The sequence below is a fragment of the Canis lupus genome, chromosome 2, assembly GCF_048164855.1.
Source record: "Canis lupus baileyi chromosome 2, mCanLup2.hap1, whole genome shotgun sequence".
In the NCBI taxonomy this organism is placed as follows: domain Eukaryota; kingdom Metazoa; phylum Chordata; class Mammalia; order Carnivora; family Canidae; genus Canis; species Canis lupus.
The window spans coordinates 5,356,026-5,925,706 of record NC_132839.1 but is presented as its reverse complement, the minus strand read 5'-3'; the positions used below and the strand labels follow the sequence as shown (position 1 = coordinate 5,925,706).

Below are 569,681 nucleotides of genomic sequence, written 5' to 3'. Positions count from 1 at the left end.
TGTTCGCCCTTGCCTCTTCAACTACCACCCAATTCAAACTAGACGTAGACCTAGCCTGGGACTGTAGCATTTGAATGACAAGTGAAAAACACAATCAGACATCTGGATGTTTCCAAGTATGCAAGCATTTGGCATTATGTGGACAAATAATATGGATGACTGCATTTTTTTAAATGCTGGAGATGGTTTACGAAGACTCCTTCTCATTACCCAAAGTATCCCACAAAGGGCAAAATATCTTCACCCTAGTTTTCCTGTGGAGACTGTGTAAAAAGTGATTTTGAGAAAAGATAAAGGGGGCCTGTCTTTCTGTGTAGTATCAGATACTGGCCCACAATAAATGCTTTTGGCTAGTCTGATAGGTAAAATTATCTACTTGCAAATTTCAACGTCTGGCATTCCTCCATTGTAGCTGACCTTATGATACTCTATTACCTGAAAGGCATTTCTTTCCTCCTTCAGCTTTCCCCATTAGCTAGGCAGCGTGGATAGGACTGGTCCTGCAAACACAGTTTCTTAAAAGCAAAGGCTATTAAAGCTCAGTTCATTCACATTAATTTTTAAAATTTCTACATTTGGATGAAATTAACCCTATTCGTAGTATAAAACTGACAACTCCATACAGACTTTTAACACCCCATTAATCTTACTTTGTTAGACGGGGGCTTACACCAGCCAAAAACTGGAAATTTGATTAGCTGATCCCATGCATTAGCTATCTCATTGGTATGGCATTTTAAAATATTTTCCAGATATACAAAGCCATGTTAGTTTTTTCAAGGTCTGTATGGGGTTAGCAAAAAAATACCAAACAATTTCCTTATGAAACAGTTTTACTTTAGCTACCTAAAACTGATTTTCTCCTAGGGATTTTTTTTTTTCACTGATAAATAATAATCTTGAAGAGGACTATGCAGGCTGAACTTTTGATTTGTGGTAACCTTTCAGCTCAGGGCATTTTTCCCCTAATCCTCTAGATTTATCAGGATCTAGTAAAATTTTTTCCAGTGGCAATTTGATAATAATTTTCAATTTTACACAATACTCTGGGGTTTTCAGAAAATCCTTCTGATGGACATGAATCCAATTGGAGTCATTTTGAAATGGATAGTCAGTTTATTGGATTAGCTGATAAGGTGATGAAAATCTCTTCTAATCAGATGGATATCTTTAATGAATCAAAAAAGGCTTTTTCATCCATCTCTAACTCATTAAAGCCTTTGTAAATCTCGTGGAATGACTTAATGGTACATTTTATGTCCCTTTATTCTTTTGTGATTTTTAAACAGCTTAGCAAATTGTTCATAGAGAAAACTGTGTATCACAGCATAAATGCTTCAATTCAGAAGCTAATGCAGCCCCTTTGCTCACAAGGAGCTGGCCAACCAAGCTGAAATCAGGAGGACACCAAAACTAATCTATTTTAGATTCTCGGAGACCAGAAAAATAAGTTGTAATGCACAAGGGCATTTGCTCCTGGAGGTTTCACCTGAGATTTCCATCTCTTCTCTCATCTCCACATTAAGCAAAAAGAATAGAAGCGTGGCCTGAGGCAAAGCAAGGCCTTTTCCTCTAGACTCCTGAATAGTGTCACAGTTGGTGAAAGCAGCTGATTTAACAGAGTGACTTACAACAGATATATTCACCTGAGGATTATTTCAGCTTCTCAGCAAAGTGACTGGACAGTTAAAGGCATATATCCTTTTTTGCTGTACTCTTCTTTAACCAATACTCACTTGCTAAACACTTCTGCAGTAATAAGTGCTACCAATAAAGTGAGCATCCATTTCCATTTTGTTGGTATTCAAATTAAAAGGTATTACTGCCCTTTTTCCCCTGTGGAGGCCTTTCTGTCACTGAGAAACTGCTGTGGCCCTGGGAGCTAATAGCTCACTAAGCACCTGCAGTATTCTGAACAGGTAACTACATTCACTTCAAACGGGGAGACAAAGGCAAATTTAATTGCTTTTTCTGGGTGCCAGGTCACTTAACATATGGACCACCAACGACCCTGTGAGTCTCTCATCTCACCCCTTAGCTCCTCATCTAGCTCCCACTCAATGGCAAAGTCCCCAAATACCAGACTAAAGCTGATGACTATTTTTAATCATAAAAGGTATACAGCTATTCTCTTGTAATACAAAAACACCCATCAATCATATGACATTTTGAACATATGTCATTCTAAAATGCACGAAATTTTAAGGTTAGCTCCTTTTAAGCATAAGATTCTTTTCTTAGAACTTGCATTTCAGAAAATAAATCTAATCATGCCAGAAAGCACAGCTTTTAAATTTGCAAATGCCTATAAAAGTTGGCTGTGTGAGTTTTTATAAGAAAATCACAAATTTATTTGACTCTTACATACGCTATTTCTCTCCATCTGTCCCTGCCCCAAGCCATCCATTGTATTTTGTTAATGACCACTTGGTTACACTACTTGCATTTTTAAATATACATTTTAGGATTGAAATTTAACTTGTTTCCTCCGTTTACACATCCCATGTCTTACTTGAAAGAAACGACGTGAACTTCAGCTGAAGAGTTTCACGTCACAAATGCAGTCTCTGGGGAATAATTTCCTGTGGGAAGTAACTGTAGGAGTATCTTCGTTCTTCTATGGAAAAGTAAGAACAGCTGCCGGGTTTTTTGTTTGTTTGTTTGTTTGTTTTTTAAGAATAACCTATATAAAAAAATGTCAAACTAGGAGCATTTCTACCTTTCCCTTGACTACATACAGCCATCTTCTTTAAGCACTTACTAAAAGGGAATTTGTTAACCAAACTGATGTCTCAAAAATAGGCCGGATACCACCAAGCAGAAATTCAATAGTATTTTTCTTAGCACTGTGGAAGATACTGTTAAATACCATTTATCATGTCTGAGTTAAAATGATTAATGAGGTGTATATTTCCTTTTTCCCTCTTTCTCTCTCTCTTTTATAATCAGTGATAGCATACCAGAGTTACAATACCTTCTGGGTTTCTTGTATACAGCAGAGGTATGTGAAAAGAGATGCTTGTCCCACTAACTTGAATGGGAAAAAAATATATATATATATTATGGGTTTTTTAATGAAAAAATACATAATTATATATGCATACACATGTAATTCTTAATTTTTCCATTTGGTGGTTATTCATACTAATATAAAAAGGGAATTTATAACATGTATATGTAAAACATTTTATAAGATAACTTTTATTTAGTTCTTTTGTTCATAATATTGGAATGTTATAAGGGCATTGTTTGTTTAAGCAAAACTTGCTCTGAACTTGGTAAATTGTCAAAGAGCACCTAAATTATGTCCCTGGGAATTACTATACTAAAAATTTTGAATACTCTATGAAGAGAACATCTGTAAATAGTCCCATACATGAGCTCACTTGCAAATATAGCTGCTTTGGCATTTTAAATAATCACCCCAGAATTTTTTTCTAAATACCATTTTGAAATCAGACAGCACAGCAAGGAGGTAGGTGTCAAAATTAAACACAAATGGAGATGAGATCATTACTTATACATTAATATTTTTTTATTCTTTTGGATCCTTTTTTGTTGGGGTCATATTTATGTTGTCATTCCTTCTGAAAGATGGAAAAACATGATTTAAAACATTGTGCTGTATTTTTGATGGCATTGTCAGAGCCAGGGTATGAATTTTATTTCTAAAAAAATATACTACAATGCTGAATATTTTCCCTGAAATAGAAGTATAATAAGAATGACAATATAATGGTAAGATTCAAAGGTTTTATAGGTTTTTTGTTGTTGTTAGCAAAAAAATAAAATAAAGAGAAAAATCCTGGGAAATATTCTGAAAAACTGCATAAATTGCACTAATTTAGGTTCTTTTTAAAAATTTTTTATTTTATTTTTTTATTCCTGAGAGAAAGATTGAAAGAGAGAGAGAGGCAGAGGGAGAAGCAGGCTCCATGCAGGGAGCCCAATGGGGACTCATCATGGGACTCCAGGACCACTCCCTGGGCCCAAGGCAGGCGCTAAAACTGCTGACCCATCTAGGCATCCCTAATTTAGGTTCTTCTATGTCTATCCGCTATGTCTCTAACTGCAGTGAGCGAACTGGATCATTTTCTTTTTCCTTTTGAAACTGAACCACACAAAGAAGATTATTAGATACACAAAGGAGATTCTATATAAATGATCAAGTGTTGACTGGTATGTTATAATGTAAGACAGAAACAATTGAGGGGCACCCATGTAGCTCAGTGGTTGAGCGTCTGCCTTTGGCTCAGGTCATGATCCCGGGGTCCTGGGATCGAGTTCCACATCAGGCTCCCCCTGCTTCCTCCTCTGCCTATGTTTCTGCCTCTCTCTGTGTCTATCATGAATAAATAAATAAAATCTTAAAAAAAAAAAAACAGCTGAAAGAATATGTGAAAGTAATGAAAAAAAAACAGTTGGAGGAATAACATGTATAAAGTGAACACTTTACTAACCAAAGACAAATTCAATTATAGATCTAAGTGTTTGTAGTAAAATCACATTATATTAAAGGAGAGGCAAAACTTTGCCCCATCTTACTTTAAGAAGATGTCTTAGAAGATGTCTAAGAAACTGGAGAACTTATTAGATCTTGTGGCTTATGTTAGCAAATAAAAAATATGTGAGAGGTTCTCTGAACTTAACAATTTCCCTTTTTAAAAAAGTCAATATCTCAAAGAAACTTAACTTGACTTTTATTTTTTTTAAATGTCCCAACTTTATTTACAGCCAGACCCTTGGCTCCCACCCCACCCCTTAACTTGACTTTTATAAGACCTGACCATCTCTCTATAGTAGAGAAAAATGATGATGATAATGATCACAATCATGATGGTTCCCAACAAGGGAACATAGGTTCCCTTGTTGCAGTCATTGGATTAAACACAAGCTCAAATAAAATAATAACTGTCAGGTTACAAGGGTCAAACAAATTAAGTTTTCTTTGAGGTTTGGATCTGCATCTGAGCCTAGTAACTAAGTTTCTTAATTGAATATTAAGAACTGTCACTCAAGCATTGGGAAAACAGTGATGATGCTGCAATGGCTTTCAATTGAGATTATTCTTGTCTAGCATATGGACTATTTCACATCACACTTCACAAGCTTTGATACCTCTGACATCTTAATCTAAAGTAGATACTGTTTAAAATCCTGTGATCACTAAAGTGCTCTAAAATATGAGCTATTTAAATATGTATTTCCTGGCAATTAATGCCTACCGGTGACAGTGACCAAATGTTTTATTACAGGATAGTTAATGAAAAGAAACCATAACTGAAGAGGAACATAAGAGAATTAACCTAGACTTTTTTCCCCTGTAACCTTTCACGTTGCCACAGAATAAACAGATTTAACACAGTAGTTCTTTAATCTTCTTTAAAAGCATGGTGATGGGAAATTTCCTATATAAAATATTGGATCCTGAATGTGGTTATTAATCAAATTCAACATCCAATTCAGGAACTGCACGAGAGGTTGTCAAATTTACAGAGAAAAGGTCAAATTAGTTTACATAGTATGAGTAAATTATTTTCCCATCTGACTAAATGATTTTTTAAACTCAGACATTATTTTTGAAGCCTAACAGAAAACAGAACATTGGATCACAAAGGTAGAGGAAATATAAAGTCACCAAGTTAATACTATGTCTGTTTTAATTAACTATTCAATACAAAAATCTTAAGCAGGTTACAAACACAACCTGCACATACAACAAACAGGATTATAACTACGTAGACAAAAAATTTAACCTTGTAAAGAAATAAGAATAGGAGAAAATGCACCAAATTGTTAACTGAGCAGTAAACTTGTCATTGATTTTGTTCCTCTTTTCGCTTTACTTTCATCTTAGTAAATAGGAATTATTTTAAAGAAAATGTATATTATTATAAGAATTTTAGACATTTCTTCTTAGGAAATAATTTCAGTTTTTACTGATGCTTTTTCAAGAAATGTGAGAACCACCTTAAGCTAATGTGTTTTAGTGGTTGTTCCTGCAGAAAAATGTTCAAGTGTGAAACAAGTGCAGTTTGGTAGGGAAGGCAATTCCTCATGTACATGGCCTTAATTTAGGAGTTCTGAGGTTCAAATCACAAATTAAATGGGTTCCAGAAACATATTTAATATACACAAGATTACTTCTGTGTTTCATTTTACTTCTCCAAGTATGTTATCTTTTCAGCGGTAAATGCTGTCCTCTTTTCAGTAAACAGTGCATTTGGCAAGAACTGAAGTATTTTCTTGGCTGTGCAAGTGATGATTAATGATTCAGTGCTCAACAGTATCATGATAATTTTCACTGGATCTTTGATTTAAAAAAAATACATTGTTTCTATTTCCCTTCTTCAAATTCATATATGTAAAAGGAAGGGCAAGATCTAGCTAAAATCACATGACGTAGAGATAGAGAATGCATTTAAATATAAGTATTTAATGTTCCTGAATCAACTCTGCTTCCCCCAATTCATGGAAAGTAGAATAGTGTATTAATATATTATGATGCATGGCATTTCTTTAAATAGCTAAAGAATAAGGATAGCCCTTCCTTTGATATGAAAAACACTCATATACATACCCATAGAAGCAGTCATTTTCTGTGATACCGACACATTCTGAGAATAGACAGAAACATATAAAAATAGTATCAGTATTTATTGTTTGGTAATGAAGTACCAGGTATTGGGCTGAGCGCTTATAAGATTCAGTTCGTTGAGGCTCTTTTGCATCTCTCAGAGTAAGGAGATGAAGCAGTAGACTCCAGACAGTAAATAACTTACCAAGTTTCATAGCTCATGAGAGGTGGCACAGGGTTTGAAATGCATCCTACCTGATTTCAGGACCCAGGGAATTCCACTAGACTGTAGTGCCCCCTTCATATTGCTTGAAAGGGGTGTGGATTGGGTGGTAGGCCTGAGTCAGAGTCTTTGAACAACCTTGTCATCATGGCTGAGATGTTCATTTATTCTACAGTTTAGCATATCTGAAAAGTCTTTCTAGCCTAGAAGAAAACTGAGTGTTCCTCAGTGAGGAAAGGTTGAATAAATTTGGGAATACACTTAAGCTTAAACAGATTTCCTCGAGAGAATTTTAAGGGGAGAAAGTAAATTTCTTCCCTCAGCTTCAAATCTAGGGAAGGGGATTTATGTGAGAGCGGCTGGCTGGAGACTTCTTTGTGTGTTGAGAATAGCTTTTAGGAAATAGCTTAAGCTGCTATTATTTCATTATTTCTGCCTCTTTAACATTTAAAAAATTTGGCCTTCAAAGAAAAAAATAGACTAACCCTAGAAGGGAAAAATGTTTTCAAAAGACAAATGTTTCTTACAGGAATATGTATCTACGTGTTTTTATTAATTGGTTAGTTAATAGATTGATTAATAGGTTTAGTTCTTCAGAGTTTGATTTGTCAGTAGGTTGGAGATCTTTATTATCCGTGAGAGCCAAGAAGGAATTCACCCTAAGCATTTAATTTTCAGAATGAATATAGTTTTAATATTTTTCCTAGGCACTTTAAGAAATCCAAACAGTGTAAAAAGGTCAAACAATACATAAAAATGAAAGCAAGTAAAATACACACTGTTATTGTACCATACTCTATGATAATTATTAAACAAGCTTTCTTGCATGACTTTATGTATAAGAGAGAGAAAGAAGGAAGGGGGGAGGGGAATATGAGGGGAGGGAGAATTTTACATAAATAGAATCATCATAGCATGCATGTAGTGGTTTTGTTTTGAATGTTTTTACTTTTGTTAACCTACTGCCAGCATCTACATAACTGCCCCTCACTGATAGTCCTAGGTATTCATATTAGGAACTTGTTTATCTTCTCCATATTTTTCTCATTATGTAATCATTTGCAGTGATATATGGGAATTTTGCAACTGTTAATTCCACAAAAAATTAAATCGATATTTGTGTCATTGCTTTTTCTCCTTGAGGAAACCTCTTCATGTGAATTGGTTTAAATATAACTTATTTTTTTTAAATAGCTGAATAATACACCATAGTGTAGAAGTACATTGTATTTCCAAATGATGATCACTTAGTGTGTTTCTGTTTTTCCAAAGCACATTAAAATGAATATCGGTGGACCTTTCTGTTTTAGATATATAAGGGTATTACTTAGATAGATTTTCAAAAGTAGACTATAAAGTCAAAAGATATGTATATATGTTAATTATGCTAGATTCTAAAACCCTGTAAGAAGTTCCATTTACTGTCGGCATGTTAAATGAGAAAGCAATATATACTGCTTTGCCTTAATCAGAAGTAAGGGATATTAAAAAGCATCTCTCTCATTCCTTTTTTTTCATTTAATTGTATATTCATTGAGTACCTAGATGCCAGATACAAAACCAGTCTATGAATTCACTTAGAGTCACCAGAAATAAAAATTAAAATTGCTAAATCCAGGAATCTTCTACATAGTTTCAAAAACTTGACAGTTTTTGAAGAGCATTTGTCAGAATCATCTCTTCATGTCAGATAGTTGATTGATCAGTTGGTTAGTTTTCAGTCTGCTCTACTACCCAACTCTCAACACCACTGTCACCACGTCCCCATTATTGATAGAAGCGTACCATGTTCTTCAGGTGTGTAGGGCAGAAACAAAGATTAAGAACCATTAATGCAGGCTTTAATCCACCTAACGAAACTCCCTGCAAACTGTTGTCTGATTTAAAAAGCTACAGAGGATTTCTGTTCCAGAAATTAGATCACTTGTTTTTCCTGTCTGAATTCATATACCATTATCTTAGACATGTTTACAAAATTTATCTAATCAGGTTTTCTGAAATAAAGTTTAAAACAATTTGATAAATGCAGCCCATGCAGAAATGTATCATTTAAAATGTATATAATAGATTCTATAAGGTACCTTATTTAGAAGTTAAGGTTAGCAGCAACTTCAGAATTCAATAAAGAAACTTTGTAGAATCAACATAACTTACATATCGCTCAGTGTCTGATCATATCATATAGAGCTATTTTGGATTTTATTTTTAACTGACACAGAGGAGAAAATGCTTTATTAATTGAGGAAAGAAATCTTTGAATAGGAATAGCATTGACTTTTAAATTATTGGCCTTATCTTGCTCTTTTATGTATGCTCAGAATAGTGACAGCATTTTCAACAATGTTCCAAAAGCCATTTAGCTTACAAAGTGGAATTATTGTGATACGGTACACTTAATGCATTTCTTCTTCATAGCATCTTATTTCATAAAAATCAATTGGATTTTATGCCTTGCATAGAAGGCCCTTCTTCCACAATGAAGTCAGAGTTATTATGGGTAAGCTGGCCAGATATCATCAAATGCACTCGAACCTTTCTATAGTATTTATTGTTGTACAGAATGCAGTGTAAGGCACTCCACCACACTACAATAAGTAGCACTTTCTCTAGCACATCCATTGTAGGAACTCTTTATAGGAAGCTATTAATGTTACAGAGGTAGGCAAGGATGTCTTGAAGTTTTTCCGGAGAGTAGATGTACTCAAGAAACAAAAAAGCTGTCCTGATACGAGTTTACACATAGGGTACCTAGCACAGTGCGGAGCCTGTGGTAAGCATTGCACAGATATTTGTTGAACAAATGAATGAAGGCAGTGTTCTAACATGTGCAGTGATGACACAAGAGTAAAACACAGACACAGGCAAAGGATACAAGTTCCACTGGTGTAGGTAAGGAAATAATACTGGATTTTCATATAATCAGAGCTAGGAGACAAGAAGCATATTTCAAATTGAAGGGACAAAATTCCATGTCCTTTGGGAGCCCATCTACCAGTGAGATTTCAGGTAAAAATCGTATTAGGCTTTTCTGAAAGCTTGTTTCCTTCCATTCCCATGGGGCCTAATAACCTCCTGCTGGCTTTTACCTCTTGTAGAGTCCCAGTTGATGTGTCTGCCGGCTTACCAAATGCAAGTGACCCCAAAACAACCACAGTGCATTCCTGATCATTTACTGAATAAAAGAATTCAAGGAAATGTTCTTCAACTCACTGTCTCCCATTTTTAATGAGTCTGGGTTTCAAGCCTTATTGAAGCCTATTCCTATAGTATAAATTCTGAAGACAGAGTTTTAGTAAAGCGCCAGTACATATTAATTTCCTTTAAATATCCATAGGGGTATTTAAAAAAAGTATTTAATATATTTAAAGGTACTTATGCCAACACAGTGAAAAATAAATAACAAGATATATATGACATAGACCTTCTATGATGAAATTAAGGTGCTTAAAATATATCTTATCCTCTTTTATGACACATGATAATATAGATAGCTATCACAACTTTTTCTCTTTCTTTTAATTGATTTTCTTTAAAATTCTGGATACGTACATATATGTGGTTTCACATTAATACATAAATGGGATGATCTATGTTAGGACATTATTAGTATAGTATTTTTTCTCCTTCCCCCCCCCCCCCACTTATTTCTTCCTAGCTTCTCTTTCCTATAAGGTATAGAATTTTAACTACTTTATATACATACTTTTATACTATTCTCATAGCATATAATTTTTTTGAAAGATTTTATTTATTTATTCATGAGAGACCGAGAGAGAGAGAGAGAAGCAGAGGCAGGCTCTCCATGGAGAAGGGAGGCTGATGTGGGACTCCCATCCCAGGACCCTGGGATCTCAACCTAAGCTGAAAGCAGATCCTTAACCAACTGAGCCACCCAGGTGCCCCATAGCATATAATTTTAAATGAAAATGCATATACAAATATATACACACACATATATGGGGCTAGTCTTGTTTTTTCCAAATATGGCATATGTTATACATACTTCTCTCCATCTTGCTTTCTCTGAATTCATTTCTGATTAATCAACCCTTGTGTTTCTTTGTCATTCTTTGGTGTGGCTCTGTAACAGTGTAGGGCCTTCATGTACCATATTTTATGCCTCCATGTTTCCAGTGTTTTGTTGTGAAAATGAATTCAAAGATACATCCATTTCCTTCTGGATGCATTCATACAAATGCGTGTTTTTCTTTCAATGGCACAGATTCACAGGAGTGAATAGGATTGTTAAAATTAGGGAGAGAGGGAGGTAGACAGATGGTAGATAGATGATGAATGATGGATTTGAGTAGTGTTTCCTGACTGCTGTCCAAAATGGCTAAAACATTTTACATTTCTATCAGTAAACCTTTATTCCTATCACTGGTCTTTATTTTTCTTTGTCAAGTAATAAATATAAAGCCTTCTCCCATTATCAAATTTTGCTGAATATTAGCAAGTTAACAGCTTTTTGTGCAATTCCAGGCTGTTTGGTTTGGTGTCCTGAAAATTGCAGTTTCATATTTCATCCCTCCTTGTGGTTTACAATTTTCTAATAAATTTTCAAAAGATGTATAAATGCAGTAATACTCAGCACTTAACTTCCACATTCAAATATTTTTCCAAGTGTATTGTTTACCTGTTGTTTGTATTTTGTATCTCTATGTAATTTTATGTAGTCTACAGTAGCCATCTTTAATTTTATAATTCCTTGTTTTCATATGTAGATTAAAAGATATTTCTCCTTTTTGCTCTTTTTCCCAGACTGAAATAATTTCCCTAAATTTTTAATGTGGTTTTTATCATTTCACTCTTTACATTTCAGTTTTTAGCCCAGCTGGAATTTACCTATTGTATACTGTAAATTGAGATACTAATTTATGCTGTTGTATTCCAGATAGATGGCTAACTGAGCAAGAAGCACTCTTTTTTCTCTGAATTGAAATGCCATCATGCTCTGTATTAATTTTTCATATATTTTAGGACCATTGCCTGGATTTACTGTTCTCTTCTATCTCATACATATTGGTACCAATACTATATTGTTTGGAGTTGAGGTGTTCTGTGCTATGACTTATTCTTTTATAGAGCAAGTCTCCTTTATTATTTTCTTTCATGATTTCCTTGATTATCTTCAGACATTTCTTCTGTCATGTAAACTTTATAATTTATCCAGTTGAAAAAATATGTTGAGATTTTAGTGCAATTTATTTTTATATCAAGTTTTTAAAATCTAATTGAATAAACTCCCTTTGTAGACACATTGTGTTCTATAAATGTCCTTCAATAAGTTTTTATTATTTTCTTTATATAGATTTTTTTCCAATTAACCTATTTTTAAGAGTTTTATTATTTTTTATTGTACTGTTAATAAGATATTTTTGTTATATCCATTTCCAGGAGCTTATTATTAATATATAAAAAGTTCATAATTTTATGTTTTACCTTCTATCCAACTTATCACATACTCTTAAATTACAGTGGGTTTTTCTAAACCAGAGTTCTTTGGATGTAGTAAGATTTATTCTACCTTTTCAATACTTATACTAATCATTTAATTTTATTATTTCAATGTTTTATCTAGAGCTTCCAAGACTCTGACGAGTAATAATAGTAATGGCAGACATCTTTGTCTCATTCTTGATTTTAATTGTAACAGTTTTACCACTTGGAAAAAATACTGATTTTTGTTTTTATTAATAGATCTTTGTTATCTTTAAGTAGATTTCTTTAATTACCATTTGACCTAGTGATTTTCAAAAGCCGGATGCAAAGTTAAGCATATCCTTCTATCATCTATTTTTATAATTATGTTATTTCTTTCATTTGTTTGTGTAATGGATTATGCTGCTAGATTTCCAATAATTACTTTTTTTTTAAGATCTTATTTACTTATTCATGAGAGACGAGAGAGAGAGAGGCAGAGACATAGAGGGAGAAGCAGGCTCTCTGGGGGAGCCCGATGTGGGACTCCATCCTGAACCCCGGGATCATACCCTGAGCTAAAGGCAGATGCTCAACCCCTGAGCCATCCAGGTGTCTCCAATAGTTAATCACTCTTGCATTGCTGAAGTAAACTCTGTCTCATCTAAGTGCCTTACTTGTTTTCCATATTGTTGGATTCTCTTTGGCAGGATTTAATTTGATATATTTGTATCCTTGTTTTTAAGGGGGATTAGACTACATATTTGTTCTATATAATTGTCATTAGGTTTGAGATTAAATTGATACCAACTCTAAAAATCTAGATAGAATTCATCTTTGAATCCATCTGGTCCTGGTGAGATTTTAAGAGATAGCTCTATGATCACCTATTCAAATTGTTCAATACTGATTGGACCTTTTGAATTGATTTTATTTATATTTTTATAAAAAGTAGTTTGTTCCAAGTTCTCAAAGGTTTAGCCAAATAATTGCAGTCTCTTCTACAATGCTTTTCATTTTTCCTGTCACTCAACTTCTTTCCCACAGCTAATTTAGGTATTTTTCCTTTTTGTCTCCATCAGTTGCATAATTGAAACACTTTGATCTCTTCCATTGCTCATTTCGTAAAATCAGCTTTTTAAGTGAATTTTATGGCTACCAGTAACTTTTTTTCTACTTTAGCAATTTCAAATTCATCTATTTTTCTATTTTTTTTTTTACTTTTTATTTTTTCTCTTCTTTTGTCAATTTCTTGAGGTATTTGTTATTTCACTGTTAATATTCTTGTCAAGTTTAATATGGAATGTGATGAAGAGGATACATTTCCTTCTCATTTTAGTGATGTGAGGCAGTAATTTGAGGTTCTGTATTCCCTACTTTCTTGAATTGGTAATGTCAGTTTTTATCTCCATTTTGATCTAAGAATAACTGAAGAGTATGGTTTTAAATTTGTATGTAGTTAAATTGCATTCTTGGCATTTATTGCTTTATTTATTTTGTTAAAGGATGTGATCTTTAATTGGGTATGATCTAATTTTTTTTTTATTCCTGAGGCTTTTTTTTAATGGTCAGGTATCTCATCAAGCTTTTTAAGTATTCTGTGGACAAATAAAGAAGATTTATATTTTCTTTTGAAGAATGTAAGTTATTAAAATGAGTATATTGGTCATAATATTCCAATCTCTGTATCATTTCATATTTTTGTCTACTATATTCCATTCAGTTTTGAAAGGGATATTTTATTACATTATGTCCATTCTTAGTCTATTTAAATTTTAACCCATTGAATTCTGCATTATCTGTTAATATATATTACTTCTGTATTCTTTTGTATATAGTTGCATGATTTTTTAACTGATGTTTTTATATTCTACTTTTAGTGTATTTTAAGTGTTTTTCAGCACCTTTGCTTTCGAAGCTAATATTAGTCACCATTTTTAAGAAAGCCTTTAGCTTGCGCACATTTAATGAAATAAAGAATGCATTAGATTTTATTCTTTCAATTTTATATACAGTTTTCTGTTAAACAATAGAGGTTTGAACTACACAGGTCCACTTACATACAGATTTCTTTTTTTATAAATACAGTACAATACTGTAAATGCCCTTATGATTTTCTAATAACATTTTCTTTAGCTTACTTTATTAAAAAAATATAGCATGTAATATATGTAACATACAAAATATGTGTTAATTGACTATGTTATTGGTAAGGCTTCCAGACAGCATTAGACTGTTGATAGTAAAGTTTTTGGGAGGTCAAAAGATATACATGGAATTTTGAGCGCGATGGAAGGGGTCAGTATCCTTAACCCTGCTGTTGTTCAAGGGTCATAGTACATGTTTATGTTGTTCTTCTCTCTTGATAAAATTAACTATGATTCTTTTTTTCCCCCTTAGTTAGGAAGTTGTGCCTTTTCAGTACTTTGTTACATTGTTTTCCTAGTACTTCTGTTAAAATATATACTTCTCTACTATTATTAGAAAGGAGATATGAATTACTTTTCCTTCCAAGACATTCCCTTTTTTTCATATAGACACTTTTCCCAAAGGCCAACAAGAGGAGACCTATAGAATAGTTTCATTCTTGGGTAAATACAAATATCTGCCTTTAACTCTAAAAAGGAAGTGCTGTTTTGGCTAGGTATAAGATTAGGGGTTACAGTTCTTTGCTCTCAGTTTCATACACGTTACACAGTTGTTTTTCTAGTTTCTAATGATGCCTATGAGAGGTATGTTTTGTTCAGCATTTTTTTTTCAGATAATCTTTGTTTAGAGAAAATTACAAATTCCTCCTTATTGTTACATTTTTTAAAAAATACATTAGGCTATGTCTTGTTATATGTTTTATTGTATTAAATTTGCCTACAACCAGGGCACCCTTTTAGTATACAATCCCTTGTCCTTAAGAAATCTTTTATGTTACTTATTATCGTATATCTTTCATCTATTGCTTGATTTCTTCTGGAATCCCTAATAGTAAATGTTAAATATTTATTATATCCTTCAGATTTATTATTTGGTATTCTTATTTTTTTAATCTCTTTATATTTCTGCTCTATGCTTTAAGCTGTTACTTCTACTTGTCTTCTAGATGACTGATTCAAATCCCAGCAGTGACTAACCTCATCTTCAATTCATTTATTAATTTTCATTTTGGTTTGAAGATGAGGTTTTTTTTTCCAGGAAGTCTTTTTTTGCAGTGTACGTAGATCTTCACACGTATCCTTAATTTTTGTTATACAAGTCCTTTTCATTGGGTACCACCTTTGCCTGTCTTCTCTGTGATTTCTAGGCAGACCTTTTCAGCTCACTGTGGGTCAGGTCTGGCTCTATAGTATCCTAAGTCATAGCAGTCCCAAAAGAGGTGAAAGTAAAAAACATGAAGATGAAGCAGCAGGCAGTTTACCATTCCCCAAGGTATTGGAATGAAATCTCCTTGATAGCCAGTCTCCTCAACATTCCTTGCGTCAGGAAGGTGGCAACAGGCCTCACCACTCAGCAACTCTTCAGATTCTTCCCAAACAGCAAGACCAGGCCAGCTCCTCTGGGTCTGTTATCTAATTTTGTATCTTCTGGATTCTGAGGCTAACCTCTTCTCACGATTTTTTAGATACCAATTCTCAACTTGAAGCTTTCTGACTCGACTTCCCAGTTTATTGCCTGACCCATGGAGAGAAAGTCATTTACTGTTTCTCCCTACTAAGTCTCCTTTGTCGGACTCATATTCAGTTGTCCGCAATCCCAGAAACCTCTTGCTTCAGGAGACACAGGTTGATTGAAGCTAGGCGGTAAAAAGAGGTGAGATATATCCAGGTAGTCATATTCCCAGTATTCTTTTCTATGGTCCTAATGGTAAATATGCTTATTCTGTGATCATTTAATTATATTATATTAGAACTGGATCACTAAAAGATAAATGTTTTTTCTTCTTGTCTTTACTACATAGTAAAATTCTTTCAAAACAGGTTCATCTGCTTCTCTCTCTTATTTCCCCAAAATTCTTCATTACTCCTCTTCTAGGATACCTATGGCATCTGGTGAACACTTCAATTTCCCTGGCACTTATTATATGTTATTACAATTAATTACGTACATATTTGTTTTTCAAGAGCTAAAAGTCATTTATGCCTGGACCCAAAACACGTGTAGCATTTATAGTAGGGCTATAAGTTATTGTAGCACTTATAGTAGGTTCGCAAGAAATTGTTATTTGCATTTACTATCAAAGACTAATTCCTTAAAATCTAGTTTGAGAAATTTTTTTTTAAGATTTTATTTATTTATTCATGAGAGACACAGGAAAAGAGACAGAGATACAAACAGAGGAAGAAGCAGGGAACCTGATGTAGGACTCGATCCCAGGACCCCGAGATCACAACCTGAGCTAAAGATAGACGCTCAACCACTGAGCCACCCTGGTGCTCCTGAAAATTGTTTTCTTTCCAAAGTTTAAACTTCAGCTTTCAAAAATTTATCTGCAGCACTAGCAAATCACATTTGAGGGGGAAAGCAGCATTTCCCAAAGAAAAGTAACCTATATATATTATTGCAATTAATTAATGATAATAATAATATATTGTAGAGAATGTTAAGTTTTCTTCACTTTAAAGCAGTGGTTGGGTTGAAACCGTAAAAGATGGCTTATGAAATAGGTAGATGATACACTAAATCACCACCTTGAGTGTATGGTTGAAACTTTTTCCAGGAACAGTGATCTTATATCCTCAACTTTATCACCAATAGTAGGTGTGTATATAAAACATTTGAGTAATGCCAAAGCCTGAACTACAGCCGTAGAAATGGGTTTTCTTTGTGATGGGCTTTGGAGCCATGCAGTTTGGGGTTCACATCTGACTTTGACATTACTGGCAATGTGAGAAAGTTACTTAACTCTCTGAATTTGTTTCCTTATGTATAAAACAAGAGTAATACTACTCGTTTTTATAAGGACTGAATGTGATAGTTAAAGTATCTGACACATTATTAATATTTTACTGTTGTTTTTACTCCAACTAGCAATATTACAGTATTAATTAACCAATCTACTTTATTGGATAGAAGCCAATATGTTCCGCCAGTACTACATTGGGAATAATTGCTAGACAGTGAAAAAAGCATGGCGAATTACTGAACCAGAGCACTTAAAATAAAACAATAGTAATATGGTATGCTGAATTTGGATGACAAGAATAAATAGATATTGCTTAGTATCAAAGCAAACTTCAATAGAAAATTAACTTGGGTATATTTTTTATAGGTAATTAGGTGATCTAGAATCATAGATTTATCTTTAACTTTCACAAACCTTACATAGATTAAAAAATATTTGTTGTTTCTCTGATCATGTGTAAATGTGAAAATCTCAGATATTAGATATTAGCAACAAAATACTCCAGATAGAATATTATCCAGTCTGGTGAATATTTTCTTCCTAAACACATACACGTTATCTCTCCCTGCCTCCCTTTCTCTCTCTCTGTCTAAAGTTGCTTCCTTTCAAAGGTAAGCTGGTCTACATTCTCATAAGCTGAATCACTTTTCAAAACACAAATAATTGAAAATGTGAAGAGAATTTTTTTAAAGATTTTATTTCTTTATTCACGAGAGACATACAGAGAGAGGCAGAGACAATAGAGGGAGAAGCAGGCTTCATGCAGGGAGCTTGATGTGGAAGTCAATCCTGGGACCCTAGGATCACAAGCTGAGCCAAAGGCAGCCGCTCAACCACTGAGCCACCCAGGTGCCCCTAAAGAGAATATTATATAAGCAGTGAAATATGGTATATGGACTATAAAACACATCTGCCATATGCTCTCCTCAGCCTTTTGCCAGGATTATTTGATTCCGGTATTGCTTAGAGAAGTGGTCTCCAAACATTTTTATGTGGTATTTTTGCAAGATAAGGATATTTTTATAAGTGGATTATAAATATTAATGCTATATTATGTATTTTCAAAGTATTATGAATGTGTTTTTTAAAGGATAAAATAAATATAAATAAGACTAACATTTCCCTGCACTTCCTATCTCCTGCCGTCCAGCTCAGAAAGCTAAAAAGGGAAAGGAGGCAAAAAGGACTAAATGACCCTCTGACTTCCTCCTTTCTGGTCCAATAGTTCTGGTTCTGTCGTTATGCCTTTTAGAGCAGTTTCTACACGTGTTTTCATATTTCTTCGCCCAGTGATCAAATCCAGTAGCACCAAGCATCATAGCAAAATACAGTTTCATAGTCTATCTAGATTTTATAAATTGGTTGCAACAGTATAAGCCAGTACTGTCCTATGCTAGCAAGCCTGGTAAGTTAATACTTGATAAACTTGATAAATTAAAAACTCACCAATATCATAAAAAATACTCTAGCTTATCTTGAAATATTTTAATATCATCTATAATAAAGAAATTATATGTAAACTGAAACCTATTAATTCCTAAACATAAGAATGTATTAGTTTTGTGAACCCATTTAACACCATTTCTACACTACTTAAGATAAAGTGAATAACATTTTTTTTTAAAGTTAGAAGATACTGAATTACATGGCATAAATTATAGCATAGAATTATTTACAGTATCTAAACCACTGTATTCTTGATGGGATGAGCACTGGGTATTATGCTATATGTTGGCAAATTGAACTCCAATAAAATAATAAAATAAAATAAAAATAAATAAGCCACCGTATTGGCTTTAAAGTCAAGAGATTTATAATATGAATCAGGGTTCTGTGACTTTTTCTTTTCTTTCTTTCTTTCTTTTTTTTTTTTTTGCTAGCTAGCTAAGGGCTCACAAGATAAGATGTTCAATGATTTGCAAGTGTAAAGGTTTATCTTCACAAGCAGAAATGCTTCAGCGTAAATCCCTCATTGTCTTTAAACGGCATTTAAGAAATTTTAAGAAATAAGCAGAATGTTTGGATTGAAGCTAAATAAGATTTTGTGGATTTGTTCTGCCCTATATTTGTTAATTTAATATATATCATAAAAGACAGGGGTGAAATTTCTCTAACTTGGAATATTCCCTATTATTTCTCCAAAATGTCTTATAACAGTCAATGAACACTTCCAGCAAGTAGATTAAAATAGTTCCAAATAATTTTTGGAATCACTTCTTAAGTGATCCCAACTCATTAAGATCAGAAATGATTGTTAATCAGACAGGAGAGGGCTTCCAGAGTAAATCTTTTCAGTGATTTGACACAAAAATTGCTGACCAATGAGAATCAAAATTGTTACTTACATATATAATTTCTGAAACATGGAAACCAAAAGAGGAAAGCAGCTCTGTACTACTATAGAAAATCTGCCCTCTCAATCAGGGGGCTTGAAGAAAGAGCTACAAACCGCAAGTGGGTGCTCCAGGAAAATCATTTCTCTAACAGATTTGACACATCTTGCAATGGATTCACACTGCCTTGGCAAGCAAATGGATTAGCTTTGATGGTGTTGCCAATAAAGCCACAGTCTTTTGTTGCTGCGCAAACACATTTCTCTCTTTCTTTATATGGCCTCCAGCAAACTACACATGTTACTTTTGTTTGGGTAATTTACGGTCGTGGAAAAGGAAGTATGAAACTACTTTTCAGAGTAAACCATTGAAACTCCTTGGCTGGCAGCATCAGAATCACTAGCTTCAGAAATATCACCACAAAGCTTTCTCTGATCAAATGGAAATACTCAGAGTGTTGGGGGGAAGAAACCTTCTTAAATCCAACCAGCGAAATTCCTGCAAATCTTCGTTCATAAAGCTTGTTTTTTACAAGCCATCTGTTTTCCAAATAGACCATATTCTTGGCCTTGAACATCCCTCTTCATGTTCTTTTCAACAATGTTCCCCATTATTTATCTATAAGATTAATAGAGATCCCTAAAATGAGAACACTGACTCATTTCATAGTCTCTAAATTGCTATTATCTTTTAAAGAAGTTTTTTAAAAACTTAAATTTTAAAAAATTGTACCTTATTTCTTAATATTTAATCCAACCATTGCTTTAGTCAATACTATAGTTTACTTGTTTGATAGCTTGTTTCAATGTTTACATTTCCTTCATATTTTAGAATTTTTTTTACCTAATGAGAATCTCCTACTTACATGATCTGGAAATGAGATTCTAAATTAGCAATTTACAGGGTATAGAAAATATTTTTCCATTGTTTTTATCAAAACAGTAGTTGTGATGCTCTTTTATCTATAAAGTAAATTCAATTAAAATTTTAATTTAACGTAGTGATTTTTAAGTTTTTCTTAAAAATATTATAATATTTGATCAACCCAAAGGACATTAAAAAGAAATTCCAACTCTGTGGCTCTAGGGTTGATTGGAATTAAAAACAGACTTTAAAATTATTTTCTTTTGGGATGTTTAGCATATCCATTGATTGAGAAATCTAAATCAAAACCACAGTGAAATCACTTCACACTCATATAGATGGCTATTACTAAAAAAAAAAAAAAAAAAAAAGCAGTCTGTGAAAAACATTATGGCAGTTTTTCAGAAAATTAAACATAGAATTACTATATATCCAGCAGTTCCACTTCGAAGTATACATGTATGCTAAAGTAATGAAAGCAAGGACTCAGATTTTTGCCCCAATGTTCATAGTAGCATAATTCACAATAGTCAAAAGGCTTCTACAACTCAATGTTGCTGGATGAGTGGGTTTAAAAATGTAGTATATACCTACAATGGAATTGTATTCAGCCTTATAAAGCAATAAAATTGTGTCATATGACACCATATGGATGAACCTTGATGATATTATCTATAAGTGAGATAAACAAAAGGACACAAAAGGACAAATATTGTATGATTCCACTCATGAGGTACTGAGAGTAGTCAAAATCATAGAATCATTAAGTAGAACAGTATTTACCAGGGACTAGGGGTTTGGGGTATGAGGATTTATTCAATGGATAAAGTGTTCACTTTGAAAAGATGAAAAGTTCTGGAAATGGATGGTGATAATAGTTGTAAAACAGCATGAAACTATTAATGCCAGTGAATTATACACATAAGAATATTTAAAGTGGCTAAGTTGTGTATATTTTATGACAAATTTTTTTTAAAAAATAGAGATGTTTTTAATGTAGGTTAACTTAAATAAAGTTAAGTATTCACATTATTTTGAAACTATGTTCTCCATTTAACCCAGAAAGTTAATTAACTTCATGATCTAGGATGTTAAAATCCAATACTCTATTCTGGGCTTAGAGTATCAATGGATACTTGGAACCCAGTAAATCTAAATTCTACCTGAGGCTTGTGCCAAGGAGACAATCTTTAAAAGTCCTTAATGAATTAGATATTCTAAAGACAGATTCAGGAAACCTGATGCCAAAACCTCTTTTAAGATCTAGTGGAGGAACGCTTGGGTGACTCAGGGCATGATCCCAGGGTCCCGGGATCAAGTCCAGCATCAGGCTTCCTGAGGAGCCTGCTTCTCCCTCTGCTTATGTCTCTGCCTCTGTCTCTCTATCTCTTTCATGAATAAATAAATAAAATCTAAAAAAACGAAGATCTAAAGGAGTTGTCTACATGAAGGACAGATAAATAATGCTCGTGTTCATGTCTAGAGAAAAGACAGGAGTATTATTGTTGATACCCTGAGAGTCACTTGTAGGGTTCAGATGAGAACAAAGCTTCTGTTTGCCAGTGAAATAAATATCCCCCAAACGGCACTATTTTATAAATTTCTCTTGAATGTACATAGAACCTACATTTTCCAAAATACATTTGTGTGACTTGTATGGACCACATAACTCAGACACAAAAGCCCTATGTCTAGTTTATTTACTTTCCTTAACCACTTTTGATTCTTCTTTATTTTCCTTTTATGCTCATTGTTTGTTTTGTTTTGCTTTGTTTTGTTTTGATTTGATTTGTCTTGCTTTAGTTGGGGAAGAAGTTGAAGAAGTTGGGTTGGGAAACCATAATGCTAAGTAGGTCTTAAAAAGATTTCATAATAAATTGTGCCACTTCAAGCCATGTTTAGAACACGTTGAAATGTTCAGAAGGTTTTGATTATTTATAATGAATTGATAGTCAAGCCACAAAATAAACAGTATCTAAGTTATTTTAAAATGACCAAATGTCCTGTGGTGTTTTTTGTTGTGTTGGTGGTGGTTGTAAGTTGCTGTTATTATAGGAAATAAAATTATTTTTACTACCATTAAATATCCTGTACATTCACTGTGTAAGAAAATAAAAGGAACATGTTATTTTTCCTCACTTCATGTCCTTAGAATGTAAGCAACTATAAAACTGAACATTTGTATTGTGTACATTCTTTGAAGAGAAAAGTACAATAAAAAGTAGTTTACTAACAATGAGGGGAAGGAACATACCTTGTGAACACTGTTTCACTGCTTTTTGAGCCAGTGTAGACTGGCCCCAAGGAGCACATGTGTGTTTGTGCAAGCATACATGTGCACCTGCACGCACACACATACACCCTTGGTTACCCTGACTTTGAGCACCATACATTTACATTAAGAAAATCATTTTTTGACTCTGAGAGTGTTAAAAAGTATTAGTGAATCTAGAAAGTCACTTTTTCAGTATTTTGTTTTCACAGATGCATGGATGTTCACAGTAATGCTAGTAGCAAAAATCCAGTTTTATAGATTCAGATAACCAAATTACTGGATCATTTTATATTTATCTGAGTAATGTATTTTCAACATTTCTTCTCTTTTGCTCTGTAATAACCATATGAATTTAGGATTTCCAATAACTAGGAACAAGAATGCTATAATTTTCCTGTTAACTGGCTATTTCCAAAGGCTGTGTATTGTCCATTTCAGCCTGTAGGCACAACTCATCAGAGCCATTCCAGGCAGACATCTCATTATTCCACTTGTGACCCAGGAAATGACCCTGTTTCTCCAGCCTGCAAAAGGCATTCTGGGTGTCTCTGGACAGGACACCCTCTTCAGAGAACTATATTCACAGCTTGTTTGGGGAGAATCCCTCTCAAGGATAAAACTACTTCAAATGTTTACCTGGTTAGTAACTTCAGGCCAGTTCCTCTAGCAACTACTTCAACTAGCTTCTATTCTGAGTATAGATTATTCTAGGCTTTTGTTGGGGGAGAGGGATGAATTGACTTGAAGGTCACCTGTGTATGGTCCCCAGTTCAGCTGTTTTTCACCTGCCAACATGGAATTTACTCATTGTATTTTCTGCTGCTATCCCACTGGATATCCTATTGGAAACCCAGACGTTTTAAAGATTATCGTTTTACTAGGTTTTCTATCATTTTAGCAGGATTTAGGGAAAGAAGAGAGAAGGTATTAAACCTTTTTTTAAAGAAAAAGATTTTATTTATTTATTCATGAGAGACACACAGAGAGAGAGAGAGGCAGAGACACAGGCAGAGGGAGAAGCAGGCTCCCTGCAGGGAGCCTGATGTGGGACTCGATCCTGGGTCTCCAGGATCACGCCCTGGGCCGAAGGCAGCGCTAAACTGCGGAGCTGCCCAGGGATCCCCGGTATTAAACCATTTTAAATAAGAACCTGTATTAGTCAAAGTCTAGACAAGAAAGAGATGGTACAGTCAGACTGGCTTACTGAAGAAGGTTATTGACAAACCAGTGAGTATGGGTTGAGTATGGGCTCTAAGAGGTGATTAAACATGTCAGGGCTGGCAGGAGTAGCAGCTGACACTTCCCAGGCATAAAGGGACCAGGGAGAGAGGAGACGTACTTGAGTCCTAAAGGAGCTATGAAATTCAGCAGAACCCAGCCATCCAGCAACATTCCAATGGGGGGGGGGGGGGAAGCAAGAAAATAAATGCCTTTACCTCATCCTCCTTACCCTTTCTGATGCCCAGTGGGTGACTTCCCATAGGCAAACCTGGCTGGAAGCCAGAGGACATGTGAGCCTGTGTCATCTGCAAAGGACAGCGTCTTGGGGCACAGAGAAAACAGAAAAAGGTGAATGAGCTTAGTGGTTCTTGAGGGACAAATGTAAATTACCTGATCTGTGGAGCCTCTCTGCCATTCTCTAAGTCTACTCTTAGTAATATTTTTATTAATGAGTATGTTTGTGGTATGCACGTGTATGTGTACTACGTGTGCACTAAATGTTCAGGCACGGAACAAACATGGGTAACCATGAATACTTAGCCCTGAGTGTGTGCCAGGTACTGTTTGAAGCACTTTAAATATATCAACTCATTTATTCATCATAGTAACTTCAGGAGATAGGTACTGTTATAAATTACTGCTTTCCAGATGAGGAAACAAACATACCTTAAGGAACTTCCTCTGTCAAATAGCTAAGAAATGGAAGAACTGAGTCTGGCCACATATTGGGGCCAATCAAAAAGCTAGATGGTTGGGATCCCTGGGTGGCGCAGCGGTTTAGCGCCTGCCTTTGACCCAGGGCGCGATCCTGGAGACCCGGGATCGAATCCCACGTCAGGCTCCCGGTGCATGGAGCCTGCTTCTCTCTCTGCCTGTGTCTCTGCCTCTCTCTCTCTGTGTCTATCATGAATAAATAAATAAAATCTTTTTAAAAAAAAAAAAACTAGATGGTTGTGTGTATGTGTTTGTCCAGAACATTCATACCAAAACAAATGTATATATTTCCTCTCTTTTTACGTTAGAAATGCAAACATTAATTCCAAATAGTCACGCCTTACCTACCCTGCCTCATTCATTCACGTTACAGATCTGTCCTCTGAAGGAATGTGAATTTGAGACTCAAGATTTGCTGATTCTAATGGAAAAGGTGGACGGAATAAACTCTATATGTATTGTTTCTCCTTAGCCAAATCTTCAGTTAGATAAAACTTGACAAGGGTTATAGATTCTCCTTCCTCAGCAAGTACCTCAAGTGTAGCTATTTCTTGTTGCCAATTTTAAAGATATGTCTCTTAAAAGATAGCTTACTCTCCAGGTTCCTGAAGTCAGGTCTCTTACTTTTTCAGTCCATTCAAGGGCAATTCAAGACAACTTGACAACTGAGTCTTCTTGAGTACTTTTATCCACCCCAAAAAGCTCCTTCTTCCAAAGGAACCAACTGGATAGATAGCAGGCACATTTTCTGCACAGAAGTAACAGAGAATCTATAAATCGGCCCCAAAATGTAAAAACAAAGATTGAGATTTCCTTCATCTGTTTCTAAAAAACAATAAAGCTGTTTCTCTTTTAAACATATTCAGTGGACAGATCTGAATTTAGCCAAAAGGAAAAGAATAGGAAATGTTTTAACCAAAATTGCCTCTTCTATCAATTCCTGAAGGATCTGAAAAGTATTATTTTCAATTTTATGTAAGGAGTTACAGATAGCTTTATGGTTCCATGAAATACTTAAGCCAGAGAAATAAAATACTCTTCTATTGTTCAGTCCAGGTCGGTCCCATTCCTTTCCTTAATTTTGTGTGGTATGTTTTGTTTAGCTTTTAATATGGACTCTGGGGAGCTAAGCTCTGGGTGGTGCCTGGTTTTATTCTGTATACAGTATTTTGGGCATTATTAAGGATGTTTTATTATTTTCACATGGAGTAGTAAAAAATCATTTAAATTTAAACCAAACACAGGGCAGAAGTGAAGATAACAAATAATTCAAATTTTCGTGGGAAATTCCCACTGAAAAATAGTTATGTCTGGATTGTAATTTGTCTAAGCAACCACCGTGGAACTAGGCTGTTTATACATTAAAGAAATTGAGATAATTGCTGGGGAAGGTAAGACAATGGTAGGAAAATCATAGATCTTTTTGATTAATACTATAAAATTCCCTGTCTGGTGCCTTTGCTTTGCCCGTTGTGATTATTGAAAATTCTTAGTTGTGTTCTTAAACTTATCAAAAGGAGACTTACAATCAAAATTTTAAATATTCACCTGTTCTAGTTGAAACTATGCATTCTTTCTCATTATAATCTATCGTTACAGACACAGACTGAAGGCAACTGACAGCACAACCATAAGAAAACTATCTCCCATAGGGCTTCTACAGATGCACATAGGAAATCAATTCCTATATTGACAGGATAGGAAAACAGAGAAGTCCCAACTGGGAAACTTTCCTGCTGTGGCTTTACCTCATACTACTCAAGAGCTGGGCAAATATTAAAAGGATAAATTCATTTTATAAACAATCTAAACATCAACCCAATGAAACATATTTACCTCAAAGTAACAAATCAGTTTGGATCCCTTTGGGGGGAAATTAAAAACAGAGTTAAGTAATAACAAGCTTGTACATTTGGGAGAAATGTTTTTATGGGATGAAGGTTGGAAGTTGTGATGATAGTGTTTGGGGGAGGAGGATGGAAATAAATGTAGCAAGACTTTTAAATAGTTCTTTTCTTTTTTTAATGCTGAGGGATATGGTATTTAACCTATGATTCCTTTGTTTGTGCACCCGTCTGTATAACATTTGTGCCTTGAGGGTAATTGCAAAGGCACAGATATTGATTTGCTCCCTTTAAAAGAAAGGATGATGTTCTTTCTTGCATTTAGCCAAAAAGAGAAGCGAAATTATTGTAAATGTATTCTATTCTGCTCTAACATTTTTTAATTAAGCTACTTTTCCTTTTATGGTTACAGTACTTAGATTAATCAAGAGTGTAACAGCTGCAGCAAAGAATCTATGGGTTCTTTATTCTAGCATAGAAAAAATAAGGCTCCCAAAATAGGAGACTACGTAACATACTCTTTTACGAAAAAGCCTTCGATAATTACTCCCAATAGTTAAACATTTCTTTCAACCTTTTACTCTATTAATCTGGATGTCATACTTCTACCTTTAATAATAATTTCAGTTACTCATTTGCAAGTGTATCTCCTCCGATTCAGATAATTCTTCATCCCTATTTGACTTATTACCGTCTGCTTCTTCCGCTAAAGATAGACCATGTTTAATGACAATATTATGCAAAATACCACCCGGCAGGAATTTTTTGCCTGCTTTACGAGGGCAAAGAAATAATGTTTCCCCAGATTTGCCTAGACATCAAAACCTCAATTTTAGGATATTCTCTGGAGTTATCTCAGTAACCATTCAGGTAAAAAATTTGATGCTTTTTATTATTTTTTTCAGTGGCAGAGATATTCATATTGGAAGTGAAAAGAGGCAGCTAACTTAAAAACAAACAATCTGAAGTCTATAATTGTGTTTTAAGAAAAAAATTAAAGTTATAAACAGACAGCATTTTATAGAATTACTCAAAAACCAAATTCTCCCAATTTATAAAAAGCCATGCATTTCTGAAGCAGATTGTCTTAAGATGAATGAATCATGACATGATCCTGGGTACTTAGCTATGACATCTGTTAGGTGGTAAATTGCATCGCACGCCACATGCATAATGAAGGAGAGAACAGTTTTTAGTTCCTAGAGTGTTCCTCATGTGAAGATGTACAAATAGAAGCAGCAAAACCCAGGCCAGATGGAAGAGCTGCAATGCTGGAGACTGCCTGTGACTTGCTAGTAGTGCTAGGTGTCTCTTAAAAATGTATAACTTGATGAGGTCTCCAGGGAACTGTATCTCTAAGCTGCCCAGTATTCCATATTATGACAAACCAATGCTGTTACCATGAAGAATCCTTGCCAAAAATTAGACCACCCCTGTGAGAAATACTACTTTGTTAATATATTAGTCTTTTATTCTTCACAGTGAAACATACAGAAAACATTTTAGAGGTTAGTATAAAAATAAATATGCACCTGAATGTAAGGATAAATTAATTAACACAGAAAAGGACTTGGGAGATTAAAGACTGGCTTTGTATTTTAAAAATGAGCAAATACTATGTTTCCTAATTGGTTTAGATAACAACTGAGTGATTTGATGTTGGGTCAAGAAATAACCCACCATGTTCCACCATTTACCAAGCTAAATATAGTCCTTAAACTTACTAAAAGGAATGTGTCCCATGTCTTACATAAAATATATATGTATTTATGCATTTAAGCCCTCTATTACCTACATATATATGCACATACACATTACATTTTCATTTATCATTTAATCGCTATACTTAGAATTCAGGTCTAGAACAATCTGTTAAAAAATGCTAAGACTCTGGTCTTCAGGGAGCTGGGTGAAAAAGGAGGTATATTGGAAAGTCCTCATCTTTAGAATGTACATCTCCTCCTACTTTGAGTTGCCATCAAGGGAAACTTTGCTGCCAGTCATTCATGTTCCCAAGTTTCAATTCTGCTAACTTAGTGGTCATAAGAGAGAACCAACTTAAAGACTTCCATTTATCCCTGTAATTTGAAATTTTTAAAAGGTAAGGAAATCATTCAGTGGGAATTTTGAGCATCAATTTTCTTTTCAACTATTCTGCAGTGGGCAGCATATTGAGTGCCTAAATGCTCTTTGTCTGTTCCCTTTGCTGGGCAGCATACTTGACAGTGCTTGGTTTGCCAGCCCTGGTGATAGATGCTCTGCAAATTTAAAGCACTGAGCATGAATTACACTCTTGGAAACTGTTAAATGGATGTGCTTACATGAGTTCAAGTGGAGGGAGGTGTATTACAGCCTGTTGCTAAAGTTGGCACTTACACAATACAGACACAACACAGAATTTGTTTTTCCCAAATAGGATAGAAGTACTTTGAAGACTAGGAAACTGAAAATCCTTTTGGAGGCAAAATTAATGACATGGAGACTGCTGCTTTCAGGTGTGTAATTCCTCACTCAAGTAAGGCTCGACTTCCTAGCGTGGAATTTAAGGAAAAGCCTCAGGATCTGGAGGTTAAAATTTGTTTCCCTAAAGCCAAAAAAGAGAGCAAATTTTACAATACTGAACAAAAATAGCTTTAATTTCATAAAATTACAGTTTTAAAACATTTCTTTCACCCATTAAAGTGTACATTCTAACTAAAGAGTATTCCAAATACATACAATTGTATATTTAGAAAATAATCACCAAGAGATCCACCAGCCAACCAACCACTCTAAATATTTTGATGTATTCCTTTTTTTAATATATCAGTAAGAGTTTTTCCCCAAAGCCCTAATCATAATATTCACTGGATTTTGCCTTTTTTCATTTATTATATACTCCTCATGATCTTATTATTCCTCTTAAGCGATGCTAAATGCTGCAAAATAATCTATCACATCAGTATATTCATAGGTATCTCCTTATCATTGAATATTTAAGTACAATATAAATTTTTGCTTCTATAAATACTGCTACTGGTAATATTTTATTGATTACATTTTATTTTACATATAATTATTCTTTCAGGCAAGAGAGAATAATTTATATGTGGATCAAAAGACAATAGCCTCTAAGAGTGTGGTCATTATCACTATATTGCTTTCTAAATTTACCACCAGGCTTCCTGGGTGACTCAGTTGGTTAAGTGGCACACTTTTGATTTCGGCTGAGGTCATGATCTCAAGGCTGTGAGATCAGTTCCTGAGTCCTGCTCCACACTCAGTGGGGAGTTTGAGATTCTCTCTGTCCCTCTCACCTTGCTTCTCCTGCTTGTGTGCTTCCTCTCAAATAAATAAATACATATTTAAAAATTAAAAACATTTTAAACATTTGATTACCACAATTTATACAATGTCCATTTCACTTCACTCTCACAGCCATATGGTTTTCTAAGTACTTTTTAAGTATTTTTATAATTGATAGGTTCAGTATAGTGAATCATTTTAATTTGTGTTTCTTTGGTTTTTAGTGCAGTTGAGCATTATTATTCCAGATATGTATCTATGGTTCTAACTTCTTTTTAACATAGTTTTTTGTGCTTTACCTCATTTTCTTAAGTCTTAATGTTGGTTTGTGATAACATTTTTCATATATTTTATTTGATATCTGTTATAACCAATATCAGCCTTTAATTTTTACATTGTCTCATATGCTTTTCTAAAGTAGTGAGTTTTTTAATTTGGTTTTATTATGCAGAAATACTCATTTTTTACTAAAATTTATGTATTTTTTTACTACCTTTGTAGGTTTTTAAAGCCCTTTCCTCTTAAGAGTATAGTTAAGTGTTCATTCCTAGATTGGTTGTTTTGATTGCTGCTACTCCTGCAGTGATGTGATGGTGGTAGATGTTCAGCCATTTGATGATTTGATCTTTAATATTTAACACTGCAATTCACTTGAAGTTATCTTAGGTGATAAAGTATGAATATGTAAATTTACCTTTGTTCAAATAATTAACCAATTATCACAATTCACATTATGCAACTAAATTCTAAATGCTTACATGGGAGTTTGGCTTATATTTACTGCAAAAAAAAAATTTTAGAATCAAGAGGTTACTACATCAAAAGTAAAGTGCCCTGACTTGGGTTTTTATGGAACCAGAAGCCGTAAGGACATAGGTGTCAAAGGGCTTTCATTCAACTCATGAATAACCTTTTAAAAAAATCTGACATAGAATTAGTGAGAGGGCAGTCTTTGGCAGAGCATTTTGACAGTGTCTATCAAATTTTTAAAAGCATATATTTTGACCAGAAGTTCACCTGTTTAATTCAGATCCTACAGATACATACCTGTAACTGTATGCTAATGTAGAGACTAGGATGTTCCCTGAAACACTGATAGCAAATAGGAAATAATCTAAATAAAAATAAACTAAAAGTCAGTGGGGAACTGTTTACTCAAACTGTTGAATTTTGAAACAATGCAACACTGTGCAGCTACTAGAAGAGAATGAGATGGAGCAGGAAATGACAACATGGAAAGATCTCCAAGGAGATTTACTAAATTGAAAACACAAGCAGCCCAAGACTGAGTATATAATCCCTTTTACATACATTGTGATATATATGTGTGTGTATGTATGTGTATCAGTGTTTATATAGATATAGAACTGGAAATGGATATGGATGTAGATTATACATAGATACAGAGCTGTGGATGAAAACATGGATATGAATATAGGTGTAGCAGTGAACACAGATACAGAGATAGAGAAATAGTGGTTCTCCTTATTTTCCAGAATTCAGCATACCCCAGGTACTTGGACACTTGACTTCTTTGTGTCTCTTCTGTTCTCTAGTTATGGTCTCACCCTTAGTGATCTCATCCAGACTCTTAACTTTAAATACAGTCCATATGCCAAAAATGGCAAAATTTATGTCTCAAGCTAATCTACCCTGAACCCTGTTCAATCATTTACTCAAGAAATATGGGGTCAAGGTAATGGAAATTCCACAGTAAATAAGACAACTATCCAGGCCTTTATGGAGCTGAATTTCACATACCCATTTAATAATCATTACAAAATCAAAATTCCAAATACTAACCTTTAAAATTTTTCTCACCCCAACCTCTCCTTCCCTCGTATTTCCTAATTTCATTAAGTGGAAATATCGTTCTTCCAGTTGTTCAGGCAGATAACAATATTTTTTGTCCTTGATTCTTTTTCTCTTATCCCACATCCTACACTTTATAGGACCAATGTTATAAGTAATAAGATATGAATGTGATATTTGCTTTAATTATATTTGTTGGATTCTCTATGTTGTTTTCAATTCTAAAATATTACTGATATTAGCATGATTACTAATCACACCTGGAAAAATCTCTAATACATGGTTTTATTGGTATACAATTTTTATCTACATTAAATATTTTACTACTTAAAGTGTTATTTGTACCAACTCTAATTCAATGATTGTACATATCATGCAAACCTGGAGATGCTTTTTTAAAGAGTGGAAGTAATCCTTTGATAGTATGTGAATGTTTTGTTATTTATAGTAACAAACCCTCTTTCCTATTCTCACTTATGAAGAAAAAATTTTAAAGGGTTAGGGGTCTATCTCCTACTGAGTCTAATTCCCATAAGGACTAATATTCATTAGTGTTCCAAATCAGACCCTCTGAAAATAGTATTAACTTTTCCAGGCCACAAGCAATGCATAAAACTAAGCATGATGAAATAAAGAAAAATCTGATTAAAATGTCATCAGAACACTCAGGTGGTTTATCCATTTGTTCATAGTTCCAAAAGGACTGAATTGAAAACCCATCAAAATACTGGCTGGTCTCACCGTTTTTCTTCCTCCCTCCCTCATATACACCCATACATACGTATTTCCTTCACATTCAAAAGATAAAATCACATGAACAACTTCTAAGAAATTTCATCACTTTCATATAAATACTTATTTAACAGAAATATATCACTAATAATTAAGATCCCACCAATACCAATCAAAATATGAATCTACTAATTTGAAATATTTAAACTATAAAGAGTAGCATGGTTCCAAACAAGTAATATAAGCAACTGAAGTAGGAAGTCACAAGCAAAGAGGCTAGAAGAAGCATTTCCAAATTCACTAAAATGAAGCTTCCAAAAACCAAGTGGCCAGCTGGGGAACCCAGCAGCTGCACACCTATTAGCCATTTTCATGTAAATTATGAATCCAGCAAGCAAGTCAAAAATAGTGACAAACACTTAAGCTAGAGTTATAGTCACTAATCAGAGGCTTGCCTTCACCTGTGCTCAGTGGGAACTGTGCTTTATTCCTTTATTGGCCTTTACTTTCAAGCTAACGGAACACAGTTAACCAAAAAGAAGCACAATTAACCAAGAAAAGCCATCAAACAGTAAGTTATTCAGGAAAATGCCATGCCAATGTATTTCATTCTTGGCTCCCTCTAAAGCAGACAATTTTATGTTCTTTTTATTAAGAAGAATATGGATATACAGCACTCCACTTTCCTTCTTTCCATATGGCTGCTGTTCCTCACGCATCTCTGAATTCTCTCTGAATTTCTTTGCTGATTCCTGTACCTCTGATAACAAATTAAAAGCGGATAAAACCCAAATATCCATCCTTGGCCTTGTTTCTTCCTACTGTACTTTTTCCTAAGACAAATATCACCATTCCAGTGATTTCAGCTTTGTATCCAAGTGTGGTCTTCCATGAGAGTTGCTCTCACAACTCTACAAAAATATGTCCCAGATACCTCAAACTTATCATGCTGAATAGTTAACTCACTTTTTAAAAAATGTGTTGCTCTTGTGTCTTCTATATCTCAGTCAAAGCTCCCATAGTTAAAGCTTTCTAGATTCTTCAGGGCCACAATCATAGATTTGCCTTCTACTTATCCTGCCCCTCATGCTAAATTTGTCACCAAATACTGTTGCTCTGACTCTAAAATCCCCCTTAGTCATTAACTCCCTGCTGTAACCTTCATTACCTCTCAGCTGGAATTTAAAGATCATTATAATCGTCCAAATCCTATCCACCACATGGGGATTTGAGGTTGAAGAGCAATCCAAGTGACTGGCAGGGGTTCTACATGGTGGATAGCCTTCTAGGAGAGAGAAAGGTCAAAGTCTCTGGGGGTTAAGAATGATCCAAAGCCCTGAAAATTAGGATACAGAGAATCCAAAGGCAAGAGGCAGGAATTAAGAATTTAAGTTGAGTGGGTATGGAATGAGCAAGAGGTTACTAAACGAATGCACCGAATAGTATGGAGGCACCTGTAGTCCACTTCGTCATTCAGGGAACTTGTGTGTGTAATAGCCAACTGGAGAAGAATGCTAATACATGATCTCACTGAGTTCATTCTCTAAGAAGAAATCCCTTCTTCTTAGTTCTGCTGGCATCATTTTCTCAAAACCCAACTGTGATCCTGCCAGTCTTTTGCTTAATGGGTCCCTATGCATATAGTATAAAATATGAACTAATTCCTCTGAGAATTCAAGATCCTTCTCAGCTTAGGCTCCATGGGTCCCCTCACCAATCTCCCATCATGGTGAATTGCCTACATGGGTGATGAGAGATCCTGGGAAATGTGATGACAAACAAAAGGATGTTATTGTGGAAATGGTGGAGAAAGGTCTTTCATGAATTCCAAATTCACGATCAGAATCAGAAAGTTGCTTCACAAGTTGCAGTGTGTTGAGTATTAAAATCCTGTCCTTTCAGTTACTAATTTTTTTAGCAAAAAACATGATTGACAGAAGCCCAAGATAACCCCATCTCCCAGACCTTCAGGAAGCAGTTATATCTCCTACTCACCAGTGTGACATCTGTACAGAATGGAAGGTGTCATAATCAAAAGCTGGTTTTTAGTCACCCTCTCTTTGATTCAAAACCCAAGTCCTCAAGCCTCCATCACTTTCAAGATACCAGATAGGATCTCTTTCATCAGTAGCATTCATTATATTTGCATTCTTTTCATAGTTCCCCTGAGATGTCTTGAATTTCTTTTATTAAGACCCTCCAGGCCTTTCTGTAATATGTAATAAGGGTATATTTACATCACACTCCCACTGAACAAATCAGTACAACATAAGTAAATTATTCCAAAAACTTTCTCAGAGTCTGGCTCCTTGGCTAAAAACCATGTGTATCACAGTTTTTACAAAAACACATACCACTTCCTCAATAGAATAGGGTGGCTCCATCTGTGTGGTTCTATTCAACTATTGTACAGCATGTGAACACATATTTATGAATCATTTGTCCAACAGACCTTATTGGATCCTTAACACCTGCCGTGTAAAATATATCTTCAGACATATGATAAAAATATTTCAAAACTCATGAGAAATCAAAACAAAGCAGCTCTTTTTAAGTTTAATATAGCAAAGAAATAAATTTAGATAAAACATATTCTTGAGCTGGACTTGAAAAGAAGCAATACCACTTTCAAAAGATAATAGTGAAGAAACCCTAAGAAGAGTCAAAGGGATGAGTATTAGTGAGGGACAGGCCTCGTAGGAACCACAAGGGCCTGTCTACTTCAGAGGAACCAGGCCAGGCCATGAAAGCTACCTCTTTCTTCTGACTTCTGCCTTTCTCTTAATTTTTAAACCCGTAATTGTACTTTTAAGGAAGCTTTACCCTCTTTCAACCTTTACCTTTGCTGTCCTTTCAATTTGCTGTTTATTCTGAGAGTAATACAGAATGTACAGAATATCATAGGACTGATACCCAAAATGTTAAAGTCATAATTTCATACCATTTTTGTTATGAGTGGTAGATTGCTGGTCCAAATAGCATCCATCCACACAACCATCTTACGACCTGAGTTGTTTTGGTTCATTCACCTCTCCTCCTTTTCTCACTATAGCATTACCCACTCAACACTGAAATAGCTAATCATTTCACTGACAGCTATCTGACTGATTTGTAGATAGAGTACTAAACAACTGGGTTGCCTGCTATTTCCCCCTGCATTTTCCCCTACATTGATCAAATAATCCTGAATCACTGTGCAGCAGCCTTCTTTCTCACCTATTGACTTCATGCTCATTTTCTTCTCTACAGACTCTATTTCATTTCCTCTTTATCTGACTCAGCCTCGTTTTCACTTTATCATAGGTAGCAAGTCAATTTCCAGTCACAGGGTTATCAGTAAAGATTATCAGGGTGGACATCTGTCTCCCACACCAGAAAAAACAACAACAAAAAAAAAAAAACAAAAAAAACAAAAAAAACAAAGAAACAACCACCGTGGATGACCAGATGTATGAGAACATATCATACACATATACACACAAACGTGTGTGTACTACCACCAGACAAAATCTGTCAGCTATCACTCTGGGCTCCTGCTGGTTATTTCACTTTAAATACCAGTGGCCTCCAGGTTATTAAAAGCTGCAAGAATAAGAACAGGGAAAAAAATCATAAATAAGTTCTTCTGACACCAAAGATTTTTATCACCAACAGTGGTATGATCACTAAATACACAGAATAATGAAAGCTTAATTCTTCTTACTCTCTGTAGAGAAGACACTTGAACACATTTTAAACCTCTTGGGTGCAATGCTGTACTTTTTTTGAAGGAAAGAGAAAGAAATAGAGAATTAGCTCACCCTTGTTATTTGAGATTTAAAGCAGTTCAATAGTGCTAAAATTCTATAAGAGTTTACTATTAATGTTTGAAATGGAGCAGAGTGACACAGTACTCTAGTTTTTAAAACTGTAATGTTTTTATATAGCCCATGAATACTATATCCCTACAATGATAAAAATTTAGTAGTAATTGAAATGGGGAATTATGTTGCTATTTCCTGTACTTGGAATTAACATTAATATCTTTATCAGTTATCTAGAAGAGGCATTACAGAGTGATACTCTCAAGTTTCAAAATGGCTCTTTTGGAAAGTAAAATAGAGTTACCACACAAATAGAGAGATTCTAATGCACTGATTTTCATTTGGGGAAATTTCGCCCTCCCCCACATAGATATTTAGCAATGTCTAGAGACAGTTTTGGTCATCATGATGTAGTGGGGGAGGAGGTTGCTACTGGCATGTAGTGGGTAGAGGCCAGGGATGCTGCTATATATCCCACCATGCACAGGCTAGCCCTCCTTCCCACTGCCCACTGCAGCAAAGAATTATCTGGCCCCTAATGTCAATAGTACCAACAATGAGAAACTCTGCTCCGTTGAGGAAGCACCCAAAGCCCAAGGAGGTGCCTGTGCTTCAAAACGAACAAAGGTAAAATTAGAAAACAATTCACAGTTTAGATGAGTTCTAAACTACCAGTTTTTACTTAGGAAAGAAAGATATCCTAGAACTTTTGAGTTTGAAGGGACATGAGAGATTGTCCAGTGACTCTTCACTTAACAGAGTAAGACGGCACAGTACAGTGAGAAGGCATGCTGCATGGTCTCCACTGTCTGCACTCCTGGTGGCAGTGGTGGGATGGGAAGAACAGTAGACGGACTTAATGTTTAGTGGCCAGCACAGTCCTAGAACCCCCGAAGAGCCATGGGAAACAGTATAATGAGATCCTGATAGTACAATCTGAACAGCAAAGAATAGTAAGGGAGTGTTAAGGGGGACCCCTGGGTGGCTCAGAGGTTTAGCGCTGCCTTTGGCCCAGGACGTGATCCTGGAGACCTGGGATCGAGCAGTGCGTAGGGCTCCCTGCATGGAGCCTGCTTCTCCCTCTGCCTGTGTCTCTGCCCTTCTCTCTCTGTGTCTCATGAATAAATAAATAAAAATCTTTAAAAAAAAAAGGGGGGGGAGTGTTAATAGTGTGATTAGGGAAAGTAGGGGTGAATACATATTCATCAAATGTTATTGTACAAGAGTTAAAATAAATCGTTAGAGCTTGAAAGTGATACATTTATGGGAAAATAGTCTACATATCTTTTATACATTTAGCAAACTTTTGAAATTTGTTGCTCTCGAGGAGATTTAGATTTTAAAAATTCATAGTTTCCAAAGATTCTATACAAATTTGTGGGGATGCCTGGGTGGCTCAGTGGTTGAGCGTCTGCCTTCAGCCCAGGGCGTGATCCCAGCGTCCCGGGATCGAGTCCCACATCGGGCTTCCTTCATGGAGCCTACTTCTCCCTCTGCCTGTATTTCTGCTTCTCTCTCTTTCTGTGTCTCTCATGAATAAATAAAATCTTAAAAAAAAACGGACAAATTTATGGAAGAGAAATTCATAGCTATATTCAAGAGGAAACCAAGCTATTTGGGAGTTGGGTTGAGTAGAGTTGTGCTGGCTCTGGCTGTTTGAGAAAAAAAAGGAATCTATGAAGAATGCCGGGTGGTTCACAGAAATGTCAAGAAGGATGAAGAACCAGGCTAAAAACTATTTTCTGGAAATAACCCAAAACCATGCTTAAAAACTGCTTGAATAAGAGTATTAGCCAAATGCCAATAAGTCCTCCTGCCACTTTTACACCAGGAACACCACAGTGATGACCACTGTACCAGTTATGATGCACAAGGTTATGCCGTCAGCTAAAATAGCAAAGGCTGTTCCTTAGTCACACTACTTGCCCATCACAGGTCACAGGCAACACTGCTCTGTACTGTCCCCAGTCTGCAACCCAGACTGACAGACGCCAGGACAGGCAACACTACTCTGCACTGTGGCAGAGGCAAAGACCTCCAGAGGGTCTCATGCCCTCCTTTAAACACCAAAAGTGACACTATCATCTCTCTTCAGAACGCACTAGCCAGCGCTAGTCCCGTCTCCACTGATGCCAAGGAAGCCAGCGAATGTGATTCTATTGTGTCCTAAGGGCGAAGCACTAATGGGCACAGTAACTACTTCACCCTGATGCCACTTTGCTCCTGGAATTCCATTCAGCCTACCCCACTGCTCTCTCATTACCAATGAGAGAGAACACGCTCTCAGTTCCTGTTTTCTTGTGACACTGACTCCAGAGTTCCAGATCTGGCATAGGTGAGTCTGCTTGCCAGAGCTTAGGTCAAATGTCTGTGCTGTAGCATCTGTAGCTCCTGTAAACTCTGACACTTGACCTTTCAGAACTCCAAAAGTAGAGAAATTCCTAAGTATAAAAATTCTATAAACAATTCATATGCTGGGTCTCTGCAAACTATAATAAATTCCCACCCAGGAATGTGGCTTTTGAGACATTTGAGCTCTTACCACATATGTCCCTTCAGGCTAAGTACTTCAGCATTATCCTGCCAGGTCAGATCAATAAGCCCTAGCCTAGTTTGCTGGATTCCCAATCGAAGGCACCCAGAACAGCAATGATATGGAGAAGATAAATTGCATTAGGAGGAAGCATCTGCTCTGAGAACACCAGAAAGCGTACAGGGAGAGAGTGCCCACAGGGACTATGTCAACTTGCTGTTGGGTCTCCGAAGAACAGAGCACATGAGAGAGAGCTCATAACAAAGAAGGGAAAATTGTAAAAGACTAGTTTATATTTGTGGAAATGATCTCTGCAATAGCCAGAGGCAATCTGCAATCAGCACCTTGGTGCTGGTCAGGAATATTGAAAGCTGCCCAGAAGCTGTGCTAAATTGCACTCTTGACTGGCCCAGAAGCAGCCATTCCCATCATCAATCTAGATGATTTTTTCCTTCTGACTCCAGGTTTCTTTTATTCCTTTTATTTCCTGCTTTCTCCATGGTTTTCATGGAAAAGAGAATGCAAAAATGAAGAAATGAAAAGCTGAAATTTTAACTCGAAGCAAATTACATATGGCCAAATACTTGATATTACCTAACTGTGAGTGGATTTTGTCTTTGAAGTTTTGGCTGAAAGAGGTTATTCTAATTTCAGAACTTCTGAGCAGTAATAAGAAAGTTGTATTTTATTATATGAAACTTTCATAAGTACACATATTATAAGTACCTGATATATGACTATAGTTATCCCTCTTATTCAAATATGGAATTAATAGTCTTTTTAAACTCTGGATTTATTTTTCCATTGATATCACTTTTGTTTAATATACTCCAATATGTACATTAGAAAAATCTTACACACCTAGAATTTTTTCAATTCTCCTGGCCGAAGGAAGTTTTGAGAATAACCATTTATTTTAGAATAAAGTATTTGCACTTGAAAAAAGAGGTAGTTTAAATTAGGAGGAAAAAAATAACTGCTTGTTTCCTACCATAAAAGCATATTTTCTTTTCATTCTAAACATATATGTATGTGTTTGTGTGTAGATAATACATCCATATAAGTTAAAATGTATATGATGTATAAATATTTGTTTTTTTACCCTACCCTATATGGATTTATGTGATTTATTATTATATGTGCAATTGATGTTATGTGTACCACCTAGATCTGCCCTTAGGGACTGAGGCACTTGTTTCCTCAAATTGTAGGAGTGTTCTCAGCCAGAGAAATCTGAGTCACAAAATTCTACCCCTTTCTCTGCTGTTCAGTGCAGGACTGTAAAGGCCCAGCCACCTTACTTCAATTCAGGACATTTCTGAAGGGCCACCCAGGCTCCAGAGCTCCTGCAGGGTCTGTTTTTATTGTGACCATATCACATTTGCATCACTTCTTTAACCCTTTTCTCAACCAAATCCTGTTTCCCCGTCTTCCCTTCTGGTGTTGGTCTCATGGTGAGTCCTCTTCCTGCATCACTTAAAAATCTCTTCTCTTGGGCAGCTTGGATGGCTCAGTGGTTCAGCGCGGCCTTCAGCCCAGAGCATGATCCTGGAAACCCAGGATCGAGTCCCACGTCGGGTTCCCTGCGTGGAGCCTGCTTCTCCCTCTGCCTGTGTCTCTGCCTCTCTCTCTCCTCTCTGTATATTCTCATGAATGAATAAATAAAATCTTTTAAAAAAAAAAATCTCTTCTCTTGGGAAACTCGACCTAAGACAAGTATTTTCACCTATCATTACAAACTTTTCATTGGGCAGGTTAATTAACTTTTCTGTACTTTAGTTTTGTTGTCTCTAAAATGAGGAAAATTAAAAGTGCCTATCTCACAGAATTATTCTTATCATAAAAAGTAATATATTTAAAGATTCTAGAACAATACTTGGCATGTAATAGCATTCAATAAAATATTAGTTATTATTATCATTTTGATAGCTAGCTGCTTAAATCTTTCAAATGAATGAGCCATATTGTGCATAGTCAGTAAATTTAGAATTTAGTTAAAACCCTTATTCTAATATTTATTCAGCTTTAAACTTGTTTATGCATAATAATTTTTTCATTTGTAATCATTTCCTAGAATGCACTTACAGAAGTAAAATTAATGAGTCTAACAATATACGTATTTAATAAAGTATATTTTATAATTATAAAATCAATGAATATACATTATAGAATTTTTTTTCAAATATAAAAAACTAGAAAGTAGTTAAAAAAAACTAAAGTTCTAGGGCACCAGGCTGGCCCAGTCAGTAGAGCATGTAACTTGTGATCATGTGAGCCTTGTAAACCTTGAGCCTTGTGAGCCTCTTGTGACTTGTGAGCCTCATGTCAGGGGTAGAATTTACTTAAAAAAAATAAAAAGAAACTAAACTTCTATAATTATCCTCATAATGAAAATTATAAGGGATTTGGTTGCCAAATATTTTCATATATTGATAGGACACGGTTGATCACCAAGGTTTTTTTTATAATGATAAACACAAGCTGGGGAACACTGACTATTAAAAATTCAGGTGTCTAATTTTTTTAAAAGCTTATATTATGCACATTTAAGCTTATACATAAATATTACAGTTCTGGAAATATTCACAAGAAAGAACCGTGATTGTTTCCAGAGAGAATGTGAAAGCCTGGGAGAAAAATTTACTTTCCACTATATACTCTATTCAATTTTTCTTTCAATATTGTGTTCATATTAACTTTTTAAAATCTAAGAACAATATAAAAATTTTTATAAATTTAGGGCCTGGGAAATATAAATAAAAGATAAAATAAATAAATTTCCTTGATTTTACAATGCAACCAGAAACACACAGGAATACCTATGTCCCTGAATCTTTCCAGCATTTAGTAACTCACAAGTTTTCAATCTTTTTAATTTCATAGGCAAGACAATACCTCATTCTCACTTTAGCTTACCTTTTTTAAATAGTGGAGTTCAGCTGTTTAAGAAATACCTGTTAAGCAATTTAATGATTTGGGAGCAGGACTTTTTTTTTATGGCTATGATGACAAAATGGTCAATGAATATTCCCCCCCCCCCAAAAAAATGTAAAATTGGATAATTTCATCGGGTGACCAAAGAACAAACTGAGAGATGCTTATTCATGAAGAATTGCTGAAATTCCAAGGAAGAATGGTGGGAGTCTAAGGCCTGCCTGCCTGCCTGAAATTGTTACCATCCATTGACTAGATAGGCTCAAAAGTAGATTTGATATAACAGAGAGAGAAAAAAAAGAAAAGAAAATCTGTGAACTTAAAGATAAATCAATAGAAATGATCCAATCTGAAAAACAGAAAGAAAAAGGTTGAAGAAAAATAAATGATTCTTTTTTTTAAAAAAAGATTATACTTATTTATTCATGAGAGATACAGAGAGAGAGAGAGGCAGAGACATAGGCAGAGAGATAAGCAGGCTCCATGCAGGAAGCCTGATGCAGGACTCGATCCTGGGCAGGGATCATGCCCTGGGTCAAAGGCAGACACTCAACTACTGAGCCACCCAGGCATCCCATAAATAATGATTCTTCAGTGAACCATGAGACAATGCCAAGCATGCTAACATAGGTACAGTAGACATCCAGAAGAAGAGGACAGAAAGAGATAGAAAAAAATAGAGAAATAATGGCCTACACATTTCAAATTTGATGAAAAACATTAATGAAAGGAATCAAGAAGCTCGGAAAATTCCAAGTAAAATAAAGAGAGCCATAGGTAGGTGCAATATAATTTAATTGCTAAAAGCCAAAAATTTCATCAATATTTACAATAATTACATTAAATGTGAATGAAAAAATATTCCAATCAAAAGGCAGATTATTGAACTAAATAAAAAAGGCAAAACTCAATTTTATGCTATCTGCAAGAGACACACCCGAGTTTTCAAAGGCATGAATAGAATAAAAGTAAAGTAATGGAAAACATTTACAGTGATGAGCATTGAATAATGTATAGAATTGTTGAATCATTATTAAGAAAAAATAAAAGAATGGAAAAAGATATACCATGCAAACACATCCATAAGAGACTGGTATAGCTATAATAATACCATGCAAAATGAACACTAAGGCAAAAGAAATTACTAGAAATAAAGGGAAATATTTCATAATGATACAGGGATATTAGGAAGAAACAGAAGTTATAAATGCATATGTACCTAAAAACAGAGCCACAAAAGTGCATGAAACAAAAACTGACATAATTAAAAGAAAGAGACAAGTCAGCAATTTTATGTGGAGATTTCAATACCATATTCTCAATAATTGATAAGGTATTAAATATAAAATCAATAAATATGTAGAAGATTTTAACCACTAGACAACTTGAGCAGCTTGACCAGTACTATAGAATACTGTGCCCAACAACACATTCTAGAATGTGTATTTTTTCAAGCACAAGTGAAACAATTTTCAGGTTAGACTACATGCTAGCTCATAACACAATTTTCAGTAAATAAACTGAATTATCTGTTCGTATCTATCGTTATAGTATTTGTCAATTTGAATAAATTCCTTATATAATAATTATATTTCCGTCTTTTCATATTTGCTACATGTATTTTTCCAATTTGGCTTTGGTATTAATGGCATTTAAGAATTTGTTTTGTTTTATTTTTATGCTTCTCAGAACTACTGACATTTTTTGTTCACTAGTTCTATAACTTACCAGCTTAGAAATTATCTCCCATTTTAGAGGGTTTATAAAATTACCTTCTATTCTTTCCAAGTTTTATTCTTGCAAGACAAGTTATTTTTTAAGTTTATAGTTCATCAGGAATCTGTGAATGTTTGCATTAAAGATCTAAGTTTTTTGGGATCCCTGGGTGAGCGCAGCGGTTTAGCACCTGCCTTTGGCCCAGGGCGCGATCCTGGAGACCCAGGATCGAATCCCACATCGGGCTCTCGGTGCATGGAGCCTGCTTCTCCCTCTGCCTATGTCTCTGCCTCTCTCTCTCTCTCTCTCTCTCTATGTGACTATCATAAATAAATAAAATTTTTTTTAAAATCTTTTAAAAAAAGATCTAAGTTTTTCTACAGTTAACTGATTTTCAAAAAAATTTTTTTCAAAAGTTTTCCAAATTTTTCCAATTCATTTAATTCCAATAATCCCTTATTTTTTGTGAGATTTTCTTCTTTTTTAAAGATTTTCTTTATTGAATATTACTATTCCTTAAAAATTCCTAATTCTAAACTGAATACTATAAAGTGTCATTAATTCTCAATTATTGCTTTTCCACTCCTTGTGATTTTTTAAGAAAATTTAACAAAAATCATTACCCATTTTCGCTGAATAAGAAAAATTTAAACAAAATTTTGAAAAGAGTATTCAGGGGAGATATACGCTCGTGTAATGAAACAATCTATTTCTAATGCATAAGAGGACAAAATCTTAAAATTCAGTTTAATATTCAGTTATATATATATATATATATATATATATATATATATATATATACCAGATGACACAACATCTATAAGGCACTCCATTTGATAAACTAAACTATGACAATTACAACCAGATCAAACTAATAAAAAGGGAGGGGAGTGTTGAAGATAAAACATACAGATGAACTTTGAGTAGAAGAGTAGATTTTTGTTCCTGGAGAGTTACAACAGTAATCAGAAATAACATAAGCCTGTTAAATAATAAAAATGATCTATCGTTAGGTAACCTTGGAGATCAAAGAGAGAATTCCAGAATGTCTTCAGAGAATGGCTACATTCGCTACTCTTCAGACACAGGATAAACTTTTTTTTTTTAATATTTTATTTATTTATTCATGAGAGACACAGAGAGAGAGACAGAGACACAGGCAGAGGGAGAAGCAGGCTCCATGCAGGGAGCCCAATGTGGGACTTGAGGATCACATCCTGAGCCAAAGGCACATGCTCAACCTCTGAGCCACCCAGGCGTCCCAGGATAGACATTTTCAAATTCAAGAATGTAGCAGATACAAATGGTTTACAGATTTGAATCCTGATTATATACTTTTGCAAGAAAAAAAATAAAGTGGAAGTAATATTTATATAATTTGTTTTTTAAAATCTAAATTAATTGTACGCAAGAGAATTAGAGGGAAATACTGTACATTGAATGCAGATCACTCGCTGGACATCATATGGAGTTCAATGTGGTCATTCTATAGATTACACTTACTAGGTTTTGATCTAAGACTAGTTTAGGCTAAATAAGTTTAGGTTCAGGATAAAAATTTCCCAAGTTGACTATTTAACAGTTACATTCTTCCAACAGTGACACATCAAACATTGTGGGGCATAAAAAAAGAACCATTTTGGAAACTGTTTTGGATCATCTGGTTGAGGTCTTAGATTTTTAGATTCACAGTCCTTAATTAAAATATAAAATGAAAGCAAGAATTGCTTCAGTGCATAAAGACTAGTGTGGTAAGTAAGGAACTTCCCAGGAGAGAATGGAGTGAGGACGCTGGCTGGCCTGCCAATTCCTTTACAAGCTTTATCACAGCCTTTGTATTAATTAGCATCACTGCAGTCGAGATCCACATAATGAACCTATGATTGATACTCTTCAAAACTTTAGTTTTGTCTGTAAAAGTTGGTCTCACTGACATGCTCGTGCTCTTTCTCTCTCTCTCTCTCCCCCTGCTCTCCATGTGTAAATATATCCTAATGTGGCTTTGGAATTATTCTTTCAATAAAATATTTTGTTAAAGCAGTGAGAACCAAATCTACTTAGGACTATGTCCCCCTCACTAACAACAAAGATGACTCACATCCACTGGGTGATACTGTCTTCTCCCATTATTCTCTTTTCCTGCCCAAAGCCTATTTTAGAGATCCATTCTTCCATTTGCACTCTGAGTATACAGGACATTATTCAGATTCATAATTGAACAACGTATCTTAAAATTTTTAAATTCATTTAAAATAATAAATTGTTAGTAGGAAAAAATACCTTATTTAAATAGTGATGTCAATATTAACATAACTATGCACACCAAATTTAAATCTGCCTAAAATACTTAATTCCAAATTACTAGGTACTGGAAAGATGTCTTTTTTAAAGTTAGTTATTATTTAGCTCACCTGGAGATGTTTTCACCTCTTGCTTTCTTCAGTGCATACTTCAGTGCATTCTGTTCAAACAGAAATTATCTTAAATTTGTCTGAAGCTAAGCTGTATTTAAGAAATACTATAAAATGAATAGCTATTAATATACCATATAACAAGCAAAATATTATTAAATAGGAAAAAATATTCAATGCTTGAAAATGCTGGCTCAGACATGCTGATTTTTTTATTGCTTTCAGTTATTTTGAAGTTCTGGCTTGGGTGGTTCTGTCTAAGGATTCAGTGGGGCACAAAGAATCTACAGATTTAAAGGAGTAGAACAGTTACGCTTATAATTCTACACAAAATTATCATTTTATTTGAATCACAATTACTTCAGAGATTTTGGGTTTGTCTTCTATATTTTTGTTTACCTTCTAGATCTCATAAATATTGTAAAAAATTCTCATAGTTTTTAATCTTAACTTTGCCCTAGTTTTATGGTATATTAGAACTAAGATTGCCACAAAGATAAGCATCATAGAGATACTGTAAATCATGATGTGGAATTAAACAAATTGGGTTCAAATACTGCCTCTGTGATTTATAAACTGGGTGATTTTAGGGAAATTTTTTGTTAAAGTCTCGGCTTGCTAATATGCACAATAGGCTAGTGATTATCTTTTAATGTAATTATGAAAGCTAGTTAGTATCATGAAGGTAAAACTCCAAGCACAGTGCCTTGACCAAGTAACCATAAATACCTTCATCCAATAAATAAAGGTATCATTTCAATAATCTAGGCAGAAAGTGATGTAATTTAGATAATGGTGGAACAGTGGAGACAGCAGATTCCAGATATATTAGAAGATAGTCATGAGGCTTTGCAGCTGAGTCAGATTTAGAGTGTATAGAGAAAGTGCTATGGCTAGTGTCAGTGATTGAAGACAGGAACCAGGGGAGGAAACCACAGGAGGTGCAGACTTGGGACAGAGAAATATTTTGAGCAGTTCAGTTGTGGATATGTAAGCTTTTTTTAAAAAAATTTTATTTATTTATTTGAGGGAGAGAGCACAAGCCATGAGGAGAGGAAGAAGCATACTCCCCACTGAGCAAGGCACCTGATGCAGGGCTCAATTCCAGGACCGAGGGATCATGACCTAAGCCCAAGGGAGATGCTTAACCAACTGAGCCACCCAGGTGCCCTGTCGGATGTGTATCCTCTTGAATATGTAAAAGTAGACATATATGTTGAGAAGGTTATTGAATATGTGAATTTGAAGCTGACAACCAGTATTTTACTATTTGATTTATTAAATAAATTTATTTTTTAATGGTGTTCAATTTACCAACATACAGAATAACACCCAGTGCTCATCCCGTAAAGTGCCCCCCTCAGTGCCCAAAACCCATTCACCCCCACCTCCCGCCCTCCTCCCCTTCCACCACCCCTAGTTCGTTTCCCAGAGTTAGGAGTCTTTATGTTCTGTCTCCGTTTCTGATATTTCCCACACATTTCTTCTCCCTTCCCTTATATTTCCTTTCACTATTAATTATATTCCCCAAATGAATGAGAACATAGAATGTTTGTCCTTCTCCGATTGACTTACTTCACTCAGCATAATACCCTCCAGTTCCATCCACGTGGAAGCAAATGGGGGGTATTTGTCGTTTCTAATGGCTGAGTAATATTCCATTGTATACGTAGACCACATCTTTATCCCTTCATCTTTCGATGGACACCGAGGCTCCTTCCACAGTTTGGCTATTGTGGACATTCCTACTACAAACATCTGGCTGCAGGTGTCCCTGCGTTTCATTGCATCTGTATCTTTGGGGTAAATCCCCAACAGTGCAATTGCTGGGTCGTAGGGCAGGTCTATTTTTAACTGTTTGAGGAACCTCCACACAGTTTTCCAGAGTGGCTGCACCAGTTCACATTCCCACCAACAGTGTAAGAGGGTTCCCTTTTCTCCGCATCCTCTCCAACATTTGTGGTTTCCTGCCTTGTTAATTTTCCCCATTCTCACTGGTGTGAGGTGGTATCTCATTGTGGTTTTGATTTGTATTTCGTGATGGCAAGTGATGCAGAGCATTTTCTCACGTGCGTGTTGGCCATGTCTATGTCTTCCTCTGTGAGATTTCTGTTCATGTCTTTTGCCCATTTCATGATTGGATTGTTTGTTTCTTTGGTGTTGAGTTTAATAAGTTCTTTATAGATCTTGGAAACTAGCCCTTTATCTGATACGTCATTTGCAAATATCTTCTCCCATTCTGTAGGTTGTCTTTTAGTTTTGTTGACTGTATCCTTTGCTGTGCAAAAGCTTCTTATCTTGAAGAAGTCCCAATAGTTCATTTTTGCTTTTGTTTCTTTTGCCTTCGTGGATGTATCTTGCAAAAAGTTACTGTGGCTGAGTTCAAAAAGGGTGTTGCCTGTGTACTCCTCTAGGATTTTGGTGGAATCTTGTCTCACATTTAGATCTTTCATCCATTTTGAGTTTATCTTTGTGTATGGTGAAAGAGAGTGGTCTATTCTTCTGCATTTCATTCTTCTGCATGTGGATGTCCAATTTTCCCAGCACCATTTATTGAAGAGACTGTCTTTCTTCCAATGGATAGTCTTTCCTCCTTTATCGAATATTAGTTGACCATAAAGTTCAGGGTCCACTTCTGGGTTCTCTATTCTGTTCCATTGATCTATGTGTCTGTTTCTGTGCCAGTACCACACTGTCTTGATGACCACAGCTGTGTAGTACAACCTGAAATCTGGCATTGTGATGCCCCCAGATATGGTTTTCTTTTTTAAAATTCCCCTGGCTATTCGGAGTCTTTTCTGATTCCACACAAATCTTAAAATAATTTGTTCTAACTCTCTGAAGAAAGTCCATGGTATTTTGATAGGGATTGCATTAAACGTGTATATTGCCCTGGGTAACATTGACATTTTCACAATATTAATTCTGCCAATCCATGAGCATGGAATATTTTTCCATCTCTTTGTGTCTTCCTCAATTTCTTTCAGAAGTGTTCTATAGTTTTGAGGGTATAGATCCTTTACATCTTTGGTTAGGTTTATTCCTAGGTATCTTATGCTTTTGGGTGCAATTGTAAATGGGATTGACTCCTTAATTTCTCTTTCTTCAGTCTCATTGTTAGTGTATAGAAATGCCACTGCTTTCTGGGCATTGATTTTGTATCCTGCCACGCTACCAAATTGCTGTCTGAGTTCTAGCAATCTTGGGGTGGAGGCTTTTGGGTTTTCTATGTAGAGTATCATGTCATCGGCGAAGAGGGAGAGTTTGACTTCTTCTTTGCCAATTTGAATGCCTTTAATGTCTTTTTGTTGTCTGATTGCTGAGGCTAGGACTTCCAGTCCTATGTTGAATAGTAGTGGTGAGAGTGGACATCCCTGTCTTGTTCCTGATCTTAGGGGAAAGGCTCCCAGTGCTTCCCCATTGAGAATGATATTTGCTGTGGGCTTTTCGTAGATGGCTTTTAAGATGTCGAGGAATGTTCCCTCTATCCCTACACTCTGAAGAGTTTTGATCAGAAATGGATGCTGTATTTTGTCAAATGCGTTCTCTGCATCTAATGAGAGGATCATATGGTTCTTGGATTTTCTCTTGCTGATATGATGAATCACATTGATTGTTTTACGAGTGTTGAACCAGCCTTGTGTCCCGGGGATAAATCCTACTTGGTCATGGTGAATAATTTTCTTAATGTGCTGTTGTATCCTATTGGCTAGTATCTTGTTGAGAATTTTTGCATCCATGTTCATCAGGGATATTGGTCTGTAATTCTCCTTTTTGGTGGGGTCTTTGTCTGGTTTTGGAATTAAGGTGATGCTGACCTCATAGAACGAATTTGGAAGTACTCCATCTCTTTCTATCTTTCCAAACAGCTTTAGGAGAATAGGTATGGTTTCTTCTTTAAACATTTGATAGAATTCCCCTGGGAAGCCATCTGGCCCTGGACTCTTGCGTCTTGGGAGGTTTTTGATGACTGCTTCAATTTCCTCCCTGGTTATTGGCCTGTTCAGGTTCTCTATTTCTTCCTGTTCCAGTTTTGGTAGTTTGTGGCTTTCCAGGAATGCGTCCATTTCTTCTAGATTGCCTAATTTATTGGCGTATAGCTGTTCATAATATGTTTTTAAAATCGTTTGTATTTCCTTGGTGTTGGTAGTGATCTCTCCTTTCTCATTCATGATTTTATTAATTTGAGTCTTCTCTCTCTTCTTTTTAATAAGGCTGGCTAATGGTTTATCTATCTTATTAATTCTTTCAAAGAACCAACTCCTGGTTTTGTTGATCTGTTCCACAGTTCTTCTGGTCTCGATTTCGTTGAGTTCTGCTCGAATCTTTATTAACTCTCTTCTTCTGCTGGGTGTAGGATCTATTTGCTGTTTTTTCTCTAACTCCTTTATGTGTAAGGTTAGCTTTTGTATTTGAGTTCTTTCCAGTTTTTGAATGGATGCTTGTATTGCGATGTATTTCCCCCTTAGGACTGCTTTTGCTGCATCCAAAAGATTTTGAACGGTTGTATCTTCATTCTCATTAGTTTCCATGAATCTTTTTAATTCTTCCTTAATTCCCTGGTTGACGCTTTCATCTTTTAGCAGGATGGTCCTTAACCTCCATGTGTTTGAGGTCCTTCCAAACTTCTTGTTGTGATTTAGTTCTAATTTCAAGGCATTATGGTCTGAGAATATGCAGGGGACGATCCCAATCTTTTGGTATCAGTTCAGACCCGATTTGTGACCCAGTATGTGGTCTATTCTGGAGAAAGTTCCATGTGCACTTGAGAAGAATGTGTATTCAGTTGAGTTTGGATGTAAAGTTCTGTAGATATCTGTGAAATCCATCTGGTCCAGTGTATCATTTAAAGCTCTCGTTTCTTTGGAGATGTTGTGCTTAGAAGACCTATCGAGTATAGAAAGCACTAGATTGAAGTCACCAAGTATAAGTGTATTATTATCTAAGTATTTCTTCTCTTTGGTTATTAATTGATTTATATATTTGGCAGCTCCCACATTCGGGGCATATATATTGAGGATTGTTAAGTCCTCTTGTTGGATAGATCCTTTCAGTATGATATAGTGTCCCTCTTCATCTCTCACTAGTCTTCGGGGTAAATTTTAGTTTATCTGATATAAGGATGGCTGCCCCTGCTTTCTTTTGAGGACCATTCGAATGGTAAATGGTTCTCCAACCTTTTATTTTCAGGCTGTAGGTGTCCTTCTGTCTAAAATGAGTCTCTTATAGACAGCAAATAGATGGGTCCTGCTTTTTTATCCAGTCTGAAACCCTGTGCCTTTTGATGGGGTCATTAAGCCCGTTCACGTTCAGTTACTATTGAGAGATATGAGTTTAGTGTCATCGTGATATCTATTCAGTCCTTGTTTTTGTGGATTGTTCCACTGAACTTCTTCTTAAAGGGGAATTTTAAGAGTCCCCCTTAACATTTCTTGCAGAGCTGGTTTGGAGGTCACATATTCTTTCAGTTCCTGCCTGTCTTGGAAGCTCTTTTCTCTCCTTCCATTTTGAATGAGAGCCTTGCTGGATAAAGTATACTTGGTTGCATGTTCTTCTCATTTAGGACCCGGAATATGCCTTTTAAAACCAGTCATATAATATATGCCCTTTGAGTATTTAGTCCATTTTCTTTCATATAATTATTGTATGGCTGGGTAAAGTCTGCTATTTTAACCTATGCATTCTATTTTTATCATTTGCTTTTTGTTCTTCTGTTCCTCTTTTAATGTTTGAGTATTTCTAATGTTTTATTTTTTTTCATGCTTTTTTAGTTGTATCTATTTATATGATTATTTTGGTGGTTGCCTTACTAAATACAATATGCATCTTACTCTTATTGGTATATTTAGAATTAATATTTTATTATTACACAATTTGCAAATCACATGTCACAGATGTATGAATCTTACAATGGCATTCTTTCTTTTGTTCTAATTTGTCAAATATTTTCATTTTACATTAGTTATAAAGCAGTTTACAATTATATTATTTTTGGTTTAACTCACCTTCTGTGTTTCTCTTCTTTCGGTAGGAAATGTTGTGCTGCCTTTTGTACAATGCCAGATAAGAGAGTCCCTTCTCTTTGTTCAATTTTATGGTTGCTTAACATGTTTGGGCAAATCTGCTACAAGTTAATCTCTCATATTTGGAAGTGAAGTCCCACATTGTTATCTTTTAAAGAGAATTAACTTCTCACTCAGTGGAATCTAGAACTGGAAGTTGGTGATTTCAATTTTGGATAGTATTCTTTATTTTGGCACTATGACATGTATTCTCTTTAAAAGTGGTCTTTTTGATTAATTTTGTTAGTGAGAGCATCAAAATACAAAATGCAGGCAGTGAAGAGCTAAAATCAGAATGTCTATTTGGTAGGCTAGTAAATATTTATAGTTAATTTTTCCTTCATATTAAAAATTTGAGTGTGAAACTTTATATGGTATAGGTTAACATTATATTATATATTTCAACATACTATAAGGAGAAATAAAAACATCTAAAAGTGTTGTGTTATATACCCTTGCCCATTTTTTTTAAAGATTTATATTTATTTATTCACAAGAGACACACAGAGAGAGAGAGAGAGAGAGAGAGAGGCAGAGACACAGGCAGAGGGAGAAGCAGGCTCCATGCAGGGAGCCCGATGTGGGACCGATCCTGGGTCTCCAGGATCAGGCCCTGGGTGGAGGCAGTGCTAAAGTGCTGAGCCACCAGGGCTGCCTACCCTTGCCCACTTGAGTGGATTTAAAGCTGATCACTTTCTAGTATGAATAATATTTAAAAGAATGTGGCTAAGTTATACGATATGAGAATTTAAATTTTGGGTTTCTTTTGTGAGTTTGTAATTTTGATATTTATTATTACCTAATTAGGGATTTTCAACATTTAATATATTTCATAGTAGTTTTTGTGTAATCAACAAAGTGCAAAAGACATGTGTTAAACATAGAATTTTACATAGCAAAGTATTTGGCATGGATCAGTTTACAGTGGCTATTTTTGAACATAACAAAGCCCATGTTTCCTCATTTGATTTTAAGTGAAGACTGAATGAAGCAGCTGGTTCCTATCCTCTTTTCTTCACTCAACAGACCCAAGAGTCCTATTTTTTAGCTGCCACTCCTAGTGTTTCTATGTTTTTATTTTTGTTTTATTTTTAACTCACTGCATTTCTTCTTATTGTTTTGGTTGTATACTGGAGACTATAAATTCTCTTTTCTTTTTGCCTAGTATTATGCCTTAAAATGTTTTGCCTTTAGGTTAAATTTTCTTAATTAATATCTCACTTTAAAAGAATATCTATTTTTGTGTCTGTGAAATTTTCGGAACCAATTGCTCCTCAATCTTGAGAATTATGTTTCCAAAAAATCCCTGCAGTTAGAGATTTACTGGAAGTTCTCTGTGTCTTGTGTGACAGTAACACATTGAGGGTCATGTATTCTGAGTGAAACCAAGAAAGCTCATATTAATAGTTTTTACTTTTACCAAAGTAAAGCAATAAAGATGTCCTGTGTTACTGTATTTTACTTAGTAATAAAGTGTCCTGTACTATTAATATATCTAAATCTCATTTGCTAAAAGCACTGGATATCCTTCCTTCTTTCCTTAACCTGATGATTTATAATTGTGCATCCCTTTGTTCCAGTTAATATGTACACTAAGAAGTGTTTCTTTTTGTGTTTGATACTCCATGCAGATGGTTGACTATGTATGACATTATAACTTAAGTCTGTTTGGCTCCTTCTGTTCAAGTCCCATGAGGTGGAGTGACTCATTGCCAGGGTTGGAATAAGTTTTTTCATGTATTTAACATGATCTTCTGCTCATTTTTACTGTTTCTCTCTTTACCCTGAGTTTCTTCCATTTCAAATTCTCTTCAAGAAAAATACTATGACTTGCATGTATTTGATTTTTATGTAGGGAGAATTTGAGCTTGGGAAAGGTTTGATACATCTATTTGTCTCCATTGTTTAAAGGACTCAGTAAAACATTCTGTTTCAGAATAATTCTTTAAGTTTATTATCATCTTGAACATATGGCAGATGGTCAATGAGTTCTTGTTTTATGAGTAAGAAGTCTTAAAGTTTTAGCCACCTCTTCCCACTATCCAAGCACATATAATTCAACCTCTGATTTCTTTCCAGTTGTGTTTTAAAATAATTAAATAATTACAATTATTTTCCCTAGTACATATGCAAATCTTGGCTTTTCTAGAGACTTTTAATGTATAAATTCATTTGTTCTTGCAATTCAGAAAACTTAAATGTTAAAATTTGATAAAAATGCAAACAACCAAGCAAAGCAGAAAAATAAGCCAAGCAAAGCAGGAAAATAAAACATGTCGAAATGGAGATTTCTACAAATTAATTTTTCAGAACTTATGGTTATTACTCATTTGAAACAGAAATTATTAAATGATATATTACCAGACCTGGAGGACTCCCAAGATTTAGAGAAGTTAAATAATCTTCCTGCCTTAAACTGGTCCTAACAAAAGAGTAAGAAAAAAAAAATTGAGGTTAGCTATTTGTACAGTCTTCATAGGAAATGTCCTAGCCAGTCGCAGAACAGGCTGATTTTATTAGGAAATCTTCTGAACTTTTTTTTAAAAGATTTTATTTATTTATTCATGGGAGACAGATTGAGAGAGCAGCAGAGACATAGGCAGAGGGAGAAGCAGGCTCCATGCAGGGAGCCCGATGTGGGACTTGATCTGGGAGCCCTGAGATCACAACCTGAGTGGAAGGCAGACCCTCAACCACTGAGCCACCCAGGTGTCTCCCTAATCTTCTGAACTTTTATTTTTTTATTTTATTTTTTTTTATAAATTTTTTTTAATTTTTATTTATTTATGATAGTCACATAGAGAGAGAGAGAGAGGCAGAGACACAGGCAGAGGGAGAAGCAGGCTCCATGCACCGGGAGCCCGATGTGGGATTCGATCCTGGGTCTCCAGAATCGCGCCCTGGGCAAAAGGCAGGCGCCAAACCGCAGCGCCACCCAGGGATCCCCTCTTCTGAACTTTTAAAATTGAGGACCAATATGTAGTATATGCTGGTTTTATCAAAGTTTAGCCATCCCAGGAAGCTAATGTAAAGTAACCTGGGAGCTTTTCAAATCACTTTAAAGATGTAATCTTCATTAACATTTTAGTTCCCGGTAATCTTCATGGGTATGTCTGTCAATAGGAGGTTGATACTGAACATTACTGCAAAATCAACAACTTAATTGAACTGATGTTGAATGATTTCACAGGAACTGATAAAAATTAAATAGTGAGGAGGAGGGGCAAGACCGCGGAAGAGTAGGGTCCCAAGTCACCTGTCCCCACCAAATTACCTAGATAACCTTCAACTCATCCTGAAAATCTACGAATTCGGCCTGAGATTTAAAGAGAGACCAGCTGGAATGCTACGGTGAGAAGAGTTCGCGCTTCTATCAAGGTAGGAAGACGGGGAAAAAGAAATAAAGAAACAAAAGGCCTCCAAGGGGGAGGGGCCCCGCGAGGAGCCGGGCTGAGGCCTGGGCGAGTGTCCCCAGGACAGGAGAGCCCTGTCCCAGAGGAGCAGGAGCTGCACCGACCTTCCCGGGCGGAAAGGGGCTCGCGGGGAGGTGGGGCAGGACCCAGGAGGGCGGGGATGCCCTCGGGCTCCCGGGGACACTAACAGAGACACCTGCGCCCCGGAGAGTGCGCCGAGCTCCCTAAGGGCTGCAGCGGGCACGGCGGGACCCGGAGCAGCTCGGGGGGGGCTCGGGCGGAGGAAGAGGCTCAGCGGAGGGGGCTGCGGGGCCGGAGCAGGTCGGGGGGCTCGGGGGAGGAAGAGGCTCCGCGGAGGGGGCTGCGGGGTGGGAGCAGGTCGGAGGGGCTCCGGCAGAGGAAGAGGCTCCGCGGAGGGGGCTGCGGGGCGGGAGCGCGAATCCAACAGCGCAGGCCCCGGAGCACAGGGCACCGGGACACAGCCCAGGATCCGGCCTCCCCCGGGACAGGCAGAGGCCGGGAGGGCCAAGGACAGCAAGGACGCTCCTGCCCCAGCTGAGCAGATCAGGGGCCCGCCCCGGAGCCTCCAGGCCCTGCAGACGGAGAGCTCCGGGGTGACTGCGGGGGCTGACTCCAGGGCTCCAGAGCTGGCCCCGCCACTGGGGTTGTTCCTCCTGGGCCTCACGGGGTAAACAACCCCCACTGAGCCCTGCACCAGGCATGGGGCAGAGCAACTCCTCCAAGTGCTAACACCTGAAAATCAGCACAACAGGCCCCTCCCCCAGAAGACCAGCTAGACGGACAAGTTCCGGGGGAAGTCAAGGGACTTAAAGTATACAGAATCAGAAGATACTACCCCGTGTTTTTTATTTTTTTATTTTTTTGCTTTTTGATTTGTTTGCTTCTCCAACCCCTTTTTTCCTTTCTTTTTCTTTCTTCTCTTTTTTTTTTCTTTTTTTCTTCCTTTCTTTTTTCTCTCTTCTTTCCTTCTTTCTCTCCTCTCTCTTTCTCCTTTTCCCAATACAACTCGCTTTTGGCCATTCTGCACTGAGCAAAATGACTAGAAGGAAAACCTCACCTCAAAAGAAAGAATCAGAAACAGTCCTCTCTCCCACAGAGTTACAAAATCTGGATTACAATTCAGTGTCAGAAAGCCAATTCAAAAGCACTATTATACAGCTACTGGTGGCTCTAGAAAAAAGCATAAAGGACTCAAGAGACTTCATGACTGCAGAATTTAGATCCAATCAGGCAGAAATTAAAAATCAATTGAATGAGAAGCAATCCAAACTAGAAGTCCTAACAACGAGGGTTAATGAGGTGGAAGAATGAGTGAGTGACACAGAAGACAAGTTGATGGCAAAGAGGGAAACTGAGGAAAAAAGAGACAAACAATTAAAAGACCATGAAGATAGAATAAGGGAAATAAACGACAGCCTGAGGAAGAAAAACCTACGTTTAATTGGTGTTCCCGAGGGTGCCGAAAGGGACAGAGGGCCAGAATATGTATTTGAACAAATTCTAGCTGAAAACTTTCCTAATCTGGGAAGGAAAACAGGCATTCAGATCCAGGAAATAGAGAGATCCCCCCCTAAAATCAATAAAAACCATTCAACACCTCGACACTTAATAGCTAAGCTTGCAAATTCCAAAGATAAAGAGAAGATCCTTAAAGCAGCAAGAGACAAGAAATCCCTGACTTTTATGGAGAGGAGTATTAGGGTAACAGCAGACCTCTCCACAGAGACCTGGCAGGCCAGAAAGGGCTGGCAGGATATATTCAGGGTCCTAAATGAGAAGAACATGCAACCAAGAATACTTTATCCAGCAAGGCTCTCATTCAAAATGGAAGGAGAGAAAAGAGCTTCCAAGACAGGCAGGAACTGAAAGAATATGTGACCTCCAAACCAGCTCTGCAAGAAATGTTAAGGGGGACTCTTAAAATTCCCCTTTAAGAAGAAGTTCAGTGGAACAATCCACAAAAACAAGGACTGAATAGATATCACGATGACACTAAACTCATATCTCTCAATAGTAACTGAACGTGAACGGGCTTAATGACCCCATCAAAAGGCACAGGGTTTCAGACTGGATAAAAAAGCAGGACCCATCTATTTGCTGTCTATAAGAGACTCATTTTAGACAGAAGGACACCTACAGCCTGAAAATAAAAGGTTGGAGAACCATTTACCATTCGAATGGTCCTCAAAAGAAAGCAGGGGCAGCCATCCTTATATCAGATAAACTAAAATTTACCCCGAAGACTAGTGAGAGATGAAGAGGGACACTATATCATACTGAAAGGATCTATCCAACAAGAGGACTTAACAATCTTCAATATATATGCCCCGAATGTGGGAGCTGCCAAATATATAAATCAATTAATAACCAAAGAGAAGAAATACTTAGATAATAATACACTTATACTTGGTGACTTCAATCTAGTGCTTTCTATACTCGATAGGTCTTCTAAGCACAACATCTCCAAAGAAACGAGAGCTTTAAATGATACACTGGACCAGATGGATTTCACAGATATCTACAGAACTTTACATCCAAACTCAACTGAATACACATTCTTCTCAAGTGCACATGGAACTTTCTCCAGAATAGACCACATACTGGGTCACAAATCGGGTCTGAACTGATACCAAAAGATTGGGATCGTCCCCTGCATATTCTCAGACCATAATGCCTTGAAATTAGAACTAAATCACAACAAGAAGTTTGGAAGGACCTCAAACACATGGAGGTTAAGGACCATCCTGCTAAAAGATGAAAGCGTCAACCAGGGAATTAAGGAAGAATTAAAAAGATTCATGGAAACTAATGAGAATGAAGATACAACCGTTCAAAATCTTTTGGATGCAGCAAAAGCAGTCCTAAGGGGGAAATACATCGCAATACAAGCATCCATTCAAAAACTGGAAAGAACTCAAATACAAAAGCTAACCTTACACATAAAGGAGTTAGAGAAAAAACAGCAAATAGATCCTACACCCAGCAGAAGAAGAGAGTTAATAAAGATTCGAGCAGAACTCAACGAAATCGAGACCAGAAGAACTGTGGAACAGATCAACAAAACCAGGAGTTGGTTCTTTGAAAGAATTAATAAGATAGATAAACCATTAGCCAGCCTTAATAAAAGAAGAGAGAGAAGACTCAAATTAATAAAATCATGAATGAGAAAGGAGAGATCACTACCAACACCAAGGAAATACAAACGATTTTAAAAACATATTATGAACAGCTATACGCCAATAAATTAGGCAATCTAGAAGAAATGGACGCATTCCTGGAAAGCCACAAACTACCAAAACTGGAACAGGAAGAAATAGAAAACCTGAACAGGCCAATAACCAGGGAGGAAATTGAAGCAGTCATCAAAAACCTCCCAAGACGCAAGAGTCCAGGGCCAGATGGCTTCCCAGGGGAATTCTATCAAACGTTTAAAGAAGAAACCATACCTATTCTCCTAAAGCTGTTTGGAAAGATAGAAAGAGATGGAGTACTTCCAAATTCGTTCTATGAGGTCAGCATCACCTTAATTCCAAAACCAGACAAAGACCCCACCAAAAAGGAGAATTACAGACCAATATCCCTGATGAACATGGATGCAAAAATTCTCAACAAGATACTAGCCAATAGGATACAACAGCACATTAAGAAAATTATTCACCATGACCAAGTAGGATTTATCCCCGGGACACAAGGCTGGTTCAACACTCGTAAAACAATCAATGTGATTCATCATATCAGCAAGAGAAAATCCAAGAACCATATGATCCTCTCATTAGATGCAGAGAACGCATTTGACAAAATACAGCATCCATTTCTGATCAAAACTCTTCAGAGTGTAGGGATAGAGGGAACATTCCTCGACATCTTAAAAGCCATCTACGAAAAGCCCACAGCAAATATCATTCTCAATGGGGAAGCACTGGGAGCCTTTCCCCTAAGATCAGGAACAAGACAGGGATGTCCACTCTCACCACTACTATTCAACATAGGACTGGAAGTCCTAGCCTCAGCAATCAGACAACAAAAAGACATTAAAGGCATTCAAATTGGCAAAGAAGAAGTCAAACTCTCCCTCTTCGCCGATGACATGATACTCTACATAGAAAACCCAAAAGCCTCCACCCCAAGATTGCTAGAACTCAGACAGCAATTTGGTAGCGTGGCAGGATACAAAATCAATGCCCAGAAAGCAGTGGCATTTCTATACACTAACAATGAGACTGAAGAAAGAGAAATTAAGGAGTCAATCCCATTTACAATTGCACCCAAAAGCATAAGATACCTAGGAATAAACCTAACCAAAGATGTAAAGGATCTATACCCTCAAAACTATAGAACACTTCTGAAAGAAATTGAGGAAGACACAAAGAGATGGAAAAATATTCCATGCTCATGGATTGGCAGAATTAATATTGTGAAAATGTCAATGTTACCCAGGGCAATATACACGTTTAATGCAATCCCTATCAAAATACCATGGACTTTCTTCAGAGAGTTAGAACAAATTATTTTAAGATTTGTGTGGAATCAGAAAAGACTCCAAATAGCCAGGGGAATTTTAAAAAAGAAAACCATATCTGGGGGCATCACAATGCCAGATTTCAGGTTGTACTACAAAGCTGTGGTCATCAAGACAGTGTGGTACTGGCACAGAAACAGACACATAGATCAATGGAACAGAATAGAGAACCCAGAAGTGGACCCTGAACTTTATGGTCAACTAATATTCGATAAAGGAGGAAAGACTATCCATTGGAAGAAAGACAGTCTCTTCAATAAATGGTGCTGGGAAAATTGGACATCCACATGCAGAAGAATGAAATGCAGAAGAATAGACCACTCTCTTTCACCATACACAAAGATAAACTCAAAATGGATGAAAGATCTAAATGTGAGACAAGATTCCACCAAAATCCTAGAGGAGTACACAGGCAACACCCTTTTTGAACTCAGCCACAGTAACTTTTTGCAAGATACATCCACGAAGGCAAAAGAAACAAAAGCAAAAATGAACTATTGGGACTTCTTCAAGATAAGAAGCTTTTGCACAGCAAAGGATACAGTCAACAAAACTAAAAGACAACCTACAGAATGGGAGAAGATATTTGCAAATGACGTATCAGATAAAGGGCTAGTTTCCAAGATCTATAAAGAACTTATTAAACTCAACACCAAAGAAACAAACAATCCAATCATGAAATGGGCAAAAGACATGAACAGAAATCTCACAGAGGAAGACATAGACATGGCCAACACGCACGTGAGAAAATGCTCTGCATCACTTGCCATCACGAAATACAAATCAAAACCACAATGAGATACCACCTCACACCAGTGAGAATGGGGAAAATTAACAAGGCAGGAAACCACAAATGTTGGAGAGGATGCGGAGAAAAGGGAACCCTCTTACACTGTTGGTGGGAATGTGAACTGGTGCAGCCACTCTGGAAAACTGTGTGGAGGTTCCTCAAAGGGTTAAAAATAGACCTGCTAAATAAAAAAAATAAAAAAATAAAAAAAAATAAAAAAAAAAATAAAATAAAAAAAATAAAAAATAAAAAAATAAAAAAATAAATAAAAAAAATAAAAAAAAGTAAAAAAAAATAAAAAAAAATAATAAAAAATAAAAAAATAAAAAAAAAAAAAAAAATAAAAAAAAAATAAAAATAGACCTGCCCTACGACCCAACAATTGCACTGTTGGGGATTTACCCCAAAGATACAGATGCAATGAAACGCAGGGACACCTGCACCCGGATGTTTATAGCAGCAATGGCCACAATAGCCAAACTGTGGAAGGAGCCTCGGTGTCCAACGAAAGATGAATGGATAAAGAAGATGTGGTTTATGTATACAATGGAATATTACTCAGCTATTAGAAATGACAAATACCCACCATTTGCTTCAACGTGGATGGAACTGGAGGGTATTATGCTGAGTGAAGTAAGTCAATCGGAGAAGGACAAACATTCTATGTTCTCATTCATTTGGGGAATATAATTAATAGTGAAAGGGAATATAAGGGAAGGGAGAAGAAATGTTGGGAAATATCAGAAAGGGAGACAGAACGTAAAGACTGCTAACTCTGGGAAATGAACTAGGGGTGGTAGAAGGGGAGGAGGGCGGGGGTGGGAGTGAATGGGTGACGGGCACTGGGTGTTATTCTGTATGCTGGTAATTGAACACCAATAAAAAATAAATTTAAAAAAAGGCATATTCCAACTATATGCTCTCCACAAGATAGGTACATTAAAAGCAGATACACAGATATTGGCAATAAAAGGATGGAAGATCTACACCACACAGCAAGATTTTTAACACTCTTATGGCAATATTAATATGAAACAAGACATAATTCAAGACAGTATTACAAGAAATAAAGATGATGTTATGTAATAAAAAGGTCAATCAATAGAATACATAACAAGCTTAAATATGCACCTGATAAGAAAGACTCAAAAAATATGAAACGAAAACTGATGGAACTAAAGGGAGAAAGAGAGAAATCTCCAATCATAATTAGAGTATTAAACACTCTTTCATAGTTATTAATAGAAAAATATGTAAAAACAGTACAAATATACAGGATGTGAAAAACAATCAATCATTGTGATATTGTTGACATTAACATAAGCATGCAAAAAACCCCAAATTCTTGCCAGGTGCAAATAGAACATTACCTGAAATAAAGCATGTACCTAGATATTCAGTAAATCTCAACAGACTTCAAAAGATTGAAATCTTAGAGTATGTTCTCTGACCACAAATAATTTAATTAGAAAATAATAGAAATAAAATACCTAGAAACTCCTCAAATATCTGGAAATTAAGCAACACACTTCTAAGTAAACATAACTGGAAAAATATCACAAAAGAATTTTCAACTGAATACTAATAAAAATAAAACATTTATGAGATACAGTGGAGTAATTCTTAAAGTGAAATTTATAAATATATATGCTAGTATTGGAAAAGAAGTTATAAAGTAAATTATTTAATTTTCCACTTAAGAAAATAAAAAATAAATAAATAACAAATTTTATACAAAGCGATAGAAAAAAGGAAGCAATAAGGAACAGAAGTCTATGGCTGACAGAGAAAATGAACAAACCCAAATTTGTTTCTTTAAAAGACTAATAAACCTGATAATCCTCTATGAAGACTAATGAATTTTAACAAAAGGAATAAAATTAGCAATAGCAGGATGAAATAAAGGCTACTGCTACAGAATATACAGATAATAAGAGAACATTATAATCAACTTCATGCCAATAAATTAGACAATGAAACAGAAACATTCCTTCGGGAAAACAGACTTACAAAAAGCTCAACTTTTGGGGATCCCTGGGTGGCTCAGTGGTTTAGCGCCTGCCTTTGGCCCAGGGCGTGATCCTGGAGTCCCGGAAGCAGTCCTGCGTCAGGCTCCCGGCATGGAGCTTGCTTCTCCCTCCTCCTGTGTCTCTGCCTCTCTCTCTCTCTCTCTATGTCTATCATAAATAAATAAATCTTTTTAAAAAAAACTCAACTTTTTTAAAAAACTGACAAAAGAAGAAAGAAAATCTGAAAAACTTTATATCCATTAATAAAACTAGATTGTTATTAAAAAAATCTTCAAAAAGAAATCCAGATTAGTTTAGCTGACCGTTTCTACCAAGCATTTAAGGAAGATAAAAATCTTACGCAAAATGTTTCAGAAAATAGAAAAGGAAGGGATTCTTTCCAACTTGTTTTATGAGAACAGCGTGGTCCTGATACTGAAGTGACAAAAGTATTATAAGAATAGAAAATTAGAACTCCAACTACTTTCAGCTCCAACATGAAAGCGCTTGGAAGTCATCACTCCCATCCTTAAATAACAAGAAAAAAAATGAACAAATTGAAAATCAGCCTCTCTTCTTGGACTCGTGAAAAGACCAAGGTAACAGAACAAACTGCCACCACAAAATCTGGAGAGACAGGCATGGCCAGAGAGTCATAATCAGAGAGTCAAAACTGAAGCTGAATTTCCTGTAGCAAAAGCCATAAAGAGTAGGACACTAAATGCTAGTTTTGACAAATTGCTGGAGCCTGAGAGTAAGCTAGTTGGAGAAACTTCTTAGGGCTGCAGTCTTAGGTGAGCTCACACTTTTACTTTAGGGACCCCACCAGATGATCCTAGGGAACAGCCAAGAAAGGTATCCTCTTGGCTCTGGCAAGAGGAAGGGGTAGAGTAACATTATGAAATTTGCTTAGAGCATTCTCCATAACAAATGCCTACTCTACAGTGGGAAAGATTTAATCAAAGCTTTATTCCACCATGTAGAAGGGCATTTCTCTGAGAACCAAAAGGAAATGCTAGAAATCAAAAATACTAACAGAAGTGAAAAACGTGCTTATCGGCCAAGGAAAGAGTCCGTGACTTTTAAAAGATGGGATAATAAAACTTCACAAACTGAAATGCAAAGAGGAAAAGAAAAAGTGATCGGGGAAGAAGCAGAGAAGAATGTCCAAGAACTGAGGGAGAATTTCAAATGATGTGACATGGGTATATTTATAATACCAGAAGGAGAATAAAAAGCAGAGCAAAAGTGTTTTCATAGTGGCCAAGAACTTTAGAAAATTAACAAAATATGCCAAATCACAGATCCAAGTACCTCAGAGGTAACCAAGCAGGAAAAATACCCGAAAGTCTACATTTTGGCCTATCATACATTCAGACTGCCAGAAACCAAGGACAAAAGGAAAATCTGGAAAGAAGCTGGGGTTGGGGGTGGGGAATACTTTCCTAAAGAGAAACAAAAATGAGAATTAGGAATTACAGCAGACTTCTTGTCAGAAAGCATACAAGCAAGAAGGAGTAAAGTGAAATATTTCAAATATTTTTTAAAAGATTTTATTTATTTATTCATGAGAGACAGAGTCAGAGGAGAAGAGAGGCAGAGACACAGGCAGAGGGAGAAGTAGGCTCCCTGCGGTGAGCCTGGTGCGAGACTCAATTCCGGGACCCCAGGATCACGCCCTGAGCCACAGGCTCAACCACTGAGCCACCCAGGCGTCCAGATATTTCAAATATTGAAGGGAAAAAGACCCTCCCAGTTACCCTTCAAAATTATCCTTCAGATGTGGAGGAAAATTAGAGACTTCATAGATGAACAAAAACTGAAACTTAGTAACTAGTAGACCTTGCTCTGCAAGAACTGAAGTTCTTCAAGAAAAGAATCATACAGGTCAGAAATGTGGATCTACATAGAGCAAGCTTTGGAGAAGGAAAGAATAAAAGTAAAACAAAATCTTTCATTTTTATTTAAAGTAGAGGGTGGTTCAGGTGGTTAAGCAACCAACTCTTGATCTCAGCTCAGGTCTTGATCTCAGGGTCATGAGTTCAAGTTCCAGCCAGTGTGGAGCCCATTTAAAATAAATAAACATAAAGCAATGCAGTGTATTGCATGATTATAGCATATGCATATGTGAAGTGAATGACAGTAATATCATAAGGATGAAATTAGAAATAATCTATAAGATCCCTATATGACTTATGAAGTGGCATAATGTTATTTGATGGTAGATTTAGGGTATTTTGTATATATTGCAAACTATAAGACAGCCACTAACTTTTTTAAAAAGAAATATAATTGATATGCAAAGAGAGGAGATAAAATGGAATCAAATAAAATGCTCAGTTAAAACCATAAAAGGCACAAAAAGGAAAAATTAAATTACAAGACAAACATCTCTCATAGTAATAGACACAAAAAACAACACAATTATAACAAATAGAATCCAACAATATTTAAAATTACATCATGACTAAGTGGGAACTAAACAAAGGACTAAGCAAAGCTTTTCCACATTTTAAAATTGATCAGTATAATTCTTCACATTAACAAAATAAAAGAGAAAAATCATAAAATCTTCTCAGTAAGGACAGAAAAAAAAGCATTGACAAATTTCAGCAGCTATTCATAATAAAAACTTAGAGGAAATGAAGAATATGTAGGAACTTCTGTATTTGGTAAAATGAATCTGCAGAACAACTTTACAGCTAGCCTCACACAAAATGGTAATATATTAAATACTTTCTCCTAAGATTATAAACAGGCAAGGATTCTGCTCTCACTAGTTTTATTCAGTATGTACAATAGGTTCTAGCTGGGACAATAAGGCAAGAAAAATACATGAAAGTCATAATAACTGTTAGGAACAAAGAATTAAAACTATATATTATCAAACAACAATTGTGTTAATAAATTTTTTTTAATTTTTATTAGAATTAACAAGTGAATTTATAAGTTTGCAGGAAAAGGTACACAAAAATCAAATATATTTGTATATTAACAACCAGTTATTAGATAATAAAATGAATACTGCAGCTGCACCATACACAAAAATTAATTCAAAATGGATCACAATCTTATATGCAAAAGCTAAAAATATTAAATCTCTATGAAAAAAAGGAAGAAGTTCTATGGTTTTAGGCTAGGCAAACTATTTATAGACAGAACAAGGAAACATAAATCATAAAATAAAATATTGATAAACTACATTTCATCAACATTAAAACCTTGTTACTCATAAGTCCCTTTTAAGAAAGTGAAAATTATAGCCACAGACTAGAAAAAAACATTTATAATACATGTATATGATAAAAGACCATATTCAGAGTATAAAAAAGAACTTAGAATTCAGCAAGAAAACAAAAACTACAGTTTTTTAAATGGGCAAAAGACACACACATCATAAGATAAGATAGACGAACAAATACGGAGCACATGAAAAGATGCTAAATTCATTAATCACCAGGGAAATTAAAATTAAAATCACAATGTAATGTTGCTTCACACCAATAAGAACTGACAAAAATAAGTGTGGATGAGAATATAGAGTAAAAGGAACTCTCATGCATTGCTGTGTAATATGATACAACCAATTTGGATAACAAGCTGACATTTTCTTATAATATTCAATGTGTATTTTTATAACAGCAATTCTAAAAAGAAAAGACATTTACATTAATATTCAGAACAGCTTTATTTATTAATTAAAAAATGGAAACATCTCAGATGTCCATGAACAGTTGAATGGGTGAATCAATTGTACATTTAAACAATGAAATATTATTCAGCAATTTAAAAAACTAATCAAAGGAGTTGGAAATCAAACTGTTGGCTGTCTGAGGTGAGACACAGTGTAGAACACTGGTTGCAAAAGAACGCAAGTGAACTTTCTAGGGTGATGGCAATGTTCTATATTTTGACTAGAGTGCTGAGACTCATGTATGTACATATCTGTGAACTGTTAATAGAATTTATTTTTTTGTTTCATTTCATAAAATTATATCCTAGTAAAATTGGCTTTTTAAAAAAAGTGCTGAATGTAACTCTGGATATTTGTTTTAAAAATTACTGATTCCTTCACTAAAAAGATTTTATTTTATTATTTTTTTTATGATAGTCACACAGAGAGAGAGAGAGAGAGAGGCAGAGACACAGGCAGAGGGAGAAGCAGGCTCCATGCACCAGGAGCCCGATGTGGGATTCGATCCTGGGTCTCCAGGATCGTGCCCCAGGCCAAAGGCAGGTGCTAAACCACTGCGCCACCCAGGGATCCCTACTAAAAAGATTTTAAAAGACTATACATATAAATAGCTAACAAAGCCAAAAATACACACATAGAACTAAAAGAGAATTCATCCATCACTAAAATACTGAAAAGATCTGTATTAGTTATAGACTGTAAATTGTTAGATAACTAAATCACAAAGTCAAGCAATAAAATTATAGTGAATTTATTTATAACTCCAGTATATTTTCTACTTAGGTTTGCCCTACCTTATACAAGTTTGCTGTAAAACTGAAATTTTATCAGAAACAGAAATATGTAACAACTACTACAAATATGGGAAAAAGCAAATATTTTCAGATTACCCATTACTTAATGGATTAAATTTTTAACTATTGTTAAATACAGTAAGATCTGGGAATGGAGAGAAATCACAAACTCTACCCTTACATACCCTTACATTTGCGGCAACTTATTTCATTAATGTGAGTAAGTTACGTAACTTTTAGATTCCCTGATTGTGTAAAGAATTTTAATAATCATATATTCTTAGCAGAAAAGATCTAACACCTTATTAACTATATACTGGGTCTACATGTAAAACACCCCAAGACAAAAAAAAAGTGTTAGTTTTATTATCTATAACACATAATGACTAAGCTTCATAGAATATAAGCTTGGAGGGACTCAAGTATACTCCAAAAATCATAAAACATTGAACTCTCATTTTCCAACTGATTAAAAATCTGAAGATACTTTTGACATACTTTATGTCATGTGGCACTTCATGGTATTTCAAAATACTCACTTTTAAGTTGCAGAAGATTTCAACATGAAAGCCTTCCAGAAAGCTAGGCTTTATAAAAGTAATTCTCAGCATATCGATTTGGAATCAACAAAAACAGTTTACAAATAACTGTTACTTCAAGGCCAACCCAGTTCATAGAATCTTCCTTCTTGAGAGCTGCTGAAGCAAAAATAAATTCTGAACTTTGATGTTGTCATGATAGTATATACATAGGTTGGTTCATGATCTCTGTTCTGTAACTGGTATTTGGAAATCATTGTAATAACACAATAGTATGTATTGTAAGGTAAGATAAAAATTTTAGCAAATGTATGTATTTAGTACTCTGGCTAAGCTAACTTTCTTTTCCAAAGCTAATTAAGAAAACTCAAATGACTAACTCAGCTCAGGTTATGTAAATGCATGCCTTCGTATAGTTTACATATATGAAGCAGTGAGATATTGTTTCTTCGCTGAGTTTAGAAAAAACTTAAATTTTCATCTATGTAAAATAAGAGCAGATAATCTGATTTGACATATCTTGAGAAGCCTGGAGGCTATGGGAACCCCACTGGGCCAGTAGATGATTAGTTAATAAAGGGAAAGCAGCCTGACACCAAGGTGAGCAATAATTAAACCTGTAGTGAAATTCTCTAATAGAATTCAATAAAGTAGCACATTGTTAGCAGAAGAGTGTTTCTTCAGATGGCATTGATGAGTAAACCTCAGTGTGAGCAAAGATTCTGATCAAGGAAAAATGCAGATGTTCATTCTGTGAATTTGCTGCTCCCTGGATCATATTTTGTGCAGGCCACATATAAGATATTCAATGTATTAGATTTCCACTGCTTTTGAAAATTGATGCAAAGAGAAAGTATTAGGAACTACATCTTCAATTCATTTGTTTATTCATTTCAACATTGTGTTTCATTTTGTTTTGTGGAAACAATACTAAGAGCTAGAAATCCAAAGATGAGTAAAACAAAGTTGCTGTCATGAAGGAGCTTGTAATATCACAGGCAAGCCAGACATATAAAAAGGTAAATACATGTCAAAGTATGAAGGTACACAGGGAGGAAACTCCTAACTCAGCTCGAGAATGTCAGGGAGATATAGAAGAGATGACATTTGGGAGGGATTTTGAAGAAAGACTGGATGTTTCAGATGGGAAAAGGCATTTCAGGCAGAGGGAATTGAATGTGGGAAAGTATGAAGTTATGAAAATGCTCGTGAATTCATGAAGCCATAACACCGTCGGCTTAGTCTGTGGGCAGTGGAACACAGGGAAAATGATGAGTATACTCAAGAGGTGAGAAAGGACCCAAACTGTGAATAGCTTTGACCGTTGGTGTAGACTCCCTTCCATGGACAGTAGATGGAGAGCAGCTCAACTGAGCAGGGGAAGAAAAGAACATGATTGCAGTTTTCATGGCTCCCAGGAGACAATGAACTACTCTTTTCACATGACTTACACATACTTACAAGGTACCTAGGCGTCACTAGAGAAGGAAAAAATTTATGAAAGTATTGATGTAAACTGTAAAGATAGAAAAGTGGGCTACGATAGGAAGCTGAGAGGCTAGTTAAAACTGCCTAGTGAAGTTAAGATAAAATAAGGATTGGAACAAAAAAGAAGCAGTGGGGGAGAAAGCAAGGGAAATGAGATTTGCAATAAAACCAACATGTCTTGATGATGGGTTGAAGGGAAAAGATGAAGAAGATGTTGTCAAGGATGACAGCTAGGATTTTGCTTTGGGAGAACCGGCTTCATGGCATTATTAAGCATCAGTGAGAATTCAAAGGGAAAAGTAGAACTGCATTTATGGCGAGCACAGGGAAGTCCAGCAGAGGCTTCCCAGGAAACATTCTTGAAAGGAAAATAGTCAAGACCCTTATCTCCTGTTTTGTTTTGTCTTTTTCACTAATTATGTATATTTCCAGATGCACTTCTGAAATTCTTTCAGAAGTCCTCTTGGTGTTTTCTGTCCTCTTCTTCCAAATGTCATCTAATAATTTTCCTGGGTTCTGTATGTTTCAAAACTTAAACACTAAATTTTCTAGAATAGAAAGCAGAGAAGCTTGTTTCTCATGATAGTCTTTACACCCTGCAGGAAAATATCAAAATTAGCATAAGATTACTTGGTTACTTTATCCCCCAAAACAAACAAAAAGGGCCCCACATTCCCATGTTTCTAAGGAATATGGGCTAGGTAGATTCCAAGACTCTCCCCTGAAGTGGAAATAAGCCTCTGAGGAGATCTACCCTGCTAACCAAAAGTGAAACTAGAGACAATTTCTGACTCCCTTTAAGCTTTCTTTGAAGCTAAAAAGATTGGAATAGGAGTGAAGGACAGTGTGACAAATGAAAGTCCTCTGTTTTGCTCTATAGAAATTTCTGCTCAGGGCACCTGGGTGGCTCGGTGGTTAAGCATCTGTATACCTTTGGCTCAGGGTGTGATCCTGGGGCCCAGGATCGAGTCCCACATCGGGCTGCCTATGTCTCTTCCTCTCTCTCTGTGTCTCTCATGAATAAATAAATAAATATTTTTTAAAAAGAAATTTCTGCTCTGCACCCCCATACACATCCTCCATGCATCTCAGGACCCAGAAGAGGCTCAGAATCTACTCAGGGATTTCTTATTTTGACCGAATCAAAGAGCTCAGCCTTAATTGAAATAGAAGAGTTAAGGTATGTACTTAGCCCTGTGAGATTTTTTCACGCGCTGATATAATGATGATGATGTAAGACCATCTGGAGTAAAGACAAAAGTTACATCAAGCTGAAAATTATATTCCTAAACCTTACTTATGATAACAGGTTCAAGCAAGTTCTCAATTCTCATTAGCAGTTCTTGATCTAGCGAGGATTCTTTGGCTCATCAGCAAATGCCATCCTTCTTCCAAGTAGCTCGCTCCCATTCCTCTGCTCAGGCCCTAGGCTCTCACACAGAGGGTTCCTAATGGCCTGCAGCCCAATCCTAAACTCGCCACATCGCTGCAGCATGTCCTATTCCATCAGGAGCAACTGTGCAAATAACATATTTCCATTTTTAAAGTCTGAAAAATGTCACAAAAAGCTTTTGGCATTTACATGACTCAGACTTACACCCTCTAATTCTCTCTGCAGCTAATTTCTTATGTTCGATACGTATCCACCACAGGAAACCAGGAATAACGATTACAGGAAAAGCTGAAGTTCGACAGCCCAGCCATTAGCATTCACAAGTCTAAAGAGTAGGGATTTAAATGGCACTATCGACAGTTATTTCTTCTATAACGAAAATCAGGACTGTCAACATGTGAGACATTAAAAAATATTCAGTAATTTTAGTTATAGCCTGTAGGGTTTTTTAATGCATTCCTGAGAACTAGCAAAAATCTACAAAGATGTGCACCAAGAGGGCCTAATAGATCAGAGGAGTGAAATTACATTCAATGTGGGTAAAACAGCTTGCTGTATGTTCTCCAACTACTGATCTTATCTCTCATAATCATGCCCCATGCTTCGTTTAATGTTGGACCACACTCACTATGAGAGGAAATTCACACTTGCATTTTATGAGGCTCAGCATGCAAAATCCACATGCTATATTTCCATTTCTTCTGTCTCACTTTACATGGATTGGGCTTTTATCTTTCTGCTGAATAACATTTGTTGTTTTATTTTCCACTGCTTAATATACAAGTGCTTACTAAAGGAAATGGAGAGGCCAGTGGCAAGTCTATCTTAGCCCCAGGAAGAGATTCAAATGAACTCTGGAAACCTGCTCATTTGAATTTGGTTACATTGTATGCACTACCCCACTGGAAAAAAAAATGTTCACGATTCATATCTGCTCATTGTCGAAGTGTCCAATGTCAGGTAAAATGACACAAGCTCCATAATAGTATATGTTATGCATGCAGCATGCTAACACATAACAGCTTATCTTTTCTTGTGAAAAAACAACTATGGTGCCAGAATTGTCTGCAAACTTAGATCTTTTATTCATTGGATGAATCACACACAGCTGATTAGCTAATTGTTATCAAGTTGCACAAGTGAATAAATAACTGGTCTGCATCATTTAATTGTGTCCCTAAAACTACTCAGCTAGCTAGACTCATCTACAGAACAATCAGCTAGTCTTCTGCTGATACCTATCCCTGCAAAAACAGAGTTGACCATAAGCATGGCAGATGTCTATTACAGAGGAAGTGTCATTTCTTTCGACTGTAATAATCTTCTTTGGTCAATGCGTAGGATAGAGTTCTTGGTGATGCCTTCATACCAGATTGTTAATCATTAACATATTTCTCAATTAATTGATATTTCCTGATTAAAATCAGGCTATAGTAAGGCAGTTTGCAGGAAGACTCGAGCAGTAGACTCAGGACAGAAGGACTCAAGCAGATTTTCACTAACGTGATGAGCAGACTAAACATCTTTGATATAAACAAATATAAGTAACTGAGTGTAGATTTATCATAAGTGCCAGTTGAATGGAGTGCTGCCAAATGAAATTCATCCTGACTTGCTTCTGAAAAAATTTATAACTACTAGACCTTATGTAAGGTGTTGCCTCAATATGATCAGCTCAATTGTGATAGCGAAACCTTTACATAGTTGCCTCAATTAGAAGCATTAAGCGAATTGTTAAAAGGTCACCATGAAAAGCAATGGCTGTATCTTCATCATATGTATATAATAATTTATATTAATTTTAAATTGAATTTTAGGATAGAATTTAAGAGCCTATTTTACCCCAGCGGGCAATGACATAGGGAATACAAGACTGAAATTTACCTACGTGTCATTCTGTAACTCTTCAAAGAATAATTCTCCCCCCCCCCCATTGGTTCACATTCATTTCTCATTTAATAAATATATTTTTGTCCCCTGCTAGGGGGTAGAGAGGCTTACAAGGAGACTTAAAGGCTTCAAGTAGCTTTCTAAAATTCATTCACTGATCCATTCGTTCTTCAACAAATATTTACTCTCTATTATGAGGTGGATATTGTGTGATGCTGATAAAAAATAAAAGGAAGACTCTATCCATATGACCTCACACTGTAACTGAGGAGAGCAGCACATCCACAAATATTCAGTACCCACTATGTTAAGTGCTAATTACAGTGTGTGCCAGATGCCCTAGCAACATAATGAGAAAATGGATTCATTCTACAAGGAAAAGAGATGGTGGAGAAATGGTTCAGAAGAGAAGGGGCTTAGTAAGCTTTACAGGGAGAGTAAGGTCTAACCTAGGCAGGATCCCTGGGTGGCACAGGGGTTTGGCGCCTGCCTTTGGCCCAGGGCGCGATCCTGGAGACCCGGGATCGAGTCCCACGTCTGGCTCCCGGTGCATGGAGCCTGCTTCTCCCTCTGCCTGTGTCTCTGCGCCTCTCTCTCTCCCTCTCTCTCTCTGTATGACTATCATAAATAAATAAAAATTAAAAAAAAAAAAAAGGTCTAACCTAGGCCATCAAAAGTAAGTCCCCAGGGAAGAGAGGGCAGTGTGGGCAAAGGGCAAATGGGACATCCCAAGAAAGGGCAGCGGGTGGCAAGAGGAATATAGGTCCTCCAGTTGCTTCCTTTCAGTTCAAAGTAAAAGTCACAAACTCATGACCTTCACATCATTGTCAGCCCTGGACATGTTGTGGTTGACCTAGACCATGTTTCATGGACAAAATGTAAACATGGGAAGAATTCACAAAAATCCAGATTTCAAGCTTCTTTTGAAACAGTACATTTTGAGCAAATCTGGACCAGAATGTCTATGTGGAAATAATCTGCTAGAGACATGCAATGACACTTCCCCCGCCCCGAGCCCTTCTAGAAACCTGCCTTTCAGTTTTAGTACAGTGCTCACTAGGCCAGCTTTACTCATTAATGTTACTTGACAGGCTCTGGTTGGTGTTTTATTTGAGATGCCTGGTTTAAGGTTTTAATACTTCGAAAAAGGCAATTGACCCTGGAGGGAAAAAAATGGAATGGAGCTCTGAACTGTTAATCAGTCACTTGTCATTAATTCTTCAGGTGTAAATGAAGGTTTGGAGAGCAACCTAGAATAGAGGGATGGAAAACAGCACAAGATCATTAAGCATTAGTGTTTGGTTTTGTAAAGAATTTGGTAGACTTAGAAAGGATAAAGGAAGCAGAGCTTCACAATTTCATACCTTTTCCATGGTCAATCAGAAATATTCACTTCAGATTAGGAACCCATTATGAGAATTAGAATTAAAAACACTGACCTTTTCCTAATTCTTGACTATGCTTATTTATTTCTAGCGACCCTGTTTGCAAGCCTGTAATTTTTAACAGTTAAAATCCTGAGTCTCTCTCAGGGATCTTCTGAAAAATTATTGGCCCTGTGCCCACTCACTGAATTCTAGCCATGGACATTATCCCCAGGTAATTAAAATGTTCACTTACAGAAAAAAAAAAAAAAAAAGCCAAGTATCACATAGCATTGTTAACCTTCTTCTCAGATAACGTACTCAGTGTCAGAATTATCTGTACTGCCTTGGGGCTTTTTTGAAGAGTGAATATCTTTGCACACACTGTCAGCATACACCATGTAGGAATAATTATCATCATTAACCTGAGTCTTATTAAGCTGCCTGCTTATTAATATGTATTGCCATTCACCATAAGTGCTAAGTTGTGGCAGAAAAACAAAAGAGATAGCTGAATAAAGATGGCATCCCAGGCTTCAGTAACATTATTAAAATATTTAGAAAGGAAATCAAATGAGTTTGCCTTTTTTCTTAAAACACACAAATCCCTAATTCTCCTAACTTTGAAAGAACGTGTCAGGTAAATAAAATTATGTAATATATAAGAGGAAGAAAGAGAGGTTCTTGGAAAGAACCAGACAGCATGTATCATCCACTCATAGAAGACAAAGGATAAAATCAGAGACTTGGTCAAAATGCTTATGAATTACTGAATTCCACATTCCAAATGTGACATTTGGAAGCCATGTGCTTAAAATCCACAAATCAAAAGCAGATGAAACATTTGTACTAGCTTTCTATCAGTCCTTTAGATAGTTCCCAAATTCTAGGGGGCAACTTCTGTAGAGGAGAATGTTGGCCTTACTAAGTGTAAAGAATTACTGACCAAAAGTCGGGGCTGGTGGTGGGCTGTGGAGTGGAATGGATGGTGTGGTTCCTGGATGAAGCAACAGGGCTGGGGCTCTTCAGTATCAGGGCATTTTGTCCTACAGAAGAATCAGGACTCTATCATATACACTATGTAGGAAGAAACATAGACCTACTCCAAGAAGAATATGGAAAATTCATGAAAAGATTCCAAAACTCATAACATTTCATGACAAATGAAACCATATTTTAACAGCCAGGTTACAAAGAAAAAGGTACACTGGCCTCCATAAGCTACCTTGTCTTTCCACTTTTTGGCTTCCAGATGCATTAGGTGTACTACCTCTCATCTAAAAATTGTGGTGGACCTCACTTTTCCATTCTATCTCCTGAGAAAGTGAATGAGGACAGCAAAATGATCTGATGGAAATATAGCTTCCTCCTCTCATGAGCCTACCACCCTTTATCCTAACCCTCATCCCTACCCTGTATAGCCCCACTCCCTGCCTGCACACATCTGTATTTTGGATTCAGTTACATGGGTGGGTGCAGGTTTTGTAGAACCTGAACTATAGATAATTTGAGTAGTTCTCTTTCAGAAAATTATTACAATATTATGAATACAAAATTAGGTATGAGCATGAATATTTATTTAGAATAAAAAAAGAAATCACAGTAAAATCAAATCTGAAAAATCTGAAAAATACTGCAAACATTACAAAATGCAGAAAATAATACAGAAGACTTTTATTTAATAAACTCACTGACACACCCTGTAATGCTTTCCTTCCACTTTTGGCTGCATATTCTTTGATTCTTCATGTAACAACAAATCTGTATTTTTTTCGATAAAAAAAATAAAAGAATAATTCAGTCTCCCAAACATAATTGATCAGATTTGTTTTTAGTAGTAGTAGTGAGATGCGTAAAACATGAAATGTCAACACAGACATAATCACCATGTATAGACCTGCTAGAAGTTTTATGTCCTGTAACACAGAATTTCCGATAAATTCCATTTTGTAAAATTCCCATCAAAAAATAAAATAATGTAGGGTACATTTGAATTGTATGAGATGTATTACAGAGTATATTCATGATAGGCAAGAACTTCCATTTCGAATGAGTGTTGATGTTAATGGAATCCTCCCCTTGTAATTTTAAACATCTGATGATTGGAAATACTTTCTATAAACCAACTTCTGGAATTATATACTTTGGACCCTGTTTCTCATTTTCCACCTGTATCTTTCTGGTGGTAACCATGTAAGACACATTTGTGTCATGATAAGACCCTACATACTTGAGGGAATCAGCCCGTGGATATTTGGATTATTCCAACTATACCTAGGCAGCTAGTAATTTAACTAATAGAAGAGATTGAAACTATGTAAATTTATACCTCTACACCCAAGTTTAGTGTGTCTGCAAATCAGCTTGCCCTTGACCTGCTTTGAGATAGCATTCCAGGGACGCCTGGGTGGCTCAGCGGTTGAACATCTGCCTTCAGCCCAGGGCATGACCCCGGAGTCTTGGGATCAAGTCCCTCATCGGGCTCCCTGCAGGGAGCCTGCTTCTCCCTCTGCCTGTGTCTCTGCCTCTCTCTCTCTCTCTGTCTCTCATGAATAAATAAATTAAAATCTTAAAAAAAAAAAAAAAAAAAAGCATTCCAGAGCCATCTGACAAAAGAAGTGAATGAAGAAAAGTGGCAGTGGACAGAGACATCTTCTCTTAGGTTAGCCAGCTTTATCAAGCTTTACAATCATTTAGACCTGTTGCCAGGGCCCCCTCCTGTTACCTTAGAAGTAACGAGTTTCATTAACTTTGACGTAGTGTCCATTTCTGTATAGTTTAAAGACTTGGTAGATTTTTTCTCCCTCAAAATTCCATGATTTAAGGATACTTACATAGATACTTGTGTAGAAATGTGAAGACTTCAAATTAAAAGCAAATAACTAATTTGGTACGCACACATGGAGGATGTACCTAATTGAGCAGTCAAAATGAAGCCATAAAGTCTGTAAAAGAAGGAGACAATATTAACCAACATCCTGTGACCCTAGAAACTCAGGATCAGATCCAACTTACTGGTACTGAGCTATCATTTCATATGTTTGGTTTTTTTTTTTTTTTTTTACACATAATCATCTCCATGCTTTCAAATTATTTGCTGACATGTAAGCTCTTTCTCTGATTCCTACAGTTCTACATGCATCCCTCACTGCAGCAGTTTAAAAACTAAGTGCATGGTTCCTCCACCAAGCCCGTTAAGAATGCGTCAAATGGTATAACACTAAAAAATGATAATTCCTACTCTTTGACAATTTGAAAAAAAAATGCTGAAAAATGATCTCTTCCTCAGAAGGGGGAAGAGATCTAAGAGTTGAACTGCTGGACAGATGAGTCCAGGTGCCCACCTTGCTTCCCCTGCTCTAGGCCACAGCTTTCCAGAACTCCGTGTTTTTCTTTTCTGTTTGCACAGCCACCACTTCAGCCTTGGCCCTTATCTTCTTACTACGACACTAGTTAAATAGCTGATCCCTCTTGACTATGTTATCCACTTAATATAAGACTATTTCCAAACCACATGGAGCTTTAATGATTTAAAACTTGGAGGCTTTACTTTATTAGACCCTCGAAGTCATTGCTGTAACTAATCAGGTATATCAACATTGAATAGCTGATATGTGAATTGCACAACGCAGAGCTGCATCACAATATTTTATTTCCACAAACATAACCCTTTATACTCAGCTGCATGTCTTTCAGCATTTTCATGACTGAACATCCTGGAGAGTCAAGGATGGGAGAGAGGGGCAGGTATGTCTAAGGAAACACTTTACCTAAAAGATATGATGTACTTTGGCAAAAAGACTATATATTTAATAAGGGTTGTTTATTTAATAGCATTAATTTTATCCAAGTAGACTAAATCTATTTTTTCCCCACAATTGGGAAGTCTCATAATTTGGAACTTCATCAGGGAAATCAGGTTACAGAGAAGTAAAGAGGTCCTATTTTCTTACGTATCTAAGGATAATATAATCTGTAACCCCACTCTAAATAACTGAAAAGAAAAAAGAAGGGAGGAAGGAAATGGAGAACGGAAGGGAGAGAGGAAAGGAGGAAGAGGGGAAAGAAGAAATCTATAAAACTTTCATAGAACAGCAGAGAAGGGATTCCCAATCGGATAAAAACATGAATCCTGGGGATCCCTGGGTGGCGCAGCGGTTTAGCACCTGCCTTTGGCCCAGGGCGCGATCCTGGAGACCTGGGATCGAGTCCCACGTCGGGCTACCGGTGCATGGAGCCTGCTTCTCCCTCTGCCTGTGTCTCTGCCTCTCTCTCTCTCTCTGTGTGTGTGTGACTATCATAAATAAATAAAAATTAAAAAAAAAAAAAAAAACATGAATCCTGGAGTCAGCCTTCCCAGGGAAAACCCAATTCCAGAGCAAGTTGTCTGTAGAGTATTTGAATTAATAATAACATTGTAACTAGTCTTTGAGATAGAGAAAGTTATTAGATAAAAAAACAAACAAAACTTCAGTTTTTTAAAGGTTGAATTGCTTTGTGAGACATTTTGTTTTAAAGAAAAAATTGGGGAGAGGGGCACCTGGGTGGCTCAGTCAGTTAAGCATTCACCTCTTGATTTCAGCTCAGATCATGACCTCAGAGTTGTGAAATTGAGCCCTGCATCAGATCCTGTGCTGGGCGTGGAGCCTACGTGATTCTCTCTGCCTCTCCTTCTGCTCCATTCTCTCTCCCTCTGAAAGAAAGGAAAGAATTAATTCGGTTCCTATAAGAATTTCATGTACAACAACATATTTCTCATATCTCACATATTTTATTTTACATAGGAACTTTGCAATCACAAATTTCTACCCATATCTGACTGATGTCAAAATATGATAAATTCAGGAAATAACCTGAATGTGAATGAAGTTGTCAACATATAACAACTAAAAATTATTGCAATTAATCATCTGATCCAAAATATACAAGATTATTACTAGCTGAAAGAAACATTTAGAATGTCAAAAACCTGTTACTTAATCTAACTCCTTGTAACCAATTTTTTAGATATTTTTGTGTTAACTTAAAACCTCCACAAAGTAGGTTTATGAGACATACTCATTTACTTTTTCAACATATCTAATTCACATTATATTTATTATTCAATGTGTTTATTAAGCACCTACTCTATGACCAGCAGTTCTTGGAAAGGACTGAATTAATAGTGAACAAAATTGACAAAATTCTCAGCCTTCATGATTTACATTCTAGTTGTACATTCAAGTTACTCTAGTTGTATCATTGAGAATATTACTTCCAAAAATAGGAAACATTTGAACATCATGTCATTTGTATTAATGAGATATTGAATGCAAGAAATCTTGAAGCAGTGCGTATGTTTGGCAAACCTCTGTGAAGAATGTGGGGGTAATTTTAAGGGTTTCCTGACCAAGGTGAAAGAAGGAAAATGTGTTGTTTGTTTTTTGGAGAGTAATAAAAGATTTTCAGGGGTCATTTTGGCAACATGTAATATTCCAGTTTTGTTTTAGTCATTAACTAAAGTACTTAATCCTTTGGGGAAGATTACACTCTCCTGTAACTTTGGTACTAGAAATAAGGAATTAAATTTAGGTATTGGGAAAATAGTTCTCATTGGTTTTAAAGATCAACATTCTATTTTTTAAAAGTACTCAAAGTATAGGACATGAGACCAAGGTTTAAGTTCCAGTGCAGACACGAAGTGGCCATTCAGAAGTTGATTTCTGTGCTTCTGATATGTATTAGTTTAGATTATCTATTTTAGCAAGCATTTAAGCTAGTTGAATACATTTAAATATCTTCAACAACTTGATTTATATTTGTGAAAAACCTCTTGAAATCCAACTGCATAGTTCGTGCATCACCAAAGTAGCTTTAATAATAAGCATCTCCATTGTGTTAGAAACATTGTGGAATTTACATTTAAACTGATATTCATTTGAATATGCTCCATAATAAAATTTATATAATTGCTCTATAATAAATACCTTATTTTATTCAGATCCAATATTCAGAGACTATTCATAGCTGCAACTTAGTAAGCTGTCCTTTGAGTAGTTGAAAATTAGATGTTTCATCCTCTTAACTTTAATAACAAAGCAACTGTTGGGGTTTTTGAAAGCTAAACTTAAAGGGCAATTTTCAAAATTCTCAATTTTTAAAATACCTGACAGACATCATTTATATAATATGAATATTGGCAAGAAGAGTCCTAAAAAACTCATGCAGAAGCAAGTCCAGGTGTGTAAGCTCATGAAATAAACCCTAGATTTAATATTTTATCCAGGATTTTTGAAGGTTTCTCATTTAATATTAATGAAGCTATAATATCTTCCTGTTCCATTTCCCCATCTAGAAGAGGACTAAAATTTTACCTACCCCCAAGAAATTGGCACTGATAAGTGAGAAAATCACCCAAGGCTCCCAAGGCAAACATTATACCCTGGAAATAAATTAGGCACATCTGGAAGGAACATTAAAAGTCTTTTAGGCCACTTGGGTACAGCTGCAATCATTTGTTAGTAAACGATACTCTAGTAGCATAGATGAATGCACTTTTAAGAATCCATTTTACTCCCAAAGAGAAACTAAAACCTTAGGAGTTTCCCACTGAATATTCAAAATATAATGAAATTTAAATCACATTTGGAATAGGTCCGCTTTCTTTTCACTTTCTAGTTCTGTATTGATACATCGTTTTTTGCTCATCGTCTCTTGAATTATCCTCAGAAGTCAGGAGATTAATCTTCATTTTCATACCCATTAATACTGAGCACCAGAACCTATATGAACTCTTACTGCTTTCCATTGCTATCGGTTGTGTGGTGTGTATAGGTAAGCCGAGCCATTCTTAGATTCTTTTTTAAAATACTTTAGATTGTTTTTTCCACTGCTAATATTTCAGGGCTCTCCATTTGAAGCCACAGGATGCCCACTTAATTTGTAACAATTTTAAAAAGAATAACTGGACAGACAAGTGAGTCACATCATTGAAATTAGTTTCAGCCCACTGACAAATGGACTACTACAGACATTGGGAAGATGTCTGGGCAGTTTCCTGTTGCTGCAGTGTTCTGTAGCAGAAAGAGTCCTGGGTTACTAGGGTGAAATCTATCAGGAAAGGAAAGGAATGGGGAGGCAAAATAGATCCAATTTCAGAAACTAATACTTTGAAACCACTTCCTGCTTATCCTTAGGTTCTTCTCCAGTTTTTACTTGGTCGTATTATGAAAGATGATATAGATAAAAGGACAAAAAATAATCCTGGCGAAGATATTCCAACTCTGAATGATACTTTCTTTAATGTCAAGTTATTTGGTAGAGTTAATGTGGAATGCCACTTTTTCCAAACACACCTTATCAAAGCATATATTATTCAGTATGTCTTTAACAAGATTTCATGTACAAAAATAACGATAATTAGCTACAGAGAATAATCACTTGTTTCAGAGTACCCATTGCTGCTGTTGTCTTCTGCTTGTCACTGGACTTTTAAGTGAAAAACATTTTTATGCCCTGTGAGTGACAGTTTTTAAATTAACAGCATTTCACATTATTCAGAAGAGAGTACGAAAGAGAAACACTCCAGCATGCTTCTCACTAGGAAGTTGGACCATGTTGTCATTCAAGAGAGAGAACTGTGGAACCTGCATGCCCTACAGGCCTCAAGAAATATGCTATTTCTCACTTTCTAGGCCTTCACTGCTATAACTCACGGCTTAATGCAAGACACTCACAGGCTTCTACACATGAAATTTGGCACAGTATCCTAAAATATTGAATTTGTCTATTTTGTGCTGTCAACCTGCTGAAGACCAAAATTCCTATCAGAGCCCAAAATATAAAGGGTAGCAATATATTTTTTTCCTTTAACTTTCATGACTTGGGCCTCTGACAGAAGCCTTAATTTATTATAACTACTACAAGGGGCTACATTTTAGCATCAAGTACTGTAAGTCAGCCACAGACACACAAGCCTGCCAACTCTAATTCATTTGGAATGAGGTGAGATTCGATCATTTATTTTCCCACTGAGAAGATTTGTGTTGCCTTTTAAAGTGAAAGAACTCAATATACCTTTAGAAGCTATTCAGGATTCATTGAAATTTTGTTGACAATCATGCTTTTAGGAATAAGCGAATATGGCATGGACTAGAATAATCAGATGTTATAGCCAGAAATCATTGTTCATTCCTCCGACACTTACCTCAGTGACCTAAAAAAACTGACCATGTAGAAGTGCTGACCTACAATCTTCTGGGAGAGAGAAAGTATGCTTGGGAGGTAGAGTTGGTCAAAAATATGTAAAGGATAAATGAAAAAAAAATAAGATTTACGGACTAAAAAGATATTTTAAATTTTCCCAAAATACTTAGATCACCAAACTATTGCTTTCATTAAAGGTAATACTTTCATTGATAAAAGTCAAATCAAAATTAAATAACTCTTGAGCTCCTAGAAAATTCAAAGAAAAGTACTAAAATGTGAATAGAAGTGTTTATAATACATATGAGGGAGACATGAAACACACATATAACTAACATACTAAACAGCAATGTAAAATAATTATAAAATTTATGTATGACTTATGAATGAATTCTGTAGTCAATAAGTGCTAGGAGAGATTGGAAAGGAAAATAAAACTATAAAATGTAAGAAGACAAATAGTTTTAGGATTTGAGAAAAAGAGAAATTATATAAAATCTTGGTGAATTTTTTTAAATAAATGTTCCCAATGTTCAGATACCAAAGTTCTTTCATCTTTCTCTTTACGAAGGGATGAAAACTAATCTACAAAAGGAAGTATTTTTTTATTGGAAAAAAATCACTTAGATCAGATTGCTAGCAAAAATACAGATAGAAAACAAATTCTTCATGAACACAAATGCCAAAATCCTAAACAAAATATTAGCAAGATGAATCCTCCAATATTTAAAAAAATTATAATTTAGCTGGGCATATCCCAAGTATTCAGGGATGATTTAACATAAGAAAATCTTTTATTATGATTTCCTCATATTCACAACTTAAATTTGAAAACCATATGTTTATCTCAACTGATGTAGAAAAGCACTTAATAAAATTCAACTCTCATTCTTGAGAAGCCTCTCAACAATAACGGAGCATTTCTAATCTGATAAATTACAGCTACAAAATTTGCAGCAAATATCAAATTTAATTGTGAAGCTTAAGCAAGATTTCCACTAAATTCAGGATTAAGATAAAAATGCTCATAACAATGAATTATCTGAAAAAGAAATAAAACAATCCTACTTACATAGCATCGAAAACAATGAAATACATAGGAATCAATTTAAATTGAAAGATCTGTATACTGAAAAAGTATGACATTGATGAAATTGAAGAAGACAACATAGATGGAGAGATATTCTATGTTCGTGGAGTAGAATTAATATTGTTAAAATGTCCATGCTAAATATAGCATGGATTCAGTGTAATCCTTATCGAAATTCCAGTGGCTTTCTTTTTTTTTTTTTTACAGAATTAGGAAAAAAATCCTAAAACTCATATGGATCCACAATAGACCCTGAATAACCAAAGCAATGCTGAGAAAGAGCAAAGTGGGAGGCATGATACTTTCTAATTTCAAACTATATTACAAAGTTACAGTAATCAAAACAATATGGTACCAGAAAAAAAAAAAAAGACAAATCAACCAATGGAACAGAATTGAGACCCCAGAAATAAACCCATGCTTATACAACCAACTAATATTTTCAAAGGAGCCAAGAATCCTCAAGGGAAAAAAGATAGTCTCTTCAATAAGTGGTGCTGGGAAAATTGGATATTCCCATGCAAAAGAATGAAACTAGATCCGCATTTTAAAACATTCACAAAAAATTAATTGGAAATGATTAAAGACTGAAACCATAAAACCCTTAGAAGAAAACATAGAGAAAATTCTCCTAGATATTGGTGTTGGCAGTGAATTTTTTGGATATAACATGTAAAGCACAAGCAACAAAAGCAAAAATGAACGAGTAGGGATTACATCAAATTAAAAGGCTGCTAGACAGCAAAAGAAATGATCAGCAAAATGAAAAGGCAACCTATAAAATGAGAAGATATTGCAAACCAAATGTATGATGAGGGGTTAATATCCAAAATAGATTAGGAACTCATACAACTCAATAGCAGAAAGACCATTCAATTTTAAAAATGGGCTAAGGACCTGAACAGACATTTTTCCAAGGAAGGTATTCAGATGGCCAATGGGTTCATGAAAAGGTGCTTACCATCACTAATTATCAGGAAAATGCAAATCAAAACCACAATGAGATATAACCTCGTACCTGTTAAATGACTATTATCGAAATGACATAGATAACGGGTGCTGGTGAGAATGTGGAGAGCAGGGAATGCTTGTAGACTGTAGTGAATACTTCCATCAGTATAGCCCCCATGGAAAGCAGTATAGAGTACCTAAAGAAATTAAAAATAGAACTATATGTATGACCTATCAGTTCTACTTCTACATATATATCCAAAGAAAATGAAATCACTGTCTTGAAGAGATAGCTAAACCCCTTGTTCATTGCAGCATTATTTGCAGTAGCCAGGACATCCTCTGTGTTCAATAGATGAATGGATGAATGGATATATATATATCTCACATTTTCTTTATCAATAAATATATAGATACAAATATAGATAGATATATAAAATGGAATATTATTCAGTCACACAAAAAAGGAAATCCTGTCATTTGTGACAACTTGGATGAAATTTAAGGGTATTATGATAAGTGAAATAAGTCACACAAAGAAAGACAAACACCATATGATCTCACTTATATACAAATCCTGGAAAAAAAAAAAAAAACAAGCTTGTAAAAGCAGAAAAGAATAGTAGTTACCAAAGGCAGTAGGGCAGGGGAGGGAAGAAATGGGTGAAGATGACTTAAAGGTACAAACTTGCAGTTACAAGATAAATACATTCTGAGAATGTAATGTACAGCATGGTGACAAGACTGTGTTGTATATTTGAAAGTCACTAAATATAGCTTAAAAATTTTAACTGTGTGAGGTGATGGATGTGTTAACTAAACTTATTGTGGTAATCATTTTACAGTGTATACATATATCAAATCATTATGTTGGTTCACCTTAAACATAAAATGTATTAAATTAGTTATATCTTAATAAAACTAGGGAGAGAAAACTGCCTTTTATAACTAATTCAACACTGTACTTAACGGTTATAACCAAGAAAATATGATAGTAAAAAAAAAAAATTTGGAGCACAAGGGCCACTCCTTGCTATTTACCCCAAGGAGCTGAAAATTTGTCCACACAAAAATGTGCACCCAGATATTCATAGCAGCTTTATTCACAATTGCCAAAACTTGGAAGCAGCGGACATGTTCTTCAGTAGGTGAATAAATAAACGTGCTGTGATACATCCTGGCGATGGAATATTATTCAGTGTAGAAAAGAAATAAGCTATCACACAATGAAAAGACATTGAAGATAGTAAATGCATATTACTAATTGAAAAAAGCTAATCTGAAAAGTACCCATATCACAGTGTCTTGATTACCGTAACTTTATACTGACTTGAAGTTGGGTAGTGTCAGTCCTCCAACTTTGTCCTTCCTCTTCAATATTGTATTGGCTATTCTGGATCTTTTTGCTGCTCCATATAAATTTTTAGAATCACTGTCTGTATTCACAAAATAACTCACTGAGATTTTAATTTGGATTGCATTGAGTCTATAGATCAAGGTGGGAAGAATAGACATCTTTTTTTTTTTTTTTTTTAGTCCCTTTTTTTCCTGTAAAAGTCCCTGGTAAAACTTTTTTAAAATTTTAATCACAGTGTAGTTAACATGCCGTGTTATGTTTACTTCAGGTGTACAATATAATGACTTAAAAATTCCATGTATTGCTCAGTGCTCATCAGTATAAGTACTTTTAATCCCTTTCACCTATTTCACCCAAGAACTGACATCTTGAAAATATTAAGTCTTCCTTTCCATGAACGTGGAATATATCTCCATTTATTTAGCTCTTTGATATCTTTTGTTGGAGATTTGTAATTTTCCACATATAAATCTTACTATACATACTTCATTAGATTTCTACCTAAATATTTCATTTTGGGGGAGCGTTATTGTAAACTATACTGTGTTTTTAATTTAAAAATCTAGTTTTTCATTTTGGTTATGTAGAAGAGAGATTTTTATATTAACAATGTATTTATTAGCTCCAGTGTTGGGGTTGTTTTAATCATTTCTTTCAGATTTTTTACATACACAATCTGTCATATGTGAACAAAGATAGTTTTATTTTTTCCTCCCCAGTCTGTATACCTTTTCTTTTTCTTTCTTTTTTTTTTTTTTTTACTTTTTTTTAAGACTTTTTTTTCTTTTGTTCTAGGACTTCTGGTACAATATTGAAAAGCAGAGCTGAGAGGGGACATCCTTGCCTTATTCCTGATCTTAGTAGGAAAGCTTCAAGCTTTTTACTTTTAAGTATGATATTAGCAATAGGATTTTTTTGTAGATATTCTTTACCAAATTGAGGAAATTCTCCTCTATTCCTTTTTTTTATCAGGATTATGACAGTTGCATGGGTTTATATGTGTTACAAAATTTTGCAAATCATACACTCTAAATACATATGGGTTATCACATATCAGTTATACCTCAAAATTTTCTTAAATAGTTCAAAATAAAAAAAAAATCTAGCTCTCCCCCACTTTTTAGATAACAAGGCTTAGGAGCCCCATATTAACTCCATTTTCTCTTTCCTCATGTTTGTAGAAGTGAAGCCCTGCGTCAAATAGGAGTTACTGACAAGACGTGAAGGCTGTTCCAATCTGAGACGAGGAACACTGGCTGGAAAAGCCCCATTTCCAGAATTCAGGATCTTCATTTCTCTATCCTCGTTTTCCTACCTCTGCAACAGCCAAAGAAGACTACAGGAAGTCTGCAACACCTTGAGATTATTTGCTCTGACAATGACCTCAGCTACAGGAAATACACATATCTGGAGGTTCTCTGAAAGATGTGGTTGCACTTTTTTAAAAGATATATTCCATCCACTTACTCAGGTCCCTCCATTGCCTACTTACTTCCTCCTTCTCCGGTGCTTCTTTCTTTACGTAGATCTGAGTTTCTGGTCTATATCGCTTTCTTTCTCTCTAAAGAACAGTGAACATTTCTTGCAGGCCAGTTCTGTTGCTAACAAATTCCCTTAACTTTTGTTAGTCTGAGAAAGTCTTTACTACTCCTTCACTTTCGAAGGATAACTTCACAGGGTGCACAATTCTATGTTGGTTGGAGGGTTTTCTCTCAACATCTTCAGTGTATTTCATCCAATTTTCTACTTGCATGATTTCTGAGGAAAAGCTGAGGGTAGTTCTTACCTTTGCTCCCCTGTAGGAAACATGTTTTCTTCCTTCTGTCTTCCTTAAGGATTCTTAATTTATGTTTGATTTCTTTTTTTTTTAAGATTTATTTATTTATTCATGAGAGACGATTGAGAGAGAGGCAGAGACACAGGTAGAGGGAGAAGCAGGCTCCACACAGGGCGCCCGACGTGGGACTCGATCCCAGAACCCAGGATCACGACCTGAGCTAAAGGCAGACGCTCAGTCACTGAGCTACCCAGATGCCTCTCTGATTTTCTGTAGCTTGAAAATAACATGACTAGGTATATTGTGAATAAATATACCACGCACTTCTTCTGCTTGGTGTTCTGTGAGCTTTCTGGATCTGTAGTTTGATATATGGCATGATTTTGAAGAAATTTTCAGTCGTTATTGTTTCAAATATTTCTTCTTGTTTTTTTTTTCTTTTGTTTTTCCTACTATTTCTATTACAAGTATGTTTTACTTTTGTCATTGTACACAGCCCTCAAATACTGTTTTGTTTTGTTTTTCAGTCGTTTTTTTTCTGTTTGGTTTTTAGTTTTGGATGTTTCTATTGAGAAATCCTCAAGTCCAGGGATTCTTTAACTGCATTCTGTCTAATAAGTCCATCAAAAGCATCCTTCATTTCTGTTGCAGTTTTTATCTCTCACATTTCTTTTTGGGTCTTCTAGAGAATTTCCATCTCTTTGCTCACATTACTTATCTACTCTTGTGTGCTGTCGACTTTCCCCATTAGAACCCTTAGCATATTAATCATAATTGTTTGAAATTCCAGGTCTGATTATTCCAACATCCTTGTCATATCTGAATCTGGTTCTGACGCTTCCTCCATCTTTTCAAACTGTGTTTTTTGCCAGTCTTGTAATTTTTTTTTTTCTTGATAGCCAGACATGATCTTCTTTCTGGGTAAAAGGAACTGATTTCAGGCCTTTAATAATTTGGGAGTAAGGTATGGGGGGAAGAAGTGTTCTACAATCTGTGATTAGTTTTCAGTGTTTTAGACAGCCTTTGCATCTGGACTGTGAACTTCACACAGGCCTTTCAGGTTTTCTGCTCCTTACATGAGACAGAGCGGCTGATGTGGGGTGGGTTTTAGATATTCCTCTTCCTCTGTATGGAAGGCTAGAGCCAACTGCAAGGGAGTGTTTTCCTTCCTGCAAGCCAGTTAGGTGCTGATAACACCCCCAGCGGGTTAGAACATGGTTAAATATTTTCTCCTCAGGACACACCTTGTTAGATGAACAGAATGCTTTGGCATATTTCACAAGTTTCTCCTCCCTCTACCAGAGAGAGGTAGGGGGGATCTTTCTCCAGTATTCACTGTGAGAACATGGTTAGAGTTTCAGAGTCGGTACACTCCAATGACTAGGTGCCCCTGGAGCTTTTTTCTCTCTGACTTGCCCACCTGCACCTCTAGAAACTCATCAATTACATTTCAGGTTTTTTTGGTGTTTTTTAAAGATTTTATTTATTTACTCATGAGAGACACAGAGAAAGAGAGAGACAGAGACACAGACAGAGGAAGAAGCAGGCTCCATGCAGGGAGCCTGACGTGGGCCTCGATCCAAGACCCCCGGATCACACCCTGGGCTGAAGGCAGGCGCTAAACCGCTGAGCCACCCAGGGTGCCCCATACATATCAGGTTTCTGCAGAAGTTTCTGTGATTCTCTGTATTTGCCTGTCTGTCTCTCTAGTCTGGGGGAGGAAGTTTGCCCCGTGACCTGACTTTTCATATTAATCTAAGAAAAGTTGATTTTTCAGTTTGTTCAGCCTTTTATTTGTTGTTGAAATAGAGCGGCACCTTTCAACCTCCTTACATGCTGAACTGGAGACTAGAAGGTCCCAGATGATTTTAAAAGGAAAAAAAATTCTTAATTCCAGCGCCTGGAGACATCATCTTGGTGTATATTATTCTAAGTCTTTTATTCTGTGTGTGTCTCTGTATTTATGTATGTCTGTGTATGCATAAATATGTGTACCAGTTCTGTACACACACACTTCTTCCACCAAAAACTGATCACTCTTCTTTTAAAAAAAAGTATTAAAAACATCAAACAGTGAGACATGGACCAGGACAAGGTATAAGCAATACATATAATCAACAAATGATTGGTATGCATACATTTTTTTAAAAAAATTCACCGATTAATAAGAAAAAGATAAATACCACAAAGAAATAAGCAAACATTATAAGCTAATGAATAATATTGGTTCAATATTGATTTAATGAATAATATTGATTATTCAATACAAAAGGTCCCTCCTCATATAGAATAGAATGTACCATTTGAACACCAATGAAATAACATTTCACACTATTCAGTTTAAGAAAAAAGTAATCTGGGCAGCCCGGGTAGCCCAGCAGTTTAGCGCCACCTTCGGCCCAGGGCGTGATCCTGAAGACCCGGGATCAAGGCCCACATCAGGCTCCCTGCATGGAGCCTGCTTCTCCCTCTGCCTGTGTCTCTGCCTCTCTGTCTCTCTGTGTCTCTCATGAATAAATAAATAAAATCTCTAAAAAAAAAAAAAAGTAATCTGACAATATCAAGAGTTGACAAGAACATAGAAATTCACTGCTTATTCACTGCTGGCAAGAATAAATTAGTAAATTGATTTGAAAAACAACTTGACAATTGATGATAAAGTTGAAGATAGATTATCTTTATGACCCAGCAATTTTTACTTCTAGTTACACATCCTAGAGAAACTTTCATGAATTATATAAATATACTAATTCAAGACTGCTTATGCAGCAGTGTTTGTAATACTGAGAAAAATTGGAATAGCTTATGTCCAAATGTAGAAGAAAAGAATGATGAACGATGGTACCATTCACAGAAAATGAGTAAAGTGGGGCTACATATACCAACATGGGTGAAGCAATGAAAGCAATAAGCAGAAGTATGTATTCAGTATAATACCATATACATAAAACTTAAACCGTATTATGATGTAAAATTATAATAAATGTCCTGGAATTTTAAATATAAAGTTCAGGAGAGTGGTTTCCTCAGAGGAGGACAGCAGTAAAGGCAGGTAAAATCAGAGGGTTTGAATTTTAGCTTCAATTGTATAGATAATGTATTATTTTTTAGGTTGTGTAGTAGGTGCATCAAGGCATACTGATTTTCTGAATGTTTTAAGTATTTCTAATTAAATTTTTAAAGAAAGCAAAATATGTGGAAATTCTTACGGTTTTGATATAAATCTCAGATCAGGAAACTAAAAAAATCTCACATTATTTTTCATGACTTATATGAAAATAATATTTAGAACGGAATGATTAAGAATTAAAATTCATTAGCATTTGACTGCAATGCAGTCTGTTGGCAAACTAGAAATTTGAATTGTAAACACATTTTTTTATTGTGTTCTTGTAAACATAGCGTTATGTTCTGATAATTATTCAACATAATCACTGATTTGTGCAGTTTCTGCCAGGGTTAAAAAATTCTTGTTAACACTCTTTGATAGAACAAAGACATTTAAAGAAATGTTATAAGATTTTGGTGTTCCTAGTCAGAGTTAAATATCCTATAAATAAAAAATAGAAAATAGAGTAACCTAGACATAATGGGCAGAAGATTTTAAACTGAATTTCTTAGCTATTAATATTATTAATAATGTATTATTAATCAGAGAGATCTTTATCATGCCCAAGCCTTAGATGAGCAAAGGGAACCAATCACTATTCAAGATCCCACCCACCGGGGATGCCTGGGTGGGTCAGCTGTTGAGCACCTGCCTTCAGCCCAGGGCATGATCCTGGAGTCCTGGGATCAAGTCCCACATTGGGCTCCCTCCATGGAGCCTGCTTCTCCCTCTGCTTCTCCCTCTGCTTCTCCCTCTGCCTGTGTCTCTGCCTTTCTCTCTGTGTCTCTCATGAATAAATAAATAAAATCTTTAAAAAATATATCCCACCCACCATCCTTGCTTGCCAAGTTCATGAATTTTTTTAGAAGCATTCAAGAATGTTGGCACACTTAATTTCTCCACTGAAAAATGTAAAACTGTTATTATTTATCCTTTGATTACATTCATTGTGCTTGACAAAGTCAAGAACATTAAAGAAAATAATTCTTTCCCAGAAAACACAATCTTGTGGGGGTGCCAGAGTGGCTCAGTGGGTTGGGCATCTGACTCTTGGTTTCAGCTCTGGTGGGGATTTTGATACCCTGGGATTGAGCTCTGCATCAGGCTCCGTGCTCAGTGGGGAGTCCACCTCTACCCCCCAACTTGTACACTCTCTCTCTCTCAAATAAATAAATCTTAAAAAAAAAAAAACTTCTGGAAGTGCACACACACACAAAATACATAATGGAAACACAAAAGAGTATTTCCAGTGAAAACAGAAAAAAAGATCAAAAAGTTTTAGTGGCCTTTTACTAGGAAAGATGTGGAATTCACAAACCATATTTATTTCACAAATCCATGGTTACTGGATTTTCTGAACATCTTAATGAATTCTAAAAAAAAAAAAAATGAATTCTACTAGTTGGATGAAAAGAGCCATTTGGGCTATAGAGATTTCCAAAGAAACATATTTAGCAATTTTTCCATTTAACACTTAAAAATAAACAATTGATCATTGCTTCTATAAATCTTGCCCATAGCTTTTGTGAATTCCTAATTACCAGTCTTTTTCCTATAAAAATATTGCATAGATATTTTTTGTGTATCTTGTATAGTTACATTCAGGGTCAGGTGAATGGCATAACAATGGCACAGAATCTTACAGTTCAATCTGTTTATGAAAATTGTGCATTGTGCCTGGAAGAGTTACATGGTGTGCCAAATCAGGCTTAAAATACCATTAGAATTTCTCTGCCAGCAGTATGCATAAAGATTTTTTTCCAGTTGCCCATCCTCCTCTTCAAGGATAGAGACATGTTTACCTAACCCCTATTTTTCTATCCACTCCCAGAACAGATATTCTTACGTGCAAATCAGCTGAAAAGCATGGTCCATTTCACTTATCATCTGCTCCACACACACAAGGTTTCCTTTAGGCAAGATTTGGGTGAATCATGTCTTAGCAAAACTGAGTCTTTAAGGACTAAAATAATAATAATTAAAAAAATAAAATAAAGCTAAAGACAAGTTTTTTCCAGTCCCATTTCATCAGATTTGCTGACATCTGGCTGAACTTTTGATTTTAAAGTGGAGTAACAGCCTTATACTAATGTCAGAGATTTCTATATCATTCATAATGTTATGTGGGAATTTTTTTTTTTATTGTCTTGGCAGCTCAACAAAACATCACTCTTAAATTTAGCTTGGGAGTGTATTTTTTATACCTCATTGCTTTACTCCAAATTATTTATTGCACAAGTTTTTACAAATGACTCCTATGCTCAATATTTCAGACAAAAGCAACCATTTTGAATTACACAAGAAGCGCCTTGCTGGTTGTTGACATTAAGCACATGTGACAACTCATTAGAAAAAGAAATACACCCAGAAAGACTCTGCAAAGTTAGTGACTCAAGGCACTGACCCACTTCAAATTTCAAACTAAGTTGTTTCAATTTTTACTAAAGTGTTAACATCATAAATTATTGTAGGTATTTCCATTCTCACCTTTATTATTATGTGCATCACCAAGTATTTTTTCCCAAACTTACACTTTTTTCTGAGAATATCTGAGATAATTGTCCAAGTCATTCAAGACAAAAATTGCTTTTACATAAAATATATACAAATATCAAAATAATGGACTGTAGATTTGTAATTATGAATCACCTAGCTACCTTAGAAGCCATACAGCCCCTTATCAGTCATGCCTCCCTTCTCTTCTCATTAAAATAATAATTTAATAACCAGAGGGGCTTTGTTCTAAATCAGCTGATACATCTCCCAAATTTCTAGCTAGAACATACACAAAAAAGTTATTTAATATTGAGTTCAAAGAAACTAGTGGATTTGTTAAGTTCATATACAGATTTTAGCATTAATTTCCTCAACATGTAGACCTTGGCCTCATAGGCAGGTTGTCACTATCAAGTCAAAATTGAATTTTTTCCTCCACTCCAAAGAAAGCAATAATGAAAGAAAGGAGAGAAAGAGGGAGGAGGGGGGAAGGAAAATATAACTACCACATTAAAAAAAAAATTCAAAATATATGCACCAGAAACAGACCAGAAATAGGTTTATAAGTAGAGGATGAATCTGTGGGTCAGCACAGATTTAAGGAGAGATCTAAGGAGGAATCTTTAAACTAGGTTGCTGGCCAACGAAAGGATGCAGTCAAAACTCTCCATTGCCTGAGACTACCCTTAAATAGAGATGTGAGAAGTTGGAATACTGAAAAACTTCTCTTAGGCTGGACCCAGGCTGTGCTACTCACCAGCAAGCTCAGTGTTAAGGTCAGGGTCAAGATCCCAGGGCAGGGAAAACTACCCCCAAATTAGAGGGCAAGCAATAATGAGGAGTTTGAGGGACCGGAGAAGGTAGGCAGGCAGGGAGGACAGCTCACTCATCATAAAGTTAGGAGTGATTATTCCAAAGCCCTGGAAACTATCATTACCAAGAAGTGGGAATTTTTTAAAATTTTAAAATGAGTGTAATAAAAAGTCTTTGAGTTAATTATAAGATATGATCTATCAAACAGAAATGGAAGATAAATTATATTGAAAGAGATAATAACTGAGGTTTTCCCAAGATTTAAAATGTAAAACACGTAAATAAAAATAACCCAACATAGGCACAGAACAATGAAATTGCAGAACAATAAGGCTAAAGAGAAGATATTAAAGATTAGTGAGGACAGATGACTTTTTAAAAAGGTGAAATTTGACATAGAATTTACCTCACTTAGATGGTTAAATAACCATTCCAATTTTTTAATTATTTTTGTGCACATCCTTCAGACAATTGTATATGTTAATAGAGCCAGTTTTGTTTTGATCTTCTAGCCAATAAACAAAGATAAATATAGCACTGGTATTTTTGTTTTACAAACATAAACAACAAACATTTTACAGCAGCTGAAATAAAGTTGAAGCCAGTGTGCTAAATTCTCTACATCAAAATTACTAATATTTTGAATCTATTACTAAACTGTGGTCATTAGAAACCCAAAACATAACCAATTGGAAAGCACAGCAGTCTGGAGATGTGTTTCTGTATGTAAAATTCATCATCTTGTCATCTGTGAGCCAATGATTTACTAATATAAGCCCAAACATCAACTATATTATAGCTACAGCCTGGTAACAGTAAAGTTATAGATGAGAAATTATTTCCAACCAAAACCTGAATATTCAGATATGTACAAATTTGGGTGGTGGAAAGATCTCATCGTGTAGTTTCAAATGTCCCTGTTTTTACATTTTTTTTTTAAGTTGTAATAGATTTTTCTTCTTTCAGCTCTAGAACTTGTTAACATGAATGATCATATTCTTCAGATGGTAATAAATGCTCACAATTTTTTTTCCCTAAGATAGGATAGCCATAATTAGATATCTCCTCATGACAAAACTACTAGACACCCACTAATCAACAGCTTGTTAATATGATTAATTATTAAAGTAACTTTATTGGAAGGAGAGATGGGGAATTATTGTTTAATGGGTACACAGTTTCAGTTTGGGAATATGAAAAAGTTCTGGAGATGTACACTGATGGTGGCTTCCCAGCACTGTGAATGTATTTAATGTCACTCAACTGTATACTTAAAAATTATTAAATAGTAAATTTTGTGGTAATTTCTGCATCTTCTTACATTCTACGACCATTGCTAATATTTTTTATGATAGATCTTGTACTACAGGCACGTATAGCTTAATATTCATTGTGTCTCTGAGGTGGCTACTCCTACATTTATTGTCCACATTTACATTTGCCACTCATTCCTCTATTTATATCAATTATATTCAGCCTGTTATCTCAGATTTTACTGTAAGCAATCATGTTTTTCCCAGCTGATACCAAGTAGCTTGTAAATGTTACACTGATCTAAAGGAGAAGGTGTTATCAGGAACATTTATTGATCTCAAACGCATGTCAGGATAGCTTTAAAAAATAAGAAAGCTTACTTATTTTGATATCCTGCTTAATTGTAACCTTTAGATATAACATACCACCACTAATAATCCAAATGATGGATGCTCTCAACACATGTTTCTTTATGGATGGACTTGCTACTCTGTTTTTTTTTTTTAACCAGGTTACCAAGTAGAGGCATTTTGAGTATATATCTCATATCAATAGTATATGTCATATGGCAGTACAACACCAATTTTATTAAGCCCCTTTACTTCTCTTAAGAGAAAAAAAGCTACGCAAGAGTCAAAATTCTTCATTATGCAGGTAGAGTGAAATGCACCCTATAGTTCTATCAAATTATGGAGAGCTAGCCGTGTGCATCCAGGGATAGGAATGGTTTACTGAGGCATACGGGCCCAGCAAAGGGGGCAAAAGCATGGTGATCTTTGTAATAGTGACAACTTTAATAGTCAAAATGCTTCAAAAATGAATGTTATACAGCAGGTAGACTCTCCACAACCTGCAGCTTGTACATAATCTCTGACCTGATCTGGGCTCCGAACATTCCCGCTTAGGAACAGCAAACACTCAGCGCCAAACGAGACCAACAAGATTCCTAAGCAATGATGAATATGAAGAAAGGAGGGAGCAGGGCACCCATGCCATGGCAAACCTGCTCTGCCCAGTTCCCTAGGGTGATGAAATGTGTGAGTGTCACAAGACTCAGTAATACTGTTATAATTGGGATGTACAGGGAATAGATGCCAGCTGCAGAAACAGTATGTGCTTTGACAAGGAGTGTGTTGCAAGCCGCCGCCAGCCTGTGCCTGCTGCCAACTCCACTCAGCTACAAATAGAAATGATGATGCACAGTGGGCCACAGCTCTCATAGTAGCCTTCACCAACCACTGCTTCAGGACCAAACAGGATCTAGAATTCCAGAGCGCTCATGGCAGTCTTCAAATTAGTTACACATCACAGAGTGGTACTTCCTGAAATATGTCCACAGTTCACCTGCATTGGCATCAATAGAAAAGCTTGTTAAAAATGCAGCTTCATCCCCCGACCCCAGACCTATTGAATCAGAATCTCCTGGGGTGAGGCCCAGGAAACTGCGTTTTCCTTGGTATTTCTTATGAATACTTCCAGTTTGAGAGTGAAGGTCAAATAAGCCCAAAAACAAACACTAAAAAGCACAAATTACAAAAGTAGGAGAAAATGATACAGCCTTGAATTCTTACTATGCTTTGCAATTTACCGAGTGCTTTTATAAGTAACCTCGTTTCTCCACAAGTAGATTTTATAGAGGAGACAATACTTAAGAGATCTGAGTTGCCCAAGATTAGAAATACAGTTTAAGATGTTTTCAAAGGATCAGGACTTAGAAGAAAGGTATTTTCACAATGTCTAGAGCCTTTCCACTCTACTATTCTGATTCATAGCAATAATAATAATGATGATGACATGAATAACAATAAAACGGGGAAAAAATGATAGCAGCCCTTCCTACGTGCCAGACAGTGTGCTAAAATTTTACATTCATTACCATATTTAATCTCCATAACAACACACGAGCTACTATACTTCCAGTTTCACATTGAGGAAATTAATTCTCAGGAAAATTAAATTAGATTGCCTAAGATCGTAGAACAAGTAAATTGTGTTGCCTAGATCCAAATTTTCTGCTTGATTTTAAGCATGTGGTCTAACCACTCTGCCCTCCTGACTCCCTGATGAGACTCAGTCTAGCTGCAAAGTCACTCCCTTGTTTGCAGATTAAACCCAGGGTAGCCATACCTAGCCTGATGAAGTGAATGAACTTCTCAGTGGAGGGAGCTCAGCACCACGTCCTCATATGTTCATTCATCAGTGACGTATTGTCTTCCCATTCAGTGCCATACTTTGCGCTTGGTGACGGGAATACAGTGTTGAGTAAAATGAAGTTCCTGCTCTCATAGAATTTACATTGTGGTATAAATCTAGAGCCACACCTGTTCATACTAGGACCTACTTCCCCTAACCTCATGCCCATGATCTGGATATTTTTCTACTACTCCGTCTTTTTTAATGAATTATCCCAATTCTTCTATGCTCTTGACCAATCACTCTCCTTACGCGTTTTAGCAAATCGGAACCCTTCTTTGCTAATGGCTTCTAATGGTCTGAGGTGCTGCATTTACATTTGCAAAAAGCTATGATCATCTTATCAGTTAGGACTTTTTAAGTTACAAGGGGAAAAAATGCAAATTGACTTACATAAGGAAAGAATTTTTACTATAATTTATGCAGTAACTGATAAATTATAGAGATTTTCTAAGTATAGGTAGATTCAGGTAGTCCAGCAATGTTGTTTAGGAAGTTATCTGTTATCCCTGGCTTCTACTTGCCCCTGTCAGCTTTATTCTAATTTCTTCTAACATAGTTGGCAGGGTGACCAACAGTAGCTACAATCTCACCTCCTACTCTATTTATAAATACCAAAGGAAAGAATTTCTTTTATCCAGGAGTTTTGATGAGAAGCCCAGGCTTGAGTGCCATTGGCTTGGTATGGGTAACATTAAAATGTAGCAGTTCATCCAGGTGGGGATCATAGAACCCTCAAGAATGAGTTTGGCCCCCCCAAAGCTCCTCAACTAGAAGTCGGCAAGATGTGCTTCCCCAAAGACAAGGTGCTTTTAACAGAAATAGATTCAAGTGGGGGGAAAGCAGCAGATATGCAGTAAAACCACTTAGTAGGGACTTAACAATACCCTAACCTAGAGTAACAATTCTAGAAAGAAAAAAGAGAAAATAAAAACAGGAAAATGGGAGAAGAAAGAGACAGGGAAGGAAATGGAGAAAGTAAATATTTATTTCCTTCAAATATCACCAAATAGACTTACTTTATTAATGCAGGAGATGAGCCCTTCTACATGGACAAAGAAGTCTTAGATGACCCTAATGAAATATATTCCACTAGATAGATCAAATTGACCTCAACAAAAGGGGACTTTGATTAAGAATGTATTTATAATTCTAATTTAGGAGAGGAAAGCTTAATGCAATTAAATATTTGGGTACTTTGAAAGCACCAGCTGTTAGGTCTTCTCAGGCAAGTGCTCCAATTATTTTTTTTCTTTCTATTTCTGTTTTGATGTCCAGAGCATTTTGTTTGGGCATGGCTCAGATGCCCACTCTCTCAGTAGTGGGGTGACCTTGGAAAAGTTATTTAACTTATTTGTAAAACAAATAAGAGCTAGAGCTAGTAAAATAGAGCTATCTCCTAAAGTTATAGTGAGAGCTAAATGAGCTAATCCAAGGAAAACTCAGGATAGTGGTTACTATGTAATAGGCAGGTTACCTTTTGTAATTATTTTAAAAGCATCCTTGCTGGTAGATAGCAAACAATTTGACACTGGATCTGTTTGGGGCAACCATTAAGTTATACCTAATAATTTTATTTTTGCCTTGAATTATTATTATTCAAATACTTTTATTAATGGCCCTTCCTTTCTTTTTTTAAAGATTTTTATTTATTTATTTGAGAGAGAGGAGTGCAGAGCAAGAGAGAGAGAGAGAGAGAGCAGGAGCAGGGAGGAAGGGCAGAGGGAGAGGGAGAAGCAGGCTCCTCGCTGAGCAGGGAACCCGAGGTGGGGCTCCATCCCAGGACCTTGGGATCATGACCTGACTGGAAGGCACATGCTTAATTGGCTTAGTCACCTAGGTGCCCCTATTAATACCTCTTCTGTATGGTAGGAATGTGAGGTCAGGAACAGCTTCAATCTCTGTGTCTCCTGCACAAAAATGAACACTTATTGATGAATGACTTAATAAATTAATGGAAACAAATGGAACCATTATTTCCTTCTATCCTCACCTTCTCGAACTCTCTTTCTTGATTCAAGTTCCTGTTTTCATGAAAAAAAATAATATAAAAATATTCTCCCTCGGGGCGCCGGGGTGGCTCAGTTGGTTAAGCGTCCATCCTACTCTTGGTTTCAGCTCAGGTCAGGATCTCAAGGTCCTGGGATGGAGCCCCACCTCTGGCTCCAGGCTTAGCAAGGAGACTGCTTGAAGATTCTCTGCCCCTCCCCACAGCTCATTCACGTTCACGTGTGCTCCCTCATTTCTCTCTCTCTCTGTCTGTCTCTAAAATAAATACATACATACATTAAAAAATATAGATTCTCCTTCACTGCAATAAGTAGTTTTCCAAAGATTATTCCTAGAAAGGATAAAGCCTTACTCCTCAGGAACAAATGTTTGATTGGTGTGAGTTCAGGAGCAAGGACTGTCAGAAAAGGGTGAGACTTTGGATTGGTGCACATTCCTGGCTGCCTTGAAATCAGCCAGCATAATTTGCCTTTTCACATCAGCAAACTTAGAGAACATATTTATTCATCCTCATTCTTCATGTCACCTTTGAAGCAAGACCGGATGCTTGTGAGTGCTTCTCTCCCTTCAGATGTCACCACATAGGTTGATGTCTGCTGCACCTGTGCTCAGGGGCAGTCCTTGTCTCTATTACACAGCTCTGCACATTTACCTCCCAAAGTGCATGAATGGAAACGAAACTGCCAGTTCTCTAGAATAACATCTGAGGCACCCTGTGGGTACTGACATGCTGCAGAATGGCCACAGATGGCCACCCAGGGACAACCATACGACTGCATAGACTTCTGCAGAGAGCAATATGTGCTGGGAAGTATAGCCAAAGTCCACATCTCCATGCCCACGCTGGCGTCACATGACTTGCTCTGCTGCCAGTGGGCTTCCTGAGGAGGGAGGAGATTGAGCAGGTGTCCATTTTCTGAAAGTCCCTCCCCTTCTATGACAAAGAGATTAAGACCTAGCTCCATTTACAAACAGCTCTCTGAATCTCTCTCTCATCCATTTAGAACACAGCACTGCAGTAAAATCGTGCTTCCCAGTCTCCATGATTTTCTACTTATTAGCATTTTTATACCCTCTGTGCTTAACAGGTTAATGGAGCTTTCATCCCTTGTAATGCCACCGGAAATACAATGTTATCTATAATAAATTCTGCCAAAATGCACATTCCAGCCAGTGTTCTTAATAATCATTCTCTTAATAGAGTGTGCTAAAGCATTGATCATAAGCTTCATGCCTTGGAAACCGGACCCTCTGGGAGGGTCAGCCCCACTCTGTGGAGTCACAGCCAGGTCCTGTTCTCACGAAGTGAAGGCAGACATTGAAAAGATTATGGCATCATTTTAAATATGTTTTCATGGTCAAAATATATCTTTTTAAAAATATGCTTGTAAAATTAATAATCAGACACCTGCTCACAAGCTTAAGTATTACTTTTCTGTGTCACTAGATTTTTTTTTAATATTCTAGACACAGTGAATAAATCTTTTCGTCTGCTTTATTATTTTTAGTGCTGATCACTCAAGCAGTTAATGGCCCCAGACTATCTCTACTGTAACATTCCATCCCCTTCAGCTTTTCCTTTAACTCATTTTTTAAAAAATCTATTTACAGCGAAAGTTTACAGTCTACCTGGGGTGTTTACTTGGGTGAACTCATATTTTATTCATTTGTCTTGATTAGATAAATGAAGTACATTGTGATCTTTTGTTCATCAAGCTTACCTATATTATCTCCTGCTGAATTATTTAAAATATTAAGAAAAATTAAAAAATATTATCGATCCAGTAATAAGATATTTTAAAAGAGCACTGTTGTTTCATAATGAACTTTACAGTTAAAAAAGTAAAAAACTAATCCAGATCTTTTCTCTTTAATATTCATTTTATATATGATCTCCTACAAGCTACAGGAAACCTAAAAATGTATTTCTTGGACAATCAGATGTATACTTTTTAACCTCTTATTTTTTAAGGGGGTTACCAGTCACCTAACGGTAAGTGCAGCTATGGAATTATTTTTTAACAAGTCCTCCCCTCATTAGAGCCACAATTTCCGTGGGTATGTATGCAACAAAATTTATATGCAAAAAAGCAAGATAACATTTTATGTATCCTTTAAAATTTCAGGGCATCCCTTGGATATTTCATTAATATTGTTAGATTTATCTCAGGGAATAAAATGCAAAATAATGACGCATATAATTTGCTTTTGAAGTACTGATGTGAATCGCAAAAGATTCCCATGTTAATTGAAGTGTGCCCGTTCAGCACTTTTTATGCCAGTACAGCCTTCTCTGAGTTCATTACATTGTTGCATAGACTTTGAAAACATTATTAATATTACACAAGTCAACCCTTGTGCAACAGTGATGAGAAATGTAGAAAAAACCATACTAAGATAAGATTGCTCCATTGGGCATGGTATGCCTGTTAGGTCACATCAGTTAAGTCATTTTTGAAACAAGTGGTATTTGTTTGAACTAAAATCGGTGTTAGTCCTAGTTGGCACTGTGAGCTCCGAACAAGAATCTTAGAGTGAGCAACTTCTTATGATAACTAAAAGACAGAAATGTTTTCATACATCGCAAGAATAACCTGTGTCTGGTACTATAGGGTATCTCTCATGAGTGCTTTAAGGAAGGATTACTTCAAATTCAAATGTTTATCTTAAGCCATATCTTTTAGGTTAAGGGTCTATTTTCAATGCGTGCATCGTCTTTCATTGGGAAAAGGAAAAGGAAATTAATACTATTACAGCAGCAGCATAAATTATGTAAGATACATTTTTAGGGGTTACATATATTTTTAAACTATGTATATTTTTAATGGAAAAAAGATCAAACAAAAGTATAACTTGACCACAGTGTTATTGCAGCTTATTTACCTTTTTTATTTTTTTAAATTTCTAGTAATGTGAGGAGTAGAATTTGAAATTTAAAAATTAAGGAATCCAGAACAATAAGTTAATGAGTGACTACTGTTACAATAAAAAATAAAAGAAGGGTTCTGACACCAAATTAAGTGTCTGGTGAGAAGAGAAATATCATCCATGACACATTTTTTTAAAGATTTTATTTATTTATTCATGAGAGACAGAGAGAGAGAAAGAGAGAGAGAGAGAGAGAGGCAGAGACACAGAGACACAGGCAGAGGGAGAAGCAGGCTCCATGCAGGGACCCCGACGTGAGACTCGATCCCGAGTCTCCAGGATCAGGCCCTGGGCTGAAGGCGGCGCTAAACTGCTGAGCCACCCGGGCTGCCCCCATGACACATTTAAATTTGGTGATTCTTATAACAAATGTAGCAACAGTAATATCTCATCATTTGTCGTGGTGTTTATGGTTTGGTAGCACCAAGAGCAAATCAGTTTCAAAAATAATGGATCACACTCAACCTAAAGTGAAAAAAAATTACCAAAGACCACCAGTTTAACTAAACTGCTTTAGTTTGTTCCTTTTTTCCTTTAAAATGTTACATTTAGGGAAACTTTAAAGAAACAGTTTCAAAAAATAACATATCTCATGCCTACAGTGTTTTTTTAGTTCCAATTTGAAATCTTGTAAAATTTTAAGTAGTGTTCACCTAGAATTTGGAATTTGAAATTTGACTTATAAAATACCTAGTGTGTATTTCAACTAAAATGTTCCACATAGGTTTATAATTGAAATGCAAAAAGAGAGAAAAAGGGGAAAAATCAGTCTAAGTAAACTTTGTCATAAAGCTCCCAAATAACTGTCACCTAGTTCAGCAAATCCACAGTGTAGAGTTGGGAATAACCAGTCTCTGGTGCTTCCCGCCCTTAACTTTGCCCTTTCTGGCCAACATACCAATTATTTTAACAGCAGAGCTTTCTAGTACTCTAACGTTGGTTCTTGAACCTTTCCTGGCTTTGCCTTCTGCTCTGTTTATAAATCTCCTTGAGGTCACTTAGACTGTCTTTGCCACTTGCTAGCTGTGTACCATTGAAAAGCTGCTTAACTTCACTCTGTCAATTTCCTCACTTGCAAAATGGAATAATAATATGACCCACTCATAAGGCAATAATCATAATGACTAAGTGAGTTGATACAGAAACTGGCAGACATAAATGCTCAGTAAAGGTTAGTTACTATTATTTCTATCAGACAGATGATGGATTCTCTATTCTTCTTAGATTATTTTTTAATATAAGCAAAATGTGTCATAACATGTTCGGCTTTTCTACGTTTTGTCTTTTCTCTCAATTCCATGCCTTAGCTTCCGAGCTACCTGCCCCGCCCCGAGTTGGCACTCTGCAAGGAACTCTGTTCCATACAATCCGGGACTCAGGCTGGGAAATGTGGGGGAGCAGATGGAACATTGGGAGAGCATCAATATGTGTGTCAGTCTGCCTTTCCAAGCACCAAACATTCCTTTGCTCCCTTCTTTTCACACATGGATCCCATTCAAGTTCTCCTCAAGGGAGAAAGCCAGAAGGCCCACTCTCTTGGCATCCTCATCAAAGTCCATTATCTGTGAGGGATGTGTAGTCACCTCTAAATCACTTTCAAATGTGAATCCATCTGTCCTACAGCCACTCAGTGCACAGTGATGGAGTAGTAACCTCAGTGAAAATAGGATGGTTATTAGACACACAGAAACCACTGGACTGTAACAATTATGAAATCCTAGCAGGCAAGTATTATGGGGTTTCTCAGTCAAGAGGATAGAGATGTTCCTTTATTAAGCCCAAATTTCACACCTTAGTAAGATCTCCCTGTTTCCATCTTGAGATTTTTTTTTCTTCTCAGTGTCCCCTTGGGTGCAGTGGTCCCATGTGGACTGCACAGATTTCCCAGTCACCTGTACATAAGCAGGACAGACTCCCAAGACCTGTTTTAAATCTTGAGCAATCACAACTCTTTAGTCCAAGCGCATGGATTCTCTAGCAACAGGATTTTATGACCCAAAAGTGGTATGTTTCTTTGATGAAATGACCATAGTTCATTTCAAGATACAGTTTCACATTTCCTATTTCTGTTTCTGTTTTTTTTCCATTCTCAGCACCACCACTACTACCATCAGCCCATCCCTCTGCAACACACACACACACACACACACACACACACATCTCATATTTCTCTTTCAATTTAAGGGGAACTCCTTGAGACTTCAGGCTTTGCTATGAAAAGCTAAATTTTTAATCTTTTTTCCTTAAGTTATTTTGTCCAACCAAGTGGTTTTTCTGGGTGCCATACATTTAGCCTGGCCTTCTCCCAGAGGCAATTTTTAATCAGTTGAAAGATTTTACTGGGAATTTTCCACTGCAAGCTAGCTAGATACGCAAGACATCTTTCATGTTCTGAAAAATTAAGTACAGGATATAATAGAAACCTAGATCCCTGAATCACCACATGGGGCAAAAGATGCCAGCAGATCAGAAACACTTGCATCAAACTGTTCCATAAATAAAAATTAACTTGTCTTGTTTTTAGCCATTGAGCTTTAGAGGTTTATTTCTTACTGTGGTTAGCAATTCTCCACCTAATGTAATCAATTGCTCAGGACCATTCTAAAAATGTTGTATTTTATTGATACATTGGGTTGAATTGTTGCTCAGTGGATAGTAATTGAGACAGTATTTTTGTAGAGTACATATAACACATTCAATAATGAACAAAATGAAAAATCATCATTCCCAGGCTTGCCAAGAAATGCAATTTATTTGCTGTTCACCTAGTTTTCTGTTGATCAAATTAAATGTTGAATCCATGATAGACATTTCTAAAATAAAAGCAAAGCTTGATAGGATACAACATATAATTTTAATAGCTAAAACAAGCCTAACCTATATATGAAACAAAAAATGTTGCATAAAAGAAATATTAGTATATGCTTTCCAAGTTTGAGCAGCATGTAGACATTAAACATAATGATTTTTTTAAATAGCAGTGATTGCCAGTAGGCCCCATTTTTAGCCTTTGAATTACTGATGACATAGGGGTTTGGCTATAAAACATTTTTTGTGTATTACCCACTTGTGTCTAGAAACAATGGTTTATCACTAGGTATGAAGTTAAAAGGAAGAAATTCAAACAAGCTTTTAAATGTAAAGTACAACAATCAGTATTGATATCTTCTAAGTTTAAAGCTAAGACACTGGTTTAAAAAAAGTTATTTTCCCTTTAGTGATTCCCTGTATAACTCATTAGAATCATCTGTATCATCTCATCCTTGAGCATGTTCCAATGTTTAAGCATTTTCTTTATGATAGAGTAGTTTTAACAAACCCTGAAAATGAAAGATGAAGCTGGATTTCCAGAATTGACTCTGTTTTCTTTTCCTTTTAAATCAGTGGTTCAATGAGGAGACTGGGCCAATCTGAATGTTTTAGGTAGAAGTAGGTTTGGACATCCCAAGTTCGTATCAGTGTCTTCTAAGAGATAAAAAACACACTACTCAGATTGGATTATAAAGATTTTATTTATGTCTTTATTTTTAGAAATAGAGAGCATGGGCATAGGGAGGGAGAGGGAGGATCTCCAGCAGACTCCAAGCTGAGTGCTGAGCCTGACACAGGCCTCCATCTCACGACATTGACGTCACGACCTGAGACGAAATTAAGAGTCAAACACTCAACCTACTGAGCTACACAGGTGCTGTACTCAAATTGTATTAAAATGTTAGGAAAAATAGGTGATTCACCTTACTGGTGATCAAAGAAATGAAAGTTAAAATTAACCACACACAACTATTTCTCACACTTGTTTGAATGGCAAAATTTTGATCACTGACTGATCATTTTTAGTGTTGAAATAGATGTGGGGAATGGCTCTGGATTGTCGGGATAGCTCAGCATCACCAAACCCCCTTTCAAAGTCCCTTTCCTGAAGAGAGAAGCCAGGAATTACCTTTCTCCAAATCCCTCTCAGTGCATGGTTCTAGGTACCACGCTAATAAGACACATGTGTGCCAGATCAAGGACGCTGAAGAAAGGGAATGACCATCATTCTCCAGAGGTTGCTGCAGCCAGATGAGTATGCACATGTGAAATTCAGACTAGCTCTGGAGACCCACTCATTTCCCTGCTCCTGACTGAGGTAGTTGGTCAGAGCGTCCCAGAGATTCTTGGAGATTTTAGCAATTTGCTGGCAAGTTGTAAGGAACCACCCACGTTGTTGCTACAGCCAGAAATCATTGCTGGCATCTATCTAGATGTTTCCCTAGCCCTTCCTCTATGGTTATAAAAACTTATAATTCCAAGTACTAAAATTTTTGGTTTATGGAATTCATAGAATGGCCTCTTTGCCTGGCTAAATCTTGATTGCTAAAACCCTCCTCAAAAAGTTTGGTGAGAATATAGATTTTTTTTATTATTATTATAGTTGACACACAGTGTTAAATGAGTTTCAAGTGTACAGCATAGTGATAGAAGTCTTTATGTTATGCTCTGTTCACCCCAAGTGCACCTACAATCTGTCACTATAAAGCCAAAACCCTATTATAGTACCATTGACTCTATTTCTTATGGTGTACCTTTTATCCCCATGACTTATTTACTCCGTAACTGGAAGCCTGTATCTCCCACTCCCCTTCAGCCATTTTGCCCATGCTCTGTACTTATGGGCCTGTCTCTGCTTTTTGGAGAATAGAGATTATTATAACACTCTTAGAATACTGTGGTACACGGAATTCTAAAATGACTTTCAGTGGCCCTTGCTTTGTTTAGTTCCCTTATGTTTAGCGTAGGTGAAACCTATCACTTGTTCTAACCATTAGAATATGGCAAAAAATATAGAATATCATTCTTTTGACTATACTGCCTTAGATGGAAAAAGTGAAGGGACTTGCAGGTGTAATTAATCAGCTACCTTAAAGTTAATTAAGAGGGCTACCCTGGGTAGGTCTGATCTAATCACAGGAGCCCTTTAATAGAAAGTATAGAGGTCAGAGTCAGAAATAGAGGATCTCTCCTCTGGTCTCGAAGAAGCAAGCCAGTGTGTGTTCCAATAGTTGCAAGGAAATGAATTCTATTCTACCAACAATTCTGTGAGTTTGAAAGAGGCCCCAAACCTCAGATGAGACCCCAGACCCATCTGACACCTTGATAACAGCCTTGTGAGACCCTGAGCAAAGGACTTAGCAAACCATGCTCAACTCTTGGTCCTTGGAAACTGTGAAAAAATAAATGTGTGCTATGGTAAATTTGTGGTAATTTTTCAGATGGCAATAAAATGTAACATAAGTATCACTTGAGAGTATTTATTAAAACTCTGATATATATCTATTTTAGACCTAACAATTCTAAGATTCCTTAAGATTTATGCTACATAAATAATATCAAAAGAATGTCAGACTATATATGCTTACATACATCCACTATACTGTTACTGTGAACAGAAAAAAAAATTAAGGTAAATTAATGTCCGGTAATAGGAAGCCATCTACCAGTAAGAGCAAAATGATTGGCATAAGCAAATATATTCATTTTGTGTTTACTGAAATTTAAGGCAAACTATCAAAGAATACTTTCAGTGTTGTTTCATCTTGTTATAAACAGTGTATATAAATGTATCTGTATGTATATTTTTGTATTCTTATACATACATGGAAAATCATCTAAGAGTATACCTTTGAATACCTGAGAAAATGACTAAACCTGCAGAATTGGATACAAACAGGGTTAAATAAGGAGAAGACTTTACTTACAACAGCACATTGTGTAATTTTTTAAAATTGTTTGAAAGATTCACTCTTGTAAATATTTTTAATAGAAAAAGTTATTAGAACTGAATGATGGAAATGGTTTTATTTGCATGAAGCACCTATGACAATGCCCTGCCTGAAATGGGCTTTCCATAAATAGTTGTTAAATGTATAAATCAAGCTATTACATTAGAACATCTTAGTCCATGAGATGAAGGAGGGGTTACTAATGTTGAATTTCAGCCATAAAGAGATCTGAGTTGTGATAGAATTGACAGCTGACAGTTGCTTTCCAGAGATAAATCATAAAAAAAGCTCTGCTCATATTGTTCTTAAAAAGCTAATAATAAAATTAAGCTGTTAACCAAAATAGGTTAAATTATATATTCAGTCATTGGTGGAGAGATTTTTGATATATGTATTCCTTGAAAAATACTAAAGATCTTGACTTTTTAAATGGGGACTATTTGATGTATTCAATTTGACACTTAAAAAGTTTGGTCCTACCACATTTTTCTTAATGTCTTTCAAAATAATTTTTCAAAGAAAAGGCAGTATGTTGTTGAATGAGAGAAAAGCTTATGAGTACCATCTTAGTGAAAAATTATATCCTATATTAGGTTGGAGATATATGTTAGCTAAACCCACATAGATTAAAGAAAGAGGTACATTTGAGATACCTGGGACATGGGCAGTGTGGAATTTTAATAAAAACAAACAAAAAAATTAAAACAAAATATTTCACAATCACAAAATGAACTCACGAACTAGTGAAATGTGTTCCACCTTCATGTTCTATCAGTTTTTGATTTAATATAAATTTTGTCCTAGAAAGTACCAGCACTTGGAAACAGATTATCTAAAAATTTAATTTCTATTTTTAGACCCATTAATTATGTGTGTTTAAATTTGGGAGAATAAGCAATATCAAATAAAACTCAGGGTCAAGGTATGTCAATAAATGCTACCATCACTTGCCACACCTTCTCATATTTATAACCTGGATCTGTTAGTTACATAAATGGGCGCATATATCTTTGTGTCTTCCTTGTTCCTGATCTTAGAAGCAGTAACCTCTCAAAAGCGATACAACTGTTTTATTTCATTATTTGCACTTAGAATTGGTGAAATCTTGAATTTTAAATGGTATTTAGCTCCTATTTTCTGCTTATTTTCACGTACTCATTTAAACACTCTAGCGCTTAACTTATTAGTATTTAAGTATCTCTTTGACAAAAATGCCTCAAAGTGCATTCAGAAACCATCTACATTAGAACACCTGACTAGAGCTTGCTCAAAAGATAGATTCCTATAACCTAATCACACCCGTTGAATCCTAACTTCTGGATGGTGAGGCCTAGGAATCTATTTTTTGAAAAAGATGTTTCAAGAACACTAAATCATAGAACCACTACATTAGCCGTGAGTGTGTTTGCAAAAAGAATCTTTAGTTAAATGGAAGGGGGAGCAAAAAGAGAGGAAAGGGGAGTGAAGGAAAGGATATCTAAACACTTGATTCTGCCCTCAGGGAAGCCTCGGGAGTAAAGAAACTCTTCCCACCACCATACCCTTTCTTTCCAGCTGAGCAGATTCTTTAACAGTCACATTCACCTTTTGAGCCCCAGCCCCCTAGGCATGGAAACCTTCTGTCCCCCAGGCAGGAATAGGTGGAACAGGAGAAAGTTAATGGATCCAGTGCAGACTATGAGGAGCAGCAATGAAAAGAAAAGACAAGGAAGCCTCCTTCCAACACTCAAAATTCCAAATTTTTCCTCTGGAAATTTAAGTATCCCATTTTATAGCTCATTCATTGGATAGAGAGTTAAGTTTTGTTCTCCTACTATGCCTCTCATACTTGAAAAAATTAATCAGTATAACTAAGAATAACATCTATTTATCATCTGCATACTTTTTTTAAAAAATTTCCCCATAATGGCAAACTGATAGACAAATCAATGGAACAGAGTAGAGAGCCCAGCAATAGACCCACGTAAATGTAGTCCACTGACGTTTGACAAAGGAGCAAAGGCAGAACAATGGAGAATTACAGGCTTTTCAACATGGCGCCCGGACAACTGGATATCCATGTTCAAAAAATGAATCTATATACAGACTTTATACCCTTCATAAAAATTAACTGAAAATGGTTCACAGACTGCATGTAAACGCAAAACTATAGGACTTCAAGAAGACAACATGGGAGAAAATCTAGATACCTTAGGTATGGTGACTATTTTTTAAATACGATAACAAAGGCATAATCCATGAAAGAAATGATTGATAAGCTAGACTTCATTAAAATTAAAAACTTATGCTCCATTAAAGATAATGTCAAAAGCCACCGACTAGAAGATATTTGCAAAAGGCGCATCTGATGAAGGACTTGTGTCCGCAAGATACAAGGAACTCTGAAATTCAACAATAAGAAAACTAACAATCTGATTTTAAAATGGGCAGAAAAAGGGTGTCTGGGTTGTTCATTTGGTTAAGCATCCTACTCTTGATTTCGGCTCAGGTCATGATCTCAAGGTTGTTAGGTTCTGCGCTGGGGATGGAGCCTGCTTAAATTCTCTCTCCTTCTCCCCCTCCTCCCTCTTTCTCCCTCTCTGGAAAAAAAAAAAGAAAGAAAAAGGGCAAAAGACCTAAATAAAAAAGACCTAAATATCACCAAAGAAGATACACCAATGGCAAATAAGCATATGAAAAGATGTGCCTTTAGAGAAATGCAAATTAAGACAATTAGACGAAATCGTATTCGAACGATACTACTGTACTAGAACAGACAAAAATCCAGAGGTGAAAATACCAAATGGTGACCAGGTTGTGAAGTACAGGAACTCTCCTTCATTACTAGTGGAAATGGAAAAATGATATAGCCACTTTGGAAAAAAATTTGGCAGCTTCTTTACAAAACTAAACATCCTCTTACCGTATGATCCAACAGAAGTTGAAAACTTGGTATTTACCCACAGAATTTGAAAACTTAAGACGCACATAGGTGTTTATAGAAGCTTTATTCATAATTGACCAAACTTGAAAGCAACAAAGTCATCCTTCCGGAGGTGAATGGACAAACTGTGGTATATCCAGACAACGGAATATTAGTGCTAAGAAGAAGCGAGCAACCAAATAATGAAAAGATAGGGAGGGAACTTCGATGCCCTTACTAAGTGAAAGAAGCCAATCAAAAAAGCCAATGTACTGTATGATACCAACTATATGATATTCTGGAAAGGGCAAAACTGTAGGGAGTAAAAAGATGTGTAGTTGCCAGGGGTTTGGGATGGAGGGGAAGACGAATAGGCAAGCACAGAGGATTTTTAGGAGAGGTAAATTATTATGAATGATACTAGAGTGATGGATACATGTCATTATACATTTGTCCAAACCCATAGAATGTATAACACCAAAGTGAACCCTAATATAAACTATAGACTTTAGTTGATAATGATACATCCATGTGCGTTCAGTGATTGTAACAAACGCACTGCTCTGGTGTGGAATGCCTATAGTGGGAGAAGTAGTGCATATGTGGGGATGGCAATATAAGGGCTTAATTTTGCTAAAAAACCTAATATGGCCCTAAAGAATATAGTCTGTCTTTAAATAAAGGCAAACTAGGGACTGAATATGGAAATAACCACAAAATACTTCAAAATCCTCCCTAAATAATTTTCTTAAACTCCTAAAATAATGAACTTGAGCCATTTAAACATAGGACTGTCTGAATGTTCTATTATCATGACTTAATCAGTTCTTTCTCAGTGTACACTAAATTCTTGAAATTAAATGGAAAGAAAACCAGATTAGAAGAGCCCTAAATCTTGTGACTAGAACATTATCTTCACTCAGAAGAAAATTCCATTCTTCCATGCTAGGAGTTGAAGTTTGAATTCACTAAAACAGCTTCAACCTTCACCTAAATCAGTCTGATAATATGTGTGAAACCTAATTTGGCCAGTCTCAAATTCAGATTTACTCACTGCAGGTTTCCCATCCTCCCATTTCTTTTATTCTGTACCATGATGGTGCCTCTATTAGCTAAACGATAATTAAGTGCTAATAATTTAAACACTTTTGGGTAAGAATACCTAGAAATTCTTTGTGCCCTGAGAGAAGGAAGAGTCTCGAACTGCTAGCTAGGGACTGAGTTCACCTCTGTTACCACCGCAATCCAATAGATCCATGGGGAGTTGCCACACATGTTTGTTATATAGGTTGTGTTCAGCATAGCAACCTTCTGGTACTTTCATTCATTTGATAAGTGGAATGTATTTGTATGTTCTAATGAGTCTCAGACATTCTAGCATGATGAGCTGAGAGATTTTTATCAGGTAGAAAATAGCTTTTGGGTGTTTGTGAAAAGAGAGGTAATGTATACACTTCCCCATATTTAAGAAGAAACTGTTATAAAAATGTGTAGATTGCAACTATATTAGAAAACATTTTCTATTCATTTCACTAATATCCATTTCTCAATTGCAGAATTAAGCTTTTATAATCTCTGTCATTTGTACTAAAAAGTGGAGGAGTAGAAGAAACTCCAAAGATGGTAGTAACTCTATTTTTAACCTACCAGTGACTTTTTCTTGAAAGGCCAATTACTTAGGCACTCGATTTTTTTTTTTTTTTTAGTTCCTACTTACTGCAAAAGATAATCATTCAGATCATCTTGATCACATAATTCTTCAACTTCTTTGGAAGAAAAGCCTTATCAATGAGAAGTCTTAGATTTAATTATAGTATATTTCATGCTTCTCTTCTTTGCAGAAGCCATTAAAAATAGGTGTAATTTTAAGAAATTGGGGTAAAATATAAACTTCCTTCCATTCTCTCTCTCTTTCTCTCTTTTTTAAAAGATTTTATTTATTCATGAAAGAGAGAGAGAGGCAGAGACACAGGCAGAGGGAGAAGCAGGCTCCATACAGGGAGCCTGATTTGGGACTCAATCCCCAGGACTCCAGGATCACACCCTGGGCTGAAGGCAGGAGCTAAAACCGCTGAGCCACCCAGGGATCCCCTCTTGCATTCTCTTTATCAATTTATAGATTGAAAGTCACCCTGCTTAAATTCCCCCACAACCCTCACCCCACAAATTTCTGTCCCATGTTGAAACCCTACCCATCCTACAACATGTTTCCCTACAAAGCTTTCTGGATTTCCCTCAACCAGATGTGTTCTCATCCATCCTTAAACCTCATTGTATTTTTTACTTTTCTTGTGGCACTTCTCACATTCTGTCTCATATCAAAACTATTGCCATGTTTCCTACTCCTTATTTTACAAGGCCTTCCCTGAAAGCTGAGGCTCAGTCTCATTCATCTTTGATGTCCTCTTCCTACTTGTTCTGGACATATTAAGCAAGCATGAAGTGTGTGCTTAACTGATATGGTCTTTTAGGTTTGGGGGAAGTAGCCATTTAAAATAGGGTGATAGTCTTGAAATACTTCAAGCTTAGTAATATGCATCAAAATCTTTTTGAGGATTCCATTCCTTAGTGACCATAACAAGATACTTTCATAATACTTCACCCTGAGGGAGTCCATTCTTCTCTGATGGCTTCAGCTACTACCTGTAAACCAAATACTTCCAAAGTTTTATTTCTGGCCCTTCAAAACTGCCTTGTGACTACCTGTTGAATAAATGCATCAAAGAAAATTTAGTTTGCTTTCACATTTTGTTATCATTAAGAGAAATGTTAGTGATTTTTTTATTTTTATTTTTTTGTATGTTTTTTCATTGGAGTTTGATTTGCCAACATATAACACCCAGTGCTCATCCCGTCAGGTCCCCCCCCTCAGTGCCCATCACCCAGTTAATGATATTTTTAAAACACATATAGTCTATTAGAATATTTCATTTTTTTTAATAGGAAAAATTCTAGTTTCTCTAGAAGAAATGAGTTGATTAACAGATAACAAGTGACTAAACTAGAATTAAGAAAGCTGGAATTTAGTCTATTCTGTCAGAGTTTTTTTTTTTTTTAGAAGACCTTGTATAAGTCATGTAATTAATTGTCTTGAACCTCATCTTCAAAGCAGTAATAGTTGCCTTCCATGCCCACCTCATAGTACTGAAAAACCCAAATGAGATACAGTACATGACAGCATAAACTACGAGTTGGGCACAGACTAGGTGAATGGCCAAGGGCATGCGCTCTGGAATCATTCTTTGGGTTTGAATCATGATGTTACCCTTGTTCCCTATGCATGCCTGTCTCTGATTCTTCATCTGTAAAATGGGAGGGTAAAGCTAAAGCTCTTGGAAGCAATAAATGAGAAAATCATTGAAAAGCACTTCACACTGTATCTATTATTACCCTAGTTGTGTGGTTTCAATAGTAAATTGGTTAAGATCTTTTAATTTTCTGAAGAACTTTAATCTACATTGCATGACCCAAGCAAACAATTATTATATTAATATATAAATTTCCTGGAAAGACCTCAATGACTAAACAGTTTTATTTATTTTTTGATTAAATGGACTTATAGAAGAAAGGTTGTCTGTGTGTTTTTTTTTTGTTTTTTTGTTTTTTTAAAAGATTTATTTATTAATGTGAGCTAGAGAAAGATCAGGGGGGAGGGTCAGAGGGAGAGAGAGTCCTAAGCAGACTCCATGCTGAGCCAGGAGCCTGAGGTGGAGCTCAGTCTCACGACCCCGAAATCAGAACATAATCCAAAACAAGAGTTGGTTGCTTAACTGACTGTGCTACCCAAGTGTTTTTTAATGGTTACATCATACACCCAAAAATCATAAATGATAAGTATAGAAATAGTATAACTGTCTTTAATAGTCAAATTAAATACCTAGTATTCAAAAGCAAATATGAAGTTAGCTCCAAGAGCGAAACTTGACTTTCAGCCTACTCCTATACTCTAATTTATGAAACAGTTATCCTCGAGACCCCAATCTATTGACTCAAGGACGGTTTAACTTTCTTATCACATGCTAATTGCTCAGCTCCTGTGTGCATCAACTGAGCAAGAGCGGCCTATAGATATCACACAATGCACTGTACATTTTTGGTTAGCAAACCGTAGGGCAAAAAAATAAAAAAAAATCTGGTAGCCCATTTTGACAATTCTTGTAATTTGCGGTGATGTTTTCATTACAGCGTGTCACACAGGAAGCCACAAAAAGATTAGACATAGACCAACTCATCCACATTTCTTCCAGCCAGTAATCACATTGACTTCCGCCAGTGACCCAAACTGTCTTGGTGCCCGCTCTTCCGTTTACCAGATAATGTGGCCCCTAAATTCATTGAGAAATGGATGTACCACATAGTCAAAAACGCCATTATCTGTGTTTTATTAGGCTCTGTGATTTGATCTTCCAGAAATATCTAAGCCCACAACAAGATGAATGTCGGGTATGACAAAAATATGCTAGTGGGATTTTGAAAACCACAGAGAAACTCTATAGGAAATATTAGGAAAGAAGAGGGCAAGAAGCAAGTGACCCGGAAAAAATATATAGATGCCATAAAATTGGATCCATGAGATATCCTCCTTATGGTCTTATAGAATAGATTTTGAAAATCCAGAAATCATGTGGACTTTATCCAAACCTGAATTTTTGAAAAAGCCATAGCTTTTATTGGACTAATAAAAACCAGGTAATGTGTTTGCTGATACAATGGAAAGACTGCATTGAAATTTGGTGATTTTTTTTTCTCTAGTTGGTGATTTGGTGAAATCGTATTTGGTGATTTTTTTTTCTCTAGTTCCTAAATTATTTCTTGTGGGTAAAAAGGTACCTAATATTCTAAAGAGTAATAAAACTAGTTTCAAACTTTGAGTCTACCTATCAATTAAAGAAGCTCTCTGCAGTATTTTCTTTTAATAATATTTTTGTCATTTCATTTGCTGTTACAAAGCATTTCAGGATTGAGAATTTCTTTCTCCAGATTATTCCTCCTTGATATTTAAAATGGTCTCCCATATTGATTCCAACTCCATTGATACTGTTCTACCATTTCTGTCATAAGCTGCTTTCCCCCCGCCCAATAGATAGATAGATAGATAGATAGATAGATAGATAGATATTGAACCATATTGTTATATACTCTATGATATAATCTTAATCACTTCCATAGTTTTGTCACCTATATAATATCAGAATGTTGCTTTCTAGCCCCAGCCTCTTTCCAGAGCTTCATTTTCAACTGCTGAATGTATAATTATCTATAAAGATGCCATATCATCCATAAATTCAACTCTCAATTTGATTAATCAAAAATAACTTAAACTTGTACTTCTATATATTTATTTTTATATTTACTATGACTGTAAGTATATATATGCACCAAACCGTGTATGCCACTTTTTTCTCCTCACAATTGCATCCTGGATCTCTGCAAACAAAAAGCTTTGTGATTGGACATCTTCTTTTCATTGCCTCCCATAGCATCTTTTGTATACTCTATCATCATGTTTTTACAATAAAATAATTATTCATTTTCCTGCCGGTGTTCCCAATTACAGTGCAAACTTTATCTGCAATGAGCATTATTTTTTGTTAATCTTGCGTCCTATCTCTCAAATGGTGCCTAGCACAATGAACGAATTTAATCAGTGTTGACAAATAGATGACTCAGTCATGCAGTTTATAAGACTGACTTCATTATCTTCACCTCTTTTTTTAGGTAGGCTCCACACCCAACATGGGGCTTGAACTCATGACCCTGAGATCAAGCATCACATGCTCTTCCAACTGAGCCAGCGAGCATGTATACAGTCTCCCACTAACAGAAATTATGCAGTCAAGTTCCCCACATTTGGGAAACTTACAGAGGTCAACACAACCTGAGTGCAATGGATGGGCCTCACCCTGGGAGGTGATCTTGGTATCTCCATGGCCAAGTGTTTATTATCTTCACCTTCTTCACTATTAGAATTATTTAGTTCGGGTGTTTTACAATTACAATGTTCTCCATTTATACTTCCTTAGTTGTCTAAAACACATTTATCTAAAGCTGACAGTTCATAATTACATCATTGGTGAATTGTTTGTAGAAGTTAGGAAAATGATGATGTATATTGTTGTGTTTTTCAGTGTCATGGTTTAGAATGGAGAACAGGCAAGAATTAATTCCTTTTTACTGTCTCAAAGATGTATAAATATAAGGAGATCTCTGATTCCTTCAATGACTTGCAACCTCTCACCAACCATGTGCATCCAGCCTCCCTAAGTTGATGTGGAATTCAGAGATGGCATGATTGATCCTCTGACCCCACTCCCCACCTCATTTAAGAGACACATTTCCTTTTATTAGACATGTCCACAAAACTCTTTCTGTAATCCCAGTTTCAACAATAATTTTGTTATTACTTTATTACTTAGGTAATGTATTTTGAATATTATTTAAAGCATTTTGGAGAAGTAGTAATGAATAACATTGTTGCCTGATGAAGATGTAGGAATATCTCTCTCTGATTTTTATTCTTAAGAAAATAATTTCCCCAGTGTTAGACTTTTCATTTTGAGTTGCATTTTCCTGGACCTTTTATTCATTCAACAAATACTGAGCAGTGGCTATGTGCCAGGCACTCCTTGTTTTTATAGTTGCTTTTTTTTTTTTAATCTTGCCTGCTCAAAGCTACCAAAACCGTGTTCCCAAAGCACAGATCTGTGTCTGTCCTCTTTTTAAAATCCTCAATAGAGCTACCATGCTCCAGAACAAGTCCCAAAGGCCCTCCTTTTCCTGCCTCGTCACCCAGTAGCCGCACATGACCTCTCACCATTCCTCAATTCTTTTCAATCCATGCGCTTATTTACCTTTGCTCGTTCTGTACTCTCCATTTGAAATTTACTTTGCTTTGATAACACCTCTCTGACCCATCCCCTCCGGGGATAAAATTTCATCAGCCGCAGTCTTAGGTCCCCAAAGCACATCAGGGCATCTATGACCGTATTATGGCTGGTAGTCTGACCATCTCCCTTCCTATCCATTTTATTTAATGCTTAGGATGTGAAAGATGCTCAACAAATATCTGAAAGATGTTGAAATATACACTAAATCCAAAATGTGTCATATGTCTTTGAAAGCTTCCTTTGCCTTAGCGTTCCAGCAGGCCAGCCCAGTGACCATCCATTTAAAATTACAAAGTAGCAATATATAGGTATATAGATCTATCACAGTCATAGAAAGGGATGTTCCCAAGGAGCCTTAAAAAATCAAAGCAAATGGTTCTGTCTTGTTCCTTGTTTTTTATTACTCAAATCATTGGTTTGTTTTTTGTTTGTTTGTTTTGTTTTTGTTTTTTGTTTTTTTTAAGTTACTTAGCGGACTCTCTTCTCTGCTATTATATTGCTCTTTCATTTGTCTAGTGGTTCTTTTTCTGGCTTCTTTACGGATTCCTATCTATTTTAACAGTAGGATCTCCATCTATGCTACAGTTACACTTCTCATCTACCATTCCTTTCAGTACCTTTGCAGATGTCAATGACATAAATCTAAAGCTGCACCCTGACCTCTCACCTAGGCTCCCATTCTGTATTTCCAAGTCCTCATATTACTCATATGCCAAACAACATTCACTGCACCTACTTCACGATCACTATCCCCACCTCAGCTCTTCTTTCCAATTATCACTCTTTGAGATAACTACTATTATCTCAGCTTAACATATTGAAGTTATCTTTATCTCTTTCTTTGTTCTTTATGTCTAACACTATATTTATTCAAAATTCCTTTTACTCTTTATTGCCTTGACTCTGAGATCAGCTCATATTACTTTATCTCTGCAAGAGCAGTCCAGTTGGTCCTATTTACTCCAGAATCTTCCTTCCTTATTCATTCCGTCTATGGCTGACAAGCTAATTAGGGCAATAATGCTAGCTGTTGTTTGCTAGTAAATTCTAAAATCTCAATGGCTGAAAACACCCAAACACACTCCTGTTACACACCAACGCAGATGTTTCTAGTCAAGCAGCTTCAATTCAGGAATTCAGGCTCTTTCTGTCTCATGGCCCCATTCATATCTAGGTCCTTGGAATGCCTCTGTTTAGCGAGTGGATAGGGAAGACACACCTACTTCTTAACCACTTTGACAGAGGTAACACATATCACTTCCACTCAAATTTCATTGGCCAAACTCTATCATATAGCTTCACATAACCAAAGAAACACTGGGAAATAAATATAGCTATGTCCCGTGGAAGAGCAGAAAATGACTTTTGGCATTGCAGAGCAGTCTCTGTCACTTTCACCTCTCCAAAACATGACACAGACCCAGAAAAGAATATTTTCTAAAAGAATGAAGTCTCAGTCCCTACCCTAAGTGTCCAGACCTTCATAATATGATGCCACTGTTGTTTGGATAAAGAAGAGATTACCTAAAGAAGAGATTTCCAGTTATACCACAAAGAAAGATGCCTTTTCTACCCACTCAGGATCTGACCTGGAAATATAAGTCTTCTTAATTTTTAGGAAATTGTTGAACTAACCAAAGCAACAATACTGCTTCCTGGGTCTGTGGCAATAAAGATGATTTTACTTAACATCACAGGACTCTTAAGAAAAAACGGCCCAGCTACATGTTATGAAGAAAAACACCACTCCATTGACTATCACCTGTGGCCAGTTAACCAGACTACTTCATTTCCAAGCTCATCATTGTGGTGGTCTTGATACTCAGTAACGCCAATTGAGAACAACTGCAGTTAAATCAGCCACACAATGATCTCTAATCTGAGTAGAATAACAGAATCAGTTAAGCACAACCATAGTTTTATTCTTTCCTTCACCTAAGTTAATATAGGAATGTTGTTGAGGTGGGACCCCTGGGTGGCTCAGAAGTTGAGCATCTGTCTTTGGCCCAGGGTGTGATCCTGAAGTACCAGGATCCCTGCGTGAGCCTGCTTCTCCCTGTGCCTGTGTCTCTACCACTCTCTTTCTGTGTCTCTCATGAATAAATAAATAAAATCTTTTTTTAAAAAAGAATGTTGTTGTTGAGGTATTTGATCCAAATCTTAAAACTAGATGAAGACTACCTTACAGATCACATGAACTTGCTTTTCCCTTTACAGAAGAACAAAAGCACAAATCCCAACTATCTGTCACTTAAAAGAGAGAGAGAGAGAGGAATATATCACTATTAGCCAAAGATAAAAACATTGCAGCAGGAGATATGCTCCAGCTTGCACATGCTTCAAACTGTCAGTGCTTTCTATATTATACCACCTCTCCTTTCAGCATCAACTCCAGAATGCAGTCAAAACAGTGGAGGTTAAGAAGAGATATTCTGAAGGCAAAATGACATATAGCCATTCAGTCACTCAATTGAATGAACAGAATTATAGTTTTTGCAACCTGGAAGGTTGTCACTCAAAGTGATACCTGACCTTCTGCTCATTGGACAGTTTATGCATGTAATATAATAGCTCCTCCTATTGTTGGCAAGAAAAGAGCAGGGATGAAGGCAACTATTGCCTGAACTCCAAACAGCAGGAAAATTTTAGTATTGGGTCCTGTGGTTTGCAATACCAGTGGTGTCACGAGTGAGAATGAAAAGAAAATAATTATAAACACTAATGAGAAGAAAAACAAATACTCCCCCCCGCCTTTTTTTTTTTTTTTTTCTCAGCTGAGGCATTCTCCATTATTTTTGGTGGAGAGTGGGGAATGAGAACCAAGATGATTTCCCCAACTACACACCCCAGACGAGATGTTACTATAAACATTTAAGATGGCAGAGGCCAAGATCTATATATGTATACACATTTACATGCCAAATATTTGAAATCAGCTTTGTAAAAGAACTGAAATTTATGTATAGCGTACAGCCATAGCTGCTGACTGCAGTAATTGGTACAATAAGGTACCAAACCACTGTCTAATTAATAATGAATAAACAAATTGTTCATTCAGTCAGTGCTTATTGGATGTTTATCATGTCACTCCAGCCTGTTTTAAAATTTACCAAAGCTAAATGCTGTTCTTAGCGCTGGGAATATAGCAGTGGTCATAACAGCAAAACTTGTTGGCCTGATGGAGCTGAAATATACCAGTGGAGGAATCAGACAAGAGACAAAATCAGTAATAAAATATAGAGCATATTAATAGGTGTTAGTTGCTTTGCAGAAAAAGAATGCAATCAAGTGTCTTAGTCTAATTTAACTTTGTGCAGGGAAATAGAGATAATGAGGGATTACCATTGTAAATAGAGTGGTCAAGGTGAGGTAAGAGGGTAAGTTTTACCAATATTTGGGAGCAAAGTATTCAAGGCAGAGAGAAAGGCAGTGCAAATGCCTTGAGAAAGGAGTGACTGACATACTCAAGGAAAAGCAAGGAAACCAATGTGGCTAGAGAAAGAGTGTGCAATGGACAAACGTCAGAGAAGTAGAGGGGAAAGTGACCTCAATTATTTATTTATTTATTATTTGGCTTCCATTTGAGTGACACTGGATGTGAACACAGGTATGACAGGATCTTAGTTAAGTTTTAAGTGGATTACTTTGAATACTGTGTTGAGAACAGACTGAAGGAGGCAGTGGTGGGAACAGTAAAGCCACTTAGGAGGCATTTGCAAAAATGAAGACAAGAGATGATAGTAAATTGAACCTAGATGGCATCAGAGGAGGTACTGAGTGAGAGAGAAGTGGTAAGGTTCTGGAAATATTTTGAAGATAGTGTTAATAGGGTTTTTCTGATGGGATGGGATGAATGTAGTACATGAGGGAAAAGGGGAACCAAGAATAATTCTTAGGTTTTCTGGTTGTTTTTTTGTTATTTGTTTTTGATTTTGCTTTTTTTTAGAAACTAGAGGTAGGGATAAGTGTGGATAGAGTAAGTTTTAAAGGAAAGTCAAGGGTTCTGCATGATTAGTTTGTTGTAGGTGTTAGACATCTGAGTAGAGATGCTAATAAGCAATTGAATGTATGAGTCTAAATTGAGTTTTAGTTGGGAGATACAGGTGAGAGTAGTCAATGTGAATGTGACATTAAAAAAAATACTCAAATTATTTATACAACTCAACACTCAAAAAACAATCCAGTAAAAAATGGACAGAAGACGCAAACAGACATTTCTCTAAAGAAGACATACAGATGGGCAACAGACATGAAAAGATGCTCAGCCTTACTCATCATCAGAGAAATGCAAATCAAAACCACAAGGTATCACCTTGCACCTGTCAGAATGGCTAAAGTCAAAACACAAGAAATAACTGTTGGCAAGGATGTGGAAAAAGGAACCCTTGTGCACTCTTGGAAGGAATACAAATTGGTGTGGCCATTATGGAAAACAGTACAGAGATTCCTTAAAAAATTAAAAATAGGGACACCCGGGTGGCTCAGTCAATTGAGCATCTGACTTTTGGTTTTGGCTCAGGTCATGAACTCAGAGTTGTGGGATCAAGCCCCACCTCAGGTTCCATGCTCAGTGTGGAGTCTGCTTATCTTCCCTCCCCCAACTTGTGTGCGCGCTCTCTCTCTCTCTCTCTCAAAGGAATAAATAACAGCTTTTTTAAAAAGTTAAAAATAGAATTACCGTATAATCCAGTAATTCCACTACTGGGTATTTACCCAAAGAACAAAAATAGTAATTTGAAAAGATATATGCACCACATTGTTTACTGCAGCATTATTTACAATAGCCAAGATATGGAAGCAACCCAAGTGTTCATCAACAGATGAATGGATAAAGATTTTATGTATATATAATATATATATACATATATATAATATACATATATACATAACTAATGAAGTGTTAGTCATCCATAAAAAAAGAATGAAATCTTGACATTTGCAACATCATGGATGAACCTAGGGGGTATAGTGCTAAGTGAAATAAGTTAGAGAAAGATAAATACCATATTATTTCACTCATATATGGAATTTAAGAAACGAAGCAAACTAACAAAGAAAAAAAAGACAAAAAGCCCAACTCTTAACCGTAGAGAACAAACTGATGGTTACAAAAGGGGTGGTGGGTAGGAAATAGGTGAAAGGGATAAAGAGTACACTTACCGTGATGAGACTGAGTAATGTATAGAATTGCTGAATCACCATATTGTACACTTGAAACTAATGTAATACTGTATATTCATTATACTGGAATTTAATCAATTAATTAATTAATTTTTAAAAATATATTCAAATTGAAAAACAGGCAGATGAAGAGAGTGAGTGCAGATAAAGGAGAGTTCCAAGGACAAGGCCTTGGCAAACCTCAATATTAAGAAGATGGGAAGATGCACAGGAATTAGGAATGAGATGAGAGAAATGGCCAGAGTAGTAGGAGGGACATCAGAAGCCAGGTGAGAAACATATTTCAGAAATGGAGGATTATCAGTATGGCTGGGGCTGCTGAGCGCTGTTACTGAATAGCGACAACAGTAGGTTACTACAGTCAGATAACCTGGTATCCAGACCAACTTGATGTGTTCTGCAGTTTGGACTACAGATGATATTAATAATCAAAAAGAGAAGTGTTAATAGTAACAAGAGTAATATATTACATCATATTCTTACTATATCCCAGGCATGTTACCATGTTACAATCACAATCTCATTTAATACTATCAAAATCCCAAGTGAGTAAAGATTATTTCTCACCTTTTCCAGAAGATTTCCTAAGGCTCAGAGAGTTCTTATGATTTTCCTGAGGTCACACAACTATTAAGAAGAGGAACTGGGACATAAGACAGGATAAGACACCACACTGTGCTTACAACTGCTATGCCAGAATGGTGCCACTGCATGCTGCAGCCTTTATGATTTCCCACTTTCAAAGAACTTTCAAAACTTTGAGAAAAGACCCTATGTGAAAGAAGGAAAAATAGCAAGTGCAGACCCAGTGACAAAATTTCTTCAAAATTAGACCAACTATTGCAACCTGAATCATGGGCCTTTTATATATATACAGGACTGCATTCAAAGACAAGTTTATTCCAGAAATCTTGATTTATTATTTTTTTTGTCATCATTTCTTAAAAATGAAGTGTATGGTTGTGAGACCAGGGAATACATGGTATTCAACATCAAATGCTTTCTAAATATCCTATTTGAGGAGTTTCCCTCTACCTCAAATTTACAACTGCCTTTCTCATAATGAACAACTCTGGCACTCTGCCCCCTTAAACTCTGATGAATAAATTGTCCAATTTGTGAGGCAGAACAGCATAGTCAGAGCACAGGCTGAGTCACTGAGCCCTGCTCTGGGATCTTTACTTCCAGGTGCCTCAGTTTCTTCACCTACAAAATACAATCATGATAGTGCCTCACTCTAAGGTTATTGGGTGGATTAAGTAGATTACTATACGGAAGCATTTAGAACATAACACACAGCAGATGCAACCAGAACGTTAGCTGGTGTGTATGGTACAGCATCTCTCTGGTTGCATCATGGGAGTATCCCCAAAGACTGTCCTAATCTTTGTCTGTGTTTCCCCGGGACTCTTTCTATTCACATTATGAAATCTCATACTCGTGGATTCCCCTTCCTTTACTGAGCTGGCCATGACTCCTCTCAGGCACCGTGACCCTCTGGAGTTTCTCTTAGCCTGTCCAAGGAGCACCACTTGTCAGCTTTCTGAGGCAGTCCAAGCCTCCTGCAGAGTCCGTGTTGATGGTAATATAAGGAAAAAGGTGTGTTCACTTAATTCTCTCCCTCGGGGAGCTGACAACCTCTAGAAGCCCTTTCTGAAACCACAAAAACAAAGATAGATTCATCTCTTGCCCTCCCCCTGCCCAAATTTCGGAGCAGTCTTTGTGCCCTGAGGTCTGCAAAACCCTGGGGAGTGGGCAGCTAGAGAACCAAAGCAACTCTGCATATACTCACCCTGCCTGTCCTGAAACAAACAAGGAGGCAAGTCTCCAACCTGATTATAACCAGCTTCTTCAGGATCTGCATCTGCTTGTCCTGGCCTAAGTCCACCTTCTTTGCAAGGGAATCAGGATCCATGAAACTAAAGTGTAACTATATCACTCCAGCTGCCCAAATCACGCCAGCAGGTCAGGCCTTTGTGTTCCTGGAGGTTTGCTAGAGTTGCCTCTTTTTCCTCCAGAAAGAATTGTGATGGATCCTTGGTTTGGTAATAAGCTCCAGAAAGTTGCCTATGAAGAGTGAATCTGCTTCAAGAGTCAGACTGACCATGCTTCAATTTACTGCCCCCTGGTGGATTGCCCGCAGGTCCAGTCGCTCCCTGATTCATAGCTGGCAGTTCAAAACATGAATCTTAGCTCTTCTCAAGGGGAATTCCTGGTGAATTTGAATCTCTGGATGACCCAAAAGCCCATATACTCTCACTGAGTCGGTGGCGTTTCCCTGCTCTAGAGCATGGTTGTCACTGACCTCTTCTTCCTTCTCAAGAGCAACTCCAGTTGTCTCAGTAAATGGATGTCCATTGAGTCTAAGTTAAAAATCAATTTTTAGCTTGTTTGTTCACAAGGGAATTTTTAAGACTTCCTCTGTTGATCTGCAGCCATTAATCTCAAACCAACCAATGTGATGCTATAGAACACAGACTAACAGCACCAGATCCACCCCAAGCGGAGAACTACTCCCAAGCCAGCCAGATGCAGCAGTCATCTTCTTTCTTAAGAAACTGTATAGCCATGACATGGACTACCTTAACTTTGTCTTATCTAAGAGCTTTATCTTTAGGAGCAGCGCTTAGCCAATTAGAATCTGGCCAAGAATGGAGGACACAGTGAATGATCTGGCTTTTACATAATAATACAAAGAATTGTTCTCTGCCCTTTCTTGCCTCACTTCTCCACCAACAATTCACCACTCTGTGCCCATGACCTTATATTCTAGCTATTGAATATTCTTCTTACTTTCCTGGTTTATTATTGATGTCTCACATCCTTCTCATCCAGAGGTTTTATCTTCTAGAATATAAAGAGACTGAGTCCTTTCAGTCAGCTTTTCCCTTGATAATTTTGCTAATACACCATCTAAGATACTGTTGACTCTGAGTTCTATCTGGACATTGTATATATTGATACAGATCAGTTCTTCCTGTTTTTTGATCTAGTTCTAGAACCACATGGCTTACCCCTAAATCCCTCCCAAACTTCTACATCTACCTGTCTCTACTACAGATATATTCTGTAGGCAGGTACGTAACACAATAGAAGGAACATTTCTGTATGTCCACATTTTGTAAAATTGCATAGTGCCACATTATGTAAGTTCTTCACTTGAAATAATTATAAAGTCCAAATTTCAGAATATTCACTTACACATAATTCCAAAACATAGACGGTCATAGTGAAGATGCACTTTTAACCTAGTTCTAGGGTAATGATTTGTATCTAAAACCCCATATATACCTCAAATATAGCGGACTCCCACTTGGACCACCCTCTGAATAGCATTATATTGAATGAAACAGCATTCTGGCCAGAGAAGGCCAGAAGTTATTATGTAGATTTTGATTATGAATTGCTTTTAATGGGTAATGTGGAGAATTTCCACAAATGTTACAGGAATTCTTCATAAAATTATTTGTGGATGTCTTTCGCCCCTCTCATGGAAGCTGCCTTTTATTCTCTTACTATACTCACCTCCTGCCATGTCTGCCCAGTGTAGTTGACACATCTAGAGCTCCCCATATCTTCTGCAGTATCCATGGAAAAGAGTTTGTCTTTTGCTCAGAATGCTTTTTCTCATAACAAACAGCTCTCACATGGATTATGTTGAACAAAAGTACAAATTCATCACCTTGTTAAACTTTGAATTTATGAAATGCACATCATTCACCCAACCACTGAAATTATTTACAAATAGAAATTATTTTCAGTCACTTCCTCTGAATGTCTTCTTATTTTAAGCTACAAAATCAATTTAAGATGGTCCAAGATGGGGGGAAACTAATAACAAATAGTTGGCAACAGGCATAATCTATCATTGGAAGTACAAATGGATGCAAAAGCTATTTTAGATGAACAGACAATATTGAAGTATGATTATTACATCCTGCTTGGAATATATGTGTTTGTGTGGGTCTATGTTTGTATACTTTACCAATACAGAGTTTCTCGTGCTGTATTGATATCCATATTTCTATTTGTTCCCTTCCATCTACATGTTTGAGAATACTTGGGCCTTACACCATATTCCTGACTCTCTACAGGATTTCGTGGCCCTGAGGGCCAATTTTCAGAGACCAATGCATCTTGTCGGACTAAGTTTGAGCCTAGAGTCTGAGAAGAATACTAAGAACTTTGATGGATTATCACTAAAACCCAATTGTGCTGAAAAGTTATAAATCTTCAACTTCCCTCAGGCTTAGATGGGACTGATTACTAGAAGGATCATCAAAGTCACCAAGCTGTCCTGAGCCCTAAAAAGTACATTAAAGAGGGCATCAGCTACCAAAAATGTAAACAAGGGTAATACACATTCCAGGCATATGAAGTTCAGGCAACTAATCATCTCAGATAAATGATAAACAAATGATGAGTTACATGTAAATCAACAATGTTGTCAAAACATTGCCCTTTTAATCCCAGATAAATGATGAAGTTTATAAAAGGAGATTTTTGAGGGTCGTGGAAGATTGTTTAAACATACGTGGAGAGTGGTTTAAGTGCTAATCCATTGCCATTTATGTAAACTGCATTTCTATCATCAGTCTCTGCTGCATAAAATTGCCTCATCATTTTATAAATCCATAGACCTAGTTGAAACTCGTCCCTGCTGGAAACAAATTTTTCACATTAAGCTTGAAAGTCTTAAACTCCCCTCTACATACACATAGTGACACAGTCTTGAAAACCTCAGCTCAAGACACGACAGAGTTTAAAGCACTTCACAACTTTTATAGGGTGTCACCCTCTATCCAACTCTAAAAAGATCTAAGGATACAGAAATGCTTCCACATCAAGATGTTTCACAAGATACTTTGTAAATGAATCTGGATTCTACTGAGGCCGTTACACATCTGCTTTGCTTTACCAATGAAGAACACAAACATGTTGATGGTTTCAGTCCAAACCCTTTTTGCAAGCAAGAAGGAAATGCAGAATGTTCAGCTAATTGCTAAGAGGAAATCCATATGTGTTATTTGCTTTCCATGAAAGGACAGGTCCTCTTGCTATTTAATTGATGAAACGTTGTACACAAAACTGACAGTGATTAATACCATTCTAAGATGCCATTTTAAGAGCTGTAAGTGTAATGCTCTGGAATATGTTCTTTGACATTTACATTGCTATTCGCTAGGTATAAAATCTAGTTCTTGCCTTAAGCATTTATATTGGGGTAAAAATGTTAAGTAATTTCAAATGGCAGTGTCTTCCTAAGGAGCCAATCTTTAAAAAGCCAGGAGCTGATCCCTTTTTGTTCTGATTTCCTTGTTAAAAACAAACATTGTGCTACACATTCACTTAGAAATAATTATCAAGCATTCAGAGGATATTTCACGTGATGTCTTCTTGATGTGCCTCTTCCCACAAATGCTGGATGGTCACTGCAGGCCCCAAGTCCAAGGGGCACAGAGTAAGTATAGTGAATGAATTCTCAGGAGGTTCTTCCGTTCATGGTCCTCTCCCTACACGCACACATAGAACTCAGCTGGGAAGTCTGTACTACAGTGGGCCTCAACACAATACACAATGACTCTCACGTTTCCTTATTTGATGCAGTCTGGAAAGGAGGTAGGGTTCAAGCCTGGGTTTTCCTTTGTAATCTGCAGCATAGAGAAGGATATGAAGGGCTTGTTTTTCTTCAAAGGATTCACAGTTCATTATACTTAAGCTTTCCACAGTCCTGTGACCTCTCAGACTCTCTCTTCACCCAGTGTATTACTGCCATCCTGAATCACTTATATCTAACAGAGATAACAAAGTCTCTTTTGCATCTGCCTTAGACATTATTCCTGACACCAAAAGTATTCAGACACAAGAGTTTTAGAAAAACAAATCACACAAAATAAATTCAACACACCCTGTTTCGTGAGTGTCCTGATAAGAGGACGTGTCATTTTCTGCTCTATATTTCCTATGTCTCATAGAGGGATGGAAGCAGACACCAGAAAGACAAAGATTTTTTTAGGACCTAAGAAAGTATGTACAATGGGAGAAGAAAGCAAGGTGACATGGGCACAATATTAAAGATTCCTAAAACTATCTTTTAAAAAGCAAAATTGCAAATAGGATGAGGCAATTCTCTGTTACTGAGGCCACAGGGATTCCTGGAGGCTGTGCTGAACTTGCTAATTTAAAAGGGACAGCAGCTATTAAGCTCCATCAGTTGTTTTGCAGGCAAGAATACAAGCCCAGTATTGCCAGAACTTACAGTTTCCCAAGAAGCTGGAAATTAAGATTTTTATGTGAATTCTCCCAAATTTTAAGTTTTTAAGTGATGACAATGAACTCAACTGAAAGAAAGGAAAAAAAGAAAAACCCAGTCATTTGGTGAAATATAAATGTTCAGGCTAAACAAAACCTCATCTGCAAACCAGATCAGCTCCAAAGGCTGAGAGTTTGCACCTCTAGTCTTGGCAATGCTCAGAAAAATTTTTTCTGCTTTTAATTCAAGCACAAGATTTACTACTATTTAAACTAAGGTTTTGATGCTGAGAACACTTCCAAACACTAAATCTAGAGGTCTGCTATTTAAGTCTGCACGGACATCCCTTGTCAGAGCCAGACTCTGTAAAGACCTAAAGGAAGCTAATTCTCTTGTCACCTATCATTTATCTTGAACACTGGGGGATAGAATCCATGATATCTAATATAAATACCAATAACCAACTGCAGATCAATTCAACTTCCATCCACTTAAACTCTCCAACCATCCAGGAGTCCTCCAAGACAGAAAACAATCATGAGGAAAGATGAAAGACGGTTAGGCTGTGGCGATAATAAAAATCAGAAATGGCAGTGAAGACCCAGTAAACATGATGAGATTTAGAAAAACAGAAGGATTAGTTTAGGGGCAATGAAAGCAGTGATATGGTGGCAATTTAAGCACCTGAACAACTACATGGCATGGAATTTCCAGTGCTTTTATGGGCCCCCAACCAATTGAAACTTCCTCCTCCTCTTGATGTCTAGGCACATAGCACTGTTTCCTACTATCACCTGCTTTACTGCCGGAGGGTCCCTGATGCTGACACATACAGACACACCCTCACGCCACACACATCCAGAGTTTACGGACTGAGCAATCAGCTTTGCAAAAGCCAACAGAAGTCTTCTATGCCAGTTTCAGCTCTAGCCTGAAGATGGAGACCAGAGGAAAAAGCAAAATCCTCCAACCAAAACCCTCTCCTTGCTAATGGGAGAGCCCTAGACTGCCGGCTGTCCGGTGCCAGCCCCTTCATGGTTTGTCTCTTACAGATCAGTATCAAACCAAATAGCTATAGGCCAATCAGTTGCCAAAAAAAAAAAAAAAAAAGTGGAGACCAAGAGATGCATGCCTGCTGGTGAAAACTTAAACAGGCATGTGGGTAATATGAGTATGACAAGCTGGCAGCCCACAGTCTTTTTGAAGTGAAGAGCAAACAAGTTGAGGATTTTTATAATGTGGGCTTTGTCCGGTAATTCAGCCAGAAGCTTTACCAATACAGCTGCTTCCAAAAACTAAAACACATGGGGCAGAAAGCATTGCAACTTAAAGCAAACAAGATTCGCAGCCAGGACCAGCATTCCCAACAGCTGAGGAGTAGACACGCTCTGCCACTAAAAATAAAGTAGTGGCCAGATTTTGAATGTCTCCCAGACAGACCAAAAGCAAATGATGATGGACAATTATAAACTGTAAAAAGAACAACTAAAAGAGGCTATTATCAGTGTTTGAAGTAGCAGCTACAGAAAGCTTTTTGGGGTGGAATGCGAGGGTCAGGAGGGGCATCTGGAAAGAGAGACGTCAGTTATGAAAATAACGCTCAAAGTAAAAGAACAAAGATACCACAATTATTTTCTTGTGAAATATGTAGCCTATTCTACCCTTACTCTCAGGAAACATATATTTATTTATAGATGGGTACAGATAGCTCACAATTCAACAAAGATGAGTGGAACTTGTACAGTAAAAGAATATGCAGTTGTGGGATCCCTGGGTGGCGCAGCGGTTTGGCGCCTGCCTTTGGCCCAGGGCGCGATCCTGGAGACCCGGGATCGAATCCCACATCGGGCTCCCGGTGCATGGAGCCTGCTTCTCCCTCTGCCTGTGTCTCTGCCTCTCTCTCTCTCTCTCTCTGTGACTATCATAAATAAATAAAAAAAAAAAAATTAAAAAAAATAAAATAAAAAATAAAAAAAAAGAATATGCAGTTGTAAAGTCTGCGTTTAAAATAAAGGTTACCTCTCTCCATTTTTTTTTATTGTTCCCCACAGATCTGTTTCTCCCTGTAGCCCCTTTTCAAGGGCCCACAGCCCCTAACAGCGTATCAGCCTTCACCCCAAATGAATTCGAACCTTCAGTGGCACAAGCCACTGAAGAAGCACTATCCTTTCCATTGAAGGGAAACTTCCTTTCATAACATGAGATCGCAAATATCACATATAAATAAATAAATTATCAAATGTTATGTTGTGATTACTCAAAACCCAGAATACTAGAAAACAACTAGGCTCAGGAAGTGCTTCAGTTCCGCCTCAAAAATGGGTCAGTGATCTCTCTAACCAAAAGGAGAAATGCTTCAGCTTTCAACAGGTGCCCCCCAAAGTTTTAAATCTGAGCAACTAAGTGATATGCACTAAACAGTAGGCAAATTAGGAGGGCGTGAAGGGCTATGTCAGCCAGAAGTGCAGTCATCTGGGGGTGTAATTTGTGTTCCTACATCTATCTATACAATAGATTCCCCATTACAGTAATTATTATGAATTATAGATAAGCACTCTGTGTGTAATGTTCTGCTCTCCATTTCCTACAAATCAAATTACCGAGGCTTATATTGGATTGTGGACATATTTAGAAAATCCTTTTATGGTTGTTTGTTAGGCTTCCTTCTGCCAAGAAACTCCAGTCCCTTCTTTGACCAGATGCCCCTAAAGTGCCTGCTGTGAAAAGGACTATGTGCTGCAGAAGGGGGCTGGTACAGGGTGGTGCCTACTGAGGCCCAGAGTCACCATCCAGGCCAGCTAGGGGCTGACAAAGCCATCTTCCCTCAAAAACAGTTGAACCCTAAAGTTGGGCACATGGTAGGTGTTCAGGAATTACTGTTGAATGTCCTCCCTGGTTATTATTGCAAGGAGGCTGCCGATAGGGACCACCTTTACTGAGAAAACCTTCTAAACTGGTCTCCTAGACAATTAAAGCTCTCTCCCCCAGGTGCTTGACAAGGGGTATAATGGACCATACGTGCCATTGTGGGTGGAAAAGGGGGGTGGACCCAGAAATTAGTTTAAACTACACATTATTTGTGTTACAAAGACTTAATCCCCAGATATTTAAGCTTACTCAGCTTATCAAATCTGATTCTGGTACCTTTGTAACCCTTTACATCTTAATGATGAGTTGTGTGTTTATATGAACATCAGAAGCCTACCAGTAACCTGTAAAGTCTTCAAGTCTAAGGAGTTGCAAGGACCAGAGCTACAGGGGAAAAACAAAACAAAAACCTCCTAGGCTAAAGCCACCCACCACTGCCTGACATCTCTTCTAAGATCTCCATGCTCCGGGGTGCCTGGGTTGCTCAGTTGGTTAAGTGTCTGCCTCTTGATTTCAGCCCAGGTTATGATCTCAGGGTTGTGAGATTGAGCCCTACATTGGGCTCCATGCTGGATATGGACTCTGCTTAGGGTTCTCTCTCTCTCTCCCTCTCCCTCTGCCCCTCCCCCCAAGCTTATGCACACACTTACTCTCTCTCTGTCTTTCAAAAAAAAAAAAATCACTATGCTCCAAATATAAGGTGCTCTCCTCAAAATTTATGTTCTTCCCCCAAGACTGTATGGTAGGTGACAGCTTATTGTCACGTGCCATAAATCTTGCTATGATATTAATGACTGGCAAAGATAATCTATAGTAAAAATAGCTAACGTTTATTGAACACTTACTCTGTGCCATGGACTGAACTACATGCTATGTATATGTTATTTATTTAATCTTCTCAAGTAGTATTTATACTTCCCAAGTACTATTATTTATCATTCTTATCTAGCAGATGTGGAAATTTAGGCAGAATGGTTGAATGCCGCTTTCTTAAATTTGCTCCTAAAAAGTGAGTTCAAATCCAAGCAATGTACTCTAGAACCACAACACTTAACTTCCATACAGAAGCTTGCATTCCTTAGTGTAAAAAGGAACATTATCTACATTATCCTCAAAATATTGTTGTCTTAGGCTAGTGACTCTTGGATCTTTCCTCTCCCTCATCTATAAAACTAAGGGACTGAACTGCCTTAGTGGTTTTCAAGATTTAGTCAAGCTCCCTTTGGGCCTGATTAGAATGGAAGTGAAAGATGAGGGTAGCCAAGCTCTATCTCCTCACCCAATTCCAACCCAATACTTCTGCATCTCTTTTCATATTAGATTTAGGCATGAAGTTTATTTTGCAGGAAGGCCCTGAATCTTTAAACAATTTGAAACCCACTAAAACAGAGATCATAAACTACTGACCCATGGTCCAAATCCTGTCTGCAGAGTTTTGTTTGTTTGTTTGGCTCCAGAGATTTTTGTTTTGCTTTGCTTTAACTTGAAGTATACAGCAAAATTTAAATTTTAGGGTATTTTGTATAAAAACTGAGCCTCTTGAAAATTTTAATGTATAAACACAGAGAAGGTTTTCTTCCCAGAAAACTTTGTGTTACTAAACCATTCTGCAGTTCCCCAGCACTGCCTCTCTGCCCACTTCATTAGACTCTTTACTAACCTGATACCTGTGGACATTTGAGTTTACAGTCTCTAATCTAGATTACCTTTAAAATTCTTCCCAATTTTGAGTATATGCCTAACTGAACTCTAAACTTCTAAAGGAAAGGCCCTTGTCTAATGCATACTTAATACTCCTCAATGCTTTATTCCTCTCATTCCCACCTCCATCCCAGTAAAAGCACTTAAGCACATGTGCATGTCTACACACACAAACACTCAATACATAACAGAGGTTCAATAATTGTTCTTTGTGTTGGAAAATGGCTCTCTATATTATATCACTCAGTAACATTTACATTTTACTGAAGAATCTTGAGACCCCAATTTCTTAGCCCAAAGGAATGCATTTCTAATGGTATATTTCATCATGTTGTCGGCGGATCTGCAAGAAATTCTGGGGTTGAAGGATTCTGTTTGTAAAGAAACTTGTTTCCAGTAAATAAGGACTCACTTTGGTTACCTTCATTAGTAATAACTTATTATATTCAAAAGCACAAAAAGTATCAATGGAACACCCTTAAGGATGAGAATATTTGGTAATAAGGAAAATCCATCATGGTTCCAGTGGCTACCTTATTGGCTCTTCAGGGACTTTGTTGGTCTCTCATCTTTCCGGTGGTGACTCAGCTCCTTTCTGACTGCATCTGTTCCTCCCACTGGTATCACTTAGCCACCTTACCCTCTACTCTCTGTCATTTCTGTTTCAGTTTCTGCTTACTCATAAATTCTGTTTACTTATACCATCAGTTTACTCATCTTTCTTGCCGCCACAAGTCCTCTTTTTGTGGTTCTTTGGAGCTTATACTCCTCCTCAGATGCCCTAGTTCAAATTCCTGAGCTGGAACATTTGACCCAACTAATCACCATTTTCCCTGTTTGGGCAGTTTTTCATGCCAAACCATCTCATAGGACACTGGCCAGCTTAGGCATTGGTTAGGGGTAGGACCACCCTGGTCCAGTCAGATGGATCTAAAAGAAGGGGATTCATGACCACCAATGCAGCTCCCACAGCCGACTTGTGGGTAAGTCACGTTCCCTTAGAAGGAAGCTATTGGTATGGCAGGCACTTTGATGGACCTGTCCCACAGGATCTCTAACCTTCAAATCATGCTTGTGTCTCCACCTTTGAGGAGATACATAAACCAAAGCTAAGATTATATTGCTATAACATTCCTGTTCGTGTGGACCCATCGGAGGACCTCTGTGCTTCTTATGTGCTCTTTGGGTTTTGTGGAGTTTTTAAAAAAGATTTTATGTATTTATTTGAGAGAGGGAGTGAGAATGCGAGTGTGGGGAGAGGCACAAGGAGAGGGAGAGGATCCTCATGCAGACTCTGCAGTGGTTGAGCCTGACTTGAGGCTCGACTTAACGACCCTGAGATTATGACCTCAGCTGAAACCAAGAGTCAGATGTTCACCTGACTGAGCCACCTGGGTGCCTCTGTTTTTGTTGGATGTTTGGTTTTCTTTGATGACTACTGGTTCAAACTCCATATGGTGTAGTCCCTTAAAGAATGGACCTCAGTTTTGGAGGATTCCGAACCAGCTCTTTTACACATTATTATCCAGGCTTACGTACCATCGAATAACAAAGCTGTTCCCTCTGACTAGAACACTATCCTTCCATCCATTACTCCTATCCAAATTCAAAACTCCTTTTGTCTGGCTAATTCCTACTCCTCCTTTAAGTGTCCAGTTGGAGTCACTTCTTCCAAGAAGCCCTCCCTTACCAGTTCTGGACAGGCACCACTCCTACGTGCCTCAATGCTGCCACCTATCTGTTACTACATCATCTTTGTAATCACCTGTCCAGAGAACCACTGAACTCTTCTCTATGAGTCCGGACCATGTCTGCCTTATTTAAATCTGTGTTCCCAGTGCCCAGTACAGCAATTGACACATAGCAGCAACTTGATAAGTGTTTGTTAAAGGAATAAATGCCCTATATACTACAAGACCTATATGAATTTAATATATTTTTCTTTCAAATGCACCCAGAAAAATAAGGTGGTGATTTTGATAGTTTGAGAGACCATTGGAAACAGCCAAAGACATGCACAACCCCAAACACAAAACATAACGAATAACATACAAATAAAAAGATGTAAAAATCAAATGAAGATGCAAGTCACACCGTCATGTAAATCACTAAGGGAAGCAGAATACAAATTCTATACCTAAATGTGTTTCTCAGCCCATATTTCTAAGTACAGTGGCGCACCATACCTCTGAGAATTATAGAATACCTTTTTTTTTCTTTTCCATTGTTCATACACTAATTCATACTTCTGAAACTCAGATATTCAGATAACAAATAACCAAGTGTTGGAAGGAAAGTTACAAATTATAGTCATATGTCACAGTCCAAGCAAATGGCAGCCAAATTTCCCTATATAAATTGCATAATTCTCTTATGATTTCACAAGATGTATTGAAAAGAAAAACAGTAAAAAGGAAATTCATTTGTTACTCAGCTAATATAGTATATAGGTAAAGGGTTCATGTCTAAACTCTTACAGATGAGTGGGTTTTTCCAGAAATGCAATTTTAACACAGCATAATACCACTGAGATATTAAAACTGAATTTAAATTTTTAAAAAAATTAGGTTAACATCCCTCAGAGCAAATCATGCTAATATCCTATGCCTTAAGTAATACTACATCTTAAATAAATTACTTAGCTAGCAACAAGAAAATAGATTACAAAAGACAATGGAGGGATCCCTGGGTGGCGCAGCGGTTTGGCGCCTGCCTTTGGCCCAGGGTGCAATCCTGGAGACCCGGGATCAAATCCCACGTGTCGGGCTCCCGGTGCATGGAGCCTGCTTCTCCCTGTGCCTATGTCTCTGCTTCTCTCTCTCTCTTTCTGTGACTATCATAAATAAATAAAAATTAAAAAAAAAAAGACAATGGAAAAATAGAGCTGGTCAAAGAATCTTGAGGAACAAAATGACTTTTAACAGGCTGAAACTTATAAGCTAATAATAAAGAAGTTTTTATGTGGTTGACTGTCTTGTGTTTCTTATGATTTTGTGCTCTGGCTGTTGGGGCTAATTATTACTAAGTCCAAAGTTACCACTTTGAGAGTGAGACAATAGTGACCAATCCGTATTTTTCAGGTCAAAGTGTTAGAATTTATTGCCGAGAATGAAGACATTATTCAAGGCAAAAAATCCTGTTTCTTCTAAAACTGACAGTTAATTGTTGCTAATTCTCATCATCCTTCCAGCATTTTTATATAAGAGAACACAGAGTGCTGTACTGATGAGGGACCACCTCAAATAGGATGTGAACAAAGCCTGTATCTGCTGCCCCAGGCTTCTCTGAAGTGCATGAACCAGTTTTGCCTTGGGCCAATTAAAGGGTGATTATTTGTAGGTGGGTGAGGTTTAAGACTGTCTTTGTCGCCCACTCCCTGCCAAAGCCTGACCTCACAAGTACAGCCCCTGGCCTTGGCACCGCATGGCTATCAAACACTCCATTTCTCACCCTCTAGAAGAACAAATTCTCCAGTGACTCCTACTCACATACTACATGTGTCCTGATCATTCTAGAATGTAGCTTTTGTCATTTGCATATGGTTTTGTCCTGATCTCCAGATCAAAAAAATAAAATGTGTTTTGCGGCATCCTAATGCAGAAACTCTCTACGTGTTCCCAGAAAATAAATAAATAAACTTGTTCTGGCACAGCCATTTGGGAATTAATAGTTGGCATCTTTTGGCTATAGTCGGAAATAAGTGAGCATATCAGAGCATATCAGAATATCAGAGCAAGCCTTATAACGTTATCTCTGTTTGCATTGTTATTATGCATATAAGTGCTTTTGGAATCCATGCTAATCTTTAGATCTTTTTTTTTTACTTATTTTTTCCCCTAAGTTAAGGAAAGCAAACTACTAAAAGTAACACATTTTTATGGAATGTGTGAGGGACATGAAAAAAAAATATCCAAGTAAACGTCCTTGTTAAATATATTCATGATCAGTGGAATTAGACCTCTTCCTAGTGTCCCAGTGACTATCAAAACAGATGTGTGATATCTGTGTCTGTCAGGTGCCTCCTTTAAAGCCTTACATGGTTGGCTTGTCCTTGTTCAGCTCACAGTCATTTAAAAAATACTTTGAGAGCTAGCCATGAGAATTACAAATCATTTTTTCAAAGGTATGTACAGCTCTGCAAATTACAATGAGTTTACAGGTGCTGTCTTATTCTGTGTAACCTAGAGATGAAAGAGTTATCAAGGACACTGATGCTTATTGCCACATCGATGAAATCCTCATGAATTCAAAAATTGTGGCAATAATCTCTTTCATGGAAATAGATCTAAGAAGTTGTCAAGCAGATGGTATCTGATTTCCTCCTAAATGAAGAAGCCTTGTAAAATGGTGTAAGGGGTCCAGTAGCAGCAAGCAGCAGGAGTAGAAACTAGAAGCAAAGATCTTACTCCCTTGGTGACCTACTGGAACCTGGGCGCCAACACACTAGTCACTTCCTCATACATTGGCTCGCTTGGAGCCCCTAGCCACCTGATGGAATAGCATTCTTTTCTTTCATTTCAAATGGATGTGGGGCACTTAGGTGGCTCAGTTGGTTAAGCCTCCAACTCTTGGTTTTGGCTCAGGTCATGATCTCAGGATCCTGGGATCAAGCACCTCGCAATGGGCTCCACACTCAGGGGAGTCTGCTTCTCTGCCTCTTTCTATCTCTCTGCCTGTGCCTCCCCCCACAGGCCCACCCCACCATCCTGTCCATGCTTGCACATACTCTCTCTCTAAAAAAAAAAAAAAAAAAAAAATCTTTTTTAAAAAGATAAATAGGACAGCCCCGGTGGCACAGTGGTTTGGTGCCTCCTGCAGCCTGGGGTGTGATCCTGGAGACCCGGGATCGAGTCCCATATCGGGCTTCCTGCATGGAGCCTGCTTCTCCTTCTGCCTGTGTCTCTGCCTTTCTCTCTCTCTGAGTAAATAAATAAATCTTTAAAAAATAAAAAATAAAAAAATACACGCATAGCCCTCCTATAAAATCAGCACGTTGTCAGGGCTCCAGGTCTGATTATCAGCACACTCTTCCCACCTGCATACACTTTTCAGGCCATGTGCTGCCCTATTCTGATCCTGCCATTCTTCCTGTTTCTATTCAGGGCTTTCCTAAATGTTGATGTGAACCCAATTTTCTCTTCAGTTGTTCCCCAGGGCTGACCCCTGGCAGTGAATACTAGTTTGTATGTGTTTCTCATTCTCTTTAACCTTCCCCTCCTTCAGCTTTGCCTTTTCCCTTGTAAACACGGCCGTCCATACTTCTGCCCCATGCTGATGCACCTAAGCACTGTTAATGAAAATCCAGGAACCCAGCTGACCTGGTCTAATAAATTCTGTATTGTCACACTGTCTTGCTTACTGCAAAGCTACGTAACTACTCCTCCCCGACCACAGACGGCTCTCAGATCAATACCTCAGGTCTTGACCCCTCATCCTCTTTCTCATGACATATTTTGTGCTGTCAACAAAATACCTCTCCTTGGTGATCTGCCAAGATCTAAAACTAATTATGACAAAATTAAACCAGCATCCTTCCCCTCGAACCCTTGCCTCATTTCAGCTTGTCTGCTGTGGTCAAGGGGCACCCTTACCCACCTGGACATGAGCAACAACTGTGGAGCCCTCTTCAGTCCTTCTTCTCTCACCTGCTCCCAAGATCCATCACCAGCTCTGCCAATTCATCCTTCCTAATTTGGGGAATTCATGTGTTCATACCTCTACCTCTTTGTTTCCTAGCTAAATAACAACCATCAGCATTAATACTGGGACCCTACAAACAAATGTCTCTCCTTCCAGATGGTCCCGATCCCACAACACATCACACAGGAACAGCTGATACTTCAGGTCCCTAAAATATTCAACATAATCAGGAGGCCCTTTATTGTTTGGGCCAGAGCGGCTTCAGCCTCAACTCTCATCCCGCTTGCCCTCTCATTCACTATCCTATTTCTTCATTTCATATCCCCTAACTTAACATGCTCTTTCTACCTCAGAGTTTTTGAACATTCTATCACTTTTTTTCTGGAATGTTCTTTATCCCACACTAGCCAATACTTACTCAGCTTCCACCGGCCTCCATTCTCATTAGGCTCCCTTATCACACCCTGTACTTTTCTTTCATTGCCCTTAATATGGTTTGTAGGTACTTAGTTATGAAGGAATGAATGCTCCCAATTGTGTTTCCAGGTAAAGAGAAGAGCCTTTGCAAAAGGCTCAGAGAAGAGAACGATGATGACCTGTTTGTGACACTGGAAAGTATCCAGTATAACTGAGATAAGAGAGTGAGAAGTAGCATGGCATTAAATGAGGGTGAAGAGGTGAGTGAGACCAGATTGTGGAGCAGCTTCATGGTAAGAAGTTTGGATATTAGCCTACTAATAATGGAAAGTCAGAGAAGAGTCTTAAGCAGAAGAATAATATGATCAGACTTGTATTTATTGATTACTTTGGGTAAAAAGTAAAAAATGAACTGGAGGGGACAAAAGGGATTACATAAAGACATATTTGGAGGTTCTGGCTGGTGGCTTGAACTGGAAACATGGCTATGGGTGTGGAGAAAGGTAGACAGTTAATAGAAATATTTCTGCAGTAAAATTGACATACTTTAACCACTGATTAGAAGTAGAAGGGAGGGAGTAGGTGTGTCAAAAATGAGTCATAAATTTATTCCTTAAGCCAGTAGATGGAAAGTAATGTCCCTCACTGAGAGGCGGTATGGAAGAAGAGCAGGGAGGGGCATACTGATGAGTTTTGTTTTAAATGGGTTACATTTAAGGGTCTTCTGGAGAGGCCAAGTAAATATGTCAGTAGGCAGTTGGATCTACTGGGTTGTATATTCAAATATGAGGATATTCAATATATAAGAAGTCCTTGAAATCATGATATAGCCCAGGGATGTAGAAAGGGTATAAAATGAGAAGAGATTGCCTATGACATTCTCATTGCCTTTGTTGCCCAAAACAATTTTTCTGCCAAGCCTTATCCCTTCAAAACATTCAAACCCTAATTCAAAACTCACATTTTCCATGAAGCCTTCCCAGATTCACTTTGCCTTTATCCTATTCTTCTAATAACACTCATTACCCTTGAAAAAGTTATCATTGGCTACATATATGTTTATGGGGCTCTCCTCATGCCAGTGTTATGTTGCAAGCTCCCAGAGGACAGACTTCTTGTTTCTTCTTTCATTAAATATATGCCCTATTCGTTCAATTGATATCCTTGATAAGCCAACTCTGTACCTGCTAGTAATGTATACCTATTTGGGTGTTGTAGATTTTGTGCTTCCTATTATCACAGAGCAATTTAGTAATTTATGTAAATATTTTTGTTTTGGACAAGTTATGTATGTAACTAAAGAAGATGTAATCATATGATTTAGTCAAAATAGAGGGTTGGAATTATAGCTAGCCAACACATTGACCAAAGAAGAACATTAAAGCAAAAAATGCTATCGGAACATAAAGCCAGCCAACATCTTTTAGTACCATTTCCAATTCCATTCCATTGACATGGTTAGGTGATTTGAGGTGTCATTTACAACTCTGTCTCTGATCCCACATAATTTGGCCTGCACAGGCAGTTTCCTGTCCATTTAGGCCTCTCTAAGAATTGACAGCTGTCAAAAAGCATTACTGACAAAGTGATGTTGAACACTCTCATTAGTTGGTCTCCAAAGCAGTGCCCACTGATGGCTTGGCAGAGAGAGGGCTCTGGGGCTTCGATGGCGGCCTGCTGGGCCAGTCTTCCACTGAAGCCATTGAATTCCAGTTCATTTTCTCCAACTTCCCCAGAACTGGGTTTGTACAGATAGCGAAGGAAAGGATCGGTACCTCTAAAGGTTTTTAATTAGATTTCCACATCACCCACATCAGGTCAATTAATTTTTTTCTTTCTGACTGGCACATAACAGGTTTTCAAAAAATATTTGTTGAATGATTCAAAGAAGGAAATTAATGTGAATTAAGTACATAATACATGTTAGGCAATGCAGTATGTGTTTGGGCTTTTTTTTTTTTTTAACACCACAGCCGTATTTTTTTCATCAGTACGCTAAAGATGAGGGGACCAAAATTCCATGAAGTTGATTCACCTGCTTGGGTCACACTGTGAGTAAGTAACAAAGTGAGGATTTGAACACAAATCAAATTTTTTTTTTTCCAAATAAGATTTTGGCAAGATGAGGTTATTTGTTGCCTCAACCATTAGGAAAATAAACTGAATAAGAGATCGTCAGTAGTTGGAAAGGTAGAAGGCTCTCACACTCCCATCTTTGAGCTATGCAGCATTGATCAGTGCAGCCACAGGTCACAGAAGGGTCTTTGGCAGCCTACGTTATAATATAGGCACAACATCTCTAAGCTCCTCCCCCTAAATAGAACAGATGATGTTCCACACAAATATATATGAAGCTAATCAGTTGAATAAAACTGTACAGTCAGCCCAGATCACTGAATCAGATTGTAATTTTCCATCTGTTTCAAGTGAGTCATATCCTACCATTCGGGGTCAACCTTCTATGTGTGCACAGTAAGCAATTTCATATCCTAGATTGGCTTTAATTCAAGAGAAATGCCCTAAAAATATCTTTCCCAATCAGAAGTTCTACTGTTAGTGCTCAGGTATTTTTTCAAATCAAAATGTCTCCTTAGAGGAACAATTGCATTAAATTTCTAACCAATTAAAATGAATGTTTTTTTTTAAGTCGCTTCCTATACATTATAGAATCCACCACAGGGATTATGGTGTCCTGGAACACAGAATAATTAGATAGGCCCGTATCCAAGTGCCACTCTCTGGTGACTACTGGTGCTGTGGATCTTGCAGGTTACTTAATCTCTATGAGCCTCTGCTTTCTCCCTTGTATAATTAGCAAAAATACTAACCTTTTTTTTAGATTCTCGTAAGTATTAAGTAGCAATAATCATTGTTTCATTACAACTTATGGCTAAATCTATTTAAAGTTCCCTGTATGCACAGTGAAAAAAGGAATCCATTTCATAATTATATTGGATGCATTTATTTTAGGGAAGAAAAATCTATAAAAGTAGGAATCACAGATATAAAAAGATAAAGAAAAATGCAAACGTGCCTTCATCTCAGCAAATAAGTAGTAATTTTTTGTATGCAGTGATGATCATGAGTATTACAATACAGTGGTTTATATTCTGAATTAGGAATGTCAGGATTCTACACAACACTTCTACTGGCTTTAATGCTGTGAACATTCTCATCCTAAAAGATTGCTGAAAACTTCAAAATGCTGGTCTTGCAGAATGTAGAAACGTTTAGTCTAATACCAGGCTCTTCATCGATGTATTAGTTTCCTAGGGCTGCCATAACAAATTACTACAAATCGGATGGCTTATTCTCTCACGATTCTGGAGGCCAGAAGTCCAAAATCAAGGTGTCAGCAGGGTCACGCGCCCTTTGGAGGTTTTAGGGGAGAATCCTTCCCTGCCTCTTCCAGCTTCTGGTGGTTATCAGCATTTCTGGTGACTATCACTCCAGTCTCTGCCTCCATTTTCACATGGACTTCTCCTCTGTGTGTCTGTGTCTTCTCCTTTTCTGTCTCTTACAAGGACTTGTCATTGGATTTAGGATCCATTTGTATAACCCAGCATGATCTCATCCTAAGAATCTCCATTATATTGCAAAAATCCTTTTTGCAAACAAAGCCACATTCACAGGTTCTAGAAATCAGGACATGGACATCTCTCTTTAGGGGCCACCAGTCACACCATTGTAACCAATAACAAATCGTATTATAATCTTGTAATTTCAATAATAGTACATTATAAAAGCTAGCAGCTTTTACCTATTAAGTAAGTCTATGTTCATTATTTCATCTATTTAATACTGAATGAATACCTTCTTCACACAGTATTTTATGCAATGAAGGTACCACAGTGAATCAAGCAGACATGGTCCATGCTGCCTTCATGGAAGTTACAGACTAGTATGAAAGACATTCAGTAATCAAATTTACATACAACATACTGTGGCCACTTAAATGAGAAAAAGAATAAGGTGCTATACAAAGGTTAATTGTAGGTAGAGTATCCAGGGAGGGCTGCTCTTAGTGGAAGATATAAACTAAGGTTTTGGAATTTGAAAGACTTAAGCATGCAAAGAATTAGGGAGCAAGGGGACTTGCGGAAGAAATAACTTCTACAGAGGCCTTCAGGCAGTAGGAATGCGGCAGTTTCCAAGATCTAAAACAGACAGCAGTGTGAGAGTGAGTGAGTGAGTTTAGGAGGAAAGCAAGACATGTGTTCAGAGGAGTGGACAGGGCCAGAGCATGCATGGCCTTGTAGGTAATAGTAAGGAATCAGTTTTTATTCTTAGATAATCAAGAAACTTCTGAAGGTTTCTTAAGTAGAATGTTGGATTTGTAACGATGACTTGGCTTGCCAGGTTGAAAATGGACTGGACAGGACAAGAGTGCATAGAGGCAATGGTGTCTTAGACAAGGGCAGTAGCAGTGGATGATATAAAAAGATAAGGAAAAATGCAAACATGAAAGTAGACATGTGTAAACAAGAATTAAAAATAGAATTACTATGTGATCCAATAATTCTACTACTGGATATTTACCCAAACTACAAGGAAGACAAGGAAGTAGATTGGAGCAACACTTAGAAAGTGAAATACATAGTGGTGAAGGATTTGATATGGTAATAAGAAGACTATCAACTCTAGGTACCTGGTTTGTATAAGTAGATAAATGCTAAGAGCATGTAGTGAGATGAGGAAAGCTGCAAAAAGCCTAAGGTTAGGGAGGAAAGAGTCATTGGTCAGTAATTAGTATACATACCTTTAGTGTGATGATTAATTTTGTGTGTCAGTTTGGCTAGGCTATGGTGCCCAGATATTTGATTACCACCAGTCTAGATATTGCTATGAAGGTATTGGGGGGAAGGGATGAAAATGGCATATTGACATTTATTTGATTAATGAGATTGAAATTTTTAATACATTTATTATCTATTTTTATTTCTTCAGTGATTTGCCTATTTCTTATTGAATAATTTCTTTATTAGGATATTCCTTTTCTTTTTTATCGTATTTACTACTCTCTTACTTAATTCCAGTATGGTTAACATACAGCATTATATTAGTTTCAGGTGTATGATATAGTGATTCAACAATTCTATATATTACACAGCGCTCCTCACAATAAATGTACTCCTTTTTTTAAAAGATTTTATTTATTTATTTATTTGAGAGAGAGACTGAGAGAGCAAGAGTGGGAAGGGTAGAGGGAGAGAATCGATCGGGGCTCCATCTCATGATGCTGAGATCATAAATTGAGCTGAAATCAAGAGTTGGAAACTTAACCAGGTGTGCCACCCAGATGCCCACAGTAAGTGTACTTTTAATCCCCTTCACCTGTTTTACCCATCCTCCCCCACACACCTCCACTCTGGTAATAATCAGTTTGTTCTCTATAGTTAATAGTCTGGTTCTTGGTTTGTCTCTCTCCCTCTCTCTCTCTCTCTCTCTCCTTTTGCTCATTTATTTTGTTTCTTAAATTCCACATACAAGCAAAATCATATGGTATTTATTACCTTTCTCTGACTGACTTATTTCACTTAGTATTGTATCTAGATCCGTCTATATTATTGCAAATGTCAAGATTTCATCCTTTTATGTGGCTGAGTAATATCCCATTGTGTATATGCCATTCTTCTTTATCCATTCATCTATGGACACTTGGGCTGCTCCCCTAATTTGGCTATTGTAAATAATGCTGCAATAAACCACAGAGGAGCATATATCTTTTTTTTTTTTTTTTTTTGCATATATCTTTTTGAATTAGTGTTTTGTAGTTTGGGTAAATATCCAGTAGTAGAATTATTGGATCACACAGTAATTCTATTTTAAATTCTTGAGGAATTTCCATACTATTCCCCACAATGGCTGCACCAGTTTGCATTCCCAGCAGAGCACACAAGGGTTCCTTTTTCTCCACATGCTCAGCAACACTTGTTCCCTGAATTTTTTATTTTAACCATTCTGATAGGTGTGCGGTGATACTGCATTATAGTTTTGATTTATGTTTTCCTGATGATGAGTGATGTTGAGCATTTTTTCATGGATCTGTTGACCATCTATCTGTATATCTTCTTGGGAGAAATATCTGTTCCTATCTTCTGTCCTATCCTTTAAATTGGATTATTTGGATTTTGGATGTTGAGTTATATCAATTCTTTATATATTTTGGATTCTAAACCTTTACTGAGTATGTCATTTGCAAATATCTCCTCCCCTTTTCAGTAGGTTGCCTTCTAGTTTTGTCAGTTGTTTCCTGTGTTGACCAGAAGCTTTTTTATTTTGAGGTAGTCCCAACAGTTTATTAGTGCTTTTATTTCCCTTGACCCAGGAGACATCTAGAAAAATATTGGTACTGCTAATGTCAGACAAATTACTGCCTGTGCTTTCTTCTAGGAATTTTATAGTTTCAGATTTCACATTTAGATCCTTAGTCCATTTTGTGTTTATTTTGTGTACGGTGTAAGAAAGTGGTTTAGTTTCTGGCTTTAGCATGTAGCTGACCAGTTTTCCCAACATCATTTGTTAAAAAGGTTGGGTTTTTTTTCCCCTTTGTGTATTCTTACCTCCTTTCATCAAAGATTAATTAACCATATAATTTTGGGTTTATTTCTGGACTCTATTCTGTTCCATTGATCTATGTGTCTATATTTATGCTGGCACCATACTGTTTTATTACAGATTTGAAGTATATCTTGAAGTCTGGAATTATGATAACTCTAGTTTTGTATTTCATTTTCAGAATTGCTTTGGCTATTTTTTGCTATCTTTTGTGATTCCATACAAATTTTTGAATAGTTTGTTCTAGTTCTGTGAAAAATACTGTTTGTATTTTGATAAGGATTGCATTAAATCTGTAGATTGCTTTGTGTAGTATGCATATTTTAACAATATTTGTTCTTCCAATCCATGAGCATGGAATATCTTTCCATTTGCTTGCATCATCTTCAGTTTCTTTCATTGATGCTTTATAGTTTTCAGAGTACAGATCTTTCACTTCCTTGGTTAAGTTTATTCCTAAGTATTTTATTATTTCAGGTGCAATTGTAAATGTGATTTTTTTTTAATTTCTCTTTCTGCTACCTCATTATTATTGTATAGAAATGTAACAAATTTCTATATATTGATTTTGTATACCATGACCTTACTGAGTTTATTTATCGATTATAGTAGTTTTTTGGTGAAGTCCTTAGGGTCTTCTATATATAATATCATCATCTGCAAATAGTGAAAGTTTTACTTCTTCCTTATAAATCTGGGTGCTTATTATTTCTTTTTCTTGCCTGAGTGCTGTGGCTAGGAATTTCAATACTATGTTGAATGAAAATGGTGAGAATAAATATCCTTTTCTGTTCCTGATCTTGGGGAGAAAGCTCTGTTTCTCAGGGTTGAGTATAGTGTTAGCTGTGGGTTTTCATATATAGCCTTTATTATATTGAGGTATGTTCCCTCTAAACCTATTTTACTAAGGGTTTTTATCATGAATGGATGTTGTATTTTGTCAAATACTATCCATCTATTGAAATGATCATATGGTTTTTATCCTCTCTTGTTGATGTGATGTATCATGTTGATTGATTTGTGAATATTGAACCACCCTTGCATCCCAGGAATAAATCCCACTTGATTGTGGTGAGTGATTTTTTTAATGTATTGTTGGATTTTTTTTTTTTTTTTTTGCTAGTATTTAGTTGAGGATTTTTGCACCTATTTTCCTCAGAGTTGTTGGTCTGTATTTTTCTTTTTTTATAGTGCCTTAATCTGGTTTTCCTATCAGGGTAATGCTGGCCTCATAGAATGAATGTGAACACTTCCTTCCTCTACTATTTCTTAGATTAGTTTGGGAAGAATGGGTATTAACTCTTCTCTAGATGTTTGGTAGAATTCACCTGTGAATCCATCTGGTCCTGGGCTTTATTTGTTGGGAGTTTTCTGATTACCAATTCAATTTCATTGCTGATAATTGGTCTGTTCAGATTTCTGTTTTTTCCTGATTCAATTTTGGGAGGTTGTATGTTTCTTGGAATTTATCCATTTCTTCGACATAGTCCAATTTCTTGGCACATAATTTTTCATAACATTCTCTTATAATCCTTTGTATTTCTGTGTTGTCAGTAGTTACTGCTCCTGTTTCATTTCTGATTGGATTGAGTCCTCTCTCTCTCTTTCTGTCTCTCTCCTTTTTTTTCTTTATGAATCTTGCTAATGATTTGTCAGTTTTGTTGGTATTTTTAAAGAACTGGCTTCTGGATACATTGATCTATTTTTTTAGTTTCTAATTCATTTATTAATAATAAATATTTATTTTAATGATATTTTATTTAATAATAAATAATAAATAAATAATATTTAGTATTTCCTTCCTCCTACTAGTTTTGGGTTCTCATTGTTCCTCTTTTTCTGACTCTCTTAGGTGCAAGGTCAGATTGTTTATTTTAGACTTTTCTTGCTTCCTGAAATAGGCCTGTATTGCTATAACCTTTCCTCTTAGAATGGCTTTTGCTACATCCCAAAGATTTTGGACCACTGTATTTTCATTTTCACTTGTCTCTATGTATGTTTTGATTTCCTCTTTGATTTTGTTTAGTAGCATGTTATTTAACCTCCATATATTTGTGTTCTTTCCAGATTTTTTCTTGTGGTTGATTTCTAGTTGCACAGAGTTGTGGTTGGAAAGATGTATGGTATGACTTCAGTGATTTTTAATTTGTTGAGGCTTGTTTTGTGGCCTACAGTGTGATCTATTCTGGAGAATGTTCCACATGCACTTGAAAAGAATGTGTACTCTGCTACTTTAGGTTGGGATATTCTGAATATTTCTGTTAGATCCATTTGGTCCAATGTGTCATTCAAAGCCATTGTTTCTTTGTCAATTTTCTCTTTGGATGATTCATCCATTGATGTAAGTGGGGTGTTAAAGTTCCCTACTATTATTATATTGCTATTGATTACTTCCTTTATTTTTTAAAAAAATATTTTATTTATTTATTCATGAGAGACCCAGAAAGAGAAAGAGGCAGAGACATAGATAGGCAGAAGGAGAAGCAGGCTCCATGCAGGGAGCCTGACATGGGATTGATCCCTGAACTCTGGGATCACACCCTGAGCCAAAGGCAGATACTCAAACGCTGAGCCACCCAAGCATCCCTGATTACTTCCTTTAAATTTGTTATTAGTTGCTTTATGTATTTTGGTGCTCTTATGTTCGATGCATAAATATTTATAATTGTTATATCTTCTAGTTGAATTGTTTCCTTTTTGATTATGTAGTGTCTTTCTTTGTCTCTTGTGACAGTCTTTATTTTAAAGTCTGTTTTGTCACTATAAGTATTGCTACCCTGGCTTTCTTTTAACTTCCATTCCCATGATAAATGTTTCGCCACCCCTTCACTTTCAATCTGCATGTGTCTTTTGGTCTAAAATGAGTCTCTTACAGAAAGCCTATAGATGGGTCTTGCTTTTTCATCCATTCTGTCATCCTATATCTTTTGATTGGAGCATTTAGTCCATTTACAAAGTAATTATTGATAGGTATGTACTTATTGCCACTTTGTTACCTGTTTTATGGTTGTTTTTGTAGCTCTTCTCTGTCTGTTTCTTCTCTTGCTCTCTTCTCTCAAGGTTTGTTGGGTTTCTTTAGTGATATACTTGTATTCCTTCCTCTATTTTTTGCAGCTCTATTACTGGTTTTTGATTTGTGGTAGGTTGTGATAGGTTTATATACAACGTCTTATGCATATAGCAGTCCATATTAAGTAGATGGTTACTTAAATTTGAACCTATTCTTTATTCCTCACCCTCTCCACATTTTAGGTATATGGTGTCATACTTCACCTCCTTTAATTTTGGGAATCCTTTGACTGATTTTTGTAGATATACTTAATTTTTACTGCTTTTGAGCCTCTTACTTTTCTCATTCCTGCTTATGGTCTTTCCATTCCAAGAGAATGGACATTCTTAACATTTCCTGTAGGGCTTGTTTAGTGGTCATGAATTCCTTTAGCTTTTGTTTGTCTGGGAAACCCTTTATCTCTCTTTCTATTCTGAATGATAGTATTGCTGGATATTCTTGGTTTTTTTCCTTCAGCTCTTTGTTGTTGTTGTTTTGTTGTATTTATTTATTTATTTATTTATTTATTTATTTATTTATGAGAAAGAGAGAGAGAGAAAGGCCAAGACATAGGCAGAGGCAGAAGCAGGCTCCATGCAGGTAGCCTGACATGGGACTCGATCCCGGGACTCCAGGATCACGCCCTGGGCAGAAGGCGGTACTAAACCACTGAGCCACCTGGGCCGCCCATCCTTTAGCTCTTTGAAAATATCATGCCACTATCTTCTGGCCTGCAGGGTTTCTGCTGAAAAATCAGCTATGTTAGCTTTATGGTGCATCTCTTATATGTAGCTGTTTTCTTCTCTCTTGGTGCTTTTAAAATTCTGTCTTTATCATCACCTTATGCCATTTTAATTACTGTGTCTTGGTGTGTACCTCTTTGGGTTGGTTTTGTTAAAGACTCTCGGTGCATCCTGGATCTGGATATCTGTTTCCTTCCCCAGATTCAGGAAGTTTTCAGCTATTATTTCTTCAGATAAAATTTCTGTCTCCTTTTCTCTTTCTCCTTCTGGCATCTCTATAATGCAAATATCATGCTTGATGGTATCAGTGAGTTTCTTAAGGCAATTTTCATTTTTTCTCAAGTTCAACTTGATTGCTTTCCATTACTCTGTCCTCCAAGTCAATGATACAGTCTCTACTTTCTCTAGTCTACTATTTATTCCATTTAGTTTATTTTTAATTTTTATTGAGTTTTTCATGTCTGATTGATTCTTTTTCAATATTCTCTATCTCTTTGTTAAGGATCTCACTGAGGTCCTCCACTCTTTTCTCAAGTCCAGTGAGTTATCTTTATGGCTGTTACTTTAAATTTTCTATTAGGCATATTATTTATCTCCATTTTATTTAGCTCCCTTGTTATAAGTTTGTCCTGTTCTTGCATTTGGGACATATTCTTCTGTCTCCTCATTTTGTCTAACTTCCTGTGTGTTAGGAAAATCAGTTAATATCTCTTGCTTTTGAAAGTAGTGGCCTCATGAAGAAGAGGTGCTGTAGTGCCCTGCAGTGCAATGCCCCTGTTCACCAGAACCTGGTGCTTCAGGTATATCTCCTATGTGTGTTACATATGTCTTGCTCTTGTGGATGAGCTTGTGACACCATTTGGTTGGGCTCTGGCCAAGGGCATATAGGAGTGGGCATACCCACAGGAGAATGCATAGGCAGGGCTCACCCTTAGGAAGTCAGATAGTGTGTGTTGGCATTGCACTGGCTCCCTCAGATGTCAGTGCTTCTTAGGTAAGGGGTTTGGGGAGGGAAGTAATGCCAGTGAGCTCTTCTGTTCTTAGAGAAGTCTCCCAAAGATCTCCAGCACATGCACTGAGATTGGTAAACAAATCTCCCTCCTATATTCCCCAGGCATTTTTCTTTCTTTTTTTTTTTTAATTGAAGTTCGATTTGCCAACATACAGTATAATGCCCAGTGCTCATCCCATCAAGTATCAGGCATTTTTCAAGCTGTTGTGTCTATGTTGTATCTCTTCAGGATTGTTTGTTTTGCCATCTCTGTAAGGGCAGAGACTCGGCTTCCTTTCACCCACCTGGCTCTCCCAGAGCTGAGCCTGATGATTTTTAAAGTTCCAGTTGTTAATCCCCACTGTTTGTAAGAACTTGCAAAATTATGCCCTTTTGGTTTTCAAAGCCAAGTGCCCTGGAGACTCATCTTCCCCATGTGGGCTCCCTGTGCCAGTGGTGCTTGGTGTGAAGGGCTGTCTCCTTCCCTTCTCCAGGGCCCTGATGTTCCTCCCTCCAGTGGATAGTCGGGTGGGTCAGGACTCCATCTTTCCTACCCTTTTCCATGTGGCTTCTTTTCTACATTTGGCTGTGGAGAGTCTGTTCTGCCAGTCTTCAGGTTGTTTTCTGGGTTATTTACACTGTTGTGTAATTTACACTGTTGTGGGTGTTACCTACTTGTATCCATGGGTCAAGGTGAGCTTAGGGTCCTCCTACTCCACCATCTCCCTGAGAAGTCACTATGTAGGCATTTTTTAGATTAGTAGACTCTGAACAAAGGAGATTATCCTCTGTAATGTAAAGGGACCTCATCTAATCAGCCAAAGGCCTTAAGAGAAGGAGACTGAGAGTTCTGACGAAGAAAAAATTCTGCCTCAGACTCAACTTGCAACATCAGTCTTCCCTGAGTCTTCAGGCTGCCAAACTGCCCTGCATCTATTGGGCTAGCCAGCTTTATAAATCACATGAACTAATTTTTAAACATCTCTCTTACTCTACAGATAGACGTAGACATAGACTTCTCTGCTTCCCTGGAGAACCATAAAAAATACAGTTCATAATGATATGATCTTGTAAAACAAAATATTATTGCATATGTGCATAAAAACAACACTTGTAAAAAATATACCAAATACCAGAGTTTTGGAAGTTTTATGATGGGTTCCTGTAAGACATTTAATTTTTTTTTTTTTTATGATAGTCACAGAGAGAGAGAGAGAGAGAGGCAGAGACACAGGCAGAGGGAGAAGCAGGCTCCATGCACCGGGAGCCCAATGTGGGATTCGATCCCGGGTCTCCAGGATCGCACCCTGGGCCAAAGGCAGGCGCCAAACCGCTGTGCCACCCAGGGATCCCCCTATAAGACATTTAAACGAAAATATCAATAGGGAACTGGATATGCAAGTCAGGAACTGAGAAAATGAGTCTGAGCTGGGGCTATATTCTATAGTCATGATTCGTCAGCATATTAAGTAAATTTTAAAGTGATGGGAGTGGATGAGGCATTTAACCAGTGAGAAATTTCCAGAATTATTCTAATTGCTTTGTGTATCTCATTTCATGTAAAGCTTACAGCAACTCTATAAAATAGGCATTATAATCCCCAATTTACAGATGTGGAATTGAGACTCAGAAATTAATTATTTTGCCTGAAGCAAAATAGGTTAAAGCAAAACAGGTTAAATTCACATCTCAGAATGACTGACTCCAAAGCCAACTCCCCTAATCATTGTAATATTATCTTATTTTTCTTTAGCTTCAAATTATTTTATCATGAGTTTTAAATCCAGTTTTAACTTTGTAAGTAAAAGACTTATCGAATAGTTAAGTAGAACAGTAAAATATTTTTGGGAACTAAATTCTTAACACATACAAATAGCTAAGTTACTTTAATGCCATTTGATACAGTAATTCCCCTTTAAAAATGTACCCTAAGGAAATCAACAGAAGAAAAAGATATTTTGCATAAGAATGGCCCTTACTAGATTCTTCATAATTTTGGAAACCTGGAATAATCTAAATATCCACAAGCACATGAATAAATTATTATGTATTCACCTAATGTTTATTATGTAGTTATTGAAAAATTATAAATTCAAAAATACTTGAAAATATTAAAAAATGCTTCATATATTAGGTGGAAAAAATGCACACAAATACTGAATAATATACTGTAAAAAGTATATTTGTATATGTGCATGTAAAGAGGATTTGTAGAAAATGTATTAAATATTAAGAGTGTTTACCTCTATGTTGTAAGATTGTGGGTAATTTTTATATTCTTCTTCACATTTTTAAGTACTTTCCAGATTTTTCTGCAATGAATATATATTACTAAGAAAAAAACCTCTTTTGTTTTATTTTTAATAAACACAGAATTTTAGAATCCAAGAGCTAAAACTGTAATGCTTCTATTCTCTAGCAAACTAAGCCATTTAATATGTTAGCTTCAGCTATAGCATGCATTTATACTTTTATTAAAAATTTTAATGAGTTTAAAACTACTAATCTTCTAGAGAGTTTTAAGAATTAATGTTTATATTGTGCTTTGGGATTCTTGGATAAAAGGTGCTACATAATGCAATGTATTATTATTGTTATTAAAGTAAATTGAAGGCAAAGCATATAATAAAAATTTCCCTGTGGCAAAAATCTGAGGTCCATGTATGGTTCCACAGTGTTTAGATCACATTTACCTGTGAAAGTACCAACATTAACATGAAAATATTTTTGCTGTGGTCTGGAATCAACAACGACTATGTACTGTGTAGCATTCTGTATCTAATTATACATTATATGTCATAGATTTTGAAATTATAGACAACAAAATTTTACATCACATATTAGGTGCTAGAATTACAAAAACAAAAATATTTTTTTTTATTTCTGAGAACTCACATAGATAGTTTCATTTGGTGGTAACAGTAATGTTAAGGACATTCTGATAGAAATGGAATTTTTAAATCTCAAACCACCATCAAACCTTCCAGGTGTATAGTAATAGTTTTCAGTCAGTTCCTAATTGTTCACATTAGAAGTAAGTGATAATGATCATCTGTCAATCAGGTTCTTAGATCTTCTCACTTACAATAATCATGAGATACAAGTGAGGAAAAAAAGGAGGGTATTCACAGAGACTATATCTATCTAAATAGAAAAAAATCAGGAGGAAAGAGAAGAAAATATAATTCTGTTTCACAGTGTTGGAAAGTGAGTTCCAAATTTATGTTGTAGGATGTTCAGTAACTTCAGGGTAGCAAGACAACTGGAGAATTTAGGAAAGACTTTTTAGAAACCTGATTAAGGAATTCTCCTTGATGTACTTTGAAGGAAGTAGGTAAACATTGGAATTCATTTTTAATTGTATTTGTTGGCTTTATTTTTATTATGATTCTCTATGGAAAGTGTGACAACTGAGGTTCCAAGATTTATTTGGGTTACAAATGAAGGTAATTCACTAAAAAACAGATGAGTTATAAGCTTAATCACTCAAGTCAAATGTATATATTAAAGATCCTTTCCCTTTTGTTACACAAATCAAAGGAAAGTAGTCCCATGTTTTAAGAGGTTAATTCTAATATTAATTTAGAAAAAAACATTTTTTACAGATTAAGTTACTAGAATTAGTCAACCCTGGTAAAATATGAATGAGATTAAGCAGCCTTTTGCACATGTGAACTATCCTTTAACGTGTAAAAAACCTTCAGTAATGCATATTTTCTTTGATGTTTTTCAATTCCCTAAATGGAAGTTAACATTTTTTAATTAATAAGAATGTAAATTATATATAAGCCAGATGATAATTTCAAAAAATTAAGTGTCTTAAGAAATGATGAGGTTAAGACAGAAGTTCTAAACTTTAGAATCATCTGGGTAATTTATTGCAAATATAGATTCCAGGATTCAGTACAGTTGTAAAGATTCCAATTCAGAAGGTCTAACATGGAACCCAGTCATTTGGCCAAGTGATTTTGAAGCAGAAAAGTCAAAAATCACAGTTTGAAAAACATTGGGTTAAGGTTTAATTTCAGATAATAGGAGAAACTTCATGGTATACAAAACTGTATATGATATTTTCCAGCAACTTTTTGCATACATATTATCCTAAAAGATTACTAATTGAAAATCAAATTTTAAATCTACATACACAATTTCAGAACCACATAAAATTTCCGTGCAAACTTTGGTCAGCCCATTCTTAAACTTGGTTGTGAATTTTTAACTTCAGAAACCAGTGTCCTTCTGGACTGTTTTTATAGCACAAATTGGCTACAGTAAACTATTGGCATGGTGTTGAATAATAAAAGTAAGGCTATGGGAAAAAGTAGTTATTCACATTAGAAAAATTGAAATTCATCCTCTGCCTTTTCAACTTTTTCTCACTGTTTTTGTCCATTTGCATAAGGCAAAATGGAAACTTATATAATTATCCTGTGAATCTGAGCAATGAACCTTTGAGTCTGAGTAAGAAAATCTGATTTTCCTTAACATCTTTTTCTTCTAACTTGTCTGGGTAATTTCTTTGATTCTCCAATTTACATAACCTAAATATCAACAACCATTGAATTTATTACTGACTGGACTTGTGCATACAACAAAATAGCATCAGAATCATAAAGTTCTGTCAGAAAAACTGACAGAACTTATCTACATATGCATCAAAATAGTTCAGCTGGAATTCAAAAATTCTGATCTTGGAGCACTTAATAAGCATTTTTTATAGAAAAGCATTGTGTAGGTTGCTCTTTTATAATGGGTCCAAATGTTTGATCATATTTCATTTGGAAAACATAAATATCAAGCTCTGAGCACCTCCTAGTCTGGAATCTGATCTTATTCACTGCTATATATCAGTGCCTAGAATAGTTTTGACAAGTAGTAAGAGCTCAATATATATTTCTGTACACTGTATTGGTAAATTTTTGTAGATCAAGGTCAAAGATTGTGCGCTGAATCAAGTAGATCCATTCTTCTATGTATGAGAAGGTACCTATCAGTGTTTTTTGAATGTAAGATGGTAAATCATGACAAGATATTTTGTAATGTTTATAATCATCAAAGTAATTCCAAGTATGGTTTTATTCACTTGCCTTTTTCCTTTCATTGTTTAGATGAACTGGTGCAGGTTGATAATAATTTAAAGCCTTTGTCAAAAGCATCACAATAGGGATCCCTGGGTGGCACAGCGGTTTGGCGCCTGCCTTTGGCCCAGGGCGCAATCCTGGAGACCCGGGATGGAATCCCACATCGGGCTCCTGGTGCATGGAGCCTGCTTGTGTCTCTGCCTCTCTCTCTGTCTGTGACTATAATAAATAATAAATAAAATATTTTTTTAAAAAGCATCACAATAAACCCTCAGCAATTTAGCAGTCATATCTATATATGTACTAACCCGTTTGTGGATTATTCACAGAGGATATAATAAGCATTATGTTCTACTGATTTAATATACATATAACCTCTGCAGGATTTTAGAACATTTCTCTCTCTTCCTCCTAGGGTCAGACATTGCATAAAACCGTGGAAGCCAAAACACATCGTTACCTTCCAGTATGCTCCATAAGGAAGATATGAGTCAGACCATGGATGAGCTTAGAAAGAGATAAGGTGAGCTCCAGATGTTGTGCATCAGTCAGAACCAATCTAGCATCTCTCTTGAGCATGGAATCAGTAACAGGAAAGACTTTGGCAAATGATGAAACAGGATGGGAAGCTGGGGAATTTTTCAAATCAGATATTCAGAATGTGTTTTCATCATTTGAATAGAAACGGTATAAAGTCCCAACACATCAAACACCTGGATTAAATAAATGCACAGAAATATAGAGCAAAACAAAATATAAATTATTTGCAATTTACCATTCTTGCATTACCCTTGTCAATGTTCCCCCCATTAGCATAAATAATTCAAACTTTCCTAAATCGTTTGTGCCCCAGTTGTTCAAATTGTACACTAAATGACTACATTATGCAATATTTTAAAATTGGGCTATGCTTCAAATTTTTAAATTGCAATACTGTGTATTTAGATAACTACTGGATATATATATTTAGAAGAACATTACTGGATTCAAAGTAATCTTCTATGTTTATTGGTAATCATGTTGATTTGATAAGATACCTAAGTATACTTATAACCACAGACTTGATCAAATGGTCAGGAGTTCTGTGCATTTCCTGTGAATGTTTGGTATAAAAAAAAATTATTTTTCTTTTTAAAAAATAATTTTGGGAACTTCATTATAATAGTACTGTTAAGTTATGCGTTGATAACTCTCTGCCACAATCCAAATTTACAAAAAAGATATACAAAATATAATAAGAGATAGGTAAAACAAAAATTACAGCTAAACTCAAAATAAGGCCATCGTCTATGGACTAGAAGCACAAAGAAGTCACTAGGGTAGAAATGGCAGTTGTGGTAGATTCTGTGTCTAGAAATAGGCAGTGACAACTAGGACTTTGGTACCCACAGAATAATGGGACTAAATTCATTTAGGTGTGGAGGTTGAAGGCTGTCTCTTTGCTTGAGTAGGAGTTTCCCCTGAAGAACATGGATATATATACTCACCTTCTGTGTCACCATGAGTAATGGTGAACCCTAGGGCAGAAAATAGGGGAGGCCTCAGGGCTGGGAGAAGAAGGGCTTGTTCCTGTTTCGGATCTAGATTCCAGGAAATAGAGGCTTAATAATATTAGTGAATGCAGCAGCAAAAAACTACTTAGTGAATCAAGCCTCCATCTTCAAGAGAGTAATATCTAAGTTCTAGCCTCACTGGTATCTTTAACCTTGGGGGATCTGTGTTCTCACCCCAAGAGCAAAGGGCATGTCAGGAGTAGGCACAACAAGTGTCTAATGCTAGAAGCTCATGAGTGCCTTATAAAATTTGCCTACCTCAACTAAAGTGGCTGGCCCATAGTTGTTGGATTCTAATGTTTTCTGCCTAAGGATAACATGGTTTTACATCTTTATTTTTCCTGCAGGTGCCATCTGAGTCTTAGTGACTTGACCAAGATAGGCATCCCTGATGCCTAAAAATTAGTGAGTGTATTAATTTTCTAAGGCTGCTATGACCAAATGCCAAACACTCGGTGGCTTAAACAACAGAAATTTATTACCTCACAGTTTTGGTGGCTTGAAGTCCAAGATGAATGTTAGCAGGGTTGGTTTCTTCGGGGCCGCTGTCTTTGATTTATAGATGGCTGTCTTCTCTGTCCTCACATGGTCTTTGTGCACATCTATGCCCAATCTTTTTTTTTTTTTTTTTAAGATTTTAAAAATCTATTTATTTGACAGAGAGAGAGCACAAGTAGGCAGAGTGGAAGGCAGAGGGAGAGGGAGAAGCGGACTCTCTGCTGAGCAGGGAGCCCAGGACCCTGGAATCATGACCTGAGCCAAAGGCAGATGCTCAACCAACTGAGCCACCCTCCAATATCCTCTTCTTATATATGGACACTGGTCATTGGTTTAGGGTCTACCCATACAACCTCACTTTACCTTAATTACCACTTCAGTGGCCCTTTCTCAAAATACAATCATATTCTGAGGTACTGAGGGTTAGGCCTTCAACATATCAATTTGGCACACACCATCATCCAGTGAACTGGGTTTATCTTCAAATGTCAGAATCACCCAAGACAAGGTTCCAGCAATGGACAACAGAAATATTTGTGGTGACAACAGTAAGGAAGTGCTGGAGGAGGCAAGCAGCCACAGAGAGGGGACTGTCCAAAATCTAGCAGTCACAGAGAGCTGACCCCATGAGTGCATCAAAGCTCCTTTGGAGGAGCCCTGACGTACAAACTTGCTTAGGCTGCTCCTTAGAAAAACTTGGAAAGAAAATTACTGGTTAACTTGAGCAAATGAAAGCTCAATTCGAACACCCAAAGAGACTTTTTTAAATCTCAGGATGGGTAAATGAAGCATGCCAATCATCATCTCAGAGTGTGAATAAAACTTTTATTGCTAAAGGAGAAAAAAAGTAAGAGGTGGAGAAGCTGAAAGGGCAACTAAGAAGAATGGGGTTTAGGAGATGTGACCCCACTGCCTACTGAATGATGCTACTTAACATTTGTGCTGCAGGTTCTGCTTCTGTCTGAGGGCAACCCACTGAATTAAGTATGTGAGAGGAATGTTAAAAACAAGCATTTGTTTTAGTATAATTCCTGTAGCATATTTTCAAAACTCCACATAGCTTTTAGAATTTAAAAATAAATTTAAGCAAAAGGAACATGGAGAAGTTCTGTATATGGGTCTTAATTCTTAGATAAATTTAACCACAGGGAAACTAACATTGCTCACAGAGCTGCTCCCTTGATAACTAATCAATACCCTTAAGTCAAGGGTACTAATGCAGCCAATGAAGAAGAGGCTCAGACATTTCATTTATTTGCTCCTTCAGGAAATACCAATGAATATACAACAGCAAATGAGAGAGATGAGGTCCCTAGTCTCACAGTATTTCTATTTGTGCCAAATAAGAATAATCTAAGGAAGGTTTAATAGAGGGCTATTTACAAAATCATGGGCAGAATGAAGGGAAGCTAGAAGGAATAATGCAATATTCTGGGTTCAGTAATAAACAGATATTATTAGACCTTCAGAGATCTTAAGGAGTAGGTAAAGGGAAAGATACTAGAACCAAGAAGGAGAGTGCCCTACAGAGAGGCCCACCTTGACAGAAGCTGTGGCTTTTAGTCAAGGAGTGCAGTCAGTCCAAGGAGATAATCAGGAACAGAACCAGAGAAATAAAAACTCCCACTTTCTCTCCTTTCTGCCTGTTTCTTCTGTTGGGACACTGCATTGAACAAATCCAACCTAAGGCCAGAAGACAAGGGAACCACTCATGGAACCCATGTAGGTCAGCCTCCATGTCTAAGAGTAGGGTAAAGCAGAGTGGAGACTTGAACTGGAGGGGGAGTAGAAGATGTCTGGCCTGGCATTTCTATCTCTACATTCCATCAACTTGAGTCCAGTGCACAGAGGAGCTCACTCCCTTTTACGCACACCATGCTGGACCCCGCCTCAATAAATGGCCTTTCCAAATATTTGATGTTTTACAGTAATGGCAAAGAACTTCACTCTTAAGGAATTTGGACACTCATAAATGAGATCAACACTTACAAATTTCAAAGCATTTGCTTGAAGTACTCCCAAAGGGTCTCTTATGAGAGGCTGGGAGTTCTTTCTGGCAAGGATTGGTAATAACAACAGCTTAGTCAAAGGTGGCTCTCCACAGCCTGGGCCTGGATAAGAAGACTTCAGAAACCTAGATTTTGAGTTAAAATTTAGGCTCCCCTAGAAAAGAAACCTTTAAAAATTATCAGGATCAGTAAAATGAACCAATATAAACTTTTTTGTGCTGCTTCTCCAAATATCTGAAGAAAACATGCCAACGTCAACATCCCTTTCACCACCACCCTTCTTCCTTATCGCTCCGACACTTTCTGTCCTTGTTTTGAGCAAATTGCTGAAAATTTTTAAGGGGTATCCATCTTTTCCTTTGTATATTTTAAATGTCTTGAATACCCTTTCATCCATGAGTCTCAAAGTATTTTATAAACATTAACTTTCTTAACAAATATGTGAGGCTTAAGTATAATTATCCCTTTCCTCCCAGTTGTTTAAATATAAGAAACACAGAAACGATAAGAAACCACACCTCTGGTCTCAGAGCAAATCTATTGCAGAATGAGATTCAGCTTCCCTAGTCACTAGCCATCTTTTCAGTTCTTTTACCACTGAAAAGAATACACCAATGTTTTATTTTTCATTACCCTACCCCAATAATTGAGGATCTTCGTAAGGAAGCTAATGATTGTAGAGCATGTAACATGAGTCAGTCACTGTGTTTTCAATCAGTGATTCTCAAACTTCACTGCACATTCCAAGCATCTGGGAAGCTTTTAAAAAAATTCCTAATGTTCTAGCCACACCCCATGCCAATTAATCAGAAGTGTTGGGGGTAGAGCCCAGATATCATTGTTTATTTGTTTTTTCAATTTCCCAAGTGATTCCACTGTGCAGTCAAATTGGAGAACCAGTGCTTGAAATCCTTACGACATAAAGTGTGGTATGCAGACCAATAGCATCAACATCTAGGAGCTCCTTGGACATACAGAATTTCATATGCCACCCCAGGCCTACTGAAACAAAGCTCATTTTAAGAAGCCCCCACGTGGTGAACATGCACTGCCAAGTTTGAAGAATACCGTTTTATTTATTTTTTTTAAAGATTTATTTATTTATGATAGACAGAGAGAGAGAAGCAGAGACACAGGAGGAGGGAGAAACAGGCTCCATGCCGGGAGCCCCACGCGGGACTTGATCCCAGGACTCCAGGATCGCACCCCGGGCCAAAGGCAGGCGCTAAACCACTGAGCCACCCAGGGATCCCCCAAGAACACTGTTTTAAATAAGCAAATAAGTGAAAGAGGTCAGTGGCACCATCCTCATTTTATAAATGAAGAAGTGTGTTCAGAAAGGTCAAGTAATATGCAGAGATTCTGACGTTGGGCTGATTAACTTAAAAGTTCTTACATTTTTGACCACACCAGTTTAAGCTGGAGGAGGGGAAACACACACTCTTTTGAAAGCTGATGAAAACTTTGAAACCCCATCCAAGAATTGACACAAAAGATTTTTAGCATGTATTCTGAAGGATTTATCATCCCAGGAGCCCTCCTTGCAAACCTGCAGAACTAAGGACCACAGGCCACCAATCCCTTCCATCCCCATATAGCTCCATGACCTATATGATATGGATACGGATATTTAATTTCTATTCAATGTAAAAAAAGAGATCAATAAAGAAAGCAAGCTTTATCTTAAATGGATAATCTCTCTCTCTCTCTCTCTCTCTCACACACACACACACACACACACACACACGCACACACACACATACTGGAAATTTAACAACCAAGAGTCCTTTTGGAAGGCACATTGACAGAGGGTAACATTGTACATGGGCTCTTCCACACACCTGTTAGCAGTTGAACCTAATTGTTCAGCGTCTGGTACTGATTTGGGATTCTTTCACTATATCTCATTATTCCTTTTCCATAATTTTTTCTGGTTTGGAACTGCTGCTGCTGTTTCTGCACGATGTATATATTTTTAAAACTAAAAAGACATACTTTGAAAGAACTCTGGAGAAAGACATAAAAGTTACTTCTTTGTAATCCATTTTGCAGTGAAATTTACTTAAACTGACAGTGGTGATTATTAAGTGTGGAAAATCTAAGGGTAAGAAAAGATTTAACTGGCTAGCTATCCTTCATTTTCTCATGTCTCTTTCTAACATTTAGGCAGTTTGACTAAATTCATAAATATCTGCAAGCCAGATATTTATGGCTTGGAATTACAAGGGTTATTGTCACGAGTAGAAAAAGATGCCTTTCCTGGGTTGGAAACTCTCTGAAGCAGAAGTACGTATAATATTATGTACATACAATATTAGCTAGATTGCATCTCTAAAGCAAGATACCCTTGATGGAACATTTAGATAAAACAAGACATTTTCAGAAGAGACAGAAAGGAGATGATAAAGTCAAGAGATTTAAAATACATAAAATAAAAAGGAAGTAATGGTTGCATATAAAAAACATACAGACACACATACAAAATGATCACAGATCAAGTGATTATTTAAGAGTGTTTATTTGCAAGTCCAACATGGCTTTTCTTGAGTGTGCTCACACACAGCATCAAGACCAATGGCTACCTTTGAAAGCAAAATGCCATCTGAGATTGGGCAATTGGAGGCAAAACACAGACCAAGGCATTAAACATGAATCACATCTTAATAATAACATGAACTAGGATTTTTAAATTATTTAAAATAATCCATAGAGAAAAAAATAAGCTATTCAATAATTTTAGAATTCTTAAAGGCACATAATGAATGAACTTGGTTCTTTAATAAACCTGGAAAATATAGTATATTCTCCTAATTATTCTGACTTGGAAAAATGTGTTAGCTCTTTGAGGCCACATAGTGCAACAGAACGCGTATTTAAAATAAACATCTCAGCCTGGGTAGCTGTCGGTCGAGCGTCCAACTCTTGATTTGGGCTCAGGTCAGGGTCTCAAGGTCATGGGATGGAGCCCCATGTTGGGCTCTGTGCTTGGAGTAGAGTCTGTTTGAGATTCTCTTTCTTCCTCCTGTGCCACTCTCCCTGCGTGTGTGCATGCACTCACACACACTCTCTCTCTCTCTCAATAAATAAATAAATAAATAAATAAATAAATAAATAAATAAATAAATAAAATCTTTAAAATAAACACCTCAAAACTTCGACGTGACAATGGAATTAAAGATCAGGTTTGTGTTCATTTTCATCTAAATGAATTTTCATGTTTGAGGATGACAGAGACTTAATCATGAAACAATCTTGTTTACCAAGCAGAATCTTCAAGGAGAGCTACAAAGTAGCGCATTCATAAAAAAATATTTTGAAATGACTTAGATTTCTTAAATCATCTGATGGCAAAGTTTACTAAGATATTCAGTGTTGTGATCACGTACTTTTATAGCATGGACTCACATTTACTTCCACCTACATAGATTTCTTCCCCCATCCAGACAGCTCTGAATGTTAATTAATCATGCTGCCATGTTACACTTTTCCAGTTTCTCCATGCCTGAGCTGTTCTCCAGTACCATTTTTTAATTTGCTCACTCTTTGCCAAATGACTGATGCTCCTCTGAACTCAGCAGCTGGTCTTCCAAGTACTGCTCAGGCTGATGACAAAGACTATGGGTCACTGGCATTGAAAGTTGTTGGAAAATATTTGAACTGCCTGTTCTTAAAAATCTCCAGTTGGTCGTACACACTTCTCCAACAATAAGAGCACACGTGTCACTAGAGGTAGTATGTTTAACTGAGACGAGCATATTCACTCCCATGATAGTTTGCTTTTTATCATGATGGCAATATATATATCATGTTCTTTTGCACATACATTCAGAACATGCAGACGTCTGTGTTTATTTTAACAGACAACTTGCCTAAATATTTATAACCCCAAGTTCAATAGTAAGAGTTGCATTAATTTGCATTACTATTGATGGAGTTAGGTTTGGATTTACCAATTAGTGTTCTTATAAATCTCACTAATAGATGTAATAGAGGTCCCCTTAGCAATGTCCCTTCAAGTAATTCTGCAACCAGAGCAATAGAAAGCATTAAAATGTCTTGAGACAATTTCCTTTAAAATAGTATCTCTGTGGCTAGCCAGATATTTATTGTAACGTGGTGTTTTATGTCTTTATCTTTCTTAATGCAGAATTAGCATTGATACTGGCTTTGGAAGGGAATTCTTGTATAGAAAGAATGCCCAAATGATGAAGAGAGAACGTATTTACTCACTCTTATTAAGGTGAGTAGCATATTTATAATGAATTAATAGGATAAATACATGCTAGCTTAAAGATTATGATCTTCCATAGAATTAGATAAATGTTACCATCAAATGTACAATCAAAGTTGTATTTTTGGCTGACTCTTGAGCTGTTGTTAGCTTGGTGGAGCATATATTTCGAAAGACTGAGTGAAAACAGAAGGCTGATGACATAAACTATAAATTCAGATCCATACTTCGTTCATTTATAAGTTGTATCACATTTTCCTCCCATATCAGACATTTGAGTGATGACAAACCTAACCCCAACAAAGAGACAGCAAAGTGTAGCGGAAAGAGTCTGAATCACACTAGATTCTAGTCCTGCCTCTGCCACTATCTAGCTATAGGGCCTTGGACAGGAAACTTCACATTTCTGGATCCTCCGTGTAAAATGACTCTTGTAGGGCATGCTCCCTTTTTCTGGCTCTATCCTTCAAGGCAAAAGCATCTTGGTAAAGTGTGAAGAGGAAAGAACCAGGCAGCAGCCATTCTGCCTCAGTTCTCACCTGGCGTGTTAATGTAAAGCTCATATTAGGCAATATTTGTCAGGCAACAGAATTTCTGGAAACATAAAAAGTATGGAGCAGTACAAGACAATGAAAGATGAAGGCAGAGGTGACATTCTATAGCTAATTATCTCTAACTCATCAGTTTTAAGTCTTTGTCCCCTGCCCTTCTAATCTGAGTCTTTTTTCTGGATCTTATTTATCTTTCATTTATTGACCCACACTCAGAGTCTCAACCTCAACCCAAAGGAGGGCACCTTTTTAACATTATAAAGTTTCAAGGGGCAGCACATGATATTTGTAATTCCTCAACCTGTTGGTTGAGAAAATATACTTAATCAACATTAACAAACGTTCTTTGAGTGCCCAGAGACTTGATGGAGTATAATAGCAGATTCGTGGAGCCTACATCCTGGTGGGGAAAGCCATGGAATAAAACAATCACACAGGCAAAAATAAAATTCAAAATGATAAAGAGACAATAAATTTAGCAACTTTTACATAAGTTTGTGTTTTATTAATTACAACATCTCCTATGTTATAGAAGCATGAATATGTGTAAGGATATCATTTGTCCAGGTTATGTTTGGTGCATTATTGCAGGCCCTTTACAATAAAACCTCTGCCCCAGGTTAGGAGTTTCTACATTGTGTGACCATTGTGTCCCTAGCTGGAATTTAAGCTGATTGAGGATGAAGATCTTGGTTATTCGTTAAATATTTGCCAAAGAAATGTGTTGAGGTAAAGAACTGCTATTTCCTACTTCCATTACCTTCACATTGCTAAATGCTGACCACAAGCAGGGTGGAGGGGGGTGGAAAATGTGTTCTACAGAGGTCAAGCTACCAGAGTCTCCACCACCTTGTGGCTATATTCTCTGGGATACATGCCCTCTACAATTGCCAAGTAAGAGGACACAGATATGGAGGATGTATTCCAACTTTAACTACCCCAGCCAGAAACGTATCACCACGTGATGTAATTATTCCATGGCAATTTCCCAACCACACTGGCCTGTATCTCTAGCACCTAGCATGGTGCCTAGTCAACGAATTTTCATTGAATGAACCAATGGAATGTGAAAAAGCATGTTCTTTGCAATCCAGCATTACAAAGGGATTTTTTAGTCCTTTCTATTATGATACAACAGACTCCACAGCACTGGCAAAAAAATGTTTGGTATCAGCTACCACCTGGAAACATTGCAAACACAAGTCAGAATCTCACATCAGTTGTCTGTGAAGTGTTCCCATGACTGTGAGAATGGGAGATGATGGGGGACAGTCAGTGACTGCTCTGGCATCATGGTCATTGGACTGAGCCTCTCTAATAAACATCTGTCTTGTTCTTAGTTGTCGAAGGAATAAGAGAAGTCTGCTCTTTCTGCTAGCAGAGTGTATCTCCTGCCAGTTTCAAAGGAGGGGTAACAGAAATCCCCTCAACAGAGTAAAATATGCATGTAGACTCCCAAAATATAAAAAAGAAAGGAAATATTTCTTTTGAGGTATACTTCAGTTACTGGTCAAAATTCTGGAGTTTTAAAATAAAACTGCCTTCTATTTCTAAAGGTCTCTGAGTTTTCAAAGCACTTGTATATCAGTGATCTTATTTGATCCTCAAAACACCACCATGTCATGGAAGGAAAGAAGTTTTCATCCATACTTGAGAGTTTAAGAGAGTTTCCACTAGGTTAGGTGGCCTGCCCACTTCACGTGGCGACGAAGGACTAGAGCTAGGGAGAGTACCCAGACTGCTTCTGACTTCACCCCAGTGCTCTTTCACCATCACATCATGATTCTTATCTCCAAATAGATGAAGATCCGTTTGACCCGGGGTTGTGGTTTGGGCACAGTCGCTTCCACCTTTGCAATTACTGTCAAACTTGGTTATTGTCTCCAATGCTTGCTATTTAAAATGACCACAGACAGCTAAACCCTAAGGGAGCAGTTAATAAGGAGACTGCTGAGAAAAGACCTCCATCTTTCTGTAGTCTCTCTAATGAAGTCAAGAGCAATTTCAGACCGTCCTTTCAAACTATAATACAAAATAAGTTACCTGTAAAATAATTAAATAACTAGGGATCCCTGGGTGGTGCAGCGGTTTGGCGCCTGCCTTTGGCCCAGGGCGCGATCCTGGAGACCCAGGATCGAATCCCACGTCGGGCTCCCGGTGCATGGAGCCTGCTTCTTTCTCTGCCTCTCTCTCTCTCTCTGTGACTATCATAAATAAATAAATTTAAAAAAATAAAAAAAATAAAAAAATAATTAAATAACTAAACAATCTGATCCTAGTTCTCAGGGAGAATTAACATTTTGGCAATTTCCCTCTAAATATCATTTTCCAACCTCTTCTCCACCTTGTAGCTGTTGTGAGAATGGACTTAATTCCCACTAAATTTTTTTTGTTACAGGCACTAAAACTTAACTTGTCTCTTATCGTATCAAAACATTTACGTAAAACACAAGAAATTTATAATTCGGTGTAATAAACAGATGGAATTCTCCTTATCCTTCCTAGAGTGACACTCTGTATATAATAGAACTACAATTTTTTTGTTTTTAACTTTTTCAGTTTTTAGGAAAAGAACTTAAAATGTATAAACAAGTTAACAGAAATTAATCCTATTTGATTTACATTTAAATCAGGGTGTTTGGGGCACCTGGGGGGCTCAGTGGTTGAGCCACTGCCTTTGGTTCAGGTCATGATTCTAGGGTCATGGGATCGAGTCTCGCATCGGGCTCCCCTCAGGGAGCCTGCTTCTCTCTCTGCCTAAACGTCTCTGCCTCTTTCTCTCTCTCAGTGTCTCTCATGAATGAATGAATCAATTGTGCTGTTTATGTGAAATAATTGTATACCAGTACAGTGCCTTGCTAATATAGATGTTCAATAAATATTTGGTGAATGATTGAGGGCAAAATGATGCAATGCTTTGTGAGTATACATTGTCTTTGTTGTGCTAGATGACTTTCTGTAGAGAAATAAAGAAGGGAATTAAAAGCACAGCTAGAGAATTAGGCCTTTGAAGACAAAGATTCTAGTCATTAGTACTAAATAATGAAATGACTTGGGGCAAACTGCTTGACTCACCAGGCCTTTGGGTTTCTCAACAATAGAAATGAGAATATGCATAAGAATTTAGATGGTCTCTAAGGTTACTTCAAAGGCTGGTCTTTTCTAATTTGAGACTGAAAAACTATCAGTCAGAGAAAAATATCACTCTCATCAGAAAATAAATATGGAATAAAGGGTAATATCAGACAAGGTCTGAGTTTTCTAAGTTTAAATGTGCCTGGGGGAGGGGGGCGGGTCTTAAGAATTATAAAGAGTCCAAATGAAGACAATAATGACCTCCCAGAGACTTACAGAGATTGCTCTAAGCACACTATCATCTGTTACAGAGCCCTGTAAAAACATGAGAGTAGATGACGTCATAAATGGGCTCTGAGGAAAAAGGAAGGGTGCTGAGGAAAGCTAAGGTTTCTTCTCCTTTTTCTTTTTTTTTAGCCAAGCAGATGAGGGAGAGGAAAAAATTATGATGAGCTGCTCTGAAGCCCCAGAACTTAGGAGAATGACTAAATTTAGCCACTAGGAGTACAAAAGAGAAGAAACTTAGAGCAAGTGAATTCATGGAAGAAACTGGCAGCTTGAACAAGAGCTTCAACCAAACAGCAGAGGGCTAGATCTGGGATCCAAATAAGAAAGGCCACAAAGTAGATGACAAAAGTACCTCAGTCTTGGAGGAGAGGATAGGAATAATGTGAATAGATTTCTAACAGGACCCCTGACCATGAAGGACATACCTCCAAGTTCAGAAAGTGAGAATAAACTCCTGGAAGGAACTAAACCATAAACCAGTACTGAGTGAGGGAGCTTCATCTGCCCCAGCCTATGACCCTGACAGTCCAGAATTCTCTCCCGGTGTCATATGACGCTTGAAACAACCATGCAACTATGTGTGTCAGAATGTTGTGGGCAGAAAATTTCACTGATATAAAAGCTAAAGACTATGCAGGCCTGCCAAGGAATCCCTTGGCTTCCCCTCTGGGGTAGGTGTTGCACAAGTTCACAAAGTCGCCCATGAAGAAAACCATAGATCCTACCAGAACACCCAATCTGGACCTGTTATTTGTAGGGCTAGCCTTTTTAGGGGATAAAAAGATAAGCAAGATGTAGATCCAAGGAGAGATAAGAGGGTCTCCTCTACATGAGTCTGGAAGGGTCAGATCCATTGAGCACACATTTGCTGTGCTGTGGTAGAAATTGTGGGTGTCTGTGGGAGGGGAAGCCCTCTGGGGAAAAAAAATACAGGTAAGACATAAGTACCATAAGGTTTCCAGTCCAATTGGGGAAATAAAACCATGAATAACAAAGACAAAGTAGAGCAAACATGCAATATATTCGGTTGAAATAAAGACCTGGTGCAGGAAGAGTCAAGATCACTTCCAGGACGACTCGAAGGGTAGGGTAACAAGGAAAGGCATCAGAATCAGGCTTGGAAGGACCGTCTGTTTCTCTTCTCTGCCACCACCCTCTAAGCTATACTCTTCTCATCTTGCCTGGGAACCCTGAAGAAGCCCTAGTTTTGTGCCTACTGCCTCCCGTCCATTCTCTTCTCAGGCGGGTAGGGTGACCTTTTTAAAATACGAGTCTCATGCCACTCTGCTGTTTTCAAACTCTCTCATTGTACTTAGCATACGGTTCAAGTTTCTTAACTTGGCTTGCAAGGCTTCACCAGTCTGGCCTCTCTGCAGCCTCATTTTAAATTCCTGTTCCCAGTATAGCCTCTGTCAGCCTTGCTGATCCTTATTCATTTCTGCCCATAGACCTTACTCCCATCTGCTTTAGGGCATTTACATTTGCCATTTCCTCTGCCTGGAATCTTCTCTGTCTTCTTCCTTATTTATTAACTTCTGTACCACCTCCTCATACCTCCCCATATTCCTCTCCCGACATATCCCTCTCCCCCTACTGTGGAAGAGGGATATGTCAGGAACTCTTCTTAGGTGCTCCTGGTGTTCTGTGCTTTTCCTTCATAGCACTTATAATGGTCAACAAATCCATGTTTCTTTGTGGAGTTATTCATTGACAACTAATACCCCCATATACCATAAGCTCCATAAGGGCAGAAACTGTGTCTTTGTTCTCACTGTTGTATCCACGTCACCTAGCTCAGGGCAGGCATAAAGTAGGCACTCATTAGCCATTCCTTGAGTGAGTTAATGAACATTAGAGATCAATCATCCAGCCCCCTTTCAGAAGAGAGAACTGAGGCTCAGAAAGGCAAACCGACTTCTTCAAAGTCCCAAGTTGCTGAACCAGAAAAAGAACTCTCATATCCAGATTCTTATTCCACAGTTCTCATCTAATTCTACTACATGGCCCTGAAGCTTGTTCAAGGGCCAAGTCACAGCCTCCAATTTTATTCCTGGGACAAAAGGTGATTGAGAAGAGAGACAAAAGGAATTATTCATTGGGTCATATGAGCAGTTGGACATAAGTGAGAAATTGAGAAATGAAAGACTGAAACTCAAAAATGGATGAGTGGGCGGTGTGGTTAATGTATTGACACACAGATGAGAGGTTGGTAAGGTTGACCAGCCTGAGATGTATACACGTACAGGCACAGGGCATGAGGTTCCACAAAGACGGTACATAGACCAGGCCAACACCTAATTAAGAGAAAGAATTTTCAGAGAGAGCGTGTGGGTGTGCTGGAAAGTGGAAAGTACAACAGGATCAAGTTTTGTTCAATTGATTTTGGATCCTGACTTCTTCCTGAGGGTTGAGGGAGTGGTGGCAGAGGGAAAAAGAAATTAGGTAGAAACCAGGCAATCTATTGATGTTTTCATATTTGAGTAACTGTACTTAAATAAATAATGAGGATGCTGTTGAATTTAAAAATGCCAGGCCTAAAAAAATAAAATAAAATAAAATCATGGAAGGATTGGAAGCCAAAGAAATAGCTTATGTCTGATGAAGTGATGGGGGCTGGAGATGAGAGAGGGGCTCGACGCTGGCACCACACCCTTCCTTTCAGCCAGATCACATCTTGGCCATAATCGTTCCTTTCAACCAGTGCCAGTCACAAGGAGGAGGTGTGAATCTGGGGCCAAGGCTGAAGCACAGGTTCATGAGCCACAAAGGGTAGGGCTGCCTTCGCCTGGGCAGAGAAGGCAAGTGCTCTTTTATAATTCTGCTGAAAGAAGCACAATGTTTTAACTCAAAACTGGAGGGTTATTCGTTTCCCAACCAAAAGAGAGAGGCTCGAATATGGGATTCCACACAGCAAGGCTGCTTTTGAACTCCTCAGCCCTCAACATCTGCTGCCGTTTCCATTCTTCAAGCGCTGCCAATTTCTGCGTTAAAGACTGATATCTACATGGACGCACGGTTTCTGGCAGCCTCTGTTCAGTGCAACAGGCTGGGGGGGAGCAGAGTCAGCAAAGAGACGGGCAAGGGGGTCTTTGTGCCTGGCTCTAAATCTCCACCTATAGAACAACTTTGGATTGCATAAATATGATGTGCAGGCTCTACAGTGCATCTGATCTCTCTGTGTGAAAATGCCTCGGACTTACATAAAGGAGAATTAAGTCACAGATAAAAAATAATAATCAGGCTCGGGTTGATGGCCTGCTTCGGCCCAGGGCATGATCCTGGGGTCCTGGGATCGAGTCCCGCATCGGGTTCCCTGCATGGAGCCTGCTTCTCCCTCTACCTATGCCTCTACCTCTCTCCGTGTCTCTCACGAATAAATAAATAAAATCTTTAAATAATAATAATAATAATCAAGTCTTGTGGTACTTTAGGCAATGTGACTGTTGAATTTTAGGGGAGGAAAAAATACATTCTTAATTTTTATACAAAAAGAATCAGCATGGCAAAGTGGAAAGAGTACAGTCTTGGACTTATACATAGTTTTGAATCCTGTGGGTAACCACGAGGAAGTTGTTCGACCTCTCTGAGGCCCCCATTTTCCTGTTGGAAAAGGAGAATGAGGATGCTAATCTCCACTCCTTTGGAGATTTTTGGAAGGACTAGAGGTAACATCTGAAAGCCTATACACCACAAAGCCTGGAATGTAACAGGCACCCATCAAGCAGCAGCTACATTTACGCAGAACTATGAAAGAAAACAAGGCAGTGTTTTCCAGGTCACTGTTTTTAACAAATCGTTAGTGAGATTATAAAACTTCAATTAGTAAAACTCAACTCAGAACAGGCACCCTGAGCTGGTCACTGAAACACCATTCTTCATTCTGGTTTCAGATTCCATTTACCAGCTAGCTATTCCCCCACTAGCTCTTCATTCATCAGGGGCCCCGAGGCAAGGTTCTGTAGTCTTAAAAATGTAGGAGGTTGACTCTGGTATGATTTTAGTCACAGCGAAGTTCTTGCCTCTTCTCCCGCAACTTCGCTTTGCTCGCTTGCTTGCACTTATAATTGCTTAAAAATCTGCCTTAGAAGAGGAATGAATTTAGCTTAAGGCTTCAAATCCTGTTTAAGTACCAACTCTTGCATATTATTAGCTATTACTTCTCTGAAGAGGAGTCCCCAGACTGCATGTCCCTGCTACATGCCAGCCACACAGCTTCAGCTTCCCCAAAAGACAATCATTCCAGCCCATTCTGTAGGTTTGTAGCCTTGAGCAACTACTGGGAAATTATAAAGTACTTAGAAAGTATGCAAGTGTACAAGGATCATACACATTACGGTGTTTACTGAAGAGTTGTGGTGCCTTTGCCCCGTTACAATTTTTTCTCATTTTTCTTGAACACACAGTGACCATCCCTCCTTATAACTCACCCCACTATCTTCCAATTTAGAATGTCTTCCCCCCCCTCCACAACCAGCTTTACCGAAAAATAATTGACAAATGAAATTGTATATATTTAAAGTATACAATATGATGATTTGATACATGAATACAGTGTGAAATGTTGATCACAAACCCCAAATTCATCATCTCACATAGCGTTTGTGTGTATGTGCGTGTGCTACTCTCCGCAAACTTCAGGCATCCCGTACAGCATTATTAACCACAGTCACCATGCTGTACATTAGATCTCCAGAATTTATTCATCTAAACGGAAGTTTAGAAAACCTTCTTAAAATCCTCTCTAAGCCTGAAGCAAGTTGGTTCAGCTATTACATCTGCCACCAAGACTTTGCAGCCATCCCACCCTCAATGACATTTACTTCCTGTGAACTCACTCAGAAGGACTTCTTGAATACCTACAGTGTTCGGCTCAGCCCACAGTGTTCACTGTCTGCCACTCTCCTGTGATGCGTAATCATCTGCTTTGGAACACTAACATCATTATTCAACTCTAGTCGCCTAAATGGTCACTGTATCTCTTAGATTCATTAAATAGGTTGCAATCATTAGATTTTATTTTTTTTATTTTTTATTTTTTTGCAATCATTAGATTTTAAAGAAACTTCTTCATAATCCTAGCATCGTTCAGTGTGATAAAAAGATCCTTATTGATGTTTTGTTTAAATAAATTTTTATTTATTTATGATAGTCACACACAGAGAGAGGCAGGCTCCATGCGCCAGGAGCCCGACATAGGATTCGATCCCACGCCTTCAGGATCGCCCCGGGCCAAAGGCAGGTGCCAAACTGCTGCGCCACCCAGGGATCCCCTTACTGATGTTTTGAATAGAAGAGCCAATGAACTTCTGCAAGATGCTACTTGAATAAGGCACCATTTACCCTTTTGGGTGAATAAACTGTTGCCTACTTATTCAATATGGTTTTCACCAGGCAGGTGAAAGACCCAGAACTGCAGTGGTCAGAAGCCAAGCATTTATATTTGCCAGTTCTCGCTCTGAATAAAACCCATGCTGGTTCCATATCTTCTCATCTCCTCAGCCAGGTGAAGCTTACATTTGTCAGAGATATGCCAAGTTCCTTTCACCTGAGAAATTTTGACTTTCTATTCTCTACTCTTGCAGGTATTTAAAGTATATATGCCCCCTACTTATTATTCTGACCCAGAGGTTTTGTGTTAAAATTTGAGGCTATATATATTTTGTGTATATGTGTAAATAAAATAATAAATAAACAAAAGTGGGCTGCTTCATGTAGCTAGAGGGAAACTTGCTAAGAATAACCATGAGGTGAACATGGACCTGCAAGCAAGAGGATTTCAGTATCACAAAGAGCAACAGAACCTGTAAAAGAGACTCATATAAACATTTTCACATGCTTACGAAGATGGACCAAGAGGCAATTTGCCTCCTTTTCTTTATAAAAAAAAGAAAGAAAAAAAAAAGCTTATGGAAAAGGGAGTTGTTTATAGTCATTTAAAACTCCATATCCATAAAACAGGATAAGGAATGCCTCAGCACTGTAGATAAAAGTCATCTGGAGAGAGAACACTCCCCTTAAACCAAGGAATGTATGCTGATTACATGAGAGAGGTGAAAGAGAGAGGTACAACACCTATTATTAATAATAATACAACGACTTTGAACTTCTCCAGACCCTTTCATCTGGGAATTTCAGTTTGCTTATATTAACTAATTAAACCTCACGTGTATTTTATCACCCTCTGTAAGAGAATAAGCTTAACACTTCGAATTTCTACTTTCTCTTGTAGTTTTAAGTACTTTGCAATCATTCATTAATGTTGTTCAAGGCCACAACCTACTGAGTAAGGCTGGTGTAATTCTTCCCTTTTATACAGGTAGGGAAACCGAGACAAAAACCTAACATCTTGCCAAGACCACACAGTGAGCCTGTTGCGGAGCAATGAAGCCAACTAATACTTGGATCCAGGGCTCCTGCTGGAAAACCTGAATCAGTCCATTTCCCCCACTCTCCCTCCTACATACCTGTCGTCACACACAGATAACCTTAGCGAAGGAACTTCAGAAGTCTTAGAAATCAACCTAAGAAGTAGTGGAATCATGTTAAATCTTCCAAATACCCTGACTCAGAAAGACTCAAGAAAATCTAATAACCCACAATAGGACAAGAGGAGAAAAAGAGGATGTGAGCAACGTTCATGGTTTTTCCAGAGATGCACCCAGCTTTCAGAATGGAGAACTGAAGAAGACAAACGATACCTAACTTTACTTTATGTGTACATGGATGTCATTTGGTCCCAACTCAGATTGCCTTCTCTCCCCACCTGCCAAATATGGGGGAAGGAGCTAGCAGTGTTTTAAAGGTATTAAATTTCAGATCCTCCGTGAAGTCTCAGTGGCAGCACCAACGACAACTCTTGGAGAGCATGAAGCACTTATACCCCTTAGAACCTACTCTTTTGAAGTTAGTGAACTTCCAAAGAATAACTGCTTTAAATATCATATTTTTAAATTCAAATATTATACTGAAAAAAAGCAAATACTTTATCAGGCATTCGTGGTCACTTGACCTTTTCCAAACCTAGAATGTTAGCCTTATTAAAATCCACAGCTTTTCTGCCTCTCTCATCTAACCCCTGGATGAGTATTTTATTTAACTTTAGAGGCAAATGAAGTATTTTATTTCCTTTGTGAACTTTCCAAGTGCCTTTTGCCCTAGGCAACAAGCAAGGGGTGAATTTAAGAAGTGGTGAAACAAAAAGTGGCTTGGCCACTCCTGTCCAAAAAAAAAAAAAAATCAACACTATGTCTAGCCATTGAGATAAATACCTTCCAACTCACATCTTGTACATGAAGCAGGGTCAGATTAGGCCAGGCCAGGCCAGGCCATCACTCCCAATGGTAGTTATTGCTAGGAAAGTATAATGTCGCCTGGGGCCAGATGTGGCCCCTGCCTCCCCTGTCCTGGCTCCCCAAAGCCAGATGGTGCACTTGGGCATTGTCATAAGGCTACAGTCTCCAGGCTATCTATAGGAACACAAATATAAATAAAGCACCCCTTGATGACTAATCTCAAAGTGCAGACAGCACACAAATGAGAAGGCCAGGAGTATACACCGAATTACACATTTCTCAGCAGAAAACCTGTACCATTCACGCTTCCATCAATTTAGCATATTAACAGAAATACTAACATAGGAGCCTCTGATTTTCTATGAAGTCGAATATGTTTACTCTTCCACTAGCTCACCCCACAAAACATCAAAATAAAAGACATTCTCCTCCAGATTTTTAACTTCAAGTTCTGCAAATATTGTCAACTTTGCCAGCGATAAAGCCACGATGTGCCCCCTCTTCAAAAAAAATAAAATAAATTTAAAATAACAGTTCAAAATATGACACACACACCGCAGTAAGAGTCAAAGCAAGCAAGTTGTAGAAATGAAATTGTTTAAAAGTTTGAATTTAAAATCCTTGGAGCATTTGAAACACATAAACACACACACACACACACACACACACACGCACACACTTCCAAATCAAAAGATACATGAAAAGTTCTCTTGAGGAGATAGAAACTGGCAAGCGGCTGCCTGGAAGGATCACTGCTTTTACATCACTGGCAAAAGTTATTCACTGGATGCAGAACAGCTAAGCTGCAAGTTCACGGGAGAAACCAGCTCTTTAAATCTTCACTGAGAGGTTAGAAGGCCTTTGCCTGTTGGCTTAGCTTTAAATCTGCCAAGCTGGCATGGGCACCCCCCCTCATTTTTTCTTAACACAAGTCTTCATGCAAAAGCAAAATTGCGCCCTACTGTCCCTTGCAATTACATTTCAGTGGCTTAAGCTGGGTGTTTGTGTTTTTTCTAGGTGATTAATAGTGCTCACATTTAAATGGTCACAGTCATCCTCTACAGTCATTAACACCCCATTAAGATGGATGAGAAGAACTTCACACCTTTTGTTTCAGTCTGCTGGGCCACGGACTTAACAAAACAGCAAGGCACTGATTTAGGGAGGGAAGATTATCTGCACAACCAGACAGACTAAAACTTCCTTTAAAAAACAAACAAAATCTAAAAGCCCTTCTAAAACTTCATTTTTTGAAATACTCTTCAAATATCATTTTAAGAATGCTAAACCCAGAGTTTCCCCATACCTGAACTTACACATATATTTGGCATGGTTCTTCAGTAATGTTTACAGAGCTCTGGGTTTCTTCTCTACTGTTTCCTTTGCTCTAAGCCTATAATTATGATTGAGAGACTTCTGTTTCTCAGGAAAAGCAGTAGTAACATGAATATCTAGTTACCTTTGAGGGAAAATACTTTAGTGGAAGTTCATGCATGACAATCTAAACACTGGCTCTCTTTCTCCCAAATGGTAGTAAAAACCTCTTTTTTTTTTTTTTTTTTTTTTTTTTTGCAAAATTCAAATAAGAGTTGTTTCTATTTAAAGGGAAAATTAAGAAAAAGTGGAAAGCAAGATGCTGCCCGAGACTGTTTAAACAGTGGAGTGGCCGGTGACACCTAGTGTTTTTAATTTCTCCCCAGAAAGCATTCCCTCAACAGAGTCCTGTGTGATGACAGCAGTAAACTTTGTAGCAAAACCACTTGTTTATAAACTCGCAAAACACTGTACTTCGTCTTTTTGAGTTGAAGTTCTCCCTCTTATCAACCCAGCCCACACTTAGCTGCCATGGTGGTTCTTAATGTGGACGGGAGGCCACCAGTCAACCATCACAGTATCACCATTGCTATCATGCTGACCTGGCAGTTAAGGCAGTGCCTTTATGGAGTCAAAAGGTATTTGCTACTGTCACCTTTGTTACCACTGAAACAGTTTCCTTTCAAATCATACAGTAAAATGTAAGTTTTTAGTAGTGGGAACATGCATCTCAGGTCCTGTGTGCACATGCGCACACATACACCTGATATTCTTTATCATGCTTTTATCTATTAAAGGAAAACCTTTCTCCAAGAGCACTTGTACCAACCCGCCCCCAGCATTCTGACAAGTTAACTACACCTAATTTTGACAGAAGGCAAAACTTCCTCCTTCTAGTTATTTGAAGATCCTGAGTTTTAAAAATTGCTAGATCCATATTCATCCCACTTCTAAAATTACCAATTTAACCGTTTTTGCTCTCTTCACTCTTACTCCATTTAAAGGACCGTTCTGTTGCTATCAGAAGCCTGTCCCTCTGCTAGTGTAAAAATCCCCTGCCCCCTTCATCCTCTCTAGGATTTAACCCTCCTTTTATTACGTCATCGATTCCTTCCTTTCTGTTGGCTCTTTCGCATTAGCATGCAAACATACTCCAGTCTTGCTTATGTTTAAAAAAGAAAATTCTCCACTGACCCCATAAGCCCCTCTACCTGTCACTCCTTTTCTTTGCTCCAATGTACAATGTTTTCAAGAGAAACTCTGACATTGTTATCTCCCATTTATTGCCCCCAGACATTTGTTTTCGGTTCCCACCACTGCACAGATATTGTTATCACCACCATCGACAACAAGCTCCACAGTCCTAATTCTAGGAACACTTTTCTGAGTTCCTCTTAATTGAGTTCTCAGTGGCATCGACTATGATCGTCAGTTTCTCAGTTCCCAACACATGCTCCCTGCTCTCTACTCTGGAGTGGTTTTCTTCATACCTCCTTGACCAGTTCCTCTTAGACTCTTTTTTTGGTTTCTAGACATCTAGCCGACCTTGGATTTTAGAACATGCCAGAGTTTGGCTTTGTGTCCTTTTATCATCTTCTGGTGGGAGCAATAGATAATAATTATGAGAGGTGAACCAGGGAAGTCGTCCAGAAGAAATGAACCATTCTGTTCATTTTCCATCTTCTCTGCCTGGGGAGCCAGCCAAAGAAGCTAAGACAGCTTAGTGGGGCAGGAAGAAAAGCTATGGAGTATAGTATTTAGAAAGTGGAAGTGACCAGCAGTGCTAAATGCAACCAGAAGTTAAGTGAAATGAGGAGTGAAATATATCCACCGGGTTTTTTGACAGTAAGGTTATTAATGACCTTAGAGAAAAACCAGTTCATTGGACGTGGAGATAAAAGCCAGCCGAAAGCGGGTTGAGCTATGAGTGGTGAAGGAGCCGAGAAATAGGGAGAGGAGACAACTATTAGACGACTAGGCACAAACATACTTTAAAATCCCTCGGAATAAGTCGCGTGATTTATATGTGTATGTAAGTTAGCTTTAATCAGACCCCAATGGGAGGTTAGTTAGCACTTGGAAGAATTCACGGTGGAAATTTATTTTTTCTATAGTTCCAGTGTTTCCAGTGCTCAAAATGGAGGAGGGCATTTAATTAGTTCACTTGGGAGTTAGATCACTGCCTCATAGAAAAGAGTGTGATGACATTACCCTATAGACATGTCTGTAAAAGGGCAGTCACCCCTATGCCACACCCTACTTTCCAGCGGGGGGGGGGGGGGGGGGCGGGGGGAGGTGTCAATATGAAGGGTATAAATTCGTTTCTTTCTTTCTGCTTTTCTTTTCTTTCTGTATTTTTTAAGTAAAGTAATTTGGGAACAGGGGCTGCTTGCATTTACCTGATTTTGAATTTGTTTCAATCCAGCTTTGGGGTTATTGTTTGTTTTGCAGCTGTCATTCTAGCTTCTATTATGTTCTATTTCAAAACCAGCATTTTAGATCATTATCTTTTAGATGCTAGTCGTATGGGGAAGCACCTGCTATAAATTGCTGGAGAACAAAATTTTTAGTTTCTATACCAACTACTATTTTTTTTTTACATTAAATGGAAATAGTGCTTAGCTTCAGTTTTCTTCTTAACTTTTCAGTCTATATGAATCTCCAGAAAACCAGTGTTTGACAGGGAGGTTATATGCAAAACACAAAGGTTAGAAAGTATGCGAATTATCCATACATATGGTCTGGGGCTTGGGTATTACCAAGACTTGGAAATCTGGAGTATTTCAACTTGATTATAAAGCCCTGTGGAATGCTCGGGTGTCTCTCCACATGGTGGGAGAGATGGGAGAAAACTGGCAGAGGCTCTCCCTTCCCACCCAGTTTAACTGATTGAGACAGGGCAATTTTGTTGGAAAAGTCTGCTGGCAATCTGTAGGTCTCAGCTTGCTCCTCTATGCCTTGCTGAGAGAAAGAGCTGTTGGAAGAGAATCAAGGCATGAAACTTTTGCTGCTCTAGTTTAAAGCTTATGAAAGCAAATGATCTCCAGGGCACTAATCCTTTCACCTTGGTAAACATGCAACAAATCTACAGGAAAAGAAAGCCGAAAGACATCCCATTTCTCCTCCTGCAGCAACCCCGATACTACCTGTAGACTCCAGACTTCTAATAGGTGTCTCCTGAGTCTCCACAGGAAGAGAAACATCCGAAGACAAAAAAGACAGAAGTTTGAGGGTAAAAAAAAAAAAAAAAAAAAAAAAAATTCACGAATTCCCATAAAGCTCGAAGTTACTCTGACAAGAAGCCCCGTGTTACTCCTTTGTCTTTACCGCACAGATAAAGATGGTTTGACAGAAATCAACATGGGTTGCTAATAGTCATTTTGCTTTATTTTTAAACTCACAACAGGATGTCAGGTTTTGTGTTGTCTCACTTTTTAATCAACCCCATTCTTTCCTATTTACTGGCACAAACTCCCTCAGCAACTTGCTGTGTCAGGGAGTGACTTTGAGAGGCAATCTATTAAACTCAAACTGAAGGATTTTTTTCCCCTGTAGATCTGTTTACCGATTTTAATTATTGATTGGAAATTGTTTGCAATGGATAAAAATACTCGCCGAAGGTAGGGAATGAAAACATAAACACACACCCAAACCTAAAGATTTTTTTTTCCCTGAGTCATTTTAAAATATCGGGATGGCTTGTCAGTGTATTTGAGGACATTTGGCAATCTGTACCAGTGCTTTCATCTCCGGAAATCTAATATTGGGTCAAACTAGTGGTTTTATCAAGCCCTTATCAGCAAACAAGAGCATGAAAAATAACATTTGATATATTGTCCCTAGAGAAAATGGTGAGGAAACCTAGCACCAAATTACAGGAAAACTGCAATTATGGATGTTATGCTAAGATTGTAATCAATAAAACTGTGACTCTTCCTCACCAGGGACAGACACCTCACTGGGTGAAATACCCAAGGTTCCTTTAAATAAAAAAAAAAAAGCCTTCTGGGCAGTAGGTGAAGGGACAGGGAAGGCCAGGGGGTCACTCGAAATATCTAATCCCATCACCTTTAAAGAGAGTACAAGATACTCGCTGTGGGAAAAAAGCTAGACAACCATCAGAATAAGACTGCCCTTCCTGAGCAATGGAAGGTAAAGACTTCTCCCCCCAATGCTGGATAATGGTTTCACCAGAGTAAAACACAGTTTTATGTTCTACTTTGCACCCTCTTCCCTCCAGTGTAACGATGAGAAATCCTTTGAAAACTTTGGCTGTCACCCACTGAAAACCATTAACAGAGGTTTGGCAATGACCACGGATTTTCTGCCATCTACAAATGAGACCCATGTAGCTACAGGACTGAATTTTTCCCCTTGTTTCCCCAGAGACAGATTGGGACATTGGGAGCCCCAGATTAAGAAAGTAATGAAGACATTACTGAAATGACAGGCTGTCATTTCAAAGTCATGGAAAGCAACTTTGTGTTACAGAAGGGCAGTGGGTGGAAGGAGGAAGGTGGAGTCTGAGATCTGGCCAAATCATACGAATACAGGGTAGGATTCCCCGAAAACTGGTGGAGGGACTCAGGATGGACATATAAAGGACGCCGTCTACCAAGAGCCCTGAAGAAAATGAGATTACTAATATTGATAGAAGATGACCTCCTTGGGGGACTGTGAGAAGTATTATATAGCAGCTCCAGCTTTTCCCCTACTAGGTTGCTCCTGCTTCTAGCTACCTCAATCCACCTTCACCTCAGTCACCTCTACCCCTAGTGTGGCACTGGTGTGAAATATGAAGGGATGGGACGGGAAGGGATGTGTGGCCTCCCCACAGCCAGCCTCACTTGGCAAAGTGTAAGATGTCATCAGGTCATCTCGGGGCCTCATTCCGGGAGTTCAAGAGGGTAACCACAGCAAACACAGTTTTGGCACATAGAGGAAAGAGGAGTGACAGAGACAGGCTCTTGGTGCTGAGGAGGAGGGACAAGCCCAAGACAAAAACCATTTTCTTTCCCACCATCTGGAAAAATATGACTCATGAAAGAGAATGTAGGAGAGGTGGATGCTTGGATCACGTACACTCTTGGATCACCCCTCCTCTTATCTGGCTACCCAAAATCAGCGCTTTCCTCGCTGGAACGTTTGACTGCATCTTCCAAGTTATTCAGTTTCTAGCCAAAATGTTCAGCCTGAATTCTTCCTAAAACAGTGGCTGTCATCCAGTGGTATAAGGACCACCAGGTGGAACCCAGAGGAAAGTCTAGAGTTGAAAAAATACTTCTCCAACCAAAACTTTGATATTCTCTTACATTTTCTTGCTCTACTCATTCAATTCACAAATATTTACTTATAATGAAACTGGAATGTAGCAAGTTAAATTTTTTAGAATATTTGTGTTTTTCTTCTGAACTCCTGTGACTTTCCCCCTAGTCAGCCAGAGGCAAGCACATAGCCTTGAGGAGAAGTCAATTTTGGATATTTGTTTTTAATTTCTAAAATTGTCTCTAGAGGCTCTGAAGAGAGGGCCTGAGGGAAGCAAATAAGTTCAAGCCATAAAAATAGAACAGGTAAAAGAATAGAGGCATGGAAAAACGTGCAAGGTGGAGATTGAGGCAGGAAAAACGTGGAGGCCCCAGGAAGGAAGAGGTCCCCGTGGACCGTGGAGAGCTACTCTGGCCAGTGCCAAGGGTCTCATGGAAACCTAAAGGCCACCTCTCAAGATTTCAGGAACACAGCACAAAAGGTGGAAGAGTCCTATGGAATATTCTTTGTGATGTGGTGAAGTGAGGACCTCCGTTCAGCAGTTGTCTGAGCACCCCGTGAACCCTCTGCAAAAGGACCCGTCACTCTGCCTAAGCTCACCTGAGCTAACTTGCATGAACTACTCTCTCTTCCTGCACAAATCCCAAACAAGCAAAAGCCCTCAACACAGAAAACAAGTGGCCTACAGCCGGGCAGCCGTGGTGGCTTCAAAGTGTAGAAGGAATCCTAGGAACAAGTTGACAGTGGCAGAAGACACATCACAACCTCACTACGCCTGTGCACTGGACACTTTGCTACATGGGACCAAAGCAACACTAGATGCAGTTATGGCTCTCAAGGAGGTGTGAGAGGTGAAAAGGGGGGATAGGGAGGTGGGGGAGCACAATAAATAGATGACTACGAAGAACAGAAGGCATGTCGTGTTAGCTGTCAGAACACAGAGGAGAATCTCCTATACCAGAATGTTGCTTCAGCTGAGTCTTGAACAATTAATAGGATTTAACCACAGGGGAAGTGTATTAGTTTCCTACTGGTGCTTCAGGAAATAGCAGCAAATTTAGTGGGTTAAAATAACAAAAATTTATTATTTTACAACCTGGAATCAGAAATCTGAAATGGGTCTCCCTAGGCTAAAATCAAGGCATCAGCAGTAGTTTCTGGGGGCTCTAAGGGGAAATCCGTTCATGCTTCTAGAGGCTACAGCATTCCTTGGTCCCACAGCCTTCTTGTCCATGACCTCACCTGATCTCTGCTTTTCCTTCATCACTTTATTCTCCCTGACTCTGACCCTCCTTCCTATGAGAAACCTTGTGATCACATTGGCCCCATCTGGGTAATCCAAGCTACTCTTTGCATCTTAAAATCCTTGACTTAGTCACGTCTGCAAAGTCCCTTTTGCCACGTAAGGTAACATGTTCACAGATTGCAGGAGCCAGGATGAGGATGTACTCGGGGAACTCTTGCCCTGCCTTCCCAGGGAGGGTTCCGGGCAAAGGCAACAGGCCTGGGAAAGCCCAGAGGGCCCAGAGAACAGTGAGTGTGAGCAAAACCCCAAACTTACAGGGCTAACACAAGAGGGAACAAGGCAGGAGTAAAGAGAAGATACAATGGGATGAGGCAGAGACTAGGTCAGAAAGCACCGTATTCCATTTAAGGAACTGGAATTTATGAAGACAGCAATAAGTAACCATTCGTGAATTTTAAACAGGGCCATAACATCATCAGATTTGCCTTCTAGAAAAATCATTCTAGCTAAAGTAGTACAATGTATAAAAAAAGAAAGAAAGAAAAAGAAAGAAAGAAAGAGAAAGAAAGAAAGAAAAGAAAGAAAGAAAAAGAAAGAAAGAAAGAAAGAGAAAGAAAGAAAGAAAGAAAGAAAGAAGAAAGAAAGAAAGAAAGAAAGAAAGAAAGAAAGAAAGAAAGAAAGAAAGAAAGAAAGAAAGAAAGAAAGAAAGAAAAGAGGAAAAGCAAGCAAGCAAGCTCAGGGAAGCTGTGAGGTTGAAGGCAAGGAAACAAACTGTTTTTATGAGCCGGGTAAAATTGATTAGAGCCTGAACTAAGGCATTATATATGTAAAGAGGAGTGGGCAAGTTCAAGAGAAATCACAGTGTGCTTACCCACGGGGTGTGGTGATCGAAACTAATGCAGAAGATGGTAGCCAGGTTTTTGTGTCATGTGGCTGCACATATGGGGATGCCTCTCTCAGTGCTTTTTTGCTGAGTTTGAAAATGAAGGAACATGTATCAGACTTCAGATGGACAGAGATAACACATTTCATTCTGACCCCAGTACTCTGATCTTCATTTCTGCCTTTCAGCTTACCTCATTTGCCTGTACGAGGCCCAGTTACTGGGATGATCAGAATGCCCAATAGTCCCCCCAATTCAAAGTGCTACTTATATATTATTTTGGCTTCAACCAGTCCAGTATTTTTTTTTTTTTAAATCTTATTTCTCCAGATGCTAGAAACTCTCCTGGGAAAATGTGCTTGGTTTAGGGTTGCTATAATTGATTTTTAGTGTGCCACCAAGACCCTCCCTTCAAGACTTAGGCACTCACTCCTGCAGGTATCTGGAGCATTGCTCGAAGAACTCACAGCTAAGCCCCACTTCAGGAATTGCTATAAACTGAAGGGAAGTGCCTTACCCAAGCTTTACATTCTCTCCATAGGGGCATTCCACTTCCAGTGACTGGTCTACACAAGAGGATAAAGGTCCAGCATCTGGCTTCAATTTGAGATTTAATATGTATCTAACAAGTTATACTAGCTTTCCACCCCCTACAGAGTCTACTAAGGGCTCTCTTGCAGCTGAGTCTTAAGTTCAACTTCTCCTGCTGCCAGCCCTATTTTCCATACCTCCTTAGAGGGCATCCAGCACTCTTGCTACAGTGTCTCTCCCTCATCTCACCCCTCTGACTGCTTGGGAAGTAGTAGGGTGTCCCCTGAGGGCCCGCTGATGGTGGAGAATATCATGGATGATTTAGCGTAGTATGGAGTCGCAAAACAAAAACGATCTACCACTTATCTTTCAGAGGGGCCCTGAAAGATATCATTGAGGAAATTCTCCCAATGGAGCTAGTCATCACTTTGTATGAAAAAAAAAAAAAAAAAAAAAAGAAGTGGCCTGAGGCAAGTATATTACCCAAAGTAGCACATGGCTTGGCTGGTTGGTCAGGAGCCTGGAAGGGAAAAGACTGTTTCAGTCTTTTCAGTCTGTCCAGATAGGGACAAAGAGGCAAAGAGATATGTGGATATAGGATCAGGTACAAAGTCTAAGGGTCTTTGGATCCTGTGTTAATGGCCACCAGAGATGACCCACCCCAGTAGAGGCACAAATCGACAAAGTAGACGAGATGACTTGAGTGGTGGATATTACACAGCCTGTGCTATTTGCCACCGCCAAAGCTGGAACCGTATTTATACGAGTAGCCACATTGGCAAGGATGAAGGATATAATGGTCCAAACAGCATGGACTCCCCATTCACCAAGTTTTATCTAGTTACTCTGCTCCTGAGTGGACAATCTGCCACTAATAAAGAACACAACCAAGCCCAGCTATGGCATCCTCTCTTGGAGAAATAAAACATCACATGGTGGCAAGTCAGTTACACTGGACCTCTCCACGCTGGAACAGGTGGTATAATACAGTTAACCTAATGGACCTCTTTCATCCTGGAAGAGTCATCCCGACTTAAGAGTTCCACGTGAGGTTGCCTGAGGGCTCTGTTACAACTTCGTTGCAATTCAACTTCTCTGTCTACACAGTTCAGCTACACTCTACCCCTTAAAAGTGTCACTCCCAAGACCACTCCCAATACACCATCATCTGCACACACATCTCCAACTAAAAAAAATGTTAAGTGTCCTCAAGGGACTGTGTCCTATCAAGAGTTCAGTGTTGGTCTCTGTTGTTGGAAGCAATTCATCTTGCCTGGAATTGATTGAAGTAGAATGCTTCCCTGAGGAGAGATAGCAAGATTCCCACCATATTTTAAGCCACCACCCAGTCATTCTGGGTTACTTGAGGCAAGTGATAAGCAAATAAGGAAAGGAGTCACTTTCCTCAGAGTCATTTGTTTGAAAATAAACGGGCAAGTATACCAGCAATGACCCCAGCAGGGCATGGTGACCATGCTAGAGTTAAGATCTGAGTCAACCCACCACGCAAACCCCTTAGAATAGCAGAGCTATCTGCTGAAGCTAAGAGAAATCTAGAAGGGGTAGTAGAGAAGGGAGATGATATCAGCTGCAGCCCCAAGGCTGTGGTGCTGGCTATAGTTTATCTTACACATCCCAGGAAAAGAGATCAACTGGAATCCTAGAGGAGTCCTTGCGAGGTAGGATCTACCTATTATGCAAGGCAAATGGATCTGAGTAGCACAGATGGTGGACTCTAGCAACCACTTTCACAACCGAGCCACTCATTTCCTCGCTGCTGCTTGTACTGTCTGATAACAGCCCACAGTTGAGTCCCTCCTCGGGGTCTGCCCCCAGCTGTAGGAAGCTGCTTCACCCGTGGTCACACACACACACACTGACTCACTGATCAACGAGCAGGTAAAAAAGTGGGATCGCTTGCCTCAGTCCAAGGCATCTCAAAGGAGTCATCCCGACTTAATAGCTCCACGTGAGGTTGCCTGAGGGCTCTGTTACAGCTTCTTTGCAATTCAACTTCTCCGTCTACACAGTTTGGCTTCACCCTTCCCCTTAAAAGTGTCATTCCCAAGACCACTCCCAACACACCATCTGCGCACACATCTTCATTGCAGAAACAGCTTCCCATTGAACCTGAATTATAATAATTGGCTTCTTTTTTGGTTTGGGGCCCAGTTCAACCTATTATAAAATCTTCTGTACATTTACAGCACTATATAAACAAAAGCTCTGGTATCCCCAGTTACATAAGTCTGAAAACCTCATATTTGTGGTGTTGTAAACAAGACCATGTCACTGAACCTTGTGGTTCGTTATTCTAAATAGGTAACAAGATATAATACACCTGCAAGAACTCCAAAGAATGTGGTATACTCTGTCTGGATCAGAATCTAACATGTTTTAGAAACAATTTATCATGTATCATGTACTCTTGCGAATGAATATTTGCCAGAATAGAATCTGTTATATTTTTGCCCATCATTTTTTAGTTATCTTGGATTCAGTACTTGGAATGCCCTTTGGTCTGCAGACTGTAGCTCAAATACCATAATTACAGAAAGAAATCTTGCCTTCTGTAATTTCCTACTAGTATATTATAAACATTTCTTAAAATATATCTTTAAAATGTGTCTTACCGTATAATGCCCCCTCAATATAGAACAGTACTCCTCACTGAACTATTATTAAAGACAAAAATTCAGAGATCAGACATGATGGTTTTCCAGGATCAACTTGCTACATAATTCTGAGTCTCGATAACCTTAGTCTCTTCATTTTAAATATAACACATCTTCAAAAGTGACATAAAACTAATATTTTTATGTTATCAGCTTGCTCTATGTTGTTTCTTTGACTAATGGTATCTCTATTTAAAAGTGTCATGGGCTTTTCTCAAGACTATCATGGTCAAAACGGAAGACCTGACTTCTCCCTGCTGCCAATAAGTTATTCTTTCCCAATTTCAGAAAGTAGCATCAACCCACCTTGTTGATTAAGTCAGATTGTACTTGCTTCTTTTTTCCCCTCTCCAGAAACAGTCCATAATCAAGTTCCAACACTTCTATCTCCAGAACATTCTGAATCTGTCCAGTGCTACCTGTCATCACTGCTCTCATACTTGTCAAGCTACCATCATCTCTATCATCCAGTAACCTCTTAACTGGCCTCCCCACCTTTATTTCCTGACCCTTTTAGGACAGACGTAACTATCAAAAAAATGTTTTTTAATGTAAAGCAAAACACACTTGTGATGCTGTTTATTCCCCCAAAGTTCCCCCACTGATCACAGAATAAAATAAAAATTATTTACCATAGCCTACAAGCCACTCTACCATCACTATCCTTCCTACCATTCTGAGCTCATATCATATCATCTCCTCCTTGGTCTCCAGCTCCAGACTCTTTGGCTTTAGTTGTCATTGTAGCTGTTGTTCAAATACATCAGTTTCCTTTCCACCTTGGAATGCTGCTCTGTTTTCCTGAAATACTCTGCCCCATGGTTACTTGTTGCTTGCTGCATCTCATCTTCAGGATCTTAGCTCAACCATAACCTTCCCAGAGGTTTCCTTGACCAAAGTAGACTGCTTCTCTTCCCAGACACTTGTTAATGGATGATTCTGTTTTACAGTTTGTGGCCTCATCACTATTTTTTATTTTAATTTTATATTGAATGTTTCTCCCATACTATTTCATAAAAACAAGGACCTTATAGAATCTTTGAATATTTATACCATATTTCGACAGTAATTGGTGCTCCACGGATAATTGCTGAACAAATGTACAAATGATATGAATAAACAATAAAATATATTTTTTTATTTTTGCATACTTATTCATATATGTATGAATATTTTTATATTACTCTATGTATTTTAGTTATATATAAAATAGTATAATTAGGGATGTCTAGGTGGCTCAGTGGTTGAACGCCTCCCTTTGGCTCAGGTTGTAATCCTGGGGTCCCGGGATCAAGTCCCACATAGGGCTCCGCACAAGGAGCCTGCTTCTCCCTCTGCCTGTGTCTCTGCCTCTCTTTCTCTGTGTCTCTTATGAATAAATAATTTTTTAAAAAATCTTTAAAAAATAGAATAATATAATTATATATCTAACATTTATAATATATAGTTATATTTTATAAGTAGCTATACATGAATATATTTAATGTTATACTATATTGTCATATTATTATTATGTATCTATATTATATGTATTACATATATCTTTTAAATCTTTTATATCTTTTATAAGTAGTTATATACAGATATAATACATTATATTTTTAAAATAACATACGTAGATATATATGTATCTCAGTATATAGGGCAAGCGGTTTAATCTCAGAGAGAAAATGAGCTTTAGAGCTAATAAAATATCCATTAAATTACAGGTGTATCCATAAAAAGTACTAATTACATACTTTTATGTTGTTTTCTTGTAATGGCAAGGGATGATGCTCCAAACAATATTTTCCAAATTCTAAGACAATATATTTTCTTGTATTTTAAGTTTCTATACATATTATAATCCATGGATTTGCTTAATGAAATAAGGTTTCTTTTACTCCTAATATTAAAGTAATGGTGTACCTTTTCATTGGTCATATTTTAGAATTAAGGGAATAGTAATAGAGTTTAGTAAATATTGTTGACTCGAGTGCAGGAATGAAGCCCCTACTTTATAAATAACTGGCCACACACATGGTATAAATAACCAGAATCATGGTAGATTCAGTGATCACAGAACAGCCTTCTCTTGTGTTGATCTAACTAATTCTGACAGGAAGATGGGGAACTGAACCCCCTGACTATGATCTCATTAAGGCCAAGCTCCAGCCAACCAATTTAAATGATCCCTGGGTCAGAAAGTGAAAAATAAATGTGAATGCAACTTCAATATTATAAATGAAATCTCACTAAATTGTAAAGAAAATTAAGACTTTCAAACAGTAGTTGCTTTCTTCTGTTTCTTCTGTGAATGTTTGCCATAACCTTATCAGTGTCTGTGAGATTTTCCATATATACATCATTTATTTTGTTTTATTTTTTTTTAAGTGAGAGAAGCCAATGCTACTTAATTTTCATATTTAGGCAATGTTAACACCTAAGGAGTGTAGAGTGAATTCACATTCACACCTCTTCTGCTGCTACTAGTCAGGTGAAGAACATTTTTTTAAGCAGTGAGATTTAATTTCTCATATTCTTCTTACCTGTGATCTGAGCACACCTCAACCCCTAAAAAATAAATCAAAGTACCTTGGTGTCCTGGGAAGAAATCAGAAATAGAATTCTTTATTTCTCTTATCCCCATCATTCTGAGTGGCCAGTAGAAAACAGGAACAGGTAAGTCTTTCAGATGAACATAGAATAGAAACAAACTCCATATGTATCACTCTTACAACACATACATTCCCTATCCCTTAGGAGAGTAACTGGGTTTTGCTCTTTATTGGCGTCATCATCCTGAAACACTGGTTTGACGGAAATGTCTAAGGTCCAGTCAGGCTAAGGAAGAAGGAGTACTATCATCAATTAACAAATTGGATCTGTTATGGGCACTGCAGTCACCAGAACTGGGAAATTCCAGGCTTAAGTAAACCCAGTATTTAACCATGGTGTTGTGTGATTACAGATGTGGAGGAAATGATAAAGAAAATTAGAAATGCTTCTTCTCTAATTCCTATGGTTAACATAATTTTTTAAAAAGGATAGTTTTAACAGTTTTCTCAACATTAATTTTTGAGTGACAACAATAGGTGCTAAGGACTGGTCAATACACAAAACAGCAAAATCCAGCCCTTATGGAGCTTATATTCTAATGAAAAAATAAAAAATAAAACTATCAAATATTTATAGTGTTCCTTACGTGCCAGACTCTGTTCTAAGTGAATTTTTTAATTTATTAGTTCATTTAACTTTCACAAGAACACTATAGCATGGATGCTGTTGTTTCCTAAAGTGATTCAGCAGTTAGGTAGTAGAAATGAGTTTCTTTTTCTTTCTTTTAAGATTTTATTCATTTACTTAAGAGAGAGAGAGCATACAAGCAGGGAGTAGGGGCAGAGGGAGAGGGAGAAGCAGACTCCTGGCTGAGCAAGGGGCCCTGTGTGGTGCCTGGGATCATGGCTAACCAGCCAAGCCACCCAGACACCCCTAGAAGTGAGTTTCTTTCTTTCTTTCTTTCTTTCTTTCTTTCTTTCTTTCTTTCTTTCTTTTTTCCAGAAGTGAGTTTCTAATACAGTTTTCTGGCTCCAGAGCCTGCATATGAACCACTACTCTATGTTGCCTCTTCTACACTTCACGACTTCTCATTCTTTGAGCTACTGGGCTCCATTGGTGAATAGGCCAGAAGAAGTTCCTGTACTCACATAACTCACATTCTCGAGGAGGGAGACAGACCATAAACAAATAATGAAATTCTTTCCTTTTTTAATTGAAGATTGTATTTATTTATTTGAGAGAGAGAGAGAGCATGAACAGCGGGGCGGAGGCAGAGGGAGAGGAAAAATCTAGCTTCCCACTGAGCCAGGAGCCTGATGCAGGGCTTGATCCCAGGACCCTGAGATCAAGACCTGAGCCAAAGGCAGACACTTAACCCACTGAACCACCTAGACACCCCATGAAATTATTTCTGTTAGTGGTTAGAACTATGGAAAAATCAGAGTGCCTGAAAGGAGGGCAATATCATTTAGTACACTCAGGAAATAGCTCTCTAAGGAGATAAGAATGGGACGAGAGACAGTATCACATGGAAGACATTTGGAACAAAAGGAGCCACAAGTACAAAGGCCCCGAGGCAAGGGATCAGCTTAGCATATCTTTGTAAGGCGAGTGTGCCAGATGCAGAGTGAGAATGAGGAAGAACCATTGGAGATCAGATCAGAGAGAAAAGCCATCGCCAAATCAGAGAGGCTTGTAAGTCATAAGGATGAGGATTTTATTCTCAGAGCAATGAGGAGCCGCTAGAGGGTTTTAAACCAACAGAGATACAACATAATTTAGGTTTTTAAAAGATTCTAGATGAAACATAAAACGAAATATAGAAAATTCTAATCCATGATATTTGGCATTTGCCTTAATTTGCTCATTAATTAATTTTCATTTTCTAATGATTGTATCTTCTAAAATAAGCTTAAAAGTGGGTGGGTTGTTATCATCCTACCCACACATTTCCGGCATATGCTCATTAGCAGAAATGCTCCACCATGGAACTTGAGAGCGACTGCCTTAAAGTCCTAAGGAGAATTATAAACGGAGCCAGTTCTAAAAGTGGAGGCAGAAAAGAACGAGGAAGGACAAACTACATCACATTTAATATCCAGGCAGTCCTTAAAGAAGCATGAGGATCTGAGGCCCACTTGGTTTCCTTCCAGGGGCTCTTGCCTCTGTTTTGATCACGGTCGTTGTCCTGAGGCTTTTGGTTTTTGGCCTTCAACTGATGTGGTGAAATGACATTTCACTAGCTCTTTATCAAGGTGATAGTAGAGTCAAGAACCAGAAGCACACAGACAGCGGCCCATCAGACCAGGTACTGCCCACAGCACTAGAGAGGCCCTCTGCTCTGCCAGTAAGTAATGGCCTTTGCTTGCTGTAGGCCTTGGAGAGGTCTAGCTGGGGGTCCTGGGTCTAGGGGAAGATGGCCAGGGGTTGGGGGTGAGGAAGGCTACTCAGACAGTGGCTACTTACAAGCTGGTACAGAAGGAATTCAGTATTTTAACAGCTTCCGTGGCCATGTGGTATTACTGTCTGCGTTGCCCTCTCTCCCAAACCCTGGGTAACTCACATTCACAGCATTCTGAACTGGGTGTGTCCAGCCGAAACAGGCAGGAGCCGGTTTCACATAAACTTATGTCATTTCTCCCCTTCTAATACTTGGCGCCATTCACACAAGAACAATCAAATGTATTGGCTGGAAAATTTCCCTCACTGTGAGAGAACAAACTGATTCCCACAATACATTTTTGCTGGAGTAGCTAGCTGGGCCAAACCAGCTCTGCTAGGAAAACACCACCCACCTCAGTCTGGTCAGCCCTGAACCAGACTGTTGTCCTCAGGCAGACACCAAGTCATAGTACAATAGAGGGTAGGTTGCCAGTGAATGTTAGTTGGTGGGCCAACAATTAAGTAATACAGGCATTGTATCTGGCATCCTTACAGTTGCTGTTCTCGAACACTAAGCAACACACATCTTACCTTGAATGTCATGTAAGAAGAACAGTTCTTTCTCTCAAAGAGTTCTCTAAGTTCCTACACCTCAGTTTGAAATAATCAGTAACACAATTTCTGATACAAGTCAAAGACATCTCTCCATTTTTAAAATCCTTAAGCCATCTAACTTTTCAAGTGTCCTTAAGTTACTATAATTCATATAAATAAACATATCAAAATACAGTGGAACATTTAGATTTGTAGAACACAAAGTAAACTATTACATTAATAGATGATTCTCATGGTGTTTTTGGACATATTTTTGCTGGCAGTGCCTCATAGATCAATGCAATATCTAGCTTTGTGATTTCTTCAAATATATTTCAATATGTTGCTGGGTTTTTCCCTTGCAGGGAAGAACTAGGAAAACTAGTTACATTGGCCTAATTTTAAGGTTTCTGTTACATTTTTCCAGCTATCTAATATTCTTACATTTAAGGCTTCTTTTTCTCAAAAGAAAAGTGATATAGTAAAACCCCTTTGTTTTTAGGGAAATTTGGCACTATATACCCTTTCCTTGTATTCATTATATTTTATGTAAATGTAATTGTAGTCGCTTTTTAAAATTACAGTTTATAAAGTGTTTAGACACCAAAGCGAGTTTCTATAAAGATTGTAGTCACAAAAATATATGTCTACAGCTTTTGTTTTTATTTAAATCATAGTTATTCCTTTCTAGCTGTCAAGCCCAGTTTTTAATTCAATTTAAGTAATCTGCTTCCTATTACATTAGCTCTATAACACAAATTTAAGGATAAAAACATGTTAAAAGATCAAAGCCAATTTTAATGTTTAAACCACTTGAAAACTGGATTTTAAACATTTGTATTCATCATATTAAAATGAGAAGAAAAATTAACAAACTTTAGTTGCTTCTTAGACAAGAAGCAGTCACCTAAATTAGCCTTTCAGTTCTGTGACTAGCTTGAATCCAAATTCTTCAATAAAAAAGGAATAAAGCTGGTCATTGCCCTACTCATTACTTCACTTAAACTATCAAAAACAGTAGCTTAGTTGACTTAACAAAGAATTTTATTTGGAATAACTCAAAGTACATCATCTCCCTGTATTTACCCGGAATAACATCTGTACTTCCATTCTATACAGTTTTCTTAAAATTCAAGCCCTAGTTATAGCAAGGGCATTTTTTAGGCAACTATTTAAGATGCTCTGGCCTTCAAAGAGTATTCAGCACTTGCTACACCAACGTCCAGCCTCCCTGCTTCCACTGCGTCCCTGGTCACAGCCATTCCTGGTCATAACCATAGATTTAAGGATAGGATGTGACCGAAACTGCGGTCTCAGTGAGATTTAGACCTGTTGTGGGAGCTGCCTGGTAAAATTCTTTTTCTGCCAGATTGATCCTAAAATGATGAAGATTCTGAAATCCATGCAGCTCTTTGGCCACTGCCAGAACTGAGAAAGAAGGCAGCAGAGAAGAGGCAAAGCTAAGAGATGGAGAGAAGCCATTGACATTATTTGGGCAATAAATTCAGTCATTTCCCTTTGCTTAAGCTGGTTTCAATTGGATTATGTCCCACTTACAATAGAAAATGACCTTCCCCACACAGATCTGTTTAAACAATTTCACCTTACTGATTAATCAAATGATTATTAACCCTTAAGCTCAACAAGAGTCACAAATTAAGTGTGGGATTCAAAGAATAAAAAAAAATTTTTTTGACAGTTTCACTAAAAAACCCTATTTGTGTTTCTAAAGCTAAAGGCCTTAGGCTCACAATTAACATATGGAGGCTATTTCTTCTCTCATTGCACTCTTCCAGGTAAGCTAAGCCAGACAGCAGTTCTAAAACCCCCCAAAATGATTGGGGCTACTGTATCTGGAGTGCCATAAGCTCAGCCTTAGCTAGGCCCACAATATTCCTATAGTTTTTTTAATTTTTTTTTAAGATTTTATTTATTTATTCATGAGAGACACAATGAGAGAGAGAGAGAGAGAGAGAGAGACGCAGAGACCCAGGCAGAGAGAGAAGCAGGCTCCATGCAGGGAGTTGGATGCAGAACTCAATCTCAGGACTCCAGGATTGTGCCCTGGGCCAAAGGCAGGCGCTCAACCACTGAACCACCCAGGGATCCCCCCTATAATTTTTTAAAGCAATATTTTATTTGTCCTTTAATTTTTTAGTCACTCACCACAGTGACTGTTTTCAGCCTTTTTTTACTCTTCTCAGGTCACTTCTACACTCTCATCTTTGTCCAATCCTATGTGAACTTTCTCAGGTTCCATTCTCCACTCCACACCACCTATATACCTCTGAACCCAATAGCTACCTATATGGACTGTGTGTGTGTGTTTGTGTGCATAGATATGTTATGTTGTATATATAAACTAACATCCTGTACTTCTGGAACCAATTTCATTGTCTTCTAAATCATATATGTTCCAAGCACTCACTGGGGAGACCTGAATGCCAGAGTTTATGGTAATCATCATCCTCAGTTTACATTTATTGAGTGTTTACTACATAGCAAGCACTATCCTACTTACTTCACATTTATTTTATTAATTTCTATAATCTTCTCAACAACCTGGAAAATAAATACTATCATCCTCATTTTACAGACAAGTAAACAGAGTCACTGAGAGATCCAAATCACACCTTAGATATCATAGAGCTGAAATTCTATCCTAATCAGCCTCACTCTGGTCCTATGCTCATAAGTGCTATGTCATAGTGCCTCTTAAAGGCTTCATGAAGACACTGTCCAAAACTAAATTCTTACATTTGTAGATATAACATTACAGTGTATAACTGGCTTTTATATTAAAATGCCCTATTAAATTAACGGATAAGTTACTAGTATTCTTGTTTTACAAATGCAGAAAAATTCAAAGATTAATGGGCTTATTTACCAAGGTCATTAAACTAATGAGTGGTGAATCTACATCTCCTTCCACGCAAAGAAAATTTAGATCAGAAAATCATTTTCCCATGGGCTCTTTCTGTGGATATAAATGTTTGAAACTTTGATGAAAATAGCTGCTAAAACTGATTCTCTGTAACTTTATACCATAAATGGCATCCTCTGGGCTATCTGAGGGACATCAGCATTAATGCTCAACTAATATCATTATTTATTTTAGTTTTATTCTTTAAGTTGGTACTCTGGCCTCAGCTGAAATTGTGTCTTTCCCCCTTAAATACATTTTGATTTCCAAAATCATTACTGCTGAGTCGGACTCCATAATTGGGTAGGTGAGATATGAGGTTATGGCACAGTGAAGTCAGGTTAAAAGCAAGATTTCATCAGTTCTTTAACCTCTGTCTTTTCTTTTTCAAGTCACAGATAATAGAGAAATAACTGAGGCTTTTATTTTATTTTATTTTATTTTATTCTATTTTATTTTATTTATCTGGGAAAACAAAGGGTTGGCTTTACATGACTCTTGATTCTATCAAGATTGACACCCTCACCAAACAAGTGTTATGGGTTGAATTATGTCCCCCCAAAAGATACTTGGAAGCTCTAACCCCTAGTACCTCAGAATATGGCCTATCTGGAAGTAGAGTGGTTGCAGATGTAATTAGTTAGGTTAAGATGAGGTCATGCTGGAGCAGGGAGGGCCCTTACACTACTACCGCTGCTATTTTTGTAAGAGGAGAAGGAAGACGGACTAAAGGAAGATGACCATGTGAAGACCAAAGCAGAGACTAGAGTGATACAGCCACAAGCCCAGGAACACCTCAGCCTCCAAAGAGTGAGAAGAGGCAAGGTAGGATCTTCCCCTGGAGAGCACAGAGATCATAACCCTGTCATCACCTCGATTTCAAAATTTAGCTTCCAGAACTGTGAAAGAAAAAATTTTTATTGTTTAAAGCCACCTACTTTGCGGTACTTCGTTATGGCAGCCCTAGGAACCTAGCACACTTCTTTTTAGTCATTTTCCTCTTTTATTTCTATATTCAAAAAATTTTCAGAATCTGTAAATACATATATATAATACGTAAGATGTATTATATAACATGCTAAAAATATTTATTCACAAATATTTCATAAAACATAAGATTTCAAAGAGAAGCTTTGGATTCACGCATAGAGGAAAAGAATGAAAATTTGGAGAAATGGTTATTTATAATTTGACTATTGACAAAGAATTAATAGAAGCATAAATCTCCATTTAAATTCACACAGCTGGGACGCCTGGGTGGCTCAGCGGTTGAGCGCCTCCCTTCGGCCCAGGGAATGATCCTGGAGTCCCAGGATGGAGATCCACATTGGGCTCCTTGGGGGGAGCCTGCTTCTCCCTCTGCCTGTGTCTCTGCCTCTCTCTCTCTCTCTCTCTCTCTCTGTGTCTCTCATGAATAAATAAAATCTTTAAGAGTTGAATGCTTAACCAACTGCACCCCCCAGGCATCACAGAATAGCCAACTTTTACAAATAGACGATGCTCTTTGCATTCTTGATTTCAACTGCTTGATCTGTTAAACAATGTCCTTGCAGCTCTAAGCCACAGACTGATCGCTAGCACCGTTATTCAGCTTCCAGTATCTTGACCTCGGCCCTCTTAGCTCACCCATCTTTTTTCAGCCTATAGGACAAACAGCCCAAACTTGATATGACCATTAGACTCTGAGTGTACAAGCAGACATATGGATAGCAAAGCGACCAGTTGTCTAATTTGAAATTGGTCTACAAAGTGCTGCATCCTGGCCTCACTGCCTTTTTTTTTTTTTTTTTTTTTTTTTACCTACACAATATGGGAGAACCATTCAATGAAAACTGCAGTCCCTCCTGCTAGAGCAAACAAGATGCCAAACATCCTTCTCTATGTTAGCCAAACACAGTTGAATTTTCTTTGTTGATGAATAAGGCCTTAAGCATTGGACTCATCAGTTCATAAAAATCAAAAGGAGCCACTTGGTCTCATTTACATCAAAATTGGTAACATCTGGTAGGCATCTTCTAACATTTTAAAGACATTTTCAGATAATACCATTCAACAGATTTAGGTAGGTTATGCGTATTTCGCAGCTACCTCTTGCTGGCGAGGTTATCAAAATGTAGTTCTGCTTAGAAACTGGACTTTCCACAGGTAGTATAAACATTTTCCGGATAATTCAAATCTATCATGCTCTGTGGTTACACTAGCGAGGCAAATAGTAAGATTTGGAAAATATACTGGCCCTATCCTCAAGCATCGTAGCTGCCCATGACTCTGCTAAAGCACGCAGTGCTTTCTGAGTGGGTGAGAACGTAAGCTGGACTTTCATAACAGAACAGGTGTGCCTCACTCCCATCTCTGGGTTTCTGGTTCAGAATTGTATCCTGAAATTGACTGTGATCCAGCACTTACTAACGGCCTGCTTAAGGCATCTGAAATTTGAGAGAGACTGCCCAGGAGACTTGAAAGCACTTCCTTTTCCAGATTTCCCCAGCTCTGTGCCTGTATCAAGCCAGATCTTCAACAACTAGAACACGTATACTTTATTATCTGCCTCCCTTAGGAATGCCCTCTTGAGTAATGGCTTCATATCATATCCTCAGCCTTCAAAGAGGACTGATTCCAGAAGGGTTAATTTGAACAACGTTTCTATAAGATGAAGCTAGAGTTGAAGACATTTACTTTATTATTAAAGTCCCCATACAAGGATCCACACACAAAAAAAATTCTCTTTGAATTTAGATCCTGAACTAAGTTTTTTCTCCATAGACTAATAGCTATGCTTGCTTATGGATTAGACAATGAAGATTAGGTAATCAACTTATCCCCTCTTGCCTTAAATGCCAAAAAATTTCAAATCCATTCAGTTCAGTGACCAACTAAAGAATTTATCTATTATACCCAGTGACATAGCACCTCTGTTCCTTTCTACATTTGTTTTATATAGCTGCTGTTTTGGTTTGTCTTATCACATTTTATGATTCCATTTTACAAGGGTCTTCAGAATATTTTGGATATAGGATGGTAATCAATCTTAAAAACTAGACTGCCTCTGTCTCTATCTTTTTCCTTAAAGAAGGAGTTCAAAAGATCCTCTGGGGGACTACAAGCAATAGTCTTCCCTGGAAGTACAGTGATAATGGAAGAACAGAAATTATCACACCACTGTATTATACAGCCAAGTAACAATGATAACACTCAGTACTCTGCCCTTTTTTTTTTTTAATCTACTTTTTTGGTCTTGGTAATTCCCAGAAGTATACAAAATTCAAAAAGAAACCGAAGATAAATGCATGCTTTTTGCTCTCTTCCACAGAGCATTAATAGCTTTTGGAATTGAAATTGTTTTATTAATTTGATTAGGTTGAAGGAAAATCCAAGGCTTTTATGAATAATTCAAGTTTGTGTCAGATCCTAGAAAGCTTTATGGAAAGTACTGTTATACCTCAAAAATGCCCTCACAGTAGACCATACATTTAATTTTCAATAACATTGATTTATAGTTTTATAAAGAAAAATAATAAATATAATGAATTACCTCCATATTTCCTGATCTCAGTCACTATAAAATAACTGCTGTAGTTTTACATTTCCAGTGTGAAATATTAAATGCATAAATCAAAACAAAATTATTTTTCATCTTAGAGAGAGAGACTGGTTCCTGAGACTGACAAATTCATTTTATTTTAAAATTAATGTTTAAGAAAAAAATCTTCATTGAATCTCTACCAGCTTTAAAAAGGTGAAAAAAAAGAGCTTGCATTTTACTATTTCACCTATGGTATCTTCCGCAGCAGGCACTGTGTATAAAAAATTATTAAAGTCCCTAAAACTCCAAAATTATCAGGCGCCACATTATACTTCCCTACATGAATCATTTTCCTTTCCCACTTCCTTTCTCAGGGCTTTTCCTTTTTCCACAATTGTTTTACCCTAACTTGCCACCCAGAGATAAGTATCATTCACAAAAAAAAAAAAAAAAAAAGTATCGTTCACAATTCTCTAATGCCACCAGCCTGGCATGTTTGTGATTCACATATTTCCTTACAGCCACTACTAAGCCATCATGTAATGCGAAGAACGTTATCAAATAAGAACAATTCAAGAGAGAGGCAGATTTTCCAATAGTGAGAAACAGATGCATTTACTTTGACATTTTCTCAACTTCATCCCCTAAATTTCATTGAGAACAAGACACAGTATTTTGCATCCTTGATTAAAAAGAGTAAATCTAATTAAAATAATTCATTTTCACATTTAAATACCTCTCAGCTTTTGTGAGTGTTCAACATTCAACCACAAGAAGCGTTCAGAAGGAGTGATGAAGGCGGAATACTAAAGAGTGCCAAATCCTTGAATAAATGGGCAACTCTGAGGTAATAGGCCAAGAAGAAAAATTAAATCACCTAAGGACCATGATATTGGAAACCTGGAAACAACATAAGTGAAATATTGTCTCCAAGGCTCGGTTTACATGCTAAGAACAGAGGCATTAAATCACCTTTGTTGTTTTTTAAGTTTATCTATGGACTTGCAAGATTCCTAAAACCATCATATATTTTTTTTTGTCAATTATGAATACAGTTCACTCATTGATTATAAAATCACGTAAGCTTATAGACAAATGTTCTCGTTTTAAAGAAATTCTCTTTGTCTTGTGGCTAAATACAAAATAACTCCTATTAGAAGAGAATTAATGTAGAATGAGACAAGGAATCGATACCTTTATTTTAATCTTTACAATAACTCAGTGTAGCTTTAATGTGGTGTGTTTTCTGGGGAAGTTTCATAAAGAATCTCTGGAGTCTTGAAATAACTGTCTGGCAAAGATCTGAACAAGCCTCTCTAAAAATAACAATGGGCTGTGGACTTCATAAACATTTTTAGAAATTAAATAGCTGCTAACTTGTTCCATATGGAAGCAAATTCACAGAGTCCAACATGTTGCTCATTGAGATCATCAGAACACATATACCAAAGGAAGAGGCAAAGTTGTCCAGCCGTTCATGAAAAGCCAGCGGAAACAGATGATCCCAAAACCTCTTTTTAAAAAATCAAAAATGAAAAGCAAAGGGCTCTAAAAACCACATGATCCTCTTGCCCTCAGACTCCCTAGGGTTTCTTAGGTCAGGCAACCTTTGAAGATCTCCAGATCATTATTATCACTCATTAAATAAAGGCACTAACAAAATTGCTAAAAATTTTGTGCAACAGTCATAAGAGCTAAACCATAAATGAATTTAAATGTCTTTCTTCCGACAGGAAGCATAATCTCTCAAATGTATACTTCCATAACATACTGAATTCATGAGGAAGCCTAGAGATTTAGAGATGCTGATGAATCCGCCGTATGCCTGGAGTTCTTCAGGAGGCTCCCTTTGTCCTTGGACTCAGAATTCTAAGTAGTCCCGAGTAATCTTCTCAAATCCTGTTGCTTTTGGTTTGTTTGCTTTTTTTTTTTAATTTTTATGTATTTATGATAGTCACAAAGAGAGAGAGAGAGAGAGAGAGAGAGAGAGAGGCAGAGACACAGGCAGAGAGAGAAGCAGGCTCCATGCACCAGGAGCCCGACGTGGGATTCGATCCCGGGTCTCCAGGATCGCGCCCTGGGCCAAAGGCAGGCGCCAAACCGCTGCGCCACCCAGGGATCCCGGTTTGTTTGCTTTTTATACTAAAACCCACTGAACTATACATTTATTTATATATTTTTTAAGATTTTATTTATTAGAGAGAGAGTGAGCACTCAAGCAGGGGGAGGGGCAGAGGGAGAGGGAGAAGCAGGCTCCACACTGAGCAAGGAGCCCAACACCGGGCTCCATCATAACCTGAGCTGAAGGCAGACGCTTAACCAACTGAGTCACCCAGCACCCCCCGCCCTTTGTTTTTGTTTTTGTTTATTGCTCTTCGTTTTGTTGTTTTGTATGCTCCTCTTACAGTAAAAGAGAATGAGGAGGCAAAAGATGGCCAGCACACTCTCCCATCTGCTGGTCTGTTTACCAGTGTTTCAGCATCAGCTCATGTATGCCGAGGGTTTATTTGCCCCAGCATTATGTGAGTAAATTGGGAAAATTGGTTTCCTCTGGTAAAAAACACTTACACTTCAAAGTATTTTCCCTACATTCGTACTCCTAATTTTCCCTTTTTGATCTTTACATCTGTTGTCGTACAGATCCAAAAGCCCCAAGATCCTGACTTCCCCTCCAACCATCCCAAACACATGGTTAGTATTTAACATCCAGAACTTCATTTTCATGTTTTTTTTTTTTACTACTTATAATTTGGAATGAAACTATCACACAGAATGAAATTCAAAGAGAAGATAATATCAAATATGTCTTTAAGAGTAAATTTATTCAGGGTTTTATATTCAAATCAAATTGGTTTTTCTATATAAAAAAGGGGTTAAATTTCTGGGGCTGTTGCCTTGGAGAAAAGTAATAGGAAAAATCTATAGGAAAGAAATTTAGGAAGTCTGGTGCAGCTGATTGCATTCACACTGGGGAAACACAGCAGGGCTGTGATATTATTACCTATATGATCGCTATAGCATATTTGTTCCTGGATACCAGCAAGAGGATAGGAAATACGTCTGAAGAGAAGGGGTAAGATAACTATGTAAACCTTTGTTACAAAGATTAAATTACTCAGAATTAAAATTTGCTATGAGTTAATGTTTAGATGTTTAGCTCAGCAACAAAAAGCTTACATTAAACTATTTTCATCTAATAGTATGGAAATCAAGCAGTTGGTCTTTTGTGGGGTGCAGGATTGAGACAGCTTCTCAATGTCTGTCTCTCAATTTCAAGACCGTTTTGTAGTAGTTGGAACCGATGACCACAACACTGTGAAAGTGTATAATTTGAAGAGAACGTTTTCTGTCTTAAAATATTTCCCAAGCAGCTACTGGCACCTGGAATTTTGTCATTAAAGGTTGGTTTTTATATCAGAGACTTGTAAAAGTGTTCACTTGGAGGAGTTGATATAGCATATATACAAATTCTTCTTGCTGTGTATTGTTTTTATTTTGAACCATGTGAATGTAGTGCTATATAGTACCTGTTAAAATAACATGTTTTAAATTAAACAAAATGACTTTCTTGAAACTATGAAAGTCCTCTGGACATTCCACTTGAAATGTAAATGTTTCTGGGGAAAAAAAAAAGGGACATGTTTGCAAGAATTTGCTGATAGTCAGCTGGGAATGAGAGAAATTCTTGACTCAGAATGATCCTTCCCTATCTTTGAATCCTTCACTTGCTTGCAGAGCCTGCCCAGCCAGCCAGATGCATGGGAGCAACCCTGACTATCTATACTTAAGAGCATGGATGTCATAAACAGCACAGGTTTGAAGGTGAAATAAGAAGGGATTGGTAGCAGGCAAAAAAAGACAACAAAGGGGTCACTACATGGGGAGGTAGAAAGGAAGCCGTGGTCTACTCCACTACCTGCGGCTGACTCCATCTGGGTCCTCCTCGTGAGTGTAGATACTATAGGTACACACACACACACACACACACACACACACCACGTAGAGTGCTATAGAAGCTAGTGGAGAACCAAAGTCACTTCCAGGCAGAAAAGTATGGTCTATTTTTAGTACCCTCTGGTCTCTGTCATAAGCAGTCCCTCCCTTGCTAAGTGTTCACTGATCCCATCATGACCTAGCTGCCTTCTTCCCCATCGAAGCATGTTCTAAACAGGTCTTAGAACAAGAGAAGAATAAATACGTTAATATGTATGTCTCTGAGTCTTCATGAGTTATGTTAGCTCCCCAAATCACAGTGGCTTAACAAAATAAATGTTTACTCGTTGCTCATTTCAGTCCAAAAAAGTTGGGGAACTTCCCTAGGCAGGCCTCCTCTGAGTAGTGGCTATGGGATAAAGGTTCCTTCCATTGTTGTTATGCTACCATCCTCCATTTTCCCCAAGGAAAGGAAAGAGAGAACATGGGCAATGATACAGGAGGTTTTACTGCCAGCGCTGGAAGCCGCACACATCGTATTTGCCCACATTCTGTGGCCCCTAAATAATCTCAAGGGAGATTAAAAATGTCTTTTTCTTTTGTGCTTAGGAGAACAAAACAAGATTGATGAACGTCCAATTAGTCTGTTACACAGATTCCCATTCTGGTAATTGAATACCCATTTCAGTGTTCCTCCCCCAGTATCTTCTGGTCACTGCATGATGCACAGAATCCTGCATCTCTGGGCAAGCACAGCCCTTTCCCCAAGGCTGGATGTGACTAGTCTAGTTGCTGCTGTATATGAACCAAGAAGATAAGTTATCAGTTCCTGATAAGGCACGGTCCCCTACTCTGATGGAACAGGGGCAGGGTAACTGCAATATACACTCCTTTAGAAAGAAGGAGAACAGGAATCAGAGAGTCGTCCCCGATGGTCGTTTCCAGTCCCAAAGTTCTGCTAAAAAGATGGGGCAATCCCTTCATTTGCCTTTGGTTCTCTTCACTGGGAGGACTTCTTTGTCAGTTGATCTCCATCAACTGGGAAACCCGTTCTTCCCCCTTGTCCTCCTTGGCAACAACTGACGGAGCTGTTCCCCAATGCGTCCTCTTGAAGCCCTGCCTGCTATTCATGGAAGGCGGAAATCTGTCTTAATGTATCCCCTGAAAACGAGACCCTTGCTCAAGGATGTAGGTACAGGTACTTTATCCGAGAGGGGACCTCAAGCAGCACAGTAGATGAGTGGAATAGTCAGACATGGAAGGAAGGAAAGTTGGTAAAGGGAGCATTTATGAGTAGGTGGCCACCGGAGAGACTTTCGTAGAGAAACTGGAGCTAAAAATCTCTAGGGACCCTCCAAGAGACTGTGGAACGTGATTTCCATGAGAGGTGCAGAAACTCCTGCCCATCCTTGATTTAGGGTCATTCCTGGGGCATTAATTCCAAGAAGTCCTGCAGGCAGCAAAGTCCCCCAGAGCAGAGAGACAGAGGCACAGGATGTGTGTCGCGGGAGAGGCCGAGGAAGTAGGCTTGGTGCAATGACAGCATCTGCTTGCTACCAGTCCCAAGAGTTCCTTAAAATTCAGCAAAGGAATTTTTTAGTGTAGATTCATTGTTTCTCTGGCAATACAATTCCCTCAACAACTTAATAGGCTTCCAATACATTTGCCATGAACAGGTAAATTTTTAACTTTCTTTCTGAAATACAGTTCCTCAATGGGCTTTGCTGCTTTGCTTCCTCACCCCCGTGCCTCTCTCCTCCAAATGAACGATGGCTATCTTGAGGCCCTCTGCCACCAGAAGGGTGAGGTCAGCTTCCTTAGCAGTGAACCACCAGCTATGGTTAGCTGATAGCTGAGGGAGGCAGACACTTCATCTGACCTGTGCCCTGAATTACTAAATTCAGCTAACAATTTTTAAACCCAGTTTTTCCCCATTTAGCATTTAGAAGCAACTTTTCCAACCAAACATTTGTGGACCCCATCTAATCCCTTTCATTGATGCTTGCCCACCAGACAGTTCTCTCCCTTTTGTAGTAACTTGGAAACCACAGCCTAATGTAGCCAGCCTACGCTCACGCTCTGATTCATTTCAACCATCCCCCCCAGAGTTGCAGGCTGAGCATGGACTCATTCTGACCTCCAGTTCATTGACAGTTGTATAAATATTTTGCCACTGTGTCACTGGACAGACTTCTTTCACTACTTACCTATCAATAGTTCAGTCAATGCCTAGTTTAGCCTTTTAATGGCAGTACTTCACTTCTAATATAAACGTCTCTATTTAGGGTAAACGAACATAGCTGCTATACCAAACAACCTCAAAATCCCCAAGGCTTCACAACAAAAAGTGTATGTGTCATCTGTATGCAGCCTGATGTGAGTGGGAAGCCTGGGTGAGGCGTCAGGGGTTGTGGCTGCCTCTGTTTTCCAATGGCGCCATCTTCAATATGACCTTCTCCATCACCAAGGTAGGAAAGAGATGTTGGGAGATGGAGCAGGGTATTTTAGGCCCGGGCCTGGAAGTGATCAGCATCCCTCCCACTGACATTTCTTTGGTCCAAACCTACCTGCCAGGAAGGTTGGGAGTGTAGGTTGACAGTACCCAGAAATGGGGGTTCGTCTAGCTACACTCTAGTACAAAAAAGCAGGACTAACCTTAAAACAAAGAAATAGCTTCTTAAATCATTAAAAAAAAAATGTATATTGATTATAGACCAGGTTCGGAGGATAAGGGATTCCCTGATATCCTCTCAATCACCCCACAGCCATTTGGTTTCTCATTCAATATTGAAGTCTGTTCCTGTATAAACTATCTCTAGTCTCATGGGAAGTAAATAATCAAGAAGAATTGAGCACAGATGCTCACTTATTTGGGTGACCTATCTTAAAGTGACGGCATATGTAGTTTTTTTTTCTGCTAATCTCCTAAAATGTGGAAACACTGCCAATCTCCCTTAAAAACAGACACGGATACAAGAATTTCTGTTTTTACTTTCCTAGAGGTATCTTACTCAACTGGCTTTAGTATTAAAAACGTTGGAAAGCAAAGTAGCCACATGTTACATCACCTTTTCCCACTTCCCTTTCTTCCGAAAAAACACGTTAGTCCTTTGGTGGCATTCTGTATGAAAAACTACGCCAGATAAGAAAAAATGATAGAACATGCAGCCCAAAGAATAGAAATAAGCCCAGGGCCCAGCCATGGATTTAAGAATCACATAATAGGTGCATTTAACTTAAGTGAATGCGAGTATTCACACTCAGGGTTCAGTTTTAAATACTACAGAATGCTGTAAAATCACGTTTTGCGTTTGTACTGTTTTTATGTACTATTTACTTGCCGTATGTTATAAATACACTATGTAGGGGGGACATGCACAAAACCATCTATATTATACTTCATGAGGAGCAGAAGGGCTTTTTAAGGGCCATTTTGGCTGTAATTTTAACAAGTGTGGGCTTTTGAATCTAATACCCTAGTAAAATACAATACCGTAGCCATCTGTTTACGGACACCACTGGCCTCCTGACTCGGCCTCCCCATACTCTGACCTTGTTACCTCTTTGCCACTTCATCTTCTGGCCTGATCCTGGGCCCATCTCCAGCTTAGAAGGAGACATCACCTTGGGGACAATCCTTTGCTTTGGTAGCCGAGTTTGGCATTCCTTAAAACAACATGCCAGTAAAGACTTTGAACTTTGTCACACGTTCTCTAGGCCAGTCGTTCCCTACAGAAGGACGAAGTGTTGTCTAAAGCAGAGGTGTTGGGAAGCCCTGGTGGCTCAGCGGTTTAGCACTGCCTGCAGCCCAGGGCGTGATCCTGGAGACCTGGGATCGAGTCCCACGTCGGGCTCCCTGCGTGGTGCCTGCTTCTCCCTCTGCCTCTCTCTCTAGCTGTGTCTCTATGAATAAATAAAATCTTTTAAAAAAATAAAAAATAAAAATAAAGCAGAGGTGTTGGTGGCATGCACGTGGGGCAGAGCCTTGGGACTCAGAGCAATTGTGGAGATCAGGTCAGGCCACTGCTGATAGAAGAGAATCCCCTCGCTGGCCACAGCCACAGGCCCTCTTCAGCTGGCCAGCTCTTGTACAGCTTTGGTCTCTCCCATCCTTTTCGAGGCCCTGAAGACGTCTGACCATAAAATTTCCTTTGCAAGAAGTAGCCTTCGTTTTCAGCAGCCAGAATGCACTTGACCACCATTTTTCAGCTCCCAGTTCCAGCTTTACCGAGGCATGTCAGGCTTAATTCCTTTTGAATCAAGAAACACTCATGATTTTAATAAAAACAATAGCTCCCGGGATCCCTGGGTGGCGCAGCGGTTTAGCGCCTGCCTTTGGCCCAGGGCGCGATCCTGGAGACCCGGGATCGAATCCCACGTCGGGCTCCCGGTGCATGGAGCCTGCTTCTCCCTCTGCCTATGTCTCTGCCTCTCTCTCTTTCTCTCTCTGTGACTATCATAAGTAAATAAAAATTAAAAAAAAAAAAAAAAAAACAATAGCTCCCACTTTCCCAAGTGCTTCCTATGTGCCAGATACTTGACTAAGAGCTTCATGTATATCAACTCACCTAATCGTCACAACAGTCCTGTGAGGTAAGCACTGTTAGTGTCTGCATCTCATGGATGAGGACATCAAGGAGAAAGGCGTTCAGTCATCTGCCCAAGGACACCGTGTTCATAATCGTGGATCTAGTTTTATCCTCTTGTTTGTAGTAGCCCTGGGATTGCTGTCAGCTATAACAAAAATAGAAGGAAATTAGCATTTTACCTGAAAAAACAACAACAACAACAACAACAACACCTCCCTTTCAAGATTGATGCCTTCTGGATTTTTAGACCTGAGTAAGTTCTAGGATGTTTTCACATTGATTAACTGAGGATGATCACTTAGTCCAGCATTATTATTTCAAAAATTACTTACAGCTATTTACTCTGGCAGAAAATCAGTAGGAGTTGTCATTATTTAAATCTTGTTGCTGAGGCACTACGCTCATGGAGCTATTTCCTGAGTGGGTGCTCAATGAGGAAAGACAGATATTCAATCACCTGGACCCCAGAAAACAGAAGTGAAGAATGCAAAGTTGTGTAAGACGAGGTCACAATAGATAAGCAATTAGCTTTGGACATCTGTCGCTTGAATTGCGCTGTGTCTGTCCAACGGCAAAAGAAATTCTGTTAATTTATTTGCTCGTTCGAATCAGTCAAAAATTCAAAAAGTATAAAATCATAGACAAATTATTTAGTAGCACATATGTATAATAATATAGAGAGATGTGCGTGTAAACATGTTTATTTACAAGACTTCGTAACTATTTGGGTGCTTGAGGAATTGAAGGAACTTTGAATATAATTGCAACAGGAGGTTTCATGTGGGGACGCCTGGGTGGCTCAGGGGTTGAGCATCTGCCTTCGGCCCAGGGCGTGATCCCGGGGTCCTGGGATCGAGTCCCACAGGGAATCTGCTTCTCCCTCTGCCTGTGTCTCTGCCTCTTTCTGTGTGTCTCTCATTAATAAATAAATAAAATATTTTTTAAAAAAAGAATGGAGGTCTCCTGTGTTATTGTTTCATGTGTGGGTGCTTTCATTCATACCATTTGGTAGTAGAAGCACCTCACAGAGAAGAAACTTTGTAAAAAAAAAAAAAACTAAAAAAATGTCCAGCTATGGAGAAAGTGAAATAAAAACAGCACAAGGACAGTGAACTCACTTTAAGCTGTTACTATTCAGGAAGCAATTACCAGAGTGTGCTGTATTTAGGCTCCTGGGTGCTTCTTCCTGTGGCCTGCCCTGGGGACAATACTTGAACTCCCACCAACAGGGTTCAAAGACAGGGGACAGTAGGCGGTTAGCCGCGTGAGATAACCTGGAAGATACGGGAGGTATGTTTGTATCAAGATATCTGCCCTCCCTCTCACCCACACCCTCCCCATCAGGAGATTTCCACTTGCCTTTTTTTTTTTTTTTTTTTTGCCAAAGTCATGTCTGAAGATGGACTTTATTAAGCCAAATGCATTAACTGTGAGACATTAAATCTTAACTCAGCGGTAGTCACTTATACAGGGACCCAGCATTTCCTTAGCAGACCAGGAATGTTTCCTGAAGGAATGCGACACTAGGCGGGTCTGTTTGTTAGGGAAGGGAGGGGACAAGGAAGAGAGGAAGTACTGGGAACCATCCGGAACATGCATGCGGTGCTGAGCTTGAGCATTGCCAAGGGCGAGGACTGGCCACCAGAAGGGTGCCACGTAAGTCACCCACGGGGAGGGAGAGGGGGTTTGCCGCTGTCTGCCAGATAATAGACGAAGAAAGGAAGAAACATGGAAAACATATACAGTTGGTGAAACTCATTCAAAAGTTTTACTGGGAAAGGGATCAGACTATGATGATTAAAAAGACTAAGGTTCATTTATCTTCAGGTCACCCACATTTTCATCTCTGTGAATGTATTCGTTTCTTTGGGCCGCCATAACAAATTACCACGAACCAGGTGGGTTAAAACAACAGAAATGTATTCTCTCACAGTTCTGGAGGCCGGAAATCCGAAAGCAAGAGGCCCGTGGGACCAGCTCTGTCGAAGGCTCTAGAGGAGAATCTGTTTCACGCCTTTCTCTTTTGGTGTTTGCCTGTCACTGGATTGGGGCCCACCCTAATTGAGCATGACCTCATCTTAAGTTAATCATATCTTTAAAGACCTTATTGGCATGTAAGTTCTTTTTTTTTTTAAAGATTTTATTTATTTACTCATAAGAGACACAGATGCAGAGACACAGGCAGAGGGAGAAGCAGGCTCCCTGTGGGGAACCTGACATGGGACTCGATCCCAGAACCCCAGGGTCACACCCTGAGCCGAAGGCAGACACTCAACCACTGAGCCACCCTTGCGTCCCGGCATGTAAGTACATATTCATAGGTACCCAGAGTTAGGACTTCAACACATCTTTTGGGGGGGAAACAATTAAACTCACAACAATGGTATTTTCCCAAAAAGCAACAATATTTAAGTGTTGGCTATCATTCTTCCCAAGTTCAGATGGGATCACTCACCCGAGGAGCAGTGGCCCCTTCACTCGAGGAGGAAAACTCTATCACTGTCATTATGAGATTGAACAGCCCCTAGAAATTTAAAACCATATTCGTATTATGTTCTTCCATTTGGAGCCATACTGGTGTCAGCACTTCCATAAAGTTTTCAGAGTTTCACCCTTGGCACTAATCCAACACATGAGCACAACAGGAAGGTGTTGGCACAGAAGCATAAAGGACCATTGTTAGGATGAGGAGTGGCGGCCCAGGAATAAGGAAGAAAGAAAAGAGCTAATCTCAGAGGCAAAGTAAATTGCACACTAAATCAGTGATATCCATAATACCAAACAAAAGGAGGCTTAAAAGACAGACAGGTTCTTGTATTTTAAAAAAAGAAAGAGAGATAGGTTTTGAGTAGGCTGACAGCCCGGGATGACAACTGGATATAATTAACACGTAAAGATAGTTTTGATTCTGTGATTTTTCCCATTTTTAATGTTTACTAGACACATACCCAGGTTCCAAATAAGGCAAAGAAACTAATTAATAAATCAGTCATTGAATAAGTGAAGCTCGAGTTATCTATGGCATCCATTGAAAATGGGCCCACTTAGCTGGAGAAGATCATGATGAGTCAGTCGGAGAAAGACAAATAACGTATGATTTCAGGCATGTGTGGAATTTATGAAAGCAAGCAGAGGGGGAAAAAATAAAAGAGAAATCAAGAAACAGACTCTTAATTATAAACAAACTGATGGTGACCGGAGGGGAGGATGGTGGAGGGATGGGTGAAACAGGTGATGGAGATTGAGGAGGGCATGTGTGGTGATGAGCACGGGGTGATGTACTGAAGTGTTGAATCACATGCACATTTGAAACTAATATGACACTGTATGTTAGCTAACTGGAATTAAAATTAAAACTTAAAAAAGAGAGAGAAGAAAACAGGCCAACCTTGATATACCCACACGTCCACACTGAGCACCATCAGCTAAGACACATCAGTCCACTTAGTGCCACTTAATACTAAAAATGTCCAGCCATTAAGAGTGGAAGTTTCAGAACAACACGCTTAAGTGAAATGGAGGTACTCCTAAAACCAGAATTATTAACAATGCAGTTTCATCACACCTAAATTAGGAAACCTGGAAAACTTTAAAGGTCTTAAGGGTAAGAGTGGTCTCTCAGCTGTTTAAAATTGGATAGGAAAAAAACTTTTAAGATCTGAGTCTATGCATTAAATGATAATATTGTAAGAACTTAGGCTGACCCACCCCCCAACTTTCAATATAGTTGGCCCTTATAATTTTTTATTTATGAATTCATTCCTGCTAAGGCCAGTGAGCATTAAGTCCCGAGCTGCTTTCTCTGGCTTCCTTGCCAAAAGACAAAACTTGAAGTACCTATTATTTGCCACGTACTGTTGTATAAGCCGCTGATTCAAAATCAAACACGGCAGAAAGTGTCCTTACTCTGTGGAGATCACAGACTAGTGGGCGCCCCAGGTGTCCAGTCTGGTGCAAAGAGATTCGGGGGTTCTGGCTTTTTTTCCTAAATACGTAAGTATTTTAGAAGTTCATTCTGGACTTTAACATCCTTTTATAGGCACCATAGAAATAAATGCAAAGATATTACAATGTGTTTCATAAACTATATTGGAAGGCTTGAAAGATCATCTTGTAAGGTCAAAAATTTTGACATGCTTCCATTATTTGGTACAAAGAAAAAAAATTAGTAGTGTTTAAAGTGGAAAGAGTCACAAGCCATGAGACGTGCCTTCTCCTCCTAGACCTCTTCTGTCTTCCCAAGTTCCCTCACGGGGCTTTCATTTCATCATCTGTGATATTGAGGGTTAATTCGATTCATCATTTTCAAAGACTTATTCCAATATTCCTTAGAGAAGCTTGGCCTCGTGCAAACTTTTAATCTAAAAACGTAATTTCTCAGATAACCCTGAAACCATCTTTAGGGTATGGTAAAGCAAAGAATGCAGCCAAACAACATCCTCTGCCGAATTTTAGCCCATTGGAAACTACCTACCGACATGGTAATTTATGCATGCAGGTTAACAAATGTTTGTACAGCCCTCATAATGATCTCTGTGCATACATGTGACCTCCTTGAAATTGGATTATTGATAAAGCAGGTTGTGGCTCTGACCTGGCCTCTCAATAAATTTGTTCCTTCCCGCATGCACTTTGTGAAAAATGACTTGAGGAAGTACCTACCAGAGCACGAGCTGTCTTGCAGCCAAGACTGAGCCAGATCCTTTTGGTGTGGATGCGTGCGGTGTACATCCCGGCCACAGCCTGACAGTCAGAGTAACACGCACCCTGCGACACCATAATGTAAGTAACCTGCACATTTTCTTCCAGTTTGTTCCCTTCCTTTTATATTCATTATAAAGAATGCAAATATGTCAGATATTGATAAGAATCCACATTTTTAGAGACAAATAACCATTGTTCCACTTCCAAGCCTCTGTGTCAGTTTATTGAGGAAAATCCTGAGATTTCAAGGTGAGCTATTAAAATCATTTACCATTGGCACCTATGTATTGGTGTGAGTCAGAATTTTCTTTTTAATATTGTGCAAGCGATGCAAAATACAAAAATAAAGCTGAAGGTTGAGACTGCATTTATCATCTATAACCCAGAGTTCACATTTCTGTGTTCATTAAAACAGTATCATTTTTCTCATTAATTTGGCTTTATAGTAAGCAAATGTTACAAATAGGAACTTTTAGTCTAATTTTTCAACAATAGCACCTCTCTCATCTCTTATACATGTAAGGGGTTTTACGTGATAATGAGTTAGAAAGAAACTATTCTTTTTTTCTCTGATTTTATTTTTAATGAAACTATTCTTTTTTTAAAAAAAAAACAGGTTTTATTTATCTGAGAGAGAGAGAGAATGAGTGGTAGGGAGGGGCAGAGAGAGAGAGAGAAGCAGACGCCCCGCTGAGCGGGAAGCCCGATGCGGGGCTCCATCCCAGGATCTAGAGATCATGACCTGAGCCGAAGGCAGGTGCTTCACCATCTGAGGCACCCAGGTGCCCCAAGAAATGGTTCTTTTATGAAAAACATTTTATAACTGCTCTCGTCCAGGGTTGTTGATTTTCAAGAAACAGAATCCTACTCAGGCTAGTACTAGGTAAATAGAAACAATCAATGGACTATTAGTTTTGGAAAACACAGGCAACTTCAGTTTGCTTACCCATAATATCTTTAGCATGGCCTTCGAAACCAGGCACTCTCTCCCACCTACCCACCTCACCGATTTCAAATGCTACCTGTCTCCTGGCTTACTCTGCTCCAACCATGCTGACTTTCTTGCTGCTCCTCAGCACCGCCTTTGTTCATGGCCTGGCATCCTTCTGTGCTCTCTCCTTAGAACTCCCTTTTTCTAGCTATCACAGTAGCCTACTTTCTCACTGATGCCAACTGTCAAATGTCACCAAAGATACTCCAATGTTGGGACACCTGGGTGGCTCAGCGGTTGAACATCTGCCTCAGCCCAGGGCGTGATCCTGGAGACCTGGGATCAATTCCCACATCGGGCTCCCTGCAGGGAGCCTGCTTCTCCCTCTGCCTGTGTCTCTGCCTCTCTTTCTGTGTGTCTCTCATGAATAAGTAAATAAAATCTTAAAAAAAAAAGAAAAAGAAAAAGAAAAAGAAACTCCAATCTTAGGAGCCAATAAAAACATCATCACCCTCACACGTATTTCTGGGTCATGGTCCTTTGACCATTCTACATTTTTCTTCAAAGCAGTTCGAATTCTAATGATTTTCCTTCATTCTTTTCTCCCTTCCTTCCTTTCCTCCTCCTTCCCTTCTTTCCTTCATCCTTTTAGGTTTCACTTCTAAATTATAAGTTGCCTGACAAATGTATGAACCTCATCTGTCTTGTTTACTACTGTTATCTGTAGAACCTAGAACAGTACAACACAGAACCCCCAAAGAGGTGATTATTTGTTAAGTGAATAAACAAGTGAATAAGTGGGTGAATAGACAAGCAAGACAATCAGGTTACAGAAGGAGTGAAACTGGGAAGTCAGAAGCTTACATGGTTTCTTTCATCTATTGTAGAGTCCCATGTGGTCATCGTCATTGTCTTCTTTCTGCTGCTGCTGCTGCTGCTCTTTCTGTCTCTCTCTCAATCTCTGTCTCTCCCCCTCCCTCTCCTTGTTTTACTTGATGTTCCTTCTCCAAACTTGCTTTTTCTGTTAGTCAGTTTGAACATAGCTGAAAATTCTCCAGACTCAACATCACCTGCGGTTCAACTGGTCATTGCTCTCTTGTTATAATCCTATCCTGTAGGATAAATGCTCAAATGAGATAGAGCATTTGGCTCAGCTTAGCCTCTGGGTTACCTCAGTCTTCCTCAGGTCTTCAAAAGAGGTGCCAGCAGCTCAGTATCACTTAGAACCAACCTAGCCTTCTACGTCTACCACTTCAGCAGGTGCCATCAGGGACATTGGTGGTAATTTAAAAGCAGAGCTTCAGCTGGGCCTGAAGAGTATCTGCTAAAAACAACGGCAATGATAAAACATCAAGGAAGATAACTTCAAATAGTCCCACCTAACACCTCCTTAAATCACAATAGAGAACATAAATATCTTTTAAGAAATGTTTTATCCACTTACCTGCACTTTTATATTTAGGATCCTTTCCAATGCAAATTACTGAAGCCCCAATTCAAATTTTCTTAAGCAAAAAAAAAAAAAAATCTCCTGGCTCATGTGATTGCATAAGATAGAGATATTCTGGATGTAAGCAAGGAACACTGCAGAGCTTGGGTGGTTTTGCCCATAATAGTTTTGGTAGTAGCTCTGTTTTTGTTTTTCCTCATTTCTCAACTTGACATTCTCAATGTTGGTTCCATTCTCATGGCTTCAAACTGCCTGCCAGAAGGCCCCATGGCTGCATCCTCATAAGTATTCCAGGCATTCCTCGAAATCCTAATGGACTGGTTTAGGTTACATTTGAATACAAGTGTCAAAGGAATGTGATAGGTTGATTAGCTTAGGTTTGGGTCCCATGCTCTACTGCTAGAACTGAGAATGCAATCAACTCCACCAGGTTCATGTGAGCTAAGATTAGGGGTAGGTACCAACGTATCATCACCTGGATGCTAAGCAGCAAAACAACAGATTTTCGCCATTGTTGACATAGTAGTCTCATTTTGGTCGGATGCCTGGAAATAATTTCATACAAGACAATGAAATCTTTAATCTTCTGATTTTGCTCTTCTAACCTTACATGAACAGATACTGACTACCATTTTTTCAATGATCTGTAGGTAAAACATTATACATTTCATGTTCTTGCCTTAGCTTTACTTTTGGCAATATGACTAATTCTACTCAACCCTCAGTAAAACATCCACATGACCCTGCTCTCTAGACATGTGCATCAGGAGGGGAAGTGAACATTTAATCAATTAATATTTGCTAGCTAATGCTTTGACATTTACAAAGACTGGGCACATCTGCATGAAACTCTAAAATAAAATTAGGAAAGTGATCAAGGATAGACTTGATGAAAAAGAAGCCAACTGAACCCAAAAAAATAGATAAGTTTCTTAACTATTCTGAAATTCCAGATGACATTCACTGCCTCCCCATTGTCTGAAAACTGTCAGTTCATTCCACACACCACTAACCAAATAATGACATTTCGTGGACTCACAATCAAATGATTGGGGAAATATTTCAGTGTTCAATAGATTGCCTAAGCATTTTGTGGAACTATGCCTAAACAGATAGAAAATTCAAACCCCAGGGATGCCTGGGTGGCTCAGTGGTTGAGCATCTGCCTTTGGCTCAGGTCGTGATCCCGGGTTCCGGATGGAGTCCTGCATCAGGCTCGCCATAGGGAGCCTGCTCCTCCCTCTGCCTATGTCTCTGCCTCTCTCTGTGTGTCTGTCATGAATAAATAAATAAAATATTCTTTAGAAAAAGAAAATTCGGGGCTCCCTGGGTGGCTCAGTGGTTTAGCGCCTGCCTTTGGCCCAGGGCGCGATCCTGGAGTCCCGGGATCGAGTCCCACGTCAGGCTCCCGGCATGGAGCCTGCTTCTCCCTCCTCCTGTGTCTCTGCCTCTCTCTCTCTCTCTCTCTCTCTCTCTCTCTCTATCATAAATAAATAAATCTTTTAAAAAAATAAAAAAATAAAGAAGAAGAAAATTCAAACCCCAATGTATTTGTGCTTTGACTATTTTTAAAAGAACAATCAGCAATTTTTATGTAGAGAAGAAACGTGCCATAGAGGTGTAAAAGTTGGGCTCTAGTGTCAGACTGTCTGGGCTCCAATTCTAAATCTGTACTTACTCATCCTGCCTCAATTTTCTTATCGGAAAAAAATGAAGATAATAATAGCAGCTGTCTCATAGGGTTGCTGTGAAGATTGAATGAGTCCTAGAAGCTCCTGGCAAAAAGGTTGTGCCCGAGGATTGTTAACTATAATCTTTTTATTTTTTCCTTTTTCTCTCTTTGTCTCTGTCTCCCTCCTTCTCTCTCTCTTTCTCTCTCTCTCTCTTCATTTTTTCTTTGCATTAAGAAGAGCTATTGAATTGTTTTATAGACACCTCACTTCTATACAATGCATACTACAAACTGGTCCAGCCATAATTGAGATATAATCACCAAAGAGATGCCTTTGACAGAGATGGAGTAGCTGACAAGTTGCTAAACACAATGTTAAATTGTTTGTTATTGTTGAGGAGTGGGAAGCTTCTCTTTTAAAAGATTCCCAAGTTTAAAGCCCACATGATTAATATTCACAGCAGACAGACTAGTTTATATAGCCAGAGACACTGAGGTCAGCCTGGATAATGGAAGAGTGTGCTCATTCCTGAGCCTGTAGTGACATATCCTTACCTCTCTACCAAGCCCAGCCATCCCAGGCTTGTCAAGAAAAGGTGTGTCCATAAGGTTGTAAAGACTTGAACCTTACAAATGAGCATCATGTAGTCATAAGCATCCAGATGAGTCATGGCCTACTTTATGGGTGTAGCTCCTCTTCAAAGAAAGATTGAACTGACCATAAACATCAGATCATGGAACATAAGCTTTTCCAAAGGCTCCTCATAAAAATACAATAAAAATAAATATAGCTATTGCCTAAAATTCAAAGTCTCACACAGATTTATTGTGAATTGGAAGCATCATTGCTCATCTTCTCTTTTTGGATATCTATACCACTGAACTGAGTTTTTAAAATGTTGATAAAGCTATTTGTGCTAATGTACATAATCAGTTATAGGAGACAACCTCAGTGCAGCCTGGGACATGAGAGAATTTGAAAACATTTGCATTTTCACTATGTTTTTCAATTTTCATCTATCAGGAATCTTTTTAACATGTATCCGTTCTTGGCTCCTCACCATGTCATCTGACATGTCCCAATAATACCCATGCTCAAAGTGGCCAAGATGCCAAACATTTCAAGCTAAAAACGAAAATGCATTTATGTAACTTTCAGGGGGTTCTCAAATGTCACAGAAATGAGAAGCTTTTATTTTTTTCACCAAACTTCCATTAGTCCCTCACATTTGCCTCCTTAGGTATTATCAAAGGTATTAGCAAAGAATACAGGTAAATGGCAAACATAGTCAAAGTTCAAATACACACCTTTTTTCAATGGATAGTCCACCCTGAATTTTCTCAAACTAGACATGAAGATCATTTTCATAAAAAATCTTAATGCTGTTTTTGATAGCTCTCAGTAACTATGAAATCAATACATATGTCTTAGCATACCTAATACTTCCCCAGCACCATCTAGGTTCTGCAGGAAATTTAGAATAACTATGAGAGGCAATCTCTGCACCCTAGGAGCTTACATTCCCGCAGGAAGATTATACTATGTGCAAACAACATCAAACATCATAAGGCAGGCAATAATTTAGTGGAGGTTTTTTTTTTTTTTTTTTTTTTTGGTATAAATTATTGTCAAGGTTTGAGGAGAAGAAGAGCAAGGGCATAACTTTGGCAAAATTCAGCAAATGTATTACATGGAGAAATGCCTTGAACCAAACTAATGGATTCAGAGGAAAGGACTTCACAATAAATGAAGTCTCTTGACATGGATGCCAATATGGTTATTTAAGAGATCGGTCTAAAAAACAATAACATTTTCAAAAGATGAGTAAAGAATAGAGTCAATTCTTAGAAAAATCTTGGGTTTCCTTGATTAAACAAAAGCCCTATGTCAGGAGTAACTCTAGGATTTCAAACTTGGATAACCTGGAGAAGACCTTTATGAGAGACACAAGGAGTTAGAAAACAGAGCTCAAAGGCAAGAGAAATTTCATTTAAAAGATACTACAATTGAGGGATGCCTGAGTGTCACAGTTCATTGAGCGTCAGACTTTTGGTTTTGGCTCAGGTCTTGATCTCAGGGTCATGAGATCGAGTCCCCACCCTCATCCCTCTGACCCCTACCCCAAGCCAGGCTCCATGCTCGGCAGGGAGTCTGCTTGAGATTCTCTCCCTCTCCCTCTGCCCCTCCCACTCATACTTGCTCTTAAATAAATAAATACATCTTTAAAATAAATAAAATATATCACAGTTAAGATGACAGTAAGAGGGATCCCTGGATGGCTCAGCGGTTTATCGCCTGCCTTTGGCCCATCCTGGAGTCCCGGGATCGAGTCCCGTATTGGGCTCCCAGCGTGGAGCCTGCTTCTCCCTCTGCCTGTGTCTCTGCCTCTCTTTCTCTCTCTCTATGTCTATCATGAATAAATAAATAAAATCTTAAAAAAAAAAAAAGATGATAGTAAGATACCCCATTGTTAATGTCTGGCACACAAAGGAAAGCAATACTGAGGAGAGTTTGGGAGAGAGTCCCAGGAGTCATAAGGTGAAAATTATAATAAAAACTCTCTGTATACAGCCTACTCAATAGTTTCCAATGTCTTCCCCAAGCCTTGGACAATACCAGAGTAACTTCTTTCTTTCTTTTTTTTTTTTTTTTTTTTTTTGATGAAATGAATCCTATCACTCTGAAATTATTTATATTTTGTCTACAACAAGAGTTATTTAACTCTAGTGAATTATAGCCACCTGAGCCACTATTTTTCCAAATATTCCTCTCTCCCAGTACCCATGGAGTTTTTCAATATCATGCATTAGATATACCAGATTTTACGTTTTCTATGTCGGGTATGTTACCCGACAGCTCATCTAGTGTGATTCTAAAGCATCAGTATTTTACATGCACTATTATTTCATGTAAATGCATTGAAGCACAAGAAAATTTCAATGTTTTTAGTTTTTCTTATTCTCATTTTTTAGTCTTAGCAGTTATGCTGAAGCCACATATATATGGCTTATAATATCTGTTATTAAAATCTAGAATGTGCACCCCTAAATATACCGAGAATTATTTAAAACTATATTGTATTTTCCGATCCTGGCCAAGTTACATGAACGTTCATTAGACACACGCAGGAATCAGAGATGGATACCCTAGGCGGGTAAAAGCAAACTAGGAGATTTAGTGAATGGTGGCAAGGACTGGGGAGAAGAATGTGTGTGGACCGTAAGTGAAGCATTTTGGCAAATAACATTCCCCCACATGCTTTATCATGGAATCCTGGACTTCTGGGTTGAAGGGTACCTTGGAGATCCTCCAGCGCTCATGTTTCTTAGGAAGGATGTGAGCAAATGCAGAGGGATTCTCTCAGTGGAGTGTCTTTCCTATGCTGTTCTGCTCCCACTTGGAACATAAATTTAGGCTTTGTATTAGAGTATTTGGAAAAGATAACATTGAAAATTTACCCCAAAGTCCTGGTTATTAAGCTTGACCACTCTTTTCCCTAATGAAACTCTAAAGGATTACTAAAAAAAAAAAAAAAAAAGAGGTCGCAGGGGCACCCAAGTGGCTCAGTGGGTGAAGCATCTGCCTTCGGCTCAGGTCACAATCCCAGAGTCCTGGAATTGAGGTCTGCATCAGGCTCCCTGCTCAGCGAGGAGTCTGTTTCTCCCTCTGCCCTTGCTCCTGCTGCCTCTCTCGCTCTCTCTCAAATAAGTAAATCAAATATTTAAACAAATAAATAAAAAAGTTAAAAAAAATGAGAGAGATCACGAAAATAGGAACAAGCTAAGATGGTCGTTACCTCTTCTAGCTCAACACTCCTAGAAGACCATGGAAGGAACTCTGGCTACAGATGGATAAATGGAGGGCAGCTCTGTGTCTAGCTGGCTGCCTACACGACCTCTCTAGATCTTCTCCCGTCTGTTGAGCTAGATGCTCTTAAGGTCGTATCTGGTGCCCACATTCTATAATTCCATGCATATTCTCAGATCGTCTCATGAAACCTGTCAAAAGGGTTCATGATGGCAGATTCCTGATTCATTAAAGCCAAGATTACAATTTGGCAATTTTGTGGGCTTGTGAATTATTGTTAATGCCTTGATGATAACTCCTTAAACTTAGAGAAGCTGCAATCCAAGCAACTACTTAGCGTTTGATTAACTCATAAGCATAATATAATACTCTGTGAAAAAGTTGTGAACACTGATATTTCAGAGTGAAAAAAATAAACATAAGAAAAAATTAATTGTGTCTATTAACCTACAGATGGCAATTTTGATCAATAATATAGTCCTGTGCAGACCGAAGAAGGAACTTGTTGCTATGTATTTTAATTTCACATGAGGTGAGTTAATTTGTTTCAGTATCCAAAAACCATGTTGCTAACCATAGCTTAGGTTTCCACGCTTTGTTGACATTTAGCAAAAAAAAAAAAAAAAAAAAAAAAAAAAAGAAAAAAAAATGAGAATATATACAGTTATTCAGTTTCTAGGTGTTTTTTTTTTTCAGATCCAAAAACATTTTTGTAATTGTCAAATAAGTCCCCCTCTCCCCTGCATCTACTAATCTACTCTAAGGAAAATTATAGAAACCAGCGATGGTCATCACTGGAGGCTTTTGTTTATTCATTTTATTGCCTTGAAAATCAGATTGCCAAATCAGGCCTTTCAAGTGTACTCTTAACATGCATCGGACCAAATGAACGTTTGAGGACGAGATTCTGGATTTCCCACTCCTCGGTGGTCCCTAGTGACAAGGGACCCATCTCCAGCCTTTGAACCTGCACATCTCCACAGCACCTGCTGGGCAGGGGCTGAGCTTGCAAAGTGGGCCCTGAGGGTTAGGGAAGCCCTGCATGAGCACAAGCCCAGAAGAGCCGCTTAAGTCCCGCTCACACTGGCAGCAGGACAGACGGCTGGGAAAGGGTCCCACCACAGCCTGGGGCGCAGGCCTACCGCGAAAGGTCAGCTGTGACCTGCTCCTTCTCTAACCCCCACGGCACGCTGTATCCCAAAAGCACTTTCTCCCTTGGCAGTTTCCCTCGGATTCTGGAATGTGGTGCAGAACCACTTGGCCAGGACCTGGGAAAGGCTGCAAGCGCCATCCAGCCTCTGTCTGGAGTTTGTAAGTTAGCTCAGGGGGGCTCTTCCTTCTGTAATACACTTTCCACGATTCTCCGGCTGGTCTCCTCTCCCCTGGGGGCTTTCCAGTTCCTGCCGCCGCCAAGCTGCCCGCACTTGTCTAAGTTGGGGGGACATGGGTGGGAAGGGTGAGCGTCCCTGAAACGAAGTCATTACTCGTTGGTGCTGAGCAAGAACCACCAAGCGGGGGACTGCCCTCTGGGGCTCAAACCCAACGCCTGCCAGGGACAAGCCTGCTGCAGCTCGGCTGGGCTGATGATGAACACGGACTTCAACATCTCCAGCTCTTGAATCTGGAAAACAACTCGGCTCAAATTGATATACGGTGCACGGTGTGAAGCCTGGCTAAAAGCAAAGCCGCCCTTGGAAAAAGATAGTCAATGCTAAACAAGGCTTATTTAAAAACCCGAATCAAAGATAAATCAGCTCTCTGAACTTAGAGGGGCGGCCTCCAAAGTAGAGGTGTCCGCAGCCCACCCAGCAGAGGAGGGGCCCTCCCTCCCCACCAGGAGCAGGCCCCACCTGGGCCGCCGGATGATTCCTCTCGAGCTTTCTGGATGGGCCCAGGCGGCTCCGGCCCTTGTGCAAGTCATTCATCACATTTGGATCCTTGTACCTGCGAGAAGGGAGCTATCTGTGGGATCTGATTGTGTGTGTGTGTGTTTCAAACTAGAGAAAGCTTTTATGATGTCTCTTGATGAAATATAACCACTCTCTCATTCTAAGCAGCCTCTAAATTCTTAAATGTGTGTAAATGGAAAACATGCTGTGGGTCTTTATTCCGCCGAGCAGCAAGAAATAAATCAGAACCCCCCCGCTTCTGACACCCCTACTCAGTCTCCCCTGATACCTCACAGATGTGCAGCGTTCGAGGGAAGAGCATCAATGCTTTATAAAATTAATATGTGGAAATTGCTTTATTTACCACAAATGCCTAGCCTGGGGCTTCCTCTACGGTGCCCGGTCAACACATTGCGCTGCCTCCTCGCCTTCGGCCTACCAAAACGCCTGCCTTCGTTCCTGTCAGGCAAGAGGGCCCCTGTGGTCCACAGGGGGGTGCCCTTGGTGGCAGCGGGGTGCTCTCCGCCGAAGGGGAGGTGGCTGTGAGGCAGAGGTGCACAGAACAGTTGCCCCACGGTGCAGGAAACAGGTAAATCACTTCTCGGATCCTGCTGGGTCCAAGGTCATCGATAAATATCCAACGTTGCCGTAGGAGATACTCCACTGGAGGCCGGAGACCCCACAGACGGCCCTGAGCGCGAGAGCTCGCCTCCGTGGTTCACTCCTATCTGGAAATATGTAGAAGATACACCGCAGAGCCCGTGCAAGGCTTTTAACTGATTTTAATAGCAGTCATTACATCAGAAAATGAGACTTCCCCTCGTAACAGAGATGAACTGGGAAGAAACAAAGGAGAGGTAGCCGGTGCAGCGCCCCGGTGCCCTGCCAGGACGACTGCTCATCATTCTTGCTTTCAGCAGTTAGCCGGCTCCTTTTGTCAGGGACTACCACCATCTAATGAAACAATTAGGCCTTGACAGTTTAAATATGCTATTTTGTTCTTTTCAAGCACAAGTGCCAGCCACCAAGACAAACTATACCCACCACCTTGCTATCAGCAGGGCCATTGTTCTCCAAGATAGAATGCCCTAAAAATAAAATCCACTTTGCATGGGAAGCTTCATCAAGTCAGGTCATGTCTGCTCCTCAGGGCAGACTGCAGTGTACTAATTTCATTACGCTATTTTTAAATGTGGCCTCCTCGGATCTCTCAGTATGGCCTACATAGCTCCACAAGGCCCTCACTTAACGCGCTGGCTCCCTCGCCAATCGCCCATGCCCACCCTGCCCTCAACCCTAACCTCAACTTCTCCAGGCCTGTAGGGTTAACAAGAAAGAGGCCCACAGTGAGGGGTGTGTTCACACTTAGATCAGCGTCACCTACTGGGCATCGTTCCAACACACAAGGCCTTAGAAGCTCAGATCGGCAGCGGTGTCTTTAGTTCATGACTAGTCACTCCAGGTTTTGTAAAAATTCACCAAAAAGGAGAGCATTGCTTCCTAAGAGGTCCGCTCGAGAGCTTTGGAATCGCTGCATACCTATTTCTGTTTCGCCTCTTGCATCAAGTTTATGTTTTTCAACTTGTAAAATGAACATGCTCAGATCCATGAAAAGTGTACAAGAAGAGCAGACCGTTGCTCAGGACTCCTCTGGTTCCAACTAACAGAAACTTGACTCAAACCTGATATGCAAAGAAGGGATACGTTGTTCATGGAATGGGAGATGGAAGTGGCTCAAGGCACAAATGGATTCATTATGGTTCAGATTAATTCCATGAGGATGAGATTTCTCTCTCCCAGTCTCTCAGTTCTGTTTTTCCCTCTGTCGGCTGTCTGTCCAGAGACTCTGTCCTCCTGGTGGCCCGTGATAGCCCCAGGCTTCCATGTTAACAGCTGAGCAATGGCGTTGAGATGACATCTCCTTCTCAATTGTTCTAGCCCAAGTCCCCAGATTAAATCTCACTAACGTGGCTTGGTGCGTGCCCACCCCTGAACCCATCAGGATTCAGTATGGCGAGAGGAAACCTCCGATGAGCAGATTTCCGTTATATGCTCACTCATAAAGCCACAGTTTTAGATCAGCCTCAGATAGACCACATGCTTGAAGAAGGAGGGAGAAATGGTTCCCCCAAAAGAACACCAGGTATACCACCACCATCAGAAGAAGGAGCAGAGGGCAGCCCCAGTGGCACAGCGGTTTAGCGCCACCTGTGGCCCGGGGTGTGATTCTGGGGATCCGGGATTGAGTCCCACATCAGGCTCCCTCCCTGCATGGGGCCTGCTTCTCCCTCTGCCTGTGTCTCTGCCTCTGTGTGTGTGTGTGTGTGTGTGTGTGTGTGATAAATAAATAATAAAAAAAAAGAAGAAGAAAAAGGAGCAGACATGGAGCAAACAACAACAGGGGTCTGTGACAGAGACCTATGTCCTCATAACCCGAACCGAGAGTCACACGTACATATTTAATCCTAGACAAGATGGCAGGTCCAAAACTCTTTTTGAAAATGTCAGTGAATTTGTACTAATTGAAGTAGAAAGACACTTCCCACACAAAGATTCGGAAACTATCAGGAAATGACAACGTGGTCAAGAATGAGGAAACCATGCAGGATGTAGAGAGAAACACAGACATGGTGTGAAGTCACTAGAGAATAACGCGCACAAATCCCAGTCTCCTGCGGCGCACTGTCACATTGCATGTGGTGTCCCACCGTGGCCTCCGTTGTGTCTACTGAGAAGCTAGTTACTAATCCTCCTGGGGTTCTCTTGTATGTGATAAGCTTTTCTCTTTATCCCTGGCTTTTGACGTTTTGGCCCCGATGTGTTTAGGTGTGTACCTCTCCGTGATTAAACTCCTTGGAGTTTGAAAACATGATGGTAAAGACTTCTACATTTGATGAAAAATATACCACATATCCAAGAAGCTCAACAAATATTTTTTCTGCCAGTTTCCCTCTTTCCTCCTTCCTTGGTGCCCCCTCTACACCTACAGTGGTATGTAAGGGACGTCTCACACTTCTATGAGGCTCGGTGTATGTTTTCATTCTTTCTGTTCCGTGTTCTTCAGACTGTACACCATCTAATTGATCCCACTTCAAGTTTACTGCTTGTTTCTTTTGCCAGCTCAAACCTACTTTTGGGTCCTTCTTGTGAATTATTTGTTTAGGTACTTTCCCGCTTCAGCATTTCCATGTAATTCTTTTAAAATTGTCAACCTCTTCATCGATATTCTCTATTTAATAAGACAGCACCATCATACTCTGTCTTGATTCTTTACACATGGTTCACTTGAGTTCTTTGAACATATCTTTGATAATGCTTGAGGTCTGGGTCCGGTAAGTCCAATATCTTGGCCCCTCAAAGGCAACTGCTGTTCCCTGTGGTTTTTCCTGTGTGTATGTGTGTGTCGCACTTTCCTGTTTCTCTGTACACCCTGTAATTTTTATTGAGGACTGGATATTTTAGGTAACTGCTGTAGTAACTCTGGATACTGATATCTCCCAGGAGATGGTGGTGATTGCTGTTTGCTTGATCACTTGTTTTTTTCATTCATTGACTTGGTTGGACTAACTGGGTGGAGTCTATTTCCCCCATAATATACAGTCTCAGTGTCTCTGCTCGGATTATTTTTCCCTTATTTTTATCTTTTGCCGTAGCTTCCTCTGGGTTGCTCCGGAGTCTCCTTATTGGTCAAAGGTTATTCTAAACCCCCGTGGTCAGTTAGATTTTGCCCTTTCCCATTGGATCTGCGTGTGGTTTGGGGGCAGCTATCATAATTCAGAGTTTACTTATTTACTTATTTATTGCCCCACAAACAGCCGGGGACTGGGGGCTCAGAAGGCCCCCTCTGACTGCTGCTGAGACAGTGTAGTGTGGGCCAGGCACAGCCTTTCAAACTCCCAGGGATGCATGGGGTTTCATTTTTAAGCCTGGTTGACTAGGAGTTGCGCGGGACCAGAGCCGCTTACTGTCCAGCACTCTGTGGTCAGAGGTCGTGCCTAATCCCCTGGTGCCAGGAAGGCTTGCACCCCGTGCTGATGGATCTGTGGGCCGCTGGGGAATGATTTCAAATCAAGCCTCAACACATCTTCTGACTGCTTCTGAGTAAGTACTTGGCACATGACCCATGGAGTGGACTGTGATTCCAGGAAGATTATTCTTGGCTCTTTCAGGGGTATTCTCTGGAAAACTTCTGGCTGCTGTGCTATTTCACTGGTTGCTGCCAGTATCATGGAGCTCCCAGACCCTCTGAATTGTTCTGCACCAGTATCTCTGTTGTTTTCAACAGCACACTCAGGCCTGGAATTCCCTCCCAGAGCTGTGTCCCCTCCCAGAGCTGTGTCCCCTCCCAGGGAGCTGTTTCCAGGCTGCTTCCTCCCACCCTAGCAGAACCCCACGAGACCTGGGAACAGGGACGGTGACCTGCCTCTCCCTGAAGGACACCTCTCGTCTACAAGTGGGAGATGGGGCAGTGGGCAGCAGTCCTTGGTCCTCTCAGCTGGCGCCCCCCCCCCCCACCGCCGGGGCAGGGGCAGCCGGGTCCCTGGCCTGCTTGTGCACAGTGAGGAGAGGCCCTCAGCAGGCGGGAACCTCGGGCCCTTCAGCCACACCCGCCGTGAATAAAGTTTCTCTGCAAAATGGGGGGGGGGGGGGGAGGAGCAATACCGGGGACCCACAGGCTGCCCATCACAGCGCTGAGAGCTGGGGAAAGAGGGAGCCCCCTCCTCCTCTCCACTTCTCCACACCTTTGTCTTCTCCGCCTACTAGCTACCCAGAGTAGACCTCCCAGGAAAGCTTCCCAAACACAGAGCTGAGGGATTGGAGGTAGAGTCCCACTGTTCTTACTGAGATTTAGTAGATTTTCTTGAATAAATGTTTCTCCATTTGCTATATGCCCTTAAGATAATTTCCGTAGCTGTGTAACAATTTTTTTTTAATAATTTTCATCAATTAAATGGTGGTTTTGCTGAGAAAATGGCCTGCCAGTCTCCTCGGTCTGCCATTCCAGAAGTTTCCGTATACTCACATTTAACTACAGTTGCTGTTAGTTATAAATCCATGAGTCATAAGCCATTCAAGAGCTTAAAAAGTTATCTAGTCTATTCCTTCTGCCTTTGAGCAGGATAATACCTTAGCCAGCCCAGATAGATGAGAATCTATACTAGTTTTGAAAACCTCCAGAGAAAAAAAATTTCACAGCCTTCCTTAATAACCTAAATCAGTGCTTAACAACCCTCACTGCCAGGAATTCCTTTCTTGCATATAACCTGAAGCCCACGTGGTACAGTTTAAAGGCCTTTGCTCTTCATCTGTCCTGGAGGAGATAAAGAACAGCTGGTCACCACACAGCACACTTCCTCCTCAGGAGGTGCAGTCTCCAGCCTCCTTAAAAAAAAAAAGGAAAAAATCCTTCTTTGGCCCTGTCATTGAAATAAATAATCTTAATAGTTCCTCAGACTATTTTTCAATGTGTGAACAACCTTGGTGCCCTTCTCTGAAATCTTTTCATTCTTGCCACGATCCTCTTGAGACTGGAAGTATTTCCAGAGTGAGCCCTGAGCGGTCTACAGGCCATTCTCTCAGGGCGCCTGCTAGCCATGCAGGTGCCCCTGCCCTGCCCTAGACGCAGGGAATCACGTCCCAGCTGTGCATCTCCCAGGTGATGCCGATGCATCCACCTTTCCGACCCTCCACCACCGATCACAGGCTGCAGCCCCGGGTCTGCACGGAAGAACCCCATGGGACTCTTGCAAACCCGAATGCCTGAGCTGTCCCCCGGTCCAATCCAAGCAGAGTCCCTAGGAGCGGCCCCTGGGTGGCAGGGCCCTTAAAGCTGCCCAGGGGAGCTCCAGTGGCCCAGGGGCCAGTTTCTAAGGTAAGGACGGGCAGGGTGTGCAGCTACAGAGAACCGGAGCCCTCAGGGTCCTGAGGACAAATCTTGTCATTACTGTGTGTTGTGCAGAAGGGTTGTTGGAAGAGGGAGAGGGCAAGGCTTCTAGGTGGGAGGCCTGCATAACTGGAAACACCCAGAGCCGCCTGTGTGAAGCCCGCTGTTGGCCGCTGAGAGGCCGGGAGATGGGGATGGAGGTGCTAACGTCCTCACACTGAAAGATGTTAAGGTTCTTGTCATGGGGCGCCCGGGTGGCTCAGTGGTTGAGCGTGTGCCTTGGGCTCAGGTCGTGACCCTGAGGTCCTGGGATTGAGTCCCGCATCGGGCTCCCTGCATGGAGCCTGCTTCTCCCTCTGCCTGTGTCTCTGCCTCTCTCTCTGTGTCCCTCAGGAATGGGTAGATGGAATCTCTAGGGGGAAAGAAAATCTCATTTCATGCACACTTTTGATGCATGTGGCCCATCCTGACTCTCGTTCCATCATCTCCCGGGGGGACAACTCACAAGTCTACTGGCACCACAAGCGGGGCATCACTTTATGCCTCTCCCATGGGCCGCGCTCCCTCCACCTGAGGCATCCCGATGAGCCAGGGATAAGGGCTAAGGCAGTCCCCCTTGGTGCTCACATATGGGCCACCCCTGAATGTGAAGGAGCCCACATTCCCAGGGACAAATCTTGGTAGGTAAATTTGTCCCTCTTTCTCCAAACTTTCCAATCCCTGCCCCGTAATGAGCTGAAACAAAGGTTATAAAGCCCCTAAAGGATGGTTCTGGGGGATCTATCGTCAGCTATACTTAATGTTGGCCAACCCAGTAATACCTCCTTGTATTTCTCCCCCTCTGATCGTGTTTCACGCCCCGCCCCCTCCCGCCCCATCCCTTATTCATCCCAAGGATCACACTCCCTGACAAGAGTGGCAGGTAAGGCCCAAAAGCCCTCTCTGGGGGAGTCCAAGTTAAATAGATGGTATTGAAGGATGGCATTCATTTTTATAGCCTTACGTATCAGAGTGCCTGCCACATATTTGGTGACCAATAAATATAAACTGACGTGGAGCAGAAAACCGGACAGAAGGAGGAATGCCCCAGAACTATCCATCATGAGAAAGTGTTTTGGTGAGAGAGTAAGCAAGAGATTGTGACTAAAGTTTCCCCTGTATGAGCAACGAGGCCATAAGTAAACCAGAAACCTTTTGGAAATTCAACTTCTTTACTTTATAAAATGGAATTCTGAGTTGTAGCTAAACCTCATGAGAAAATAACGACGGTGGTCTTCTGAAAATGATGAACAAAATGTGTTAAGTTTTTGCTTCGGTATAATAGGCTTATATGGTAGCTTTTCTTTTTCCCCCTTCAGACATGAGGGCAATTCCATATGTTAGCAATTAACACACATTAGAAAGAATTCTGAGTAGCTGTGTGAGAATGGGATAGCCATAGTAAAGACGAAGAGTGGTTACCCGAAATGCACGTGTTCCTTTTTTGCTTCATGCTATATTTTTTCCAGTACACAATACAGTGTAATAACACTATAGTCAACATGCTGTACACCCCCAGGACATAGTAACTTTATAACTGGAAGTTTGTACGTTTTGATCACCTTTGCCCTATAGCCTACCCCACACTCAACCCCTGTGTCTGGGAGTCAGCAATCTGTTCTCTGTGTGTGAGAGAGAACACACACAGTTTGTATCCTTGGAACTTAATTGTAAATTGACCATACATGTAGGAGTTTAATTCTAGGCTATTTGTTCCATCAATTGTTGTGTCGTTGTTATGACAATAGCATAGTGTATTGATGACGATAGCTTTGACATATAGTTAGAAATCAGGAAATATGACACCTCAGGCTTTGTGCTTTTTGTCAAGATTGCTTTGACTATTCAGGGTTCTTTGTGGGTTCAAACAAATTAAAGTTGCTTGTTCTGTTTGAAATAAAATTCCATTGGAATTTTGTATCTCTTTAAATACTTTAATGTGCCAAGACTTCGATTTTATATGTATTACTTTATTTAGTACATAATTATTATTTTCTTCATTTTATTATTTTATTTTTATTTTTATTTTATTTTTTTCGAGAGAGAACATGCATGTGTGCCTGTGTGGGGTGGGGAGAGAGTGGGAAATAGAGAATCTGAAGCGGACTCCCCGCTGAGCATGGAGCCCAATAGGGGCCCTGAGATCATGACCTGAGCTGAAACTAAGAGTCAGACACTCAACCAACTGAGCCACCCAGGTGCTGCTCTTCATTTTCCTAAAGAAAAAATGTAGACATAGAAATATTCAGTAGTTTTTTTCCAAATTCACAAAGTAGATAAACCAGGATTTGAAACCAGGTAGGCTGATTCCAGAGCCCTCAACCTAAAGTCTACAGCCTCCCCACGTTTTTACCTCAGTATTTTTCATTTCATGATTGTTCTTTTTTTTTTTTTTTTGCACATTTAGGCTATGAAAAAATTTTAGACATATTAAAATGAGCTCAGTAATGCTTTTTCTGAATTGTTTAAGCACTTTAACATTTATTGGTTTTTGTTTTTTGAGTTTTTAAAATTCTATTGAAGGATAATTGATATACAATATTGACATATAGTATTATCTGTCCTGTAATGGAAATGTTGATATGCTTGGTCTTGTTTCTATTGCCAGATTTTTATTTTTTATTATTTTAAATTTTTTTAAGATTTTATTTATTCACAAGAGACAGAGAGAGAGAGGCAGAGATACAGGCAGAGGGAGAAGCAGGCTCCATGCCGGGAGCCCAACGTGGGACTCGATCCCGGGTCTCCAGGATCACACCCTGGGCTGAAGGCAGCGCTAAACCACTGAGCCACCTGGGCTGCCCTGTTGCCAGAATTTTAGACTCTTTTCTCTTTTTGCTGTTCATTTTGAATGATTCCCAACATACTGTCTTCAAGGTTCTTGATCTATTTTGCATCATCTAATCTGATGCTTATTCCTTCTACTGTATTTTTCATTTGTTATTGTATTCTTCTGCTCTGATTGGTACTTTCTTATATTTTCTGTCTCTTTGCTGAAGTTCTCACTGTGTTCATCTATTCTTCTCCCAACTCAACATTTTTATGGACCTTTGTTTGAACTCTTAATAAGGTAGGATGTTCATATTTGTTTTGTTTACTTCTTGTTTTAGATTCTCTCTTGTTCCTTTGGTTGGAGCATATTCCTCTATCTTCTCATTTTGCCTACCTGTCTGTGTTTGTTTCTCTATATTACGTAGTTCAGTTATGTCTACAGATGGTGAAAGAGTCGCCTTATGTGGGAGATGTCCTGTGGAGCCCAGAAGTGCAATCCCCTATTACCATGGAGCCAGGTGATCCCGAGATGTTCCCTGTGGGGCTGTGTGCACCTCCTCTTGGGGCAGGACCCTGGGTGCTGCAGCTGCACTGATGGGTGGGGCTGGCCATGAGCCTGGCCATTGGATGTTTGGTAGAAATTCCACTGAACCTATAGATCGTTTTGGATCCTTTGGACATTTTAACAATACTAATTCTTCCGATCCTTGAGCACAGAATATCTTTATACTTATTTCTGTCTTTTTCAATTTCTTCAATCAATGTCTTGGAGTTTTTAGTGTACAAGTTTTTCAGCTCCCTGGTTAAATTTTCTAGGCATTTTATTTCTGATGCAATTGTAAATGGGGTTTTATTAATTTCCCCTTTTGCTAGTATATCATTAGTATATAGATACGTGACACAGTTTTGTCTATAGCTGTTGTATCCTGCAACATTACGGAACTATCATTGTTTTCAACAGTTTTTTGGTAGAGTCTTTATAATACAATGACATCTGAAAATAGGTACAGTTTTACATCTTCTTTTCCAATTTAGATGCTTTTTATTTCTTTTACTTTCCTAATCGTTCTGCCTAGGGCTTCCAATACTATATTCAAAAAAAGCAACAAGGGACACCTGGATGGCTCAGTGGTTGAGCGTCTGCCTTTGGCTCAGGGCATGATCCCCAAGTTACGGGATCAAGTCCCACATCAGGCTTCTTGCATGGAGCCTGTTTCTCCCTCTGCCTATGTCTCTGCCTCTCTCTCTCTCTCTGTGTCTATCATGAATAAATAAATAAAATATTTTTTAAAAAGCAACAAGACTGGACATTCTTTTCTTCTTCTAGATCTTAGAGAAAAAGCATTCAGCTTTTCACTGAGTGTAATGCTGGTTGTGGGCTTTGTCGCATATGGCCTTTATTATGTTGAAATACATTCCTTCTATACCTACCTTTTTGAGGTTCTTTGCATACATGGATGTTAAGTTTTGTCAGAAGCCTCTTCTGTACCTATTGAGATGATCATATAATTTTTATCCTTCGTTTTGTTAATATTGGTGTGTTACATTGATTTTTGCACATGTTCAGCCATCCCTGGTCTCTTGAATACCACTTAAATATGGTGTATGATCCTTTTAATGAATTGCTGATTTTGATTTGCTAATATTTTGTTTAGGAGTTTTGCATCTATGTTATCAGGAATATTGGCCTATAATTCTCTTTTCTTGGGACATCCTTGCCTGGTTTTGGTAATCGGAGTAATGCTAAACTCATGAATGAGTTTGGAAGTATTCCGTCCTCTTCTATTTTTTGGAAGAGTTTGAAAAGGATTACTACTCTTTAAAAGTTGGGCAGAATTTGCCAGTAAACCATCTGGTCTTGGACTGAAGTTGGTTGAAATGTTTTTGATTACTGATTCATTCTCCTCACTAGCACTGGTCTATTCAGATGTTTTATTTCTTCATGATTCAGTCTTTATAAGTTATATGTTTTTAAGAATTTATCCATTTTTTTCTAGATTGTCCAATTTGTTGGCAGATAATTATTCATAGTTGTCTTTTATGATCTTTTTGTATTTCTGTGATATAACTTGTAACATCTCCTCTTTTATTTCTGATTTTGAGGGTTTTTTTCTCTTTTCCCTTAATGAGTCTAGCATATGGTTTGTCTATTTTGCTTATCTTTATGAAAGATCACCTCTTTGTTTCATCGATCTTTTCTATTGTTTTTTTAGTCTGTTTCTGCTCTGATCTTTATTTCTTTTTCTAGTTCTTTAAGGTGCAAAAGTAGGTTGCTTGGCATCTTTCTTGTTTCTTAATGCAGGCGATTATATCACTATGAACTTTCCTCTTAAAACTGGTTTTGCTGCATCTCATGTTCTATTTTCATTTGGATAAAGAAATTTTTTATTTCTGTTTTGAGAACTTTTTTGAGAACTGTTTTGGTTGTTGAGTAACATTGTTTATCTCCACATATTTGTGAATTTTCCAATTTGATCTTGTAGTGGATGTAAGTTTCATGTCACTGTGGCTAGAAAAAATGTTTGATAGGGCTTCAATATTAAATTTATTAAAATTTAATAAATTTATAAATTTATTAATTTTGTGCCTGTGATGCCTGGGTGGCTTAATCATTTAAGTATTTGACTCTTGGTTTCAGCTCAGGTCATAATCTCAGGGTCCTGGAATCAAGCCCCATGGCAGGCTATGTGCTCAGCATGAAGTCTGCTTGTTCCTCTCTTAACCCCTGTGTCCCTCCTCCTGCTCACTCAAGTGCTCTCTCTCTCAAATAAAATCTTTATTTAAAAAAAAAAAAAAAGGATTGTTTTGAGCTCTAACTTGTCTATCCTGGAGGATGTTCCATATGTAATTGAAAAGTATGTGATGTTTTTGCTTTTATTTTTATTTTTTTAAAGATTTTATTTATTTATTCATGAACAAGAGAGATAGAGACAGAGACACAGGCAGAGGGAGAAGCAGGATCCATGCAGGGAGCCAGATGTGGGACTCAGTCCCAGGTCTCAGGGTCAGGCCCTGGAATGAAGACTGCACTAAACCACTGAGCCACCCAAGCTGCCCGATGTTTTTGCTTTTACATGGAATGCTATGTATTTGTCTGTTAAGTTCATTTACTCTAAAGTGTCATTTAAGGCCAATGTTTCCCTATTGACTTCCAGTCTGGATGATCTGTCCACTGATGAAAGTGGGATGTTAAAGCCCCCTGCTATTATTGTACTCTGGCTATTTCTCTAAGTCTGTTAATATCTACTTTATATATTTATGTTGGGTGCATATGTATTTACAATGTTATATTCTCTTGCCTGTTGAGAAAAAGGTCAGTCCAGCAATGGCCCTTGTCTTTTATTACAATTTTTGTCTTAGTCTATTTTGTCTGATTATATCTATCCAAGCTTTCTTTTGGTTCAGTGTTAAACCATCTTTTTCATCCCTTTACTTTTCTTCTGTATGTCCTTATATCTGAAGTGATCGCCTGTAGGCAGCATATAGTTGGGGTCTTGTTTTTTTTATCCATTAAGCCAAGGTACTTGATTGAAGGATTCAGTCCATTTACATTTAAATTAATTATTGATAGGTATGGACTTACTCTCATTTTGTTGTTTTCTGGCTGTTTTGTAACTCCTTTGTTCCTTTTCTTGCTCACTTGTGATTTGATGATTTTAAGATTTTATTTATTTATTTGAGAGAGAGAGAGAGGACAAGCAGGGAGAGCAGCAGGCAGAGGGAGAGGGAGAAGCAGGTGCCCTGCTGAAGGCTTAACTGACTGAGGCACCTAGGTGTCCCAATATGATGATTTTCTTTAGTATTATGTGTAGATTCCTTTGGGGGTTTTGTGTATGTACCATAGGTTTTTGCTTCATGATTACGATGAGGCCTACATAAAACAACTTACAATCATCTCTTTTTAGGTTGATACTACTTAAATTAGAACACATTCTAGGGGTGCCTGAGTGACTCAGTCGATTGGGTATTTCACTTTAGCTCAGATCATCATCTCAGGGTCCTGGGATCAAGCCCCAAGTCAGACTGCCCCCTCAGGGGAAGTCTGTTTCTCCCTCTCCCTCAGCTCCTCCCATGCTGTGCTCTCTTGATCTCGCTCTCTCTCTCTCAAATAAGTAACATCTTTAAAAAAAAAAAAAAAAAACACATTCTAAAAGCAACTGCACTTTTATTCTCTCCATCCTTGTTTTATGTGTTTATATCCAATTTTTTCCTTTTTATTTTACTTTTATTGAGATATCGATGTACAGCACTGTATAAGTTTAAGGTGTACACCATTATGATCTGACTCCCGTATTTTGTGAAATAATTACAATAAGTTTAGTTAACTTCATCACCTTATAATGATACTCCCCCCAAAAGTTTTGTTTTTCTCTTGTGATGAGAACTCATGGAATATGCTCTCCTAACTACTTTCAGATATACCATACAGCAGTATTAACTGTACTTACCATGATGTACATTATATTATTTTCATTTATTTGTCTTATACCTAAGAGTGTGTACCTTTTACCATCTTTACCCAATTCCCTCTCCCCTACCCCCAACCTCTGATAACCACATATCTGATCTCTTTATTATTTTTTCAATATTGACTACTTGAAATCCTGCATTATTTCTCTTTCTCTGACTTATTTCACTGAGCATAATGCCCTCAAGATCCATCCAGTTTGTCATAATTGAAGGATTTCCTTTATGTTGGCTAAATGATAATCTCTTGTATATAATATACCACAAAGTATTTGTCTACTCATCTGTTTTTTGACACTTCAGTTGTTTCCATATCTTTGCTATTATAAAATGAACATAGGGTGTACATATTTGTTCAACTTGGTATTTTCATTTTCTTGAGGAAAATACAAGTGGAATTGCTAGATCATTTGGTAGTTATATTTTCAGTTTTTTAAGCAACCTCAATACTGTTTTCCATATGACTGTACCAATTTACATCCTTACTAGGACCCCACAAGGGTTTCTTAATTCCATATTACACCAATACATGTTATCTCTTATCTTTTTGAGAATAGCCATTTTAACAAGTGTGCAGTGATATCTTATTGTGTTTTTGATTTGGGTTTTCCTGATGATTAGTAATAATGAGCACCTTTGTAATTATGTTGAACATTTGTATATCTTCTTTGAAAAAATGTCTCTGCTCATTTTTTAATCAGATCATTGGGGTTTTTTTTTTGCTATCTAGTTGTAGGAGTTCTTTATATATTTTGAATATTAACCTCTTATCAGATATAAATTGCAAATATTTTTCCCATTTGGTAGTTTACCATTTTATTGATGATATTCTTTGCTGTGCAAAAGCTTTTTTATCTGAGGTAAAGAAGCTTAACACTAATAATTTTTTCTCGGCTTTTTATGGTTTCAGGCATTAGGTTGAAGTCTTTAATCCATTTTGAATTAATTTTTATATCTGGTGTAAGAAAGTAGTTCCATTTCATCTTTTGCATCTGGCTGACTAGTTTTCCCAGCACCACTTATTGAAGAGACTATCCTTTCCCTGTTGTATATTCTTAGGTACTTTGTCATAAATTAATTGACCATATATGTGTAGGTTTATTTCTGGGCTGTCTGTTCCATGATCTGTGTATCTGGTTTTCATGCCCATATCGTACTGTCTTATGACAGCTTTAGAATATAGTTTGAAATCAGGAAGCATGATGCCTCCAACTTTGTTAAGATTGCTTTGAGGGGTGCCTGGCTGGCCCAGTCAGTAGAGCATGTGACTTTTGATCCTGAGGTCATGAGTCCAAACCCCATGTTGGATGCAGAGCTTACTTAAGTAAAAGACTGCTTTAACTCTATGGTCTTTTGTGATTCCATACAAATTTTAGGATTGTTTCTTCTGTTTCTATGAAAAATGCCATTGGAATCTTAATGATGGTTATACTGAATCTGTAGATTGTTTTCAATAGTATGGACATTCTAGCAATATTTTTCCAGTCTGTGAAACAGAGTATGTTTCCAGTTACTTGTGTCTTTTTTTTTTTTCATCAATGTCTTAAAGTTTTCAGTGTATAGATCTTTTGCTTCACTGGTTAAATTTATTACTAGATATTTTATTCTTTTTGATGCGATTATAAGCAGGACTGTGAATTTCTCTTCTGATAGATTGTTTTTAGAGTATAAAAATGCAACAGATTTTTTAATATTGGTTTTTGTATCCTGTAACTTTTCAGAATTAATTCATTCTAACAGTTTGTTATAGTCTGTTGAGTTTCCTATATATAAATAATATATTGTCATTTGTAAATCATGGCAGTTTTACTTTTCCCACTTGTATGTTTTTTCTTGATGAGTTATTTATAATTTTGTATCTTAACTTCCTATTAGATATATGGTTTCCAGATATTTTTCACCATTTTGTAAATTGCCTTTTCATTTTATTGATCATTTGTTTTACTATGCAGAACTTTTTTACTCTGATATAGTTCCACCTGTTTTTTTATTTTGTTTCTTGTGCTTTACATGTCCTACCAAAAAACCATTGCCGAGACCCATATAAAAGACTTCGTTTCATATGTTTTCTCTTAGGAGCTTTTGTGATTTCTGATCTTAAATTTAACTCTGAATTCATTTTGTCAAGTTTTACGAGTAATGTAAGATAGAGGCCTAGTTTCATTCTTTCACATGTGAATATCAAATTCTCCCAGCACCATTTACTCTTTTTTTTTTTACCCAGCACCATTTACTTAAGAGACTATCTTTTCTCCATTGAGTGTTTTTACCTCCCTTGTCAAATACTAGCTTATCCTATTTGCATGGGCTTATTCCTGGATTGTCAATTCTGTTCCATTGGTATATGTGTCTGTTTTTATGCCAAAATGCTACTGTTTTTAATAGCTTTATAATACTGCTTATAGTAACTTTATAATACTGTTTACAATAGCTTTATAATATAGCTTGATATCATAAAGTGTGACATCTCTACCTTATTCTTCTTCCTCAGAATTTCTTTGGCTATTCAGAGTTCACATAAATTTTAGGTTGGTGTTTCCACTTCTGTAAAAAAAAATGCAATGGCATTTCAGTTCATTTCAATGGAATTTTCATAAGGACTGCATTGAATCTACAGATGGATGGCTTTGGATAGTGTGGACATTTTAACATTATTGTCTTTCAGTCCATGAGAATAAGATACCTTTCCATTTGTATCTTTAAATTCTTTTATTAATGTCTTATAGTTTTTGGTGTAGAGATCTTTCACCTCATTGGTAAAGATATCCTTTTTTTTGTTTTTGTTTTTTTTTTCGAGAGAGAGTATGTGTGGGGGGAGAGGCAGAGGAGAGAGAGAATTTAAAGCAGGCTCCACACCAAACATGGAGCCAGATTTGGGGCTCAGTCTCATGACCCTGAGATCATGACTTGAGCAGAAATCAAGAATCAAACACTTAACTGACTGAGCCACTCAGGTGTCCCAAAATATTCCTAAGTAATTTATTATTTTTGATATTATTGTAAACGGTATCATTTTCCTTATGTTTTTTTCTTATAATTCATGCTAGTGTGTAGAAATGCTACTGATTTTTTGTTTGTCAGTTTTGTATCTTACAATTCTGTTTATTAGATCTAACAGTTTTTTAGTATAGTCTTTAGGATTTTCTGTATATATTATTTCACCTGGAAATAGAGCCAATTTTACTTCTTCCTTTTCTAATGTTGATGTCTTTTATTTCTTTTGCCTGTCTGATTGCTCTGGCTAGGACTTCCAGTAGTTCAATAAGAGTAGCGAGAGTGGGCACTCGTCTTATTCATGATTTAAAGGAAAATTATTCAGCTTTTCACCATTGAGTAAGATGTTGGCTGTGGGTTTGTTATATAAGGCATTTATTATTTTGAGGTCTGTTTCTTCTATATCTAATTTAAGAGTGTTATCAAGCAGTGTTGAATTTTTTCTGTATGTATTGAAATATGTATATACATATACATATGTATATGTATTCCTATATCTCTATAGGAATATTTTTCCTATATGTATTGAGATAGTGATTTTTTCTTGCATTCTATTAATGTAATATATATCATTTTAATTTTGCAAATGTTGAAATATTCTTGCTTTGCAGGGATAAGTCACACTTGAACTTGTAGCATTATCTTTTTAATGTGCTGCTGAATTCAGTTTGTTACTATTTTACTGAGAATTTTTACATCTGTTATTCATCAGAGTTACTGGTCTATAGTTTTCTTACCATGTCATTTGCTAACTTTGGTATTAAAGCAATGCTGGTCTCCTAAAATGAGTTTCAAAGTGTTCTACATCTTCTGTCTTTTTGGAAGAGTTTGATAAGGATTGATATTAATTCCTAAAATGTTTGGTAGAATTGACCAGTAGGCCAGCTGGCCTTGAACTTTTGTTTGAGAGGTTTTCTCTTACTGATTTAATCTCCTTGTAGTATGCGGTCAGTTCAGTTGTTTTATGTCTTCACAATTCAGTCTTAACAGGTTGCATGTTTCTAGAAATTTATCCATTTCTTCTAGATTGTCCAATTTGTTGGCATGTAATTGTTCATAGTAGTCTCTTATGATCTTTTTTATTTCTGTGAGATCAGTTGTAACATCTCTTTCATTTCTGATACTATATTTTTCTCTTGGCGAGTCTAGCTATGGGTTTGTCAGTTTTATTCATCTTTTCGAAAAAATAGCTTGTGTTTAAACCACCTTTAAAAAAAAAAAGATTTATTTATTTGACAGAGAGAGAGCACAAGTAAGCAGAGCAACAGGCACTGGGAGAGGAAGAAGCAGGCCTCCCACTGAGCAGAGAGCCCTATGGGGGCTTGATCCCAGGCCCCAGAGATCATGACCTGAGCCAAAGGCAGGCACTTACCTGACTGAGCCACCGAGGTACCCCTAAATTACCTTTTCTATTTTCTTTTTAGTATCTATTTTATTTCCATTTCCATTCTGATCATTGTTATTTCCTTCCTTCTTTCTTTGGGCTATGTTGTTTTTGCTTATCCTAGTTCCTTGTGGTATAAAGTTAAGTTGCTTACTTGAGATCCTTCTTGTTTCTTGATGTAGGCATTTTAGCACTATGAATTTCCCTGTTAGGACTGCTTTTGCCGTTGTCCATGTTTTGGTTGTTGTTTCCATTTTCATTGTCCGAGATACTTCTTTATTTCTCCTTTAATATCTTCATTGATCCATTGATGTTTCTGGAGAGTGTTGTTTAATTTCCATGTCTTGAGTTTTCCGGTTTTCTTTCTTTTATGGATTTCTAGTTTCATTACCATTGTGGTCAAAGAAGATACTTGATATGACTTTAGTATTCTTGAATTTGCTAAAATAAACATAATGGCCTATCCTATAAAACATTTCCTGTGCACTTGAGAAGGTGTACTCTGCGTTTTAGGATAGAATGTTCTATATATGTCTGTTAGGATGAGCTGATAATGGGGTATACAATCATTATTGTATTTCTGATCATTTTTCCATAGTGCTTTATTTTTTCTGTACACATTTAGATGCTTTAATGTTGTGTATATAAATATTGACAAATGTTATATATTGTTGATGGATTAATGCCTTTATTATTATATAATGGCCTTCTTTGTCTCTTTTTACCATTTCTGGTTGAAAGTCCTTTTTGTCTAATTATTCTTGCCTTTTTGGGGGGTGATGGTTAACATTTGCTTGGGGTATCTTTTTCTTTCACTCAAAATCTGTATGTCTCTTTAAGACTAAAATGAATATCTCATAGGCAGCATGTTTCTGGATTGTGTTTTTAAATCACTTCAGCCTTTCTTTTTCTTTTGATGTAAAAACTTAAAACATTTATATAAAGTAATTGTTGATAAGGACTTATTGTCATTTTGGGGGGGGGGCTCTTTTGTAGATCCTTTGCTGCTGCTTATCATGCTGTGTGTGTATGTGTGTTTTGATGTCTTTCGGTAGCAGTAGGTGGACTTCTTAATTATTTTTTTGTATGTAATTACTACAGATTTTTTTCCTTGTAGTTACCATGAAGCTTACACAAAATATCTTAAAAATATAACACCATATTTTAAAATAACAACTGAAGTTTCATAACAAGTCTAAAGTTTACACTTCTACTCTCCTCCCCTTCATATATTAGGTTACCAATGTTATAGGTTAAATATTTTTTATATTGTATGTCCAATAGCAGATTTTGATAGTAATGGCTATTTTTTACTACATTTAGTTTTTAACTTTTAAACTGAAGTTTAAAGTCAATTACACAGCACCATTACTACCTTACACAATCTAACTTTGACTATATATTTATTATTACCAGTGAGTTCTGTGCTACCTCCTTATGTTTTCATAACATAAATTAGCATCCTTTTAGTTCCACTCAACAAACCCCCTTTAGAAATTTTTGTAAGGCAGATCTAGTCATTATGAACTCCCTCAGCTTTTGTTTATTTGATAGTTTTTATCTTGCTTTCATTTCTAAAAGATGGCTTTCCTGAGTTTGAAATTCTTGGTTAACAGTTGTTTTCTTTCAATATTTTGAATTGGTCTTCCCATTCTTTCCTGGTCTGAAGAGTTTCTGCTAAGAAATCTGTCTATGCCTTTATGTGGGATGGGGAAGAGGAGTTCCCTGTATTTAATTTCTCTGTTCGCTTCTGCTTTCAAAATTCTTTGTCTTTGAATTTGACAGTATTACCTGTCTCAGTATAGCCCTATTTAGGTCCTATGTTTTTGGGATCCTTTGAGCCTCATGGATCTGGAAATCCATTTTTTCCCCTCAGGTTTGGGACATTTTTAGGCATTATTGCTTTAAATGTACTTTCTCTCTCTCTCTCTCTCTCTTTCTCTCTTTCTATTTTTCAGAGTTCCATAATATGTATAGTACTTCTTTCTATTGTGTCCAATAGTTCCTATCAGGTTTCTTCACCCTTTTTCATTCTTGTTACTTTTTATTCTTCTGACTGAATAATTTTGGAAGTCCTGTCTTGTAAGTCATTGATTATTTATTCTGCACGGTTGAATCTTTTTTGAAGCTGTCTCTGGTTCTGCAGTTAAGTCATTGTATTTTTCAGCTCTAAGATTTTTTTTTTCATTTTGATGGTTTCTAATTTTTTTGTTGAACTTATAGTCTTCATGCATTGTTTGCTAATTTCATTTAGTTGTATGTTTTTGTAGTTTATAAAACTTCTTTTTAAAAGATTATTCTGAATACTTTGTTTTTTTAACATGTATTCATTAACAACTAGAACTATAGTTATAATTATATAACCATAACCATACAATTAGAATTATAGTTACCTTTACTACTTTGTCTTTTAACTTTCATACTAAATTTATAAGAAATTAACCCATCACTTTACAACATCAAATTCTTCTGAATTTGAATATAAATTTACCATTACCAGTGAGATTTATACTTTCACATATTTTCCTGTCATTAATTAGCACCCTTTGGGACGCCTGGGTAGCTCAGTGGTTGGGCACCTCCCTTCGGCCCAGGGCATGATCCCGGGGGTCCTGGGATTGAGTCCCATATGGGGCTCCTTCCATGGAGCCTGCTTCTCCCTCTGCCTGTGTCTCTGCCTCTCTCTGTGTCTCTCATGAATAAAGAAGTAAAATCTTTAAAAAATAAATTAGCGCCCTTTTATTTCAGCTTTAAGAAGTTCCTTTATCATTTCTTATAAGTTCTATCTAGTTAGTGATGATGAACTCCTTTATCTTTCACTTGTCTGAAAATTTTTTTCTCTTCAAATAAAGGACTATTTTGCCTGGTGGTGTATTCTTGGTTGGCAGTTTTTTTCTTAGAGTCCTTTGAAGGCCAGAGGGGTGGCATAATATATTCAAAACTTCTGCTAAAAATCTGTCCATAGTCTTATGCATGCTCCCTTGTGTGTAACAAGTTCTTTTTCTCAATGCTTTTACTATTCTCTCCTTGTCTTTAATTTTTGACAGTATAGTCATAATGTGTCCTATCGTGAGTTGCTGAATTCAACCTTATTTGGAACTCTCTAGGCTTCCTGGATCTGGATGTCTGTTTTCTTCCTCAGGTTAGGCAAATTTTCAGCCATTATTACTCCAGATATGTTTTCTCTTTTTTTCTCTTCTTCTTCTGGGAGAGATGTGAGTTTTGGATCCTCCTACATCACCATCTTGAGGCAACACCTCCACCCACTTTTCTTCTTAGGTAGATAGAAGAAGTACTTAGCAAAAAATATCAGGACATGGAACAGTTTTTCTATATTCCTTTTTGAAATTACAATTTTAAAACTTTGGGTAATAAATCTCCATTAGATTGAGCACGTAAGGGAGACTGATTTTTTGTACTTGTACCTGGTAGCAATGCTTTCTTGTTTTAATTTATATCTACTATGTGTCTATTGTCTATTGAACAAATGAGTAAATAGGTTGAGTAATTATGCTATGATTTTTGCTGGCTGTTACCAAATGCTTTTTATAGTCAAGGGCCATTTCATTAAGTGGCAAAGGATGGAAACAATGTTGAGTCAGAAGCATACAGAAGAACATGATAAGCACGGCAGAGAACTCTGCTCAGTGTTACCAAAAATTCGGGACTCATACCCCTACTATAATTAAAGATATTTCTGAGTGGTAGATACACTTGACATTAAATAACTTTGAATGCCATATAAAGAAATGCATTTCCCTTTCAAAGGTCTTTCAAGCCTTTGTTTAGAAAAACAGATGAGACTATAATGTCTCTTCCAAATTTTCCAGTTTATCTCTCTCCCCTCCTGCCCCTTCCTCCTTCCCATTTCCTTCCTCCTTTCTACTCTTTTAACAAATAGTAAGGCTAGGGCTCAAAGCATTTGACAGCAAAACTGCCCAGCAAGAATTGACTAAAATTGGCTTAGTTCCATTATATTTATTTTTATAGTATCTCAAGACAAGTGATAGTGGTTTGTCCCTTTATAGTAGTGACTTGAGTTTTCCTTTAAAAAAAAAAAAATATATATATATATATATAAAATCTGTATATATCCAAAATATTTTACTAGACCATTTAAGGAAAAAATAAGCAAATAATACAGATGGTATATATATTTTAAAAGTAAAGATATGAAAGTAGTCCAGGACTGAAGCTGAGAATCATTTTGTAGGCCTTAGCAGAATGCTTATGCTCCCTTGTTCTCTGGCCTAGAAAGTAAATGAATGCCATCTTCCTTATTTTCTATGGGTGTTTCAAATTTTAATATGAGTAGTAAAAGAAAAATACTGTTTCTTAGCATTCACAAATACATATTTTCTTTTCAAATCAGTCTTAGATTTCAGTTAGAGCTTTATGGGATACATAAAGATAGCACCTCATGATGTGCATCAGAGAAAGTTAAGAATAGGAATGCATCTGGCACTCTAGGCTTGATTGAATGAGGTCCTCCATCATATTCTTTAACCTATAGGATTGTGTTTATAATATATACTCCTAAATACATATTATCGTCTTTCTATGTCATCTTTGCACTCTGACAGTACAGAGATCTACGGAGGCTAATATGAAGTAAGAGAAATTTTCACAAGCTACAGGCTGGTATAGAAAAACACATTAGGGAAAGGGAATTAATTCAAATACATTTTTTTCAGAACACTAATGAAATAACTATGTATAAAACACACGTACAAAATACAAATTTATGTTCTAAACCATACATGTATTTATTTTATTACCTTAGCCACATTTTTGTTTTTCTCCCTATTTGAAATTTACATTATTTCTTATTTGTTATGTGTCTTCTCTCTGGTTATTTAAATATGCCAGATGTCTTTAAATAAACCAAAATACATGGCAAAGAAAGTTATTTGTATAGCAAATAATTGCACAGACCAGTTTTTATAAAGTCCAAAATCTGTCTGAACCAAACAACTTTTTTTGTTGGTAAATCTAGACAAGTCCCTGAATAAAGAAGCAGTTTGGTTAATGTTATGAGCCACCTCAGGGATGACCAGATTAAAGGATAGACAGATTATTTGGAAAATCAAAAGGAATAGTTCAAGTATTTCTAAGAGTTTAGACAAAATAAAATAACAGAAAAATTGCCATCACTTATAAGGTGAAAGATGAAGTAGAGATTGGGATTTTTGGCCTGATTATTGTGATCAATTATTGACAGTGATCAAATTCACTGGACAAATATTGACATCATTTTTCTAGCACAGATATAATCACGAGTTCCTATGAAACCATGAGAAGACAAAACATTGAACCAGGATCGATTTGGATGTTGCTACCAGTGGTTTCCATAATCCTCTTTATGACAATTATTGTGGGATTAGCATTTTAAGTTTAAACCCTCATGGGATATAAACTGGAATCATTTATTTAAAATTACGGAATTGTGGAAATTCCTAGGGAGTAGTTTTTTGTTTTTGTTTTTTATTTCCATTAAGCCAAGTACATTTATACCAACCTGGAGAGTCAGACTAAGGGGTACCGTGAGCTCATGGAATCCTGTTGTGTAAACTGGAAAAGATGCTTTCTCCTTTGAGCTTATACAGCTCCATTTCACAGCACCCAACTAGATCAGTGGGGTGTAAGCTGCCTTTCAGCCCTCATTTTAGTCCCTCTCTTAGCTAGTAACATGCACAACTATATGGAGAAGCTTTGAACAGAACCAAAAAATTCAAACCATAATAAAGAAATATGTATTTGTGTGCCTTTTTTGACAGCAAGTTTGAGTGTTTAACAACCAATTTTATCAAAAAATTTTTTTCAATAATTAACCAACTACCTTAACAGTCATATACCTCTCTATACATATACTAAAAACAAAAACAAAAACAAAAAATCTTTTTTTTTTTTTTAAATAAGAAACCCACTGCTGGTCTCTTTTGTGAGAAAGGGATGCCCTGTTATGGCAATAATCATTGAAAGTTTCCTCAAGGAAAGCAATGATTCAGGACTTGAAATGATTTCATCATTGACCCAGTGGCCAGGGAGCACAAAGCCTCAGATGAGAGCAGAGCTTATGTGGCAATTCAATTTCCATCAGGTGGAATTATACTATAAAGCCAAAAGACAATAATGGTTAGATCCATCGAATTAACATCTATGACAATAAATACAATAAAAACATCTTTTAATGCAATTTTCTCTACCAGCCCAGTATTCAAATGTGATTGCTTTTAAACCTAAAGACATCCTTAAAATGAGATTTGAGGATTAAATTCTATAGTTCCCTAAAAACAAAATGGAAAAAAATATACTTAAAATATTTTGAGCTGGTTTAGATGTCATCGAGCACTGGGTATATTTTTCTTTGTTCCCAATCCTTAGGAGTCTCAAAAGCATTTTTTTCTTAAGCAGGGGGAAAAAACAGAATCAGGAAAAGAGGTGACCTTTAATTTAAGAAGGCTAGAATTACCATATCATGTGGTGTATTAAACTTGCAAAAATGCAATGTCCTCATCTGGCTTGCTTTTGGGAAACTAGTAATCTATAAATTTGACATTATTTGTATAAAATACATTAAAACAAAAAAATGTAAGCTGAATTGTTATTAAATTTGTGCAAATGCAGTCACTAAATTATAACAGTCAAGCATTATTATGCAAATTGGAGCTAATTTTACAATATCTCTATCTAATTGTTTACAGAGCAGGAGAATTATGGCACTGTTAAGCAGGACAGGATGTTGTGTGAAAGAGTGTGTTTTTAATTTGAACCGTTTTTACTTCCTGTGATTTTTTTTTTTTAATAGTAAGCATGGAAAAGGGATTTAGCATGGAGAAAACAAGGGCAGATGTCTCCTACATTGTGTACTCAAGGACTTAGCTAATTAGTATTTTCTATGTACTTTACATGCAGAGATGGAGATGGGCTCTCTTCAGAGGTGCACATGCTTCCTCTTCTCGGTCTTTATGAGATGTCAGATAGAGCAGTCTACAAAGATTCACGCCAAGAAATAGTTTTAAGAGATTTGTTTTGAGATGAAGGGCTACTTGAGTGTGCAGCATTCTAAGTGGTCCTAAAGCTTCCAGCTGTGTCCCTTAGCAGAAGGGGTTACAGAAGGCTGCTCCAATGTGACAGCCCAGAATTACATCTGAAACAGCACTTAAGGAAAGGTTCAGGGAAGAAAGCAAGACTACTCTCCATCCAGTGGAGAAATCACATTGAATAAACAGTTTTAGCAAGAGGTCAATGAATGCTGCCTCACAGGAAAGACCCTTCATCTTCTTAGATAAGCAAAAACTCGGTGTCTGGGATTCATTTGGGGAGGGTACTCTGCTTCCTGTTCCCCTTACAAGCCTTATTTTATCCTTCTTATTACTCAGCGATTTCATAGAGCTAAACTGTCAGCATATGAGAAAGCTCTCTGCCAATGAGATGGCTTTTTTTTTTTTTTTTTTCCAGAAAGCCTTGCCAAGTTTATGAGCCAAGAAATAGCTGGAACTTCAAAGAGAAAGAAGAGTGAAAGGTATTATAATATTTTTGTAAAAATTCCTGACTCTTAAAATCAGCAGGGGCTGATCGATATGAGAATAACATAGTAAATTTTATGGATGGGAAAGGGAGGGGTCTTAATATCTGGTGATAAGAAAGTGCCCCCAGGTGGATCCTTCCTGCCTAGTTTTCTTCATCCCCAGAGCGGGGGCGAGGGGACGTGACTGTAAAATTTAAGGGAGAAACCTGTCAGATAGACAGGATCGTGTTGTTTTTCTTCTGCTCAGCACGATTTGTCCTGATGATGTGATCCACATTTTTTTGTTTTGGAATCTTCTAAAAATCCTAATTGCAAAGTCTCTTGATCACTCACTCCACTTATATTAAAATGAGCCAATGTATTAATTATCTTTTTAGTGCTTTATTTAGTGTGCTCTCCGTGACATCTACAACTGCCTTCTTTTTTTTCACCCTAAAGACTTTCATCTCTACTTTTTGCTCTCCTTTGCTAAACTTGCTGTACAGAAACGACCTTCAACTCAACAATGTTTCTTCTCCCAGGAGACTTTGCTCTTCAAGCTAGATCAAAGCTCAAGACAAACAAGACCCGTTGCCCTCTAAATTTAGAGAGTAGTGAGTATTTTACCTCAGATCTCAATTAGGAATTGCATTTGACCTCTAGTAATAGAGATTAAAAATAACAATGGCTTACATGGGTGAGTTTCTCTCCCAGAAGGGAAGTCCAGTGAAAGGCAGTCCAGGACTTTGGGTGCTCCATAATCCACAGGGATGGAGGCCCTTCTACCTACCTGCCTCTCTATCCTGAAACCTAATTTTCACCCTGAAGTTCACCTCATGGTCTAAGATGGGGGCTGTGATGATTCCACATCCACGAAGGAAGGAGGACAGGGCAGGTGTGGACTATATATAGGAGTCCTTGCTACTGTAGCCCGTTATGCTATTTCCTCAGACATTCCCCCAAACACTTGAGACTTATGTCTTACTATAATTTTTAGCTTTGGAGTATCTCTACCATAAATAAATTCAAGGATTTTGAAATTAGGGGGGGAAAGGACAATATAATTATTAGTTAGGTGACAAGAAGTTTTTGTCATGCCACTTAAATGCAAATTCCTTGACAGTTACCTACCTACTTCAGTTATGTCCAAGCTCAGTCTCTTTTTTGGCCCATTTCATCTCTCTCTCTCTCTCTTTCTCACTCTCTCTCTCTTTTTTTTTTTTTTTTTTTTTTCCTAAGTAGGCTCCTCACCCAACACTGGGGCCCAGTGCAGGACTTTGATTCATGACCCTAAGATCAGGACCTGAGTTGACATCAAGAGTCAGACACTTAACTGACTGAGCCACCCAAGCACCCCTTTTTTTAAAAGAACTGCTTTGTAGTTAATCTATGGAATGAAACACATGGTCCCATAATCAAGAATGTGGCTCATTCCTTATTCTGTTATATTGAGAATATCCAGTTGAGCATATGTATTGCTCATTAGTCTTTCATGATTAGGCAACCCTTAATTTTTCACAGTAATGGGATACTAGATTATCATGGATAACAACAAACAAAGGCAGCTGGAGAAATGCCCGAATTAAACACTCATTTCCAGAGTTAAAAAAAAATTTTTTAATTGTCGGTTAAGTTTTACACCTATGAAAGTAAATGAAGAACTAAGTAACTTTTCTAAATCTCAGATTCTGTGCTTGTAGACAAACTTACACGTGGAAAAAAAATTGTTTGTGAAAATTATAAGTGAGGAAGACAGAAGGAATTTGTGTTGTTTAAAGGAATTTATAGGGGCAGACCGGGTGGCTCAGTGGTTTAGTGCCAACTTCAGTCCAGGGCGTGATCCTGGAGACCCGGATCGAGTCCCACATGGGGCTCCCTGCATGGAGCCTGCTTCTCTCTCTACCTGTGTCTCTGCCTCTCTCTCTGTGTCTATCATGAATAAATAAATAAAATCTTAAAAAAAGGAATTTATAAAGAAAAGTGTCTTAATATTTTAGTGTGCAGATAGGAACTATGTAGCAGCTAGGGATAAACAACTAGGATAATATCTTTTGAGTTTCTCCGTTTTGACTTTTCCTGCTTAGCATAACAAAGTGTGGTTAGGGAGGGGCCCAATGATAAACTCCAAAGAAAGCCAGAGTCAAAGATTGCCAGAAAGAAAGTGGGCAATGATAATCTGAAGGAGCCATGAGGGGACTTATTCAAACCCACAGAGTGTTTGGTTAACAGCCATGAAACTCTTGGATTGGCCCCAGACTGTTAGAGCCTCTTCCCCTTCGTCAATGAAGACTGCTTCAGAGGTCATTCAGTGGCTTTGGCTCAACCTACTTTGAGTTACCGGGGCCTTTTGGTAGATTCTAGATTTGTGTTCACACCCAGCTGGCTTCAAGTCCTGGCTTTGCTCCTTAGGAGATTTTGAGCAAAGGACCCCAACCTTCTGGGGCTCAGTTTCTTCACCTTTAAGATGTTGTTATGAAAGTGAGAGAGACAACATGAGGGACAGACTTGGCACATACTTGTGTCTTGAAAATTAGGTGCTAGGGAGACAAACCGACAAAATCATCTATTCTTGTGCCTTCTGTCATTCCCTGGTGGGACATGAGGATCAATCAAACATATGTAATGATGGAAATTGGTTCTATATGCTGTACGTGACTCGGCAACATGAATGATCACTTTTGAGAGAATGTGGTTATAATAAAGTATAGTTAATGCCACAGCTATAATGAGCATCATTTTAAATTAAGCTGTAATTGATATAGGAGTTTCATATGTGTAATATTAATGATTTGATATTTGTATATTGTGAAATGATCACCATAAGTCTGGTTAACATCCATCACCAAACATACAGTTTTTTGCTCATGGTAGAAACTTTCAAGATCTTTTAGCAACTTTCGAATACACAGTACGGTATTATTAAAGACAGTCGCCGTGCTATACATTAGATCTTTGTTAGTTATTTATTTTAAAACTGGAAGTTTGTATATTTTGACCATTTCCACCCATTTCGCCCACCCCAACCCCATGACCTCTGGCAACCACCAATCTGTCCTCTGTCCTTTGTATCTATGAATTAGATAGAGGTTTATCTTGGTGTGGTTTGGTGTTTTAGGTTCTATATATAAGTGAAAACATAAGATATTTGCCTTTCTCTGGCTTATTTCAGTTAGCCTAATACCTCCTAGGCTCATTCATATTGCCTCAAATGGCAAGACTACATTCTTCTTTATGACTGAGTTATATTCCATTGTATGTCTGCATGTAGTGTGTCTGTGTATTTATATATAAACCTTTTCCTCTGTTCATCTAATCAGTAAATATTTAGGGTGCTTCCACACTCTGGCTACTGTAAATAATGCTGCAGTGAGCATAAGGGTACATATGTCTTTTCAAGTTAGTGTATTTTCCCTAACCACCCAGAAGTGGAATTGTTAGATCATACAGTAGTCCTATTTTTCATTTCCTAAGGAATCTCCATACCAATTCTTGTAGTGATTACACTAATTTATCTTCCATCAACAGTGCAAGAGGGTTCCCTTTTCTCCATATCTTTTCCAACACTTACTATCTTTTTGATACTAGTCATTTTGATAAATGTGTGATAATATTTCATTGTGGTTTTTCTTTTAAAGGTTTTATTATTTATTTACTTGAGAGAGAGAATGAGCAAGCAGGAGCAGGAGCAGAGGGAGAGGGAGAGACCAGATTCCGCGTTGGGTGCAAAGCCTGGCACGAGGCTCAATCTCAGGACCCTGAGATCATGACATGAGCCAAAATCAAGAGATGGATGCTTAACTGACTGAGCCACCCTTGTTATGGTTTTGATTCTCTACTGATTAGTGATGTTGTGGGATCCCTGGGTGGCGCAGTGGTTTGGTGCCTGCCTTTGGCCCAGGGCATGATCCTGGAGACCCAGGATCGAATCCCACATCAGGCTCCCAGTACATGGGGCCTGCTTCTCCCTCTGCCTATGTCTCTGCCTCTCTCTCTCTCTCTCTCTCTGTGACTATCATAAAAAAAAAAAAAAAAGGTGATTAGTGATGTTGTGCATCTTTTCATGTGTCTGTTGGCCATCTGAACGTCTTCTTTGGAAAACAGTCTATTCAAGTCCTTCGCCCATTTCTTTTTCTTTTTTCTTTTCTTTTCTTTTCTTTCCTTTTTTTTTTTTTTTTTTTTAGCACCATGAGCAGACAGTTCCATTCCATACATCATAAGGTATTCACCAAGATAAGTCACTAGACAATGTCATTTTTGTTTTATTGACTATATCCCTGATGCTATACTTTTCATCCCACTGATTTACTTATAACTGTAGGTTTGTACTTAATAATCCCTTTCACTTATTTTGCCCCTCCCCTCACCTCTGGTAACCACCAGTTTCTTCTCTGTATTTAAGAGTCAGTTCCTGTTGGTTGGTGTTGTTTTTTAGATCACATATATAAATGAAATCATATGGTATTTGTTGGTCTTTCTCAGTCTGACTTACTTCATTTGGCATTTTCTCAGTCCATCCATCTTGCAAATGGTAAAATTTCATTCATTTTTTTTTTTGGGGGGGGGCTGAGGGATATTTAATTGTATGTATATGCCACATCTTTTTTATCCATTCATCTATCAGTGAACACTTAGGTTGTTTCCGTATCTTGACTATTGTAAATAATGCTGCAATAAATACAGGGGTACAGATGCCTTTGTGAATTAGTGTTTTTGTTTTCTTTCCATACATACCCATCAATGGAATTCAGGTCCTCTTCCCATTTTTAATTGGATTATTTGATTTTTTTTTGGTGTTGAATTGTATGAGTTCTTAGATATTTTGGTTATTACCCTTTATCATATGTATAATATGCAAACGTCTTCTCCCATTCAGTAGGTTGTCTATTTGTTTTGTTAATACTTTCCTTCACTAGGCAAAAGTTTTGAAGTTTGACATAGTCCCAATGGTTTCTTTCTGTTTTTGTTTCCCTTGCCTGAGGAGATCCAGAAAAATGTTGTTAGGTCCAATGTCCAAGGTATTATGGCCTATATTGTTATATGGGAGTTTTAGGTCTTACATTAAGGTCTTTAATCCATTTTCAGGTTTTTTTGTGTGTATGATGTAAGACAGTGGTCCAGGTTCATTCTTTTTTTTTTTTTTTTTAAGATTTTATTTATTATTCATGACAGATACAGAGAGAGGCAGAGACACAGGCAGAGGGAGAAGCAGGCTTCATGCAGGGAGCCCGATGTGGGACTTGATCCCAGGTGTCCAGGATCAGGCCCTGGGCTGAAGGCAGTGCTAAACCACTGAGCCACCCGGGCTGCCCCAGTTTCATTCTTTTGCATGTAGTTGTCTAGTCTTGCTAACATTATTTATTGAAGAGACTCTCTTTTTCACAATGTATATTCTTGCCTCCTTTGCCATATGTTAATTGACCATATAAGCATGGGTTTATTTCTGGGCTCTCTATCCTGTTCCATTGATTGGTGTTTATTTTTATGTGAGTACCTACTGTTTTGATTATTATAGCTTTGTAGCACAGCTTAAAACCTGGAATTGTGATTCATCCAGCAGTGTTTTTAATATTTCTTTGTCTGGGAGCACCTGGGTGGGTCATTTGGTTAAGAATCTGCCTTCGGTGTGGGTCACAATCCCAGGATTGTGGTATCAAGCCCTGTGCCGGGCTTCCTGCTCAGCAGGGGGCCTGCCTCTTCTTCTCCCTCTCCCCCAAACTCATGTTCTCTTTCTTTCTCTGTCTCTCGAATAAAAAAAAAATCTTAAAAAATTATTTGTTGGGCAGCCTGGGTGGCTCAGAGGTTTAGTGCCACCTTCTGCCCAGGGTGTGATCCTGGAGATCCAGGATTGAGTCTCATGTCAGGAGCATGGAGCCTGCTTCTCCCTCTGCCTGTGTCTCTGCCTCTCTCTGTGCATCTCTCATGAATAAATAAATAAAATCTTAAAAAAAGTATTTTGCCGTTCAGGGTCATTTGTGGTTCCATGCAAATGTTAGGATGATTCATTCTAGCTCCATGAATAATATTGTTGATATTTTGATAGAGACTGCATTGACTGTAGATTGCTTTGGGTAGTATGGACAGTTTAACAACATTAATCCAATCCATGAGCATGGTATACTTCCCATTGATTTGTGTCATCTTCAATTTCTTTCAGTGTCTTATAGTTCAGCGTTTAGGTGTTTCATCTTGGTTAAATTCATTCCTGGGTATCTTGATGCAATTATAAGTGAAATTGTTTTCTTAATTGCTATTTCTGATAGCACATTATAAGTGTATATAGAACTGCAACTGATTTTTGCATATTGATTATTGTATCCTGCAAGTTGGCTGAATTTGTTTGGCCTAACAGTTTTTTAGTGGAGTCTTTTAAAATTAATTAATTAATTAATTAATTAATTAATGTACTTATTTATTTGAGAGAGAGAAAGCAGGAGTGAGAGCACAAGCAAGGAGGAGGGTTCAAGGGAGAGGGAGAACCAGCCTCCCCACTGAGCAGGGAGTTCCATGCAGGTTCTGTCTCAGGACTTTGGGATCAAGACCTGAGCCTAAGGCAGACTGAACCACCCAGGTACCCCTGGTGGAATCTTGAGAGTTTTCTGTAAAATGTCATTTGCAAAAATTGACAGTTTAACTTCTTCCTTTCTGACTTGGATGCCTTTTATTTCTTTGTCCTGCCTAGCTGTTTGGGCTGGGACTTCCAAAAGTGTCAAATAAAAGTGATAGGAGTGGGCATCCTTGTCTTATTCCTGATCTGAGAAGAAATGCTTTCACCTTTGAATGTCGTGTTCCCCATGAGCTTGTTATATATGGCTTTTTTTTATATCCATCTCTATACCTGCTTTGTTGAAAGTTTTTTTTATCATAAATGAATGTTGATTTTAGTCACATTGTTTTCTGCGTCTGTTGAGATGATCTTATTTTTATCCTTCATTTTGTTAATGGGGTGTATCATGTTGATGGTGGATATTGAATCATCCTTGCATCCCTGGTATAAATCCCACCCATGATTCTTTTAATACATTATTGAATTTGGTTTACTAATATTTTGTTGAGAATTTTCTTATCCTTATATTCATCAGGGATATGGACCTATAATTTTCTTTTCTTGGGCATTCTTGTTTAATTTGGTTATCAGGGTAATGCTGGGTGCATAAAATCAGTTTATAAGTATTCACTCCTCTTCTATATAGATAGATATAGGTATAGGTATAGATATACAGGTATATAGAATTTTTTTGATAAGTTTGAGAAGGATTGGTATTAATTCCTCAAGTGTTTGGTAGAATTTACCATGAAAGTCACCTGGTCTTAGACTTTGGCTTGTTGGGAGGTTTTTTTTCTTACTGATTTAATCTTACTGGTAGTTAGTCTGTTCCGTTGTTTTATTTCTTCATGATTCAGTCTTAGTAGGTTATACGTTTTTAGGAATTATCCATTTCTTCGAAGTTGTCTGGTTTGTCAGTTAAAATTGTTCCTAGTAGTCTCTTAAGTTCTTCTGTATTTCTGTGATATCAATTGTAATGCCTCCTCTTTCATTTCTGATTTTGAGTCCTCTTTTATTTTTCTTGGTGAGTCTAGCTAAAGGTTTGTTAATTTTGCTTATTTCAAAAAACCAGCCTTGGTTTCACTGATCTTTTCTATTGTATCTTTAGTCTCTGTTACATTTATTTCTATTCTGCTCTTTTTTTTTTTTTTTATTCTGCTCTTTTTTATTTCCATCCTTTTACTATTTTCGGGCTTCATTGTTTATTCTTTTTCTAGTTCTTTGAAGTGTAAAGTTAGGTTTTTCATTTGAGGTCTTTTTCTGGTTTTGTTTTTAAAGTAGGCATTTACCACTATGAACTGTTAGAACTGTGACATACCATAGGTCTTGGTATGCTATATTTTCATTTGTCTCAAGATACTTTTTTGTTTTCTTTGACCCATTGGTTATTCAGTAGAATATTTTTTAATCTCTACATATTTATGAATTTTCCATTTTTCTTCTTGTAATTGATTTCTGGTTTCATACCATTGTTGCCAGAAAAGATGCTTGATATGATTTCAATCTTCTTGAAACCATTAAGACTTATTTTGTGGTCTAACATGTATTACATCCTAGAGACTGTTCCATGTGGACTTGAGAAGAATGTGTATTCTCTCGCTTTTGGATTAACTGTTTTGTGTATACCTAAGTCCATCTAGGTCAGCATGTCCTCTAAGGTCAGTGTTTTCTTACTGATTATCTATCGGGATGATCTATCCACTGATGAAAGTGGGGTATTGAAGTCCTCTACTATTATTATATTATTCTGTTTTTCCCTCCAAGTCTGTTAATATTTGCTTTATATTTTTAACTGCTCTTGGGTTGAGTGAATACATATTTCCAAGTGTTATATTCTCTTGTTGGGTTGACCCTTTTATTATTATATAGTCATATTTATTTTTTATTATAGTCTTTGTCAAAAAGTCTGTTTTCTGGGACATAAGTACAGTTACCCCAGCTTTCTTTTGGGTCCGAGTTTCATGAATTATCATTTTGAATCACTGTATGTTCTTATATCTAAAGTGACTCTCTTTTGGGCAGAATATAAATGGTCTTTTTTTTAAATCCACTTCAACCCTCTCTTTTGATTAGAGAATTTAGTCCATTTACATGAAAATTATTGATAGATATGGAGTTGTTGCCATTTTGCTAATTGCTTTCTGATTGTTTTGCAATTCCTCTGGGGTTCTTTTTGTTGTTGGGTTTTTTTGTTTGTTTTGTTTTTGCTCTTACTGTCTTTGATTTTCTGTAGTGGTATGCTTAAACTCCTTTCTTTTTCTTTTGTGAATGAGGTTTTGGTTTAAGGGTACAATGAGGGCTTACATAAAACTTATATTTATAACAGTGTATTTTAATTTGATAACTGAAATTTGATTGCATTCTAAAGTTTTTCATTTTTTCATTCCCCATGTTTTATGTTTTTCATGTCACATCTTTCTATTTGTGTATTCCTTAACAACTTATTGTAGCTACATGTTTTACTACTTTGTCTTTTAACCTTCATACTAGCTTCATAAGTGATTACCCCCACAATCTTTAATATTGGAGTATTCTGAATTTTACTCTATATTTACCTTTACCAATGATAGTTATACTTTCACTTTCTTGTTGTTACTTATTTTCACCCTTTCATTTCATTTTAAAGAGTCCCTTTGTTGACAAGTCTAGTAGTAAGGAATGGCTTTAGTTTTTACTTGTCAGAAAAACTCTTTATCTCTTCTTCAAATAAAGGACAACTTTGGCAAGCAGATTATTTTTGGTTGGCTTTTTTAAAAATTTCAGTACTTTGAATATATCATGTCATTCTCTTCTTGCCTCAAAGTTTCTGCTGGAAAATGTGCTCATAGTCTTATAGGTATTCCTTATGTGTAACAAGTTTTCTTTTGCTGCTTTTAAGATTTTTCCTTGTCTGTAACTTTTGACATGTTAGTTATAATATATCCTAATGTGAGTATCTTGGGAACATTTTGGTGTAAGTTTTTTCTTTGGAACTTTGTGGGCTTCCTAGATGTAGATGTCTGTTTCCTTCCCAAGTTTAGGGAGGTTTTCAACCATAATTTCTTCAACTAAGTTTTCTGCCCCTTTCTCCTATTGTTTCTTGGAATCCTGTAATGTGAATGTGGGTCTTTGATGACATGTGAATGACATCCCATAAGCCCCTTAAGCTACCTTCATTCTTTTACATTTTTTCTTTGGCTGTTCTGATTGGAGGAGTTTCACTGCCCTGGCCTTGAGTTCATTTTTGCATTCTTCTGCTTCAACAATTCTGCTGTTGAACCTATATATTGTGTTTTCTGGTTTAGTTAGTTTATTCCTCAGCTCTATTACTTCTATTTGATTTTTGATATGTTTTCTGTCTCTTAATCAAAATTCTGACAGTTTTCATCCATTATTCTCATGGGCTAGGTGAGCATCTTTATGTCTATTATTTTGAACGAGTATCAGATAAATCACTTACCTTTCTTTGTTTTTAGTTCTTTGAAATCTTAGCTGGTTCTTAGCTTTGAAATCTTAGCTGGTTTAAGGACATATTCCTGTTGTTTCATTTTCCTTGACTCTGTGTTGGTTTCCTTGCATTAGATAAAACAGCCATCACTCCCAGTCTTGAAGAAATAGCCTTGTGTAGATGAAACTTACATTCAACCTTGCCCTAGCTCTTGGTGGTCTTTCAAACCTTTGTAATTGTCTAAGCAGACTACTTTATTTTTAGTGGCTCCCAGTGGTTGAGGGTGAGCCAAGACCTGTAAGGATCTCAGTCAGCACCTAGATTCGGGCTCATTGGAAGCCAGACCCTGGGCATCAGCTTTTAAAGCATGCAAAAATACCTCTTCTAAGGGAAGCCTGAGAGATGAGCATTTCTATCTTTTCCCTCTGCACTGTTCCATGGGATGATCACCAGATAAGAACTATTTCTTTGTTACTATTCCATTGAACTCGTGAGCATTAGGCCCTCTGGTCCGGTGGTCAAGGGGAATTTGTGTGGTACACAAAAACCAGGGAACTATCTATAAAAATTCGGGTACCAGGTACATGTACAATCTCCCCTCTTGGCATTACTGGTGCTCTGGAGCATGGCAGAAGAAGAAAACCAAGATAGCACTTGCCTTCTGTGGTCTCTAGCGAGGATTATGGTGAGCCTTTGATATGTGTTAAATTAGAAGCTTCTCAAAACACAGCTATGAAGATAAGCCAATAGGCCTTTTAATAGAAGGACTGGATGCCTTGATTTGTTGCCTCTGTACTGTACCCTGGGGGTAGTAGCTGCTAAGAACTTTATTCACTTTTTTTACAGTCTTGTGGGACTAGCAAGGGTAAACCCCAATGGCCACTTAAGCCAAGTGATCCAGAGGTGTCCCCTGGGTAATAATGTAAAAATCAGGGTGCCAGATGAGGGTACTGTTACTTTCTAGAAAATCCTGGCAACCTGGAGCAAAATAGGGTGTAAAAATGGTATCTGCTGGCCTCTGTCTTCGGACAATATTTCAGCTGGTCCCTCATTGTGTATTACATTAGACGTGTGACACAGAAGCTGACACTTTAAGAGAAGCAAATAAGCCTCTTCCATTGAATGTCTGGATGCTGTTCAGTCAGCTGCCTTTGCACTTGGTCATGAGATGTGGCAGGACCTCCACACACGTGAGCCCTTTAAGAACTATTTCTCAGTTCACTCACCCATGTGAGCCTATGGGTCTCGTGGACATAAGTCCTGTTGGCTCTCAAAGCTAGATGTTTTGGGAGTCCTTCTCTCAGATGCAGGCTCTGAAAGTTAGCAAGCCAAATGTGTGCTTCAGAGCTTTCACACCTCAGGGAAAAGCTCAAGGATGACTTCCTTTCTGATTGTGGGTCACAGCATCCAGGGTGGAGTTTATGGTGAAATTGTGTTATAGCCTTTCTTACTCACTTTATATGGGTCTTATTTGCCCAGTGTGTAGGAGTCAAGCAGCTTATTTTTGGATTTTGTTTCCAGAGGAAATTTTTCTGTGTATACCTGTAGATTCAGTGTACCCATCAAGATCCACCCACACTGCCATCTTAAACCAGAATCTGCATCATTTATTTATTTATTTATTTATTTAGAATGGTTCAAAACTATCCCCACAACCTTGAGATGACCATGATTTTTTTTTTAAGATTTTATTTATTTGCTCATGAGAGACACAGCAAGAGAGGCAGAGACCTAGGTAGAGGGAAAAGGAGGCTCCCTATGGGGAGCCCGATGTGGGACTCAATCCCAGACCCCGGGATCACACCCTGAGCCAAAGCCAGACACTCAACTGCTGAACCACCCAGGCTTCCTGGATGACCATGGTTATAGGAAATTTTCATTGTACTGCCAAAATATGTTGGTTAATAGAGAATTCTGGTTAACAAGATGCCCTGAAGTGAAAGTTGGCTATGTTCAACAGGATCTGCCTCCCTGTGCCTTATAAGTTCTTGCTAACTAGTTTCTAGGCCAAGATGTTTCCATTAGGTCACAAGTACTTTTGCACAACGTATAAAATGCACATCTTGAGCTAATGAAAATAAGAAGTCGGACCCATTCCATAGTAAACATTCCTAATTGCTAAATTTTCACACATTTTTCATTACTTGGTATACCACAGATGTGAGAAACTTACCATCTCTGGGTCTATCAGGAGTGACTATAAAGTGAGAACTGATGACTATGTGCATATATATATTTTAAATAAACACAAAGGGAGTTAAAGAGCCAAAATAGTTGTCCTTTAAAGGAGTAAGTTTTGAAACACATATTGATTGCAGAAGTGCTGAATTTATTCAAAATATCTTTGGAATATCTCATAAATTCTTAAAATCTATGCAAAAAAATTACACAGATGCTTTACAAATTACATCTCATTTTGCCTAAAAACAGTAATACCCTGAGGGTAACCCTCTATACTTACCAGTTTTGCTTTCAAGGACTTTTGGCTCTTTCTAAGTTTTTTAAACAAAGCAAGATGGAGAGTATGGCTGGGGTCTCCTACGACTTTTGGGAACAAGAGACTCTAATTGAGAGGGATAAATTCTGATGGGTGTCTTTTGATAAAGCTCTCATCTCAGGTATAGCATATGTCAAGCCTTCCTGATTCTCTCAGGAACATTTTCATGATTTCCTCCATTCTTAAGGAGTATGAGAAGGGAGAGACCAGAGTAGAATTTGGGAAAGTTACACATTTGCATCTCAGGTTAAAGAAAAAAGGAAGGTAGAGAACACATGTGAAGATACACACTAACAGGCAATGGGAGGAAGTAGTTATTATGTTCAGATATCTCAGGGGCATTACTTCACTTGTTCTTGTTGGTAACAGTTATTGAGCATTTACCCTGAGCATATTGCCATGCTACATACGACACATATAACTCTTCCAATAACTAAATCTAAAGGTGGGATCCTTACCACTTTTTCATGGATGAAGAGGCAAAGGAATTTTTTCTTGTAAGTCAATGGCCTAGACCAGATTAAAATTTCTATTTCTCTGATTCCAAACACAGCGATTTCTGCAATTATATCGAGAATCTAACCAAAACCAGCATCTCACTCACGATTTTTAGGAAGACAGCAAGTTCACCCACAACTGAGGCACTCTTTCAGGAATCAGGACAAACCGTCACGCTGAGCCTATCTCGTGTGACTTTCTATTGATGCTAACAGGTACTTGTATTTTAGACTTGGCCCATCTTTTGAGATCTCAAAGCAGACGCTTGAGTTGAAGAGAGTCACAATCAGGTTGAAACCAGTTGACCATCATGATACTACATGGTACTGTTTTATTTGATTGATCAACTTTGCTTTTAAAACTGCATACGAGGGATGCCTGGGTGGCTCAGCAGTTGAGCGCCTTCCTTCGGCCCAGGGCATGATCCTGGAGACCTGGAGTCAAGTCCCACATTGGGCTCCCTGCATGGAGCCTGCTTCTCCCTCTGCCTGTGTCTCTGCCTCTCTCTCTCTCTTTCTGTGTGTGACTCTCATGAATAAATACATAAAATCTTAAAAAAAAAAACTGCATACGAAAAAATTAATTAATTAATTAATTTTAAAAACTGCATACGTTTTTTCCTATGAGTTGTTGGTCCATGTCTATTCTTCCCATGACCTTAATAGCATCTGTGTCATGATAGGCCACCATTAGGAATGATCTTAATTAAATGCCTGTGAAATAGAAATAGTTGACATAGACCAGCACTAATATTTTTCTACAGATCATTAGTGTCTTGGGTTTTCCACTCTGCCCCCACCCCCCAAACACACACACATCCCTTCCCAGTTTTCCTTTAAAACTGAGATGAAGAGAACAAGAAAGCAGGAAGTCTTCCTTCTACTTGACTTTTGACCACAAATAACCACACAAGTGGCTTGTTAAATTGTCCAGTTTCCTCGAGTCTCTGTCATGGATGCTTTATCTGTGGATTTAGATCTCAAGTCCTTGGTAGTAGAACTTATGTCCAACTAAGCAGTACACACAGCTCTTTACACAATACAGTGACCTCCAACTGACCAATTATAATCATGCTACCTCATCAGAAGCAAAAGTTCGGCCCCGGGTTCTGCTCTTTGTCTTCACATTGTGGTGATTTTTTTTTTTTTTTGGAGGGGGGGTCCTTTCATCAATTACTGGATGAGGTGGACAAATATATTGTTGGGGTTCCTGGTCTATTAAAAATAGGTACATTGTATTTAGAATGTACCTACATAGATCCCAGCTTTTGCTTGTGATTAACCTTTGGTATTGTATGATCGAAAATAGAAGATGGCCTATTTTTCTCTAAGAGACTTAAGTTTTTGCTGCCAGTAAGGTAGGTGCATGGGCAGGGCTTTCCTTTGAAGGCTACTTCTTAGTCTCTTTTTCTGTCAGGATTTCCTTCTTTTCTTTCTTCTGCTTTTTTCCTTTTAAGGTCTTCCTCCTCTAGCTCTGTTCCTAATTCCCTGGGGAGGCAATATAGGGTCTACCCTGTGGAAATCAAGTTTCCAGTGGATCTTTTTGCTCTATGAAACACCTATCATCAGTCCCTGTGATTTTAATATCTAGCCAGATGTATGTGCTCTATTAAGGGAGAAGCGCTGGGGAATGTGATGTGTTGTGTGCCAAGACTAATCTTCGATTCCGTACATGTTGGTACTCAGTCTTGGTTGACTGGGCAATTCCCATGTAGCTTTTGCTTAATGTCTGAGTAATAGGAGGGAGAAGGACTTTGTTCTGTCTTTGTCTTTTTGTGACTCCCTCTTTTTGCACTGTATTTGAGATTATGGGTGAGTGTGATTTCAGATGAGAAACACTTAACAGTGAGTCAGGGAGATGAAATTTCACTGAGATGCAGAACACAGGAAGAGAAAATGTGTGAAAAATCACGTTGACGGGGTTGTCTTGGTAGCTAGTAAAGCAGGGAAAGGAAATGCCCGCACAGCAGGCTTTAATAAAATTGGCAGGCAGGGATGTCGGACTGTGTGAGAAGACTGGTGGGGAATATAGAGATGGAGAGCAAGTAAAGCCATCACGGGGGCCTATCGGACCTTCCTTCTCTGCACCTAATTTACTCTTAAATGAGTCTCCAGATAAGAATTATCGTCCCATAAATTTGCATCAATAGATTGAAGAGCATGGTTGTGTACTTGCCAACGCAGGGGGTAAACCAAGTATCAGGCAGGATTATGGTTTGGTCTTAAAGATTTCCAATCTCAAGGACAGTTTATGAAAAATGGTCCTTCATGTGTGTGTAAACCATACTTAGTGTGTAGGAACTGGGATTCCCAAAGGAGCAGGACATGGTCGTTACAGAGGAAGGGGTTCATCATATAGATTCTTCGAAAGACACACACTCATATAAACACTGCTGAAGTGCATTAAAAGTCACTTGATTTTCATGCAGCTCTTCTGGAATGTTTATCTATGACACCAAGTAACCCTATTACCAAGATAAGTGTAGGGGCGCCTGGGTTATTGGCTCATTGGATTAGTTGTCGGGCTCAGGTTATGATCTCGGGGTTGTGAGATTGAGCCCCAGGGCAGGCTCTGCACTCAGCGGGGAGTCTGTTTGTCCCTCTCCCTCTGCCCCCACTTCCCAGCACATGTGCATGCACAAACTATCTCTCTCTCAAATAAAACCTAAAAAAAAAAAAAAAAAATTAAGCGTGGAGGTACTAGTTCCTTGTTGCCTGGGTCACTTTGAGGACCCACCATTTATGTATTTGGCCCATTCTGTATGTCATCTTTCCACCTGCAAGTGTGTCAAATTCTTGTGAGAAGGCCATGGTTTCTTTCTTCAGAGATACACCATATGTGCGTAGAACATTCTGCGGCCCAGGTGCTCAATAAATATTTACTGACAGAAGGAGTGGCCTTGGGAGATCAGGGAAAGTTTGCCTCACAGAGTAAATGAGCTAAGCCAAAGGAGGCGGCTAGCCCAGAACTCCTCCATCGAGCCCCCCATTATGTCAGGGGCTGTCCTTTGAGGCCCTCCAGGGTTTCTGTGTGGGAGTGTGGTTTGCTCCCAGAGCAGGCCCCGGGGGCCGGGAGCTGGGACACAGAGCGTCCCTACACGCAGAGCCTGGCCGGCTCCCGTAGGCTTTTATTTGCCTTCGATGCATGAAATCCCGGTGGGGTAACAGTTTGAGCGTTCACCGTTTAGAAGCCTCTGGCAAAGGGCCTCCTCGCACTGAGGCTGGTAGCTGGTGGGAGAGTCTGCAGCCTTCAGAGCGGGCCCAGCAACCTGAGCCTTGGCCTTTTAACTAGTAACTGGCTGAGAAAAGGCAAAGCTGCAGATTGTGCTGGGATGGTGATGCCATTGCAGGTGGGTGGTCACCTGCCAGCGGGGTCTGTCACTCTGGACTGCCTCCGCCTCCCAGGAGAGCACAGGCCTAGGCACAAGGTGGGGGTGGAAGGCCTGCGGTAGCTGACGTAGCTGTTCAAGGAAGGGGGGGGAAGCAGGCCCACCGTCCTGCCCCTGGATCTGGCTTGAGGGCTGAGAGGCCCTGGGCTCCTGCTGTTCTCAGTGGGGTCCCTCCCGGAGCAGCTCTCGCATTAACCACTCCACTGTTTTGTCCCCATCTCGTTATCTGTTCTTGTTAGAATCTTTATTATTCATGGATGCAAGAAAAAAAAAATCCCATCATTAAACCATCATAAATATTCATAACACTTTGCAATTGTGTGCATTTCATTTAGCCACTTGGCAAAACTTCTCTGAAGTACCAGAGTTTTAAGAAAATCTGGCTAATGAGCCCAGAGCCCAGGAAAGGCAGGGTGGCTTAGTCTACTTTATGTTATTTGATTTGTAACCGGAAAACAAATGTAGACTATAAATAATAATTAAAGGAGGTGAGCAGGGGAGGCGTCCCCTTGCAGGGGGGAGCGACGCATCCCTCGGCTCGGCCTTGATGGTGTGCCTGGGTCCAGCTGAAGATGCGGGTCCACACTGTACAAGAGAGGGGGTCTGAGGCCGCGATGCTAATGGGCTCATGCAGGAGCCACAGAGGCCACATAAAAGCCTGCTTGGTTGCACGGGCCTCTCTTGTCCCGTCTGGACAATGAGTGACGTCGGGTTGGGGCTGAGATAAGTGGGGCCCGGGCCTTGGACTTGTGGGGCAGGTGGCCCCGCCCTGTAGTGTCTACGGATGAATTCGGTAGGCCTCTGTCCCTCCTAATCGGGTCTGCACGGTGCACTCTCCATCAGCAGCGAGGGCTGGCCCCAGGAGGAGGAGACAACCCAGCCAACTTCCAGATGCGCTGCCCCCTGCCCCCGCATTTACACCGTGGGGGGCCTTGCTTTGTGGTGCTTTGTGCCGCAGGTGCGTGCCTTGCAAGGTCCCTGTCCTGGCTCTTCAGCGGGAGGCCTGTCACCAGGGAGGAGGAATCATGGAGAGCAGCACCCACACCCACGGGGCTCCTGGGGGCGTCGGGTCGGGTGGTGGGCTGGCTTCCCTGCCGAGTGGCCGACAGGTGCCGACAGGAGCCGCCAAGGCTGGCACCACTCGGGGTACCCAGCCGGTCCCCCTTTCCCGGGGGGCTGGAGGAGCAGGCCCAGGAGAGGCAGGTGACCCATCCAAGCGGTGGCCTAGCAGCTGGCGTGTTAGGAAGTAGCCTGCGCTGGTGACCTCAGGGGAGAGCACCCCAGGGTCCGGGGCGGAGGGCCACCCAAGGGGCCTTCGCCTTGGTCCCCATTCCTGGTGTCATGAGAGTGGGTCCGCTTCCCCACTCACTTGTCCTTGAGCTCATCGGTGGCGTTGGGCCTCTGTCGGGTGGCGGGGCTCGGCCCGGTGCTCCCCAGCTGGCCGTCCTTGTGCACCCTGTCCGCGGGCCCCCGTGTAGGGGCCGGGAGAAGGGGTGATGCTCACCATTTATCTTATATTTGACCCTGTCAAGAAAGAAAAAAAAGAAAAAAGAAAGAAGAAAAGTCTGAGTCTTTGAGAAAAATCAAGTGTGTCATTTTATATAATTCATTGTTTCAATTTAGATGTAGTGACCTTTGAAACACGGCCGATCTCTTCAGTGCTGTAACGTATTGAAATTCAAAATCAGGTTTTTAAATCCTAGCGGTGTTAATTACTCCCTCTGTGTCCACCGCACTGTCTTCGCAGCCCTCTTATCCTATCATATTTGTTTAATAGACTATTTTGCTTGCAAGGAACTCTGATTCACTCGGCCTAACTCGAATGACGGGGTGGTGGGGGTGGGGGGGTGATCTTAAGGACGCCTGGGCCAATAACGGGTCAGAACATGAAGAAAACCTTAAAACAGAAGCCACATAACGACCAGGCATTACAGTGACTGGGCCCTGTACGTTGGTTCTGGGTTTAAGAGAACAGGCCTGCGGAACCAGAGCAGATACAGGTCAGGGCTTTGCTGGAAGAAACCATGACGAAGAGGTTTCTGTGTATCTGTCTCCTTTCTTCCGTTTACCCCGTCTCTTCTGACTCATTGTGTGTATTACGTCTCAAGAGGGACGTGCTGAGCAGCAGGTAAGAGCAGAGATACTTGTCCCTCGCCCGACACATACGGCACAGAGTGGCCTGTGGCCTGGAGGTGCCTCGGCCCCGTCCCGTCGGCTCTGAGCAGGGCCACACGGCATCGGCACGGCCTCCTTTCTCTTCCTTAAAAGGGACTGCGTGTGTGACAGGCCCCCGAGCTGCCGTGTGCAGCCCACGATGACCCGGAGCCTTAGCTGGACGAAGCCGGCTTCCCGCCGAGAACCCCACAGCATGCAGCCCAGGCCCTGACACCCAGAAGGTGCCTCCTAACTTAGAGCTAAAGGAATGGATGGGTCTTTATCCCCTTCTTTCCTGCGGCTGAGGGTGAAGTGAGGTAGCCTTGGGATCTGCGTGCTCCCCGCCAGCCTCGGGGAATTAGCGGATGACACACCTGCCTGAAGACGCGGTGCACCTGTCCTTCCCGTGGCTGTGGGTAGACTTTCTTTCCCGCCCCTGATCTCTGAGAGTCAAGCCATGGCGTGGAGTCAGCGAGTCGGCGCGCCTTGAGGCTGGCTCGGTCAGCCAGGGCTGCTGTAACAAACACCGCAGATGGGCGGCTTTAACGAGAGAAATTTCGTTCTCACGGATCCGAGTCCCAGACTCCGTAGCCTCCAGGGGCTCCGGTGAGGGCTCTCTTCCTGCTGTGCACATGCCGTCTTCTTGGGTGGCTCACATGGTAGCGAGCACAGAGTGTCCCTGGGGTCCCTTCTTGCCTGCTGTCCCAAGGGCTCCGTCCCTGGGACCCCGTCACTTCCCAGGGGCCTAACTCTGAATATCATCATCACATTGGGGATTAGGGTCTCAACATAGGAATTTTGCGGAGCACCAGCCTGCGGTCCCTAACTGCCAGATGAGAAAGGAGCTGTGTCTCCAGCTGTTCCCTCTGGTGCTCCAGAGTCACCCTCTGCAGGCCGCCCTAGAGCAGACCCACCAGCTGCCACAGGAAAAAGCTGTTTTTAAGAATATAGGTTAGTATTTTGGCTTCAAGGTGGTCTGGGACTATTTTTTGAGAGGGAAGGCTGGAGATCCCGCCTCAGAACTGAGCTCTTTCCGGCAAACTCTGAGTTCCTCGAGGCCTTGGGCAGACATCGCCTACGTTGAGCGTACAGGTTGCGGGGGGGGGGGGGGGCAGTATGTCCGCTCCCCCTCAGGGACGGCAGGCACACCGGGGGGCTGCGTTAGCCCCTTTGTAGATGTCCCAGTAGGATCGTCTCCAGAGGACAGCTGCACGGCAGGTGCACGAAGTGGAACTGGACTCTAAACCACAGTGGGCAACGCAGACGTGCGGCATCGAGGCCGGGCTTATGCGGGACCGAGGCCTCTTCCTGCCCCGGCGCACCTCTGACCACATGCTCGTCCTTACTTGTTCCTGTCTGGGGATCCATAGACCTCATCGGGGCAGAGAACGTGCTTGGAAGCGGGAGAAATAGTATAATATATATTAGGGAAAAAAATCAATCATCCCTTTTATAAACCTCCCACCAAAAAACTGAACGTCTGTTCCTTTGAGGTCGATTCATGGTTCTTTCCACCTTGCTTGAAAGGAGAATGTTCTAGTACTTGGAGGTGCTTCTGAAAGACCATATATACCTATTGCATGTAGTAACTGGGTCTCCTGGTAACACTTACCTGCTTTATCCGTTGGCCCCGCTGCAGCCCTTGAGGCCGTAGGGCTCCCCCACACTCTCTTCTTCCTCTCTTGGGCTGGAGCAGTGCGCTCTGTGAGCCCTGCTGCGAACAACCCAGCAAAGGAGGCCGGTGTCCTCACCAGACATAGTAGCTAATAAGTCTTGTGGGCAGGATCGATGATAAGAGGTGGGGGAGAAAAAAGCAGAACTAAGGGATGAGGACAGCCGCACAGATTCTAGCTAAAACTGATCCAGCTTGCTAATGAATCCACTCGCCAGGACCGAATTCTTGGTACTCTCCTCATTTCTCAAATCAAGTTAAAAAATTGATTCCATGCCAGTTACAAGGGGCAGAGCTGTCACTTACCAGGGAGATTAACTTGCTTTGTTGAATACTGACAGGGACTAGAGGAGGGCAGGGCCACGCGCAGCGCAGGGCTCCCTAATTGGTGGCAACCTCACAGTCTGAACTGGAGGTAAATTGAGGTCTCTGATCTGTGCCAGCGTCTCCCTAAGGTAAACCCACAGAGGGACTTTAAGGAGGTCCCAAACCAACACGGGTGGTTGTCGTCTCCATGGACCCCTTTGCCCAGACTGGCCGGCCCCTTGAAGGTGTGGATCCTTTGTCTCCGGGGCTCAGAGCCTGCGCTCTCATACTCAGCCGTCTACACTGATCAGGAGAGGTTGGGGCCCAAACACGGGCGTATTGGTGGCTCTGCCCGGTTCTGGGACTTTGGGGAACTCTGCGGGTGGGGAAGTGAACCGAGTTGAGGAAAATACACCAAGGATTCGGAATGCCACGTGTGGCTCCCCGCCTGCGTAGACAGGTTTCTGTTTACAAATGGGGGGGTCTTGGCAATTCTCCAGCAGCTGGCCATCCCTTAGCGGGATTTCCTTTAACCGCCACAGTTTTGCCCTGTGGCTTTAGATGTTCAACAGACTGATGTTTAAATGTGTCTGGAGTGACCCTCGGTGTCCTTTCAGGTGTCACACTGCTGGGCATAGGCAATGCCGGGGGGGGGGGGTGGGAGGCGCGGAACGTGCCGTGAACACATCAATTTAGGCCACACGTAAGGGTGTGAATGTGTGTTTGTGGGGCAGAGGAGAGCGGAGAGAGCTGACCCTACAAATTACTCTTCTAACTTCTACCGAAGTTGTGGATGTTTATGAAAGCACAGAAACTGGGGCATCCTGAGAAATTACAGAATCGAAGTTACATTCTGTAATAAAACCATTGACGCACCGACGCCAATTTGGGAAGTTGCCCAGTGCCCCTCTCCCAGCTCCGCTGCATTCGGAACTTAGAAAGGGGATAAATGAGTCACTTGTGTTCCTTCCGCTGAAGCTCTTAATCAAGTTCCTAGGAATGAAGAGGAGCAGACCGGAGGCCTCCATCCAAATCTCGGATCAGCTGGCCTTGGGTTCTTTGCCGGGGCTACCTGAGTTAAGTGGCTTTCTTCTCTGTTTCTCCAGAGAAGAATGATGACAATCCTCCTTTCCATTTAATTCTTCCCAAGCTTGTTGGAAAGAGCCATTAGTTTATGTTTTATTCTTTATGCCTGTGAGATCTCGGGATGAAATACTCTCGATAAACCACAAAGCCTATTACTATTTTAAGTACCTGCATCTTCCAGGAGAAGGAACACGCTGGCTCCCTGCAGGAGAAATAAATGGAGTCAGCTTTCTGGCGGGCACACTGTCTTTAGGAAAAAATAAAAAAAGACACAGATCTTCTTGTTCTGTGTGCTGCAGAAAATGTGTCCAGATCTAGTAAAGCAAAGCACAAATTTCAGAGGAGTTGCATGTTCCACAGTCTATGCTACACAGATTGGGTTTTGTTTGTTTGTTTGTTTGTTTGTTTGTTTTTTGGTCCAAAAGAACAAGCTTTGATCACAAGAAGGAGAGGCTACTAGAGTGTCGATGGAATGCATTTTCTAAGATGAGCATAGGAAGAGACATGTTCTTTCTCATTTTAGTGTCTGGTTTCACGGCTGGGGAGGAAAGGAAGTGGTGTTGGCCGTCTACATCTTAAGTGTTGTGTGCAGTTTGTGGGAACACCTGGTACTTCTGAACAAAACAGCATGCAGAAATATTTTGTTCTATTTTCTCATTGTAATCACGCTAAGAGGTGGTTTTTATTATTATTTTTTTTGTCCCTCTCTTTGTGTTCTTGTCAAGATTGACAAGCATCCGTTTGTTACCCAGTGACATGAAGTTCTTGCTTAAATAATCATGACTAAGATCCAGGATATTTCAAAACACATTCTTGACTCAAGAGAGACGCCCACGAGATCGGATTCTTACGAATTACCTCTGACTGGTGGCATCAGTGAGGTCATACTTGGACCCCAAACTCGCAAGTCATCCCCCGTCCCTACTATAGCTCCGATGTTGGCATCCTCGTCCCAGGATGTTATGGTAAGGGTTGTGTTGCTTAGCAGGTTTCTTTGATTCGTGTTGCAGAAAATCCCACATTTAGGGATTAAACCGAGCCAAAAAGTAAACCACAAGCAGGGGAACTGAACGTTCTTCTTATTGGAGGTGGGTGGACTATCCTGGTGACTTTGCCTCTAACTAATGCTGTTGCGGGGAGGAAGGTGGCAAAGCTCATGGGATACTTGGGATGGTTCTTAATAAAAAGTAATGAAATTGCGTTTTATGCTCAGCATGTATGGAGGTTCTGGGGCAGAGAGCGTGACAGTCTTTGATGGAAATTGTCAAAAGGGTCGTTGCGTTGGGACATGCTGAACATGAGGCCTTCAAACGCTTCTCTTCTACCTCCTTCTAAGGGGTGGTTCCTGTAATTCTACATGGGGAAGGGCTTAGAAGCTGGGTTCCTTCTGGAAAGGAGAGGAGGGGAGGGGACTTGCCCAGAAGAATTTGCAAGCCCCCCTTGTTTATTCAGATGCTATGTATTTTTTTTTTCCTTCTTTAAAAGAGTAGTTTGGTTAACCAAACTACTTCCTTCCAAGCAGAGGAACCCTTGGTGATGCCCTTCACCAATTCCTTGGGCAGCGTGATTCCCTGCCTTTTTCTTTTTCTTTCCTTTTTTTTTTTTTTTTAAAGCTTCTGCATTCATTTATCATCTGTATAAAAAAAGAAACACAATTATTGCAAACTTCCTGCTTTCAGGGTCCGTCTGCAGTCACAACTCCATTTTAATAGGCACACAGAGGGTCCTGCTGGCTCAGTCAGTAGCACACGTGACTCTTGATCGTAGGGTTGTGAGTTCAAGACCTGTACTGGGCATAGAGCTTGCTTAAAAAATTAAAAGAATTTTTTAAAATAGGCATATGTATATATGTAGCCAGTGAATGATTGGTCTTAATATAGCAGAATGTGTCAAACTAAAAACTGATGGAGGGTATTGGCTTGATTAGTTATTTATAATCATTTTCTAAAGCACTTGTCTCCCAGAGGGACTGTGCAAAAATCTTAACGCTTTTCACAGCATTTTTGCCGGTGCCTTCCTGAAGAATGCTTATGTTATTAGCAGAACACGACAGGAAGCTTTGCAAACCATCTCTCAGAAGATGTTTTGCAAACGAGTCCTAAGAAACTATTAGGGCAACCAGTGAACGGTGCATCAGAATCATCTTGCGAAGTTTTGACACCTCAGTTTTATACATTTCCCACCGTAAGAGAGGTGATTCTCATCATGGTCACTGAAATAAGAGATTCAAACACAGATGCGTTTTATTCACTGAAACCCACCCTATGAGGTCATAGCACCTTCGGGGACTCAAGGATTCTAAACAGTTGGTGGCCAAAGTGCCACTCGGGCAACACGGGCCACCATCTCCCCTCTGGCCCAGGCTGCCTTCCCAATAGAGTGTGTGGTGCTGTCTTGGGATGTGGCCTCTTCGGGGATTCACAGGCACCATGGAATGATCCTAGTCCCCAAGGTTGCACGTTCTGCACTTTATCCTTTGCCTTGGGGGTGATGGCCGCACCCTTCCCTTTGGCTGAGCTCTGAGATGCCTCATGGTTTGGTGTAGAGCCGGTCTCAGGTCTGGGCAGCGTGCACCTGCCCAAGGCAGCAGCTGAAATTGGCTTCTGTCCCTCATCCCCTCCTTTCGGAGGCACTGTGGTGATGGCCCTGGTCCCTCCCCGTCAGGATCTGCTGGGGGGATGCGCCCCAGCTGGCCCGTTTCCTCAGGCCCACGGTCACCCTTTTGGCTACAGTGACGACTCAACTCTGTGCACTTGCCATCCTCCGAAGGGCCCCAGGAGCTCCTAACTTACCAAGTGCTCTTGGTTTTGTAAGAAGCTCCTAACCCCATTTTGACTATTTGTGAAGATGATTTACTTTCGCTCTAAGTTTCTTAATCTCAAAATCCCAATCCCTCTTACTTATGCACGATATAAACGTTTGAATTTTAGATTTCCTCTGTAAATAGTTCCTACGCTAGGCTTACACACAACGTCCGCCTTTGGTGAGCTTTGCAAGTACACATTGTAAACATCAGCTTCATTCTGCACAGCACTGAACACAATGTCATGAGCACTTAAATGCTTTTGATGATGAAGGTGAAGATGATAATGACCACGTAATGCTGTTCTGGTTTGAAAATATCACATAGGCAGTCCGGTACACCGGTTTTTGTTGTTGTTGTTTTTGTTTTTCTTTTTTTAATGTAAGTCGTTCCTCATTCTGTAAAGCTGTCATTCTTCATTAGCAAAGAAAGGTTACGGTAAGTTATAATTAGTGTTTAGTGCCCTGTCAAATAATTAAGTATAATAAAAAGCTTTCAATGAGTTTAATGTTAACATGGTATAATTAAAGCCACGTCTTGAAATGCATTAGGTGTCTATTATGTCAGATATTTGATGCTACCCCCCTCCATAGATGATTTTTTCAGATTGTGCTTATAGTAATGTCATCATCAGAGACAGACTCTCACATGACTCAGATGCCAAATGGGCTTTGCGGTGCCCAGCAAGGGCAATACTTAAGAAAACCAAATCATTTCTCTGACTCTACTACATAGTGGTAAGGAAACGGAGTCCCAAAGATACTGTATGACTTGCCCAAGGTTACACACTGGTAAGTGTAAGTCTTCCCTGAGAGTGAGCACTGCGCTTCAGTGCTGTACTGAAGCGGTGGTTATTACTGTCATTATTTCTCTCTGAGGTATGGGGTATTTGTGGGGAAAATGCTTATTTTGTCTTTATCTTGATAGGGTGGAAAGCTACACAAAGTGAAAGAACATAATTTTGCACTTAGCTCTCGTATTTCAGCAGTTTTAGGAGGCAGGGCCTGCTTTAAGGCCCAAATACAGAGATGAGGCTTGAAACTCAAGATTTCCTCATCAGAATAACTGGAAGGTGCCTAGACAACTGGGCCATTTGCTAACCCTGCGTTCTTTGAGCTTCTCAGGCCTTCTCTCGTACGTATATTTTTTCTATCCACAAAGGTTTTTTTTGTTTGTTTATTTTAATCCACAAAGTTTTTGAAAAATCAGCAGAATGTTAAGTAGCCCCTGAAATAAAGGCGTCATGCAAGGAACAAAGAAGTAGAAGGAGGGCTCCAATTAAAATGATGAAAATCTTTAATTTTTATTTAGGTATACTTGTACGGACACGTGTATATACAAATACAGATTGTATGGGTTGGTTTGTGTGTGTGTTTTTTTTTCTTACATTTTTTTTTAACGTTTATATAATGTCAGCATTTCAAAACAGCACTCGATGAGTAAGTGCAAAGGAACTGTAAAGCAGGGCAGTACAAGCACAGGACCACACGGAGCTGGACTTCACACCCAGACGCACACACAATGAGTGGCTTCAATGGGGTGTCAAGAGTAAGCATGGAAAGTGGATTTTTGACTCATGGGTAACCTCCAACATGCCAGCATCTATTAAACTGTACAGACAATGGGAGCAAGCCCATTGCAGGGAGATTTGTCTCACGTCCGAGCGGCTCTTGGGCAAATGCATGGAAAAAACTCAGTGATGCCAAACCAGAGACAGACCTGCCCATTCACGGTTCTGATGAAAAAAATAAAACGTGGGAGGAAGGCAAGAGACAAAAATATAAACATAAGAAATAAAAAGGGGGTTGGTGGTAGGCAAACGGAGGGTGCCGGTGAAGGTGGTTTTCAAAAGAAAAACAACTGGCCACAGCTCTGAGAGCAATGAATGGAGGGGGGTTTAAACGGTTTCATTAATTTTGGGGTAAACTGCTAAGAATGGCTGCTGCCGTTGCTAAGGCACCAGAGAAAAACAAAGTCCCTGAAAATCCCCAGGTACCATGCGCCTCTTCCTTTCACAATGGCAGAGGGAAGCAGCCCCCACGTAACCTGCCCTGGGGGGGCTTGAAACCCTTCCCGTGCTTGGGCCACTCCTCCTGAGGACAAATGAGCCAGTCTATGGAAACCACCACAAACAGAAAACCAAAGTACAGGACTGGTGGGGAGTTCCCTAGGCCTTTTGAAACCAACACGCGGGGGGAGGAAAACCACCACAGGGCTCCAACATATGGGACTTTGGAAAACACTGAGGATAAAATATGGATCAAAAAAGTCATGTTGTTCCAGCTCCCAAGATGGTGGAGTCTTAGGGCCGGGAGGGCGGTGACCGCACGTGAGTCCTGGATGGAGCGTCTCAGCCACCTGTGACTCTTCTCAGCTACCCACACAGCGGATGTTTCAAAGCCTCGATGCATGTTTTGGATCCTGAAAGACTATTGTTCTCACTTACAAAAGACATAAGAATCAAATTAATACTTTATTATCAAACACTATATACAACAGAGGTCGCTAATAATACAGAATTTAAGGAACGCAGTTTTTTTTTAGTTCATTTTTTTTTTGTTTTTTGTTTTTTTTTGTTTTTTTTTAATGTTTTCTTTCCTCTGCCACCCAAGAAAGTACAGTACAAAAACAATAGTCTAAACTAACACGAACTGTTACCTGGTCTATTAAAGGATACACGGTATCCACTAAACAGACAGATCCTTATTTCCCTGCTTCATGTTGCAAAGCCCTTGGCAACCGGGGGCAAAGGTCGCTGGGGTTTGACTTTACTGGGGCTGAGAGGCAGCTAAGGCGGCCCCTTGACTTTTTTGAGTTGTGTTTTTAAATTAAAAGCTGCTACAAAATTGCATCGACATCCTCCTAAGCCCCCAGAGGGTTGTAACACCACCATAAAAGGCCACCAGCACTTTCTGGACAAGATGAAAACTGTCTGATATACCGATCATGGTCTTGGAAACTCCGTGGCAAGCGTTACCTACGATTATTATCACTTAAAGGTAGAGAAGCACACTGTCTAGTGGGGTGGATAGTCTTGCCTTTTTTTTTTTTTTTTTTTAAACTTAATTTGTAGTGGCATAATGAAGTAAAGGCGGGCGGGGGGGGGCGTCTAATTTCACCGTGAAAAATGAAAGACAGTGGCAGAGAGGGCCATGAGTGATTACTTTATCATTTGTTAGAGACAAATGCTACCAAACCACAGAAGTCACCATTTCTATAAATGAAACCAGCACTGCTAATGTAGTTATGACTAACTGGAATCCTTATAGGATCGTTTGATTTCCTTGTGGTTCTAGAACATGCAGTATTATTTTGGTTCCGACTATTGATCCATTTCAGGGAGGCACCCTCCCCCCCTTCCCCCACTCAAATCCCACTGGACCAACAAGCCTGTAACTAGTAATTAAAAAAAAAAAAAAAGTATTACTGGATATCACTGAGAGTACTGAGCACAGAGTTAAAGGAAAAAAAAAAAAAAGAATCCAATGCTGTGAACTTTTGTTCCCGTGAAATGGTGGCTGCCTTCTGTGACAAGACTGTGCCACTCCAGAGAAGTTCCCGGTGTCGGGGGCGGCCGAGTGGCCGGCAAGCCCACTCCCACGGTTCCAAGTGTGAACAGACCCAGCGGTAACATCCATTCCAAAGGAATCAGGTAAGCCCAGATTACATTTCAACATGTGTACAACTCTCCAGGGTGCAAGGACCTTTACAGCTGCCTTTCATTCACACAGGTTTGTTTTGTTTTTTTTCTCCCCTAATTCAGAACTACTCACAATTCGTAGCAAATTCCCATTCATGAAGTATATCCACAATCTGACCCCTCTCCTTTTTCATATAGACATTTTAAGAAACACACACACACACACACATATATATATTTTAAAAAAGCCTCATTTTGCTGGAATGCTTCCCATTTTCTCATATATTACATCATCATTGCATTTATTTATTGGTTTCTTTTGTTCGGTTTTGAAAGGCATGGTTCCTAGTGACGTGTCGTGCAACAGTAAAAAGGCTAGGCTGCTTTTCCGTTGGTCCGACACTTCTCCTGCCTAGGCCTTGGGGTTCAGAGCTTGTGGCAGCCTCACCAGCAGTAGCCCCCACGCTCGGCCGCTGGAAACGGCCCCCGTCGGCCGGGCCAGGACTCCTCAACCAGGGTCACCCTGCGTCTACGCTCCTTCCGCCCCACCCCACAACGAAACAAGATAGCCCCCTAGTCTCTAAATGTATCAAGGGATACCACTTTTTTTTTTCTCACAAGTTTAAATAGGACAAGCATATATACTCACTCTCAGCATAAAGTATATCTAAATAATGTATTTTCTATTCTAGTGGATCTTTAAAAAAATATTTTGTTAAAGTCTTTGGGACTCCATCTTGTTTATCTCCCACAGATAAACACATGTTCCCCCTACGCTTCAGGCTGTGTCAGGAAGGGAAAGAATATAAAATCAACACTTGAACTTTTTTTTTTTTATTCCAAACTTTGGAATTTTTTATTCCAAATTTCCCTTTAGCCCTCCCAAGTAGTGCTGACTGACTCTCCTGGTAGCAGGGGCGCGTGTGCGAGCCCCTGTAGCTGTGGAGTGTGGAGCAAAACGTGGGTGCTAGGGTGGGAGTCGGGGAAAGGCCACAGCACACTGGCGCTCCAGCAAAGCCACATCACATCTCCTCTGGCCGCTGACCTCCTCTCCTCGGTACATATTGTCCCCCAGAGGAGCATCCAAAGCTATTCCATTATACACTCATCAACCCTGGCTTGTCAGCCTTGGGGAAGGTCACTTTATTCATAAAAATGCCTCTTTTGAGTTTCTTAAAAAAAAAAAAAAAGATTGTAGCACCATGGTGATCTGTATTTAAAGGAAAAAATAAAAAAGAAATCTGCTGTGCATTGCCCAGTCACCAAAAAAAAAAAAAAAAAAAAAAAAAATCAGAGGCACTCACACGTACACACCCCCACCAAACCTAGTTGTCTCTGTTTTCACCCTTGCTCTGTGCTAGCATTCCCGCACCCGACCTGCTTTCTAAAAAAGGGAAAAAAAAAAAAAAGGCTTCTTTCACGGAGCACAAGTTTTGCTGTCAAGAATGCTTTAAGACAGTCATGTAAAAAACAAAACAACCCCCCCAAGAACAACAACAACAAAACAAAAAAACCCCCAAAAAACAAGAAGCCCAGTGTCTCAACCTCGGAGAAGCCTGTTCGTTGTCCTACTCCTAGAGGAAAGGGTGTGATCTCGGGTCTCGTCTGAACCCCCCGGACTCGACCTGGTGACCCGAGCCCCGCACGACCATCCCCTGGTCCTGGAGGAGAAGGCTGCGGACCGCGGGGAGAGCAGCCCCGGGCCTGGCCCGTGCTGGCCGCACCTGCCACCACTGCTCCTCGCCACGGGCCTGTCGCCGGGGCTCTTAGGGGAGAGTGCACACGAGCTGACGACCGCTGCTGTCACTATGACAATTTGGCATTTTCATCTGGAGTCCATTTAATTTGGAAGGGATGGGAGAGGGCGGGGCGGGGGGGGGGCGGGGGAAGCAGCAACCACTTGAGCCCCTGCTGGCCCCCAGTTGTCGCTTAGAATTCAGGCCGAAAGAAAGAAAACAAAAATCTGACATCTGCCCAAAAAAAAAAAAAAAAAAACCCAAAAAACAAAACCCAAAACCCCAAACCCAATAACCAGTCCCTTCTTAGGATGAGCAGTCAGGTGGGTCTCCGGTGTCCAAGGCCCTGCTGCTCAGGTGGCAGCGGTGGTGCTATAAGGTCAAGAGCACGGCCAGGAGGAAGAGGAGGACGGCCAGGAGGCAGCTGGGGATCCTCGGCGTCTGGGCCGCGTTCTCCCCGCGGGACGGCTCGGCGGACTCGTGCACGGTGTCATCTGTGGGGCACAAAGCACAGGGCCCGGTGAGACCCACGGCCCGGGGGCCCTCCCGCAGCCGCCCTCTGCGGCCGGGCAGGGCCTGGTCGGGCCACCGGTGACCCTCGGGTCCGCGCCATCGCTCGGAATTTGCAGCAGACAAGGGAAGAGCGAGAAGAGTGGGCCTGTACAGCGCTGCTGAGGTCAGTCCCCCAGGAGGCCGAGGGGACGAGGCTGTCCACGTCCTGTCACCTGGGGTACACGGCTGGCTTGGCTTTGCCAGGGCACACGCTCGCCCAGAGCTGAGAGCGAGCCCAACGTTCCTCTTCTGCCCAAGAAGCAAGTGGGATTTGGGGGTGCAGGGTGGGTAGTTAGATGGCACGTTAGTGGAGGACAGGCTGCCCGGCCCCCTCTCTTAGCCGTTCCCTAGGGTTAGTGTCGGAGGCCTGGTGGCTGGTTACCTGCGTGCATGTCCAGATAAGAAAAATTAAATGCCGAGACCACATTTTATGTACCTGATACATTTTTCTTGCCCAAACTGCATTTTCGAGGAACTGTACATAATGCCCACCAAACCCACCAAGCGGTGTCTGCTAGTTTGCCTACGACTGGGGACCCGCGATGGCCCTACTTCTGTTAGGGGCCCTGGGACCTCCAGGGCTCAGTTCCTTGAACTTGACTATCTCTATTTTTATCGGGTTGAAGCTTGGCACATAAATTATCGGCGTGGATGCAAATTCTCCTCTACACGCAACGGGATTAAGTGAGGCGTAAACTGCCTTTATGTCTCTGGGACACTCCGGAGGGTCCCACGGGCTGCCTGACTTTGCCGGCCTTCGGGGTCCGCGTGGCCGGCTGGCTGACCTTGGCAACACGGACCGGGGGCTGCCGCCCGTCTGCTCCCTTCCTCTGGCTTAATGCTTTCCAACCACGCGCGCTCATGGGGCCAAGGGCGGGGGTTCACTGGCGGCGTCATGTCAGCACTGGGGTGGCCCTTCCCGTCAAAGCTCAGAGCCCGTCTTGTATTCGCTCAGCGGTCAGTCGGGTGGACACGAGTGAGCCTCCAGGGAGGCTTCTCCATCTCCTGGACCCCAACAGTCGGAGCACCCCGACGAGGCCTGCAAGGCCCACGAGGAGCCCCGGCCTGGACCCCCGAGTCCAAGCTCATTGCTAGCTTCACGCCACACGTCGCAGTGAGAATGCTTGCTTTCTCACTGCACGTCCTCACGCTCCCTATTCTCTGCCCCAAAGTGACCACTCCCTGGGCCGCGGCCCGGCCCCTGCCTCAGGTGGGCACAGGCAGGCGGGTTCTGCTCACTGCACCCACCCGCAGCGTGAGCGGGGCCCTCTGTCTGCTCCAGGGTGAGCTCCCGCCCCCAAGTCGCCCTTTTCCCTTTAGCCTGTCCTTGTGTGGAAGCCGCTGCGTCCCCGTCCCATCTGCTCCCCTCCCCGAAGCAACCCTGGATGGAGTGGCTCTCGGCTCAAAAGACTAGGGGAGGTCAGGAAGTGACAAGGTGACGTTAGACGGACGCAGAGGACAATGCAGAAAGCCCCACATGGTGCCCACTACTTGTGGACTCCTCTCTGATCTTCAGCCTCGCAAATATGTCAAATCTGGAGCTACCAGGACTCAGACATCATACCCCGAACAGCCCTGCAATTCAGATCCAAATCACCTTGAGAGCATCAGTATGGTGTCACTCGGAGTAGGAGAGGACTTCAGGTTTAATTCATAAAAACCATGAACCCCGAGGCTTCCAGATTTCATTCTGAAAAAACCGTTATATTTATACACCTGAACTTCCAGTGGCTCTTGGGTTCTCCTCCCTCTTAATTTTACTACCAAATCACCCACTCCCCATCCTTGGAAAGTTTGGATGTGTACTGAGAGCGATCTGGCGCCAATAACCACACACCCAGTGTGAACTGGAAGGAGATCTGTCCCCCTGCCCCCCGCCTTGTCCTTCCAGGGTGCTCAGCAAAGGGCTAGCCATCATTCCAGGCGGCACAAGGCGGGGGCAGTGACTTTGGGGGACACTGAGAGAAGGAAAGCTTTTTTTTTTTTTTTTTTTAAGATTTATAGATTTATTTATTCATGAGAGACAGAGAGAGAGAGAGAGAGAGAGGCAGAGACACAGGCAGAGGGAAAAGCAGGCTCCATGCAGGAGCCCGATGCAGGACTCGATCCCAGGACTCCAGGATCACGCCCTGGGCCAAAGGCAGCTGCCCAACTGCTGAGCCCCCCTTTACAAGTAAAGCAGGAGGTTCCACGTACTTCTCAGTGTTCTGCTCATGGACGAGGGACGGGGAACCCTCTCCTAAGCACCCGACCCAGTAAGTACTGTCTTGCCTTCAAAGTGGGGGGTGGGGGGAGATCTGTCCCATTAGGGGCAACACAGTTCTCCTCTGCTCTCCGAACCGTACCGCGCCGGGCTCAGGATCCTACAGAGCATCCTTTGACTATAACAGGGCCTGAGTGCTGGAAGATTCCGTGGCCCCTGAGAAGCAAAAATGAGCCGCTGGTGTCCTTTTAAGGTACACCTGAGCAATTTCAGAATTCCCCGGGAAGAGTTCATATGCAAAACCTATCCCAGTGGAAATGACCTCTGACCATCAGACAATTTCTAACACTCACGATGGTACGCGTGGCTCGAGAGAAGGAAACACTCCTCCTCAGAGACCACATCGAGCCTTGCCGCCTGCCTCCAGGATCCCGCAGTACGAGGCTTTCAGTGGTTCAGAGGGAGAGCACCAGCCATGTGCGGGGGGGCATGTTGTGCGGCGTATGTCTGCCCTGACGTCATCCTGTGGCCCTGATGCTAGGAAGCTGGCAGGCAGAGTATGCAGGCAAACGAAACAGACGCATTCCAAGGACAGGTGAGTTAGTACACATTGCCGAGAACATGCAGTGGGGTCCTCTCGGGCCTCCCGGATTCGTCAAGTCTGGTGCACACTCAGCCGCCCACCGTGCTGGTGCAGAGCCCTAAGTTGGCCTCAAGTTTGTCACGCGAAGACCAGGGACTTGGATTTATTCTTGGATTCCTGCAGCCAGGGATGCTAGCTCAGGCCTGGCTTACTTTTATTAGTACGGATGCTCCCACGAAAGCCCTTAGAGATACAGTCTGGACCTGACTGGACTACGCAGGGGCGCCTCCATTTCCACTCCCCGGCACAAACACACACACACACACACACACACACCCCACGTTCCATCAGACGTCCCTGCAAACTTCCATCAGTTCTACGTGTGTCGATTTGGGAACCATGGCGGATTTTAAATGCTCAGTGAAAAAGAGCCTATTTCCCCAGGACAGTGAAATATGTTCACGTATGGATGCATCTTAATCGCTTGCACTCTGTCATGAGTTGAATTCAAAGGTAATTTTCCTAAGGCCAGAATAGTCGTCAGGGTCTCTCCCTTGATGACCAGAGAAAAACCTGCAGTCTGTTGTCTCTAAATAGCCTCTCGCTTTCTTGATAGGCAACGGAATTTACCTGGAAAAAAGATTTTTTTTTTTTGAAAGATATGCCTACCTCCTACCACGACGTGCACCAAAAAATCCTATTTTGGGATGACTTATGTCTACGACATGCCTCACTCTGTCCGTCATTCCACATGTGACTTATTAACAAATCCAATAAAGTAAAGTTCTCTTCATGAGGATCTACGTGTCCACTGACGGTAAGAGAAGCCTACTTTTTCTACTCACTTTGGAACGGCAGTTGAGACATTTGACTGTCAAACCTGGATCAGTCTCTAACTAGTGATGTGGCCCCGGGCAAGCCTCCATTCCCAAGGGGGAGAGCGTAGACCCCGTGGTCCTCAGCAGAGAGCCCATCCGGGGCTCACAGATCCTAGGATGGACCAAATCCTCAAGCTTGGGAGGAGCCTGGGACCTTGAAAAGCCACAGTAATGCTCCCCGATTTCCAGGACACAATGAAAACATCTCCACGTCAAGCACTTATTCCTTGCAACTTTCCAAAGCAGCTAACTGACCCCTGGGGAGCCAAGAAGGCCTCTCAGAGTTTTATTGTTTTTTGTTTTTTTTTAAAGATTTTATTTATATTTCATGAGAGGCAGAGACACAGGCAGAGGGAGAAGCAGGCTACCCACAAGGAGCCCGATGTGGGACTCGATCCCAGACCCTGGGCTCAGGCCCTGGGCCAAAGGCAGGTGCTCAACCGCTGGGCTACCCAGGCATCCCCTCTGAGCTTTATTGTAGGACACCGACCTTAGGAAAAAAACAGAACGCTTGGCGGGGGGAACCCTAACCCTTCCTGTCACTTGCAATGTGAAAGCTCCTTTACATCCGTCCTGGGGCTCCGCACCTACTCAGGGTAAGTTTCCCTAAGGCTCACCGACTGTGTCCTAGCAGCAACACCCAAAAGATAAAGTGGACTTCACAACCCTTTAATTTTTAGGACCATAAAAAAAGAGAAGTGCTACTATAGATCCACGGGGGAAAATAAAAAGGATTCTGTTCACATAGGTGGGAGGGGGGTAGGGCTCACATCTTTCTGTGACGAAGAGATAATTTTAATTCCCTTAAGTTTGGAGATGGTAGCGGGAGTTGGGGAAGGAAACCGATCAAGATCTTAAGCAGGTAGGGCCAAGAGAGGAAAGCTCAGGAAGGAGGGGGAAAGGGGCATCACGGCACAGTGCTCAGGGCGTGGGATGAGGACCTCCCATCCCTCGGGACCAGTCGAGGTGAGTCTGTGCCCCAAGTGCGTGGTACACAGGGCCGCCTCATCCACAGTCCCTAGAGTGTAAATGAGGAGCGCTTGTGTGGGTCGTAACGTGTGTTCAGCGACGGGAAGGTTCGGGGTGCCTGGAGGGTAGCAGCAGCAAACACTTCATCCTCAATACTTATTTTGCCTCAGCACTCAAGGATCACACTTGGCCAGACAGACTGCCCTACGCACGTGGGAGTAACAAGTGTGCGAATTGGTGGTGTTGGGCAACGTGATCACACTACTCCTGATACCAGCAGCACGCATAATATCTGGGATGTAATAAAGGTCTTTAGGTCAGTGCAAGGATGCATGAGAATGGGGAAAATCACATATGTGGAGCTAGCTGCTGTCTGGGGCGATGGTCCTAATTCTTTTTATCCACAGAATTTGGACGGAACATTAAAAAAAAATTTTTTTTAAGCGCATACGATAGAATTTTTTTTCCTGTCTTCTAGGAAAAACAGATCCATCACTATTCACGGTGATGCACCGGCATGCTCGGAGGGTATGGTAAAAAGCAGTGAGATTTTTAGCATTCTGCTGGGGCTTCTATATTAGGATACTGTATTATATCAAACCCACGTCCAAAAAAAGAAAGGTCATATTTTATCTAACATGCATTAGACAAAGATACTGGAGGAATGAGGTAGAGTATAAGTAATATTAGCATTGCTAGCAATGAGCAAAAGCAGAGCAACTATACCATGCAAACATGCGGAGAAGAAGAAAGGAAAAAAAGTACGGAAGCACCAGAGAGAGATGCATTTGTTAAAAGAGAGTCTCTAAGCATACTAACCTGCTGGTTCTAATGAATTTTCTACTTTGTCGTTAACATCGAAAACACGATCATGAACACCTATAGTTTTCATACAGCTATCTATAACAAAAATAGAGATAACAGCCAAATATGTTAGTGAAGACGCCCTTAAACTCCCATTTCTTTTTTTTCTTTCTCTCTATTTTCTCCTTTAATTTATGTAGAGACTGTTTTTACAATCAATGGCATGTATCCGACATGCCAATATTGTTCCCATTTGCTGTGCACGTACAACAGTCTAAGAAACAACAAGTTAGCAACTGCTGTGTACTTCAAAAATAAAAGCATCACGAAGGATGATGGGGAAAAAAAAACATGGTGAAAAACTAAACCACGGATGCCGATATACAAAACGGATACCACACACAGGATTTAACAGTTAAAAAAAAAAGAAAAAAAAAAAAAGTCATACCGCGGTGAAACCAGACCACACAAGAAAGCATGCGCAGTGAAGCCACCCTCTGAAGCTCATTCTGGTCAACTTACTTGTCGGTCTCACAAAGACTTTGAGCTTTAGACAGGACCTTCTGCCATTATCTGGGATTGCAGAGGCTGCGGGGAGACAAGAGAGAAAGAGAGGAGAGAGCAACAACAGATTATTCATTTTCAAATGCAAATGGTCTACATGCCATGCCCCCCCCCCCCAACAACAGGGGCACCCTCTAATTTCTCCCAGAAGTCGAAACAAAACCACTTTTCAGATGGCCAAGGGCCTGCTAGAAGGAGCTACTCCCGGGGCCCTGTCTTTTCAGTACAGTAGAGACGCACGCAAGAATGCTGCTGATCTACAGACAAATACTTGGGATTTTTATTTCAAAGGCTCTTCCATTTAACTTGATCTGTTATCAATTTTCTCAAAAATAAGAAGATAATGCTTGAGGCCTCCGGCCGTCCTGGAGCTGCTCACCGCCACCCCCCCACCCCCCCAGTCTCCTGCAGGAAAAGGGGCCCAAGGTGAAAGTGCTGGCAAAAACCAGTAACAAATAGTTGCAAGGCCAACTTAAACATGACCTATTTTTGCTGGGGGAAAGCAGAGCTTTGTCCGTCCTGAAAGCCCGTCTGTCAGTGCTTTGCAGGTAATTCAATTAGAGGTTTTCCTCAGAGCTTGGCTCCGCAGCCTCGATGCCTAAACCGAGCCCAGCGCCGTCCAGCAGGCTGCTGGAGGACAATATGCCATTGAGAAGGCACCGCGGGGCAACAGGCCATTTGTTCTTAAAAAATGTGCCACAGCCGAGGATGTAAGTGACAAGGAGGGCTTTCGAAAACACAACGTGCTTCAAGTTAGAATTCATTTGAGGAAGAAACTCTTCTCCTGCAGAGGGCAAGACGGTGAACCTTCCCTCTGCATTTGGGAAGACGGTCTCCCCCAGGCCCGTGAGACCCCCACGGTCTCAACCCGTCTCCTGGTGCATTTTAGAAAAATGACGAGAAGGATGGCAAGGGGGGGCTGCACCCTCGGGCCCCCGACGTCTGCTCCAGAAGGTGCAGCCGGACAGCAGTGAGAACTCAGGTGGCTTCTAGGGCGTCGGGAGGTCCTCAGCGACAGACACAGGACCGCTGTCCTTTAGGGTTACCTGTCATACGCCTCGTGGGGCCCAGAACACGGACATGCTTGTGCCTCAAGCTGCACGTTCCCCTAGCTTTAGGGGAATCCAGTCCGGGGAGTCTGGGAGCCGGTGCTGGAGGGTACATGGGGTCACCCCCCCCGGGGGACCCTAGTGTGGCTCCCCGACACCTGCTGAGGCCTCGAGTCCAAGACCAAAGTGGCGGGAGGGAGGATTCGGGCGCCCTCCCCGCTGCCGAGCCATCAGGGTGGGCTACAGCTGGCTCTGCTGGGGGCTCTTGTGAGAACCCCCATCCACAGGCACTTACAGTGACCAGCGTGTGACTTCGGGCACAATGTGCTCACCCTGTGGCTTGACCTGGCAAGTGGCGTCCTCCCCTGGATGCTGACGGCCAAGTTAGAATTGGCGCACATCACAAACACGGGACACATAGGTGACTGCAGTTCATCAGAAAAGCCAGGGTCCCCAAGCTCGCCCCCGGGCCGGGCTTCATGGGCGGCGGTGTGCAAAGGCGCCCCGTGCACGCTCACCCTGCCGACCACTGCTGGGGTGCTCGGCCGAGCCCCCGGAGCCCGGGCCGCGAGAGGCTCGGGCGGCAGCAGGTGTTCAGGTGTGTGAGTGGGGGCGTCGCGGGGGCCTGGACTGCTCCTGCGGCTCGTGCAGCGGGGCCACGGAGCGGCGACCCTGGGACACGTGCAGCGGCTCCCCTCCCAGGCCGAGGGGCGGCCCTGCACACGGTCCTCTGTGAACTCAGGTCGTAAGACAGAAACGTACAGGAACATACAGTGTCCTTAAGTGAAAGGCCCTTCCCTAACCTCATCACTCCCCTCTCCTACCACCAGGAAAGCCGGAGCCTGAGGGTGACCCCCCGTCACCCTGCGGCCTGTCAGCCCCCCTCACCATTAGGAAAACCGAGGAACAAAGAACAACAACACGTAGTGCTGAGCGCCCCGCGCAGGTGACAGCAAAGGCGCTGCGCTCAGGGCCACTCTCAACCCGACGGCAGCCTGCGCGAGGGGCGCCGGGCCCGGCCGACCGCGTCCCCCCGTTTCTCACACTGACCAACACAAACCGGAAAGCATCAGAACTTCTCACGTAAGGTTTGAAAAGGTTAAGAGAGTCCGGCTTTATTCCGTGTCATGTCCCTGGTTCCTGAACCCCAGGCCCGCCGGGTGACACAGGCGGGGACCGACGCCCTTCTACTGTGGGCCGAGACACTTCTTAGGACCGGGAGACAGAAGGACACCCGAGAAGCGCTTTGCCCATCACAAGTACCCCAAACGGCACTGGCCCGAGCGCTGCGAACGGCAAGAGCAGAGGAATCGAAGGACCGAACGGTCACACCAGGGAAGTTGCAAAGAAAGTCCTCCCGGGAGCGGTTCTGAGCAAAAAAGAGCCGCACGGCAGAGGGGACCCGAGGCACAGCGGCCAACACGACTACTTAAAGCCCCTCTTACCACTTCTTATGCTGCTTTCCTTAGAAAATCAATAGGCAACATTTGACAACTGGCAATAATTACCGACCGCTTCATCCATCCATTCAAATGCTTTTTTTCTGATTTTTAAAATATTTTATTTATTCATGAGAGACAGAGAGAGAGAGAGAGAGGCAGAGGCACAGGCAGAGGGAGAAGCAGGCTCCCTGTAGGGAGCCCGACGCGGGACTCGATCTCAGGACCCCGGGGTCATGAGCTGAGCCCAAGGCAGAGGCTCAACCGCTGAGCCCCGCACCCCCATTCAAATGCTTTAAAATTCCTCCTATGCGCTGGCTTCCCTGTTGGGTACGAGGTAGAAAGGTGTGTCGGGCACCCTGCTCCCGTCCTGTGCCGTGCAGCTGGGGCCGTGACCGTGAGCCGCAGGGGGGTGGGTGCGAGAACCGAGGTCTGCAGGTATTGCCAGCAGGGCCCTGGGCATGGCCTTAGCTTGGAGGGAAGGGGGCTGGTGCAGACGTGCGCCTCCGAGGGAGTATTATCCAGGCTTTCCGGAGCCCGCAGAAGCCAAATCAACAGCAACTGGGACAACAGAAGGAGAACATCTCCTCCCTAAGTCCCCACGTTGGAGCTTGCACAACCAAGAAGCAGCATTCACGCAACAGGGGAAGAAACCCTAGACTCGGAACTCTTCCCATAAGCACGCGGGGATTTTCTACCAGAATCTGTCCAGGTTAACAGGTGAATTGCAACTCCTGTCTCAAACGTTGTGTGTCATAGTCCAAATCCACAGCCCCTTAGTAATTTTTTTTTTCTGCTGAAAAATGTACATTTGGAGTCCGGAAGCTGGGAGGAGGGGTATGGGACCATTAACACAAGGACAACCTCCCATTCCGTGACCTTAATAGCAACTTGATAAATCAAACCACAGGGTCCCCTCCCCCTAATGATGTGCAAAGTGCCAATGAGAACCTCACAACACTTAATGAAACGCAACCTGAGGGCCCCCTGGTCCCCTGTGTTCAGCTAATAAGGCCCCGAGGGCTGCTCATCTTCACTCCGCCCCATGACCTCGGGCGCCCCGACTGCAGCCTTTCCTGAGAACCTGTTTCCTCGGTCCCCTGGGCACTGGGTAGGCTCAGCTCAGCACTTACCAGCCAGTCTGCTGCTACATCAGAGGGAGCACATTCAGGCCCCCCAAGTCAGCACCTCCACAAGCTGTGCTGGGCGTGGGAGACAGACGCCATCCCCGTGTCCCTACTCGCTACAGGCTTGTCAGCTGGCGTGGCGAGAGCATGATGGCATCCTGCTTTTGACAGGTGGCCTCTGGCCCGGCTCCCATGACCCTCCTCGCTCACCTGGGAGGGGCTGGACCTGGTTTTTTGCTTCTGATGAGCAGAATACAGATAATGTGAAAGGACTGTCACTTGTGTTGCTGCTGCTGCTGCAAAAGGCCGGCCTCCTTCTCCTGCTCAGGGAGCAAGTGCCACGGCACGAGACCGTCACCGTGGGGGCCAGTGGCAAGGAGCCCGGGGAGGCTTGCAGCCGAGCATGCAAGGAGCTGACCCGGCCAACCATCCGGTGAGTGAGCTAGAAGGTGGATCCTCAGCCCAGCCTTTAAAGGGCCGTCACCCTGTGGGGCCCAGAGGACCCAGCCACGTTACCCCCGGGTCCCTGACCGGATCACGGACACTGTGGATGCTGTCTTGGCCCCTAATTTAGGGGTTCTTTGTAATCCACCAGCTGAATGATACGACGCTGTAGAAAGGCACCTCTGTGCCACCAAAGGCCTCCCCGCAGCCGACCTGAAGGAGACCTGAAAACTAAGGTGCTGGGGCCTGCTCTCCGCAGGAGCCCTGCCCTGCCCTGGCCCCTGGTCCCTGCCCCGGTCCCGGGGCGGCTCCTCCCTGGTCTGCTGCTGTGTCCACACAGCGGGTCCCTTGCTGGTTTACTTTTCAAGCCACTGTTGTAAGTGCACCTACAACAGGCGTCGAAGAGAAGCATTATCAACTGCTGCTGCAAACACACTCCAAGACGTATCTATGTGTCTTCACTCCAGCACTTAAAAACGCTTTTTTTTTTTTTCCGCTACTGCAGCCAACCCATGTTGTTCTGTGTGCTTATCACGATGTCTCCCTTCAACTCCACATTGCTGGGGGACCTTAAATGAGCTCTGATAGAAAAATGTTAACTTGAATGGTAAGACGGAAAGCCCTTCCTCACCCTGGAGAACCGGGAGGTAAAGGTGAGCTTTAAAACACGTGAAATAAAAGGACTGTCATAATAAGTCAAAACTTCTCTCCGCATGGAAAAGCTTGGATCAGGGCAGCCCGGGGGGCTCAGCGGTTGAGCACCTGCCTTCGGCCTAGGGCGTGACCCCGGGGTCCCGGGATCGAGTCCTGCATTGGGCTCCCTGCATGGAGCCTGCTTCTCCCTCTGCTTCTCTCTCTCTCTGTGTCTCTCATGAATAAATAAATAAATCTTAAAAAAAAAAAAACGAAAGAAAAGCTTGGATCAGTTATGCACAGGCTGTTACGTCAAATGCCAACCCTGAGATTTGAAGCCACTCAGAAGCCATCAAGGCAGCCAACGTCCAGACAAGCGGCAGGTGCAGCGCTAACCTCGTATTTCTTTCTCCACCCTTTTAAGCCCAGTAACCGCCCTCCTCGGCCAACCTTAACATCTCTGCCGAACCTTATTCATCCCCACATCTCAATTCCAGAAGCCAAGATCCTTCTCCCGTTACCGTGTCCCCTTGCCGGTCTGGGTACTCGGAGAAGTTTTATTTTTAAGAAGAGTCAGCCACTCTCTTCTTCCTTTTAAAGCAATGAGTGTGTGTGGGAGCATTTAAAATGCAGTTTTCCATTCTGTCTGCCACAGGCAGTATTTCTCGATTTGTGCAAGTCAAAAAAAAACAGGCTATTTGTTGTTGGCGGGGCCCAACCTCTCCTCTGCAGGTTTGCAGGTAGTTGGACGCACAGCACCGGTGTATGCGAGGCAGACGGGCAAAGGATTCGTGTTCCTTTCAGGGTAGATGCTTGAGAAGCAAAGCCCGTCTCAAGACACGGCACTGCTGAAAATGAATCCGAGGACGCAAGGGATCAAAATCCATTCTGTCCATGTGGGCGGAGGGTGGGGAACAGAAGAAGTGGTGGGTATAGGATAGAGATTAACCAAAGCCATATGGACGTCTTGGAAAATGGTTACCAGACCCACAGGAAAAAAAAAAAAAGTCTTAAAAGCGAGGCCTCTTGTTAGGCAAGAATATCCCAGCAACAATTTGCAACTGGCCATCTGCCCCTTCTTGAAGAGCAGCACGACACCTAATTTTCACATTAAGAACCGCAGGACCCCTAGTGACGGGATGCATCCCCCCCCACCCCCACACACACCCCTTTGGAGACTGAAGCTCCTGCGTTTGAATAACCTGCTCCTGGCCCCAGGCTTTTTAAACTTCTGTCCTAAGAGCAACCACACCTGCCCACACGTTTCATCCTTAACATCCTTAACTTCATCCTTAACATCCTTAACTTCAGTCACTGGCAGGTTAAGGTCAAAGCCGCAGAGGCAACACTTGGCAAAGAGGTTACCCAGTTAAGGTAGGAGGCCCGAGGAAACAGACCATCCCGTAAATACTGGGTTCCCCGGTGGGGCCCTGGGGACTCTCTTAAAACAACAACTAGGAAAGGAAGAGGGGGGTTTCCCACCGCAGAACCAGCTCCTGTCCTCCATGAGCTAAACACTTGGGTTTCAACACCAGGGAACTGTAACAGGGACAAATAATTAGAGTAAAGTTCAGGGAGAGGGAAGTAAAATTAGTTCCAGCTGTGCAGCCGCAGACAAAAGAGAGGAGGAGGAGGCACCACCCATCACACCCACGGCTCCCCCTCTGCGGGCTCTCTGCCCCCTCAGGCACCATTCTCACTGCAAATACTAACTTAAGTATTATTTAAATTCCAGGAGCCAAGCCTCAGTAGATCAATTATTATTTTCTTTTTGTTAGCAACCTCAAACAAATGGCTGAGGACAAGTTTCCTTCCACTGATTTCTAGGAAAACAAATAGGACGTTATCCTGCTTTTGTACACATTTATTTAGAGCGCGGGCAAACTTCTCCTTGCTTTTCAAAGCTCAGCGACAACAACTTTGTTCCTGCTGCTCCTTCGAGAGGACATGACTTGTTCCATATACTCTGGGATCCATTAAGGCATGACCAAAAAAGTAATCTGGGTTTCAGAGATTGCTTTCCAAAGCATCCTCTACGTGGGACTCGATCCTAGGACCCGGCGATCACGTCCTGGGCCGAAGGCAGACACCAAACCGCTGGGCCACCCAGGGATCCCGTCTACTTCTTTTTAAGAAAAAAAAATGGTCAGTCCAAATTTATCTCCTTCCATGATGCGACTGGAAAAAATCCAGTCTGCAGAGGCCCAGAAAGCAAGATAATATTTAGAGAGCATATTACCTGTGAATTATATTTGTGTTTAGGGTTTTGAGTTTCTTTTTATTATTAAAAAAAAAAAACTATTTTAAAGTTTCTCATTGGATATTTTACATCAAAAAAAAATCAACGGACAGGAAAAGTAAATTTCCTATTATCACCTGTGTTAGGACTATTTTCTGAGGCCCAGACTTGCCTGAGGCCGCCCTACTGAGGTCACCGAGGTCAGATAGCTGTTCTTCTCTCGTTGGTGGCGATTTCGGTGTATTTTGCTTTCTGTACCAGATAAGGACAATCTAACCAAAGAAAACCTGTGCACAGTGATTCACTTACAAAAACTCTTCTTCAGCTCGAAGCCACATAATAGAGGTCCCCCCAGAAGAACAAAACCCCACGGCGCCGGATGAAGGCAGAGGGTCGCAGAGGACCCTAGGGCGGTGCTGCCCACGGGCTCGGTGCGGCCGGTCCTTCCCCCACCGGGGCGCGGGGAGCCCCAGGCCGCCGCCGCCAGCAGCAGGTGCAGGGCGCGTCCCTAAGGATGGAGGCCGCGCGTCCACGGGCACGGGAGCCCGGGGTGGCCGCCCCGGCGCCTGCAGCCACGGAGCTCGGGCATCCGCACCCTCCTCGGGGTCGGGGTCCGGGGTCCGTGGGTCCTCCCGCCGCGCCCCGCAGCTTCGAGACCCGCCGCTGCTCGTCCGCAGACCCACGGCGGGCGCCGCCCCCGCCGCCTCGCCCGCTGCCCCCGCCGCCTGGTGCACCTGCGTCCTGGTGCACCATCTCCTCTTGCACCCGCCGCCCGGTCCACCCGCCCCCTCGGCACCCGCCCCCTCGTGCACCGTTGACCCCAGCGGCGGGCACTGCGCGGGGTCAGGCCGGGTCACAGACGGGCGTGTCCAGGGCTGCTTTACATCTTCTAAGTTGAAAATATTCTTTATTTCTTCTTTTCTGAGAGACGGGCAGAGACGCAGGCATTGGGAGAAGCAGGGTCCCCGCTTCTGGGGAGCCCCATCCGGGGGACCCCCCCGCCGTTCTCAGTCCTTAGGAGCACCGGCGGACAGGTGCGGCCTTCGCCCGCAGCCCGGTGAGGGACGCCGCCCCCCCCCCCCAAAAAAGCGCGGTGGCACGGGGAGGCCAAGGGCGGGGGCCAAGGTCAGGGCCCAGGAAGGCGGGGGGTGGGGGGTGGGAATGGGCCTGGTCGGCGCAGCCCATCCTGGGGGCAGGGGCCCCGGGAAACTCCTGTTCCGTCTGCAGAAGCTACACTCGGGGTGCCGGGAGGGGGGAGGGGGGAGGGGGCTCAGTCTGCCGTGCACCTGCCTTCCACCCAGGTCATGACCCGGGCCTGGGATCGAGGCTGCCCTCAGGCCCTGCTGCCTCCGACCCCCCACGCACCCACGTGCTCTCTCTCAAATAAATAAAGTGCCCCCCTCCAATAAAAGGCTGAATCCCACCGAGGAGGCAGTCCTCCAGGTACCAGGGCTGCACACCGCAGGCCACACCATAGATGCTTCCTCGGGGATGGCTGTAGTGCTGACAGAGTGAAGACGCCAAAGCTAATGGCCAGGGAGGGAATAAACTTTCATCCACATTAACTGGCCAGTCCCAACAATATCCCCTCCCAGCACCTCCCAGCCTCCCTTTTCTCATATGACCTTTTCCCCTGCCTCTCAAAAGCCCAGCCCTCCGGGGCCACCTGGGGTACAGTTCCCCATTCCTGCAACACAGAAACCCTCTTCTGGGTTCTCACAAGGATCCATGCCTCTCAGGTAAGACACAGCAGGTACACACCATCCTGTTCTGACAGCAGCTGTCACACGCCATCCCGGCCCCTGGAACCGAGAGGTCCCTGCAGGCAGGAGCACTGCTGGGCTCCCAGGGCCCGTTGTCAACTGCCTTGTTCATAACATGTGTTCCATACAGATCTGGAGAAGGGGTCTAGAGGCACCAGAAACCGGCGGAGCCGTTGAAATGTGAATGAAAACTCAGGATTAGGATCAAAAAGAAAACGGAGAAGAGGGGGGTGTCAAGGAAATAAAAAAAAAAAAAATCCCCTTTCCTGGGAGGCTCCTTTCCCATCTCTGCGGGCTGCTTCTTATGCAAGGATCTTGGAAACTGTGACCCAGGGCTCAGAACCCGGGGAGACATACAAAATCCAAGTGGGTAGGATTGTGTCTGCAGGCGTGTGGGCCAAGAGAGAAGACGCAAACGGAAGGAGCGTCCACAGACTATGGTCCCGTGATCACTCTTTGTGGGGGTTGCAGGCCCCACCAGGAAACAGGAGAATAAAGGCGGAGTGATGCAAGAATCCGGTGGCCTCAGGCTCTTGTAAGGAGAGGTGACACCGGGAGGCTGTAATCAGAGCTGAACGGGAAGCCATCCTCGCTGAACTCCAGTCACTAAGAAGCTTGGCCACTTAGGGTCCCGCCGACGCTGAAGGAGAACGGAGTCCCAGAACCGTGTGAAGGGGTGTAGCTGCAGTTTATTAAGGCGCAGCTGCGTTTAAAAACGAAGTACAGGCATTTTTTAAGAGAATCAGAACCCTACGGCTAGTGTTTTTTTTTTTGTGTTAAAGCCCCTGAGAATGTGGAACCTTAGTGCTTTCAAAGCGTATGACAACTTTGGCCAGTTCAGAGTAACTGGTCAGACATGGAATTTCCATTTAAGATACGTAATGGACCAGATGATCTAGACTTTTTTTTTTTTTTTTGACTAAGTGACATCTGGGTTTACGTACGCTTTTAAAACATTTATCAGAATTACAACATATTTTTCATTTTAAATTATTATAAGAATTACTTAAATACTTGGGAAGGTTTTACTGTCAAACCCTTTACGTACTTAAAAAAGGGAAGTTATCCTGATGAGCCCTGGCTGACTAATGGGTGGGATCGCTGAGTCATTATGAGGCACACCTGAGACTAACAGGACCCTGGTCGTCATACTTTAATTGAAAATAAATAAAAAGAGAATATGTTACATCTTTAATGGTTAGAGGAGTTTAATGGACCAAATTTGTCATTGGAGCCCAATATTTAAATTTCCTAGTCTCGTAGAATAATAAGATGGATAAACTAACTTGAGTAGGCTAAATCTGAAATTTTAACGTTTTTTTTTTTTCGAATTATTTATTTCAGTAAAGTTAAATATCCAATTTAAAATCCAAACTAACCCTTTACATAGCCTTTCCTGGGGACATAAACTATCCTCTGTGCACCCAAACTTCACCCTCGATACTTCCTTCTAGGCCATGGGTCAAATGCTGCCTCCCCAGGGACGCCTTCTAGGGTCACCCAACTCCAGGGTCACTCCTCTCTGTTTCTGTCACCCCATCTAGCTCCTTTTGTAGGTCCTCGTGTAACTGGGAATTAGAGATCTGTGTGCTTCCCGCATCATTGTTTATCTCCCAATTAAACTGTAAAGTTCTGGAAGCAGTAACCATTTTTTTTTTTTTTTTTAATACACTCCAGTGTTTCCAAAACCTAATGTAGTGCTTGGTACAAAGGACGCACACAGTTATTTTTGAAGGAATGAATGAGTGAACAAAGTAGAAACCAAATAAGCCAGAAAATACTCAGGTCGATATATTACAAAAAAAAACCCAACAGGACCAGGGTGTTCTTGCAACCCGAGATCTTCACAGATTGATTGGCTATGTTTTTCACTCTGTGAATATTACTTTTATATTTCCCCTTGCAAAATACAGAGCAATTTCATAGCTAGATGAAAACCCTGTCCGGTTTATTGCCAAGGCAAACTTTTTGAGAGATTTGTTTACTATTTGATTTGCCAGAAACCCTAGGTTAGCAAACAGATAATGCGCAGATGGTACCAAGCTGTATAATAAAAAGTTTGATAAATCACAATTATAACTCCAACATGAAGTATATTAAATAAATCAGGGCTGTATTTTTTTTTTCATATTTTTTCTCTATTTGAAAAGCACACAGAATGGAGAAAAGGATTACTATACTTCAAAATACATCCCTATTTCTTAAGAAATCTGTGAAGCCAGCACATAAATACAAGCATTCTATCCACTAGCTATGATATTAATACCAGCATGCTATTTAAGTTTTAAGGAATCATTTACATTTTGATGCTGACTCTACATGTCATATAAATAGGAAGATTTTTTTTTTTTTTGTATAGCTTAGCATCTTGGGCAAAAATTTCTATTTTTCTTCTGCTTAGTGGAAGGAAAAAGTATGTACTCTGGGGTCAACTTATCTTTTTAATCTAAGAGGTCTCAGCTGAAATTGACTTTGAAGTTTGCTAATTACAAAACTCAACAGGGGTTTTCCCTTATTTGGTATAACTCATATTTCTATTCATTAACCCCAGCTTTAAAAAAGATTGGAAAATCTGAACAGAAACAACTCAGAAGTTTGAAGAGTAGCCTCTCCCCTGTGATACCTTTGGATACGTCTAGTGCAAACTTCCCCTCATCCGATCTAATTACAGATCTTTTGTGGTTGTGGAAGGGGCACGTGGGAGGTTATACTCATGTATTTCCAGTTTCCTCACCACACAGTGCTGCGGGGAGGAGGGAAATCAGTGGATTTTTTTTTTCTCCCCATTCCATACCTTGGGAAAATTTATGTCTACCTGAGTTATGAGAAAACCGGGGTTCTGACGGGCAATCCTGCTAGCTGCTTTTCGTGGGGCCAAGCCACTGGGTTCAGATGCTTTCATTCTGGTAAAAAGATCATTACCAGGCGGCTCCGGGGAAGTTGGCCCTCCTGTAAGTGCGCTCCTTTGTTATGAATATGGAACAGATGGAGCCAAATCTATCTGCTCCGTAGGAACAAAAACACTTACAACCCAGCTCTCTCTATTAAAGACTCTACTTAGCTCCTTTATACCACTGGCTTTCTGTGCACTGCTGTGAGGTTTTGACTTTATAGAAAAAGGCACTTCATAAAAGCAACAGTTCTTACTCTTAAACCAAAGTGGCCTAAGAACTAAAGAAGATGAATACATGGTTTCACCCACAGGACTCCTTGGAGATATGCAGATATTCAATTAGGGGTGTGTGTGTGGGGGGGGGGGGGGAAGAAGACTGTTCAGTTCTGGTAAATGTCTGCTTTGAAACAACATGAAAATATAAAGGAGAGCGATGAAGATGTCATGTTTCTCATTACGAGGATGGCATCTAATTGCTCCCGCGTAATAAAATGCCAGGATTTAATTTTGTGTATATGTCTGTGGGGCCAGCGAGGACTGTCTCCAACGAGAAATATGACGATGCACAACACAATCACGCAGGTAAATATAATTAGTAATTAGGACCTCACTACAACACAAAGGCTAACGGACGCTTCCTCGCACGGAGACACCATCAGGGACCCATTCAGGGTCCGGCCAACGGGCCTCCGTGATCTGAAAGTGGGGAACCCACGGGTGACGCTAGTGCAGGTGCTTCTGGGTCGCGCCACCGCCACCGTGGGGCTGAAAGGCACGACCGAAGGCCAGAGCTGCCCGGTGCCCTCACCGAGGCCTGGGTGTACACGGGCAGGCAGGGGGTGGGGGGTACACGGGCCCCTGGGTGCCAATGCACAACCGGGCGGGGTGGGTGGGTGCAGGGGCCCCTGGGTGCCAATGCACAACCAGGCGGGGGGGGGTTGCACAGGCCCCTGGGTGCCGATGCACCATCCTCCTCACCTTCCCTCGGCAGCAACAGGGGGAAAGGAGGGGCTGCCTCCTTTCATTACATTTATTACCCCGATGCATTTAAAGTCTGGCTGCCTCTTCCAAGATAATTGAAAAAAGAAATTCTGTGGCAGGAAGCTTTGATTCTGCCTCAATCACGTCTTCGGGCGAATCTCCTCCCGCCGGGGGAGGCACAGCTTGCCTCAAGTCGTAACCTTTGTTGGAGGAAAGGAACTGGCCTTGAAGCAGATCATGAAGCAGATGTTTTATGCCAACTCCGAGGCTGGGGACTCGGAGGCTACTGCAAATAAAACTCCTCTCCTGTCTGTCCCATCCTTCCAATTCCCCGCAGCGTGAAATATGCACTTGCCAGCAAATGGCCCGCGTGCTGCGCCTCGCAGTGGGGGCAGTGCCACAGCTGGGCCCGGGCCGAGACGAGACGGCGGGCGGAGACATGCCCACCAGCCCCCCGCAGCCTGATCGCCCGGGGGGCCCCAGAAGCTCAGTCTGGCCAACAAGAAACCCAAGGGCAGGCCTTCCCTGGGCACGAGGGATGGAAAACCCAGGCCTGCCGAGTGATCGCACCTTTTCTCCGACTTTATTAGCAGCCTGCGTTGTGAGCAATAATAAATAAATAAATAAGAAAGAAACAAAGAATGAAATACACTTCGAGCCTCAAAGGCACCATGGAAGATGGAAATGGCCCAGTGAATAACTTATCAAAAAGACATCTGGTCTTTATCAGAAAGACGGCACCGGGGAGACGGCCCAGCCCACTTGTTGCAGGCCCAGCGTGATGCTAGGCCCTTGGAGAGTCCGCGCTGGCCTTCCGGCTCATTCTACATCACAGGTCCCCAATAATGAAACAGTTAATTTATCTAAATTAAAGAAAAGTAAAATCAACATGCTTCTAGTTGGAGGTCCTCTGCAGCATATTGAACATGCATATTCACACATACCCTTATAGCTGTAATCCCAGATTATAAATATCCCATATTCAGTTCTATTGTGAGATTTTTCAAAGGTTATTCACATGCTTTCTAGTGCCACATTCTTTCAAGTTTTAATCACGAGCTCCTTAAATAGAAGTCATTTGCATCTGTAAACATTCCCTTGCAATAGTATTTAGCAGTATACTCTCTTTGTGCAGAGCTATTTTAAAAGGAAAATAACCTTAATATGGAATAACAATCAAGCACCAGCAGAAAAAAGATAAATTAGAGGCTTGAGGAGCCTCCGTTACCCCCTTTCACGCAATTTCTGAAAAAAGGAAAAAAAATGTCTGAAGCTTCTCAATCTTAAAATAGCCCGGAATCATGGTTTATTTTGGATGATGGATTATAGGACTACTACTTGCATAATCCAAAGCACGACCTAAATCATTGAGGACGTTTTCAGGAAAAAGAAATGAGTTTGAAATAATTTATTGTTTTGAAAAGAGGCCAAATAAGTACACATGGTTCAAGCCCAAAATGATAGACCCATTATCACAACTAATGGCCAAGTTCTCATTAGTTTAGCATTTCTAAATGAATGCCGTAGTCCATAAATCTGTCGCGGAATGGTTACAAATGATTGTTATAAGGGATTAATAACAAGACCTATATTTTTATTTTAGGATTCTTTTGGCACCAATTATGCCCGAATATTATTTCTCCGTAACGTTTCCTTTTCTCTGTTTAACTTGACCAAATACAAATTAGAAACATGAAATTATTTCTTAATTGATACGGAGCTTAGTGGGAGGGAACTTCACTTCAAGATGCATAATAATAATATTATTATAATAGCTGCCATTTATCTACTATTTCTACACACCAGGCACCATGCCAGGTTTATTAAGTTTAATCCTCAGAACAGTCCTGCACGGCAGGTATTTTTATCCTGACGCATGAGACGAGGAAACTGAGGCTGCCAGGGATGGGGGGTCAGCCGACGACACACCTCGCTGGCAGACGGCAAAACGGATACTCAAGTCCACGTCCTTCGGATGCCAGGACCCAACAGCCTCGGTTTACACGGTAAATCATATTTTTCTTCCTGGCTGCCCTACTTCAAAGACTTGTTGCGTAATTTCCCAGAAGCTCCTGAACATCCTTCCAAAAAAAGTCTGGGGGTGTAGGTTAAAACTTGGTAGAACTTGACCGTGCAACCTTGCGTAGTGGCAGAGCTTCTGGTAAGCTCAGCGAGGGGGGCCTGGCCTGCGGGGACATGCCCTGCGCTCGCCTCCTGACCGGTGCGTGTCAAGAAAAAGCCTCTACTACCCCCAAGTTCCCACGTGCACCACTGCAGGGGGAAACACGCAGCAACACATAGTGACCTGTGACCAAACGTTCTAAAAAAAAGAGAAAAGTGGGAAAATTGGCAGCTTTCTTAGTACACAGTGCCCATGAAAGGGGAGACTGCTGAGCCTGGTGCGCTGGGCCTCTGACCTCCTGGCATCCCTGGGGGTGTGGGCAGCTTGGACCTGCCCTCCCCCCGCCCCCCGGGGGGGGGGGACTCAGGCTTGGCCCCGGAGAAGTAAATTAGCCGACAACGTTGGGGCACAGGAACCAAAGCTAACCCGGAAAGCAGAAATGCCTCTTCTCCAAACCCACCCGAAAGGGCTCCGTCTGGGGGGGGCCTGCTGGGCCCGCAGCCACCTGCCTCCCCTCCCTACAGACAGACGGACAGAGTCCACGGCCTCTCCTGACGCCGCAGGAAAATAGCACATGCAGTAGGTCCACTCAGGCTCACCCTAAATTCCGTAAGGGCAGTGCGTTAATAGGGCGCACAAAGGGTGGCTCTGTTACCTTTCTACCTTCTTTCTGCTTCCCTTGCAGAATAGGCATTTGACGGGGCGCGTGTCTGCTCAACAGCGTCCCTCACGTTTCCTGCACCATCGAGTTTTCAAAAACCGTTCCCCTCCGTGGACCCAACCTGCACGATCCCATCGGGCCCCACTCTGGGCTGGGGGACCAGCGTCCGGAGTGATTGCGGTAGACCCCAAGTCACTCATGTCACACCCATCCGGCTGGGAACTCCGGGACCCTTACCACGGATCGCCTCCCTCCGGGTCCCACGGCTCACGCACAGTCCCTGGGCCCCCAGGGGCTCATCCTGCCCCAGCCAGGCAGGCACACATAAATAAAATTTATTTTAACTAACTAATTTTAAATAAAATCTTAAAAATAAATATTTATCATTCTGTATTATAATTATATAGATGATGTTTAATATATTTAAATATATTTATATGTTATCTATAAAATAGCAATTTCCCTACCTTTATATTCTCTATGCTCCTACTTTATTTTGCCATCATAACATTTACCAACTACCTGACACACTGCAGGTTTATTTACCTGCTTGTTTATCCCCATCCCCACCCCCTGGCTCCCCAGCAGAGGGTGGGTTCTATTAAAGCAAGGCTTTTTGTTTTGGGTTTTTTTTTTTTTTTTTTTCTCCACCATACACACAGAATCTAAAATGCATCTGGCCAGCACTCTGGCACTCCATAGTTATCTGTTGAATGAGGGAAGGAAAGAAAGGATAAATGAATGAAACACAAGGTCACCCCAAGAAAATGCTTGTTTGCTTACTGAGCGAGTATAAATGCCCACAAAAATCACAAGTTTCGGGGAGAAAAGTGAAATAAAAAAAGCCAGTAACTGAGTAGGCATGTGAGTTTCCTGCCATGTAAGTAGGTCCTTAAGCCTGCTATAAATGTGAATAAGTGGCTTATTTTTCCAGATAGAGTGGTTTTTTTCCCCCCACATTCAATTAAGATGCACTAAAACATATTTGTATAAAGCAAAATGATTTTAAAGTACTTTTGAAAAAGTTTCTGCTAATAACCTGGTGGCTGTTTTCAAGGCATTCCTGTGAAGGGTAAAGGCAGATGACAGCCAAGTAGCAGCAAAGCACGAAGTCAGAGAAGGAGGTCAGGGTTTTCGGGGGGCCTTTATTTGGAATAATGCGAAGCAGCAGCAGCCCCCGATGAGCCTGAAGATGCATAAGGGGCTGGAGACAAATCTCATCACCAGCATCTCTCAAGAGCTAAGCACTGAGCACCTCAGCCTTCTTACACTAACCTGCAGGCTTACGTCACTGAATCACAAAACGCGGGGGCCTGACCCCTGGGAGCAATCTAGCTCAGTCTCCTCATTTTACAAGCTTATATACCTGAACTTTAGCATTTCAGAGACGCCAAATAACCCATCAAGGTTTATCTTAAGGGGCGAAAACGATCCTGAACAGGCTGATGCAGCCCAGAGACATTCGTCACAAGGAGAGTGTTCACTCAAACTACCAACGGACAGAACCAGGGCACGGAAATCATCCCCAAAGCTCCTCCTAAAATACAAAGAGCCAAATTATTCGGAATTAAATATTTAACGAATTTATAGTACAGCCCGTTCTGCTACAATTCACGAAACAGTTCAGCCGCACTTTTTATTTGCTGAACATATTCTTTAGAGAGCACGTAAAATCAATGTGTATAATACATTTACATCCCTTTTACAGAAAAGAGTATAATTTTACTATTTTAAATAACCGTGGAAGATTATGGCTACTGCATCTTTGCCACTGACACCGGGATTGGTCATAGTTATGATTTACTTTTTCTCAAATATATGGTCAGAAGATACAGTCTCAATTAAGATATGACTCCTGGAGGAAAATGAGAGGCACTTAACAACTCTCTGCTTTATGATTCTATTTCCAGAAAGCACAGTGGTGAAAAGTGGGAGCTGTCTGTGATACTAATTTGAAAAACTAATGAAGTTATGGAACTGTTATTTCTCATAAGCAGCTCCCAGCCCTTGTTCTCTGCACAGCGTAACACGGTGTGCGACCCCAGTCAAGGCCCGAGCTACTGCCACCGCCCGCCCTCGGCAATGCAACACGCCCGGACCCCACACCCCCCATATCGGCAAGGAAGAGATTTATAAAATTGTCTCACTTCTCAGGTGCTGAGCATTTCACTTCATTCCCAAAGAAATCTTTTCAAAATTTCCAACTACTTTCGCCCCTTGTGACCAATTTGATTCTAAAAAGCACACATGAACTGGATTTTTAGAAATCAAATCATTTAAAAAAAAATGCTCTAGGGCTCTAGAAAAGAATCCCGCTTCTGTAAATGGAATGATCACTCTGCAATTTATCTTTTTGTAAAATCCTGATTTTCACACGTCATGCTTGTTTAAAATGACAGAGACCTGTTCTGATTTCCTCCGGGGAATAAAATCAACACCAATTATTTCTTTCTACCCCATTTCAGTGGAAAACTTCCTCCAGAATAGAAAGCAGAATTGTAAAAACAACAGTTGGCATCGTCTGCTTCACCTTTTCTGCAGATATGCACAGACCAAGAATTCCAATAAAGCAGGAATCCTCCCTGTGAGAACTTCGGTGGCCTCCGCTGGAATCCCCTGGACTCTCACAGAGGTTGGGGTGGTCCCAACCTTTACCTACGCCCCTTCCCTTGTGCCACCGCGTTTACAATAAGGAAGAAGAGATGCACAGCCCCTGCCCCCAGGACCCTACATTTCATTTTTACTTTTTGAAAGGTTCTCTTTTTGAGTCCTCTCTACACCCAACGTGGGGCTCAAACTCACAACCCCGAGATCAAGGGCTGCACGCTCCACCCACTGAGGCAGCCAGGTGTCCCAGGACCTTACATGTTAGAGAGAAAGATGCAAAACTGGAACCTGTCCTCACTGTGTTGAAGGCAGATATGAGGCGTCCGGCAGGTAGAAGCTGTCAGGAGCTCCGTGCGGGATGGGGTCAGGGGTCAGGCCTTGGGGGTCGGCGGGGGGCGGGGGGGGGGCGTCCGTCAATGTTGAACTAAGGCACCTGGTCCAATGCGCTCAATTCTATGTCCAACTTGGGCACAAGGACATTCAAGGCCTTCACGGGGCAGCTCCACTTAGGGCGTCTTGGCAACTTGGAGACACCTGCTGATCTGGAGAACCGGCTGGAGGACGGGCCCCAGCGCCATTAAAAAGCACTTACTGAATACCGACGTGGTGTTCACCCTGGGAGCTGCATGGATGCACGCAGGGGCCGTGGTTGCTTTTTGTTTTGAGGTGAGCGGTGCAGGAAGGCCCGGTGGAGCTACATCCTGCAGTGGCTTCCAAAGACGTCAAGGTTCTGGGTACCCTTGGGGCCCAGCAGACAGAGAGCAGCAGGGGGCACCTGCCCACAGGCCTGCGGGGGAGCAGAAGGACCCAGGAGGCTGCAGTGGGGACAGTGTAGGGAATCAGCTACGTAGGTGGCGGGACTAGCGCGGAAGAGCAGAGTAGTGGGGGGAGAGACTGACGTCGTACTGGCAAGTGAACACGCCTAATTCTTCGTCACAAAAGCAGGACTAATTCAGGACCAGCTGGGAGGGCACAGGAGAGCATGCCTCCCTTCCTCTAGGCCCCATCGCAGTCCCTTCCAGGGGATTACTTCCATTGAGGGACTTGACCCTGATCTGGGTATGGGTTTATAGGTGGGATTACTTGAATGGGGTCCCTAGTCCTTGGAGACAACTAATAAAACATACGTTAAAGTGAGATCCAGCTAGGGCAGCCCGGGCAGCTCAGCAGTTTAGCACCGCCTTTGGCCCAGGTCGTGGTCCTGGAGTCCCGGGATCGAGTCCCATGTCGGGCTCCCTGCATGCAGCCTGCTTCTCCCTCTGCCTGTGTCTCTGCCTCTCTCTCTCTCTGTGTCTCTCATGAATAAATAAATGAATTAAAAAAAAAAAAAGTGAGATCCAGCTAAAAAAAAAAAGTCAACAAAGAACAGAAGAATAGCAGACTGTGAGCAACAGGGAAACCTCAGGAAAAACGCAGCCCACCTACACTGCAAAGTGAACCTTCATCCTACAGGTCTACTTGCTTTTTTCCTTTTTTTTTTAGAAAGATTTTATTTGATCATTCAAGAAAGAGAGAGAGAGAGACAGAGATAGCGACCCAGAGAGCACAAGCGGGGAGGAGAGGGAGAAGCAGGCTCCCTGCCGAGCAGGGCACCCGACCAGAGCCTCGATCTCAGGACCTGAGCTGAAGGCAGCCGCTCAGGCGCCCCTGCTGGTCTCCTTTATCAGACCTGACCCAGCGCTTGACTTCACGTTTTGGATCAAACACTGAAAACAAGACTTCAGAAAAGTGACAGACGTTATTTCCAAAACTTAACACGACATGAGCAGGAACAGCCAGGGAAATTGAAGTGGCACAACCCACTAGAAACACAGGACTCCGTGGAGGCAGGGACAGCTAGCCTGTGTCTGTTGCTCACCTCAATAGAGGGTTAGATGCAAGGATGTGGGTTCAACTACCCAGAAAGCCCGACAGGCTAACTACACGCAAAGGGCTGGGAGATGAATGGGATTAAAATAGGTTTCACATTTCTCATGACTCGGAGAAGCATGTACTTAGTGTATTTTAAAGCTGAATGGGATTTTATAAATAATCTAACCTCCTTCCATGGAATCCAGGTCCCTCCAGATGCTCCCATGGAAAACAGCTTCCTAAGTCTATTAAGTTTGGTGACAAAAAGAGATCCTCTCTCTCTCTCTCTCTCTGAAGAGTTGCGATGCGTGGCATTACCTCCAAGGCCCCAAGAAATCTTGCCTCCCCTTCCAAAGAAGGGAATTCCAAAGAATCAACTTTACCCCAGAATTTCACGGACGTCAACCTGACGCCAGAAACCGTTAACATCTTCTTGTTACTTGGGATCTCCGATCTCGCTCATTTCTTCCATTTTACATCTGAAGACAGACCCAGTTGCCTGACTGATCCCACATCTGAGCGGAGGTGGAGTGGGCCAGAATGGGCCTTACGTAACCCAGTCTGCTGCCCATTTCTTAGGTTCCGCTGACATCGACGAAAGAAAGCTGTACGTCAGCCCATAAGGATATTTCCCACGCTTGTTCTGGGATTTTTGCTTCTTCCGTTAAAAGAAAGAAAAGCAACTGAATGGGAGAGAAATCCTCACCGAAAAATAGGAGGTGCATTCTTTAATTTGTCGGACCATGGTAAAGCGTGCAAAAATATCAAAGATAAATTATTGCCGTGCAACAGACTAGAAATATAAACGTTGAACTGATGCTTTGCCCCTGTTGTGCTTAAAGGATTCGCTACATAGATTTTCTATACGTTCTGAGCAATAATGCCACGTTTTCTCCACTACCGCTCAACAATGTCCAGGCCAGGGGTTGTTTTTGCCTACTCGGCATCAAGGCCTACCTTCTGGAGGCCAAAAACCAAAGCACCATCACCCCAAAAACCTGAAAGAACGCCTCTTTCCTTATTTCGTGCAGTCTCGGTGGGGCTGTCAATCAAGAGACTCTTTATTCTTTCCAAAGGATCACTACCTATGCCCATCAAATTCCCCGTCCCAGAAACCGGAATCCTGAGTACATACATGACATGAGGGAGGGAGACGTGTTGGAGCCGAGACGGTCGAGTGGCTGGCTGGCTGGGTCCTGACGGGGTAATTCTAACCACCCACCTGTGTCCCGGTTCTGGAATCCCAACCTTGCCTTGGTTAGCGTTCATCCCGAGGTCTTCGCTTCAATGCATCGACCTCTCTAGGAGGGGGAACGTTTCCCTATTTTTGTTTAAGTCAGCTAAGGACTGATAAAGACTGCTTACGAGCTGAGGGCCTTAATGAACACAGAACTCATCTACGGTGTGTTCTGCAAGGGGATGGGACATTACCAAACAGTCATACTTGATTATAAGGGGCCCACAGTTGGGGGCGAATTACCCCAGAAAGAGAGAGGACATAAAACTTGTTAAATGGCATCAAAGTACAATAAGTGTGATGGGTGAAAACACAGCGGCTAAAATACCTGAATTAATAAATAGGCACTTTGTTTATTTTGCCCATAAACAAGGTGCCAGATGTGGCAATATCAATCCCGGGCTGCGTATCGATTAACCTGTTTCTGATGTTGCAAAGAATCGCACGGTCTTGTGTCTTCTTTGTCTGATTCCATCAGGGAAGTGACAAGCCTCGCTTTTCAGAGATGCCTTGAACTGAAGTGGAGTGTACAGTAAAATACAGATTTCCTCAAATGAATTGCCAAAACCATTAATCTTTATCTAAGGACCCATAATCACAGTTTGTTCTCAGTAGCGGGTGGGGGAGGGAGAGAAAATGTCTTCCAGAAAGCACTTTGGCAGTCAATCTGGTTGATAATAAAACTTGATGAAACATCTGTGATTAATATTAATTCTAATCCTCCCTTTAATGGATAATTGTGAAAAAGATCATTTATCCCATTTCACTTAGACTACAGCTGAGTTTTTCGATTTTAGGGAAAGAACATTTTTCTGTGTTTCTCAGGTAGGAGACTCCGCGGGGGGAAGAAAAAACCAGGTGCATAAAACCTGCCAAGGGCAGCGCGGCCTTCCAGTTAGCCCTGGAAAGCGGTCCGCGTGAATCGGCGACGGCTGGGGGCCTGGATGCGACCCCAGGACGGCTCTCTGAGGGACACCCCGGCACTTGGCCATCCGCACCCCTGGAGAACGTTCTAAATACACCACAGCGGACTGAGGATGTATTTTGATCGTATCTGATTCCGGCACAGAGAGCGAGCAAGATGCCCTGGTGAGCAGAGGGCACTCGGCTATTTCCGACCACCGGGGCGCTTCAAACTAGTTGATGGTAGGAACTATTTTTGACACACGCAAATGTATAATTCAAAGGACCCATAAAAATTTGTCACGGAAGCCACCATTAATTTTGACAGAAACTAGGAAAGTGACTAATTGCCTTTCAAACATCAATATTAAGGGTACCATCTATTGAACCGGCGCTCCCACTCGTTTATAAAGGGGGAACTGGGAGCTGGGGTTGGAGCCCCGCTCGCCCAGACTCACGCACCTAGTGCACGACGTCAAGACCCCGCTCTCCTCACTCTCGTCCGCTGTCCTATACTTACTGAGGTTTCGAAAGAACCTACGCCGCGAAGGTCTTATTTTCTGGGAATCAGGATATGTTATATGGCCAAAGCCGTGACTGCTGTCTGACCCGATACGTAAGAGTAGGATAGCGATTAAAGACACACCCCTGGTGACCTTTATTCCTAACCGAATTGTGGCTCCATTTCGATAGACTCCCCCTTTTTTTTTATCTGACTCTAAACACTGGGGAGAAGAAAACATAACCTGACAAGCATGGAAGCGCGCAGACAACAGGCAGCACCCAGTTCTTCAGGGCACCTCCCAAGACCCCGTGCTGCCCTGTAGTCACAGGATCAGAGGAGCTGCTCACCGTCTCTCCCTCCACCCCCCAAGTACACGTCTTCCTTCTGAACTGTTGCTCCAAAACAAGTATTTCTTGCCACTTACTATGGTACCCGTTGCCCATTTTCCCGTGGCTTTCTGATTCTTACCCCCACTTCCACGCTTCGCTGCGTTGCAAGAGGATTTCGTTCCAGGACACAAATCGTTTAATTTATGGAAGACACAGAACACCCTGCTTCCTCCCTGCCGGCCGAGGGTCACCTGGTCTTTGTTTGCATCGGCTGGGGACGGGGCGGGGGGACACAGAAACTTATTTATGGTGAAGCAGATGAGATGGTTTGTTTAGCGATGCAGAGGGAAGGATCTGGGGCGCCCGGGCAGGGGGCTCAGCGGTTGAGCGTCTGCCTTGGGCTCAGAGCATGACCCCAGGATCCTGGGATCGAGTCCCGCATCAGGTCCCCACAGGGAGTCTGCTTCTCCCTCTGCCTGTGTCTCTGTCTCTCTCTCTGTGTCTCTCATGAATAAGTAAAATCTTACAAAAAAAAAAAAAAAAAAAAGAAGGAAGGATCTGTGGCTACGACTGCGGTGAATGGACTGCTCCCCAACCCCCCCCCACCCCGGTCTCAGTCCATCTTTATCTTTATGCTTAGACCTGCTTCATCTCCTCCTAGGCGGAGCTCCCGGGGTTAAAACCCACACAGCACAAAGACCCGCCGTTTCTCAACACCAGGCTGCAGGCCCCTTGCACTCACAGCTTCCAGGACCCCCCCCCCCGCACCTAGAGCTCCCCACGTGCAGCCGCTGTCCCCACAGCGCCGCCCGCACATCATCCGCAGGACGCACTGCTGGAGAGCTCCTTAAAAATGAAGGTCCCCCACTGCAGCCTGAGAAAATGCAACAAACCAGGCCTTCTGGAAGTGGGTTCGCAGAAGCTGCACCATTACCCCCCCCCCCACTGCCCCATCACTACAGGGAGGATAGTGTCTTCGGTGCGGGGACCTGGATCTCACCGGGCCCTCCCATCGCCTCGGGTCCCTCACGGCTCCCCCCGAAGCAGTCCTCTCTCTTCTTCATCGTGGTGTCCACCTCGCAACCCACTTTACTTCTCCGTCTGCGGTCATTTCCGTGGACACACTCTGCTCACATTCAGCTGCGAGCTCCGGGGGGAGCAAGGTTACACTGAGCATGCTCTGCCGCAACGGGACGGTGCCCGCCTTTGGCCCGACGGCTAAACACAGCTCAGCGAGCACCGACGGGCTGGCTAAGGAGAGAACAGCAGATCCTACTGAAGTGTCCTAGCCGCTGTAGATGTCTCCGGAGCTACGGTCTAATGATGTGCAAGTACCAACAGCCCCCGGAGAGCACCATACGCGGCGCTATTACAGCATCTCCGAGTAGAAGTGCTGTCAGAGCTGCGGTAAATCTTCCAAAACGGTAAACACATCTCATCAAGAGGTCAGAAATTCTACGTGATTAACAATCCGGCAAATGTTACTGATGTTGCAAGCCTACGTCAATAAAAACATCGCCAAAAAAATTAAAAAATAAGTAAATAAAGAAAACTCTGTACCTGCGGGCAAGGAAGCCGAACCGACCCGGAAGGCAATAGCGAGACAACAGAAATTCAAGTGGAGGGTTAATATCTCTGAGATCAGAATAATTTCTATTCTAATTTCTAGAATAATTTCTCAAGTACTGGTCCCTGTTTCTTTTTCAAGATTTCATTTATTTATTTATTCATGAGAGACAGAGAGAGAGAGAGGGAGAGGCAGAGGGAGAAGCAGGCGCCATGCAGGGAGCCCGATGCGGGACCTGATCCCGGGACCCCAGGATCAGGCCCTGGGCCGAAGGCGGCGCTAAACTGCTGAGCCACCCGGGCTCCCCTCTTGTCCCTTTTTCTACGTAATAAGCTCCTGAAAGTGCCATACATGAGAAGGAGCTAAAAGCAAGAGCCCCGGAGCCACGAGGCCCGCCTGGGCTGGGGCTTCCCGGCCGGTCAACTGAGAACGGCCCCAGGGCCTAGCACGCAGCTGGGAGAAAGTCGGGGCAGGACAGGACCTGCAGGTGTCTGCGACACAGGTGGCCGCCACCTGCCAGGGCTGACTGGACGGATGGCCTGTGGCATCCAGCCCTAAGGCACATGATCTCCTTGGGGTCGTAGGGTGAAGGCCCCGAATGAGCTTCCCCTTCAAAGCTGTGCTGCTCCCTCCCGCTTTCTAGAGAACCTCTAAATTCCTTGGGATACAGTTAACGGCCCTCCCCAATCCGGCCCCATCTACCTCTCTGTCCAGGGTCATCTTTCAAACACTTTCCATTCCAGCCCGACCCATCTTTTCATGGATTTCCGGGGACCTGGCTGTTCCGATTTCCTCATGGGGAGGAGGGAGGACGTGCATGGGGCTGGCGGTGCTCTGCCCAGCGTGGCCACCACCCCCGTGGGCCACGTACGAGCCTCAGAGACTCTCTACTTTTCCCTGAGTTCATGAAACTGTGTCATCGACTCCAAATCTGCGAGAAACTGGTAGATCTCGAATAATAACAGAAGCGACGCAATATAATAATAACGGAAACAGTAACTCGCTGCTGCCGGGCTGCGTACAAGCCATCCCTTAGGTGTCATCCCCGCGCCGAGACGCGGAGACCGCTGGTCACCAGGCTTCGCGTCTACTCACTGACGCCCACCCGGGGCTATGGACTCTGACTCTGCTTGTCAGACTTAAGCCTCTGAAAATGACTCAGGGCACCAAAGAGACTAGGCTTTCAACAGTCCCGCTCATCAGTAAGCGTTTGCATCACAACTGAAATACGGAGGGTGAATGACACGTTTCATTCTCCTCGTGTCCTGAGCGCACGAGCCTCTGGCTAGCGCTCTGCTCTGTCGTGAGGACACATGCACCCCCTGGTACGAGGAGCCCAGGGGTACGGACGCGCAGCAGCCTCTCTGGGTACGTGGGCCAGTTTTGGAAGTGGGTTTGCCTCACGTTCCGGGGCGCACCGTAGCACTTAAAGACTTGGCCAAGAGCGCCTGAGATCGGTCTTACTTTGACTTTTTTTTTTTTTTTTACTTTGACTTCTTTTATTCATCTGTTTTTTTTTTTAAGATTTTATTTATTCATGATAGACATGGAGGGAGAGAGAGAGGCAGAGACACAGGCGGAGGGAGAAGCAGGCTCCATGCAGGGAGCCCGACGTGGGACTCGATCCCAGGACTCCAGGATCACGCTCCCAGCCAAAGGCAGGCACCAAATTGCTGAGCCACCCAGGGATCCCTTATTCATCTACTTGTTAAGGTTTATTTGAGAGACAGAGAAAGAGAGTGCGGGCGGGGGCAGGGGCGATGGGCAGAGAGAATCTTCCAGCAGGCTCCCAGCGGAGCGCAGAGCCTGACGTGGGCGGGACTCCATCTCCACCACCCACGAGGTCACGACCTGAGCCCACACCAAGGGCTGGAAGCCCAACCAACCGAGCCACCCGGGCGCCTCTCCTCTTAACTTTTAAAATATTTTGCTATGGGGGCAGCCCTGGTGGCCCAGCGGTTTAGCGCTGCCTTCAGCCCAGGGTGTGATCCTGGAGACCAGGGATCGAGTCCCATGTCGGGCTCCCTGCATGGAGCTTGCTGCTCCCTCTGCCTGTGTCTCTGCCTCTCTCTGTCTCTCATGAATAAGTAAATAAAATCTTTTAAAAAAAGAAAAAGGCTGCTTTTATCATCATCATTGCTCTCAACTAAATTTCATTTAAATCATCGCAGGATTCATTATATGGTCTCATCGCTGCCTGAACTGCCTGAGATAGAAGCAAGGCCTTTAAGCAATCTTTTAAAAGTCAAAAAAACAAAAAGCACAACACTGCCTATTCATATTTCTTGGCCTCTATTTTACCCTTCTTGTTTCGATTTGTTCTGCAAAAATGAGGTCTAGAATAAAGCGAGAAGTTCTACCTTCAAGGCTGAGGACCCACTGAAACCGTGAAAACAAAACACGCAGGGAAACCACGGCATGGGATCGGGGTTCGTCGGGGCCCGTGATAATGTATTTACGGAGAAAATCAACCTGAAGAAATTTTTGTAAAAAAACCCAAAAATCAGAAAAAGCAAGTTCACATTATAAACCACACACGAAAGCTAATAAAAACTGGGCACGTTTAAGTCAGAAACAACGTATATTCCCTCTTCATGACTCGGAGACATTGCTTGGTTTGCACGATTTGGGATGTAAAAGGGAGTGCGGACTATAAACCAGAGTCACCTGACGCTAATGCAGATCAAACCTGAGGGAAATACGGCGCGTCTCTGAAAATGGTCAAACGAAAAGACATTATCGTTTCAATTCTTAACAATAATAGACGGGCTGGCCATTCTCCAATTTGTGATATTTTACTTCTGGGGCTCAGAATGAATTAATATTTTGTAAAGCTTTAAATTTTAAAGCCAAACCTGGATATGGCACATATATTAAAGCTCCGCTCCTGACGTGAATCTTCGACATGCTGCCTGAAAATAGTCAGTGGTAAAAGCAGCCTGTTGCCGACGTCCACACATTTCCCCTATTACAAAGAGGTAAGCCGTGTCCCCAAGAAACCATATTTCAAGCCCACAGGATACCCATGAACTAAAATAATGAATGATGATGCCTCGTTCCCTGCATTAATATTAAAGAAAAGAGAAAATAGAAAACTTTATAGCCACCATCAGCTCTCTGAACCATAAATCTCAAGTTTTGAGAATTGCTTCCCAAAAGGGTAGGGAGCGGGGATGAGCCGTCGAGAGCACTTTGGAGCCTAGAGGTATTTTTCAGCAAGCCGGCAAAGCACGGGCACCGATTCCTACATATCTCTGGCTGTGCAAAGTCTCATTTGCGGTGATTTATATTTCCTCATAAAGAACTCGGGAGATAATATAAGCCCGCTGTGAGGCTGTATGACAACTTTCAAACCAAGAGTTACACGAGCACTGTTAAAGCAGCAAGCGCGGACGAGCGGGGAAAGTCTGCAGAAATAGTATTTCTTCCGACGGAAGGGCCAAGGTGTGCTCTTCCTGCCGGCACAGCGTTCAGAGGCTCACCTTTCGCTCTGCACGTACGTGTCGCGGCCCACAGTCCAGTCGTCCAGATGACAAAGTATTATTATAATTATTATCTTTTTCCACCCAAACATCAACTGCGCGCGTTGGGTTGCGCGCGCGCGTGTGGCCTACAAGTGACACGTAGCCGTCATCACACTGGAGTTCGGCTGCCTTGGGAGGTCCCTAAGCGGAGCACGGAGATGAGCACGCGGACAGCGCAGCGTCAAGTGGGGACAAACGCTGTCGTACGATGTCCGGGTCGTGTCACTGCCCTGCCAGCACCCGCACCCGCGCTAGGGCAGCGCGTTAGACTGTTCGCCGTTCCTCGGCTGCCCGATTAGTACATCCCACGTCCGTAAGGCCGAGGATCACGGCTTCCCTGTGAAATTACACGATTCAGCAGGTCCGTTACCTCTCTGCGAGGTGGGGCTGCTTTTGACATTTAGGGATTAAAAAAACAAAACAAAAAAAACCAAAAAAAACCCCCAATCCTTCCCTTTGTTCCACTGCAGCAGTTAGTCTCGGTGTGGGTAAAAGGGAGCAAAAGAGGGCGTGATTCCGTCCTCCCCGGCCGGAGGTCAGAGCTCCGCGTGTTCCCTCGGTCTCATGACAGCATTTCACACCCGTAAGGGGAGCACACGTCAAAGCGATCGTCTTCCGACTTCTCATCTGAGTGTCCCCGCCTTTGAAAACCTCAAACAACGCAAAGAGCGCTGATGAGTCTTTAGTTTCTCATGGCTTAGACTGCGAATTTCCATCATCCCCAATTATCCGATAGCCTTTTAAGGTCCCTTCGTGGAGCTCTAAGGCGGCTCCCCAAGTCCATACCTATTAAGTGGAGATGTTTGTTCCGGTTTCCTTCTCCACAGACCTGGCATTCACATCTTGGATTCTTTCGAACGGCGTCTCATCCTCCAGGCGAAGCACGTAGCAGAGCAGAGCATGCATTTCTTTTTTAGTTTTGTATTTAATTTAATTGATTTTATTTTATTTTTTATTTTTCTATTTTATTTTTTAAAGATTTTATTTATTCATGAGACACACGCAGAGGAAGAAGCAGGCTCCATTGCAGGGAGCCCGACATGGGACTCGATCTCAGGACTCCAGGATTATACCCTGGGCTGAAGGCAGGCGCTAAACCGCTGAGCCACCCAGGGATCCCTATTTTATTTTTTAAAAATTGTATTTATTTATTCATGATAGACACAGAGAGAGAGAGAGAGGCAGAGACACAGGCAGAGGGAGAAGCTAGGCTGTATGCAGGGAGCCCAACACGGCACTCGATCCCGGGACCCTGGGATCATGCCCTGGGCTGAAGGCAAGACGCTCAATCACTGAGCCACCCAGGCGTCCCACATTTCTTTTTAAAAAAAGTCTCCCCAACCCGACCAAGAAATACTGCCAACTCTTAAAAAATAATACATTGTTTGACAACATCCCATGTCCCTATTATCCGCCGCCTCCCCGACCTCTGGGTCTGCCCGGACCACGCGAAGCGCAGGTCGGGCACCCACACTCTGAGCACGCCCGAGCGGAGGCCAAGCATTCTTGTTCAGAAGCTTACCAGGGCACCCAGCAACAAACCACCGTTTTCGTAAAAGAAACTTACAATTAACCTAGAAAAATATCCCGAAGTCTTAAATATCCTCTTTTATGTTCTTTATTTAACCTTCAAGAGCCCTTGAAATCCATTCACGCTTTCCTAAAAGATGGCGAGGGACAACCTGAAACAGACACAATTCTCTAAACTCATTCTGTACATAAAAAGGTGCACACCTGCAGGTTCAGGACCCCTGAAGGACACAGAGGACATAGAGCAACAGTCTTCAGACAGAAAATCTGATGGGATCCAGACAAACGTCCAATGTTCAAGTGGTGAAACACTGTTCTGCTTCGTGTACAAAATAAAGCAAAACTTAAAAAAAAAAAGTACAAAACATGAAAAACAACTAAACAGGTTTGAGAGATGCCGGACACTCTGCACCTGAGCAACTCCTTTGACGTCTACACCATCTCCTTCCACGTTCGCGAGTATTAAAATGTGTCCATTTCCTAACACTGCCCGTCCGCTTTCTGTTAATATAAACCCGCCTTGCTGAATACTCTGCTCTGAGTCTATGCATTAAAAAAAAAAAAAATCACAGGAGATGAACTAATACTCGACCAGAGGCCTTCTGGAAATTTCCGTCATAAACCCCTTGAATCTGAGCTGAGGTATAAGCTAGCGCACTTAATGCTAAAATAAGACTCTAGCAAACAAAAACAATTTTCAATAATGAAAGCAAAATGCGCACGCACACACACGCTGGAGCAAACACGGAGTTGTTCATTTTAAGAAAGAACATGGTACTTACAGGTCACCCCACCTGCAGGAGTAAAAAACTAAGATGAAAAAGATTACCTCCTGCTTTGATAAATGTGCTGTTTTGACACTCTCCTATTTCAGTAAGAACAACTCGGGGGAAAAAAAAAGAGGATTGGCGTGAACTGACAGGACCTAAAATAATTCTTCATGTACAATTACTGAAGGAAGCTGCTGGAGCACTGGACATCCAGAGGGGAATGAAGACCTCCCTGGGCGGATGTAATCCCACCGGAACATTCCTTCAGGATCTAGGGCACATACTTAAAATGTGGATCTTTACTAGGCGTTTATGAAACTTTTTATTAAAGTATCAACAAGGGACACTTGGGTGGTTCAGTGGTTGGGCGTCTGCCTTCGGCTCAGGGCGCGACCCTGGGGTCCTGGGATCAAGTCCCGTGTTGGGCTCCCTGCAGGGAGCCTGCTTCTCCCTCTGCCTGTGTCTCTGCCCCTCTCTGTGTCTCTCATGAATGAATAAATAAAATCTTTTTTAAAAAAGGCAAAATAGAGAAAAAGTATCAAAGAGGGTGATTCAAGGAGCCATAACTTTTCTCTCTTTTTAAAAAAATAATTGAGAGAGAGCGAGCGAGCGAGCGTGCACATGGGCAGGAGAGAGGGGCAGAGGGAGAGGGAGAAGCAGACGCCCGGCTGAGCAGGAAGCCCCACGCAGGACTTGATCCCAGGACTCCAGGATCATGACCTGAGCTGGAGGCAGATGCCCAACCGACTGAGCCACCCGGGCGCTGGTAACTTTTCAAAGGACGCAGAAGCTTTTGGAGGGGAATTGCTGAAGCCGCCTTTTGGGGGTGATTTAAAAATATTTATTCGAGCCTTGGAAATAAGAAAGCTTGTGATAATGAACAATTATTTTATGCCCACTTTACAGATGAAGAAAGCGCGGCTCAGAGAGGTTCAGCTACCCCCAGTCACACGGCTACGGAGAGTACAGGAGGGCGAGGCTGCCTCCACCGACCTGTGCCTCTTTTTCTCTTAAAACCATTTCCCACTCTCCCCTTTGATGTGGCGTATCCTCATTATATGATCAAAAAGCACTAATAAGGAGCCAGGGAATTGCAGCGGTGGGTACAGTAAAACCCAGGGCTCCCAACATATCTGCTTTTCTGAAACATCAGCATATAAGGAAAAGAATTTAATTGCTTTTTGTCCGTGGTTTCCTACAATGGCATTTATTCATTCAGCAAATATTTACTGAACACTTATTCCAGATGCCATTTTCTATTATTTTTTTCCTTGAAAACATGCAGTTTTAAAGTCAATATTATGGTTAAGCAGATCTCACCACGTCGAGGAGAGCTTGCCCAATTTTAGAAGCACTTTATGGGAAGCTACACCCCGAGCTCCAGAAAACTCACCTGCAAATACGCTCTTGGAACAAAACCAGCTGGCAAGGGACAGACTTTCTTTATGCTGGCATTTCTCGGGAATGTTTACTGAACATTCTTTTATCACAGTCAGTAACCACGTGGTAGATTTAAACGGTTTCTGAAGCTGATCTTGGTCATTTCTCCGGAATCGAGGTTACTGACTTGGTCAGTCTTAAAAAACTGTGTGGTGCCTGTGAAAACTGCCTCACAGCCTAAGACTGAGAACTTTTTTTTTTTTTTAAGGTTTTATTTATTTATTCAGAGAGACACAGAAAGAGAGGCAGAGACAGAGGCAGAGGGAGAAGCAAGCTCCCTGCAGAAGCCCGATGCGGGACTTGATCCCGGGACCCTGGGGTCACACCCTGAGCCGAGGGCAGATGCTCAGCCGCTGAGCCACCCTGTGTCCCAAGACTGCAAACTTTTAATGAAAGCACATAAAGCAGAGACTCGGCGGTTCACCACACGCATCCGAGCAGTTCTATGTTGTGGATTTAGGACTGATGCTCACAGTAGCATAGATTATCCCTATGATTTTTTTTTTTTTTAATTTTGAAAAATATGTACACCAAAAAGACTGGAGCAGAAGCAGATGTCTTCAGCTCCCGGACAGTTTTTTCATCGACGTCGTCAGGATTCTAACTTCAGCTGTCCTTCTACGACCACATCAACATGAAGGATTGATACCAAAGCCAACACGCGCAAAGAGGTCTCGCCGGTGAGCTTAAGATGAGGGTGTTCCCCACTAACCTCTCAGAGACTCCTGGACTGCATCTGGGTGCCGTAACTGTAAATTTTTACTCTGAGTCACCTTCTTTGGAAGAAAACCAGCTACTCCTTAGATGTGGCCAGTGCTAGAATGTTTCTCTGCCTTTTGGGTCATCATTTTCGGAAGACGACATCTGTCTTCCGGACTGTAGGTTTCTCTCGTTCAAACTCACCCATTCCCTAGATCGGCTGTGCAATCAGGCTTCACTCTAGAGGCTGAACGCTCACTCACTGGATTTAAGAATTTCTCCGACCCAAATCCTGGGTCAGAAAAGCTCTTATATTAGAAGGGTCACCCATCTGGGAAGATGCAGTTGAAGGAAACAGCATTTGGAGACGGACGAGCGTCCTGTGCAGAGCTGAAAACACATACCTGTGTTTAAGACCTACGTCACTGCTACCCGAGCTGAGGTCTGCGGCAGTTTATAAAGTAATACTCTCTGAACAGCAGTGCTCGTCGTTTTTAACCTTTTGTAAAAAAACAAAACCAAAAACCCAAAAAACCCAATATGCTTTACCTTTTTAAGCACACGAGGCCTGGAACTTTATCTCCTCACTTCCTTGCAGGTGTTTACTCACTTAATTTCCTATCAGATCGGCCACCTCTTATCTGTCTGAACCTTTCTCAGGTCACCTAACTCCCTCATGCCTCTGTTTCTTCTCCTGTAAAATGGGAGATCAGATTCCCTGATGCGGCTTTGAGCGCCGTGGGGGTTCAGAACCCTGTGCCAGGGCAACACCCGTGGCCTCTTCTCACTGAACACCTACTATGTGCCACACAGCGTGATGCAGGGCAGAGAGCAAGGGAGCATGAGTGAAGCACCATGGATACAGGACGTCAGGGCTGAAAGCGCTGGAAAGGAAATAGAGCCGGGTAAGGAGGTAGAGGATGGCAGAGATGTTATCTTTAAAAACAAACAAACAAAACACGGTTTTGTTTATTTGAGAGAGAGAGAGAGAGAGAGAGAGAGAGAGAGAACGGGCAGGGAGGAGGCGTAGAGGGGGAGGGAGAGAGAAGCAGACTCCCTGCTGAGCAGGGAGCTGGGGTTGGGACTCGACCCCAGGATCCCGTCTCATGACCTGAGCCGAAGGCAGACACGAAGGGGACATAAAGGGACCGGCCACGGAGGGGCTTGTGGGCCAGGTGGGAGACCCAGGACTTGGTCCTGCTCAGATGGGAGGTCACTGGGGAGAGCAGGGACGCGAGCGGGGACGGGAGCCTGCCGCACAGGCCAAGGCCACGGACAGGAGGCAACAGGGGTGGCAGGGCCAGGGCGGTCGCCGCTGCTGCGCCCCTGTGCTCCGCATCACCCCTCAGCACCCCTGTGACCGGCAGGCCCTGGGCACCCAGTACGTAAGTCGTCGGGCTGAGACGCTTTATGGACCTGGTTCCCTACCCTGCTGCAGACCCCCCGAACAAACAGGGTAAGATCAGGACATTAACGCTCCAAGAAATGTTAAAAATCACTTTACAGCAGCGGGGTCAGAAATCCAGAGACCTTCACCGATTTACCCAAGGTCGCAGGGTCAGCGAGGCCAAGAGAAGGGCCCAGGACACAGCTTTCCTCACTCAACGAGGACTTGCAAAATCCAGCGTTTTGTGGACTGCTAAAAATAACTGAACGTGCCTTATTCACGTTACTTCCTTTGGCCTCTTGTGATATAAAAATAACAGCAGCAAAACTTCTTTCCAACTTGTCCTCATTAGGTTAATATTTACGAGAATCCTTTCTAAAATGAGTACTTCCAAAAGTTTCTGAAATAACCCTTTGCCTTAGGAAGTCCATATAAAGGAGCATCGCCACGACCGTGGACCGGCGCTCCTGCGAACCTATCCTGCTAGAAACACCGACTTTCTGTCATTACTTTAGAATGCCACTCTCTTACCCCAAATTAACTTCTAGATTAAAAACAGTATTTGTCACGTTCGAGGATGGGCTCGGTCGCCTTGGCGGCATCCGCGATGTCTAACAACTTCATAGCTGGCCTGTTGTTCCCAAGGAAAGGAGGCCGCGTGGAGCCGGTCCTGGTCCTGGGGCGCATCACGCATCCAGAGCAGCGAACGGCATTGTCTTTCCAAAGCAAGCAGGAAATTTCACCTATCTCCAACTACCCCATTTCCTTGATTTTTGTATGACTCAAAGAAATTAAGAAGGAAATCTAACGTCACTGAGGACAAGGCAGAACCGGGTAAGAGCGTTCGGAATCGCGCCCTCCCGGGGCAAGTGGAGCGTGGATACCCTGCAACGAGCAACACTCCCCTCTTCCCTGTCCCCCAAGGCCAAGCGGGTACCTGAATTTGGGTTCCCACCACTACTCTTGATCCTTCCTCGAGCACCTCCTGAAGCAGGACCCCCCGGAGGGCTACAGCTCTCTTTACCTTCCTTCTTGGAAGACTTGCTCAACATCGCAAGCCCTTGCGGACTTCAAACGTACCCCTAGTCTGGTTACGACTATTTTCTTAAAAACTGACCGATGGGCGACGAGTCAGGTTTGATCCCAAGGCCGGCAACAGGGCTTCTTGGAAGGTAATACGTGCGCAATGAGCCATTTCCCAATCATCTGATTCATTCCATGCATATTAGGAGAGAGGGGAATTCAACCGAGGGCCAATTCTCCCCTAAGAATCCTTTAGTTTAATTATGACCACAGTATATTAAACGTCTGTAGGACATCCACGTCAGCCCCGCCGCTCTTGCTCTCAGCAGGGAAAGGAAGGGAGGAAACCCTTTCCTACTAAAAAGACAGGGAAGGCTGCTATTTGTGGTTCTAAAACATGGTTGAAAATACAATTTAACTGACTACGAGGCCACCGTGCTTCTAATAAATGAACATCTCTTCACTGCTAATTTTGTGTTATTTTACCTTTCATTAAAAAAAAAAAAAAAAGAAAAAGTAATTCAGGTTAAACTCAGCCGAACAGCAAAAAAGCTCTTGATATTTTGAAGCATTTTGGAACAATTACTTTGACAGGAGCCCTTGACAGTTAAATGACTCCGTTAAATGAATGTTACAGAAGACACATAATGATTTTCAGTGAAATATTGAATTTAACCACAAATGAGGAAAACCCAGTCGTAAGCACTATGGGTATATTTGAATAATAACATCTTGCTTATGAACCTCAATGGGTTCTATAATTTCTAATAATCACGCAACCAACCAGTTAGAGCTGGTATGTTTCCTATCTCAGGGCTCTCCATTCAGTTTTGGTTTTTGCTTTTGCTGTTGTGTTTTAATCAGAGAAATCAATATGTAAATTGTGAAGCTGGCAACGATCTCCTCTGACATCAGCGGGATATTTTAGACTTAGGCAATTAGCGATTGCCGTCCCACCACGGAAGTCTCCCCTCTTTCCTTTTTCCCATTGGCTGAATGAGGGTCTTTCACAAAGTAAAAAAAAAAAAAAAAAAAAAAAAAAAAAATTCAGGAAAAGGCAAGAGCCTGCTGCCTGAGAACGTGTGACTTCACTGTATGTCCGTGTTCCCTCCACCCGTGGGACTCAATATTCCTTTTCTTATTTTATGGATCGAATGTGAGATGGTATCAAGACCTTTACATGTTTTCTCATGACTAATGACTAAAATATGTGCTGAAATAATAAAACTGGTACTGTTCAATTTCCTTTTCAAATTCAATCTCAGTATAAGTGGGAGTGCCCGTGTGATAGTGAAATCCGGCTAACTATAAAATTCTGTTTTCTGGAGAAGAGGAGCTGGATTTCCTTGTAGACTTAAAAAAAAAACAAAAAACAAAAAACAAGAACCATGTGGGTTGGGAGTCTGTAGGGATATTCGGGTTCAAGAAATGAGTCAGAGTAACACGGATGTTCTTTATCTTGTGTGTCTGGCGAGGAGAGGTGAAAAGTCAATGCTCAGCCTACCGGGTGGTGGTGCTTAGATCTCCGCACGCGGTGTGCGGACACACTCCCTGGTTCTTTCAAGTAGGTGAGTTCCGCGTACCCTGTACCCACCGCTCCCTGCCTGTACCTTCATTCAGCAGCTGCCTATTTATTTCTATCTCCTCCCCACCAGATGCTCACTCCTTGAGGACAGGGAGGCCTTTCGATCTGGGCCCCAATAGGTTGTTCAATGAACATGCTTCTGAACCAAAAATGTTTAACTCCTTCAGGTGACAGTGAAAAATACCTGGAAAAGTCCAGGTGGCTTAAATAGTTGATACCAACAAAGGCCAAGTCCGGACGTACAGCAAGCTGCCTCACTGAAATATTACCTGTAACCATCCTCACTCAAAGCGTGGTCCAGGGACCAGCAGCCAACAGTGTCCCTGCGGGAACTTCATAAAAATATGGGCTCTCAGGCCCCCGGAGCAGACCACCTGAATCAGATGTGCATGACAACAAGGTCCCCAGGTGACGCAGGCACGGGGAAGTCTGAGAAGGATTTACGTGGAATACATGACTAGAAGGATGCCTGAAGCACTGATGGCATACGTGACGGACGAAAGACAAGGCCACAGCAAGCTGATTAATACAGAGGTCAGCTGAGAAAGTTTTAGAGCTCCCTCAGGACACAGTCACAGGTGGGAAACCCACTCATCCCGTTCCTTTGGAACCCTTTCTAGATACTTCTTCACACTCTTGCCTGTTTAAAGACACAGCTGCTCTTAATACTTGTCTTTTCTCCTTGGTGCAAAGAGAGTATTTATCGTCAGCATGCTGACACTCGCAGGAGTTTTGGCTTTCTCCACGGCAAGTGTGGATGATTGAAAGGATATTGCTGACACCTGAATAAGAAATCCAATGACTCCAAGCTATGTAAATTTAATTATTTCCTTTAATTTTTTTTTTTTTTTCAGGAATCTCTTTCTCTTTTCCTCAGCTTTGGAGAAGTCCTAGCAATTTTCATTTAAAAGAAATACAAGTCAGCAGTGGTTCACTGAACAGGCTGACACGCAATTTCATAGGGGGAGAGGAGCTGTGTCTTTAATCTAATTTGTGCTCTCAATTCCCAGCTAATGTATCTAGGGATCCTGATGTATGCATTTACAAGGAGACATCTGTAATGCAGAGTCCAGCTCTCGGCAATTCTCCGAAACGTGGCTCAAAAAAATTAGTCTGGGTTCTTGCAGCGGCCCTACAACGCAATAAATCTCCATATACTCACAGATGTAGAAATATTCTCGGCCTGGCCTGAATTCAAATCCCAGAGAAAAGGGTGTGAAGAGCTGGAATTTTTCAGAGAACTTGAGCGGTCCATTTGGAGAGTGGGGCCGGTTACATTCCCATCTCTTGAACCCTTTGGAAGTATGGTCGCAGGCACTGTAGCCATCAAAGTTCACCATGTAGAGGACATATCGCTCAGTCTTATCTTCCGGGACCGAGTCCTCATAGTGAGGGCAGAAAACATCCAGGTAGTCATTGATACAGACGTCAATGTGGTAGTCACCCCTCTGGAATCTGTTGGAAGAAGAAGAGAAAGATGAGATTATTCCTAAGGACAAGACTTCCTGCTTGGAATCAGCGCGGGAGTAACTTTAATAACGCGGGTGCTAACAGATTTATTATAAGAAGGTTTTATTGCCTCCCATCATGATTTGGGGTACGTTACTGTTCCAGATCTAAGCGACGACCCTTTGACAGAGGAAATCTATTACTAGTCTCTTGTTTGTTTCAAGACACCCTAAAAATGGAACTCCTCACATTCGCTGTAAGTAGTACAGTTCCTGACGTGCTGTTTCCCTTTCGTTCTTAAAAATCACATACACTGATGCAACGTTTTGATATTTCAAAGCGGCATCTCACTGAATGAGCGTTTTTGAACAAATGAATAAGTCATTTAGAGAACAAATGAACGACGGGGCTGTTTTTGCCATCATGGAGATCATTCTCAATTTTCTATGCAAATGTTGAGAATTAGAGCCATAAAACGGAGAGAATTAGGATCATAAAATTTAAAAGTTGGAAAGAAAATTCCTGGGACACTTGCGCATTAGCGGAAAATAAAAACCCAAGGCACAAGGAGAAGGCAGCGGGGGACTGCCCCAGACCTGGGAGGGCAACTTTGGGTCTTAGCTGTTTCTCTTAGTGAACATGCTTAGGTCACAGACTCATTTCAGCTCATCTCTTTTGATGCCCCATCCTTTTCTATGTCAAGAAATTAAAACAAAACAACAAACAAACAAACAAAAAAACAAAAAAAAAAAAAAGAAAGAAAGAAAAGAAATTAAAACCAGCTAAATCAAATGAGCTGTTCCCCCATTTCTTTGTGCTGTAGGGCTGGACCGATGAGTCGTGAAAGCAACAAGCTGGACGAGCACAGAGGAACCCGGCACCACTTCCATCCTGAAGATACCCGACACACACCCACCCACCCATCACTGTCCGCATCACACCGTCTGCTTCCATTCTTAAGCTTACGAGATGTTTTGCTCATTTGGGCTAATAGTGCCTGTCCCCATCAGACAGACAAATTTCTTCTCAGCAACTAAATGAGGTGTGAAACAGGAATTGTCATGTACGCGACTTACTAAAACCAGGACAGAAAAGCATCTAGAAGCCCCTGCTTTTGGCTAACGAGGGAGGGGTCTCTGAGCCCTCAGAAGGTTCATCATAAAACTATGTTACTGCCAAAATACAAATGCCCATCAAGTCATCTAGTCTTCAGTCAGATGGTCTCCATGTGAACACTTCCCAGTGTCACTGAGCTGGTCTAGTCCATTTTTTGGTCATCTCTGAAGTTTAGCAAGTTTCTCCCTATGGTGAGCATAAGTCTGCCTCCATGTGCTTTCTATCCAGTGATCCTACTGCATCCGGCTGCCTGACATCACAAAGAACAAACCCAAGTCCTCTTCCACCAGGCAGTCCTGGTAAGTTGACACTTGGAGTTGTCGACTCCATCTCTGTATCCTCCTTTTCCACACTTGACAATGCTGATTTGTTTGGTTATTTCTGTCCCCAGACTCCTCACATTCTAGGTTCTCCACTCTTCGTGTCCTCCAGGTTCCCAGGGACCTCCTTGAAGTGCAGCCCCCAAACATGACCAATACCTCTGACAGGTTGCTGTGACCGGCGGTCACCCCAGGACCACCTTCATCCTGGATGCTAAATATTACTGACAAAGCTGAGATTCCTTCTGGAGATACGACATGATACACGTGGAAACTACTCATTTTAGCGAGTAGACCTCGTTCAACGACCGGATTGCTGTTGTTGAGTGGGAGCGTCATAAACCACCTGAGCCTCAGGTTCCTCAAATAGAAGCTGGGAAAATGATGAGAATCTGCCTTGCTAACAACCCTCACACAACGGCTTCAAATCTCCGACGTTGCAACGTATGAAACGCGCCATGTGAATGCACCGCATTGTTATTTGCATCGAAATGTATTAAAGCGTATTAAAATCGGTAACTAACAGAAGAGTAACTTTTCAACAGCAGTCAATGGACCCAACAATAAAAACAATCCTTGTTTCCCTTTTTAAAAATCCCCAAAGACAGGGAATCACGTTAAAAAAAAAAAGTCTAATTCTGTCAACTATCAAAGGATCCCCCAAAACTTCATTTGATCAAATGCTTTCGAGAGGCAGCATGCCGATTTATATAAGGAGAATAAGGAGAGACGATCAGATCACTTTCAGTTGGAGGATCTCAAAATGCATGATCAAAAAAAAAAAAAAAAAAAAAAAAACCAAAAAAACCTAACCCTGGAAGTATTTCTTTATATTTACAATGATTACGGAACTGGGTTTACTTTTTCTTCATTACTGGCAGACGATGATTTGTCAAGATGCGAGGAAAGCCTGTGTTGCTTTTAAAAGATTTCTGAACATCAAGGTAACATCACTGCCAAAGTACAAAGAAGAGACGCTGCACCGTTCAGATAAAAGGGTGCCGGGCTATGAATCATCAGCACTCAGAGGAGCCTGACGGTTCTGGAGGAGAGCCAGACGAGAACTGCAGCAGAAGGCAATGCCCAGATGCACTTTATATTATTATTATTATAGATTTTAAAGACATTCAAGGGGGGAAGTTTTCCCTTTTCCTAAGTGTCACTTATTTTAGCTTCTACTAGCACTTGACACTGCTTAGACGTGAAAAAAAAAACAAAAACAAAAACAAAAACAAAAAAACCCCCAGAATTAAAACTGCCCCTGTCCAGACCTCTTCTGTTACTGCTCCATTCTACAAATTGTCATTGTTTTTCTGATGCTTTGAAGTCGGCTTCCCTTTTCCGACTCTCCTCACTGTGGATACTGCTGGCGTTTCCATAAAACAAGCCATGAGCGTGAAGACCCATTTTACACTGGGTTGACCTTATCTCTTCCTGATGACATTTTACTTTGTGTGGGGTGTTAAATGGATCACTGTGGGGCCAGTATTGAACATGGGATCGTCCCCGTGATGGGCATTTCTCCCTGTCTCTCCACGGGACAAAGAGGAGGACTCGCTGTTGAATCAACTTCAGCTCCGTTTCAGATCTTGCATTTGCACAAGTCAGTTTACTAATACAATTTTCCAAGAATGGACAATAAAAAACAACAATAAACTAGAAATCCTAGAAAAGGCATTCCTGTAACCTACCCAAGTACAATCTGAAGCGAAGTTTAGGGTTAGATATTCTAATACTACCCCAGATCACACTCTTTGGCTACAAAGTAGTACCGACCCATTCTTTTCTGGTCCTACTGTGAAGACGGCACACATGTAGGGCTCATATAATTGAGTGTTTATTATGCTATACTCAGTACCTCAACTTCTGTCACAAATCCTATAGAGCAGTTACTCTTTGTACACCCTTGTAAAAATTAGGATTTTGGGGGGCGCCTAGGTGGCCCCATTGGTTAACCGCCTGCCTTGGGCTCAGGTCATGATCCCGGGGTCCTGGGATGGAACCAGTAGGCTCCCTGCTTCTCCCTCTCCCAACCCCAGCTTTGGCACCCTCTCACTGTCTCTCAAAGACATAAAATCTTTAAAAATAAATTCTAAAAAAAATAAAATAAATGAGGATTTCCAGACTAAGAAGTCAAGCAACGTGCCCGATGTCACACAACTAGTAAAATGTGGAGGCAGACGTCAAGCCCAAGCATTCACACTCAGAACTGAAGCTCTTTACTGTCCTGCTTCCTGAGGCATATGCAGGTCAAGCTCTTAGGTCTACTCTTGATTCCCTCACAGGGACGATTTTCATTCTCCATGGGGTTCCAGGTCTCCGCCCCGCTCACTGATGCAACCAAACACTTGCTGCATCCAGGATCTGCTACGCTAAGGCTTTACCTACGGCGTCAAGGGAAACCCTCAAGTTATGATTAGTTTTATCTTCCCGGTGAGGAAATGACTTTCAGAGAGGCTGTTATCCTCTTCGTTCATTTTCTTCCACAGGAAACAAGCAGCAGAGTTAGGATTTTGGGATATCTGGTCCCGAAGCCAATTCTCTTTCCTCCTAAAATGCAATGGTTCCAAAGTTTTACCAGTGGTTGTAATAATGCCCCTCACCTGAAGGGTTTTGGTGCCACTGGGTTACCTCATGTTTATACTGACCTTCTAGGGAAGTCGGATGCAAGGTGTCCTGGCCCTGTACCCTCCCCACCACACTGGTTCCCAAACTCAACTGAAAGGTGTGTTGACATCCACCCAGCATGCATCTCACACAGCAGGGATGGCTCGTGCACCCCACTCTGGTTTTCCATAGAATGAAGCCCTGTTGGGCTCAGGAGCTGCTGACATAAAGGGGTCTCCCCACTGCCTGCCCCTTCAGGAAATGGCTTTCCTGGGGCTTTAGTTCCTCTTAAGAGAGCAAACTCAAATCCAGGAAGAAAGATTCCACACACCCATATGTACAAAAGTCACGAGTGGCACGGCTGCTGCTTTAAACACATTTCTGACTTTCTTGGTAATTCTCTTGTAAAGGTCTCCCCTTCACTCCCTATCTTTAATTCCCTCCATTGTGTGTTGGGGGGCCCTACGTCTCCGAAATCATTGCACGTGATGAACTCTGAGAACCAACAAGCCCGCGATAATTACCACACAGTCTCTACCGAGTGATCACAGTGGTTTGCAGGCAGCGCGCTCAGAAAAGCTATGACGCCCGAGTAATATGGTTACTGCCCTGTGTTCTCAGAACACGAAAGTCTCAAATGCCAGGAGACACCTTGTAGGCGCAGGAAGATGGCCCTTGGCCTCCCCTGAGCGGCAGGGCTCCCGGGGTCAGGGCTCCTCGTAACAGGCAGTAGCATGCAGAACTCCGTCAAGGCCTGAAAACCTTGGATACATCCACCAAAGTTTGACAGTAGGCGGCTGAGAGCCGATGGCTTCTCTACTACGAAAGGGTCGTGTTAGCTCATCAAGAGGAAGAAAACTCCAGTCTGGCAACCAGCGTTGCTACCGACTCAATTACGGAACACGAATCAGGCACTTTATGGGGAGCTCTGAAGGCCCCAGAAGCTGCCTGGAAGGGTGGACAGAAAGCACATCTCACGGCCGTCGACAGCAAGAGGAACAACTAGCCCTGGCATGTGGTCATAAGGTCTACCTGCCGACACGCGTGTGCGTCTTGTCTTCAGCATTTACCTGATGACATCCCTCAGCGAACCGGTTTTGATCACAGATTTAAGACTCTTATTAACATCTCTCTCCTTATCGAACCTGTCTGCAGAGAGTGATCAATGATTTGAATTCAAATGAAATCAAGACACAGACGAGGTCACAGTCAACGACCTGCCTTTTCACTACTCGGCTGTTAAGAGCGCCCCCAGCTTTCCCACCGGGACGGGGGGCCCAGACGTGGCTTCCTGACCAGACCTAGTTAGCAAGGACTACTAAGGCTTCGCTCCTTCTAACCTCAGGGGTTTACTTTCAAACTGAAAGGAGGGACGTGTGGTACCTGAATAGTCTTTTACCTGCGTCAAGTGGAAGTTCCCAACTTACTCTGACCCTGTCCTTGGTTTGTCTTCACTGGGGCAAGTTGGCATCATCTAGCTCTCTCTCTCTCTCTCTCTCTTTCATTTTTTTTTTAAAAAGATTTTATTTATTCATTCATGAGACACACACACACACACACACACACACACACACACAGAGGCAGAGACACAAGCAGAGGGAGAAGCAGGCTCCATGCAGGGAGCCCGACATGGGACTTGATCCCAGGACTCCAGGATCAGGCCCTGGGCCAAAGGCAGGCGCTAAACCGTTGAGCCACCCGGGGATCCCTCTCTCTTTCTCTCTTTCTCTCTTTTTAAAAAATTTTATTTACTCATGAGAGACAGGCAGAGATAGAGGCAGAGGGAGAAGCAAGCTCCATGCAGGGAGCCTGACGTGGGACTTGATCCCAGGACCCCGGGGTCAGGCCCTGGGCCGAAGGCAGACACTCAACTGCTGAGCCACCCGGGAGCCCCTCTAGCTCCCTTTCCCAATGGAAGGTTCTCCATGCCATTGACCTTCCTCTCCCCTCTATCCCACGTGCTCCTGTGCCGTGAATACCGACAGCTGGGGAGGCCAACCCCGAAGGCCCCACGCGCAGGGCCCAGGGTTCCAGGCTGCAGAGGAGCAGCATTGTGACCACCCTGCTGGGGGTTCACCGTCAGCCACTCTCCCCGGTGCTGTTCTCCTCCTCTCCCCCCCGCTCCCCCTTCCTCATCCGCTAAAGCCAAAACGCACTTCATTTTAGGAGCTGGAAAAGGAAGGGTATGGTGCATATTTAAAACGTTCTAAATTGGCCTTTAGCATATGTTGCTGGCACAGCAGAGAGCCTGCTTCCAGGGAAATATGTACGGAGGTATTTTGTCAAGCAGCTCCTGAGTGAAGCTTCTTCACTCCATAAATATAGAAGCAGCGTTACTGAAAGGAGACGGAGTAGTTATCAGAGGTTAGGAAGCTGCGAGGCACTTCTGTGCCCCCTTCCGTGTAGTGTTCTAAGGGATTCAGTCACGGAGATGTTATTTCTCATGAACTGGGTAAGTTGATTATTACATTTTAAATGTATTTTAATCTGTCAAAGAGGTGATTGTTTTAATATCCCTATTTGAACAGAACTACAAGGTCACTACTTTAATTACGAGGCAACTTAACAGATGACACTCCGAAATTGAAATGTAAGAGAAGGATGTGATTTATGGTCACAGGATTAGGCAAATTTATCAGCTTAGGGTTCCTCCCCAATTTTAGATCGAGAGCAAATATGTCTTGGCAGCCCCATCTTTTGACTGACTTAAAGGCTAATTTCAGAGTCACAGGTCACTTTGGGATCAGGAGAGGTTCTCATTCGTCCTGGAGGTCCTGATGGGCCCGCTGGAGACCCGGGGGCTGGTTTTTAAATGTGTTTTGCGAGGAGGTGGGCAGGACGGCAGTCTCTGCTGCGCGAACAAGTCTCCCCTCGTCCCCTTCTGTTCTGCTCTCAGCACAGAATGCAAGCCTTATGGCTTTCGTACCCTAAGTCGGAAGATGCTCTTTTTGTTTTGTTTTGTTTTCCCGCAGAGGTTAAAGCATGAAATGCAAACAGCAAACCCGACAGGGTGGATAAATAATAGCATCACTGGGGGCTGAAGAAAGATTTGTTTTGCTGCTGTTTTTTTTTTTTAAAACGTCCTGCTTCCCTCGTGGGCTGAGACATGTGTGTCTTCCAGACGTATTGGTGATTGACCTTCATTTGCAGCTTGGAGATGGAGTCCTGGACAGTCTCACCGCTCCCAGGCCAGTCGCTGAGGCTAAACGGGGGGGAAGTCTGAATGAGGTTTGATGACCACAACACCTCGCGTCAGGCAGCCCCATCCAGCTCTCCCAGGCCCTAGAACACACCCGTCACAGCTAAAGCTCCCACAGCAGTGAAGATTTACAAGCTAGAAAAAAAAAACAAAACTTGAGGATGATTTTCAGAGATGTTTCTCACCTTATTCTTGTGCCTAAAATGCAGTGTGTTCAAATGCATACACTTTTTTTTTCCCCCAGAGAAGCCCGAGATACTGACAAAAATACTTAGGACCCGGGGTGGGTGTTCCATCCATTACTAGCAATCCTAATAAAGTCCTTGCACATGCATGTTGTGGTAATTATCAATTCTGCAGCGTAAGAGCTTTGCCTCGAATTCAGTAACTGCTGGTTACTGATGGGAGTAAGACATCATTTACGACGGCAGATATTGAGGGCTCATTAGTGGTTTGGGACAGTAACCTGTCCCCCTTTTTCTCCATGCACGTGTGCGTGTGCACATGCAGGCATGCACAGGCCTTAAAAGCCGGCAGGTGAAAGATTTCACAATTCACACTGACTACTCATGTCCAATGGATGGATAAAAACCTCCTGTTGGTTGCCTTTCTAGTGCAAGTCCCATCAGCCTGAAGGACTTTTTAAAACTGGTATCTCCCAAGAGCAACTCCCTGTTTCCAACACAGAGCCCACAAAGTCTTCCCTCCTCCAGTGTTTCAAACTCATTTGGAGTTTGTTTTATTAGCTCGACTGAGGAGCTCCAAAGGAAACAAAGCATTAAATTGGCAGAGCCTAAACAAGACTGGCCTTCGGGAAGGGACTGGGAGCTCTGGGTGACAGTCTAATTGCTTCTAAGCCCCCAAAGAGGCCTCAGGCACGGAGTAAGAATGTGTCAACAGCAACAGGCTAAGGAGGCCAAAGAACCAGCCAGGCGGAGTGCTGCACACCCGGCGCGCTGCACATGCCCCGACGGCTTCCAAGCATGGCGCGTAAGAGACCATCAAGAGTCCTCGCGGGCCCTGAGCGCACGTCCTAGCAGAGGTCACTCCTGCAAAGCCCAGCGGGCTCACTCTGGACTCCTGCAGGTCAGGAGCTTCCCCACGTGGCTGCCCTTGGTGCCCTACGTTATCCGGGGTTTCCTATCGTGTCAAGCACATGGGACGGAGCACCTGCCACACACACACATGCTCATGTGCATACATGCACATGCGCATACATGCACATGCACACCCACATGCACACACACATGTGCACGTCCAAAAGCAGTTGCAGGAAATCGCGGGACAGGTTATCCAGCCACCGTCCCAGGAGAACGGGATCACACACGTGGACTCCATGCAGGGTGTGCAGAAGTCAATCAAACCAATAAGCCACCCGCCAAGCGGCTTGCACACACGCCAAGCCCTCTCGCATCCCACGGGGACGGGTCACCCGGAGGGACTCCCAGGCCATTCCTGGTTTCAGGGGTCATAACGACAGCCCAGGAGTTCTCAGAAACGTTCCTATTAACCAATTCAAGTAACGATTTGGTAGTTTTTTAAGTACTGGTGTGCAAACCCCGGCATCAATATTTATGTTACGGCTCATCACCACTTGCTGGACTTCCCACCAGCCAAGTCCGAAGTCTGGCCCTGACTTTTCAAAAGTTGCGGTGCTGTGTCCGAAACCTACGTGGCGGGGAACCAATCTCCATTAATTTATTGTCAAGTAAACAACAACAAAAAAAGCTGGTAGAAAGGACAGGACAGGACGGCTTTCTCCTACGCTTGATCTTCACACCACAGGAGGAGGCATCTATTCCAGAACGCCAGGGCGGAACAATAATAATCACGTTCACACTGAGCTTTCGGGTGCAAACACGGCTGCTGTTCGTGGGCACCCTGGCGCGTGAAAGGCAGCTGCTTTGACATCTCCTTAGTTTCGCCCCTGAGCAAGTGGACACAAACCTGGAGCCTGAAAAGAACGTGAGGTGAGAGAAGAAAAGGGAATCTGGGGTCCTTAGAAATGAGGCGGCGGGTCAGGTCATGAACGTCATGACCTCATGCAAGGCAAACGCACAGATTTCGAAGGACACTGGGTCGGTGCTGAGAGCAGATCACGGTGACAAAAATGAGGATGGTTAGCGTACTTTTAGGGAGACCTTTTTTAAGAGGGAGCCCCCCCTTGAAGACGGGGGGCCGGTATTTGCTCATCTCCGAAGGTGCGGCCTAGAGCACCGTGTGTGCACGTAGAGGCGACCCAACGCGAGCAGAGAAGGAAACTACCCGAAGGCCAGGCCAGGCTCAAGAACAGGACAATCATCACGAAGTGGCCCGTCATCTCCGTCTGCGCCCTGGCGGCCTGGAGTCAAAACCCGCCAACGGCTTCATGATGCTGCAAACGCACCAGACCCTGGGCCACCGACCGCCGGGGGCAGGTGGGGACCAGGACTGTCGCTTGGCCCGGCTCGCAAAGTCTGGCCCATGGAGCCCGCAGCGTCAGCACCTAAAGGCAGAATGAAAGTTCTCTCTTGTCGTTAAGTCCCCTAGTCAATTACCATTCATTGGGGTAATTAAACACTGGAAAGTGATGCCGGGCTAATTGTCAGATTATGATAATTACGTGTCTCCGCTAGGCTAGCGCCGATCAGAGCAAGACGCGGCGCGCACCTCCCTGCGGCGGCTGCAGTCACCACTCGGCCCCGGCTCGGCCTCCTCACGGCCTGGCCCGTGGAGGGAGGGCTTACTAGCACCCCCACCCCCCCAGCCCCCCATCCCCCGGCCGGCGGCCCCGAAGGAGAAGCACAGACTGGCCCCGTCCTCGGCCCACTGCCCCCCAGGTACACAGCTGAGTGGCATCGGGGCCTGGGCCGGAGAGGGTGCGTCGGGTGCCCTGCCTGGAGAAGGTGCATCGGGTGCCCAAGCCTGGAGAAGATGCGTTGGGTGCCTGCCCATGCCTGGAGAAGGTGCATCGGGAGGCTGTGCCCAGAGGCCGTGCGACCCCCGCCTTGCAGAACCTGCAGCCCTGCCGCCCCCCGGCCCAGGGGCTGACCGGCCACAGGGGCTTGTGGCCCCGGGGCTCCCCACCGCTCGGTCCGGCCGGCCCAGGGCGGGACAGTCGGCGCCCCCTCCCAGCAAGGCCCAGCCGGGGTCAGGAGAGGGCAGCCGCTTCCCCAGGATCCACCCGAGTCGCCTCGACGGATCTGGCGTCTGGGCCCCTCGCTCAGAAAGCTGGCCCGGCATCGCCCAGCGCACACGCCCAGTCACCGCGGCACCCCGGCGGGAAGGAAGGCAAAGGGGGCTTGAGATCCTTTTTAAAATTTTTTTTAAAAGATTTTATTTATTTATTCATGAGACACACACACACACATACACACACACACACAGAGAGAGAGAGAGAGGCAGAGACACAGGCAGAGGGAGAAGCAGGCTCCGTGTCAGGGGACCGACAAGGGACTCGATCCCAGGACCTGTGATCCCAGGTCACACCCTGGGCCGAAGGCAGATGTCCCCCTTCTGTGTGTTTTTTAATTTTTATTTTTTATCCATCTTCTATCTGTGCCAGTCTAGGTAATTTGTTCTTATTTTTAAGCTAACTAGAGTCTTTAGCTGTATCTAAGCTGTTTATCCAGTACATTGAATATATACTTTCAGTAATTATATTTGTGATTTTAGGAAGTTGTACTTGATAATTTAAATAATGTACTTAGTCACTTTAGGGGTTTACTTCTGTTTTTATCTTCCTTCTCACATTTTTTAAAAAAAGATTTTATTTATTCATGAGAGACACAGAGAGAGGGAGAGAGACAGGCAGAGGGAGAAGCAGGCTCCCCGCAGGGAGCCCGATGTGGGGACTCAATCCCAGGACCCTGGGATTACACCCTGGGCCGAAGGTGGATGCTCAATCGCTGAGCCCCCCAGGTGCCCTTTGAGATTCTTCACATGGCTTTATCCTGGGACTCCTGAAGCTCCCCCTGCACCCCGCACCATCGGCATGTGTCCCCGCTGCTAGTGGAGGAGGCATAGAAAGGTTTAGTGGCTACTGCAGCATTCCTGTCACAGTACGGTTGTCCATTTTAGGATTTCCCCCCTATTATTTGGGTATTATGGACTGAATGCTTGCACCCCCCCACCCCTCATCCTGAAATTCATATGTTGAAGCCACAACCTCCACCATGACTGACTCTACTAGAGACAGGGACTTTGTGGAGGTGATTAAGGTTATATGAGGTTATAAAGGTGGGGCCGGGACCCAACAGTATTACTGTCCTTCTAAAACGAGGGCCCATCACCTCTCTCTCCTGTCCTCTTCCCTTCATGTGCCTCCGCCAGCCAGGAGGAGAGCTCTTTCCAGAAACTGACCCTGTGGGACCTTGACGTGAGACTCCAAGCCTCCACAATGGTGCAAAGAAATTTCTGTTGGTTAAGCCAACAAGTCTCTGGTCTTCGGTTATGGCAGCCTGAGCAAACTAATAAAGGTAGCTTGAAATCCACTTGCTGGAAGAGTCTGGGACGGGGCGGCATTGAATTAGATCACTGCCAGAGACTTCAGAAATGCAAAAATCTGCAAAAATCTGATGAAGAACCACAAGGTAACAGCGGCCGGGAAGGAAGGGGATGGGAGGGCGGGGAGGAGGAGCCAGTGCTGGCAGCCCCACAGCACCCTGCAGGTGGGACACATTATCCACCTGCTGTTCTGAGCCAATGGCTGGTCTGAGGGGAGAAGGCACCTTGTTTTCCTAAGTAAGGATAGTTTCACCTCTTAAACTAATGCATGGCACCATGAAAACGACTGTATTATCACCCGGCAACAGTGTTATCTCACTGTTTCAGCAAGGTTTTCACCCAAAGATAGGATGAAGGGTGTTACAGGGAAGTCATAGTCTCTATTTTACCCTCCCTTGACCCTGGAAATTAAAACAGAATATGCCACCGCCTTTCAAAAAATCCTATTAAGTGCATTCCGGGGCCAAAGCAAACCACGAGGTACCTTTGTTCACACCAGAAAACATAAAACTGTCATTTACTGGTGGCCTGTGGCTGAAGACTGGGGAGCTGGGGAGCAGAGGTATTTCGGTTCATCACATAAAAATGGTTTTGCACTACTTAGTATTATGATTTCCTCCCACAGTCATTAAAAGGATATTCATTCATACGGCTGGATCCTCTATTTACTTTTATAGCCTGGACCACAGAAAGATATATGCAAGAATAATGCAATCATAAAAAATAAGAAACTAATTGCTCTATCCCAAGGAAACATAAAGGGGGGAGGAGAAAGAAATAAACAATTCACCGTTTATTTTGCAGAAATAAATCTAACCACTTTAGGGGGTTCTCCAGGGCTGTAACCTCAGCCCCAGCTGAAGGCCCGTCTGCCTCAACGTCAGAGGATAGAGTCGTCGTCTCTCCTCCCCATTTCCTTGTAAGAAGCCCTCCATCAAAATGTGCACCTCGGAAGGGACCTGCAGTTCAAAGCAAGCATGCATGACCCTCCCCTTGAACTTTCAGAACCTTCTGGTCCTGCCACCATCTCCGAATGCGCCGCTGGCGGGGCCTGTGATGCTGCAGAGGGATGGCTCACGCCGAGACGCGAGCACCATGGAGTAAGGTGGCCGTAACGGGCACTGCACGTTGGGTGACAATGCAGCGTCGCCCTGGGGATGACAGGGTCACAACCAGGTCTCTCCAGGGTCCGGTAGGACAATTCCAGATCTCCAAGGTTCTCTGACCTTAGATGGCGTCACCTGTCGCCGGCCACAGACTCACAAAACAGGGCCATCCCCATCTACTGATGTTGTGACTCGACCCACAGGCACCTGCTACTCTGCACATGCCAGGTATTTAATTAAAATCATACCCCTTGGGACCCCTGGGGGGCTGAGCGGTGGGGTGCCTGCCTTGGGCTCAGGGCGTGACCCCGGGGTCCAGGGATTGAGTCCCGTGTTGGGCTCCCCGCAGGGAGCCTGCTTCTCTCTCTGTGTCTCTCATGAATAAATAAATAAAATCTTTACAAAAACAAATAAAATCATAACCCTTTTAGCATTCTAAAAGGAACTTAGGTCCTCCCCGCCCCGTGCCCCCCCCCCCCACGGTGCACTTTTCAGCCCCTCTCCTAGGAAGCAGAGGTGGAGGCCAACGGGGACTTGTGGCGGCACGCTCCAGAACTTTCTGTCTCAGAACCCCGTGGCTGAAAAAAGATGCGTGACGGCTAAGGCCCACCTGGGCTGCTCGAAGAATCCATTCATTAAGCGAAAGGCCCATGTCCTGGGCCCTGAAAGTGGTTACGATGGCTTTGTGACCATGACTAGACAAAGTCACAAGTCTACACACCACACGGTGCACAGTCTATACACACACCACACGATCGGGGCGCGGGGACTGAGGCCTCCACACGCCTCCACAGGGTTTGGGTTTTTTGTTTTTAGGGTTTTGAAGCTTAAAAAGTTACTGAGTACTCCAAACCACCACAGGAAATGAACTGAAAATGAGGAATTATGGGAAATGCTTTCTAAAATTTTGCCTATAAATTTCTAGGATAAAGGCTGAAGGAATAAACGGACGTGTGCACAGCAGCCCTTTCCAGGAGAGTAGTCAATTTAGCTTTGTCTATTTTCTTACATCAGGGTGGTGGCTCAGGATCTGACTGCCACCTCTGAAAGGCATCAGAGACTTCTGGAAGCATCTGGAGACATACCGCCGTCCTCGGTTGGACGGTTAAGAGATTTAAAAATCTGCAACACACGAGGGGAAACTGGGTTGGTTCTAATGACTAGGACAACGTATGGGGAAACTCAAATTGAGACGCACCGCTCCTTTTCTTCTAAACGGCACCGTGCAAGCCAGCATCCCCACGCACTCCTGGACCTAAAAGTGGAATTCTCAGCATTGTATTTGCAGCGAAGTATTTATGTACCTTACTGAATCTATGAACTCCTCTCACACAAAACCATCTATAGTTGGTTTTGACTCAACAACAACCATGATCAGCTTACTAGAGTCACGAGAGACGAAATTGCAACTCATTACTCCTTAAAAAAAAAAGCAAAACACCAGGTTATTTGCCTTCGTCCTCCTAGATGCTGCTTACTCATATTTACTGGTCTTAACCTAGAGTAACTATACATTCCTTAATTCACAGAGCACGCAGGACGCAGGCTTGTAAGGAGATGGCCTCTAGTTTTCCCTTGGTACGCAGCACTTGAAGATCATTTCACAAGAACGCTGCTTCTGCAATCAAGACGACCGAGAGACACACCAGTGGAAGGAACTTCGAGGCACCATCTCCTCCAGCTGTTTCCTTTCAGGACTGTTAATTATCTAGTCTCTTAAAAAAAAAAAAATCTCCAGGGAGAGTTTGAGTCTTAAATAGTAGCTCTTCCCAGGACCTGTAGATGTCATTCACAATTCAACGCATAAAGAAAATTCTCTACTCAGGGGCATCCAGCTTTCCAGGGTGGATCAGAGCAGTTTTCCTCACCCCACCGCCCCGCCCTACGAGAAGATTTAAAAAGAAAAACAGAGGAAATTTAGCTCAAGTTTTCCTAGGAAAGTCCAGCTGATTGTATTATTGACTGTCTACTGCATTAGCCATTTCCCACCGAAGTACAAACTGTTGGCCCGCATTATATTGCTATTGTTCAATACCATTTTCATTGCCCTAATGAAACAAAGCTATATAAAATACCCATAAAGTACTGATTACAGTTAACCATAATGGAAGAGCACTAAGGAAAGACCTATTTTTAAAATATGCACAGAAAAAGATAAGAAATGCTGATACTCAACAGACATTTTTTTTTTTTAAACTCTTTTTGGCTTTCTGGATTGAGATCAAAACAACACTGACAAATTAATTCTCCTTTCTTTTCCAACAATACAGATGGTATTTCCCCTAAAATAGAATTTCTAGAAGATTTCCCAAAGAGCGAAAGTTCTCTAGGTGCTGAAAAAAAAAAAAAAAAAAGGAAAAAAAAATAACACTGTGAATTTTACACATATCTTTAAAAATACCTACTTCAAACCAGAGTATTCCCTAATATCATGAAAGAGGATATCCAAATTTTCCCTGGAGTGCAGATTTCTCCTCATCTATAGGTGAGCTCTTTGGAGAAGTACGATTATGAAACCAGAGGGGTATTTTTTATTCAACTGGCAACACAAATGATCGGAGCCACGTGGCGCTGGGCTGAAGCTGCCCGAGTGAGATAGCAAATCCACGGCTGAGATTTCTGCCTTTTTAGCAAAGGCGGTGAAGGTTACTTGGCAGCCCCTTGGATACCCAGTTCCCTTCCCAAAGACAGAAACAGCAAACCAAGAGTTGGAGGCAACAGGAAGAAGTGGTAGAGAAAATTCTTGGATGTTACTAATTATATTATGGCTGCAAGCTGTAGTGTCAGACACTTGCCACCCTCTGACGTTTGTGCCAGAGCCACCAAGCGCCCCCACCATACCCCACCACCCAACGCTGTCACTCCCCAAGAATTCCTGGACTCCAGATGGTGATGGGGTGATGGCTAATGGAGCTCCTGCATGGGGTGGGGTGTCATGGTAGACGACCTGTGGCTGCCTGGGCCCCGGACACCCAGCCATTCTACAGCCTTCCTGGGTGGATATGGTGTCAATGTACCCGGGAGCACACTGGTGATGCCTAATGCCAGCATCGCTGACTAGTTTCTTTAAGATAAACGTTGGTCATGGAACAGGCCACAGGCCTACTTCAGGACATCTTTGTATTTGTACTGCTGTGAGCAACAAGGGCGACAACGTCATCCATGTGGATGCAACACGCTGAGTTCTACAAACTGTATCTCATACACCCCGATCTCATTTCGGGGGTCTGGAGCAGTGCTCTATTTCCTTGCCTTTTCTAGTTTTGGCACCTCTGAAAAAGGGGTAAAAAACTAATCAAGGTGGTATCCATGAGACCTCCTTCAATAATGTGCGTTGCTTAAAAGATGGAAGAGCACATGCATTCATCTTTTCCTATTAGAGTGCTAATTTATGCACGTTCATTTGCCTTTTGCATCTATTGATTGGATCCTTGTTGTCTCATCCCCTGCACTCCATTAGATTCCTGGCTGACTGAACAATAATGCAAAGCCAGACACAACTTGTACAGATTTTCATAGGCCCTTACATCTACAGCCTATTTTAAAAGTTTGCATAAGCTAAACAGGGTTGAGTGGAAATCATGGGTGACATGAAAAAGTATTTGGCTTCATCACATGAGAAAGAGAGTCTCAGAGACAATGAGAACAGTCAGTGGTACGACTTCTCTTTTCAATTTTAAGTAGTCATGTCTGAACATTTGAAAAGAATCCTGTGCTGTAGGCACACTCAAGTTAAAATAGAAGCACAATTTGAGATTACAGATTATAAAACCAGTAAGCACAGCTGCTATAGGCAGGGCAGGAATGGCTCTCCTTTTCCATTTCCATTTGTGTAAAGACAGTCAAACTTCCAAGTAAAATAGCCTTTACTGGGAAAACTTAACAAAAGGGCTAAATCCCAGGAGGCACGATTTTCAGACACGGTCTGCTCCTCATCTCAAATAATGCTTTTGTCTGATGCTTCATTCTGGAGGAAAACAAAACATTACCCCCTATTTTCAGTATTTATTAGTCTAAATGCTCTCTGTTTGTGGGCTCAAGTAAACAAGTCTGGTTTTAGTCTTGGGACCCATGATAAAATAACTTACTGAAACCCAAAGTGATCCAAAAGCTGTTGGTAAGACCAAAGAGTTCAAAAATTGCCATTATGAGACATGATTTTTGAAACCCAAGGAGTATCTGAATCCATCTCGTACAAAGCACTCCTATGCCCTGTCAGAGGATTTATAACTCTTTCTTCTTGTTTTTGCGTCGCTAATTTACCTACGTCCAAAAGAGGAAGAGAGACAGGAATTGGGGAAGTCCAGCGAGAGTCTGCTCTCATCGTCCTCTGGGAGGATTACTGGCATTGGGGTTCGACAACGGAGAAGTCACAAGATGCGGAGCCTCTGAACAGGGCGACTTCTCAGCTTATTGAGCATTCCAGAATTGCTCAGGCAGGGATGTTCACCAGGGGCAGAGGGACACCTGGCAGGTGCGGAGTTCAACCACCTAGACCTCTCTGAGGACGGCTGCAAATCGTACAAGATGTCCAGAAACACTAATAGGCATTCTCTGAACCACTTGGGAGGTGTCACTAATAAAAAGTGGAAATCAGAGTGGAAGGAAAATTTCATTTCTAATCCTCCTTGTGGCACCTGGCTTTTTCGGCACATATGGTTTGTAAAGTTTGCTAATGTCTGGTGGTTATCAAGGAAATCAGAGTTGATTAAAGGTATTTCAACTTTATCTTCATTTTCCAAGCTTTGCAGGCATCCATCTGATCCCCGAAAAGAAACAACCATCTTGCTCGTGTGGCAGGCAGCACAGGAAAGAGGTCAAGAGAAAAGGAATCCGCCTCCCCTCAAACCTGGGCTCTGTTACTACTAACTGTTTAACCTTGGCAAGTAACTTTACCTTTCCATGCCTCAGTTTCCTCAACTGCAACACTGGCATAGTAACACTTCACTCTTAGGACATTACTTAGGATCACAGGAATAAATTATACGAGCAAATGAGGACTGGATGGAAAGTGCTTGGACAGTGCTTGACAAGTAGTACAGGTAAAAATATGAGCAATTTTATTCACGACTAAAAAAAGTATGTTTGGATTAAAGAGAGTTTTACGACTTTGAACAAAATCTTAAGAGTCTCAAAGATCTTCAGAAATAAAAATTTTGATACTTGCAACACCTTGAATAGAGTGTAATTATAACAAATTTTTGTTTAAGTTATGAAGTGATTTCTTTCATTCTTTTCTAAAAAGATTTATGTATTTGATAGGGAGAGAGCACAAGCAGGACGAGCGGCATGCGCAGGGTGGGGGAGAAGCATGAGGGACTTGATCACAAGACCCTGGGATCATGACTTGAGCTCCAAGGCAGGCACTTAATTGACTGAGCCCCCCAGGCGTCCCTGAAAAGTGATTTCTAAAAAAATTATAGAAACCAGAATATGCTGACTCTTTGGACAGACTGCCTCTGAATATGCAGACACTACTCAGGCGCCTTTTATAAGTATGTTGGAGATATAAATACCCTAAGTAAAGACGGGCAGTTGCCTTTGTAGTAGATTTCTGGGACACAAAAGCCACCTTTAAACAAAAATGCCTTCCCAAAAGTGGCTTTCAGTTCTTAAATCTGTGCAAAGTGTTACCTTGCCTGGAAGGGAAATTGTACTTGCCAGCTAATGCATTAACATACTTTCATTTCTCTGACTCATTAATACCTGTCACCTTGCAGAGCTAAGACCCCTGAGAGACTAAGGCGCATGGTGGGTAAATTCTGATGAGAGAGAGTAAGTGGTCTGCAGGGTTTGGAGAAGGGGCTTTAGACAGATGGACAGACCTGCAAGGTGAAATCCAAGAGAAATACTTGAGACTTCCCGATTCCGCTGAGGTCAGCTCTACTGATTAAGTGTCATCACAATGCATTAGGACAAATGACATCTCTCCGTAAGAAGGTCTATTTTAACTTAAACTTTAGAATTACACTCCGCTTGAGCAATATGATATTAGATTGACCTCCCATCCTTTCTTAATTTGATTGACTTTTCACATATTTGTGCCCTGCCTCTCTTAATTAATTCATTCATCCAATGCATTGATTGCTTCCTGTAACTCAGGCGCTGTACTTGAATGTGGAGGAGCAAAACTGAGCCAAGACATAGTCCCAGGGTACAAAACCTGACAACTCAGTTGGGGGAGACGGGCGCACAAATAAATCACTGCAATAAAAATATGTAGTAAGAGAAATCTGTACCAAATGATGTGGAAAATAGGAAGTAGCAATGGACTTTGAAAGAGTTCAGGAAGACCTCACAGGGGACCCAGGTCTTGGAAGATGAACAGAAGTCTCTGAAGAAAAGGGGAGGGTATGGGTTTTCCAGGCGAGGGTGCCAAGAGAAGACCCCAGAAGGCTTGAAAGCAAGGAGCTGGTTGAGAGGGCACATGAGGCTGCTAAGGGAGGTGAAAACTTTGAGATTGGAGATGGGTGGGCAGTTGAGAACCAAAGAAGAGTTTTAAGAAGGTATAGAACATGGTTGGGTTCATATTTTTATCTATCTTACTGTTGTATTTGTCTCCTTTTTTAAAACATGTGTCTATGTGAGAAAGAGCACGTGTAGGGGTGGGGCAGGTGGAGAGTATCTTCAAAACAGAGTCCCCACGAGCCCAGAGCCCAGAGATTGAGCGGGGCTCCATCTCACCACCCATGAGATCACGACCTGAGCCGAAACCAAGAGTGATAGGCTCTTCTTCTCTTCATCCCTTCAGTAACTCCGAGCAGAAGACTAGTCCGTGCAAGGTACTTGGTGCTATGGAAACTACAAAATAAGTCAGATACAAACTCTTCACTCCAGCTCCTTAGGACTGTGTAGACGTGAAAAGCTTGAAGTAGAGCATTCGTGGAATTAAAGGAAAAAAAGGTCACGGACAAGAGAAAAGTAAGGAGAAGCAGAAGCATCGGACTGGGGTTAAAAGCAATCGCTAGCCTTCGTCCACTGTTGTGCATGACCCAGTGTGTTAATGGGGAGCGGACGAAGGGACAGTGAACCCGAGTTAAAAGATCTGGGTTTCCATACAGTCTTTGCTTCAAATATGGTGTGAATCAGGCAAGTTACTTAATCTCTTTGTACCTCACTTTCAAAAGAAATAAATGGAAAACTAGATGTCCTCAAGGTTCCACGATGCTATTCAGTTCAGCACAGAGAGGATCCTGCAGAGAGGAGTTGGTGTTTGAATTATTTCGGAAACTGAATGCCAAGACTCGGTGGAGCACTAAGATTACGCACGGTTCCACACCAGGTTTCCAGTCATTACACCCATTTCAGTGGAGTGAGGAGCAGCTCTAACCACACGCTCAAAGCTGGTACATCACCCAACCCCAGGGGACACAAGGAGGCCGTGATGCTTGAGAATCCAGTGTCTGGTATGGACGGTCGCGAAGGGCAGTAACATGGCCAAGACCCTGACAAGGGTTCCATTCTTCCCACACAGAAAGTGGCAGAAGCAGAGATCACTTAGGTGGTAACAAATGACAGATACGTCACCACTGGTGAAAAGCTACAGAAGGGGTTACAGTTCCACACATGACCAGCCTCCCCCACCCCCCCGACACACACCTGCTTTCAACCCTACCCGGGGCCCGAGCAGCGCAACAGGAAATGGCAAGTATTAATGATGAGAAAAATCGGTGAGGTCATCACTTAGAAATCCCCTCCACCGAGGATCTTCTGAACTGTTTCATGGAGTCTCGTAACATCTAAAGTCCTTGAGGAACACTCTGGCTTCCAACATCCCCGTTACAGGGATATAAATACATAACGTGCACTTAATCAAAATTGTTTTACACCTGTTCCCTCCTACTAAAAACGAGAGAAAAAACCCATCTGTATTACTCTCACTGGACAGATAAAACTTCTCTTCCAAAGCCTTTTGGAAGGTAATTAGGTGCCTTAAGTGCGGGGGTAATTTAAGATTTTGTCTCTCTCCAAAACTGTTGACAATATGTTAAGCAGATGGAGGTCATTTCTTTTATTTCTCTAACTTTCCCTTTTGGCTGTCTGATGAAGGATATGCTGACACCCATGTTTTGTTGTTATACGTGGTAGATGGACCTGCAGGTCCCAGGAGCGAGGCAAATCCCGTCCTTTCAAATGATCTGTTATTTTTGGCAATAAATTTGGATTACCTATGACAGAAAGCCTTGAAATATTTTATATGCCCCAACTTTAGTATCAGGAGGAAGGAGCAGGGTTCTAAGGGAGGGACCGGGATATGCCACACAGCAATGGCTTTTGGTCCTTTTGATTTACTGAGACAAAGTGGCTCTTGAAAGCACCCTGGGACCTCTCTGAGTTTGGGTTTAGGATTCCAAAGGCAAAGTTCTTGGCTTCTCAGGACGACAGCTACGTCTTCACTTCCTGGAAAACCTGAGCTATCAGCTGAATTGTGACTCGACTTAAATTAAGTCACAACTTAACTCAAATTAAGTCACAGGCCTTGAATTGTGAACTCCTTCTGCCTCTGTCCTGCTCCTCTTTTTCCCCAAACCAGTCCTGCTGACTAAATATCCTCTCCCCCTGATGTCTTTGAGCACGTTCAAAGCCGTAATTCACACAAAACACTCATGACAGCCTATTGCCTGAAAGTATGGCTCCGTAACTCAAAATTTTTTCTCTCCTTTTGCTCCTTAAATTTTGCTTATAATTGATAAAAGCACGAGAGACTGAGCAATTAGAGGGCTAAGGGTGAACACCAGGGCACCGAATGTATGTGGTTCATCTACTCAATCCTCCAACAAAGTATTCATTATTTCACATGAACTGGACTCTGTTTTGTAAGACACACTGGGGGTGTTTAGAATTCTAAAATTATATAGTTTTGCTGAGGTCAACCAGAGACCACTCAAACCAACCAGGATAAGAGAGTTTTGCTTGTATGTCGCAACTCATAAGTAATATTTAAAAAGCCACAATGCTTTATCATCTGTTACTTTTCCTAAGAGAACAAAGGTAATCTGGAGGCTTTTCATTTTCTTTAGACAACTGCAGGAAACCGGGAGTGGCGTGGCCTTGGCATTTGATCCCTCAGGGTTAATCCCTTGGGAAGTCAGAGAGCTCTCTTCACAGTGTGTAGAGGATCACACTATTCTAGTGCATAAAAGCTATAGATCTCACCAAGACGGAAAACCTTAAATATAGTTTATTAGACTATTAAAAGTTTATGACATCATTTCTCTATTTTCTGGTGTTCATCAATAAACCCCCATTGATCTCTACAGGAATCTCAGCGTAGCCTCTCGTACAGTAATACCTTTGTGCTCAGGCATCAGAGACCCATTTCTTTCACATGTGTAATTTGCCCACTTATTCCTGCTGAGATAATACTCCTGGTTTAATTGCCCATAGAGCAACTGGATAAATCAGCTACTTGGGTTTGTATTAGCTGTCTCTGCATATGTGTAAAGCAAAATAACATGCAAGATTGTTCAAGCTATAAACTGCAAAAACGAAGCACAAGTAAATCCAACAAGTATTTCTAAATTTTGCGGAATGCAAAGAAAAAGAAACCTTAAAAATACACTCAGAGATATCAACTACTTGACTGTGTTGGAGATGGAGAATAAATATATGAGAATCATATCATTTATATATATATGTAATCAATATGCTTATATTTGCAGACTGATTTACATAGAAAGAATGACGGTGAGTGAATTAACGAATTCACTTATTCAAATTTCACTTATTTAAAAATGAAAGCTTAAATGAGTGAATAAATAAATGCATAGAGAAATTATATAAATTACCCATGCTTGGACGCGCTTACGAAATGTCAGACTCATGAAGCTGACATTTGCTTGTAAAAATTGCTTCGATTCTTGAATCCTCATTTTCATTTAATGATCAGAAAACTATGATGAAAGAAAAATCTCTTTATGTAAAATGAAGTATAATCTCCTTATGTATTAAACTCTTAAAGAATCATTTTCTAATTGATCATCCCTGTTAGTGTCATGAGGTAAATGTAAGAATTAGAGAGCGTACACGCAGGATAACTCCTAAACACCCAGATATGTACTCACACGTACCTGTACTCGTTTTTTTTTTTTTTTTTTTAATTTATATGAGTATTGTATCCTCACATAAGAAATAACAAGTCTCACAATGTTTTAAAATAAATCTCTACTTCATCTTCCGGCTTCATTCTGAAGACACTACTTCTAAATGATAACATAGCGTTGAAACGGGATAGTCAAATAAACAGTATATACTGGACTATAAAAAAATCTTGGGAGCACAGTTATATTCTAGACCGAGTTCTAGACCTGTTTTCTGGTAGAATGTTCAATTAGAAAGATACGAAGGCTATTTGGACATAGTAGATATTAAAAAAAGAGTTGCTAAAAGGCATTCATTGCCTTTTTGGGATGCGTGGTGAGCTCAGCTGGTGGAGCAAGCGATGCAATCTCAGGGTTGTAAGTTCAAGCCCCACACTGGGTGTAGAGATCATTAAAAAAATATATCAATAAAATCTTTTTTTAAAAAAAGAAGAGGACATTGCTTTTTTGATTTAAAAACTTCCAGTATCTGATGAATTCAGACAATGACCAGACCAATAGATTTATCTTCTATTCAGAACAGAATTTATTTGGAAAAAATATGAAAATGTACTATTGCCAAATGGGTTTTATGTCATTCTGATTTAAGTCTGTTTTAAAAATAGTCTAGGCCTATCACAGGTGGGGTTCTGTGTTACGTACCACATCGATGTGCATTTTACATAGGATACAAACCCTATAAATTGAGTTCCACAAGTACATAAGCCCAGAAACAAATGGAAACCTATTTATAGGCTATTGATTTCATGATTTTTGGAGCTATTGACCTGGGGATTTTAAAATGGCACTCGCAATGAGGGCTGCCAACTTTCCACTTTTGAAAATTTCAGTATCTTGTGATCTCAATTTAAGACAAGCAAGAACTCACAAACTCAAGCAATCCCAGAGGTGAAACGCAGACCCTAACGACGGCGGGTGGAGCGGAGCAGGTATTGCTGAAAACTTGATAGGATTCAAGGGTCCTCAAGGCCACGTGAGGATGCTAAGGGCCACACGCGAAATCAGCAGAGGTCTAACCTGGCTAATTGTCTCCCCTGATTGTGACGGTTTTGATTAGAACTACAATCAGCTCTCAGCAGACTGCAGGCAAAAATGCCAAGTGGGGGTGAGTGTGTACACGCACGCCTGTGTGATTGATGAGCGGCTGAATGAATGCACACCACCAGCGACCCACTCTTCAAACACCAAAGGGGCTCTAATATGAACAAGAGTAATACTTCCCTTCATAATTAGTGCAGACATTTTCCTTCTGTCACTTTGCAGTTGCTTTTATACAAACCAAAGCAAATGCCAATACGCAGGCTCTCTAAGTGTAAAAACGTATTCATATTTTGTCATTGAAATTTCGAAGATTGAGAACGGAAATTTCGAAGATTGAAGCATACAATTCCATAACCCACGTTAGAAACAGTTTGTGCTAAACTCAATGAGAGATGGTTTTAAGATAAACAAAACTCTTCCCCTTTGCGGTTTCTACTTATCTAAGTATTGATGAAAATATAGCTAATAAACAACAATCACCCAAAACGCTACGTTAAAATCAGTTGTGATCCTCTGCTTTTCTTTCAATTTTAAATTAAAACGACTTCAGCCTCTCATTAGTTTCGTGCAAAGAATTTTGTACTTGGAATGGTAATCTGCTTCAACTACTATTCATATGTTAGAATTTTTTAAACCTCAAGATTTAGAAATAGAAAACCCCCAGAAGTTATTACACCCTTAAAAGTAAAGACTTATGGAAATTCTGTGATATGCAAACACTAGCACTTTCCATAACAGTATCCATAATCAATGTAAGGTCATTTTGTTAGAATAAGTAGTATGTGCATCTTTATTTGCTCACACATTTACCACGTTTAGCATCTTTAGAGATGGGCAGGGATAGAACAGGGCAGAAAGCATTCCAGGAAAAAATATTTTACACCTATTTGGTAAACGTCATTTTTACTATTTAAACTCTCTTCACCTTGTGGCTGTAAAAATGAGACAGTGCGAGAAAACAAGAGTGAGTGAGCAAGAAAGAAAATATTTAGATCTGAAGAGCTAAAGCTAGGTTATTGTAAGCTCAATCCCATGGTCAGGGGTGGTTTTATCTTCAGTTAAATGTTCCAAGGCATGTGATAACATTAAATGCTGATTTTCATCTACAAAATCTCAAACCCTCGACTGGTGCCTCCAAATGTACCTGTCAGTCAGCGGATGTCAAAACCAAATGTCTTCGCCCTGGCCTAACACATCTGGTCCCTGTCAGTGTCAGGAGGGTTTGTAGGATGTGGTGTTGTGGCAGCAAGATGATTTATATACACAGGCCCAGAGACCCCGAAGCTCGTTCGGAGGATGCATTTCGTCTGGGGCACTTGCCGTCAACAAACGATCGACTGAAATTAAACAAAAACCTCGTATCCCGAAATGTGAGCAGTCTCTGCTCCTCCCCTCATTCGGATCATGAACATATTTAGTCGGCCAAGGAATTCACAAAAGACCCATGTCAACAGCCTATTAGTGAGACAGAAAAAAAAAAAAGCACATTAAACACCTCCATGCTTTGGCCTCTGACCTCCTTAAGCTGGTACATTTTTAAAATTCTTTGTGGGATAAGGATTTACTAACGAACCACAATGGGAACTCAGGAATATGTGTTGTTCAAACTGGACCAGCATTTTTCCTTGAGAATCTTTAACTGGGAGGAGAGCCGTCCCACTATAGAAGTATAAATACAAAAATACACGTATGTAGATCAGAAGCGGGCATTGCTTTTATCAAATAAATTATTTAAAATACTGCATCGGATTAGGATGGAAAGCTCCTCACTCTTTAACCTACCATGATCCCATCTCTCTAGAATAACACAAGGCTCGCAACATAAGACACCCCAAATGCCTCTGTTTATTGGTAAAGCTCACCGTTGCAATCCAGTGATGGATGATGCCCTCCACCTCACTCAGTGTGAATTATTCTTTTTCACAAGCACCCAGCCGTCTGGCACGCTAACACCGCGGTCCCGTTAGCATCAGTGCTGGTGCAGAAGCACCTGAATGCACAGCTGCCCCGACGGGGCGCAGCCACGCTTCGGGCTCGGATTCCTTCCTGCGGAGGAAGGCCAGCCACCCACGGGCAACCGACCCACTCTGCCGCTGGTCGCCTCACCACCACTGGAGTTTGGGACGCGTAATACGAACGAGGGACGCCAGCTGTCACTTGAGCTTGGAGCCCTTAACTGACAAAGAACCAGGAGCCCCGGGAACAGCCCCAGGTCTCTAAGGCCCCCCCCAGGGGGGGGGGTGGCGGGTCAGCTCCGGGGCCCTTGCGGACAGGCCAGAGTTAATCCAAGCCCCCAGCTCGGGGGTGGCGTGTGTTTTGATCCCAGCGCTCCAGGCCATTCCCATGCGCTCCTGCTGAAGCCCCAAGGGGAGGAGAAGAGTGAGCGGGGACTGTCCAGGTGACATCGGGGCGGCGCACGCGGCTCCCGGAGAAGCCAGCTGTCCCTGCACTATCATCCCCCGGGGGGGCCACCCTGGCCTGCGCCCCAGCCAGCACCCAGAGCGGCACCTCCACAGCCCTGCGAGGCCTCCGCAGCGGGACGATGGTCCACTTTAAGAAGCGATGTTCTGGAACCACAAGCTGCTGCACCTGCGCCAGCGGTGGGTGGGGGCTGCATCTGCGTCGGTGATAGGTGTCACCTCTCTTGTCTCAGCAAGACTCTGGATGGGGAGGGCGGTCCCCAGCTGCTCTGGCTCCCTCCCTGCTGGCCTCCGGCCCACGCGAGCTCCCCGGCTCCCTGGCTCTGCGAGAACTTTGAGGTCTGAGCATCCGCTCCCCTCAACCGCTCCCGTGGCTCGGGGAGCTGTGGAGGCCGTGCATGGGCCTGGGGGCCAGAGGCCAGGCCCTCGCTCCCTCGGCTCCCGCCCTGCGCTGTCCCCGCCATCCAGGGTCCGTGGGGCGCAGAGGCCAGGCCACCCCGTCCCCCCACCAGGGCACCCACATCCATGTCGAAACTGCCCCCCTTTTTGTTCGGTCGCAGACAACAGGTGGAAATCCTAAATTCTACATGGAAACAAACTCATCTTCCATGACTTGGCCCTTTTTGACTTTTACTGCTGGCTGGTTGTGGTCTAAAGTCATCTTCTCCCAAAGGAAGTTCATTTACAACCCTTAATGCCCTACTCCACACGGGCACATAAAGGCCTTTCCCTTGGCTTTTGACGCTACAGATTCCGTAGTTCACTTAAAACCCCAACAGTTGACTGGTCTAAGAAGCAAAGTCTATTAATTTAAAACAAAAACTAAAGCAAACCCCCAAAAAACCCACCATTGTGACCTTCTGGAATACCTCACTCTTGAGCAGCGACTGTATTCACTTCACACGCCGTAATTCGTTTCCTCCTTAGGACAACTCTCCAAACTAGGTGCTGCTATTCCCATTTTGCAGGCTCAGGGAACGCGATGAAGAGAGGTTCTAGAATTTGCCCAAGGTCACTAGGAAAAAGCGGAGCCTGGATTCAAACCCCCCGTCTCTCCCTCCAAATCCCAGGTTGTGCCCTCCAAACCCTACTGCTTTCTACCATACTTTGGCCACATTCAAGTTACTGTTGGGCTTGGCTGCCCTAGTGTAGCTTAGGGCTGAATTTAATGCTCCTAGAGAGTAAGATATGACTCTTGATGTGTCTGCTCCCCCCTTGCCCCTTTGCACTCTCACAATCATCATCATCATCATCATCACCATCATCGTCTCCTAGTCTCCTACTATAAGCCTTCAGTTAGGCACGCAGAAGCCTTTGTTGAATTTTACCTATATGAGGCCTTACGTAGGACACGAGGTGGCCCTGCGCCCACAGAACTCATCCTGGCCCCGGGGACTTGCAACTCTAGTCTGAAATATCAAAGATGGGATCCCGACTGTACCCCTGCAGGTAAGAAGAGCCTTCCTCCAGTCAAAGCTTGAACGAGAGCGAGTGCGAGTTCGCAGAAGCAATCCAGGCAGGCCGGACAGTCGGGAACACGGCGGGGGAAAGAGGTGCGACAAGGGGCGTGTGCCACCTGGGCCACTTAGGCCTTCTGGGAAGCGGGCAATGAAGCACGGTCGTCAAGAAATGCTTTTGTACAGCAATTTTGTGATGCAGAAAACAGAGCCCTGGAAAAACCTCCGCGCAGGTCAGCATCCCGAATTATTTGCTGACATCGTAAGAGAAAGTTAAGCACTGACGTCCCTTCCGCGTCACAACCCCACCGGAAACACTTGGTAAAGCAACCAAGTCTCTCTGTGGAAGACTAAGGTCTTTAGGTTTGGTTCTCCTGCCTCTGCGCTCCATGCAACAGAGACTCTGACGCTTCCTCGTACCGTCAGGGGGACGGCATAATTTTAATTTTTCTTCGGAAATTTCGGGGTAATACTGATACCTGAATAAATACATTCCAGATGTTTGTTTTTAGAAGTTTGATTCTCATAAAAGGCTCTATGGCGTGAGTCTTGCTTTTCACCTTGAACTCAAAGTAGACTTTTTTTGGTAAATGGCTCATCTGACAGATCTTTGCTCTTTGACCTACGAAGCATCTCTTCCTCTAGATTTACTTCTCCAAGTAACAGTGTTGCACTTGAGGACTTCAACTACCCATTAAAACTCATGGGTTTGTGTTTTATTTCGTTTTAACGCACATGATGCAAACAAAAACAAAAACAGAAACAAAAAAACAAGATGGGGAACCACAAAAGTCTGAAACTAGAGGCAGGGCCTTGGGGGTCACTCATCCGATTGCCAGGTTTGACAGCTGTGGCAAGTGGCCCCCCAAGAGGTGGAGTCCCTGGGGACGATCACCAAGGTTCCCAGCGACAGAGCTCGGAGTGGAGCGAGTCCCAGGACAGCATCGCAGAAACAAAGCCCTGGAGCTGTCGGGGTGCAGAGGGCCGATGGCCCTGGGTGGCGCACGTCGTCTCTCACAGGGGCACGGGGTGCTGGAGTAGGGAGCCAGGGGTCAGGGCTGGGCTGTCAAGCAATGGCACAGGGCAAAGAAAGTTCCAAGCTCCAAGTGAGATGGGTGAGGTCCCCCCCCAGGGGGCCACAGTGCTGGCCTCGCACGGGAGGGGCCGCCGGGGGACGGGGGTGCCCCACCACGGCCACAAGGGACGCCGGGCACTTCTGCTTCCTTCTTCCTTCTGCTGTCCCACGGCCACGACACTTATCCTCAGGACTGCTCAGCTACTGAGACGGTGACATCTCGGAGCGCAGCCTGAGCTCTGTGGTTTCACGCTGGCTTCGGAATTAGGCAAGACGACGGTGCCCCACAGGGGGCTCCTGGAGCCCACGGAGGCCCGCGTGTCAGCCGGGCCACCCCGCGTCTAACGACCTGCGTTACACTCAGCGCAGAATGGTTTGTCGAGTGTTGCCAAATACTTGCTTTCTGGTTTCGCTGATGCCATCCTTGTACCAAGGACACCAGAATTAAAGGAAAAACCCCACAACACCCCACTAATAATGAGTGTTCACAATGGGCCCAGCCCCACAGAGCAAAGGATTATGGGCGCCATCCATTTGTGCTCCTTGTCTTCTATTATTGCCTGCTGACTATTTCTGCTCATAAGGGACCGTGAACCATCCATGAGTGCAAAATGGATACAGCACAAATTGATTCGCTAACATCACACAGACATGTATGAATAATGAGGTGCACTTGCCGTCTGTCACAGCAAGCGTATCAGGGTAACTGATTTATCGAAAACTTGGCTGGGTAAAGTCTCATTCTTAAGAGACGGTATCAACTGTTTCTTACTACTTTTTTTTGGTCAAATAAATATAAATATACATATATATTTATTTTATAAATATAAAATATGAGTATATTCCAATGTGCCCTGCACAGAGCAACCTCTTGATCAATTATTTCCTGCAACTCCTCAGAACGTTCCTTCTGCGGAGTGTGTGGCTGGGCCCTGGGATCTGTGTAGAGATCCTGATTTTGCCAAGACATTTATATATCTTTTTATAAATATTTATTTATTTATTTAAAAAAATTAAATGTAGAGAAACCTGAGACCGGCACAGAACTGACCTGCTTCCTCTCTCTTAACCAAAAATGAGGAGGAGGAGGAGGAGGAGGAGGAGGAAGAGAAATGCTACCAACATTACCACAAAGCTGGAAGGCTCATCAGAGATGCTAATCAGATTCAAATCCCCTAAGGAGAACCGTACCTTGGGCTCTGTAAGGGTGTCCAGGACTGTCAGGAGAATAGAGCTAAGGCATCAGAATGAGAGAGCAGACGGGCCTCCCCTTAACCTCTCCTTTGGAAACAGCCTGGGAGACTTGGTGAGAAAACAAAAGGACGCTCTGCTCCCCTCCACGTCTGTCGTGCAAATATGGTGGGAGTAGGTGTCAAACCCAAAGAGGACAGTGCGCACCTCAGACACAAGTCCAGTGTCCCTGAAAACCTGCCCGGGGACCCCCCCTCCCATGCTTTCGCAGTAGGGAAATTTCCAAATTCCCACCACCGTGTCATTTCAGTGAAATGAAAAGAGGCAGGAAGCAGACTCTGTGGCTCTTCCAAGGTTTTTTTTTTTTTTTTCTTTCCCAATTTCCAGGTTCCAGGAGACGTTGAAGTTTAAAAATAAAACAAAGATAGAACAAGGAAGGTGCAGGCTTCTGGAAAAAAAGCAAGAGCCTGAAAGTGAAAGCGTGGATTAAAACACCCATAATCACACCATGTGGCTCTATGCAATCGTCCCATGAAGCAGGGACCAAGTGCACAGAGGTAGAGATTGAACTTGCCCACGAGCACGGAGCAAGCTATTCAGGAGAACTCTGTAAGGGTACAAAGGTACCACTTAGTAAGTCACGGAGTTCAAGCCCCAAATAGCATCTTTGTGAAGCCTGTCGATATACCCCTAAAGAGAGGTCCTATGTGCCAGATATTAAATACAGAGAAAAAGACCCTTTCTCCAAGTTATAATCTAGGTAAGAGCCTATGGGGGAGGGAAGCAGCGCTCAACCGAACGGACCTGCAACACCTAACAGTCCAGGGTTTCATTTTGTACCAGGATAACAAAGGATCCTGTTACCACCTCTTCAAAGGCAGCATGATTAAAAAAAAAAAAAAAAAAAAAAAAAAAAAAAAAAAAGTGGGAGAAATTAAGCAAATGCAGCAATGACTTGATTAACATATTTAGTCACGTTGGTTTGTAAAAAAAAATTAATATAGGCATTAAGTAAAAAAAAAAAAAGTTTTGTTTTGTTTTGTTTTTTAAAAAAAGCATCTGTAATTTATTCACTTGGCCCTAGGGATATCTTTAGAATCAAAGACAGCTTAACGGAGTTCTGAAGTTCTCACCAAATACTTGTACACGTTTTCAAAGGGCCTTGAAAGCAGTTAGACACTTTCTGCTCCAGGCTACACATTAACTAAATTCCAATGTGCCCTGCACAGAGCGACCTCTTGATCAATTATTTCCTGCAACTCCTAGAATGTTCCTTCTGAGGAGTGTGTGGCTGGGCCCTGGGATCTGTGTAGAGATCCTGACGATGATGCCAGGACACACACCCCCTCCACACACACAGAGGCACCGTGGTCCTAAGACACATGCGGCTCCCATTCTCACAGCAAAGGGTGAAGAGTGAGAGAACTCAGAAGAGACTAGAGGGTGGGAGGGGGCTTGCAGGAAGAAAAACCCAGAGAGGGAAAAAGAGAAGGAAAGTGGAAAGTTAGGGGGGAGCAGGGGGAAGAGAAAAAGAAGAGGAGCATCTTCTGTTTAATACGGACAGTTTCTGGATTAAGATCCTTATTTGATGTCCAGAAATCAAGGGAACAATTGGGACGGATGCTCCACTGAGGAGGTGGTCTCACCGCTTCAGATGGCAAGTCGGCCCCACGATGTACACCCACAGCGCAGGACGCCCCAGGCCACACCATGAGCCAGGCCCAGAGCTTCACGCACAGCTCATGTGCTCTTGAGGCCCAGATTTTAAGTCACTAATTCAGTGGGAACACTACCCCGACCCATCTGTGCAAGTCAAAAACCTGAGATGAAAACACCTGGCAAAGCGTGATGCTGTGACCTGCTGCGAGGGATGGAATTATCCAGAGGGAGGCTTCGTATCGCTGAGAAGCACGGCTACCTGGCCAGTAAGCAACCAAGTCTGTGTCCCTCCTCCCTCTGCTCCCAGAGCCACTGTGTGCATGGGTCACACCTCCCTTGTGCTAAGATTCAAAAGGCTCATGAACTTGAAGTTTGTTAATGTGCAGAAAGTAAAGAAGAAAAAAAAAAAAAGAAAAGAAACCTGTGCAAAGATCTGTACTGAAGAGAAAATACAGCTTGTGGAGGAGCCAGAGGCTTGGACTGCAGTCCCTGGTCTGTCGCCGGCCCCCAGCGTGACCTTGTGTATGTCACACTCTCCAGGGCCCCCCTTCCTTATCTACGAGGAGAGGGTGCTGAAAGGACACGGGGGAGCGGGTGGCCGTCCCACATTCTTTCATTCTCGGGTGGCATGCCTTTGACTTTGCTCCAAAATATAACCAGCACCCTTCTCAGAAGACTTGGAGAAAGCTCACGGTGGTCAGATCCTTGCTCTTGTAAATAAATAACCATCACATCACTAAATAAAAAAAAGCAGGTTACAAGATGTAAAATAACCTGGGTTACGTTAACGCATCCATACATACACACTGTAGCTGTGAGACAATCAACACCTTGGGTGGTGGTACTGGGAACAGAGTTTGTTCTTACCAGCTTACTTTGAAAATGTCTATTTCTACTTTCCTCCAGCGACGATGAATTTCTCTGTTAATTAGATAAATCCTATTAGAATTAAAAAGCCAAGTTACCATGCCCAGCTATTTTCAGGATCACTTCCAAGACCTTCCCGACAAACATCTGTGACACACAGGCCATATATGTGTGTGTGTACATATATATAATTAAGCACCGAGGTTCAGCGAGAGCAATGGTGACACTCAGGAAAAACAAAACAAAACAAAACAACCGACCTGAACATTTTAGAGAACAAATAAAAATTAAAACCTGGGAGAGGGCTTAGAAGAGTCTTGGTAATCAGCGGAGTGATAAACTCAAGAGTACAGAGAAATTAAAAGCATTGCTTGAATTAATTTGGGGAAGCTCTTGCGACGAGAATCCTCATCTAATCAACCTATAATTCACTGAGATTGGGCCTTTCTGGAGCTTTCCATACGTTCTCGTTCCCTAACATCTACAGCACTGTGCTTCCTGTGAGGATGAGCTGGGTCTGCCAACACGTGGACTTCAAAGGCGTGAAGCCACACCTGGCTTCCTGTCCTGAAGCACCTGCAAGTGTGTCACACGTGCTGTCGACAACCTCACACTTGACCGAGGTTAATTCCGCAGGGGAGTGGCAAAGGGAAGAGGGCTGAAAGCATTACGCAAATCATTTTAGAGCTCAGGAGAGCTTTTAGGAAGTTGCAATAACCAGAACCAGAAGCTCTGTGTACAGAGAGGGGACAAGAGCAGCTCTATCAAGGCTGAACCTGGAGGCAGGGAGCGAGCGGCACCTGCCCTGACCTCCTCACCTTGGAGAATGGACCCAGGGTCAGCTCCAGGGCCAGTAAATCACGCTGACGTCAAAAGCTGAGAGGAGTGTCAGTCCCCACCTTCGTCCTTCAGGGCTGTGTCTCCCCCCGGGCCTGCACTCTTCGTCACCGCTGTCACCACTCGGGCTCTGGGAGGGCCTCTGATGAGGATGAGATGGCACACGCGCTGCCCCTACCCCGGGGCACAGATGAGAGCAAGGCTGTGCCCTAGCAAAGCTGCGGGTGCTGCTTCAAAATCTATCCTCAGACATTCTGCACAGAATTTTCCAGAGAAACAGAGCATCACAGAGGATTCTGGGCCCAGACGCTTTCCTCGCCCGCTGCGGCGCCTTTCTCTGGGGTGCTGAACAGCTTCATTTCCTGCCTGAGCTTTCTACAGTGAACTCGAATAACTCAGCCCTCTGCCATCCTGACAGTTTAGTTAAACCCACAGAGCAGGATGTTACAAATGGAATCCCAGGCAAGAGGGGAGTTGCCCATAGGCTCCAATTAACTACCGGTCCCCAAGTAGCTACCCCTCACTTATCACACAGAAAGAACTCTGAAGCAAAACCAAATCCAAGAGCAAAATTCATCATGCTAGGAAGGAGGCGAGGAGAAAATAAACACCTCAAGTCCTTAGCTGCTGTTTGCAACTCTGCCTCCTGACTCCAGCTCCTGACAGAGACTGTGCTCACAGCCGTCCCTCTGCCCGGAGAGCTGAATCTGTTTCTAATGCAAAACTTCTTTTTTTTTTTTTTTTTTTTTTTTGTCCTTGAGACCAGCACTGAGCTCACTGAGGAAGCAGGGCCTAAGGGTTTACACCTGTGACCCAAAGTTTCCATTCTGTGTGAGATTTTTTTTTTTTTTTAAAGAAAAGCAATGCAAGGCAAGTTTCTGAACCATTGCTTTTCCTGAGGCCAATGGTTACCAACAGTGATAGCAAAGCTTTTTTTCTTTTCTTTCTCAAATGTGACCTAAATTATGACTTAAAACGCACCAGACTTCACTTTTACTTCCTTCCAAGTCCCTCCAAAGCCCATCTCTTCTTGCTTCTCTGGAAGGAGCAAGCATCAACATTTAAGCCTCTAAAGATAATGGTCGACGTTTTACTGAAAATCACAGCTCAATGTCATTTCCTTCTGTTTCTTAGATCTTGCTCCATCACAACTTATGTAGAATACTAGATAAATTAACATGGCCAGGGGCGCCCGGGCGGCTTGGTCGGCTGAGCATCCAACTCTTGATTCTGGCTCAGGTTGTGAGGATTGAGCCCTGCATCAGGCTCTGTGCTAGGCAGGGAGCCTACCTGAGATTCTCTCTCTGCCCCTCCCACCACCGCAGCTCTCTGTCTCAAGAAAAGAAAAAAGAAAAGAAAAGGAAAGAAAAGAAGGAAAGAAAGAAAAGAAAAGAAAAGAAAAGAAAAGAAAAGAAAAGAAAAGAAAAGAAAAGAAAAGAAAAGAAAAGGAAATGGCCAGGTAAGGGATGCCTGGGTGGCTCAGTGGTTGAGCATCTGCCTTTGGCTCAGGCTGTGACCCTGGGGTTCTGAGATCAAGTCCTGCATCAGGCTCCCTGCAGAAAGCCTGCTTCTCCCTCTGCCTGTGTCTCTTGTGAATGAATAAAATAAAATAAAATAAAATAAAATAAAATAAAATAAAATAATAAAAATGGCCAGGTTCCATTTTACTCCAAAGACCCCACGCAAACGTGGCTTTGCCTCATAAAGCGCGAGCCCGTATTGCGGTGAAGCCAGGGTGGTGTTCGCGCCATCACGGTAGTTAGCTTGGGACAACTCAAGCCCGACACACAGGAAAATCAAATATGTGGGTGGCTAAATAACTACCGGAGGGTGTATTCCCGAGAAAATCCATCATAGTGACATCCAAAAATGCGATGAACAACAATTCCCCTCTTTCTGGGTCTGGCCGACCCATTGGGAGCAACGCGCCCTGGTTGGGAATGTGTTGTCGAGGCGCCCATCAGTCCACTGGGGAAAGGGGGGCACGGCTCCCAAAGGCGGACACATGATCTAGGCCCAGCAGAGCCCAAGGGCCTCAGGAGGAAATAAGGAGCGCTGGCGCAAGCGCTGGTGTCAGACTGCCTCGCGCCCTGTCCCCTGCCACTTCCCTGAGAGTGTGTGGAGCCCTGGAGGCCCACCCGCCCCAAGCCACCAGCTGCTGGGGGGCCGGGGCTGACCCCAGGTGCACGGACATGCGGTGTCCCCATTCGTTCTTGCCCTCCCCACCTTCTGCTCCGACGCCAAAATCCTGCCGTGGGCCCAGAGACCAGGAACGGCTTGTACATCGGGGTAGGCTAAGCCGCAGTCGGTGTCCGAAGGCGGGCATTCATGTGGAGCCCCTGCCGTACTTTGCAGAGACAACCTTCGTCCTCTGGCCCACGGATCCCGGCCGGCCACCTGGGCTGCGAGGGACAGGGCCCTGACCCTGGAGCACGCTCGGCAGGCCTCGGTGGCCGCCGGCTCCGGGGAGTCACACTGATGTCACCGGGCCCACGTGGGCTCCGCGGAATGCCACCCTTCCCAGCTGGGTCGTGGCGGTGCAGTCGGGGCTCCTGGTGGGGCACCGCTCCCTGTGGGGGTCTCCTGCGGGAGGGGAGGCAGGCTCCCTGCCGGCTGCCCTGCAAAGCGGCGGGCTGCCTCCTGCAAGCAAGGTGCACAGAGCGGCGATTAGGGGTAGACGCCTGGGCAAGGCGAGGAGGCGCTGGCGCTTGAGGCCCATAGTGTGACACCCGAGTCGGGGGAACAAGCGGGCCCTTCCCGGGCTGGGAGGGAGCCCCGAGATGAAACTACAGCCGACAGTACGTGCTCGTCTCAAGTCTGTCTTTGCTTCTCGCGCAGCCCGGGTCTCAAGCCTGCGTCCTCCCCTTTGGTGGCACCTTAGTCTTAATAAGGAAAACCAATCTTTAGAAGACTACTAAGAGGTTACAGAGCAATTTACATTTAAATAGGTAATTACTGAACAAAATCGAAATATATTGTAATGGTGGGATGGGAGACAACAGGACACGCGAGGGGCCCTCTCCGCGTCCATCCAGTCTGATCACTGGAGGCAGTATTTTCAGAGTGAATGATCCAGACCTCCCACGGTGCTGTGGGACCTACAGGTGATGTGTAGACCCAGCGTTCACGAGGGATGAGTCATATAATAAGAAAATTACTCCCGTATGAACCCCTGCAAGTAGTCAAGGAGAAGAACCTCAGTGTGGAGCTAGCAGATCTTTAACAACTCCCCACCACCGGCTAATCTTCAGGGGTGGAGCTTTGTCGGCTTGCTCCTGGCGGCTGCTACCACCCGTGACAAAGGGACGTTTAGGAGGATATAGAGTTCCCAGAGTAGAAACATTAGGGTCTGTTTAAAAATTGATTTTAGGGGACGCCCAGGGGACTCGGCGGTTTGGCACCTGCCCTTGGCCCAGGTCGTGACCCCGGAATCCTGGGATCGAGTCTCGCATCGGGCTCCCCGCATGGAGCCTGCTTCTCCCTTTGCCTATGTCTCTGCCTCTCTCTCTCTCTCTCTCTGTGTGTGTCTGTCATGAAGAACTAAATAAAATCTTTAAAAATAAAATAAAAATAAAAATAGATTATAGGTAAATCCTTGGCAACACACGCATGGCACAAAAATTCTGAAGGCGGCACACGGATGACCGCAGTCGGAGAAACCCCCGTCTCACAGCCTGCTCATGAGGCAGCTTTGTCTTTTTGGCTTTACTGACCCCAGAAGTAAAACCCCAGAGTGAGAACGACAAGGAGAAGCCAGCGCTGAGCACTAGTGGCAGCGGGACCAGAGGCCGGGCACGGAAACCCCGTCGCGTGGGCTTTCCCAGGTGGAGGCAGGAGCGGGACGCGTGCCCCACTGTCCGAAATTCTCTTCTTTGTATGGCAGACCAAAAATAGTCTGCAAAGGAACGAACAGGTGTCTGCCTACATACATCCCGACATCAAAATCAGGCTCTAGCACTCTGAAAAAAATTATTTACTTATTTATTTATTATTTAAATATTTTATCCATTTATTCATGGGCAACACAGGCCAAGGGAGAAGCAGGCTCCATGCGGGGAGCCCGACGGGGGCACTCGATCCCGGGACCCCGGGGTCACGCCCTGAGCCAAAGGCAGACCCTCAACCACTGAGCCCCGCAGGCGTCCCAGGCTCTAGGTCTTTTACAGGAAACTCATAATCACACTATAGTCCTAGGAATGAAACATTTAAATCCAAATTTTGAAATGCAACGGCCGCATTCTGATCCTTCCGTGACCTCTTCGTGCTCCCCTTCACGCGCCACACCACTGACATCCTTGTAGAACACACAATACGCGGAGCCGTATAACTTCCTTTCTTCCAAGCAGAGTTCTATAAAACGTGCTTCAAGACGTGTAAAGAAATGCGAAACCACAATTTTCTAAAAGAGGAGACATCGCGAGTGTCCTCTGTGTTGTCAGAAAGAAAGTTTATCACCCCATAAAAGAGAAATTATACTTAACGCTTTAAATGGGCAAGGCTTACGTTGTCAAGATGCACATATTTCGTGGAAAACGGTCTCCCGGAGGCAGGAAAAAACAAGATTGCTTTTAATGACAGAACTTTCTAGATTGTATGTGGGAGGGAAGGGCGTTTATGAGAAATAAAGCGAATGAGTTACGGAGCAAAACGAAATGAATGGAGTCGTTCCTCACTTGTCAGCGCATCCCCTGATAAGAAACCAGGCCCTGCCGGGAGGAATCGCTACCAGCGTCTAGATCTCAACGATCACACCTGCAGAAATCAAGGAATGCGCCCCAAGGTGTGTGTTCAAACCAGACCGGGTTTGCTACTCTGCGAGCTTCAACTGTTCTTTTGGTCGGAAATCTACATCAACGCTCACGAACCCAGACTCCCAATGAATCCTTCACGTTTCAACATAAATTCGTAGCCTACGTCGGATCCAGTCACACGGAGTTGAAAAGCAAAAAAAAAAAAAAAAAAAAAAAAAAGTAGGTCACACGGGCTCTCTGGCATCATGTAAGCACAAGGAAATACAGCTACTTGACTAAATGACCTTTTTTTTTTTTTTTAAAGGAACGAGCCTGCAATGTTGTCAGGCCAGTTTGCGTGTTGATAAGAGGACAAAATTCAATTACCCATGGGTGGTTGGAGAGAATCAGGCTTCCAGGACGCCTGGCGGAATCCAAAACACGCTTAGAAGGGCCAACGACAGGATCCGTGGGGCCCAGTGCCACACAGAGCAGCGGACGCTTTGTTGGGAGGTCATTAAGAGCTGCGCGGTGCGTGACAGGACACCGAGCACCGGGCCCTGCGCGACTCTGCAGCTCCAGCACCCACGCGGCCTGGCCTGCCTGGGGGTCCTCCTCCCAGGCCCTAACGTTCTTTCCCAACCAGCACCCCAGAGGTGCCCATCCTGGGTTCAAATGAGAACATCCCACCCAACGCCCCGGACAAGATTTCCCTGGACAGATTTGAAGATTGACATAATTCTGGTGTTTCATCTCTCTCTCTCTCTCTGGGTTGTTTTTTTTTTCTTCCCTGCCCTTCGAGCCTGAATAAAGACTTCTCAAACTATTTCAGCTTCCTGCTGCGGAGCTAAGCCAGGCAACCGCGTGGCCGGGGACAACGGGCAGTTCACTGAATTGTGAAGGAAGATGTTAACCATCATCTGGAAGTCAGGGCCCGTGGCCCACCGCGGCCTGCCTGACCTTGTCACAGTGGCCGCTTTCTTTTCTTGTTAATGTGCCTTTCAACACTCAAACAGGATGTCGGCTGGGGGACCAAGTTACTGGCCTTTTCTTCCTGCGAACCCCGGAGCCGTCTCCGATCCACACGGGAATCCCAGTCACCTTCTGGGGATCAACTCAGCATCGAGGCTGAACCCCTAAAAGAGGCAGGCGTCTAGTACCTTAAAAGTAAACAAACACCGACGCTAGAAGGAGAAGTCATCCCACAAATTCCGCCTCCGAGTTCTTCTAGCATCTTCTCTCCCGTTTCTCCGTGTAGAGGCTTCAAATTATCCTGAGTTTAACAACTCTTTCTGGCAATGAAATATGAAGAGGTGATGATTTCCTCCAAATTAGGAGGACATTAACAATTAAGTGTTAATGCGAACACCGTTAACAGTAATGCAATTATAACTGTATTCCACAAAGGGCAATAGGAAATAATTACTCTGATTCTCAAGTGATGGTTCTAGGAGAATGAGATTCTCAGTCTAAAAATTCATTAGGAGGGGCTGAAACTCAGAGGCGCACCTACAGCTGGAGGAGCCTCTCCTTCCCTGTCAGGGTAACCCCATCGGTGCCAACGCAAGCTGTCTCTCTCGTCTGCTTCTGTTCCTGAAAAACGGCTGGGGCGGGGGTCCTGGGACCACTAACTCGCTGCTCCTGGGGCTGCCACACGGTCCCGAACAAGGCTCGCATGACAGCCAGAGACGTCGTTTAAAGCCTCCCAGCTGGACTCAGAGCCAAGGACACCCAATCATCGCTGTATGGCTTCGAAGGGCGAGGAGGCGTATCCCAGAGAGTGACTCACCTCCGATGACCACCTGCATGTCAGCAAGGAGACCTGACCAGAAAGTGGGATACGGACAGAGAAGCCATCAGTGCCTGTCGCAGTCTCATTTGATTAAAACCGGAGGGCTAAACGGAGGGAGGCGCGGATGCAATCAGACAATTGCTAATGTTTTCTCCTAACGATGCGTAAGATGTGCCCCTCACTTCCGTAACAAACTTGGAGGTTAGCAGTCCTTCCTTCAACAATCATAGATCCTTCTCCCCTTCCATTCAATCAAAGATTAACATTAACAGTCTTGGATAAAACGTATTCTTTTTTTTTAATTTCACTTCTCTATTCCCTACTTTTGGACAGGCTTGTCCACAAGAAGATAAAACGGAATCAAGGGCAAGAGGTTGACTGATGGATGGATGAAGCTCACCCGTTAAGGGATGCTGATGATTCCCTTCTTCCCTGCGCTGCTCAGAGCCATGGAGAGTCCATGCGAAGGTTCACACAGGCCCTACTGTCACATGTGTGGACAGTGTTCTCACCTCCCAGGCCCTTTTCCTTCCCTGTTCTCGTCTCCCAGTTCATCAGGCCTGCCCAGGGGAGGAACCTCCACTAGCTCCCTTGTCTGTAAAAGCAGTTCAGCTTATGCTCGGCCCTTCACACGCTCCGTGTTTGCACACCTTTCCGATGTCGACTCCAGGACTCCTCTGTCAACCTGGCAGTCTTGCCTGACCTCCCAACTCCCACCTTCAGGCCTCTGCTATTCTCTTTCGTGGCCTCCAATGCCTTTATGTCCCCCTGGGCTTCCCCCCTCCACCCCCCCAGTGCCTAAGCTCCTCTATAAAGCTTTCACCACCTTCCGAGTCCACAATGAACCCTTCCCCTTCTGAGAGCCAATGGGACTGAGAACATTATTACACGTGAGACATGTATTTACAGAGATTATCTTTTCTAAATCCGGCGCATGGTCCCAACTGCATGTCCCCATTCCTTGGCATCAATAACCATCAGGTCTCCATCTTCTCTTTATGCTTCATTTTAGGCTCCGCAGTCTACAAGCTCCTGCTGGTCACTGAGGATAGAGACTGCGGTCCTCGAAACCAAACAATTCAACCCAGATAACGAATCATGAACCACTTCTGCTATCAGTCCACTTGCAAATCATGGGTGAAGAAACAAGGCCACGTTGCTTAGTGGTACCAGACCATGAGTTGTCATGGACTCTGGTCAGCAAGCCTTCCATGGAGAGGGACTGAAAGGATGCTCTCTGGTGATCGGTTTCGATGGCCATGGTGGCCAATGAAACCAGAATTTAAAAAACCAAAGAATTCGGTCTTTTCCTTCACGGGGTTCTCATTATGTCCATAGGGAATAATGAAGTCATTAATATTACATGTAGTTTTTATATATAGAAGGTCACTCTATTGTTTCTTTCAACATTTAGCAAGGGACTTCTTTGTCAGGACATTTTAGAAATAACTGCTATAGGATACCCTTGAGCAAGTCCAACTAAACAGCCCTGAATCTAGGCTGGCAAACACAAGTTCCTGCAACTATAGAAAAAGCTATCGCCATTCACAGGAAACACAGACACACATGCACAAAACCGTACGCTACAAAATATAAAATGTAATATAATAATTTAGGACTCCAGAAAAACAAGACTAAACATAGATGTTGAGAGAAATAAACACCAAATCCCATCTTCACAGTGCTCAGGGCTAGTTTCACCTACGGTAATTGGACACCTCGCTGATCTCAGGACGGGTCACCGCGGTACTTCCAAATCCTTGTCGTACGTGTTTCATCACTATCTCCCAGGGATCAACGACGCGCCTACGTCTGCAATGAGTTAAGACCATGCCCCTCTTACTACAAATAGTAACATTCACGGCATTAGTAATTATAAAGAATGTAATATTTTGAGTGTTAGAACACTAGAAGTTAAAGATCCCTCAAGATTTTTTTTTTTTTTTCTCGGAACCTAAAGGAGAGCATGAGATGGTTTTTACGTTCCTGGTTCTTCATTAGCCACCATCAGCACGGCACAGCTTTCTCACTAAAAGCACAGGCACTTAAAGACTTTAACCCGTCATAAACTGGACCCAAAGGACATCAGCAAGCAGCAGGCATCAGGTGGAGAAGGGACAGTGCCTCCCAGGACGGGGGATTTGTCAGCCTGTGTAAGGGGATCCCACGGACCTGTCTCAATCAAGTTAATTAGAGACATCTGCGGCGCAGAGATCAAGCCAGGCTGGCCCTGGCAGCTTATTTGCACCAAAAAAGTACAACTCACGCGGGAGGTAAGAGGGCTAGAATGACAAGCAGATAGCGATCGGTAACGTGAGCCGGAGCCCCTCGCCGGTCATCTGAGCGGACTCGCTGCTGAAAGAAAGCTGGTAGGACCAAGGGGTACAAATGTCGAGCTGATGAAAGGGCTGAAGCATATTTGAATAAACCTTTGATATTCTTAGCCCCTGCCGGCATCTCAACACTGTGAATGGAGCCCCCTGCCCCCTACCCCCAGCACCTGCTTGAACTCTCTATCCACCTATGCGTCACCTCGCACGGTGGCTCACATTCCTTCCAAGGACCCCGACCACTGGTTTTTCTGCCAACACTGCTGCTCCCTTCCAAGATGTTGTTACTGAGGGAGATCTGGCTCAGGGATGCTGCGTCTGAAGCTGTAGCCTGTGTGCAGCTGACGCCTTGAACCTCTGCCTCCAGAGCGGACACTTGGGGTATCTCAAATGCTGGCTTCAGGAAGCCGCTTCGTTCCCAAATGCTGCATCCCAGGCCTGTTGGTTTAAGCAGTCTGGCCCCGCTGAACTTAGCAGCATTTGAGTGTTTAAAGTATTTCTGTGAAGTCATCCTCTTTGTTGACACCGTTCTCAAATTCACCAACATGGTAGCCTCCAGCTTCTCATGGATTCCACTGGTTCCCTGCTGCGCACATACACTGAGAAGAGCCGGGTGTCCTCACCTAAGACAAACAGGCTGTTTTCTGGAGGTTACACGAGGACGCTGCCCTGTGTTACTGTTCACTCCGCACAGCAGGAGAGAGGCTGAAGGAACTACGCCCAAAGTCAGGAACTGTAGCTATGGCCCACCCAATTCTCGAAGCTCCATAAATCTGAAAACACAGTTAGTGTGAGCATCTATGATGTGGTGTGGGATGAACGTCACATCATGACACACACTCGCCCAACTCAAGAACGTGGTTCGATTTAGATGTTCTAACTTATTAATAATGATATCTGGGACCCCCGGGTGGCTCAGCGGTTGAGCGTCTGTCTTTGGCTCAGGGCGTGACCCCAGGGTCCTGGGATCTAGTCCCACATCAGGCTCCCTGCATGGAGCCTGCTTCTCCCTCTGCCTGTGTCTCTGCCTCTCTCTCTCTCTCTGTCTCTCTTCGGTGGCTCTCATGAATTTATAAATAAAATCTTTTAAAAAACCACAACGATATCTTCATTTGACTTTAACATCTACTTAGTCAAAACACCACTATCGTGTCCTCCCCGGAAACCTCCATGAGAGATTATAAGCTGGTGGCCTATGGACCAATTTCCACTCTATATGTGTAAGTTTTGGCCAGCACAGTATTTCTTCAGAGCAATCAGAATCAATATTTAGAAATCCAACCATCTCACACGCAAGTACCTATTTCTGCCTTGTGTGAAAAATGACAAGATCTGGCATTGCTGGTTCCATATTCTTCATCTATGGAAATATTCTGCTAGGATGAGCGAGCAGTCATCCCTTTCAACAGGATCCCTACCCTACATCGCTCTTACAGCGCAGTTTATGCAGTAGGCCTGACCGTAGACCCGTGCTGGGCGGCAGCAGCCAACCTTTGGCTGGAAAGGCTGCATCCCTGCAAAGGAACCTCCGTCTTTGTCACTTCTCAGAACTTGCCATGTAATCAGTAATATTTTACAGATTGTCTTCTATTTTAAGGAATACTCATCAGCAGAGACGAACAGCCAACAGAAGAGTTCTCAAGGACTTCAGACAGCCTGAATTCCAATTCCAAACGTAAGAATTCCCCAAGCGATCCGAAATCCTCATTGAGATTTCCTGAATTCTAATTCCAAACGTAAGAATTCCCCAAGCGATCTGAAATCCTCGTTGAGATTTCCTACAAGCAGGACTAATGCAGTACAGGAAGGTGTTGTCATGCAACCATCCAACCTGGCACTGGCAATGAGGAGGGCCTCAGCTGCAATTCTCCTGCCGATGGCATCCCAGGATGGAAAGTCTATCTCTAGGCCACCGGCTCTGTTGTCGGGCCAGGCCTGTTGGTACCCAACATTGGCTAACAGAGGGACCAGCACTTTAATCTTATTAAATCTGTTCTGGAGTGTATATTACTGATCTTAGGTGCCACTATGCTCCAACCAAGAGTTACCCAATCTTCAGACAGAGGGCAGACCAGCAACTGTTCCAGAATGATGCTGGCTGACCCGGCAGTGGGAGGGGACAAGGAGAAGCCATGCCGATCAAAGACAACGTCATTGTGTGACTACTTAAAGCCATTCCGAGTGGAAGGACAAATTATGGCAACTGTCCAGGCTACAAGTGTTCCTGGGCTATTAAATTTCCACAAAATTCCATACAAAGCATGGTCTATTGCAAGAGTTCTGTCCTGATGGTAAGACCGAGGTTGTGAAATGAAGCGGCCTCCCGCTTCCGCACCACGACTACACCGTACTGGATGGATTTCTGGGCGACGATGTTTACTTGACCGGGACGTGACTACTAGTGAGCTGTCGGAGGACACATCCTCGAGTTACTACCTGTGGCATGTGTAACACGTACCCTGCCCAACAGAGGCGTCAGGGTGGCACAGCGAACAAACAATCCTCTTTTCTTCCTGTAAGTTATACGGTATTAGACGTTAATAATTCATTTGCCTCTGTGAATTAACACACCCGGTCTTCTCAAACAGCTACTGGTGTAACCTCACCTCGCTCCTGTGAGGTGGCTCATCATCCCGCACACTTCGCACCTACCCAGCCCCGGATCCCTGACCTTGGCCAGCTGGGCAGATGGTTCGCAGAGCTCGGCAACGCCCTGTGAGAATTTGGCACAGGAAACCACAGAAGGTTTGTGGTGGAGGACGGTGGCCCGTGTGAACTTTCTAAGAAACTCCAGAGAAACCAAATGCCACTCCTGTCCCTGTCAAGGATTCGGTGAGGGTCCCGGGAGACAAATGTCAAGAGACTTCAAGGCTTTCGGCAGCATGATATTTTTCAAGGGTTTCAGGAGTTAGTTTAATATGCTGCATTGCTAAAAGGGGAACACAGCCTGAAGAGTCAGTATAACTTTTAGGGCCGCTCAAGGCCTGTGTCGACCACACTACAACCTTGCCAAAGACTTTTACACCTGAAGCAAGATTTGTCTCGGGTATCCACAACCTTATTACGTGTTTCTCCTGAGAGCATCCCACTCCGAACACCCCAAAGTGAGAAGGCTCTTTGGATTCTCCTGCTTGAGATTACACTACTTGAGTCTCAAAATGCCCAGGCTCACTGGTTTCTGGAGCAATGGGATGTTGTTAATTAATAACAACACTTTGCAGATCCTTTACAATGTCTCACGTCGAAATATTTTACAAGAGTGAATTTCAAACTGTGTCCGTGTTTTTCACAGCATGGCACCTGTCTGAAATGGTAGAGTTTGGAAATCAATAAAACATGAGATGGAAGATACCAGGGTAGCTCGAGAGCTTTTAAGGAACTACACTCTTGAGAGCAAAACAGAGTACGTAACGTGGAATGAAAATAGGTAAACCTTCCCAAGTCTCTATTTTCCTAGTTTCCTCGTGAAGGGACCCAGGTCATCTTATAGATAAAGCCATCAACTGGCATGTTCAGAGTTTCAAAACAGACCCTTCTATTCCTGCTGTTTCTCTCCTCTGCTTTAGTTTAACTATAAAATAAACAAAAATGACCCGTTCAAGGAGAATATCTGAGTAGAACTTTTGGGAGAAGAGATACTTCATTACCTTTCCATCAACTTCAATTTTAAGAATCTTCTATGTCAGGATTTTTTTTTTTTTTTAACTCTAACTCCCTAAATAAATATTTTATTCTTTGTCCATTTAGCTGCTTTAAAAAAAAAAAAAAGTTCATTTTCTCTCTCTCTCTCTCTCTCATCCAGGTTTGGGGTTGGCAAAGCAACACCAAACCATGCTGTTACCATGTTGCACAGGCATGGTCTTTCCATGTTTATTAGATCCTGAGTCCTTCACAAAATGATTTGATCTGGTTCCACAGCTCAGAAGCAGGCCTCATGAAACCACTAAACCCGAGACAACTCAAAGACCCAAAAAGCCAAATACAAAGAGGATGGGAAATTATTTACAATGAAAAGTGACTCTGAGTCATACATTTGCTGGCTGAGAATCTATTCCTTGAGCAAGTGGTACAATGTGCTAGGTGCTGCTGGCCTCTGGCCGGGACCACAAGCTGCATGGCAACCGGACACAAAACCCAGCTGAGCTTCCAAGTGGCTGAAACAAAAAAAGGAAACACAACGCATCCCTCAGTTTCAGAAGTGAAGTTACTAGTTTAGCAATAAGGCTTTCTTGGTAAGAATCTTTGCAAGAAGAGAAAGTTAATGAACAGGTCAATACATACAGGTTACAGCACATAATGATAATAATAATATTAAAACGTTGATACTTTTGTACCTATCTTAAGGCTTTCTCTTCTTCTAAAATTGATTAATTTATAATCTTTTGAGCTAAGCAATCAACTCAGTAACACCTGGAGAAACCTTTATCTTTCCGGGCTGTCTACAGGTGCAAATCGACACCTCAAGTTGCACGGAACTAAAAGAGCAGAAAGTGCATGCCTTCCTTTATTACAAGATGTTAAGACTTTATACCTTTATTTCTAGAGGTTGCTGCTCTAGAAACTTTCCTAGGTCACATTCGGGATTGTAAAAGAATCCCTGGCAATTGCATTTCTTACATTCCTGAGTTTTTCAGGCGTCTTTTGGTGATACACATTGTAATTTTTAAAAAATTTCTTTTTATAATCCTCCTTTCTCTTGCGTGGGCCTGACAGTTGTAACCAAGTCACCAGATGAAAGGTGTCTCACGGTACAGCTTGACTAATATCTAAATGAACTGTTTCCTTTTCACAGGATGGTTCTTGTGTGACTATTCTAGGCCACAATATATGAATGGTACTTTTTTTTTTTTAATTTAGGTAAGAGTAAATGTCTCTAGCTCTTTAATTATATAGTACTTTATTTGCTAAATTATGCAAATCAATACACCCTAAATCAAATACATACCTACTCTAAAGAGAGTTCCCCCTTGGTTTTGAAATTCGCTTTAACAAGCTATCAATCATCGGCTGATATTTAGAAGTAGCATAACTGATTGGTAGCAGTGGGATTTCTGGCCATTTTTAGTGATAACCACTGCAATCCAGGAGCAGGTTTTCAAGCCCTCGGAAGCATAAAGCCCGACCCCCTCCCCCCGACAAAAAATTTGACAGATCTATAATGCCATGATAGAAATACTACTCATTATGTCACACCTAATAATCCACATGTGCCTCATCACACAGCTGTTTGTCACACCCTGTTGCCAAAGAAAGCTCCTTGCTTCTCTCCCTCATCTAGCAATTAATATGCACATCAAGCACCGTGGCCAGACATCCACAGAGAAAGAAGAGGCAGGCAGGGGCTCTCCAGGCATTAAAGACCCAGGCCAGTAATATCCTCAGCATTATTCAGGAATGTTTAGTTGCCTGCTCAAATTCATCATTAACAAAGGGCCTATCTCCCAAAGGTTTGCCCTGTGTAATTAGCAGCAACAAACACGGCCCCAGCTCAGGTCAACCTATGGGATTAGTTACAAAGGTTTTGTAAATTTCAGAAGCTATCTACACAGATGTCTGGGAAAAAACACACAAACACCCGGAACAGCATAATGGATGCAGCCACAGCCATTAAGTAGTTTAGGATTTGTGAGACTCAGACAACCAATACATTTTATGGGGGAAGTCATAAAAGTCAGACAAGGAAAAAATATACAGCATGAAAGTTGCAAACTTCTAGACAGCAAGTAAAAAATGCTGAAAAGTGGCAGGGGCAAAGGAATAAACATACCAACCAGAGCTCATCAGTCTTCATGCATAAGACAGGGTCACCTGAGTGGACTCCCGGACCCAACAGAAGTCCCTTAGTATTTAATTATTTTTGTAAAAGGACTGAGCTTTTTTTCATGCTCCCGTTTACTGCTGCCATTAGACTGGTTCATACTTCATTAGTCTGCTTTCTAAAATGAAACTTTTATTCTATTTATGAAGTTTTTATACCTAAGGCGGCTCCAAAAATATAATTAAGCGACGCTCCCCTTTCCATCACGAAGGGCCGCTACCCTTAAAGAGATGCGAATACGTGTTGACAGTTCCTATCAATGAAAGGGACTCAGCTGTGTACATTAAATATCTTACGATTTTGTCAACTACACCTCGATTAAGTCGAAAAATGCCTTAAATCAAAGAAAATAATTTTAATCTCAATTAAAACAATTTGTAAGTGACGGGATCTGAAATAAGATTGTAAATAAAAGTTAAGGCTAATGATCTCCTCTAGACAATGAATTACCCTATTTTGTAGAGACTCGTTTATCCTTAGTAAATAGCACTGCTCATTTTTTATGATGGTTATTAGTGTTTAAACAGGTTGGCAACTTTCAATTCAGAAGTCAAAACTACTGTCTTGGTTGCCAACAAAATTAATTAATAAAATGCCTCTAACCCCAGGGTAAATATGTAAGCAAATGCATGGTAATGGATAATAAAAATAGCACTTCCTTCTACATCTGGTGCTAATTAAAATCTGATCAGAGTAATAATTGAGCAGTGCCCAGGCTACCCTTGATTTTTCTTGTCAGATTTCAATTGTTTGACACAAATGCACTGACCTCAATAAATGAAAACATCTTTTAAAAGTCCTAAATTATAGCTATCCTTATTCAGGATAAAAAGTGATTCACTACCACCACAGGGCTTAGAGGCTCCAGGAGGCTTACGCTTCTTCCGAGGAGGTCACCCACTGCCACTGTTGCTCAGGAACTAGAAAGCACCAGCACGTCCACCAGACTTCTCGTCTCCCCCCATCAAACGCACAACTCTCTCCCTACGGAAATCCCAATTAAAGCAGAAAAATAACATTACCTAACATGGACTGAGCATGTGCTGGACACCCTGCCAAGAGCTTTACAGGCCCTTCTCAAATCTTCACAGCACCCTGATGCAGGGAGGTCATTACTGTCCCCATCTTACAGGTAAGGAAACTAAGTCTCAGTTAATTGATTCCAGAATCCTCATTCTTTTTTTAAGATTTTATTTATTTGTTCATGAGAGACGCAGAGAGAGAGGCAGAGACACAGGCAGAGGGAGAAGCAGGCTCCATGCAGGGAGCCCAATGCCGGACTGGATCTCGACCTGAGCCAAAGGCAGATGCTTAACGGCTAAGCCACCCAGGCACCCCCTGGAGTCCTCATTCTTTGTTTACATACGACCTTAAAGTAACAGGGGAGGCAATGCATACCGATATATTTTGAAAAACAATATAAGGAAAATACGGTTTCCAGAGACCTGAAATTGTACTGATATAAGTCTACAGTGCTAGGCCTAAACCTACAAGTGCCTGCTTGTATTGGTTCTTTAAAAAGTTATTAGAAAATACGGAGTACTCATTCATTTGGGGAATATAAAAAATAGTGAAAGGGAATAAAAGGGAAAGGAGAAAAAATAAGTGGGAAATATCGGAAAGGGAGACAGAACATGAAAGACTCCTAACTCTGGGAAACAAACTAGGGGTGGTGGAAGGGGAGGAGAGCGGGGGGTGGGGGTGACTGGGTGGTGGGCACTGAGGGGGGCATTTGACGGGATGAGCACTGGGTGTTATTCTGTATGTTGGCAAATTGAACATCAATAAAAAATAAATTTATTAAAAAAAAGAATAGACACATAATAACATAAAAAAAGAAAATACGGAGTAATACATATTTCCACGTCCAAAGTGCCCTACAGATATGCTTCACAGACACAAGGCTCTAGGGAAATTGGAAAAGCCAACCCAACTACTATTTTGGTTGGATTATATAATGAAATGTACACTAACCCTCAAACCATTTTTCCATAAGTCAGCATATTGGTAGAACTTTTGGCATTTTCATCTGTTCAACATTCCCGTTTATTTATTTATTTACCCTTTTTATTTAGATTTAAATTCAGCCACATTTGTGTGACCCTCCTAAGAAGGAGAGTACGAAGAGGTCTCAGAGATGCCCTGGGTTCCTAAGGAGCTTAATGCCAACGATCACATTTCAGCCACAATAGAAGGTAGGACACAGTAAGGGCTAGAATTTAATTTTCTTAAATGTAATGCACCAGGTTATCCAAGGTACTGTGTGACAGATATTAAGACTAAGGACACAAATTCTGCTCTCCAAAGCTTCTGAGGGGGAAAGAGCAGATGTTCAATAAGCCCGTTATGTCGATACCTGCCTGGATTCCTTTGACAAAAAAAAAAAAGGAAAAGCATAAAAGCCCAACAAAGCCTTAACGGCAGAGCTTCTTGGGGACTTTCTCAGAAGGAGCCACAGGTGAAACAGAACCCAGGCGCTGAGACTCTGGGAAGACTGGACTCGAGCGGGAGGAGGCGGAGGGTGGAGAGTGAAGAGCGACCCAGGAGTAACAGCCGGGCGGCCAGGAGCGTTGGCTGCCGCGCATCATGAGCCATCCTGACGCTGTCATGACCGGAAGTGGGCTTATGCTTCTCCGTGTATTCAGGCCTGTGCCTAGGAAGGCGGTTCTGCCAGCAGCGTCGGGGGAAGGACTCCTGGAGCAAGCAGGCCGGGAAAGACCAACTGCTGCTTTGTGCAAAGGCCTGGCGAGGGCGGAGGGCCCGTGGGGGACGCCGGCTTGGAAGAGTGGAGAGGAGGCCTTGGAAAGGACGGAAATGTGACCAAGGGAAGGGGGCAAGACGGCCTCACGAGGACAGCCAGATGGGAAGTCGTCGGTTGGGCGGCGACAGACGTCTCGAGTCCGGGAGCCGACGGAGGCCACCCTGAGGGTCCTGCCTTTCACTGGCTCCGCGTGCACTTGCTGAGGCCCCGCTACACGGCAGGCAGCGGCCCGGGCCCCGGGGACACGCGGGGGCGCGGCAGGCAACAGGGACTGCGTCTCCCCCGCTGAGAGGCACGAGCCACGAGTGAGGACTGAGGCGTGTCCAAGCACAGCCAAGGAAACCCTAAGGCTTTCTCGGGTTCAGAAGAGGGTGGTGGAGCGGGGTGGGGTGGCAGCTTGGCTCGAGGAGAAGGGAGGGAGTGGAGCGGCTCATACGGATGCTATTCCCTGCTGCGGACACAGCCTTCTCCCCGGGGCTGGGCCCGATCCAGCGAGGAAGACCAGTAGCCCGCGTGCGCTGCCGAAGTCTGACGACGAAGTAAATAGGGTGGTCTCTTCACGTGCGCTTGACGTATTGTTAAAAAAAGACACAACAGGCCCCAAACGGAGTCGCTGGTCCGAAGCCTGCATCCCCAAACCAAGACTTAGGCCTAAGCTAACCGCGGTCTCCACCTCTCCCAGGAAGGTGATCTTACAGGAGTCCATCTGGAATTGTCCGGCCCGTGCCCGAGACGGACAGACCACAGGACAGACCCCCCCCCGCCCCCCAGAGACAGACGGGGCCATCTGGGCCATCTGTTCCCGCCTCGGCCCTGCCCTCTCCTGCCCACAAAGCTCTCCCGCCTCGTTCAGCTCCTTGGAGCTGCTTTCTATTCACTAGAGGGGAGGCCGCCTGCTTCGCCAATCACGGGGTAAAGCCCGTTCGATCTTTCACCGGTTGAATTTTTACATTTTACACCCGATTCTCTGAGGACACAGAGGAAGTCGTGATTCATCCTAAGAGACCCAGCAATGCTTATGGGCAGGAGCGAGGATGCCCAGAAGAGTCGATGCAGAGTCACAGTTCCACAGAGTTCTTTCTTTTTTCTCTTCTCTTCTCTTCTCTTCTCTTCTCTTCTCTTCTCTTCTCTTCTCTTCTCTTCTCTCTCTCTTCTCTTCTTTCTTTTTTTTTCTTTCTTTCTTTTCTTCCTTCCTTCCTTTCTTCCCTAAGATTTTACTTATTTATTTCAGAGAGAGCGAGAGAGGGAGAAACTGACTCAGTGCTGAGTAGAGAGCCTGACGCGGGGCTGGATCCCAGGACGCCAAGACCACGACCTGAGCCAAAGGCAGACACATAGACAGACTGAGCCACCCAGGCGTCCCTCCCTCACCTAATTTCTTAATAACATATTCCTAAGCTATGTTTCTGAAAAAAGATTAAATGTGTTAGAAAAAGAAAAGCTCACTATTCCGGTCTACATCAAGTAAATAAATATACTTACCTACTGAGGGAACACAAACGGAATCTCAGCTGGTCCTCCACCCAGAGAACATGTGCTTTTAGGGACAAGGAAGCCGCACATCTCCTGCTCCAGCCAGAGCATCAGAAGTTGAGCAGGGCAGGGACGCCCGGGTGGCTCAGCAGTTGAGCGTCTGCCTTCAGTCCAGGGCGTGACCCCGGGGTCCTGGAATCGAGTCCCGCATTGGGCTCCCTGCATGGAGCCTGCCTCTCCCTCTGCTCGTGTCTCTGCCTCTCTTGAATAAGTAAATAAAATCTTTAAGAATAAAAAAAGAACCCCAAAAACCTAAGATGTTGAGCAGGGCAGGTGGCCCACCCTGTGCTCACTCTAGTCCTCTCGGCCTGGCTCTCAGAAAAGACCAGCTCCTGGGAAACAGCTGAAGGATGCACCCGGGACCGGGCCCAACTGCAGCTGAAGGATGCACCCCCGGACTGGGCCCAAATGCAGCTGAAGGATGCATCCCCCCAGTCGGGCCCAACCGCAGCTGAAGGATGCACCCCCAGACCGGGCCTACCCGCGGCGGGAGCTGCCCCAGTGCTCAGAGCAGCCGCAGGAATTCCTCTGGGCCTTGTCGTGACATCATTTGTGCAACATAGGCCCCCGATGGCACAAAGTGAAGCTGGTATCTATACGGGGTATTAGCGGAGGACCCTCCCGCGCCAGGCTTCAGATGACAAAATGTCAGCCCCAATCATCTGACAGGCTTTGGTCTCCCTCTGTAACCTCTTTCTTTTTGGCTGCTCTTTTTTTATATACATATGACACTAACAGAAAAATAAATTGAAAAGAGCACTGAGGCAGAGTGTATTTCACGCACTGGTGCCAATGTTTCATATCTCATGAACCTCGGGAAAACAATTCGTAGAACTAATTAGTTTACAGTGTTTAAGCAGCTTGTTTCTCGTCTTTAATCTTCTTTATGTAATACTGTGAACAAAGCCATATTATCTTCTGATTTTTTTTTGTACAGTTTAACAAATATAATCTCCCTTTTCTTTCTAGAGATTACTTCATTTAGACATCAAACGGCGTTGTTGTTGTTGTTGTTTTTCCTGGGGAGAAGGGCTATAAATAAATTGACATCTATTCACACAGGTCTCAATGGCCCAGCAGATCCACCCAAGCCCTAATCCTCTTTGTTGTCATGGAATCCACCTGGCTTAATTATATTTACAGTTTTCAGCCACACCTCACGGCGCGCAGGTTTTTCCTGAACCCCGCACGTCCTCCCCCGAATCCCGGCTGTAAGTCACATGTCGGCTGCTGTCTGGTTCGCAGATCCCAGATGATGACAAGGCCTGAAGCGAAGCGTCAGATCCCCTCCAGAACATGGCCCTGCTAAACCTCCCCTCGGGTGTCTTCGAGGCCCAGCGCAGGGACGGGATTTAAGGGCCCCGCGACCTAGACCCCAGGGAAGGGCAGGGGATACACGTGTGCACAAGTCAGCTGGGCCGGGGCATCAAGCAAGCACAGGAGCCTTGGTCTGGGCGAGGTTCATCTTAGAACAGGCCTCACCGAGTGCAACTGTTAAGAGAAAGTAAAGTTTTTTGTGCTAGAAAGTGACTTCACGGCCCAGCTGGCGGGGCTACGATGTGCTGGGCGGGAAGCAGGCAACTGATGCTCCAGGCCCGGCCGAGGCTGGTGCTAAGGACCCCGCACACCGCCAGGGCCTCAAGCCGTGTTATTCTCTGGGAAGGACCCCTCACGAGCGCCAGGGCACCCACTGCGGACTCTTACTTCTGCATTTGAGGGGCGCCTGGGTGGCTCAGCTTTTGAGTATCTGCCTTTGGCTCAGGGGGTGACCCTGGGGTCCCGGGATTGAGTCCTGCATCGGGCTCCCTGCATGGAGCCTGCTTCTCCCTCTGCCTGTGTCTCCCAGGAATAAATAAATAAAATCTTAAAAAAAGAAAGTATTTCTGCATTTGAAGCCACGTGACTGAAATGTTACGGTGGCAGCCAAGACCCCCTGCTGGAGGGTCAGCCCAGCGGGGCCAGTGGCCCTGCAGAGCCGCCTCCCTGCGCCTGCCCTCCCAGGCCTGCGCCCACAGGAGAGCTCAGGCGACAGTGACACGGTAGGTGGCGTTGACACCTGTGTCCTAAAGCCAGAGGAGCCGTCTTGGGAGCACATGGTGCCCTGGAGCTGCTGCACGAGCCCCGCACGGCCAGGAGCTGCGGGGCTTCGGGAGCTGCTGGGTTTCGCGCGCTGCCGGACCGAGGTGCCCCCGATGCCCCGCCCGAGTTTCCCCGCGCCGCCACCACTGCTTGGCCGCGGCGCTGGCGCTGGCTCTGCGTGGGGGGAGCGCAGGTACCGGTCGCCGTGGAAGACTCACGACCCTCCACCGCGCGGGCTCAGCGGGATCGGGACGCTGGGGGTCGGATCGGGCTGCAGGTCGCAGCTGTGTTTCCCGTCTTGCAGGGATCAGCAGTTGCCGTGAGTCGGCTTGCCAACTAAGGACGGGGCGAACGTGAAGGCGGATCGGGGCCCTGGGACGGAGAGTCCTCGGGCGAGCAAAACACAGACTTGCACCGAGTACGTGTTGCAGGGCCACTGGCCCCGCTGGGCTGACCCTCCAGCAGGGGGTCTTGGCTGCCAGGGTTCCCGCCACGGATTTTTCCCAACACGGTATATAAACCTATCTCCGGGCAGCCCGGGTGGCTCAGCGGCTGAGCACCTGCCTTCAGCCCAGGGCCTGACTCCGGGGTCCTGAGATCGAGTCCCGCATCGGGCTCCCTGCATGGAGCCTGCTGCTCCCTCTGCCCGTGTCTCTGCCTCTCTCTGTCTCTCATGAATAAATAAATAAATAAAATCTTTAAAAAATAATAATAAATACATCTCCTTTTCCTTTTGGTTTTTTCTTTCTTTTTCTTTTTCTTCTTTTTTTTTTAACGTGAGATCTCTTTCTGCTTACTTTCAACGGGCCCGGCAATTGATTTGTTTTCCATTGAACCTCGCCAACTGGATGCCGAAGAGAGGGGATGGCATATTCAGATGCCCTTAAACTTTTGGATTCACGTTTAAAATGCACCAAGGCAGTGTCACATTCAGGGTAAACGTTGTGCAATTTCTGGGAGGCCGGGAGGAGAACTGAGGGCCCCACGGGCGAAATGACATAAAAGGGCTTTACAGTAAAACAGACTCCAAGCTCTATTGATTCGTTTTAGTTCAAATCAAATTCCAATCATCAGATGGACATGAAATCCCAAACAAAAAGAAAAATCAGATGATTCCCTCTTGTGTGTAAAAGAACACCAAGGCCTGGACAGGAAAACAAAACAAAACAGAAAGAGCCCAACCTGCCAGATTCAACCCAAAGTGTTCTCACAAGCACCCACTGGGCTTCCTGAGTTGTCCCTTCAGTGTCAGGACCCCTGAGGGACAACACAAGTGAAAAGATGGGGAAGACACAACCATACCCTGGAGACCTTCCCAGGTGCAGGCAGCTGGAGAAACCAGACACACGTGTAAGAAACAACCAGGTGGGGCAGCCCAGGTAGCTCGGCGGTTTAGTGCCGCCTTTGGCCCAGGGCGTGATCCTGGAGACCCGGATTGAGTTCCACGTCGGGCTCCCTGCATGGAGCCTGCTTCTCCCTCTGCCTGTGTCTCTGCCTCTCTCTCTCTCTGTGACTCTCATGAATATATAAATAAAATCTTAAAAAAAAAAAAAAAAACAACCAGGTGATAATCATAAGGAGATTCATTATGAAATCAGAGAGAGAGTATCCCGTTACTAGGCAGAGATGCTGAAGAAATTAAAAAAGACAAAAGACAATAGATGAGGGGGTGAGAGGGGTCCGTAGAGTTCACCCATTTCCACGTCCTTGACCTTCGGAGCACACAAGACCATACCACCCTATGCCGCACGATTAGGCAAAACCCGAGCGCCGGGGAGGATGTCACCTTGGGTCAGGGCAACACCTGCATATTCTCCTGCAAGCGAGCCCGTGTTGAGACACCAAGGCCACAGCACGGACACAGCCTCCCCAAGGTTTCTGATCACTGACTCTCTGCACAGACAAGAGTTACTTGTCGTAAGAAAGAACCTGGGCACAGCCCCCTCAAGATCCTGGGGCTGTTTGTTACGCGGCACATGCTGTGCTGCGCTGCAAGATGTGTCCCCAAGCAGGGAAAACCCAGGGGGACACGGACACCGAGAAGGACTTTGGGACCCCCTCACTGCCTTTTTTTCTCCTTGGCCAGGACTCTTCCAGCACTCTTGCCTCCCTTGCCTCTCACTCACATCTCCATGCCATGGCCAGGGCGTTGTCAGCCCCACCTCCATGCATATCTGTGTCTGAAGGCCCCGGGGGGATTTCCCCAACACAAAACAGAAAGAGCAGACTCGGTGGCACAGGAGGCAAGGCCCAGGATATCTGGCTCCTGGGTGTGGCCAGGCCACCAGCCTCCTGTGGAGCCTCTATCCGCTGCACCTCCATGCACGGCTCCCCACTGTCTGTAATGCTCTCCCCCCCCCTTGTCCGTGGTGAGGGCCTAACCAACTTCTGGCAAGGTCCCCTCCCTCTGCCAGGCCCCCATCCCCTCGGTGTTCCCTTACCTCACTACGCCCCGCTCCTTAAAACCTCTTCTTTTGGTCTCTGTCTCCTCCCACTAGGTGGTGAGTGGCTCAAGGCAGGGGCTGATCCTTTTCTGTTTCCCCCAGAGTACGCGGCACAGTATGTGACACGCAGCTGGGATTTGCAGAAATAAAGAATGTGCAGAGGGAGGAAGAAGCACGTGAGGCGATGTGTGCACGACAGCGTGAGGCAGAGGACAGGAGCATACCGGTCTGCTGCAGAGGAGTACCACATAAATTTAAGCGGCTACGAGGGTGTCACATTATGAAGACTGGGAATTTTTCACCTGATTCAAAACGTGAGAGGGAGTCATTATAACTTCTTGGACAGAGAAATGATGAAAATTTTGTCCAGCTATGTTTGTGCCACTCGTATTCCCCCTTTGACTGTAAAAGCTCCCTGAAAACAGGGGCTGCGCCTTAATCATATTTGTATCCCCTATAGCAACAAGCACAGTGTTTGTATAACAGGTGCCAACAAATATTTGCTGAGTTTAATACTAGAAAAATTACTCCCTACGCGGTGAGGCTGGGAAACCAGCCGGGAGGCTATTGTATTATATACAACGTCAGGTAGGAAATGGATTTAAAGGAGGGTAGTGCCCATGGAAACGTGGAGACAGAAATCCGAGAGAGCCGAAGAGTCCAACTGTCCGGTTTCAGGATCTCTAATACAGATTCATGTTCGGAGCCTGGGCACCTGCAATAAACTGGGGTATATTCACCACACAAGTGTTGGAAGATTGGTTTTTCCCAGGGAGTAGGTGAGTTCGGGGTGGAAGACACAGCTTCTAAAGTGGTGACGGGACAAACAAACAAACAAAAATGGGCTATAGCTCTAGAAATCCGAACTGCCGTACGTCGATTTTATCCCCCACCTTGGGCTCTGGTTTTCATTTTTCAATTTTTATTCGTTGATTCATTCATTTGTTCATTCACTTAATATTTACAAATTACTTAAATTGTGCGAGGCAATGTTGCTTCCGAGGCTTATTCAAAAGTCTGTTTGGATTTACTGTCTGTTTCACGTTGACCTTTTTTACTTACTCCCCGAAGGCAGCGATGATGCGCGAGGTAAAAGAATGATGTGCCTATTTCTTCCGCTGTGTTTGGTTTGCCAAGTATCCCTGGTTATTCACTATCAGGCAGGGTTTGCAGGGGCTTCTTGTCGAAACATTTTTTTGGGGAGCTATGGCTGTCAACGTGTAGTCCTACAGGCATCTAATTATTTTATTGATCTTAAAGTCAAAGCCAGAAACCCTTCAGAAGCCACACCTGGTTTTATTTTGAGCCTTTCCTCTTAAGAAGATGCACACACACACATGCGCATGCACACACGTAATGATCTAGTGGAATTACATCCTTAAAAAACATATTAAGAAAAAAAAAACATATTAAGAGTGAAAGACAGAAAAGAGATTATCCAATAGTGGAATCTGCAGGGCTCGGTCCTAAATCTTCCAAGGAAGATCATGTGTTGGGAATAGAATTCAAGGTATAGAAAATGTATTATCAAAAACTTAAACAGGACCATTGTCACACATTCAGTGTGTCATTTCACCTATAGCAAACCCGTATATTGAACTAAACAAAACTTAAAAGTTCACAGATGTGCCTTGAGTCGATCTTAAGAGAACAGCTGAGGCAGTATCATTCCAAAGTAGACTTAGAAGGTACCTAGAGGGGCAGCTCCGGTGGCGCAGCGGTTTAACACAGCCCGCAGCCCGGAGTGTGATCCTGGAGACCTGGGATCGAGTCCCACATCAGGCTCCCTGCATGGAGCCTGCTTCTCCCTCTGCCTGTGTCTCTGCCTCTCTCTCTCTCTCTCTCTCTGAATAAATAAATAAATAAATAAATAAATAAATAAATAAATAAATAAATAAATCTTAAAAAAAAAATCCTTGCATTAAAAAAAAAAAAAAAAAGGAAGGTACCTAGAGCTTCTTTCATCGGATCCTGAAATTTCTGAGCGTTTCTTGGTTGAGTGGACTCTCACCAGCCACCCACAAGGTCCAATATCCCTTGGATATTTGCATCCAATGTTTGCATCCCTCCAAATGAACATCATTGGTCTTTCAAATAATTTTTGATGGAAGGAGAAAAGGACACCCCCATGGCAAGGACCACACACCTGACCCATGCATGCACACTTTCAACTAAACAATGATTCTTGCTCCGTGAATTGCATTACACCTTCTAAAAAAGGAAATCGCCAAATCAATCATTTCAAAGAAAGCCAGCCATTTCCTGCACTCTGACTCCGCAGCACTTCGATGCCAGTGAGCGGGTGCTTCGTTCACCTCACCTGGGGCCTGGGGCTGGCCACAGTCTACACTCGAGAGTCCATCAGGCATTGGGGACGGGGGTTACCACCAACTGCTGACTCGTGTCTGTCACTACACAGGTGAAGGAAGCTGATACAGGTCAAGAGTCTACACGTCCACACTCATGGCTGATGCATTAATTACAGCGGACACTCAGATGCATCGTCCCCTGCTGGGCCTCCGTTCACGGGGGACAAGACACACGGTGTTGATTCCAGTTACCCAAACTCTAACATGACACTCTCCCAACCATTCTGGCAGTGTCACCTTACCCTTCAGAGATGCTACTCATTACGGATTTCAAAATAGAATGAGATTTCAGGAACCCTCTTACTCGATCATCTTAAAACCTGGCTCCAAGAGAGGAAAATGGACCGAATGCCTTCTTAAGGCTTAAAAATCACGTTTTACGTTTAATCTCATTCATACCACATCTCGACATGGTTTATGAATTAGGGAGCACAAGTGTTATCAGAATTTGGTTATCAAATATTTAGGGCCTCTTGGCTATGTCACCATTGGGTATAGGACGAATGCCGGGTCTTGTCTCCTCTAGGTAAACTGCCTCCGGGGTAGTGAGGAGAGGATGAGGCTCTTTCTCTGGGCATATTAAAAATCATGAGGTGGCATGTGCTGCTCTGAGCAACAGGACTCTTAATTCTAGCATTTTCTCAGTGGGAATGCAGAAGGCTTCTGCTAGTCCTTCTTTATTCTTGGGGACCAGAATTAAGGGAAGATTGCAATTTTTATGTCTTTATATAGCCACAAACCCTACAAATAAAAGTTACCACTTGAGAGGGGACCTGGATAGCTGGAGAACAGGAGTGGGAAAGAGACTTATTTTCACTCTGTATTCTTTTATAAGCTTCTGAATTTTGTATCCTGTCATGTACTAGAGGCTTGAAAAATAAAAACAATTTAACACTGGAGGAGGAATAAAAACAAACAAGCAAAAAAACCCTACAAAACTTTCCTAAACTATGTTTTAAAGGAAAACACCCCATCTTATAAAGTTGTACAAATTAAAAAAAAAAAATCTTAAGAAAACAAGCCAATGCAATATTCACAATCGATTTTGTAAAAATGCTTCAAAGACTCTTTACCTAAAATGCTGCACTTGGGTAGACGCTATTAAGAAAGAGTCATATGTCACCTTTTATTATGATTACTATTCAGCTAGGAAGTTCATTACCTACTTCAGTTATTATAAAAGTTAGACATTAAAAAAAAAGAGAGATAATGTGTTTTAAAAGCAAAGCATGTTATTTTTCCCTCTAAAAGAATATTCAGCATTTCAGACAAATACATATTATTTCGTTTATCTATTGTGATCATCCTATTCTCTTCAATATGACCCAAGAACCTTCATGAATGTGCTTTACCACATTAGTCATTCTCATACACTAAGATCCCACTAGAGGAAAAAGCCACCTGTTTGTGGTCTTCCTAGACAAAATGAGGCTGATAAGCCAGGTCCCTCAGTTTCAGCTTGAAAGAAAATTAGCCTGAGGACTATTCTTATATTTGAATTTCAACTGGAGAGCCAAAAAATGGTAAAAAATAATGATGTCGAGAGTCGAAGCACAGATATCCTATTTGTTACTAATGCCTCTCTGCAATAATTACTTTTATTTGTTCATTTTCTGGAGTAGACACAATAGTTTCGTCTTTATCTTTTACAACGGAATACTTTTTAGTAAATAGGAGATAAAAGACCAATAAAACCTTTGTTCTTCCTCCTTTCGGCCAACCCCTAAGGCCTATTTTATCTCCAGAGTAGTTATCTAAAGTGACTTACTGATAAGAAAAATTAAAGGACTCTGAAGCTGCCTGTGTGAAGGAATTGCAGGGGGCTTCCCACACCCTGTTTTCTGTTCGGGCAGAGGAAGCTGCCCAAGGAGGATAGCTCCCAGGCCTAAATTCCTTTTCCAAGAAGAAAAACAAGGTCCATACCAAGACTCTGGGAGACCCAAGTCATCCTTCCGCTGTCCTGTCCCTTTGGATTCCGAAACTCCTAAGTGGCAGGATAATACTTTTTAAGGGACCTTTGTGTGCAAACGCATCAGTCTTCATAACAATCCACACAAACTCTACGATGAGTTATTTGCCCTTGTTTCTGACTCCCTTCGCCCCAACTGGTATATTTTGCTGTCAAAAATAATACCAATAGTGTATGTTTATTGAACAGAAGCTGAGTTCTAAGTGGTTTCCACGTATCAACTCATTTGATGTTCACAACAATCCCTGGGCTTCAGATGATCATGATCCTCGTTTCACAGATGAAGAAATTGGGGGCACAGACACACTTATCCAAGGTCATGTGGCTAGTAAGCACTGAGACTGAAATCCAGGCAGTCAAGCTCTAGAGTCTGTACTGTCAACACTATTTGGCAAAGAGTTTAATTCTCTCTCTCTCTCTCTTTTTATAAAGATTTTATTTATTTATTCATGAGAGACACACAGAAGGAGGCAGAGACGCAGGCCCCACGTAGGGAACCCAATGTGGGACTCAATCCCAGGACCCTGGGGTCATGCCCTGAGCCGAAGGCAGATGCTCAACCACTGAGCCACCCAGATGTCCCAAGTTGAATTCTCTTAAGATGACTGGAAACGAAGTATGAAACAAATTTTTACCTCTACAATCCTTTTTTGTTTGTTTGTTTGCAATATCTGCCTCAGGCAACAAACATCCACAAATTCCTTATGTATTACTATTATTCATTTTAATACGTATTTACTCAATCTCTAGAATGTGCAGTCTTGTGTCAGCTATTTGAGAAGAATAGGAGTAGGCACGACAAATAACACGTGTTATCAAGTAGTCTGAAACTCCTTGGCACTTCCTCTCCTTCAAAAAAGGTATAAAAAAGAAGAAGAAAGAAGAAAGAAGAAAGAAGAAAGAAGAAGAAGAAGAAGAAGAAACACTAAAAAACACAGTTCTAGTCATTCCTGGAAGCCAAATTCTTCTAATACCCATGGTCTTGGGCATTAAATGGCTCCCGGCCCGGTGTTGATTGAGGCAGGAGAGAATTCTAGGGCAGCCGGGCAGGTGGGCTGCATGTATCAAAGGCAGAGGGACGATGCTGTCCTGACGAGACCACGAAGTCCAGCTCCCCACTGGCCATCCGTGTCTTTTCTCTCCTTTCTACAAAGTCAACATATTCCCCCAAAAATTAATCTTAGAAACAAAACAAAGCGAACAGCCCCCACAGTTTTGCCTCAGGTAAGATGAAGGGCTCCAGGTCATAGCAAGTTTCTGAGACGTAACATCTTGGTGAGTTTTTCCACTTTCAGGCTGTTTGTATTTCAACACAGGATCCTCACTGAACTTCAGGGAGGGGCGGTCAAGTCCCTTATCACAACCCAACCTACGCAGCAGGTAGGCCCTACCCTTCCCTCTCGCTCTCACAAGAGCAGATTTGTAGCAGAAGAGACGAGAAACATGCCTTTCTTGGGGGAAGTGTTGCTGACTCCTACTCCGGGCAGCAGTTGCGGGCTTGCCAAGCGACAGGATGTACCTTGAGAGTGACTAAGACTTCCTACCAATTCCAAGGGAGGAACATGCTGGAAAAGAAACCCGGGTCGGCCAACCTATGACAAAACCCAGGTTGGGGGTAGGACTTTGGCTCCTCCTTCTCATCCCGGGCCATAACCTCTCCTGCTGAGATAAAACGTTTTTAGGAAAGAATCAAATGGACACTCCGTGTGGTTGGCTTCTAGAAGCAAGTCATTTTGTGTCTAGAGCCTTGGCTTTAGGCTAACCTTTGGGAGATGATGTCCCCTGGACGCCTGGGGGATGATGGATCACTGTCTGTCCTCCTGCTGACCAGCTCTCCCACTGGCCCAAAGTGGGCACTTGTGGTTTTGTATCAGCTCCCTGGGGGCGCTTACATTTATGAACACAGTTTGGGCCTCGGAGCTGGCTGGTAAGCTGCCTTGGGTGAGAGGGTATACGGGCTTACGTGATGCCTATCATGAGGGAAGCATCGGCCTGGCGGTGTTTCTGTCTGTGGAAGCAGGCAGGAGTTTGTCAGAGAACCGCTGACATTCCTGAGGGCAAATAAATCAACACGCCCACGTCTCCTAACTCATTTGCAGGAACAAGTACACATTCCGCTGAAATGGAGAAGTCAGGGGGTGGTCAGAGGCAGAGGCCTGGGCGGGGAGAGGTATTTTAAAATGCTTCTGGGCTGGTGCACTCGTCCCCTTTTTGGGGATCGCATCTAGAAGGTGAAAGGACCCTCACACATCACTGGCAAAAAAGTAAGAGTCAAGGAAAGATACAACGCCTGAACCCAAAGTCTGCCAAGGGTTCTTCGAACAGGTGGAAACTGAAATACAGTATGATCTACGGAAATGGGGGGCTGTCTGGGTCACTCCTCTGCTTCAGCTAAGGCCCTAGAGAAGGCACCTGTGCACGTCTGTCTGTCTGTGTCTCCCTGGCTCCCTGGCGAGCCTTAGGAGGAGGTCTCAGCATCCTCTTCAATTGGACCCGGTGAGATCTGAGACTGTAGACCCACCTGAGTGGGTCCCACCACAGAATTTGCAGGTCATGGTACAAATCAAAAAGGCCCCCTGCTCAGAAAAAGCAGGAAAAAGTACCATTAAGGGCACTAAACTATACAGCTTTTCCCTTTCTCCCATAGTCTATTTCTCACAATGTCATTCAGTTTCTATCCAATGTCGTTCTAAACAACGAAAAATGAAAATACTTAACTATTGGCGTGAATCTCACCCTTCATCTTTTTTTTTTTAAGATTTTATTTATTTATTCATGAGAGACACAGAGAGAGAGAGAGAGAGAGAGAGGCAGAGACACAGGCAGAGGGAGAAGCAGGCTCCATGCAGGGAGCCCGACGTGGGAATCGATCCTGGGACCCCAGAATCACACCCTGGGCTGAAGGTGGCGCTAAACCACTGGGCCACCTGGGCTGCCCTCACCCTTCACCTTATACGGTATAACGACAGGTTTAAATGCGAATATACGAGCATTAAACTTGTACGTGGAATCATCAGATGACACAACCTGTGTACCGTAGTCCATGCGCGCCTACCCGTCCTGCTCTAACTGCGCAAACGCTTCACGCAGCTAGCTCAACTTTTAAAACTTAATTCCTTGATGCATGCAGGTTCCACCAACACCCTATGGAAATGAGCTGTCTCTATGACACACTTGCCCTGTACTCACGTGGAGTCTCCCAGAACTCACACACACCACCGTCCATGTCGATGGGGCATCGTGAACACGATATGCACACTGTGCTCCAAGAGGCAACTTTTTCCCCATACCCCTTCACTCATGTGCATGCTCCCCTTACAAAGCACTGGTTCAAAGATAAACCTAAGGATTCTGAGAGGGCAGCAGCAAAGCCTTCATTAAACCACGTATGGGGCCTCCCGAACCCAGGGCCCCGTGTGACCTATGGGTTTCCATGATGCTGGCCCATTCCTGTGAGACGGTCTATCCCGACCTCTGATAACAAAGCCCTCTGAGGACCTGGGTTTGGTGGCAACAAAACAGACTGTGTGGTCAGGCTGCAGGGGATTGACTGCGTATGGTGATTACCCCGTAAATTACCTGTTCACACAGTTTCCCAGGCTTGCGTGCTTGGGCCTATAATTATATGAGGCCGTCTTCCTTAAGGAGGCTCAGAATGTGGCCTCGCTGCTAGCCCAGGAAACAATCCAGATAATTATTTATAGCAGCCAAAGGAATCTGTGCTTTCTCTTGCTGCGAGCTCCTTTCCCACTGGAAACAGAGGCAAGCACATACTTTGCTTCCTTCTCTTTGTTTCGATACGCCATGACCAAAGAGCAAGCGAGCACACAGATTTTGGGGAGTCGTGTGAAATCAGAAAGGCCGCAAAAAAAGCATATGGGAAGATACTTGAAATAACAGAAGGCAAAGAAAGATGATTAATATCTTTGCAGCTCAGAAGAAAAGTAAAACACAAGCCAGATAACTCATATCCCCCCAAGAAAGACAACAAGAAAGCCCCCCCCCGCCCCGCCCCCATACAGGCACTGCCGCGAGCACACTTCTCTCCTTTCTGGTCTCAGAATAGCAATGGGTTGCCAACAGTTTGAATTAAGGAGCCAGGCTGCATCTGCAGCCAACAGCTGGAATTCAGCAACTGTTGTTAATCCACCTTAATTGCTTATTATTCTATCAATTGTTGTTTGTGCTTTTGTTATTCAAAGTAATTTTCCCTGCACACACAACCAAGCATGGTTTTTCCCCACAAGCTGTGGCCAAAGAATTCTTGTGCTGCAATCCGAGGGCTGCTACCGTTTTGTTTTGAGACAAAAACATATCGGCGGTGGATTAAAATAAAAACAAAACACACCGGCGTTGGTAGTGACGCCCACAGACAGACTAACGTTGGCCTGGACATACAGAGAGACACAGGTAGGAGCCCTCTCTAGATAAGAACAAGGCTTCTTTTGGGGTTTTAATTAGAGGCGCAGTTAGCACGGTCGCTGTTTTCCCTAAACAATTCTTCGCCTCCTCGCTTGAGGGAAGGATTTTCTCACTCCACCACTTTATTGCCCTAGCGAATAAATGAGATCCCAGGGTTCCGGGAAGGAAAAAAAAAAATCACCAATATAAATGCATCAGGTGCAAATTACCAGGGTAAATGGGCCCGCGGAGGCTGTGAGGCTGGCAACGCCAACTGGAGTATCCGAGAGGGCCCAGCAGGAGAAGGCCCGGGTCTGGGTCCGCAGTTGCCGTGCCTCAGTTTCCCGGGTGCAGCCGCAGGGGGCGGGGGGGTGTCCCGGGAGCAAGGCGGGTGTGGACTCAGCCGGACAGCGCTCTCACCGGAGCTTCGGTGCCACCGCTTCTCCCTCTCAACTCTCTCAAATCTTCCCAGTGCCACTGCTGGGTGGCAGCTCTCAGAGGCGGCCCCCCCACCCGAGGAGGCCCCTGCGACCCAATCTCCGTCTTAGAAACGATCCCTAGAGTCAAAATCTGCATCGCGGGGCTTTGTTTGTGCCCTGTAAGCAGGCACAGGGCAGGTGACTGAGGAGCCTCAACCTGCGGGTCCTGGGCTGACCTGTCCCTCGTCCCCGCACCTGCCGCGTCCATTCTCCGAGGGACGCAGGTGCGCGGGGCAAAGGCCTTCTTGTTCTTGAGCGATTTTGCCAGCATCTGTAAGTTTAGTACAAGCAGCGACCTAGGCCACCCTTGTCTCTGCCACCAGTGCCTCTCCACTGACTGAACCAACAAGAAGCCACAGGGCTCTCTGTTGGCGTGGCCTCGCGTCTCCCGGCACGGTCCTCTCGGGGTGTGGCTGTCGCCCCCGGCACCCTCCTCTGGGTCTACCCCGCACGCATCCTCGCCAGTCCTATTTATTATTTCCTTATTGCGCCCCTGAATCACGTCCCTTAAAAATTAGCCTGTTCTGCCCCGCCTGGAACGCGAGACACTGCAGGCAACCGAGCATATGCTCACATATGATAAAAGAGCCGTATTATGGCAAAGCTCCTTAAGGGATATTTGCCTTCCCCTTAAATCACCTCGACTCTGTTTCCGCACGCGGCAAGGGCCTGAAAAAGGCTGCAGATGGGAAGTGTTTCCCGGGAATGCTGTGGCTAGGATCACCTGTCCTGGAGCCTACAGGAAGAAACCTGTGAACCTGTGGGAAAATTCACACTGGAATCAGCTCTGGTTTCCAACCCTTACTATGTATTCCTGCCCGAGGTCGCCTTAGCCTGTTTCAGAGCCGGGGCCAGGTCAGGTAAGGAGAGATTCACACACAATGCACACCAGCTCCAGACCATTCCTACAAGCTTTCTCCGGCATTCCCATCAAGTGTCATTTCCTAAAGACCACAGACCCTTGTTAAAACAATTCATTTGTATCAGTTAAGCCTCGTTCACCGAAAGCCAATCAACTAAATGATTCCTAAATGTGTTTTATTTATTTATTTTTCTCTCCTAAATGTGTTTTAAAAATATTTCTTCGTATATAGATATGCAGGATATATATATATATATATATATATATATATTTTTTTTTTTTACTGCTTTCATAATATCAACCATAATATCAGCAAAAGGTGGCCTTTCTCTGTAAACTAAGCCTCCTTTACTCTATTGTGCTACAATTGTTATGTGGTTTGGTGATGATCTGCATTTTAAATACATTATATCCCATTATATCGGAGATGACATGTAAATGCAAACATTATAGCTTATTAAATCAGCCTTACATTCATCAGTTCAGGAGCAATGAATCAAATTGCCCTGATTAGCAAAGAAATTCCCAGAAACGATTTTTTTTTCTCTTTCGAGATGGGTGATTTTAATCCCTTAAACTACTTTTGTACTGTATTCCAGTACTTGCGTATTCACTGTTCGAAAATGTTTAAACTGCAATAATACCTCGATACGCTCATTATTTACTAAAGTCTAAGACACGTACTAGAGGCGATGTTTCTGTTGTGGCACCTTAGCCCTCACTTCGCTGGACCTTTAATGATGTTCAGAACGAGAATTAAAGGACGCTGATTTTGTACATGAGAGACAGAGGTGGAGAGAAATCCTCCCGCTTTAATTCATGGCATTAAAAAAAAAAACCCACCCGTTATATCAAAATAATAGGGCACAAGTAGGTGAAAAAAGGTAGTGGATGTTGTATCCTGTGGGATTTCATCAAATTTAACCTCTTTCTGGCCTTCAAGAAAAGTCCTGCAGCCGGGATACAATTCTGAACCTCCCTCCCCACCCTGGGAGCTGAACTCAATGCAAAATCCTTCAGGTGATGGTGCGTCTCTAAGACGACCTGGGCATCACCTACAGGGGCCAGATAAGGACGCCAACCGGGTGGTTGGTGCCCAGGCATCCCTCCGTCCCCCAACGCGGCCCGAAACCGTCCTCCTGTCACTCCGCGGGTCCCACCCTTTGCAAGCACCCGGGCACTCCTCTGCCTCCCTCCCTCACCTTCCTCCTCCGATCCTTCTGGAAAACCAGATGAAGCAAACCTCCATTGGTTCTACCCATTTCCCTGCCGCCTGGCTGCTGCAGGAAGCTGCAGGGTCTGCGGCTTTGGGCCCGGGTCCCCTAGCCCGGAGCTCCGGAAGCCATCAGCACGGGGAGGGGACCGTCCTCACGGCACCCACGGCCTCTCGCACATCGTCCCCGGAAGCGGGCCGACTGCAGGAACTGCGCGGAGTTAGGGGCCTGGCGCCGAGGTTAGGCACCCCGTTAGGGGGCACCGCGCAGCTGTGGCCTGCTGCGGGCCGGCGGAGCTTTGATAGCACATGGCGGGAGCTGCTGGGGAGCACGCGCGGGCCTGACACACACATACACACGCGCGCGCGCACGCATACACTGTCGGGGTGCAGCGGGCGTGGCCCTGCTTTCCACGTAGCAGACCATGGCTTCTAAACTCCTTTCCATCAGATGCCACTGGGAGCACCTGATAAATGGCCCCCAGGGGGGCACTTGTCACTGCCTCGGGGCGAAGGGCACCCCACCAGCACCGAGGTCGGCGCACCTGCCTCCTAGGAGCAGCCGGTTCGATCCTCTTCCCTTTCCCCGCCGCAGACACCCCTCCTCCGAGAGGCACGCCAGTCAACAGATGGTCTCTGGCTAAGGTGTAATCAGGAGCAGCTTGCTAAATTTACCCAAAACAAATAGAATTACAGGCTTTTGCCCGAGTCTGAAATTGAATTGAGAACTGGGGTGGTGGATAATAGAAACGAAAATGGAAGAGCTCAAAATGTGTCACAGCCCGTTGGGAAAGGGCCAGCGCGGGGGAGAAGCCTCGGCCGCACCCCAGCACTTCCTCCCGGGGGCGGCTGTTTCCCCAGACCCGGCCTCCCGCGTGGGACTGTGTCCCCCGGGTTCCCCCAGGGCTCAGAACGGGCACAGGCATCACCGGCTCAGGAAGCCGTCCGCCCTCAGCAGATGCGCGGGGAACAACAGTCTACCCGGTATTTTGACTATGTGGTGCCCAGGTACAAAGCCTTCACTTTAGCATCTTTTTTGTTTTTAAAGATTTTATGTATTCATTCATGGGAGATGCAGAGAGAGAGAGGCAGAGACCCAAGGCAGAGGGAGAATCAGGCCCCCTGCGGGGAGCCCGATGCGGGACTCGATCCCAGGACCCCGGGGTCACGACCTGAGCCAAAGGCAGACGCTCCATCACTGAGCCCCCCGGGCATCCCTTCATTTTAGCATCTTTGTAAAATGGCAACAGTTTCAACCATTCGTGCATCAGAACATAAGGGTCATGAAGGGCTCTGGAAAGCCTTAACCTAAGCACTGGTGTTCTTAGGTCTACTCCTAAAATTGCTCATCATCGTGAATTATGCACTGCTCAGGATAACGGCAATATAAAGCCTGAGAAAATGCCTGGGGGAAAAAAGGACAGCATAAAACTAAGAGTAAATCATTTAATCTGTGCCTGGGTTTCACTGCCTATATAGTGAGAACTGTGCCACCCACGCATATCCCTGTCGAAGGACGCTGTAAAAGTAAATGAGGCAAAATATGTAAAGACACTTAAGTTCTAAAGAAATAAGGTCTTAACAGGTAAGGCCATTTTTAACTCAAACTCTGAGCAATCACTTTAATAAAACTAGTCTCATCATCATTGGTATTTATCACTAGAAAAACCTGTTTACCCTTTAAAAAAAAAGGTGCAACATTTCAATGACAGCATGCATGAAATTATTTTTAAACCAATAACCAGACAATTCTCCTCATTCTTCATGATTTAAAATGTCACATTATGGAAAACTTCATCTTCGTACATCAGTCAGACTAACGTTTTCAAGCATCAGTTGTATCAGGGGTGTCTGAAGAGCTTTCTGGTTTCCTTAAGTATTTTTGTTGGAAGGAACTCTCTGCCATGCAGAACAGGGATCCCAAAAGAAAGGTCTGTCTTGTGGCAGGATGAGAGTATTTGGGGATGGGATATTTTTAAAATGATCTGATTATAAGAGCTTCATTCTTCAGGTTTGCGTTACAGACTAATCGCAGTTAAAGTATCTTTTTACATAATCGTTTTAAAAGGCGGCTGTTTTAACACGAAATTAACTTTTTTGTTCAATGTATCCCATTAATGAATTCTGACAAAATGTGCCTCTACTCTCAAGGAGGCCACATTTTTGGTGATAGGTGATAAAAAATGAGGTGCTGGATCTGCCTTACTAAAATATGTACCCTCTGTATAGGGAACTTTATCTGCTCTCCTCTCATGTTGTTCAGAGGCAGAAAATGGATTGTGGAAGTACTAATAATACATATGCTTATACGAGTAAACATTTTGAGCAGAATAATGACCAAAACAGATAACGGTATCTAATTACTACATAACCCTGGGCTAATCCTGTAACTACTGTGATTCAGTTTACCTGTCGGTAAAATCAGTACAAGAGGCTCCCTACCTATCCCCCACGTGTCTGGGTGAAAGCCCAGGAAAAGGAAGCAAGGAAGCCTATTCAGGCACCAAGTGTGAGAGTTCTGACACATATCTGTGGAAGTACAATTATAATGATTTTCATTCCTACTCTAGGAGACTCTGAATTTTAACCTTAACGAATAATTCTTACTATTTTATTTTAGAATGCTTCAAAAATACAGCTGTAACAGGAAAACCTACCACATAATTATGAGTAAAATTATGGCTCTATAAATATTGTCATATTTATTATTCAATTATTGCCTCAGTAAGCCACTACATGCATTAAAAAGTAGCTCTGTATTTTCTGTATTTTTAATGCAATTTGTTATGAAAAACTGTTAACATTAATAATAAAAGACAAGTCCTGTAAAGAGAAAGTGCCTAACAAGGACTCGGCAAACTGAGATTTCAGTTTAAGGCAAAAATGCTATGAATTTTAAGAGGAGAGACTAAGTAAATATTCATAGTTCATAATTTGTGAAGCAGTAGGCATTGTCTATCTGTTGAGGGGGGAACCACTCTTTGTCATACGAATGGAAATTTTAAAATAATACTAAATGATTTAAGTTAAAATGACTTAGGAAAGCTTCATGGCATCCCTATGTTATTAATTTCATACACATTCCGTGAGAGAAGAGACAGGCCCACACAAAAGGTGCACCGTGTAGTGATTCTCCATGCAACAAATCTGCAAACACTGCCTATGGCATGCTGTATCAGAAATCTAGGCAGCTGGAAATCACAGCAGACAAGAAGTTTCAGGTCATTGATCTCAGAATTGAAAAATTTCCTCTAGTGAGCCAAAATGAATCCAGCACATATCATTGACAACACACACATCCCTCCCATGCCCTCAAAACAAGAAGCGTAGCACTGCGAGGTCACATCACCGAGAGGTAGGGCTAGAAAACGCAGGCTTCCACGCCAGACAAAGGGTATGCATGCAACTAATTGATTGCTGGCAACGTGCAATCGTTCCGTAAATATTCACTGAATATCTTCTATTGGAGGAGGCACACTAAGAATCAATAGTGAGACACAGGAAAGTGACATTTATTAAGAACTTTGTATTCTAAATTCTTTACTGAATTTAACTCATCTACAATCCCCTCCTCCTCCTTCCTTTTACTCTTTTTCTAGCTTCCCCCAGAGTAAGTTACCATCATCCCCATGTTCCGTTTGAGAATGGGATGGAAGCGCACAACGGCTTGACGACAGGTTGACAGAGCTAAGTGGCAGGGCCAAGACTAGAACCAGCCTGTCGACCGCGACACCACACCACGCTGCTGGGAAGGAGGGCCACGAATGCCACTCCAGGCTTGCCGGCATTCTTGCTTCACTAGTGCAATCCCCATGGCCTTCGATGACTCCCAGCCTGGGCACCACCAGTCCCATGGGCCCTCTCTGGATGTCCCTCAGGAACAGCCATCTGCTCCCTCCTCCGGTCCCTCAAGGACCCTGCACACATTCCAATTTTTGCACTTATCACATCTATATCGTACCTACCTGTGTACCTATTATGCCCTTTTTATGTCTGGGGCCTGGCCTGGCATCCAGCATCCAGTAAATAAAATTGAACCTGTCCTTAGAAGACTGCAGCTGAATAGGAGAAAGAGTCCAAAATCTGTTGGAATGAAGGTCTGTGTTTGTTGTTAAAGGCAACGTGTGATCATGATAAGTAAGAGTAAGGGTTCTTTCTGCACAGGCTACTGAATTACGGATTGGGGTGAAGATGGGGCTCGAATCGGACTCTCTAGCCTTCAAGGATGGGAACGGCCCTGGTGATTGGAGACGAGGGGAGGTGCTCTGAGGGCCAGGGGCAGAGAGGAAGGATTGCCCAAGGCAGGTGGGATGCGCAGGCCAAGCCGCAGTCAGAAGTGGCCCATTCCTGGGGGGCCCGGTGCAAGGCAAAGGCAAGAGGGCCGAACCCGCAGCCAGGCTCTTCAGGGCCAACCTAAGGAGCCTTGAATGTATTCTCTGGGCAGTGAAGAGTTTTGGGCAAGAAGAAGGCACGACTGCAAGGGCAAGGTAGGAAAATACATTTTGCGTTGCAGCATAAAGGTGAATGGGGGAGAATATGCCTTATCTAGTCTAAGTGTGGAATCCACTCAGAATTTCTTTAGTAAGAAAAAAAAAAAGCAGCTGAAACATTCACTCCTTGCTGAAGTGGCCCACCTTGCTCCACCAGGCAAACCGTAATGGACAGTTTTTAACATTAAGTAAAAATTTACTGAACATGCATTGCCCCCTTATGATGCTCCTTTGTGCTAAGGCTCCCCCAAAACAATGCCATCGTCTTCAGGGATAAGGATCTCAATTTTTGAAAATGAACAGAATATGGAATACAAAAGACATTCATAAAAAGCATCACAGGTTGTTTGCAAAGGTCAGCAAAGGAGAGCTATTACTCTTCTATAATATCATCTGTCAAAAAGAAAAAATGCATTTGTTCAAAAACAAATTATACAATCAGGATGGGAAAGGACATGAGAAGTAACCTAATTCCACAGCTTTTTGGGAGGACCAGAGAAGTTAAGCAACCGGGCCCTTGGTCACACAGGGGGTTGCTCGGAGAGGAGCATAGAGGCTTGTGGATTATAAGCCTCGTCTCGGGACGGCTCTGCCTCTTCCCATCTCTTAGAGCTGCAAATGTGACTATGCCATAAAAAGAATTTCCAGTATATTTCGGCACAAGACAAATTTTAACTCTTTAGTAAGAGCCACACGGACTTTTAAAAGTTTAAAACTGGAGAGCCGATGAGAATGGAGCACGGATTTCTTTGTTCGCTCAGCAGCTTACGTGAAAAACCTACTCAGGCCAACGCAAGCCCTACCCTCTGGACAGTCACCTCCCTACCGTCTGTTGTGAAGTGCAAAATACCAGATTTTGAGGACTTATTATAAAAAATATATATAAAAAACATCTCAGTAATATATTTTTCTCCTGATTGGGTGGTGGAATGATAATATTTTAGATTTGCAGGTTACATCCAAAAATAGTGTCACTTTTTTTTTTTTTTTGCTTTAAAAATTTAACTATGAGAGGGGCACCTGGGGGAGCTCAGTAGTTGAGCGTCAGCCTTCGGCTCAGGTCGTGACCCCAAGGTCCTGGGATAGAGACCTCCCTCCCCCCCACGTCCCTGATGAGCAGGGAGCCTGCTTCTCCCTCTCCCTCTGCTAACCACCGCCCCCCCCCCCCGCCCGCTCGCGCGCAGGCTCTCTCTCTCTCTTTTAAATAATCTTTTGAAAAAATCTAAGAGAGAACTTAAAATTACATAAGTGGTTCGTTCACATGACATTTCTGCTGGATGGCGCTGCTCAGGAATTTGAGCAAGACTGACCAGCTGTGGGCTTTGGCATGCCTAGGAAGCCCAGGAAAGGAGATGGGATGGAATCTAACCAGCCTAGAGATAGGGATCTTAAAAGGAAAAAAAAAAAAAAAAAAAAAAAGAAAAAGAAAACAAAAGACTTGTCTTCAGGGCTTATGTTATCTCACAGGAAAAAATTTGGGGAGTTACCCATGAGAAAGGAATCTCTCCCAACAACTGTGGAACTTCACAGTATAATGCCTTTGGCCAAATCAGAGCTCCTCCCTCCTCCCACTGAACTAAGCTTGCACTTTATCTTTCTGTTCTCTGAGGAACCAGGAGCCAAGTGAGGTGCAGATGGATGGCTTCTTAGAATATAACTGAAAAAATGCCAGTTCTTATGTTCAAAAAGCATCCACCTTCAGTGACCACCGTTACCATGTGAACATCCCAGGTTCTCACGCACAAGGTCACCCTATTACAGAAGCAGCATTCTGGGTATTTCAGTCCTTAAGTGTGGAGACACACACACACACACACACACACACGCACTATCACGGGGTTGCTCGGTACAAAGCACTATTTCCATGTATGTCTTAGGCTGCACAGTTCCCTCGTTGCTTAGTATGCTTTTTAAATATAAGCCTGGGCCACATCCACCTTATGACAACCTGGAACCCAGGAGCTGCAGACAGGCATTCAGATGGCTTTATGGTTTTCCAAGTGGCAAGAGCTGAACTACCAAGGTCAACTGTGCAATCTTCCGATCATCTCTGGCCACTGAGATACAGCAGTGGCCTTAATTAGAAAAAAAAATTTTTTTTTAAAGATTTCATTATTTATTTCAGAGAGAGAAAGAGAGCCTGTGCACATGTGGGAAGGGGCAGAGGGAGAAGCAGACGCCCCGCTGAGCACGGAGCCCTGTGCAGAGCTCGATCCCAGGACCCTGACATCATGACTGGAGCCAAAATCAAGAGTCACACGCTTACCCGACTGGGCCACCAAGGTGCCCCCTAATTAGCAAATTCTCAAAACGAAGGGTTAATAAAGCAAGGTAGAGCCAACACTCTTTTCCAACAGAAAATAGTATACAAAAAAGCTGGTAAAATATGTGCAATGAATAAATCCTTTTATGTTACTGAGAAAAAAAGCGCTACATTTACTTTCACTTAAAGGTGTTTCAATATTTATTTTTAATAATTTAGTTTGTTTTCTCATTTCCAGTATCATTAAGGAATTAAGCCTTCCACTACTTCAACATTTCATTAAATCATTCGTTCATGTGTTTACTTTTGTAGTATTTCTTTATCATATGTCATAGCTATTCTGATATTTATACTTTCTGTTGGATATTTTGAGTATGATAGTCTAAATTATCTAGGAGAAAACTTCTTTTCTGCTTTGCTCTGGAACTCACGAGAACTTGAGTCGCTTACACAACAAAGTGGACTAGTGGGACATGTTAGTCTTTAATGCAATTTTGCTTAAATTTTTTTTTTAGCCCTTTAAAACCTAGGACTGGATTTCTTTATATACTCTTTTTATATTCTCTATTTCTTCATATGCCTCTTTCAGATTCTTTGATAACTACTAGTTCTTTTCACCTAAAAGAACCAATGCAAAAGAAAAAACACGGTGCCAACTTTTTCTACATTCATTAAAAAAAACGCTCATATACACCAGTATGGTTATCAAATTATTTTAAAATGTATTTGAAAAACACTGGAGTGTGTCTTCGCCAGGGCAGTAACTTTTGCCTGTTACATTCTTTGCTACATCCCTAACTCTAGAGAAGTTCTTGACACACAGTAGATGCTCACTAAATATTTCTGTACTGAATGACCCAGAAGACGCAAAGTATAAATGGTTAATGACTGAATAATTCATGGTAATGGTGAGGCCATTAGTTATTAACAATATGCTATGTGATCACCATTCCACTGTATGCTACAACGTGAACACTTCAAATGGAATGATTAAATGTTAATGACAAGTAAGTGCTTGATAAGTTTTCTTGAAAAAAATGGATGAATAAATAAATTGCAAAGACTGGGTCAGGATTTAGAAAACGGAGTCACTGGGACATCATGATTTCAAAACTGCATAGTTTATTTTATTTTAAAAAGGCAACGAAGACCAGAAATGCCCAAACTTCTTATAAACCTCCCCCATGAAAGCTTAACAGGGTCCAAAAAAACAAACAAACAAACAAACAAACAAACAAAAAACCCCTATGATCAGGTTTTCCAAATTTACATTTGAAGAACTAGAATGACAATGAACCATCCATCCAGTCATGAATTGGTCAGGGATCAGAAATCCCTTCTTGATTTTGAGTATTCTAAGACACCGAAACTGTTAAACTAAGTGGTAAATTCAACCACATGGTTTACACGGTCACCACAACAATTACATAATTATTTTGACATAACTGCATGCCTGTATGTGATCCTCTCACACAGTTTGAAAAAATGATGCTGAAATCGAGGATGTTTTGAATTCTAAATGGCTTTAATTCATCTTGCAAAATACACTTGCTTTTGATATGTATTTTGCAGTTCTGACTGCCTGTGCTTATCCGTTTATAAAATGCCGTAGCCCTTCGTTTGACAATAAAGCACAAAATTCCTTTAATTTAAATTTACGTCTGTAAACTACCTTAACCGCCGGATAGCACAGCTCTAAATTCATCCTTACCACAACTGCCTATTTAACACCAAAACTGTCCATTAAGAACAAACTCACCAAAATACAGTCACCATCTATCAGTGCGCACAGATACTACTTTCTTCAAAAACAACAACCAAATTGACATTAATGCGGCTCATGAACATGTCACGTAGAGATGTGGTTTGTTCAAAGGGCAAAGAAGCCATCACAGCCCCATCTGCTCACAATGCATTTTCCAAAATCTTTGTTAGCCCTATTACCTCATAGTAAGGCTTTACAACATTTTCATGTGAAAAGACCCACTCCTCCCTTAAGCTCTCGCGCACAAAACCCCCAAAAGGTGCATTTTGGGAAAGTGAAGAAAATGCCATGATGCTATCTACAGCGGCTGCAACACTTGTTTTACTTCCTTTTGTAAGAAGTATAAAGTCAAAGGAGACTTCGAATGGTGGGCAGATGTAAGTGGCATTTGGCTGAAAAGACATAAAGCAGCATTCAACGGGGAAGTCCCACCCCACTGAGTCCATATAAATGCTCACTCCATCTCTGTTGTAGTTGAAGACAGCGGCTGTCAATCAATCCACGCTCTATAGTTCAAGAACCCCACGTAGCCTCCTCAGTAGGGTGCAAATTGCTCCAACCGTCTAGGTAGAAGCAACTGATTTGCAAGCTGGTCGGGGGGGTGGAGGTGTGGGGGGTCCTTCCCTTATTCCTCATATACTCTCTGAAGGCAATGCTCTTCCCTGTTCGGTATCTTCTAGAAGCCTAAGGATTTTGTAGGCCCATCATGCAGAAAGCCCCAGAAGGCACACAGCTGAAATCGCTCACTCGGGTTAGGAAGCTGAGGACATCGTGCAGGTTCCCAGCGACTGCTCCCATGAACACTGGGCGGTCAGGTAAGGCTTTGTCGACGCAATCCAAACGCAGAGGGGTTTTCACCCAAGTATATACAAAGACTTGAACTCGAGGGGGCCCCTGGAGATGGGGGCCCCACCTTCCTGTAGCAACCGCCCGGGAATGCCATTCTGAATTCAAAGGGAACCCTGCCAACCACTCTTCCTGAATACATCACTTAACCTCTCTTACAACTCACACGTTGTTCACTCTGAACTGCCTCTGCATGGGGTGCTTACTAAGTAATAAAAATAATCGTGAAGCTTTTTGAAGACCTAAAATCGCCATAAGGAAAATCAACTGTGAACTTCCAGTCTACATTCTCTGGTGCAGAAGTCGCCGAGCGGGCTAGTTTTCATTGGGCGTCTCCCTTGGGCTGTTTCTGCTAAGAGAGGCTCTTGCCCCTTGCCAGGGGGCACCTATGACCCACACAGCGGGGCCCTCGCCCCCCAGGGGCATGTGTGCTCCCTGCACCTGCCTCGACGCGCCTCCGCAGCACCCATCCTTCCAGCACCGTCCTTTCGGCACCCAAAGGAGTCAGAGATTCTGGATTGGGGGGGGAAGGGAGGAAGAAGAGGGAGGCGGCTTCTTCCAGAAAGGCAGCTCAGTACCCTCCTGAGCCAAGAGGAGAAGAGCATTAAAACTCGGTCAAAACAAAATGCCTGTTGAGATTTACAAGGAGACACTTCCTTGGGAGTTCAATGAATAATAAAAAAAATGTGATGAGCACGTTGATTCGGTGGATTCTGTCTCCGACATGCTTTCCTATCATTTGCCATCTGACGGCCCCCCTTCCCCCTCTCAGAGCATTCCAGAAGCAAGCACTGTCCCATTGCAAGGATGGGGAAATTAGCCGGAGCATCCCTGTTGCATAGCAAGCGGAAGCCAGATGTCAGAAGCCGTATGCTGGGCAGATGTTAGAGTCTCAAAACGAGCACTACCTGAACAGCCCTGCTCTAAAAATAGGACACGGACGCCCCACGGAATTCAACGGTTCCCTTATTTATTTTACATGACGGGACCGCCCCCGGGCCTTCCTGGGAGGCCCCAGGACGGGGGCAGGTGCTGGCTGTCCATCATGAGTACCTGGCGACAGGGTCCTGGGCTTGGGGGAACCGACATGCCTGGTGGACGGCGATCTGAGCAGGGAAGGAACGGGGGCCCCGTAAGCTGATCTTCGAGGTGCAGGGAGAGCAGAGGAGGTTGTGATGCAGGCCCAGGTCGGTATCACCGGGGCCCGTCTCCGGAACATCTGTGGCAGAGACGCGCGTGGCCAGGACCGCGGGGGGACACTAACCTCACACGGCCTTCCGGAGGCCAGCATGGGGGGAACACATTCCTGGGCGCTTTGTTCAGTTTTGTTTTTTTCTGTATCTGTCGTGCTAAGTGATATCCCCGTCCCCAAGAGGAGCTGTTTCTTGCCACTTCATAAAACCCCAAGCAACCTTCCTGTCCTGGCACCGAGTCCTCAACACCCCTGATGTCTCAGGGACCAGGCCTCCCCGGCCCGGCAGGAGAAGCTTTCCTTTCTGGTGGGAACTGGGGACAACTACAGACCGGAGCATCACTTGGGAGCTCAACAGAGCGCCGCACGAGGGATACAGGATCAGAAAGCTCTTGGTGCTTGTCTGCTTCTAGAAGAAGGTGGAGAGAAAGCAAAGTCACCAGCTCACGGGAGCTGAAGGCAGGGTGCCCCGCGGCCCACCCGGGACGGGGAGAGCTTGCGCAGCGCTTGGGTTTAGTCCGAACTCCTCTACACCCCAAAGAGGGACATAAAAAGGGAGACTTATTTTTCCCTAAGAAGGAAGCGTCAGTGCAGTGGCCAGTGGTAACCCTAAAAACAGAAGGGCGCCAACCTTTTTTTTTTTTTTTTACTGACGAGCACAACAAAACAGAACAAAAGCAAAAAACCGCCAAGCCCATTATTCTCCACATGGGGGAAGAGGAATGCAGGGAACCCTGTCCTGAAACTGGCCTCACACAGAGTGAAAGGCCAAGTCTGCACGGTGGTCCCGTGAGGACGGGCCTACCTGCCGCCCCTCACCCCCACGGCTGCTTTCCTCTGGCCCCACGTCACCCCATGGCACCATGCCCTCGGCCTGCAAGTGTCCTGCCCCAGAAACCCGCGTGGCTTGCTTGCTCCCGGCTCGGAATTTCACCTCCTCACCTTCAGGAGCCCCGAAATCAGGGTGGCTCCCCCGTGGCCCTCACCCGGCAGGCGGCCGTGCGGCCCTTACACTCGCTGCCCGCTGCCTCCCCCACACTTGGGGCAGTGCCTCCTAAGAGGTGCTCCAGAAGGAGTTATTTTTTGAATGGACATTTTCTATTTCTTGTAAAGGGCACCTTCCCAAATCCCAGGCAACCTAAAATGTGATTCTCCTTCCCACGTGGGAGCGAGGTGTGGGCAGTGGTGTTCCAAGTGCTCTATTTTATCCACTCGAGGCCTGGACTCCAAAAATCAAATCAGAGAATTATAATACAGAACTCTGGTTACTTCCTAATCTCATAACCCGGCCCTTCTGGTGCTCATGCCCCAAAGGTATCTATCCGTCTATGAGATACATTGGATACAGGAAAATCCAAGACAGGGCAACTGAAAATCATTGCAAAGTAGTTTTAAAATGAACAAAGCTGATTTCATTATGGAGCTTGTTATACCATCCATTTGTTGAATTATCCGTTATGTTGTGTTACTTACCCCTACAATTCAAATGACCTATAGTCTTAGACATGGTGAGGCTCCTGTTTTTTTTTAAGCAATTGGAATATACACGAATTAAGAGAGCCTAATTCTCAAAAGTAAAAAAAAAAAAAAGGGGGGGGGGGCAGCCCAGGTGGCCCAGTGGTTTAGCGTCGCCTTCAGCCCAGGGCGTGATCCTGGAGACCCGGATCGAGGCCCACGTCGGGCTCCCTGCATGGAGCCTGCTTCTCCTCTATCTGTGTCTCTGCCTCTCTCTCTGTGTCTCTCATGAGTAAATAAAATCTTAAAAAAAAAAAAAAGGAACAATGTCCAGGAATGGAATGATTCAGCCTACGTCTACACGATGCCCCCCAAAACCTGTTGTCCTGCTAATCGTTCATTCAACCTTCAATACAAGAAACAAAGCCTTCAATTTATCACTTTCACAGCGTTAGCAGCTTTTGCTCCCCTCGAACTGCCTGGTTGCTCCAGTACATCTACGGTTGTCAAATGTAAGGATGTCGTAAATAGCGTGAAGCCTTTATCCACACAAACCCTTAATTATCTGGGAGGTTCATGATGATGATGAGGGTGATGAGGGTGATGATGATGAGGATCCCCTCAAAGGTAAACTTCAGAGCTCCAGCAGGACCACCTAAACCTGGGGTGAAAGCCATCAGCCATAGCATTTCAGCAACGTGGGACCCCCGCACTCCCATGGAGGCAGCTTTAGAAAGCGTGTGAAAGATGTCTGAAAGTAATGAAACATTTTACATTTGTCAAAGTTCATTATCTAGAACCTCAGAAAACATTATGAGCTCAGTGAAAGAAGTCGGATCCCAAACAACATGTGCTGTATGGTTCCATCAAGTGGAAATGTACAAAGGAAAAAAGGCAAGTGTGCAGAGACAGCCGGTAGATGAGAGGTTGCCTGGGGCTAGGGTGGGAATAGGGAAGGACCGTCAATAGGCATGAAGCTTCTTAGGATGATGGAAACATTATGAAATTAGATTGTGGCTATTAGACTGTATGACTCCGTAAATAGACTAAAATTTATTGAATTACACATTGAAACTCCCTGGATTTTATGGTATGTAAATTATATGTCAATAAAGCTGATTTAAGAAGAGTGTGTTGGGGGGGGGGAGCGGCGGGGGATAGTCCAGTATCTATAAAAGCTTGTGATTTATGGTGTGGAAGGAGAGATGAGAAGGAATGAGGTGTCCATCGTGCAAATTATGGCTTCTGTTCTTCTCTTCACTCCTGTGTATTCAGGATGAGCCAGGAGGGGATCTGGGGGGGTGTCGGGCCCAGAACAGGTGCAAGCAGGACTCACAGTCAGGGGAGGACATGGGCTGGTTGGTTCTGTGACCTCAGGGCCAGTCACTTGAAAGCCACTCCCTGTGCTTTAGTTTCCTCACCTGTAACAGAGGTCATAATAACACCCACCACACAGAGTTGTTCCAAACACTCAGTTGAGTATCTGAACGACGTTCAAAGCATCAGACACTGCCTAAGTGTTGGCTACCGTCACTATTCCCTTCGGCCTCCCTTTATAGCACACCCTATAAACATTACAGTTTTCCGTGTGTGCGAAGATAGGAGGAAAGCTGGGAACCACGGCACACGAATCGAACCACATCAGGCCTGAATCATCTTCTGCGCCACGTCATCTATTGTACGTGGCACTACTTACTACTCAATGTACGTGATAACATGTGAGGAAGAAATTAAGGGAATTACATAGAAAGATTTTCGCAAAAATCAGAAGGCTGGAAGCCACTGAGAGACACATTCCTAAGGATCTACTGAACTCACATTTTCATTATGATCTAATAAGTGTGAACACCATAGAAGTACTTCGTCTACTCAATCGTCAGGGTCAAAGTACAACTGGGTTGGGTTTATTGGTGTGTCTTTTAAAAATACTGTATTTTTCTCGTGTAATGAAGTGTACCCAGCAGGGACCCAAGCTATACATGCAGCAGCAACATACGATTAAAAGCTTTTTAATGAAGGCACTGTAAACAGCATTTTCCTTCTGCTTTAGAATATTTCAAATACAAAATTAGCAAGCCCCAGAGACTGGAATTTCTGCTACGGGAGAGATGAAAGGTTAACTGTCTAAAAAGGAAAGAATATGTTTGACATATTCTATTTAGAAAATAAAAGAGTTTCCTAATAAAAGGAGAGCCCCACTTGATGCGCCTAATGCTCCTTCAGTGTTTGCATACACAACCAAGTAATTAGAAAGCCCCACTCCAAAAAAAGAAAAAAAAAAAAAGTGGGAAAAAAAAAAAAAAGCCACTGCAGACATCGGCCCCTTGTTTACCAGGCTTGCTGGAGGCCCCCGGAGGTCAGTGTGATTGACAGGATTTTGGTGTTGGTAGGAGGGTTGATAATGCACACACATCTCTTGAGAGAAGAGCTCCAGAGACCTGACCATACTTAATACAAGGGGCAGCTACTCTGGAGAACAATGTAACAGGGAAAGCCTAGGGGACTGGTGGGCGGAAGGATGTTCAAGGATTGCAAATGACATTCCCAGTCAATTAGTACCCATTGGGAAGCCGAGGTACACCGGGCCAAAAAAAGAAAACTAAAAATTCCCAGGGTAAGGATCTTCCTTTGCCAAAGGCAAGGCACCCTGTAGCCATTTCCATTAGGTACACTTCAGTAACCCCAAGTCCCAAAAGCATCCTTATAAGCGGTTGAAGCTCCAGACATTTCAGAAAAGCAACACTGGTTTCTCTAATGGGTGGCGACGTTAATGTCATTAGGCATGTCCGAAAGGCAAAAAAACAAAAAAAAACAGAACAAACCCACAGCCTGGACTCATGGAGCCAACTTTACCTCTTTGTCATACTCGAATTCCTAGAAACTCAATGAAAAGTATTTTCTACATTTCCAGTCATGAAGAGGACCCACGTTAATTATTTCCAAGGCCCTTCCCCTTGCAGATCCCAAATTCAGCAAGAACATCCAGTCAGTTCCACGTGATATAATGATGTGTGGGACATGTGGTTACAGAGACTACAACCATTTCCATGGGATGTTATTAAATTAGTTGAATGAAGGTGACTTCAGCCAAGGAAGATATCCCTCTTCGAGGGCTGCCACCAGAAACCTGGATTTTCTTGGTCACCATGCTGGACCTGCACTCACCAATGAGATCACCCATCAGCTGTCGCCCCCACAAAACTTTTAACCCTCAAAAACCCCTCAATTCAGTAGTCAAGGCCTGGTAAGGAGAATCACGGTCCAACAGCTGATTCAGCTTCAACAGAACATTGATTAAAACGACAGGAGTATATATGCTGAAATTAAGATTTTTACAAAATTGGATATTTTCCTTTTGGGGACTCTTTCACCCGAAAACTCAAGCCATTCCTTGAGGCAAAGGATAAAAATAATCTTGCCTTAACAAGGTCACACCGGGTTTTTCCTAACTTAATCCTTTTGGAAAACTTCTCATTTAATCTACTTCGTCCTCTAGAAAGCCCTGTTCAGAACTTCTATATGATACTTAAACAATAGACATGCAGGGTGTCGGAGAGCCGAGGGAAAAAAAAAAATACAGAGAGGTCTTTAAAAAAAGAGTGTTTTCTTTTCCAAATCCACAAGGATGAGTGTTCCTTCTTTGGGGGTACCGAGTGATTACGTTTCCCCTTGAAAAACACGTACCGTAGAAAAATGTAAAATTATACATGTAGCCGAACGCCGTCAATAAGCCACAAGGCGAGTATTCAAAAGACAATTTGAGTTAAAAAAAAAAAGAAGTCCAACATGGCTCACGTGCACTTATTTGAATATTTTCACTTAGAAAAACCCTTTTAATTAAAAAAAAAAAAGAAAGAAAGAAAGAAAACCCTTTTAAGAGCAGAAAGGATTGTTAAGGCACTTTTCCCTTCCGAGACCCCCAAAACTGAACCCCCTGGAAGGAAAGCTCCCCGCCCCCTGGGAGCCCTGAGCACTTGCCCTGGCCCCGTGCGGTGTGACCCAGTGCAGCCCTGGTGACAGCACGGCGACTCGCTTCCCCATTCTCTCCTGATCTCCCATTCATCGTTTCTCCGTCCTAAAAGGGGGTGGGGGGACGACCCTCCGTTCATCGGCCACCAGGCCCACAGGACCACGAGGGGCTCGCGGGGACAGCGTGGCACGGGGACAACTGAAATAAACACGGGAGACAGATGTGAGCGCCGGCGTTCTTCAAAGGCAAGAGGGTTTGACACTTCATAAATCACCGTGTCACGCTGGTGTAACAAAAGCTGTGCTCATGTATGTGCTGGAGGCTCTGTCCCGGTGCAGCATGCTTGCACCCCACATCTGGCTCGTCCCTAAACGCTTTATACGTGCAACACATCAACGCAGTGAGCAAAGGGCAGGGCCTCTGTTCGTCCTACAGTGAAGCTGCTCCGTGCACGCATCCAAGGAACCAGTGACTGCAAAAAAGTCAAAATAGTAAACCGTCTCAGGTATGAAACAAAAATACTTAACATCCTTTTTTTTTCTGTTTTTAAAGCCGATACACATGGTAAGGTTTATGGTGTCGGGTGTCTGGCTGTTCTAGGACACCCGAGATGACAGGATTCCCAGGAGGATGGGTACGAAATACTGAGCATCCACTGGAACCCTGTTCAGGTTAGTCCAAATCAGCTCTTCTCCGTCTTTTACCTGGTAGGCAGGTTAAAGACTCCTACTGAGTTTTTCAAAAGGCTCCCTAGGTGTCTGTCAGATTGAACTGAATAATTGTGTCAGCTTAAGGTTTTCCTCGGAACAGGGTGAGTACAAGAAAAGCTGGCCCTCAAACTATAATTAGCAAGTTTTCAGGAATGTGTGAGATCATGTTTCTGCCTGCTAAGTACCATTCAGGTGTGCCCAGAGCACAGCGAATTGATACTAATGACTACAGATCAAAATGTTTCTGCCGTTTCTTTTAAAAAATTATCTTAGCGGTGATAGCTCAGGGTAGGGAGTAGTTACCCAGAACCTGGTCACACAGCCATACACAGTATTTAAATGAATCATGTAGAATAAAACACCCTTATTATCTATTTCCTAAGCCTCCACCCTCTTAAAGTTAGGCCATAAATATTAATTATAAGTGTCATAAGATTCGCATCTAAGGGGAAAATGATGGCAAGCCGTTTTATCATTAGATCTCATCTTGGTCTCTGATCTCTTGGTCTGAGAGAAGGGTGGGCCAGTCATCCTTGGGCAGTAGCAGAAGGCATCCTTCAGCAACTATTATATGGCACTGGGGCCCGGATCTTTTCAAGAACCACAACCCCGACATGAAAGCAGTGGTGTTCCTTTCATCTCAAGGCTAAAAAGATGCAGAATGACAAAAACTACTCTGGTTGCGCTAACAGTTCTATACAAGATTTTATTTTGTTAACTCCCAACAGCACGCAAATTTGTTGACAAATAAATAATGGCATGTCTATCTCCAAGAAACCCCTCATTCTTCGTGAGGCACCATCACGTTCTGTGTTACAACAGGATATGAAGACCCCTCTGAAACATCCACAAGTCGTTGAGGCCCCTCTGCTCCACAGGGCCACTCAAACCTATACCCTTTGGCTCTTTCTCATTCCTTTTTGGCCTCAACTCAAATATGACTGGCTCAGAATCATCCTGTTCCTTGACCACCCAAGCCATTTCAGTAGCTCTCCTCCACCTCCCATTCTCTATCATATCCCTGAGTTTTATTTCCTTTGCTTTTGTATTCATGTCACCACTGTCTCCAGTTCTCTTGTTTGTTCAGTCATTTGAAGATTGTCTGTGCGCCTCCCCCAGCCATCCAAAACGAAGCTCCAAGAGAACAGGGATCCTGCCTTGTTAATAGAACAGAAGGGTGCTCCCGACACCTAAACAGGGCTCACTGAATTTAAGCCATTTTCTACGGGTACAGATTCCAGAAGACAAAGAAAATAGAAAAAATGGCTTGTTTTACCAAGTAAATGTGGCTAAGCTCCATCAATGCTGTTTCTTTTTTAAATCAACAGTGGGAAATCTTTATACAGCCTCAAATATTTCTCCTTTATTATTATTATCTTCCCCCTTCTCCTCCTTCTTCTTTTGGCTTGTTCTTACCTTTGCTTTAGAAGCAATGCACATACCCCAGGCCCCCTGGAAAGGCAGCTGTCTTACTATTATCTAGAGTTAGCAGATGGCCATGGTATCAACCAGTTGAAAACTAAAAATGTGTCCTTTTTTGTTGTTGTTGTTGTTGTTGTTTTTAGAAATAGTCTCACATTTTCGATTTATGTGCCTTCCGTGTGTCTGAGTGCAAAGCAATCTAAGTTGAGTTCAAGACGTTTGCTGTCCTACTGCTTTGCAGCAGGCACATGGCCCACAAACGTGCCAGGCCCTTTGTGCAAACACCCAAAAGGCTGTATCACTCAAAAGCTCTGGTTCACAAGGGGGCCAGCAGGTGGACAGCGAAAGAATTAGCAATGAGTTTGTGCCTCCCGCCTGCTAAGAAGCAATGAGGTGGCATAAAGAGAGGATTATGGTTCCAGGCACAACATCAGTTTGACCAAGAAGCTCCATCATTAACAGAGAACACCAAGATCATATTTAGTGACCAAATTTCTACGAGCTTGTCATAATGCTCAGAAGGTTTAAGTGCACTTATCTGTCATCCCTTCACTCTTATTTCTTTATTGAAATAAATCCCTTGGCCGTTAACAAAGAGAGTTTCCTTCTCCTTATGCAGATGAGCAATGCATGGGTGGTTTCCCATTTGGCTGGCAGGAGAATGACAGGGAGCCTAAGCGGCCTGTGGATTACCACTTGCAGTTAACAAGAGCAGATATATCCTTCTTCCAATTCCTTTCACTCTTCTAATAAGAAATAATTAAATCGTGCAGTAACTTATGGTAACAGGTTGGCTTCTGAGTATCTTGAAGGGGGCATAAAATAGTGATTAAAAGAGCTTCTTTTTTTAATGCTGGTGGTTTCAGTCTTGAAAACTCAGATCTAGTTTGGGTTCTTCTGTTTTGTGATTCATGTAGTTAACCAAAATACTACTACCTAACCTCTTTCCGTCCATGCCAAACCTTGCTAGATGAAGTTCCTGAGCTGTGCTCTAAACTTATAATTGCCCTGGGTGACTCTCGAAGTGGAAGCTACTCACCTATGTTTCAAACCAACCAGATCGGTGAGCATAAAATTCACTGGCTGTAACCTAAAGGCCATTGTTGGCATCTGCTGTTCCAGTAGGAACAATTACTCCGTCGGGGGGAAGGGTTATTAATAATGGCAAAACATTTGTTTGCCAGGTCAGAAAAAGGCTCAGAGCACAGGCTGAGTGAGTCACAGCTGAGCACAAAGTGCCTCAAAACAGACAGGCATCTAAGCGTGTTCAAGATGCAACAACGGCTTAACGTAGGTGAAAAAGAGTATTCCACATAACTTACACATCGTCCACGATTCACTCACTAATGTAAGGTGAGCTGAATGCGGCTCTCTTGGTATTGACCATATACCTGAACGTCTACCTCCTCTGAAGTAGAGGAGAACTTGGAAACTGCTGGCTTCAGTATAAGCCCAACTGGAATTCTGTAGATTTCGATACAGCTGGACCTCACACTTCAAACTGAGAGGAGACGTAATTCCACTTGGCATCCTCTCAGGCCTACGGTGAACCAGCAGAGAATCCACAAGGGCCGAAGAGAATTGTGTGACCTCCATCTACCTATCTTTGCCTGGACCAGTGCCATGGGACATCTTTCATAGCTCTCCGAGTGGCCGCTCCATACTCACAGGAGGTCACACTCGAAATTGCAATTGTAGTAAATAAATTCTTAGGAAGTAGAAGCATATAAACTCACACTTTTTAACTATATTCATACTGCTAATGCAGATGAGGCATGTAGGTGTATGTTATACACAAATGGTGCTACTGAATTATATTTATGAACCTTTGAGTGAGCTCACACAGTGCAAGAAAAAACCATGAGCTTTGGAGTTGGAGATGCTGTGAAGGGATTTTCGTTCCTACCCAGTACTGCCTATGGGGACTTTGGACAGAAAAGTCAACCTCTCTCAGCCTCTGCTTCTTCTGTAAAAATGAAGACAGTTATATTACAATTTGCAAGGGTTCCGAGGTTCTAAGATCAAAGAGGAAATGAACAAGAGAAAGCCCACTTCTTCGCACACCGCGGATACATGGACGGCAGACGTGGTGGGTATAAACACGGTGTACGTGGCATATACGATACATGCTCTATCTCCTTTCCCCCTATTTACATGCTAATGTGGATATTTCCATTTCAAGAGTAATTATTATTATTTTTTTTAGGCAATGGCCACTTCAGTTAAATTTGCAGCAATATCAAGTGCTCTGATTTTCCTAATACCTATTACTCTACTTTCACTCTTTTTGTTTCATTTGCAATCAAATCTATATTGCCCTGCAGAAAATGTTTACAATGGGTGTGCCAAAATACCAGGAACTTCCCCCAAAGTCAATCAAAAGACATGATACTATATTGCTGATAACCATCAATACAGGGTCATAGAAAACAACAGAAAGTTATTCTTTAGTTTATCCCAGAAGTTAAGAGGACAAAGCATTCGTATCATTCCAGAATTATTCCAGAATCTCGATGCTTGATTTTAAGATGAAGACATTGGCTTTTTGCAATCATGGTAGATTTCACCCAGAAGACTCAAAGACTCAGAAGAGAAGCCTGATCTTGGTCGCAGCTCCATGACTCTACAGCCACAGTTACGTGTTCTCTGTGTCAATTCATTCCAACATAAGGAATACCCGGGAACAGTCTTCTTGAAACCAGTGCTGGGCTTCACATGGGATTTTTGCTTACTCTGACAGGACAAAGCAAACAGCCCAGACGTGGCTGGATCTGAACATGGACACCCTCTGGCATGGGCTACTCTAAATATCCCATAAGGGAAAAGCCACATGCATTTTGCCTTCCTAGAAATCATCCTTATGTGTACTGTTATAGTCAGTCACGGATTATAAATAGATTCTCTGATTAAATAGTTTCCCAAGTGAAAAGTGCACAGAGAATAACAGAACAGGATTTACTTCTGAATGTGAAAGTACATTACTTTATTCTAACAACTGAATCAGCGGAGTAGCAGGTTAGCCCAAGGAGATCAGGAAAGCAAATTCCTAAGTAATAAGGTGTTACGGTAAAAAGAGGAGTATGAGGATAAACTCTAAGTACAATGTGAAATTCTAGTTTCTTCGATGATAGCAGTGCAATAGCGTAGAGTACCAAGAAAGCCCTGTCGAGTCATTAGAGAAGTCCGCAAGTTATGACAAGTGGTGTAAAGTGAAAAGAAAGAGGCTCCACCTATGCTGTTCTTTTAACATGATGGTACCACAGGTAGTCACACTGTTGACGTATAGAGGAACCAACGATATTAACTAGAAAATACCAGCTTTCCATTTTATCCTCTGGGTAAACCAGGAGAAAATGCTTTTGTGCTGGGAAAAATATGCCCCCCTTTTCCCCTCTAAGTTTCTGGCCCAAAAATATGGCCTTACATTTTGTCTAAGAACTAGAAAATGCAAACATTCTCCATCTTTGTTGTTATTCAGATAAATTTCATTTTCTTCTAAAAAAAAAAAAAAAAACAACTAAGATTCTTCTACATGTATGCGTGCATGTGTATGTGGGGAGGGGGGAGAATAGAAGGAGGAAAAATAATAACAATTTCAATACCACTATATTGATAAAATCAATCTACCTTTTCAGGGTATTCTCAAGCACGTGGTCTTATTTCAGATGCACAATCACTATACACGGCAGGTGGGGAGTTTTCATAATAAACTCGTTTAACAGATGTGAAGCCTAAGGCGGAGAAACGTGCAGGATATAAAGAGCAGGCAAGGACTGACAAGGGCCACGTCGGGCAGCCACGTAGGATTTTGGGCCTTCTCCCCACTATAGAGCACGAGAGGTGTGGTAACGTTCACCCCCTGGAAGTAAATGGTGTTCAGAGCATTCTTCACAGATGGTATTTCAGAAATCAGGAAATAAAAGGGCTTTCAGGAAGGAAACAGCCTGGTGAGTAAATGGACTAGAGGAAACAGTGTTGTCCCTCCTGCTAACGCCAAGTCTCATCTCTACAGGGACATGTTGCTGGTCACTCACAGGAAGGCCGGAGGGAGTGGTCAGCTTAGTCATCTGTGAGATGGGCACAGTGGGCACCCACCCCGCGCACCTCACAGGGCCGCCGTGGCCCCTGCCGGGGGTGACACAGGGAAACCTCCTTCACTTGCAGACCTCGATGAGGAAACTAATCCAGAAACAGGACCTCCTGTCCTTATTCTATGGGACATTTGTTATTAAGAGAAAAACAACAGTGGCTTTTCCTAAGCTGGAGACCCGCAGCTTATTTGTGATTGGGAAACATTTCTGGAGGTTTGTTTGTTTTTGTTCTATTGCTGTCACCATCAACAGCAATTTAATTTACTCGGAGCATCTCCTAAGTGCTCTTAAAAGTCCATGTTAAAAAAAAAAAGGCAAAACTCATAATTTAATAAAAATGAAGTATGTAACTTGCTTGACCGCTCCAACTATGGCAGTATTATGTGTGTAATACAAGTCTGAAGTGATGATCTCAAAAACAAGGAACCCTCTAGCTAACCTCCATGCACTTCTATCCTTGGCTGCATTAATAGTTCATTAATTTTCCCTCTCCATCTTCTCACAGCTGGAATAGTCTTCCTAAATACAACAATAAAAACCATCTTAAAATTAAGTGTTTAGCATATTTCTATCAATCATGTCACTATGGTCAAAAATATTGCCAAAAATTTTAACATTTTTGATCTATCACAGAGAGTTAGGTTTAAAGGCATTATGTTATCATATGCAAAAAATTATCATAGAGATCGACAAATGCATGAGATAGGTTTTAGGCTTTTCCAACTGCACATCGTGACCTATTAGTGGGCAGCAGCTTTTTAAATATTTTTTTTTTTTTTTTATTTATTTATGATAGTCACAGAGAGAGAGAGAGAGGCAGAGACACAGGCAGAGGGAGAAGCAGGCTCCATGCACCGGGAGCCCGACGTGGGACTCGATCCCGGGTCTCCAGGATCGCGCCCTGGGCCAAAGGCAGGCGCCAAACCACTGCGCCACCCAGGGCCAAACGGAAAATAGTCACACTGAATTTCAAGCGGATTAGGGGATATGATTCAACCATATGTCTGGAAGGTAAGAGAATCGAAGCCTTTGTAAAAGTCTAAATAACTACCACAGATAATGTGTGGTGTAAATTATCTCTAGCACAGGAATGTTTTGTTCTTGGTCTGTTTTCCATTGGCCCGCTTTGGTTTTGAATGGCCTGCGTCAACGAGTGAGGAATATGGGAACTTATCTTAAAAGCACATTAACATAAACAATTTAACCCAGACACCAAAGCAGGAGGAATGGCAAGAGAGACGGAGTGAGAGATGTGGGCTCGAATCCCAGTTACGCCACTTCCTACTTGCCGTGGCCTCACTAAAGTCACTATGTGTTTCTCAGTCTGGTTCCCACACCTGTTAGGGGGGGAAACAACAACAACATCCACCTTATACTTTCATTTTAGGCATGGGAAACAATGGGTGAGACCGTCCCACGCTGGGACTGGCTACAGGATGCTCTGATAAAAGGCAGCTGGCCCTGGTGGCTGTCTACCAGGGGGGTTGTGCATGGCCTCCTGGTAAAGAAGCATCATCCATATTATTTCCTTTTGCCTTATCTGCATATTTTACTAGTATAGATGCTTCATGAAGATAATTTTAGGATTAAATTTGCCAACAAAGCAAAACTGTAAAAGGGAACAGATTTATAATCAGACAAGATGCTCCTTGACAAAGACCTTTTTAAACAAACAAAGAAAAAAAACCCAACATAAATAAATAAATATAAATAAATAAATAAATAATGAATCCTGCCCTCAAGATTAAAAAATGTCAACTAAGTAAGAGCCCAAAGGGAGGGGGGTTTCTACCTTGAGTGAGGTTTGCAGGTGTGGGCCTGAGGGATTCTGGTCTACCACAAGCACACCATGAACCAGGGGGACGGGGCTGTGCCCTAAGCTCTAGTGTCGGAATCAAGAGACATGACCCACACCTTCAACTCTGCAGAGCGAGAGCACCCCTTCTGCAGGGCCTGGCATGCCCCCCTGCCCCTTGTGAGCCTCTGGCGACAAGTGAAAGGGCCAGACAGGACGGTGGGTCTGCAGGAAGCGTGACAGATGAGGGATGGCTGGAAAAACCGTGGAGATGTTTAGGCTGGAAGAGAGACTGTCAGGAAACAAGAGACCTCCTCTCCGGTACCCGAACGGTTGTCATACAGAGTAGAGCTTTCTCTGTGCTGCTCTGGAGAACTAGAGGAGGATGAAGAAGCGGTAGGAACCACCCCTGCCCGCTGCTGAGATCACGGCCAAGCGGAGACCACCTGCTGACCTGCTGAGGACATGCAAGCACATCCAAATGGGCAGGAGCCAGGCCTTACGGACATTTAACGTGCCTTTTTTTTCCCCCCAACCCTAAGCTTCTATTAGCCTTTGGACGTGATGTACTTGTTCTAAATAGGCATCTTCTCCTTTCCTTTTTAATAAAGACATTATAAAAATAATCATGTAATGTGCAGGAATTCACTTACACTGCTTAGGCTACAGAAATCTTGATTTAGTAGATATCCCTTCAGGTTACTATTTCTGCTGCTGGCTGCAATATAATAAAGATGCTGACAGTTGTGAATTACTTTACTGAGTTCTACAAATTATCAACTCTAATGGTAAATAGGAGAGAAATAAAAGGTAAAGTAGGTGGCTAGGTCAACGAGGGTGATGCCCGCCTTTTGCGCATAATTTAAGGCCTCCCGAAAAGGACGGCTGAGAGATGCCTCTTGCTGAGGAAGAAGAGAAGAGCATATATGCCTCTAAGTTTCAGGACACAGAGGTTAATGGAAAATGGGAACGGCTTTGTTTTATGGGCCCTACTGAAGATGGATGACTGGGGAGACGGGCAGGAGGAATTATTTCTTATCCAGAAGAAGCTGAGGTTAAGAGATGAGGCAATGGCGTGTGAACGCTGCCCGGGACAGTTATTAGTGGAGAGCTCGGACTAAAGGTGAACGGCCCGCTGGGAGAGGGGAGACATCTGATAGGTAAAGTCAGTCTTGCCCCGGGGCCACGACCTCATTAATAGTTAAACAACAGCACTGAAAATTAATGACCCGCACCTGACTGCCCCGTGAAAGGCGCTCCTCCTCAGGCCGGAAATGCTCGCGGCCGTTCCAGCAGGAAGTCTGGCCGCCATGGTTCCAGCAAGCCCCGTGGGAGCTGCCTGGGCCAAAGGAGTGGTGGCGAGACGGAGGAACACGGGGCCTCCATCCGGCCTCCACGACGTAACGTGGGCCCGAAGCAGCCTGGAGTTTCCCCGAAGAGGTAGAGATGGGCCATACTGAAGTTATTTACAAAGGAAGAGCCACGAGCGCTCTCCTCCGTCAGGCCGGACGCGCGGCGAACGGCGCTCATCTGAGGGAGGAAGGCCGGGCACCGCGGCGACCTCCACCCCGTCTGCCATATGGCTGTCTGACAAAAGCAATTCGTCAAGCTTCCCGGTTGCCAAATATGCTGGCTTTAAATTGCCAGGTGGAGGGGCGCCGGGCTGGGAGGACATGTTAAAAGAGGAATTTAAACCACCTCATAATTTTAGGTCGGAAGACTTCTCTCCCCGTCACGCACGGGATTACCTAAGGTGTCCGCCCCACCGCTGAGGTCTGAGGGAACAAAGACCATCCCCACCCCCACCCCAAGGCTCCGGGTTGTCTTTCTGCTTTGTGCACAGATTTTTGAAAATAGAGTACAATAAATTCTATGCACGACAGCTTACTGCAGCTAAAGAGTGAGCTCCTGAGATGCACCTTTTTATTTATTGGGGTTGGGGAAAGGAGGTGGTAATGTTTCCTGTATTGGATGCCTTATACTTTGCAGACCTTTGGGGACTCATCTCTGCTGAATTCTTTAACAGCTGAGATGACAGGGATGTCCATTACCCAAATGGACAGCACTCTCTATTGATCAGGGCTCCACTTAGCCATCTCATTTGTCATCCTATTGTCTCTCATCTTCCCCGCTCTCCCTAGGAAGGGGGGAATCTTTCTTCAGGTGGGAGAGAGTTAATCTACACTCCAGGCACAACTGAGCAATTAAAACACATAATGAGCAGAACACTTTAGTGCTTCACCTACACAGGAGCCTGAGTCGGGCTTCTCCCTATCTCCTCCATACAGGCCACAGGAAGCCAAGGAGGTAATCCACTCCTGGAAAAGCCCAAAAGAATAACTATAATACTCTTCAAACCTTAGCCGTGTCAAGTGCTTGTTTTACCTCCGTTTCTGCTTTCAGAAACTTGTTTTAAGACATAAAGAAACGAATATTACAGGAAGAAAGCCCAAATCCCAACAAAACAAAGGCAGGTCGACGTAATCTCGCCAGTTAATCATTTGGGGAAAGTCTTGCTCTGCATCTAATTAGATCTATGCAGTTAAGCATCCATCAAGAATTCTCCTACATAGAGCAGGTTTTATGTAGTTCTCATACGAGGGATTAAATTGGGCACGTGGAGAGCAAAGTTGATCCACTTAATGGACTCCCCCAAAATATACATCAGCACCCGTGTCACGGAGCTGGACAGCTTCTTTATCCTTTCACCAAAATGCAATAACAGAAATAATTAAACATCTCTCAGGCCTGAACTGCATAGTCATTAGGCAACAGTCAATGACTGGAACCGCCACAAGAGCCTGAACCGCATTTCACCCTGGCTTTTCTGGCCATTTCTATTCGGAAAGCTCTCCATATCCGGATTTCCCCTGAGAACCGTTTTTATGATGCTATAAAGACTGTCAACCAGAGGCAGGAGCTCCCCAACACCTGAGCCACACACAGAACTATCAAATAACATTTAATTGCTAGATGACACTGTGCGTCTGGGCTTGAATTCTGATCTCCAAATATTATCCATGCAACTGTCTGCACAGATAAGGTTGTTATAACAGCAGATAAAACCAATTAAACCTGGGAGCAGCAAAGACTTCAAGATCTTGACTTTCCCCATAAACAGAGTTTGAGGATACACAAACTCTAAGAGGGCTGATGCTATCTCCCTTACGTAAGGAACATCACTGGAGGCCTCTCTCCTCTCGTAGACGTGGGCGATGTTTCCATGTAAACACATGAGCTAAGAGAGCGCAATCCATGCAGACTGCATGAGCTATTAATTACTTTTACAGCCCGCGGTGGAAAGAAGCAAATGATGATAAAGAACCTGAATCTAGTTCATTTTCTACTACGTAAGCCCAGTTGTGGTCTCACCAATAGACCCAAGCATGCTATCAGAAACACACTCAGCACCATTTTCTCCTTTTCACATTTCAGAGGCCTTTCTGCTTTTCAGCCGACGAGATCCTACTAATGTCTCTAGCTGTTTGTATATGTGTTATGTCTGCTTTGTGATATGTTTGCAGCGCCCAAGCCAAAACACCAGGAGGAAGTGCCAAACCTTAACCCCAAGTTACTTCTGGTAGACCGCAGATAAGGAAAACAGCGCCGAGTTGGGGTGACGTGAGCACTGGATGTGAGCTCCCCAGAAAGCTTATCAAAATCTGACAGCTAAACAGGACACCAGGAAACTTATCAACCAAATGATGCTCTGAAGGAAAACAAAATTGATAGAAAGGGGAGTGGTGCGGCTTCAAAGGGAGCCTGATTACATAAAGCGTGAATTTCTTTCATGAAAAATAAATAAATAAAAGTATAATGGAAGTTTGTTTGTCACTAAGGAAAATATTCCATTTTCTCTGTAAAAATGACTTTCTGTACTTTTTGCCAAAAAAAAAAAAAAAGATATATACCCTCTGTGTGTATGCTTTTCTGAGAAAAAGGGAAACATTAGAACCTATTTAATTTAGCTGCCTTCTCATACCTGGGGTATAAAGAGAGGACAATAATTGGGTATTGTCTGAGAGAGGAGGTAACAGCAAAGTGGCACTCAACAGAGGTGGGCAGGTAGGTAGACAGAGGAGTGCAGACTTAGAAACGAAAAATAATGTCACATATACCAGTTGAATAATGACTACCTAGTAGATACAGGGGAAAGGAGACTGGAGGCCTAATGGCCCCCACCTAAGAAACAACACCATGTACAGTTTTGTTTTGTTTTTTTTAAGTATCTTACCAGTAGTATCGGATAAATAATAACTGAACAACTTTAATGTAATTGTCTTACAAAGTACGAGTCTGCCTACGTACCCTTACTAAAACCATGATGATTCCAAAATATATATATATATTATTATAAAAAAATTATATATATAATTAATGGAGTCAAAAATAAAATAGTTTTCAAAGACTGGAAAAATGTAAGCCATATATTAGTAAAATTATTATTATTATTTTTAAAGATTTTATTTATTTATTCATGAAAGACATACAGAGAGAGAGACAGAGAGAGAGGCAGAGACACAGGAGGCGGGAGAAGCAGGCTCCATGCAGGGAGCCCAATGCGGGACTCGATCCCAGGTCTCCAGGGTCACGCCCTGGGCTGAAGGCAGGCGCTAAAAACCGCTGAGCCACTCAGGGATTCCCCTATTAGTAAAATTATTATAAAAATTTTTTAGTATAAATTATTATAAAATTTGAATAGAAAAATACTGATCTTCATGCCATAAAAATATTATATAGAAAAGAGAAACCAGACATTCTTAAATTAAGAATGAAATACAAAGTTCTCTCATGGCAGCACAAATAATTTTTACTAGCGGTAAGAAGAAATTTCCAGATTTGGAAAAGTCATATGCAAAGAATGTGGTGTCTGGTCCATTCTCTTACTCAGTGACAATTATCTCCTGAAGTTTTGTTTTGGGCTGAAGAGTTAGCAATTAATTTTAGTCATACAGATCATCATTATCGTTACTCACATTTAATATTTATGGGACAGCCACTGTGTGCAAAGTCTAGAGGAAATGCTAACGTTGCTTGTTTTGCCAATAGCCGGAATTCCTCACCCGATGACTAGCCTACACCTCCTGTCTATCTGGGAAGTTCCTATTTCCTCCTCTGAAGCCCTTCTTTGCTCTTTCAAGGCACACCACACCCATCTTCTCCTCGGACCCCACAGCATCTTCGATATTCTTCTTCTCACTCGCCGCTCACCAAGAGCAGAGACCACTGCTTGAACGAGTCTGCACACTGAGCAACAGTACCTCATACAGAGGAGATTGTCCCCAAGCTTCTAATAAGACTCAGATGACACCATACAGTTGTTCTACTCTCCCTCTTGGATTCCTTTACGATATATCCATACTGCCAGAGAGGTAGCTAGTTTAATAAGACCTTAAACGACAGCGCATGGAAATCCTCAAATAACGCTCATTTCACACTGTGCAACTAGAGCAACGAGGGGCTGACTCTCTATGTGGAAAATAAATCCTCACTGAATAGGGTAAAACCCAAGTATCTGAATTTTGGGGCAACTCAGGTGATTCTAGTATATAACTAGGGTAAGAAAATTACTGACAAAAAAATTATAACTTCTTCTTTTAAATCCTTTACTTCATTTCCTACCACTCAGCTGCATCTTTACATTGCTTATGGTCGTGTATTTTGTTAATAAAAATTATTTTATATTTTAAAACTTTATTCCAAGCACACCTAGGACACTGTCGATGATCTATCGTTTCTAATGGATGGTCAACGTCGCAACCTTGAAATGAAGACGGGAAACGTGCCCAAATTCCTAAGTCAGAGAGTATTTTTTATTAAAAATATATAAAACAGAAGCTTCAGAATCTTCCCATTGGCCTACTAATATGTCACCCAAAGCAAAACAAAACAAAAACTACTTTTCGGCGTTATTTGCTGGGCATGATTCCCAGTCTGGGAACACAGAGAACGCAGAGCATTCCCTCAAGGAGCTTATATTTATTCAGTGGGATAAAGAACAGATTTTTTTTTTTTTTAAGTTAACAAGTAACAACAGCAATCCCCCACCCCTTGGTATACTTGTTTACAATTTTAAAACATTTGCCCATCCATAATCTTATTTAACATTCATGATAGTTTTGTGAGAGATTATAATGACTTTACAAACGACAAAGGTTAGGTTCAGAGAGGCAGAGTGATTTGTTCGGTTCACACAGTCCTTAGGTAACAGAGCATGTCAACCAAGTTTTCTAAATGCTTTTTCCTAAATCCAGGGACAAACATCATGCTAATTACTGGGTTGTATGCAAAAGGATTAAACTATGGTCCTGAGACCTCAAAGCAGGCTGCAATCTAGCTATGGAAGGGAGCCAGATACACCCAAATGATGAGAATATAATACACTGCAGTATTTGCAAACACTAAATAAATGATGGGGGAGAGTCAGCTGTTCTCCTAGAAGGAACAGATTGAGATTAGAAAGATGGAGAAGTCTTTTTTTTTTTTTTTTTAAAGGTGAACCCTGGGCTGAGTCTTAAAAGGACAAGTTAAATAAGGAGGAAGAGTGGAAGCAGAAGCTCTATAGGATAATGTGTCTCCTGATAGTCAATTTTGAAAGTTTGAGCTAAAAATAATTTCACCCAGTATGCATCACCCATTTTTATTTAGTATATAATTTGAAGCCAAGAAAATTTCACCACGGCAGCCAAGTTTACTCAATATAGGGGAGCACCTGGACTCTTCTCTCACAGTTATCCATTCAAATCCACTTTCTTAAAAAAAAAAAAAAAAAAAAAAGAATCATTGAGGTATTTGCTGAGCTTCTACTATGCGCAAAGTAATATGCTTGCCACTCTGAGAAGTTCAAAGTACAGGGGCACCTGGGTGGCTCAGTCCGTTGTCTGCCTTCGACTCGGGTTATGATCCCGGGGTCCTGGGGTCTTGGGATGGAGCCCCACGTGGGGCTCTCTGCTCAGTGAGGAGCCTACTTCTCCCTCTCCCTCTGCAGCTCTCCCTGCTCCTTGTGCTCGCTTGCTTTAATAAATCATTTTTTAAACAAAAGTACAAAGCATAGTTTTTATTCTCTAACAGTTTAGAATCCTATTTGTTGAGCACAGACATAAAAATCTGATGCTCAGATTGTCACATGACTAAAGAACATAAGGATGGCTGGAGCAGTAAGTGCAATGACCTTCCAGAGCAATGGGACTTAATTAAATGCACTGGACGCCGGCCAGTTCACGGCACAAGCTAAGGTGGCAAGGATGGGATGAGTGGCACATATTCACTACACTCCTCTGACAGACTGAGCAGGGTCTACTTTGTGTAGGAACTGTGTAAGGCAATGGAGATGCAAAATTACCAGGAATGTAGAGCAGTAATAGAAGGTTCAAGAAACTAAACAGTTACTCGATATCATGTTCATAATTTTGTGTGTTCCTTGAGTCCTGACTCAGCTGCCGTGACATCCTATGAACAACTGAGTCTGGGCGTAGGGGTTGGGGGAAGAAGGTGTACATTTTTTAAAATTTTTATTTATTTATGATAGTCACAGAGAGAAAGAGAGAGAGAGAGAGAGGCAGAGACACAGGCAGAGGGAGAAGCAGGCTCCATGCACCGGGAGCCCGATGTGGGACTCGATCCCGGGTCTCCAGGATCACACCCTGGGCCAAAGGCAGGCTCTAAACCGCTGCGCCACCCAGGGATCCCAGAAGGTGTACATTTTTATGTAGTGGTTCCTGAGACGCTCAACTTTTCTCTTTTGTTAAGGCTGCCTTGCTGGATATGGTTTCTGCATTTCTGGTTTATATCATTATAACTGCCCATATTGGAACAAAAGCCACTGTCACAACCTTACAACCTTCGAGGCACAGTACACAGAATATATACCAGTCAACTAATGAGAAGGCAATCTTTAAAATCCCATTCGTGCCCGGAAAGGTCATGACACACCAACATGTCCTTGAGAGCTGCCTGGGAGACACAGGGTTCTTTGAATGTAGCCCTGATCATTTTCCCAGAAAGATAATCATGCCTTCCATGCCTGGGCTGTTTTAAGGCCACATGTGCTGATTTAATTTATAGTGTTAAGAAGAGCTGGGCCATTTTCGAGGGGAGTGGAATGTGAGGAGCTACTCCCAGTTCTGTATCCACAAGGGATTCCCTGCTCCTTTGAACCCAAGGGAAGGGAGAGCCATGGAAAACACTAACCTTGGTCTGGTTGCTGGTAATTTACTTACTCTATGACCGTCACAGGTGTGGAGACTGTGTTTGGGAGGAAAGTGAGGTTTAAAGGGGGAAGAAGGAAATCACAGGATTCTGAAAGCTCTTCAAAGGATTCAAACCAGTCCACGTACCATCGGAGCAAAACTCTGGTTAAAAGAGATCCTGAAAGAAGCACTAGTACCACAGCTAGAGGTCGACCAGGCTTCTGGAATCACACCTTAGCCAATGGCTTCTTGCTGCAGACTCCACGTAGGGATTGTGAAGGTGGGAAGTCTGCCTTTCACACACAAATGCTCATCAGTTTTCCTTTAGCCATGGACTATTTGTTCTGGATGATTCTGGGAGAGTGAGAGAATGCTAACTCGTTAGACAGATGACCAGACAGATGGACTCAAGGGAGGAGAGGATCTATCCTGGAGGAGAGTCAGGGGGAGGGGGCAAGAGTCAAAAGGCAGACAAGAAAAACACAAAGGGCACGCTACTCTTCAAGTTTTACGAACATACATAATTATACCTCCAACTAAAATACACAGTCAAGACAAAAGCAGCAAAAGGAGTCATTCTAATGTATAACCTAAAACCAGATTGAGATGCATGACAAAACCTGCTTATGTAACACTTTGCTATTAAAAAAAAAAAACCCTGCTTAGTCTTTCACATAATTAAAAAAGGAAAAAAAAAGACATATCGAAATGAAACGATGTCAGCAAATAAAAAGCTGATTATCCACAACCTTTTTGCTCTAAGTTTATGAAAGCATCATGGCAAAGAATACGAACACCAAGGAACTAATGCAAATGTACAATATACGAGAAAACACTCCTCCTTGGTGAGGTCATCAAAGATATGGGACGTATTTTTGTTACAAATTATTAAAGCGAATGAGGAGATCAGTCAGTACTCTCAGATGCTTTAGGATTATAAATTTGTAAGAGCTTTATTGAAAGCAATTAGGCAACATAAACTCAAAATCTTCAAATGTTCACAGATTTGTAGCAAGAGAGTCCAATTCTAGAAATCGCTAAGGAAATCAGAATATGGGAAAAGACTTGTTTAAAAGTTGTCATCAAGAAAAAAAACTTAAAAAGAAAAAAAATTTGTATAAAAATGTTAATGACACGCAAAAATATTTATAATAGTAAATGAGAAAAATTGAGGCCAAATTATATTCCCAATAGGATTACTATATAGGAAGAACAGAAATCAGTTTTCATCCTACGTATACAGAAAAAAAAAAAAAATACTGAATGTTAATGCACCAGAACACTAAGAACAATAATCTATGAATTCTTATTTTATTTTCAATTTATTATAATTTTACAAATAGGCTACAAATAATAAACATTATAATCAGAGAAAATACAATCAAAGCTCACAACTCCAAAAATAGCAATAAAAATGACCACAAAACTACTCCATGAACTATTTATGAAGCAACCACAGAAAACCATGGATTAGAGCAGATACTGTCAATTTTCTCTAATATGATACCGAGCTAAAAGTGGTACTGATTATAGATTATATAGAGAGGTCTATGTTATTATGTCTCACCATTTGTCTACACACACACACACACACACACACACACACACACAGAAATTAAGGCAGGAAACCTCAAACTCAAGCCCAAAACCGTAATGAGGAAAAGAATAATTTTCTAAGTAGCCGAAAGCCAACTCTATAGATTTTGTACTTGAAAAGTGAATAAGGAAAAAATAAGAGCTATCCTTTGGGAACCTGAGTTACACATGGGGAATTTCATGGCTGACCTATCCAATCAGGCCAGCCAACATTTTAATGATTCTATCTGTTTTACTGATATCTGCAGACACCTACATTCTTTTTGTATTATAATGTTTGGTAGAGAGACTATACTTTTGTCTTTTAATTGCTGCTGTCACTGGATAGACTGAGGATCCTTCAAAGCCACACGTTCTCAAGCAGATGAGATAGAAAAAAAATTGAACACTAAAAATTCCTCAAGAACATTCTTCAAGAGATAAAGAAAAATGAACTTTCCGAAAACATTCTAACATCCTGTTAAAATCTGATTCCACCCAAACCTTCGATTTCCCATATGCTCCAGATGCTGAGCACACAATGGTGGCCACGCTTTAAGGAAAAGAAAAAAAATGCTGTCACAACCAAGTCTTCTTAAATCCTAAATTAAAAGTTTTTAATATCATAAGATTGCTTATAAAAAGTTATAGGCTTGAACAACAAATAACCACCCCCCCCCCGCCCCAGTGCCCCCAAAACCTTACAGAAAGAAAACTGCCAAAAAAAGAATGTAAAATGTAAAGTCAACTCTGATACAAGTGGCACTCTCTCTAGTCTGTTGGGCAACGTAAAAAACTCCCCATGGAAGGGACTAGTTAGTATAGCTGGTGATAAATTAGTAAAAGATGGTTATTTAGGGTCTGTCCTTTGAAAATAAAAATGACAAACTCTGATTTTCGAGCACGGTAAGTAGAGTCTGCTCATACGCTACCCACCTCGCTTTAGTTTTTACATCTGTGTAGTTGCAAAAGCATGGGTGGGGTAAGGGTTGGGGGTGTGGGAGATAAAGAGGGCCCTGCCTTTTCTGTTGTCAAATATGACTCATGTGTGTACTGGAAGGAGGAAGAAAAGCACTCACCTGGTTATCAGCTGGCCTGACTCATGCCTCTCGGCACCTCGCAACACCAAGTATCCAGAAACTCTAGGAGGTATTTAGAGAGATGCCTATCAGCTTTCCCAACATCTAGACCCTGAATGCACTTCTAATCATCTGCAATAAAGAGTAGGTCAGTTCTTGGAAGTATTTTTCATCACCTAAGAGGAAGTGAACGTGCCTGTCTCCCAACCTAACAGGCCGCACATCTGAGACTTCGCTGTGCCTGTCCCGAATTGCCAGGTTGAAGTGTCGGGAGAGCAGATGGAAGGTCGCAAATGAAAACAGAAGCCATGACCTAACATAGGCCAAGGGAGGTATCTCACACTCTTGCTACACAGCCTCCTAGCATCCAGACACCTGTGCACCCAAGAAATGGAAAAGGCCAGCAGGAAGCACCCCAGAGTCTACTTGATCCAAGCCCTCCCTGGACAGGGCTGCCTAGCAGAGTTCCACAATTTCTTACACATGTGATGCACGCTCCTGGAGCCTCCACTGCGATAAGAGCCAAATTTTACCTCTCAGTCTCAAAGAACAAAGTAGAAGGGAAAAAAAGAAGTTGAGGACTCCAGGTTAAAAAAAAAAAAAAAAAAAAAAAAAGATTTTTCAAAGCAACTTCTTCAAAGGCCCTCTTACATTTATTTTAAGGAGACATTTGAATTTAACTGACACTGTCAATCATTTCCTTTTTCAAATATGACAATGCTCTTCTACCCCTAAGTCTTTCTTGTGGCTTGATGGAAATGAGGGGGAAGTTATTTTCTTACCTAGAAATTCACACAAAGAACATCTTGGCAGGGGCAAGTAGTGCAAATGTTTTATTTTCAGGGGTTCTTTTTAATTTAGCTTTTTCACATTCACTTATGATCAAATAAACTTTTACAGAGAGGGCGTGCAAAATTTTCTGAAGATATCACCTGGGAATACAACAGACTCAAAGAAATGAAGAACAGAAGTGCAGAGAGTAACAAAGTGCTGAATACTCCAAAGCACAATTAAGTGTTTCTTTTTCCTTATAATTCCAACTTTTCAGAAGCCAAATTACAAACTACAACGATGACTATCATATCTTAGGGATCACCCTTGGTGAGACTATCACTTACATATCTTAGTATGTTTTTTTAAAAATGGGATTAAAAATGCTTACCGTATAAGCATCCCACTCCTTTTGAAAATTAAAACAAAAATCAAAAGGTACAGAGAGCAGCTCTGGGTCCCATCCCATAAGGGAGGGGGGGGTAGGGCAGGAAATCAGGGTACAGTCCAAGAGGCTCTGAGTTCCGGGCAGTACAGGTATTTGAGAGAGAGGAATCTTGTCAGGTGAGCCCTGGAGGGGAGCCCATTATAACTGTGGGGGTCCTGACATTTGGGGTAATCTAAACCTTGTTACTGTGTGAATCACTCCTGGTGGGAGGGAGATTTAGAATGGATGCCTCTTTACCCAAGCAATTAAGATCATTTAGGAAACAGAGAAAATGGGCAATAAGGATCTCCCTCCTAGAGAGCACTTGCTGGTGTTCAATCAGACAGTTTCAATGACAGCTCGAAGGCAGAGATGCCACATTTGCTGAATGAAGCCCCCGAATAAATGCTGAGGCTCGACCCCCCGGAGGGCTCTGAGAAATCTCTTATTAGAGGGTCCTGCACGGAGCATCAGACGGCTGTCACCTTACATCATGGTATCTCCTGAGATACCCCTGAGAACCAGAAATCCACAGGGCCCCTGAGAACCAGGCCCGACCGAGGATGGTCTTTTGGGGGAGTGACCTCTGGTGGGCATCACACACACAGCCTCGCCACGGACCAGGGGCAAGTTGGTTCTCAGGGGCTGCGTGCGGTCAACGAAGACAAAACTCTGACCTGCAAGTCACACAACAGCAGCCCTTGGGAAAAGCAAATAATAAATCCCCGTGAGCTCTACACAATCTTCAGAGCCTACATAAGCAATGTGAAATGATACGAGCAGCTCAGGGGCTGCTGGTCCCACAGAATGGCCCACTCCCTCCTCAACGTTACTGGAATGTTCCTGTTAGAGCACACCCCAAATACTTGTTATTAATTTATCTGCTGTGCTGCTCCCTGGGTGTCTTGAGAGCAGAGGATGTCTTTTTCACAGCTTCCCTCCAACGTGCAGCACGACACGTGGCAAACCTCCACTGCCGAATACACGCCAACATCTGCAACGAGGAACCCAAAGAACTTTCTCAGGTATGCGATAAACCCTACAAGATTACCATCCTCTGACCGTCCCTCAACTCACAAACTGTCGAGACGCCCTTTTAGATGCCGCCGTCTACTTCTCCATCCTTGACTTCTCCTCTTGGAAGGCACGGGACTTGTAAAAACATCACCAACGTCGAGCAGGACGGACAACGCCTAACCCGGCGAGTGACAAGTGAGAACACAGAACTCCCCGTCGCCCTGCTGTTGGCCGATGAGGGAGGAGGGGTCCCAGTGGCCCATCAGGGCCCCATCGCCCCCCAGGCGCCACCGGCCGGGGCGGCCTCCGCGTGGGGCCAGGAGGTGGGCCGCGGCCACGGATCCAGAGACCCCTGTGGATTTCTGGCGGTCTCACACGCGGCACATATTGGGATCTGATGAGAAAGGAATCACGGAGGGGCCACGGGGGCCAGGGCAGGCCGCAAGAGGCCCAGTGGAGAGCTGGCAGCCCCGCGGGTGCCCGTCCAGGGGAGGCCGCGCCGCTCAGCCGGGCCGTGGCCACCACGGGCCCCCCTCGAACCGAGAGCCAGCCACGCTTCTGGAAAGGCCTTCGTTTCCTCCAAGCAAGACCAGGGGTCCTGCCTCTCCTCGGGCCGCCCAGAACCGGAGCCCATCCCGGCCACGGCACTTTGAAAGCCCATCGAACGACATGTCTGCAGCCCCGACGTCCGGCGTCTGGTTCCTAGCCAACGCCGCTGGCCGCATCAGGGAGTGTGGCTAACGGCGGGGAAGGAGGAGGACGGAGCTCCGGGCAAGTGGATTTGGGGCAGAATGACCCACACAGAGAGGCAGGGCTGCGCCCCGTTCCCACCAAGCCGCCCCAGGGGCCGTGTCTACACAGCAGGACAAGTGGAGGGAGGCGGCCTTGCCTCCTGTGCCCGGAGCAGACAGCGCCCCGAGGCCGAGGCGCAGGGGGCACCGCGCGGCCGCCCTCCCGCTCCCGCGGCGCCCACCCCACGGCTCAGCCTCTCGTGCCCAGCACGTCTGCTCGCGCGGACAAGCGACGCATCCCACCTCTGAATCCACAAGCAGGAGGAGGCCGGCTGATGAACAACCTCGAGCGGAGATGTATGCACCTCTCATAAGCAAGACAAATCACTCACTCTCCCCGAACGCTTCCAACAGGAACACTAATTTTGTATTTATTTGCACGGCATATGTACCGCGTCCGAAGCAGTGCATTAAAAAAGATCTCAGGCAGCCAATTGCTCTGATTGCATTTATTCATTGCAGTATTACAAGGGCTCAATGACAGAGCGATGAAATAGTAAGCTAGCAACGACCGAAAACACCTCATCGATGGCTTGTCAGGGTTGGAGATTTTTCTGGCGCATGACATACATACACACACACATGTGCACTCATCCCTGATGTCAGGAAGATTTTTTTTAAAAAAACAAAATACTGTGGCCATGCATCTTAAATGTGTCAGATGCCTTTCCTCCTGTCAACCAGCAGTTATTTTTATTAATAACTTCAAGAACATATTGGGGAATTCTTTTTGTTTTCAGATCCGGTCACGTGACCGCTTTGGCACCAGGGAACACCGGGTAAATTGTAACGTTCTAACATGCCAATGAATGGTCCCTTTCAAAGTCAAGCTGATGATGAATTGATATTTGCTAAGGCCTAAGCAAGCACAGGGCACTATATATATACGCCTTCTATGCTCTCTGCAATGATGGATGGATGCAAGAGGTAGAGAAGAAGTCACAGAGACAGGCACAAGCTGCCAACCAAGCAACTACAAGTGGATTGTTTTTAATCAAGGCTCCAAAGAAGTGGCTTTTTGTATTCCTTACTGTGGCTTCATTCTCCTACTGCCCACATGGATCGTGGATATATTGTGCCACACTGGCCTGGTGAAGAGTGGAATGCAGTAGAAAAAGCAAAGTTACAGAGCTTCCTTTAGGGCCCCGGAGGAAGGTTGGACGAGGCATTTTCTCAGGGATGACACAGCTGAAAGTTCATACTCCATCTTCCTGAGAGCTCTGACTTTCTAAAAAGAGGCTGAAGGTGGGTTTGCTGTTGTCCTTGAATAATGTGGCTCTTCCCCTAAAACCTCTGGAACCAGGACACAGGTAGGATGGCGTCCCACAGCATCCTCCAAGCCTTCCAGCAACCAAAGCTCCTATGGTTTGAGGTTGTCCGTTTATAGTTTGAAATGTTAGAGCAAGATATTGATGGTGTTAAAGGAATGGAAGCCTACCTCACGAAATCCGTGCATGCTGTGAAAACAAATACACAATTACAGGATATTTTTGGTTGAGTTGGTTGCAGAATGTTTAAAAAAGAAAGATATTAAATGGATTATATATTCACATGAAGTCTCTTGTGATTTTTAGCCATAAAAAAAAAGACAAAGAGCATTTTTGATGATGTATACTAATTGTGAATGATTACAAGATGTGACTGTGTAATTGTGGGGGTTTTTTTCCTTCCAGAAATTTCATGGTAATATAATTTTGGTAGAATAGTTTAAAAGAATCCGCTATTAAAGTAAGTGCTTTGGCTTAGATGGAATCACTATTTTTCGAACAAACAAACAAAAATCAGACCCTAAAACAGCATTCCATTTCAGAGAAAGTGGTTAATTATTTATGTAGTAGGCTGCAAGTTCCTAAGACAGCCTCTACAAAATTCTGTGATGGTTGTCTAGGTTAAGAGCCACAAAAATCAAGGGGTCTAAACTTTGATTTTACAATTAGGAAAATGAGGAATAGAGAAGCAAACTAACCTACCCAAGAAAACATGTTAGAGTCAGACACAAACCTCAAAATGCAATTCATTATTTTAGTTGGGGCCAATAGCTAGCCATATTTCCTTTCCTTTTAATTCTTTGAAGTTTAGAACCAACAAACTTTATGAAACTGGACTTAGGAAAACAATCTCTTCTCTTCCCATAGTTGGACGGTATAGGAAACGCTAGATATCACATACACAATGCTACCATTAAGAATGAAAATACTGTTTCCTACAATTTGGCTTCACAAGTCACATGAGATGATGATGATTTTCAAAAGGGCAACAACCAAAAATGAAGGTTGTGGATACACCTTCAGACTTTTTTTTTTTTTGGTAGAATATAAATTTCTGGAAAGATTAGTAGGTAGAACTTGAAGTTGGGGGATTACTTGCTTTGACTCCTGTTACGCCCACGGACTGTAAGATCCTATCTCATCAATGACCCGTTGCTGAGATGGACAGCAGACGTGAGCTGTGAGTCTATAGCAGAGGTAAAGACACTGATGTTGAGTATCTGTCGAATCAGCCTTTTGTTTTACACACCAGAGGTGCAAAATGTGAGCCCACCTGCCCATTTACTCATCTCTAGGAGATGATCATTCAAAAGTGTGTTAAGGGATCCCTGGGTGGCGCAGCGGTTTGGCGCCTGCCTTTGGCCCAGGGCGCGATCCTGGAGACCCGGGATCGAATCCCACATCAGGCTCCCGGTGCATGGAGCCTGCTTCTCCCTCTGCCTGTGTCTCTGCCTCTCTCTCTCTCTCTGTGACTATCATAAATAAATAAAAATTTAAAAAAAAAATTCAAAAGTGTGTTAAGCTTTAGTGGACTGTGGTGGTAAATCCAACACTCCACCAAGTTTGGCACTACAAAGTGGAATTTGGCAGAGATCTAGCCAAAAAGTCCTTGAGACAATGTGTCTAAGATTAAAAAAAAAAAAATCTTCAAGCGTGCAGTGGCTAAATTAAGTAAGATGACATAATTCACACACTGAGTGGGAAAACATACACACTGGTGCCTAACACTTTTCTGCGGGAGGGTTACTTTTCTATAAAATAAACTTGAAGAGAGTAAAAACTTCATTCAAAGCTTGCCAGAAACCAGGTTTCCTAAAATAGTGATATTGATACCTTTTAAAGAAAAGAAAAAAAAATTGAGCCCAAATGGTAACTGGTTCACACGATAGTTTTAGGAATGCTTATTTTCTTCTCGATTAACAATGAACAGTGGTTAATTGTTGAAAGGATGGAGGCTTTCGAGTACCTTGGCAATCTCCACGTGCGTGGTCATTAATCAGGAGAAAGTTTCATGGCATAATCCTTCTCCTAAGATAAGACAGGCATTACTGCATTTGATCCTCACAAAGTCATAAAGACTAAAGGCCAGTCAACTCCCCATTTTACAGGTGAGAACACGGATGGTGAGAATTGCCCAACTCCGAGCTAATAACCGGACGCTTTCCAGCCTCCTCGGGAGGATGGAAAGTAAGAGATGAGCTTCTAGTGCCTAAGAGTAAACTCGGGTTCCCGTGAACACATGAGCCTAGACTAGCAGATTTCATGCTCATCCACACTGAGCACCCACACCTTTTAGGATCTTACGCAAACTGAAATCTTTTCAGACATCACCTGAAACATGATGGGTGCCAGGTTTCTCATGGTGGCGAGAGAAGTGGGTGGGCCCGTAGAGTCCCTGCCACAGATGGAGGCGTGGCCACCTGGGCCCTGTTCTCTCGGGTCACGAGGCTCAAGCAGCCACTTTCTAGGCCCCCAGGTTGTCAGGATTCTCCCCACTGGCTGCCTGACCCAAGCAGAAACCGTGCCCTTCTCGCGTGTAAACGGGTTGGTTAGAGCTCGTGGCCTCTGGGAACATTATTCCACCCTTCGGAGGCATCCGTCTACCTTTCAGCTTCAGGACGTCTGTCTCTTACGCACGTTCTTCGGATGGCAGGCTGCTCTCGAGGGGGGGCCTGCTCGTTCCAGGGTCTTCTCAGAGCAGAAAAGACGTGAGCAAAGAATACTCTAAAATGACTCTCATCGCAGGCCAAGTACCCTCCCGTGGATCCACTAAGTGCAGAGATGTTTTGAGATGCGCTCTGATTTCCGACGGGGATGCAAAACGGCTGCTCCTTACACGTAACTCTTGTCAGCAGTCCTCTCAGAGATGTCAAATATCAGTGTAACACAGAAAGACTTAAGAAACTTAATTCAGAATGTCTATTTTAATACGATTGAGTTCAACGACACGAATACTACGTTGCCATTTAGACAATCCAAGAGTTTCTTCTCGTATTCAGAGGCAGCGTCGGGATTTGAACACAGGAGACTGGAGCTTATTCCTCCCTGATGGTGCCGTAGAGGAGAGAGATGAACGTGCTTACCACCTACATTTTAGGCAGATTGGCCATTCCATCTGGGCTTTGATTCCTCCCTCCATTTCTTTTTTTTTTTATTATTGGAGTTCAATTTGCCAACATATAGCATAACACTCAGTGCTCATCCCGCCAAGTGCCCCCCCAGTGCCGGTCACCCAGTCACCCCATCCCCCCACCCACCTCCCCTTCCACTGCATCTTGTTCATTTCCCAGAGTTAGGAGTCTCTCATGTTTTGTCACCCTCACTGATATTTTCACTCATTTTCTCTCCTTTCCCTTTATTCCCTTTCACTAATTTTATATTCCCCAAATGAATGAGACCATATAATGTTTGTCCTTCTCCGATTGACTTACTTCACTCAGCATCATACCCTCCAGGTCCCTCCACGTCGAAGCAAATAGTGGGTATTTGTCCTCCCTCCATTTCTCAAACAGGAAAAAAAAATCCACACGCCTTGCAGTACTGGCATAAGAGCCAAATGATAAAATGTACTTGGTGTACCTCAATCAGGAGGCACTTACAATTTTTTGTTCCATCTTCTATTTTGAAATAAAACGTATGCACTTCATTAGACATTAACACAAACAGAATACCAAACTTCTCAGTTTTATTTCAAGTTGTCCACCATCCTAAGGGAAGCCCAGGGTCAGCCAAAGCCACCTCAAATGCCATTAATAATCTGTCATGTGACTTCCACAGTTCAAGAATATTTCTGAGCCATACCAGCGTTCTGGCCCTCTGGGTAGAAGGCTAGAGGATTCTAGATACTAGGGTACCACTGCTGGGTGCGATGGAAAATACAGTCAGTTTCTGTAACTATCAATCTGGCGATTTTAAAAGCTTTAGACTGTAAATATCAGATGTTGTAGAATTAGAATCCCATAAAAATTGTCATTGAATCCAACAGTACCGTGTATTAGCAAAGCACTTTAATAATATCATGTAGGGGATCCCTGGGTGGCTCAGCAGTTTAGTGCCTGCCTTTGGCCCAGGGTGCGATCCTGGAGTCCCAGGATCGAGTCCCACGTCAGGCTCCCGGCATGGAGCCTGCTTCTCCCCGCTCCTGTGTCTCTGCCTCTCTCTCTCTCATAAACAAATCTTTAAAAAGAATAAAAATATCATGTAAATCTTATACAGCACTTAGTAAGTGACAGGCAAGGCCCTAAGACCTTTGCATACGTATAATTATGTGTATGAACTCATTTCACAGTCTTGGCCATCCTGTGGCACTGGCACTATCATCACCATCTTTTTACACGTGGAAAGATTGAGATATGGAAGGTTACTTCACCAGTCCAAGGGTTCAGACGAGGGCACAGCTAGGACTCAAACACGGTCTAGAACCCAGGCTCTAGACCAGAGTCAGGCCACAGAATAAGTATCTCCGGCTTTGTGGAACTCATGCCCTCCGCCACAAATAATGCGTAAGGTGTAGTTTGCCAACTGCTGCCCCAAAGCATTACACCCTGCTGCCTCTCAAAAGCTTTAGGATTTGCAGAATGGTTTTATGTGTAGCTCATTAGATTCTCACTACAGTCTTCAACAGTCATGACATGTCCCACTGCTTCCCTTTGGTCAGCGAGGACACGGAGGCCTGATGTGCATCTCCCTTAGAGCAGCGGCAGGTACAGCAGAGAAGAGCAGAGACCATAGGCTCGGACTCCAGATTTGGGACCCGTCCACACAAGGACTCCTTCTGGTCTACTTCCACAACACCCTACAAATCTCCATATTTGTCTCCACCAGACTGTCTACTCAAGAAACGAAATTATCAAAGTGGCGGTGGTGATGGTCACTTTACTCGGGCAGTACTGATTCACGCCCGCCTCTGCTATCCCATCGGAAGGACGGAGGTCTCTGAACGTTTGTTTTCTTTAAAATTCCCCTACGTAGAGGCACCTGGGTGGCTCAGGTCGTTTAGCGTCTGCCTGCCGCTCGGGTCATGACCCCAGGATCTTGGGATCGAGCCCCACATCCGGCCCTCTGCTCCGCTGGGAGCCTGCTTCTCCTTCTCCCTCTGCCGGCCGCCTTGCCTACTTGTACTCTCTGTGCCAAATAAATAAATAAAATCCAAGGAAAAAATTAAAAAATGAAATTTCCCTAAATAATTTGCAACAAAACATGTACTGATAAATCTCCTAAGACGTGGTAATTCTTTTAACTCTGAAAAGGAACTATAAGCAAAATATAGCTAAGGGAGGAATAAAGGGGGAATAAAGCTATGGGGGGAATGAAGGCCTGCTTGATTTTGCAAAGCTGAAAGAACCTCTACTACTCTCTTCCATGACCAACACATTCAGCTAAAAGTGTACTTTCTTGACAATCTTTAATTTTCTTTAATTGAGGTAGAGCTGACACACAATATTAGGTGTGCAACACAGTGATTAGACATTTATACACATTACAAAAATGCTCTCTATTGTTAAATAGATATATGGTTTTATGTTTTTATCTATAATTATATATATAGTATGCATATATAATATGGTTACCATCTGTCACCAAAGTTGTTCCATTATTGATTTTTCAATTGAAACCCAAACATTTTTATTAATATTAAATACTAATATTAAATATTAAAACACATCTACTATTTTATTAATTTCAAAATACATCTACTATGGGGTGCCTGGGTGAGCGTCTACCTTTGGCTCAGGTCATGATCCTGGAGTCCCAGTTTCGAGTCCCACGTCGGGCTTCCCCCCAGGGAGCCTGCCTCTCCCTCTGCCTGTGTCTCTGCTTCTCTCTGTGTGTCTCTCATGAATAAATAAGATACTTAAAAAAAATACATCTACTATTTTAAAAAATGACTATTTTTACTCTGGCTCTGACAGAGATATGCAATCTTAGCTGCTCGCTGTGGCCCAAACACCAAACAGTGTTCTCATGGTCTTTGGTAACTTCTGCCGGGAAAAATGAGAAGATGCCCAGGAAGTTACCACTTCCCAGTTGTGTGGTGTGACAGGAGGGGCAAAAGTGCCAGTGGAGGGACGGTAACAACACTAAGAATGATGATAATAACTGCCAATATTAACTGAGGGCTGATTATGAGGCAGGCATCGTTCTAGGCATGTGTTAAATCATTTGATCTGTAAGCAACCCAGAAGGGAAGCTCTATTATCACCCCCATGTAAGAGGAAGAAACTGAGGCAGAGGAAAAGGTCTGTAACTTAGAAGAGAGAAGATAACCGGGAAGGAAGAGACCGGACTGAGAGCACTGGCTCCCAGACTGAGGTTACTCATTCCTACTGTTCCACTGATGAAATCATAGCTAGGGCTTCCTGAAAACCAGGCACTACCAAAAAATGCTGGTAAGTCAAGTTATATTAGTCCAAAAACCATTCATATAAATAGGCTTCACCCTATCATGGAACTTTTTTCATGAAGTTCTCTATTTTACAAAGCCAAGGGAATGAAGATTTTGAAAACCCAGAAAAGAACAGGCTGTGCCCGTTCATTTGTTTTTTATATTCCACTTCTAAGGGAAATCATACAGTATTGGTCTTATCCTGTCTGACTTATTTCATTTAGCAGAACATCCTCAAGGTCCATCCATGTTGTCACAAATGACAAGATCTCATTTTTTTTTTAGATCATTCTTTTTTTTACGACTGTGTAATATTAACATATCTCACTAAAAATAGAAATATCATCTGATCCAATAATTCCACTACTAGATAATTTACCCAAAGAGAACAACAGCCAAGATAGGGAAGGCAACCTGAAATGTCCATCCATAAATGAATGGATAAAGAAGGTGTGGTGTATATGGAGATGCAGTGTTACATGCTGACCACGTGCACCAAATATTACAGATAACCATCCATGGCATGGTGAGGTGAAGAAGAACCATCCATGCCTTGGAAAAGTTGTTCAGGGTCCAGCTTCCAGCCCTACCACTTTTAGCAACAATTTCTATAAGCTGTAACACAGGGTGGTCATAATTTCACTCCAAGAGTTAGTGTGGGGTGTGGCACTTCAACAGGTGTGAAAGGATGAATAACCAGTTATTTTACTAGTACAGTTCTCCTCGACGAAACTAAGTTTTAGATACGAATTTCCCTCCAGAAAGGAAATCCTGACCGTGAGGCAATACAGATACTCCAAAAAAGGGGGCGTGATGGGGAAAAGAAAAGAACTGCCACTGATCCAATTCAACTCAACAGTCCAAAACTTAAGTCCAAAACTTAACCAATCTACTTGGTTTCCCCAGGGACCTGTGACTCTGTGGGGAGGCACAGCCACCCCTTGTAGGGGATGATCACTAACTGCCAGGTCTGTGATCACCAGCGGCCCTGCTGGAGCCTCAGGGAAGAGGCTTTGACACAGGAAAGGGAAAGATGGGAAGGATCTCATCCCTCCTCCACCAATGGCCTCCTGCCTCCTGCTCAGGAAGCTTGGTGACCGTCTTGACTCCAAAAGGTCAAGACCATAGAAACCCATCCATTAGATTTTATATCCCTGAAGGGGGAAGACCATCTCCATTTCACATCTCCCCAAGGTATAATAGTTATAACATTCAGAGGAGACCCTGACCTTGAACAGAAGCTCTTGTTGGCCTAACACACACTGCCTTCAACTAGCGGCGGAGCAATTATCCTGCAGGATACTATATGTTGTGGCCACTGCTATTAGTATCAATTGATCTTCGATATCGAAGGGAATTCTACAGAATTCACTAAATACATAACAGAGAATGAGAAGTTGATTTCTTATGGCGTTCCTTCTACTAAACGAAGTATGCTAAATATGCAGTTTTTTTCTAAATTATATATACATCACAATCGTTCTGTGGGAATAACTGTTTATAGTCAGCGAGGAAGCATTTAAATGTTTTAGTAAAAGACAAACGAACAAAAAAACAAAACAAAAACAATCCTACACCTGAAGGGTTCTTCACATTCTTATATTTTTTTTTGTCCGTCTTGGTAATTTTTAACTGCTATTTTATCTGAGATATGAAAATCTCTCTTCTGATACTTTGTAAAAAAAAAAATTAACCCTTAGAGTTCATAAATAATTCCTTTAAAAGGTAGAATAATTTTATAATAAATTCCACATGCAGAATAAAGAGTTATTTCAAAGAGAAGGAAAACTGCAATTGATGTCCAGAAAGCCAGCTGGTCACTCTATAATTTGTTAGCACTGTTTAAAGTGGTACTGACAATAATCACCCTTTCACTGAGGCATCTTAGCTTTTCCTCTATAAAATATTTCAAGGTTAACAAGCTACAAAAGGGAGAAATTAATTATTCCAGAATATAAACAGATGTATATTAAAAGCATGCATCTCATTTGTATTAGAAAGAAAAATAATTAAAGCTTTGAGCATCTTTTTAAGGATCCTGCCATTTCGACATTCTAGTCGAGTCTTGTACCCAAAAGAAAAGAAGCATTACTGCTGGCGATTTTTCTATGTCACTGATATGGGAACAATTAATGTTTGCATAATATATGTAAGATCCTAATAAAACAAAAACCTACTCATATTAAGTAATTGTGAGGTTTCTCTGCTTATCCTCATAGAAAACAGTAAGTGGAAGAGAGGGGAACAATTATAATCATTTCAGAAAAAAAAAGGTGGTGGGAAGAAATTAATTGACAGGCAACGAAAAACAGCAATGATGTACACAGCCCTCAATTTATTTAATCTTTTGATTACACCTCCCCAATGCTCAAGTGCCAAATACTGTGAGAGGAGCCTTAACACCAACAACCTGAGTCAGGCACCGTTTTCTGCATGCTGCGGATAGGAAAACTGAGTCTCCGCAAAGTGACCCCTGTGGGCCAAGGCCCCGGTGCTACTGTTAGCCACAGCCAAGATTCAAACGCCTACAACGCACGCCTCTGAAGGGACACACTGGCCATTAGATCCTGCAACAGCAGCTCCTGCCCGCCCGGGGTCCCGAGGTCACCGGGCCCTCTGCCCAGCAGCTGTGCACGTCCCCAGCTGAGCTCTGAACATCTAAGAAACGTGGAACTCAACCTGGTGCAGCCCTCGGTCCTGCCTTGTCGCCGTGGCCCTCTCCTGGGTCCCCCACCTCTTGTTCTACGCAGGACCCCTCGTCTAACGTGTCCTGCAGAGACAGCTTAAAAAATAATGAGTCTTGGCAAACCCTTGGCTGATGAGCCCACACACCAGTTCAGGATGACTGGAATTCTCAAATCAGATTACCTGACAGGCAATTTCATTATCTTGCTCTGGTGCACCTTCCCAAGCTGGAGAGAGCCAGAGACCCATCAGCCATTGATCTGTTTGGTCGGTCACCGTGCAGCTCTGTAATCCTGTTTGCGCAGTTATCCACGTTCCAGGTCTTCTTAATGCCTTTGTGTCTGTGGCTGTATGTCGTTGTGTGTAGGAGAGGGGAGTGGAGATGTTTCTCATATTTTTTCACGTATTTAAGGCCATTATTTTTTTTTCCTACGGCCACTGAGTCCCAAAGTCATCGATTTAAATTCCCACCCATGTACTTCTCTCCTCTAATCATCTTAAACCGAGCTTTAAAAAACACTCTACCGTAGAAGGTAAATGCTGACCCCACACATGAGTTTAATTAATCCGTGAAAGGGGCGCCTGGGTGGCTCCGGGGCCTGGGGTCGAGGCCCACGTGAGGCTCCTGGCTCAGCAGGGAGCCTGCTTCTCCCTCTCCCCCTTGCTTGTGCTCTCTCTTGCTCCCACTCTCTCTCTCTTTCAAATAAATATAAATAAAATCTTTAACCTGTGACAGAAGAAAGGAGTGCAAAGAATGGCTAATGGCTTCAAGTTAGATGTGAGATATGCACACTCTATCATATATACAACTCCTCTAATCTCGGGACAACCCTCGATTCCATCTCAAGCTTAAAATCATGGAAGGGAGCTTCTTAATAAAATACTAACATAGTGCAAAGCTCCATTGTAAGGAGAGAGTAATAAGAGCTTTCTTTCCATTCTTCCTTCATCTTCCGCTCAGGAGGCTGGGAAAGGAAGGAAAGCTTCCTTTGGGGTCCAGGGTGAATGTGTGGGCCCTGGTTAAAGATCATCATCCAACTTGCCAGTCAACCCTCCCTCTAAAGATCAAGCATTCCAGGAAACCAAACCACTCAGTCTTTGCTGCTGGACGTACTAATTGTGTTCTCTCTTTGCCATACCTTTATTCCCCTCTGGGGTATTCCCTTCTTGAACCCCTACACCACTTGCTGCCTGTTTGGCGAATCAACCCAATAGTTCCTCTTTGGCCCACATAGATCACAAGCTACCCTTTCTGTGGATAAACACCCTATGTCTGTCAAAACCTGGCAAGCACAATGTCTTATCCACCCCGGCTTTCCCCAAGCCCACTAGTAACAAGGAAAACTAAACTTCACCAGTATTTTCTATATCCCAGGTGCTGCATGAACCCATACGCACACCTCCCTTCTCAATCGTCACCAGAGTCCTATAGATTTGTATCAAAAGATCACACAAGTGATTTGTGGGGTGACATCGCAAAGTAAAATTCACATTTTCTATCATTCAACCTGGAACTCTGTTCCCTTGCCCACAAGAGTTGCAAATCTATTTTTCAAACCTGGCAGTCTGTGGCAAGAGGCAGTTACCTGAACCAGTGCCCTCGTGAAGCCAGTTCATCATCGCTCCACATCCCACTGATGAAAAGCCACAGGAAGACATTTTTTGATCAGAATTTTGATCTCATTCAAATCCACTCAGCACATCTCATCTGCCCTACATGATCCACTGGGTGGGAGACGGGCCTCATCAAGGTGGTAACACAGGAAGAAATCGAATGGTTACTGGAGTCCAAACCTCAAGACTCCTGTCCCAAATCCCCCTGTCACACCCACCTGTCCTTCTTGTAGACATCTCAGCATACCTAGAAAGTTATGCCCCTCTTGTGGGATGATCTCCTGAATGTCCACCTCCCCAGCTGCATTTTCAGCCACATGTCTGTTACCGGTCACATTTGAGCCCTCGTCCCAAGCACCGGGACTGGTACCTGGGAGATGCCCAGCAGATATCTGTCAGATGAGAAGGGGCAAGAGAAGGAAGGAAGGAGATCCAGTGGCAGGCAGCCTAGCATGAATCTGGCCCAAGCACTGGCTCTAGAATTACGCAGCCTGCTGGAACGTGTTCACCTGTGAATAATGGGCATATCCAGCTTCTTATAAATAATGATGTGATAACAAGGCAATCGAGCATATTGGTTCCTAATGTGGATTCCTGGTCAAGGAAGCTTGGCTTGAGCTATTCATCGAAATATTTGGCAAAGTGAAGGAGGAAGCGAACTGCAAACGGTAGGACAGTCAGTACCAGGTCTGCTGTGTGACCAGGGCGATTAGGTGACCAAATGTAAGGTGTTTAGAAGGGCACGTGACACACGGTAAATATAAATGTCCGCTATTATCATCATTTTGTGATTAAAAGAACGTGAGTCCTAAAGAGATTAAGTGACTTGACCAAGTTCACACTGCAAGATGCTAAGATAAGGCTAATACCTAGGTTTCAACCCCCCACTCGTGACTTCATCATACGTGGATCATGCTGTTGGAAACAGACTTAACCGCCAGCCTTTTTTCTTTTTCCCTTTTCTTTTGCATTTTCCACTGAGCAAATAATTTCCCGGCTTTCAGGAAATTGTCATTTTTAAATGCTTACCGCCTGATTATATTCATTAAAGATTTCCAAATAGTCCTGGGTCTAGCAAAGTAGAAATCTTGCCATGATTATGTTATTACAGAGCTGAGGGAAGAGGATGTGTTTCTCTTCCAAAACTTCTGTGAGAGTCAATATAATTCCCATTACACGTCCTGCGCTGTTTTATTATCCCTTTCTTTATTAGAGGTTGAGATTTGAAGCTGCTCTAAGAAAAAGGATAGGAATGGAAAGAGATTTAAATTGCTCTTTGTCCATATTAAGGCCAAAGCTTTAGCAGATAAGGACAAAGGGAAGGTTAAGTCACAATGGTCAAAGGCTGGGACCTAATTATGTCTTGACTAACTTACTTTTTTGTTCCTTTCATTAATGAGAATCATCCAATTTAGACTCAGCTATTCCGCAACAATGAAAGCCATATATGTTTAAAGGTATGGTTTTTCCCTTGATGTAATTACTTTCTAAACGGGAAATAGTTATGGCGAGGAATCTGGGTTGTATCTGAAGAAAGAGGACAACACGGAGTTGGCAGATGGGAGGTTCTTCTTGTAGATGCTCTGATAATTTTATGTTTACACAAAATATTGGCAGTGGCCAGGAAGAGAATTCCACGGCCAGCATGGCAAGGGAAGATGTCGGAGACAACTTTATGGTTGGAGGAGCTGACTCGGAGAAAGGTTCAGTGAACCATGGAGATCGTGAGTGGCCAAGGCCGGGCCCGACGCCCCGACTCCCTGGCCCCCCCACCGAGGCCCCCCGCCTCTCCCATGGTCATGCTTCCGTCCCACTTCCACCAAAACCCTTCTTCGAGGTGACTTCTGCTAAGAACTTCTTTTCTGATCATTTATCGTGACTCTTCCTAAACGGTGGTAACTCTCACGTATGTGGTCGGCCTATAATGCGCACCGACCGAGGAACATGATGGGATGAATGCATCCCTCTTGACAATAATGATGTCTGTACAGAGCACTCTCTAAAGCGCCCCCCCCGCCTCGCCCCGCGTGATTTTTCTCTCCCACGATGTAATTCATGACCGAACGGTAACTTTAAATTTGATCAAAGACAAGATTATATTTGTTTAAGTTCACTCCGCAGTAAGTTTTAAGTAATGTGCACAAATCCAAAGAATATTTGTATTTTCTCTGAAGGGAAATTACGGTCTCAACTCAAGCCATTTAAAGGTCATTCATTCCATCTCTGGAAGGAGTCCTCCTGTAGCCATCCCTGTCGGCAGTGAACTTACTGAAAGAAAATAGAAATGTACCACTCCGCAAAGATAAATATTGGAATATACGTTGATGCCTCTAGAAGAGCAATTATTCTTCAGGGAGTTTATTTGCTTTAAAAAAAAAAAAAAACAACTTCTTTCTGAATGCCTTTTTCCCCCCAAATCTGAGAACACGAATATACGTTGAAACAAGGAGTGTGCATATATATTGCTTTGCTTAATACACATTCTGAAATTGACTGAAGGAACAGGCTCGCTGCGAGGATAATATATTCATATTGGATCCTATCTCAAACTGGTTACTGGAAAACACTTTGGTATTCTGAGTATTAGAGTAGTTATATAAAACCAGATACTCTATTTTCTCAAACGCTACAACACTGAAGATTCAAGTGTCTTACGCCCAAAGTTTATTTTTAAAAGATCGCTTTTACATTGAAAAAAGAATGAATTACTTTCGACTTCTAATTTTACATAATGCTTACCAGCCAATATTCCAAAGGTTTTCAAGTTTTAACTTAAATATAGTCATTGGCTATGTTGTTAAAAATAACAGGCCCATGAAAGCTTTTCACATAATACGGAGTAGAGAGGGACAGAGAGAAGAAATGGTTACCTGATTCCTTAAACAAGGTAACTGGTTAAGTGGTGAAATTTCTTCTTCTGTTTTTAGGTACCGTGTGCAGTCGCCACTGTCCAAAGCAGGCGATTTTGGCTCTTTGTATTAAAACATAATTGGGGGTGCATGAGTGGCTCAGTCAGTCAAGCATCTGCCTTCAGCTCAGGTCATGATCCAGGGTCCTGGGGTTGAGCCCCACATGGGGATCCCTGCCCAGCGAGGGGCCTGCTTTTCTCTCTCCCTCAGTGCCCCCCACCCCCAGCTCCTGCTCTCTCAGTCTCTCTCAAATAAAATCTTTTTAAAAAATTGAATAAAAACATAAGTGAAAACATGATGTTCTTACATTTTGATCACTCAAATACTCACACGTTTAATATCACCCCCATGTCCTTCTTTCCACTCACCTACTTGAGCCATCTCCCATGTGCTGTTTTTGAAGGGGGCTCAATTTCTGGCTGGCCACAAATAGGAGTCAAGCTACCTATTTTTATACATTCTAGTTTCATATGCGATACGACCTCGATGGGTGCCACGGAGGTGTGGCTTGAGGCTCTTGGAAGATCACATTCATCATCTGTCCCAACAGGAGTTGGACTGGACCTGGGCTGCTCCCCTTACCTGACTCCCCAGACCCCCTCCCATGTAAAACGTGGGGGCAGCCCTCACCCCTCTTAACAGCTGCTTGCTGAGACAGCTTCTGGAATGAGGCTCTCAGGCATGGGAGCCTTACGTGTGCAGCAGACTTAGCCATCACTGCGAGGCCTTGCTCCCAGGTCTGCAGGGATGATGGGAGAGCTACCTCTGTCTCAGGTTTCTAGAGACTAGGCTCTTTTTTTTTCTTTCCTTTTCTTTTCTTTCTCTCTCTCTTCCTTCCTTCCTTCTTTCTCTTTCTCTCTCCCTCCCTCTCTCCTTCCTTCCTTCCTTCTTTTCCCAAGCAATGGAGGCTAAAACTGCTTTCGACCCTATGAGGACTTAACCACCTTTTTTTTTTTTTTAAATATTTCATTTATTTATTCACAAGAGACACAGAGAGACAGACAGAGACACAGGCAGAGGGAGAAGCAGGTTCCATGCAGGGAGCCTGACGCGGGACTTGATCCCGGGACCCTGGGGTCATGACCTGGGCCGAAGGCAGACACTCAACCACTGAGCCCCCCCACCCCCAGGCGCCCCGAGGACTTAACTGTCAGTTAACTACTCCCATGAAAAACAGGTGAAGCACCAGGTGGTCAACAGATGCAGCACAAGGGATAGAGTCCCCATTCACCCTCCACGTTCTCTGAACTAGTCAGAGACTAGTTTAGGTCAGGTCATCCCTTCTCAGGTCCGATGACCCAGCCAAGACCACTAGACATTGTCAGCACGCTAGAAAACTCCAGCTGCCCATTCCCTGCAATGCCTTCTCTGAATTACAATTCAAAGCCACAAATTTGGTCTTCAGCATGTCATTAATAAGAAACAGGCTATAAAATATCATGCACAAAACTCGACGGAAACTCTGCTAGCCAACACGGTCCCCATGTGACAAATACCTTTCTGTCATGAGAAAATGACAACTATATAAATGACCGGGTTTCTCCTTCCCCACAGCTCCCAGAAAGCTAGGAGTCCCAGCTCGTGCTTCAACAGACATTCTCGAGTCCTCCGCTCAATTCTTCCTAAATTATCCTCAGCTAAATTTCTGACCTCTTACATAATCTTTCTTTCAACGGACTTTAAAAAGAGCCACCTAGCGCTTTGAAACGTACTTGGAAGCAAGTGAAGAGACTCAATGCTACTAATATGTCAGCCGGTCCCCTTCCCCGTGGAGGATGCACGCACCCTGGAGGCAGGAGGCCCAGCGCAGCACAGCAAGGCTCACCGGCCAGGGGCGTCCTGCAAGCAAGGGCTCCCCAGGTCAGGAACGGCCCGTGGGCTCACCGAGCAATCACACCTGAGACCGAACTACATGCAGCTAGCTTTCTTTGAGCTCAGCAGTGTTGTTTCTTGATCCCTTGACAAAATTAATGATGGAGCAATTCATTACTGACAAGGCAAAAAATTTGGCCACCGTGTTTACAAGCTCTAATAAATTATGGATAATTTACCAAATTAATACCAGTGAAATGAAGCCCGCCTTTTTAGATTTTCATTTATCATTCCGTCCAGTTCCTTCCTCCCACCCTGTCTCTGTGTATGTCTCTCTGTCTCCGCATGTGTCTGTTTCTCTGTATCTCTGTGTGTTCATCTCTCTCTCGGTCTCTGTGTTTCTGTCTCCATGTGTGCAGGTGTCTGTGTGTATGTGTGCATGCATGTCCCTGTGTGTGTACATCTGTATGTGTGTCTCTTTCTGTGTGTATCTCTGTGTCTCTCGCTTGTGTCTCTGTGTCTCTCGCTGTGTGTGCCTCTGCTATCTGCTGTGTATGTGGGTCTGCGTGTGCATCGCTCTGGGTACGTCCCTGCATGTGCGTGTCGCTGTGCATGTGCATGTGTCAGGACACAGCATAACTGGTGTGTTCTACTCTGGTGCCGTGACTAATAAAAAACTGGAGTTAGACTTAAAGTAGTGATCAGATTCTATAGGAAGCAAATGAGCATCAATATTCAAAAAAAAAAAAAAAAGCAATAAAGAAACATTTTCCAAATCCAAACTCCTAGACCACAGGGAACAACCACCTCTGTCCAGTACACACTGCAGAAGACTGATGCTTCCCTCAAGACATTTTCAATCTAGTGCAAGAAATAAAACTGAAAAGAAGAGCTTCCCTTTGTATTTTTCAATGTTTCGGTTTGGAAAGAAAACACTGGTGTGTGACCTTATAAAGCCGAATTATTCTTAGCATCCAGATAATTTCTTGTGGTAATAATGGGAAATTATACTCATAATGTAATATTTATATTGGAAGAACCAGCATTAAATTACTGGGCTGAGTGTTTGAGTTGTAAAATGTGAGGGGAAAGGCTTCATTTTCAGTGGATTCACAAACCAACAAGAAAGTGGGTGGGATACGAAAATAATCTCCCTCTGGCTCTGCCACCATGTAATGAGGTCACGAGATGGACGCAGATGCTCTCGTAAAGCTGGACCCAGCTCTGTGAAACAAACAGAGTCACTGTCCATTGGAGACACAGGAGCTCATCAACAGTTCGTCCTCTTTACGATGCAATCTTTTAGGAGACACCACTCTTATCCTCTATTTTTGGCTAATTCCACACTAACACCTTGCCCCAGCTTTCTAGAAGTGAAGTCTTTCTCCAAACACCTCCATCCCCAAGTCCATCCTGAAGATGTGGCCGTCACCACCTGCTCCATCTGTGCCCCCAGCTGTGGGCAGGTGCCTCCTCTTCCAAGTCCAGGGACACTTGCTTTCCCCTCCTTACTAAGAATCTATATCCAGACTCACTTGGCTCGATCTTGTCCAACTGCAATAGCCTCCCACCTTGGCCTTTTACGTCTAGTCAGTCTCGCCCTACAAGATTACTCTTTCTCAAGAGCAATCCTCAAAACGTCACCGTCCTGCCCCAGAGTCAGCAGAGGCCCCGGCTCCATTCCTGGTGCAAACAACTCTCAGTCTATTGTCCGAGCACTTCCTCAATGGGCCGCTGTTTACCTCCACCAAGCTCTAGTCAGAGCATCTCAACCACTGTGTTCCCAAAGGATTACATCTCTGGAAAAGAGAGGGTGGAGAGGGACACTTGCAGGACCTGTTCTTCCCAGCCTTGAGCAGCTGGATCTATTTACCCAATTCCCAACCCACTCCCCCCACCCCAGAAGATGCTCCAGGCAAATGGGCCTGACGAATTATGGTTAAAGGCAGACCTTCTTGTCTGTCTCTGTCTTGGCTCCTGAGCTTCCCTCCATTCTCAGTTTCAAAATCCTCATATTTCACACCCATCTCTACTAAGGAATCTCCCTCTACCTCCCCATGGCATGAAGACTTCCTCTTTCTTTAGGTCCCAACAGCATGTGATATATATTTGATGCTATTAATTATATTAGTCCTGCTTTTAATGAATGATAGTCTACTTGCCCTATGCCCATCATTAGGCTCTAAACTGCATCGCACTCCCAAAGGAATATTGCAGGCACTCGGTCGAATGTCTTGCTACTAAAGAAAGATGGTTAAAACCACAGTGGGATACTCTTACTTGAACTGCCATGATTAGTTTTCTGACCTGCTGTTCTCTGTCAGATGACAATCTGACCTCAGCCTTCTGACAGTATCACTAGTAAGGACTCAAGCAGGTCCCTGTAGGGCCTCTTGCTCTGATCCTCATCTTCTGCTAGTTTCCTCAAAGGTCCTTTCTCAAGTTTAGCATTATAAATGAGATAAAGGTGCATGATAATCAGTATCCAGCACACATGTGCTACCACCATCTGATCTAAGAATCAACTTTTGGCTGGAGGAGTTTCATAAATGTTGACTATTAAGGACTGAACATAAAAAACCCACACTTGCCACTCCTCGTCATCTTCCCAAGAAACCACACAAGCCACCCCCAACCCCACCCCAGCATGTGTGCTTGGCCATTAGGAAGGTTGTGTGTGACCTTTTCTGGGATTTGGTGCTAGAAGATGGAAAACTTGAACTCTTCTGGGGAACGTGAAGACCAATAATATGGTATCATTCCAACAGAAAGCCACAAAGAAAGTCCACACTGGAATGAATTGGCACCGACCAGGAAGTGTGATACAATACTCTCCCTTCCACTGAAAACCTTCTGTGGTTTCAGGGTGAGGACGAAGAGAATTTAAAAAAAAAATAAACATAATATGAAATTCAAGCCACACCAGGAACAAAAAATATGGACTGAAAGACCACAGAGTAGTATTTTTATGGGTACTTTCAATTTTATCAAGATAGAGTCAGGAAAATAGTACATGTAGCTATGCTATGGGACTAAAAAGCCAAGTTTTCGTTTTGTTTTTAGCATTAATATTAGGACTTCTCACATTTCATCTGTTTATGTTTACATAAATTACATTAATATCAAATCCAGATTTGAAGCATCTCAGCATAAACAGTTGGTTACTTCTAGTTAATATTTTCATAGTTCAGCTTTTGGTTTTCAATGTTTCTCTGGAAAATAACCTATGCGTATATATTTGATTCAATCACATTACTACATTGCCACATTATGTTTTCATCAGTTGCACGAGAACATGTGTTATAGCTAATATATAATTTACGCCCACCTAAAAATGGGTATTTTTTCCAATGTGCACAGGCACTGGCTAAGTATATTAAACACAAAAGTACCGCAAGGAAACTTTCCCTTTTATCACAGTCTTCTACGTAAGTCTTAAAGAAGGCAATTTTTTTTTTATGATGTGAGTGGCTGAATGATTAAAGTCCTGCAACTCAAAAGAGCTGAGTGACGTCAGAAAAATAAGAGCAGAACCAACCAACTTTCGACTCTATGAAGGGGGAGGGAGGCAAAAGGTTAATTTTACATGATGCTGCATATTTTAATTTAACTGCTGTCTCATTCAGGGTCTAAAAACACTGTTTGGAAATATCCTTTTGTCGTATGTACCGAAGGGCTTTGCTATTGTCCCTCAGGAAGGCTGGCAGCTGGCCCTGCACTTTGACCTCCAACCCTGCCTCAGCAAGGGGCTCATTGATATTCCCTGAAGCTTCTCTCAATGGAAGAAGAGCATTTAAAAAAGAAAACCCCACCTCAGGGCTGGTGGTCCTCCCACTCCCACCCTCCGCCCCTGCCCCCCTAAGTGGTGGCATGCGGGTCTGGTCAAGCCCGACAATCCCTGGGCCTTCATAAACTCACTATTTTTCATGTATATTTGATGGGTCCTCTCCCTCTTATTCAGAGCGGCTTTCACAGGCCTGTTGGTGGGTGAGAGCCTTCTATTCTAGACTTACATTTGATTAATTTGTGGCATTCACGGGTCTAATTCTCCGCACACAAAGGGAATGAACTAGCTTGGACTCTATCGACAAGCCGTTCCTGCCAGGAAAGTTCAATCGTGAAGGAAAAAGGCGAGGTCAGTGGAGACGGTTTCCAGCTTGCTCAAGGCAGCTGGGAATTAAACACGGTAAAAATAGTTTAGCTTGAAAAACACAAAATACAGCAAAACAAAGCACAGCTCTCCTCCCGACGCTTCTGTTAAGGATACTTTACACCTTGTAAGCGAATACCTAAGCGCTGTGTTCCTGGTGACAAGAGGGAGCCCCGATGCCTGAGGCCTGGGAGGCCTCCCGCGGCCGCATCAACCCCAGGAGCAGAGGCCGCTCAGCCTGAGCTCTGGGTCTCCTCCCCCATGTGGACCAAAGTGTGAAAGTATCAAGGAAAAGGACACTGATCAAATCCCTTATTCCTGCTATGCAATAAACGCTCACCTGGACGGTCTGAAACGCCATCCTTTGCAATTCCCTGAACTAATCTTGGCCAATCCGTAAGGAATAAGGACAGGAAGAGACATAGTGTCCACCATCAACTTCCTACTACAGTTTCCCTTTGCCAAGTTCCCACTTGAATCTGATTAGGTAATATATTTGAAATTTGAAAGATTTGAAATTTGGAATACAAATTTCAAATCAGGTAATACATTTGAAATACAGGTGCATTTCAAATATCCACCGAGTTTTATTCAAAGGCTACTTGAATTTTTACAGAATGTTGAAAAGAATAGGGGATCCCTGGGGGGCTCAGGAGTTTAGCGCCGCCTTCAGCCCAGGGCGTGATCCTGGAGTCCCAGGTTCGAGTCCCGTGTTGGGCTCCCTGCATGGGGCCTGCTTCTCCCCCTGCCTGTGTCTCTGCCTCTCTCTCTCTCATGAATAAATAAAATCTTAGAAAAATAAAATAAAAAATAAAAAACAAATAAAAGAACATAACACAAGACCCATGTTATTTCAAGTGGGCAGGATGAGAAAGGGTTGTCCTATGTGTATCATGACCTGCTGTGTGTCCTTTAATACAAGGCAGGACCCTGGTCAGTCCACGATGTCACTGATATTCCATACAAAAAAAGTCCCCACAGACCAAATTCCACTTCTTTTCTTATATTGCCAAAGATGAAATAAATCTTTAAGAATTCAGGGGAGGAAAAAAAAATATGTGACCAGTTTTATGGTTGTTGTTGTTTTTTAAAAAAAGATTTTATTTATTCATGAGAGACACACAGAGAGAGGCAGAGACACAGGCAGAGGGAGAAGCAGGCTCCACGCAGGGAGCCCGACGTGGGACTCGATCCCAGGACCCCAGGGGTCACGCCCTGAGCCAAAGGCAGATGCTCAACCTGAGACACCCAGGCGTCCCGGTTTTTGAAAACTTGATATAAGGTCTACCTTTTTATCATGAAATAGAACTTCAGTTTTGTAAAATTACTGCAAGCCCTTCCTATCTTTACAGCTCGACCTCGGTTTCTAGATTCAGCAGCAGATCGGTGATGGCCACCGGCGCCGGGAGCTCTTATAAAGGACCATGTCGGGGCGGCCAAGAAGTAGGACGTTCACCCCCAGTGTCTCCCATCCTGATTCTTTTCCACCTAGAGACCGGGTCCTCTCCCTCATAACAAGCAGGGGCGTAGCGGTGTACAGACATCCACGGGTTATGCACGCATTTGACAGCAGCAGACACCCGTACGCATGTACGATTCCATCTGTAGCTGGCATAGGAACTCCAAGATGGGCATACAGACGTCAGGGTCATCACGACGGTGCTTCTTCTAGTCCCAGCAGGGGCCAGCTCTCGGGGACTTACGCAGACGTGGTATTTCACGTACGCAAATGGACTCTCAAAAACTCTACTGAACAGAAATGGGCCCAAATCGAAGAAAGCCACCATGAAAGCTAAGAGCTCTGGACACTGCCTGCTGAGCTGTTGGACTCAAGACCCCACGGCCACACCTGCCCCCAGTTGGTAGACACTGAAGGCCAGTGCCAAGGGAGGAAGCCCGTAAGGGTCCAGGACTACCTGTGTCCCTCTGTCTAGACTCCAAGTCCCAGGCAGGGACATCACATGGTGAGGGTAGCCCATTTGCCTGTGCTCTAGCTGCTAGAGACCCCCGGGAACAAGAATCTGGCTTTTGGAGCTTGCGGTACCAGAGATGACCCCTCACTTCCTCGGGGCTGTCTCCAGTGGTGGCTGTCCCAGCCCTCTAGGAAGGGCCTTCAAGATGCTAAGCATCTCCAAACCGCAACCCACTCCCCCCCGCAAAAAAAAAACCCAGAACAAAATGAAAAGGTGACAGCTGCTCTCCCAGAGGCTTACTTACACATGAAGCAACTAACCGCTACTGTTTTTTGTGGAAAAAGGGTGGTATTGAATGCATTAACCGAAAGAATTGCCAATGATGTTTTCCAAAGAATACAACCCTGGGGGAAATGGTCTGCTGGAGAAGGACAATGAACTATTAAATTCCCCTCCCTAACCAAGCATATACTAATTTTCACTTTGAATTCAAACATTAAAAGATCTGTGACAGGGAGAAAAAAAAGGGGGGGCCAGAATTACCCGGATTCTAACTCCAGAAACTTGATGCAACATCATGGAGGCCTATTTCAAAGCGGGTCGTATCTGTTTAATGCAAACTCAGAACAGAGGGCTTACCTCGAATGGTTAAAGAAACTGTTTCCACTTTCTGAGAGGCAAGACCCATAAAGGAAGGACCTCTAATTTCTAGTAATTACCCTGGTACCTTAAAGTCGGTAATTACACAGAGAACCATGCCCTGAACTGGCCTTCAGTTTGTTCCAAACTCAGGGCACATAATTAGCCTTGATTAATATCCCACATTTCACATCAACAGAAACAGTGAATCCAAATGATCCCCATATTCCGCTGCCTAAGGAAACCTCACTGTTCAAATTCTGTGCCTTTATCAAGGGAACATGCTGAGCAAATGGGATCAAATGATGCCTTGGCACCTACCTTGGTCTAACTAGTCAGAGGGAAGCAGCAATGCCTTTCATGTAATCATCTTAATCCCTTGTATCAACTAATTAATACACAGAGAAAGCTTTTACTTGCATGTGAGCAATTATAGCAAGTTCCTGGTCGGTGTCCAAATGGATTCGCAATATAATTCATGAACAATGAGGCTCTGGGAAAGACAGCTTCCAAAGATGACTTTTCAAATGAAAAGGGGTTAGGGGTATGGATGAAATGATTTTGTTAAAAGAGTAGGAAGAGAGGACCAAAAAAAAAAAAAAAAAAAAAGTCAGTTTCTCCAAATAATTCCGATTTCAGAATCCTATTTTGCAAACAACTTGCTTAAACGGGTCGATTTATATGAACAAAAGTTAAGACCCAACAGATAACCAAAGAGCTTGAGTCTCTGTCCTGATACAGCCGAAATACCACGGAGTTACTCACAAGGGGCCTGAAGACAAAGAAAACTTGATGCCACTAAATAACTAGCTTCAGCTAAAAAATAAGCCAGCATAGACTCAACTGCACACAGACTTTGTTGAAAGGCAGCTAAGATTTGAACTCGGTGATTTCACACTCCTGGGGGGGGGGGGGGCGGCTGTTGCATGGGCTTCCCCCCCACCCCATTCCCCAATTCAAAAGACGGTGTGTCAGTAGTTGCAGCAGCCTGAGAACGAATCCAAGAATTGGGGACCTGGGGCACAGGGCCGGGGGGCAGTGGGCGAGTGAGTGGGGGGGGCGGCATAGGCCTCTGCACAAAAGGACACCCAAGGCCTCAGCACCTGCTGTAGGGCTTCTCCTCTGCGTCTGGCCCAGCCAGAGTGGGAAGCGCTCCAGCGCCGGGGCGCTCATAATCCGACGTGGGGCAGAGGCCACAGGCACCTGGTGGCTCAGGCATTCCAGAGAAGGCTCAGTAATGAAGCAGCACATTGTGGCAATGGGCCCCAAGGCGCGCTGCGGCCTCCCCCGGGGCAGATGGCTCGCGGTCCAGGGAGCGCATCACCCAGTGCGGTCCAGTCAACAAGTACACTGGGGGGTTCCCTGGGTGGCTCAGCAGTTGAGCACCTGCCTTTGGCCCAGGGTGTGATCTTGGAGACCTGGGATCGAGTCCCACATCGGGCTCCTTGCACGGAGCCTGCTTCTCCCTCTGCCTGTGTCTCTGCCTCTTTCATGAATAAATAAATAAAATCTTAAAAAAAAAAAAAATACACTGGATCCAGGGCTCAAGAAACAAAACACTGCCTCACTTCACCCCCTACCACCAGACAGAGCAGAGTTTGGTTAAAAACTGCCAAGGGTGGTCTTTTTTATTATTTTTTAAGAGTAAGATGCTAATCCCAATGGGCTCGGGCTCTGTGAACTAGGTACTGCACTGAGCCTCCCTGGGAACCGCCAGGCTCCAGAACGAGCAATCAGCAGCCCGTGGAATTTTCCCGGGGCAGCTTCCGCACCGTGGGTCGCTTGCCCACCGGCAGGCACCGGAGGGCTGCCACCCCGATGAGAGGGAACAAAGGTCGGCCACCGCCACCGCTTGCGAAACAGGTCTTTCCTTTCCCAGGGACATTCCTGCACGGCTAGGTCATGCAAAACAGCAAAGCTCTGTCCTGTTCCCTGCAGGTGACGGTGCCCTTCAACTTGACCTGAGACACAGGGAGAGGGAAAGGAAACCCGGCTCCGATTTCCAAGTCAAAGGGGACCGGGCGGCAGTGACAACAACGCACAGCCTCCGGTAGCGACAAAGAGCGCACCGGGGGCGGCTCGGCCACACAGGAGGGCCAGGACCCGGGAGGGCAACATGAAATGCTTCTGGGGTCCATTCCAGGGCCAAAGGGACTAAAAAGGCCAGGCCGGCAGTGAAGCCGGCGGGAGAGCCCCATCTCGGCCGGCAAGGGCCCCCCCTGCTGGCCGCCGCGCCGCACGCCGCCCGGGCCACGGACCAGCCGGAGGGGCAGGAGGGGGCCGCGCGAGCCCCGAGGCTCACAAAGGGAGCAAAAGGCCCCGTCCCTGAGCCGTCATCTCTGTCCAGTCACGGTTCTGTGCGGTCACATACGTTCCAGGACGGCTGAAAAGAATGAATACAGCCCTGATTGCTGTTTTGCATGTGAGAAGTTTAGAAAGTTAGGGAGCAGGATGGGGGTGGATGGAGGGGGGGGGGGACACAAAAGGGACCATAAAGAGATCCTCAAGTCACTTGCACCCACGGGGCTTTTTCACTTGAGGAAATCCTGACTATCCTTTTAAAGGCAAGAGTTTATCAGGACATTCTTAATGGTAATTATTTAAATCCATTGCCCGTGACACGGCGGCGCTGGATTAAAATGCAAACATGAAGGCAGCACTTACTGCCAACAAAATATCAGACTAAAATCAGTTTTGCATCGCCATTCTTCCTCTTTGACGTGATACCACCAGAGGTACGGCTGTTTCCACGTTCCTCCCAAGTTTTGTTTTTAATATTTTATTTATTTATTCACGAGAGACAGGGAGAGAGAGAGAGAGGCAGAGACACAGGCAGAGGGAGAAGCCTCTCCATGCAGGGAGCCCGACATGAGACTGGATCCCAGGTCTCCAGGGTCACACCCTGGGCCAAACCGCTGAGCCACCCGGGCTGCCCCTCCCAAGTTTTTACTTCCCTTCCTTTCCACCCGATTATTTTTTTCCCATTGCTTCTGCTGTTAGGCTCTTACAAAATCACCCAGATGTGGTGTCCTATCAGCTCACTGCTCCCTACAACGATTCCCCTCAAAATCATAGCACCCAGGTCTTCGACAGAAAATCCTATGCAAGCTCATCCCCACTGTCCTCAACGGGAGATGCTTACTTAAGAGAAACTGCCAAGGCGTTCGGCTAGGCTCCATCGGCCGAGACAACCAAAGAGAAACCTGTTTGCAAAGGCCCAGTGGGTCTCCTCCCCACTGGCACAAATGTCACACTTGAGTATCTTTAGCTCACGTTATCTGCCCTTAGTTTCTGCGAGTTCACCAGCTCAGGCTGAACCTGGCTCCTCCCTGGGACCTCAATCTCTTGTCTGTTCCCAGCTCTCAACTTCAAACACAGAGGACAGAGAAGGCAAGGCATCTAGGCATGAGCAGAGAAATATAATGGGCAAAACAAACATGCTTCATCTCCTTTGGGTCATTTGGTCTGGTTTTCATTTTCTGGTTTACATATGAAGCCAGGGGCGTAAGAAGTACCAGTGGAATACAAGCCCCAAGGACAAATGCTCTCATTTCAGATTTTACAAAGAATTTCCAAAAGCTGGAAACCTCAGCACTCGTTTATTCAATCATCTTTGCTGAAATGTGCAGGTTTCATTTCTTCATGTTCCTGATGCAACCAAATGATTGTTTCAGGTAAAAAGAGGGTTTTATTTATTTGTTCAATGAACATCTATCGACTGTTAGAGGTGTTTGTGCCAAAATACCCTATGTGGACGATATATAATACAACAGTAGCTTTTATTCACTTTTTTTTTTTTTTTTTTTTTTTTTTGGTAGCTTGTACTATAGACATCTATCCCCAGGAATAACATGATTATTTGGGCTTCCATGCTGTGGTTTAGAGAGTGCAACCTTTACCTATCAAAAAGTCTAGAGTGAGTGTGTGTGGGTCTATTTTTATTTATAAGAGGGGAGAGTCGAACAGTTTTAGAATGCACAAAATCAATCCATACCAGTTTGGGGAATAAGCCTCTGCTTTGAATGGAGCTGTCAAGACATTCGCAATCTGTTTGGCCCTGAGTCCAAGGAAGCTGAAGGTTTCATAATCAAAATGTAAGGGATTTTTATTCTTTAGCACTCCAATAGTAGGAGCCTCATTAGACTCGGTATGATCTCGGCTATTCTATTATACCTTAAACCACGAAAATACACATCTATATTTACACTCACACGCACATGTGTACAAAATAATCCGTAAGGAAAAGAGAATCTTAGGCTCCCGACTACTTTATTTCAGGTGTGGGGATAAGCACGATAGTTATCAACTGGCCTTCTTACTGATTTTAGATATAGTCAAGCTTTTCTTAATAAGGTCTAGTGGAAAAAAGTTGCTTAGGAAAACAGGATTTTTATCATGGCATCAAACATCACTAAATGCTAAGTGACATGTAAGGATGAGGGAAAGTCCTTCATGAATCTAAACCTCTTTTTTTGGATGGTGTCTTTTTCTCATATTGTAACAATACTAAGACCCCTCTCCCTTGCAAAAAAAAAAAATCAATAAATAAGCTCTGATACCAAACCCCTTTAGATTAAGCTCAATATGCCATTAATATGAAAAGAATTTGACAGTTTACATAAGGGATGTGACCTGGTGCCAACAACCTCTGGCTTCTCCATTCTCCAGATGGTAGCAGATTAGTAGGCGGCCTTTATTCTCATAAGAAGATTTTTTTCCCCCCATGGAAAAACTATAAAGGCCAATTCTGTTCCAAACTTCAAGTCTCCTTCACAAATGTCTACTCAATTCTGGGCCTTAACTAATGCCTATTAAAAGAAGCCCTTGGGCTTGAAGCTGTGGAAGGGGGGAAAAAAGACTAAGGCAAACTTAACTCTAATGCCTGCCTTTAAAAGATCTATTGACAGAAGCAGTGGGGAGAGTTTGAACTAATGTTAACTTAAAGAAAAAGGCTGGTGAGATTCAATTGTGGATGTGAATGCTTGCTTGAGTTTGATCTTGACGGGGCTTAAGATAAGGGAGATAAAAACCTAAGCCTACTTACATATTAAAAAATGCAGTTGTGCTAAATTCACTACATACCACTGTTCTCAATTTGATTTATGCCCATCATCACCAAAGACGTTGAAGGACATCCCTGTCTAATATGGTAAAAAGCCACAGCAGAGGGCACTTGCTCTGCTTGGTATGCTAACATGAAAAATCATTTCCTACAATACATGATGTTCTTTCCCATTAATTCCTCAAATGCAACAAAGAATAAAAACAGAAATTTTCCTTTGGTCCCGTTCTGGAGGCATAAATATCACAAGTGGTTAATCAAAAAGATCCAAGGGGTGAAAACCAGCCCTTCATCTGTAAGAAATTCTTCCCCCAGCAGACAGGAAGTGATCTTGAATAATCAGGAAAAATATCATATTTTTTTTAAAGACTATTTATTCATGAGAGACACACAGAAAGAGGCAGAGACACAGGCAGAGAGAGAAGCAGACTCCCCACGGGAAGCCTGATGCAAGACTCAGTCCCAGAACCCTAGGATTACAGCCTGAGCCACCCAGGTGCCCCAAAATATCACATTTTATAAACAGATTGTCCCCAGTAAAAATTTTAAGAACATTCAGCTGCATTTAAAATGCAAAAATCTAACTAGATACCTCCCCCAAAGGTCTGACTTGTTCCGAGGTCCCCTGGACACAGACTTTACTTTTCGAAGGGCAAAAACTATTTCCTAGTAAACTTTTAAGCACACGGTAGACTTCTTTTTATCCATTAGTTCATAAAACCTTAGAGATACTTGTTAGGTAGAGTTTATTATGTCTATTAATATTTTCATAAGTTGGTGAAAATGTAAACTTTGCTGGATTTTATTTTCCATGCAAGTGAGCCACGGTCTCGGAGATCCTGAAAACCTTGAAACACTCCATGTAGACCTACTATGCACAATACAGCACATGGTCCCTACCCTCAAGGACTTCGTGGCCCACTAGAAAAACCAAAGATATTCGAAGCTGTAGTAAAAATTCAACGTATCAGGGAAGGAGAGATCAAAAAGGAAAAAGACACAGGTGGAGGATTCCACCTATTTAGCATGACCTACTTCTACGAGTCTCCAAAATCATTTAGTTCAGAGAACATCAGCATTTGCCGACAGCAAATATACTTAGCGGTCCCCAGAAATAAAAGTTTTCGTGGAAATCTCAAAGGCAATAAAAAGAAGAGATTTATTTAATTTCTTTTCTGCGAACTGCCTCATTTCCTTCAGGAAGAAATGCCAGGCAAACAGTGACTGAAATGATCGTGTTAAACACTCCCCCCAAAATACCTGCGCCCCCCCTCCCCAAACCACTGCTGTCAACCAAACACGTCGTTGTCCAAAGGCTCGGCGTGGCTTAAGACGGGTGTTGTTCAAAGAATGTTCTCTGGTCTCCAATTCTTACCACCGCACTCTAATGGGACGTCCGTTTCTACCGTCAGTATCCTATTCTTTTTAACTGAGAAAAGTTACATGCAATAAAGGACCCATCCCTCAATCCAATAAGTGGGACCATCCTGGCAATCAGATAACAAGTTTAGGAAACGGCTTAAGGAAATGAGCTAATAACGTGACTGCACACAAGCAGATTATCTCCGATTGCTACAAAGAATGCTATTAGGGGGCACTAGGTTTTCAAGTGATCATTTTTCCAGCCTGTTACAGAAAGGTTAATCTGCAGCCTCATTCATAAAAATCAATTTTGAGTCATGCCGAACACCGAAGAATTTAAAAGTACACCATCGGGAACTACGCCGGCGTTTCTTTGTCTTAGAAGGAAGGAATTCGGATATTGTCCCGATCACAGGCTCCCCCGTGAAAAAAATAAAGGCTGCGGAGGGGACTTTATCGACGAACACTCTGTTTACCTATGGGAGGCTGGAGCGGGCCCGAGTGATAGGCAAACCCAGCAGTGGTTTTCCGTCGAGGCTCTGACGAGGTTGTTAATCTCCAAATGCTCCAGTTCATGAAGATAAGGGGCTGTGACCAGAGGGGCCGGCCCTCCTGTGTCTAACCCCGTGAACACGGGGCTTCCTCTTGCCCTCTGGGGAGGAGGGCCTGGATGGCTCAATCCGCAGGTGGGAGAAAGCCTCCCTCTGGGCCACCGTGTGACGGTCACCGCACCGCACGCACCGACGTCCCTTGGGCCCAGCTGGCACGCCCGGGTTACCTCCGGGTGCAAGCACTGAGCCCCATTTCAGCCCGCCCGCCTACCTAAGGGTTAGTCAGAGGGTTTACCAGAAGGCTCAGTCACTCTTAGTTCAAAAAGATCCAGGGGCCAATTGCACCAGTTTGTCCCCCTGGGCAGGGCAGATTGTGAAACGTAAATCAGAACACCTGTCACCTGCAAAAGGACTCACAGAGCAGCCACTGCAGAGGTGCTGCAGGGGTCCCGGGCCCCAGGGGCTTCGCGAGGCGCTGGGCCACCTGGGCACTCGGAGGCAGGTCAGTTGTGAAGGTAACCCCCCAGACCCCTCGCTGGAGAGAGGAGCCTGAGCAAACAGGAAACCTGCCTCCCCAGATGAAGTCAGTCTCCCGGCTGGGCTGTTTGGTCTAGGAACATTTTACGTTTCTCATGAAATCTAAATATCGGCTATTACTGCCGGCCAAGAAAAGAAGAGCTATGTTCCCCTTTCAGAGAGAGAGAGAGAGAGAGAGAGAGAGCGCGAGCCCAGGGAAGCTTTAACGATTAGGGTTAGATCCCAGGGGCACATCGCAACAGGGGAATTTCTGGATGCCCCGCTCCAGCTGGATTACATCCAACACCCACTTATCTGAGATAGAATTAGACCGAATGTCAAGAGGAAAGAATGGACAGGCTTACCCCTTCGTGTATCGGGAAGAGCTGGTCTTAGTGCTCTGCTGACATTTTCAGTATAAAAGGGTCTTATTGTAAACTCTGGACCCCCAGAAGGGCTGTTTCTAGAGAACTCTGAAAGGAGAGATTAGTCGGGAGAGCCTCAGCATCGGATTCCACCCTTCAATCACGTTAGACACAGAGCTTTAGCCACTTTTTCGCTTAAAGTCATGCATGTGGTCAAAAGTTTAATTATATCACCGGCTGCATCAGCAAGCATATTGTCTGCCATCCACAGGAGGGATAAAACCTTTTGGGAGCGCTGGGGTTCCAACATCGCTGTGGAAGGCTTCCCAAAATCTTGGGTTATGCCTGACAGTTGGTATTTTTTCCCTTAACTGATCAAAGAACATGGTCTGGGTCCTGATAAGATTATAAAAGGGTCTCCCTCAAATTCTGAACTTTGGAGAGAGAGAGTAGGGGCCTTACTCAAACGGCTGGGTTGTTGTTTTTCTTATTTTTTTAATTGAGTCTAAAACACAATCGAATTGGCACCTTTGACATAACTTTGACTGGTTCTTTGCCAGCCACTCATTCCTTCCTTCAATCAACAGGAATTTATTAAATCCTTAGGTGTTGAGAAGATGCAAAAGAAGGCCTCTCCCAGAGAAGTTTGTGATCTAAGCCAGCCAAAACACCAAGTCATTAAACTAGTTATGAGTCAAACTGGTTGTGTATGCAGACTGGGCACAAATCCATAAAGTCTGAAGTAACCATGAGTTTCATTCTGAATGTTGAGAAATGCTGATGATAATCAGTTTTTGGTTGTGGATTTGAGGGGTACCAGGCAAGAAGAAGCTGCCCTGGAAATGAGCTTTCGATCCAAAGAAAGCAGAGAGGGGTCCCCCTCAGGCCAAAACCAGCTGCCAGTTCTGATCAGTAGGGGGGGGGGGGGGAAAGTGAGAAACGACTCCAGACCCTTCTATAAATAAGTCTCAGTATGAATACAAGTGGTCTGCAAATTCTGAGGAAAAACAAATGATAAATGGCATATGCGAGACTAATCAGTCAAGAGCCATCCGTTGTCGAGAACATCTGTCCAGCTAATACCAACGATAACAGATTTTCGTTCCCCGCAAATATACACACTCACCCGTACACACTTGCGGAGTAGAATTCACATTTCAGTGAAAGAACATAACAGCAACAGGATCCACAAAAGAAAAAGCCACGGCTCTGGGGCTGAGAGTTAGCCTGTGATGCTATCAGCCGACTTATAATTGGGCACAGTAGGCCCAGAGCCTAGGGCCCACACAATGTTTTAATTTCTTTTAAAATTAAAAAAAAAAAAAAGAATAAAATCCAGCTTTGATTACACTCATCCTTATACCAACAGTCATAAGATAGAATTTTTAATTTCCTTTCTTTCTTTCTTTTTTTTTTTTTTTTAATGAAGGAACAGGCCCATGAAAACAAAAGTGCTTGGGGCTACATAAATCATACTGTGGCTCTGATCAGAAATGCCACTTCCTGTGTGCCTCCTGGATGCCATGAACTCTCCATAACCTCTCTACCCAACAATTCCAGAAGTATTAACACTGGCGCTATTTTATCTACGTGGATATTGCACCGCAAAATGCTTAAGTGAGTCTTGATACAGAAGAAAGAGCAAGCATTTGAGAGACAAACACAGCTGGATTGGCATTCTAGCTCCTCCATTAAGCAACTACAGATACTGAACAAGGTACAACCTTTCACAGCTAAGAGAATTAGATAGAAATGTATGCAAAGAGCCTGACACAGAATAAGTAATAAATAGTGGCTATTACCATAATCATTATTATTGCCCAAGGTTAAATAGCTACTGGCTGAACCAGCATTCCACCTCAGGTCGGCTGCTGAATTATTTGTTTCCACTGTGTCCTCTTCAGACCTGCGCAGCACACAAGAAGCCCCAAGAATGCTACAGTCTATGGGATCTGGTGTTTAAAAAAAGAAGAAAAGAAATAGGAAAAAAAAAAAAAGAACAAGAAAAAGCAAGACATCGTGCTTAAATAAAATCATTCTAAGCAAAATAGAAAAAAAAAAAATGTAAAAGCCACAGATAACAGTGCCCGTCTCTCCCCCCCCCCCCCCCCCCCCATCCCCGGCCCTTAACAGAAATCAGCAACAGGACTTGGCCATTTCAGTTCAAAGAAAGGCAACATAAATGAATTGTTCCGTTAAAATGCTTTCATCCACCAAAGAGGCTGTGCCCTTGATTCACTTCTGGGAGGACGTGAACGTGCTCCACCTTAACCGTGGGAGCTGTGCTTCTGACCTCTGTGTCGTTCAGCGACCCCACCCACCAGTCAGTCCAATTCTCCCCAGGTGTTTATGGTGTTCCAACCATAGTAGAGGTGGGAGGTTTAATCAACCACAACTCAGAATATTTATAATAAGAGTCTTTATCCATAAATCTCTTAATAGTTTACAGTTGTCCATAGCGTCTCCTGGACGTTCAAGGCCGATTTTATATGCCTTTGATGAGGACTTGAGGAATAACAGCCCCTCAGAAAGGTGTATGAGAGGACCGCATGATCACACTTCTGAAAGTACTTGACAAGTCTATATGGCTACACAGAAATTACAATTTAAAGAGCTCCTTTGAGTTACCAACTGCCACTGCAATTGAAGACACTTAATTCTACAAGTTAAATCTCTGACAAGACCACATGAACACCAGGAGGAGTGTTCCATTTAGAAAGAAGTGTGATAATGACACCGAATTCTGTATTTGAATTTAAAAACTAAGGACATCTGCAAGAGAAGAGGGTCTAGATCTTAAATTCATTTTCTCCCGCTATTTATTTACCCTCGTAGGGATCTTGTTTTCGTGATTATCTGGAATGATGATAAATCGGGGTGAGCAACCGCAAGGCATGAAGGTAGACAGAACTCATACCCTTTCCCACAAAAACGACACAGACAGACAGACAGACAAGCAGGCACACACGTATGTTGTACCATTCCATTAGTTGTGTTCACCCAAGAGTACGGTTGCTTAGGTCAATCTGTTGCCTTCCAAGTAGTAGAAATCTTTGACCTTAAAATCAGCGTACTGGGGGGAAAAAACGGTGGGGGGAAGCCCAGGGAATTTCCTAATCTCAGCACTGAGCTAGTATATTGAGAATAATTTTTACTGTAAATTTGTGCTCTGGGGTAAAACTGGAAAATGACTTCAAACAAGACATTTTTAAGATGTGTGTTTGTGTACAAAATAGATCTTATTACAGTTACAGCAAGATCCAGCTAAAATTGAGCAATTCAGGCTGTGAACAACAGAGCAGCCAGCCAGTCTAACCCGGGCCCGGTTCCTTCCTCCCCAGCACACTCATCTGCCAAAATTCCATTAATCGCTTCCAGGACATCACATTTTTCACCTTGGAACAGAGGGTACAAGGTCAGCTATTTCACAGACCATCCTGAAAGAGACGTTAGAAATAATTTAGTCTACCTCTTTCCCCACCTGCTGAAGTTTCATTCCCCCTGTGAGATGATCCTGAGAGATTATTCATTATCCTGGTCCTTTACCCCTGAGACATATGAAGGAATAACAGAGAGCAACTGAGACACACTGTGCCTTTAGGGATAGCCACAGCCAAGAACAGTAAAACATTCCACTAGTCGAGAGCACCTAGACTCTCTGATTAGGCTGCAGGACAGAATGATACTTCAGTTCCAACAAAAGCTGCTTAAAATCAGCTCCAAAGCCATCTACATTGGTGACCCGGTGCTGCTGGAGCCTCCACTGCGGGCGCATGGCCGGGATTGAATTTCCCCAGACAGCTCACTACTGTAGACACTAACAGTTGCCACATTCAAGTTTCTTAGGTTATAACACCCTGTGATTTAGACTCAAGTTCCACTTGTGCAGCTGCCCGCCTTCACGTGTAAATAGGAACAGAGAGTAGAGTCTGGGTCTCCCGTGCAGGCAAAACAGATCCTTTCAGACCTTAAAAGACAAACTTGCTGTCCCAGGGCCTCATGAGAACCAGAACTCTTGTATCGTTTTAGCAGCTGAAAACCTCTTTGCCCGATATTCAGATAAGGAGGTCGGTGACTGCGTAGGGTGGGTTCTCCTTAGATCACCTTTGTCTCTCAAGGTTCATGCCACCAGGTAAAAAGGGCGTCCGAGACAGAAAGCGGCTCAGATTTTAGCTCTTCAAAGAAAGGGGAGGAAAAGAATCACTGTTTCCGCGCGTACCTGGACAACACCGGTGGCCAGAAAGTCTCACTTTAAGTACAGGTGTACAAATGTATCCTAAGTAGAAGATGAGTGTGAAAAAGAAACTGAAGACTTTGCTCCCACAGAGTCCTACACTATTACTTACAGGTCCATTTTCATGTTTTCATTAGTCTTAGGTGCTTCTGACAAGCTCAAGCATCCACCTAGTACCCAGCCTGGCCTGCAGTAGGTACTCAGTAGATATGGGTGGGTTTGAACAGATGTTTAAAAACTAGTTCCATCTATAAACGCTTCAACATATCTGCATAAGAATTTAAGTTCATCTGGGACTGGGATTATCTGGTTCAGTTTAGCATATGTAAAATAGAACATTACTAATAGTACGGGACTCAATAAATGCTTGGAGAACAGAATCCACACCTTCTGAAGACTTAAAGACGTGTACTCTACATATCTTCCACCAGCTTAGAAGGTTAAGCCAAAAATGTTTTGGTGTTGCTCAATCTAGTAATTTTTCACTGAATTCTGCTACAGGCCCTAGAGTATAATATTGGAGACTACGTAAGTGACTCCCCCATTATTGTCCAGAGGATTCTTTGAGTTAATGTTTAAGTGTTGTTTTTATTTGCATCTAGCCCCCAAGAATGAATAACTGGGAGTGAAACTAAGCACAATTTCTAAGGAATTTAAGAATATCTTACACAAAAAACAAAAAAGTGAGAAATAAATGACCTCACTCTCTTTTTCCTCCCTTTCTGTCCCTCTCCTCTTCTACTCCCTGCCCAGATCAATGTCAATAAATTCCACATTCCATCCCAAACAACAGATGAATAGAAGATTAGCTTTTCAAGGAAACAGCTGTAAATAACTATAATCTAGTTAGTAGGATTCCTTATGGCTCAAAGGTTAAAACAACAGGAGTCCTAAGTTTCCCTGATCAAAAATTGTAATTCCCTCCTAGAGGAGAACAACGGGACATCTTCTAAAGTTTAAAATGAAGGTCATGTATATAACATTCACCTATATGAACTACTAATAAAGAACCCAGGAAAATTTTAATCCTATAAAATTGAGGTAAGCAAAAATCCAAGGGCCTCATAACTAAGCATTTTCTGAGAAAAAGTGAGAAGGCTAGCTTAAGGCAAATTAATACTCTTTGTCCTAAGAGGGACCCTCACCCCCAAAAACGTAACAGCCCGAGAGAATGTCCAAATACATTTGACTAAGTTCAAAACAACTCAAAATGAAGTAGCAATCATTAATTTGGCTAAAATTATGTACCGGGCACTGGCAAGGCAACAGGAATGTGAGGGATGTAATTTCCTCACTCTTTAGTGTAGACTTGCTTCTTCAGATGTCTTCGCAATGAATGAACACTTTGGAATGCTTGTTGCTTGTTAAGAACGGGGAGGGCACCCCGTAGGACTGTGCCTTCAGAGCACCTGCTCCCTGAAGGCCACCATGGGTCACGCGTAAGGGCTGCAGAGCAGGGGCGGAATGGACACAAGGGAAAAAGGGGATCTGTAAGTGAGACGTAGGCCCTACCATGGAAAATCTGTCCATACCTCATCTGAGACACGGAAATGGCTTATTACCAACAAGGACTTTATTTAGGAAAAGACGGCTCTCATCTAATTAGAATGAAGTACTGTCTTTTATTTGATGATTCAATAAGGCACAGATAAATTGAGTATTTTCATTTCTTTGACCACCATCTCCGGAAGATGCAGTAGATAGATGCAGGTCAAACACAGATCCAACATCAGACGACTACTGAGCTACACATTTAATCTAGACCTCAGAGGAGAGATGAGGGCCCTACTCTGGGCACAGTTCCAGAGCAGAGTCCACCACGGATCCAAGCAGCCTCAATGTCCAGGAGGAGTCACACACCTCACACATCTCTAGAGAATGACTACATGCAAATGTTCCCAAAGGATCCAATTAGTTCCATCAGAATACTATGGAGTTTGAGGCTGTTCTGAGAATATTAGGATTTTCCCCACAGAAGCAATCAGAATCCCCTTGGGAAGACTACAAAACAGAACACTGTCCTTAAGAGACCAATGGATTGGGCGGTAAGCCAAGAACACTGCCTGAGTTGTTTTCTGAAGCAACCTCAAACTTTCGAGGTGACTGGAATCCAGGAATCATCAAGGAATCATCATACTCTCCTAAACCCATGGCCTCTAACAACAGGGAGTCAGGCTCACTGAAAATGAACCACTCCCTTTTCGATGTCCTTAGAGCAACACTGTCTACAACTGAGACCTTTCAGGAAAAAAAGAGCACAGCCAAGACACAGTCCAGGAGGCTGGCTGCACCACTTTGCCTGAGATTTATATATTCCCTAAGTTATTTAAAAATTAGTAACTTTTAAATGCAACGACCTAACACTTTTATTTCAAATATAATGAGTCTTTCATCACCTTCTGAACATTGCCAGTCTCTCCTCTCATAGTATAAAACTAAACATTAAGAAACTTAATGGGCCCAATTAACGTCTGATTGGTTTTCCTTCCCAACTGACAGCATTTGCTAATACTTACTGCTCATAGGCAACCTAGCAATTCTCATATTGCACTTGCTTGCTAGCTGTAGGACCTTATATGAGTTTCCTAATATCGAGTAGGTACTCAATATTTGTGGAACAAATGAGCCAACCAAGTTACTATGAGGCTCCACATGAAGACTACAAGGAGCCTGACACGTTGGAGGCACTCGATGATTGTGAAGCAGAGCAGAAGTGGTGGGAATGGTGAGAAGGTGGTCAGAGTGGGCATCATAGCAGCAAGTCTTTCACTTATTCTAACTGCGGCAAAAAAGCAGATGAGATAAAGAATATTCCCTCATTAGGGAGGACGTCATCCTCCGATCAATGTGGAATAAAACAGGAGAGGATCTGAACAGCTTCATGCAATATCCATGGCAGTCGGTAGTGGGTACAATTTCCTGCTTCTCACCTCTAATATGAACTACTGAATGGAAATTCTAAGTTAACTTCGATAAACTATGAAAGTCAAAGACTCTCTCACAGGAAAGCAAGCAGCTGGCCCATTCCTGTTGTGCCATGCAGAGGGCAAAAATGGTTTTTCTTACATTCCTCTCAATTTCTTCCCATTTTGTTTTTTTTTTTTCTTTTGAGAGAGAGAGAGAGAGAGAGAGAGCAAGAGAGAGCAAGCGCCTGTGCAGAGGGAGAGGGAGAAGCAGGCTCCCCGCTGAGCAGGGAGTTCAATCCTGGGACTCTGGGATCGTGACCTGTGCCAAAGGCAGACACTTAGCCAACTGAGCCACCCAGGTGCCCTAATAGCAGCAAAAGCCAATTCAAGGTAGGTAGGAAAGCAGTTTGGGATCTGGAAATATAAATTCTTCCAAAATAAAGAACGGTAAGTTTAACCACACTGAGTTAGGATACTGATAATTCTAAATAGTATCAGGTCATTTGTAAAAATGGAAAAATCTGTGAATAGCCTCTTTTTTGTACCTGAAAAATGCAAATACAAGACAGAGTTTCATAATGAACCTGGGATGAATCAAACAATGACGCCAAACCTGATAATAGACCCACTACCGAAGACAGGCGGAAGGAACTACAATGGGGAGGAGGAGGGGTGGCACAGATTTCATTGAATTAGCGAATCCTTTAAAATCAAATCAAACACCAAAATGAGAAAGATAATTCTCTTCTCCATGAGGAAAGTTGAGATCATGCCGATAGCACCAACTAGCCCTAAATATTTCAGATCTGTGGCTAGAAGTTAAGTCCCAGAAGAACATCTGGATGGTGATAAATCAGTGAAAGATATTATATGGCATAAAATGAAATTACATTTTGGGGGCAGATTAGTTCACTGGTATGTTTAACGCTTGGTAGCATGGTAAGTAAAACTGCTGAAATGAAGACTCCCATGGAAAGCAGATCACTCAAAGAGAAAAATCAGACTGACATCAAAATCCCCAACCAACTAATGCTGGAGTGAGTGGGTACAATTTTTTAAATGTGACTTCTCATGCCATCGGACTGAAAAAAAATATTATGTTTACAGTGTTTCCTTTTGTTTCTGAATTTTTTGGTTGACTCATGGAATTGCTCAAATTCAGGTATTTTAGTTTTATCCAATCATGCTTAATTAGGAATAGAGCCTGCCTAAATAAAACTCACTACATAAAGATCTGCAATTATGGAAATAATTGCTCACAGTAATGGCTTTTAAAGGCACCTCATACCTAGAAATCAGGAAAAGTAAGCTAGCCTTTCCTATAAAGAACTAAACAAAAGACAGTAAACAAATACATCTCCAGCCCTAATTAGGGCTATTGAGTAAAATGAAATAGCAGACCTCATAAACCTGTCTTTAGAAAGAACAGCTAAAAGCCTGAGATCGAGGAAGGGCTCAGAACCATGAATAGAATGTAAAAATGTAGGACACACTGCTCTACCCATGCATCTAGACCCACGAGAACATACCTAGTGCTACTGTATGCCAGGCATTCCCAGAGTGTGGTTAATTGATGACTATTTTTACCACCCTTCTCCTCAAAATAATTATTATCCATTAATGTATACATCTTAAATGTAGGGAGTGATTTAAAGGTGGTTCTCAATTTTACGATCCAATTCGATGGGAAAATAGCTCCAATGGCCTTGTGTTTAGAGAACTACAGCAATCTTAAAGGAGGACATCTACTCTAGAAAGTGAAGCCTTGCGGTTCAGAGAGGGAACCAAGGAGCACTCCTTCCAGAATTGGGTATTTTAAGGGAAGAATTTGAATTAAGAATTAGAGACAACTTTGCGTTTAGAAGTTTTCTGCTTTTAAGCAAATCGATGCGTTGCCAAAGGACGCTGCAGAGTCTCTATTTCCAGAAAAATAATTTTGCGAGCTTTACTAACTGCCTCTCAGAGACGACGAAGTGTAATCGTACATGGACGTGGAAGGATCAACCACGTTATTTTTTGGCAGAACATGTTCAGAGCTGTGTGTTAATGTAGATTAAATGCCTACACCAAATCTCTTACAGATCACATTTATTTTCACCTCAGTCTTAAAAAAACTGTAGAAGGCAAGGGAAAAAATCAGGGAACACAGACTAATTTTTTAAGTAAAATCCTAACAGCATTCAATGGCCCTGTAAATGATTAACATGTTTCAAGCAAAACGCCTGATAATACGCTTAGCCAAGCCACATACCTGTCTTCCTCTTCTCTGCCTGTCCTCACCTCCTTCTTTTGATGGAAAATTAGGGACGTTGTCAAAGTAGAAGCCTCTTGGCCTCCAAAGAAACCTGAAAGTTATTTCAGGACTCTCAGAAGACTTCTTGACCTAGTTGTATGCTGGGGGGGGGGGGGGGGAAGTGGAGGGGAGAAAGTAGCAGAAATAATACGAAAGGTTTTCAGAGGTACGAAAATCAAGCATTTATACTTGAATCTGTTAACGGTGTTTAAGCTCTGTACCACTAAGACAATGTCATTCCATTTTTTCCCTTGTCTTTGCCACCTACCCCTTCAAGATATGATGACTGTGCCTCTCTTCCGGGGCAGCCACAGCATAAACAACTGGAAAAACAATCTAGGCAGCAGGAGATGCTGAGAGAAGACAGTCAGCTAATGACTGCAGGCCCTACAGAGCCAGGCATCAGGCTACAGACCATCGGGCACGGGACAGTCTTCGGCACCGGACAAACCATGAGGGTACCTACCATGGGCAAGGATGAAGCTCAACACTCACAGTGACCTTCCTCCTTGGCTCATGCAGTAACTCATTTAAAAATATGGGTTGGCAAGAAATTAGACAGACCCTGTCCGGGAAGAGTGTTCAAATTCCACTTGCTGCTTCTGTGGTCGCGATGAGCCTTTAAAACAACCAGACTTTATTTTCATTAAAAACAAACCAGCGAGGCAGCCATCAGGCCTTTTGGCATGTGGCTCCACGGTGACAATATGGAGCTGGGAGGTCCATTCTGGTCACCTCAACTGCATCCTCGCATCCTGGAAAAGAATCTCCTCGTGATTTTTCTTTTCTTCAACTGATGTTTGTCACCTATTTATCCTGGTCTCTCTGCACTGACACTAATCTGCCTTGAAATTGGCTGATTCCGCTCAAGCCATGTTTACAGGGGAGCGAGTTACATCAGGCTGTCCTTGTTCATAGACCAGTTTATGCTCTAGAGCAGAGAGATTATTAAAAACTATATATTACGTGCATACACTTGAAAATGACTCAATTTTGGGGAAGATAACTGTATCATATCTGCATTTCAATGCTTGGGTTGTAGAAAGAGGCCAGGTAGCATTACAATCTTGAATGGAAATTGTTTCCTAAATACATTACCCTCCATAAGACACATTTAACAACTGTTAGTGCCCAAGAGACAAAGGCTAAAGGGAAAAAAATATGTGTAATAGAATGTGGCAAGACATGGGAAGAGAGAGGGAAAAGCCTCATTTAAATTATCAAGCTGAGCATTAACCACAAGGAGAGAAAAACAAATGTTCTATGTTTTGCACAAACATCAATTACGTCTAGTAATTTAGCTGATTCCTCTCACTGAACAGGTGCTCTGGCTGCAGTGCAAAGTGAAAAGCATGCACACCACTCTGGCTTCTATGAAAGGTACCAAGGGTCCTCAACTTGCTCTAAAAAAGATTTCCAGCAGTCCCTGGCACTGACATTTATTGACTGTTTCTTCCAAAGCCCCTACCAAGTAGGTGGCATTGGGAGAGGGAAACCTAGCCTTGAGATGGCCTACAGACTTGCCGTTTCAAGGGGCTGCAAACGTGGGGCAGCAAGGGCACCCTCAAAGAGGAATCTGCAGATGGTCATGAGTTGGGGCACATCAACCCCAATGAGATGTGCGTGACAAGGACAGATGAATTAAGTCTAAAGATAGCCACCAACCCTAAATATAAGCAACAGATTTTACTTGCTCATAGACTAAGCCCGAAACTGCGCAAAGAAGAGGCTCTCATCGGAGTTTAATCCCCAGTTCCTCCCCTTCTATTCAGACTGTAAATAGCAAAGCGACCGGAAAGACCTACAGCAGGTTAGGAGGTGCAAGACATCATCAAGGGCCCTGCTAACATCCGAGTGAGTTAGGTAGCCAAAGAAAAGAAAAGAAAAGAAAATCAAAGAAAAGAAAATCAAAGAAAGAAAAGAAAAGAAAAGAAAAGAAAAGAAAAGAAAAGAAAAGAAAAGAAAAGAGAAAAGAAAAGAAAAGAAAAGAAAAGAAAAGAAAAGAAAAGAAAAAATTATAAACCCAGACACACACCAGTAAAGATAACAAATACTCTTTCCCATAGTGAATATTTTAAAATTGTGAACTGAAGTTGAACGACACGGAACCTCTTCTGCAAAGAGGTACAACGCTAGTACGTGGAACACATTCCAAATGGGACTTGAAACAAAGAGGTGGCCATCTGCTTATGTCTTTGTCATTTCTGCAACATCTTAAAACAAAACAGAAGAGATCACCCTTAATGTTCTTTGTTCACGTTCCACTGAAGTTATTGATGTGGATCCCCAAAGAGGAGAGGGGTTTCTTCTGTAAAGAATCGTCTTAGGTGTAAGGCATCTGTCGGCTTGAACTTGACCCCTTGCTAAGTTGAACTTGGGTTGTTCTCTCTCTGCTTAGGGTTCCTGATCCCTAAATTTCTCCCTCAATAAACCCTGCCAGAAAAGGAATTCCTTCAACGCTCCTGCCTTCTCTTGATGACGAATGGCTGTATTTCCTTGTCTTACACAAATATATGACCGACCAATATTTACATAAAACCTGGGAATACAGCCATTCATTCTTCCTGGCCTGACTCCCTCGAGCTCTCAGCTCTGCACACTTTACACATATCAGCGTGACAGTCTGCGCTCCAAGAGGAGGGAGCCCCAGGCCAGGTGGCCCAGAAATGCCTTAAGGACGTTAACTTGGGCTCTCCTTGGAGACTGAGACCGTAAGAGAGACAAGTCAGGCTTCCCTATCTTGGTTTTCTCACCTGAACAAGAAGGTCTGTTTACCAAGGCGGTTAAGAGGCTAAGTGTAAACGACCAAGGAGGGCTACAAAGATCTCCATAAAAATACTAAAAGTAACAGGCCTACCTCATCTTTTTGTACCAGTAGCCCCTTCCTAGAACTCTAAACTCTACTCTCCAAACTACAGCCTTAGGAGAATGACATTCTTGAAATGCTTCCAAAGAGGTTCATCCCAAGGGAGAATTTATAGTTCTGGGTCAAATGTCAGTGATCGGAGATCTCCAGTGGCTGACATAAGACAAGAACCTCACAGGTTCCAGGGCCATAAGGCTGGACTCTGCTCACAGCAACCACAACTGCTTTCAGAAATTGTTTTGAGAAATAATGTGACCAGAACTCGTTTTAGATAGTCATTTGGATAGTTTATGTGCCCATATTTATGAGCATTTTCCACACCAATAATCATAGACGCTTGTAACCAGTTGGGTTCTTAATGCAAAAATTTTAACAGTTGTGTGGGTGGGTCAAGAGGGGAGTGCCTGTGTGGAGTGAATCTATCATTGTACATATTTTATTACCATCTGTTGTCTCAATGATTTTTAATTACTTAACATGCAATTCTCAGGGCTGAGATTATATTTAAAAGTAAGCTATCCTGTTCAAATAGTTTCCATGTGTTTGAAGCAGAAAGGGGAGTAGGGAGAGAGCTACAAAGACCGGAGGTCACAAACAGTCCTCAGCCTACATACATGCTTTACTTGGCTGGCACAGACTTTTTTCTTTTTTTAATTTGAGTCAAGACTTGAAAGTCAGTATTGAATTAACCTAAAAATCTAGATTACTGGTTTTTCATAAAAATATGGTAATATCTGGCAATACCGATTAGTATTCATGCCCAGCCACAGAGCTGCGGAGCAGCTGCCCCTGAGGTAGGACCTGTCCTCTCCAGATCAGGACAGTCCCCATTTCTTTCCAGAGAATCACTTCTTTGCATTACCCACTTGGCCTCTATTGGCATTTGAGTTTGAGACGCCCAGACCGAGATCAAGAAGTTTAACGCACGGCAAGCGCTTAACAAAGCTCTACGGAATGAGTGAGTCAATGAAGAATTAAACTTTAAAAACGGCAGAGGAGACCAGCCCAAAATATATTCCACTTTTTTTTTTTTTAATCAGTTACTTTTCCCACTCTCGATTTTACAGAACTACTAAAGTCTGTTTTCAAAATGATGTCCAACGATTAAAAAATAGTCTAAATAGAAGAAACTTCAGTTCCACCGATGGTCAAACTGCCACTAAATCGTGGCACTCGTTCGATACCCAAATCTGACCAAGGAGTCTATTGACGGATGCGAACACAGCTAACCCCAACACTGCACAGTTATAACACGGACAGGCTTTAAATACTCCAGGAATCTCTCCTTCTTTTGACTGCAAAGCTGACAGTCCCCAAACCCGTTAATTGGTCTTGAAGGAGGAGATGAGGCCGACCAACAATACGCTTCTTGCGGATGGCTTTAAACCATCTAGGAGGTTAAGGGGGCACCAGACCTCCATCCGAATATGACTACCCAAGAGCTGCAGAGACGGACCCATCCAGAAAGCACCCTGTTAGCTGGAGAGGCCCCCAGAGCCGGGATACCACCCCTCCCACGTGAATGGATATGCTCCCGTGAGCAGAACTGGCGGGGGGGGGGGGGGGTGCGGGGGGGCTGCACCTGCTAGGGAGGCAAAGTGAAACACTCAACCAAAGAACCACCTGCCTAACCGCCCCACCAAAATGACCAACTCAGGAGCCCTCTGGCATTTTTTTCTGTAAACGAGTCTGAACTCCCCAGCCACGGTAGAGACAGGAAAAACCAGGTATTTTTAGACTCATTTTTCTGCATAGCCAATGGAAAACATTAAGGAGGCAAACATCTGCCAAACTCGAGGTTTCACAAAAGCGGTGGCGAGCACTACTAAAAGGGCTAGGAGGAGCTGGCTTCTGGAAGTTGTAGCGCGTGATCCCGTTCATGCTCCCAATCCCTCGCTGTCTAAGGAGGTACGTTAGCACCTGTTCTGCAACAGCTCCGAGAGCAGCTGAACGTAAGGCCTGGTTGGGAGCAGATGCTCATCACAGCCAGCCCGCGGGCTGTTCCGGGGACCCTCGCTCTCGGGCACCCGTCCGGGCCGTGCACACAAGGCCAGGCTGCTCCAGCCCAAGCCCTGCCGCGGCTGTGCACCAGGAGAACACATCTATCCTCTCGGGAAGGAGACGAGACTTCCAGCCAAATCTGCTTGATGACTCTAATTCGGTCGATGGTGCCAAGGCCACGATGGGGAGACTGCGCTGCTTCTGACTTAAAAAAATCCCACCTACTCCGTGGTCCTTTAAGGCACACCCTGGTTTTGTGGGAGATTTTTAAACCCCCACAGCAGAGGGTCTCAAGGCTGGCTGCACATTAGAAACACCTGGGCAGGGAGCTTTGACCACCACTCAGGCCTCACCTGACTCAAATCAGACCCTCTAAGGATGTGGTCCCAGCACTCGCTCCCCTCTCCCCGAGGAGGTGCAAAACGTGCAGCTCGTATAGAGAGCCACAGATGGTGGCTGATGAAAGTGAAGAGGGCACCAGAACTGGAAAGAAAATGCTCACTCAAAAGAAAAGGAGGAAAAGATGGGGTAGGACCACAGCAGAGCCCCCTACCCTGGCCCATGGTTACAAACCTAGCCACGGCCTCCCAGATGGGACTCCTCTCCTGACCCAGCTATCACCCTCCTTTCACCTGAAACTCCTTCGGTTCTTTATAATTGAGGTTTTCTTAAAGCTGCTAAACTAGAATTCCATCCTGCCTGGTGGGAAAGACCTGCCCCCCTAAAACGGCTACTGGACTAGGGGAAGAGGTAAAACGAAGCGAAACGTGCGCTCCCGTTGCTTCGCATTACTGGCTCTTTGAACAACGAAACTTGAATTGGGGGAGAAGAGAAAGAGATCTTGCTTGCTTGCAGATAATACTGTCGGCTTGGGTGGATTTGCCTCGTTGACACAACCTGCTCCATCCATCCTCCCAGGACGGGTTCTGAAGGCCCTGGGGTCCTTGCATCAGCGCCCGATGCAGCAGGCGAGGCACGGCTCTAGGCCGTGTGTGCTGACGCGGGGCAATTACCTCCTAAATGATGTTGTGATTGGATGAGTCATCAAAGCTGCCCCGGGCTTCAGTGAGGGGCAGAGAGGGAGGGGCACGGGGCCAAGAGGGGGAAAGCAGGAGGGCAGGCGGGGCAGGAGGAGAGGGAGTTAAACAGGAGCCGGGCGGCAGGGTGTGACAGCAAGGGGTTGGCTATCTGTGCCAGCTGCTGTAATCACCGCCGTCCCCAAGCCAAACCCTTACACATAAGCTCAGAGAGTCCACTTTCTTCAAAAGTTAATTTTTAAAAGCAAAACCCAAGTTAATAAAACGTTCCAGTAATCCCCTATCATCAAATTTTGCTCAATTTGTGGTATGGAACTTCATTTATTCATATTTTTAGCTACAAAGTCAGGGCTTGCCTGCTTCCAACCATTTTCTCATCCTCCCCCGCACCCTTTGCCCTCCCCCCCCCCCCCCAGACATGCCCTGTGGCAGGGCCCAGGCTAGGGAGAGGTGCTGAGGCGCTTGGCCCGAAATGAGGAAAACAGCAGAGAATGGGATACGAATCATTATTCCCACATACAGATGACATTCAGGCCTTTTCCATTGCTCATTTTCGTGACCTGGATACTAAGGAGCCCTCTGGCCAAAATGGCAGGGAGCGGGCGGGTCACTTCTCTTATTACCCAGTCTCATATCAGAGAGCTTAATTTTGTGTCATTTGTGGCACATGGCTGGATTACAAGAAGAAACAAAATGGGCTCAAAGAAAATAGGGAAGAAGAAGGAAGTGGAGTCATTGGTCCCCCTGTTGAGTAGCCAAGAAAGTACATTATAAAAACCAAGATTGAACCTTTGGTTTAAATTATTATTTTTTTTTTTACTTCGATTACACAGTTGGGTTGGCTTGTGAATATGGAAATAAGTATAACCTTTAGAGTGGAAGGCAGGATGAGCAGATGGAACCTAATTAATAGTGAAAAATTATTAATCTGTCTTCCTAAGAGAAAGTAAAGTCAGTCACACTTTACAAAGGAATTTCTCTGTACAATTTAATAAAGGCACTCACTGTATGACTGGGGCCTCGTTATAAAGTGACTGGGTTTAATATAACCCCATACCAAACCCCAATAATTAACACCACCTCATCCTATCATGTAAAGCTTAGAATACCATTAACACAAAGCCAAGCTGCTCTGTATTGCCATGCACCCTTTTAAATCCATTATTCAATAAATATCCTTTACAGGAAAAAAAAAGTAATAACTTATTTTTGGGAAGCTGGGAAAGGGAAAGATAAACATAATTTACTATGAACTCAACTTTACAATTTCTCAGAAATTTTGAAACTTTTTTAGAGAAGGGTTCACATCTGGGTGGCCGCCCTACAAAGCCACACCCGCCCCACTCAGTGCCAACACCACAGCATCGGGATTAAAAGCACAAGATTCCAAATTGGACAAACTGAGATTTCACCCCCGGCTTTGCTACTGCTAGCTGTGTGCCGCAGACAAGATAATTAAGCCTTCCAATCTTCCATTCGCTGATCTCTAAAATGGGGGTAAATAAGTACTTTAAAGTGTCTGGAACCTGCATATTCAATAAATGACACCTACTGACAGAAAATGATACGTAAACCTTAAAAAGTAAAATTGGAAGAGAAGGCACTTGCATTGCTGGGTGGTGATCAGCAAAAAGACTTCTGTTCTCACCAGGTGATAATCAAAAGGCTCCAAATATTTATTTTTCTTAAGTTGTCAAAGAAAAAATACTTCCTGCTTTCCATTACTGCTTGTCAAAGCAAGATTGAGAAATAAAATTCAAGCATGTAAAGCTACAATTTTACTCATAACTGTGTGATTAGAAGAGAATGTAATTTTCTCAGTCAAAAGTGGTACAGATGTCTTTCCTTTCTTATTAATCATCAATGATAATTTTGGTGATTTGAAAGAAAGGCTAATTTATCTTTGGCCTCAAAATGTTTGAAAAAGGGCAGCCCGGGTGGCTCAGGGGTTTAGCACTGCCTTCAGCCCAGGGCATGATCCTGGAGACCCAGGATCGAGTCCCACATCGGGCTCCCTGCATGGAGCCTGCTTCTCCCTCTGCCTGTGTCTCTCGTGAATAAATAAATTTTTAAAAAAAATGTTTGAAAAAGTTATCCCACTTATAAAATTGACATTTCTTCATCTCCCAAGCAAGAGGAGTTGTAGGGAATTAGCAGGTTTTGACCACGCTCCTCTATCCTCTCCGTCCGAAATAAACAAGGGGAAAACACTGGGGATTCTATTTTTGTCACCATTGAGACTTTATATTCTGGGAATATCAAAAGAGTAAGTCCTAAAGTGAACTCTCACTGGCAATTCACTAAGAAGACAAAAAAAAAAAAAAGAAAAAGAAAAAAAATCAATCAATCAAAAATCGCATCACGTGTATCGGAACCATAGAACTCCAAGACCCAACATCTGGCTCTGGCACTTACTCAAGCGTGTGGCCTTGAGTAAGTTACTTAACTTCTCTGAGCTTACTTCCCCGCCTGTAAATTGGGGTTAATAATACTTCTTTCAAGACACGTGCCATGATTAAATGAGATAATACAGTTGAACAGCGGGCGCATGAAAATTATTTTAGAAAACAGCTCATTGATTTAAATCAAATTTGATTTAAAATACTTTTTGAAACAGCAACCAAAAAAGAATTCACGGAGAGAAGTAAAAGCCACTATTTTAATCTCTGTAAAACCTAAAATTAACTATCAAAATGAAATTACATCCCATACACACACACGCACACACAGCATAAGGTATACACGAGTAGGCAAAGACAGATAACGTATACAGCCTCATCTTGGTCAAATTTGGTTTCTATCAAACAACCTAACAAATTCCAATGTAAGCTTCTACTCAGCCAACATTACTTGGAAATGGATTCATCTTCCGCAAAATTATTTCCTTCCACTGGCACTGACCCATCACCACAAACATCATCTAGTTTTTTCAGAGAACTGAATCAGTAGCTGGATGCAAGAGCTGAAGAACATCTTGAAACACAGCCATATTGTATCACACAGAATATAGCTTGGAAAAATATTACTTTTCACAAACAAAAAACTTGGCTAGAGAAGAGGGGAAGAGAAGATTAAAACAAAATATCTCCAAGTAAAAAGTGTAGAAAAGGAATTGAAACAAAAACACTGTGAGAATTAAGTGTACTCAAGCCTTGTGCATTGTTGCTGCTTCCAGGAGATGCATTTTGAATATAACAAGATGAATTTCAACAGACCATGAACCAGAGATTTTCAACATGATAAAGGGGAAACGATATATATTCAATTTTTACAACCACTGAGTGAGCAGAAAACTGAAAATTCTTCAGCTGCTGATAATGTGCTGATAGAAGTGCATCCCCCAACAGAATTCCTAATGAACTGCCAGCAAAATGGAGAAGTATTAAACAAACTGCAGAGAACAAATGATTGTATAATGCTAACATGGATCTCAAACAATTTCTATAGTCATTTTCCTATTTTTGAATGAGAAAATCATTAAAGATCATTCAAATAATGTATTCAACCGTTTACAATGACCCTTAAGAGTCCTCAGAGACAACAGAAATTCATAAAGTAACATATGTAGGAGATAATGTAGAACATCTAGCATTTTCACTACCTAAGAGGCACCTAGCACACGTCAGACACCATGCTAGGTACTTCACTTCCCTCATCACTACACACCTCTTAACGGCAAGGAGGAGAGATGCAGTGTTTTTTATATATATTTTACAGGTGAGGACTCAGAGGAGGTAAATCATTTTCCTTACCTGGAATCCTGCCCTGCAGGGTTCTGCATTATTTTTAACATCTTATCCATAACGACTGGCTCTGATACCAAACTGAGTGGGGGATAGTAAACACTCCAAAAGGATGGACGATAAGCAGGAAACTGAATTCATCTATGAATGGAGGAAATTAAATTCTGGGGGGAAGACTAGTTATGCTTTAAATATAGAAAAATCAAGATTCATAATGGACCACAGACTCTTTATGTAAAACCAGATGGGATGGGAAATACGAGAAAAAAAAGAAACACTGGAGAATAAAACAGAATTATCCACTTGAAAAGTTTACAGTCCGAATTTAGAATCAGAATTACAAACCTTGTCGGACCATTATACTAATGACACTAATTTGTTGCTCATCCAGTTAAATCCTCAATTCTTAAACTGCAATGTAACATTGTTTGTTTATTTTTCTTGAAAGTAGCCAACAATCTAATTTTTTAAATATTCCTCTGTCTGGCAAAATGCCACAAAGTTGAACTCTTTAAAATACACTGGACTATGGAAGACTTCTGAGGTATATTCACTGTCTTTTAGCTCAGTTCACTGAGCTAATAAAGACACCCAAAGCAGCCAGAATTAAGACCCAAATGAAACCACAAGAAGTCTGGATTGGAGGCATCCTACAGTTCAAGACATTGTACCCCTCGTCAGGAAGTATTGTGGATATATTAAGCAGATAAAAACCTCACGCTTACTCAGTTTAACAGTTACAAGGTCTACAAGGAGATGGGCAAGGAAACAGGATAAAAATCAGTAGGTATCTATTTGAAATGATGTGTGTACGAGGTTATTCACTACAGCACTCTTTATATAGCAAAATACTGCAAACAGCCCAAGGGTCCATCACTGGGGACCACCTAAATAAACTAGGGCACATCTACACAATAAAATGGTATGAAGTTATAAAGAATAATGAGGAAGCTTTCTATGTACTGATATGGAAAGATCTCCAATTTAAAAAGCAAGGTACAGAACAGAGTATATAATATGCTCAGAATAGAAGACGATTTGAGGAAGAATGTGCGGATTTTCAAAATAGATATTTGGATGTGCCTGCAGTATTTGCACAAAAATAGAATATTCGAAAAACTAATAAAAGAGATTCTCTATAGGGGATGGTGGGGAACAGGGGAATGAAGACAGCAGTGGAAGGCAAGACCTTTCACTATATATCTTTTTTATATCACGTTGATTTCTGAACCTCCTGAATGTATTAACCATTAAAAAGTAAAATAAAATAGAAGTTCTTCAGGTAAATAGAAACTGATAGTCAAGCTAATACCTCAAAAAAAAAAAAAGAATTTAAGAAACTGATAGGAAATTTTTGGTAATACGTAGTAATTGTAAATAGCACTGCAGCCTAGAAGGACTTCTCCAGTATTTAATGAAAAGTAGCTACCTCTCGAGCACGTGACAAGAGGACAGAGATTCGGTGAGGACAGAAGGGCAATCGCCAGTGCAGGTTTCCAGGAAAAACCTTAATGTAGTGACTTTGCTATGAAGGCTCCGGTGAGAGCTCTCACTTGCAGAAACCATCTCCTGGGGGCTGCCCTGCAGATGCTCAATGGCAGCTGCCTCCAGGAACTACCTGGAAAAAACCTGAAAGGCTCTGCATCGTCCAAAGCAGCAGCTTCCCTTCAGGACTCTTGCCGATCTCTTGAACACCTTCCAAACTCGGTAAAAAAAGGAATACGAAGTAGACAGACTTGAGAAATAATTACAACCAAACCCAGTATGACTGAAGGATTTGGATGCTGAAGGCCCTGGTCATCCGAATGATGAGTGTGAGTGATCAGTGTCAGGCAGGGTTAATCACAGGCCACTTCCCAGAGGAAGTGAGTCCGCGCCAAGGTTTGAAGGTGACAAAAGGGAAACGAACGCCAACTTGACAAGAGATGAATTGCCGTAAGATTTCACAGGGCTACGTGAGAGAACAGTGGCACAGAGCTGAAATGTGGGCAACTGTAATGGCATGCATTTAAGGGAAATGAATATAAATTACGCTTGGAGGATGATCAGTGGGCTACAAGGTGTCGGTTATAACCCAAGAAGAGGAACTGCTGACCACTGATGACTCTTCACTACGGATTACAACCCAATATATACTGCTGTAGCCCAAAGGCCCACAATAAACTGAGGTAATCAGCTCGATGACTAAAACGTTTCCTCTTGAGGCGCAAACCCAAAGCACGTTTGCACCTGGTATTCCATCTCAGATCTGGATCCCACCACCTGAAGAGCTGGAGACAACTTCAGAGGAGAGATCCGATGGAGATCCAGATAGGGAGAGGCCCCACAAGACCTACCAAGATTAGAATCCCTTTGCCTACAAGAATGCAAGCTGAGAGAAGCAGTGATCAAGTTCTTAGTACCTTCCAACCTGGTAAACCGGAGACATTAAAGCAAGCAGTCTTTAATACAGCACATGGTCAGGTTAGAGAACTCATTACCCCCAGAGGAGGTTCGGGCTGGATTTAAAATTAACTTCTAAAGAGCTTCAGATTGTTTTATGGGAAATACATTCACCATATATCATTCCTTAGAAGGAAGGAGCATTTGCGGGCCATTCCAAGGGAGGGAATCTCTGTCCGTAGCCCCGTGGCAAGCAGAAAACTCACGATGCAATCCCTCCTCTATCTCAGATAGTGGCAGAGTAGCCAGAGGGCAAATCTCAAAGGAAAATAACATAAACCACAAAGCGCAGCATCGGAGGAGCACAAGGTAATTCCCTACCAGCAGGGTCAGCTCACCACTGCTTTGGGCTGCACCAGCTTCCCAGGACTGAAGAAATAAATGCCACTCTGGAAAAAAAAAAAAATCAACCCAAATGAATCACGTATACAAAAGCTAGCAAAGTTAGGAACCCCGTATCATTCAGTTTCAAGAAGACTGCAAAATAATAAAAACTCAGCTGATTGGGAGGATAAGGTACTAAGCACCTTGTTAAAGAAGGGTCTGTAAGGTTGAAGCAAAGACTGCCCCCCCCCCCATGGGCAGGAAAACCCTTTTTCCTACAAGGCAGTGCCTGAACTGTACACCCAACTAGTTGCCAGACACTGTGCCAGGTACTCTAAACTCTTTTACCCTTTATGTTTTCATGTTTTCTCCTTTCACTTTTGGTTAATACCTCTATAGAAATGACGAGGAAAAACACCTCGATACTGTGCGGGGGGCACCTGGAGTCCTGAGGATGTGACTGCACGGTGATAACTCCCTGAAACAATAAACCCTGAATGCCAAAACACTCTCTAAACGCATTCGATGTTTTCTCAAAAACCTATGTGTGTGGATAGAGTCATTCACAGCTTTCCAGGAACTAATTATTTTTCCCTTTCTAGCCTTAATGCATGTATTTAAATTTCCTTAATTTACTGAATACTTACAATGAGCATTACTCTGAATTTAACACTCCAGTTAATCTTGGGAAAGAGATGTGCACTCAAAAGAAGCCAAGAAGGAATGAGAATTTATGATCACTCAGGAAACGTGCACATTATTAACGGAATTCAAAGCAAAGACACGTTCAATATGAAGAGACCTTTCGGAGTCTGTATTTAATACAGGAGTTAAATCTGGAAAATCGACAGACACTTAACTATTGAAAACCTGGCCTTTTCTTAAACGTTCATAATTCCAAATACTGTTGACGTAAGGTTAGCGAGCTGGGCTGGGGGGCTTCCTTACTTCTAAGCCGGCCCGTTAATGTATATGGTTGCAGAGTCCTAACAAATCACCAATCCGAGAAAGAGAAAAGGCCAAGAGACTATGGGCCAAAGCCAGAAATTGGAGCCTTTTAGAAGGGAAAGTGGAATTGCTTCTTGTTGGGGGGCGGGGGTCAGAATCTAGTCTTGAAACCCAAAACATCAGAAACAAAACAAAGGAACACTGTAAACTGAATGAACACAGCCATTACGAAGCCCATGTCCTTCATTTATCAGGAGAGGGGTGAGCCCTGTTTCTCACCAAACACGTCACAGGTGGGGGGATAGGACTAATCCTATTACATGGCTTCATTACATGGTACTTCTTACCTGGACTCAACTGGAGATCCTCAAACTGCTCCCAGATTACAAAAAGAGAAAGGAAAGAAAAACCAACTTGGGATTCTGGAAGTCAGAGCAGGCTCCCAGTGGTTCAAAGGGGTGGAGGAGAAGAGAAATTATCAAAAGGGAGCAAGAGGAAAGAAAGAAAGAAAAAATAACTAATTGGAAGAGCACAATGAGCAGAGTGAGCAGAGGCTGTAGGCTTGAGGGATACAAAGCCCTAGACCTTGGCAGGAGGCTAGAGAACCAGCCATCTGGGAAAAATTATAAAAACGTCAGGCTAACCCTACAGACCTCAAAGGCTCCCACGTGCCTTCCAATATTACCAAAGAGTTCGCTAACCAGTGTTCCTAATGAGGGTCCTGGTTCACTGGGAAAACTCACCGTAGCCCACCGGGCCACGACCGGTAATGCCTTTGACATTTTAGACCCATTTGCAAGGAACACTGTTTAAAGGATTGGGTGGATGGAGCTGGAACTTCTCTTGCCCGAATCCCCTAGATGAATCAGTTACCCCAAGGAAGCGTGCAGCCCAGGTGTATGTATCTAAGCGTCACTATGCTTTTAGGGGAACCCCACCCACCCCCACCAATTCCATTTTTAGCTCCCAAGGGAAAGAGCATGCCGAATTAATTATGATTCTTCCAGAAGACACCACGGCAGTTTTCATCCCTTCCACACGGACTTACAGGGTCTTCTATGCAACAGGAGACCCCAGGGCCACTGTTACAGGGGGACCTGCACTCAGTGGAGGCGGATGGGCCATGCCTGGGAGGAGGGCGCTCAGTGCCATGCACACGCAGACCGACAGGAAGGCTTCCGTCGTAGCCACTTACTTCCATAAAATGCACGTCATGTCGGTCATCTCAGTTGCTGCTGTGACTCATCTACGTGATGGCCTCGACAACATCAAAAATATGAAGTCACCAAATTCGTCATCCGCGTTTTTAGCCACACTCCCCACGCCTGGCAAAATGCTCTGGCCAAGAGCAGAGACACGCTCAGGTCCTGCCCCTCTGCCCAGGGCAGCTGCGGTCACCTCCGCAGGTGAAAACCGGGAGGCAGGAGATCTTACAAGAGCAACCAAACTGACGGCAGAAATTCAGTGCAGACGTAGAGTCTTACCGACCTGCAGCACACTGCTCCTGGGACAAACTGAGCTAATCTACTTTGCAAGAGACAATGACCTTTAAAAAGCCAGCGGTGATGGGTTTATTCCTTACTCTACGAAAGACTATCACTTCTTCACCCGAATCATCAGAACAAAGTGATTCCGGACGGACTGATTCAGGTGCTCCTTTTTTTTTTTTCCAAGGTGAGGCACACATATTTCTCTCATCTCAGAGGACACGAGCCAGGAGAATTCTGCATATATGCAATAAAATTCAGATAATCAATACATCTTGGGGAGGTCATTACTCAAGAGCTCGATATAAAAGAAGGACTGTTCTCTGTCACTAATGCTAACTTGATTTTTTTTTTTTTTAAACAGGACTAATATCGTTTTTGCAAAGTCACGGGAAAAAAAGCCACCGGCTGTGTGAATTTCATGTCTTAACTTCTCCACGGCAGTAAGAAATAAACAGGAGCTGGAAGAAACAGAACACTAGTTTCAGGGAAGGAAATAACTTAATTCAGTATTCTGCGTGCCCTGGAAGCATCTGGTTTTGGCCTCACTGTATTAAAAAAAAAAAGGAAAAAAGCATGGGAGAGAGAATAGAGACATGAATAAATCACACACACACACGATAATCTAGAACTTTAAAAAATGAATAGAATAGTGCAAGTTGAAACCCACTTCCCATGAAGACATGTTGGAACACAAATCTGTTTAAGCCTATGCTCCTCACTCCCAGGCTCGTTAAAATAGAAGACGGAACATAAGGGGAAGGAGCTGGGCATGCGTGTGGATTTTTTTCAACGCTCTCGATGATGCTGGTAGGTCATCCTAGGTCAACACCACTTATCTACTCAAATCCCACTCAGTGGCTCACAGTCTAATTTATTTGGCCAACCAGTTTCATGGAGTGCTTAATTGGGGGGATATTTTGGTACCTAAATGGCTTCAGACTTTGTCATAAGGCTCTCCCAGTCTACAGATGGCGTCTCCTTCCTAGTCACGGGCACCTGCAAACCAGCCACCCAATGGCAGTGAACCCACACTGGTAGAACTAAGTTGATTCTCCCTAACTGTTTGCTTTTGCTCCAACAGGGCAGCAAAGAAAGGGACAGCAGCTCCACTGGGAGGAGAGCCATGTGGGACAAATTAGGTGCCGTTGCAAGATTTAAAAGCTAGGGGGGAAAACAGAGCTAACTAGAGACAGCTGTTAGGATGTGGTTTCTGTGTTTATATTTTTCTCCTTCTACCCTAAAGCCTCTTAGGGGTATTAGGAAGGAAAGCATGTGTATGACCCAACAAAGAGGATCAGGTCTCCTGACGGCACCCTGTCCATGAGGCTGGAGACCATAACTCAGCCTGTTAGAGACAAAAGTCACCTGCCAGGAGAATGAGGTAAACTGCTGGAAACCTTTATTTGATAATTTTTCAAAAATCCTCTCTTATCTAAATACAGTAATACAGCAGAAAATTGCACTAGCAGATAGGAGCCATGATAACTAAGGGAAACCCTACAGGAGCAATAAACCTGAGGTAGAGAGAGATTTAGGGCTGACCTACCAGTCCGCAAATGGTACATCCTGTTGGTGCTGTGACCTTTGCACTGCGCACCCGCCCCCCCCTCCCCCCCGCCCAGTTCCACCTTCAAATTCTCAGCCTGAGATTTCAGGATGGCTCACTGCCAGCACCTTTCTCCTTTTTTTGGGTGCAAAAGTGGTCTGTTGATCCATACATATTTCAAGAGGCTTTGACTTTCGGCCTTAACTGAGAATTAATGTCACACACTATTTAAAATAACACAAAGAATGTATTGTTCTTGCAAGAACCTCCCTTTCCCCTGCCTGCCCTGACCTCTCTTCCCTTCAATATTGTCCTCAATAACGGGCTTTCTTCCCTCCTTGTAAAGCCAATATGGGCAACGGAGAGGAAGCAGGGGGAAGGGAAGTATTTCTATTTCTCTTGGCACTGAATAAAATGGTTTTCTAGGGGATGGAGTATCACTCCCATTTTAATAAAACTCCTGTTTCCTATATAATATCACTCAGGTCACTTCGAGGCGACAAGGTGATCAAAAACAGACAACAGCAGAAGGCTACACTTGGGAATAGTAAACAACGCAGCCCACATGCTGCAAATCAACGCAGCATGACCAGCAAGCCCTCTGCCCAATGCTCTCACCACTCCGATACAGCAAATCTAACACTTCCACGCACTCAGAACAGCCGTTGCAAATGTCTAATGCAACCGAGCCACATCATACGTAACTTTAAAAAAAAAAATCCTTTTACATCCCCAAACTCTAATATTATCACCTGTAACGTAACGAACACCCATCAAAACGGACTTTTCTCCCTATGATTCACGTCCATGTAAAGCTTTAATGCGGAATAGAGAACTCACTAGCACAGCGTTGGTCTAAACTCTCAAAGCAGCTTTTCTCGTCCCGTGAGCGAAAGAGTAAATGAATCCACTTGATTCACAAAGGGAGACTTTCATTCCTCCTTCCCTCCCTCTCATCCATCCATCTATCCATCTTCCTGTTTGGTTTGGTTTTTAATTGCTTTGAGGCTTCAGCCCCTGCCGCTCACTCTACCCTGATCACAGACACACAAATCCATCTCTCTCATACACAGAGATAACTAGTAAGATCGTGTGCCAGGATTTTTCTTTTTTTTTTTACCGGAACCACACACCGGCTGTATGACTTTGTCAAGTGACACAGCATCTTCAAAACCCCAGCTTCCTCCTTCCATAAGATCAAGATCCAATTCCTGCATCCTCCGGCTACCAAACACTAGCACTGCCTTAACAACAATAATCTATAAAATATCAGTTCCCACCTCTTCCCCTCCCACCAGGCACGGTACACTCTAATGCCCTTTAAATATAGACTTCACAAATCAATGAATAAGAAAGGGTTTCTTCTGAAGTTTGCTGATGCTGGGAAAAGCCCTAAGCTTTTTCTTTCCATGGTCAGTTTCTTATTTCGGTACTTCTTACCCTCTTCTTTCATAAATCTGTACTCTCGCTGGACTGATATTTTTTCTTTGTTTCTCTCATCTTTCCTACAGGTAAAGAAATCTATTATAACTATAGTTATTAGTTACCAATTATACCAATTAGTTGCCAATTATAACTATACTTATTAGATACCAATTTGGGACCGGACTGTCAATACGGTCATCCTGTCATTGGGCCTGAATTTGGAGGTTACGTTTAAAATGTTGAAAACTAAAAAATAAAATAAAAATAAAAAAATAAAAAAATAAAATGTTGAAAACTTCCCACTGCACGAAAGCCAGCATGAAGTTTACGTCGGAAAAGAGCCACAGTTCGAATGAAACATCTCTGAACGAGACCACTATGGTAACATAGATTTCGACACATTAGGGTAAAGTATGGGGGAGCTTTACAGCTTGCTCCCACCTGCGGGAGGAAGCATGCTCTCACTCAAATAAAACAGTGGGTGGGCTAGCCTGCTATCTGCTAGGGGCGGCATGACATGCATGTCTCCAAACATTCGCAGTAGAGTCTGAGTCCAGTTAATCAATATCTTTAAAAAAAAAAAAATCCAGCTTAAGACAATACTGTCTATTTTACTTGCTGGCCATTCAATGTACAAATGTTTAAAACCAATGATTTCTTCCCCCATGGATTTCGGGTTTTACTAACCCATATTACAAACAGTGAGAAAAAAAAAAAATCTGGTGCCACATTTTAAGTCAATACTCATTGTGCCAGAGACTATGCTGTGGGGTGGCTGCGCCTGCATCTCTTCAGCTGGAAATTCAAAGTTTATCTTATTGCTCTTCACCTCTCAACACAGTCTGGGGGGTGGGCTGAGGACACGGGAGAGAAGAGAGTGAAACACGAATGCATCTTCGGGGTCAAAGAGGGCCTCACTTTGCTTACCAGGGGCGGCCCACGTTTAAATAGAGGACCTGGACCAGACCTGCTCCACCGTCACCGTCACCGTGGACGCGACTCCGCAGGCGCCTCTGTCCTGCCCTACCAATCATGCAGAGGAGCTGTTGGGCCTGGGGTCCGAGCCTCCACTACCATCTGCTCACAAATTGCACTGAGCTCTCAGGCTCCAGCACCATCAGCAGAGCCAAAGGGAACCGAACCCCAGTTCTTGTCTGAAGGTGGCTGGCGAGGTGCGCCCCGCTGCTGCCCGTGCTAACCGAAGCAGGAGTTGGAGACAAGCGGGGCCTTCGCCGAAACAAAGGGCTCCGGCAAGGGCGGGCTGGCCGGGCCCGGGGCTCTGCTTTGCCACCGAGCACACGGGCTTCCGGGCCAGTCCCCGCGCAGCCCCTCCCGAGCTACGGCTGGACACCCGGACACCCAGACACCCGGACACTCGGCCTCACCACCACCGACAGCAAAACAAAGCCAGCCTCCGGCCGCGGCCCGGCCCATGCACCACCTGCAAGGGCAGGCCTGGAGGTGTGGCTGGAGGTGCCGCCCAGGCCCTTGCCCCCCCTCCCCGCTCCCCCTGCCCCCCTCGCTCCGCACACGCGCTTGCACACGTCAGGTCCTGGACGCGCAGGTCTCTCTGCCCGCCTGCTTCAGCTGAATATGCTCTCTGCTGAGTATTCCATCCGGGCCGCGCACCGCACCAGGCCAGGAGGCCGCGGGGCCCCGGTTCCCAAGGGAGGGGCTCTACCTCCTGGCTGTGCACGACCCCCCCACCCCCCACTGGGTGACACACAGCCAAGCCCCTGCACAGCTTGCCCCGCCTGCACTCTGCACCCTGCCTGCACCGTGCTCCCCTGCCCTGCGCCGTGTGCCCCTGCCCTGCGCCATGCTCCCCTGCTTGCACTCTGCACCCCTGCCCTGCACCCTTGCCCTGCACCGTGCTCCCCTGCCCTGCACTTTACACCCCTGCCCTACACTCTGCGCCCTGCCCTATGACGTGCGCCCCTGCCCTGCACTCAACGCCCCTGCCCTGCACCGTACTCTCTTGCCTGTACCCTGTGCCCTGCCCTATGCCGTGCGCCCCTGCCCTGTATTCTATGCCCCCTGCCCTGCACCCTTGCCCTGCACTGTGCTCCACTGCCCTGCACTCTGCGCCCCTGCCTGCATCGTGCTCCCCTGCCTGCACTCTGAGCCCCTGCCCTATACCATGCTCTGCTGCTCTGCACTCTTCACCCTGCCCTGCACCATGCTCCCCTGCCTGCACTCTGCTCCCCTATGCTGCACCGTGGGCTCCTGCCCTGCACTCTGGGCCCCTGCCCTGCACTCTGCACCCCTGCCCTACAGGATGAGCCCCTGCCCTGCACTCTGCGCCCCACCCTGCACCGTGCACTCTTGCCCTGTGCTGTGCGGCCCTGCCTTGCACCGTGCTCCCCTGCCCTGCACCCTGTGCCCCTGCCCTGCACTGTGCTCCCCTGCCTGCACTCTGCGCCCTGCCCTGCAGCATGCATCCCTGCCCTGCACTGTGAGCCCCTGCCCTGCGCCCTGCCCTGCACCCTGCACCCCGCGGCCTCACCCACCATGGTTAACAATGCCCACAAGTGGGCCCCTGGGGTGCGGCTGGTTCCAGAAGCTGAACCAAGGCTTCAGTATCTGTGAACATCCAAATCGCCAGCCAACAGAACACTTCACTAGAATTCGGAGGGCTCGAGGCTTTTTAAATTAACCCTAAGCAAGGCTTTCTGACTGTGATATGCCCAGTAAATGGGCACTACAAAACTCCCTGGCTGTCTTCTTCACCCAGAGCATCCCAAGCATAATATTTCTTCTTGTGAAGCCTGGGTTTTATACATTCCATACACATCTATATGCAGCTACACTAATTTATAAAAGAAAGAAATCTCAAATAATCAAGTGGCTGTTAAATTACGTAAGAAGGCAATTGGAAGGAGACCAACCAAAATTACACAGTGTAATTAAAAGGGTGCCCTCTCTAAATTTCTAATAAAACGCACTTGGTTGTCACTGTTTATGGCCACACACAGTTTGTATGCCAGCATTCAACATCACACAAAGAAACCAAAACAATGAAAATTTACTATCAATAATTCCCATTCGTTTCAGCAACCACCGAAATCTGTCATTAGTAAAATTACCTATAAAACTAGTCATTAAAACTATCCGTCTGCCATGCCAGCCCAGGCCGCCCTCCTCCCGTTTTCCCGGGGGTTGGCCCCCTTTGATCCTTCTCCCCTGGTTATAAACGTTAGTGGCAGGAGGGGTAGATCCACGTCACAACGAGCAAATGAATTCCTGCGCAGGAGGCGGCTCACAAGGCAGCAAGCGGCCCGGAGGCTGATGCCTGCGAAGCGGAGGAGGCCAAGTCACCCTGGAGCCCCCGTGGAGCGCAGAGCCCGGGTCCCCCAGCCCACTGGCAGCGCTGGGTGGAGTGAACAGATCGCTGTTAGCACGACTCGTCCTCAGATTCACCTGCTTCCCCAAGCCCCAGGCCCGAGCCAACAGCCCTCCGCCTCCCACCCCAGCGCCGCTCGGCCCAGCAGCAGCAGGACGGAGCGGCGCCCCCAGAAAGGTCGCGATAACAAATCCAATTTACGATTCTCAAAGGGACAAAACCAAAAGGTGGAGGAGTCTGAATAAGTGAAAAACTGTATTGTTTAATTTTATTCATCAAGATCACCTCTCATTGAAGAGGCTGGGCTAGATGGCACATGCTCAATGGGGGGGTGGGGGGGAGGCGGGAATCCCACCTGCCCTTCAAAGTAGAGCCCTGAGTTAAATTCTCTTCTATTATTTCTGTCCTTAAAATAGCCAGATAGCTAGATGTTCAAAGAAACACAAAGCAGTGGAGCCGAGCTGCCTTCTCTCACAGGGCGGGGGCCGCGACCGGGAGGGCCATTCAGGTCACAGGGAAATTATACTTCTTTATGCGTCTATAAAGGACTCCGAGTTTTCCATTTTTATTAGCATCGTCACACTATCGGAGGTTTGCAGGCGGATGAGGGGAGCAAGACGGAGAAGCGCCGAGCAGGCGGGCTCCCCGGCCCGCCAGGCACCCCCAGGAGCCCGAGGAGCACCAGGCCTCGGCCACACCATCCGGTGACCCGGGTCACACACAGGCCGGGCCACCCGCGCAGAGGGAGGGCGGGCGGGGCACTTGCGTCACCTGCAGACAGACTGCGGTCTTCGTCCTCACAGGCGCAGCCCATCTGGGGCCACCCCACTTCCCCAGAACTGCCCCGCCACCGTTGCATCGTCAGCACCCACACACAGTCTCTCCTTCAAAGCCTGCCTTCAATTCTGCTGTTGAGAAAACTGGAATTATCCTTTGATTCTGTTTCAAGGCTTATGGCCTCCAAGTCCCCCGTTGCTGATACAAAGTCCATGAACGTGGGGGGTGGGGGGGGGACACACCATTGTGGTGTCACCAACTGCTCATTTTATTCACATCTTTCTCCCCGACACTTTGTTTTTTTTATGGGAGCCCTGATCCTTCCGTAGTGGCGACATAGGCACACATTCAAAGGTACAAGACCAAAAAAAGGTCATACGGCAAGCGGAGAATTTTCCAGCAACGCAGGTTTCGATCTTTGCTATTTCAGTGTTATTCCCGCTGAGCCTCGCGTGCCAAGAATACCGCCGGCGCTGCTCAGAGACACTCGTGATGACTCAATGGAGAATCAGGAGACCTGGGCACTTAGCTCCGCGCCGATTCCCAATGATATCCTGTCGCAACTCATTTCCATCCTCGTAGCAACATGAAAGTGGGGCAATGACAGCTTCGAGGCCCAGCGTGAGCTGCCGGGAAGACGTCTGCTGGCAACACAGCTCTATCACCCCACTGGGCCGCGGGCGCCACTGGTGACACAGCCACCGCGCTGGAGGTGCCACAGCGGAAGGGGACGCCACAAAGCCGTAGCGCAAAGAAGAGGGGGCTTGACAGTGTTCGATTCCGGCCGTAAGGCCACGTGGAACGCCGGGCGACGGCTCAGCCCGCGCTGAACCACAGGCTGCACCGGCCACGCAGAATCGAGCCTTAGCCGCAGAAACCCCCGTCTGCAAAAATCCCATAGAAGGCCAACCTGGCCAGGCTGTGACTTAAGCCTGGCCGCCCTCAATGTAGGAAGGTTGAGGTCACATCAACGAGCACTCAAATTGTGTATGTAATTATATATTAAGTTTTCTTTTTCTTTTTCTTAGGTTTTCTCTGTATTCTGTTTTGTGGACAAACACGTCCAGAAGGTTCTTTCTCTGGCTGCTTGGGTGGTTTTAAGGATCCCAGGTTCTGACTGCAGATATGTAAATACAACAGCTCACTGTACATGAGCTTACAACTTTTTTTTCTTTTTTTCTTTTTTTAAAGAAGGGTATGGGATTGTGCTGCTGTAGTCCCACTGATCTTTCAACGGGTGCCAAAGATAAATATTGGCGAGCGAGCAGACCAGGGCTAGGACGGGCATTTTTAGCCTTGGAAAGGAATTTAACTAGCTTGTCCAATGCAGCCTCAATCTACATCTTTGACCTGATTAGTAACAAAAAGCACGTTAGCAGCAACCAAGGAGTAAATGAACATGGAAGGTGTGGTTATTTCAAATCATCTTCTCCACTAAATTTCACTTAAAGACACTGAATGGTTACCTTGCTTCCGTATCAGCCATGCCACAATTCGGACACGGTAACTGCACTAACCAGGATAGGAAGTGGGGAGTTAGGGATGATTAACAGGTATCCTTCAAATATATCTACTTTCCTCAGACATTAACAAAGAATTTTAACATAAAATTGACATTAATATCATCATCCTGGTAGGGAGCTTCAAACTCTTCTTTGCTATGGTATATGTTATATACAAGCACTTGCATGAAAATTATCTCAGGTTATTAGCCTAGAACTGCATTTCTCTTCATCACGACGTTTCTTGGGAAGTAACTTTTACTGGTAAACACGAAATCTGTTTACCTGTAACTTCCATGCCCTGTATACTGAACTGTATTATAATAGCTTAATGAAATTGTAAAATCAGGAAAATACAGGACTCATTGAAGAACGTCTAATAAGGCCATGTTACTATATAAATGCCATGCCGGTCTCTCAAAACCAGGAAAACCTGCATGTTATCAGAACCTGCATTCATCAATAGCCCAGGTCAGCAAAAAAAAAGTTGGCTGAGAAAGTGAAAATTCTCTTTTCAGAAGAGACTTTGAAGCATCATTTAAAAAAAATAAAAGCTCACCCAAAAGATTTACCTTGATTGGACCTCAAACCTACTTGGTAGCTGTGGTAATTCTAATAACACAGATTCGGTATTAAAAAGTCATCAAGGAGAGCCTGCTCTTTGTTTAATCAGGAGATCGGTGCAAAGAGAAGGACTCCCTGCAATACACAGGGAGGATCTGGAACAAAGCTGTGAGCAGCTCCCCAACATAAAGGCCCTGGTTGTGATATTGCTGTCAGTCACTTTATTAATACAGGGGAAGCCTACTTAATGAACTGCTGAGAACGGAAGAGAGCCACTACGAGAATACATTTTCTGTTTACCAGACTGTAAAATCTGCAATAAGATCCCAGAATCCTCTTAGATGAATAAAAAAAAAAAAAAAAAAGGAAATAACTTTCGAGACACATAAACTCAGTGGCAAAAAGAGGGAATAAAACAAATTGTGTGCAAATAAAATTTCAGAAAGATTCGACTGCTTTGGTAAAAGACACAAAAATTTGCTTCATCATCTACAAACAGCGATAAATTGCATAACAAACAACTAAAGATAATTTTCCTACAAGACCTGAAACTCTAGACCTTTAACCATTTTCTTTTATGATAAAAAAAATAAAAAGAAAGATGAAGGTAAACCTTTGAAAAAGCTGTGATTTTGTTCATTTTATTAACCGAGCAATATAAACTTGAATTATACCGCTAAGTTTATTTGCTAGTTACTCATCTCTAAGTGTCTCACACTAATAAAAATAAAATCTCAAGTGTTTTATAAAAATAACGGGCCTGGAAAAATTGCTGAGGGTATTTTTTAATATCATGTAAGTTTCTTTTATTTTCATGCCTTTGGGGTTGAAGAAAAGGCATGCAAGTTATTAACTGTAATGTGGCCACTGTAATTACTACCACCAAATTGAAATAAACATAATCTTCAAGATGTTTCAAGATTCCTAAAAAGGAAGAAAACACTGAAAATCCATTATAAATTGGTGATTGGATGACACAGCATGACCCTGGCTATATGAACTTCTGTTCTCTCTTTCTTCCTGACAGATCATGCTTCTACAGTGAAATAAATTAAAAACAATTTTCACCTGATTGATAGCTTTTTAAACATAGTGCACCCTGAATGAAATCATTTACATAAAGTATTTCAAGAGTTACACTGCTAAGTTAAAAATCAAAGTAATGACCCCAATAAGAGATTCCTGAATCACTAAGCAATTTCAAATAAATGAAAAGAGAATGAAAGGCATTTTTCTCACTGGATGATAGAGTCCTGATTAAATCTTCTTCTGACACTAAAGCGGGCCTTGTAGTCCTCACAACTCTTCATTTCAAGTAAGGTCATCATGAAAAGAATGATTATCAAATAAAGCCAATCAGAAAAGACCTCAAATTTTTTCAGGGCCTCCAATTCCTTAAGATTTCTAAGGCACCCTGATTGACAGTCTTGTAAAACATAAGGGTAATTAAACTGACATGAAAATCACTACCCTGCATAAATCCTAAAAGCAGTTTATCTAACCTTTTGATCCTTAGAGAACTCATAGTCGTCCTGGCACCTGTTCCTACTAGCCATCCAATGACCTTCATAAAAAGATTAACACCCAACTATCACACCCTGTATAGTTTACACACATAATCCACATCCCCCATAGCACCGTCGCTGCGCTAATTATGCAGATAATGCCTCTTGCTGGAACGGATTCACCGCAACCTCAGTCTCCTCCCTCGGCATGAGATAGAGCTGGAAGGGTCTTCCAGATGGAAGCTTTGTGATGTTCAGATAACATAAAAATGTTATTATTTTTAAACTATAAAATGCCAGAGATTTAACACACTAACATGATGTTGACCATGTTAACATCGAAGCAGTTGCACAAGCTCAGGTATTGCTTTAAAGACGCTCAGTCACAAAGAAATTATCTAATGTAAAACCTGCAATTATTTTTTAAGTGGCCACTGAAATAAGCTGATATGAAACAGGCTAGCCATCTGTGGAACACCTCAGCCCCTCAATGGCTTTTTCTCAGACAGAAAGGTGTTCTGACCATTTATCACATGTTCATTTATAATTCGGCCTTACTGGGAAGGCAAGGCACACACACAATCTTTGAGTACCTGCAGCTGACTCTAGATGAGGACCTTGTCTCTATTAAAGATCAATGATTATTTCAGCTTTCGGGAAAGCCACGCAGAAACATTCACGTGAGTTTCCCGTAAGACTCCTAATTGCTTAAATATCTCTCTCAAAAATCCAGAGGCAACTATGGAATATTTGTGTCCTATTAAAGCAAGAAAGGCACAAATCCCAGAAATATAATCAACAAACCTCACTGGGAAGTTATACTGTTATAAACAATATACTTAAATGTTCAAAAACTCCCTAACAACTTTTTTAAAAAGTGATACAAAACAAAACAAAACCCTATGTGAAGCCAGCTCAGCTTTCATTGCTGCTTTTTCTCCCCCTTGGGATTTTACTTTATCTTGTATTTTGAATAAAAACAAATTATTGAGGAGCCACACTATTTTAATGTTGAGAAACATCTATGTGAACCAAGAGAAAAATCAGGGATCTACTGGATTTTAATGCAAAAAAAGCACTGAGAGAAATAGCCAAGTCCTGCTTCTTAAAAAAAAAAAAAAATTACCATTAACTTTTTCTTCCCTGTTTTTTGTTTGTTTTGTTTTGTTTTTTAATCTTGAAAATGACAAGGTAATCTCAAGTCTGAAGGGGCACCTGACCCGCCTGTCAGAGAAACGGGCATATTAACTACACTCCTCGTGACACCACTGGAGTCTTAGTTTTCACCATTTTGATATCCCCTCCAGGGTTTCAATCTTCCCTCTTGGAGCTCAATCATGCTCTGTGATGCTCTATTCCTACATGAGGATGCAAGAGAACTTCTATTTAAAAATACATTCCAGGGAGGGGGGGTGTCAGGCACTACTGATTGAGAAGGCATTCCATGATGATCCCTATTTTCAGTTAAAATGCGCACTTACGGTTTTGGATTTAACACCCCTGCCTTTGCAGTCAGACAGTCATTTAGCTGGAGTCAATCAAGCGTGTGATTAGAAATAATAACTCACAAGCAATGAATTCAAAAAGATTAGATCTTTGCCGAAATGCACAAGTACAGCATCCCATTATGCATCCTTTCCTCTCTGGTTTCTAGAGAGCAGACTGAAAAAAAAAAAATCAACCCCCCAAATTGTCTTGCACTCTAAAAGCTGACTTCTCTTAAAATCTGCCTAAAAACTCTTCTATCCCATGATCAGTAACCTCAGCCTGTTGGAGATATAATCAGCACAAAGGGGGGGTGTCTCCGTCTATCTTTTCTATCCTCCCCCAATTATGCCACAGGCTATGTTTCACTGAATAAATAGGTCAGAAACTGGACCCACCTTATCTTTTTTACATAGCATAGGAAACATCATGGTTAAAGCCCAAAGATGGTTAATAATCAAAACAACAAAAAATAGTTTTCCACTTATAAATCATTCTTCAAATTACTCGCCACTTCCAGATCAAGTATTTTAAGTAAGCAGTTAGAGAATTAGAGAAACTATATGTGGGCTTAAGAAGCATTATATTGAAATCAGTAACCCAAGTTCAAGCCAACCTTTCCACACAGCATCTTTGATCAAATCAAAGGATTTAATTTCACTAAGAAAGTTTGGAGAATTAAGGTGAATTATAAGATTTCATATTATGTGGTGTTTTTATCTTTAATCACAGCACACATAATTCACAGTCAACAGTGTTAATAACGGGTAGAATGATCCCAAAGGGAAAAAGATTGACAAAAATGATGAATATTTTGCCTTAGAATATAATATAGAGAGGATGAGTTTTTGCCTTCCCAGCTATGCTTGGTTTAGGCTGCTAGACCGCAGCACACACTGATGACACTAACATAATTCATACAAATGAGGATAGCAGAGAGCAGCCTGGGATTTGACAAATTTCTGCAGATAATTCCCAAGGCTGAATAAACCACATGTGGGTAACTGGAAGCTAATGCAATGTAGGAGATAGAGATGAATAAAGTCCACAAACACTCTCTTAAAAAAATAAAAATAAAGAAGTGAAAAAGCTCCAAGGCTTGTGTGTGTGTGTGTGTGTGTGTGTGTATACACACACACACACACACACATAAAAAAAAAAAAAAAGAGAAGAGCCACATTTCAGTTGCTAGTAGAAAGTATCTTGCTAATTAAGAAGCAACTGAAATGTTGATCAATTAGTCGCACCAACAAAGGCTTCTTTACATAAAGATCCACCATATTCATTCCAAGCTGTGGTTTTAGAAAATACCACTAGGACAACTTTTAGGAACCAATTCTTTTTATTCAACAAACAAAACTTAAATTTTAAAAACCTAATCAAACTTAAATAAAAACAAATGTAAAAAATAAATAAAATTTAAAAACCCAAATGTTAATTTGCATGAGTTTGGGTACTTCTGACTCTGAGAACAACCAGACCCAACAATTTCATTCTCTCCCGGGAGCCAAATAAGGGATCAATGTCTACCCCTTTGCCTGATCTTAACATCCAAGGGCAGAAGGCACACCAGTGGTCCTGTGGAGGAAACCCAGACCCACCACCAACGTACTTCAATGAAAGGGTCATCAAGAGCCAAATCCAAAGGCTTTTGCACACTATGTCTCTCCAGCTTCAACACAGGGAAAATTAACCCTAACTCAGCTGACACCACTACTGCCTATCCTACTATACCATTACATTTCAACCCGTAAGAAAGTGTCCATCTCTCTCTCTCTCTCTCTCTCTCTCTCTCTCTCTCTCTCTCTCTCAAACACACACACACGAAAGAGATCTGGAGCATGGTCCCCTATTCTTTCAAACATCGAGGTTAAGGTTAACATTTGTTCAGTACCAACCAGATGCTGGTCACTGCACCAGAAACTGGGGGAAATGCTACAATCGGTAAAATGGGTTTTCTGCTCTAGGGAAGTTTACTTCCTAATGGGAGATGAGAGTCACCTCCAACACCACCACCTGCCCAGCTGTGATCTGCAGCTTTAAACCTCACCAAAAGGCAAAGAAAGCAAAACAGAAAGGGAAAAAAAAAACAAAAAAACTCATAATAAAGGCAAGTGTGTCCCAAAGAGTTTGCATTTGTTTATGAGTAAAGAAGAAGAACTGAAAACCATGACAAAATTAGTACCATTCTTCTTCTCTGCAGTCTCCGGTAGGAGTAGGAGATGCCGTAACGCAGGATGAGCGCTGAAGTGCTCAGCTGGGGCTTGGCAAAATTCAAATACAAGTGAAAACAAAATACAGTTTAATTTTCTGCCATACAGAAAAACATCCATTTAAAATAAGTGAACATATTAAATATTTAGATTAAAAATCATGCATTTCAAGAAGAAAAATATAAATATATATCCCCCGCCCCCAGCACACTACCCACAATCCTTCCTTCCCTCGTTAAACAGATCTGCTGAGCTCCTACTACGTGCCAAGCCCATTTTAGGTACAATATCTTTATGTGTGTAACACATATGCAATCCAAGGATTTCATATTTAATCCTGTCACAGAAATTTTCCTCTGTCTCTTAAACAAGTAAAAAGCACAGAAGGAAAACCTAAAGCTTTCAGGGCTAATTCGAATAAAATCTTGATGTATTTCAGTTACTTAATATTGGTAAGAAAATGCGTGAGTGTGCAATTCATTTTAAACAAAATTCATTATATGAACTTGTGACATTCTCACGCACTGTTTTTTTTTTTTTTTTTTTTTTGGTTTTGTTTTGTTTTCCCTCCATTTCCAAACACTAATTGACAGCACTTGAACACAGTGATTCAGCTTCCGCATGTCGTAGGATTCCTGGGGACTGCAGCTCTATTCCTCAGGCCAGCAGACTGACAAATCAAAAGATAAGAAGTACCTCTCAGCTTGAATCAACTGAAATGTGTCAGAAAATACATTTGGCATAATCTTCAGAAATGTCAGGTTTGGCGATGACAGGATAGGCCCAGTCTTCCTGACAGTTTTAGCACACCAAAGTTTCGCAGTCCAAGTGAGAGCGAGGAGGGGGGGAAAAAACCACTTTTGTCTGCTATTTTGGAGAAAACCACTACACACAGCAAGAGGAAATGTATGACACGCCACTTGAGTCTCTGACAAAAAGTGTTATAAAATGCCTGACTGCCTAATTAATGAAACATAGGACTAGGAGAACGTCCACTGAGACGACAAGGATTAAGGTACCTCTGAGGACGTCTGCTACGACAACCATCCCACCCGCCCTTCAAGAGGTGTCCAGCTGCATTGCCCTTCGTGTCCCCAACGCACCTTGTGCCAATTGGGGACTTTTATAAACGTGTGTCGAGTGAGTGAACGAGCCAATGGCATCGAGCGATGATGTGAAGAAACCGAGACCGAGCTGAACGTGTTACCTGACAGGCCTCCCTACTGGTGGCCCTGGCTTCCGCATCGGCAGATAAAAATAAATTTTAAAAAGCAAGTTAACACACGAGCAGGTGAATTCTGATGGACATCAGGCTCCTCTAGGATCCTTCCCCCATCTGCCGCCCCCCCCAAGATGCACACTTACACAGTCACATTCTACAAACTGTGGGTGAAAGAAGAAACGACTTAATCGGTTCTACAAAAGGCACCGTTGAGGAGGAGCCAAGGCCCACGCTTCTACCTCTGCCTACAAAACTCAGACTCCTCCAATTTCCTATTTGTGAATAGATCTCCAGAAGGACGGCCCGAGGGCCCCGGGTGACTGCTCCTCTGAGGGCCGCAAAGGCCCAGGAGTGGCTCCGCCAGGAGAGGCCAGCACCTCATTCCCGCGCGTCCCTTCCGGAATCTAACAACTCCAGCGTGGTCACCCTGCATCTGATTTTCATTTATGAGTGAAGTTGCGCAAATCTGCAATGATAAAGAATATTGACAAAATCTTTACCACTCGCGTCTCTCATTGTCTAAAAAACAAAAACAGGATCCCCATTCGGGCCACTTCTAATTGTGCTGGCCACGTTTCATCTCCTTTCACCACCAATCCAACAACAATCTGTCAATACTGGTCCTGTAAATTACCAAATACTCTCAAGTTATTTATTCTCAATTGATCGTACACCTACATGTTTATGAATGTTATACACTGAAAGTTAAAAATCAGTTCTTTATTGCCTAAGTCTATACAGTCTCTCAAATGAGAGAGGTACCCAAGTGTATCTTTTAGTTAAAAGATATACTGAAAAAATACTTTTTTTTTTTTAACTTACTATGTGTTCTGTATTTTCAGCATGGCTTCACAGTCTTTTTTCCTTCTCAAAGGAGCAAAGTCAAAGGAATTTTTCACTAAACGGGCAAATGTAACATAATGCGACATAACACATCTCTGCAAAAGTCTCTAATTCCACTATGTTCCAAGAGTTAATTCTTTCAAAATATATATTCTCCAATAAACATCTATGGAGCATGAACTATGTGCCCACTACCATGCTTGATTAAAGAAACAGAGTGGGGGAAAAAACAAGACACAGAAAGTCCCTACTATTTAACTTAGAGGCAAAAAAAGAAAAAAGAAAAAGGCACATAATCAGAATATAAAATAATTAGTACAATAATAGTTTTGTGTGTAAAACTTCAGGGGCATGAAGGCAGGAATAACTAATACAGCCCGAGATCTGAAGAATAAACAGGAACCGATCACGTGGAAAAGGGTAAGAACATTCCAGATTTGGATCACCATGTTTGCAAGGGGGTGAAAAAGTACGAAACTTTAAGAGAAAGGAAAGTAAGATGGAATGTCTAGAAAAGAGTGAGGAGGAGGGAATGGTAAACACTGATACGAGAAGATATGGCTAGCAGGTAGAGTCATCTCTAAGAGCAATCAAAGGTTTTTAAGCAAAAGAAAAATGCAATCTCCCATGTTCACCGCAGCATTTTTCTACAATAGCCAAGGTAGGGAAACAACCCACGTGTCCGCAGATGGATGAATGGGTCTACACATACGATGGGATATTATTCAGCCATAAAAAAGGAAAGCTTACCATTTCAAGTAACACGGATGTACCTAGAGGGCATGATGCTACGTGAATAATTCAGAAGACAATAAATACCACGTGATCTCACTCATGTGGCATCTTAAAAGAAAAAGAGCTCATAGATACTTGGCAGTTGCTAGAGGTGGGGTTGGGGACAGGCAAAATGGGTAAAAGGGATCAAAAGGTGCACTTTCAGTAATACGATAAATAAGTCCTGGCAATACAATGTACAGCAGGCTGACTATAGTTAATAACACAGTATTTTATACTTGGAAGTTCCTAAGATGGTAGATTTTTTAGATTTATTTATTGATTTAAAAGAGAGAAAGAGAAAGAGCATGTGCACCAACGGGAGGAAGGGTCGAGGGGGAGAATCTTCAAGCAGACTCGCTCCCGAGTGCAGAGCGTGACGTGAGGCTGAATCTCAGGACCCGTGAGGTCATGACCTGATCCAAAACCAAGAGTCCGACACTTAACCGAGGAGCCCACGCACTCCTAAGGGAGTAGATTTCTCATCACAAGAAAAAGACATTTTTCAAACTATTTATGGTGATAGATGTTAGGCAGACTTCAGTGATTATTCTGCAATATATAAAAATACTGCATCATCACACGGCACGCCTGAAACTAATGTCAGTTTCACTTCCATTAACCGCGCGCGCGCACACACGCAACAGCAACAAAAAGGAAAGGTGTGATCAGATGCACGTGTTTGAAAGATAAGCAGACAAGTTAGCAACTTGATAACTTGACAAGTTAGCCAAAGATCACTTTAGAAAAATCTAGCAGAAATGTCTCAGGAGGCAGGAGTAAAGACAAAGGGACATTAAGAATCTACCTCAAGTGACGTTCCATGCTCAGCTAGCTTTTGCTTCCAGCCCTGGATCACTCCCAAGAGTCCATGTCCCTGGAAGCAGGGCTGGTTGGGCTGCGCCCTGTCCAGGGGAGGTCACTCATCCATCACACTAGGGACGAGCGCCTGACTCAAGGTCAAAGGCAACACGGGTGCCCAAACTTACTACTACTTTAGTCTTCCCAACCTAAAGAACCCAACTACGACAACGTGGCCTGGCTAAGGTGAAGTCAACAAAATTTAAAAACCAATTATGTGTAGAAAAGCAAGGAACACAGAGGTTTAGAGAACGTGTTTGGACCAAATACACCCGCCAGCTGCGCCCCTGCCTGGCCACGAGGGAGGTTGCTTCCCATGTTGTTTTCTTATCCGTCAAGTAATTCACTGGTTTGTTATGAGAGTTAAGAGAGGATTAAACTAAAAACACTGTAACTATCGTCATCATTATTAAATTGGGGATTAAGAAAGACGAAGGAGACGAGACAGTCGCAGGTACTATTTTGGGAGATCTGAGTTGATCTTAATGTAAGAGAAAAAAACAAGTTAATATGAGTTTGATTTTTAGATGAGCTGGTTTTCTAGTGAAGAGAGTCTGGTGTTGGAGACAGAGGAACTGACACAGGAGATAATAACCTCCTTTTATACTTGACTTTCCCTTGATTTGATATTGTTTCCAGAATTTCTAATGAATCCCGGTCTCCCTCAATTTTTAACTGAATGGCTCGGCTGCCTGAGAATGAACAAACAAAACACTTCATCTTATAGGCAGATAAATGACTAAGTAATGACCCATGTGACACAGCAGAGGTATGCATGTGGGACTTTTTAGAGTCAGAAGACACGCTGCTCCTCATGGTTTTTCCCATCCCGGTGCCCACAAAGGAACCTGCTGGCTGGAGCCGTAGCAGCCGCCGTGAACCCTAAGGACTGCACAGCGCTAAGCAAAGCATTTCACGTTCCTTCTCTAATTCAATCCCCACCACAACACTCAATATTATCATTTTATTTTTCCTTCCTGGGAAACAGGTGTATGGAGTTTGAGTAACTGACCTAAGAATCCCAGAGATCAGCAGGCAAGCCTGGAACTGATTCGATGGAGGCAGTTCTCTAACCACTGCACCGTCCTGCTAGCATTCATGCCCAGAACTTTCTAAACCCAAGGCAGCTGGGTTTCTCCTAACCACGGCATAGTAGTGCCTCTCCAGATGTGTTTTACTCACTTTCACTTCACGTAGGGCTGCCCATGAAGGGGCTAATGAGTAGGGAGATGATGGGAGAGGACGGAGGTGGAAGAGAAGAAGGATCCTGGTAATATTTAACATGAGTTTCCTCGGAATAACCAGTAGCTAACCTTACTTCTTGGGTCCTATGATTTGCTCAACAGTGAACCTAACTTGAGCCATTATGTAAAGCTACTTAGTAAAGGTTTACATTTATTTGCTTTCACGTAAACGTCTCTCTGATTTGGATCCAGAACGCTACCAAGTTCAGATTAAATTCCCAAATGGGAGCAGAAGCACTGAATCCTCACCTACTTTCAGCTTCCTGGCTTAGAGGTATAAATAAATCATGTGAAATGCATAGAAAAACTTGCCTCTTTCTCTCCTAACGTTTAATGATAATTTATAGCCCTAGAACATTTGTAAATTTAACAGCCCATCAAAGTGTCTGAGAGCACACCAGTTCTAAGGACTCATTAAGTGACATTAAACATAACTTTCCATGAAGTACTGTACAGCATGAATGGGTGGGCAGGCTGGTGAACAGCCACCACTACAATAATTTATCGTTTGTAATTTTGCCTTATTACTTGGAAAAACATTTGCTGAAGGGAGGGCAGTCACTTACCAAAAAAAAAAAAAAAAAAAAAAAAAAAGCACTTCACTATTTTGTCAACACAATATTTTACAAAGGCAGAGAAATTCTTCATTGTCCTAAGGATGTGCTAATTCTTTCTCCAGCCACCCAAAGATGACAAAGAAGGAGTTTTTGGTAAAGTCTTACCGGATTTTAAAAATTCATTTCTTTGAAGAGGAATGTGATGTTTCCAATGCATCTCGCCCCAATTTTAAAGAACATCGGCAAAATGAAACCAAAAAGTGTAGAATTTTTTCCCAGCACACAAGTGGGAAACTCTCCTAACTTTATCCAACTCCCATCCTTAAAATGGAAGTTCTTTTGCTCCAGAAATATCTAAAGAGATAAGGCCTGAAACAGACCTTCATCCGGCATTAACTGGATTTTACAATACCACAAACAGCTACCATAATTTTGTCAGGGCATATCATCTTACCTTTAATAAAATCAGAACAGTAGCCAATGCTCTAATAGGGAATATGAACTTGAAGCTGACAGGGACCAGACACTAAGTCATAATGACAGAAGCTGGGTCAAAGTTTAGCATTCCCAGTTGCATAAGAAACACCCTTCAGATGTTTTCCTTAAAACAACCCAACCAGATAACCAGGAACGCAACGCCTCGCCATGCCACTTTTTCATGATTTTCATTTTTTTCACTAAATACTCTATGACTACAGATTTAACAAAATTCCTAAGTTTTAACTATCAGTGCATAAAGCTTAATATAATAATTGTGCTGACAGCATAATTGTTACCACTATAAAGTAGATCACGTATTTGATTTAAGCTTAGCTTAAAAAACTAGTTATTTTTTTCTCTCTCTCTTTGCCTTCTAGACACATGGTCCTTAAGTCCCAGCCTAACTGTATTTCTTTACCAGATTCTGCATACCAGTTTTACGAATTCTGTTGACTAAAAAAATTCTCTCCACAAATTTCAACAACTCGGCGGTGAATTTCTGCAGCAGAAATAGTTCTCCTGTAGGAAAGCTAAGTCATGGGATAAATTTCAACTCAAAAGAGCAGTCATTTTGAAAATGACCCCACCAGCGTCACAAATCATCTCAACCTAATTCACTTTTTAGTGCTCCTATACACCTGCGACACTCCCAGCAAAATGGGTGGCTACCCAACGCAAGGTGTTAGTCGTTTACCTTTCAAATTTCCTTTCGGAACAATGCTATTTAAAGGGGAAAAATACAGTGTTCACAAAGATTATACTTTATACATAAACACTCACTTGCCAACCGTTGATTATAATCCTGGACAAGCAGTTCAAAAGTAATTACAGTGATTTTTATTGGGTTAATTTTAATGTTTCCATAAACTTTCTGTGCTTGGCTCTAGCATGCATAAGGCCCCAAAAGGTGAACCTCTAAATACACCTGACAGATTTGTCAACTGAGAAAAGAAAAACTCTCACCAAAACAACTTCCAAACTTGTGCTGCAGCAACTCATCTTAAAAATTCTACTCAGAGGGGCACCTGGATGGCTGGGTCGGTGAAGTGCCTGCCTTCCATTTCAGGTCATGATCCCAGGACCCTGGGATCAAGCTCTGTGCCAGGGTCCCTGCTCGGTGGGAGTCCCGCTTCTCCCTCTACCTGCTTCAAATAAATAAATGAAATCTTTAAAAACCTCTACTCAGGGCTAACAAATAAGGGAGCTCTTTTTCCTCCCCCTCAGTAACGAGTTGACTCGATCGAGTGAATCTGGTCAGTTGTTCTGACCTTAGGTAGCTTAGCTGACGCACGCTCCAATGTGACAGGTGAGCTGTTTTGAGACTGTCTCATGTGCGTTTCCATCTCTAACAACCACCGATAAGCTAGCATGACTATGAAGTCCACAATTAGCCAATTTCTTCCAACGTATATGTAACAGAGCAGAACCAAGACAAGTGAAGAAAATCATCTTCAGGCAGCATGCCTTCTTCTTTCCCTGTCACTAATGCTAATTTATATAAACTACATAATGTGATCATTTGAAGCGCTTTGTTCACATCTAAAATTATGATTTTAATTCCTTATTAATTGGTGTTAAGTAAGAATTACCAGATTATTCCAAAGCTAATATTCCATAATAGCAAGCAGACACAGGTTGAGCAGTCATCTAAAATTAGCTTATTCACTGTAAAATAAAGATTGAATGTTAAGGTATAAAATTATTCTAAATCCCCAAACACACCAGAACCAATTGTGAAATTAAATGTGACACTTTCCATAATTCAAACTACAGTACTTGATTTTCGTCTTTCTCCTCAGCTACCTCTAAATTAAATTAGTCTTATTGATTATAACTCAGAAATCCCTGTCTTGTTACCATGATTTTTAAATTTTAATAAAAGGTACATTTCGGTTGTACACAGTTAGGATGGTTTCCTTAAATTATGATTACAGGAGATTAGGTATAGCCTCAATGACTATCTCAATACCACAGTTTACAAACACAAGGAAAGCCCATTTCTTGGCTAGCTTAAAACAATTGATGAATTCATGCATCACAGGCTTGTTTTCAGTCTACCATGACAGATGATCACTCATTATTGAAGCAAGATCTTATGAATTGATTAGCAGTGTTATGTAACTAAGCACTCACTGCACAGAGGTCCTAGAGCGAAACAGAAGCCTTGGTCCAATTAATATGTGTTGCTGTGTACAAATGATGGTTAATAGCTTTAGTAAAAGCAGAATCACTCAATTAAAATTCGTAAGTTGCTTTCCTAAAAAAAAAAAAAAAAGAAAGAAAGAGTACACACTATATTGTCCATAAATTTGCTAATGAGACACCCATAACTTGGACAGCAGGCTTGTTGGCCCAAGAGCCCATACTGAGTGGTAGGTCCTGATAAAGCATCTCTCTAGTGTTTACATACATAATCAACAGCCTCAAAGAACACATTTATTAAACTCAGGCAGTTACACCATTACTTCCAACGTACTGGGATTCAGATTTGGTTTTGATTTTTCAACTTCAGAGAAAAATATTCCTTAACAGCATTTCCTTGACAATGATCATTGGTGGAGCCCTGAGGCCTGTTCTTCACTAAGAACAGAGAGGATCTTGTAACCCCTCGCCTCACCTCCAAACCATCCCTCCTGCCTCCCCAGGCAAAGCCGTGCACCAGTTCTTACGCCATCCTTATGTGTACACAGTGCTGAGATGCCTCTCTTCATGGCTAATATTAGATTTTATACAGCATCATCAAATATGCTATAATGATTCCTGTTATTGCACTAACTGCTGCTTTTTTTCTATTAAAGAATAGATGTGGACCCCCTTTTCAGTCTTTTTGTCATAGTAATACCTAGGTGACTTATTTCTAGCTTTTTGTTGTTGTTGTTCAACTTTGGTGAAATTAATATAAAAATAGTATTACAGAGGGATATTAGAGTACCCGGATGAATTGATCTGAGCTCTCATATCTCTTTTTCCAACTAAGGGGGATGGAACATTCATTTTCTCCACATAGATATAATAATAAATGTTATTAGCCCCTCTATCACCTGAGGAATTGTCACCAAGGGAATGTTTAGCATGCAAATGTCTGTATCAGAGTTACCTTCTTCCTCAACAGAATGCAAGCAAGGGCTTCATTAAATAGTGCCCAGTCATTTACAACACACACCAAAAATAACTGAAGATGCCACATAAGATGAGAACACATTAACAGTTAAAGAGCATTAAGCCACTGTTTCTGTGTCAAAAGTCACCAATTCTCGCTGTAAATACACTTATACATTTAAGTGCAATGTTTCATTTATTGAATCGTGTATTTTATATTATGATGAATTTCAATTTCCATTACCACGATGGTGTTTACACAAGTTGCAAACATTTGTGTTTACTAGAGGAGAATTTAAGTCCTATTCATCAGCACTGCTCACTGTCAATTCCTGAAATACCTCTATTTCACCATCAGAGCCATACAATCCTTCGTTTCAAAATATATGTCATTACTCAATGAGAAAACATCACCAAAAAGCATCAAGATTAACTAGGCTGGATCTATAGTAATCCACCAAACCATACAAACCAGTGCCTATTAATTTCCTACGATGTGCCATGCACGAAACTAAGCACTTCCCATACCTTAACTCAAGGTCCTCTGTAAAATAACACTGAGGTAAGCACGGTTACCATTCCTGTTTTACAGATGGGAAAAAATGATGCACCAAGAGATTAAAGAACTTGCCTAAACTACATCATTAGTAAGTGGCAGGTGATTAGTTCTAGAGCTTACACTCTAATTTCTAAAATAAGCCAGTGTGTCATGATGGCCCGTAAGAAGTCTTACATGAATCAAATGCTGTGTATTACCAGCTCCGAGGAAACTTTGATTTTAAAACTAATAGGTTTATTAAGTTATGGACATCGTAGTACTTTAGAAAGTTCATGTTACACATAGTCTCAAAAATGCACTAGTATGGGGGCACCTGGGTGGCTCAGCAGTTAAGCTCTGCCTTCAGCTCAGGGTGTGATCCTGGAGTCCCGGGTTCGAGTCCCGCATCAGGCTCCCTGCGAGGAGGAGCCTGCTTCTCCCTCTGCCTGTGTTTCTCATGAATAAATAAATAAAATCTTTTTTAGAAAATGCACTAGTATACAAAATGAAACTCAAGACAAAGTGACTCAATAAATACTTTGTATGAATTCAGTACCTCTTGCTCCACTTTCCCAAATCCACTCATGATGAAAACTTGTCACTAGGTATATATAATATTGAAACTGTTTCTTTTTGTTTTCTACTTAGGCTACAAGCTATTCATGGTCTGGAAAAGCAGCTAATCTATACATTATTGAAAATGCCACACCATATTGTACCCAGAGAGCCTTTGATAAATACTAAATATTACATTGACAGTGAATAATGGCAACTGAAAACAAAATCACAATGTAACTCAAAGATGAAATATGATGCTAAAGTAAAATGGATGTGAGCCCCATTCAAGCTGTCCCTTAGTCTTTTGAGGTCTGTGAAGAGAGCAGTCCTTACTTAGGACAAAGGAAGATAGTAGTTTTGAGGTCTGGAAAAGATAATGACGACAACACTCTTGATTAATTATACAATACTTAAAAAAAAATGCAGCATGTAAGAAAGATGTGAGGAAGGAAGAACGGACAAGCTATCTCATATAATTATTTTCTGAGTATATGGGAAAAAAAGCAGAAGGACTATAATATTATATGAAAATGTGGGGTTTACGTCTCCTAGATGATTTTCTTAAAGTCTCCTTTATTCGCCTCTAGGAAAAGGAACAGGGATAAAAAGGAAGATCATTTTCATTCTGTACCTTTCTGAACTATTTTTTGTACTCTTTGAAAATTACTATGTGCATAGTATTACCTATTGCTTTAATAAAAATAAAAAATTTGACTGTCAGCCTACACTCAAAAACTGGGATATTTAGCAAATTCTACCTACAGTTATTTTTAAAAATTAATAAATAATTAGTAAATTATTCTAAATACTCTGTTTCTAGAACAACAGGCCAGAGAGAAGAGTACAGAACTGTATTTAAAAATATATATACACCGGCACTGAGGGGAGCACTTGATGGGATGAGCATTGGGTGTTATGCTATATGTTGGCAAATTGAACTCCCAATTTAAAAAAATAATAAAATAAAATAAAAAAATATATATACATGCTACACTCTCCATATGTATATGGAGTACATGTATGTATATATAGCTATACATCTAAATTTATATAAATTTATATATATGTTGTATTCTGTGTTATATATACACATATGTATACAAGTACACATGTAGATGTACATAAGCACACACAAATATAAATTTTGCCTGTAGTAAAAATTTAAAAGAGTGTAATTGTAGGCATGCACCTTGCAAACACCTTCCTCCTGGACACCAAAAAATCACTATTTTATATGAAAATGCAAGATCAATTCTTCCTATAAGACACTGAGAGATATGCAATAAGTAACTCCTCTTAAATGTTTATTTTATATCTACTTTTTACAGATGAAGTATAATTTGGTGATACAGAGATGTGTATTTCCTAATAAAAAATGAAGACAAATATTTATTTACGTGCTCCTCAATTATCTCTACTGCACAAAATATTTTAACCATCTTCCATTTAAGAAGAATTGACACAAAGTATTCATCTTCTCCTAGAAAGGAAAAAGGAGAAGAAAAATACAGTTATCAGAAGAGCTTTTCAAAGCGCTCAGTGGGATCAGATTTCACAAAGTAATACACTGCATTTGGATGTTTTGCATTTATTTTAAACTTCTTAGATACGACTCTCATTTTCTTCCCTCGTCTGTAATGGGCGGGGGTCCAGCTGCTAAAGGAGGCAAGGAACCAGCCTCTTGAAAGGGAGCCCTGCACCAGCTCCCAGGAGGCCGTGGGCGCCACCGGCCCCCTCACCCACCAGCACCCAGCACACGGCAGAGGGAGGGGAGGACAGAGAGGGTGACCTGAGGCACAGCATGGAACAAACTACCTGCCTCACTCACTCTCACCTGTCTCTTCTCTCTTCCTCTCCTTCCCTCCTCTCAAGGGCCTTGTCTTTTCCCCCATCTTTCTGCAGCTCTTCTCGTCTTACTGCGGCCTCCCCTTCTCTTCTTCTCGTTCTCCCTCTTGAGAACTACTACTTCCACTACTTCCTTCTTCGGTGTAATGTTTTCTCCCCCCTTCTCTTAGTTGTTAACCATACCCATCCACAGAAACCTTGGCATAGTTGCAAAAACACACAAAATTCTAATACTTTGGGGAAATTCCAGCAGGAAAAATATATAGATATAGTACATGAGTAAGACTAGCAAATATTGGACCTTCTCTCTCTCTCTCTTCATTACACCTGCGAGCACCATCTTGTCAACTATCTACTTTTTCATTCATTTTAAGCACACGACTCTCTACATTCCTGGTCAGCCTTCCCTCTAGCGTCCTTTCCCCCCTCCTCATTCTTCTTTATCTTTATTCCCTCCCTGGAGCACATTCTTTCATAGCTAACCAAGCGTTCCACAGCCCTCCCCTTCCAAAACGCACAAAATTTCACCAAGTTCTATCCAGGAAACACGTTCTCCGCCCATCCCTTCCCCTCCCCTTAGCGAGCCTACAGCAGACAATCTAGAACGTGTGTCTCCAATGAACACACTCCTAGGACAACACCGCACGTACCAAACTTTTTCGCCCGCCCTAGGAAACCTCCAGCACGGTCACGAAGACATCCTTTGAAAAATATTTTCCGAAAATATTCATGTATCCAAAAGTATTTAAATTAAGTTAGAAAATGAGCAAATTAACTTGGCCACGATAAACATTTTAGAATGCACCCCAGAGTTCAGTCTCGTAAGGTCTCTTTCTTCGCCTGGAAACCTGCACTAAATCCCTCCTTGTTACACGTGCACTTTCAGAATATTTTCCATCTCCTGCTTTCCCAATAAACGCACGCTGAGGCCTAACAAGGAAAAGGCCTTCAGCAGTCTAAATGGAGTTCCTTTTTTTTATGGGCCCTCTCCTTCTTACAAATTTCTTCCTGCTTTCATTATCTGTAAGTCATTTGTTAATCCCAATACTACACAGGCCAAGACTCAGGGCCCTTTGCTGAAGCGCACTCCTCCTCCAGGAACATTACGAATGTGCTTTTCGTGCTGAATTACATGGGAAGCGGCCAGCCCTACTCAAGGGCCAGGCCCAACGTGCAATTAGGCCACAGAAATCTGATGTGCTCTTTCCACCTTTCCCGTTCCCCTCTGCATGGAAAATGTGAGAGAGGAACAATTTCCTGACCAGATGCCAAACGAGCCCCGAACTTGGGAGGTGTCCCGGGTGATGGGCAGCGGCCTCTCCGCTCTGCTGCGGCACATTACTTCCGCTTTTCTAACTTTTCCACTTCTGAGCACCATCAATTATGCACTAGAATAACAGAGGCCTGGCGAGCCACTGCAACATAAAGGCCGATTATGATGGTAAATAATTTAAACACCTGCATGCCATGTTCCTCCCGCCACTGATAGGAGGCCGGGGCATGCGGGGCATGCACCGAGTGACCAGTCTGGAGGGCGCAGCCGGGCCACCTGCCAGTGAGCCTTCCTGATCACCGTCCACCGCGAGGAAAGGGGCAAAACGAACCGCTCACGGAGGTATCCGCACCCCTAAAAACTGATCAAGAATCGTCAAGGACACAGAGCCTACCAGATGATGTGTATCTGGGGCACTAGAGGCAGCCCCCGAGAGGTCCCTGGCATCTTTTATCCACCAGAGGAAGGTAAACAGTTGCAGATAGGAAGATTTTTAGGAGAAAAGACACACTGTTTGCACGTGCAGTGATTCAGACCCGAATGAATTCAGACCTGGAGTGCTATTTCCCCACCGAGGGTACCTGCAATGAAGTACAGTTGGGAGCTGGCAGGGGATTAACGGACGTAGAGACTTCTCGTCTACCACCCTGCCTTAGCACTACCCTCACCATCACTGAACTGCAAGTCAGAAACTCTTCAAGTACCCTTACTAGTATCCTGTTTTTTAATTTTTTTGTTTTAAAGATTTTATTTATTTATTCATGAGAGACAGAGAGAGAGAGAGAGAGAGGCAGAGACACAGGCAGAGGGAGAAGCAGGCTCCCCACCAGGAGCCTGATGTGAGACTTGATCCCGGGTCTCCAGGATCAGGCCTGGGCTGAAGGCGGTGCTAAAACGCTGAGCCACCAGGGCTGCCCCAGTATCATGTTCTTTAAATTGTAATTTGTTTTTTTTTTTTTTATAAATTTTTTTTAAATTTTTATTTATTTATGATAGTCACAGAGAGAGAGAGAGGCAGAGACACAGGCAGAGGGAGAAGCAGGCTCCATGCACCGGGAGCCCGACGTGGGATTCGATTCCGGGTCTCCAGGATCGCGCCCTGGGCCAAAGGCAGGCGCCAAACCGCTGCGCCACCCAGGGATCCCTAAATTGTAATTTGAAAATGCACAGCTGAGAAGAAACTTTTCTATGCTTAAAACCTGCAGAGAAAACAAGTGTGCTCCCTGGCCTGCCCCGGGAAGCTCGAGACTCAGCAACGTCACCAGCATCTTAACGCCTGGAGGACACTGTTCCTTACCTGCCACGGGCAGATGAAATTGTAAAATGAGTCTTTAATGGTGTATACCTGAACAGACAGAGACAATTTCAATCTGGAAAAAAGAGAATCAGACAACTACCAAAATATAATGTGACATTTTCATGCTTTAGAAGGGTCAGAATAATCACACTGGGTTCTGCAAAGAGCACAAACGGAAAGCATAAAACTAGGTTCCAGTAGGGATGCTGATAAATCAGAAGCTAACCTTAAAATATGTGGAATTCAGGAGAACAGCACTTAATTCATGTCAAATGATACTCAACTTCATTTTTGGAATGAGGCTCCCATTATCTAGAAATATTCCAAAATTAATCCTTAGTCTACATGAGAGCTAATATTACATTTCTAAATGCAAATTGACGAAAACTCTAGGGGGAAAAACCATTTTGAACTGTGGTTTCCAGAAGGCTTCAGGTTTAGTCATGTCAAATTAAAGGGGAGCAAAGCTTCTTAAAATAACATTCTTCTTAAATCACATCCATATGATTTAGCAAATTGATATGGCCAAAGTCAATAAATCATGATGCAGAGTTTTTATTTTAATGTATGAGTGCTTTTATTTTATTTTTCGGTTTGAGCCAACTCCTTATAATTTTTAGCCCAAAGTTGGATATATATTCTTGTCTAGGCCAAACAAGATCCTGCTCACGTAATGGGTTCCTGCTTTTCCATGTCAACCCACCACCAAGTGAAAGAAGTCGTCCCCAACAGTTTAGCGGGGCACAGAGCTGGCTGCCTCTGTGGTTGCACCAACACGCAACCTATTAACTGCCTTTCAGTGGGCAGTATTTGAATTTGTAGATTTTCACCACTTTCCAGCGTGTAAGTGCTTCTTTTTTCTTAACCCCAGGGATTTCATTTGTGCTGACACATACCCAAGAAGCAATCTCCATGAAAGTATCCTTTTAAGGCAAGCATTTTGTGCACTCCTTAATGATGGGTGTTTAAGAGAAATGGTAATTATGATAGATTTTGAGCCTTAGGTAACAGACAGCCTCACAGTGAGAGGGTTCACTACATTTAAGACCAAACTCCTCATTAAGAAATGTAGATGTATCAATTCAGTTCTGTGCAGACACACTGACAGTGAAGTCCACGTTCGTAAAAGCATTCATCCTTACAATGGGTGGTCTCGTGAGTGAGCCAACGCTCCACAAGGACATGCTGGCCTGCCCAGATTGTGAGCAAATCGAACTTCTTGGGGACCATCAAATGTAAGGAACATTGGTTGGAAAAATTATTAAAAATGTCAATGATTTAAATATCATTCCCCCTTTTCTTCTTTTTCCTCCCTATGACTTTAAAAAGCCTTTTTTTTTTTTTTTTTTTTGCTTAGATGTGTCATGTACACTACCACATTACAGAACTGCATGCTTCAACTATGATTCTGAAATCATAGTTTCAGACAAAAGTGATTCGAGGGGGATCCCCGGGTGGCTCAGTGGTTTAACGCCTGTCTTCAGCCCAGGGCGTGATCCTGGAGTCCTGGGATCGAGTCCCCCATCAGGCTCCCTGCATGGAGCCTGCTTCTCCCTCTGCCTATGTCTCTGCCTCTCTCTCTATGTCTCTCATGAATAAATAAATAAAATCTTAAAAAAAAAAAAAGCGATTCGAGTGGTCTTAATACTAGTAATAAAAATACCATGAAAACATATTTCACATACGTGTGTATATATTTTGTATATGCATTTCTGACCTAGATGACTCTCTCAAAACACATTCCAGGTAAATGTTACTATTAAATGAGGGGAGGAATAAAAGAGTCCTGGAACCAAGATGTTACAATCTCAACCCTTTCCCACCCATGCAACACAGAAAAGTTTTCCTACCCAAGCTTGCTGGCAAAGATGGCATTTAATTTTTCATGGTGCCCAAAGCGTAAAGCATGTTCAGATTCAGTACAAAGACATTCTTTATCTTATCCCTTATAGATTAATAATCTAAAACTGTAAGTAACTTCAGCTAAAGCCAAGACAAGTTTCCACCAAATGACGTGTTAAGTGTCCTCTGGCATTCTCAAGTAGTTAACGAAATGGAAAAATCTGAAGTAAAGGATTCGTTTATCAGTTTACTTCGAGATATTTGTTTCAAGAAATGTTTCTATATCAAACTGCATTATTTATTACAGCTAACATAACGTAGAAGCTTATCTAATTCTTGTTCGAGAAGGTGACATCATGTTCTCTCATAGGGATGGCAGGAGCCACGTATCTTGCAATGCGCACCACTTCTATTAGAATATTTAAAAGCCAAACACCATGAAGACTGTCTAGAAGGGAAAGAGTGAAATGTGGGCAAACGTGGTCCCACAATAATCACCAGTGAAGGTTAGAAGGTTCTGGCAGAGGGGTGGGCATGATGACACTGACAGGGGGCAGTAATCTGTAAGCCATCAGAAGAGAGCTTGAAAAGTATTTAGCATTTTATAAATATTTGAGAGCAAAGCAAGCATTTCTGGTTTAAATCAACCAGATTTTAAACTTTCTGGTTTTACAAGAACATCCTACTATAAATCTTTCTAAAATTCGCCTGCTTTTGTTTATTTTATTTTATTCAGGCCAGTAATGACCACGACAAATACCTAAATGCTGAACTAAGCAAAGATCCTATCCCCAAATTTTATGTGGGAGGCTTAAATTTCTTCTGTAAAGCCAGCGACAGTAAATAAGTTCATTACTGGTCACTTTCTTTTTGTTAAACCATAACCAAAAAAAATAAAACAAAATAAAACCTTTATGGTTCACAAGGAGAATCAAAAGTATGGACAAAAACAAAATTACTGCCATATTCTCTCCAATCCTTAATTCACCCCCCCCCAAAAAAAAAGATTTCTGGTTAAAATAAGTCTTTTCAATCTATGATATTTAGAATGACAAGTCCTGTGACTCTATCCTGCTTCCAGCATCTGTCAAGAAAATCACAGACCTAACTCTCAATTCATGGGAGAATGCTAACAGGGGATGAATAATGCTTCAGAGGGAGAAAGCATATCATTAGAAAGGTTCAAGACCAAATATTCACAGTGCTGCAAAGTACTTTTGTTTTTTGTTCTTTTTTTTTTTTTTTTTGCTTTTCAAGTACGAGTCATGGAATTAAAAATACAGATGAACAAGTTATTTTTAGTGGATAATCCTCAAAATAGAAGAAAAATAGGAGAATATGTGATATATAAAGAGATATGTATAATTACGCTCCTGTGTGTGTGTGTCTAGTTTAAAATTTTCAAGTCCCAAAGGAGAAAAATACTAAGCTAACAGCTTACTTTTTTTAGGTCATTTCTGCATTTCAACTACTTTTAATCCTGAAACTGCCCTTATTAGCTCTGACGGTCCAATCTATGCAACACATCTTATCCAAGAGACTCATATGTGCTGAACTGCAGACCACTGAGGAAGCACAGACTGTAACTGCAGGTGTTAAGAATCCAGCCTTCAGTCAGGAAGGTGTTTCTCTGAAAGCACAACGCCCTCCCGCTTTGCTCCAGCCCATACCTTCCGTACGGAAGAATAACATGCATAAGTAAGATGCATAAATTGGGACTTTAAATACAGCCTGTAATTTACACTTTCTAGAACTGAAAATTCTACTTTGAAAATGGCAGGGGATGGGCAGCGGTATTTGCTCGGTACATTTAAGAATACGACAGATCGTTGTCCAAATAACAGTGGGAGCAGATGCTGCGTGGGGAAAATGGTAAGAACTATATAGTCTGTGGAACTGACCGCCAGGGTTAATAATCCCAGTTCCGCCACATGCTAACCACAGAGCCTCCATGAACACATTTAATCTAGGTCTTTGTTTCCTCATCTGTAAAATGAAGATGGCAATAACAGAACCGGCTTTATGGTACAAATGAGAGGACTTGACATAGGCAGACTCCTTAAAAAAAAAAAAAAAAAAAAAAAAAAAGATTGATGCATAGTAAGAGCTACGTAAATGTTTTCTTACTTGGAGACTGCCAGGCAGACTGTGACCATAGGAAGCGCCCAGCAAACGGCTGGACCCAGCACCGTGGCAGCCAGGAGTGATACTTTTACTCTAATGGCACAGGCTAATTAGAGCAAGCTTTACTAGTTATTAGTGTCTTTATAGACAGTGAATACATAAATAAACAATCATCTCACTTCATTGATTATCAAAGAAATGTATATTAAGAAAATGGCTCCTGCTTGTTTATTAAATGAGAGCCTTTAAAAAAAAATACCCAGTTCTGTTAAGAGTATAAGGAAACTATAAAGCAATGTGACATCATTACCAAGAATTATACAATGTTTATATTGTTTGACCCAATAATCCTACTTTACCCTAGAGAAAAACCAAAACAGGAGGAAAGCTTTGAGCCAAAAAAATTTCCGGAGTGATTTATGTGCCATTTCTATTATGAGAAAACCAGAAACAATGTATATGTCTAATCATAAGAAATAGTTGAGTTGCCTGGGTGGCTGAGTCAACTGAGCGTGGGCCTTTGGCTCGGGTCATGATCCCAGGGTCCTGGGATTGAGCCCCCACACTGGGCCCCCTGCTTCTTCCTCTCTCCTTGCTTGTGCGCTCTTTCTCTGTCAAATAAATAAATAAATAGATAGATAGATGATAGATAGATAGATAGATAAAACTTTTCTTTAAAAAAAAAAAAAAGAAGAAACTAATTCTGTATTATTAAGTAGTAAGCCGATTTGGGATTGAGCCCCCACATTGGGCCCCCTGCTTCTTCCTCTCCCCTTGCTTGTGTGCACTTTCTCTGTCAAATAAATAAATAAATAAATAAATAAATAAATAAATAAATAAATAAAACCTTTCTTAAAAAAAAAAAAGAAAAAGAAACAGTAATTCAGTATTATTAAGTAGTAAGCCAATTTGGAATATGCCACATGTAACTAGATTCTCCGTATTGACCTGTCCATGATTATTCATATATCAAAGGCACTGACTCAGACTTAATGTCATTTCTTTAATCCAGCATATCCCAAACAGACTAGTAACAGAAACTGGGGGCGGGGGAGAGTTACTATGGACTTTTCTCATTAGAGTGCCCCGGAATGAGGTAGAAAAATACTGGTTAAGTAAGTGATGGTTCATCTTCTTGATGAAAACTGATGCAGTCATTAACAAGGAGGGCCTTCAGTACCATACAGGCTGCTTCCAGCAATAGGAGAAGATTTTATTATGTAAGGTTAAGGGAAGAAGGGTTAGACTCCACCAATTAATTAATTAATAGCCAAGCCTACGAGAAAAGCTCAAATGGAACTACCCCAACACGAGCTGCAGAATTATGAGCAGGTATTTCTGTAATGCGATGCTACTTGTCCACCGAAAACAAGTTCATCAGGAAAATAAAACCAATGTGAATTCCACGGTACCAAGTCCCATTCTCCTCCTTCCCGGTTCAGAAGTGTAGTTTGTTTGCTTATCTAGTTGTGACTTTAATAAGGCCTGAGGGGAGAACCCTTACTGAAAGTGACCTGTAACAAGAAAGTAGAAAACAAACAGAGCGATCATTCAGCTTCACCGGAGGAATCCAGGGAAGCAGCCAGCCCTGTCAATTTGAAAGAGGCTAATGAAACATAATCTGCAGGTGAGCGGACTGTCTCGCAGCATTACAACTCTAAGCTACAAATGATTTCCTAACCACAGAGGTAACCACTATACAGATACTTTGAAAGACAAATGAGAAGGCTGCCACATGCAAGGTCAATCACAAGCCTCGGAGACAAGCTGGCTGTCCCTTCTTCCCCAGGAGAAGATGCTCTGCGAGGGCCGGTGGGCACACAAGAGTGAGCACTCCCACACTTTGAGTGTGAATTTTTGCAGCCTGGTGTACATACCTATTAATATGCACATATACAAACATTACATTATATTTACATATACATAACATAAAATGTATGTAGGCATCAGCCAGAGCTCACACATACTTTGAAAACTGATTTTCATCGCGCTGGAGAAAACGAATAAACAACTTCCAGTCCTTGTAATTGCGGTTAAAACAGCTTCAGGCAGCTGAACAAGATCCTGGTAGGCTACGAATTACATGGGTAGAAAAACACCACCAAAAAAAAAAAAAAAAAAAAAAAGTTCCTCCAGGATGGATAGTTCAGTTTTGCCTAGGAACTTTATTGAAGTATATACCGCAATGTTTACCAGGACCTTGATTTTATTTGATGCGATACATCCGATACAGGGATTTTTTTTTTCTTTTTATGACCTAACGATGCATTTAATTTTTAATTAAGTTTTATTTTAAAGTATGGAGGATGTATAAAAGCCGAAGCAAGTGTGCAGCATCTGTTCACTGCATCTGCACTCACTACCACAAAAATTAACCTTAATCTAAAGAGGCACAAATGGGTTTTTATGCCATCAGGAGGCCCAAGTATTTAAAAATCAATGACTGTCCACCTAGACAAAGAACAGCTGTTTCTTAATATTGCAGCTCCACATTGAGCCCATGTTCAACCCCCAATGACTAGCCTAAAGCTGCCCCCACTCTTGCTTTCCCCAGCTGAAACTGTCAGAGGAGGACACTGAAAGCCATGCACTGGGTTACGTCTGCACAAGAGAGAGTGGGCCTGGCCTAACCAGATAGCATTTTGAGAGCCATCTTCTGTTGTCATTGCCGAATACTTTCGCAAAATCCTAATCAATCTTACTTCCTGTGTCCAGAAACCTACCTAAGGAGACAATTACCCACCTGCATCAAGAAGGCCAAGGAACATTGAGAGGAGACTGACTCCCAGGCCTCTAACACAGGGCTTCTCTGCCTAGAACCCACGCGACTTTTAAAGAATGTCACATCATCGGGCAGTCGTAACATTCTCTGGAATGAATGTGCTTTTACTTTCCTGAATGTTATGGAGAGAGAAGGAAAATTAATGTGTGGGGGGGAAAGGAAAAGGAAAGGGGAAAGGGAAAAAGGAAAGGGCAAAAGGAAAGGGAAGGAAAGGAAAGGGAGAGGAAAGAGAAGGAGAGGAAAGGAGAAAGGGAAGGAGAAAGGGAAGGAGAAAGGGAAAGGAAAGAAAAGGAGGATGGCTGAGTGGCCCCAGTTGTCCTTGGCGCACTGAGATTCTCTAGAAGTCCTCTTGTGGACCATGTTAAACCCAGAATTCCACAGAAGAGAGGAGGAGGAAGAAAAATCTCAGAAATCATAGACCAGAAGACAGCCCGAGTTCCGTGTGCCATCTAGAACGTCCTTTGGCCTCCTACCTCCCCCACCTGAAAACAAAACCCTACACGCGGCAATCCTGAAGAATCCGTTGTGACGCCACCTTTATACGGTTTTGCCAACTGGCTTAAAAAGACTTATACTGGGATGAATGACTAGGCCGTATGGGAAAACTACTGGGCAACTTTTTCAAAAATAAAGATGTTATTTATTTATTCCTGAGAAACACAGAGAGAGAGGCAGAGACACAGGCAGGGGGAGAAGCAGGCTCCTTGTGGGGAACCCGATGTGGGACTCGATCCCGGGACCCCAGGATCACGCCTTGGGCCCAAGGCAGATGCTCAACCACTGAGCCCCCCAGGTGCCCCTAGGCAGCTTTCAAAAAGAATTAGGGAACAATAATGTATTTCTCTGCTAAGGCTGAGGCCCTGTGTCCCACGTGACGCCCAACAGGCTCAGCCCTTGAAATCTCGCCTCAGGCCTCAGGATGTCTAATGAATGAGGCTGTCTTGCTGTCCTGGTGTCCCCCCATCCGACCCCCCTGCCCCCCCGCCACCCAGGTTCCCACGAGCCTTAAGCCATGTGACCTGAGTGGTGGCAGTGCTGGCTGGTCCCAGACCCCAACCCAGCGATTTAAGGAGCGCCAGCCGGTCCAGTGTGTTGGGGAATCCCGGGAAGAAGTACCGTGTCCGGACGAGCCAGAACCCGTCCCCCCAGCGGCTCCCCGGGGCCACGGCCCCCCACCTCCCCAGCGCAGGGATCCTCTGGGCCCCCAGCGTCCCGAGGTAACGCCTGGACACCACCATCTGGGCCCTGAAAGCGACCACGGTCCTCCGCCTGAATGGTGATTGTCTCCAGAAGCGTCTTTACTGTGTTTCAAGCATCAGGGCTTATTAAAACCCCCGAAGGGAAGTAATCCCTGAATGCCACTAAAAGATCTCCAGCTGCTACCGTTTATGAAGTAGGCTTGACAAGGGGGGGGGGGGGGGACAGGAAGACAGCCGAATTTAGGCGAGGGCAAGTTATCCAAACAGAGCCCCCATCAAACAAGAGTCATGTTTTATCAGCTTAAGCTTTCCTGCCTCCTTTCCCAAAGGTATTTCCCCCCCTCCGCTCTCATTAATTCTCCTTTATAGCTGTCTGCTTGCTTTAAAAAATAATAATAGTAAAAGCAGCACAGGGCCACAGAAAAGTCCACAAGGGTGTGAAAATTTGAAAAGACGAGCTAGACGAATTACCTGGAAACAGGACTGAATACGTCTTCCCTAAAAATCTGGGAAGAAAATGGTTTTTTCACAGAAAAGCATTAGAGGAGCTCTCAGTATCTGTCTCTCCCTTCTTCATTCTTTTGAAAAGGTCTTTTCATCTCATTAAGTTAAGCTGATTAATAAAAATTCAGCAGTTTGTCCATGGATCCTTTAGAAGTGTGATACAAGCTGAAAGATGCAGGCGGAAGGTTTTTGTACTGGAGACAATAAGGGGGATGACTTCTTAAATCCATCGTTGTCATTCTCCAGTAGAGAGAAATAGTCACCTGGGCTCAGATTCGTCAGGAAAACATCATCTTGCTACTTGTTATTTCCTAGAAACCTCCAGAAAAAGTTTAGTGCTTACTTATACATAAAAGGAGAGGAAAAGAAACATTTAGGGAAACAGTCCAATGAGACGATTTTGCTTCATTTCCAAAATTATTTACACAGATTAGTGAACAAAACATAAGTCTATGGGAAAGGGTTCATTCATTAGAGGGAAAAAGCAATGTCATCCAAAGAAATTTCATGTGTAAATAGAAACCTGTACTTTTTGCCGTAAAGCAAAGCAAGCAGAGAAATGTGGTCACTTGTTCATGAATAACTGTTTATTTGGTCATCCGAAAGCATTTTTGCTAATTACCCCGTGAGGACCTAACAGAGCAGAGGCTCAAGAGGTCAGCAATGAATTTCCTCAACAGATTTTTAAAAACCGTTTACTCCGAAAGACGAAAATACCATCAGTTACAGGACATCATGACCCGCAAACATTTTCAACTATGCAAGCATCAGATAAATTCAACTGGAAAAAAAAAAACTATAAAATTATGAAATGTCTATTATGTGCCAAGCTCCACACAAGGGGGGAGAAAGAGGAGTAAATCTGCTCCACAGGCCTTGAAGTTATGTTCTTAGTCACCTTGAACTTGCATGGCACTAAACTGCTTGTCTTTTATCCGAAGCATTTTCCCCCAGCTGACTAAATTAAATTTACACTACCATTCATGAAATTTTGTTTAAAAGGCCTCCCAACGCAGCATTCCCCATTCACATCTTAACGACACTACCACATTTCTCTCAAATCTCTGTAGACGTGTGACAACGGTCTCAGTGCATCTTAACCAAACCTGCCCACAATACACCAGGTCAAGCTTTAGAGTCAGTCTGCTTCTGTTATTGACTCTGCCCTAAAATACCAGGCCAAATAAATATTTTTGTCCGAATCTCACTTCAAAAGGACTTGGGGGAAAATTTTCCTATATTACTCATATGACATGGACATTGCACATACATACAAAACTTACTAGTCACCAAATCTTTACAGAACTCCCAAATATTTCAAAAGTGTTAGGCATTTTTAAGGCTACAATTCTTTTTTTTTTTTTTATAAATTTATTTTTTATTGGTGTTTGATTGGTCAACATATAGAGTAACAGCCAGTGCTCATCCCGTCAAGTGCCCCCCTCAGTGTAAGGCTACAATTCTTGATGCGAAGATTGCTCAAACAAGTACAAGAAGCACCATGAAGGGCGCATCCTAAGCTGTGACCACATCAGCTATTTAGCGACTACTGTTCTCTCGACATAAACATGGGGGATTTCGTGCATTAAGAAAGCCAAACTCAAAGACCACACGTTCTCTGTGGCCAAAAGTCTGTTCCCTGCTTTGCCATCATCAATCCATCTCTTCCAATGTTCAAGAGGCTGAGACCTCTTGAGAACAGACACTCCGCTGAGAAACACCAGGAATGAGGCTCTATTTCCCGTCTACTGTGAGGTGTCGTCACGGGTTAGCTGTGGCTTACGATCATCTAGTAAGAAGTGGATTAACTAAAGGGAGCTCCCTTTTATGAAATGGCATGGTCATTTTCCTATTTTAAAAACTCTACAGGGGATCCCTGGGTGGCTCAGCGGTTTGGCGCCTGCCTTTGGCCCAGGGCGCGATCCTGGAGACCCAGGATTGAGTCCCGCGTGGGGCTCCCGGCATGGGGCCCGCTTCTCCCTCCTCCTGTGTCTGTCTCTACCCCTCTCTCTCTCTCTCTCTATCATAAATAAATCTAAAAAAATAAAGAAATAAAAATAAAGAAATAAAAACTCTACAAAAAAATAAAAATAATAAAAACTCTACAAAGTGCCTACTATGTGTCCAGCAGTACGCTAACCACGGTACACTCAAGATTAACCGGGTGCGACTCTGCCACCAAGGCGATTACAGTGCCTCTGGTGTGACTTAATGAGGTAAGATGGTTGTTACTGAAGGATTCCACAGGGTAACAGGGAGAGGACCCTAAACATGTTGAGTTGGCGCTAACGCTTCCTTTTACAAAATCTACTTGAGCTCCCAGGTATCCCTAAAACACAGGGACAGGAGGGGTCACACACATTCGCTCAGGTTGTGTGTATCATTTTGAAAGAGGGAGCTGTTGAGAGAACAGTTAAACCACTGCTTCTGAAAAATAAAGTACCGACTGCTCCTTACTGCCAGTGGGTACTGCTACGGAACATGAGTCTTACAATGAAATCTCCTCGATTCCAAAGAAACGTGAAAACCTTAGTGAAAAGGCTCCATCATGTAGGAGGGTTTGGGTGTATGTGACTTATACGCGTTGGAAATCAGAAGTTCTCCAAGTTCCTCCAAACACAGTGATTTTATTATATAAATGCCGCTGAAATAGGGACTTTTGAATATTACTACCAGCACATTGTAGGCAGCTAATAAGCATGTTTAAGTTAAACATATATATATGATAGTTATAATGTGCATAATAAGGGCCCATAATACAAATCAGGTCTTTTCCAAAACATGATCATTGTGATGTTATTATTCCGATGACAATGTGTTAAATACAACCAAATGGCACACTAGATAAGATAATTAGCAGGGAAGATAAAATGCAGTTTATGTATGTATTGAAATAAAATGATCTGTTTTGCATATTAACTAACAGCAACGCATTTCTAGCTGTAGTCAATTCTGGATACCTAGGAACCAGACAAACTTTTCGCTGTTAAGTATACTGCCACGACAAATACACTTTCTTCAGCATCTCACAACTGTGTCATTGGTAGGAATGTCCACCATGGGTTCATTGTAATTCACAATTCACAAAAAAGAAACATAGTTTAAAATCACAGTCCCATAGACATCGTCATTACAATAAGCTCTTATTTTGAGAATGTATTTCAACAAGCCCAACTACGTTGTTAACTGGAAATAAATACTAGGCAAAATAAATCTACTTTAAGACTCATTTTGATCCTTGAAAATCAAAGATTACAAAACTACAAGCTAATGGAAAAAAAAAAAAAAAAAAGCCAGATTCTACAAAAGTTGGATTCTTAATGTAGTCAGACTGATTTTATTAGTGAACAAGAAAGTGAAAAACATTGAGTTCATGTCCGACAAATTAGCAAATGCAGAAACACCCCGGCAGACACACTTCTCACTGTCAGCAATGGCAGCTGCTCACAGATCAATCTACTGGGATGAGAACAAGACCTCACCTCTAAGAGGACACAACTTCGTGCTCAGTGATGGTGAGGAGTCCACTGGAAACCCACAGTGACACAGGAAATGGGGTGAATCCAGTCCAATCTACCCATGAAACTGATTAAGAATAACCTGACTAGAAACTGCTGAGAAAATAGACCCCAAAGTGGGTCAGGCGTTTCCAAACAAATGAGACCATTTTTTCCTCCATAAGCAGGTCTGTCCGATGCAACAAGAACGTACAACAGGTGAGTTAGGTGGTAATTACTTAATACTGTGTATTTACCTCTCTCTACATTTACCACCATCTGGATACAAATGCATTTAATAATTTACCTTTTTTTAAAGATTTTATTTTTTTATTCATGAGAGACAGAGAGAGAGGCAGAGACACAGGCAGAGGGAGAAGCAGGCTCCATGCAGGGAACCTGACATGGGACTCGATCCCAGGACCCTGAATCACCACCTGAGTGGAAAGCAGACGTTCAACCACTGAGCCACCCAGGTGTCCCACATTTAATAATTTACTTAAAAATTTAATTGATTTTCTGACTGAATCATTCTTGCTTGTGTAGTGAAGCAGCATCCAAAACTTATTTTTAAAGATTCAGCGTGCCTTGTCCACTTAGGATTACAGGGATTATTAAAGTAATTTTTGAAATATTCACTTCATATTACAGTCTACCATGATGATATTACTTTTAATGATCATATATAAAATAAATACGCAGGAGCACCTGGGTAGCTCATTACATGACGTGTCTGCCTTCGGCTCAGTCATGATCCTAGGGTCCTGGGGTCCAGCTCTGGGCCCCCCCCCTCAAATCCGGCTCCCTGCTCAGCGGGAAGTCTGCTTCTCCCTCTCCCTCTGCCCCTCCCCCTGCTAGTGCTCGCTTGCTCTCTCTAATAAATAAATAAAATCTTAAAAATAAATATGTAAAATTAGATGAGCTATATCAAAAACCCAAAGGATTGTGACAGTGGAGTATTTATATAACTTACGATAAAGACTTATATTGTATAATTGTACGCTGTGCTCCAATACTTACATGTTTACCCAATTTTCTCAAATCTTCTCTATTCTACTCCCTATCGCCTCCGAAAGGCAAAGGAAAAACAAATGAAACCCAAACAGTTTCTGTACATCAACTTATGGTAAATGTTATAGCTGTGAACTAAAAAAAATACATATATATACTAGGCTCTTCTTATGAAACAGGCTTTTTTTTTTTTAAAGTCCTCTGAATTTTTAGAACCAGACTAAATTGGGAGTTTAATCAGATACAATTCAGTCAGATCTCCTTGTGTTAAATTTTAGGATTGGGCTCATCAACTTGGATGAGAGTGGCTGGGCTAGTTTGGGTAGCTGGATACATGCCAGACATTATTTCTCTTACTGATTCACTGTAACTTCAGTGTGGTTTTCCAGATGAATCCTTAAAATAATGTTTAGAAATAACACAGAAAAAAAAATGCCTTTTAAAAAGTGCCTTTAAAGTCACGTTTGAAGGTAGAAAAGCAAAATAACCTGTGTGTTCCCTTCAAAAGTTTATACGTGTTATAGGTATGTATGTATTAATTCCACCTTGCTGATAAAGAAACGGGGACAGGATGGGAAATAAATTATATGTTTTAACCAAGGAATTTGGAGAGCAAAAAAGATTCACGAAAGTTGAAAATGACCTTCCCAAAGGACAACAATCCTCTCATTTCACAGACGAGGAAACTCAACTTGGCCAAGGTTAAGTAACTTGCCAAGGTCAAACAGTTAAGTAGTGTCAGAGCCTTGACACATCTCAGATCTTCGGAATCAGATGCTCTAGCCTAAGAGATCAACTAATTCAATCACCTTGTTGTAAAGATGAAAAGCAGAGTCCCAGAGCCTTCGGTGATTTGCCTAAGGTCAAACATCTAGTCGGCAGAAAGGAAAAAGTGACATCCACATCACCTGACTCCAGCCATTGGTAGGTTTCTGTTTTTTTTTGCTTTTGCTTTTTTTTTTTTAAGATATGATTTCATCTGTCAAACTGACAAAACCAGAAAGGAGAATTTTTACACAATTAACACACGAGTTCAGTCAGGTTACCAAAACATTTCGCAACAGGCAGGCAAGAAAATGAAATGGATTAAGGAAACCCGTGGGCAGACAATACGTGTGAGAGGTTAATACTCCAATGATTAATTCTCAAATTAATTAATCAGAACAACAGTAATAATGATAATAATACCTAGACTTCACTGAGGGAATATTATGAACCAGGCACTTTACATAAGTTTACTTTCTCACTCAATCAACACAAATTACACATCCTCTCTATCTGGCTCAAGTGGAAGCTGAGGGATGGCGGGAAAAGTCGGCATCCGAACCCAGGTCACCCCAACTCCCAAGTCAGTCCTCGACGTACTTCTGTATCATCACAAAATTCCTCTGTACATAAAAAGATAATGAAGAGGGCAGCCCGGGTGGCTCAGCGGTTTAGCGCTGCCTTCAGCCCAGGGCGTGATCCTGGGGACCCGGGATCGAGTCCCAGGTCGGGCTCCCTGCATGGGGCCTGCTTCTCCCTCTGCCTGTGTCTCTGCCTCTCTCTCTGTCTCTCATAAATAAATAAATAATGTCTTTAAAAAAAATAAGATAATGAAGAAATACAGAAACTCACTCAAAAGGATCACCAGTTAACATTTTACTGAGCACATACTATGTGCCGGGCACCGTCCTAATTTAGCGCCTCATTTAATCGTCAGGATGAGGCAATCGGCTGAGGACACCCCTAGCCTCCTGTACAGACCAGAAGACGAAGCAGGGAGAGGGCAAGAGGCTTCTCCAGGGCCACGGGCAGCACCCAGCAAGCGGAAGGGCTGGGAACCGTAGCCGGAACCCGCCTCAAACCTTGACCGCCCCGAGCCAGCTCTCATGGAGCATTTCCACACGTAAACCCAATCCCTGGCCCCAAGGATGCATGGCCTAGTGCTGGCCACAGGACGTGAGACAAAGTGCAGGCAGCATGCACAAGCCACACTATTATCCACACACCAACACCAGTCACACAAGCAACTAAAGTGGAAGAAGGGGTGACACCATCCTTCTGGCACAGAAGGAGGCACACAGGGCCGTGCGTGAGTGATGAATCCCCTGAGACGTCCAGGCACATGCTCATCTAACAAAGCAGGTGCCCATAATGGGTGAGGTGCCAAACCCCCCACACACACATGTTGTTCTTCTGGAGATTAGCCGGGAACCTGATCCTCCCACATCCCATCAGGAGACTCTGGTCCTTGAAACTCCTCAGGAATCATTTCCTGGCCGTTAAGCCATAGGGCAACATCCCAGCGATGGAAGGGAGCAACGGGAAGGGAGACGAGACGGGTCGGGGGGAGGACCTGGAGCACAGAAGAACACGGAGTCCATTCAAGCCCTCGTATACCTGCTGCCTATGCTTAAGAAAAAATAAAGAAAAAACTTATTTCTTGCTGAAAATGTGTTTACTGGGAAGTAGGCAAAGCCGTATTTAAAATTTTTTAAGCAAATCCATATTGTTATCATGCAAATCGAAACTGACTGAAAGAGCAGAAATTTAGATTAAATATAGGGGGAAAATTTCCTGACCATATGATTGTTAAACTTGGAAACTTTTATTCCGGGAATATTCAGATTTTCTTCTGAAATTCTTCAAAAATAGCTCTCTCGCTTGGCCGGCCCTCAGGAATCAGGCGTACCTGAATGCTGAGGAGGAGGCCCAGCTGGCGGGGAACTGCCTGGCAGCGGGTTATTCTTCGCATACACCCCCACCCCGTAGAGATGGGAGGCCTCGCCGTTCGCTCCAAACCCCAGCCGGCGGGCGTTAGACCTCGGGTTGCGCTGACCGCCCGGGAGGAGGCCGAGCGTGCGCGGCTGCTCCCAGTCCCGGAGGCGCTCACCCAGCAGCAGGGCCTCCCAGCCCCCTCCGGCCGCGGACACCCGGGCCTCCTGGGAAGCTCTGGCCCAACAGCACCGCCGGGCCTCTCGCCGCGACCCGTTAGGCGGAGCGTGTCGCTCCACGCTGCCCACCCGAGGAGCCAAAGGCCACTCCCTGGCCAAGCTCAGAGCACATAAAATGCGGTTTCCTCATCTGCCAAGCGGCGATGGTTAGGATACCACCGTCCCGCGTGGTCCGGCCTGGACGCCCGGCTCTGAGGGTGAAGGGTGCCACGGGCCGTAGTAGGTGCTCACTAAACGCAGGCCAGCCAGAAAGCCTTCCGTTTCCAGAGGCGCACACACGTGCTTCTGCGGCCCCTAAAAAAGCAAAAGCGAATCCCACGTGCTCATCCCCACGCGGTCCCCAAAGGGCTACACCTCGGGGTGGGAGAACCTGAGCCAAAAGCCACTCGGGATCCTCGCCCGCCTCTCGGAAGCCTGGGAAGAGAAACGGGCAGAGCCCCAGATCCCATGACGCTTGTTGGGTGGTTTCTCTTTCTCTTCCCTTTTTTTTTTTTTCCTGTTTTACGTAATAGGTTTCTGCTAATGATTTGTATGAATAACGTTTTCTCGCTTTAAAAAAAGCAGCTTGAGAACAACCGCTCAGCCCATCAGTGAAACGATTCACATGCCACTGAGCACCCCCCCAAGTTCTGTCTGGAAACGTAGAAACTGCCCTGACGGCCCCCACCTTACCACCTACCCACCTCTCAACAAGCCTCACTCGAACACCCTGAGCATTTCCAGCATTCAGTTCGGTTTACGACGCAACTAAACGGCGCCCAAGATACGCAGCAGTGCAGAGCACGTCAGGCCCTGGGAGAACCCGCAAGTCCATCCGCCTCAAAGAGCGGTTCACCAGAGGCCCTACCCCTTGCGACGCCAAACGCCGCCTCACAGGGACACCTAAAAACGCGGCGAAACCCCCTCTTGTGCCTCAGACACTTTCACCAGATCCCCGTCATTCCCAATAAACTGCCTTCTGGGTTTCCCCCCCCAAATCCGTGACAGGGATACAGCCAGCAGGTCTTCACTCCTGTTGCCATGGATCTCCAGAACATCCTTCTAGGGCTTCTCCCCAGCTCTATTAAAAGCATAACCATCATCCAAAGGCCAAGTTATTCTTGCAGGAAGTAGCTCCTTTCTCCCCCGAGCAGATGTGTCTCTCTCTGTCCACAGCATTCCGTGCTGTTTTTGTGACGTCACTTGTTTTGTTGTTCATTATTAGCAGCCTCAGCGAAGCAGAGCATTTTGATCGCCGCCTTGACAATTAATGAATTTTTCTAATTGTCCTGGCATTTGCCCACGTGGGGCCTTCAGCACTGATGGGTTCACATCAAATGTCACAGAAGGGCAGCCCGGGTGGCCCAGCGGGTTAGCGCCGCCTTCAGCCCGGGGCGTGGTCCTGGAGACCTGGGATGGAGGCCCACGTTGGGCTCCCTGCATGGAGCCTGCTTCTCCCTCTGCCTGTGTCTCTGCCCCCCCCCCCCCCCTGGGTCTCTAATAAATAAATAAAATCTTAAAAAAAAAAAAAAAAAGTAAAAATGTCACAGAAGACCAGGCACTTAAGCTGAAGGGGTGCTTACAGCATCAGTCACGATGAGTAACAATTCAAACACACCGTCGGTCTTACTGTATATTTACTAAAAGTCACTTTTTGTAGCCGGGACGCATGAGGATGTCTTTTTAAGGATGTTTACTTTTCCACTTAGTATAGGTACCGGGGCGGTTTCTGTTTGTTTGGGTTCTTGAATTGAATGGTTCAAAAACCCAGGCAGCTTTTACTCAAAGTACTCCACTTGAAACAAGGAAATCTGTTTTATATTTACACGATTTAGTTTTCCTTTTTCAAAAAAAAAAGGGGGGGGAGGGGGAAGGAAAAAATTTTCATATAAAAAAAGGAAAAGATTTTCATATAATAAGAACCCATGCCCCTGTTCGGAACTTCAGAACTTTCCTTTCAGATGGCATATGGTTGTCCTTCAGCCCTCCCGGACCCAGGGGGACACCGAGGCACTAGGGGATCCGAGGGGGTGTGGAATCTGACGGGACCGCCGAAGCAGGAAAGGCTGACACGAGCATCAGAACAGGTATCAGGGAGGGAGAGGGATCCTTCTGGAATCCAGGCTTAGCCCTTATCTTTCTTTCAAGTCCACCAACAGGTGATGTTTCATTGGCCCTTGAGAAGACAGCATCACTGGCAGGAAGGCTTCCCCCAGACATGGGATGACAGACCCGCCAAGACAACAGCCTCACGTACCTTAAACTTCTCTGGAACGGACAGGCCAGTCCAGCTCTCGGGAGCCCAGCGCAGCCCCTGCTGGCTTTGTAGTCGCCCCCCCCCACCCAGGCCCAGGGGTGGGCCCCAGGCCTCACCCCCCTCCTAACACATGGGCTCTGGGGTGCTGACCAAGGCCAAATGGGAGGCTTTGTGCAGGCCTCAGCCCCAGACCCAGCCAATATTTACTCCAGTGTAGAGCCACCATCTTCCAGCTCCTTCCAAGCAGCACTCGACAGTGGAGGGGTCCCCGGATGGTTTCTAGATTTTATTTTAACGCAGGGGGAAGGGGCAGTGGAGTTAGTAGGGCCAGGGTAAACAGATTACTGTCCAAGCCACTCTCTCAGGGAAAACAAGGGAGGCTGTTCGACAACACAGGTTAAACTTTTTCAATACTAATTAGCAATTTATAACGAGAAAAAGAAACCAATCGTCTTCCCAACAGCGATTACTGAGCTCTTAAAACCCCCTTATCAGGCTGAAGGGCAAATCCACTTAAGGCGACCGCGGTACATCCTGCGAGCAGGGGCCTGAGCCTATCAACCACCAACATTTGCCTACGCGGCCCCGAATGGCAATGCTAAGGGCCCCCAGGGGTCAGTCCACACCGCTTGACTGACTTCCAAACCAGATCCCACGTACACTACCAATCCAAGCGTGTCCCACAGTGAAGTGGTGATTACCAGACCCTGCGACCCCAGAGTGTGCGATGGTAAGAACCGAAGGACGTTCACAGACAGTAAGACACGTGTGTGCTGCCTGGGCAATACTGGGAACAAGGTCCATGGCCTCGAAGAGAGTAACTGAAAAAAAAAAAGAAGTCAGTCTTCCCGCCAGTAAAAGTAGCTTACTACAGGATGGCAGGTGGGAGGGGTGGATAGTTGGCCCGTGGGTTTACGTTGCCTTAAATGTAGAGACACTCAATTAAAAATAAGACTATTCAACTGTAAATAGTTTTACATGTGCTTAGTGGACATAACTTAAAAAAAAAAAAAAAAAAGCTCAACTGTAATAAAACCAACCTGAAGTGACAGTGGGGAGATTTTACTGAAATGGTTAGGGCCATATAAAATTACTAAAAATTTCAGTCAGATACCTGAGGAAAGAAATTCATAGTGGTCTGCTGTACCCAATTATGAAGCTCATTATTCCGTTCAAATAAAAAAGTCATGACCATCATCTATATTCTTAGCGTATAAAACACACTGACACAATTTGGCCTTTAACAAAGGGAACAGAGAATTCGAATCACCCCCTCCTCCAAAAAATAGGAGGTCAAAGGTCTAGTAGGATTGGCTTGTTCAGTTACGTTTGTCTTAAATTCATCAAACGCATTGGAGTATGTTCAGCTCTAATCTTTACGACATTATTTACTGTATTAATAAAAACTAAATAATTAAAATGCGACTCAACTGAATCATTTCAACATCTTAAGGAATTCCTGGATTGCCATACACTCAATTTGATCAATCAAAGTGCTCTCATGGAAAGAATATACCGAGTCAGCCTAGCTGAGAGGAGGTCTCTGGCTGCTATTTTTGAACCGGTATATAAGAATATAAGGAATTATTTTTTCAATAATACAAAGTGTCAATAAGTAAGTCATCAAAATTTAAACTTCTTGAGTACCCTTTCGCCAAGAAAGGAGGCCTGGAACAAGAGAGGGATTGTAACCATTAATCATTCATCAGTCACTGAATCCAAGTAACATAAAATTACAGAGTTGTACACTTGAAATAAACACACAGCAAGCTCATTCCCTTGATAAATCTTAACTTCCAATTTAGTAGGACAAAAGGTATCTGCTTTTCTACGAGATAACACAAGAGTAACAAAGGTCAGCCTAGCATTCTAGTGAGCACAGCCATTCGAAATATTAGAGCATTGCACTTAATTTTAAGGGAAATCAGTTGTGCACAGTTATCAGCGCTCTTTCAAATAAATTTTGATTCAATAATTTTTACTTTTATGGCTACTTGCCAAGTGCTGTTCTCACCTGTCACTAAATTTCTGGGTACAGCACATAGGATCATTGATAATTTTCCTTATAAATTACTATTTGGGGTTGTTGTTTTTTTTTCATAAGTGAGGTTTATACCTTCAGGAGTAAAACAACATTATAAAATAATCGTGTAAGTATATGATTGCAATTTTAAAACAAGTAACAGACACATTTGCCATTCTCCTAAATAACTATAAACATATGAAGTAAAACCTGCTTTGAATAATCACCAGACAATTCTACAGAAAAGTGGCCCTTTGACAGTAATGGGTTACTCAGGTTTCAATGCATTAAAATATGTGTTCCTTGACAAATTCTGTTTCCTTTCTCAGCGAGATGCTGTTATGATCTATTTATGTTCCTAACATCAATGTGTGTATAATTAATATGTACTAAGTTTAAAAGCAGTCGATAACAGGAGTTTTTTAAGCACAGAGGCGTCAAGAGGCTAAACCCTGTTCTTCTGGCAGCAGGATTCAGAAGAATCCAAGGATCCCAGGGACAGCCGGGCTGCCTGTAAGGAACAGCCCCAGACAGGAATTGATTTGTTTCAACAAGCTCCTCATTGGAAATACAAGCATTCTCCAAGAGGGTGTCGGTATTCATTAATTTCTCCTTTGAGATGGAGATATCTCATTATACCTGCAAAGTCTAAAGCAGAGTATCAGGGTTTTAGAAGTCAAGAGGAAGCAACACAGAAGACACAGAGAGGAGACGAGAGGGCATTAAAAATAAACTTGACCAACGTTACAAAGGAGATCCAAAACCCCTTTCCGGGGAAGAGGAGGAGGCCGAACAACTTGCTTCTCGCGTGTCACCCTCTGCACATTGTCATCCTTGCAGAAATCCCAAGATAAAGCCTAAAACATAAAATGCAACTCAACCTATCTTTCACATGGTCACCTCTCCCATGATGCTCTGAAATTAGGTCTTTGGGTTTTCCACGCAACCTACAAGAAAATACAGAAGTAGAGAGAGAGATGCACCAGGCCGAAGGGAGGTGGCCTCCTCAGGCTCTAGACTTTTTAGAACTCCATTCTCAAAGTCCTGTCACAGATATACTTTCTTGTACATCTGCACAAATCTGAGGGGGACTTATTTTCATTATGCCCCTTTATTCGCAAAGGGTGAAGAAACTGAGGCTCCCCTTAGTCACCATGAGTGGCACACTCAGGAATCGACAAGAGCTGACACTTAACCAGACCTGAAATATGACGAACAAAACGTTAATGCAGACAACTGCAAAATCTAATCTGATGGTACGTTTTTAAGTGCCTTACTCTCTGAGCCCTTGCCTTTACAGCACCACCCAAGCTCACTTAAGGCCATATCCCCAACAGCTGCTATTATAAAAACTCAAAACCAAAAAAGTACATGAATTCGCTTTTATTTTATACAGTTGAAATGGTCTATAAACATACACATCAGTATTCCTAAGAACCTGATTATAACCCTATTAATGTGATGACAAATCACTGTAAATAACTTACTTAAAAACTATTTAATGTATTTACTCCTTCCCTCCCCCTCATTTTTTTAAATGAAGGGTAAACACAGTAACTAGAAAAATTCAGCATCTTCTACTTCACCTAAGCAGGGCGATGACCACAAATCTCAGGTGTATCAGCTCATTCTGAACAAAACCATCCTTTAGAGATATGCAAATGACTTCATTTTAATAAATGAAGATATCCTATTTCTAAATGTAATAATCTTCTAAGCACATAGCATACTCTGCTCTTAGGAACCACCTAAGTTCACACAGGCACAGAGTATTCTCAAATTCCTGTATCAATGAGCCTCATAAAACTAGAAACCAAGCAGATGTCATCTCAAAGTCACTGTCTCAGAATGCTCACTAATATGTTACAGCACGATGAGCATAAGCATAAACCTACTTAAAAAAAAAACCAAAACAGTAATGTCTTTATTTACTATTCTTAATAAGAGTCATAGTTCTTATAAAATGCTACCCAGTGTTTTAATTAAACCCATTTTATCAAGGATTTTAAAATGCAAAGATTTGCTTCTGTTTGATAATTACCTATAAAAAATGTTGGTAAAAACTATTATAAAAATAAAAGGATACTTGAATTAAGAGTGCTCACCATCTCTCCCCCCCCACACACTTTTCTTTTTATTAAACTACGGCTGATTTATAGTACAAACAGTCCCATCGTTCTTTTTATAATCATTGCGTAGAGGTAATTTTGGTTAAGTAAGTCTACCGCTGATGCTTTCAAAGACTTTACAGTTCACTCAGGAGATTAGTAACCTCGTATTTATACACACCGAGCGAAGAACAAAAAGGATACGCAGGGTAATCTGAATTTAACTAGTTCCATCCTTTACTTGTTAATACAAGCATCACATGATATTTATTCCGTAAATCAAGTGACATACAGACTGTGAAAAAAGTGGAAGCATATTTATGGACTTTTTATCACCCGGACCATAGAGGAACAAAGATTTTTCACAAAGGACACCAGAATCAGAAAATTTTAAAGCAGGAATGAATTTTCCCCAAGTCTTTTATAGCTCCATTGGAAGTGTAGGCCCCTGAAAGCCACCCACAACAAACCCAGCCAGTGGAAGCAGAGACACTATTAGTCATCTTCTATGCTGAATATAAAATGAACATTTTGGGTTCATTTAAGCATACCAATTTAAATTGGAAAGTGTTAAAAAAAATCTGTTTCTGAGGTGTGATTCCGGCATGGCCACATAAAATACATCTTTTGGGGAGGGTGTGCAAATAAATATCCTTAGACATTTATGACAGGATCCTCCTAAAACTTTTTGGACTAAGGCAATATTTTCACTCCAGTAGAATTTGTCTAAGCAAAACTTACAACAAAATCTCTGGCTTATTACTTTTCTTCATGGTGGATTTTTAATGATGCAGAAAGCTCAATATGCAAAGCTATTTTATTTGAGATTTGGGGGAAAGTGGCTAAAAATGAAGACTGCTTGGTCTTAAGACAAATAACCTTCACTTGTGCAAATACTGTGCCATTTTAGAAATTATAGAACCATATAGAAAGTTCAGGGCAAATACAACCAAGAGCCCTTGATGAGGAGCCAGAGGTAATCTCTCTCCCCACTGACTTATCTAGAACCTCGCTGCCCAAACTGTGGTGCACAGACCAACTGTATCCTATCACCTGGAGCTTGTTAGAAATGCTCACTTAGCAGGGCCCTGCCCCAGATCCACGGAATTAAAATCTGTATTTCAGCAAGACCTCCAGAGGATCTACTTGCAATTAGACTGTGACAAGCAGTGATCTAGAAATTGCTAACCAAATGCTTCATGCAGGGCTGCTGTTTACACTGTTTACTGTGATATCTCTAGTATAAGAACAATACCTGGTGCACAGTGGACACTCAATAAATATTTGCTGGATAAATCCATATGTGAACATTTCTTACAGTACTATCTACTCTGTGTATAAAATTGTTGTAACTGCACAAAACTGCAAGTCCCCTCAGGGTACAGATGCTGTCTTCATCTCTGAAGCTGCTGTGTGCCTCCCACTGCTTGCACGTATCACTCAAGAGATATTTTATCAATTGTAAATTTTAGATATTCAATATAGAAATATACTGTTCCTGTTGGATATTAGCTATGTTATTGCTTTAATGTGAAAACTTCGGGAAAATAAGTTAAAATCAATACCTAACTCCTAAATTCACCCATTTGGCTTTGATTTTAAGTATACGACAGAGAATTCACCCAAGGAATCAGAACAGTCATGGAAAACATTATACAGGGCCAAGTCCTAATGCCACGTGGTACCAGAGAACAGGGATGGCACGGATGATTGAAATCCAAAATTGATTCCAAAACCTCATGTTATTCAATAGCCTCGAAGTCTTTTCTTACCAAATCTCACACCAAAGCTGCTGTAGGTTTCAGAAAGGTCATTTTTTAGTTTTATTTCCTTTCTCAAAACCACCTATCCACAGGACAGGCCCAGAAATAGTGGAACAGCCAAAGCCATCAAAAGGGGAAAGATTGTGATAGAGCAATCTCCATAATAAACGAACGAGGTAATTAGTTCTCAAATTACCAGATATCAATACAGAAATCTAGAGATAGGAAGTAACAGTTCGTAAAAGAGGCAATTGTAAGAAATAATCAGATACATTAATAGCATCTCCAGATGCATGGATAACAAGACCATTTCAAAGCAAAACCCAAAATTATGATATATTCGGAGTCAAAATTACTGCTGGTCCTCTCAGTCCATGTAATAAGGGAGGGATACTAAAGTTAGGACTCCCTCCCCAGTAAGGAACTGCTTTGTTTCTTTTTCAATTACCTGAATCAGATTGTCTTTTATGCTTTTTTGTTTGGTTTCCGGGAACCCAGAGTTTCAAGTCAAGTCATCAGGTATGTCTGACCCCGCACGTATATATTCATATGGAATATCCCATATATGCATACACGCCCCTCCCAACACACACTCTGTCATGTTTTTGTTTTCCCAAGAGTATACTTGACAATGGTGATAGCAGAGTGTGTAATTAGTTTTCATTGTTCCCCTGACAGCTAGAGTTCCATACAAGACCCTTTTCTTTTTATGTTGTAAATGCTATGGAAAAAATACACTAATAACAGGCATTTAATTATGGGCCCAGCAACCATAGTGGGAACACTGCCAGAAGAGAAGGGAACCTCCGGAAGAGCAAAAACATACATTTGCAGGGGAAGAAAAAAAAGTTTGTTCCTCGGTTACAGTAATTCTCAAAATATTGGTGATGGGCATAGGATGGAAACATTTCGACTCTTTCCCTGAGTCTCCATCGACCATAAAGTAGGCATAAAACGCCCTATCAATACTAAAGCCAAGAAAACTACCGTTATCTGTGCTAAAATATTAATAAGAATAAAGGCATTGCTTATTAATAAGGGAAATACTCTTTAGAAGGGCTGGGTTTTGATACGATCAGTGAAGAGCACAAAGATTCAGTTTCAAATTTTGCTTTTTGCTCTGCTTTTCACAGAATTAAATGAGCACTTGTGAAACCAACTATCTGGGTGCCCCATTCCCTGAGGCCTCCTTTAATTTGTTTTATACAGTATTTAAAATAAAGCATCCCCCGAGTTGCTGTCAGGGCGCACACCAGATCTGTCACCGAGGCCCTTTCTCGCCTGATTAATTAGTAATTGGGAGACACATTTTGGCAGCTTTCATTTCCCTATTATTTTCTCTAGTTTGACACAAAACCCTGTCAGGAGCACCACTATTTGAACTGTACCCCTCTTAGTGCTGGGTCACTAAATTTTAATAAATGGAGCCCTTGCCAGAAAACTACCGAAATAGGCATAAAAGTTTATTGAAGCAGTAACAGTAAACAAATATATGAAGAAAACACTGAATGCCACAGTATCTAAAACACTAATGGTCTGTCTGAACCCAAGGGCTATTGGCAAGAGCGCAGAACAAAAAGTAAAAGAAAAAAGTCTTTAATAAAACCACCTCTTTCATCTGTCTTTAAAATATATATATATATTAGTTAAATAAAGCAGACACACGCTTTGGTGCCGCAGAGCCATACATCTGAGCCTCCTCCGTTATCCCAACCCAACGACTGCGTTTGTTGGGAGGCAAAGATTGAGAGTGGCCGCAGGACTACAGAAGCCGTCCAGGAGTCACAAAAGCTCTGTCTGAGCCAAACAAAGAAACATTTTTCATAAAAGGTAAGGTGAGGAACCTAAAAGTGAAGCTAAAAAGACTGATACTTCAGAGACCTGCAAATAGCTACAGAATCAGTTTCAGGTTCTCCATCTCAAAGTGTCAGTCACTTCAAAAAAGCATCCTGCTACTCTGGTGGCTCAGGACACCTGTGCGCCATGGCAGTGGCCACGCTGTGCGGGTCAGAGGTCACAGCTTCCACATTCCCACATCTGTCTGGATTTTTCTTGCCCTGAAACAATAGAAGGGGACCTAGGCTCATTTGCTCGCACTTTGTTTAACCTAATTGTTAAACACAAAGGATCGTTTCCCCATATTTTCTTTTCATTTCCCCATACTTAGAATGAGTTCTCCTTTTCTTTCCATCCCCATTTGTTTCCATGAAACTAAGTCCTATGAAAACCTTAACCAAGAGGTTAAGCTACCCCCCACCCCACCATAACATTATGAAAAGTCGTACGTCCCAGTGGTGTCTATGGAACACGAAACATCAAGTATCATGTCTACCACCATCCACATCTAGATCACAATTTGCACTGTAATTATCCAACCAAAATAAGCCATGCCTTGATTTTATTCAAATCATAAAACTGCATCTTAACATGACAAAATACTTTCCTAATACGTATTTTCACAATACGAAGCCAGAGCTAGTTGTTAACTATCGTTTCTATGCGCAGGAGTCACTAATAAGACTTAGAATGGACACTCTGACAGCTTGGAAGCAACAAGAAAAAAACAAAAGTATTTGCTAGTCCAAAAAGGCCACTTTGGACACTTTGGTTATTCTAGTCTTTCCATCAGCCAGTCAAAAAAACAAAACAAAACAAAAAAATGGATGGATGATGGATATCAGAGGAAAGCTCTTCAGTACAAAAACTGTCAACTCCTACCCGGACTTCAATAAGGAGTCTATGAGATGTTTATCATTTCTTAAAAACATGCATTTTATTTACTGCCTTTATATTGCATCTGCAATCACCAAAAATCCTACTTCTAATGAACTGAGGCAATCTGTGATGTAAGTAGTTTTCAATCTGTGCCCAGTTTAATCAGACTGAGTCAGGTTACTTTGAAATTAATCTTAAGGAAGTTCTGTTTTTACTGCAGTTCATGGGAATAATGTTCCCAGACATCATCAAACAGATGCAGTAGCAAGAAGTTTAGTATAAATTTTTGGTAAACTTTACTGGGCCACATGTTCTTCCAAATGTATCCAAAAATACAATATGTGGTGGAAAATAAGAGCAGACTCAGTTGATACATTCTCATAATTCTTAATAACAAATATGAATCTACTTCCAATATAATTTTCCATAAGAACCCCTAAGAACAGTCTAGTAATGAGAGAATGAAAGACTGTATTTCAGGGACAAAAAGGCTCCAATTTCATAGAATGCTTCTGAAAGCACCCCAAAATGTTTCATTTTTAAAATTACATACTTTTATCAGTACCTCTTCCTAGAGAAAGATTCTTGGTACCGCTGAGTGATTGAGGGGGAAAAAAAAAAAAAAATGTTGGCTGACATCAAAAGAACTACTTAGAACAATTAGAAAAAGGAAATTAAGATTTGGGGGCAGGGGGCGTGACCATCGGGGCTATTATTACTCTGAAATTAATAATAAATTATAAGCTTCAAGAGAAAAATACGTATGTAAACATGGTACAGCCCAACATGTAACATTTAAATATGCCTGGGTTTAAAATATATTATCACTAAACTAAAACCTCCTTTATTTCAACTAAATGGAAGACAGCCTTTTAATGAGCTCACAAATAACTTGATAGAGCTTTAAATGTAGAGCCCTGCCAAAATTATTAGAAAGTGGTTTAGTCCTTCTCTATCGTCCATATTCATTTTCGGACCAATTTCATGAAAGAAATAAAATCGCTTAAAACAAGATGGCTGCTTCTGAAGGGGGAAAAAAAAAAAAAAACAACCCGCTGATGTACCAGGAAGCCAAAACCCTAGCTTTTCTAAATGGGGGAGCAAAAACTTAGTCTTTTTTTTTTTTCCTCATCTCCAAGCGTGTATTCACACGTTTCCACGTGGAAACCTAGAGATTACACCGTGCAGTTATTTAAAATTACAGCAATTTTTTAAAAGGCCTAATCTTTGTGTGCCAATAAGAGAAGTGTCCAATGCATACACATGCAGCTATCACATGACCAAAATCCCCACGTCACAGCAGAATCACGGTCATCAGTCATGGAAAACGGGTCCCTTGATAAGTAATAACAGGAATAATACCGATGTACTTCATATCCCTTGAAGCATCGGTCGGAAAACGTCCGGTGACGTCCTGTTACAAACACAACATCTGTATTGGACTTTTTAAAGTAAACAGCCTAGGAACTTAACTGTCCGAGTCTCTCCTTGAATTGCACTTTGCTGACCTTCCCTGAAGCAAATGGCACATTAATTCTATGACATACATAATAAATATGAAAAGCATTCCCCTACATTGTGAAATAATTTTTAAAGAGATTTTTTTTTCCTAAAAATCACTCAAAACTATTTTTATTTCTCACTTGAGTGGAAAATAAGACCTGACAGTAACATTCTCCTCAACCTGTCAACTGTCAATTGTATGAAGGATGTTTCTAAAGATGACAAAGGTTTATTTTTCCTTATTGGAAATGATAGAATTCTCCTTGAATGAAAGCTCAGGTAACCATGACCGTGGTACACTGTTGTCTCTCAGCAGCTAACTCACTTAAGTAGGAGTTTTCACTATTTTAAAATCGTGTTTTTATTGAAATCCATGGCTGTTTGAAAACTAGACTCCAAAGCCTCAAAACCAAGCGTTTATATCCACACACATTTCCCATTTCAAAAGAGCGCACAGATCTCAGGAGTTCACAATAAATCCTTCAAAGTGCAATAAGGAGTATAGATTATCGAGAAGATGGACATACAGGGGACTTCTTTCATTCATAATCGAACTATGTGTAACAGTTACAGTCCAAAAAGAACCACATTATCACTTTTTGAATTTTAGACTAAGCTATTGTCTTCCAGTGCCTTGTTTACAACTGACTTAAGTTTGACGACGTAAATGCAGACAAACTGTAGGGGAAACAGATCTCCTGGTTGTGAGTAATATCCCATTCAGAAACACTGGAAATTCAAATTAATCACAAGAAATTTCTCTACAAAACAGGTCAGGATATAGATTCAGAAGCAAACGAAAACATAAAACTAATAATATAAATCAGGCCCTTAAGAGAGACAGTAATTTACTGCTGTTTAGCTGTCTAAGGCCACCATCCTAAGACAAATTACCAAAAGTGAATATTAATACCTCATTTCTTATACTCCTCGTTGAGGTTTTTACACCTGAATATGAAGGTGTGATCCGTCACAAATGATCAAAAGGCAATTTTTTTTCTCAGTTCGGAAGACTGATCCTGTCTCAATATCCTGGGTTAGTGGCCAGGGCCCTGCTCACTGTACTTAGGGACACACGGGCTTCCTTTCCAACATGAGCATTCGGACCAGAGCTGCTTTTTTTTTTTTTTTTTAACAGTTTGTGTACTGTTTCTAAAAAGTAGAATCAGTCGACATAGACTGGTTCATTACTAAAAATAAAACACAGGTTTTAAAATCCTCACTGCTACTGGAAGGGACGCAAAACAAATACAAAAATGAAAAGGGTTGATTGAGTGGCATCTTTAAAAAAAAAAAAAAAAAAAAAAAAAAACTACCAAGCAAATGATTTATTTATATTGGGGGAAAAAAAAAACACTAAACAATAGATCAATTCCACCCAAATGTAAAATTCTGTTCTTGGCATTTTCTCAGTTTTGTTCCACTTTGTATTTTAATGCTTTCTCTTTCTCAAAGGTACATTCTTTTAACATATTCTTCTCCCAAGCCTGCGAAGGCCAGGACTCCTGAAGGACTAATTGTATTCATTCATTTTCTGGGCCCAGCATGAAGCTGGTAGCTTGCTTGGTTCATAGCAACAGGGGAGGAGAGAAGGAGCTCATCTTTATCTGTCCCTATCCAACAGGAAATCAGGCCAGTGGACAGAATGCAATGCAAGGCCTGCTCAGGAGGCATCTTGCAAGATTAAATGGCAAAAAATTCACAAGGTTAATTTGCCCCCAAATAAGTAAGTGCTCCTTCCAAACCTGATCCTCAGCCTTCAAAGGTGGAAGCCTCTACAGCTATTGATTATCAGCCACAACACACATGGCAACAAGATATTCCTTCAGTGAGCCAATGGCTTAGTTAACACCACTAAAATCAACTAACAGGCAGTAATGAACAACTGAAGGCGCCCTCTGATTCTTTTAATCACAGGGAGTTTATTGACCTTGGTCTCATGCTGGAAATGCCAAATTAGACTGTACAGCCAAGTGTGCCTCAAATAGCACTGATGTCCCAGTCATCTAAAAAAAAAAAAAAAAAAAAAAAGACAGTTGACTATTTCTGAAAGCTTATTATGAATATATGACGCATAAAATGGATGGAACACACACCTCGGTAGCTAACTCTTCTTTTCAAACTTTTACGGAAAAGTGGCCAAAAACAAGAAGCATATTTTTCTTATCCGGACCTGTAACGTAAAAGAAAACACACAAACACACACACACACACACACACACACACACCAAAAAAAAAAAAAGAAAAAAAAAAGGAAGGGTAAGGATTCACTTCAGGTCTCCCACAGATAGATCACGGGAAAAGAGAGGAGATAAAAATCCCTGTCCTACTGCTTTATTTTTATCCGGATGTCTACATAAATTCTGATATAAAGATCAAAATGACAAAATCACCTAATTACATCTAATACATTACATGGAGGCTCAGAGTTAATAAAGTTTAAAAATTCTAGATAATGCTTTCTACTTGAAGGACTTTGTTATAAACAAACAGTATTCGAAACATTTAAAATTTCAAAAATAAAGTTAATCCTGTATAAGTCCAGTGATAAAATGCATTCAAACCCAGGATCAATTTTCCATCTTTCCTCAGAACATATTCTTAGATTTAAATCAAACCAATTTCATTTATTTGTCAGTGGAAAAGGCACAGGGCTGGAATACTAGTATGCATACAATAAAACTCTGATGACTCAGATTTTTAAAAATCAAACAAATTTACTTTGAAAGGAAAAAAATAAACACCAAAGGGATTATGACCAAGAGAAAAAAAAAAAGTTACTACTTCTCTCTACTAAGGCACATATATATGATCTGTAAGCCAGAAAGGGTTAGGAGTACTGACCTAGAATTCGTATCACTTTCACAACTCCAAGATTACATGTTAACAAAACTAAATGATGTCAATTACGTGCTACTGGAAGATGAAATGTTTAATTTACAAGTCCTTACAAGAATTTTCAAAGTCCAAAGAAAACATGATTAGGTTAAAATTTAGTATACCCCAGGTGAATTATAGAGATTTTTTTTTCCCCCATCAGAGCATAACACTTTAAATTGGTGATACTCAGAACCTAACAGAAGCAAAGCGTTAAGTGAGGAGAATCAGTATTCTTAAAGTACGCTGATAATATTTGCCACTGTATTATCTTACTGTTCCACCCATTAATGCCAACTAGTAGGAGACACGTTTAATTATCCCAGCATCATTTTGGCAACTGGTCAAAAGAAACCAAGAAATTCTTCAATATACACACAATATCTAAAAGAGTATTCTCAGTGGAGGCACCAAACGGTTTATAGGAGGCTTCAGATGGAGAGAGGCATGTTCTTATACTGAGTCATCTCTATCTTTATAAGCATAGCTGCTATGGGAGAATGTAAAGTTTTATTACTGAAAGTCTCTTTAAAAGTTACTTAAAAGCTTTTTTACATTCTTAAAAGAAATTAAAGACAAATAGCTATATTCTCCTTGATTTAGATATTCATTACTCAAAGTTATTTAGTAACATGCTGGTTCAGAATCAGCCTTCAGAACATGAAAGGATCACTCTGTTACTCAGGTGAAATCCAGACAACTTCCCAAATCCTTAAATATGGAAGATGCATTTTGGCAAATTTTATCACATACTTCTATTCAGATCAATAGTTCTCAGTTGCTATTTCAGAGATTTGTGCCAATTCAAAACCTAAAAGTTGGTTTGGGGCCCACCACCCAGTAAATACTAGCAGCTAAAAAGTTACCAGCATTTGAAAATTGAACATCCACTTTTCAGAAACGAATACCCAGGACGATAGATTCTATCTGGTAGCATATAAATTTAATATTTTCTTCTTCTAATAAATAAAATAAAATTCATCTAGATCTATGGATGCTAAATGGCATAATGGAGAGTCAGCAATGAAAACATAAACTCCTAGGACTACACAAGTTACAATATAACATACTTAAACCCTGTGATCAAGTTGTAATACTTAATTCTAATTGTATTTAAACACGATTTCAATTTCAACTCCCTTGGTATAAGCTAAAATATATTTACTTCATTTTGCAACAGAATCCCTTATTAGCAGCTTGTCTACTGAACTTTTCTAAGAAAAAAAAATTTTTAATCTGTTTAAGTTGCAACAAAAGTTTTCAACTTTCTTCCAAAAGACTAAGTCTTCTGATCTTATTAGTTTAGCAAGTCCTAAAAAAAAAAAAAACAGGACTTCTATAAAATCAGAAGGCATGCTTAGATTACTGTACAAAATGATTACATTGAAAACAAAATGTAAAACATTGAATTTACAAAATTAGTAAACCCTTGAAAATTCTGAAATTTCTTCACCATCTTTTGAGATAAACTGTGTTTATTTGTAAATTAGTTATTTTGCATTGCCTCTTTTTAAATTACATCCAAGCTGAATTTTCTTAACACATTAAAAAAAGAAAAAAAAAAAAAAACACATCTTATTCACCATTTCAGAGATAAATCCGTCAACCGGTCCCTACCTTTTCAATTACGTTATCTTTTAAAGTAAGTTTTACCAAGACAACGTATGATGATAAACGTGCCCACAAACCCCTAAGAATACTAAAGTTAGAGCTGGGTCTCTTGGGAGAGGGGGACATCGTCCTTTCTTTTGAACGTTATCAAAATGATAATGATCAAATAAAAAGGTATTTCCACAAGCCTGGAATTGGAGGATGGACTCGAAAATACCCTTTGGTATTTTGAAATTCTACAGATTAACTTTGTCTGGGCAGGTTCAAAGCCACCATGGCATCCTGAGCAGAGTTTTCTACAGGCAGGGCAGATCTATTAAAAAACATGACCTGTGACAAAAATCAATGTGCTAATCTCAAGCCAAACAACAGTATCAAAAGCATAAAACAGAGATAACCTAAGATAAAATGTCCTCAGACTAACTCAGACTAGCTTGACAGGTTAGGAAGGAGGGGGACGTGGGGGTGTCGCGGATTCTTTCTGTTTTAACCCAGGACGACTGGAACACCCAAGTATCCAGATACATGAAAACCATGAGCAAAAAGATCACCCTGGGAAGTTTGGAGTGGGAAAGAGAAGACAAACCGAGCACAAAATGCCCCACATTCCCCTAACCGGTTTTCGCCGCTGTTTTATTTAATAGGGCGCTAAAGTTCAGAAATAGAAATTCCTCTATTTCGTAGATGCTGTTTAATAAAGCCCAGGGGGGAATAAAACCAACCAACATAATGAGACTTGCTTTTAACACCATCACAACTGGAAAGCTTGCTCTATTTGTCTTGTCAGCTTTAATAAAAGGCATCTCCTCTGGCAGGATGGCTTCTCTTTCTTTGCCTAAGAGTGGTAAGTGGCATGTCAAAGGAGAAATAGCTTCCCATCATCCCACCACCCACCTCCCGGAGACTTTTTTTTTTTTTTTAAAGATCCAAACTTTCAGGGCTGTCTGTCCTGGCAGGCGGTGCAGTTTCGGGCTTGGGCTGCCCGGGCGGCCCACCTCTCCCGGAGCAGCAGGGCGGGGTGGGGGCTGCAGGGCCTCCCTCCTCCAAGCGGGGGATGCCTCCCAAGCCCGGATCTCGGGGGCCAGGAGGGAGGCGGGAGGGCACGGCCTGCCCCAGGCCCCCGGCTCCCCACTTCCCTGCAGCGGAGGGCGCCCCGAGGCCAGGTGCCCCCCCACCCCCCGCGCCCCGGGGCAGGCGCCGGACGCAGCGCGCACCTGGCAGCTGGCCGCGGGCCCGGGGAGGCCGGGGCTGCCCTCGGGCGGGGCGCGGAGGGCGCTCGGAGCTGCTGTGCACCCGCGGGGGGCTCGCCGGCGCGCTGCCCTTCCAGCAGCCCCGACCCGGGGGCGCCCCAGCTCCGGCCTCCCGCGCCCCCTCCCTCCCCGCGGGGCCGGGGTGACCGCGCGCCTTCCCGCGGCCGCCCGCCGCCGCCCACCTCGGGCTCCCTCCGCCGCCAACTCCGGCAGCTCGCTCTGCACACAGGACGCAACCGGCACTGGAGCAAACTTTGTTGCACCCCGAGCCCGCGGGGTGGAGAGGTGGCGGGTCACGGGGGGGCGCGAGGACCCCCTCCGCCGCCAGGCGCCCGGAGCCCCCGGAGCTCGGCTGCTTGCAAAAGCCGAAAGCTTCCGCTGCCCCAGCCCGTGCGCTCTCGGAGCGCGCCCAAAGGGGGAAGAAAAATCCAACGGGAAAGAAAATTTAAAAAAAAATAATAAGGGGGCGGGGAGGAACTTTGGGCATGTTTGGCGGGTGCTCCCCGCAGCCGCCGCGCCCCCCAGGCTGCAGGCGGGAACGCTCGGAGGCGCCACGCCGGGAGCCGGGAGCGGGGAGCCGGGAGCGGGATGCGGGATGCGGGCCGGCACGCCCAGGGCGAGGCGGCGCAGGAGCCTCGAGTCCCCGGCGCCCCGGCGGCGCTCCCGGGGAGCCCCGGCCCCTCGGACGCGGCTGAACAAAGAAAGAGAGGCGCGACCCGAGAGCTTCCCGCGGGCGCCCCGGGGGCCCCCCGCGTCCCGGCGCCGCAGCTCGCAGGGCGCGCGCGGGTCCCCAGGCGGCCCGAGGAGCCCGGCCCTGCGCGCCGCCAGCCGCCTTACCTGGGGTTGCTGCTGTTCCAGTAGACGGCGTAGCGGTCGGCGACGGCCTTGGAGCCCGGGTCCTGGCTCAACGCGCACATCCAGAGCACCAGGAACACCAGCGTCAACATCTCCACGTGCAACATCACGCCCGGCCAGCGGCGGAGCCCCCGGAGCGGCCGCTCCGGGGAGAGAGCGCAGGGATCCGGAGGGCGGGAGGAGGGGGAGGGCGGGGGAGCCGCGGCGGCAGGAGGAGGAGGAGGAGGAGGAGGAGGAGGAGGAGGAGGGCAGGAGCCCAATAAATACGAATAAATAAGAATGAAGAGTGGCGACAAGAGAAAAGAGGCGCACGCCGAGCTGGGGAGACGGTGGCGCGCGGGGAGGGGGGGCGCGAAGACTAACTCGCTCCCCCACTGGAGGGTTCCGGAGGAAAATTTTAAAAAAATTTTTTTAAATTAAAAAAAAAAAGGGATCACAAGATGGAGAGAAGCATGCGTGTGTGCGGGGGCGAGGGCGAGGGCGGGGAAGGGGTGCCGAGCCGGGGCTCGCGCGGCGGCGGCAGGCCGGTCACCCCGGGAGGAGGGGGCGCGCGCCGGGCCGGCGGGTTGGGGCGGGCGGCGGCGCGCGCTGCACGGGCACCGGGAGTTGCGCGCCGCGGCCGCGGGGAGACATGCACCGGCCCGCCGGGCCCGGCTCAGCGGCGGCGCCGCGGGATGCGCTCGGCTCCTCCTCCGCCGCCTCCGCCGCCGCCGCCGCCTCCGCCGCCGCCCGGGGCCCTCGCCGCGCGCCCCGCTTCGCCGCAAGTTACTTTGGCGGCCGGAGCGAAACTGCAGGGGGCGGGCTCCGCGTGGATGCGGACCGCGGCCCCGCGGGGTGGGGGTGGGGGTGGGGCCGGAGCGGGGGCGGGGGGCGGCGTGCGGGCACCCCCGTGCCCCCCCGCCTGGTCCGAGCCTTCGCCGGGAGGCCCGGCTGCAAGCCCCGGAGGGCTCGTCGGTGCCGCGGGCGCGCCGCGGAGGCCGGGGATCCGCAGCCACAAGCCCGGCCCCGCCGGCGTCCCGGAGCTGCGCGCGCGGCCGGCGAGGAGCGGTCCTGCCTTTGCAAACCTCAAAGAAAAGTTTGGCTGTCCGCGTCTTCCGGCGGGTCCCCGGGCGCTGGCGGGGGGCCTCGGGGACTCCTGGCGCGCGCCCTCCCGGGCCGGGTGCGGGTGCGGGTGCGGCGGGGCGCACGAGGAGCGGAGGTTACGAGCCCGCCGGCGAGGCGGAGCTGGGGCGCCCAGCCCTGCAGGACGCCGCCGACCCGACTGTTAGGGCTGCAGAGCGGGAAGGGGAAAAGCAACCACTTTTAGACGAACGCCTCCAACTCCGGGACGGGCTGATTGAGGTCAGTCTCCGGTCGCCTCCCCCGTGGAGCAAGACCGAGCCCCCCAGACGCGGTGCCAAGGGCCTGGGGCGAGCGCTCACAAGTGTCCCTGCGACTCCGACGGGTCCGGACGCAAGCCTGGCAACTTGTAGAGATGCATCAATCAGTTTGAAACGGGAAAGAGGAAAAAATAATAATAATAATAATAAAATTTTAAAAAAGAGCGAGAGCGCAGGAGCGAGTGGCACCTCCCCGATGACTACATCAGAAAACCTTCTCGATCCTCCTGCAGCAGCTGCTCCTCTTTTCCCTCCTCGGGCGCAGCAGCAACAAGAGGTGAAAAGCACCAACCGAATCCTCAAACCTCTACCGGGCGGGAAAATAAACTTGAGCAGCAGCAGCGGCGGCGGCGGCGGCGGCAGCAGCAGCACGAGCAGCCCGGGGAGGATGGAAATGACTGGCGAGAAGTGCAAAGAGGTAAAAGTCAGTTTTGCAAAAGAGGGAGGCAAAAAAAAAGGGGGGGGAGAGAGAGAAAAAATGCTTTATGGGAAAAAAAAAAAACCCTCCGCGGGCACGCCCCCTCGTTAATGACCTGCGTGGAACGCCGACAGCAGCGGGGACCCAGCCGCCGCCGCCGCCGCCCCGGAGCGCAGGGCCGCGCGCGTGACCGTGGACGTGGGCGGCGCGGCCGGGGGGCGCGGGGGGAGCGCGGGACCCCGCGGGGGGAGGCGCCCAGCCCGCGCTGCGGCCGCCGCGGCCCGGGTCACGTGGCTGCTTTTTTTTTTTCTTTCTCGCTCCTCCCGCCCCTTCCCTCCCCGTGCAGTTTGCTCGGGGAGGGGGGGTGGGGTGCGCGAGCGGCCTGCTGTTTGCTTACAGGTCGGGTTTTTTTTTCCTCTCTCGCTCTTCACTCCAACGGGATTGGCTTGTTCCACGAGAGAGAGGCGTTTTCTTAATCTCCTCCCTTCCCCACGCCTCCCGCCCCCCTGCCCGGCCCCACCTTCCAGAAACCTGACTAATTGAATTACTGGGAGTGCCCGGGCGGCCGCGCGTAACCCTTTGGATGCTGAGCCTCGGCTGGGCGCTGGGCCCGGGCCGGGTTGGACGCCCGTGGACGCGCCAGTCGGGGCTTTGGGTGACACAGCAGCCTGTTCCCATCGTGGAAGCGGCAGGCCGGGCCCCGCAGGTGTCTCCAAGCCCCCCCCTCACCTGTCCCCACCCACCCACCCCCCAGAGACAGGCTGGCGGGGAGCCTCGGTGGCCGCGTTCCTGCAAAGCGCGCGCAGTGCGGGGCGCTGGGTCATCCTGGAGACCTGGGCGGCCCTCCTGCGTCTCTCCCCACCAGGGACCTCAAGGCTGCTGACTTCCTTTAAAATGATGCTGTAAAACACACAGTGTGTGTGTGTGTGTGTGTGTGTGTGTGTGTGTGTGCGTGCAGTTGAGGAAAGCACAGTGTAAAGTGATCACAAATCGGTGAGCTCCTCGAGCGGGAAGGAAATGAATGCAGCTGGCAGCCCCAGGTGAACACCGTACACCTTTGACAGGTCACCCCCCCCCCAGGCTGGTTTGCCGTCCCCCCCCCTCCTCCTCCAGGATGAATGCTTGCAAGAACCGGGTGCGCGGAGAAGTGGGGTCCCTGCAGCACGAGTCCCTTTAGCATCAGGACAGGCCTCCAGAGCTCGGGCCGCGAAGCACGGCCTCCGGGCAGCGACCCCCCCCCCTCGCCCTGCGGTGCCCTGGGGCGCTGGGGGGGCACCGAGGCCTTGGAGACCTGAGCCCCCGAGGGATGCTTCCCGCCGGCCTCGCTGGGCAGGGCTGATCCCAAGGAGGCAGGCGGTTTAGTTTGCCTCCCAAACCTTCCTGTTTTCCCCCTTTTACTCATTAGCCCAATAAAATCCAATATCACGTTCTCCCTCCTGTGCTTTACGGTTTTTCCAGCGCAGACTTTCCAGGCGCTTCGGAATGGTTTAGAAGCGTCCAGACGCCCTCCAGTGGTGGGCCTGAAGTCCGCACGCAGCGGGGGTACCGCCGGCAGCTCGGCCCGGGATGGAGTGGGATGGAGACCCTGGGGTCAAGATGCATAAAGACTGCAGGGAAAAGGAACGCGCACCTGGGCCTGGAATTACCTGGAGGCAATGAGCTCTTGCCTAAAAGCTGGGTCCCATTCCTCGCTTCCAGAAAATTTTCCTACCTGTGCTGGGAAAGGAACTCCTCTATTTGCAACCAGGTGTAAGCTGCAACCTGCGTGAAGACAGACTCGGTGACAGACCACCCCGACAGACCAACAGCCCTGCTAATTAAAAAAAAAAAAAAAAAAAAGCAAATTCAGAATGTATTAACACAACTACTTGTCTACCACAAAATTCCAGCAGTTGAGAAAGTTGGGAAACTGAAGCCAGGGAACTAAACGATAAGCAATTATTTTTGAGACCAAATTTTTCTTTAAAACTTTATTTAAAAAAAAATAAAACTTTATTTACTTTGCGCCCCCACCCCACCCCCAGTCTGTAATCTTGCTGATGTTCAAGTTCATGGCCCATTTGAGGATGCATTTGTTTTTTGCTTTGCAGGAATGGCACATTTCTCTCCCCCCCCCCCCCAGCCTTTCTGATAGTGGCTCTAATAAGTGCTCAGATGACTGAGGCAGTTGTGGACGAAATATTCTGGACTCTTTTAAGGGACATGGGTATCTTTAGGAAGAAGAAAACTCACAGCCCTGTCTTGGGGAAAATGCTGATCCTCATCAGAAAGTCTTTGCAGTCAGGGAAATATCAGGTATCAGGGACTTAGCAAGCTGGCTTCCTGTGGCGTCAAAGCTGAAGGAGTAAAGAAAAAGAAATTATACCCACTTACTTCCTATATGAAACTCATACTCCAAATGTGAAAATTCAACAGATCAAAAGAATATAGAGGTCCTAGTATTTTCAATATCTAATTTGCTTAGAGGCTGGATGGTCCAATTTTAAACAGAAAAAAATAATCACACATGATGGTCCTCCCTAAAATGATCCAAGGAATCGGAATAAGACATTGGAATTTGCAACTGTTACAGGACAGGACTCAAATGTCTGTGTTAGGAAATAATTCATAAACTTAAGCCAAATGCCTCCTTCTGGGATGATAGACCTAAGCAATTGTTGGTACTGGAGTAGCTAAGCAGCAACATGATAGATACGCAGGGACTGGACTTTGAGGAGGTGTTATCAACCGTGTACTTGTCACCAGACGAAGTAACTTTGTCTCTTTGGGAAAACATTTAAGCAATTTGAATTTATACAAATCAGCATTATATAAAAGAACTGTATTATGATTACTCCAGTGTCACAGAGGCAGTGACTCTTAAGCTGGCCTCTGACGGGTAAATAGCCCTCTGCCAAGTGGTTGACGTATGAGGAAGAAAGCAGCAAGCTAAAAACGCAGAGGAATAAAAGTGTAGGAAGCGTTCGAAGGCTCTGAGTTGACAAGACTTGAACAGGGTTGTATGTAGGGAGCTGAGACCTGAAGTCTGTTAAGAAGATTCCAGAAGAGCGTAACTGCAACCTACAAATGTTTGAATTTAAAGCTACAGGCGACCAAATGCACTGGTGGTTTTAACCCAAGTGACAAGCAGTGATCATTGCAACACACACGTAGGGATGGGTTTACTGGTTGGTTTGTTCTTTATTAATTTGTTCGTTACTGTTTGGCCTTGAACTATCCAGACTGGTGTTCTAACCTTGGCCACAAATTAGAGTTACCTGGGAGCTTTCGTATGTATGTATGTATGTATTTATTTTTAGGATTTTATTTATTTATTTGAGAGAAAGAGAAAACAGGAGTAGGGGGAGGGATACAGGGAGAAGCAAATTCCCAACAGGACCCCAGGCATCATCGGACATCGCATCTTGACCCAGAGCCAAAGGCAGAGCGCCCCAGGCGCCCCCACCTAGGGAGCTATTTTAAAAAGAGTAATGCCAGGACCCCACTTCCTGTTTTAGTTAGTTAGGGGCCAGGACCTGGGAGCTGTAACTTTTAGAAGCTCCCCATCCTCCAGCCCCAGGGGTTTCTGAGGAGCAGAGAAAACTGAGAATCACTGATCTAGGGAATTTATTTTCACCTTAACTACTCCAACATTTTAGGCAAAAAAAAAAAAAAAAAAAAAAGGAAATTCTGTACTTATTTGTCTGAAATGCTCCAACTAACCATCAGGGCAGGAATGTTGATACCTTTGAGAACTGAACTTTGTGGTCCTCCCTATTAAAATGAAATGATCCTTTAAAAGTCGTTTCCACGTGGCAAGAAAGAGAATGCCATCTCCCAGATGGGGCTGGGTGGGCAAAGCTTGCTTTCAAATTTGGGTTAATTTTTGGGGGGCTAGTTTAGACTTCGTGTTTGCACTAGCTGTCTCCAGGTGGAAGCAGAATTCTGTGGGGTCAAGTGTCCGAAGAAATGAAGCAAGCCGGTGAGTCAAGCATTACAGTCCATGGACTAAGCAAATTCTAATATCCGCAGTTAAATTAGAACTGATACCCAGAAGAAATAATAAAGGAAACAAACTCAAGAACAAAGATGAAAGGATATAACAGACACAAAACTTTCTAACAGACGACTAACAGAATGGTATTTAATCTAACCCTGCAATTTCTCTTCCTAGAACACTTAGGATTCATTCCAAAGCCCCAAGAAACCCAGGTTCTGTTGCCAAACTAATGAAGCCTTCGCTCCTCCTCACCCCTTTTTAAACAGGTTTCTCAGAATCTTTAGAAATAACTATTTGCTAGTTTTTCTCTCCTTGGAGACCTAAGGAAATGCTCCTTTTCTATTTCTGATCTTGCTGTCGCTTCTGTGTACAACCTAAAAGTGAAAAAACAAAACAAAAAAACTGTCTACTAAATAGAGTGTCGCGTCTCTACCTTCTGTCGTGTGACCTTCAACTTCTATCATGAATCTTCTACTTTTGCTCATTCTTTCTTTCCTTCCCGGGTGCTTCCTGGGGGTTGTTTCACAGCATCCCTTCTCAGAAAGTCTGTGCTTAAGTAGAAGGAGTTTCACAAGTTGCTATAATATTCTGAAAAAGACATTTTCCAAATTTTTTATTTATGAACTGTCTGCTGTTGTTTTGCCTGTTTGAAAACATAGTTTACATAAGATCTGCAGAGCAAACTTTTTAAACATACAGGAGCTTGGACGGTCATTTCGGTAAACAACCAAACCATGTAATTAGACATATGTGAAAATATGTGTTCTGGTCCTGTGTATTACAAATGACTATGTGCTTACGTGTAATTTAAAAAGCAAACAAGAACTAGTTGATTCAACCAATTTCCACATCACTTTTCATTATCTAAGCTTCATTCTATACACCAGAGTTACGTGATGAGTCTTCAACTATAAAGCTGAAATTGGGAGGTGATTTTATTCCCATTCCTATGGGAATTTTCATGTTGTTTTTACCACGTGAACTGTATGTACTTTTCAGTGCTCTACATTTTCCCTCTTCAAATTTTTAAATAAAAATTACCGAGTAAAATGTATCTGCATTTTACAAATCTAATCCATCAACTTGCATAAAGTATACTGTCCTACAATGTTCTTTGTACAATTATTAAATAACACTACATTCTTTGTTCAAAAGAATCTACATGGCAGGGGCACCTGGGTGGCTCAGTTGGTTGAGCTTCCGACCCTGGATTTCAGCTCAGCTTGTGATCTCAGGGTCCAACCCTGCACTCCGTGGGGAGTCTGCTTGAGGATTCTCTCTCTCTCTCTCTCTGTCTCTCTCTCTCCCCCCGCCCCCCTCCCCTGCTCCCCAGCTCCCTCTGCTCCTGTGCTCACACTCTCTCTAAAATAAATAAATCTTTAAAACAAAGAATATACATGGCGATGAATGCATATTACCAAAAAAAGTTTGTACCTAGGTTTTATTACGATGGCAATCATAGACATCTATAGCATAACTTCATTTAAATATAAAGAATATAAGTAACCTTTCAGAAATAAAGTTAATTTGTAGTTTTTTCTGTATTCAAACTGATAATTAGGATACATTTATCCCATTAGCTCCATCTACCATCATCCAAAAAATATGTAAGTATGCATCTCTATTTCCTCTACCTGCTTGGATGCTCAAAAGAAGTTGGAATATCTATTTTTTATTTCACTGAGGCCTTTATATATATAAAAATTATACATATTATATATTTAATATATATATACACATATATACACACACATATTTACCTGTATAGCATATATATGAGCATATACAGTGATAGATAAAGAGAGAGAACTTAATTTTCAATCAATTTTCACCCAAGACTTTCATGACCTTCTGGGAGAATTCTATTCAATGACAAGTAAAAGATATAATCCTTAGTTGGCATGATTTCATGAAATAGGAAATGCTGTTTCTAAGCCCCTTTTTTTGCTTTGGCCTTACTTTCCCCCCCCCCACCCCAGACCTAAACTGGCTAAGCAAAGCAAAGTGTAGAATTATGGCAAACTAAGAAACTCTTTCCTCACGTGCATTTTTTCAGATAAAAGTGGGATTTGGGTCCTAGTATTTGGGAATGTGAATTTTTCTTTGTAGTCCCCTAAATCATTGTTTTGATTTTTTTTCCCATTGCTCCTGGCCACAGTGGAGAAGATTTTTTAAAATATGCTATTAATCTGGGGCAGGGGGAGGAAATTGTCCTCTTAGAGGAAATTTATAACTCTGTTCTGAGACTTTCACATACCTTATGCCAACATTGTAAATTATATTGTGATGCTATAAAGTTACAGTTAAGGTATAATTTTTTAAAAGCATTTCATCTTGTAGTTTGGGATAATAGTTACAAAGCTGGTCTCTATAGAAACCACTGTAACTTGTGATCAAAGAACATCAGATGATAATGCAGAGGATTATTGGCCAAAACTTCTTTTAAATGAGAACTATTTTATTGAATTAACTCTTTTGAAACTCAGGTCGGGGGAAGGAAGTGTGCTCTTAAGATGACAGTTTTCTAATCAGAGATGCTCACCCTCCATTTCTATTAGCCTGCCCTTTTTTTTTTTTTTTTTTTGACATATGCTGTGTACTAAATTAAATAGGATTTATTCATTCGGCTAGATTCTCAATCGCTCTCTTTTCCTGTGGATTAGGAGAGTGCATTGCTTAGCCCTTTTTCTTGAAATCCACCAGGATCTTTTATGTGGACTATCTAGTATTCTGCACACTTCCAATGCTTAATAAATATTACATTACAATATTAGCATAATAATAAATCATCTTAAAGTACTACATGGGCTATTAAGTGAGATCCTATTCAGTTTGAGCCAAGACATCAAAAAGTTTTATTTTCTCTATACGCATACAAAGTAATTTTAAAACTCTCTTTCCATGAAATGTCCTTGCCTCCATAAGATGTCTACGTATTACAAAGTGAAGTGGCGAAGTGTGTATCTTCCATTTATGTATTTCATCTGTTCGGTTTATTCTGGGATCCGAATTTGCCATTTTAATAAGAAGAAATTTAAAACCGGGCAGACAAAAACAGAAATAGCACCATTTGTCAGGTAAATGCCCTTTTCCCAATGGCGACTGTGAAATCTTTGTAAAAGATTACTAGGCCAGCAGCTACATCCTGTTCCTTTCCATTAAGAAGGTCTGCTTTGTCTGTGATGGGTGGTGTCAAACAGACCCAGACTAACAGCCTAGACTGAAACCACGAGGCTTTTCCTTTCAGGTAAATGAGAGTGCGATACCACAGATACTCGGTTAACACAATCGCATCCTAATTGGTTGCTTTGAGAGAGGTTCTACTTTGATAGTGCCAGCAAAGCAAAAAGTGAAAATACTTCTCCTCCCAAAGGTATTGTTTAAATATTATGCATTTTATCTACCTGTATGTAAAACAAGTAGGATAAAAATGATGCATTTAAAAAAAAAAAAAAAAAGATGCATCATCTGTGGTAGGCAGCAAATTGGCCAATATTCCTACCCCGGTTATAACTTTGTAGTTCATCGCTCCCATCAATAGATGGAGTTTTCTATGTCTTGGACCTGAGGGGACCTTGTGACTTTGTCTGGCTAGCCCAATGCAGCAGAACGACATGGTGCCGATTTTAGCCACGCATGGGGGGAGGCATTCAATCTTTCACTCTAGCTAGGAACCCATCCTTTTTTTTTTTAATAATAAATTTATTTTTTATTGGTGTTCAATTTGCCAACATACAGAATAACACCCAGTGCACATCCCGTCAAGTGCCCCCCTAAGTGCCCGCCACCCAGTCACCACCACCCCCTGCCCTCCTCCCCTTCCACCACCCCTAGTTCGCCTCCCAGAGTTAGGAGTCTCTCATTAGGAACCCATCCTAATTGCCATGTGGACAAGCCAAAGCTAGCCTTCTGGTTGATAAGAAACATATGGCTCCCTTGCCAAGCCCCTTCTGGGCTAACTCGCCAACAGGCAGCAGATGCGTGTGACGTTCTGGCCTAGGCTAGAAGAACTGTCCAGCTGAGCCCAGCCGAAACTGCCCACTCCTAGAATCATGTTATGAATCCATGATTCTCATTTTCGGCCAATAAATTGCAGGCTCATTTGTTATATAGCAATGGATTAACAGATACATCATCTTCTTAAATTATTGGAAATATAATTTTGGATATTATTCAGCCCAAATACAGGTCATTCTTTTATAACTGTGACTTCCTTGACTGAGATACTTGGTGTCAAACATCTGTAATTGGCAATAAGAATTTCCTGAAGATTTCTAACAGGAGTGTTTGTTTCCACTACTTTATACATTTCATGGGGAATCTTTTTTTTTTTTTTTTTGGTCACAAAAACTTAACATGGAACCCTAAAGGAACACAATTAACATTCAGACCCTTCCGGTCCTCTTAGGATAATGACATTTGGTTAGAATAGCAAACCTGAGCAGATGATTTACCCAGAGGGAAATCATTCTTCTTCTAAGAATGTGGTGCCCAGCAGGAAAAATGAAAAGGTAGGATCAAAGGAAGCTATGTTTAGCTTCATCTCAAATCTCCACATCACTCACGGCTATTGATTTAACATCACGGCACCTCCATATTTCAGCAGGAGGATCTGCCACAAGACAGAAGCTGTAGTGACCCTGTAAGGGTCATCTTGCTGTCAACCTCAAATTACAACATCTCTGCTTTTGGCTAACAGCCATGCCAGGACAGGGGAAGCACAGCTCTCTTTCCATAGATAGAATAGTTGTGTTTCAAGGAAGTGAGATACAAAGTGAAATTTTATATATGGAGTCTTATCTTCCTATGATTTAAAGTTCTAACTGGGAGGAGGATTTTGTCAAGGTCCCTTGTGTGCACTCCCTCTCTGTCTGGTTCCTAGCCCGGCTTTGTAATGTGTGCCACCTAGGGTGGAGACTACCCCACTAGTCCAAAGTTGTCTTTTCAGCCTTCACTGTATCTCTGTCCTCCTCGGGAACCAAACCTTGGCCACCCTTCCGTCTTGAGACTTTCTCGATCACTGGTGTTTGTTAGTCCACATTTTCGGTCCTCTTTTTTTCATCTCCAACTAGGTTCTTCTGGCTGTCAGCTATGAGTCACAGTCCAGTGCCAGGCACATGGTGATCACTTAGTATTTGTGGAATGAATATCCATCTGCACATATAGGTGTTTTCCTTAGCAATCTTTTCCTTCTTCCTGAACATAATCTGTAGCACTCATTCTACTCCCAGCTCCAGTTATAGTCTCTTTGCAGAAGGCTCCCTCAAGCTAAGGCTTGAGGATCTATTGTTTTCCATGCACCAGACCCACATTCCCAGTCTTCTCGTTTTCTGTAGGACTGCACTCGGATACCTCCAAACCAGCAAGCCCCAAAAGTGCATCTGATCATTCAACACACCCAAACACCCCTCTCCTGGCATATGTTCTCTAGCATGACAAGGTCAGGATAAAGTCTTTCATCAGTTCTCAGATGAGAACAGCTAGGAGCTAGCTGACAGACCTGATAAGACAGAGGATTCAGTGTTATGTTGAGAAATGCAAAAATCAATTTCCTAATTTCTCATTTCTATATCAAGTTGGCTCCTAACCGGTGTCAGCCATCCATTCTTACCCCTGTCCAGTATCTGCTTCATTCTGCAGCTGGAGTGATCTATACCAGAGGGAAAACAGACATTGCCCTCCACCACTTGAAGGCTTCACATGCCTTGCAAAGTAAAGATAAAATTCTCAACATGGCTATCAAGCCCTGCATAAGCTGATTCCTACCTTTCTCTCTGACCTCATGTCATAGAATCCTCCCCACACTTATTAACTCCAGCCACTCCGACCCTCTCCCATGCCTTTCCCTGACTCTGGGTCTTTGCTTATGCTGTCCCCTTTGCATGAAACATTTAGGCTCCCACCTGTTTAGCTTGTATTCTTCCTTCAAATCTCAGCTCAGATGTCACTTCCTTGGGGAAATCTCTTCGGATGACATAGAATAGAGGAGGATTCTTCTAAATAACTGCATGGCACTGAATTCCTTTTTTTCATACTACCTGTCTCCTGATTTAAATTGTGTATTTATGGGGATCCCTGGGTGGCTCAGTGGTTTGGCACCTGCCTTTGGCCCAGGGCGTGATCTTGGAGTCCCAGGATCGAGTCCCATGTCAGGGTCCCTGCATGGGGCCTGCTTCTCCCTCTCTGCCTCTCTCTCTGTGTCTCTCATGAATAAATGAATAAAATCTTTTAAAAAAATTGTGTATTTGTGTGGCATTTTGTCTGCTTCCTCTTTTAGTCCAATTGCTCAGGATCACCTCTCCAAAGCTTAGTATTATGCACAACACATAGTAGACTCTCTGTTATTATGTACGGAATGAATGAATGAAAATACTAGTACTTAACACTGTGTTTCCCCATGTGGTTTCTATGGGGAAACATATTTCAGAGACATACAAAGGTGCTGGGGATAAGAGTGAGAAAGTCAAGTGCCTCTCATAGATTTGGAAATGAAAGATTTCCCTTGGAAGAGAAGCTGCACCCAACAACCCCTCAGCAAACATATATGAAACCAACCTTAAGGAAGAACTTGCATCCTAGAGCCAGACCCAACTTAAGGTCTCCCCATTTCTAAAGGAGGAAAATGCCAACCTCAAAGGGAGCCAGTCGAAGATGGAACAAAGAAAGTGCCATGAACCATGAACAGAGGCCCGTTCCCAGTTCTAATCCCCAAGCAGTGCGGGGGAGGGGTGTTAATGGGTAAATCCAAATTATAAATGGCTCCCCCCAGCACACCATTTAACCCACATCATGTCCTCCTTTGTTCTGAAGCCACCAAACCAACCTCGTAATTTGCCTCCTATATAGCTTGACATTCATTCATTCATAAATTTATTAAGCATCTAATAATGAGCTATGCCTTGAGGATACACTGGTTAGCCAGACAGAGACAGTGCCTGCCCTCATGGAGCTTGAAAATAATTTTCAAGTGACAAGAAAGCAATCAAAATGTTGGGTCCAGAGGGGCACTTGGTGGGATGAGCACTGGGTGTTATGCTAAATGTTGGCAAATTGAACTCCAATTAAAAAAAAAAAAAGTTGGGTCCTAGGGTGGACTAATACCACCTGTTTGCCAGAAATCCTTTCTTTGGAGAACCTCTCCTCTCTCATGCTCTGATCCCGGTGAAGCTATCCACCACCATGAAGCAGATAGCATGCTGTACCAACACTACGCCCCCACCACCATTGTGGGGCCAATTGAGCCATCAGTGTTCTTGCTGGATTTATAAATGAAGCTGGGATTGGGAAGGCTTTGGGGATTTTGAATTCTGTGGATACAGGTTCAGGGCTGACAGCAACCATCTTTCCTACTCAGAGAAATGGGATTCTTAAGCTTCAACAAATAAAAGTACAACAGCATCAGTCTGGATGTTTTTCTGAGAATCAGGGTAGAGCAGAGATAGACCCATAGAAGGACTCATGTTAGAGATGGAGTCTCTTCTTGGGCAGTTGCTGTTACCATTGAGTACATCACATTTACCCGAAGTAAGTTCGATATGACAAGATCTCAGGATTACTGTTTACTCTCTTATTTTTAAGTAGTTTTTCCTTTCCTTAGTACTATCTGACCTTGAAGCCCAACACTGTACGGTTTCGGGCTGAGGAAATGGTCGTGGAGATACCTGATATCGATAAATGATCCCTCTCCCAGGACTTTAGAAGCATCCACAAAACAAGAAGGGAGATTTTGAACATCATCCTTATTCCTTGATGTCACAAGTCAAAGAACAAGCCCTCTGCAGCCCGAGGGCAATTTTGTTGCTGCTTCCTGGGCAGGTGAATTATGGCTCAAGGAATAACAAAAAATTGTGAATTACCAAATAACTGAAAAAAAAAAAAAAAAAGAAGGGAGGAAAGCTGCAAGAGCTTAGGGAAGGGATTTTATAATGTACCCCAGTTGACTCCATGATAAATGTACATAATTAATCATAGACACCATTTTGGCAAATGATATTTTTAAATGATAGAGGCAATTATCTGTACAATTACATATGCACAGGAATGCATTATTTTCTGAGTTTCAACAAGCAGCTTACCTTACAGAATAAGTAAGTAAGAGTCTTACCTAATTTAGCATCCCAGTTTGTAACCTCATTTTAAAGAGGACTTTTTCTTTGGTGGTTAGAGGAGGTTCAGAAGAGGGACGTAACGACGGTAACGTCTTGGTCCTACTACTAATACTTTTGTGTGACTATTTAATCACTTAAGGTTTCAAACCACAGAATGTAAATAATATACCTCTCTCTCCTGCCATCTTTAAAGGAATACAAAATAATTTTCTAAATGCCTTGCCAACAAATGCTCTGGAAACAAATGAAAACCTTGTGAAAATGAAAGAATATTTGCCACTCTCTACCAAACCATTCCGACTAGTGGGATGAGAGAGAAAACGCCAGCAACTATGGTACGTGAATGGTCTTTTTTCTAACTTGATAGAATAACCACAGACTCGGCTATTTCTCCAGCCTGATGGTCTTCTCTTACAAAGGCAGTGTGGGATGGGGAAGGCTTCAGTCTGTAGGGCGGACGTAGTTACAAATCTGGCTCTGCAGTTTACTAGGGCTGTAACCTTGAGCGAGCTACCAAGCAGTGCTAGGCCTCTCTTTCTTTCATAAAACTGAGTCTGATCAGCACAACCTCAATAAAATACGCGGTGAGCAGGACACGAGATCATGTGTATCAAGTAACTGGTCTAACATCACGGACTCAACACCTGTTCAACCCTGTAGGTGTTCTTCATGTTAAGTCCTCCCCCTCAATGAAGTTCCTTAATATCTTATCCTTCTCAAACCATAATGCCATCCTACCATGCACTCTTTGTACCACGTGTATTGAGTGCTATGCATACATACAAGGTATCAGCGTAAAAATAGAAGTCGCTGTGGATGCTAGTAGGGGAGAGACGGATTATTCAGAAAATGGATACGAGTGGCTGGTTAGTAATTTCTATCTCCATCTCCGATGATCTAAAATTGTGTTGGCCAGTACAATAACCCCTAGCCACAGGTGGCTATTGAGCGCTTCACATGTTGATACTTTAAGTGGAGATATATAGTATGTGAAGGACACTCCAGATTTCTGAAAACTCAGGAGAAAGAAGACTGCAAAATATCTCATTAAAATTGTTTCATATTGTTTACCCTTTGAAATGATGGTATTTTGTATATACTGGGTTATATAAAATACATTAAAATTAATTTCATCTGCTTTTTCTATTTTTTAATTAAAAAAAAATTTAAGATTTTATTTATTTATTCATGAGAGACACAGGCAGAGGGAGAAGCAGGCTCCATTCAGGGAGCCCCATGTGGGACTGGATCCCAGGTCTCCACGATCAAGCCCTGGGCTGAAGGCGACGCTAACCCAGACTGCCCTGTTTTTCTCTTTTTAATGGAACTACTAGGAAAATTAAATTTTTATTGCTCACATTTGGGAATAGCATTATGTTTATATTGGGTGGCACTGGTCTAAATATTTACAACAGGAAAAGAAGGAAGAAAGAAGGGAGAAGGGGGAGAGGGACAGAGGGAGGAAAGAAGAAAGAAAAAAGAATCTGTAAGAACTAGAAGATAGAAGCCTTAGGGGTGCTTGGGTGGCTTAGTCGGTTGAGCATCCTACTCTTGATTTCGGTTCCCATCATGATCTCAGGGTCCTGAGGTGGAGCCCGGCCACTGGCTCTGCACTCAGCTAGGAGTTGGCTAGAGATTTTCTCTCCCTCTCCCTCTACCCCTCCCTCTGCTCATGCGTGCTCTCTCTCTCTCTCTCAAGTAAATTAATCTTTTTTAAAAAGATAAGCCTTGAAAGATGTTATAGTCGAAAAGTCCTTTCTATGCATAACACACCAATGGCAGAAAATGTAAGAGCCTGGGATTCTGTGTTTGGAGCACGGAGCCTGGCACTTAGCAAATGCCCAGTAAATGCCAGCTTGTAGTACTTGCAAGCTCAGTGGTCGCCTCTCGTATTTTAGGCCACATACTAGGCGCTAGAGTTGCAATGGTCAACAAACAGTCCAGCGTAATGAGGGGTATGTGGCCTGATACCAAATAAGCAACAAGAAAATTTTTGCAAACTTTCATATTTTGTATTTATATTATTCTCATGGAACTGTAAGAGATTATGTTTTAATTTTCTTTCAAAGAATGTGTACATACGTCTCTCTACATCTGACCCTTATTAGAATAAGAAACAAGAATTTCTCTTTTGTTACTGTGAAAATTACAGTCGTGGGATAGTGAAAGGCATTTTTAGTTCCTCTGGCGAAAATTGCATTTTTAATATACTGTAAATGTGTCCAGCAACAAAAATTAATTTCAAAGCACTCTACTGGCATATATTTCTGTACCAAACATGTCATCCTCACACGAAATGATTCCTGAATGCTTCCACGGCATTGCATGACACCTGCGTGTGGCCCTTGCTGTGATTGCGCTTACACACCTGCATGTATGCATCGGTTTGCATACAAGGATGCAGAGCAGCTGGGCTCCTTTTTGAGCAGTCCCAGCATTTCCCCCTCAGCTTCCAGCCCCAGGCTCTCGGAGGAAGGAGCCTTAGGAAGGAGCCTTGCAGCTCAGGCCTGGCCTTTTGTCTCTGATTACAATCTGAGCTGAGCTGCAGGATTTACATTGTAAAGGAACAGAAGCCCTGGCCCCAGAAACGGATCCAAGACTGGAGGAGGAGGAGGAGGAGGAGGAGGAGGGAGAGAGGAGGAGGGAGGAGGAGGAGGGAGGAGGGAGAGGAGGGAGGAGGGAGAGGAGGGAGGAGGGAGAGGAGGGAGGAGGGAGAGGAGGGAGAGGAGGGGGAGGGAGAGGAGGGAGGAGGAGGAGGGAGAGGAGGGGGAGGGAGGGGGAAGAGGGAGGAGGAAGAGAGGGAGAAGGAAGAGAGAGGGAGGAGGAGGAGGGAGGAGGAGGTGGGAGGAGGCAGGAGGGGGAGGAAGCAGGAGGGAGGAGGTGGGAGGAGGAGGGAGGGAAGAGGAGGAGGGAGGAGGAGGGAGGAGGGGGAGGGAGGAGGCTGAAGAGGGAGGAGAAGGGAGGGGGAAGAGGGAGGAGGAGGAAGGAGGGAAGAGGGATGGGGAGGAGGGAGGAGAGGAGGGAGATGGAAGAGAGGAGGGAGGAGGGAGGAAGCAGGAGGGAGGATGCGGGAGGAGGAGGGGGGAAGAGGCGGGAGGAGGAGGGAGAAGGGAAGAGGGATGGGAGGAGGGAGGAGAGAGGGAGGAGGAGGTGGGAGGAGGCGGGAGGGGGCGAGGGAGGAGGAGGGGGAGGAGGGAGGAGGAGGAGGAGGAGGAGGGAGCAGAAAAGGCTTCCGGGAGCGAGCTGGGAGCCGCGCTGGGGGGCGGAGAGCCGAGGGAGGCGGCGCAGGGCGGCCACCCTGGAGACCCGCGCTGGGTGCCGGGTGCGAGGTGCCCCCAGATCCTGACCTGCTGACCCGCGCGGCCCGCGGACGGACCCTGGGCGGGGGGGGGGGGGGGCAGTTCCGGGCCCCTCGGCGGCCTTCCGAGCGGCCCAGCGGAGGACTTAGGACGCGTCCCCGCACCCTGGCCCGCAGGGCCGGCAGGTGCACCGGGTCCTGCGCCCCGAAGCCAGGCAGGCCTCGAACCCGCCTCCCTCCGGTCCGTTTCTGCACAAACTCTTAAAATAATAATAATATAATGATCTTTTTTGACGTGCCTCAGTTTACCTGCCAGGAGCCCCGGCGGCCCGCTGCCTCTGGCTCCCGCTGTCCCCGCCGCGTGCTCGGGTGCACAGCTGGCTCGGGGAGAAGCCCGGGGTCCGAGGGCAGATGCCGGGCGCCTACCCCGCCCGCGTAGACGGGTCTGCGAGGCTCCAGGCGGTGATGCTCCAGGCGGTGATGCCGCGCGGGCCCCAACACGGCTCCCCAGTCCTCACGTTTGTGATGCCAACAGCCAGGGGAGCCTGGTGAAGGGGTTTTGCTCAACTTTTGTCCTGTTTCGTGTTTTGCTTTTAAATACTCTGTTGTTCTTGGCAAGAAAGACACATGCTCGGCTCAAATACACAAGCTCCCTTTACTGCAGCCCCCAGAATGGGGGCCGGGGCTGGGGGCGGAGGGGAGGCAGGGAGGCTGATACTGGGGGGAGGCAAGGGCAGAGGAGGGTGCCCCGGGAGCCTGGGGGAAACCCTGGAGCTCTGGTTAGGTTGCCCACTAGACTCACCAGGCAGCTTTAAATAATAATAATAAATAATAATAATAAAATACCCCTGTTTAGGCCCAATCCAGAATGATTCAAAGTGCATCCCTCGGCACCTGTAAGCGAGAAGCGCTCCGTCCTTGATCCGACCTGAGCCCAAGTCTCCACTTTCTCATCTAACCCGGTAGGGTCAGTCTGAGGCCTCCAGGCCCCTAGGATTTAGTCAGTAGGGGCCCCGAAGCTCCAGGGAGGAGCCTTCCTCTGTCCTTAACCACCAAGACCTCGCAACCGCGACCGTTTGCTGGCCGGTCCCAGGTCCTGCTGGTGGCTTGGAAAATGACTAATAGTTTCCTCTTTAACTCTTGGAAGAGTACAGATTCGGATGGTGAATTATATGGTCCCTCTACACATATCAACAGGGAAGGCCCCGCCAAGCCCAGGGTAGTGCTTCCTGAGATTCCTTCCAGCAACAATTCCAATATTCTTTTACTGTCCTCCCTCCACAAACGACTCTCTTTCCAGTCCTTTCTTCTTTTTCTTGCATCAGATAAGGCTTTTTAAATGCCCTCCAGAGTCCATTTCCTCCTTCTCCACCCACCCTCCCCACAAATCCCAAGAACTGTCTGCTCTTGGCCTTCAGACTCTAGACCTGCAGCTTCAAGATTGCCTCTGGTTTGTCCTGTTGGCGGCGAGGGGCAGGCAGGGAGACAGCAAGGTCGCCTCCAGTTCTGGAAGCAGGCCACCACTTGCTTCTCCCCAGACCTCGGATGACTAGACAGAAGGCCGAGGGAAGCATGCCCACAGAGGAATGGTGACCCCCTAACGCGGGACCTCACACTACTACCGACCGAAGAACGAGAAGCCCCATGGGCCTTCTAGATTCATCCAAATCACAGTCTTTGCACAAAGGAACGCAGAGGCCGAAAACTGCTGCCTACGTCTTCCCTATCCTGCCCTTTCTTCTGGCTGGACCCCCACACAGTGAACCCTAATGCTGATCCCATGTGGCACGAGCGTCGCCTTCCCCTCTCCCTTGGCCTTGCATCATGACTCCAACACGTCATGATCCCCCCTCCTTGGATGACCCCTGGCGCTTGCCCCGGACTCCCTCTCCCATTCTGGTGATTCCTCAAGCTCACAGTCCCAGACTGGAAGCTACCACTTGGGGCAAAGATGATGACACCCAGGCCAACTCTGGCACAGAGCCTCTGATGTGGTCACAAGTGTCCTTGAGTTTTCTCCACGTTTACTGCCTGAACTGCCTTCTTCTCACCAAAGTTCAGAAGATTTCCGTTCAGGGCTGCTCGGAAGAAGTGAATCTGTCTTCACTCTCAAGCACACTTCTCTTCATGACACCCCCCCATGCCACCCCCAAATTCAGTCACAGCTCAAGCGTTCCCTTCTCCCCGTCACATTTCCTAGCACCCTCCTAGACGGCCTCCGTGCTCTATCTTTCTTCAAATATGAGTTGCTAAATTGGATTATGAGCCAAAGATTGGGTTCTACTAGCAAACATTTGCATTTGGAAAACTTAGCTGTAATGGAGCAGGGGTTGAAAAATCCCAAGGTTGAGACAGAACATGAGAGACTCCTAACTCTGGGAAATAAATAAGGGGTGGTGGAAAGGGAGGTGGGTGGGGGGTGGGGGTGACTGGGTGACGGGCACTGAGGGGGGCACTTGATGGGATGGGCACTGGGGGTTATGCCATATGTTGGCAAATTGAACTCCAATAATAGAAAGAAGAAAGAAAAAAGAAAAGAAAAGAAAAAAGAAAGAAAGAAAGAAAGAAAGAAAGAAAGAAAGAAAGAAAGAAAGAAAGAAAGAAAGAAAAAGAAAATCCCAAGGTTGCTGGGGGCAGCCCGGCAGGGTGACTGAGCGGGAGCAGGGTAGGCCGGCGAGCACCCACCCCTGGCAGGAGTATGCAGCGGCTCTTCTCTTCCCATGAACTGCTGCTATTGAGGGATACTGGTCCTAAATGCTAGATCTTTCCATTTCTCAAGAAAAAGAGAGAGAGAGATCCAGATTCTGGTGAGCAATCTATTAATTTTTTAAGTATTGGCCACTAATTCTTAAAAATATAAGTTCTATACTGGTTAAACAAAACCCTGTGCCTAGGATCTGGTCCTCTGGCTGCCAGTTCACAACGGCTTTTCTAGTGGATTCTCGGGAGAAACTGTTGCAGAATGTGATTTTAAGATGGTAAAATCATCTGAGGCAACCCCACATGAAATCAGGGGGTGTGAAACTGTAAAGGATATCCTGGAAATCTATGGATGCTGGTGTTTATACATAAAAACAACAGTAGAAACAACAGGAATTCCTATTAAGTGACAAATGGCCACTTAAGAACATCTTTTAATGAAAGGAGATTTTAAACATGCTGTAAGAGGTCCACTGTGCATGCTTTTGTGCCTGAACATTTCATTTTTCATAAACAAAAAGCCTCTAATTATCTTCCATTTTAAAACATCTTCGTCAGCAAAGATATTAAGGAGGTAGTTAGAGGGGAAAATAATGACACTCTAAAAGTTGGCAGTGCAATCAGTTAATCTCTTATCCCTTATGACAGTTTGCACTTTGAGTGACAATGAAGGTTTTCAACCTTACACATATGGTAGCTTTATTCTTGAGCAAGGTAATTAAGAAAACACAGTATTAAAAAAAAAGAAAACAGTATTTTCCACTATTATTGGACACTAACTTTTTTAAAAAAATCAAGAGGTAATGCTTTAATATTTCAACAAATGCAAGACTTTGAAATGCAAAGTATTTCAACCTGGAATGGCAAAAATGGCTGAGAGACTAAACCTCTAGAAGGTGATTTCTCAATGTCAGGACTATTGACTTTTAGTGTCAAGTTAATCTTTGGATGTGGAGGGCTGTCCTGTACACTGCAGGCTGCTGGGCAGCATCCCTGGTCTCTCCCTACTGGATACCAATGGTACCCTCTCCAACCCCTGTTCAAAACAACCGAAAAGTATCTCCACTGTTGAATATCTCTTGGGGGCCAAACTTGCCCCCAGCTGAGAACCATCACTCTAGAGGAAAGTCCATATATCACAACTTGGATTTTGAGTCTCCTAAAAAAGTCCTAAAATGGCATTTCACACAAAAGGAAAGATATTGGACTGCTGACTTTATTTAAGTTCTCAGGGGATTGTGGGGGTTGGGGAGGCAACTCGTCTTTTGGGGCAAAAGCAGTGAAGCTACACTGACAAAGTTGCGATGGGGGGCAGCTGGGGTTGGCCTGAGATATGAAATCCACTCTTTTCCTTAAAAATGATGCCTCAACAAGCAGGATTCTAATAGATGTCTATCAGGCCAGGCAGCAACATCTAGTAGCTTCCAAATTAAAGATGCGGAACTCCAGCCTTCCTCTGGCCATGTCTGAGATGAAATTTCAACATGTAAGATGAGTAGATACCAAACAGTTAGATATTTAAGAGGGAATTCTTTTTTTTTTTTTTTCTTTTCCATTTTGGAAAGAAAACATTTTTCCAGAAAAACATGAAAGGTTATAATAGCGGTTTGAAATCAGTAACTTTCAATTTTTCTTTGTGGTTATGGAAGAAATCATCAATTCCATTTCTCAATAGAACCTCATAAACACAATAGGCCAAATGCCAGAAGAGAAATTAAATGGCTATGCGATCCTCAAGGGAAGACATACTTTAACTATGAAGTATTCACACCAAACCTTGAGAACAGTACACGAAAGAGAATGAGCTAGAGTATGTGGAGTTCACGTTTGCTGTTTTGACAGCACTGTTTATCAAAATAACGACAATTTTCAAAGGAAAGACTACTTAATTTTTGCTATATTGCTTTTCTGTCTGGTAGGAACTATAAAGAATAAGTTCACTAAGTTTTGGGTTGAGTTTTAGTTTACCTAACTGGTTTCACCAGTTAAATATTTCAGAATCGTATCTTCTAGTCTTCTTTTCAATTTTGTTAGGGCAAAATCTGTTTCGATGATACTGTAATGGTGGATACATGTCATTTTGCCAAAACCCATCAAAGGTACCACACAAGAGTGAACACGAATGTAATCTATAGACTTCACCTAATAATTATGTATCAATATTGACTCATCAATTGTAAAATATATACTACGCTAATGCAAGATGTTAATAATAGGGGAATCTGGGGAAGGTGGGTAGAGGTGTGGGGGTGGATATATGGGAATCTCTGCTCACTTTTCCTATAAAATTTAAACTGCTCTAAAAAATAAAGTCTATTAATTGTTAAAAGTCTGTTTTGAAATGTTATAATAAAAAGCCCAATAATGTCAAAACTCCTTAAGTGTCTTTTAACTAGGTCTTTTCAAAACTGATCCATGCCCTACTTATTCACCGCTAGAAGATGATTGTTCAAGATGAAGTAGAGAGAGGACAAGGCTTTCTTCCTTGTCCAAGCATGGCCACAGAGTGCTCTATTCAAACTCATGGAAAATACTCTGAGCATTGTGAGTAGCAGGCCTCCAACTGCATTATATTTATGTGTTTTCCTCATCTTGGCAATTTCACATGCTTTTATGTTTTCTCACAAAATCACTTAAAATCATTCACTTAGAATGATTTATAATGTGTTTCACATGATAGGCTACATTTGTTTCTTATTAACAGCATATAATACGGGCTAGAGAAACTACAAGTAATGATGAATCAGAGAGTTTTTGCTTGGACTTCATCTACATTAATAGCCAACAAGTTGTTGTGCTAACATATAATAAATATGTTTGCTCAGTGGCATTCTATTCACCCTGTCATAAAAACTATTGATCCCTTTTCATTCGTTATTTTATTAATTTGAGTCTTTTCTCTTTTGTTTTTAATAAGGCTGGCTAATGGTTTATCTATCTTATTAATTCTTTCAAAGAACTAACTCCTGCTTTTGTTGATCTGTTCCACAGTTCTTCTGGTCTCTATTTCATTGAGTTCTGCTCTAATCTTTTTTTTTTTTTTTTTACTGCTCTAATCTTTATTAACTCTCTTCTTCTGCTGGGTGTAGGATCTATTTGCTGTTCTTTCTCCAGCTCCTTTAGGTGCAAGGGTAGCTTTTGTATTTGAGTTATTTCCAGTTTTTTTAT

General features: G+C 42.0%; 2 protein-coding genes, 2 long non-coding RNA genes and 1 pseudogene across 9 annotated transcripts; 2 read left to right on the top strand and 3 right to left on the bottom strand.

Moving 5' to 3' along the window:
• The first annotated feature begins 27,490 nt into the window (after positions 1 to 27,490).
• LOC140611744 (uncharacterized) lies at positions 27,491 to 91,152 on the top strand. The gene is made up of 3 exons (XR_012012886.1): positions 27,491 to 27,874; positions 28,783 to 28,861; positions 86,332 to 91,152. It is a non-coding gene; the product is annotated as an uncharacterized lncRNA (long non-coding RNA).
• A 14,071-nt stretch (positions 91,153 to 105,223) lies between these two features.
• Positions 105,224 to 106,971, bottom strand: LOC140609791 (uncharacterized). Its single transcript, XR_012011519.1, has 2 exons — positions 106,296 to 106,971; positions 105,224 to 105,368 (listed from the first exon to the last, which is right to left on the bottom strand). It is a non-coding gene; the product is annotated as an uncharacterized lncRNA (long non-coding RNA).
• A 9,216-nt stretch (positions 106,972 to 116,187) lies between these two features.
• On the bottom strand, positions 116,188 to 116,337 carry LOC140623847 (U1 spliceosomal RNA; annotated as a pseudogene).
• Positions 116,338 to 272,813: 156,476 nt separating this feature from the next.
• On the bottom strand, positions 272,814 to 552,994 carry EFNA5 (ephrin A5). 6 transcript variants are annotated; one of them, XM_072788483.1, is made up of 7 exons: positions 552,841 to 552,989; positions 550,661 to 550,764; positions 550,140 to 550,241; positions 320,935 to 321,227; positions 283,423 to 283,488; positions 282,916 to 282,996; positions 272,814 to 277,405 (listed from the first exon to the last, which is right to left on the bottom strand). In XM_072788483.1, exons 2-7 carry the CDS (start codon positions 550,690 to 550,692, stop codon positions 277,284 to 277,286), a joined length of 696 nt encoding a protein of 231 aa, XP_072644584.1. In that variant the 5' UTR covers positions 550,693 to 550,764; positions 552,841 to 552,989; the 3' UTR covers positions 272,814 to 277,283. The 6 variants fall into 6 exon arrangements, with proteins under 6 accessions (XP_072644584.1, XP_072644596.1, XP_072644589.1 ...); XM_072788495.1 differs by having other exon boundaries at positions 550,140 to 550,238; positions 552,841 to 552,988; XM_072788488.1 differs by lacking the exon at positions 552,841 to 552,989 and adding an exon at positions 551,263 to 551,395.
• On the top strand, positions 547,072 to 553,798 carry LOC140609734 (uncharacterized). The gene is made up of 3 exons (XM_072784915.1): positions 547,072 to 547,196; positions 547,543 to 548,428; positions 549,887 to 553,798. The coding sequence occupies exons 1-3, from the start codon at positions 547,072 to 547,074 to the stop codon at positions 549,917 to 549,919; spliced, it is 1,044 nt and encodes a 347-aa protein (XP_072641016.1). The 3' UTR covers positions 549,920 to 553,798.
• Positions 553,799 to 569,681: the final 15,883 nt, after the last annotated feature.

Coding starts and splice junctions, on each gene's coding strand:
- LOC140609734 (XM_072784915.1), top strand. CDS start 547,072: ATGGAGAGAAGCATGCGTGTGTGCGGGGGCGAGGGCGAGGGCGGGGAA. Junction 547,197..547,542: donor GGCGCGCGCCGGGCCGGCGG/GTTGGGGCGGGC, acceptor GCCTGGTCCGAG/CCTTCGCCGGGAGGCCCGGC. Junction 548,429..549,886: donor CTGGCGAGAAGTGCAAAGAG/GTAAAAGTCAGT, acceptor CGGTTTTTCCAG/CGCAGACTTTCCAGGCGCTT.
- EFNA5 (XM_072788483.1), bottom strand. CDS start 550,692: ATGAGGATCAGCATTTTCCCCAAGACAGGGCT. Junction 550,242..550,660: donor ATTTTCCCCAAGACAGGGCT/GTGAGTTTTCTT, acceptor TTTTTTAATTAG/CAGGGCTGTTGGTCTGTCGG. Junction 277,406..282,915: donor AAATTCATTAGAACCAGCAG/GTTAGTATGCTT, acceptor TGTGCCCCACAG/ATGACACCGTGCACGAGTCC.